Source organism: Diorhabda sublineata, chromosome 6 (assembly GCF_026230105.1).
Source record: "Diorhabda sublineata isolate icDioSubl1.1 chromosome 6, icDioSubl1.1, whole genome shotgun sequence".
NCBI lineage: Eukaryota > Metazoa > Arthropoda > Insecta > Coleoptera > Chrysomelidae > Diorhabda > Diorhabda sublineata.
The window spans coordinates 8,900,883-9,477,598 of NC_079479.1; the positions used below are offsets into that span (position 1 = coordinate 8,900,883).

General features: G+C 32.0%; 39 protein-coding genes and 1 long non-coding RNA gene across 77 annotated transcripts in view; 23 read left to right on the plus strand and 17 right to left on the minus strand.

Annotated features, from left to right (window-relative positions):
• Positions 1–19,342: 19,342 nt before the first annotated feature.
• LOC130446080 (myrosinase 1-like) lies at positions 19,343–44,523 on the plus strand. The gene is made up of 8 exons (XM_056782129.1): positions 19,343–19,461; positions 23,058–23,333; positions 32,371–32,774; positions 36,738–36,832; positions 39,468–39,764; positions 40,532–40,669; positions 44,110–44,213; positions 44,292–44,523. Exons 1-8 carry the CDS (start codon positions 19,370–19,372, stop codon positions 44,467–44,469), a joined length of 1,584 nt encoding a protein of 527 aa, XP_056638107.1. The 5' UTR covers positions 19,343–19,369; the 3' UTR covers positions 44,470–44,523.
• Positions 44,524–48,064: 3,541 nt separating this feature from the next.
• LOC130445777 (uncharacterized) lies at positions 48,065–73,720 on the minus strand. 3 transcript variants are annotated; one of them, XM_056781635.1, is made up of 11 exons: positions 73,422–73,720; positions 58,208–58,457; positions 56,787–57,015; positions 56,546–56,731; positions 55,055–55,238; positions 54,869–55,002; positions 54,485–54,653; positions 53,409–53,559; positions 52,906–53,017; positions 50,641–50,756; positions 48,065–49,980 (listed from the first exon to the last, which is right to left on the minus strand). In XM_056781635.1, the coding sequence occupies exons 2-11, from the start codon at positions 58,330–58,332 to the stop codon at positions 49,599–49,601; spliced, it is 1,788 nt and encodes a 595-aa protein (XP_056637613.1). In that variant the 5' UTR covers positions 58,333–58,457; positions 73,422–73,720; the 3' UTR covers positions 48,065–49,598. The 3 variants fall into 3 exon arrangements, with proteins under 3 accessions (XP_056637613.1, XP_056637611.1, XP_056637612.1); XM_056781633.1 differs by lacking the exon at positions 73,422–73,720 and adding an exon at positions 63,509–63,942; XM_056781634.1 differs by lacking the exon at positions 73,422–73,720 and adding an exon at positions 62,803–63,942.
• LOC130445776 (uncharacterized) lies at positions 64,537–79,430 on the plus strand. The gene is made up of 12 exons (XM_056781632.1): positions 64,537–64,617; positions 65,181–65,380; positions 68,624–68,894; positions 69,494–69,733; positions 70,742–70,906; positions 71,572–72,407; positions 74,420–74,704; positions 75,842–76,169; positions 76,328–76,544; positions 77,001–77,840; positions 78,467–78,724; positions 79,024–79,430. Exons 1-12 carry the CDS (start codon positions 64,615–64,617, stop codon positions 79,344–79,346), a joined length of 3,966 nt encoding a protein of 1,321 aa, XP_056637610.1. The 5' UTR covers positions 64,537–64,614; the 3' UTR covers positions 79,347–79,430.
• On the minus strand, positions 79,402–96,784 carry LOC130445775 (centrosome-associated protein 350-like). Its single transcript, XM_056781631.1, has 12 exons — positions 95,834–96,784; positions 94,451–94,869; positions 92,013–93,272; positions 91,259–91,354; positions 90,577–90,936; positions 89,659–89,885; positions 88,476–88,629; positions 88,197–88,384; positions 83,473–86,159; positions 83,313–83,410; positions 82,247–82,566; positions 79,402–82,189 (listed from the first exon to the last, which is right to left on the minus strand). Exons 1-12 carry the CDS (start codon positions 96,474–96,476, stop codon positions 81,829–81,831), a joined length of 6,813 nt encoding a protein of 2,270 aa, XP_056637609.1. The 5' UTR covers positions 96,477–96,784; the 3' UTR covers positions 79,402–81,828.
• LOC130445778 (uncharacterized) lies at positions 96,695–101,077 on the plus strand. The gene is made up of 6 exons (XM_056781636.1): positions 96,695–97,196; positions 97,382–97,510; positions 97,567–97,768; positions 98,457–98,653; positions 99,455–99,537; positions 99,774–101,077. The coding sequence occupies exons 1-6, from the start codon at positions 97,179–97,181 to the stop codon at positions 100,402–100,404; spliced, it is 1,260 nt and encodes a 419-aa protein (XP_056637614.1). The 5' UTR covers positions 96,695–97,178; the 3' UTR covers positions 100,405–101,077.
• Positions 101,078–102,334: 1,257 nt separating this feature from the next.
• Positions 102,335–104,560, plus strand: LOC130445182 (uncharacterized). 2 transcript variants are annotated; one of them, XM_056780722.1, is made up of 4 exons: positions 102,335–102,575; positions 102,634–102,754; positions 103,383–103,487; positions 104,299–104,560. In XM_056780722.1, the coding sequence occupies exons 2-4, from the start codon at positions 102,641–102,643 to the stop codon at positions 104,392–104,394; spliced, it is 315 nt and encodes a 104-aa protein (XP_056636700.1). In that variant the 5' UTR covers positions 102,335–102,575; positions 102,634–102,640; the 3' UTR covers positions 104,395–104,560. The 2 variants fall into 2 exon arrangements, with proteins under 2 accessions (XP_056636700.1, XP_056636699.1); XM_056780721.1 differs by lacking the exon at positions 102,335–102,575 and having other exon boundaries at positions 102,620–102,754.
• A 2,216-nt stretch (positions 104,561–106,776) lies between these two features.
• Positions 106,777–112,689, plus strand: LOC130446138 (group XIIA secretory phospholipase A2). The gene is made up of 3 exons (XM_056782233.1): positions 106,777–107,213; positions 111,545–111,787; positions 112,447–112,689. The coding sequence occupies exons 1-3, from the start codon at positions 106,982–106,984 to the stop codon at positions 112,596–112,598; spliced, it is 627 nt and encodes a 208-aa protein (XP_056638211.1). The 5' UTR covers positions 106,777–106,981; the 3' UTR covers positions 112,599–112,689.
• LOC130446137 (5'-nucleotidase domain-containing protein 1) lies at positions 107,540–110,438 on the plus strand. The gene has a single exon (XM_056782232.1). It carries the CDS (start codon positions 107,775–107,777, stop codon positions 109,134–109,136), a length of 1,362 nt encoding a protein of 453 aa, XP_056638210.1. The 5' UTR covers positions 107,540–107,774; the 3' UTR covers positions 109,137–110,438.
• A 147-nt stretch (positions 112,690–112,836) lies between the features above and the next one.
• LOC130446136 (SET domain-containing protein SmydA-8-like) lies at positions 112,837–121,254 on the plus strand. The gene is made up of 9 exons (XM_056782231.1): positions 112,837–114,019; positions 114,703–114,870; positions 115,579–115,727; positions 117,754–117,915; positions 117,967–118,089; positions 118,190–118,482; positions 119,351–119,610; positions 120,304–120,575; positions 120,894–121,254. Exons 2-9 carry the CDS (start codon positions 114,712–114,714, stop codon positions 121,150–121,152), a joined length of 1,677 nt encoding a protein of 558 aa, XP_056638209.1. The 5' UTR covers positions 112,837–114,019; positions 114,703–114,711; the 3' UTR covers positions 121,153–121,254.
• On the minus strand, positions 121,222–126,679 carry LOC130446135 (SET domain-containing protein SmydA-8-like). Its single transcript, XM_056782230.1, has 7 exons — positions 125,799–126,679; positions 124,868–125,100; positions 124,221–124,369; positions 123,879–124,163; positions 123,367–123,782; positions 122,854–123,268; positions 121,222–122,697 (listed from the first exon to the last, which is right to left on the minus strand). Exons 2-7 carry the CDS (start codon positions 125,000–125,002, stop codon positions 122,385–122,387), a joined length of 1,713 nt encoding a protein of 570 aa, XP_056638208.1. The 5' UTR covers positions 125,003–125,100; positions 125,799–126,679; the 3' UTR covers positions 121,222–122,384.
• A 208-nt stretch (positions 126,680–126,887) lies between these two features.
• LOC130445610 (uncharacterized) lies at positions 126,888–127,740 on the plus strand. Its single transcript, XR_008910067.1, has 3 exons — positions 126,888–127,168; positions 127,295–127,525; positions 127,646–127,740. It is a non-coding gene; the product is annotated as an uncharacterized LOC130445610 (long non-coding RNA).
• A 1,078-nt stretch (positions 127,741–128,818) lies between these two features.
• LOC130445335 (probable G-protein coupled receptor No18) lies at positions 128,819–139,453 on the minus strand. 2 transcript variants are annotated; one of them, XM_056780910.1, is made up of 5 exons: positions 139,334–139,453; positions 134,600–134,742; positions 132,171–132,288; positions 131,285–131,477; positions 128,819–129,656 (listed from the first exon to the last, which is right to left on the minus strand). In XM_056780910.1, exons 1-5 carry the CDS (start codon positions 139,361–139,363, stop codon positions 128,881–128,883), a joined length of 1,260 nt encoding a protein of 419 aa, XP_056636888.1. In that variant the 5' UTR covers positions 139,364–139,453; the 3' UTR covers positions 128,819–128,880. The 2 variants fall into 2 exon arrangements, with proteins under 2 accessions (XP_056636888.1, XP_056636889.1); XM_056780911.1 differs by lacking the exon at positions 139,334–139,453 and adding an exon at positions 136,452–136,482 and having other exon boundaries at positions 128,862–129,656.
• Positions 139,454–141,325: 1,872 nt separating this feature from the next.
• LOC130444815 (uncharacterized) lies at positions 141,326–160,854 on the minus strand. Of its 3 annotated transcripts, XR_008909999.1 has the most exons (11): positions 160,261–160,854; positions 156,832–157,169; positions 156,446–156,742; positions 156,114–156,363; positions 155,030–155,270; positions 154,427–154,700; positions 153,548–153,765; positions 150,610–150,772; positions 150,296–150,524; positions 148,106–149,596; positions 141,326–147,792 (listed from the first exon to the last, which is right to left on the minus strand). XR_008909999.1 is itself a non-coding variant. In XM_056780079.1 (10 exons), the coding sequence occupies exons 1-10, from the start codon at positions 160,526–160,528 to the stop codon at positions 149,157–149,159; spliced, it is 2,697 nt and encodes an 898-aa protein (XP_056636057.1). In that variant the 5' UTR covers positions 160,529–160,854; the 3' UTR covers positions 141,326–149,156. The 3 variants fall into 3 exon arrangements, 2 of the variants coding, with proteins under 2 accessions (XP_056636057.1, XP_056636056.1); XM_056780079.1 differs by having other exon boundaries at positions 141,326–149,596; positions 156,135–156,363; XM_056780078.1 differs by having other exon boundaries at positions 141,326–149,596.
• Positions 158,094–160,838, minus strand: LOC130444818 (pleckstrin homology domain-containing family A member 8). Its single transcript, XM_056780084.1, has 2 exons — positions 158,706–160,838; positions 158,094–158,455 (listed from the first exon to the last, which is right to left on the minus strand). Exons 1-2 carry the CDS (start codon positions 159,008–159,010, stop codon positions 158,125–158,127), a joined length of 636 nt encoding a protein of 211 aa, XP_056636062.1. The 5' UTR covers positions 159,011–160,838; the 3' UTR covers positions 158,094–158,124.
• On the plus strand, positions 158,132–163,559 carry LOC130444817 (MOB kinase activator-like 3). Of its 3 annotated transcripts, none has more exons than XM_056780083.1 (4): positions 158,132–158,457; positions 161,204–161,354; positions 161,847–162,190; positions 162,936–163,559. In XM_056780083.1, the coding sequence occupies exons 1-4, from the start codon at positions 158,446–158,448 to the stop codon at positions 163,062–163,064; spliced, it is 636 nt and encodes a 211-aa protein (XP_056636061.1). In that variant the 5' UTR covers positions 158,132–158,445; the 3' UTR covers positions 163,065–163,559. The 3 variants fall into 3 exon arrangements, with proteins under 3 accessions (XP_056636061.1, XP_056636060.1, XP_056636059.1); XM_056780082.1 differs by lacking the exon at positions 158,132–158,457 and adding an exon at positions 160,881–161,101; XM_056780081.1 differs by lacking the exon at positions 158,132–158,457 and adding an exon at positions 160,966–161,101 and having other exon boundaries at positions 161,847–163,559.
• A 475-nt stretch (positions 163,560–164,034) lies between these two features.
• On the minus strand, positions 164,035–178,172 carry LOC130444814 (zinc finger protein 521-like). Its single transcript, XM_056780076.1, has 5 exons — positions 178,037–178,172; positions 172,034–172,780; positions 170,649–170,865; positions 168,135–169,847; positions 164,035–167,626 (listed from the first exon to the last, which is right to left on the minus strand). Exons 1-5 carry the CDS (start codon positions 178,121–178,123, stop codon positions 166,410–166,412), a joined length of 3,981 nt encoding a protein of 1,326 aa, XP_056636054.1. The 5' UTR covers positions 178,124–178,172; the 3' UTR covers positions 164,035–166,409.
• Positions 178,173–179,469: 1,297 nt separating this feature from the next.
• Positions 179,470–181,240, minus strand: LOC130444816 (casein kinase I-like). The gene is made up of 2 exons (XM_056780080.1): positions 180,888–181,240; positions 179,470–180,779 (listed from the first exon to the last, which is right to left on the minus strand). Exon 2 carries the CDS (start codon positions 180,751–180,753, stop codon positions 179,470–179,472), a length of 1,284 nt encoding a protein of 427 aa, XP_056636058.1. The 5' UTR covers positions 180,754–180,779; positions 180,888–181,240.
• Positions 181,241–181,372: 132 nt separating this feature from the next.
• Positions 181,373–183,794, plus strand: LOC130444955 (GPN-loop GTPase 1). The gene is made up of 5 exons (XM_056780351.1): positions 181,373–181,474; positions 181,546–181,853; positions 181,918–182,506; positions 182,737–182,942; positions 183,556–183,794. Exons 2-5 carry the CDS (start codon positions 181,673–181,675, stop codon positions 183,669–183,671), a joined length of 1,092 nt encoding a protein of 363 aa, XP_056636329.1. The 5' UTR covers positions 181,373–181,474; positions 181,546–181,672; the 3' UTR covers positions 183,672–183,794.
• Positions 183,795–188,627: 4,833 nt separating this feature from the next.
• On the minus strand, positions 188,628–215,427 carry LOC130446058 (protein strawberry notch). Of its 9 annotated transcripts, XM_056782072.1 has the most exons (21): positions 215,304–215,402; positions 215,162–215,246; positions 214,586–214,712; positions 211,743–211,931; positions 210,042–210,215; positions 203,915–204,075; positions 202,059–202,326; positions 200,727–201,137; positions 198,470–198,700; positions 198,077–198,306; positions 197,826–197,973; positions 197,082–197,234; positions 196,450–196,746; positions 195,214–195,558; positions 194,891–195,092; positions 194,265–194,600; positions 193,712–193,776; positions 192,530–192,706; positions 192,158–192,369; positions 190,977–191,247; positions 188,635–190,457 (listed from the first exon to the last, which is right to left on the minus strand). In XM_056782072.1, exons 3-21 carry the CDS (start codon positions 214,656–214,658, stop codon positions 190,366–190,368), a joined length of 4,035 nt encoding a protein of 1,344 aa, XP_056638050.1. In that variant the 5' UTR covers positions 214,659–214,712; positions 215,162–215,246; positions 215,304–215,402; the 3' UTR covers positions 188,635–190,365. The 9 variants fall into 9 exon arrangements, with proteins under 9 accessions (XP_056638048.1, XP_056638047.1, XP_056638050.1 ...); XM_056782070.1 differs by lacking the exon at positions 215,162–215,246 and having other exon boundaries at positions 188,628–190,457; positions 195,214–195,555; positions 214,586–214,667; positions 215,304–215,356; XM_056782069.1 differs by lacking the exon at positions 215,162–215,246 and having other exon boundaries at positions 188,628–190,457; positions 214,586–214,667; positions 215,304–215,355.
• Positions 215,428–215,537: 110 nt separating this feature from the next.
• Positions 215,538–220,266, plus strand: LOC130446060 (leucine-rich repeat-containing protein 47-like). Its single transcript, XM_056782078.1, has 5 exons — positions 215,538–216,531; positions 217,842–218,080; positions 218,897–219,076; positions 219,199–219,468; positions 219,964–220,266. The coding sequence occupies exons 1-5, from the start codon at positions 215,925–215,927 to the stop codon at positions 220,195–220,197; spliced, it is 1,530 nt and encodes a 509-aa protein (XP_056638056.1). The 5' UTR covers positions 215,538–215,924; the 3' UTR covers positions 220,198–220,266.
• Positions 220,133–224,056, minus strand: LOC130446061 (CDP-diacylglycerol--inositol 3-phosphatidyltransferase). Its single transcript, XM_056782079.1, has 5 exons — positions 223,883–224,056; positions 223,703–223,823; positions 222,796–222,963; positions 222,566–222,729; positions 220,133–221,622 (listed from the first exon to the last, which is right to left on the minus strand). Exons 1-5 carry the CDS (start codon positions 223,923–223,925, stop codon positions 221,465–221,467), a joined length of 654 nt encoding a protein of 217 aa, XP_056638057.1. The 5' UTR covers positions 223,926–224,056; the 3' UTR covers positions 220,133–221,464.
• A 429-nt stretch (positions 224,057–224,485) lies between these two features.
• Positions 224,486–248,094, plus strand: LOC130446062 (dentin sialophosphoprotein-like). 2 transcript variants are annotated; one of them, XM_056782080.1, is made up of 11 exons: positions 224,486–225,160; positions 226,259–226,360; positions 227,024–227,345; positions 236,840–237,073; positions 237,614–237,759; positions 240,683–240,781; positions 241,182–241,338; positions 242,208–242,434; positions 244,067–245,047; positions 246,067–246,610; positions 247,588–248,094. In XM_056782080.1, the coding sequence occupies exons 1-11, from the start codon at positions 225,044–225,046 to the stop codon at positions 247,647–247,649; spliced, it is 2,991 nt and encodes a 996-aa protein (XP_056638058.1). In that variant the 5' UTR covers positions 224,486–225,043; the 3' UTR covers positions 247,650–248,094. The 2 variants fall into 2 exon arrangements, with proteins under 2 accessions (XP_056638058.1, XP_056638059.1); XM_056782081.1 differs by lacking the exons at positions 224,486–225,160; positions 226,259–226,360; positions 227,024–227,345 and adding an exon at positions 235,008–235,498.
• Positions 248,095–261,250: 13,156 nt separating this feature from the next.
• LOC130446004 (transport and Golgi organization protein 2-like) lies at positions 261,251–270,807 on the minus strand. Of its 3 annotated transcripts, none has more exons than XM_056781961.1 (6): positions 270,480–270,807; positions 269,901–270,062; positions 268,002–268,254; positions 266,054–266,269; positions 265,267–265,365; positions 261,251–263,011 (listed from the first exon to the last, which is right to left on the minus strand). In XM_056781961.1, exons 1-6 carry the CDS (start codon positions 270,484–270,486, stop codon positions 262,888–262,890), a joined length of 861 nt encoding a protein of 286 aa, XP_056637939.1. In that variant the 5' UTR covers positions 270,487–270,807; the 3' UTR covers positions 261,251–262,887. The 3 variants fall into 3 exon arrangements, with proteins under 3 accessions (XP_056637939.1, XP_056637941.1, XP_056637940.1); XM_056781963.1 differs by having other exon boundaries at positions 269,901–270,011; positions 270,480–270,805; XM_056781962.1 differs by having other exon boundaries at positions 269,901–270,082; positions 270,480–270,802.
• On the plus strand, positions 270,241–280,632 carry LOC130446006 (protein GUCD1). Of its 5 annotated transcripts, XM_056781969.1 has the most exons (6): positions 272,570–272,703; positions 275,493–275,615; positions 275,686–275,845; positions 277,547–277,673; positions 278,766–279,057; positions 280,212–280,632. In XM_056781969.1, exons 2-6 carry the CDS (start codon positions 275,588–275,590, stop codon positions 280,295–280,297), a joined length of 693 nt encoding a protein of 230 aa, XP_056637947.1. In that variant the 5' UTR covers positions 272,570–272,703; positions 275,493–275,587; the 3' UTR covers positions 280,298–280,632. The 5 variants fall into 5 exon arrangements, with proteins under 5 accessions (XP_056637944.1, XP_056637943.1, XP_056637942.1 ...); XM_056781966.1 differs by lacking the exons at positions 272,570–272,703; positions 275,493–275,615 and adding an exon at positions 270,241–270,447; XM_056781965.1 differs by lacking the exon at positions 275,493–275,615 and having other exon boundaries at positions 272,542–272,703.
• A 1,325-nt stretch (positions 280,633–281,957) lies between these two features.
• Positions 281,958–303,906, plus strand: LOC130446003 (protein Malvolio-like). Of its 3 annotated transcripts, XM_056781958.1 has the most exons (11): positions 281,998–282,195; positions 286,648–286,831; positions 289,144–289,493; positions 291,367–291,611; positions 293,306–293,514; positions 294,610–294,657; positions 295,443–295,572; positions 297,160–297,412; positions 298,039–298,314; positions 298,936–298,959; positions 301,598–303,906. In XM_056781958.1, the coding sequence occupies exons 2-11, from the start codon at positions 286,649–286,651 to the stop codon at positions 301,614–301,616; spliced, it is 1,737 nt and encodes a 578-aa protein (XP_056637936.1). In that variant the 5' UTR covers positions 281,998–282,195; position 286,648; the 3' UTR covers positions 301,617–303,906. The 3 variants fall into 3 exon arrangements, with proteins under 3 accessions (XP_056637938.1, XP_056637937.1, XP_056637936.1); XM_056781960.1 differs by lacking the exon at positions 298,936–298,959 and having other exon boundaries at positions 281,958–282,195; XM_056781959.1 differs by lacking the exon at positions 298,936–298,959 and having other exon boundaries at positions 281,958–282,195; positions 301,689–303,906.
• Positions 303,907–305,272: 1,366 nt separating this feature from the next.
• On the minus strand, positions 305,273–307,577 carry LOC130444894 (zinc finger protein 675-like). Its single transcript, XM_056780247.1, has 2 exons — positions 307,318–307,577; positions 305,273–306,614 (listed from the first exon to the last, which is right to left on the minus strand). Exons 1-2 carry the CDS (start codon positions 307,441–307,443, stop codon positions 305,418–305,420), a joined length of 1,323 nt encoding a protein of 440 aa, XP_056636225.1. The 5' UTR covers positions 307,444–307,577; the 3' UTR covers positions 305,273–305,417.
• Positions 307,578–307,580: 3 nt separating this feature from the next.
• Positions 307,581–316,138, plus strand: LOC130444895 (gastrula zinc finger protein XlCGF52.1-like). The gene is made up of 6 exons (XM_056780249.1): positions 307,581–307,925; positions 307,983–308,253; positions 313,406–313,576; positions 314,269–314,455; positions 314,706–314,989; positions 315,868–316,138. The coding sequence occupies exons 1-6, from the start codon at positions 307,794–307,796 to the stop codon at positions 316,101–316,103; spliced, it is 1,281 nt and encodes a 426-aa protein (XP_056636227.1). The 5' UTR covers positions 307,581–307,793; the 3' UTR covers positions 316,104–316,138.
• On the minus strand, positions 308,849–313,148 carry LOC130444893 (periodic tryptophan protein 1 homolog). Its single transcript, XM_056780246.1, has 4 exons — positions 312,785–313,148; positions 311,768–312,100; positions 310,699–310,893; positions 308,849–309,912 (listed from the first exon to the last, which is right to left on the minus strand). The coding sequence occupies exons 1-4, from the start codon at positions 313,089–313,091 to the stop codon at positions 309,416–309,418; spliced, it is 1,332 nt and encodes a 443-aa protein (XP_056636224.1). The 5' UTR covers positions 313,092–313,148; the 3' UTR covers positions 308,849–309,415.
• LOC130444896 (ell-associated factor Eaf) lies at positions 316,072–323,591 on the minus strand. Its single transcript, XM_056780250.1, has 7 exons — positions 323,216–323,591; positions 323,065–323,157; positions 320,555–320,728; positions 319,857–320,166; positions 318,819–319,008; positions 318,129–318,355; positions 316,072–316,942 (listed from the first exon to the last, which is right to left on the minus strand). The coding sequence occupies exons 1-6, from the start codon at positions 323,310–323,312 to the stop codon at positions 318,143–318,145; spliced, it is 1,077 nt and encodes a 358-aa protein (XP_056636228.1). The 5' UTR covers positions 323,313–323,591; the 3' UTR covers positions 316,072–316,942; positions 318,129–318,142.
• Positions 323,592–323,886: 295 nt separating this feature from the next.
• On the plus strand, positions 323,887–331,150 carry LOC130445151 (anaphase-promoting complex subunit 5). The gene is made up of 11 exons (XM_056780675.1): positions 323,887–324,278; positions 324,737–325,039; positions 325,094–325,241; positions 325,963–326,122; positions 326,708–326,889; positions 327,107–327,350; positions 328,202–328,482; positions 328,813–329,067; positions 330,222–330,453; positions 330,563–330,763; positions 330,982–331,150. The coding sequence occupies exons 1-11, from the start codon at positions 324,164–324,166 to the stop codon at positions 331,099–331,101; spliced, it is 2,241 nt and encodes a 746-aa protein (XP_056636653.1). The 5' UTR covers positions 323,887–324,163; the 3' UTR covers positions 331,102–331,150.
• A 1,041-nt stretch (positions 331,151–332,191) lies between these two features.
• LOC130445152 (vesicle transport protein SFT2A) lies at positions 332,192–335,851 on the plus strand. The gene is made up of 4 exons (XM_056780676.1): positions 332,192–332,324; positions 332,381–332,483; positions 334,472–334,759; positions 335,610–335,851. The coding sequence occupies exons 2-4, from the start codon at positions 332,415–332,417 to the stop codon at positions 335,736–335,738; spliced, it is 486 nt and encodes a 161-aa protein (XP_056636654.1). The 5' UTR covers positions 332,192–332,324; positions 332,381–332,414; the 3' UTR covers positions 335,739–335,851.
• A 936-nt stretch (positions 335,852–336,787) lies between these two features.
• LOC130445407 (H(+)/Cl(-) exchange transporter 7) lies at positions 336,788–349,969 on the minus strand. 2 transcript variants are annotated; one of them, XM_056781006.1, is made up of 14 exons: positions 349,707–349,969; positions 349,487–349,648; positions 348,246–348,444; positions 347,135–347,388; positions 346,718–346,895; positions 345,221–345,512; positions 344,309–344,447; positions 342,794–343,057; positions 342,513–342,689; positions 341,596–341,805; positions 339,447–339,605; positions 337,826–337,909; positions 337,690–337,770; positions 336,788–337,029 (listed from the first exon to the last, which is right to left on the minus strand). In XM_056781006.1, exons 1-14 carry the CDS (start codon positions 349,797–349,799, stop codon positions 336,928–336,930), a joined length of 2,394 nt encoding a protein of 797 aa, XP_056636984.1. In that variant the 5' UTR covers positions 349,800–349,969; the 3' UTR covers positions 336,788–336,927. The 2 variants fall into 2 exon arrangements, with proteins under 2 accessions (XP_056636984.1, XP_056636985.1); XM_056781007.1 differs by lacking the exons at positions 336,788–337,029; positions 337,690–337,770; positions 337,826–337,909; positions 339,447–339,605 and adding an exon at positions 341,320–341,525 and having other exon boundaries at positions 349,707–349,848.
• Positions 349,689–356,190, plus strand: LOC130445409 (phosphatidylinositol N-acetylglucosaminyltransferase subunit Q). 4 transcript variants are annotated; one of them, XM_056781011.1, is made up of 7 exons: positions 350,879–350,923; positions 350,983–351,169; positions 351,801–351,949; positions 353,136–353,416; positions 354,296–354,488; positions 355,767–355,881; positions 355,933–356,190. In XM_056781011.1, the coding sequence occupies exons 3-7, from the start codon at positions 351,836–351,838 to the stop codon at positions 356,115–356,117; spliced, it is 888 nt and encodes a 295-aa protein (XP_056636989.1). In that variant the 5' UTR covers positions 350,879–350,923; positions 350,983–351,169; positions 351,801–351,835; the 3' UTR covers positions 356,118–356,190. The 4 variants fall into 4 exon arrangements, with proteins under 4 accessions (XP_056636990.1, XP_056636989.1, XP_056636988.1 ...); XM_056781012.1 differs by lacking the exons at positions 350,879–350,923; positions 350,983–351,169 and adding an exon at positions 349,689–350,030; XM_056781010.1 differs by having other exon boundaries at positions 350,879–351,169.
• A 2,211-nt stretch (positions 356,191–358,401) lies between these two features.
• Positions 358,402–411,721, plus strand: LOC130445205 (mucin-2). The gene is made up of 3 exons (XM_056780749.1): positions 358,402–358,795; positions 402,639–402,689; positions 404,778–411,721. The coding sequence occupies exons 1-3, from the start codon at positions 358,732–358,734 to the stop codon at positions 411,719–411,721; spliced, it is 7,059 nt and encodes a 2,352-aa protein (XP_056636727.1). The 5' UTR covers positions 358,402–358,731.
• LOC130444990 (uncharacterized) lies at positions 411,701–440,648 on the plus strand. The gene is made up of 14 exons (XM_056780408.1): positions 411,701–412,969; positions 416,725–416,936; positions 417,067–417,270; positions 417,794–423,281; positions 424,477–424,650; positions 425,311–425,592; positions 427,054–427,227; positions 428,049–428,272; positions 428,458–428,733; positions 430,309–430,574; positions 431,622–431,684; positions 433,498–433,603; positions 434,439–434,516; positions 437,293–440,648. Exons 1-14 carry the CDS (start codon positions 411,748–411,750, stop codon positions 437,323–437,325), a joined length of 8,802 nt encoding a protein of 2,933 aa, XP_056636386.1. The 5' UTR covers positions 411,701–411,747; the 3' UTR covers positions 437,326–440,648.
• On the minus strand, positions 440,092–449,297 carry LOC130444991 (tubulin alpha chain-like). Its single transcript, XM_056780409.1, has 5 exons — positions 448,896–449,297; positions 446,624–446,864; positions 446,039–446,326; positions 443,700–444,077; positions 440,092–440,243 (listed from the first exon to the last, which is right to left on the minus strand). The coding sequence occupies exons 1-5, from the start codon at positions 449,289–449,291 to the stop codon at positions 440,092–440,094; spliced, it is 1,455 nt and encodes a 484-aa protein (XP_056636387.1). The 5' UTR covers positions 449,292–449,297.
• A 1,446-nt stretch (positions 449,298–450,743) lies between these two features.
• On the minus strand, positions 450,744–453,304 carry LOC130444987 (V-type proton ATPase subunit d). The gene is made up of 2 exons (XM_056780405.1): positions 453,095–453,304; positions 450,744–453,038 (listed from the first exon to the last, which is right to left on the minus strand). The coding sequence occupies exons 1-2, from the start codon at positions 453,213–453,215 to the stop codon at positions 452,113–452,115; spliced, it is 1,047 nt and encodes a 348-aa protein (XP_056636383.1). The 5' UTR covers positions 453,216–453,304; the 3' UTR covers positions 450,744–452,112.
• A 1,175-nt stretch (positions 453,305–454,479) lies between these two features.
• LOC130445207 (F-box/LRR-repeat protein 7-like) lies at positions 454,480–458,105 on the plus strand. The gene is made up of 2 exons (XM_056780751.1): positions 454,480–455,301; positions 456,242–458,105. The coding sequence occupies exons 1-2, from the start codon at positions 454,480–454,482 to the stop codon at positions 456,659–456,661; spliced, it is 1,242 nt and encodes a 413-aa protein (XP_056636729.1). The 3' UTR covers positions 456,662–458,105.
• A 95-nt stretch (positions 458,106–458,200) lies between these two features.
• On the plus strand, positions 458,201–467,771 carry LOC130445254 (uncharacterized). 2 transcript variants are annotated; one of them, XM_056780810.1, is made up of 9 exons: positions 458,201–458,612; positions 460,344–460,555; positions 461,346–461,520; positions 462,849–462,932; positions 463,897–464,299; positions 465,291–465,564; positions 465,937–466,134; positions 467,038–467,377; positions 467,436–467,771. In XM_056780810.1, exons 1-9 carry the CDS (start codon positions 458,595–458,597, stop codon positions 467,445–467,447), a joined length of 1,716 nt encoding a protein of 571 aa, XP_056636788.1. In that variant the 5' UTR covers positions 458,201–458,594; the 3' UTR covers positions 467,448–467,771. The 2 variants fall into 2 exon arrangements, with proteins under 2 accessions (XP_056636788.1, XP_056636789.1); XM_056780811.1 differs by having other exon boundaries at positions 458,203–458,477; positions 467,038–467,771.
• A 3,361-nt stretch (positions 467,772–471,132) lies between these two features.
• The window catches only part of LOC130444997 (uncharacterized), a 111,708-nt gene continuing 6,124 nt past the window's right edge, over positions 471,133–576,716 (plus strand). For 2 of the 8 annotated variants that reach the window (XM_056780433.1, XM_056780434.1), the window contains exons 1-8: positions 527,397–527,610; positions 544,179–544,873; positions 549,697–549,883; positions 552,213–552,334; positions 572,092–572,189; positions 572,712–572,979; positions 573,660–573,971; positions 576,030–576,258. In XM_056780433.1, coding sequence (XP_056636411.1) covers positions 527,577–527,610; positions 544,179–544,873; positions 549,697–549,883; positions 552,213–552,334; positions 572,092–572,189; positions 572,712–572,979; positions 573,660–573,971; positions 576,030–576,258 — 1,945 coding nt within the window. In that variant the 5' untranslated portion in view covers positions 527,397–527,576. Of the gene's footprint in view, positions 471,367–527,396; positions 527,765–538,224; positions 538,322–544,178; positions 544,874–549,696; positions 549,884–552,212; positions 552,335–572,091; positions 572,190–572,711; positions 572,980–573,659; positions 573,972–576,029; positions 576,259–576,716 lie in introns of those variants that run through there. The other 6 variants (XM_056780431.1, XM_056780430.1, XM_056780429.1 and 3 more) reach the window with 5 other exon arrangements.

The window sequence follows — 576,716 nt, forward strand, 5'->3', positions numbered from 1 at the left end:
TCAAGGAACAGAATTTTTCAATAGCAAAATCCAAAGTTTAATTCAAAAACATGGTATAAATCACTACAACACATTCGGCACAAAAAAAGCTGCTATAGCAAAAAGAGATATCAGAATGCTGCAATCTAAACTTTGGAAGCATTTCAGTTTACATGGTACTTATAAATGGATTGACATATTACCTAAAATTCTGAAAGAATACAACAATTGCCAACATAGTACGACTGAGTACAAACCTTCACAGATCAACAAATCCAATAGTTAAAATAACCGATCGTGTTACATATTTGCTGGGAGATATGTAAGGTAAGCAATTAGAGGGTGTTTTTACTAGGAAGAATTGCAGAAAACATCAAATCCTTGTACAAAAGTGCTAAGGAAAAAATATAGTAAGATGTACATTAATAACACAAGTTAAGGGATGGACATTCTGCGATTATGTGTTTCATAGTCAATTTGCAACTGCAGTTGCAGAAGCTTTGGATATAATCCAAATCATCTTACTTTTGGTGCTGGAGATTATTATCGGAATCCCCTGCCGATTTGTTTATCCTTATCGATTAACTTTTTCTCCCTCATCTATGTCAGTATTCAACTAAATTCCTTTACGAATTAGCTGACATATATTTAGAAAACACTAATGAATCTTAGATATGTGGACATTTGAGTTTACAACTTAATGGACCGATCATTAATGGTCCCAACACAATGTTTAGAATGTAGCATTTTTATCGAATGTGATTTAATGAGAATAAGAACGACAGCTGTAACTTTTATTCAACCAATTACATCTTTCCATGATCCTATAAATAAGATTGCCTCACGGTTTTCTACTCATAAGTATTCAATGAATATATTTCAACAGAGATAGTGATTTCGGTAGCTTTGACTAAGTCTCCCATTGCTGAATTGGTCAAAATTTTAAAAAAGGATGAAATTGTTGCAAAAAACGATACAAATTACTTGTTTTACAAGACATAAAATGCGACATTTCAAATGGGTTGTGGAATAAGTCCAGCACGGAGTTTTAACTTGGCAATAATTTTCTCGTGATGGGATAAGGCATTGATTGATATATTGGAATATAATACATTTATCAAGGAGCCCCATTCTCAGAAACTATTGAAAAGTATGAATCAGTTGAAATAAAATGCGGAGACTATTGCACCGTTAACCAAATAGTCTAAGAGCTGGTTGCCATTTTGACTAAGGTACTTTTATAAGGCTGAAACTTTTTCTATATGTTATTTAATGTATTTAAAGTAGAAAAACCAACTTCTGACAGGATTAGCGCGGCTGCAACAATATCCACTGTTTTTTGCATATTGCAAATTTTTTATTTGAAAAATTGTATCTTCATAAATCTATATCTTCCGCCAAATATGTAACACGAACGGTTATTTTAACTTGACTGATTTTAAATAATTCTGTAGTCCAGTTTGGTGTGTATCCTTTTTCGAAGATAAGTTTGGCTTTACTTATCCGTACTATTTTTGACAAAGTCAATTTTGTCAGATGGGTATTTTTTTGCTTAAAATATTTTTCTCGTTGGATTTGTTGATCTGGGAAGGTTTGTACTCAGTCGTACTATGTTGGCAATTGTTGTATTCTTTCAGAATTTTAGGTAATATGTCAATCCATTTATAAGTACCATGTAAACTGAAATGCTTCTAAAGTTTAGATTGCAGCATTCCGATAACTCTTTCTCCAATAGCAGCTTTTTTGTGCCGAATGTGTTGTAGTGATTTATACCATGTTTTTGAATTAAACTTTGGATTTTGCTATTGAAAAATTCTGTTCCTTGATGAGGCCAGATTTGTGAGGATACATTTTTTTGAAAAATTTGCAATTTCCAAAAAACAGTGGATGTTGTTACAACAGCGCTAACTCTACCAAAAGTTGATTTTTCTACTTTAAATATGTTAAATAACATAGAAAAAGTTTCAGCCTTATGAAAGTAACCTTAGTCGAAGTGGCAACCCGCTCTCCGACTATGAATTATTATAATTGACAAGTGTCAAAGTTTGATTAAAAATAATAGTGAATTATTAAGTAAATTCGAATTTCTAAATATAATTTTGCGAATCTAGTAATAGTATAATATCTTATGCTCTATATTTATTTTCCAAAACACAAAAGTATTGATGATTTCGAAAAATGAATAATGAATTAAAAGATTTTAGTATAAAAATTGTTTTTTCATCATCTCATATCATTTTCGTTTCGTTTCCAACGTTATGACGTTGTTTCAACGTCTTTTTAACGTTATGACGATGTCTTTTTTTACATCGTTTTTCTCAACTAACACTCTGAAGGTTTAAAACGTAAACCTACAAAATATGTCATTATTTTCAAGTTATTTTCATCCCTAATAATTCCGGGTACTTTCTTATTAGCAAGAGGAATATCCCACAGGATAATCACTAGTATAAAAACGGTGAATATCCGCCTTTATTACTTCTTCAAATACATTGAATTTCGTATACTAAACTATGAGTATCGATATAAAGTAATTTACGTTGTTCAGGAGAAAATTTGGTCAACATATAATCATAATGAAATTCAAAAACACACGTTTTTGAAATATATAAAATTGCTGATCCTATATAAAGAGGTTTGTCAAATACAATTTTAGTTTTCATAAGTTCATATTTATAGTTTAAATCAACCTCGAGCAAGTGGAAATCATCTGGAATTTGAGTTTTTTCTATATTATTATCTACCCATTTAAACACTGCTCCTGATTCATGATACGTATACATATACTTGTTGTTAACTTCACCGTATCGATTACAACTCCTTACACCAGCATGTCAATATCTCGCACTGTCTCTAATTTATAATGAGTATACTTGAGCATACAATCCCAAGTATAAATAGGAACTGACCAGGATCATAACCATATGAATTCCAGTAAGTATCTGTTTTCATATACAAATATTTTCATATTCATATACGCTGTAATCGTAAGGATTTTCGTATTAAATGCTGACCAAACTAACTTTGTATGCCTATATTCAATATCATTTAATGTTCATTATTAAATTTGATATAACAATATTCTTTACTAGGTAATGCAGTTGCATCTAACACTTTATATCATCTAAATAATCATAAAAGAAAACACATTTTCTAGTTGATAAATTAAATTTTTCAGGGTTTAGATTAGAAAATTCTTTTCTAAGTGGAATGGAATTTTCTGGTTCTAATAAATAAAATGAACATCCCATAAATATTTTTCTTTATTAACAGGTAAAAGTTGAACATAATTTAGGTTAGCTAAATCCTTAATTATGAAATGTGGTAGGTAACTTAGGTAGTGAAAATCAAAGCTACATAAGGGTTTTCCAATAAGATGTGTTATTTTGAACAGCCCGCTATTTCGGTAAATGTCACTTTTGAAGCTGTCATTTTTTGACATTTGACAAGTAGAAACTACGCCATTAATGAAAATGGAACAACGCATTGAAATTATTAAAATTCACTATAAAAATGGTGAAAGTTTGGCAGAGACGGTTGGTAAAACTAAAACATTTTTGGGTCGACGTGAAGCACCTTCTCGGACCGCAATACAGAAATTGGTGGAAAAATTTGAGCTGTTGTGACAAGTTAGTGATGTGAAGAATAAAACCCGTGCACGTCGCTCAAGAACCACTGAGAATATTGCTGCTGTAGCCCAAAGTGTTGAAGAAAACCCAGGTTTGTCCATTCCTCGTCGTTCTTTCGAATTAGCCATTCCACAAACGTCATCACACCGTATTTTGCATAAAGACTTGGGTCTTAAGGCGTATAAAGTTAAGTTAACACAAGAACTCAAGCCGGCCGATCATCAACAACGTCGTGTCTTTGCTGATTGGGTCCTTGAAATGCATGAAAATGATCCGGAATTTCATCGAAAAATCATCTTAACTGATGAGGCACATTTCCACCTTGGTGGTTACGTCAATAAACAAAATTGTCGAATCTGGGTCTCGGAAAACCCAAGAGTTATTGTTGAAAATCCTCTCCATCCACAACGCGTGACTGTTTGGTGCGGTTTATGGTCTGGCGGTGTCATTGGACCTTACTTTTTCGAAAATGATGCTGGAGTAACAGTTACAGTGAATGGATTGCGTTATCGAGAGATGATTAATGATTTTTCATGGCCGGAATTGGATGGTATTCATTTGGACAACGTTTACTTTCAACAAGATGGCGCGGGCGCTACGTGCCACACAAGCAACAAAACCATTGATCTTTTACGGGAAAAATTTCCGGACCGCGTTATCTCTCAAAGAGGTGATCACAATTGGCCACCGAGATCTGGTGATTTAACACCTTGCGACTTTTTCCTTTGGGGCCACGTGAAAGATAAGGTCTACGCCAACAGTCCAGCATCGATTCAAGACCTCAAAGATGGAATTCGTGAGGCTATCGAGGACATAGGGCAGCCGCTTTGCAATTTGGTTACGGAAAATTTCATGAAAAGGATATGGTCCTGTAAGCGCAGTCGTGGCGGCCATTTGGCTGATGTTGTGTTCCATTATTAACGGCATACCTTCCTCTTTATAATGGAATAAACATCCGATCATTTATCTCAAAAAATGGCATTTTTCTCTGAATATCAAAATAAAGCCTCTTATTGGAAAATCCGCTATTAGAATACAAAATAATGATTGAATTCAATATTATAATGTATATATTATCTTATCACAAATTGAATTATGCTAGTCTATAGTAAATTGTAGAATTCAGCCACAGAATAATAAAACCTCAAAACTTATCAAAAATATTTGCCGTTTTTATTTCAGAAGGTAGCTAATTGAATAATTTTTTCGAACTGAAGATAATGGAATTTTTCACTAGATCAGAAGTAGGTATAGTCAAGTAAATGTCCAACTTCTTTCTTCTAGTAAGGTAGGTATGCATGGGTCTCTTAGTTTAGTTGTGGAAGTGTTTGCTAACAGATTCTAAAATTAAGAGTGCGGAGAGAGTTATAATTTTGTCTTTTTTAAAGTACAATTCGAAGAAGAATTTAAAGAGGTGCAAACTACAAGACCCCCAGAAAGGCAAACCATACCTAAGATGTGATTCGTGTAACGAGTAGTAAGTTGTTAAAGTAGTACGAGAATCGAGCTGTTCAGACACATATTTAATGGAAAAGCAAAGAGGTTCATTTTTTGTCAAAAGAACTGGACCTAAAACTGCCAATTGACAATTTACTTGAAACTTTACCATCAGCTCGTACCAATTGATTTCGACATTCAAGGTATGATACAAACCATTTTAGGGAATACATCGGATGCCATAATATTCTAGTTTGTTAATTAGAATTTTATGATCAACACAATCGAAGGCTTTAGTGGAATCACAAAAAACCGAAGCCGTATAATATTTAGTGTTAAGTGAAGTATATATTTCGTTGAGAACAGAAAACATAGCGTCGTAAGTGCATTTATTAGGTAGGAAAACATATTGTTGAGCTGTCAGGATTTTATGTTTTAAAACAAAGGGTAATAGACGGCTTTCCTTTATTCGTTCAATTATTGTCGATAGGACAAGTAATAATGCGAACCGCCACGATAATTCTTAGTGTTATTTTTCTCGCCGCTTATGTGCAGAAGAACTATTACAGCTATTTTTGGACAGCTTGGGAAAAATCCATTTTCAAAGGATTCGTTTAATAGCGAACATAAAACTTCAATCATTACTTCCGGAAAACCTAAAAATAGCTTAGCTGATAATTCATCGATGCCGCAGGTTGTCTTGTTTTGGATGCTGAGTATGGTTTGCTCTAGCTCAGATCTATTTCCTGGTCTGAGCGAAACCTTGAAAATTACCTGTTAGGTGGCAATGCTCCCTAAAATATCTCCTCACAAAGATAACATTTATGTTAAGCATCTTTCAAATTCACTTATACATTCATTGCTTCAACATTATTAAATTTTGACATTAGAAATTTTGCAATATTTTCAATTTTATCTACAAACCATAGCATACAATCAGGACTTCGATTACTATCATATAATGACCAGTGATCGTTGAAATTACATTTAAAAAATCCAGTACTATAAGCTTTATGTTTTTGATACCTAGCACTTCTCGTTACCGACTGTGAACCCTTTTGAGATTTTGTTCTAGCATCTACATCAATATAAGGAGTGAGTAATGATTCTAAATCTGCATAAATAATGAAAGGTACTTTTTCTTTGAATACAAAATTTATAAACTTGACATTTGGATCTTCACAAAAATCAATTGTACAATTATTAATTTTTTCCCAATATTTAAAATGGTCATCCGACTTTTCTTGAGAATCATTGAAACATTTATCAGGTATATATTTTTTTCTAGTATTTTTAGAGAGTTTGTTTGGATAAAAGTCTTGACAAGTATTTATCCAAATATAGTGATATTGTATATCATCACTAAAATCATAATCATTATTATTTGACTCTGGTTCACAACCATTCTTTTTAGGAAAATATTTATTTTGAATCATCAGTAGATTGACATAATTTCGCCTTTTTTGTTAAACGTACTGGCACAACACTAAAATTTGATTGTCTGTGAAATTCAAATTCAAAAACATTAACCGATATATTAAAGTTATATTTTTCGAAAGTTATAATTTTATTTGGGTGTACAGGAAATGTAAGGCCGTTTAATGTTTAAAAATTTGCTATAAAGAAGTACGTTTAGAATTTTTGTTAATATCGCAAGGAAACAAAGCTGAAACAATATCTGGTAATTTAATATACAGGGTGCGGCAGCATAACTTCCTTTTTTCAAAAGTTAATAAAACTTATTGTATGAATCAGAAAATTTTTATTCGTTTTTTATAATACAGGCACATACATAAAGTTTTGTTTTACTGAGTTTTGAAGATCAAATCAGTTAGGTGACGTCCCCCATTCTCCATACACTGAGTAAACCGATTTCTGGCGTTTGTCATGACTCTTGCCAGCATAGCAGGCGTTATGTTGGCAATTTCTTCCTGGATGTTCGTCTTCAAATCTTGTAGGGTCCTTGGACGGTTCACATACACACGGGATTTCAAAAAACCCCATAGGAAATAATCACAAGGGGTCAAATCGGGAGAGCGGGCTGGCCACTCCAAATCGCCCCTAATTGAGATAAGGCGCTCTGGGAAGTGTTCCCTCAAAACAGCCATCGATGTTCTTGAAGTGTGTGCCGTTGCTCCGTCTTGTTGGAACCAAGTGTCCCCTAAGTCCAACTCATCTAGCCGTGGGAAAAAAAATTCCTGTAACATGTTTACATACCGGTGCGAATTCACTGTCACTGTGACTTCATTTTCCTCAAAGAACCAGGGACCAATAATTCCACGTGAGTAAATTGCACACCACACTGTGACTTTAGGTGAATGCAAAGGCCGTTGATGCAATTGTCGAGGATTGGTATCAGCCCAGTAGCGCATGTTTTGTTTGTTTACGGATCCACACAAATGAAAATGGGCTTCATCACTAAAAAAAAACAATAGCGTCCTCAGGAACGACTTCCAGAAAAACCTCACACGCGTTCCTCCGAGAATTGAAGTCACGTTCAGAAAGTTCCTGCACAATTGCCATCTTGTATGGATGAAAATGAAGATCATCATGAAGTATTCTCCTCACAGAACGATCGGAAAGTCCAAGGGCAGACGCATGTTTGCACGCAGAACGCCGTGGTGATCGCAACACTGAAGTTCTAACTAACTCAATGTTCTCCGGTGATCTAATGGGCCGAGGGACTCCAGTTCTTCGTCTTGTCACACTTGCAGTTTGTCTGAACGTAGTGACCCACGTAACAATTGATTTCCGGTCCGGGACAGGGGCCAAGGGGGCTAAATTAAAGCGATTCCGAAAGGCGCGCTGGGTTGCGATCACAGAACATCCGCTCGAAAAGTAAACCTCAACGGCAAACGCACGCTCCTCACTGTTCCAACGCATGATGGCGACTGAACTGTGCCGGGACAAAACTTTATAGTCCCTCCTCTCGAACGAGACCACTAGCACTCCGTTACGACATCTACCGACTAAATGGCGAACTTTTTAAAAAAGGAAGTTATGCTGCCGCACCCTGTATGATGATATTCCACTAGTCATTCTATTTATTTATATTGATTTCCAGATATATAATTTTACTTAAAGCCCTCACCCTTTCTCAGAATAATCTGAAAGGCAATTATTGTCTTATCAATTATTCCAAATTCTGGATAGAAGCGAGTGTCTACTTTCAATATTATGCATTTTTTAATGCATTTTTCATTCTAGCGCTGAAACGAGGAATCGAATCATCAAAAAACTGTAAGATATTTTTATAAATAGTAAATTTTTTTTGAAATAAAATATTTTAAAGTGTTTTAAACTTTTTAACAATATTATCAGAGCTATTTCCTCAGAAATCATTTTCAAAAATTTTAGAAACTTACGATTTTGAAATCTGAAGCTGTTGACCTGTTTATATGAGAAGTCTGTGTCTATATTTTCAAGGAGTTTAAATTCGATATGTACTGTTTTTCTATACATTCTCGTCTATTTTGAACAGGGTCCTTGGGAAAACCCTTTGAAAGTTTGAATCCCCCTGAATTTAATGTTGAACTTCCCCGGCTCAAAATGATTTACACATGATGTAAAGGAATCCGTCACCCTTTTGGGGAGAAATACTATATTTTCTTCCAGCTCCAAAAGTGTTTGGCTCTGGTGTACTTTTGCGCTGTCTACGGTGTCCCTTTGGTCCCCAGTTTTTTAAATAGGTTTTATTCCTGCAAAAGCTGTGCTAGCTGTCTAGTATTTACTGTGAGCACTATTTGAAAGAATATTTTATCATAGGGAGGGATGCACCAGTGCAATGAGTTATTTTTGATATTATCATATTTCTAGGAACTTTATTTTCTACGATTTCGTACAATCTAATCTGTTACAGACATATAGCCGAATATCAGAATATTCCATATTCATTTATTTGTATCATATTTCACCATATTAAGTCCTGTCTGAATAAATATGATTTAATCGCTGGAGAAATTGCACATGCACTTGTATGACATTTTAAGCGAAATTATTATTGGTCTCAACTCGCTCCAAACCTAGAAATAACATTATGACATTTTATACAATTAAATAAACGTCTAGCCGGAAATCATCACATTCCGTTATTATGATGTACTACTAGATAATCGTATTGCCGAAAATTACCCCATTCTTTTTTTTTATAATATTCAATATTGAAATTTAAGAATGTAGAACCCTTCAAATAAAACAGATCTATATTTTTTTCTTGCGGATCTTCTAATTACTTCTTGTATATACCCTATAGAAATTTCTTTTACATTTTACATTTCTTTTTCGCTTCTTCTAAACCCCCTAGTGATCCCTTCTACACGTGAAAACAAACACACTTATTTACTTTTTGCTGTAGACGCTACCGTCTACCGGTCATCCCCCATCGGTCATCAATCTGTTCATAAATGTTAGAGTCCCAGAAAATTCATATTATCACTATTACCACTACTTAAATATACATAATTTGACATGATTCGATCTTAATCAACGTCTTAATCAATTAACGAAATGTAACAATCGACATCAATCGACTTGTTATTCGACAATATCTGACAACAGCAGATGCCACGTGGATATACATGAATTGATGTGACTCAACCTCAATCGACCTCAATAGATATCAGGAGATACCAAATTAACATAAGGCAACAATTGACATGAATATACATGATTTGATTTCACTTGACTCCAATCTTGGTCAATGGACATCAGAAAACATCCATCACATTATCGACTATACTCGTTTTAAATGGATTGTTAATCGACAAAATTTGACAAAAGTACGTACCTGAATGTAATTTGCCCTCAATAGACATCAGAAGACATCAATCAACATAAAGTGACAATCGACATGAATCGGCTTCAATGGATGCAAATCGACTATATTTGACAGAAGTGAATGAAAATACACCCAAATATATGAGAATTGATGTGATCCGACTTCAATCAGTGTCAATAGACATCAGAAACTCTCAAGGAACATAAAGTGAGAATCAATCTCAATCGGCTTCAATCAATGCAAATGTACAATAACTGACGAAAGTAAATGCCAATTCTCCCACATAAATAAGAATTGATGTGATTCAACTTCAATCAACGTCAATAGACATTGAAAATTGTTAATCAATATAAAGTGAAAATTCACATCTAAATAATTAATAATAATAAACAAATCTACAATATCTGACGAAAGTGAATGCCACTGGCACAATTTGGACTTCACCACATCAATTATAATGATTCTAAACTTCGAAGGCAACCGAAAAGATTAGTAAGTTTCGTTCAAGAATTAACAAGGACCCGAAAATTGAAATGCGACAAGCCTAGAAGGAATTCTGTCTCACCGACTAGGCTACCAGAATTCCCAAGAAGTCTTCCACGTGAACATGGTCATCGTCCTTTACCTACTTCGCGTCTCAATTCTGCTATGGAAGAAATAAAAAATCGTTTTTATTTATATTTGGATGATCTTCAGATTTTATGAATTTCTAAACATTTTCTGCTTCGTCTACGAAGAGCGTTTGTTGCTCTCCCAATTGATTCATTTCTTTCTTCTTTAATATGGGCTGCAGTAATCTCAATTCATCTAAATAGTGCATCCCGTGTGTCCACTTTTATTTTGTAGACTTCATTTCTCATCCAGCCTCATAAACAAAAATCTAGTGGTGTGAGGACTGGAGATCTTGCAGGCCAATTAATGGGACCACCTCGACCAATCCAACGCCCTGGAAAACGTTCGTCCAAATGTTGCTTGACCTGACGAGAGACATGTGCAGGAGCTCCATCGTGCTGATAGTACATCTGCTTTCTAATATTTACAGGAACATCCTCTAGTAGGCCTTGTAATTCATTTTGTAATAAATTTAGGTAGTTGTCTCTTGTGAGACGATTCTCCAAAATGAAAGGGCCAATTGAATAACTGTCAACCATACCACACCAGACGTTTACAGAAAACTGATGTTAAAAATTGCTTTCAACTGTTACGTGGGGATTTTCGTCCGACCACACATGATAGTTACGAGTATTATTAATGCCATCACGGTTAAATATAGCTTCATCCGTATGTATACTCGATACAACAACGATGATTATTATTTATCCACCGACAAAACTCCATACGGTTAGCGTAATCCTCTGGTTGTAGGTGCTATAATCTCTGTACGTGATAAAGATATAAATCTTGTTCGTGGAATGTGTTTTTCACCCTTTTTTGTGGAATTCCCAATTGAGTGGCAATTCTCCGTGAGCTAGTAGCTGCATCTTCTTCTACTAGATGCAGAATATTTTTTACTTCTACCAAACCTTGTCGAGTAGCGCGTTCAGATGATATGTCAGCACTGGGAAGCTTACCAGTCTCGCACAATTTGTTTAAAAACTCTAATAAATACGTTTTTATCAGGATATCTTTTGTGTGGAAAACGTTGACGATATTCTTCAGCAGCAGCTGTGGCATTTCCACTACAGAAACCATATTTGCATATTCTAAATTTGAATAAGTATCTGGCATTTTGCAACACTAACAATCACATAAATTCGAAATTAAACGCTCAGATACTGTTACTGTTCATTTTAAAACGGGCTATTCGTAAGAATACCTTTTAAATACCTATTCAGCCATATCAATATGTACAGTAATTGATTTTTGTATTTGTTTAAAAAATTTTATTATTACAATAATATGTATTACACATTAAATACAACGAAATCTAAATTAAGTCCTCAAATTGTTTACCTTCAGCTAAAATACAATGAGAAAGACGTGCCGCGAACTCTTCTCGAGCCTTCTCTATAACTTCCGGAGTTATTTGTGCAATCTCAATACGTATCCTTTCTTTGAGTGCATTTATATTTTATGGTCTATTTTGGTACACTTTACTTTTCAAGTATCTCCATACAAAGAAATCAAGAGGAGTCAAATCAGGTGACCTAATCGGCCATTCTATTATTCCTCTTCGACCTATCCACCGATTTGGAAAGACATTGTTCAAATAGTTGCGCACCAATACAGCATTGTGTGGAGGCTGCAGCCATAAATCATTTCTGTTTGGAAACAGCCGGTTCAATTCAGGTAGAAAGAAGTTTTGAAGAGATTCTAAATATCAAGGACCTGTTAAGGTTTCTTCGGAAAAGAATGGCCGAATAATCCTATTATCTATTATTCCAGCCCAACTTTCAGCTTTCTCTGGGTAATGAGTACTGTACTCTTGCATCCAGTGTGGATTTTCTGTAGGTCAGTACCGATAAGTTTGACGATTGACATGACCGTTTGGTAGAAATGTAGCTTCATCCGAGAAAAGAACCTTTTTTAAAAACATCGGATCTCTGTTATTTTATTCCATCAAAATTTCACAAAACTCAATTCGTCTATCAGAATCATCTTCCATAAGCTCTTGTACTAAACTTACTTTGTAGGGACGCCACTTTTCCTTTTTTAGCTTTCTAAGAACTGTTGAATGGTCCATGTCATTATCTAATGCCACTTGCCGTGAACTGGTATGGGGATTATCTTTTCTGATATTGGTTTTCTACTACCTTTAGGGAGGTCTTTGACATGACCTGTTTCACTGAGTTTCTTCTCAATTTCGCTTTTAGTGGATTGTGAAATTAGTTCTCGGTTGGGGTATTTATTATCAAATAACGTACATACTTCTTTCTGCGTACGTGCTTTATCTCCACAAACAATCATTATTAGAATTTCAATTCTTTGCGTTTTAGTTAGCTTCATGTTGATAGATACAAAGACTTTTTGAATTCGTCTAATACAATAAATACTATCAATCATTTGACAGAAAGTTAATTATGTCCAAGTGTTAATGTTGACGTTGATAAGGTAACTAGATATTTAAAAAAGGTAAAAAGTAGGTAGATAAGACATTTCATTACCATTGACGTCCTTTACAAAATTTATTTTTGTGTGTCAATAAATACATCATACCAATACTTATACATTTTATTAAGAAATCTGTTGTAATTTCATAAATAATATTTGTGGCAATACGCAAATCAATTAAAAATTATTTTTTAATAATAATTTAAATTAAGTTGTCTAATCGCTTAATAATTTCATGGATTTATTTTTATATTCTTCTGATTTCGTGATAACAGTTTTATTAGATTTATCTGATTTCAAAATTTTGTGATCTCTGTTTTGATTGATGAATTTTTTAGTTTTAATTATATTTTGGGGTTTGATATTGCTCTGTTGATATTTGTTTTTCAATTTATTTTTTAAATTAGTGATAATATTACATTTATCAGATCTTATTTTATTTTGAATTTCGTTATATATATATATATATATATATATATATATATATATATATATATATATATGATTAGTGTTGCACTCAATATCACATAAGATATTTTGCACAGATAATTCTTTGTCAATAGAAATATTTTGTGCAAAATGGGACCTAAAGATAAAACTTCTTTCACTTCATCTGGTATGACAGTATCAGTTAAATTTTCGATCCAACGTCCCAACCAAAGACAACATTAAGACATTTCTTGGAACAACTTCTAATTGACTCTATTTGTTACCAAAGGTTGGTAAACGCGACCTGTAACAGGAATTCTTCTAACTAAAATTTACATTTTTAGAACATTTAGATTGGTTTAATATATCGCTACTTCAGAAACTTGCACAGTGCACTTGTACAGAACATCAGCAGTAATTAACGTCAACAAAACTAGTGATCTGATAGCTCTGAAACGCCCTGGTGAATGGCAAACCAGCGTAACTGCTAAAAGATAGAAACATATTGTGAAATCTGTAGGATCCTCTCATGTATCTTCCCCAAGCTAATAGCCGCCATTTTGTGAAACTACAGTTGCAGCAGCAAAGTTTTGTATCAACTGAGGAACATAAAATAGTCAACAACCGTCTGCAAGCACTAATTTATTTGCACAACTGTAGTAACTTTACCATGAACTTTAATTGAAAAAATACTAAATGTGTTTTTCTGCAGTTGTCGGAACAATATCTTGTACAGCCCAATATACTATTTAAAATTTTTTCTTTTAAGAAAGCTGGATGGTACAGATATTGACAGTTATAGCAAGTTCGTTCACTTATGTTAAACGTACCGAAAGACTTTGTTCCAAGACATTAGAATTATCTTTCTAGCCAATTTTGACAAGGGCTGGATTATGGCGTACAGTTTTTTCTTCCGTGTTAACTGTGTCATAAAGACGGCCGTAGAACGTGATATTGTGTTCACTGTGAATAGGAATGTATACAGGACTCTTGGAGCAATGGTTTGACGACTATAGCTTAGTAACTAAAATTCGGAGGGATAGGTAATTTTTCTACTTATTTTACTTCTAGGATGAAATTTCTGTACATACTTTATTGGAAAGATTTGTTCTATTAGACTCAAAGAGAATATATTAATAAGAGTTTTTCGTTGTCAAAATTTTGCTCTGTTGATCCTTTCGGATTTCATTGAACAATCTGTAGGTATCCTGACGTCTCTCAACATAAAATTCATACAAATACGCAAATTACCAGTGTTATCTATCCACCGTGCTGAAACAGACATTGTACTCTCAATTTCCAAGAAGATTCCTCATTGCTTGGAGTTGAATTATTCTCACATCATTTTTAAAAGGTATTTATTATTTTATTATAAAACATTAAACCATCAAATCCGTCAATAATCAAAATATTTCACCTTAAAGTATAAAATTGAATGTGAATCAAAAAAATTCTACGTTTTGGACCTAAATCCAAACTCTGACTACTTTTCTAGTGGCTATTACTATTACTTCTAGTATTATTTTCTTACAGAATTATTCCTGCTTAAAAATTTGTTGGAGCTTATAATAATTTTCATATTTTCTTCCTCGGGTATATTGAATTTGAAAATATTATCATCATATATCGAACTTCATTAGCATTAACACATTCCACGAAAAAACACATGATAAGCCGAGTATGTATCAGTGAAACTATCGTTTTTTGAATACTATCATCGTCATCGTTTGAAATTCAAATGGAGGTATTTGCGTAATCTTGACATATTTTGGAATCTGATAGATATTCATGGTATATCATATGAAACTTGATTTTATTTTGGACAACAGTTTTATTACGTACTTCATAATGTCATATTTAATATTCATTTTTCATTCAACGTTGATTAATTTAGGATGATTATTACAAAAAGTTTCAAATAAATGAGAAAAATATAAAGTCTCTCTGTCATACAATTCGAACATCCTAATTTGGCACTCAAATATACGTGATTTAGAAACGTAAAAAATGACCAAATGGACTGAAAACAAAAATTCGAAAGAAAACGTTACAAATATTAATTTTTTGGTAAATAGCAATGCCTAAAGTACTTATAACTAATTTTAACTAAGAATGGGTTTGAATACGATGTTGGGTTTAGATTTTTAACTGATTGGGCACGACGCACAGTGCGGCGCTCTTATGGTCGAAGTGGACATTATTGACTGGCTTTTAAAGAAACTGTTGTTGATAACTTAAAAAACAATATATTAAAGATCTTTGAATACAATTAACGTTTTTTTTTAGTTATAAAATAATAATATCACAACAATAAAATTTACAATGCATAGATATATCTGAAAATTATATTGAGTCACTGCTCGTTGCAGAGCCGGACTTAGAGTCATCGTGGCCCCCGGGCCAAAATACTTAAGGGGCCTATGTAAGGCGGGCGTTTTACGTGAATTCTTACATCAAGTTGATTTTTCATTATAGTCAATTTATTCATTATTTCTAACTAAAAATAGTACAAAATTACGTTCATAAATTAAAAACATTTTTTTCTTATTTTGCTACCTACAAATTCTTCAATAACACTAGTGCAGTCAATCGATTTCAGTAGCTCATTTTCAATACACAATACGCTATATTGATTTAGTTGGCTATGGATGTATTTTTTCGCTTGCATTCATATGTTTAAAAATCAATCATATGGCCCGCAGTGGGGGGCCTCGCGACGAGCCATATGATATGAGTCCGGTTCTGGCTCGTTGATATACTCTCATCAGATGACGTAGATAAGGATAAGTTGTCCAGTTGTCCAAATTAAAGTGAATCCAAAGAATATTCGTTATCGTCCAAAAGATATTTTTTAATATCCTCTAAAGTGTGCTTTGAATTTCGTTGGCTTGCTTTCCTGCTTGCAGATATTAAAGGGTCCGAAGATATTAAAAGATGATTTAAAAAATCAACATTAGAATTGGCCCTACTGTTTTACCGCGACTTTATGGGTAGCCTCCAAAGCCCCCTCAGAGAGCATTCCAATTGGAATATCAATTTATCACTTCGCAGCTATGAAATAAAACTTTATGCACACTAGACGGCATATAATACCAATCATAGTTCTCCAAATGTTAATGTGTCTTTTAATAAAACTCCAAATGTGCCACGATCCACGATAGCAGCGTAAACAGCAGAAACTCTATCTGGTCCTTTGGAATTTATCCAAGTTTCCAGAACATCAATGTTTTTCAGGTCTATGATGTTTTCTGAAAGAAATAAACATTCAAAGCAGCTCAAAGCAGGAATGATATATAAATTCATGATTTATATTTGTTACGAAATCAGATTATTTCAAGAACTAAGAATGTTTTCGGTCGAAATTGAAAATGTCGATTTGAAGTTTTTCTTAAATATTATAAAGATATCAATGAAAAAATGTTATTTAAATATTTTAATGAAAAAAGTTATTCTAAAGTATTAATGTAAAATAGTTATTACTTACCTCCTTCGATGCCTACCATACTAAAAATTCAAGTGACTTTGATGTGTACTTAACATTAAATACTACTACCACTAAATTGAAATTGTTTCGATGAGACAGATAAGCGATCTGACACTTGCTCAAACATAATTTCTATCCTATGTTTTTAAAATATGCTTCAATTCCGTATCATACAATTCATTAGTATGAAAGGATTACTAACGGAAAACAAGTTGGAAAAAATAATTGCATTTGTGACTTTTATTCACAAGCTGCCGCAGTGTGCGACGTAACATGAATTTTGCAATATACCTCACGTCTCTAGCGCTCATAATAGCGCTGATATAAATTTTATAAAAGTGGTGTATTTTGACTCAGTTCTCCGCCAATCTCTTGCTTACGTCCCTAGTGCCGATCGAGTTTCGCCCGCCAAGCTACAGCAGCATCTACATCATATTGTTGTTTTAATATTCTAGTGCGTCATGTCATATTAGTCGTATCCTTTGTCAGGATGTCGATACCAGAATTGACAATAGTTCAGTATAGATATTGTACCAAAATATACTAGCACTACTATTATTGTACCACTACATCTACGACCACTTATGAAAATGATAGATTGCACACTCATTTTTACCTAAGAAAGTAACTTATTTCACACATACTAAAAAATAACAAAGCATACATGTGTTGAAACGCTTCTTTTTCTTATGTTATATATGGTCGCGAACGATAGAGGGAATACGCGAAAACAATATGAATATGGCTGAGTGCCGAAGAGCAAAAGGCCACATTTAAGAAGACTGAAGAAGTAGACAATATCATTTACAAAATCCACTACAATTTAGTCTTCTGCTTCTTCTTCGTATTAGGCGTAGACGCCTGTTTTATCCTCGACATCCTTGCCTTCTATCCTGCTTCAAGGTTGGGGATTTATCGCGCGCTGTCTTGATAGAACCCATTCGTTGACGTCATTTATTTTGCACAATCTTCTGATGTTCTCACTTCTAGCTAGTTATGTTATCTTGACCTGAGCTTTCTCTGTTTTTGAGCTGTTTGATAGCCGCTTGCAACTCTTTCAATGCAAACTGTAGATCTTCGCTGTAGATGGACTTGAAATAAACATCATTAATCTTGTAAAATTGAGTTTTATATATTTTCGATTTTTTCAAGTTTCTCAGCCCATTACATTAACATTTGTTTATTTATTATTACCTAATCCAGCGAACTTTGTCCCGCATTAGGAGCAATGAATGAGTCGATTTTGGATTATCAACTTCAACTTCTTATCAGGATAATAATAAATATAAATGAAAAATTGAGTAATCTGATTATTCTTTTTTGGCCAGCTATTTTGGTGCATAGGTTGCACTCTTCATCTGACCTGTCATAGGAAGGAAATAAAAGTATGATCCTTTTAAAGGATTATATAAGATATAAGACAAAAATAAGAATTTTGCGTTAAATTTGGGATTCCTTATTCACCACTTCAGCAGTTTGGGTTCTATTACAAACACTTGATAATTGTGGATAATTGTATTTTGGGCGCCAGTTTCGAACATAGCAGATGAAGTAATTGGTATACATAAAATCCGCATTCAGATTCTTTAGAACCTTTGTTCGTTGTAAAACAGAAAATTGTCTCATTTGCATAGGCGAAACCATAACAAAATGACCGTGAATGAATTCAGAATTTAATTTTATTCGATTTGGTAGCTACTGCTCAGTGATATACCAAGATTTCAAATGTTAACTTTTCAAGCTCTCTCCTTATTATTAAATAAGAAATTTCCTCATTTTCAGAGGCAAAACCATAAAAAATTATCATTTTTCTCGACTTGGCGAGTAATGTTTAATAATCGATATCGCGGGAACTCACATTCAAAAGGAAATACTTTTCATTTAACGGAGTTATATACTTCCATTTATTCTGCACTTCATCTCGAATGATTAACAAACATAATTTTCATTTGATGGTCTCTGAGTCGGGATAATTTCGATTAAGAAAATTCATAAGCTGGAAAAACATTCCAGGCATAATATAGGCTTTTTCATATTACTACAGAAAATATTACATATGTCCTCCAGTTTTTGAAATAACTTTTCTGTGAAATTCTCCACCTCTGGTGACTGAATGTATTGAATCAGGAGCACTTTGCAATTGAGTTTGTTTTTAATGTAACTATCAGGGCTATATCATTCCACTTTATTTATATTGTATTCAAATAGAACAATTTTTTATTATCAATTAAATTGTATTTACTCCGAGTCGTCAGACAAATTTATTTCATTTGCCTCTTCGTGTGATTGACGCAATAATAATTTGGAGCCTATTAGCACAAAATAGCGAATAAAATGTATTTACCCGGATATTTTATGTAATTTCAACATTCTGAATGATTCCAAATATATCCCAATCATTTTTCATTTTCTAAGTCAATGAAATTAATTGAAATTTATTAATAGTTTCATATAAGTTCTACAAATAGTTTCATATTCATTTTTGTTCCACTACGTAAGCAACTCAGTAATTTTGTTATAACTCATACTCTATGGATAAAACAATAATAATTAAAGGAAATATTTGTCATATTTACATAATAAATGAGGTATATATTCACATATTGTCATCAGTCCCTCGCAAGTGCTATAATGTTTCTGCTTACATGGCTTCTTTGGTTCGTTTTCGTTGGATCGTAAGTTTGGAAACTTTTTATCATAATCCAATTCAAAGCTGTGATTTTTCGCAAATATATTCATTTCAGTTTTAACATATTTTTTGATATAAAACGAATTTGTGAGTTACTCGATCGCTGGACCTTTGTAGTGAGAATAGCATAAAAAATAAGTAACATTGAATTTGGATTACAGTCTTGACCGAGACTTATCTAATATTTTGAAGCATACTTTATCAATAAGCAACATTAAATTTAGGTCCAAAGAAAAAACTCAAAATGCAAGATACAGAATATTGAAAAATATTATTTAGCATTAAAAAAACCTCCGTTCTACTCGGTGTAATTCAATTATTTTCTGAATGCTAAAAATAATTATCGGAATAAAGATCTATTCATGATTCTGAAACAGAAGTGGTGGAATTTCCCTTCAAGTAGTGTTTCAATAGATACCATATATAATTCTTAACTCAATTATCACAAAAAAATGCGTTTCATTTTCTTTTTTTATTATTTTGCTATTTTCTGGATCAATTATGTAGGTTTCAAAACTGGGGACATCCCGAATATTGAAAACAAATGCGAAGGGTGTTTAAGCGTCTGTAGTGTAACTACTCAACATCTGAATCATTGTATCCACTTTTATTTTTTGATTTGTTACACCTTGCAAAGCCAAAATTGACGGCCCATAAAAAGATAATTTGTATTGTGGGACAGAAATTATGAAAGCTGCTCACACTGTACAGTTAAAAATTGATCCGGTGAAGGGAGGAAATTCAGAAGGACACAACACGGAAAAATCGATATAATTAAGCAATATTGAACGAATTATTGGCTAAGATATAGAAATTAGTTTTATGTTTCTAATATGTTTCTGCCAAGAATTGATTCCAGGCGCTTCAATCAAACATTAATAAATAATGAGAAAACAATTTATAATAAAATTTTTATGTAAGCAACAAAACTAATGGTACTATTCCATATCTTGATACTATCAGGCTGTTCTGTTCATAATAATAAAGTAATTGATATTTGATTCGGGTAAAGTAGCCTTGATTATTTAGAAACCCCATTAAAAAATAATGGTGTGGAAAACTTTCAAATTTAATCTTGAATCAAAGTTAATTTGGAATTTCTGGAACCGTTGCACATAGATCGTTTTTCAGGATTTAAGCGGCCAAAATTATTTTATGTGATATTTATATTACAAAATAGTTACATAAAAAAAATTCTGTGTTTGGAATAACTTATCGAAATTATTTGTTGGTGCACGGTGGTTAGGCGCACCTACTTGTGATTTTTTATCAAAAAATATTTTATTCGAGATCGTAGTTGATTTCAAAATGTTTTTTAATATTATATTGAAAATACATATGACATACTCACGGCTTCTCCCAAGGAAGGACAGCTGTCTACGTTTTAGTAATACTTTCAATTATGTATTATTAAATAAAACAAAGTTTATTTTGTTCTAATAAGTAAGTAAATATATTATATTATTAAAAGGATCTTTACATTCGTTATAAAATATTAAAGTTACATAAGCTAAATAGATAATCACTAAAAATAATCAATCATACATTGGAGACTTATTCATCTACATTTAAATTTTCGTCGCTTTCATCAATTTCGATTGGTCGGTTTGGCTCAGCAGGAATTAATAGCGGCATTGTCTCAGGCAAAAATAATTTTGAAGCGTTTTTTTTTGGAACTAATAAATGGGTCGGATGTTAATAGTAACCTATGATAAATATCTAAGTAGCATTCTTCCCTCGAAAATTTGCGAGCAAAGTTTAGGCGATAAGACCTAAAATGTTTATTGCGGGCCTCAGCAGCTTCTTCCGAAAGTTGCCCTATCGGCAACAACGAATTTTCTATTATTAAAGCTCCATGAATTAAGACCTTATGCATCGTTGGAGTCATAGGATACCAGCCATATAACTCAACATATAGTTTCGCAGTTTCCATGGCGTATTTATCATATTTTGCTACGTCAATCTTATGGTCGCTTGATATGGCTTCTAATATCACTTTTAATCTAATAATCAAGTCATAACTTATCCCAGTGATATCTGCAGCCAATTCAGGGTTCTCGAAGAATCTTCTGCTGGTATTTCCATCGTTTGTGTTTCCGAAGTTACTTATTGGCATATCGACTAAGAGACCTGTCTCCTCTCTAAATCTTTGCTGAATATCTAGTTTCTTCTGCTTTTGGTAGGTCGTCCTGGCCTTTGATGCGTGTCTACGGGAATCTCAAATGATCCTTCCAACCAAGAATTATTGGCCGCCAAAAAGTTTTCAAGTATTCTATGCGCCCAAAACCACCTCTTCATCAAATCACATTTAAAATACGAAAACTTCTTTTTTATCACATTTTTATGTTATTCTGTGTCCCCGTAACACACGAGTAAATAATTTTCTAAATATTTAATTTTTTCATTTATCGATAATGAATGTTGCTCGTTCATTTTATCGAAGAGGTATTTACGAGTCAACATTTTCACCCCCGAGCAGCCAGGTGAACCTATAACAATAAAAAAATAATATTAACACAAAAACATAAAATCCGATTTTTTCCTATTTTTGTCAAAAAAATTTCAAACTCGTTTATTTTTAAAACTAGCAAAAACTAGCGGCTGATTTCAAGCAGTTTTCTTTATAAGACTTTATACTATATAATGAAATCAAAAATGTAGCTCGGAAAGGTGCGGAAGTAAAGTTTTTTTCGATTGAAATTGAAAAATAAAGAGAAAATATTTCTAAAAAAGGGTATTATTGACGGCTCATCAAGTCATTTATTGACAATATATTTAATACAATTTCATATTAATTCAATAAAGACTTACCTGTATTATTGGTATCCATCACTTAAACAAGCAAATATGACACGACACATAAAATTTTCACCGAAGAAAATGATATACGAAAAGGGCGTCAAGAACTTTCACGTGCAGTAAGGGCGAAAATCAAGTTTCGACTAGTAATGCAGCGCGCTCGCGCAATCTAGGGATGTGGGTGGGGTTAGCTATTGTAGTCTCCAGGAAAAAAATTGTTTGTCATTAGTCGATTATTAGAATTTCGACTTATGGCCGCCTAATTCCTAGAAATCTACGTATGTGCGTTGGTGATATTTATACTGAACACTGAACACACTGTATACACCACCACTATACCTTCAGTCTCTGAAGACGATAACTTGTTTATCGAAATGCTCGTCAGACAGTGTAGTCGTGAGTGTTGGTGAAGTGGTGGTGTAAGCAGTGTGTTCAGTTTGGATTAAAGTTGTAAACTTGTAAATAATTATTTTACAATAATTACAGGTACACAGATATCATTCAAATTTGACCTAATGTCACGTGTAGGATTACATTGTGATAGAAGTTTCATTTAAAAAATCATAACTGAAAAGACTCATCACTTTCTGTGAAACTAAATAATATTAGATCGTAATACTCATTGATGTTTCTATGGATATGTGGAACAGCTCAATTCAACTTAAGACATCACCATACTGTTAGTTTTTTTGCTTGTATATTTGGTGAAATTACCATATATACACGAAAGGGATGATCCAAAACTCCAAATTATCATTCTAATATTTAATTCCTATTTTTCAGTGGAGAAGCTGTAGTAAAAGTTCATAACAATGGAACATTTCCACCAGGTTTCATTTTTGGTGCGGCAGTAGCAGCTTATCAAGTTGAAGGCGCTTGGAATATTGATGGAAAAGGAGAAAGTATTTGGGACAATTTCGCCCACAGAGTACCTTCTCCTATACGAGATAACGACACAGGCGATATCGCTTGTGATTCCTACCACAAATATAAACAAGATGTTCGTCTTGCAGCAGAACTTGGCTTAAAGATGTATAGATTTTCTGTGGCTTGGTCTAGGTAAGACACAATATACTTATCATCCAAAACATGACTGAAGACATTTGTTAGTAAGAGTAAGGTATTAGAACATCTGCTTTCTCAAGTATATCTCCAGCTAAATTACAAGTATCCGATACGATCATATTTTGATATTTTTCAAATGTTGTCACTTAGTTTCTGTGCAATTACCATATAAATGAGTCGTTGTGAAGATTCCTCTAAAAATTGGGAAAACTGCTTATCAAATTGTTATTTGTTTTTGAAAGACAATACGCCTACGGATATGAAAGAAGACACTGTGTATAGAGAGTCTGCATCATCTTCTACGACCATAAAACTTTGGTTAATTAAGGTTGGAGAGGTAGGTATCAATACATTTGCTATATACTGAGTGAAAGTAACTCCACTCGAATGAAAATTTCCCAGACCTTACTGACGCGATTCAAGCAAAATGAATTGGATTTTCAACTTCGAATCATAACTGTAGATGGAACGTGGATCCACCTCTAAACTGTCTAAAAACCGTCAAGACTGACCGAAAAAGTGACGGCGAGCATTTTTTGGCATAGTCATGGGATTTTGTTTATCAACTATCGATTCAAAAATGAAAAAAAAATACCAGATCATTACGCATAATTGCTTGATAAGGGGAAGGGAGAGATTGCAACAAAGCGACCACATTTGAAGAAAAATAAAAGTGCTTTTCTATCAAAATAACAAATCATAACACAATGGCCATGGTTAAAGTTTACGAATTGTAATTTGAATTGGTTGACCAGATCAGGCCTCCAGCAACTTTTTCTGTTGCTGAAGGCCTTGAACGTATATTTTTAGGAGACGGACGACAACAATTATTTGGGAGGCTGAAAAGATTATATCATCGCTGGACTAAGTGTATAGACTATAGACAAACCTCATATAGTAGAAATTTTTAAATATATCTAAAATTCACACACACATTCCTAGTCAGAAAGAGTCTATATTTTGGTTAGGTTTCTGTGCCACAAACTATCAGTTCGGCTGTGGTTTTTGATGTGGAATGTAATCTAACTAGATATATATTTTTTAAGGTCAATACTGTTTTTTCCAATTACGAAATACAAACTTCTACGATTAAGTAAGGCGTTCCATATCAAAAGTCGCCTTATCCATTTTTAATGAAAATCGAGCTTGTGCTCAATAATAATTCTTCGTCCTAATGCCCATGCACACTGCATCGCAAAACCAAACAAAACTCCAAAAGTCCAAAAGTCGCCTTATCCAATTACTCAATCAAATTGCTTGATTCGGCATCACGTGATTAGAACCTTTTTGCACGATTCTATATTATTCATATTTTTCCATCAGAATTGTTTGGTTTCCTGATGAGTAAACACTTATTTTTTGTAGTATTTTAAGAGCAATTTAAAGGTTTTAACATTCAGTTGGTCAACTAATGTGCAAAAATGGATATTAATGTGATACTTGCAGACCCAAAATGCATTGAGCTGACAGAAAACATCAAAATTGAGAAGTCTCAAGAAAACAATATACTTTGGTCAATCCGAAAGTACCTGATCAATTGGCATATTACAGTCGCCAACTTTATACATACAATTTTACAGTGCTAAAAGTCTTCTAAAAATCGAAGTTAACTAAAGACAATGATTTTATATACACTTGGAAGGAAAACGAGTTTCCCAAAGGATCTAACCAAATCTGCTCTGCTGTTTTCGACTGTTTAAGTGGAATGGATTTAAGAGGTTACTCTACAGTAAGGTTTTGTGCCGAAGGTTGTGGAAGGCAAAACAAGAACAGCACTATGATTGCGATGTGCTGTCATTTCTTAAAAAACGTTGCGCCTGAAACCATAAAGAAAATTCGTGATTTTTCCTAACCTGATTCCTGTTTGCCTCCGTCGATCGAGTATTTGGAAGGAACGAGAAAATTCTTAAAAAAGAGGCGACTATAGTAGAACCAGGAAGATACATAGAGATTTTTCAAGAACATGGTACAGTTAAAAGTTAAGGGCAAGATTGCAGAGTATTGAATTGCAAATCGGAGGCTGAAAATTACTTTAAAAACGTGACGTCGTGGCATTTTAAGTTCTCCGAGGCAAAAAGGTTCATCATAGTAAGTGCAGTCACTGCTTTTGCTAAACAGATCTTAAAGAGAAAAATAATCTTTCAACTTTTAGTCCTATGATTATACAAAAAGGAGTACCCGTCAAGCCTAAAAAGTTACATGATCTTCAAAAGCTTTTATTAAAACATTTTGGCAAAGAATGGGTCGACAGAGATGAACTATGGTTTAACAAAAACCTATCAAGCCCTGAGGTGGCTATTGAAGTAGTTGGTTCTTCTGACGATCTCGAAGACTTTTGCCAAGAAAATAACAGTGAAATTGGCCTTATCCATAATTAAAATTAAAAAATAAAATCATAAAAATATTTCAAAGTAGCAGAGCACAAGAGATGCTATGTGTTTCATTGAGGTATATAAAAAATATCGTTAACAAATCTTTAATAATAAGAACGTAAACAGTTTTTCTCCATTTTCTCAAAATCGCTTTACATGAAGAAGGCGAGTTTTGATATGGAACGCCTCAAGTACAAGTTTACATTGATTGCTCCATGCTACAAATTTAATAGAATGTGTGGACATCATTGATTGATTTGAAAGAATCTACAATATAAAATATGTCGGCTTTCTTTTAAATAGAAAAATAAAATCTGAGCAATTAAAACATAAAAAACGATATAAACTATTGATGGATCTAGGGGCGGAATACATGAAATGACTCTGTATAAGGCTTTGAAAACATTTAGCTATCCTTAGATGACCCTGAGAATAATTATGATATAATTAAGACTAAAGCAGCAACTAAAGTATCAGAAGTTGTCAATGAAGATATAATATACGTGAGAGAGAGAATCGGCTCGGATGAAGGCGGAACCGAAAGTGCGAACTAGTGATCGCTAGGGATGCTTTCAGCTTTGCTGGAAAATACATCGAGATCCAAATAGAAGAATTTTCACAAGGACACGATTGAGAAAACTAAAACAAAAATCTCAAATGATATACTTTTATATCCTCAAACTTTCTCATCTTCTAATTCAATTTTGAAACAGTTAATATTCAAAATTTATAAAAAAAACATTTGTAGATGTCAATATATTACAATACTATATGGGTTTTTTCTACCATTTTTTGTTCCCCCAGTATTCATCCTTCTGTATACGTAAACCATGAGTTCTTTGTCTCTCTTCAATCCTGAATTCTATTTAGATCATTCAAGATATTGTACTTTCATCTGTGTTCAGTTAATGAGGCATTTAGTTATATAGATAGAAATAATCCTGAATGGGTGTATTTCTAATTTCAAATCCAGATTTCGTAATACGGGAACGTAATCTTTAATTTTTCTTAATTAAAAAATTAGTATCCCAATACCTCATTTATTAGGTCTTCTAATAATATGTCAGTATCACATATAACTGAATAATCTAGGTACCAGATACAATAATCTATTAAGTTGGCATTTGGAAATATATTCGCAAGCACTGATCTAGGTTCTGTCTGTAGAAGCTACGAATAACGTTCCTTGGTAATATTTGTTCCAAAAAAATGAAACCATTAATTGCTATGCTTGTTTTTCTCGTCCAGACATTGATTTTATTATGGTATTGAATGTTCTGAATATGACCTGGGCCAACTCGTGATTTTAATATCCGCCATAAAATTTAAACTTCTGTTACAATGTGCCAACTCGTCATCACCGTTGTTATGAAGATTAGACAATTCGTGACGGAAAGTTATGCAGCTTGGAATTTACATATAAAATGAAAAACAAAAATTAAATAGATATTTATAGTGTTTTTCAGTAAAGAATATTTCACATTCTAAACACATAAAAATACAAAATATTACATTTCGTATCTATAATATATCTTGTTATTCATATTCTGTTATTTTCATTTAATTTATTAATTTGTTATTCTAAAATCGATTCCGCCTGACTTGATTATATATATTACCATATGTACAAGAACTTTCCCAACAATTATCGAATTATTTCAATAAATATCATATTAGTATAAGTCATAGGGGACATAATACAATATTCAAATATTTCACTAAATTAAAATCTAAAACACCAAAAAACAAAAAAAGTATATCAAGTGCCAAGTACCCAAGAGTGGGCATCCTTCGGTCGAAGATTTGGTGCAGAAAGTGGTCGAAAAGGTGAGAGAAAACAGACGCTTTACAATTTCATCATTGTGCGACTACTTTCCTCAATATTCTCGTAGTGTTTTGTATCGCATTGTGACCGAGAACTTGAAATACCGGAAATTGTATTCACGTTGGGTTCCAAAAATGTTGACGGATTTGTACAAAACCCAACGTTTAGGCAGTGAATTGACTTTCCTTGAGCTGTACCACAGTGAAGATGAAGATTTTTTTAGACCAAATTGTTACTGGTGACAAAACATGGGTGGCCTACGTCACACCAGAATCGAAACAACATACCATGGAATGGCGACATTTATCATCACCCAAAAAAGTGAAGTTACTGCCAGGAAAATCATGTTTTTGGGAGAGATAAGGAGTATTGCTAGTGGAGTTTCGGCCTCGTAATGAGACAATCAATGCAGCGTCTTATTGTGAGACATTGAACAATCTACGTCGTGCAATCCAGAACAAAAGACGTGGCAAGTTTAGTAAGGGCATCGTTTTGCTGCATGACAATGCCCGTCAACATGTGGCTAATCGGACCAAAGATCTCATCAAATCTTTTCAATGGGAAATTCTAGATCATCCTCCTTATAGCCCTGATCTGGCGCCCAGCGACTACCATTTGTTCCTGCACTTGAAGAAACACCTGGGCGGTCAGCGACTTCAAGACGATAACGAAGTCAAAACATTTGTGATACAGTGGTTAACAAGTCAGGCGGCAGAATTTTATGAGGGTATTCAAAAACTGGTGTCACGTTATGACAAGTGCCTCAATATTCACGGAAATTATGTAGAAAAGTAGATTAAGGTACAGGCTTTCTTTAAAAAATAATATTATTGTGATATCTTTGCACTTCATTTTTAATTCCAAAACTGTACTTACTTAAAAAATATGCCTCGTACTTTGTTGATAGTTTATTCGGTAAAAGGTAAAAGATCAACGGAATATTATGTTCATTGTGAACAATTGGAAAAAGTACTTTGGACTTTATTTAAATGTATTATCCATGTAAAATATCGCTGTTTTTTTTTCAGCAATTTAAATTTATTTCAGATCCAAATGTAATTATGAAATTAGATAAATCATTTTCCAATATAAAATATTCTCATCGGTCAGTTTTTAAAAGTCTTGGGGGATTGTAATGAACTAGTTGGATGAAGTGGACTGTCGTGTTTGTCGTTCACTACAGCACCCAAGTAGATGTGTTGTTTTCTTCAACGAGGTTGCGGAATGAAGGACCAGTCGTAATTTTAAGTAACGTTTAATAAAAGCACTTAAATACGACAATATTACACGTAAATCGATGTACAAAATAAGCAACAAGATAAATCAACAAGAATGTCCACAGTGATATATAGTTGGTTACAAAAGATAGCGAAGTTTATATGTATATTTTTCCGGTTATTCTTGAACGAAGTAACAGAAAATTGCACGTTTTATGTTGCGTCGTAACGCGAGAAATATTTTGATTATTCAGGTAAATCGTAATTTTGCCCGTTTGTAAGGTTAAGATTTTTTATGAGTTGAAAGTGAGAGAGAATCGTTAAGTTGATTTAGATATAGTTCGTTAGTTTTAACGCGCACTGTATGTTTAGTTTCTGTTTACTGTGGATTCTTTTTTTCTCACTGTTCTGTGTTGTGTTACTTTCTGCTCTCTTACTGTTTCGTGCATGAATGTTAAATTTTATTTATATGGGCTAAAATGGGGGTTAAAAGTATCCCAATATCGTGGTAATATTTTGTGTTAATGGCCGTGAAGCAATAAAAAGAATCTATATTTTTCAAACAGATTTTTTGAACTTTCTCTTTTGTTTGTATAAGGGTTAACCAGATGGACTTGGAATAGTTTGTAAAAGTATAATGAAGGTTTTCAAAAGTTTTCAATAGTAATTGCTTTTGTGTTTATTTGAGAGCAAGTTATTAGTGACACTTTAGAAATTTAACGATTGGTCTCTTGCGGAGAGAGAGAGTTATTTATTAGGGGTTTAAAGGTACAAAGGACATTCGACATTTGTCATTGTCTGAAAATTCATAAAATTGTGAAAGTCTTAACGATTATGGTATTTACAGTATGTTGAATCGCAACAAAAAGATCTGTATAATTTCTAAAATTGTGTTTTGGGATGTTTTCGGTAATATTGAAGCGATTTCTATTAATGGTTTGACGAACTAAATTTATATCTTTTATAATAAAATGGTTCTAATACGGTGATTCAACAAATTCCGAATGTATAATCTTTGTACCTAGGTCTTTCGAATATGTCGGTAAATACTTTGCGTTAGCACACATTACTTACAGCTTCTCTACTAACTTTTTGCACATTTGCCAAATCATTATGATCTAGATGACAATCTACGATATTGTCGCTTTCTAAAAATAGTCAAGCTAAATGAATTCAATTAATAAAAAAAACGAAAGAAATATTTAAATAATATTATTAGGGTAACGGTGCAAACTAATAATATAAACTAATAATGCAATGTTATTCTATATGGAATTTTACAAATTACGGCAAATTTTAATTTCTATATTGTATATCGTTCAGTACCCGCGTTCTGTAGTTTCTATCTTCAAAAAGTTGAATTAATTTCAGATAATACTCCTAATAAATCTATTACGACTTGTATTATGTATTCGGACTACTGTAATATTCTAGTTTTATTGTATTGCAGGGCCGGATTAAGCTTGGGGGAGCTACAGCCCCAGGCCCCAGGTCCAAGAGGGCCCCATCATTTTGAGGTCATTTTGTATTTTTTGATGTGTTGATACCACAAATCTAACGTATTGATATTATTACTCTGCGTAAATCAAACGCACACATTGAATTCTAAACATAGACGTTGAAATTGCCTATTCTACAAATATAGTTAATTCTACCTGAATCCATTGCCAATCGCCTTTTTTGAAATACATACATTTAAACACTTATTGTGACTATTTCCTTCGAAAAATTTAAGCCAACCAAAAAGCTGTAATATTTTATGTTTACCTAGCAACGATCAAATTTCAGCGATAATACTGCACTAGTGCAAATTATCGATAATTTGCACTAGTGCCAAATTTTCGTCTAGGATTAATAAACATCATTTGGTTTTAATTTTATATTTTAAGAAAAGGAACAATTATTGTTTATTTTAAATTAAATTTTTCTCAGGAAATAGTCTGCCAAAATGCCCTCTCGTGCATGTCAAATTGTCTCATAATTTCCTCTCGTGCGCATTCGCGCACTCGAGAAAATTAAATTATCGACAATTTGACATGCACTCGGGACATTAATATTGACTATTTCCTTCGAAAAATTTAAGCCAACCAAAAAGCTGTAATATTTTATGTTTACCTAGCAACGATCAAATTTCAGCGATAATACTGCACTAGTGCAAATTATCGATAATTTGCACTAGTGCCAAATTTTCGTCTAGGATTAATAAACATCATTTGGTTTTAATTTTATATTTTAAGAAAAGGAACAATTATTGTTTATTTTAAATTAAATTTTTCTCAGGAAATAGTCTGCCAAAATGCCCTCTCGTGCATGTCAAATTGTCTCATAATTTCCTCTCGTGCGCATTCGCGCACTCGAGAAAATTAAATTATCGACAATTTGACATGCACTCGGGACATTAATATTGACTATTTCCTTCGAAAAATTTAAGCCAACCAAAAAGCTGTAATATTTTATGTTTACCTAGCAACGATCAAATTTCAGCGATAATACTGCACTAGTGCAAATTATCGATAATTTGCACTAGTGCCAAATTTTCGTCTAGGATTAATAAACATCATTTGGTTTTAATTTTATATTTTAAGAAAAGGAACAATTATTGAAAATGCAATTAGAATATACAACTTTACTGGAGGCCGACGATGGTGTTTCTATGCTGCTTCCACCACTTCTTATTGTTACTTCGCTACTGTCATTTCGCATTTTTTGTACAATTTCCTCGTGGTGTTCACTATTTACTTGGAGGTAACTCTTTATCGAGGCCTGATTTGAGTGTCCGGTAACCTTCATAATTTGATTTTCTGAAACCCCAACCTTGGCAAGCTGAGTAACTGCCGCAGCACGGTTCGAGCGATTTGTCACTTTTATTCTTTTCGTGTCAATTCCTATAGCTTCCGCTGCATCTCTTGTCCACTTTGAAATTTCATTTCGTCCTACTGGACAATTTTTAAAAAAACCTTTTGATGTTTCTTTCATCCATGATGGGTTTACAGTTAAGAAAAGACGAATAACAAGAATAACAAATTTTAAACACAGAATTAAGTTTATTTTAAATTAAATTTTTCTCAGGAAATAGTCTGCCAAAATGCCCTCTCGTGCATGTCAAATTGTCTCATAAATTAAATTATCGACAATTTGACATGCACTCGGGACATTAATATTGAATATTTCTAGTGATACCAACAAAAATGTAATGATAGAATTTTTACTTATTATTTCAAAGTTCAGTAAACTGCATTGTATATCATCACACCTCTCCTGCCGAAAATGAAAAAAACTTATTCTAATACAGCTTATTTTCTTATTAACTTCTAAGACTAAAAATCTTAAGTAGATTCATCGCCATATCGCTTAATTCTAATTTTATGCAGTTCCACTGATTTACCTTCAAGGTTTGAAAAAACATTCACACCTTTGGCCTCATCAATCATGTAGGGTCCATAAAATAATTTGTCCAATTTATTTCTCTTTATTATCGTTTCGTTTACCTGAAATATCCTCGCCCCGAGTTGGCGCATCCATGTGTATATTTATGTATCAATAAGTAGTTACTATAAAATACATAACCCAATGTTGATAATACGTTAATGAATTCATAGACATATTTTTGAAACCAGGATTTTACCCACTGGCTACGCAAACAATATCAATCAAAAAGGTCTGAATTACTACAAAAATCTGGTAAAAGAAATAAGAAAGTTCAACATGATTCCAGTGGCAACCATTTATCATTGGGATCTCCCACAAAAATTATACGAAGATGGTATTGACTGGACAACTACCGATTTGATTCCGCATTTGGTAGATTTTGCTAGAATCGTTATAAAAAATCTACCAGAAGTTGGTGTTTGGCTTACTATCAACGAACCCAAACAAGTTTGTCACCTGGGATATGGTGATGGTTCTTTCGCTCCAGGCATAAAAAGTGATGGATTATTAGAATATCAGTGTTCTTACGTTCTTATTAAAGGACATGCTGCCATATACCACATGTACAAAAAAGAATTTCCTAAACGGACAGGTGAGCACAATTTTTTAGTTTTTTTTGTATCATTGATAGTGAAATAATCCATATTATAATAAAATGACATTCATGGTCTCATGTTGGGTAACCCTCATTATGATACACTGAATTTACAAACAACTGAAAATATACTACTAGACTTTGCTAAATAACCTATGATCTATATTGATTGAAAGCTGCTACCAGGTCATCCCACAAATTTCACCTTTCGATAAACAACTTCAATTGAATTGTTCCATTGATGTTCTCATTTATGGATTTCATCCCTGAATTAGATTTGTAGGCATGACGCTTCCAGGACTGCTATTTTCTTAGATTTCGATCTATGATGATCATTTTCTTCTTCTTCTTCTTCTTACGTTAGGACTAGGTCCTGTATTTTTATCAAGGGTTTGCCAGGAGTAGTTGGAATGCTGAGGACCAGCTTTCATACCACCTTATAGGTGGTCGTCCAGGAGGTCGAGTTGTGTCTGGTTTCTTTTCCTTTGCAATTTTTGCTAACCGTTCATTTGGCATTCTGTCAACATTCTCTTCTGCGGCTCCTTGCCCATCTTACTACATCCTGAATATCGCACATGTCCCTTATTTCTTCATTTTTCTTCCGATCGAGTAACGTATGTCCTATTTTTGATCTCAGAGTTCGCATTTCTGTTGTTCTTAGGAGCCGTTTAGTGGTTGTGTTCTCCGCTCTAGTTTCTATTGCATATGTCACGACCGACCTTACGCAAGTTTTATATATTCTAATTTTACATTTTGTGCTCATGTATTTATTCCGCCAAATTAAATCTCTAAAGTATCCTGATATTAATGCTGCCTTCGTTGTTTGTGCTCTTACTTCTTCTTCACTCTGCCTGTGATATCGCTGGGTGGACTGAGTAGCTCAGTGGTTTCATAGCCGGTCCCAAGCCCGGGTAAAAGAGGAGGGTTCCAAGTGAGGCTAGTGACCTGCTTGGGTAGAAAAAACAAAGTGCTCAGAGATCCAACGGTTTAGCCTCGGATGTGACTGGATTAAATAATGACAACCTGGCGAGAAAAAGGATTAAGCGCAAAAGGAAAATGACTTTACTTAGAATTGGATGCTGGAATGCAACATCATTTAATAATAAAGACCAAGAAATTTTACTCGAAATAAAAAGACACAAATTAGATGTATGCGCCCTTTCGGAGACTAAAAAGAAGAGCCTGCTATAGATGCTATATTTATAATGTGCCAAATAACTAAAAAAGCCATAGAGTTTAATAAGGCAGCCTTTATGTGCTTCATTGATCTCACCCAAGCGTTTCATAGGATACGCTTAACTGATGTTATAACTCTACTAAAAAAAAGTAACGTTCACCCCACTATAATAAGAGTTATCGAAAAACTTAACACCGATAATTATACCTTTGTGAGAACGGCAAACAAATTAGGCAATAAAATACCTGTGGCAACCGGTATCAGACAAGGGGATAGCCTAAGCCCAATCCTGTTTAATATTATAACGGACGAAATCATCAACGAAGTAAAACAAGCCGGGAGAGGATACCGAATGAGAGACAAAGAGAAAAGAGATAAAATGATCATTTTGCCCGCATAAATTAGATGAAAGGAAGAGAAAGCCAAATATAGTAAATAGAGTGTATTCGCTGATTTATCGGCAATTTGTTGAGCTGCATGAGAAGATCTTTTACTGAATGACAGAACAGCCTGTTAAAAAGTAAAACAGAGAAAAACAGGAAGAACAAAAAATATATGGAGAAGGATAAATTTTAATCTGGATTTCAAAGTAAAGATGATAATGCTTCCTAGCATGTTGCCCAATTTAGACCCTCTACGGAGCTATACGTTTTGCTTCCCAGTCGCTCTGCTCCATGTAGTTATTCAAGCGCCAGTCAAAGGACGTGAATATAGAATAAATCGCACTCCTGTCGCTTCTGCTCATCAAAATTCGTGTTGTCTAGGAGGTTCCTCGCAAATGTCTTTATCGAGAATATAGCTAGTACGCTAAGAAATACAAGTATATAGAAATAAAAGTGAAGGTCTACTCATTGAGATAGCTCTGGCAAAATCAACACCTACGCAAAGAAAGGCTCTGGAGAGTATCAACCGGTCTGCTGGTATTGTAGATATTTATTTACGATATGAATTGTGCGTTAAAGCGATAGCAAGTACCGATTACACTTAGATATTACACGTTTAACTGCGAGAGTTGAATAAGATTTCCCAAAACATTAATGGGTAATAAAATAGGGAATTTTGCTTATATTTTAGGTCAGCTTTTTATCTTATCTTGAACCTAATAACATTGTTATATTATAAGTGCCAGAGGAAAAATCAAAAACTATTTAGAGAGAGTTCATTCGATAGATTGCAAAACAAAAACAGTGGTACCATTCTAGCATGGTCAAGAGAGATATACAAAACTTGTCTATAAGTATAAAATTCAGTACTTCTCTGAATTTTTTTTAAGAAACTAAACTGTTTCTTGGCTATTAAAAAAGAGTGTCTTAATTTTTTTAAGGTTTGCTAAAATCGGCAAATCTACTTGAATTCTGCCACTAGGTAAAATTATATTAGTTCCAAGTAATATATTCTCAACTGAATCATCATTGTTTGAAAGAACTTCAGAGTCAGGGATCTCTTCGATTCCCCAAATTTCTCTTTATGAATTCGCTAAGACTAGGAGTGTCAACTAAAAACTAAATTATGAAAAATCAAAGAAGACAAAACAAATTTTCAGTGACGAGACCCACGATTACATATCCTAAATAAGTATTGATAAAGGTGGGGAGATGAGCTCCCATATTAATGACTAAAACTGAAATACAAATCTGCGCCTGGTATTAAAATCTAATTTTTGTTCTCAAAGAAAGACTATAAGAGATTCAAAATTTTTCTAAGAAGTGAATATTTTTTTATCATTCTTTGCAGATATGCGAAAGTCTTTAAGAACGGCAGCGTTGCTCTTAACTAAAGTTTTCTGTTCTACATACAAGATGTGCAAAAAAATCATGCAACAGTTACATTCGCGTTCATAACCATTTTTTAATATTTTAAAAACGACCTGTGAATTTTGATATTTTATACTAAGTTTATCGATCAATTCTAATAGTTGTCCCTTCAAAAGGCTTTTCAAATAATAATTTTTCGTTATCTTAGTATCATTTGAAACTAAAGCTGAAAATTAATCAAAGAATGAAGATCATTCAGAGGCTCCTCCTGTCAAAGGTTTAATATTAATTTTAGAAAGAGCTACATTTGACTTTTCAGCGGAAAGTGCTGATTAATTAGTTTTATCTAATGAGGAATTTAATCTAGCTTTACACATTTCGAATCTGTCTTCCACACTATCTTCAGTCAGAATCACCATCAGCTTCTACTTCAGACAAAGTTATTATCACATCTACTAATTATAAACTACATCTAATGAAGATAATTAATTATATCCAAACTATTGATAATTGGTCTCAATCAACGCAAACGTTTTAACTTGCTTATCACCTAAGAACCACTTTATCTAGATCACAATTCTATACCGCCTCAAATACAACTTTTGTAATAAAAATATGGGGCGTTTAGACAGTACCATAAATTTGAATTCACTCAATGCTAAAGTGATTTAAACAAATGACTTCTTTTTAATAATCTGCAGGTTTTTTCATACCATCGCTCCCAAGATCGCATGCAGTACTTCGACATTTTAATTCCTCAACACAGTTAATAACTATTTGAATCTAAGTAGGTATTTATGTCAAAGCTCTCCTCAATTTCGGTCCAAGTTCTCTCATATTTTTCTCATTATTTTTGGTGATTATAGATGAAGTATACTGTTCACTACTCTTTATTTATAATCATTTGGAAAGCATATTTTTTAAAATCTTTTATTACTGCTTGTATAACATACTCATTGTTTTGTTTCATCATTGCATCAGTCAGACAACCAAAAATTGTAAATGTTATTTAAAAATGATCATTTTTAGCTAAAATGTCTTTGGCTATCGATTGCCAATGGATAGAACCTCTTAATAATACTTCTGAAAATGAAGCAGCAGCAGAAAGGCAACGTCAATTTGAAGTAAGAATAGACCACAAAACTTTTAAAATCCATTTTTTTCTATCATAGATAGCAATTATGTACAAGTACATAAAAGGCTGTTAAATAGTGAATAACAAACAGAGAATAGTTACAAAAATAAATCATTCGATTGAAATAAATATGTATACAAAAAGCTACAGTGGGCACAATAAAATATATATATATATTACACGAAATTATAAAAGCTTATTAAAGAAAATGAAAAAGAATCTTACTAACACTATAGATAAAAATCAGTTTTAAAAAGAAAATGAAAAACTTACCGGCAAATATGAAAAAACAATTTCACCACTTATTTTACCTCTTGTAGGCGTTATAGATAAACATTTTGGAAGCTAGTCTGAGATTTTCGAATGTGTGACAAATAAATTTCTTTGAAAACTTGAATGTGGTAAATGGTAGGAAAAATATTAGACAAAAAACGTAACGTACAGGCGAATTAGCATATATTATAATATAAATTAAGTAGAATAGTTGCTTCTATACAAGATTGATAAACTCGAATTAGATATTTTAAAAGTTCACTTCTATTAATTGTACCACATTATTATATCTATTATTGGATTGTTTCTAATAAAATAGCTCATATTAGTAAGCCTACAAGTACAATTATTATTATTAATAGAAACATGAAAATATTTCGTAAATATTTTATATAATTATTTCGTATCCTTCCTCTAATGTTTTTGTTTTCGAGTTTTATAATATAAATTAATTAGAAAAAAAAATATATCAAAACTAGAACTATGTCTTAGTATTGTCTGATTCATGTTTCCATCAACGTAATGGATAGGGGTGGGCAGTAAATCGATTAATTAATTAATTAATCGGGTGATCCATTAATCGATATATATTTTTAAAAATAATCGAAAAATATCGATTAATCGGAAAATATAAAAATATCGATAAGATAATCTTGAGGTCGTTAAAAAGTTTCGCGGCTATGGCCTACACACTATTTTTCGTACAATCGTTAAAATAATAAAATAATCAATTTAACGATTAAAAAATTTATTTTCTGAATAATTATTTCAACATAATTCAATATCAGAATCTTGCTTCCAAATACCTTCTGCAGGTTCATTATTTGGTTTGTTTTTATTGGGAATCAAACCATAATGTCTTCTGTATGTTCCTAGTGGTATAGTCGCTTTTTTGTAAGAATCAAACCACAATCGTTCTTTTGAAGCATTATTTCCGATTAATCGATTATTTCCAATTTCCGATTATTTCGGATTGATCGATTATTTTTGATTATTTTATATAATCGATTATATTTTTTGATAATTGCCCAGCCCTAGCAATGGATATGAAGAGCGAGCTAAATTCTATCAAAAATTTATTCTAGATAAAAATCTTTAAATTTTTTGATCGGCAATTTTCCAAATGACATGCGAACGTGGTCACCATTTGTGACGTGGTGACGTAATAGTTACTTTTTTAAATTAAAATGTAGATTTTATGATACCTCATTTCAAAGGTTCTCGAATACTTTAATCTGACTAAACCAATTTTGTTTTGCCTGAGAATTTGCTACTTTAGTAAGATACTAATGACAACAAGCCGTTGTAGTTCATTATTCTAGATGACTTGTCTCGTTATCAATGAAATTTATCTTTAAAAAAAAGCCAAAGCATGAGAAAAACACAGAAACAAATCCTCAATTAATGGTAAATATGTCTAATATGCGAAACAATCTCCGGTATGTTCTTATCAAACTCAATCCCAAAATACTGAAAATAAAGCATATGCTTGAGGTTTCTAAAAAGACGTGGTTTTAGATATAAAACAGTAGATGGGAGGCAAACAATAATGGAAAGTAGTCGTTTGATAAAGTGGAGAAACGACAGTGATTCTGAGGAAGATAAATATGCTATTGATCTAAAATAATTGTATTGTAGTATATGTATTGTAAATGAAGACCACAGGGAAAAAACTTGGAATTTTCAAAAAAAATTGTCATAGCTATGAAGTTAAAAAGTTATTCCCCAGTATAATTTTATTCTTATGAAGTATTCACTGTATATCTATATTATAACAACAACAAAAAAATGGTCAACTTTTTCTGCTAAATGTTTTTTAGTTCTATGAGGAAACTTTATCAAAAATCGCTATGTAACTTTTACTTTAGTTTTTAAGTTGCAAATAAAACTTTGAGGCCACAAATTTGTATTTAATTTTACTGAAATTATCTTCGCTTGTTATATTAAGTTCAACTCTGTACAATTTTTAATGATATTTTCTACATCTATGTACGTTATTCCGATTATGGTTTTAGTGAGAACATCTGCGATAATGTTTTCTCTATACGATGACCGGCATTATACCTACTCAGACACATCAATCAGTCGATTGATAGTCAATTAACTTGAGGATAACTAGAGGCTTACATAGTATTTTAGTTGGAAATTCTTCTCGAAGTAAACCCAAACTCAAAAATCAACGTGTCATGACTAGTGATTTCATCATCATCGTACACTATTAAGAAAATCCTCATTTAAAATTGAGAATTGAGCTAATTCAGGGTTTTTATCTAAAATAAATTTAGGCCCAATAATGATTTTTTTTCATAAATTAGCCGCGCTCTGTATTTAAATGTATAAAATATTTTCAGTGTGGTCTATACTTCCATCCGATATTCAAAGGAGATTGGCCGGAAATTGTCAAAAAAAGAATAAGTGAACGAAGTAAAGCGGCAAACTATTCCAAATCCAGACTTCCCGAATTGACAAAAGAAGAAATTGAGTACGTTAAAGGAACACACGATTTCTTGGGGTTAAATCATTATATTACGATGTTAGCTAGGGATACCAAAGAAGCAGTAGCTAATGTAACTAGCTTTTGTGCTGATGTTGGAGTTGTTGACTCATTCGATTCTGCTTGGGCCGTAGAAGCTAATGGAATTTTTGTGGTAAGTGATGTAAATGAAAATTGACAATAAATCTGATTGTGATAAGTGCGTTAGTTAGTATGAAAGAAAAAAGGTATTGTGAACGATTAAAATGCCCTCAATTTCCGTTAAAACCGTACAAAATTCCTCAAATGTGCATCTGATATTAACCAAGATCTTCCTTAAATGTGACTTTACTGACTGCAAGGAGTGAAACTCCATTGATAAAATGTGTACAGTTTCCTTTCACTCAATGTTTAACTCTTTCACACCCAAAATGTCGACATTTTGACTCTTGCAATTCTCAAACATCTTGAGCTCACTGATCCTAGATTTGCAACTGTTGCTAAGATAAACATTCTCCTAGGAGCTAGTATCTTCTATAATTTAAAGGGTAATGGTCAAATACGGCTAGAGACAAATAAGCCCATTGGTCAAAAAACTGTTTTATGGTGGATGTTTTCACGCCCACCAAAATATTGGGTCAGATGTAGTATTTATTTCGTCAAACACACCAACTACATGGACTAACGTAATCATCCATTGAAAATTCATAATGTTCGAATGTACAACTTAGAAAATATACTTAAATATAAGTATGAGCAAATTTTTTTCATGTCACAGCATTATTTCACTTCATCCAATCACTCCAGAATTTTTTGCATCAAATCCCGGTATTGTATATGAATATACAATAATGTTTTTATTAATTTGTTGGATAGGGTGATCTGATTGTAGAATATCCGAAAATGTGTGTGGGACAGTGCCATAATCTTTCTTATTTCTAGATAGTACCTTTTGGAATTTACAAAGTACTAAAATGGCTGGTACATGAATATGGACAACAAGAAATTCTAATAACAGAACTAGGAATGGCTGACGATGGAACATACTTAATTGATTTTGACAGAATAGATTTTTATTGGGTGAGTTATAAGAATAATAATCATTGAAAATGTTTTTGTCAAGTGGGGGTTCCCAGATAGCTCAAGTAAATATTGTAATTGAAAATAACGAAGTTAACAATGAGATTTAAGGAATTTATTTTAACGGTTGCAAGGACAAAATCATTACACATCCTGCAAAAAAGCATAAAATATTATTATTGAAGCATTGTTGTTTTGTGCAGGGCCGGATTAAGATTTATAAGGCCCGGGGCTAAAATAATGACGAGGCCCCCTTAAGGAATTCGAAAACCCGGAAAAATTCACAAAATAATATCAATACGTTAGATTTGTGGTATCAACACATCAAAAAATACAGAATGATTTCCAAATGATGGGGCCCTCTTGGACCTGGGGCCCGGGGCTATAGCCCCCCCAAACCCCTAGCTTAATCCGGCCCTGGTTTTGTGTGAACCCGAATCAAAATATATGTAGCACAATACACATATGCCGGTATCAGAATGTGTTCTTGGCCATTAAGATTAGGTTGGAGTTGTACATATTCACTAGGTTTTGTGTTTTGGCTGCTATTATAGAGATAAAGAAACAGGTATTGATTAATTTGGTTTTCAAAAAAAAAGACTTGACGAAGCAGTGGATAAGACCCTGTGGTCGAGAGGATAAAATTAATTTAAAATATGGTAAATGAATATCGTAAATCACGATATAAAACACTTGACTTCACTTGTTGAATTATAAACCAAAACGGTTTCAGTCGGGTTGGAAGTATCCAGTAGTTCCATATAAAGCAAATTATCTAGATTTGAAACATTTTTTATTTACCTATATATGATTCGCTCAAAGTATATAAAATTTATCAGAAGTAATATCAAATTGAATAATTTCATAATTTTGCTAATCATGTTTTTAACAGTCTCTCGTTTCACGTAACAGGCAGGAAATTATATTCCTTGTAGCCTTAAGAACCCGAAATTCAGCGGGTAAATTTAATAAACGTATAAATATAATAATAAAAATATTTCTTTTGGAATCAGCATCAAACTTTACAGCATACATTACACTTCACATTTTGATTCCAACGTGACGTAACATTGTGCGAGAGATCGCGCATGCCTGCGCATAGGCATCCTGGTGTATGTGTATCCTGATATGTAGTACGATTTTACAAAATCCGGATCCTCTGAAGATATTACAGTGTATCTCTTTAGTATCCTAATTAAACGTTATTGTCATTGACTGATGGTTGTGATGACACTGTTATGGAGAAAATTAAAAAGGCCACAATTGTTTATCTGTATGCCTCATTCGAATAATTCACCATTAAGACTGCAGTTTTTAGATCAGCGATGTCCAACTGGCGGCCCGCAACCGGCCCGCGATGCCATTCGTTGTGGCCCGCGAAATGTTTTACGGAGAGGATTATATTTTCTTTATCCTTACATACCTTACAACATGAAAATGCGGTATCGCTTGAGCTAGCAAAGGTAAAAAATCTTTTACTGATGGCAATTTAATTAAAAAGTGTGCCGTTGAAATGGCCAAAGCTTTTGAAGATTCTAAAATGGCGGAGAAATTTCAATCAGTGCCACTTTCACATCAAACCATACAAAGAAGGATAGTTGCTATGGGTGAGCAAGTAGAAAAGTCTATGCTTAGCCTAGTTAAAAAAATTTCCTATTTCTCACTTTGTCTGGATGAAAGCACTGATCAATCAGATGTTAGTCAGCTCCTAATATTTGTGCGTACTACTTTTGACGATTTTACCAGTAAAGAGGAGTTATTTGATATCTACCCTCTTTATGGAACGACTAAAGGAAAAGACATCTATGAGGCTGTGAAGAAAGCAGTTGATAGAATTGGAGGTTTCGATAAATGTTCAGCCATAGCAACAGACGGGGCCCCATCAATGACAGGTAAAAAAACTGGATTAGTGGGTCTGCTTCGAGAGAATGGTGTTACTTGTTCTGCAATCCATTATAATATACATCAGGGAGCTTTATGTGGAAAATCAGTGAAGCAAAATCAAGTTTTTCAAACCGTGAATAAGATTATAAATAAGATTAGAGGTGGAAATCGATCCCTTCTACACAGGCAACTTTGGCAGTTTTTAGTGGAAACAGAGGCTGAGTATGGAGACTTGCTAATGTACAACCATGTAAGGTGCCTGAGTGCACGAAAGTGCATGGAACGGTTTTTTGCCATAAGGAAGGAAATCCCTGCATTCCTCAATGAATACGTTTCATTGGACACAACTGAACTACAAAGAAAGCTTGAGAATCCAGAATTCTTAAGACAGTTAGCTTTTTTAACAGATCTGACTAAGCATCTTAACAGTTTATACTTGAGTCTTCAAGGAAGAAACCAGACGGTTTCAGATTTAATCGGAAAGATAAACGGATTTCGGAATAAGCTGAGCGTGTTTAAACATGCTTTGGAAAAAAACAACCTGACATACTTCCCTAGCTGTCTGCAACTAGCATAAGAATTCAATAGTGAGGAAAATATTGAGTTTTCATGCTGCAGTTCACAAATTCAACAAGTTATTGATGAATTCAATAGAAGATTTGAAGAAATCGAAAGTCTAAAAAGCAGTTTACTGCTTTATAATAATCCTTTTGGAGCAATCATTGAAGATCAACCACCCGACTTACAAATTGAGTTTGTGACCTTCAAGCTGACATGTTCCTAATCACCAGACAAGAAAGGGGACCTGAATTTTTCAAAAACTGTCTAAAGAGAAATTTCCAAATCTATGAGATTTTGGACTGAAGATTACATCAATGTTCGGAAGCCATATACATGTGAATGTGCCTTTTCCTCCATGAAGTACATTAAAAACCACAACAGAAGCAACCTCACTGATTCTTCCTTACGTCATCTCATGAGACTGTCTACAACTGAACTGGAGGCGGACATTTCCTCATTTGTGGATGAAGCCGATCGACCACAGTCTTCACATTCTTCTCTTAGCTCTCAAAAAAAAATATGTATAAATTTTCCATTCATTTACAAAAACGTACTCGATGAGCAATAAAAGAAATAATACTTTTTTTGTTTTAATTATTTTTATACCTTACATTATTTTGTTATTACTTTAACAAAATTATTATATGGCCCGCAACCACATCAAAGGTTTTAGTTTTGGCCCTTAGTGCCTTGCAAGTTGGACACCCCTGTTTTAGATGATTCAACAAAGTGCCCGTTGCCATGTTCTTGAAATATTTCTTTTTTGGAGAAATTGAAAAGTTAATAGAAATATATGAGAAATTGCCGGTCGTTAGTTCCCTTGTCGTGAACAAAGTTCGAAACCGATTTTAAAATTGAAATTTCGTGTGACCCCTCAAATAAACAAGTTAAAAGCTTAAATTTTGCAAAAAGTGTTTATGAATGGAGCATTTTGGTTTTTAACCATTATCAAAAAAATGGTTCAAAATATGATTTCATCTAAACAATTGTTTTAGGATTATTTATGTCATGTTATTCAAGCCATTGACGAAGGAGTGAACGTTGTTGGGGTTATAATTTGGAGTTTAATAGACAATTTGGAGTGGATATATGGTTATAGGTAAAGACTATTTTGTACTCTTCCTTACCTCAGATGTCCAATTAACTGTTGAAGTTGAATAACCGATTCTTTTTTCAGTGCTCATTTTGGCATTTACCACATCGACTTTAACGATCCTGAGAGATTACGACTACCTAAGTTATCGGCGAGTTTCTTCAAAGAACTAATCAAGGCGAACGCATTAAATTGTGGTAAGCCCAGAAGACACTGGCCTGGTCCGATAAAACTACCAGCTTATGAACCTAGTAAAAACTGATATTTGTTGTCGTACCTGCTGAAACCATGTTAATAAAAAATTGCTTGCATCAAATTTTATGTGTGACTTCTTTCATACTGTTGTATATTCGAATTTCTGCAAAAATATTAACTGTAAAATTATTTAAAATATTTAAAAATATATATCATATATGCAAATTTCATTTAAAGATAAACATCAAATCATCAAAATTAATTGATAATGTAGAGGCTTTATTGCGTTCAGAAATGTGTATCGAAATAATTATCAAAAATTATCAAAAAATGTACCATATGCATTCAAATTAACTAAAAAAAAATATTACCATAATTACTCCCAATTAATTTTCTATTTGCATTTTTCGATTCCTTTAAAATACTTTACTTTCATGTGAACATACTGTTCACACTACAACTACACCAACAATAATTTACACTGGCACGCGTTTCGATAACCAAGAAATCATCTTCAGAAACTTCAGAGACTGAAACTTTGATTTATATCTTTGAAAGTATCGAAACGCGCGTTGAGTGAGTTTTGGTGTTGTTGTTGTAGGGTGAACAGTGTGTTTAATATGAATATCACCAGCGATTCCAAAAATTTTCAACTTTCACTTTGCCTCGTTGTTTGTAAATCCACAAACTTGGATCTGAATTTTAAGGTACTTAAATAACTCAAATCGATTTCAAATTTGGAAACACTTACTTAAAACGAATGTGATTTTTGTTCCAGATATTCTATCTTGATTAAACACAACAATTAATCAAATAATTTCTACGTTGAAATGATATTTTTTGCATAATATTAAGCCTCACACATTTGATATTCGATATATATGTTTAATATTAGTTTTACTTGGCGGTGATTTTATTTATTTAACTTATCGAAAGAAAACAATGCAGAAAATGGAATACAATTTTCTAAAATCTGATATTAAACATTTACTTTATGAAAATAATAATTCTAATAATTTCCAATTAAATGAAGATTATGTATCATCCATTATCCACAATTTTGCAGTAAAGTCTATTATCCAAAAACTTATTTTGCGTTGGGGATGATCAAATATTGCTAATTCACAACCTAATACAAAAAAAAACTTTCAAATAATCTTATACTTGATTTAATTCAAAATTGAATATCAAAATAGGAAAAATTGGAAAAAATTTCGTTTATATACGCATGTAGATCAAAATTTGCTTCATATCTGTGTTTTAACTGAGAATTGAAAGCCGAAAGTTCGATAAAATGAATATTAAGTAATTTTTAAATTCCCTTCAGACATCCATGCGTTGATCCTAAATGTAGTTTTAAGTAGTTATTCAAAGGAGAATGATTTATAAGCACAATAAGATTGGAAACATGGACGAAATTGAAATAAAAAAATATGTAAATTTTTTTCAACGAATACTACAGTTGAAAAACCTCAATATCAGTTAAGAAACGTTGTTGGTTATATAGAAAACTACTTTAATCTCAGAATATATTTGGAAAATATAGTATATCTTTTTATTTATCAGATATTTAATGAAAAAGTCGTTTTGGCAACATCTAATTAACGGATACGTTCTAATTAATGTTCAAAGTAATGTCATCCATTACCTCTGAAATCTTCGTTCCACTAAAACTTGAATGGTCACGGATGCTGTAGATAGCGCGCACATCTTGAGCGCTGTTGGCTCAAAATGATGTCCTTTGAAACATACAGTTTAAAATGAATATTTCTTATGCACAGGGCTAAATATAGAACTGTATCAATCCACACAACATTTGTCCATGAAAAAACGCAAAATTTCAATTTTCTTTTCATCTGCTGTCACCTCAAAACGTACACATTCCTTTTCAAAAAAATCAATCCACTGATTTGCATTCATACTCTTACTTATAAATTTTTCTAGTACAAATTTATCTGCAATATGTTTTAAGTTTTGTTGTCTACCTTCTTGTGTATTCGCTATAATTTTTTCCATCATTTTCTCCAAAGAAACTGTTTCCTTCCGATGTGCAGTTGAAGTCTTCCAGGCAATGGTATGAATTCAAAACGAAGTTTCTCCATCCTTATCTTCTTTCTTCACTGAAGTAAACGAAAAATGTCGTTTTATAAGATGATTCTCAAATTAACTGAAGTAAGCACATGTGTTGCTCTAAAAAATAAAAGATGTATTTTTATGACAAATGCACTACATAAGTGATATTAATAAACTATTTTATATAACATAACTAAATTTAATAGTTGTAAAATAATTTTACATAATAATATTTTAAATTTATATATATAAATAAATCACATTATTTAAAATAATTTAAATAAATTTAATAGTTAATATACGAGTATGAAAATTATGTTTCAAATTTCCAAGTTAAGAAAAGTCTTAAGTGGGATTTTCAAATGGGAAAATGACCCAATAAGCTAATATAAAGTTATTATTTCATTTTATAAACGGTTTTGATTGAATGTTGATTGGTATGTTGTATTAACAAGTCACGATATGCGCCACAGTTACTTGAATGCATGAGGAATACTGACTCAAACTGTTTGTTTGATTTTTTGTTCTGACGTCCGACAGCCTAAAGAGTTATTTAGACCTGGGCGGAGTAGTTAAGATGTTGATTGGAAGAGGGAGTGACAATTATGATATTACAAAAGAATTTCAACAGGAATAGAGCAATTGTAAGTGACACAGAAACGCCGTAGTGACTTTAATAAAAAAAAAAGTGAAAGAAAAACAAAATAATGTTTTAAAAGTGTTCCAAAGATGCTTAAAAAGGTTCTAAGGGAAATCATGAATGAAAACTAAAAGTAATCTCATTATCGTTTCAGTTTTACAATGACAAAAAACAATGTATTTTTACAACGGTATATATGTATATTGAGCAATACAGAATATTTTTGGTTGAAATACCCCAGGCAGAATAATATGATAAACAATGAGACGAGGCAGTTTTACAACAAAGGAATTGGACACACTCCAATAAACCCTAATTATCGGTAAATATCGGTAAAAGAAAAGATATTGAACGAAAGTTCTAAAAGTATGTGTCGTGAAGGATCAAAAAGCATGGGAAACGACGGTCTCTAATCGTAGTTCTCTTGGAGCTCTATACAATTAGCCGTATGTTTCTCCAATTTGTTCATTTCTTCCAGAAAATCAAACAGAATAATCAAAATACGTATTTATTTGGTAGTTGATTTAAGTTGGATTCATATCGTTTTCCGCTGAAATAGTTTTTTTATGGTCGAAAATTAGAAAGAAGGAAGATAGAATTATAGGAAAAGATTTCATGAGTAGGTATCATTCGAAATACAAAATTAAAATATTAATAAAGAGTAAAAGAAAACCTAAATTATTAATAAGTTGCAATCAGAAAAGACGGATACAATGGAAACGTGAGCTAAATTGATGCGTTTAGTAAGAAAAAACTTACAAGCTAAAATTGTATTTTACCTAAATTTTACACCTTTCCAAAGGTCCACAAACCCATCTTATCCATGAGATCGATTGTAGCCTTAATTGGAGCACCAACGGAACAAATTGCACAATTTGTAACAAATATTTTCACTAAATCATATTATTTAAATAACGATTACGTTGTAAATGATTCATTTGCTATTTCCAATCAATTTAATAACATAAATTTCTAGATAACCACGTGTTGGCTAGGCTAGATGTGGTTTCACTTTTCAGAATGTACACTTATAAGCTTGCCTAAGATTTATTGATAAAAGGGAACAGATACAGATACAGTAACCATTGCAGTATAAATGAGAATTAATTTTTAAAATAAATATCAATTCTTTTTAATAACACATATTTTTCTTTTAATCATAAATTTTACAAACAAACTTTTGGTACACCAATAGGTGTCTCAATGTCACCTGGCCTGGCATCTTATGTCATGGACGATGTATTAGACGTGGTTATTCCTGCACGATCTTCTCCTCTTCTTCTTTACACTTTTGCAATAGTTGTCCGTTGTCACTCTCCATTTATAAAATCTTGTCCCAAAGCACAATATCCAAGGATTACTCTAATGGTCTTCTGGATTCAGTGTTTCTAGAAAATTATCTTTTTCGTATCATCTTCATTGACACTTGGCCAAATAGCTTTGGATGTTGTGCAATCACTTCTCTTTGACTATCTACCTTTACGGAGACGTTGTTGGGGGACGACACAATAGATTGAGTTGAATTATAAATAGAAAAAGTTAAAAACTCTATCCTGGATTGGAAATGTAGAAAAGTAGAAGAGTGGTTGGCTACTCAAGTTTCCAAATCGTTGAAAATAAAGGGTAACACATTGAGCTTCCTTCCAATAGAACCAGGCCCAATCTAGATAGAATATTTAACTTCTCGGTGGATGTTATAACGATAAACAACTGAAACAAATTACAGGGGTCGGATAGATAACTGGTGACCAAACAAATTCCGTGCCTGTTAAGGCGGAACAGGTGAGTAGTAAGATAAGCAGAAGAAGTTAGCTTGTTTCTTGCCTGGATTTTACATTCACCTTCGTAGAGACTATCTCAAGAGCAGACTTCTAAGAGATATGACAATAATTATCATTAATTCCTCTTTAAATAGTAATATAAAAGAAATGAGAACAAAAATCCGAGGAATCACAATTATATATACCACCTGGTACACAGACGACTCCAAAATGAAAGTCTTGGCCGGAGGACATCCCAAAATAGGCGAATCTTTTTCGCTTGGGGGACACGCTACCGTCTTTCAAGGCGAGGTAGTCGGTGTGAAGGAATGTGTACGCCATAAATAACATAAGAAGTAGAGCTACCATACAAGCCATGGAATGTTCTCTAAGCAGATACTTTGGGTGAATAAGACGATTAGCAGATAATGCGGCGTGAAGATTTTGTTGCACAGAGGACAAAACCTCTATCTACATAATCTCAAAGTATGAAACATACGGAACTTCAAGAGCATTTCACCTGGGTGTGTATGGAATAGAAGACGAAGATCTCTATCATCTACAACTATCCCACATTCTGAACTTTCTAAAAGGATTAGGATTAATATATTAGCTGTAAACACTGGCTTACCTAGTATTGTAGATGACACCGCGATATCTACATACTTACATAATAAGTAGAAGGATTATAAAATTGCACAAAAAAATATTCAAAATTTTATATTAAAATTCATCAAAATCTATCACAGACACTCGAGTACGATTAAATATAATATCGTGATGCGCAGGAGGTACTGGAAATATTCCATTAAATTCCCCAACCTGTTTTCTAACATGAAATATTTTCGCGGGATGTCCCGTTTTGAACGTATGCAACGTCCTTTTTATATCAGTAATTTGTTTCGCTGTAGCTTGACTGATTATCAGGCCGAAGAATATCAACTGCGGGTTACATTCCAAAAATTCCGAAAAAATATATCGAACGTTCTTATTGTCGATGAAATACGCTTGATCGCATTTAATAAATGTTCTTTGTAGTATTTTCCTGGGCATTTTCGACAATCCCTTCAATATTTTCTCCATAGATAAAATGGAACATTCGATTCTGAAAACATGAAATTAATTAATACAATTTTGAGTAATTATTTTCAGACTGATTTTTAATAGCCCTGGATTTATAGTTAAATTGGTGGAGGGGCACCAGTTGAAGGACTTTTTAGCACTCCAGTAAAAGTTTACAGCACACCGTTATTGTGAAAAGGACTGAAAAAGGCAGAAAACTGGCAACCGAAGAGTTTGGGGATATATTGCTTTATCTTATATCTATTAGGGTATTTTTAAGAGGAAATTATGACAACATTGGAAAGGGAAAAAGACAATTTTCTTCGGTTATGATCAACGAAACTATGAGGTAATAAGGAGGGTTTTCAGATGATATTGTTGCCCAATTCGATAGTTCGAGTCACGTTTCGAACTTATACAACATTTAAATGGGTTGGATTAGTACTGCTACTGAAGGGAAAGTGTGATTTATATCAACAAGATCCTTTTTGAAAGATAATTGAGTTTGGATGCAGTGGACGTTTGCTCTATATTCGATTCCGTTCAGGATAATACCTCAATGAGGTCTTCATACTTTGTCAAAAGTAGGAACTAGATCCAATTGAAACGCGTATATATACAGTGTGTAATAAAAATATAAAAATAAAAATTATACACAACGGTAATTAAAAAAGAAAATAAATGAAAAGTTATTGAATAATACCTGAAATGTTTCAATGCAACCGCTTTTTCCAAATGCAGATTTAAATTCGTCACAAAAGGTTCATTCGGCGCAATAAGTTTTAAGCTCAAGTACTCCAATCGACATCTAAGAAACACCTGAAAAATTATAACAATATATAATATATTCAAAAATTTTAAATGACTCAGTTATAGTTGTGTTTTCCCATATACTCATATTTGTAATAATAAATTGAGATATAGTAAATTAAGTTATTTCAATTAGAGGAGCAGCATACAAGGGAACGAAATACCCAATAATTTGGCTAGAAACAGGGTTTTCCCCTGACTAAAAACCGTTTCACATGAAGTTATCACTTCGGTCATTAGGATCGATCAATCGAAACCAGAAGCTGCATCCAAAAAAAATGATTCATTAATGTTGCGGCACAATATGAAGAGTAGTAGAATATATGTTCTAGTTCTAGTGAGGACGGAACATAGATCTTTTTATGTCGTAGAGATAAAATCTGCTTTCATTTGAACAATCTTCAACAGCCAAATCGATATGTACTCTAGTATGGTCTACAGGTAAAAACTGGTCCTTATCCTTATCCATATCCATTTGCTTCCTGTAACTGTGTCTGCACTGCAGCAATCGACCTGTAATCCACCGATCGTCCTGTCACAAACCTTTATTTCAAAGCAGAAACTCTGGAACTTGCCAAGTTATGCGATGTCTACCTTGACCAGGTCTTCTTCTGTTTCCCTATTTTAGTAATTTATCAGTTAAACTTGTATACCAAGGCTCCAGTAAAACATTTATTCAAGAAAAACTTGATGTTTTTTTAACAAGTTCACATAAACTTCACTACACTAGCGCTCTCTAAGTCTGAGCTCGCATATGAATAGTCCTTAGCGCGCCACATGCAAAATGAACTTCACCCCCTATAATGTTCGATCACATGGGAAACGGATATATGTGATACACCAATTCTTCGAAATCTTATTCAGTACAGTATTTTTTTAAGTCAAAAACAAGCACAGGGTGGTAAATCTATACTCAAGTAGTATATGCAATGTGTAGGTACTTGTTTTGAACTTCTCTAGGTTATAGTGTTCGAGAAAGACATGCCTTGGTAGCTGATTCCAGAAGAAGTCCAGACGTTCTAGGCATTTCCATGCAATACTCGAGTAGTACCTGCAATGCGTAGGCACTGTTTTTTAACCTTCTCTAGGTTGTAGTGTTCAAGAAAGACGTGCTTTGGTAGCTGATTCCAGACGTTCTGGGCATCTCCATGCAAAATCAATGTTCATAATCTACGTCAGTCTGTTAAGTAGACCTTGCAACTACTGCCTGGGTGGAATTATGTTGAACAACTGGAATGAACTGTTAATATCGGTAAAACAGAGTCAGTTCAGCGACTTTTCTACTATGTTTAAAGTTTCTGGCTAACTCTGGATCGCCTATGAGTCGAATTGCTCTTTTCTGTATTCAATCGAGGATCCTCAGGGTATGCTTGGAAGCCGAGCTCCAAATGTCCGACCAATATTTCAACATTGAACTAATCTCGGGTTTGTAGGAGATTAGAAAATGTTGTGGAGTATATAGTTTTTTGGTTTTAAAGAGACAGGTTTTTGTGAAATTTTCTACTTTAACCGGCACTACGGTCGTTTGGTCTCAACAATCGACTACCAATCCTTTCTTTACTGAGCATGATGCCTCCAACTTCCTACCCCTAACTGGATCAGGTCCGCCTCAACGCTCTCCTGCCAGCGAAGGCGCTGGCTGTCTTCCTCTCAGTAGCCGTCCTCCAGGAACTCCAAACTGAGTGATGATGATGATGATATTTTATGTCCAGATAGGACCAAATCCGGAGTCGCAGCACTTGCCATCCTTATAAGCACAGTAGCTTTGGTCTGCGCTGTATTCAGCTCACACATACTTAAATCTAGTTATTGAAAAAATTGCTCAATTCAATTACATACTACTAAATAAATATCATCAGGAAATTAACCTCAGTTACACAATAACTTATACACAAAATAACTAAACAGAAATGAAGTATAAGAATTTTTATATAAAAACGACATTTTTTTCCCAATAGCAAATTATTAGGCCAATCAGGTCTTCTAGAATAAGTGTATACCTAATTTGCACCTAATTTAATTACAATTTTTTACAATAACTATGACTACATGACCTAGCAACAACTGGAAGCAACAGATTATGGAGAAGACACATTGTTATGGTGGGTATAAGTCTCTGCTTGGCAATATAACTCCGTTATCAACTTCTAAAACATACCTTTTCTAAAAATGATCCATCTAATAAGTACGGTATCTCTAAGGTGAGTCTTCGCAGTGTTTCGAAATTTTCTATAAGAGAATAAGCAGATATTACGGCACTGCTTGTACACCTTCAAATTAAAAGAAAAACTTCAAACGTCAAGTTTTTATAAATAATATTTAAGCGTAGTAATAATTACTAATCTATCGAAAGGAGTTTTGAAACTAACAGTTAATTTAACTATATGCACATTTATAATTCATTTGGAGTAATAAATCTTCATGAACCTTACAAAAATAATAGAAAATAAACCATGCAAGTGTAATAAACAAGGATATATGAGAAAGTAATTTAAAAAGCTGGCTGACAAAAGTAGTCAAGAGAATCTATAAAAAATAATTTTTTATCCGACTAAATTATATAGCGCCCTGTAACTAAAAAATACTTTCACATCTAAGCAAACCTAAAACTAAAAGGTAAATGAATATATAAAATAAAAAAAAGGATTAAAAAAAACATACATTGCACAATGATATATCTCCAGTTCAACTAATTTATTTAGACGTTTAGATATTTTTTCGAATGGATGATGAGGGAGATCTTTTTTTACACCAACTCTTGCTTTCTTAAAAATCTTATGATCTTCTTCCTGTTCATTACTTTTCTGGGAACCTAAAATAAACCCACAGAAAATTTGAGAAATGAACAAAAAGAAATTAAATCAGATATTTTACTACAATTAAACTGTTAAAATATCAGGGCCCACTCCAACAAACCCTCCTCCTATTAAAATTCTCATTATCCTACTAAACTTTAACAAATGTGTTTAAAAGTCTAAACTCCCTGTTTATTACTACCACTACATCAACACTACGTTTCGACAACCAAGTTATCGTCTTCAGAGATCGGAAACAAAATAACAAGTAAATTAAGGCAACATGCTTCATTTTGAAATGATTTGTTTAATTCGCAATATATATACTTGGAAAGGATATGTAAGAGCAAACGAATGCCAGGAAAAAAATGAATGTACAATGTGATTTATTAGTAATGGTCAAATATTATAAATGATAACAATGGGTTAAATTTGCTCCTTGGTGAGATATTAAATTGTCATTAATTAAATAGATTTTGCTAATTTTATATAATCGCTGTCATCTCGTTTCTTGGTTATAAATTTAAAACTCATCAGATTTTAATGGATTTTTTTTCAATCTTAGTTTCAAGATTTTAATTTAAAGCTTTATATTTTCATGCCAATGCACTCGTTTGCTTATAATTTTTAACCTTTACACAAGTAATCGAATTAGGTTTTTATATATATTTTTCTTACCATTTTATATTATATATATATATATACATATATATATATATATATATATATATATATATATATATATATATATATATATATATATATATTAAAATTAGTATAAGGTTAGGTTAAAAGTAAGTGATCATAATGTTGATTTAATTTTTATTAAAATATGTAACTAAGTATGAGGTCAAGTTACGTTATGTTTAAAATAAGTATAAGCAATAGCGCCAATTGGTAAAAGGTTTTAAAAAATTTAATGAATTTTTAGTATATACTCACCCTGAAATAGACATGTCCTAAAATTTAATCTCTGTAATTCTTTACAATTATCCGATTCCAGAAGTTTGTATGCAGCTGTCACATATTGCAGATTACAAAAAATTATTGAATGAACAAAATTAAGATTTTCAAACTGAATACTGTTCAGTTCTTCTGGGATACTCAATAACTGAAATAAAAAATATTTTCGACACAGAAATAACGAAAAGAAAAACACTGATCCTTCGAGCCTTCCATAGGTTACTGATTCTTACCCGGCTCGAAGGACCATACAATATAGCTGTAATGGTAGTATACTTAACTTAGAAAATAGATTTGAAAAAAAAATTCTCTTCAATTCTAAAACACTATAATATTAAAAACCATAGAGGTGTAGTACATTACCTTACTCTCTTTGGGTCCACAAGGAAGGTCAGAATGTAAACTTAGAAATACATCCCAAGCTTTTTCTAAATCAGTTTCTCTAGGATCAAATATAGATTTCACTGTAGTACTCGGTTTTCGATACTGAATTTTTTCTAAAATATAGTAGTTACACATAAACCCATTTATGTGAAGAAAATGTCATACCAAATATTAGTTCGATGTCTGTGTTCCATCTTTTGCAGTCGAATGTTTTTGAAAGTCCGGCAAATGTAAAATCATAAATAGGTAATACAGTTCTTGATCTTATAACAAGTTTTTTTAAATTCTTTAACTGAACTACCCATCTTTGGAAGTTTACTTTATACAAAGAATCTGTATCATCAAGTACCTAAAAAATTATCCCAAATTTTATCAATTTTTCAATATATCTCAAAATTAAGGGATAATTTTTTAAATTCTAGTTTTTTAAACTGACGCCAACAGGACAAAAGGAGTTAATTAGAAATATAAAAAGCAAATTATATATATATATATATATATATATATATATATATATTTTAGGTTAGGTTTAAAATAAATAAGAGGTTAAGTTGAGTCAGGTTTAAAATAGATGTGAGGTTAGAATAGGTGTTAGAGCTCAGAGAAACGCTAGGTGTGGCTGGACTTTCAGAAAAAGGTCAGCTACTTGACCCAAATCAAATCCAGCCCACCGAGCAAACCATCTAGGATTTACCACAGGAGACGTTAATTATATTGATCAGCAATGAGGCTTCATTTTCAATCGAAAGCAGAGTGCTATAGAAGAAGACGAGTCTATAAAAGACCTGGAGGAAGATTCGCGCATTGTTCCATAAAAGGAAACGTGACTTTTGGAGGAAGTTACTTGATGATTTGACTGGCATTTCAATGGAAACAAAAACCGAGTTGGTTTTCATTGAAATTGGAGGTGGAGCGGGGGGATTAAGGGCGAACCGATACATAGAAGAAATTTTAGAGGACCACGAAGTTTGCTACTCCAGTTTCATCAGCAAAAACTTCATCCTAATGCAGGACAATGCCTTTGGTCCAAATACTACAGATACCTTACATTCTGTATTTACAGTAAGCCGAAATTTCCATTATGGATTTTTTTTAAAGTTATCAAACAGCCAATTTTTCAAAAACTTGCACAATTGAAAATTTCGTAATATGACACTTAATTAGCACTTAATTTTTCGCTTATTGTTTTTTGTGCTTGCTCATATTGCTCTGCTAACTTTAGTAACATCTTCCAATCTCTGTTCTGTATCTAGATACAATGAAGTTCTTGTAACGAAGCGTCTTCTTAATACCTGTGTCCACAACAATCAATTTTGATTGTTTATTGCTGGTATTGGTCTTTAGAAACTGTACTAAAGCTCTAGACATAGTCTATTGAGTCATTCTATTGGGTTATTTTAATTTAAAAAGTTCAAGGGAAACCGAAAAAATTATTTATTTACTTTGTCAATATTATAAAAAATATTTCATTTTATTTAATACAAAACCAGTGCTCCATAACAATAGAAAATTATTTTTAATTAATTTAGCATAAGATAAAACTTTTTATATTATGATGAATATGTTAAATTTTGAAAATTATATATTAATGTTGCATCAAATTGTAATTTGATTATTCCATTACTAAGAGTTAAATCACTGTTATAATAAACTCACCCACAATTCATCCAGTTGCTTAATTCTAGAAAAAAATAAATCTAATCCTGATACAGCATTCCCGTGCTCCAATTTTTTAGCAATTATTTTTATACATAACTTTCTTAATGATTTCAATGACCGACTGGCTTCTATAGTTTCAGAACCAAAGTGTTCATCTTCCACAGATATTGCCAGTTTATGCAGCTAAAAAATTATTAACTATTCAATAGATTCAAAAAATTATACTATAATTACCTACTTTAGAATATTCTACAGTATCTTGATACTTCAAACCTAGCTTTGTATCTATAGCGTATAATTCACTCAAATTCACAAGTTTTTGAAGTAGTCTCCTTAAGTCTTGAGTGGGTATCCAATATAAACAATTTATATTTAAAACCTCAATAAGGGTTGGATCCATTTTTATTGAAATGAAACTACAAATATTTTTATTGTAACTTTCAAATCTTCTGGACCAATCTGTAATTCTGGAATAACGATTCTGTCAATATTAATTATTTCCAAATGATAGTAAATCATTTTAAATGGTATTGAAACAATGAAAAATTATTACATACTTTGTAAATAATAATTTATTGTGACAAAATTTTGAATATGGAAAAAGATCTGAAGTTTAACGTATAATAGAGGGGCTTGGAGGAAGAGGAAAACAATACACAATTCACAAAATCTTGATATACTACGAAATATGGTTAATCATAGAGGTAACAGACCTGTTTTCAAGCAAATCCGTCAATAATACATTAAAGATTCGTTTGAATGTGTTTTATTGGTCAAGAAGGAACCATGGCATCAACAAGTTTAACAGGCGTTAAGTGTAGAGTGCTCCAAAGCTGGTAATTGTGCTAGATCTGTATCGAAATTTGGTTTAGATAATACTATACAGGATGAAGTTTATGTGGAATCCAGTTATAATACTGGATATTACGAGAAAAAATATCCGGAATATATAAAAACATATGCCTAATTCCCTTTTAATAAATTTAGGGATAGAGATTTTGCTGGTATTGAGAAACAAGTATGCTCTCTAGAAGAGTGGCATAATGCTGTTGGAATCAAAAATAAAAAATACTTTCAAAGTAATTCCAATGACATAAGCAATTTTATTGCTTTAGACATATTCTAACAGACACAAAAGAAAACATACATTGCAATTAGGTACGGTTTGATTTGAGTTGGAGCATGTTCATAAAACATTACCTGAATGTGTGATGTTAATAGAATAATTATTTACGATACTTTATAACAGGGCTCAATTTTTAAGTTGAAAAAGGCAATAAGCCACATTTTTTCCTAGTGATATTTTTTTATTTTATTAGATTATTTTGATACATTTATATATAACTATTAAGAAACTTTGTGTATGATTAATAATTACAATTTCAGGATTTGCTTAAAATGTAAAAATTTGAAATAACTCGAATCTAATATACCAGACAATGTTTCAAATTTAAAAAAATAATAACTAAACCAATGATAAAATTGTTACAATGCGATGAATGAAATGTTTTATTTAAAACAAGCGAAATATATTAGAATAACGGTATTATTATGTAATTTATCACTTTTGAATCAAAATAATAGATTTAATTTCAATTACAGAAGAAACTGAATATTGGAATGCGAAATTTATAACTAAATATATGTTAACACTATTACCTTATGACATATTTTTCTTTCAAAAAATAGTCCAAACGTGGAAATACTTCACAAAATTGTACTAAATCATAGGTATTCAAATGTTTTAAAATGTTAATCAAAATTTCATTAGGCAGTCGATCCATTATCGGTGAGAAATATGTATGCAAAGTTGATATCCTTCATAACATATCTTGAAAAATTCTTCCGAGTATTAAAAACAATATTTTCTGCTCAACTCTAAGGTTAAGTTTATAATGGCCAGCTGGTTCTGAATCATAGAAAAAAAATAATGATAGTGAAATTGAAATAGTGTTATTAGACGAAAGAGAAGGAGCATGGGTTCATCTATGGAGGGTAACTACCCTCCTTAGGTTCACCAATCTCTATCTCTCTCCACTCGCCAACAAATTCGATATTTGTTATTCTTATGATATTCCTACCACTTCAACTTCGACGTAATTTCGATCTAATCATAATAGAATAGAGAGAGATAGAGATTGATAAACCGATCGTTCTTCCTCCATCTGTCAACCGTTCGGGATCACTTCAGCAAGCTCCTGCACATCGCTCTTTCTATTTTTACTATTTTCTCTATGTTCTATATGTTCCCTAACAACCACAAACTACCTAGTCTATAGAAGTTTTAGTGAGTTGAGTGTTTATTGAATTAAAGTCTTAACAATTTAATCGATATATAATAATAAATCAAAATATGCAAGTTATACAGGGACATATTGGAAAATTCTTAGCCTACTATAGAACCAAACAAAATTTCAATGTCAAAATATTTTATTTTTCAACATATTCTCTTAATTGGATACATTTAGTACAGCGAACCTGCAACGTCTCTAGACCATTAAAAAAATGTTTCTTCTTGCTCTGCAAACCAGAACTTTTCTTACTTCCTCGATGGAAGAAAATTTACAACCTTTTCAACTTTTTTTCAGTTGAGGAGAGAGATGATAGTCAGACAGGGCCAAATCTGGTGAATAGGAGGGGTGTGCTAGTAATTAAAACCCATGGCAACATGAGATTTGTGTACAGAGACGTTGTCCTGCAAAAACATAACACCTTTGGATAGCTTTTCGCGTCTTTTCTCTTTAATTTTTTCCTGCAGAGTGGTTAGTAATGTCGAATAATAATATCCAGTTATCCAAAAAATCAATCATGATTACTCCATGACAATCCCAAAAAAACTGAAGCAAGAACTTTTCCAGCAGATTTTTAGAGGACCAGATTGTGGTCATTCCATCGATTGTTGCTTTGTTTGTGGATCGTAGAAATGTACCCAATTCTCATCCATAGTAACAATTCGGTTTAAGAAGTCTACATCGTTTTCAAATCGAGCACAGATCGAACGCGATGCTTTTACCTTTGCACGCTTTTGGTCAACATTCAAACATTTGGGTATCCATTTTGCAGCAATTTCTCTGATGTCCAAATTGACGTGAACTATATGATGAACGGGTTCGTATGAAATATTCAGTGCTTCAGATATCCGTTTTAGCCCAATTCGATGGTCTGATAAAATCATGTCATGAACATCGATATTTTCGGGGACTGACACAGAAACTGACCTTCCCGATCGCTCATCATTTTCAATGGAAACTTTACCTCTTTTGAATCATACATACACTATTTTAAGAACTGGTTGTCGAGCTACACGGGGTACACTATTTATAGTTTCCGGCATCGTTCGGTAGACGGTGACAAAATCGTAAAATTATTGACGATTGCTATATATGCATCTTTCATAGTGTTACCAACAGTAGACTATTTGTTGAGTATACATAGAATAAGTAAAAGTATTGAAGTTTCATTTCAAAAAATTAGAATTTTATTTCATCTATGCTAGTCGTATAACGGGTTGCGGATATGACAGGCGCTTTAAAAACACTTTCAGTAGGAATCAAACAAAAAAATTGGATTTTCACGAAAATCTATAATTATTCCAAATCTATTTTCTTCAACAATACCGACTGACTCAATGTACCCTACATCCAAAAAGGTACAGTCAGAAATCAAACAAGAAAATTGAATCTTCACGAAAACCATTGCTCAAACTCAAAACTGATGTGATTTTCGAAATCTCCATGAGAAAAAACATGTAACCCCTAATTTTTTTCGATACTTTCGAAGCATGTCATTTTTTAAAATTTTCAAAGGCATAAAGGCTTTGTTATAAAAATGACAAAAAAATCTTTCGTCTCCGATTTCGCTAGAATTTTGCACAGGGGGGTATTTTAATCTCATTTTTTAAAAATTATGTTTCGCTTGTTCGAGATAATTTCAAAGCATGGACCTCAAAGACATCTAATAAAAAAATGTTTTTGGTACGTATTACATGACCCTCTAATACACACCTTTTTAACAAAATTGGCGCACCCTGTATATCAATATAATTTTCTATTGTATACAAAGAGAAGTAGGCACTTAAATAAAAAATGTTTTCTACTGCAATTATTACTGAAAAGTTATGAAATACAACTTTTCAATAAGAGATAGCACTGTTGGGTATTTGACCATTATCCACTGTTCGAAGTATGTGTAATTCCATTTTTAGACGTTTCCATTCATATTTTTGTGATGGTGGACACTCAAATATGTTTCTCCATCCTGACACAACTTTGGTCCTAATGAAAAAATAAATTGGTGTGGAAATAACAGACGCCATCTTCTACTCATATTTGTAAATAAGTGGCAAAAAGCCTTGAGTGGAGACATACGGAAAGGCAGAAATTAATATTGAAATGAGCTCAGTATGAGCTTATGTACACAGATGGCGTTGCTACTGCTAAAAATCTGAAAAAAACTTAAGTTTTTGAGTTTCTGCAAATTGAATAAGTGACGGGATTTGCTAATTTGTGTCCTGAGTAAATACTTTTGATTTCAAGATAAAATTTTTAAAAATAAACCGTCAAAAGTTAAAGGTGTGAAAGCAGCAAAGCAAATTTAGTATTTCAAAAACATTATACAAATAACCGTCCTAGTCTTCAGATCTGGCATCTTCTGAACATTATTTTTTATATGATTCCATTTGTGACAAATTCATGGCACTCATGCTCGCCGAAAGGTAATTTTCATGAAAAATAAAACAAAACAAATTTCAATAATTTCATTTATTAAATAATTTCGTCCCCATCGTTTCTTGACAATAGGTACAATATAAACATTACCATAACAGAAAAAAAACACGTTATATTACATCACGTCTCGCTACCTCAAATCAAGTCACGTCACGTTACGTTACGCCGAATGATGTTACGTTACGTTACGCCGAATGATGTCACGTCACGTTACGCCGAATCACGTCACGTAACGTTACGTTAATATTACATTTGGACATAACTAAAATATAAATAAATATGGTTAAGATGTTATGTTGTTAGCTTACATCACGTTATATTACATCACGTCACGCTACCTCAAATCAAGTTACGTCACATTGTGTCACGTTAAGTTGCGCCGAATCACGTAAATGTCACGCAATGTTACGTTGCATAACGTCACATAACGTTATGTTAATATTACATTTGGACATAAGTGAAATATAAATAGATATGGTTAGGATGTTATATAGTTAGGTTATGTTAGATTAGGATACGTCACGTCACGTTACATTACGTCAAGTCAAGTAACGTCATGTTACGTTACATTTATATTACATTTGGACCATAACTGAAATATAAATAAACATAAGAATTCTAAAATTAGAATAACAATACCTTGAATGATATTGAAATATCTACCCTTAAATCTATCTTCTACCTACCTACCAATAATTATTGAACCCCGAGAAGCTCATACAAGAAATAAAATAAATGAAAAGTGAATGTTTAAATATACCAATCAGTTTCTGAAAAAGATTCTGAATTTACTAGAAAACTTCATTGGTTTGAATGTTTTTCTTTTTAAAAAAGAAAGATATTGAAGCAACTAGCTTTTATAAACAAATTTCACTAAATTCAAACAACAAATTATTTTTTCTTTTCTACACCTATCAATTATCAAACATGACGAACGAATACCAGAAAAAAATTGATACCTCGACATAAAAAGTTTTTTATGAAACCGTTTCTTCAAATGCTAATCATTTCAAAATAGTTCTCTACACAACTTTATCAGTTCTCCATGTTTCTGAAGTGGTTAATTTAGTTTTTCAAGAATTTTAAGTAGTGTTGCCACTTATTATTTTGGAGAGACGGTGAAAACATCATCATTTCCTAAAAATCTAATAATCAATCCTGCCAAATATCAGAGTGAACTCTTTTCTTTTGGCCACAATTTGTAAAACCGTCGGAACCCATAGTATTTATCACTTTATATTATGTTATTTGCACACATTGAAAGGGTCTTATTCAAAAAATAATTATCTATACCTACATAAACAAGAACAAACAATAAAACATCTGATCCACAGATATGAGAATATTTTTTCGAAACGGCTTAATGGACACATGGACATGGAAGCTTACGATCTTTTTTGCAAACTATTAATTTGAAATATACTAATATACTAACCTATAGTAATTTTACACAAATCATTATATATGTCATATTTCTAAACTGATACTCCCTCTATACATTATTATTATATGTAAAAAATCACTCACCAGTTCACAACTTCGCCGTCTTGCTATATAGTTAAGAATTTTCGAGGTATCCATAATTTTCACAACACAATATTATATTAAAACACGGATAATTCTTTATCGGATTACTGTATACATGCACTTCCACGAACGTCAAAGCAAATTAAATCACTTTTAATTAATTTTAAATCCGTTTCACGAAAATTTTTAAATAAAAACTATTTTCTATTGATATACTGTAATGTTTTTTTGTTCAAAATAAAAACTTCCAACTTTAGTCACATTTTTTAAACTAGACATCGAAAGATTTTTTGTTGTTATTGAACAGATCCGGTCTATCTGTATTTTATTCTTACAATAACTTTTTTGTTCTGCAATCGAATAGGTATTTTAATAATAATAATATTAACAGTTCAATAAATATGTAACAGGTGGAAAGTTTTAACGTTAACAATAATTGCGGCGAACTATAAAGAAAAATGGCCGACATGCTGTCTACACAGACAAGGGCCAATGAACTTTTTGATGCTATATTTTAGATTATTGTTTATTCAATGTCTATAAGTAAATAGATAAATCACACAATTTCAAATAACCCGAACAAGATGATCAATTTAAATTAATTTGAAAATAAAATAAAATGTAATTCACTGAATTCATACATCTTTTAGGAAACTTTAATTGGACAATTCTCGTTAATTTTTACTTGAAGAGAATTAAATCTTACCTAAATCAATAATAAAATTGTTTTCACTTCACAATCTAAAACTAAATTAAACGAAATTTTACGAAAAGAAATTTGAAAATTTAGCATCAAGTATGTCTGCCCGACTTAGTAACACTGTCAAAATTTCCTTATTTAAATAATTAAATGCATTGTTTAAAGTTTGTGACGTCAACATTAGCAGTGCGCAGGTCAAAAATAAGTCTAGACACTAACAAACAAGGTTAATAGAATAATAGAAGGTTTGTGAAAATAACAAGATGCGCAGTAGACAAGTGACGTCACCGGTTCCTCATAACTGTGAGAACGGCAACAAGTCTCAATAAATTCGTTTGTAAAGCCAGATCAGCAAGAGATAACACACATCTTCATAACTCGAACATAATGTTAGTGAGGTTCTGATTGTCATAAAAATATAAACAAAACAAAAATGTAAACATAATGACGTAGCTGGTGTTCTTGCAGCTGATCGTTTTTTACAAAAGCATGCGCATGTAACAAACCTTATATTCTAGTAACCTTGTTAACAAATTATTCAAAAGGGGTAAATGAACTTGATGATGTAATGTTTTGATTTATTAAATAATAAGTAATTCTGAGAAGGTTCCACAATTTAACAAAAAACCAGTCGTAAATATTACATTTGAACCATAATATAAACATAAGAAATTGAAATATCTACCCTAAAAACTATATTTTATTGAATGAGAGTTTAGAGTTTCGTATACCTTGTACATAAGATAGGAAATAATTACAATTCAATTGAGTAGGAGGATGTTGCATCCTATTACGAAAAATTTTTTCAACTTTCAATATATGCTACAGAGAGTTTATGTCAAACAAATTCTGAATACTTCAAATAATATTAAAACTTAACACCAATAGTTTTTTTTCAATCCCCTGTATATACTAATCATATTTTTTAAAATATCGATTAAGGCAAATATCTACATTTTTAAATGTTTGTTTCAATTCAACAAAATGTTTTATTTTTATTTATTTAATAAACATTGTGTTGAAAATAATATGTAAGCACTTTTTTAATGAGTGTAGTAAAGATATGCACGTACGTTTAATTCAATAGTGCTTTGAAGAATTATTTTTCTAATATGGTAAGTCAAAATTTATTACGTAATTGTTATAAAGTGAGATAAAATTTTGAAATAATGTTAACTAACTTCATTTTTTTCAAATTCTATTTGATGAAAAAAGAATATTAAAGCAGCTGATCAAAATAAAACTTGAATGTTGGTAATACCTCACCAATTTCAAACTTGAGAAATGGCGGCACTGGTTGGTACAAATTATCTAGGCACCCAAGTCGAAAGAAAGTTTTTTTGTTAAATTTGAAAAGATGTAAAAGCGAACTATTACCACCTTCAAAACTCAATTTTTGTTCTATAAACAAATCGAAATTAAATAAGAAAAATTATATAATGCAGAATGAATAGAATAGGATTGTGACTTCATAAATTTGCACTTTCGACTTTTTTCGACCATTTTGTGAAATGCACTGTCATTTAATTCATCCGATTTCCAACTTCCAATCTACTTATTAGCATTCCTTCGAGAATTCCATAATTATATGAAATCTATTATAGATGATCTAATAAGTTTTAAAATGGAAAAATAATTGTGAAGTTTCATTTTATACTGGCAAGATCCTTGGTTACAGATTCTTTTGAGATTCATATATCTATGGGCGACTATATTAGAAATCACGTTCTGTTTGTCACCGAGTACATTACTAAGTTTAGCCAATCTTCAACATCAAAAAGCAAAAGCTCTCGCAACAGCATTAACATGGAAATTGAAAAATCGTTATAATAAATTACCGAAAAGTATTCATGGTAATCGTTTCATTAGAGATACAAGGTAAGTCTTTTTATAGATGTATATTTCTTTATTCGATATTGATTTGTATGATGTGATAAATTGTAATAAAATTTCCCGTATTTTTCTTATAATTAACTAATTAATCAATATAATAATTCTTGTCCTCAATATCTCCCTTTTAATCTGGACACGTGTCAAGCCAAGTTCAAGTAACAGAACTGGAGAGCAGCACCGCAAACTTGCGAGATACGTATATGTGGGGATTTCTTGGTTGTCTAGGGCTCTTTTCTTCTTAAAACGCCGGTTAGAAAGAAAACACTTTTATTACAGAATTTAAACAATAGAAACACTTTACTTATGTATAATGTAAATGAGAAAACTAAGGTTGTTAGTAAAAATATTCGTGTGTGTGGTTTTAACGTTAAATGAGCGCGAGATCTTGAACACGCGTGAAGTCGCCGTAGTTACGTGATATCCTACCGTCCATATCACACTCCCGACTGACTCTAATGTTATTGTCGGCTTTAAGGCGGGTTTACACGTTACGATAAATCGTAACAACTTGTCTGAACGATAAGTCGTTGCATGCAAGTCGGTGTGTGTAAACCGCAAGTCGTTACGACTTGTCTGAGTTGGAGCCAGGTTGGAAGGTTGGTGCAAATTTCCACAAACTTCTCGGGTTTGCAACGACAAGTCGGAGGGCTTCATCGACAAGTCGGAACGTGTAAACGGTGACTCCGTCAAATCGGTCACCTAAGTTCTATTTTTGGAGCGAAGTACCTCAGTTCTGCCGTTGTGAAGCCATCTAGACAGTGTAGTAAATTTTGTATTTTCTGGTTTTGAGTGAAAGTTTTTGTTGTTAATCAGTTTTTATTATAAGTTTGCTTCGGTGAAATGTCGGACCTACGTCAAGCCTCTCGGGAGTTCCTGTTAGAGTTCATTGAATTGTACCGAAACTCTACATGCTTGTGGCAAACCAAAAGCAAGTATTATTCTGACAGAAACAAGAAGGACTTAGCCTACGCCGAGTTAGTGAAAAAATATCAAGAGATCGACCCAAAAGCAGACAGATCTACAGTTGTCAAAAAAATCAACTCATTTAGAACAGTATATAAAAGGGAACAAAACAAAATAAACAACTCCCTGAAATCCGGAGCAGGTAGTGATGAAGTTTATAAACCAAATCTGTGGTATTTCGAACATCTCCATTTCTTGAATGACGTCGAACCAGCAAGGATTTCTAAAAACACATTCGATGAAACCGAAGAAGGAAACATAAATGATGTTAGTAAACCCATTTGAACCAGGGTCTAGGGTCTTTTTTGTAAGTTTATTACAGGGAATGTTAACATTTCCTCTTCACACTTGTTGCAAGGCAAGTTATGTACATATACCATAACAGTAATTCCTCCATTGCTGGAAAGCACTTCACAATTCACCTCACACAGGAGAAAATACTGACTGACTTGAACGAAAAGTCGGTACGTGTAAACGGACATGCGATATTCGACAAATCGTTACAACTTGTCAACGACGATTTGTCGTAGGGTGTAAACCCGCCATTAGACTGTTGAAGAGAACCCGTGTTTCGTGCGTGGCTGTAGGATGGAGTAGAGCAATAATCTCGATCCTACATATATGCTCCAAATTTTATAAACACATCTTAAACGGTTAAGTATTTAGACATTAACATCCGAAAATCGTCATTTTCATCAGTGATTATGTTACAAAGCTGATAATTAGACTGGGTTTTTGTCTACATCGCAAATAGAAGATGTTTCCAAGTTCATTCTTGATAAAAATAAACAGATTTTGCATTAACCGCTGTTTTATTTTACAATAAGCATAAAAAATATCTTTCCAAGAGGTGCAGTTCCATCTCTTGGCATATTATTAAAAAAGAACCTAAGCAATATGCAATCTTTATACAGGGTCCGTCACGGGAAACGGACGTTTTTTGAGTTGCTATTACGCATCCGGTAGGAGTTGGAGAGGGGAGCCGAGGCCAGCACGTCACTCGTCTGACCTTACAATTTATGCTTGTTCATTGTTCAGTTGTCATCATGCCTATGTGGAACGTAGAGCATCGCGTTTTCGTGTATGACAGTTTTGTGCGGAGAGGCGAATCAATTAACGCCTCTTTCGTCGAAGGTTTAACGTTCCTTGGCATGGGGCATACCGAGCCAAAGCACCATTTTGCGATGAACAAGCATAAATTGCAAGGTCAGACGAGTGACGTGCTGGCCTCGGCTTCCCTCTCCAACTCCTACCGGATGCGTAATACCAACTCAAAAAACGTCCGTTTCCCGTGGCGGACCCTACATTGTATAGAGTGTAGAGAAGGAGGAACGTCTCTGGGTTAAAAAATGTGAGCTGATTTTTGATGGGTAAATAGGTGGCGCTGATTATAGAGGGTATTCGCTTGAATTTTACGCGCTGATTTGAAAATAACTGTATATTAATGCTTTAAATAATGCACCGTGATAATGAAATTACAAGTATTAAAATAATGAAACGATTAACAAAACAGAATCTCGTTAAATTAACTTTATTATTTAGCTATTTATTTGGTTTAGATAATACATATATTATAATATGAAAAAAAAGTAGAATCATGTAACAATAATGAAATAGTATAAAAAAAAACATTTTGGTTGATTAAAATAAAATATTGAATTTTATCCGTAACTAATATAATAATTATAGCGATATAATTAGATCAATAAAAATAATAGAATAATAAAAAAAATATTTCGGTTCATAAAAATAAAATATTGAACTTCATTAGCAACTAATATAATAGTTATAGTCATAATCATAATAATAATAATAAAATAATTGAAAATAAAACATTTTGGTTCATAGAAATAAAATATTGAACTCTATCCGCAACAAATATAATAATTATTGTTTTGTTAAAATATCATTGGTAATTAGCTTATGCAAGCAGGTACAGAAATATATCAAGTTCTTAATAAAAAATAAAAATCTAATAAGATATTAAGGATTGCACAGCTTTTCACATGAATATAATCAAACGTCAGTCACAACTTTGATAATTTCTTATACAGTAAGTGTTTAACTTCAGATCTCAATCCCATAGTATAATCAGCGCCACGTATTATCCCTACAGAATTCAGACCATATTTTAAACGTACCGTCCATAAGAGATGTTCCTCCTTCTCTACACTCCATACTACATTGACTAGTTTAATTTTCGTTACACGCAATTTTTAAAAAATATTGTTTCTCAAAATTTTAAATTTCGATCATTATTTGTAGATATGAATATACTCCACATGCTTATTATGTACATAATTTAGTTCCGCAAAGTTACGACTATAAAAATTTAGATATAAATAGACCGCAATATTTGAAACCACAATCTCATAGTTATACGCCCCACTGGAAAGGACTTTTTCCCTACCAATTGAAATATAAATCAGCGCAACCAGATGAATACTCAAAAGATTTTATTGTCGGAGAACCCTATAATGAAGACTTTGTATTGAGTTCGGATATCAAAGACGAAAAATTTGATGACGAAGATGTGGTAAGTTTTTTATGCTAACACCATATGTAAGGCAATTGAATATCTTCTTGCCAGTCATGAATCATTTTCAATTATACACTACATCAAATTGTTCCTTGCTCTGTCGTCAAATTCAACAAATATCAATAGAACATATAACATAATACACAAAAGAACGTATGTCATTACTAAAAAAACTAATATCCTATTGTAAACAGTTGTTTACATGATGTAAAGACTACAAGGTGTGCTATAGCGCATCAGCTGGGAAGCAGCCAATGAGAATTCGCTCCCAAAACGACGCGCCAATTTGAATTGACTACATGATGTAAAGACTACAAGGTGTGCTATTGCGCACCAGCTGGGAAGCAGCCAATGAGAATTCGCTCCCAAAGAAATGCGCAGAACGAGTCGAAAATGAGCCCTCGAGAAGAACACACCTTGTAGTCTTTACATCATAGTCGTTTATACAATTAGTAGAGAAGAATGGAATGTGATAAATTTATATTTACTCATATCTAGTGTTAGCGACGTCAATATAAAAGACTGTAACTCATTCCAAGCATTTTTCATATAATTTACTTAGCACCCACTAAAAAGAGCTACTTGTAAAATTTCAGTTGGGTACTTTCAATATATTACCATTATCATACGAAAAATATGAGGAACCTCTATATCAAAATCCTGATGAGTTCGATCCTAAACAACCTGAAGATAGAAACAAGGTTGTTGATTTTATCAAATCTACTGCTAAAACTACAGAAATGATTTTACATATGTTAAATCCCATTAATTATCACTTAAATGATCCTGTAAATGAAGATACTAATTATCCAACGGAAGGCTACAATCATGATAAGGTAAGTTATGTAAGCATTTTTATATTTTAATTCGAATTTCGCGCTCTTGAAAGGGAATTTTGAGAGATTAGGCTGGTAACACTGATCGAGACTTGGTTAGACAAATGTAAACACAATATAAATATTTTTTTTTGCATTTATTCTGGCTATCCAAGAAAGAAGTTTACAGTTGAAATTACTAGTACAAGGTCTGACTTTTCAGAGAAACATTTTCAGATAAATTAGTTCTAATACTCATTCAGCATAATAATAGATTATTCTAAAAGTGCCCCATCTATTTTTGGTAAGCGGTTCTGTGCTTGTTAATCGTCTGGTACTGTTAGCATTGCAAAAATTTAATTATACAAAACTGTTCCATCAAAGCCGTGGACAACAGCTAGTTTCACATAAATCCTGACAGGTAGCTTAATTTTTATACTAATATAAAGAAAACTACTTATCCTGGAAGACATTAGATTCATGGAATGATTATTTGCTTTTAAAATTGGCCATTTTAACACGGATGATGAACATAAAATCCGTGCCCTTGTAATTCGGGATCATCAATAAAAGTACGTGAGACAGCTAAGGAAGTAAATATATCACCTGAACAGTTATATAATATTTTGCATGAAAGGATATATTTGAAACATAAAGGATTGTTTAATGTTTATGAATAAATTGCTTGTATTAGAAATTCCAACAAATGTTTGGATGCCTTCAAACGAAAAGAGGATGACAGAGAAAAAAGAAAATTTTACATAACTTCCGAAATATTATTTTTTGGATGATGAAAAAAATTGTAAACTCGCTGCACTTAGGGTGAGTTAATAGATGAATTTGTCGCAGCAATACCACCCCTTCTGTCAAACTGCTCTCATACATACAAATAGTCAAAGAAATTTTATTATACAATATCATTAGAAAATATTCTAAAATTTTCTTTTGAAAAAATTAATGTTACAAAAAAATTTCCGATTTAAGATAAACAAATGTCTTTTTGCTTGACTCTAATTATTTATGTTTTAGGAGGATGTTGAGCCATATATGAATTACAAACCAGCTAATTTACCTCATATTTTCAAGGTGGACAAAAACCTTGAAGATTATTTAGAGACTCAGCAAAAATCACTGAAAAAGTTAGAGGATGACTTTAAACGTCATATATATTCTGAGATTAATGAAAAATCAGAGGTAACTAAATTTTAAAAACTTTAACATGAATGAATTCATCAAATATGATGGTAGTTTTGATTAGTATCAAAAAAGATTATTAAATTTATTAGAAATGAGAAATTTTAATCGCTGATAAAAATATTCTTAAAAACAGATTTCCCCTCTTCTTCATAATTTCCGGCTCCTTAAACTCCTTGCAACACATAAAAAAAATTAACTTCGAATTAACGAACCCATCGTCATAACAAAACATTGTTTAACTAAAATAAGGAATCTCGATGTCATTTTCATCCAGCATTTGCTCTGATTTACAAGTATCAAGTACTGGGCTTGAAGTAAACAAATTTATGTGCATACAGGGTCATCATTTGAGATCAGAGTTTCTGATTTAACAACTTCTCGACTCAATTTATTAATCTTGTTATTTTCGTGAACATATGAAATCCATTTAGCTCCCCCCTTGAAATTCTAGATGGGCGTAACAACTGTTATCTTGCCCCCCAAACTATATTTTATTGTTCTCTGCGAGGCTGTTTCATTTTCTGTCCAAGCCAAATGACTTTTTCTCAATTTTTGGCATGCCCTGAAAACTTAACATAACATTTACTAATAATACCATATCAACTTTGACCTCTAATAACCCTAATTTTTTTGGAAATAAATACAAATTTAATTCTGTTTAGTACAAAGATGAAAAACTTGAAGATTACTTGAAGAATCATCAAAAAATATTAGAAAAATTCCAGGAAGATTTGAAGAAGAAGTTGACACCTAAAAATGAAAAACATCAATACGACTTACTTCCTACGGTATATCCAATTTACACTGTACACGATAGCTATACGGAGATTTTACCACCAACACCAATCAAACAAGATGTTCTTCCAACTGTCCATAAATTATACACTAATAATGAAGGTTTCGGTGAATTGTATAAAAACGAACAACAAAAGTATGAAAATGATGTCCATGAAACCTTGAAACCGTATAATCTTAATCAAAGTATACCAGAGCCTACCAAGCCAAATATTTTGCCTCGTGACTATCCAGAATCACAATACATAATGGATTCTAATACACCTAACGAAGGTGTCATATCTCCTTATTCAAAAGATCCAAATTTTCCTTATACAATTCGAAACCTATACGATGATATAAATAAAAAAAATATCCCTACTCCAGAAGAAGATTTCGAAACGCCAGGACCAATTCCTACAAATAACTTATTCGATCAAATAGATGAAAGCGTACAAAATCTTGAACACCTAGTATACAATGATCAGCAACAAGATAAATCATCTCCTCAGATGGTTTCTGATGAGCTAAAACAATTAAGAGAAGCAGTAACAAATAATTCCTATTCCGATTTAAAAGCACAAAAAGAAATAAATCTACTGAAACAAACTGAGAAAATAAGGAATTTCATCGAGAATCATGATGAGGTACTAGGTGATGTGTATCAACCCTCCAAAGAACAATATTTTTTCCAAAAATCACCTGTTGATGGAACAGTTCAAAGGTGAGTGCTTATATATAAAAATAGATTTTTTTTCAGTTTCAATTGGCATACCTACGATTTTAGTAGTAGCATTATTGATCCAAAATGAAATCTTTGGGTTTCCTTTATCAACAAAAAAATAATGTAAACTTGTAGAGGTAGAACATATCTACAATTAAATTAGCCGCCAACTTTTTTAGAAAGGACTACATTTCATATCAACAAAAAGTACATATTGTAAATGATTTTATTTCTACAACCTTCAATTTAATTTTCCTGCAATAATTTTTGCACACAGTTAATAGATCTTGAAAAAATAAGGAAAAACTTGTAACCTAAAAGGTCACATTTTGGGTTCCGACTAAGCTCATCATGTTAATGTGTGTTGTCGGGGTTCGTTGCAAGATTTTGTTATGTTTAAGGGGTATACACTCAATTTTTTTAACCTAAATTGAGAAAGGTATATAAATAGGTCGAAGTATCTTTAGGAATAAAGCTGCTTGGTGAAAATAAAATAAAATGATCTATATTTAAAAAAAATTACTCTCAAAACTCATGAGTTAGTTGGTTTACAGGAAATAATGAAGTAAATTTTACAGCAAAAAGAACTAATATGAGTGGATCTGACCTTTAGCAACACATGAGACTCCCTACTTATCAGAATACAAATAGGACCATATCCGTGGAATGCGGTTAGGAATTAAAGAAGTTCATTCAGTTAATTGTCCTGGACTAGGTAGTTCCACGAGTCAAAGTTTGACGTTAAATCCAAATTAAGGTCGTCTCAGTTTTAAGCTCCAAGAAAGGTCCTATTTACAAAACTAGGTCCCAAATTAAATTAAAAAGAAAAATGTACAAAATACAATCTGTGAAAAATTTCGCCAATTTATAGACTACTAAAAGAAATAATTTATAACTTAATTTTGTTAACATTTCCTGAATGCTATAAAAAAGGTAGTTTATAATTTGGAGCCTAACCTAGTTCCTATGTCAGTAATTAGAACTATTTCTGCTTTTATAAAAAAAAGATCTTACCTTCCTTTTTAACGAAGGGAACTTATATCTACTTCTTCTTGGAAGTCAATTAACAATTTCAGAATTTTTGAAATCGGCGGAAGGCTCCTTTAGGCCGGCTAAATGCCGCTTTTAAAAAATCTCTGGAGAAATTGATCTTAACGCTACCACTGTCGCTGACCAAAAGAACAAGGTAACTACCTCTCCAATTGTCAAAGTCTCAGTCGTAAATATCACGACTTCCGCAAATATAAAATTTGAAGACAAATTTAAAAATTTATAATCAAATCCATAATGAAAAATTCCAAATCAGTTGACAGTCAAAAGGAAAGTATGAATGAAGTTAGCAGCAGACTTCTTGAGCAAAATCGGATCACACATCATGACGACAATCTAGCCAGGTGCAACAATAGCTCAATTTCAAAAAAACCAACTAACAAATCACTCATCAAAACAACCTTTCAACGGATTTAACAACCAAAAATCAATATTCGTGAACAGTTAACTAGATGTTGCTCGAACCTTCTAAGGGGAAGCAACTTTCCTCTTACAAGCAACATAATTCTGCAACCAGTTATACCACGTCTGGCAAATTTCGAATAATGCTTGCAACCTGTAGACCAGGACTTAACCTTAAAAGAAAATAAACCAAACATTCAATTTGTTTATATAAAAATAGTTCAACAAAAAGTCAAATTAAACTGCACTAAATAACTTAAATTCCAGGAACCCAGTATGATACCAATAATTACATACAAAACTACAAAAGAGATATGAAATATAATATTTCTACTCAAAGATAATATGACAAAATATCTTATAAAGAGAATTATTTACAGAAAGAAGTTTGTATAGGTTTATATCGTATAATGTTTATTACAACAAAAGTAACGCAAGTTGTGAGCAGTGAAAACGTTACAAATTTTAAGTACCTCCTAAACGTTAATTCCCAAATTATTAATAGTAAAAAAAAATATGTGATGCAGCGGAAAATTTTATCATATTTTCATTGTAAACAGGTCGATGATATCAAATGAAGCCAACCCCATAGTAAGTTATATCTTTAAATTGCCATTTAATAACGAATTCGATAGAAGATCTGTGAGACACGTGAAAAATGGAACTGAAACATATATAAATGATATGAAAAATATATTGAGCTTCTTACAAGACATTGTATCTCATGATGAACACTTGCTAATTATGAATTATCTGGAGAATGTTATAGTTGACAATATTCAAGAAGGAGAAGAAAAACAGGAAGCGAATCATACAAGGATTAAGCGCCACGTACCGATTAAAACGTAAGTTCTGACCTTCAAAATTTATAGATTACATTTTGTTAGAGATTTTATTATAAAAAGTTAATCAAACATGCTCTTCTTAAAGAGATAACATAATTATTTTCCTGGATAACTTCGCGGCCTCTTAATAAGTTCTTTTACGATTAAGGTAATCTTTTTGATCATAAGAATCGTTATTATTTCCTCTTAGGTAGAAGTTGAAGTTTAAAAGAAGCTAATTTCAATACACATTTATAACAATGAGGATTCATGAAATTTAAACATAATTTACGACAGAAGAAAACTAACAACCTTATTAAAATTCTTCGTGGGCTACTTGATTTTTGATATACTGCCATCTCCTGTAAATGTGACAAGCAAGCACTCCCCATTTCTTAGCATTTATTCATCTTCTTGATAAAGTTAGTGTGTACATTCATCATTTATTTCTTTTCCTTTTAGAATACTATCACTCTCGACACAACTTACATGTTTTAATATTTAAATTCCATTTGTAACAACATATACAAAAATTGGAAGTATTCTCAAGTCTAGAGAGATGTGTAGGTGAATTCGTTTCAGTAAAAATTCTTCAGGTATATTTCAAGAATATACTCCATTGTCATATCTTAACTTTATTTTTGTTTTATGGTATAGTTCATCAAATTTAGTTAAGCTTCTGATTTATTTTTGACTTGACTTGACTTTTCAAGAAAAGAATTTTTTTCCATTACGACAATACTCCTGTTTATTTGCAGTTATTATTGCAGAAATATTAGACAGACAATATTACAATTTATTGTCTCATCAATATATTCATCTGATCTGATTAGCTCCAATTACTTGCTATTACCAAACTTCAAAAAATGGCTCTGTGGAAAGCTCTTTCTAACTGTCTACAGTTGAAAGATTGTGTCAAACAATAAAATATTCCAGAAGTGTAGTAGCTCCTCCGGGAAACAGAAACTTTGTTCTCAAAACCTTTTATTACAATAATTACAAAATTGCTTTTCTAATAAAAAAAGAACCGAAGAAAACAGAAGCAATTAAGATTATGTAATTTAATTGTATTGTTAATTGCTAAAATAAAAGTGTAGTGGAAATAAACTATTGGTTTCGTGGGTTGGATGTGAATTATACATTTCTGTTAATTTACAGTTTGTTGTTGGATCCAAGAGTAAATGTAGATGTGCCAAAATTCATGGACAATATAGGAACATTTACTAAAACACTTTTCGATCACAAAGATACACCTTTGTACCATGTCCGCAACTTTGTTGGTTCAATGAAAGATGCAGCACTTGCCACGATGAAAATACCAAATCAAAATATCATTGTACCAACAGAATATAATATCGTCGATAATCCGAATAAAGAAGAAACAATATTAGGAAACTCTTATCCTAATTTGTCATCCAGATTTGGCAATGAGGATGAAGAGATTCCAAATTGGCCTCAAGAACTAGTCCAAAATACCTTTCAAAATGTAAGTATTTTTTTTGTTAAACGTGCTTTACCACTGCAGTTTCTTGATTCATCACAACTTAATACGGACCTCTCCATGTGGTTATTGAAATATAATTAGAAAGTTTAATTCTACTGCGATATCAAATTCATAATTAAACAGTTTGTTAAATTTTTTAGGTTGGACAGGTCGTTCGAAACGTAGTTAAATCGGGACAAGAAGCTGTTCAGCATGTAGGGGAAATGACAAATCATGCGAAAAAAGTTATCATGACATCAAAACAGGCTCCCGATATTCTCTTACAAACAGTGACACCGATTCCGTTGGCAACAGATAAGAAAAAATTCATGTTGAATTCAAGATTCGGAGGCGACACCGTACTTGCACAACCCGAACGTAATTATATAATAATTATCTGAATCTATTAACAACTGTTAATACAAGAGAGCTCATTTCCATTCGGTTATCGAATGTATATTTCACTGTATATTTATTTAGTTATTTTTATTTTTTACAAGCTTTTGACTACAAATTGTAACAATTTTTTGACAATAAATAATTTCTCTCTCCCCCCTTTACGAAACTAGCATCGTTCTTTTAGTATTTCAAGTATTCTTTTTGTTTATTTATTATTGTTTTGCTAATTTTTATCATTTGTCCGTTCCAGAAAATAATTTGTTAGTTCACTCTACCTCACTATTAATTATTATTATTATTATTATGTATTTTATCTATTCCATATTATCCTCTATCTATTCCAGAGAAATTTTCAATAGTTTCCAATAATTGCTCCATATTCTATCTATAAATTCATAACTGCTTATTAGTTTATTTGAAAATGTTATGTTTCAGAACAACCACAAGTGGAATTTATAAAAATGGGACATCTCCTTGACGCTGTAGGCGTATCTAATCCAGATATACAAAGTAAATCATTCTCACCACGCACAAACTTTAGACATGTAGAATATGCTAAAAAACTCCGTGAAAATCTGGAAAAAATTGTGCCAAATTCAAATATCGCTAAAGACATATCTCCTAGCACTAATAAAGTTGTTGATACCATGAAGAACTTTAGAAACGATATTGAGAAATTAACTAAAAAAAATGTTTTCCAAAAAACCAACGATTCCGAGGAAAATGTGGGAATATCAATTAATAATATTCTCAGCCAATCTGATGATGAAATGAAAAAAATAAGTAATGATCTTCCTCTAGTTAATAAAAAAATAACAAAGGAAGAATATATCCAAAATGTGAAAAATAAACTGGAGGATTTCATTAGTACTTCAAATACCATTAAAAACAGCATCTACCCAAGAGCGCGCAAAGAAGATCATATGGAAAATATCAAGAACCGAATCGACAATATCATTCCTAAATCAATTAAATCCCTATCTGCCAAAAATGATAAAGGGAAAAATAATCAGCTTCAAAAAGCTTGGAAGGACTTCCAAGATATGATAAACACAGTTAATCCTGTAAATAACGTTCAAAAAATTGTTCAGCCACTAGGTAAATACATAAAAAATGGTAGGAGCAGCTTGATTAGTGATAAAAATAATAAAATTCTTGATAATCTTCACGACTATATATCACAGACAAAAAATAAATTGACAGATTTGAACGAACGCACACCATTGGGTATTACAAAAATGAAATGTAGCAAACGAAATAAAAGAGAAGTCGCTGGTAAGTTTTTTTGTTACATAGATTTTCTATGAAATCTAAATTATTTCCAGGGATAAATCTCCCATTCTTAATGCAGTTTAAATTGTACAGTTCAACGTCTACTGTGTAGTTATTCCAATCTCATTCAAATCTACCGCATACTTGAACTGCGTGGGGTAGCAACTACACAGATCAATTGTTAATATACCGCCTAATAATCCAATTCCATTCATAGATAATGCTCTAATCGACTTTATAAAAAGTGAAGAATCTACTAACAAAGAAGTTGAACCCGATGCTAACGAGGAATCTCAACACAGTAATTATTATTTCATGTGAAGACATCTGTATCTTTCTTTGATCTCTGTATGATCTAAACAATTATAAAAAAAATGTTTCGTGCTTCTGTGATGTAAGGCGTTACTCATAAATGGAAATTAACGTGTTTCAACAGGGCTGGACTTAGAATGTGTCTCCAATGGCTACAGCTAAAAGGGGGCATCCATTTCGGAAAAAATCTTTTACATCAAAAATTCTGTCAACGGAAGCAATTGAAATTTCCTTTCATTTCATTTTTTTGGGGGAACTCCACAATACTGTTGCTATCCTTATCGAAATGCATAATTAAAAACTCTTTTACCTTCCAGAGTCAGAAGAAACATGGGACGCGAATAAAAATGAAGAGCTATTAGGCTCTAGTTTTATAAGTCCAAGATTGACATTACCATACTTGATACCTAGTTTAGTTCAACCCAATCAACTTTTTGGTAGAGCTGCGGTTGAAAATCAACTATTACCAGATTTAAAAATTGACAAACAAAACGTCCTACAGAATCTGAATCAATTAATTCCAGTTTCTGCGCCAAAAATTTTGGCTTCAAGTTTAGACATTCAGCATTTAATAGGTAATAATTGACTGATATAGTAGTAGTACTTTCTTTAAACTAAATATATAAAAGAACATATCCTCACCCCTCACGGGGTATGCACTGCATTGATGGATAACTAAAAACCGTTTCCATCAATCTTATCATTATTTCAATTTCCAATCATTTCATCAACTTAGCAGTGACTTCTAGAAACTGAAAAAAGAAGCATGATATTTTCACAAATGACTTCATTGCGTAATAGAAAGGATTTTGAAAAAAATTCTTCCCTTGAATGAAAAATTAGTTTCTATCTAATTTCCTGTTTGTAAATTTAGGTTCTATTTTGGGTGCACCGCATATACTGGGACAACCACAAAATAATGGAATCGGGGCTTTATCTAAAGAAGAATTGGAATACAACGATGATACTAACAGCGAAGAAAATGTGGCCACATCTTTAAAGATGATACCTGCTCTGACTACTCCATTCATGGGAAAAATTTCGGATAAAGACAAAAATAAGTTTTACGAGCAATATGAACCGCCAAAAAAATATTATTTAGTCGACAATCCGCAATTGTTTGAGAAGTACGAACCATCATTTATATGTTCTTGCCAAAAAAATGATGATTATTTGTATGATAACGATAGTATATAATTTTTTCTATTAATTAAGTTATTATATAATTTTATATCATATTATTCGAGTTTCATTAAACAATTTGCATATTTACGACTACAAGATTTATTTTTTTTATTACAACGGCATCAATGGTTAAAAGAAAAATGAAAGTTCGTTTTGTGATTCAAATTCCAATCCCACATTTTCAGTTACAAAAAGTAATTTTTAAATTACACTCATTGTGGCGAATTCGTGATTAACAAGTACCAAAGAAACAATACGTGAAAAAGGATTATCTGTCATAATTTGGAAGCCTTTACACTTGGTGTTCCCATAATATGGACGAAATCAATGAATCATTGAAGGTACCTACCTTCTCCTACCTCACTAGTAAGGTACGGTGTAGATTTTGTGGTTCCTGAATCACCAAAGGACTTAAATTCTATGCCAACGAAATTATTTTCCTAGAGATCTGACCTTTATTGGAAATAATGCTAAGTAAAATAAACATACGATTCTAATGATTCTTTTTCTGATCTACGACTGCTATCGAGTACACAACACGATCTGTTTGGAAAGTCAAATCTAGAGGTTCTTAAATTCGTAACCAGAGACTGAGCATTTTAAAATTTGAGGAACTATCAACAAGAGTTTATAAAGAGTAGTATTATCAATTTTATCAATAGGAATAGGATCGTTTCTAATAATAATAATAGAACAACTATTCAACTTCATAAGATATTCCAGGTTGAAGGTCACAAAATAGTTTTTTCTTTGTAGATATCTGGCTTAGGGTAAGCAAAAAACGTTTTTGTTTGCGGTTCAGTTTTGTACATTAAAATATTAAAAATAATACAATATCTTAAAATAAGTAATAACTTACAACATAAGAAATAATAAAATAATACGATTGTGTCCAGCATCGATGAAATTAAAATGACAATATCGGAAACGAATATACATAATGAAAATATTTGTGTTATGAATTTTTTTTTGTAAAAACAATTGAATAAACAAAAATATATAAATATATAAAAGTTAAATCAACTGATATTTACATTATCCTGGAAAGTTCATATTATATCGAAAAAATATAAACGATGAATTCATAAAATGAACTCCATCAATATAATTCGTCATTTTGCTGAAATTGCCAGTACTTTCCAAAAACACCAAAAAAAATTATGGAATTATTTGAATGGAAGACTAACAAAACGCCCAAAGATACTTTTATGTATCTCATATCAAATATCATTTATAAAAGTTAGAACCAAAGCCCAATCATCCATATAGATACTGATTCAAGAATCAATATAAATATGATGAGTGGATTCTGTTCCACAGGAATTTACACTTTGAATGACATACAGTTTTACCAAATGAAAATTATATTAATGCCGAAGATGTTGACACAAAAGTTGTGAAAGTACTAAATAGTTTTAGGAAATGATCGGGCAACGAAAAGTCCGTATAGAAATAGTAGAGGATACGAAGGGCAAGCTGAGCATGATGTTGATGAAGAGGCTCTATCCGTGATAAAATAGATTTATGAGATGCAGAGACCGATTAGCAAATTTATTATGCAATTACAATAGAAAACTATTGACAATTTCCTCTTTAGTTGTTGACGAGAAGCAACCTGAATCAATATGAAGAGAAAGTGCAAGACATCGTCGTTAGGATTGTAAGCTCGATAGAACTACAAGGAAATAATGCTTAAAAATGGACATATAATGAGCAATAGAAATTGTTATATTTTCTTCTGTACAATTGTTTAGGGTTTTAATAAATAAATGAAAGTTGAAGATTTAAAGTTTTTGTTTTTTTAAACATATGACCACTCATGAAACAACCAATAACCCGCCCACTCGAGTATAAACTTTGATCACTTTTCTTTTAACTACAAACAATTAATAATTTTATAATTGACACATTAAAAGAACAATAAATTCTGATATTGTCATTTTTATTTTTTCAAATTTTTAGATGTTAGCTTGGAAAAATACACGATACCAAATTGTTAAATTGATCAAATCAACCGCAGTTTACGGTATAAAATAATACTTTAAAATGGTCAATTACACTGGACAACAAAATTTTGTAACAAGGAATTGTAACTTATAAAGATTTTGGTAGCCCCTAATACTGGTTTTTCATATTCATCATTTAAAACTTCCAGATTCTGAATTAAAGGAACAAAAATCGATATTTTCAACTGTTATCTCTTCAATCTTGGTAAAAAATCATATCGGTATCAAAAACTGTCTTAATGCATTTAGGTAATATTAATATTTAGTTGTTGAGTATAATTTTACTTCACTTGATCCCGTTCCCAAACAATCAGTTAAAATTTGTCTTGTTATTCACAAATTTTTTGTTTACCAGTGTTATCGATAAGAGCTGCTAATATTACAACCAAATTAGTACAATATCATATTTTTTACAAAATTCTTACATTTCCATAAAACTGGATATCGTTTAATATCATCTAGATCAGTCTTTCATATAACAAAAAAGATTACAAATTTCTTTTTAGAAATATTTTTTTGAATACCTGTGCCGTATCGATTAATAAACTATCAAATATTTCATTAACAATGTTATCTTTTACCAACAGTTCGTCTTTTCGATAATTGGTCCATTGGGTTTCTTCTTGTTGGCATTCCACTACCAAAATTTCATCAACATGATCTCGTTTCTTCTTGATCCACTTGATTTTATTATTGTCTCGTTTAGATGATCTTTCATATCCGAATAGTTCTTTAAGGTTTTTTATCATATGAATTTTCAAGCCTTCCGTATCTAATGGCTTCACTAGACCGGATCCTATTTTTTTTTGAATGCGTAACCAAGGGGGAGAATTATCTTCCTCAAATTGTCTATAAACGAAAACAGTAAAATAATCGCAGTTTTATACACAAAAATTAAATACTTACTTGTAATGATCTTGTGCGATTTCTTTACACAAATTGAAAACAAACTTATAACAATCCTTGGAGATATTTTTGGATATCAGACTCAACGTGTTATTGGAAATGCTAACATTTGTTAAATTATTCGATAAATAAGCTTTATGTAATATTTTCGCTGAATATAATGTAATTTCCTCAATTTCCTCGGCGGTTGGTATAATCGTCGGAGTAGTTATTATACTTATTGGAGATGGAGGAATATAAGGCGGTGGTGGTTTATTCGGAATTTCTCGGATGTACATTAAAGGTAATTGTTCTTTTTGCTGTTCAGTAATGGCTTTGATCTACAAAATAAAATAAACACGTATACTAAAGCGTCGAATTAATTTTCCTTCAAAAATATAGCGAAACTGCAACTTATATTTTCTCGCTGTATCGTCAGAAAGTGCTAATATGCCAAACTCTAATGGGGCCTGGTTATAATTCATGATTCCATGTTGCTGATGTGATTTCAACCAGGAAGTTTTCTGCCACTCTTCTTACAATTCTGAACTATCATTCTAAATGGTGCGTTTCCAACAATCCTCTCACTATGGATACAATAGTTTTAGTGAAAGAATTCCAGTTCCCGATAGAATCAATCGCATATCAGACATGGTATTAAAAGCAGAGCTTTCAACAAATTCTGTTGCAGCTTGTTGAAAGCCCTGGGAAACGTTCAAGCATATCGTGTAAACCTATTCAACATTCATAAGTTTCCTGTTAAGATTAACCTTCACCATGGCCGCCCTAACCCGAGCACATGGAGGTTCTTCAGAATGGCTCACTGGCTTTGATGCGAAACTCTTTCACTAGGTGAAATCCCAGAATTCTCCTTAATAAGAGCTTGACAGTCCGCAAAGTATGTGTATGATATTTCCAATGCCCAAACTAAAAGTTTGTTTCGCCTATGAAGATTATGGCTCGTCTGTAGCCATCTCTTTTTGTTTTTGACCCTTTCCCCCATTTTAAGATGTTCCTTAAGTTCAATGAGAAAAATAAGAACATTTATAACAGTATTCAAGTATTAATATTACAAAAAAGTACTTACTTCTTGTTCAACCGCTAACTGTTTTCTCAAAAGTTCTTCAGCTTCGCTATTGAATATACTAGTGACCAATTTATGTTCCTCAATAGGACTCGAGGGAGCTAAAAGCAAGTACAAAATTTTTTTTTTCGAATTACTCTATAATTTTCTTTGAAGAACTCACCTCTTTCGGGTGAATTCGTCGGGCTGATCAAATCGTAAGTAGTAACATAAATATCCTGCAGCCTAGGACTTTTATCGCCTCTAGATGCGTTGGTATCTGATAAAATTTCGGATACCCGCTTCTTAACGTCGACAGTAACCTCAGAATTACTTTTATTTATTAACGAGTGATCGATTTTTTCTTCAAGAAGCGTTTTGTTTTTATCGATATCACCATGTGCCATCGATACTTGTTCTGATAAATCACTAAATGATTCTTCGACGTTCGAAGAAAGCGAATCGTGTTCTTTTTCTTCTTGGCACCCATCTTCCTTGTCGGTATTCACATCAGTATCATCATTGGTATATTCGACACGAGATTTTTCAATAATACCATAGCTAAGATTAGATATCGGTTTTGAACTAGTTTTAGCACTGCTTACTTCCTCCGTTATAGAATAATCCTCGCCTGTTTCAATTTCTTCCGGAACTTTCGATGACTTTTCTGATTCTTCCGAATCATCTTGCTTTTGAATCACATCATCGTTGATAATAAAAGATTCGTTAGATTTATCGGATTCTATTAATTTGCTTTCCTCGTTTTCTTCGTCTGATTTAAGTTCATCATCGCCTTCTTGCCATTTCGTATTAACGACGTTCGTTTCTTCGATTTTCCCGGATTCTTCTTCTTGGTTTAAATCTTTTACTTGCAACAAAAATTTACTTTCATCTAATCCGTTGGTAATAATTTGTTCTAAGCCAGAAACGTCTTGTAAAACTTCGTTATCATCTTTATCCCACTGATCTCTTCCGCTAATCACATATAACCTTATCAAAGATTCACTCAGCATATCTTGATCGGTTTTAGAAGAATTCGTCAAATCTTCGGATTTTAGCGGAGAACCTGTCAATTCAGTTTCGTCTTCAGTATTTAAAACAGGTTCTTCTTTACTCTTTTCTCGTTCCTTTCTACTGGTATCTTCCACTGTAACAATATGACTCAGTTTCGAAAGTATTTCTTCCGTTTCCGTTAAGTTATTTTTCGTTTGATCCTCAACTATTTGTTCATCAGAACCGGTCTTCACTTCAGTTTCGCCCAAAATCGATAGAATTTCTTGAGATTCGTTTAAACTTTCTTTAGTTTCCGTTGGTACAGTATTAATGTGTGGTTCTTCTACTGCTATATCATCTTCAATATTTTTCTGTACCAACAAATCATCTTTAGTAAGTTCATTGTCGATAAAGGTTTTGTGAGGAATAGAAATATCGTTTATTTTTCTTGATATATTTGTATTTGATACATCTGTCTTTTCAAATTTGGTTTCATTTATTTTTTCGTTAAATGTAACGGATATATCTTTGATTATAAGTTCAATATTCTTAGGAGAAATTTTTGATTTTTCACAGGAATCTGCTAGAACTGATTCTAGTTCTAATTGTGGAATGTCTGTTTTTAAAGATTCTTCTAAAATACTATCGGTCCTTAATTTTTCCGAAATTTCCTTCACAGACGTCTTCATTTCCTCTGAATTTTCATTGATGGATTCCTTATTGTTTTCATTGAAACTTGGAGTTACTTTCCTTTTCTTGGGTTCTTTCTCGTTTAGTTCCAATTCTGGTACGTGTGTTTTTGAAGATTCTTCTAAAATACTGTGGGTTCTTATTTTCTCCGAATTTTCCTTTATAGATGTATTCAATTCCTCTGAATTATCATGAATGGATGAATGGTTTTCATCAAAACCTTGAGTTACTTTTTGTTTTTTGGTTTCATTTTTAATTGGTTCTAGCTCTGGTATGTCGGTTATTATTTTCTCAGAGTTTTCATTTACAGACGTCATCAATTCTTCTGAAATTTCATCGATCGATTCCTTATTGTTATCATTGAAATTTGGAGTATCTTTTCGTTTTATGGGTTCCTCCCCATTCATTTCCAATTCTGGTATGCCTGTTTTTACAGATTCTTCTAAACTACTGTCGGTTTTCATTTTTGTCGAATTTTCCTTTATAGAAGTATTCAATTCTTCTGAAAATTTTTCATCGATGGTTTCTTTATCGTCTTCGATTAAACCTAAAATAGCTTTTTGTTTATTGGATAATAACGTATTCGTTTCGATGACTGATATTTCTGCTTCGCTGACGATTTCATCTGATCGACTTTCGTCTGATTTTCGTGTCCGGCTTATATTCAATGTGGAAATATCATCTTGTATTTGATTGAAATTATTTATTAAAATGTCAATGCTCTGGTCGACGACATCCGGTTCTTCTATGATTGGTGAAGATTCGACTTCGAAATCTGATACATAATCGTTGTCGGAGCTTGTCTTTTGCGTCGGAATGTTTTCACTGACACTCATATCATTTTCACTAGATTTTTTGAGTAAAGTTTTTGTTTTAAGCGAATACTCTCGAGCACTCTTGCAGAAACGCTCCAATGCTAGTTGAGACATGGGGTAGATTTTGTCATCGACGAATTTCTTTCCTTCGCTACCTGTCAAATTGAACCATAATTGATTGAGTTGTTTTCCTTTGAAATTGAACTTTTCGCTTGCGGCTGCCGTATTAGGTTTTTGAGAAATTATGGCACTGGCTGCGGATTCTAATATGGTTATTCTTTTTTCTTCTTCCAATAACTTTTTGTGCCATTGTAACAATTCTTCGGCTGCTTTTCTTCGTTTTCTCAACGCCTCTTCGCGCATCAAAAGAGTTCTACAAAATAATCAAAAGTTTTATCAAATATTGTAAGGATTACATCGATAATTTATGTATTATTTACATGTAACGATAATGTAGTTGTCATAAAACACGCAAGTCGGTACACTGAAGCGCTGACTAATTTTAAAACATGTATTTCCTTGGTATAGGAAACTTCCTCAGCACAAAACAGAGTGTTGGCATCCATCCAACAGGATATCTAATATTAGGTAGTTTGTTTTTAATCATCATTTCTAAATCTCATAATAACAACCTTAACTACACATAATTAGGGAGTTATTTTTAAAACGGTAATCTTTGTGAATCATGGGCGTAACATAGCTTTCTCTCCATTTTTAAAAAAGGATCCACATTCGTAAAAAGTGAAATTTATACGAGGCGGGGAAGCTGATTTTTTAAATTTGCTAAGGTAGAGAGATGATATGTTTACTGCTAAGCCAGTGAAAATAGTACTTAAGTCAGAGGTGTCTTTCGTTGGTTAATATTTGCTGGTAAATCCAGTGGAGAACAGTTTAGGTCAGACATCTACGAAGATCCTTGATACTTGGATGCAAGCAAGCTCAATGAAGGTACTGTTGGAGTCGATCAGTGGTCGACGGGGTAAATTTTGGTATTACTGTGAAGTTTCAAGGAATATCTCGTGACAGGAGCTGTGCTAGATGCGAGGGATCACAACTGGTTCGATAAGGTAAAGGAACATTTCAATAAATGATACGAATCCTGTCCATAATGTATAGTCATTACAAGAGGAGTTTTTCTATACTTACAGAACAAGTTAGCAGCTTTTCATTTGAAACTTTTTAGGCGTTTAAAATAATTCTTTTCAAAATTTTGGTTTCTTCTCAACATTTCTTTTATTTTCATATCTATTTGTTTACGATTTTTAGAGGTATTAAGTTAGCTACTGAATTCATTCAAAATACGTAACATGAAATTACAAATATCACACATTTTAATTTTCATTTTCTAGACTTGGAAAAAAAAATAGTAATAATGCGTTTTGAAAAGGTGCCAACATGAAAATATAAACATCAGCAGTCAAAATATCAATTACTTAGACGTTTTATCATTTGTGTAATTGATTACTACAGTCCAAATTATTATCAATATTTTCACAGATTGGCTTTTAATTTGTTTTATTTGTTCGTATAATTTTTATTCCTTAGAAACTACCGAAAAATAATTAAATAAAAATAGATTTATGGAAAACTATAATCAATAAATAATTAATCAAATCCCTAAGTCCTGTACATTTCAGCAAAACACTTGATACTTTGAAGGAGTAGTTCTAAACCTTGGGAGTAGGACAAAGAATTCCCAGATAAATAGCCTTTTTTGGAAGGAGTTTATGTATTTGGACAATGAGATCCAGATAACTTATAAAAATAGTCCAAAGGACTGAAATCTGGAAATCACAATGGTCATTCAATAGGTCCTCTTCTACCAATTCTGAACGGGAATACAAAATCGAGATACTGGCGAAATTTTTGTGTTAAAAATTTAAGTACCTCCTCGACCCATGATAAGAAGGTTCTTAGCTACATAATAAAAGATGAATAACTGAATATTTGGATATTGTTTAATCTCCTTGTTAGTACCAAATCGAGCATTCTTCTCTTAGATATGGTTGGACATAAATTCATGGATATTTGGTAGCACCTAACCAAATTTCTTTCTTAAGAACAGAAGCAACTCCGGAGTTCCTTAGCAACATTGTGAATGATGGATAACTAAAGACTGGGATCGAGACTTGATTCATTTGATACAGTGGGACATGAATTTGTAGAAATTTGATATCACCTTCTACGATTCCAAACTTATTGACAACTGAAGCACCTCATTGATCAATAACACAGAATGATTTTGGACTTCGATCTTTTTGGAACAGGAAATCGTTCCTTTTGGTTCGGTTTATCACATTATGAACGTATGTTTAAAATAAAAAAATGGTTGGGTCATAGAATCCATCATAAGATACCGAAAAAGATTTTTTTCAATTTTGTTTATTATCAATAAACAATTTCAACATACCTCTTTATACAATTTTGTCGTTCCAAGGACGGTACTTCTTTAGAAGGTACATCGATTTCAGATACTTCTGATATGATAGAATGATGAGTAGTCGAAGTGATGCTTAGTACATCTTTCTCCCTATCGCTCGAGCTTCGTTTGGTAATTGAAGTTTCAGATCTTATAGATTCCGTATGACTCTGCAGTACCTAAAAATTAAATAAAATATTTATAAATAAAGGCGATCTTAAATATACTTTACAAGTTAATGAACAAAATTGTATCAACAAGATAACTTACTTTCAATGGTCCTGATGACCTACGTTCCTTCGGTACGTGTACCTTCATTTTTGTCAACATATTATCCGTCGATAGTTGCTGTCTAATTAAATTACGATGCCCTTTGAGAACTATCTTTCGCTCAATTGACGCCGCTTTTTGCATTTGTTTAAGCCTATAAAAATTTCAAATTGATTTTTTCTGTATATACATATGTAATGGCCTCAATCGTAACAATCTAGAGTTTGAAAGATTTGATGGTTTGTTTCTGGGAAAAAGATAGTTTCAAAGTCAATAAGCTTATTTGTCGAATAGACAGTTTTTAAATATGAAGGTTGTTAGAAACAACTCTAATCATACGAAAGAAGGTTACGACTATACTGATTTGTTTATGGTAAGAGACACTGCATACATAACAGAAGGTTTCGAGGTAACAATGAGCGTATCATGACTCTCGTTATTAATAGCCATACCTCGTAAATGGAACATTCTTTATATCTCCAAATATATTCTACCTGTTATTGTAAGCCTCTTTGGCAAAAAAAGTATTCAGTCATATCACCTTGACAAATTCACTTTACAAACTAGTACTTTTGCACAAATACTATGTAAATTGAGTAGACAAAATATTTTTTTTTTCTTAATTATAATCATACAGACGACATCGTGACTAAACACAACCGAAATTTCGAATTCATTCTCCTAATTTGTAATCATAAATTGAAAATTTAGGATCACCTCTCGACCTGACTGTTTATTTATTATTAAAAAATCTCTCTACTGTTTTTAAAACATTATATCATAGACAAATAACCTATTTTAACTATGTACACAGACAATGTTCGCAATATCTCTGTTATTTAAATTTTACAGATAAGATTAATATTTTTTCAAGTAATCAAGATATTTTATGATACATATATAACAATAAAGATTACAATTGTTTTTATTGAGATATTCCAAATGTAAATGAACAATTACATATCCAAATCAAATTAATTAATAAGTAAAAATCTAGTCATAAAACAAACGTCCAAACCATCATTGTATCAACCAATACCCATTAAAAATTACTTTAAAAAAAATTATCAGAGAAAAGTTTTTAATTTAATTAATAATTTGATCGTTTAATTGTACCACGACAGTTTAACCAAGTAGGAGTAAATAAAACTATCCACCATAACATATTTTTGACTTAACTCACCTTTGCATTTCATGTTTTTCTTTCTGATGATTCACCAAAATAGCTCTTTGCTTTTTCTTTATAACAGAAGCCTCGTGCAATTTCCCGGTTTCTTTGAAATGTTTTCTTTGTATTTCCAACCAAGCCAATTCACCTTTAGTTCTATCCAGTAGAGCTTGTTCTCTAATTTTTAAAATGGTCTTCAAATTTTCTAGTCGGGCATCTTCGTCTTTAATTAGTTGTTCGAACTATTAAAAAATAAACAATATCATTGAATTTGAATAAATGACCTTGATTTCGAGTTTATTTTGTTTTTGAAAAAAAAAATTGGTAACCGTTATCTTTGTGAATTATTGAATAGTCTCATAGTTCCTTTTTGCTGCATATTTGTCCATAACGCAAACATTGCTTTAACCAGGTATATGTATTGAGTATTTTGGCAATAGAGAAGTAAAAATGATGGGAATAATTAAGCTCTCTAACGCCTCTCACTTTTATAATCCACTATCCCAGATTAACTTCTACCCATTTGCATATTTTAACAGAAATGCCATTTCTACTATTCATTGATCTAGTAGTAACATTGTTGCATGCTATCTCGATATCAGGAAATTAGAGATTACCATCTCCTTGTTTACTATTGACTTTGAAACCAGCATATTTAGATCATTCAGAATGGATTAGATCTACCTGCTTGGTATCTATGAATTATGTATATAATTTATAAATCACTATACAGTCAAGGTAATAAAGAGGGTGGAATTCAAAATGATAGCGTCAATCGGTCAGATTTCAAGATTAAAATAACAATGACGTGATATTTTGAATCGGATTCTCAAAAAAGTTATAGAAAACAATGAAAAGCAACCACCTTCAGCTCTCGATACACACATTATGACAAAATTATTATTTTGTAAACTTTAATGAATACAAACTTACCATATTAAGGGATAATCCAGCACAATTGACATTCTGTAAATTTTCGAAATTCGATAAATGATCCAAGCTATTTACAGACATCGACGGATCGATCGAATTCAAATTAGAAACTTCTAAACCTGTAGAAAGAAGACTGGTGTCTTTATCGAGACTCGAATTTGCCAGAACATCTAAATCTTCGCCAATAGACGTATTTATGAAGGAACCTCTGGAAAAGTTAATTTGAGACATTTGCGATTGATTTTCTTTCGATCTAACTTTTTCGTTGGATTTCGTTGGCGCCTTCGAAGACGTTTCGACGTTTCCGTTTCGAAGATTTTTAGAAGTTATCGTATTATTGGTTTTCAAAGTCTCCAATGCCTATAAATTAAAGATATTGTTTAAACCAAAAATCGGGTATTATAGCTCGAAGTATTAAATAAACTTTTTTGATTGGATAAAGGAACTTAGAACACAAAAGCATTTGGTTTCAGTAAGATGGTGTATCAATACACTTGAGTTTTCCAAGACAAATGGATTGGAAAACTGGTCAGCTAAATATCCCAATTGATCTCCTATAGATCTGTATACTTTTAATAGACTAACGCATATGGTCTGAATTATTTGGAAAATTTTTTAGAAATATTAGCATAGTAAACATACCACATGAAAAAAGCTGCTCTAGTCCTTTATGACCACTTACCTGTTCCAATGCGGAAAATCTCCTTAAAGATTCATTAAAATCATTCAATAGGTGTATTTCAGCTTCAAATTTCAAATGAATTTGATTAGCGTCTTTCTAAAAGTAAAATAATAAATTTGAATAGATTATTACTACAAAAAAATTAAACTGAATTAGATACCCTCTGTCCACATCAATGTGGATTAGCTGATATGAAATAATTTATTAATAAGATCTTGCTACGGGGTTGAATCATTTCAAATTGATCTACAAATACATGATGTCACTTTTGGAAATATACTGTATACCCCTAAATGGATAAAGGAGTTAATTGATACCTTATTTTAAAGATCATTTAACTACCTAATCAAAAGTAGCAAAGAAAAAACTACTTTATCTTTTAAATGTTTGACACTAAACATTAAAAATTAATAATAAGCAACTGATTCAAATAAATATTCAAAACTTTGTCAATTTTTTCCTATATACTATTTTTAAAATAAAAATTTCAAGAATTTATTGAATTCTTGTTTCATGTTCTAACAAAATTTTAAGAATTAACCATCCCAATAAAGTTGGGTAAAATGCAGCAAGATCTACACCGAGTATTAAAAGACTCAACCTAAATTATAAATTTTATAAAAGGATTTCGATTAACTTGCGAGGAAATTGTTTCCAATCGCTAGCATATACTACATCAGATATCCTGTTTTCCAGTTAGTAACCCCCATAACTCTATCTATCAGTCACGTTGTATAATTATGAATAGACTTACCGCATCCGTTTTGGTTGACACTTTACTCGATCTCACAGACAAATTTCTAACCATTTGACTACTTCTATCTGTACAATTAGACTTGATCCTATCAGCATCCTTCGTTAGAGATATCTTAGGTTCACTTAGAGGTACAACATTTGTTTCATTTTCTTCTTTGAGACTAGAAGATCCTCTTCTGCTATTGATATTTTTATTAATGGATCTCGAGAGGTTCGTGCTTATGCTACTGGACATTCGGATTTCTGTATCTGCAGCTGAATTCTTACTGGACGTTATGATTTGATTTTCGTTATTCTTTACTTCATCATCGACGTTAGAATGTTCGGTTGTGGGTATCGACAGATGTTCCCCCACTTCCTTAACCTCTCCAAACCGAGATTCACTTTCATTTCTGTTGCTTCTGATGCTCTTTGATAAATCATCAGTATTGATAGTCGAAGCGTTTTTACTACGCGACGTTTGACTTCTAGGAGACGGGACGACGCTCGGTTGTTCTGGTTGAGGTATTATGACTTTGTTGTATCCAGATCTGTTGAAGCTTATAATAGATCTCCGACTTCTGTCCAAGCTGGATTCAGTTTCGATGTCTGTATTGAAATCCGACGCGTAAGACGATTTGTTATCGTATTTTTGGTTATTGTTACTTGATTGTGTGGGTATCAGAGATGCGGATCGGTGAGAGATTAGTTTCATATTATCTATTTTGTCTGTGTTGATCGTTAAAGCCTTTCTAACGGATTCTTTGTTTTTCTTTAAGGAAGTTCCACTTTCGCTCGATATCTCCGGGATATTTTTGGAAGTATCAGATTCACTTTCAGTTTCGGTTATATGCGTCGAAATCTTTTGTATATCGTACGTTTTTTTAGGTATAAGTTCTAAATGTTCTATAGCAGCGGGATCTAAATTTAAACATGTATGAGTTATGAAAGATTTCAAATCTTTTTTGCAATTGGAATCTACTTTGTTGTCCGATGGTGGAATTTCTTTCTTTTCAGCTTGCGTTGGGCTCATTAAAGAATTTTGTATACCTATGTCTGTCTTTAGTTTTTGACTGTTAGCTACCTGCAACTTTCTTGTTACTGTATTAATGAAATTAAATGGATATGCTTGAGGGGGTTGTTCTTTTAGCCACTTTGGGCATTCGCTATGAATAATCTCAGTTTGGATTTCTTTCGAATGCTTTGCAATTCCTTCTGCTTTTTTATTCACACTATTGTCTTCTCTAAGCGTTTGTTTGGGAGTACATGTCTCATTAGCCTAAAATAGCAAAAAATGCGTTTTTATTGAATACTAGATAATTTATAAATTTGTATAGATCGAATTATAGGTTATCTATAAAGTAGTATTTGATTTTTACAGTAGATGATGTTGATGGTGGTATATTGGAACCACTAGTCTCATTGAATCAAATTGATGCACATTTCACATGCGGTATTTTTTTTAATTATACACCCATAAAGGCATTTAGGATGTTACAATCCGGTCAACAGTGACCAAAGAGCAATTGAGTTCTAGCTTAATTTAATAGAGTTTTAAATTTCAAACTAAGGTATACTCATCAGTATAGTCTTAAGTCTTATTTCTAACCCAGAATTATCAAGGAGCTGAATATCCTCGACATCAACATGACTCTTGGCTAATTTCTTTAAAGTCTGGTCAACAGTGACCATTTCCAGGTCACTATTGCGATTGTAACTTGTACCCAGGAGCCTCTAATATGTTCCTCAGTGCTTTATTTTGAAATTTTTGGATGATTTTCAAGTTGTTGGCTTTGGTGCATCCCCATAGTTGGATGCCATAAGTCCATATATGCTTAAGTATCTACTTAAAAAGCATAAGCTTATTATGTAGAGACAAAAGAACTAATTCAATTTCATCAAGTAGTAGATAGCTTTCTGTAGATCGTTGGTTGCTTCTTCATTGCGCTTTCCTACTACTATAATGGCAGTGTCGTCGGCGAAGGTGGCTATGGTATTATCTTCTAACTCTGGAATATCACATGTGGTCCTAGAGCACTTCCTTTTGGTACTTCTGCCCTAATTTCTTCAAGATCTGAATATGCTGCTATGATGTTCAACAAATGAAGAAGTGATAGTGGGAAAAAAAGTATTCTGCGAAATTTTTAAATTGGAAACTCTCTGGACTAAGTATGTCGAGGTGAAAGAAATTATAATGGAAATTAAAATACTTTTTTTACGACAAAGTCACTTTTTAATTAAAATCATATTTTCGTCATACTGTCCCCATATTTCCAAAATTATACCCCATTTTTTAAACAGGCCTATAATAAAGAAGATTTATAGCAACAATTTTTATTATATTATAGTTTTTGATAACTGGAGATCAATTATTAGTCTCTAACTAAATTGACGACCCACGTCTCATTATAACAAACCTACAATGACAATCTGTATTTTTATAGAATAAATAATTACCTTTTCCACTAAATTAGCATTTTGAGGTCTTATAGTGATGTTAGAGATATTCGAAAGCGGAGATTTATACTCCAGAATGTTTTTTATAGAATCACCACAAGGCTTGACTGAAGAAAGTATTTGGTTATCACTTTCTTCGAACTCTTTATTAAACAGGTTTTGGGTTGTTAAGTGATGCAATTTCTTAATTTTTGGACTATCGTTTGGTTTGAAAATTACATCTTGATTATCATTATTAGATTCTTGAATATTTTCCATATCATTATGTGTTTCATTTGTATTTTTATCTAAATCTATTTTTTGTCTGAATGTTATAGAAGCTGATTGGTTTATAGTTGCTTCGCGTTTAGTAGCTCCGCGGGTAAAGTTTCTTGCTAATATGACAAATTTTTCTGGTTGACCTTTTTCCACAGCAGTAGCTAAAATTGTTTTATGTGAAAAATTAATTGTAATATGTAAAGACTAATGTAAACTACAATAACACTCACAATTTAAGCAAGTTCCACACAACATTACAATCTCTTTGTTGTACAATATAACAATAATATATAGAAGTTGTACAATATAACAATAATATATACAAGTTGTCCAATTTGCCATTTAATAAAATCAATAATGACATCATATATCTACACTGAGGTATCCTGTGTATATTATTATTATATATAATTGTGATTCAAAATACCAAATGAAAAGTCTCAGATTATTTAGAAAAAAAAAAAGATTTAAGCCAATGACCACATTACCCTCTTAGCAGGGTTTGCTAAGAGCTACAATGAATGGCTCTCCTAGCATGTTGTGATTATTAAGTTATTTGACAACACTAATCAGATGATGAGCCCCAAAGGATAAATTCTCATGAACTCATAAAATAAATGCCAAGTCAGTGCTAAAAGCAGAGTATGTGCAGAAATGGCACATTAGAATAAGTATATATGTACGTTGAAGAATTCATAGTAAAAAACACTGTGGTTTGGAAACATTTTCAAAATCAACAAATATTCTCAACAACATGGGTTTAAAGTTCATTTATATATCAAATAATACTTCTTAGCACTTGTTAGATCACCGAAAGGATGAAATAATAGGTATATACAAAATTATCTTTATTGATTGTGATAAAAAGAATATTATGGATTGAGACATCATTGACGGACAATTTAAGAACTATCTATCTCATTTAAATTTTGGATTTATACATCTCAATCAAAAGATATGAATTAGACAATTGTTTAAACAGATCAATTATAGAGAATACATTCATGAGATAATTACATTCTATTGCATAAGGTACTCAAAAGTCAGTACATAAAATTTTTCAATGCTTTTATAATACTCTAAATTACCTTAGTACCACTAAATAAATAGAAAATAAAAAATTACCTTTCACATTGGGATCTAAAGACTTATTTTTAAATGTTGGTGATGGAGGGTACAACAAATTTGGATTTTTGGATTTACCAGGACCAGTACTACTTATTCTATCCATAGATTTACTCCTTCCTATATTTTGTGTTGTGGTAGTATCTTGTGGCCTTACATATGTATTTTTGTCTCTTGTGTTTGACCTTTCCCGTTTTGCTCTTACATTTTGAGCTAATAATAACATCGATTTTTTATGTAATTCCTGTAATTTTTGTTTTTGTAGTTCGGCATTTATTTTCGATTCGTTATTGACCTTAGATTGCTCTAGACGTTTTTCCTTTTGTTTCTTAATATATTTTCGCGCTTCTTTCACATCATATGAACGTGATTTCTTGGGGACGTCGGTATTTTCAGTCTTTCTTGGAATGTTCGGATCGGATTTTTGTTGGGAATGTTTGTTTTCGTAAGATTTCATTATTTGTACTTTATTTGGCGATTTTAACGGTTCTTCATTTTTACTTATTAACAAATTCGATGTTGATTGTGACGGACGGAATAAATTTTTCCCTTCGTCTATTAAGTTTTGTAATTGAGTTTTTAATTCTTCCGTCTGTTTTTTTGTTTCTATTATTTTTTTAACAATGCCTGTTTCGTCTGACATGATTTTAAATCAAATTATTAACTACTTTACCTAAATCACAGCCTCAAATGGCGAAGATTATCACAGTATTTACTTTATAATATATGAACTTTATTTAAAACCCTACATTTTTTGCCCGAGCAACTTTTTAAGTTAATTCCATAAATACAAAGTATTTTTGCAATTTTTTGTAATCAAAATCATCCAACAATCAACACAAACTTGTCAACCTTCACTTTATACTCACAAATTCGTTGTAACTACACCAGAACAACACTCATGTTACAATAATCAAAAATAGCATGTTAGTGTTCCACTCATTATATTCAGTACAGCAGACAGAGATAGATATATTTCACTCAAGGAAATTTAGCAGAAACACTCGGAAAATGTGATGTGTCAAAATAATTACAATTTTGATATTTCATTTTTTGTGTTATAAACAACACACAAAAGTAAAGTGAAATAAGGATTTGAATAAACAAATGTGTTATTTTAATCCTATAGGTGAAGATTTTTCAACATAAACAACTCAATATAAACAATGCCTTGAAACAATGCTTGAGGGACACAGCTTTTTTGAAAGTGACAGTGATTTGGAGAAAACAAGTTTTTCTGTATTCGTTATTATACTGTACATAAAAGTCCTATATATTTTGGTAATGATTCTATATGTAATATCTCGATTCAATGAAATAATACCTCTAAACTAGAATTTCTGTTATGTTTACTTTTAGCGAGGTAAGTTTAAATAATGAATTTCAATTTTTTTAAATACCTTACATTCTATATATAATAATACAGTTACCAATAGATTACCTAAATAAATATTATAAACAGATATATTGATTTGTTTAAAAATATGAAGATAGTTAATTGAATTTGTAAGGGATTGAACGTTTGTAATATTAAAAATAATTTTTTAGCCTCTTGAGCGGCAATGGTCTTTAAGATATGGCGAGAAACATATTTCAATAAACAAAGATATTGCTGCGAAATTACAAAATCCTGATGTCATTGCAATCAACTTCTTATATCAAAGTTACTGTAACAAAGTGAGTATATACTACATATTTTTGTTTCTAAATTAAATATATTTCTTTCAATATAGTTTGGAGGCTGTATTTTAAATGAAGAAGATGGATTCAAAACACAGTTGCAGGTGTCAGTTTTTATAAATATTCTCAAACAAATTCTCTCTGCTAAAGACCATATTTACATTCTAGTAATCACACCAGGATATTTAAGGGAAAAATGGCACAACAAAATAGAAAACATTGGAGGATATAAAGTTAAAATATTAGATTCAACTGGTATGTAGAATGTTAATTGTTATTATACCAATAGTCTTTTATTAACAAATCAAATGCTATTATAAAATTCACACATTGACACGAAAATAACTAAACTAACTAAAGCTAAGATGACACTCTCAACATTGATAGAAAATAAAGTTCTACTTTACTACATGTGGTATTATAGGCATTTGTTTAAAAGTCTCGCCATATTGAAAACCACATGAAAGTGGATGAATTTCAGCTGTTTGCTCTCTAATATTATTCACTAGAAAAACGTCTAACTAGGTAAATACAAACTATGATACTCTAAAAAACTACATATATAAAAATAAAAGTCTATAGGATACTTTTAAACCATTTTTATAATTTTGTTAATGTTTTAAATTGTCTAGCTAGGACTTTGGAAGTGCGATAATTGTTTGCCATTGTTAGTTTTACATAATAATTGTAATTTTTCAATAAAATGAAATTTCAGTTTTAATAAATTACCTTTAGGTTGTTAGTCACTAGCTGTAAGACTATGTGTGGAAGGTTGACAAATTAATTATATCTTGATTCTGGAAGTGGCTATACATCAGAAGTGTAAACTGCCTCACTATAGTTAATTAATGAATTAGGAAAAATTCCAATAGGCATGTTACAAATTCTTTGGTTAATCTTGACATGTTTGTCTTAACACATTCCAATTTATATATATTTACAGCTTGTCCATCAGATTTCGATCAGGAAACTGCCTTAGTTCTATTGGTGTCATTTGAAGATATTAAACTAGTTGAAACTTTGGTACCGAATCATCTAAGTTGTGTAATCATAGATCATTTTGATATTGTTGCCACTAAAATGGTGATAAAGAAAGTTGATGGAGATTTTAATATTGGCATAACTAGGAGGAATTTTTATGTGAGTATAATTTATTTTGTGTAAATTTCTAAATATTATATTACAAATTGCATTTTTTCAATAAATCCTATTTCAGTAAAGTTGGCTCCATTTTTCTATTCTATTATAAGGAAAATAAATTGAAAAAAATCATGTATTTCTGATAACTTTTTCTTTGTAACTGGGAAGAAATATCTGTATAGAATCCTTGGGAGTGGTTTCGCAGTTTTGGACTGGTTCTTGCACTTCTTTTTAATGTATGGAAGTGAAACCTGGGTAATGAAAAAAAGACATAAAGAGTAGAATTGTAGCAGCAGATAGAACGCAGAAATAATAGCAGTGAAAACGAGGATGGATAGGATAAAAATCAAGCAATTATAGAGAAGCTCAAACAGGAATCAATATGAAACAAAATAGTTGAAAGATGAAGAGTAAGAAAACAACACCGCAAATCCTGATAAGAAAAGTGACAGAAGCAAAAAGACATAAGAAAAGAAGGGAAGTGATGGGAAGAACGAAGACAAAGGAAAACAATACAGTAGATGAATGAAGTATCAAGGGATCAGAAAGTGTGGGAATAAGGAGTTCTAGGGAAGAAGATGGCTTACCGCTTCTATTGGCGAGAGATCTAGACTAATGGACGTCTATTTGAAAACTGGAATATTGTTTTTTTGGCACTCAATATTTTAATTTTTTAACCACAAGACAAGTGGAGCCATCTTGTCATAAAATGTATTCAATACCATTTGAAAGCATGTTTTTAATATTATTATGTCGATAATTGGTGAGTGTAGCTTCAGTTTTCTATTTATTTATTTACAGGTAAATCCTGATCAAAAATTACAATGGACAATGTTAAATTGGACTAACTCCACATTTCTTGGTAGACTTGTGGACTATTATGAGTATGTATATATATATACATAAAAAATTTTGAAAACTGTTAATGTTTTTTAAATCTATAATGGTACAGTTTTTATGGTGAAGTTTTATATGCAAAAGTGTAGAAAGTTATATATTTAAATCTACCATCAGAGTTTTCACTAGATTTTGGTATAAAATCCCCATAAAATCTGTAATATATCATAAAATGTGAATGAACAAAACCTCGTATTTGAAATAAATCAACTTCAATTTTTAGGGTAGATAATGACAACTTCGCAAATTTACGTGATAACTACCACCATTGGTGGTTAACATTAACATGGGATTATTGCGAAAGTTTTAAAAGAAATTTAGATGATGAAGACGATGAATCCCAACCACTACAATTGATCAAAAAAACAAAGAGAATTTACAAGAAAACAAAACAAAGAAGTAGTTCATATGCAACAGAGGAAGAAAACACTAGTAAAAATAAAGAAGAAATTATTCAAAAATATGGTGAAACAGCTGTAATAAATCATTTAGACTCAAGAACTATTGAAATTATCAGAACAATTGAAAACAACGTTTCTAATGTACACAATAATGCAGAAATTAATAATATAAAAATGAATGATAGCGATTCAGAAGACACCATTGAATATAAGCCACAAGATTTGGATAGTTCCAAAACTAAAATGTTGTATGATACTGACAATGTTCTCTTGGGTATAATTGAAGGTACTTCTTCACAAACTTCATTTGACAAATTGGATCACGATTCTCAAGTGAATTTTAAAAAAGATGAACTTTATTCTCAGCTATTCAGTGACAACCCATTACCAGATACAGAAACAAATAATTCAACACGAGATTCTTCTGAACAATACTTGTTGTCTTTAATTTAAATATTAAGCTAAGATTTGTTTATTTTTTTACTGCTAAGACGCAGCAAATCTTTACATAAGTTTCAATTTACTGATTATGATTTTATTTACGTATAGTCTGTGAAAATAGAAAACTGATTAATGTAAAGGTTCCAATATAATAAAAATTGTTATTTATTATTGAATTTTAGACAAATAGTAAAAATTAGAAGAAAATTCCCATAAAAAGTGTAGATCTTACAATTTTATATCAAGAGCTAGAGCTTAGGGATGATATTGACAGTTTAAAAATTAATTTATCAATGAACCTCTACAGGTGAGCATCAGGGTGCAGCTTGTGAAGATGATAATAGTTGAAGTCTATTCCATGAAATTTCAGTTTAGTCTCCTTATTCCTCTCTATTCCTTCAGGTTCAATAGATTCTGGGAGAAGCCTTATTTTACTTTTATAGAGAATTTGCCCTGGATAATACAATTTATTGAGATTTCTTCTATTTTCATTGTGCTGTTGTGAAAGTCATAAAACAGGTTTTAAGTAAACCATGATCACCTTTTTTTCACGTAAATTTACACTTTTTATTGGTTCCACCAATTGTGGACTGTTAGTTATTTTGAATATACCCAAACATGATTATATTATGTTTTATTTGTTATACATTTATAGATACAATAAATATTTTATACAATTTTTAAACACGTTGATTTCATATTTGAATGGTAACTTGTTCATAGTTTCCGGCATCGATCGGTAGACGGCGATAAAATCGTGAAAATAAGTAAAAGTATTGAGGTTTCATTTTTAAAAATATTTTATTTTATCTATGCGAGTCTTATTAGGGTTGCGGATATGACAGGCACTACGAAAACACTGATGGGATTTTCGGAATCTTTATAAGAAAAAACAGAATACCACGTGTTTTTTCGATACTTTCAGAGCATGCCATTTTTTTCAAATTTTCAAAGGTTAACCCCTTTGTTATGAAAATGACAAAAAAAAATCTTTTTTCTACAATTTCGCTCGAATTTCACAAAGGGAGGTATTTTGATATGAGAATTCCACAAAAGCTATTAGTTTCACCGAAAAAATTCTTTAAAGGTAGAAAAGTGATGAAAATTTATTAAAATTGGATTTTCACGAAAACTATTGCTTAAATTTCAAAAACTGATGTGAATTTCGGAATCTCCATAAGAAAATACATGATACCACACCTAACCTAACCTAACCACGTGTTTTTTTCGATACTTTCGGAGTATACCATTTTTCAAAGGTTAACTAACCCCTTTGTTTTAAAAATGAAAAAAAAATCTTTTGTCTCCGATTTCACTAAAATTTCGCCCAGGGGGGTATTTTGGTATAAGGATCTCACAAAAGCTATCAGTTTTATCGAAAAAAATTCTTTAAGGGTAGAAAAGTGGTGAAAATTCATTAAAGTTGGATTTTCACGAAAACCATTGCTCAAATTCAAAAACTGATGTGAATTTCGGAATCTCCATAAGAAAATACATAATACCGTGTTGTTTTTTGGATACTTTCTTCTGGTTTGATAAGATAGCTGTTTTAAAAAATATCAGATTTGAATATAATTGATTATAAACATTGTATAAAGAATATTCTTTATAAAATGTTTATTCTTACCCTTAAGGAGAAGCAACCAATTATATACTATATGTTAGAACTGGTTGTCGAATTACATGGGGCAGACTATTTATGATTGCAGGCATTGCTCGGTAGACGGGGATAAAATCGTAAAATCATAGAATAAGTAAAAGTAATGAGGTTTCATTTTTAAAAATAGAAATTTTATTTTATCTATGCGAGTCGTATAACGAGTTGCGGATATAACAGGCGCTACGAAAATACTCAGGGAAAATCAAACAACAAAATTGGATTTTGGTTTGATTGGTTTTCTTTTCGGTTGCTCAGATAGTAAGAAATCCGAGTTAAGTTTGTGTCTTGTCGAACAGATAGCTGAGGGTAAATCAATACGAGAAAATTAGATTTTCACAAAAATCATTTTATCATGAATTCAGGACAATGGATGGGAATGAATAGTATAAACTAAAGTAATGTTCTTCGTTGTAAATTTAAATGAACCGCGAACATAGATTAGATTAGCTGCCACCTATCATTGAAGCTACATACCATAGTTGCACTTAGTTAATTATTTCTGGTATAACACTCCGATATTTTGGTATGTATAAATTTATTCCGATACATCTTAGAGCTAATCGTATAATGGGTATTTTCAGTACAAAAATGGCTGTAGATTTATCATCTCCGAAAGCTCAGGAAGTCATGGCTATTATCAAGAAGGATAAGATTGTTATATTCTCTAAAACATACTGTCCCTATTGTAAAATGGCGAAACAGGTTAGTTTTTATATCATGTAAACTATCTACTTTTTTGAAAAACAGTTGAACTAAACTTTCAATTTTATATTATTAACAGTGCAAAATACTTAATTCAATTATTTCTATTTGTTAAATATACATTAAAGTAACTCGTTAATAGGCAAATCACTTAAATCCCATTATCTGCTATTTATTGCAGAAAATCTTTATTTAATTGTAAATTTGTGGAAAGAAAATTGATGACTCATAGGTGCACGATGATTATTAAAGTAATTTTATAAAGCTGCCTTTTCAAGTACCTATAGCATATAAATTTTTATCAACTTTATAAGCGTCCTCAAATTTATCAAGTTGTTGTTTTAGTTGAATCATGAAATGGAAAGTTTAAGAAATTATAGTTTTTCCTAATGGAAAGCAATGTAAAATTCCGAACAGAAACCTATTTTGATAGTTGAATCTGTCTAAATTTCTCTTATTTTATGAAAGTGTTGCTTTTTGCAGGTCCCCGAACTACCTGTATTGATTTATCTATTACATCTGTCTATTACATAAGTTGAAACTTCTGATGAGAATATGTTATAATTTTCTCTTTTCCTCTCATTGTTATGAGCCGTACTTAATTCTAATTTATACAATATTACCTCAGGTATTTGACCAATTGGGAGTCTCATATACTACAATTGAATTGGAAAATAGAGAAGATGGGGATGAAATTCAAAGTATCTTAGGTGAAATGACAGGAGCTAGAACGGTAAATATTAAATTTAGTAACTGAAATTATTGAAAAGCCCTTTCAAAACTCCCAGTAGTGACATTTACTGAGAAAATTTTAAGTGTATGTGATATATTTAAAAGATTTCACAAGTCCTTGTGGTCCATTTCTGATCTAATGGACTCACTTCACATATATTAAGATATTTATTATTCATTGTAGTTTTCTTGTGCATACTTTATATTTAGATTTTACTTCATTTTGTCTTTATTTAGTTGTTTGTATGTTTATTTCTTAGTTTTTTACAAGCTTTTGTCTACAAATTAGAAACAACTTTAAATGATATTAAATGTATTTCTCTTTTTCTCTATTTTTTTTTTTCGATAAAACTTAGGTACTTCACATCAAGTTTGAATGTTAATGGTTTACAACTTTAGCGTGATAACAAATGCTTCCTTGTTGGATGATGTCTTGAAAATAACTTGTTAACTTTCTGAAAATGTCTATTTGTATATTTGCATTTCTTATGTATTATATACATCTATAATATATATATATATATATATATATATATATATATATATATATATATATATATATCTTGTTTTAGATAGTTTGTAAAAATTTTTTTACCTTTTGTGTATACCATATATGGACACTTGGTTGTTAATAGAAATTATTATATTATTTAAAACCAGTGCTTTTGTTTCTTTACTCTCCATTTAGGCTTCTATGCAGTTAAGTTAAAGGGCCCCCATTAAAATAGAGTACATTTTGGGCAAGTTACACTTTTAATTAGAGTTAAATGAAAATATTACTATTACAAGTTCACATATTATTAATTTTTTAGGTGCCACGTGTTTTTGTAAATGAAAAATGTCTTGGAGGAGGATCAGATGTTAAGGCATTATACAGTAAAGGGGAGTTACAGAAAATAATTGCTTAGTGATAAGTTTTAAAAGATGGTACACGGATAGTTAGAATATTGTGCTGTTGATTGTTTTAAATTTTATTTGTATGATATAGAATTTACATTCATAACACTTTTTATCTAAAATTTTTTTGTCTGCATACTTTATATTGATATTTAAATAAAATATTTTGTTGATCAATTTTAATTCTAAACAAATAATTAACCCAAAAAGTATTGTTAGTTATTGGCTTTTCACTAGATTTTAGTATGATCAACCTGAAAACCTCGAAAATAATACATTGTAAAAAATTAAATGAGTAAACCTTAAGGTATTTCCCATTAATTCAATACTCAGTGACAGGAAACACGAAATTATTTTAATAAAAAAATAGTAAACTGTCAATATTATGTACAGAGTACCTCGAATAATACGTAGACACCAGACTTACTTGGAAGGAGCACGAAGCGGAAACAACCCAAGAAGAGAAATTGGCTGATAGATAGAAGATTTAATTTAACATATGAAAACAAGATTCTATTCTATAAGACCAATATGGCTATATGGAATGAAAATATGGTAGTGCGCAAGCAAATGAAGTATGGAATACCATTTGTGAAAGTTGTCATTAAAATCCAAAGTACTAAACACTGCGACAGAATAGAAAATTACCCAAATATCCTATTACAACCAATACTTGAACCCAATAATACTAGAAGACTACATAAGAAGAACTCAGCTGACTGAAAGGAAGGGTAAATGACTAGCATCGATTAACTGATTCAATCTTATGACGCCAATACAGGGCAGTAAGGTAATATATAAATCATTTTCCCCAATATACCTGCCTTTGGGAAAAACCAAATACCTTCTACCTGACCTTTGTTCCATACTTATAAGAACCCAGACGAGGCGTTTGGAATCGAGGAGAAATTCATTCTGACTTGAGGGAATTTGTTCGGATAAATGTTTACCTGTATTTAGTATTTTTAAATGCAAGGTCACAATCTGATAGAATCATGATGAGTGGTTCTACTGTTTCCTATACTAACATACAAAGTTTCCAGAATTTTGATTATCGCTTTGTTTGAGCCCAGAATATGGTTAAGTTCACAGTGTTCTTTTACTGTTTCAACTACACTATACTTCTTAAATTTTGAAGATTGTTGTGTAAATAAATGCAACAGCATTTTTTAAATTAATTCCTCTTCTACCACCGTTTCCCCAATCACACATTCCCTGTTTCTCTATTTAGCATCAAGTAACTGTATTTACTTACACATTTTCTTATTTATGGGTGGCTCATGTCACCCCTATACTCACAGAACATACCCTTGAGTGATCGCTTAGTGGAATGCACCATTAGTAACATATTTGAACGCGTTTCAAAGCTGAGGTAAGAAAAGTTTATTAAAAGTAAAAAATAGTAGTTTTTATTGTGAATATAATATTATCGAAATTTCATAGCATAGTCACACAGTATTTCACATTTTGTTTGTTAATAATTCTCCTTCTTTCCTTTCGAATCGATGGTATTAATTTAAATTTGGTCTTTTTGGATATAAGCACAAGCTTATATGTTAACAAAAGTTGTAATTAGTTTTTATTTTATACAAATATATAAAACATTCTCATTTACCCCCATTTGTAATAAAGTTGAAGGGAATGTTAACTTATAGTAAAGAACCCTGTATAATACCACAAAATTTACTTACATTATTAAATACAAGTTTCATTCCTCTAATCAATAGTCATGTAAAAAAACTGTTGAGGATTTGAAGTATTATTTATTAAAATATATCCTTAATACGGCACTGTTTTCATTTCTATGGTAATTGACGTTCTTATCTAATTTACTTTACTTACTAATGAACAAGTTAGAAGATATAAAATAACTAAAAATAGTACACAAAATGCAGGTTTCACATTTTTCAAACGGTTCTGTATGTCAACTTTTGTTAAACTTTGTTTCAAGTTATCATTACTAACTTGGAATGGAGAAGTCTTGATTACCAGTATCTTAGTTCAATGTTTAAATATATAAGACATTACCGAAAAGAATGAAAACTTTTTAGTCGATCTGTATTTGGATAAAATTTTCGCTAGTAGAAAAAAATATTGTATGCAATTCGTGTATAAAGGCATTTTTTCGACTCATTTGATTGACGATATTCACATTCGTTGAAAAAACGCTACTTTACACACTTGTTACGTAAATAACAATTTCACTTAGCGTTACTGAGATTTTCTTATTAGGGTTTCCAATATTTCTATTTTTTGTAGAATATAAATTAATTACAGTAGCAAATTTGACCTAAACTTATTCACTTTATTTACATTTGAAAAAAATTATGCTTTGGTTTGATTCTATCTATACCTGAAATTGATTCAGTCATACCATGTACTGATACGGACCTGTTAATGTGTATATATACCTGTTTACTCATTTGTTAAATAAGAAAACTTCGGCAAATGTAGAAAATTCATACTTTGTTCTTGAATAGTCAATGAAATAAAAACACGTACATACTGATTTTGGCATGTAACAAAAAATATTTCAAACAAACATAACCTCTAGTATTTCTAAAACTGTGGAGATTAGTATTTTAACAAAGTTTAACAATGGATGTACCTTACGGCAAGTTGTTGGTGTATTTTTTAACATTCTTGGGTTATATTTATTCTGGTTATGGTTCCGGTTTTTTATCAAATTTGAGAGAAGCTGTAATAACAGCTGAAACTGTTTTTGGTGAAGTATTTAAAAATGTGATTAATGTTGCGAACCGATTTCGGGAAGTTAACGATATATTTGATGCAGCTGTTGAAGAAGAATGTATTTTTAAATGTCCAAATAGTAAGTAGCTGTCTATTTTTGTTACAGTATCATGCATATAAAATAAACAAATTATAAATTCCCTTTTTTGTGGTTAAAATATAGTAGCCACTTGGATGTGGCTACTGCTACGCTTCCCGGTAGACTAGCAAAATGACCATTACAGGTTAACTACTGATTTATTATTTATTTTTCTCTTAAGTTCATTAAATCCATAGTTGTACATACATATACAATAAATAAACGATTGATAATCAACACAATTAATTATGCGTTTATTAACGCGATGCTCTCGAGCGATAAAAATTTTGAACGAAAATGACTATTTGAGAATTAAAAGTAACGGTAAAATGGTCCAATAGTCACAATCAACGGCCAGCTGACCCAGTGACATTGATTAAGATTTTGGTTGATTATTAGTGACACTAGTGATAGTGAAATAGCATTATTCGATATAAAAAATTATCCCACAGCGTGAAAAATGTATCAGCTAACTATATATAGTATGGTTCTTTGAAGTTTACACAATTTTCTTCAAGACATTCATTAATAATAAGAGCAACCAAAGAATATTTGGAAAAAATGTGGACTGCTAGTTCAATTGTGAGTGGTTTTTCTAAACTGTGCTGCAGAAGTTTTTTAAACTCAAGGAAACTAGTGTTAAAACATAATCGGACGTTTTGTTACAATTCTGTAAAAAAAGAGTTGAATAACAAACCAGCCTTTAGTATAAATGATTATGATTGTATAGGATTCGATTTAGACAATACTCTAGCGCGTTATAAAATAGGGAATATGTTGGAAATGGAATATAAGATAGTTTCAAATTATTTGGTAACCCAGAAGAATTATCCAACAGAAGATTTATTGAAACCTATCGATCCCAACTTTTTTATAAAAGGGTTGATTATAGATGATGAAAACGGAAATATCATCAGAATAGGACCGGATGGGACAATTTTACAAGCTACTCATGGTACGAGATGGTTGAGCAAGGAAGAAATATTACATTATTATCCTACTCTACATTGGCATGCTACTGATTTATTTGTGGAGAATCCTTTACAGACTTGGAATGGACCTTATTCAGAAAAAATGAGAACTTTGTTAGATTATTTTGATATAGTAATAAGCTTAGTTTTTGCTAGGGCTGTAGATAGTATAGACAAATTATATGGCCGTAGAAAAGTCTATAACATCTGGCCAGATCTTCTTAATGCCTTGATGTACATGTTTAATAGAGAACATTATGAAACTGATACTGGTGAATATTTTCCAGAAATGAAAAAAAATCCTGATCATTATTATTATTCTTGTACGCCAAATCTTATCAATTGGCTCCAAGAATTGCGAAACACTGGTAAAAAACTTTATCTAATAACAGGAGCTCATGCAGATTTTGCAAATCACACGGCTACCAGCACTCTAGGTCCAAATTGGAGAGATTATTTTGATATTGTTGTATCTTATGCTAAGAAACCAGGGTTTTTCATTTTAGAAAGGGATTTCATAGGTTTAGATGAATCATTTAAAGAAACTGGCCCAGTTACCAATCTACAGAAAGGCGCAATCTATACCCACGGCAACTGGAAGGGTCTAAAAGATTTTTTGATCAATTCATCCAATATTTCTAACCCCAAATTTGTATACATAGGAGATAATCTAGTGCAGGATATTTATACTCCAAATGTGCATTCTCATTGTGACACTGTTAGTGTTTGTGAAGAACTGGAAGCCGAAAACACATATGATTATCTTGGACAACACCCCGATAAATACTTTTTATCATCTACATTATGGGGATCATATTTCCAATGTAAATATTCACAAGAAAGAACCATTTGGTATACTATTATGAAGAACAATTCAAAGATTTGTGTACCTAGCATCGAATATCTGGCAAAATATCCACTAGATCATCAATTTCAATGTTTAATATGTTAGAGTATTTCTTAAGAGTAGCAGTTTTACCTTTGATTCATAATTATAATAATGTTGTGTAGGTTGTGAATAATTTATGGCAAATATTAATAACAATAACTAATATAAATAATTCTTCACATATGTGTATAAATGGGAATTTGCTTTTGAATTTAGCAATTTTTCCTGATTTTCAGTCATCTGTGCAAACTTAATATCTCATATTTCTTATATGTTATCCATTTTGTTTCTACAAATCTTTTTTTGTTCTTCCTATTGTGCATTTTTTTCATACTGCTGTTGCAAATTCTTGATTCAGGAAGTTCTTCTTCGACCAACAGATCTTTCACATATTATTTGCTGTTGAATAACTTGGAGGGGTATTATTTCCACATTTTTTAATATCACATAGTATTTCCATTTTCTTCTGTTTTTGGCTATTGTTAAATTATCGTGATGTTTTAAGAATGTCTTGAAAGATGAGGCGATAATTTTGATAACCGAAAAGAGTTGTTGTTTGTCTTTTATTACTAACTACATTAACTATATGTTGTCCATGCTTCCTGTTGGAATTTAATCTGGTAATCATGAATCAAATTATGAATATAATGGTTGTATTGCAATTCAATTAATTATTAGGGAATCCTGATGCTAAGAAAAAAAGAGTCGTTTGAAAATGTGTCAGTTGTGGTGGTATCTGTATAAAGTAGACTATAATTTCAAGAATGTTGTTCTTCGGAAATTTCATTCATTTGTTAATTAAATTGATATGTTGTACAATGCTTTTGTAAGAATCCAAACTGGCAATGATTAATCAAATTATAATATATATAGGATGGATGCAATGCAATTTAACTTCTACGGTAATATATTTTATTTAGATATTAGGGGATTTACTCAATTGTATGTGGTAATTCCAATTCATCTAGTGTTCACATTTTTGTTTGTACTGGAAGTTAGTAAATTGTAAATCATGTTCAAACAACAACCTTTAGTACCTAATAATTTGTAGGGAATTGAATATATAAAGTTGATTATTAGATTAAAAAGCTGCTACTTTTAAAAATATAGAAGATGTAGTTGAATATTTAGAGATGTGATATAATTGTTTTAGAGTATTATTAAAACTGCTGGTTTTAAACAAATTCATAAATGAATCGTTTAACTAACAAGTTTTTATTTAATAGTTACTTCATTATATGGGTTGTTTTGAAATTGATTAAATGAAGCAGTATTTTTATAATTAATTTATATTCTTAATTCTATCAAGTGTATGACATGTTTCATGTCGATAATATATTATTGTGTCCTTTGTTTATTATTCAACATATTCTTTTCTGATTGCCCAATCAAATAAAAAAATCTCAATATTACAAAAAATTATAGTAATGTGACAATTGAGAAGGAAAAATATTTGTATGGATGAAACAGATTTTATTTTGATATTCGTTTGATAGGTAATCGATTCATTATTATAATCCATTCATCAACAAAATAATATGAAACGACTAACGATTACAAATTAGTATCACTGGGTACATGCGTACGGTCCCAACTAGGGCCCATGGAATCATATTGGATATACTAAATTTGGATCTAATTATGACCACGAGGCTGACCATCTGCATGAATTGCAGGCAATACGAAAATCTGAACGACTGTTAATAGTGATGCCCAATGGACGAGTGACTCTAAGTCCATAATATTAAATAATGGATCTACTATCATATTTGATCGACGCCATACAAAACTAAAGTAAAAGTCATTACGGCGGAAACGTTATGTTCTAGCTTGTACTAGAGTTGGTGGTGGGCGATGACTGAAAGATGCAGTTCGTTTGGGTGCCCGGTCACTTCGGCAATAAGGAAAACTACAAGGTTGTTGGGATCAACAACCACCAATGGCCCCAGAATCTAGTCTTAATATAGCCAAAAGTGTTGATACAACTAAGGGTAATTCACATATAGATAAGCCTTCTGACTTTCTTACCAATCAACAGACTACTGGTGACTGACCTTTTAACCGAATACGGTCATCTCCATACTATAGGCATTAAGGATGAGTGGTGAGTTCCCGCGAAAGAAATCCATTTCCTAAATAAGCCTTACAGTTTTTCGAGTGAAGCTCAATCTAAGGTGAGTTATTAGCTTTTCAAATGACGTCTGCAGTTGGAACCATGAATACGAAATTTCTATTTTAGGAACAATAGATTTCAGATATCCTCATAGGACAAAATCTAGAGGTACCAAGTCGAGCGATCGTGGTGGCCATTTTGTTGCTTTGACCAATCCAATTGCATCTTTTTAATTATTTTATTACTATTCCTTGGCGAACATTCCGCCATCTATAAAATTTTTTTGAAACTTTCTTATTTTTGACTCAGAAACTCTAGAAATATTTCCGCTTTGGACTTTTTGGTTTTATTTTTTTAGATGAAGAACCTAAACCTAACCGATATCATTCTCCTACAGCTGACGGTTGTGGTAGTTTAGGTTTGACAATACCCACGGAATACTTACCGATTGGTGAAATGAAAAAATGTTGCGAGTCACACGATATTTGCTACGACACCTGTCGTAAAGACAAAGAAGTGTGCGATGTGGAATTCAAGAGATGCCTTTATAAATATTGCGAGAGCTATGATAAGGTACTGGGTGGATCAACAACAGTTAAAGGTAAGTTATGGTAAATACGTCACACAAATCTCGTTTTTCCTTCGAAGTACCATCGCCAGCTGTCAACTTTTGAGATTATTCTCTCCAATAGTTTACACGAAGCAACAGAAAAGCTGCTAGAAAACTTTTACTCACTAGATAACATAAAGTTTAGATGGTAGAAAAAACGTTTTGTCTCTAAAAAAAAACTCACAGCTTCAGATGTACCTGTCTGGTAAAGGCCAAGGCAAATATTTCCAAGCTACCATATCTCATATAAAGTGCCTTCTTTTTGGTGGTAGGTGTAACATTTTTTGAGGAGAAACTTGTTTTAATATCCGTACAGATTTGATCCCTATCAACCATAGTTGAAATGTGTCTACTTCCTTAGCCTCCTCGTTCCCTAGACCTCATCTGTTTGGACTAATATCTACGTATTAGGCTGAACGATATTCAGAGACGACTTCAGTATATGAATACTATTTTTTGGACTAAGATTACTTTTATTATATGAAAGATACAGCACTTTGAATTCTTATCTGATCATTCTGTATATTATTGGACTTATTTAAAAAGGATATTATAACGGACAAGAAGAAAACGATGGTAAAATTAAATGAATTAAACTTGACTGCTGAATGTTTTCAAGAAAATAAATATTATTTCTGTTTTCGTTGTAGCTTGCAAAGGTGCTGCGAAGATGTTGTTCACCGGAACCTTGACGCTTGGATGCAAGTCTTATTTGAATGCTCAATCGAAGGCTTGTTATTGTCCTTCAACTGGACGAGAAGATAAACGAAAAAAATATTCCGGAGGAAATTCGGAACTATGAATTATAATTAATTGGTTTTGTTATTGTTTAATTTATTTACCATGAAAATCGTTTATTACACTATTTACTATTATTTCTTCCCGATAGAAAATTGCGTTTTTCTTATGTTTGGAAAACCCAAAACTCTCGGTTCTATCAAGTTTTTTATCTTTTTTTTAAATATATTAATGTTAATATTAAGAATGGGAAAGCCTCGTTGCTTTTAGTTGCTTACGTAATCCCATTACAGTCTCTTTGATAACCCTATGGAAGCTTTTCAAAATTGGAGAATCCTAGCGAGGCTCTTCCACTAATTAAAATCCTAATATTTTCCTCCGTGAATGGATAAGATTGGTTTGAGTGCTTCGTCTCGTTTACGAAGTTTTTGGTATACCTACATATGACTGGATCCATGCCTTTATGTTTCTTTCCTTTCCTCCATCTTAAGGTGTTTTTTTATCAACTTAATTTTTTTCGAGTCCTTTATGTCTAGGAACCCAGAGCAGCTCCACCGCACTTTTATCAACCAGATTATTGAGTGCCTTGTAGTGGCTCTTGTTACCGCTTTTTATTTGGTTCAATCTTGTAATAGAAGTCACTATATGAAGAAAAGTTGATCTTATTTTGGTCCCAAACCTCCCTTCTAGTTAAATTTATCTTAAATTTAAATCTTCCAAGAAAGTATATACCTAATTTTGCCTTAGTTACACTTCTTTTAAAAGAAAATATTTAATCAATGCGCTTTGCTCATTTTGATCAATTTTGATAACGAAATGTGACTCGATTTTGGACATGTTTCAACGGGTAATTGTTTTGCTTTATAAAAGGGTAAGGAAAGTAACACAGAAATCAGTTGTGATATCTAATAATCTCTGTTTTTTTTTACGTTTTCATATGACTTTTGATATAGTTTACAATTAAGTTTCGACGAGCGGTAAACCCCTAAAAAGACGCTTAGAAACACGAAAAAGTGACCGATAAGTTTTTAATTAAATTCGGAAAAACTTTGTCAAAACCGAATTTTAATAAAAATTTTCGACAAATATTGACACAAATTTGAATTTTCTTAAAGAAATATTGATTTTTCGCTGACTTGTTGCGAGTTGAAAGCGAAAAATCGAAAATTTTTCTTAAAATTAGATTTTTACAAGGTTCAGTCGAGTCGAGTTTAGTTATATTTGGTAAGTTATTTTTTTAAATCGATTGTAATTAATAAAAAAGTCAACAACGCTTGCGCAACTGAGACTGTACTTTGATTTTTAATTGATCATCTATTTTAAGCGTAATTCGATTGTAGTTAGTTAAGAACAGGTCGCCGAAATAGACATCTACATTCTTATGTATCATACCTAGTGCCAAAAAATTTGTAATATAAAAATATGCCCTAGTGAAACAATTGTTATACTCCAAGAAAACTCGATATTTCTTTCAACTGTATAAAGGTGAGTAAATAAATTATTTTATCCCAATATGCCGGTTTAAAGTTGGTTGTCGTTGTTATATAATGATGAAGTTCATTGCTCGGAGCTGAATGAAAATCTTAAATTTCTTTAATGGATATTGATCTTGAACTTCTGTAGGTTGTTGTTGTAGCTGGTTCCACAGACTTGCATTTCTTCAAAGAATTAAGTCCTGCAGACCAACTCGGTGTTCATGAACCACCGCTACCTGTCGATAAGGTCTCACAAATACATCTCTAGGTGAGAATATGCTGAACGTCTCGGAAGAGTATCAGCCGTGGTAGTATCTATACTCTAACCTGTTCAACTCTGGATCGCCTATAAGTCGAACTACCCTTTTCTCTATTGAGCCTAGCATCTTAAGTATTTGCACAGGAATCTAGCTCCAAATATGCAAGTAATATTCTAAAGGTGAACGAATCTGGACTTTATTATAGAGGATTAGAACACGTCATCCCTTTTCCCAAGACAATCCTTTTAATCAAATTGTGATCGTCGTTTTGCATTATCGAATCAACTATTAAATTTTTCACATATAATGAACTATCTACTTCACATTTGTACAGATTTTCTTTAAAATTAGAATCTCGTGTTTTCATTAATATATATTAAAACAATTCTACTACTTTTTTACTGTTTTAAACCGTCATAGTTATTTTCCGTAGACCGTTAAGATGTCTTCTGAAGGTGTTGATAATGAAAACAATAAATGTGAAGTTTGTAAAGCTCCTTCGACAAGAAAATGTTCAGCTTGCAAATCGGTGTTTTACTGCAGCGAAATACATCAACAAGAAAATTGGAAAGAGCATAAAAATCAATGTCGACCGTTTGAGGTAAATAATTTTTTAAGTAATGCGAAATTTAAAAAGTGGAAATTACTAATGCAACAAGTAAAAATTGTGATAATTTTTAATAGACAAAGTTGTTTAGAACATGTATGAACGTGCTGAATTATCTGGAAAAAAGATTGGACTGTACACGGTTATCTAAAGAAAATTCGATCCACCCTGAACAGTTTTTGAACCAACGTTTGAATTGGCAGAAGAGTCTAATAGATCACCGCATATTTCAGGTTTGGATTTCGTCATATTGCTATTACATCTTTGTCCACTTAATATTAGCATTGTGAAGTTGTACAAGCTGAGGCAACCTATATGCGAAAAAAAAATAGGAATAACAAGTCTTAAATTGAGAAAGAGAAAGTTCTGTACATCTTATTGGTATACAACGATTCCGTAGGATTCAAACCGTACTCTACGTCATCAAAAAGTCGCAGTGGACAATATCGGGACTGTAGAGTAGGTACAAAAATTATAGCATAATAAATTCCTCATCGATGGATCGCTGCGTTGAAGTGGAACAAGATTCTGGGCAAGTTTGGATCGCATCACTGTTTGACCGACAGAAACTGGTGCAACAAATTCTCGCAGATCGCTTTTGTATTTGTTTTTGTTAGTGGTAGAGATATGGGACTCGAATAAAAATTTCTTAATAATTAATTTGACTATACTTTTTAAGAATTTTCAAATAAAATGTTTTAGGAATCGTATTCTGAAGACTTGGGAAGGTATTTAAAAGCGACAAGAGATATACAGCCTGGTGGTGTAATTTTTTCCGAAATACCCTTAGTGTTCGGTCCAAAACCTCACCGTATTCAAGAAGGAGGGTTTCCCTGTGTCGGCTGCTGCAAGTATGTAAATTATCTACAATACAATCTCTCTAGTTCGTCCACCTCGCGACCGGACTACCGGTGGAACGACAAAATGGCCGGACTAACCGGATATAATACCGAAGTTTAAAATAACCCTATTAAACATATTACCTACGTTAAAAAATCAACAAAAGACGTTGTTAAAACATTTTAACAGCATTTTGTACAATAAGAAGATTTGACGTGTCTTTGTTAAATGGCCTTACTGTACAACTCGTAGATACGTTTTTGTAACACATTTAAAAAGTGAATACAGATACTGGTTCAAAGATAATAATGAAAATAAAAACATACTATACACACTGAACAAAACCAACTCAAAAATATTTATATTACAATACACATAACCTTAAAAAATTAAAAAAAATCTGTTATTTTTTTTACTTTTTTTGAACAATAGTGTTCTTGAAGGCATAGTCACGCCATTTTCTCATGAACATTACGTCAACAGCAGTAGCAGGCGCCTGTTGCTCAACGTACATTTTTGCACGTTCAAGTGCGACCCCTCCCTCTTCATGGCTTAAATTTCCCTCACTACGTCCTTCTTCCCCGTCCTCTTCCTCATCTATGTCATTAGCATCTTGATTTATTACAGCTTGAATAATTTCATCGTCATTTAATAATTCATTGCCAAGCTCATCATCATTGCTTACAATCCATTCCATAACGTCACTCTCAACGATCCTAACAACCTCAAGGTTGTTAGGATCACCTGTTGTAGGCAGTCGTTGAAGATCTGATAACATTGATTGGTTGTCATCTTGTTCCAACACCTGGGTGTAGTCATGGGGGTTTCATCAGGATTGGGCCTTGTCAACGATCTCTTCTACATCCGGCCAGACCTTCCGCCAAAACTTTGTAAACGTAGATTTGGAGAGAAGTTTCCTGCGATATTTTCGTTTAAAGCATTCAATTACCCCTTGGTCCATGGGTTGGGAAATGCTTGTGACATTAGGTGGCATATATAAAAGCTTGATGCCACTGTCACCCTGACATTCTAGGACCTCTTCAGGATTTGTAGGTGCATTGTCAAGCACAAGCAGAGCATTAATTGGCAACTTCAAACCATTCTTTGAACAAATAAGAGTCCATGCAGGCAGATTTCTGTGCTCTGTAGTACACTGGGAGACAACTCATATTTAGGTTCTTGAATGCTCTAGGTTCTACTGATTTTCCAAATACAAAGAGAGGTAGCTTATGTGACCCTGATGCGTTCGAACACAAAGCAACTGTAATTCTCTCTTTGTTGATTTTAAACCCTGGGGCTGACATTTCTTGTGGGGCAACAGTTTAAAATTTAGTCCTGTTTCGTCGATTTTATAAATTTTATCTGGACTTAAGTTTTCACTAGAAATGATTCTCTTAAATTTTTCTGAAAATTGACTTGTTTCTGGCGGATCTGCTGACATTTTTTCCCCACATACGCTGATAAAGTGAACTCCGTGGCGTTTTTTCCATCTTGCCAGCCAGCCATCACTTGCAGTAAACGTACCTTTTCCTCCCAGTTTTGCGTGAAGGATGATTGCCTTCTCTTTTAAAATTGGAACACTTAGTGGAGTACCACGCCTGCGCTCTTGCATAAACCACAGCCACGTCAACTTGTTATCAACTTTAGTTTAGTCAAGTTTAGGTTTTTTTAAAGTGCATCGAGTAGACAGAATTTTTCCAGTTTCAATATGTGTATAAAAAGATTCAATGGATTTTCTGTTCCTACGCCAATCATTCACAGTCCTTTTATCGACATTGAATTCTCTACAAATACTTTGGACTGATTCACCCTTGTTTAGACGCTCTAGGATATCAAGTTTTTGTTGCATAGTCACAAATGTATTTTTACGTTTTTCACTAATTTTAGAAAACATTTTTCTCCAAGTAAACACGCACACTCATTTGCTTTGAATAATTTTCTTTTTATTTTTTGCTCTAGTCTACTACTACCCCTTTTATTCGTATTTAAATATTATGTACTTTATTTTTTATTTCTATTATCATGCTATTTTTTCAGGTTACTTTCTAATCAAATATGTGAAATGTGTCCTGGTTGTTTATGGCCAGTTTGTAGTACAACTTGTGAAGGACTAAATATTCCTTCTTATCATGGATTCGAATGTAATATTCTTAGATTAAGAACATGTAGTGAGGTTAAATCGTTTTTAGACTTTTACAGGTAAATTATTTCAAACGTATTACGAATTTGTTGTGAAATTTCCTATTTTAGATTTGATGTATTGATAGTTCTAAGAGCCCTATATCTTCAAAAAGCAAATCCAAAGAAGTGGGAAATTCTGATGAAACTGGAAGATCATTTGGAAAAAAGAGGATTGGGAACTGATGTTTTTACGTAAGTTTGAATACATAGAGCATTCTGTCAGATAGATTATATTGAAAAATAAAAAGAATTTAATGAAAATATTTTTTAATTTGACTACTATACGTTTTAGAGCGATCCAGGAGAAGTTTAATTTTCTAATGGAACATTATTTGAAACCATTAAAATCGTACGAAAAAGAAACAGGGCAAGTTATCATTCCCAACTGTACGGAAGACATTATTCACAAAATTTACGGTATTATCGATGTAAATGCTACCGAACTTACAGAAGACGTAGACGCGATGATTTTGTACTCTAACGCTAGTTTATTGGAGCACAATTGTATTCCGAATACAATGCAAATTATCGATGAAAATGATCATTTTAGGGTCACGTTTAGAGCCGCCATGGCCATACCAAAAGGTATAAAAAATATTTGAATTGTCAATATACATCTCTTCTTTCTTCCTTAATAAACCTAACGCCTGTTCCTTCTTCGGTATCTTACCTCCAGAATGTCACACATTCTTTCGTGGTCGACCTCTACTTCGTGTTCCAATTGGAAATATTTATTCTTCGCTATTTTTAACAAAGACCTTCAAATAAAAGTATTATATCACATAATGATGACCAATTTTTTCCATGCTTTACTATTAATGGCTACCAAACAAATACTAAACAACGTGACTTCTTCATAGTTCAAACATATGCTGTATAGATTGTGTCTAATATTTTTCAAGCATCTCTAGTTCAGGCTAGATACTTCTGGGACTCTCCTACTACGTCACATAATCGTCTGATGTTTTCGCTGCTTTCTGGGATCTAATGGTGGTTTTCCCAAGATTCACCCAAGTATTTTCATTGCTGAGTTCCCCAAGAGTTGTTTCTGATGTATAGGTCTCAATGTACCTTTGTAAATTCGTGCCTATATTTTTTGTTCTAAAGACATCCCGCTCTGGATACTTATCCTCTACGTCTCCGTAACTGGTTATATCAATTCCAAGGTATTTCATTCTTTATGGTATGAATTAACTTTCTAGTTCTAATTTGCATCTAATGGACTCTTTTGATGTTGTTATGCGCATGGTCAACAGTTTACCTTCCGTCTCTGAAGACGATAACTTGGTTATCGAAACATGCGTCAGGCAGTGTAATTCTGAGTATAATTAGTGTAGTAAATTCCAAAAAATTCCAACTTAGTACTGGATTAACATTTGAATATTGATTTCATCATATCCCGAACCTAGGTAAACTGATGTATTTTGAAAATTTGAAGGCAACCTTCCCGTAGGTGAACATATAACGACAATGTATACTCACATATTATGGGGTACAGCTGCCCGTAGAGATCATCTAATGGAAACTAAATATTTCAAATGTACTTGTAAGAGATGTCAAGATCCTACAGAACTTGGTACATATCTTAGCGCGCTCAAATGCATTGCTGGGAAAGATGATGAACCCTGTGGTGGTTGGCAACTTCCCATAACACCAACTTATACCAACGGTGCATGGATGTGCAATAAATGTAAAATAAAATTACCTGAACAGGTCAGTCGAAAATGTAATTATTTCATTATTTATTATTGATACTTCATTATATGTTTTGAATGTTTCTGTTATGTTATAAAATAAGGGTTGCCTCAGATTCGCGAAGATCATAACTGCAGTTTTCAATGGTTCGTAATGATCCTTTAAAAACGGCAGTTTTAGCCCAGCCTCAAATATATCCATCTGGAGTTGGTGAGATCTGAAGAATGAGGGAAACTGTTCTTGAAGAAATTGACGAATTGCGGTAAAAATATTATAACAAGTTGCCTCAATTTTGCACTATTTAAACGAAATTCTTGAACCTCATGGGGTCTGGTGAAGCCCAGAAATCGATTTATGAAACGATTTACACTAAAAAATAAAAACGTCCTTCGTCTGAAAACCATCCGTTTTTCAAAAATTCAATATTTTCATACTGTAATGCTCTTCACAACTCTGAAATCGACCACTAGGTACATTTCCACGACAATAGAGCGTTTTTTTCCAATTAGTAATGGGTATACTTTCAGTTTTTCTTTTCCAATAATTCGAGCAATCCTTACGGCAGTTTTAAAGTTTTAGAAACATATATAACCTACAAAAAATTGATACCAATCGAATAGTACGTTATTATTGAAAAACCCTACATATAACTGAAACGATTATTTTGATAAAGGAACTTGTTGGGTCGTTTGAAGTTGGTTCTTTTTTCAGGATATAGTGAAATTCATCAATCATTTAAGTCACGAGGTGGACAAAATCATGACGAAAGCTCCAAACAAGGAGGAACTAGAAGATTTGTTAAACAAGCTTCTCCATTTTTTACATCCCAATCATTATTTATTGTTCAATATAAAACATACGCTTATCCAACTATTTACCGATAAACAAATAGATCAAAACGATCCTATGGTTTGGATGGAAAAATTAAGTCAATGCGATGAATTAATTGATTTAACAAGAAAACTCGATCCAGGTAATGCTAGGTAAGAAATAATTTTTTTTATTAATGCGGTAGCCATTTTCTTATCTTTATTTATACCTTCGATCTCCGCGAACTTTCTTCGGAGCTTCTCTAAGAACAATTCACTTAAACAACCCCACGAGATACAACCATTTATCCTAGCAATCTCATTTGAAGCCCCGACGTTTTCTTTCTCTCGAATATTCGAGATTGAGAATATTCTAGAATATTCGATAACCGCGTTATCATTCATGCAATTGGGGGAGAAGAATAACTTCCAATTCCAGTATATTGAGTAACGAAAACTGAATATTACGTTAAAAAATGATTTCTTTTTCAGACTCAGTTTATATCTAGGAGTTCTATTGAATGAACGATTCATGGCACAATTTAAAATACTTACCACAACGTTCGACAAACCGACGCAGAATCTTTATACGGATCAAATAAAAAAAGAAATTTCCGAAATTCTCGAAGAAAATAGAAGAATTTTATTCTACGAACAAAACACGTCGGCTGGAAGGAAATTATTAGAAGTAGTGGATAGAAATCGACAAAGTTTTGAAAATTGGCTTAGCGAACATAAACAAACGGTTTAAATTGTTTCGAAAATCACCTGCTCACTCCCTTATGTATTTGAAATATTGTTTAATTAATGTTTATGAAGATTTTTCTTTTATGAATAAAAACTGTCTAAAAAATGATTATGTAATTCACTAGTTGGACAAGTGTGATTTCATCTAGATTTATATTAATACTATAATATAATAATTAGTATTTTATAGTGTCACCCCCTTTATCTAGATAATATTTTCCATCTAAATTCAATTTTGTCACACATAGTGACCTAAAATGTGTTGCACAATTTTTTCCTTTGATCTGCACAAAGTCTCCTGTGTCTACATCTAAATTAATTTCCTGTCAACTTTTCGGTTCGCCGTGAATTATGACCTGTTTTTGCAACTCCGCAGACATTGGAGCTTTTTCTTTGTTTCCATCTGAACCTATGATCGAAACATATCGAGGTATTTCATTTATTTGGCATGTACAATCTTCGTTACCCCTAGCACTAGTGACTTTAAACCTGCTGTAGCTGTATTTTCTGGACACGGACTGTCCCCAACCTCCGTTGGTTCTTGTTTTGATGGTAACTTTTCCCAGAGTAGATTCTTCTACTCCGTTTTCCAGATTAGCCTCTATTCCTCTTTATGTTATATCAGGTGTGTCCCTTTTACTCATTGCATTATTAATTGATCTTCTAGTCCCACTGTTGAATGCTCCCACGACATTCTGGAAAATGTCCGTTGCAATCTATTCGTCTTCTATCGACTTTAAGATCAGTCTGTTTAGTTGCAATTTATTTAAAACTATTTAATATTCAATTCGTTAATATTATATGATCAATTATGTCGATTTAAAGTGTGAAATGCTTTCCTCAAATGTAATTGGAACGTGTTTTCTAAACAACGACCTATTAGTCTAACTAAATTAATTTTATAAAAAAATTTCGATTTTATTATTTGTTCATTCTCTTCTCTTAATTTTTTTCTTTCTAACGTGATCAGACCAACTTTCTATTCTTAGAACATTATTAAAAAACCTAACCTAAAAAATATACATGATAACGCCATCTATATAGAAGAAACTTGGTCTAAACTGATGACACTTCGCAGTTTCAAAAACTGATAATATTTTTTTTGTCTTCCACATTTTAAGGAGTCACAGTCCCGCAGATTAAGTGACACTGCTTAAAGGTGGAATTAAATAGATGAATCGAATAGTCACAAGTATATTTAGTTACAAAATTCACGTTCAGCAATTAAAAAAATACTTATTTTTCTATATCGGTTCCATTAATAGTATTTCCGTTATGTTGCGATGATAAATCAATTTTATTTCGTTCGATGAATTTGTTAAATTCTTTTTTAGAATTTTCCACCAAATTTATCAGTTTATCTCCAGCCGGAGTATTTTTTTCGTTCTTCAATACCTCTTGAAGTTGCGTTAAACAGTTTTTACATTCATTCAACATCATTAAAACAGATTTAACTTTAGCTTTAATTCCAAGGTCCCATTTTCTCTTGATGGTGATCCAATCTGCCAAGTACAATTCGTGAAGAAGAACTGCTCGATAAACAGCCAATCTGGAACAAAATAATCACCATAGTAATCTCTTCTTTTTGTTGTATCATGTTCTTAATATACTACTATACTCTATATTACTATGGTGAGTTAACAAAAGTTTATCCAATTTCAATATATAAAACGAAAAATGGATAAATAGACTTAAAAAAAATTACCTTGCGTTTCCAGGGTCGATTTTGTTGGTTATGTCCAATAATTCTCTACACATAGTCGCTTTTCTTACCAGACAGTCATCAGTAATTTGTGTAGGAGTATAACCTTGCTGATAACCATATAATTGTATCAAAGAATGTTTAACAGCGTAAACGTGATAATGATTAGGGTGTAAAAACGTATTCATTTTAGTCAATAACGCTTCTAAGTCTTTAACTGTAGGATTGGTGAGCTGAACATGATCGACTTCTTCGCCAATACCGTTTACTAAAAAACCTACTTCTTCATTGGTCAATTTAACCGAGCAACTATCACAGGTCCATTCCGTTTTGTCGTCAACGGGGTTAATTGGAAGCTGAGTACCACCACAGGGTTCGCCATCGGTACCGAGGCATTTTAATGCACTCAAATAGGAACCTGCAATAATTTAGTTATAAATCGATCATTAATTGTTTTCCAATCATTTGGTTAGGTTAGGTGATGTTGGTGTCTTCACTTTTATGTGTACAACTCACCCAATTCGGTAGGATCTTTGCAACGTTGACACTGGCAATCGAAGTATTTCGTTTCTCTAAGATGCTCTCTCCTAGCTTGCGTACCCCAAAGGCAATGAGTATACATAGTTGTAATGTGATCACCGGCTTTGATTGGCAACGTAGCTTTGAGGGTAATCTTGTAACCGTCGTTATCAAAGACGTGGGTCGTATTGGGTAAACAGTTGTGTTCTAGTAAATAAACTGTCGGATATATGGCAGTAATTTCTGCGTTTTGATTTATTTCCAATGCGTTTATATCAATAATTCCGCATATTTTATGAATAGTTTCTTTAGAAATGTCATTCAAAACTTTTTTACCGGATCTTCCTTCTAAGATGGTCATCGGATGGAAGAAATTTTCATGTAAATAGTTTACTATTCGTTCTTCAATTGCGCTAGAATTTAAAATACATAAATATACTGCTCTTATCTTTGGTACGATGTGCGAAAATCAATTATTAATTTAAAAAAAAAATTAGAACGCATATTACCTGTAAATTTCTGTATTGGAACCTCGTTTTTCCATGTGACCTTCCATATTCATTAACTGTGCATATTTTTTAGGATGCCTGTTTTGAAGTAAGAGACATCTCAAAGCCAAAAGTGCGTCTTGTCGGTAGAAATCATGAAGACCGTTTAAAGCTTTCACGTCACGTAATCCTAAAATAACACATTCGTGACCGTGTCTATCCATATCTTTGAGACCGGAACAATCTGGATGACAAATTGGAAAATCACATCCTTCGCACCTCGCCGATTGCTCTCCTATTATCAACCTTGAAAATTTCGTATTTAATTATATTCATCATCGTATGAGCTGTTTTCGAACTAACCTGCAACATCCTGGACAAGGTACAGGACCTTCCTCTACCATATGCGGTCTTGGACCATATACCAGTGGTAATTCTGATAAAATTATATCTCCCGGCTTAATATCTCGAGTTGCTACCAGACATTTTCCATAAACAGGATCGGTTTGTATCTAAAACGTAACGAAAAAGGATATGGAAACTATCAGTACGTGAGGTTATGTATGCTTTCCACATTGTCGTTATTAAAAAGAAGAAAATTATAATAATGAAAAAGATGTTGAAGAAGAAACAAAAAGGATAAAAAAAACTTCAAGCAATAGACGAATACGCCAATAAAAAGAGATTGTGAAACTTTCATCAACTAATCAATCTTAAATAAAACAACAAAATGAAATAAAAGAAACGAAAAGAATTCTAATAGCGACAAAAGAAGTAAAGAGGCATTCCAAAATAACGAAATCATCTTAACAATATGTGAAAAAGATACGTTACTACTTTTGATTAATTTATAAACAGTTTTCAATTTACTATTTTGTTCAAAGTGGGGTTTAACGACACACGTTACAGAACATGATCTCACAGGTTATTGTAACAGGTTCAAACTGGTCACAAATAGATGGTTCAAAGCTTTTAAAAGAAAGGGAAGAATAATGATAATTGGTACTTACTTCGTATGGTTTGCATAAAATCTTATGATCTTTCCATCCTTGTTTCTGATGTTCTTTACCACAGTAAGAAACCGATTTGCACGCGGAGCATTTCAATTCTGAAGGTTCGCCGCAAATTTCACACTTTTCGCTCATTTTTACCTTAAATAATTGTTCATAAACAAGCGAATTATTTAATATTTTAGTTAGTTATGCCTTTTAGCAAAACTTCGACATCCCTCGACGTTTTTAACCTAAACAGAAAAATATAAATAGTAAAACTGTATGTGCTGAACGGATATTTAACCAGCAATTCGTGAATAACGTCAGAATGTCACTAACATATTAGTCGGAATCATCGAATGGGCTCTTTTAATGTTATCATGCATATGTCACTGAAGACGATAACTTGGTTATCGAAACGTGCAACAGGCAGTGTAATTGTGAGAGTGGTGTAGTATGAATATCACCAACGGTTCCAAATAAAGTTTTCATGTTCCAGCTTCATAATGGTTCTCGTGAACTTAAAGTGATTGAATATAGGTATTAACTAAGTTGTTGATGATGAAACAATCAATTTTTGACTTTCAGTTTCATGTATATTGGAATCAATATACTATGCTACATTTGTTACTGTATAAGCACACCGTTTGAGAAAGAAAGCTCTCCATCAATCTCAAGATATATTTCTTACGATTAACATTATTTTCGTTTTTTTCGACGTTTTTCTTCTTAGAAAACATGAAAAGTGCCCCAAAAACGCGAATTCTTCGGATAAAAATCGCGAACTTTTTATATTCGGCTAGTTAAAAAATTGATAAAAACAGAAAACGTTGAATAGTTATTGGAATTGGCATAATTAAGCTAAAAATAGATGGAACCCAACACTGTTATAAATATTACTAATCCTGTATATTTATTTGAATGATGTAGGTACGAAACTAAAACTTACCCAAACTTGAATAATCAATTTTTGTTTGAACTAAAAAGATACAAACACCTTCACTATATAACACATTTTATGAAAAAAATTGCTTGAATGAAATTTCGTTGGTCTATGTTCTAGTTTCCCGAGCTTCAAAAATTTAAAAATAACTCGAGAACGCAACGAAATATCGTAAATGTATTTCGGTAAATTGTGAATATATTAACTCGGCTGGATTGAATCCAAACATGAAATATTTTCATGATTATCAATTTTCCGTTTACAAAAATTTGTTCGTTGCATGTCGATTGATGGAAACCAAGTCATTAATTGGCGATGAGAGATACTAAAAAAAAACTTTTGTTATATATTATTAATTGAAAATAATTAAAAGTAATCCACTCAATTAAAATTGTAACATGTCTATCCGTGTATCAATACTAAAAGAATCAACTTCTCGTTTTTAAACTTTCAAAATCTCAGTTAGTTCTTGCTAAGCATCTTCCTTTCCAATTCATACTGTTATACCAGGATCATCTAATTATTTTGTAACGGTTCTCAGATGACTAATAAATGGAAAAGTGACGGTTAATTCGCCCGTTCAATTTAATTTAGGTTTCATCCGACCAGAGAATAGATCAGTAATAATTTGCACCTCCAGAGCACTCGCAGAATTTTAGCTTCGATCAGGATTGTCTTCATTTGGTAGGCGCTTGGGTAGTAACGAATTGCATTATTTTCTTTACTGTGATGGGGCACCACTAAGAGACGTATCTAAAACTGACCAGGTCTTAGAAATTTTCTTGTACACCATAGTAACAGATCTGATACGATGCAAACTCTTCCAGTCTACATTATAACGTAAGTACCCTGACAAGAGGTACACTTTTTCTTGTAGGAGATGGACTGGGCTCCAGCACTTTGGTAAAGTACAAATCAGCTAAGAAAAGGCCAGACGCGTCATAACTGACAAAGTCCGCAATAATTTCCTTCTCTCTTAGGCCCATTCCATTTATGTGACAGTGGCGTTTTTTAACGATTGTTCGGTATTTTTAATATAGAAATGCAAGTGCTAAATAGACTGGCAACGCTGCACGACTGCCGCATGGTCCAAATCAGAATTCGAAGGGAAGTCGTCGCGTAACCATGGATCTCTTACCATTGCGAGTCCCTCTTCGATGTTGCCAAGCCTTTACTTACGAAGGAAAGTACGCTAATATTATAAATAATTTGCGCTCATGGTCAGATGCATAACCGACCGAACATCGGACATTCAGCATTTAGTATTGTTCGGGTTTTATTATACGCAGCCGAGAACGAGAAATCATAAGCAATATTATTAATTTCATGAAAAAAGAGGCAAATGAAGGAGTTACTATTCCTTTGAAAAATTACAGGTATGTAACAAGATTTAATTCTAGAAGTAGGTTGAAGAAATGCGGAGTTTACACATTTTTATAAAGGCACCTACTTATTTAGTGTCATATTTTAAATTAGAATATTAACATATTTTGATATTTCAGGGAAAGAGTACTAGCTGCTATTGGGGTGTCAAGGTCTACTTTTCAGAAGATATCAATAGAAGCTCAAAAAGTTGAGTGGGGAGGGCCAAGCACATCTTTTCAATAGCCGACAAAAAAAAGGTAACACTAAAAAAAGAAAGCTGGATCGTATCTCGCCAGATGAGATAAAATCTATAAGAGAATTTATCTACGATATTTATGTACTGGAGAAGAGACTTCCTACGTTAAAGTGTAAGAAATTGTTTTTATTAGTATTATAAAGTCATGTACCTACTTAGTTTAAGGTTTACTGTTATTACTATTCAATTTAAAAGAGCAAACGTGCAATGCTAAATTATGATGAAATTACAGGTGTTTTGCAGAAAATTAATGACCGGCAAATCTTGTCAGAAGCAATAAGTATAAGCAGCTTGAATCGGCTCCTTAAAAAAATTGGTTTCAGGTAATAATTTTGATTTTAAATTGTCCATTATTACGATATTATTACGATTAACTAAGTAATATCATACTGTAATATATGTTTAAATCTTTAAAATATATTTTTTTGTATTTTTTAATCTAATAAATGTTTTTGTTGCGAACTGCATTAATTTTTATTTAAATAAGAACCTACGCCACTGGTATATCAGTCTGAAGCGACAGAGAGGGAATATTTTAAAGTGAGGCAGATGATAACTAGTCGATGACGCCTGTGGCATTTTCTTAGTTGATTTGTACTTTATGGTATCCGCTCTAGCATTGCTTCGTTGCAAATGCTGTCTTTCGTTGTGTCTAGTTCCTACTTTCTTTATCTTTGGTTTCTATTGTAGCCCGTATTATTTCAAAGGTGTACCTCTCATTCTAACAAGCATTTCATCATGTTGGCAATATTGAAACCTAGTCCACGTTTCTGGGTATACAAGTTTCCAACTTCTCCCCATTTGGAACAGTGGCATCGTCTCCTGCAATAAGAATCCATGGCCTGTGAGTGCTTATGTTGGGAAGTAGTCAGTTTCCACAAGATTCCTGTTCACCTAGACTTCGATAAAAGGAATGAGTCGTGGGTCCGTCGGTCATATTTTCCGTTGTCCCATTTTACTTGCCACCTCCGGATAAGATTTGTTCTTGCGTCAGCTTTCGACAATCCGTCATAGACAAAATGTCATTTTGGTGCGCCGTACAAAATCTGTCCATGGATTTTCCTCTTAGATGCACTAGAACCGCCAATTATACTCGTAAGAACTGAAAGAGTTTTCTCTGCTTTCTCTATGTTTTTTTTGAAGATGAGTTTCGTGTCTAGCCAAACTCTTTACTGCTTTAGTATGTGTGCCTTTTACATTGAACCATGTTAGTTCAATATTCTGTTTTTCTGGCGCTAGCTCTAGACGTTTGTTTTTAAGCCAGCTTTCTACGAGGTGCAGTATGATGGCTCTCGAACACGGAGTGAAATTAACGATAAAATTAAATGAAACTCTATTAAAATAACAAAAAAAAACTTTTTGTTAGTTAAGAAAAGTATGGGGAGAAAAAATAATATCAACAACATATTTTAAATTGTTTTTATTATACTATGATGAATAAATATAAATCGGTATTTGAAATTCTATCTAGAATTTTTCAATTTTTTCATTCTTGTCTTCAAAACGCCCCAAATTAGTTCTAGTTTGGACAGTACCACAAGCAGGTTTCACTTGATCTATTGTGAATGGACTGTTTTGTTCGAATTCTTGAAATTCGTCGTTGGAAAAGCAATAACAACAAATTTTCCATAGAAATTCTTTAAACATTTTTATAGCGGCTACCGTTTGATTTAAAAACGTATACAAAAGTGGATTTAACACATAATTTAACATATTCAATGCTAACAAAGCGAAATGTAAATTCCAGCTAGTATCATCGTTCCTCAAACTTACTAATCTTATAGTATAGTAACACCAATAAGGGAACCTACAGCAAATAAAAGACATCATCAGTACTAGTACTATTCGAAAAGTTCGAATCTTTCTTTGTACTTGAATATTTTTTTGATGTTTTAATTTGATAATTGTACGTTTTGAATTATCACTAGAATTCGTATTTGTAGTTTTAGTGGAACTGCTTGTCGAATCTTCCGATTGTTTCGTTTCGTAACCACCGATTTTCGTAGTAACTGGTTTCCGATGTTTCCATACTAACGTGGCTATTTGTATATAAAAACATGTAAACGTTAAAATGATCGGTGCGAAAATAACAATGTCGATTGTTATGTAATACTGTTTCAGTTTATTTTTTGTTGCGAAGCACAGATAATCTAGTTGATAGTTCGCTTTGTCTGCCGAATAAGGCACCATCAAAATCCATATAGGTTCGTAATTGAAATATGTTTGCATGGGATACGAAATTGCTGAAACAAATCATGTATTTATGAATATTCCCCCAAAAATCGAGTAGAATTCTTAAATTATAACATTTATTTACGTCACATTGTAACGTTTATACACTATCGGACAAAAGTTTTTGGACACGACATAATATATTCTATAATTTCAAAATAATACATTTTAACAAATTTCTCTTTCATATTGTGAAACGAAAGTCTTTCTGCGGATATAATACCGGCTAATTTATTTATTAATCTTTAACTATGAATTATTTTTTCAGTGACATCTTTTTGTCAAGATCGTTTTCGTTGTCGCAAATTCGGACTTGTAAGTTTTAAAATGGGTAAAACTACCGGTTGAAACTCGTTGATTAATCGTAGGTCTATGCAAAAAAAATCTTACCATTGTGGCCGAATTAAAAATAATCCGAAAGCCTCAGAAAACCACAATCGCTGAAGATCAGTAAACGTGATCTACAACTCACGAGCACAGATGTAGATCAATGAATCTAGGGATGTTTTTGGCAGTAAAGAAATTCTTTTAAGATGTCCAAATAAAATTAAGAGTTTGCGGTGAGTTAAACAACATAAAATTGGAGTTAAAGAATGAGAGAGCTATTAATCAACTTTTGAAATTTTTGGATCCAAAGGAGAAATTTTATGGGTAGCTCAAAGGAAGTACGGATGTTAGATCCTTGTGCAATCCTAACTGCAAACACGACGAAGGCTCGGTGATGGCTTGAGGTAGGGATTTAGAATAAAGATGACTGAAAAAAATTGATCTTTCAGCATGGCAATGTTCCCAAACATTTCTCGAAACTGTGCAAAAAGTATTTGAAAGTATTGAAAAGGAAGAATGTACTGAAAATCATAATTGAGAGTTACTGTAGACTGATTGAGTTGTTGTGGAACAAATTGGACTGATAAGTCACAAAAAAGTGTCCTACTTCCACTTCACACCTTTGGAATATCATGAAATACGAATAAAACCCAATATATGACAATTAGTTGTCAAAATTGTTCTTTAGAACATAACATCACTCAATAAGTCGTATGACTAACTAAGAAAAATACATTTTTTGCCAAAATAATCAAACTAATCTCCTTCAAGAGCAATACAATCATTCCAACGCTTCTCTAACTTCTCAATGCCGTGTTTGTAGAAGAATTTGTCTTTTGCCTCAAGATAGACTTCAGTTTCAGCAATTGCTTCTTTATTTGAGCTGAGTTTTTTTTTCCGGTGAGTTCAGTAGTCATTAGGAGGCCAGATCTGGACTGAACGGTGGACGAGGAAGCAATTCAGTTTAATCATCATTTCCATCGATTTTTCAATCGGTTCATTGTCTTGGTGAAACAGTTGTTTTTTCTTCGTTTTTCCTTGATTCAAACGATCCAACAACGCTATGTAGTATTTGCTGTTATTTGTCCCCCCCTTTTGGAGATAGTCGATGAAGAATATTCCATGCGCATGGAGCCATAACTCTTCCAATTGACTATTGTTCCTTTGGACGTGGTTCACCGGCTGCAGTCCACTCAGATGATGATCGTTTTGATTCCGTAATGAAGTGATGGATCCGTGTTTCATTCATTGTCACATATAGACATTGCCAAACATTCAATCACTCAAATTATATTGAATGGTTACTACTTACCAGCAGATACAGCAAGAAGAAACGTAATATATAGTATACAACTGATCGGTCTCGGATTCCATCTACATTTACTAAACGTTTGCACACAATTTCGATTTCTGTCCAAGGCAATCACCAACAACATAAATGAGCTGGCAGTTGTTCCAAAAGTTTGTGCCGAGGGTATGAAGAAACAAAGAAATTCTCCCAAATTCTAAAATCACAACCATAATTATAATGTGGACGTATTCAAAAATTGGATTATACCAGTAACTTCTACTTGCATGCAATAAAAGGAAAAAAATCCTGTAATAAATCGATTTCTAATTTCGATTGTCAATTTTTTTAATAATTTGCGATGAATGATGAAGCGACTAGTTTTGATACGGTGATGTAATTTACCGTTGAAATGTGGATGTTTGGAAGGTTAAGTTGATTAATACATTCTTCCGGAATAATTCTATTAACTTTGTCTGTAATCTATAGTGACCTTCAATTTTGAATAACTGTATAGAAGAAGAACTGGAGATGTTGAGAGCCTCTATTGGTCCTCGTTTACCAATCCACCTCTAAGGTAAACACTAATTTGTGATGCACAATCTGGTTGAAACTAGATATTTCTTTTGTCATCTAAAATTTAGATGAAGACTTTTCCAAGCTCTCTTTAAATGGTTTTTCAAATATTCCTACCAATTTTTAGCTGTATACGAATTGTACTCTTGTATGTTTGGATTGAGCGGACTAAAATGAATTTATGATAACGATATTCTATTTTTTGAGACTTTTCTTTGTGTTTAAGGTTATAAAGGAATAAGAAACAATGCGCGATTAAAAAAAAAGTCGAAAACCTAATTCAGAATTGAGTCCAGAGTAATTTATTTTGTAATTAATTAATAATTAAACTTACCCAAGCGATGAGTTCATTCGATAGCATATTGAGAACGTTTATTGCGTACATTACAGTACTAAACATGTCCGTCAATGATAAAGTGAAGATACAAAATTTCTGTAAATATTTTGTTTTCCTAAAAAATATTAAGCATTTAATCGATCAATATCAAAATTAACGAAATATTTTCAATAAAATTATTAGTTTCAATTCAAACTTAGATGTAGAATAAAAATTAGTGTAAGAAGAAGGTTCGAGGGACTTAAATTTTGTCGAATATTAATAGTAGTAGAATATAGCTTGAAAATGGTAAGAATGTTCAGAACACCATCATAATCGATCTACGAAAAGTCGCCATATCGTTACAAAAATGAGATTTAACGCAGTTTTTAGAAAATATTCGTCAAAAAACAAGTTCAGACAAAAATTGTGGAGGTATAAGAATTAAAACAGTGGAAAAAATTATATTTTTCGTGATATGTACATTTCTTTTAATATTGTGTCCCTCTGAGGACTATTCCATGGTTTATTATGATCCTCTTCAATTGAAAACGATTCAATAATAGAAAATTAAATTAAAAAATTAAAAATAAATAATCTGCTTCTTTTTTCGCTTTCTCTTCTTCTCGTTCTTCTTCTTGCTGGGAGTAGCTTTGATAGCGATACATCCCATTTGATGGAAACAAACTATTTTCAGTGATTTAACATTAGAGTATAATTTCCCCGACAGCTAGTACTTGCTAAAAAACAAATATTTCCAGCTGCATTTGGGGTTACATCTCTATCCATCCAGTAGTAGTACTAATAAGTCGATCTACATCAACCACAATAGTTGTGTTTGTAAAATTAGATTGTCCTATAGCCGTTTCAATCATAAACCTGTTCGACTTGATTAACATTGTTAACATTGAAATAAACCGAGACTATTTGCAAGACATTCTGTTGACTTGTAGAAATTCAAAAGAAAAAAATTAGTGTCGGATTAACACAAGGGTCAGTACTTGGACCACTGCAATACCTACTCTATGTTCACAGTCTACAGTTAGTAAATGTTAAATCAAAGTATTACATGTTTGCAGATGACACTGTAATTGTTACATCAGAATACACAAAAGGAGAACTTGTAACATCTGTAAACAAAGATCTAAAATTATAATTATAAGTGGGTGTATAGACTAAATGTAAATATAAATGAAACCAGAACAGAGAGCAAACCAACTGAAAGCTAGCAAATACAACTATCTAGGAATAACGTCGGGACAAACAACCAAAAAGAGGATAAAGGATGGGATTCAAAGGGGCTATCAAGCCTATGGAAGAAACAAAAACCTATAACAGCCCTACCAGACCAACCTATAACAAACTATAACAGGCCCAAACATAACTCAGGAAGGAGAAAGGAGAGCAAAGAAAAACGAAGAAATAGAGACAGAACTGGTGAAGGAGAATATAGTGAGATACATAAAAGCACTAAGGCTCATCTTAGCTGGGCATATAATGAGAAGAAAACCAATTGAAGTGATCAAAAGAATAACGCAATGAACCCCATTGTGGTCAAGGAGAAGGGATAGGCCGAAAAAAACCTGTTAGAGGAGGACATAAGAGCTCTGGAGACCAAAATACCGGAATCGAAAATAATGGAAAATAGTAACAAAAGCAGCCAACACAAACGTTAAACTATGAAGAAAACAAAAATAGAAATCGAGGAATAAATTATTTAAAAAAGGATTTTAAAGCGTTGAAAGCTATAACCATAATCCAAAGGATTGAAAGGCTTGACGATGATGATGACATGTTATTAAACCCCAACCAGAAGAAAAACTGTATAACAGTTTTGTAGTGCCACACCTTACATATTTATTACCATGTTGGGGAAATCTTCCTAAGAAAGAAAAATTACAGGGACTACAAAATAAGTGTATAAAAATAATCTACTCACTATCATATAGAACCCCCACTATAAATTTGTATAAAAACATTTTAAATTTTGAAAAACTAAAACAGTTTCAACAAGTTAAGCTAATATATCAACTAAAGTGTAATTGAAAAAACTGCCACACACATAAGAAAGAAGGAAGAGCTAGTGAACAAATTTGTAAAAACAAAAAAAGCCCAAGACTTTCCTTTATACTGAAGTATTGAAATCTACAACAAAATACCGCAGACAATAACAGAACAAGATGTTGTGAAAAGACTGAAATATTTATTTACTAAATTATAAGGAATTTGTTAATTTGATTTTTATTTTTTGTTATATTTAAAATAATATTTAGTTGTTTTGTTAAATTTTAGACCCTGGTGTCAGTAGCATTGCACTGTTTAGGGGCCAGAAAAGAAGATTTGTAAAAAAAGAAAAAGAATTTATGATTTCACTATATAACGAAACAATATAAATTTGAATGATTCAATTAGAAAAAAAAAAGTATAATTAAGTAAATGTTACATACCTCTCAATAATTGATCTAATGGCAAGTATGTTTCCTATAATGGAAAGAACCGATAACGTCAATATCAACCAATAAAAAAATTGTCTTGTCTCTGACGGAACGATACTCAATGTGTTGCTTGGATAAATTGGATAGTCATAATTCTAAAAAAAAAAGAATATATAAATGATTTGGATATAATATTACATTAAGAGAATACTGGATAGCTTACAAAGGATATTACATGATCAATATGCAGGAGTCCTATCGGAAATCTGTCGCCTCAATGGACATTAAAAGAATACAGGGAGCAGATTCTGTTGTGCAGAGGACGAACCCTCTATCCACATTCTCTCGAAGTGTAAAACACTCCAGAGCATATGAAATAGGAAGGCTAAGTTATCTCACATTCTGAACTTTTTAAGAGGGATTAACAGATCACTAGGTTCCCAAGAAAAAAGGACACAGTAGATCCTTTGGATCGTCCCCAATATTTACATACATTTCTTAAAATGCAACGATGCGTCGATGTTTACTGGATAATCCAATTAAGAGGTTGCTTTTGTTAAATTTCAATACTGCCGTTTCAGGTATGGAAGGTAGAAGTAAGGGAACCATCTCTGTGTTACTGAAATTGTCCACCAAATCCTTTACGTTAGGGAGGCTATGGCATGAGTGTAAATTGATAATTGACACTTGAATCAACATTCGGTGTTATCTTACAGTAACTTTTCTTGGTTAAGTTTACAAAATTATTTTGAAATACGTCAATAGTTTAGATTTTGTATACCAATATTTATTTAAGGACTCTATTCATTTGAAATACTAAATTTTCTAACATTTCTTCAATCTACATAAAATAACTAAGTTCATATGATATATCGTCCGACAGGAGCGCCAATTTGGTCAAATTTTGAATTTTAGTTTACCTTCTACAAGCGGACAGTTTTTAAGTTAAGCCCCCATATGAGATGGTCCTCCTTACCTCTACTTTCCATAGTTTTAGGATGCTTATTACAGTTTGGTTATAAACTGGTGTGAAGTTTTAGTATTTCATTATCTTTTTCTCAACATACCGTATATTATATGGAAATATATAACATTTCATCTTTTGATTAAGTTTACCGTTCCAATTTTTTTTTGTATTTTATAACACAGATGGAAATCAGCGAAGAAGGAATGAGTAGAAAGAATAGATTTGTATAAAAAGGAACTTATGCTATAACATGTAATAAAACTGAATTCGTATTTTTTCAAATTATAACCAGCAAGAATTTGTTTCATTCAATTCCTTATATTCCCCAAAAAATACTAATTTAAATTATTATATAAAATTTGCTTGTAACAAAAATAAATTGATAAAGATAACTGGAATTTTTGTGATCACTATAATAAAAAAGGAAAGTTAAAAAGATATTTGAAAAACTTACCATCGAATAAAAAGGATATTTGCTTTGATTTGAACACTTGAGTGTAGGTAGAGGACGATTTAGAATACATTCCGAGGTTCTATTGCATTATCGAATAGAGTAGGAGGTCGATAATAAAATCAATATCTTCAAAAACTCGTATGGTAGAATAATTAAATCAGAAGTGTCTATTGTACCACAATACGTGAATAAAGTAATATTAAAAATGTTATGCTTAAAAATAACGTAGAAAGCATCTTTATAGGTAGGAATTAAAAGCATATTCAGCTTTAATTTACAATTATTAGTGTTGGTATAAAATAAACATGGAGGAATAATTCAAAACGCCGAACAAAATTGTCGAAATACTTAATTTATACAATTAATAAAAAAAAGCAACGCTCGTATTCGCACGAATCGACATTCTATTTATAACCCAATAAAGAAAATTAAGATAATATAACCTGTTATCACGAACTAATTATCTGTTGACAGCCGTAAAATGAAAATAATATTCCAAACACCGTAAATTATAGGGGTACTTGAGCCTCATGATGATATAGCTACCGATTTAGCAAACTGTTTTTAATTTGTTTATACTTCTTCCGATAACATGGCCTGACACGCATAGATGCAATTTTGAAAACATGTCTATTTTCATAATCTAATCTCTCAAAATCAATACACTTGAAATAAACCACACAATTAAATGTTAAGTAGAAGAAGCAATAAAAAAAAGCACTAGGGTGTGAAAATACCAAAAAATAGTAAACAAACATTTCAATACTAATAGTTTTGTATGAAGGTTTATCTAACCCCAACCCGCAGAAATATTTTCATTAAAATCTTCGCCATTTAGATTGGGCAATTAGTTTGACAATCGTATGAGCGAATTAGGCATAATATGACTATGCAGATGAAATAGAAGTTATAGATTTTGCATAATCATTTACGAACGTAAAATTTTGATCATCTGAATTCAAACGTGGCCGTATAAACTTGTCTGGGGACGAGCGTTCAAGACAGCCGAAAACTACGATAATCAGTGGTATAACCAAAAGGTACTGGATGGATTAAAGTTATAGAAATAGAAGAGGCTATATCCACATATCAAAAGAACGCATTTATAATATTCTGACTGAATCCGCGCGTTGGGTGCTGCGTTCGCTCACTTTAGATCAGAAGCGCATTCGAATGAACATTTGTTAAGTCTTGAAAATTTCGATTCATAACTGTAGATGAAATTTGAATCCATCACTACTCCTAAAACGAAAAAACAGCCAAGATAATCGATTGCGGAGGACATTTGGTATAAAAACAAATTGATCGAAGCAGTGCTGGGAATCTTCTTTTAAGAGCTCTGGGGTTTTTTGTTTTACCGTTTCCATTGACTCAAATCGGGTACCTTTCAACGCAGATCTTTTTCTAACCTTTCAATCTGAGTAGACCCGTTGACCCAAGAGCTTTTGGTTAGGAGTCAGTTTTTTTGGCACAGACTTTTGTCATGTGTAATTTTTTTACAGTCTCCTCAATCATCCGGATGCTCATTCTACGATCTGCACGCTCAATTTGGTTGATTTTGGTCAGTGTTTTCGGAGTTGAAACAGTCACATGGCGACCTGGGTACTGGTCATCTTCAGTGCTCTCTCGGCCCTCACTACACCACACAAAAACACGCGGACGAGATAGAGAATTGTCCTTATAAGCCTCTTGTAACAATTTATAGCACCCAGTCGGAGTTTTTTTCAATGTAACGAGAAATTTGAGATTGAAACGTTGCTCGTGTTTCAAACTGCCACTGAACAAACACTATAATAGTCACGGAAATGTTTGGAGACGTGCATAGACAAGATTTTACCCCTTCAATTCTTTTTATCTAATTTAGTATTGAATCTATCATCATAGCAAACTTTTCCATTTAAAATTAAATGTCACTCTGAAAATTTTTAGGTTTTTTCATTTTCTTTCATAATTACACTCACTGTATAACGACTAAGCAATAAGTATATGAATATTTAACAATATTATTATTATTATTGTGAGTGATTATTCTTATCAAGCTTTAGGTTTGGGCTTGTCTAACGATAATATTAATATTATACTGTCAGTTGATGAATAAATAATGAGAATAACAGATAATATTTACTAACAATATATTTTATTATACAATTATTCCATAAACATGTAGATATATAAAACGATAATAATTTTGTAGTCTCATTTTATGTTAAACCATACTTTTCGCTGAATTTATAGCAAAAAACTACTTTTTATTATTAACAACGAAAAACTAACGTTGCTATCCAAAAAATCCCCGCTCGCTTTTTTATCTATAGAATAATTGTACATACGAGGGTTGTCTGAAAATTTTTCATCTCAATCTAAAAATTAGACACTGTCTGAAGAGACGCTGTCCCATTATTTAGGCAACTAAATCCAAACGTGGCCGTTTCAGCTTGCTGCGACAAGCAGTGATTTCATAAGAAAAGTTCACCATTCGTACTAGAAGAAAATCATATGCTCGCAAAGTCCGGAAAAAAATGACGACCAGACAGGTATCAATATCTTGGGAAAGAAATGCATTTTCCTCTTGAGGTAACAAGAAATTTATGCAGTTTCCAAGTTGATAATTAAGTAGGTCTAACAACTGATTAATGATGTGGGCTTCGAATTTTTTGATTCATAAAAGCACTAACTAGTCTAGCATTCACTTCCCATTAGACGTATTAAAAATAAGCAAAATAAACCCTGGTTCACTAAAAGTTTAAGTATATCTGCAAAAAATATATTACCAAAGGAAATTTTCGGATAGAAAAAGTTAATAAAAGCCGCCGAGTATATTTATTATGATAGGAGACCTGCCAATTTTCGTAATGTTGCTAAAGATACATTGTGAATGATCTAAAAAATAAGGATTCTTCGTCGACCTTAATCTCTACTTCACCCGATAACTTTTAACTGCGCACCATAATGTCCAAATTCGACTGGGCTATGAAGAAAAAAGTATTTTCTTGAATGACTATTAACTGAAAACGAGAATTAAAAACTTCTGAAGACATATTCAAAATACATTATTTAGTATCTTAAAAAATCTCCTAAACCTACTGGGTAAATAACGAGATGTGAAAAATCTTTCCCAAAGTTAAAACTATTCTTTCCATGGGTCAAAGAACATCGACCAAGTTGACTACCATTTCAATAGACAATTAAATTGTTACTCGGAAACATTTTATTGTTTTTTATAGTTCCACCAAGATAATACCTGCAGTAAAAAAATGTTTGTTTTTTCAAATTGAGACATTGTTATAAATCCAAGGTGTTAAATTTGATATTAATTTAAACTTACAGGTGGATCGGGTGGTACAATATCACTCATTTTGTTCCACCGCCAAAGAAAACGATCAAATCAAAATGTCTCACATGGAATTGGAACACATTGAACTCACAATGAAACGATTTTCAATGTGATAACGATATAAGAGTTTTTCATGGAATATCTATATCCATTCTCTTATCAGTAGAATTAAATATAGGGAGGCATGTTAACATCATATTCGACAGATGCCGTATTTTTTGGAAATTAAATGGTTATAAAAATAATAATTATTATTGACATTGATATTATGTAATTAACGGAAATTGGGAATTGTAACTTTATGATTTAACTTTAATCTAAATATATTGCACATAATATTTGTAATGAACTTGATCATAGATTTTAAATCGACAATTTACACGATATAATATGTAGAGATTAAAAAATTATCATTGTCTCCAATAAAAATGATTCAAATCTAGATTTAGAACCAAAACTGCTTTCAGAACAGGATCCTATTCAACCAGATCTAAATCGTAGTGAACGAGATGTTCAAGCAGAACTAAATCTTGATCTAGCTGATTCTAAATGTGTCGCCTAAATTCAGATCTAGATGTAAAACGAGAACTTCTCGATTCAGAACAGGACCCTATCCATCCAGATCTAGATCGTAGTGAACGAGATGATCAAGAAGAACTGAATCTTGATCTAATTGTTCCTAAATGTAATCATTCAAACTAAGATCTAGAACCAAAACGAGACCTTCTAGATTCAGAACAGGACCATATTCAACCAGATCTAAATCATTGTGAACGAGATGTTCAAGCAGAACTAAATCTTCATCTAGCTGATTCTAAATGTGTCGCCTAAATTCAGATCTAGATGTAAAACGAGAACTTCTCGATTCAGAACAGGACCCTATCCATCCAGATCTAGATCGTAGTGAACGAGATGATCAAGAAGAACTGAATCTTGATCTAATTGTTCCTAAATGTAATCATTCAAACTAAGATCTAGAACCAAAACGAGACCTTCTAGATTCAGAACAGGACCATATTCAACCAGATCTAAATCATTGTGAACGAGATGTTCAAGCAGAACTAAATCTTCATCTAGCTGATCCTAAACGAGACCGTCTAAATTCAGATCTAGATCTAGAAGTAAAACGAGAACTTCTGGATTCGGAACAGGACCCTATTCAGCCAGATCTAAAGAAGAGTAACAACTCACAAGATGAGTAAAGTAGTATGCAACAAATTATCGAATTAGATTTTTTTGAATATTTATAACAATGTCACTTCAACATACTTATTTCTTGATCCGGATCACTTGAACATACTGAACATGATCGTGATCTGAGGTTCCAAAACTTGAACTGATCCACTGGAACCTTAATGAGATCTAGATTTTCTAGAACTCTAAACAGCTTAAAATGATTCAGAACATGATCTCGACTTTTACTTCCTAATGGCGCCAAAATATCTATTTTACTTCAAAATTTGATTTTAAAAACAAGTCAGCCTGTCGAGTAGATCTTGCAAAAACTCTAGTTTGGATTATGTTGGACTTGGGACAACTCAGCGAGTTTTTTTCTATAGTATAAGCTGTCGAAGTTTCTGATTAACTACAAGTCGAATTGCTATCTCCTGTAGTGAGTCAAGCAACCTCAGGGTATGCTTGGGAAACGAGCACCAGATGTGCGAGGCGAATACCTGATTATGGTGATTTTATGTCCAGACTATATCAAATCAGAAACCGCAGCGCCCTTTAAACAAAGACACCGGCGTGCTTATAGTCAGCGAAACTATAGTTTGGGTTATCAGTTTTGTCAAGTAGATCGAACAAGAGAAAGAGGAACCCAGCGTGGATCTCAAATTCCTCTGAAGTGTTTCCATCGATGGCGATTTGGATAGATGTTATGTGACCCTTCTCTTATTGTATTTTTTGAGTATTTGGATATCGGACTTTATCTCTTTCTCTCTCCATGTGTCAGGTTTGGAAATTAAGACGACATTCAACATACTTGTGTCCATTTATTTTTTAGTTAACGCAATTACAAACAACAAATATAAATTATCAATTAATAGTGACAAAAACCATTACCTGCAAACGTATTGTATATTAGAAAATACATTTATTGCTTTTAGTATCAGATTAGACATCGTTACAGTCTTAAAATATCTTAAAAAATAAAACATTTAAGATAAAAAGACAAACACAACAAACGGGTTCCAATAAAAAAGTATCAAAAAAGATTACAGTTTCACCAAACAGACAAAAAATATTCAAATTTTGTAACTATAATATATTGACATAGTTTCGATAATAATACTAAAAAATCAATATATGTTTTACATTTCATAATTTACCTTGAAAAGTTACTTTTAAAAATTAATGAAATACAAGAATTTAACACCTCAATTATCGGCGTACACAATTTCTATAAATTTTGTTCCTATAAAATCCGATGCTGAAGAAGATTAGGTCGTAGAAAAACTGCAACAAGTGAATCAATATTGTGCCATGCCCTCGAAATCAACAAAATTAATACACAGATAAAAATCAAAACCTATCAGGGATGTTATAAAATGTATTGGAAACGTTTCGAGCATCTGTTGTAACCCTCAGTTGTCGTTTAGAAGCCCTGCAGAGATAAATTAGAACTACAATCCAAGCAAATGTATAACATCCCCAATCAACACATGTTCTGGAAAGTGTCTAAGAATTGCTGAGTAGATTCACATCTCCCTGGCGAAAAAGGGGGCCCATAATTTCTTCATCGGATCAGATTAAATTGAATGGGAATCTATAACCGGTATTAATCACGGGTATAAGATATAATTGAGAAAATTTTTTGGATTAGAAGATAAAACATGTAACTGCATTTGTCCTGAATGCAAGAGACTAAAGAATCATGGGTGTGACACCTGGGAGTATACTGGAAGGGAGGAAGACTTGAATAAACTGAAGTTGGCAGATGGTTTTAAATTACTAAAGGGCCAAGAATAAGATAATTGAAAACAGTCCTCCAAAACTGAATCAATCGTTACCCCATCAATTTTACATGCAACCATGAGACTTTTTCATAACAATACCACCATATTACTAAAACCCTGAACATCAAAATTTATAAAATTCGTGCATGTCGTTTCTCAAATAATTATGGCGTTCCTTATTTTTTCAAAATAACTTCCTAATTTCAAGCTAAACCAATCAAATTTTGAGAATTTCTAACAAAAACTAGATTTTTATACCAATGATAGAAGCTAAAAATCTAGTTCGGTAAATATTCAGATATCGAAAATACAAGATATGATTTACCTTAGTACCTCTTCGATCTCTCAAATATGAAAATTCGACAAAGTAAAACCGAAATTTTCTTTGGCTTTTACTACGTGTTTGTTAAATTACAGTCTATAGCCACAATTACACTGTCTGTCGAGCGTTTCGATAACCAAGTTAGCGTCTTCAGAGACTGTTTACCTTAAGTCTCTGAAGACGATAACTTGGTTATCAAAACGCTCAACAGACAGTGTAATTGTGAGTTTTGGTGTAAACAGTGTGTTCAGTAATACTGGGATGGACCGGGTGTTTTAGTTTAGCTCTCAATAGAATTCAAAACTCCCTCCGCAAATAATATTTAAGAAATCGAATGGTTTTCTTGGCTGAAGTATTACCACAGCTGATTTTTTTGTATCACTAGATTTAATATTTCATAAATTGACCGACATACTATAATAAATTTTCAGTTTTCTAGTAGCAGCTTGAAATAATAAATATATTGCTTAGTAAATATGGCATCTACAATAAAATTATCTGGAAATATGTCTAAACAAATAAGTGTATATTAGTAGATATGTATAATATCAATTTTAAAAAATTACAAAAACAAAAAGGAAGAAACTAGCAATAAAATGTAGATCATTTTCTTATACTCTTGTATGTATAAAAAAAGTCTAATCAATCTACCTTATTTCGTAAGAACGAACCTTATGGCTAGGGTGACACTCCAGAGGCCTTGAAAAAACTGGTTATAGAATATAGGTATAAATAGTAACCTATGAAGAAATCAAGAAGGTTATGGATTGGGCCAGCAGGCACACAAACAAATGTTGAACATGGATAGCTCCTTAACTAATGCGCAAAAAATAGCAAAAACATCCCGAGATCGGTGTCATTAAAAAAAACTAACAATTTTAGATTACAGGATTTTTTTAGTATATTAAGTTTTGCTACTACTTGAGGAGGGCCTAGTAGATTCCCAATCTTTCCTTTAACCATTTTAGATAGAAGGAAGGAGTTCTGACAAGATGGTCGGATATCTTTCCTCTAGGTTGTTACTCCACATTTTTCCAATTGGAGATTTATCCCTTGCCATTTTTACCATCTGCAATTCGACATAGATGTTATTTCCATTGTTTCTTTGGTCTCTGGTTTCGTTTTTGATGCATAAACCTGATTGTCGCTTTATAAATTCGTCTTAGGTGTTTGTTCCGTCATACAACGTTGCATACACATCCCACGACCTTTTGCTCTAGCTACTTATCCTCTTACTTCGTCTTCCTTACAAGTGATGTCAATTTCATAGTATTTATATTTCGTATTTGACCTTTTAGTTCTAATTTGTATCGAATCAACTCTTTTAATGTTGTCATGCATGAGGGTTTTTTCAATCGGTGGTAGAACATGTAAATATATGAAGACAAGCAACGCCCAGGTACTTTTCAAGCCCCGAATGATGATTTTGGTGACAATTACCTTAATTTGCGAAAAAATTAGCAAAAAATAGAGCTTGGAATAGCAAGTACAGAGAAAAGTATTTAGTCGAATGACAATTGGACTAAAAAATTCAAGAACAGTGACTGTTGATAAGTACTAGCTGAATTAAATAAATTTATTTTTGATATTTTCATACAATTACAAAATTATTTTCCAGTTTCTTCTTAAATATTTTTGTATATTAATCAATAAATCACAATATAAATAAATAAATAATATAAATGTAACGTATAATAATGAAATTATTATTTTTTCAATTATTATATCATAAAAGTAACCTTTAAAGTAGAGATATAGATTTTTAATATACATTTATATTATAGGGAACCCATTTAAATCTAATAAAATCCTAAATCTTAGATATTTAGTAGATTTGAATTAACATATCATATTGGTATTATATACAAAAATTATTGTTTAATGGACACATGTATATTTAAAACGGTTACTTTAATTTGTTAAAAGTATTTTTTTATGTAAACCTCAACCACATTGGGCACTTTACTAAAAATAAACAACTTGTTTAATTGACAGTAAAACTTTTGTTTAGATATTTAAACTTAACTGATCTCTACTTTAAAGTTACACATTCTTTTCATCCATTGTAATTGTGATATAAAACGATTATTAAAGTTTAAATATATTGCTTTGATAAAAAAAATAATAAAAACGTGAACTAAGTACAACCTCTTTAATCCGAACATCCAAACTGAACTTGTTTGCCGTTACTAGACTTTTTTACTTCTAGTGTGTTTAAACTTTAACTAACCACTAAAAATGACGGGTGAGGGTGAAAATTATCATCATTATTCATCAGTTCAACAAAGTATACGTAGAAACAATTCAATTATAAGGTAACCACACCGCAATCATAAAATCTCAAGACGCAATTCTTGAAAAGGTGGGGAAATGGACGGTAACACTCAGTATCTTATAAACTCGAGTTATAATTTTTAAACATCCAAATACTACATGTCTACACAATATCATATTATTTTGTTTTTTAATATTACCAAATAATAACTGGGACGAATGCACAGCGAAAAAGTAATATATATCTAGTTTGGCTAATAGAAAGTTTTCAATAGTTGCCTTTCCTTGTGTCATGTGAAAATAAATCCTTGATGCTTGGGGGGGAATCTCTCGAAATATGCAGGGTAACCGTTAGTTTGGTATTTGCGGTTTATTCCCTTTTAATTGGACGATAACTTCGGCCAATCCTATAAAATACACTGTTTGGATTAAAGAGGTTGTACTTTATATTATATAAAATTTTCGTCAGTTAAGAATTGATTATTGTAAAGCTATAAACACAACGTATATTTATTTTATTCATCAAAAAAGTATTACTAAATAATATCTATTGCTATACAATAACGAAATTAACTGCGCTAGCCACTGACAGTTGTTATCTTCAAACATGTTACGAACGCAGTGCCTCTCGCTACTGTTAACACATCAAGTTGTATCATTCATTATCATCAGTTGTTTTATGTTACAACGAAAAAATTGAAATTGCTAGTTAACAGAGAAATAATAAATTTCAAAAAACAAAATTATATGTACAACAATTATTTTATTCGCCCAACCTTGCTAACTATATTTATTACAGTCTATAATAATTAAAATTCAGTATTTTATACAGTTAGTGTAAAAATCGACTGTACAGTTGTTCCATTTAGAATTACATCTGTACGAGGAGTAATCAACTATTCACTTTGCTAACATGAATTTATATGCTAAATATCGGAACGAAAAATAGTGCTCACTACCCTTATACATTTAAAGGAACTTAATTAACATGAATATTATAGTTATAGTATTAGTTAAATGGCCTGAAAAGTTCATCTTTGAAAACTTATAAGAACACAAAATGGCGTTCAGTTTGGTTTCTAATTCAAACTAGTCCTATAAAAATTGAAAAATCATTGTTTTTTATGTATAATTATGAGTTTTGATTGTTACAAAGCATTTCTTTATAATTCTTAATTTGGAATTTGGTTTTCTAAAAAATAACGAACGAGATTCAAAAAGAGCTCAGTTCACGACTGGTACTACTCTGTACTGAATATAAAGTCCATGAACTCAACCTCAACAGTATATGTTGAGATGTACTCCAAGTGCTCATTAGTAGTGTAATAAAATCCCAATGACATGTTTTCATTCCTTCCAGACATTCTGGTAAATATTCAAATAACATTCACCCATCATACTAATAGATATGTTATTTTTTTCTACTTTTTCCTTATCATATTTATTTGTATCCAGTTAAAAATTTAAGAGGGTGTTCTTATACTGATAGTGCTATAAACTTATCTTTTAAAAATACTTCAATAACTAAAAGTAATAATCTCCATTTTTACTACTTTATTTAAGCTTCTTTTAAACTTCTGCAATTGTAAATGGAAGAACTATACGAAGTTTGCTAAGTTGGAAGGTGATATTTGAACATCTCTCCATAGTTAATATCGCATTAGAATACAAAGAATCTAGGAAGGAAGTTTTTCATCCGAAAATGTCCCAACATAATAAACGTCATGTTTATTTTCTATTAGCAAAACAAATTATTTGAAGGCATAAATTTCACAATAAGTAAATCAAAAAAGGCACTATTTTCAAATATCATTTGTGGAATGTAGAAAAACAAACCGATTATTGCCGAAAAAAAAAATATAAATATCCACTAATGGACGTAGTTATGCAAGTAAAATCTGTTCAACTGACTTCAGCATATTCGTCATCATCATACTGACCCCTGGAGTATTTTATATTCTTCATTGAAGCTGCCCCGAGCAAGTGGAGCATATCAGGAAAAAAAAACTGATAAATGAGGCAATCCTCATACCTGAGCTTCGTCTCGTAGCGCCGAAAGAATGTTACATATTCATATTGTAATATACATTATATATATATATATATATATATATATATATATATATATATATATATATATATATATATATATATATATATATATATATATATATATATAAGTAAAGTTTTTTTGTGTATAAGAAATTGGACAATTCCATGTAATATTAATTTTTCTAGACATAACTACGTCCAATTTGGTGTTGCAAATTTCTTATAAAACTTTCTATTTCAATAAAATATAATAAAGCAATTAAAATATTAAATTCCACCTACATTGTTTGAAATATTAAGACAACATACAATGTAGTAGAAAACAAAATAGATCTAAGCCAAAATTTATAGTTGAAAAGAAGCAAATGATAATAAAGTGAAGGATGGTCTTAGGCTTGAGGATGGAACTTGTTTTGGGAGAGTTTTTGGGACCTCGATCAACGCTATCAAAGCATATAAAAAAATATAATTGCTGGGGTAAAACCCATCGACTACTCATGTAAACTTGCAATAACAATAATTATATTTGATGAATTGCTAATTAATAAATTGCATAGTGGTAAAACCACCATACTAATGCTTTTTGACTGTTAAGCATTGGCACGGCCCCTACATTACACTACACAACTGTATAAAAAGGAGTTTTCTCAACTTTTTTCACCAGTAGTGATCGTGTATAGACCCTATAAAATCTCTTAATGTCACCTAGAAGGTCCTCGAATCACTTTGGGAAAAGCATTATTCAAAGTTCCAGTCTCAAGCATCAATTGTCACTGATTTCTGGATTATTCGTACGATTGTACGTATGTCATTGATTCTTTATTAAAATATTTATAAAATTTCATCTAAAACAATAAAAAAGATTGTTATTGAGCATTAGTTACTTGAATAAAAACTTCATACTACAAATTACCTTGTATTGTTAACGTAAGAACGGACAAATATCGATAACTGAAATTGGAAATACAAAAAACAATTTGATTTTGTCTAATTTATAATTCAAAATTACATCGAAGAAACTATTTTCAAACATTCAATACACAAAGAGTAAAATAATTAAACTGTCCGTTAGTGGTAACTACTATATAGAGTGAATGAAAACTGAACAGAAAAAAGTCATTATTTTGAATTCTGTACATAAAATAATAGAGGATGTACCTGTCATTTGAAGCGGTTTAAAGATAGGGATCATTTCTTCACGTTCACATCAATTTGGAATCTTCAAATAACGTGCTTGGGAAGTTTTTTGAAATTATGCACACAATAATTGATTTATTACTTTAAGCTTTCCTGTACTATATAAAATTGAATAGACAAACTAAGCTGATTTATTATTCATTATATTTTTCTATTATTGTTTATTTTATGGTTATTTAATATCAATGTTTAATGTTTTATATTTTTACCTGCGATATTACCTTGACATTATTATTGCCTGCATTTTTATTAATAAGGAGATAATCATTGCAATGTTTGAGGAGTTTAATGAATCAGATATGTAACAAGATTTTGAAATTCAAAAAAGGCAATATAAAAATTGTTACTCCAAGAAGAAAATATGTCAGAAAAGAAAGGCTTTAAGGGCAAATAAGAATATTAATATTTGTAATTTTCACAAATTATGTAAGTATTTAAAACAATGGTCAAAAAGGTACTGATAAAAAAAGTCCACTGAGTTATCTAGAGAAAATATAGACACAAAAGTACAAGAGGGTAAGATCAAAACAGATTAAGACTAAAAATCACCTCTAAAAATGACAAGAGACAGGAAATAAGAGGAGAGAATTAATCAATGAGGAAGCAGTCTTAATACCCTAGGGCAATAAGTATCTACCACACATTATTCAAGTAATAGTTGATAAAAACCGCAAGGATATGACATTATTTACTAAAATTAATTTATTTCATCAAAAACACTACATGGATTTTATATTATTCCAATTTATATAAGGAGGCTCAACAAAATTTTATTGCAAAAATAAAAAAACAATTATTTAAACCTCCCAACATTTTTTTGCTACAAAAAATTTCTATAAATGAACTGAGCATCATGGTTTTTTTTGAGAAATATAGTGCATGTATTTTTATAGGGGTATCTTCAATGCAATAATAAATTTTAATAATGTCAATTACCGATATAAGTCCGAACTATTACCTAGTGCTTTCACTACGAAAATTAAATTAAAAAAAATTAACGTATCCTCGTATTTCATTCGGTAGATTCGTTAAAAAATATTTTGGTGACGACTATATCACCGGTGCTAAGGGTTTGTGTGCCTATATTAGAATGATTCGCCTTGACCATACCGTCATCATCATCTTTAACGCTACTAACGTATTCATTAGTAGGAGATACAACGCGGTCTTGCTTATACCCATTATTCAATTTACAATGACAACTACAAGTACACTTTTCAGATTCTATATCATTTTGTAATATGGCAGCGTTACTGAGTATCGTTTCTAATTTTTCTATTTTATCGATTCGATCTAATTTGTTATCATTCAATATTGTATCGACCATTTGCATTGATTCTGTTAGACTAGTAGGCTCGGAATTACGTGGCGACGTCATATCGCTGTCCAAACTAGGATAATCTTGATCATTATCTCCATCTTCTTCTGAACTATCTCCTTCACGATCCTGACCTGCGCATGGAAATATTTTTGAAAACAGAACAAAAAATTGTAGAAAAAATCAAATCTCGAAAAATATTAAGTATAAACAAACTCTAAAAGCAAAATGTAACAGGAATGTGATCCTAATATGGCTACTGGGCTACCAAGTGAACGGATAGGTGAAGGTTTAAGATAATTCAACAGATTCATTACCAGAAACGATACTAAGTTGTTGGTCAAATAAGCCATACTCTGCTTATATCCTGCAATAGGATTAGTATACCTCGAAAGAGTAATGCCAACATATTTGGGATTGGGACATAAAAACATCAAAAAAATAGCCTCATTTGGGAGGAGTTTGCTATTATGGAATCAGAACAATTAGATTCCAAGTACAAAATATCTTCTAGGTATAGATGCAGAGCTGCTGAAAAGCCGAAACGACTCTCCAAACAATCTACAACTTACAAGGGAACATGAGAACACAGTCAATCAAAGGGGAAGTGAAACGGTACACTGTAATATGCAAATATCAACAACAATACACACAAATAGGCTAACAAATGGATTATTGTTTAAGGGCGTCATATAATCCAATAATAATAGCAATTAAACTGTTCTTGATAACTTCCTGCAAATTACTTGGATCGTTAGAGAAAGTAACCAAAATCAATTTATCATTTGGACTAGAAATTCTTGTGTAATTGTTTGCATTAAGCGAATACTTGCCTAAACTTTCCAATTTTTCTAATTTTTTTGCTACCTTGGCAGAAGATTTGAGCTTCTCTTTTTCGTCATCTGTTAATTCTATGTACCTAAGCAGTCTAACTTCTCTATTGCTTAAAACAACGCTTTTAGTTGCTTGAGCCAATTTCGTCCTAAGTTCCATCACTTCAGTTTCAGTTTTTCTCTGACGCTTTTTCATTTTTACACTATCCGGTGATATGTGCATTTGTAACTACAAACATTTCAATTCATAATTATTAAAATCCAAAAAAAAAAATAATATAAATAATAATCTAAAATCTCTGATACGGACACACCTGCTCATCACAAAGTTCTAACAACAATTCCCTATTCTCTGGTCTTATGTTTTTACTCATTTGATAATATATCTTTTCATTTGTCAAACTCAAAACGTCGGCAGATGCATACAGTATCATTTCTCTGCTTAGAGGCCGTCTCGACCAATATTTCTGATCCCTCCTAGAAAAAATAAAACTGTTCTAATGAAAAATACTAAATATAGGAAAATAGAATCTTCCATTTTCTTGCTCTCCCTTTTACTCGAAGTTACTACGCCTTGCTTTCTCAAAGAAGCAACTTGATTTATAATTTTAGTTATATACAGTGCTTTTCAGATAAAAGTATCCACCTTTAATAACTTTTGTAATACTGGTATTTAGAAAAACTCCAAAAACACGTCAATTTATGTTGGAAGGGGCAAGCATTATGGCTTATTTAAACTTACTGGAAAAGCCACCCCCTCACCCCTAGCAGCATCCCCTTTATTTTTTTAAATTACTTTTCATATTTTTTATGTAAAATTTGGATACTCCTCTTTGAGCTGATTTCAAAAATGTATAATACTTGTAGGTTAAAGTGGTTAGTTTATGAGATAAACAATTTTTCTTTTAAGAGCACAAATTTTACTTATTATTTACTTTCACCTTATTTGCCTGTACTAAAATGGGTTGTACAACAGTTCAAACTCTTTAATCTTTTTAACTGTGCTATTTATTCTACTTAAAAAATCCAAACAACAAAAAACTCTACTTTTTATTAAAGTTTGACATTGTCAACTAGAATTTGTAGTCACTATTGATAGTGTAATTTGATACATTATTTATTTTGTTTCTCTGAAATGGTTTACTCTTTGCAAGAAAGAATTGAAATTGTAGGTTTATACTACCAAAATAATAATTGTGCAAGAGCTGCTGCTAGAATATTTAACGAATTACATGACGGAAGACATGCAACTCATAAGTATGTAATTCAACTGATGGAGAAATTTACCACAACAGGGTCTGTTTGCAATAAAGTGCATAAGCGAGAGGGACTCGTAAATAACGAAGCAATCCAAGTGGCAATTTTAGGGCAAGTCAGCTTAGAGGCTCAACAACCCCAATCGTTGTCAACAATAAGTAGAGCGATCGGTGTTTCATCTTCTACAGTTTTCCGAGTTCAATTTTTCTTTTAAGAGCACAAATTTTACTTATTATTTACTTTCACCTTATTTGCCTGTACTAAAATGGGTTGTACAACAGTTCAAACTCTTTAATCTTTTTAACTGTGCTATTTATTATGAAGTTACAATAAGTGTTCAAAATGAGTACCATTCACTTCCATACAATGGTATAATCTATTTTGAAATGCCTCTCTGACATTGCTTAATACGGCTGGATTTAATTGTCGATATTCATTTTCTATCCTCTCTAGTCTAGGGATGTTAAATCCGGTGATCTAGGTGGTCACTCCATCATCTGCCCCCTTCTACCTATCCAACGAGCGGGGAATGTTTCGTTTAAAAATTGTCGGACAGGCATAGCATAGTGTGGGGGAGCTCCGTCTTGTTGAAATATCAGTAAATCTTCGGAAAGGTTATCATCATTTTTATTATTGTTGTATACGTGGGTCAACCCCTTCCCTGAGTAACTCAAGATATGATTCACCATTTAAATTTCCGTTGATGAAGAAAGGTCCGACAATGTGGTCCCCTAGGATACCACACCAAACGTTTAACTTTTGGGGATGTTGTGTATGGAATTCACGCATAATATGTGGATCACTTTCAGCCCAATATCTACAATTATGCCTACTTACTAAGCCATTTAATGACCATGAGCATTCATCAGAAAAGCAAATATTGTTTAACAATTGTGGATTGTTATTGATAATTTGCGTCATTGATTCGCAAAACTCTAGACGACGATCAAAATCATCTTCATTCAACTCGTGCACCAACTTAACTTTGTATGGGTGGTACTTGAATTTATGTAGAACTTGGAAAACTGTAGAAGATGAAACAACGATCGCTCTACTTATTGTTGACAACGATTGGGGTTGTTGAGCCTCTAAGCTGACTTGCCCTAAAATTGCCACTTGGATTGCTTCGTTATTTACGAGTCCCTCTCGCTTATGCACTTTATTGCAAACAGACCCTGTTGTGGTAAATTTCTCCATCGGTTGAATTACATACTTATCGAGTTGCATGTCTTCCGTCATGTAATTCGTTAAATATTCTAGCAACAGCTCTTGGTACAATTATTATTTTGGTAATATAAACCTACAATTTCAATTCTTTCTTTCAAAGAGTAAACCATTTCAGAGAAACAAAATAAATAATGTATCAAATTACACTATCAATAGTGACTACAAATTCTAGTTGACAATGTCAAAGTTTAATAAAAAGTAGAGTTTTTTGTTGTTTGGATTTTTTAAGTAGAATAAATAGCACAGTTAAAATAGATTATACCATTGTATGAAAGTGAATGGTACTCATTTTGAACACTTATTGTAACTTCATAATAAATAGCACAGTTAAAAAGATTAAAGAGTTTGAACTGTTGTACAACCCATTTTAGTACAAGCAAATAAGGTGAAAGTAAATAATAAGTAAAATTTGTGCTCTTAAAAGAAAAATTGTTTATCTCATAAACTAACCACTTTAACCTACAAGAATTATACATTTTTGAAATCAGCTCAAAGGGGAGTATCCAAATTTTACATAAAAAATATAAAAAGTAATTTAAAAAAATAAAGGGGATGCTGCTAGGGGTGAGGGGGTGGCTTTTCCAGTAAGTTTAAATAAGCCATAATGCTTGCCCCTTCCAACATAAATTGACGTGTTTTTGGATTTTTTCTAAATACCAGTATTACAAAAGTTATTAAAGGTGGATACTTTTATCTGAAAAGCACTGTATATAGTGACGTCACTATATAGTATGTTTCTCTTAATAAAACTTATCATAAAAATCTTACCTGTAAATTGTTTTCAATTGATCTTTCATGGGATTAATAGGAGCGCCATAGCATTCACAAAGCGCGTTCAAAGCTATACTTTTAGCTTTATATACGGGTCGATTCGTTTCTTGGTAAGTTAAAATAGCATGTGCAGCTTGCGTATCAAATACCATTCGCATCATTATGTTGAACTGGTTGTAGAGATTCACGGAATCGTTTCGACAATCATGAACAACCTAAATAAACAGTCCATGTTAGAGGTAAATTCATTTAGATACACACGTATATACAGGGTGAATTAGCAGTGTGTATTGTATTGTATTGTAGATAATGATATTTAATACGACATCCTGTATATTTTTTCAAACTTTTACGTTAACATGGCAGAAAAAGCTTTTAGAGTTTCTAGTAACATTCTTTTTCTACAAATATAAAAAAATTCTAGGGTTACCCAATACATTAAGCCACCCACCAATTATTTTAGTTTTTATTTCATCAAGTTGTAACTGGTGCCGATAGATGCCGTGCGGCTGTGTCCCCCTAGTAACAAGTGATCTAAAATGTGATGTGAAGTGATATATTTTCAAAGTGATGGTTACAAAATTGTTGATAATGTTATAATTAGTGTGAAAATTTTAATTTAATAAAGTTGTAAATGATACGATAGTTTTTTTATCGATACATTTGGCCAAATATAAACTTGATGCTAATTTATTTTGAGAAATCTCATATCCCAAAAGTTTTGAAACTCGTCTCATGTAGCAGTACTGTGAGAACTTCCAAAGTTATCTACTATTTTTCTTAATAACATATTTAATGCCTCTTAAAATAACTTATATACCAAACTTTGGGAGTAAAATTTGTACAGCCTGTATAAAAAACACTTTTTGCATCAACCTTTATAACTTCGTTAGATTCCAGTAGTCTTCTAAGTCCATGTTCGATCATCTCAGGACAGGATATTAAATCAAATACATATGCAAAGCCGGTCATCGTTGCAACTTGCATCAAAGTTAGTTGTCCTTTTACACCCAAATTGATACCTTCGCAATCAAAAGCCACCACCTTCCTATCTGCAGTGAAAGGCCAAGTTTCATCAAATTTATTATTTTCTTCTTTATTCATTATATCATTGATAACCAATTGGCACTCTCTCGTCGTACAAATTACCCTGGAAACAAGATACCGATAATTTCGTCAAGAAAATAAAAAGTGGGTAAATTAGTTCTCATTTTTTACATATTTTTATAAGTAATAACTAAAATAAGGTATAGAATGGAAAAAAAACAACAACAAAAGGTTAATAAGAAAGTTCAACAATTTATAATAGTACAAGGGCCAGTCAATCACTCTGTGACTTTTTAAATTTCCCTCCTTTTAGATGAAATGATAACACTGGTACAAAAATCAGGATCTTCACTCCCAGAAAATAATAAATTCAAGAAGTTGTTAGTTTCTATTGAAAATCTTGATTTCTGTTAACAAATTAACATTATCTACCTGGTATTCTGGAAAAGTCTTGTTTTCCAACTATCGGTGTGTGTTATATGTTGATTCATCATACTTTGTCGTTGTTCTCTACCTGTATTTTCTTGTAAAGTTTTTAGTACGAGAGTATTTATACGTTGTTTCAAGCTTTGATTATATGTAGAATTTGATTTAATGGAAGGTTTCTGGAAAGTAGGCGATAGTACTGTTCGATCGTTTTGATTTTCATTCGAATTCTGTTTAATAGGATTTCCTAAAAAATAAATTATATAAACACCAAAAACATGTTACTAATAGAAGAATGTTTGCAAAGAATTTATTTATGAAACAATGATATATAAGAAAATTTCCTTTGATCCCTTTCCAAAATATCAAATCTAAAAGTTGTAATACTTTTTCTTAAATTTTAGCTGAAATTTTGTAATTTTCAAATGTGAATCCATTAAGTAATGCTGATAATACAGTTTTTTAAAAATTATCATTATGCCCACTATCACTTTTTAAATTGTGATAATTTTTTTAAATAATTGAATTAATAATCATACACCAAATTCATTGTTTCAATTCATTTGAAACGACATGGGCATTATACCGGGTTTTTCACTTTAAATTTAACCCCATTAATGTGAATAAAAATGTTTTAAACAAAATTTCCAAGATATCAAATAATACTTTTTCATTCTTCCACATAATTAGATATGGCTTCTTAGCACATTATTTACTAACATTGCAATGATAAATTGATTATCGAAACAGACGTCAGAAAATGTAATTTTGAGTGTGTTGCAGCCTTCCCGCATTCTGAACTTTCTCCAATGTGTTCCGGAACATTCTGGAGAGGAGGGAAATTAAATAGCAGAGACAGGCTAAAGTAAGGGCAGATAAAATCTTCCAAACAGTTACTGGAACAATTTACAGGGGTTGTGACAGGCAAAGATATCACACTCCAGAACATTACACCTTGTAGTTAGATACATCTAAAAGGGGTTCTTTCGAGGTGTCATATTTTGTGTTGTGGAAACATTTTGGTGTAGTCAGTTACATAATTAATGAGAGGGTCAAATTGTAGTGAAAGAACCGGTATATTTAATCTTACCTAATTTAAAATTAACTTTACTTTTATCTTCATTTTTAATATATGACACTGCAGGTGGTACAGGAGAAGTTGGGGGTTCAGGACTCATAGATTTCGCTTGAATTTTAGGTTGTTTCAATCTATCACTTATAGATCTAGGAGATAATTGTATATTATCCTTTTCCATCGGAGCAGATGGATATTTTTCGCTTATTTCTATTCCTTCCATGGGGAGAGTTAAGGGTTTTTCACGTTTTTCGATTCTTTCGACCTATAAAAGTAATTTATACCCTTAATGGTAAAATTTTGAAACGTCAGCTAAAAGAATTAATAATTGATGACTAACTACTAACCTTATCTGTTTTAACATCATTGCAAACATCTATAGACAGATTTTTGGCATTTTTCATTTCTTCATTAGTTCTTTTATATTCCTTCATAAGATTAACTTGAGCTGACATATGTTTTTGATTAATTTTGGGTGGTTGAATCAAAGTTACTAAATTCGAATGTATATGAAAACTGTCTGAAAAAAGTCTCAAAAAACTCATAAGTTGAGTTGGAGTGTTGAATAAATTCGTCCACATACTTTCGGGAAGGTTGCAGCTGACTATTTGAAAGAGTTGTTCCACTAATACCGGACCTTTGACCTTAAAAATGTATTTTATAAGATCCATTTAAAATGAGGAATATTTATAAGGTCAATGACTCTTACAAAATTTACATTTGAAAAACTTACCTCAATACACTGTGCCAGAAAATCTAACAAAGCCTGAGTTTCTTGTGGATCAATTTTAACATCATGTTGAAAATGTAACTCTGGAGGGCAGTGACTCTTAACGGATTCAAAATTTGCTAAAATCACAGTTTCTTTTTCATCATCTACCATAAATGTACCAGGATGTTTGAAGAGAAAATCTCTAAATTCATGAAAATGTTGTCCTGAGACATGACGCACTTCAGGACTTGCTTGGGAACGGTGTCCCAAAAGGCTGCGAATAGGCACTTCAGTTCCTTCACCATATTGAGCCAGTTTTTCAGAAAAATACTCCACAGCTTGCGTAGTATAATCTTTCCCTAATAAAAGTAAACATTAAATCAAAATACTGATTTCTTTTCGAATATGAAATTTTAAATTACCTCTCTTCATAAAAAGACAATTATATTGTGAAAGGTTGTTTTCTGTAATTGTTAAAATTTAAATTTTAACAAAGAAAGACTAATTTACAATATAAACTGTTCGTACATGAAATTTATGAGATAGAATTATGAATTTGATAATCCTGGAAGTGAAAAATAAGAAAGAAGACCTCAACCTCAAACAACAGAAATAAGCATATGTAAAAATGATGTATGTTCAAAAAGGAGCAAAATGATCTTTTATGTATGATTTACCATGGATACAGGAAAATATACTGTAAAATATGTTCAGGAGTGTCTTCATAAAAAGTTTGGCATATCCCGACATTATTTTTTGACATAGTATTTCAGTTGATTCAACGATAATTGTAACCTTCCAATATCACAAATTTTATTTTTTAATAAAATACTCTCTTAATCAGTTCAATCGAGAAATTGTTCTCAATTCAAACATTTTCAGGTCATTTTAGACATACCATCAACAGGATTTATTTGTTAATGCAAATCTCCAAAAAAATCTGACATCTTAGAATCCCCCCGAAAGATCAGCTTTCATTTGTATCTATATTCTTCGCAAATATATATTATCACTCCACCTTCTTTCCATTAGGTTATGTATGTTCAAAAGTGTGTATATCCAGAAATGAGAAATTTTTATTATTATGTCTGGTCTCTTTTTTTCTAAAGCACGAAACTCATCTAGTTATGTAAATAAGGAGTTTGCATTTATTTCTATGCATTATTGTGTTTTATTGGTTGATAAAACTAATTGCTGTTTATGTCTCTAGCCTGACTACTTCTTTCTTATTCTGCTTTACTTAACGCTAATTTAATCAGATTTATAATAAAATTATACGACAATGCAAAATTTATTTATTAACAATTATATAAATTAAACATTTAGTGATTCCAAACCATTATGTACATAAAATTGTGTTAACCTTCGAACTGTAGTTGATAAATAATCATTATATATTTTCATATCTGTTAATACAGATTCATCACAGTCATATTTGTCACAAGCCAGTGTAAAAAACACTTGTTTCTTGAAAGGCATGTATCGGAACAAAATAGTGAATAATTGAGTGCCAAGCCAACCGTGGTAAGGTTCTAACGTGTCTGCATAAGCTTTTTGTAGTAAAGGTGCTAAATCATTTGAAATAGATCCATTATTATTCTCTTCTATTATTAAATGAAATAAGTTTGAGAGAAAATGAAGACACCTGTAAGTAAAATTCAGTTTATAAACTTCACTGTGAAAACGTACTTTTGATTCTGCAATATTGACCATAAAAGTACATTTTCATTAGAATCATAATATAAATTTTCAACTACGGCAAGTAAAATCCAAGCAAAACGAAGCTTATAATTGGAATTTAGTATTTTTGATCCTTTGTGACTTATGAATGTAGGACAAAATACTAATCACCGTTAAAAATATTTCTGATAAAGCAGAAAAATTATGAAATTTACCTTTTCAACCACAACAAAGCTTCAGTTGCAGAGGATCTTCCACTGGACTGTTCTCCAATGATCATATCATCTAAATACTTATTAGAATGTGTGTCTTCCTCATATTTCATTGTTAATTTAATGATGTTTTCTCTCATGTCATTTGTAATAGGTGTGAAAACTTTACCAAAACGTTCCATAAGGCTGACAGCATTGGAACTAGCTTGTAAAAAGTCTTTTGTGCCAATTTTTTCATTTGATGTTGGAAAATATCGACATTTTACAAGCAATGTGGAATCATCGCTTTGAACTCTGCTATTGGACATGATCAGAGCAGATATAGCTTTGTGATCAATGTGAGCAATATTTATTTTGGATTCAAAATATAGCACTAATATATAACTTAGGGGTTATCGATATTTTCAATGTAGAAACAAATATAATTTTGGTATTTTATATTAGACTGTAATATAAAATATGTTTGTATATTGATTTTAAATCAAAAAACTGTCATATTTGACTTCTGTTGTCAATCTATTTTCAACGAACCTTTCAATTGCAATTATTCAACTATTTGGTTCTTCACAGATTTCAAGTGAATATTAATTTTAAAAAATTGAAGAAGCAAAATAATTATCTGATCTTTTGATGATATCGCAAACAAAATTTATAATAAGGATAAATGACAAAAAAACTGTTATTGTGAAAAATAATACTGCATGCCTATACATTGCATTTAACAAATGACATCAATCAGGCAAGAAGTATTTGAAGTTGTAAATATTCCATACCAAAATAAAAAAAAACAGAACACAATATTTAATATACATCAGAGACTAATCATGCAATAATAGAGACAAACAAAAATCAATCTCAGGCTTTCCACTAATTAAACCTTCCCCAATTGAAAAGCCGGATACTATCACCTCTCGTATTATACCCAATGGCAAACTGATTCCCAAAAAACTCTAATTATAGTACAAATGGTGAGTTGTACCTTTTTTTTAGATACAATTTAGATAACTTCTGTGTTTGTGAATAAAAATGATTGAAATTTATTATTCTAATGTAAGCAGATGATACAGTAATTTTCAGACAGTTTAAAGTGTCTCCAAATCATTGAGGGGTTTGTATTTGGGTTTTATAATAACATACAACCTGGATCCAGATATGGAGAACTATTTCTATGAAAAATGAAATCATATCTCTATAATGACCACCTTAATTGATCTGAATGCTTGAAATTCCTAGGACATCAAAAATAGTTAACAAAGAAGTGTTGAGAACAGTTAATAAGGGTCTGTGTGTACTTAAAGTGATCAAGTAGAGTTATCAAGTCTTGCAGTTGAATATTAATGTAAAAACAGAAAATAGAAGTAATGTACAAAGAAAATGAGTTTCCTAACAAAGAAATATTCTAAAATAGAATGGAATACACTATACAAGAAAAATTTTTTTGTAATTCCAGAGATCAAGAAGCCTTTTTGACAGTAATTGCCACTGTCAGCACAAATTGAAAATGTGCATGAAAATTACAAAATAACTAGTTCTGAATTATAAATATATTAAGTCTTACCTTGACTGTCTTTGCTGCTACTATGTTGAAAAGTATTAACAGTAACATAGTCATTATCCATACAAAATAAAGAAGGATACTGGCTCAAAAATTTTTTAAGGCCACTTTGGCTTCCACCAGCGATTTGTCGCATTTCTTTGGTAAATCCTTTAGAACCAAATTGACAGCTCAAGTCGTGTAGAGTTCTTGGTTCTCCTTTATCTAATAGTCGTTCAAAAAAGAATAAAAGGGTCATATTTCGAGCTGTTTCATATTGCATAGCCTCCATGTTTCTGATATGAACTTCTTGTATATATCTTATTAAATTTGTACGTTTTTAAAATTGTATTGCTTATTTTCAAAAAAGAACAAGAAAAATCTAATTACAAATTTTTGACAGGTAAATATTTTCCAGCTATTTAGTCATTTTTCAAAAGCAATTGTTTGAATACCATCACTTTTGTGTTATTCATACACTGTCTATGTTTCACAATAATTAATTTATTGAAATTATTCAAATCCTAAAATTATAATAAATAGTATAAAATAAAAATCCCGTTGACCTCTACTACGACAAGCTGGCTCTCGCCATCTTGAATTATTTTGACTTAAAATGTCAATACCTCTTTTTTTACTAGTTCATTGATATAGCAGGTAAGCCAGTCAAGATTTTAAAATTAACTTGATTCCTATATGTATGAGTACACTTCTATGTGTCAATATTATAATTGACTTATTTGTACAAAATATGCATTTATTATTGTGCGTATATTGTTTACACTTTTAATTTTTTATTTTCGTTATTATTACATCATAAAGTATGGCATTAAATGGATTTTTAGACTTTTTCCAGAAAGGAAAGGTGAGTTTTATTACTAAAAATGCCAATTTTATTAGCTGAAATCTGTTAGTGAAGAATTATACACACATAAATAAAAATTATTGCATAAAATTCTAATTTTAGACATTCAGACCTAAAAAAAAATTTGCTCATGGAACAATACGTTATAGTCTATACAAACAAGCTCAAGCTAGCTTAAATTCTGGAATAAATCTAAGATCTGCTGTGAAACTTCCTCAAGGGGAAGACCTTAATGATTGGATAGCAGTTCATGGTAAGTTCTTGATAAAATTATTGTTAAATCTATACATTATCAATGAAAAGTTTTTAACAGCCCAAAAATTACCATTTTTAAAATTCTCAATAAGTAACTTTGCAGGATAATTATTTGTTGACATTTTTTACATATAACATACATAGTGTAAGTTTTGGTTTATTTGTATGTCCATCGTAATTTTTATTGACAACAACTTCCTAACGTTTTAACACCCTAGCCAATTATTGATGTTATTAATTATCTTCATAAATAGGTAGCTATTTAAAGTCATGCAAGTAATAAAGCTCTCAAGGCTTTAGCAAGCTCATGCTACCACTACACCAACACTCACAGTTACTGTATCTCTAAAGACAATAACCAAGCTATTGTCTTTAGAGACTGAAGATAAACTCGTTAGTCTAGTGGTAATTTAAAAGGTGCATTCAGTATGAATATTACCAACAATTCCAGAAATTCTAACTTCAATAATAAAATAATTTAATATTGCAGTTGTGGATTTCTTCAATCGTATTAATCTCATATATGGTACCATATGTGAATTTTGTACGGAACAAACTTGTCCTACAATGTCAGGAGGGCCTAGATTCGAATATCTTTGGGCAGATGGTGATAAATTTAAGAAGCCCACACCTCTTCCGGCCAAGGAATATATAAGTCATCTCATGGACTGGATTGAAATGCAAATAAATAACCAAGATTTATTTCCTTGTACCAGTGATAGACCGTTTCCAAAAAATTTCTCAAATTTATGTAGCAAAATTTTGGCCAGATTACATAGAGTTTTTGTACATGTTTATATACATCATTTTCAAAATATTGTAACAATAGCAGCAGTGAGTATAACTAAAAATTTATCATTTTTAAAAGGTATTAATCTATTTGCTTCATGTGGTATGATACATGAACATTATTTTGAAACACTAAGCCACAATAAAGACTTGATAATCTCTCTGACTTCATTATAAAAACAGCAAAAATTAAAACCAAAATATAAAAGAAAGAAATTAAACATAAGAAAAACGTTAATGACGTCAAAATCATCCCCAAGAAATTAGATTTTCATTTCTTTTCACTTTCTGCGAATACTTATATTCCATTCTTGATTTTTCCTTCCATGTCCCCTATCTTCCTTATTTGATCCAAACACTTTCTTCTTGGTCTACCTGCTAATCTTTATTTCTATCCAGGTTTTTTCTTTTCACTTCCCTCACCTCCTTTATTTGATATAACCACTTTCTTCTTGATCTACTTCTCTCTGTATTACATCCTGCTTTCTTCACTTCTATTTTTTTCTCTGTTTCCATTATGGGAAATTTATCTATCCCAAATTGTTTCTAGATTTACATACATCTTTACTCTTTTCATTTACAGTTTTAGTGTTGTTCCCTGTTATTGTCATATTTTCTGTTTCATTTATAAAATATTTACTATGAATATTATATTATCTGCATGATTTTTTTCTTTCTACTACTTCAAAAACTGGTCTTATATTCCCCGTAATTGGAGAGTAGTATTAATATCCAACTTTTGCATCAATTTATATTGTTATTAATTAATAATATTGTTTGTATTTTTCAGGAAGCGCACGTAAACACATGCTACAAACACTTTTATTATTTTGTAACTGAATTTGAATTAGTAAATAGGAAGGAACTTGAACCATTAAGTGAGATGGCTATGAAGATTTGTAAGGACCTACCAGTTTAAACCCATAATTAATCGTGATAACTAATTAACTTATTATTCAATTTCAATGCTCAAAAAATGTGTACTACTACGAATTTAACAATATATTCAAGCATTCTTTCCAAAGGAAATATGGTTTCCAAGTTATGGACTCATTACTTCCATGGCAATAGAGATGAATCCATGATCTGAGATCATAAGTCAGGAATCTACATAATTCTCTTATTAATTGTAAGAGAAAGTCACATGAACAAAAAAATGAGATTAATTATTTGTATTATTTAAATAGTTTCAAAAACTTTGAAAATGAGAACAAAAATTTTCTTTCTACTCAATTCGAAATAGAAAGCTTTAGAAGTACTTTTTCACTTTTATGTATTAAATTAATTATTCATTTCCCTGTATAATTTTTATTTTTAAAACAAGCAAAAATATGTTGAATAATTTTTAATTTAATGTTTGTTCGTTTTGTTTAATTGTTATGTATATTTAAGGCAATAAAATTGATTTAAAGGCGATGAGCTATTTGAATTTATTACTTTGCAAAGTATAAAAGCTTATAACAAGGGCGACTAGTGTAAAAATGCTGCAAAGCTATCAATAAATTGTGGACTAAAAATAATAATCGCACAATTTAAATAATAATTTGTCGCCTTTCAACACCTCGATAAGCAATTTAGTAAAGTGGCCTAATTCAATAACCTCACGCTGTTGTGGTATAATATTCTTCTAGGATACACAAACGTTTTCTACGCGCTCTTTCCATGACTTTCAATGGCCCACGAATTATTTGTTCGTGTTTAAAATCGTTTTCACAAAAAACAGTTTAAAGTTATGTAGGGTAGAGGTAAAGATAACAAAGCTTGTCAACAACAACTTAATAGGATAGGATACAAAAACAGCGTACTACAGTGTGTTTAGATAAACATCAATAAAGTTGGGTTTGCTTGAATTCCATGATTTTTGTAATAAATAAAACTAAATATTTTGCAAAATAGTTTATTATTTTACTTTATTTACATTTATTTACTAACCATAATGAGTATGAGAAAGGAATGATTTGAGTTGAATTGATATTACTTATACTAAAATTTCAATTGAAATAAATAGAAAAATACGTTCAAATATTTATAGTACCGAAGAAATCAGTCTTTTAAATAAAACAAAAAAGACACAAATACAAAAATATGGTAATTATTGTTGTTATTTTGTAGGTCTAATTCCTACATCATGTTCTAAAGTGTTTAAAACATCCCTGAACGTTTAGTACCCTCAAATATACAGGGTTGGTAAACGAATCGGACAATATATATTTTGGACTTTGCCACTTTCATTCCAAAATGTGTTAATACTTTTATGGTAGAGTAATATGTTTTATATTACTAAATATATAAAAAAATTAATGGCGATATATAATTATAACAAAGCAAACTATAAAATATTAAAACTGGGAGGGTAACTCATATAAGCAAATATTTTTATTTCTCCATTGTCTAATTTAGCTTCTAGTTTCAACATAAAATAGGTTTGGTTCTTGTATATTGATGATGGCAAATGATAAATTTGATAAATTTTCAACTTGAAACATAAATCAAGAACTTGGAGGATATGATTATTAACCGTTGCGTTTTCTGGAATTAAAGTGAGTGAAAAAATTAGGTTCCAATATCTGCTTTTCTATTAATTGATCCGAGCCAAGAATTTTTCACGGAATGCTTACCTTACCTTACCTTACGCAGGACTATTAACACAAATTTTGAGACCATCCCGCATCCACCTAGGTAATCCGACTTGACTCCCATAAACTTTTTCCATGTGGCTACCTCAAAGGAAGAGTTTATAGTAACCATCCGCGAAATATCGTGGACTCAACTCGATGGAAGACATACGACGATATGTCAAGTAGTTAATATTTAATTTTACCATCAGACATCAGTAGCATCGTTTTAAAGTTTTTTACCTTCGAAGTTTCAACCCACAAATCTAAAGCGACTGAAAGATTTGGCATTGTGAATATTAAAAGGACACCAGTGTTTTTGTTAAGAAAACGTATTCGATTGCTTCCAATCATATTATTTTCATTAAAAAATAAAATACCAGATATAACTGAGTTAAAATAACATGTGACTCTGGTCTTATTATCCTTTTAATTATAATCCGCTTATTTATAAAGTTCCAATTCTGTTCTTGATAAGCTGTTTCATTTCTATCGTGTTTTTTGTATTAATAAAATCGATAAAAAAATTTGAAGCACTTTATACTGCAAAAATAAGAGAGAACCGTACGACTAGTAAAAAAATTCAATACCATTTTATATTAGAAACAGGAGATGGTGAACATGGACTATAAGACTTAGCCCATTTCATGCAAAGGATACACTTTTACAAAACAATGGAATCACATCACAAATACATAGTTTAATGGAATTAACAAGGACGAAATTAGATATTTTTATCCTTTGTGATAATACCTACAGAAGTAATGAGAAACCGCATTTGTAAATCATTTGATAACAGCCGGGTAGTCTGGTTACCCGAGTTCGTTTTTGCCCCTATTTCGATACACAAAGTTGAGGTTTCGTGCATTGGTGAAGCTGCACATTCGCCCTCTGTAACAACGGTAGCACAAAATGTTTTCATTACCCCAAGTCATTTGTTACAGTGTTTTTCTTACGCTGGTTATTTACGATTAATGATACTAAGATATAATTTGACAATGACTTTTTTAACTACCAGGAAAGTTTGGGGATCAGCGTCTGGTTCATTACATGGTGGAGAAACTGTAAACTAAATTTACGGTATGCAGTTAAACATATATATATATATATATATATATATATATATATATATATATATATATATATATATATATATATATATCTCTACTATCAATCCGATTTTGATTTGTATGGAGGTATTTAATAAAAATGTCATTTATATAAAATTTTTGATAACTATACTACTATAAGTTATTTGAAGACGTTTCATTTATTAATTAGTTTATTTTCTCTGAATGTAGCATATCAATAGATCTGACAAATGTGGTAATGCAGATGTTTCTAGGTGTTTTAGAACTTTTTTTTATTAAATTTCGTCCTATAAATTCCTTATTACACCAGGGCTGTCTTTTTACAGTTCTTTAAATCAACATACATACAGTATTATACTGACACGAGGAACATAGAGGATGACATCTACGTCCTACGGAAATGTTTTATAATAACAATGTGTAAATCTCTCTGAAGGGTGATAAAAATTTTATTGGGGGTCATGTATGCGAAACTAAAAAGACAACCCTCGTACTTAAAACGTTTAAAATTATATAATGAAAGATACAACATAGGAAACTTCAAATATATACAAAAGTTTAAAGGATACTACCAACCGCGGATTCGATTTCGTTCTCGTTCAAACAATTATTTTGCAAATCGCAATAATCGTCGACTACGTTGAGGTCCTCTGGTTGTATGCATTCGTAGCTAATAGATTTGATAGCCGAATCGAGTTCTTCCGGTTTTCTTTCAAAAATATTACTGCTTATCGACGAATCAGCAGTATTAGAATTAGATCTAGGATTAAATTTACTTTGCGATGACATTGATTGAGACGCTTGAGAACAATCATCCGAGGAATCACTTTTACTGTCATCAGAAAAAGTGGTGCTTGAATCTTCACTAGAATGGCAATCTTGACGTTGTGAAGTCTCTTGTTCCGTTGAAATCGGTATTTTTTTATCAATTTCATCCTGTATTGAATTGGATGATAAAACTGAATCTTCGCTTGCCTCTTCTTGATCTTCAGTTGAGGAAGAAACCTCTTGTTTAAGTTGATCGGGTTGATCGTTTTCTGATTCTTCATTTTCCGATTGTGAAGAACATTCTACTTGTTCTATTAAACTTTCGTAGTTGATATTATCATCGTATTCTTCTCTTTCGGATCCTTTTGTAAATTTGAAGCCGTTTGTTGTCGATTTAGGATTAATGTCATTGTCAGATTTATCTTCATCTAAAAGCTTCCAATCGAAATTTTCGTGGATCACCATATGCAACCTCAACTTGGAGCTGGCGTTATGATACCTTCCGCATATCCTGCATATAAAATTTGAACCGAAACCTTGACCGTGCAATAGTTTTGGATGATTGTCTCTCAGATGATGTTGTAGAGCTTTATAATTATCGTTGGTTTTCAAACATATTCCACAAACTGTGGCAGCTACGCTTTTATGACAACGTATGTAATGTTGCCAAAGGTGCTTTTTCGCCGGCCAGGTTTTGTAGCAGATCTCACAATAAGATGGATCGTTACTATTGACGTACACTGTTCGTTTCGACGAGTTGGTTTGCGGATTGGTACCATCCGATTCATCTTCTTTTTTGTTTGTTGTTTTGGATTTTGTTTCGTTATTTGATATTTTAATTTTCTTATTGCTGTTAGTTATAGTTTGTTTCGGTTTAATATTGGTTTCGTCGTCGGTTATTGTTTTACCCAATAATCGCTTTTCCAATAAGGATATTTTATCGTTTTGAGGTAAATAAAATTTGGTTTCCTCAATTTGTTGTTTTTTGTAAGCGCCATCAGATTCACCTACAACAACATTAAATTTATTAATTCGTTGCAATTTTGTTAAAATTGATTGAATAAAATGTAACCTTCATCAAATTACAATGAAATCTTTTTGCAACAATTACTTTATATCAATTCGCCATTCCGAACAAGTAACCGTACTACCAACTGTCAAAAACTAATGCCAGTATTACCAATGTCCCCAAAAAATATACCTGCTTATCGACTGTTGGTAATGCTGTGAGCAAATGATATTTTTTCATGGGACTAGTATTTAATTAACATGAGACAAGTATTGAATGACTTATGATTCTAAATTTAGAGAAATTTTTAAAGTTTTTTGTATATACAACAGACAATAAATAGTTCCAAATAGATTTTTTTAAAACTTCTTCATAAAAAGTTTAGACAATGTTCTAATTGAGACATAGTGAGTCGGTTAGGTTTATTCTAAAAACTGATAGGACAGGAGTTTCAAGAACTCATGGGAATTATCCATTTACATTTAACAATTTGAAAAAATTCTTACCCTCGTCATCACTATCGGAATCGTCGTTGATTTCATCATTTTGTTCAACTACTTCATCGATAGCAGACTTAATATGAGCCATAATACTGTTCCTTAGAGCCGCCGTATTAGAATTACCGACCGGTCCCCCATGAGCGGTAACGTCACAATGCGCCTGTAATTGAGCATCATTATCAAATATCTCCAAGCACGTTTTACACGCCCTGAATATCCTGCCGTGAGATTTATTGATATGATCGTAGGTTTTCCATTTGGAACCGTAATTTTTTCCACAAACCGGACACGAAGTCAGCGGCGTCAATTGATTTTTGTGGATCAGCTTAACGTGATCTCTTAGGATATGTTGATTTTCGAATAACTTCAAACATATGCCGCAAGATAAACTAAGAATTTTACGGTGTAAACTGAGTATGTGCATCTTCAATTTGATTTTACTCGGTAAGGAATCGCCGCAAAATTGACAAACATGTGAATCGAAATGGTTTCTCGTGTGCTCTTGGAGGTCGCTCTTGCTTCTCAATACGTTTTTACATATTCTACAGAACAACGGACAACCCGGATGTCTGAACCTTATGTGCGACACTATTTCGCATTTGCTTTCGACTTTTTCGGTACATATTTCGCATGTGTATTCGGAATGGTAGTTGACTAAATGTTTAGCGAGGCTTTGACGATCTTTGAATATCCTAGCACAAGTTTTGCATCTAGTCAGTAGATCTTTCTGCATCCTAGGTCTGCAATTTTTTTTGTGTTTTTTTAGCAACATTTTTTTGTGGAAACCTTTAGAACATTTGGGACATTTGAAATCGCCGTCGTTCAATGGCGGCGTATAATTTGTAATGATATTCGTGTACATATCGTGAGACGAATCTATTTCCTTCGGCGCGCTAGGTGGCTCGTCCTTTATATTATTCGAATCCTCGTCCGATTCTTCTTTGATGGCAACTTCATCGAAATTTATATTCGAATTATCGCTGCGATAATCGAATTCGTCTTTGATAAATTTTGGTTTTAACGGGGAATAATCGAATGGAAATTTTGTTTGTTTTTCTGATTGATTCATAGATTTTTTGCTACTTTTAGTAAGATGGATCTTGTTAAAGTGTTGCGAAAGATGGTATTTGGAAGCGGACGTCTTGTAACACAATTGGCATGTAATACTCGGATGACCTTTGTGCAGTCTATTAACGTGTTTCCATAAATGAGAATTTCGTCCGTAAAATTTATTGCAGAGATCGCAATGGAAATTCGAATGTTCGTTTCTTCTGTGCGCGCTGAATTCCTTGAAAGAGAAGAATTCGTTTTGACCACAATCTACGCAACTCAAACCTTTATACGGAGTGTCCGCGAATGCTTCATTAATAACTATAAAATCTTCCGGATCGAACATTCTCATTTGCTTTTTACAAGTTTCTATTATAAAATCGTGTACTAAGACATGATTTTCCAACCATTTGAAATTGTCATCGCCGTATCGACATATCTGACATATATATTTAGTGTTTGGTTGAGGATTCGAGCAATTTTCAAGATGCGTTTTCAAATTCATATACGAGGAGCATTGATGGAGGCATATACCGCAAACGAATCCAGCTATTTGTGCGTGTTTCAGTCTTAAATGCATCATGAGATCTTGTTTACTGGTAAAAACTCCCGAACAATTAGGGCAGGACAATTTCGAGCTTTGCTGATGTTCGGAAGATTGGTTATGTTCTAAAATAGAATGTAAAAAAATATTTTAATACAGTTATCAAAATGAGTCATTATGAGGTCTTAGATGTCGGACATTAGAACTTCCAATCATATAAACATTTGAATTTGTTCATTTTTTCAAATTGAATTTATGGATCACACGAAATTTCATAGAAAAACATCTGTTTCCCTAGTGGTCGGTCAATTAGTAGTGCTAAAGTAATCGAAACTAAAGGAAACCTAACCTAATCGAAACTAAAGTAAACCTAACTTAATGGAAGCTAAAGTAAACCTAACTTAATGGAAGCTAAAGTAAACCTAACCTAAACGAAAACTAAAGTAAACCAATCGAAATTAGAATAATCCTAACCTAATCAGAGTTAAAGTAAACCTAACATAATCGATGCTAAAATAAATCAATCGAAACTAAAATAAGTCTAACCTAATAAAAGCTTAAGTAAACCTAATTAATCGAAGCTAAGATAATTCTAGCATAATCGAAGCTGTAGTTAACCTATAATAATAGAAGATGTTTGTTGGATTGCCTTGAAACGGCCAAAACTCTTGATTAAGTCTATCGACTAGCGTTGCTCGGCACTACTGAGGCAATTAAAACTACAGCTATGCTAGTAAACGGGAGACGTCTTAAATTCTTAAAATCTGGAGGTAAAAACTGGTATTGAGCTACAATCAGAAGGACTCTAGAGAGCAGAGGAGTTTGGGTATGCAGCTATACTAAAGATCAAGAATATCGAAGAGGAGATTCTTCTGATTTTGAGTATTAATTCGAATTTTATTTTTTTGCGGCATTTTCACACTTACCTATTGAATCAGTCTTTTTGAGATCAGATATTTTCACGAGTTTCGGTAACTTCTTCTTTCCTTTTTCCGGTAACGATTCGCCCGATCCCGAAGATACAACTTCTGACATATCGATACCATGGAATTCGAATACATGTGATGCCAATGCTGAAGAATCGGAAAAATGAGTATCGCACAATAAACAACTTTGGGGTAAAGAAGACAGCAGCTTTTCGTTCTAAAAGGAAATCAAATCAATATCGTATATATAGATTACATAAATAAACAATCCTTTAGATAATGTTGCACAATTTCAATTTACATGTACTCGAAATGGGAATCGGATCAAACAAAATCATTTTTTATTAAGTCTAGAAAGAAAAAGTGAACCAGATCAGATGAAGCTTGGCTCCTAATTGTTAGGTCATCCTCCAGGATAAAACATTCACAATGGTTCCATTTACATGATGAAGGGAAACTATTCCAAAATAGGAACATGGGGAAGTGAGATAAGTGGAATAAATACAGACAAAATGTATGATGTAGTGTTCATTATGCATACATTCTAGTGCACATTTTCGTAGAAAGACATGATTGATGAAAGGCGAATTGAGAAAAAGGAGAGTTACATACCCGTCGAAACAGAACCGTTCTGTTTCCAAGATACAAACCACAGAAAAGCAGAAATTGGTTAAAACCAAAAGTGGTAAAGTCTTTGCAGTATGTTTAGTGAGCAATTAAACACAACTGCGGCCCGATGAGAAATTGTCGTAACACATGGAATATTTGGACATTATCTACGCCAAACTTCTGCTACAGTGTTAGCAGGTGCAGGTAAGGCAGACACTCGGTGGATGGAGTAGCTCTACAGTAGCTTATTTAGCAGATAGTATATGGTTGAAAAAATGAATTAGCAGAAATTTCAGTTGGAACATTGTCAGAAGGAGGAAATGCAGCATCAGCTACGGTAAATAATGATTAAAAATACGAATCCCATATCGGATGGTCTTGAAGAGTAAATTTTGAGGAAGAAATTTGGTAACGGCCCCATATTATTGTGTGCAATTTATGGAATATACAAATATTATCAAATGGGAGTTATAAATCCATATTTCTCTTCGATAAGTCCTAAGGGAGTTATTGGTATGTAGTATATATATTTAATTAGGGACAACAAAATGTGATCAAAACCATAAGGGATATTCTTATACTATATAATTTATCAAAAGGATCGTTTATTCACTAATTTGACCGGTCCACACCGTTTCTGTAATACGGCGGTGAGCTTAAATATACAAGAATATTACAAAATCACTAGAAAAAGAAGAGATTCGACTTTTCCCGTCACTTTTATTGTTGTAGACCAGTATTTTTTTAAATACATTTAAAAATATTTTTATATTTACTGTATTTTGTTGGATTTCCCGTTCTCCGTTAGTCAACTCCTTGATCTGATCTTGTACGAGATTTTCGCGATTAAAATTTTCTTCTCTAATATCTTGGGTATCTAATTTCTTTGGTATCTTATTTTTTCTTCTATTAGAAGTATCGAGTTTGTAAATTTTTGGTTTGTACGTTTCAATAAATTCATTTTTCCTTTTAAGATTTTTTCTTTGGGATATTTCGCTGATCAAATTTGTTTCGGTATCATCGAAATAGTTGGTTTTCGTCGGAAATACTCGCCTATTAGTATAAGAATCGACTAATTTGCAAATTTTATTAAACGACTGCAATTTATCACATAGAATAATTTCTCCTTTACCGTCAAAGTGTTCATCAAGACTAGATTCGGAATCAATATCATAATCAACCAAACGAATCTCATTTTGGGACATCAAACTGCTCGGATTGCTCAGATAATTAGTCGTGTGAGGAAAACTGTTTCTAAATTCGTCGATATCGAAATTCTTTCCAAATAAAACGTCCAAACTGTCGTCCGTCTGACTTCCTCTATTGATCTTTTTATGGCTGAAATCGACGAAGCAGCTTTTATCTCTTTTCTGTTTAGATTTTAAACAGGATTCCTGTATATCATATTGTGCTTCTAAAATTATAATGTTTTGTATACAGTTCTTTATGAACATGTAGAAAGCGTCTACGCTCTCCGCGCATTCTCCACAAATTGTATCGGGAAGAAGAGAGTACGGGGTCACCTAAAAAAAGGGCAAATTCATATTTAGACATATTTTGTTTAGTGATATACGTTTATAAAACTATACAACTAAGCCACCAGATATGGAATAGTTTCCCTAATATGGAATACTAAGACCTAATTAGTGATTGCCTCTTTATTTCTATACCCTTTCGGTGTACAAGTTTAAGACCAGAGGCAAATTGGGACACGTATAGCACGTTTGAGGTAACGCACAACACGTAATTTTGTAATCTACAAAATTGAATACATTGACGAGTTCACAAAATGACAGAAGAAAGAATACAGAGAGCTTCAAGATACAAAAAATCGAGAACATATAAAGACGAAACTGAATTGTCCACCGTTTTTTTCTTCTCCGATAGAATAGATTTATTAGGTGATATAAATTTTTTGTTCGATTGTCAAATGTCGCGACTGTCAATCAAATCCAAACCCCCACTACGTAACACGTGTAGCATTCGTGTCAAGATGCCTCACACGTGCTATACGTGTCTCCCAATTAGCGCCTTGCCTAAAAAGGCCCCCAAAAGAAACCGCAGGCACTATACAAGAAAGAAAAACTGTTTGAGGGAAATTTCTTGTTGACAACAATGATTACACGGTCTCAATCGCTGATAACCTCAAAAACGTTGACCTACCAATTTATTTTTGATCTGCGAAAATAAGAAAAAACCATTGGTTTCTAAATGGCAGATGTCCAATCAATTCCATGTTTTGACTGTTCAAAAACGTTTTTGCTTGAAGTGATGTGTAAAAGCTCGCATTGGCTTGGTGGAGAATGATTAATCTGCTGGTGTACCATCCAGAATTCACTGTTGACCATTTGCTTCGAAGTGCTTCGTGCACGAGCAACTTTTGTTGGATTTGGTTCGTCTTGAAAGACTCATACAATCAATTATTGTTTACTTTACGAATCATATGCATAGATCCCTGATTCGGCGCTTTTCACGATCTTATACACGTATCACGATTTTTTCAGCTAGTTTTCACTAGTTTTTTTTGAGCGATTGTCAAATTATGCGGTATCAAACTCGAACAAATCTTTTTCGACAACCAAATCTTCATGCAATATTGAATGTATAAGAATGGAGTGTTGCCATAGCTCAAAACTTAAGTAGCAACCCTCGTAATGTTGTTGAGCTAATTTAAAAGAACAAATAAGTGAAATTGCTGTAAAGAGATTGAATAAAAAGATGCAAATCTCCAACTTGTAGGATGCTTTATAGTCAATTTAAAAACAACTGATAGTTGTATGTCTTCAACTGAAATTTCCATGCTCAGATTTAGATTATTGGGAAGCAGGACCTTCGCAAAATATTCTACTGTCTCTATAGCTTGCTCTTAGAATCTGCAGCTGTCGTCCTCTGCCATGTTTATCGTCTTAAACGTGCACTAAATAGCCTTCAGAGTCTTCAATACCCAGAGAAGATACAAATATTCAAACTGTACAATAAACTTCCAAACTTTCTCGCAGTAAGGAGATCTAATAGAGGAAGAAAAACATCTGTTGAAGCAGTCAACACGTCTTCGTCTTCCCAAGAATAATGTTATAAGTAAAAGCAAGAGAAAGAAAATAAATCGAAAGTACAAGAATAAAAATTTTTGGAATTATACTCATAGGGAAACATGGAACTTCTAGTATTTAACGATTGCAATCAAAGTCTGTTATATGGAGAAATAATTTGTGTTCTTTTCTATGATATACCGAAGTTTATTAAAAATCAAGTTGAAGTTGATAAGAGTATTCCATATTACGGGATCTTTATTTTATTACTCAAATCAGATCTACGTAACCAAGAATTATTGTAAAATTAAGTGCAAATCTAAGATTGTTGATAATTACTTCAAAAAGTTCAAATTACGCGTAAAAAACAAAATGGCATTCCATATTTGGTTAGGTTATATATTATTATTATATACAAATTTATTTAGACATTATTATAAATTGTATATATACTTAATTTTATCAGAATCTAATACATTATAAATATAAATTGGTATTTCTGGAACCGTTGGTTAACACCCTGTTTATACAACTACTACACCAACAATGATACTTACACTATCGAAACGCGCGTCAGTGTAATTATCAGTGTTGGTGTAAACTGTGTATTCAGTATTATAAAAGTACTAAAACTCGTCGAAACCAACTCGGCATAGCAATAAGGTGAAAATTAACACAAATAAATAATTTTCAACTATTTGTATACTGAAATTTTCAAGAAAAACGTCAGAAACAAACTTATGTTTGCCTTCTTCATTATTATTATTTACATAGATTAAAAAAAAACTGTGATTATTTTTCAATATTTTCTCCCTACATTTCCACACACTTTTCACTGTTTAATTTCATCGTCGTTGCTTATCTTCTACCCCTTAATTCGCCCTTCAGTTTTGTGAACAAAAATAATCGCACGAGGCTAGATCGGGGTTATATGATAAGTGTTCGATCTCTATGAAGCCGCATTCGTATGGGAAACGAAGCGCACGTCTTTTCAAAAGCTTATCTTGGCTTAAAACTTTAAATGTCATTATGTAACCTTTAGAACTTTCTCAAGTTTGAGTGTTGTGCACTCCGCAGGTTTCTTTCTCCTCCACGTACGGCATTCAGGATCACCCTTGATGCCTATAGTATGGTGAGGGTGTCTTAGATGACTGTCCGATTAAAAGACAAGTCACCAGAGTCGAACTTCACGCCTATTTAATTGAAAGAGTTGATTGGTAAGAGATACACAAGGTCCAAATATTTCCAAACATCTGTTTTACAAGCAGACTACTGAGAGATGTAACAACAACACTCCAACGAGCTGAACCTTGCAGTCACCACTCACCAGTTCTTGGGCAAGTCTAGAACACACCGTATGACTTTTATTATGGTGTTCTGCTGGATATTACTTTCTATGGCGTCGATTAACACATTCCATCACGGCGAATACTTCATGCTTGGACGACTATAGCGTGTTTTTGAGGTGTCCTCCCAAAAGCATCGGTCAAACCATTCATTATGTGCATGTAAATGATTGAACGTACTCTTGTAGTCTGCGTCTAGAGTTTTACGTGACCAGTTGGTAAATGTTTATGAAGATATTCAGCCTATATGTTGTCCTTTTGGTATCTTTAGGATCAAAGGTGGAAGATCAAGTAGGGCCCTAGTTGGGGTTGTTCGCTTTGACTCCCTTCAGGCGTTGATTTCTGTCCAGTCTCCTTATACGTCAAAAGAGATTCAATTTCAGTGTCTACATTTTTTGTTTTGACCTTTACCTCGTATCTTTTTAAGGTATAATTATTTTTGGGGGTAGTTTTTAATTTCCTTCAATTTCAGTTGATAATTTTTTGGGTATCAGCCGATGTAACACTGAAAAATCACTTATTTAACCATATTTAATTTTTTATGTGTTCTTCTTCTATCAATAATATCGTAGAAAAATGTTATTTACAAAATAAACACAATACTATTAGGTAGGGTTAAAGTTAAGGGTGTAGATTTTCTAAATAATGAAACAAACACACTTCAAAAATTTTCAAAATATGTTATACTATCTAAAAAAAACTATTATTTCCTAGTATACCCAAAATTTGCATGCTAGTGTACCTTCAATTGCATGTCATCGAAATTTCGTCATAACTACACATATTTAATTGTTTATTGTTTATCCGAAAAATAATAATCGTATATGCTTACAATGTTAGATAGTATTTTATGCAAAAGCGAAAATACTTATGAAGCGAGGTTAATAATAATAATTAATAATAAAATATTAGTTATTTAATTTTTTTATTACACATGTATATCACAAGATAAAAGCTTTTCTACTAAAACGAATACGTTTAGGCATACTCTGTGATCATAGTATTTACAATTCGTTAGAATACATTTTCAGAAAACATAAAAATTCGGATAGAATATTTTCATCTTATACAGAAATAAATAATTTAAAATTATAAATTGGATATAAGGATGCATCATCTATTGTAAAAATAAAAAAATATAGCGAGATACCCAACACAAAATCTTGGAATCAACATTAAAAACACTTTGGTGTTTGATTTCCACAATCCCACAATAATAATGAAGGATATTCAATACGATATATTACTGGTTGGTTAGGAAGACATCGAAGACCAAGACAAAAGCAAAACGTTCAACATGCTCTCAGAAACAGGAGAGTCAACATCAATTTTTCAAAAAATGAATTATCAGATGTTCGAAATATCGATATATCGTCTCGAACGGTTAGAAGACTTTACATAAGGCAGGATTAAGCAGCCAAAAAAGTAGAGAACATAAAGTTCAGAGATTAAATGTTGCAAAACGAAATTGGACCATCAATGAATGTGGGTTGTGTTCTCCTATGAAACTAAAGTTAGCCTTAAAGCTCCACATGAGGCTTGTTTAGCGAAGGCAAGGAGAAAAGTTTACCAGCTATAATATCGAGCCTTTTGGTGATGGCTCTAAAATGATTTACTTTCCTATCTATCCTTTTATTAGAGTGGCCACTTAATAGTCCGGATATGAATCTTATAGAACATCTATGGGACTATCTCAAAAAGAGGATTCGAAGTCAGAGTCCTCCTGATTATAATCGTAACCAACTCATAGAGGTCGCTGGGAGAAAACAAACTTTTATGGAAAAAATAAGGCAAATTAATGTTATGTTTAAGGTCATATTCGACTAATTCGTAGGTGTTAATTATTTTTTCAATGTAACTTGATTTTAATTCGTGTTTATATTGTGGATATTTATATTAATTAAAGTGGTGCTTTAATTTTGTCAACGAGTTTATTAACAAATTATGTCAAATACTCTACGGTTGCTACAAAAATGTTTATCATCGAATATTTTTATTATTTCGTTAATTAAATTTACTAAATACTTTATAAATGTCTTTAAATCGATGTACATAAAAGGTTGGAGAACTGGAAGGGATTTTGACAGATGATGGTATCACAAAAAAGGGGCTGAAGCATTTCGAAAAATATCTAACACTTTTAAATATAGGAGTAGACTGGTTTTTATGACCCACTCTGTATATAATAACATTATGCATAAAAAAGTTACAACTAAAAATAATTGATAACATTATGCATAAAAAAGTTACAACTAAAATAATTGATATTATTGAAAAAGTTTAAAGATGAAAATGGAATTTGAATTTTTATACTTTCCAAAAACAAAAACATAAACCTACCCCACAAATTTAGGATTATTTACTTATATTTAAAAATAAATTGCAATGTTCAGTATAAACTCACCTTCGTTATACAGGGTTCCCACCAATTATCCTCTTTCCATGCAGATACTTTTTTTGTTTCCGTGTGGCAGTACATAGATGAAAACATTGAGAGAACTAACAAATATTAGCTTAAACAGTAAATCTCTATAACAAAATCAAAAACATGGTTTTGTCTGAAAACTGGTAAGGTAATAATACACGAATTTTAGATCGGAAGAAGATGATGATGATGACGATGATGAAAATAATAATAAATTTAGACTTAATTTAAAAATCACCACATACAGCAATATATAATACTAATGACAACATACCTTCCGCCAAAATGACATAAACAAACTGTCCCCACATATAAAACGAAGTTTATCATCTAATATAGTATAGGCTTTTCATTCCAGCAACAGTTCCAAATTGGATGAATGCTGGAATGACCTTCTAATATGAGTGTTTTATACTAGTTCCGATGTTTCGGGTGTATTCATATTATTTATTCATAGAAAAATTTTTAAAAGTTCAGTTAGAAATAAAATTTACATTGAAAGATGACGAAGAAGAAGAAGAAAGTAAAAATGGAAGAACAAAATCACTATGATGAAGATGATCAGTTCTGATACCTTCTATAATAAAGATATGATTAAATCAAAACCATTTAGAATTGTGCTGTTTGGAGAAGAAATTTTGACGCCACTAAATGGTGGATAACACAGAAAAGTATATTTAGGAATAGTCAAAAAATTGTTTGAGGCTATAACTTCTTCAGCTGCTGTGGTGTTTTCCATATTTAGAATTGTTAACTAAATTATAAAACCAACTGAGAATTTAAAAGATTGGAAAACTAGATTTTTAAAGGACCCTACAATGTAACTTAATTATAATTTCTAATTCTGTTTTTATGTTGATTTCTGTTAAAGAGAAATTTGATTAAATCATTAATTTTTTACATTTCATTTAAATCGAAATAATTTATAAATGCCAGCACTGGCTATTTTTGTTTACTCAAATAATTAGGGGTTGAATAATTTGTATAATAAAAAAAAATTCTTCACATTAACCTTGATAAATATTAACCTAATTAAATTTTAAAAATTTATTATTTGAAAAAATATTTTAATATTTTAAGATTTTTGTATAATTTTGTCTGGTTTTGTAATTAGTGCATGGTAAGGACAGTAAGTTTTCATCATTATTGGTGTAAGGAATACCTCTCATTGTAATTATTTATTTCTATAAATGTGTAGTATATAGGTGACATATATCTACTAATTAATATTTTATTACAATTTCACAGCTTGATGGGAACCCTGACTGTGTATTAATTAAAACATCAAAATTTCGATATACATTAGATAATAAAAATTGAATTTAATATTTCCTTATAACTAAATCAGCATCTAAAATTTTTCGACTACTTCAACAATAAAAACAAACAATTTTGTCTAAATTTGATCAAGTTCACTGTTTAGCAACACCTCTGTTTTTTCTCTTGAAAAAACAACAACATTTAGTCTCATCAAAAATTTCAATTTCTTGTGGTTGAGCAATCGGTGCACTGCTGTGGGCAGTGGTGTCATCAACATTTAGTTCATTGTTCGTGGAACTTAAAACTTGAACTGAATCGTGTCTTTCGGCGGGAGTCAAATTTCCTAAATGATGCTGTTTATTTGCTTCTTGAGTTGCATTGGTTTTGGTATTCTTCGTAAGACCTCTTTTTGGTGATGTTACTTTATCGTGCGTCGTAGATAGAGAACCAACTGAAGTATTCATAGTTTTTCCTGTCCAATCGAATTCTCCATCTTCCACATAACCTTTTTTATTGAATAGTGTTGTGAATAAGGTTCTAAGATATTCGTAATCGGGCGTTTCAAAAAAATCTAATCGTCTTACATATCTCATGTAAATTGAAAATTCTTCAGGATGACTGTCGCATAATGATTCTATGGAAGTTGCTCTTTTGGTATCGCCGATTTTTTGATATCTTTCTTTTAATGTATCGGCCTTCAAGCCTTGCCAAGGCAGAGATCCTCTCAGGAAATACATAAACATGTGCCCTAAAGCTTCGAGATCATCCCTACGTGATTGTTCTTTTCCTAAATGGGTATTTATAGACATGTATCTAGCAGTACCTGTAAGGGATTTGTGCTCTCTATAAGGTATGTGCTTATTTGTTTCAAGCTCTATATATTCTTTGGCCAAGCCAAAATCTATGATATGGATAATTTTTTCCCTTTTAGTACTAGTACGACCTATCAAAAAATTTTCAGGCTTCACATCTCTGTAAATCAAGTGTCTGGAGTGTACATATTCTATACGGTGCAGCAATTGGATCGCAATCAAGAGTACAGTTTTTAAAGTAAATTTTCTCTCACACATGTCAAACAGATCCTCAAGACTAGGCCCCAAAAGTTCCATAACCAAAGCATTGTACTTACTGCAGGGTCCGAAGTAATATACGTTTGGTATACCTTCATGAGATCCGAGTGACTTATAAAACCTGTATTCCAAGTGTAATTGTGGAGCCTTTGATTTCATAGGTTCCATTTTAATAGCTACATGTTCATTGTTATATAGATTTTTCCCTAAACGGAGTTCGCCAAAATTACCACAACCAATTTTTTTACCAACTCGAAAATTGGGTCCCACCATGAGGACACCACTACTCGAATTGGAAGCATAACGTACAAATTGAGGGTCGGTGGTAGTACCAGTACGTTTGACGTTCTTCTGTTTTTGGTCCATTATGGAAGATTATTCCTTTTTGTTCACTAGAAATAATTGTTAATCCTACTAGAACAATGCACAATACAAAATATTCTAAAATACTTTTATAAATTAAATGCATCTACTTCATATAAAATCATGTGTATACTCACAATAATTGGGAGACATGTCTCGATTTTGCTTCTTAATCCTTCCGTTTTGAAAATGTGTACGAAGTTTTGTCCGAGCTTTCCACAGGTTCGACACAATTTCGTCTCCATTTTTCAGCATTTTCACTACATTTTTTATTAAAACAAGGCAAAATATTTGTATATCATAGCCCACTTGACTATTCGAAAGATAATTATTAATAATATAACTTCGTCCGCAATTTAAGCATTTTCAATATGTCACAACCGAATAAATTAATAATTATTCATTCATACATAAAAGAAATTTCATCAGATTTGGCGCATACTTTAGCTCTTCGCAAAGACTACATCCCACAAACACATACTATACGCCATTTTAGATTATCATTAGAGATTGGACATTTTTGGGACTTGCCAATAATTTCGGAATATTCACAGGTGTCTTTTTATTTCTAGGAAACACTACTATCAATATTTGTTAGATGGCTCTGAATGCTATTAGTAGAGTCGCAAGTTTTCCAAAATTAAATTATTGTCTACAAACATATTATATAGACAAGATTTAATCAATAAAACACAATAAACCTTAATATAATGAAATTATGTTGGTAGGTATTTTTTATAATGTTATTATTACAATATCACGAGTCCGTTATATACTTTTTTATCTATGGCTTAGCTTACAACTTGAAAATGGCAGTCCGATGATTAAAATGAAGAAGAAATAAGCCTTTCAAAATGATAATTTACAAATACAACTCTAAGTAAATATATCATATTTTAATTGTTTAAAACTATTGAATATAATGGCTACAAATTCTGAATACACTAAAGAAAATAAAAAGCAACCAGTGTGCTTGATAATTCTTGGCATGGCTGGTAGTGGAAAAACTTCGTTGGTTACCAGATTAACTAGTAGTGAAGATAAACCTTATGTAGTAAATTTGGATCCAGCCTGCATTAATCTACCGTATTTCGCAAACATAGGTTGGTACTTTTTTGAGATTTCAATAATATTTTACATGTATTTTAAACAAACTGTTTATTTTAGATATTAGAGACACAGTAAACTATAAAGAAGTAATGAAACAGTATAATCTCGGTCCCAATGGAGCCATTGTTACTTCATTAAATCTATTTTCCACTAAATTTCCCGAGGTTATTGATTTTATACAAAAATCACAGTATAAACACTGTGTAATAGATACCCCCGGTCAAATAGAAGTTTTCACGTGGTCTGTATCAGGTTCCATTATAACAGAAACATTAGCTTCTTCCTTTCCTACGGTCATATTATATGTAGTAGATTGTGTTAGAAGTACATCACCAGTTACATTCATGTCAAATATGTTATATGCTTGTTCAATTTTATACAAAACTAGATTACCTTTTATTGTAGTTATGAATAAAATAGATATAGTAGATCATTCGTACGCTAAAGATTGGATGACTGATTTTGAAGTGTTTCAAGAAGCTTTGGAATCAGATGAAAGTTATATTAGTAACTTAACAAGGTCAATGGCTCTAGCGCTAGATGAATTCTATCAAAACCTGAAGGTGTGCGGTGTTAGTGCTGCTACAGGACAAGGACTGGAAGATTTAAACAAGCTTATCGAAGATGCTGCTGAGGAATATGAAAAGTAAGTAATGTCCCCATGCATTTTATTCATGAGTTACATAAAAAAGACACATTATTTATCTAAAAAAGTTGATTCTAAATATTTTCTTTAATAAGTTGAGCAGTTATTAGAAATAACAGTTTATACAGATTTATTTTTAAAAGAAGAAGAGTGTTAAAAATATTTCAACATTTCTAGTGTTTCAACAAATTTATTTCAAATTAGAGCATAACTATGAAATTTTTTTACAGTGAGTACCGTGTTGAGTGGGAAAAAATTAGAGCAGAAGCTGAAGCAAAAAAAGCAGAACGATTAAAATCAGAAAATGATAAGAAAGAAAGCACAGGAGAACTAATTTCTGATATTTCCAGTGGTACAAATTTATCTGATATTTATCTGAGACATTCTACTAATGACAGTAGTTCTGACTCCGAAGGAGAAGAAGCACCTTTTGAAAGTATATATTTCCATTCATAAATTTTCGTTGTAGTATTAGCTAAATTTTTAAAATTGAAAGAAAAAATATGTGAAATAATAACACTCACTTACCCTACAATTCTAATTAAGAATCTTGTGGGGTAGGTTTGGTAGTGACCACTGTAACCACTCCAAAAATATGGAAATCGAAATTTCTATTTCTCTCAATAAGTGTCTGTCTTTTACTTTCTTCTCTCCTTTCTTGAAATTCATACTGTTTAAATCTGTATTCACCTGGTGTTCCTATATTGTTTTTGCTCTGTATACAACTGTTTTCAAATTATTATTTGCTTCAATGTATCTTCTCAATTCTGTAAATATTTCCACTATGTCTTCTGGGTTATTTTTCCTAACAATTGTTTCATTCATCAATCTCCTCATTTTTTCTTCTACTGTTTTAACAGGACCATATATTCTTTTCAAAAATTTCCTCAATATATTTTTCAGTTTTTACTTTAGTTGAATTCGCTATCTCAGCACTATAGAATTTTCTTAATTTGTTAGTATCGTTTTGTATTAATAAAAAGCTCTGTTCTGCATTCTGTATATATATATATATATATAAGCTAAAATATGATTTCTATAATTTGTAGATAGTCAGAAAGAAGAAGAGGCAGAAACATTCCAAAAAGTCTTACAACAACAACGCGAAATGCAAATCAAAAGAGCAAAAGAAGCTGAAGCTAAGAAACATCAGAATATCATTTAGTTCCCCAATTTTATTACACAATTTGTTTTCAGTTAATCATATGATTTTTTTTAATTTAAATAGAATTAATTGAGTTTCATTCACATATACTATGTAATTAAATGTTTATTATCGCTTTCAAAATAGGCCCCTTCACATATTATTTCATATATTATTCATATATATATATATATATATATATATATATATATATATATATATATATATATATATATATATATATATATATATAATAAATCCCCCTTACATGGAAAATATCATGAAAAAATTAAAGCACAAAAAAGTAAAAGATATCAAAAGTTTTTGTAGATCATGTAGGTTTGAAAATTTCAACCGAAAATTAAAGGCGCCTTTTGAAAATCGTGATCAAAATTTCGTTCTAGGTTAGGATCCAGAATCAGCTGTAAGGTGATCTTTCCAATCCGAGAAAGCCCTTTAATCATGATTATTCATAGTGACCTCTCTGCCTTATTCATATCCTAAGTATGTTGCTCGAACACCTTATTAATATACGACTAGAAACCAATGTTCTATTTAAAATAGCTGCAGTAATGAGCTGAGACACGAAATTTATGTCTACTCGAAGTGTGAAATCCATGTTGGCAACGACAAATAGTTAGGTCTAATTTTAATTTTTTTCGAGATTTGGAAATTGGTAGTATTGTAGCTACAGGGAGTCCACAGGGTCCAGCAAAATTTTGAGAGTGATCTATGAAAAGTATAAGCATAACAATTTGAAGAAACTATAGCTTTAGGGGATCCTACCTTACTATACGTATGTAAGTGAATAATGTAACTACTAGAAAATCTATTTACACTTCTCATCATAGGAGCCGAAAGTAATGTCAAATTGAAAAATAATTGTCAATCCGAATTTAAAAATTACCATGTGGTTAATATAATGTTCTGTTAGACAAACACGTTAATAATTTTAATCGGGATTCACATTTAGCTGATACATTATCAGAATATGTTTTATACGTCAAAACATGCTACGTAGTATTTTCAGCTTATTTCAAAATATAATAGATTCTGATAGAGAATACAATAAGAAAAATTCTAATACAGTTATATATTTGGTAACGAATCCTGTGGATCATAAGATCAATATGGATTTAGAAATTGATGGAAAACGTAGACAAACATTGAAGTCTGTAGAAGCTGCCGAACCAACACGCTCTTCAAAATACTTTACGATTACTAGTGAACAAGGCGATGCAGTCACTTGCGAACATGCAGTAGATATTTCCAGGCCCAAAAAGCAGGTCAGTATTGGATTTTCAAATTTCACACTTTAGAAGGAAAAAAAATGGTTAACCAACCTTATGCAGGAAAAAATTTTGGAAAAATTTCTTTTCGTTTACTCGTATCGATGTGAACTTTGAAAATATTTGGAAAGTTTAATTCTACGAACTCGAGTCACATAATTACAATTAGCAGTAAAATTCCAAAAAATATTTTTTTTTGGTCACAATTATCCTCATGTTACTTCGGTTCGAATGGTAGAATACCAAGAAATAATTGATTCAAACAGTAATAAACTTATTAATGCAGTTTTCTTCTTCATTTTGATGCTTCTGGACCATTTAGACCACAAAGGCATTGTTGGGCTAATTCATAATATGAATCTTAATTCAAAGATTGGAAATTCTCATCGAATCATCCTATATATCTCTGTGCCTGTAATTATTCTATTAGGACTACCACGTTATATTTTTCTAACGCTGAATTTGTATTTCGTACCATTCGAACAATCGAAAAGAAAACTACGAAATATATGAAGTACGGTTCCCAGAAAATTTTGTTGTTTGATTCCTCCTGAAAGTGTTTTCGTAGCGCCTGTCATATCCACAACTCGTTATACGACTCGCATAGATAAAAAATCCATTTTTAAAATAAACCTCAATACTTTTACTTATTCTATGATTTTACGATTTTATCGCCATCTACCGAGCGATGCCGGAAACTATAAATAGACTTCTCCATGTAATTCGATAACCAGTTCTAGCATATTATGTATGATTGGTTGCCTCTCTTTAAGGGCGAGACTAAAAATTTATAATCAATTATATTTAAATCTTATATTTTTTTAAACAGCTATCTAATCAAATCAATAATAAGAATGTATCCAAAAAACAACATGTATTTTCTTATGGAGATTCCGAAAATCACATCTGTTTTTGAGTTTGAGCAATGGTTTTCGTGAAAATCCGATTTTCATGACTTATCACCACTTTTCTACCCTTAAAGAACTTTTTCGGTGAAACTGATAGCTTTTGTGAGATCCTCATACCAAAATACCCCCCTGTGCGAAATTTGAGTGAAATCGGAGACAAAAGATTTTTTTTGTCATTTTTATAACCAATAGCCTTTGAAAATTTGAAGAAATGGCATACTCCGAAGGTATCGAAAAAAACACGTATTTTCTAATTTTGAACACCCTATATCTCAGCAACTATATTCCTATATCAAAATGAATCATTTATTGAGATCTCTCTGTGGTGGAGAGTAGTCGATCGAATATAAAAACACCCTGTATTAATATTTGATTATATTAGACCGACGAGAAGAAGAAGGATGAAACTCAAGAAAATTGTGAAATCGAAAACGATGCTGGCGATAAACCAAGTTTTAGCTACGTGAACGAGGAACCACAAGAGAAAGATGAAAAAACAACTACAAAAGGCGAATCACAAGAAGTGAAAGTTGGAATGAGTGTAAGAGAACTTTTGGCTTCCTTACCCCAAAAGAAAACTCCAATTTATGAAAAAGGTAGGTACACTTGTACAGTTTGTCACATTTGAAACGAAGACACCTCCATATTTTCGTCACTACAATTGCAAATGCACATTTTGTTGTGAAAATCGTCATAATAATAATATGAATAATTTTTTCTAATAAAATCCTCAAGTCCCATATGAATTTTAAATTTCAGTTGATTATGTATAAAAATAAGTTTGGTAACTAGGTAAAATATAGGGGTGTCTTCATTTTAAGTGCCACATACTGTATATAGTTATTTCTTTTCCTGCTTTAGCCAGTCAGTATTGACACTCATACGAGTCAGGTCTTTGGGCCAAAGAAATTTTTTATTATCATTTACTGCTACCCTAAAATTAATATTGGTTTGAAATATCTTCCATTTTGTATGGGAGTGTGGTGACTTTTTGTTTATTAAGAGTGCAATAGACTGCATTGAAAATATGTTAAGTACCACTGTTAACTTTTTACTCAAAGTCTTCCTCAACTTTATATTTCAAGTTTAAGTGTTTTTTCTCCTGCAGCATTAAATGCAACTGCTCAAAATAGCCTTCAACTGCCGACATTACCCCTTCATTGAGCCATTTTTTCAAGTCTAGGAACAGAAAATAATTCGATTGGGCTAAATCTGGCAAATAGGGTGCATGAGGTAACAATTCATTAATATTGGTCATTGCGATAACGGATGTGTGAGCTGGCGCATTGTCTTGATAAAACATTTTCTTCTTAGCCAAATGCGGCCGTTTTTACTCGATTTCTTCGTTCAAACTTTGCAATAAGTTGAACGATGCAACCCACAGAACATACCCAGAGTATATATACACTTCTAATTGACTCATGCAGATTGCCTAAATTATTTGACAAAATTTCGTCCCCTATTTTATCTAAATCAAGTCGAATCGAAATATTAGCAAGTTACATTAGTAGATGTACATTTTATCTAATTTTATTCTGTCCGATTTAGATAAAGAACAATTAGGTGTTCTTTTGGAGCAAATCCAGAAAATGAAGAAGGGAATGGAACGTCTACACCAAATAGCGAAGCAGTTTACTTGTTCAGATAAATTCAAGCAGGACGTCGATTTTCTACTGAAAAATCTGAATCAAAAATCTACCGAATCAACGGACAATAACAAACTGTCTCCATCAGAACCGTGAACGGCATGTTTAGATATATCAGTATAAATGTCCTTCCGTAAAGATTAAATTTGGAAAAAATTCTAGTGAGAGATATTATTAGCTTATTATTCTGTAAATAAATAGTATCCGAAAACGAAGGTCCTTCATTAATTTATATTTATCTTGATTAAAATATTCATTTATGCGCGTCAAGCCAAAAATTACGGTTAAATAGCGAAGTATACCGAGTATTCCGTTATAAATATTCTTCATAGACTCAGTTTACTTTCACTCTCCGAAGACGATAACTTGGTTATCGAAACGCACGTCAGACAGTGTAATTCTGACCATTGGTGTAGTGATAGTCTTCACTATATTTTAATGTAATTCTTTTTCGAGTATAACCAGAAAAATAGTCCGAATTTAATGTACAATATAGTTCATCCCCAAAATTACTATTTACAAGGGTTGTATTCTCTCCCCAGCGTTCTGAAACTTAAGGAACCGTAGCCAATGCGACCCCACCTATTGTTGCTTTCCAATTGCACAATGCTTTAAACGCATGTTTAAAATTTTTTTTTATATCTGTGCCTAAATCTCTAGGGATAGTTCCTGAGGAACATAGATAGATATTGTGAAACGTTGACTAAACTTCGGCGAGCAATCCAGAATAACTAGAGAGGATGACTGGCGGACGAAGAGTTCTTCTTCACGACAACGCTCGACTCCAAGTCGCTCATCACAGGAGATTTTAAAGCAATTTGGTTGGCCCCATACAGCCCGGACTTATACTCCAGCGATTGTTATCGTTTCTTCAAGCTAAAGGAACACTTAGATTTCAAACGCTTCAAAAGTCCGACGAATAGAGGGCACACTTTTTCGACTTAAGAAATCTAAAAAATCTAAAGTACCGTCTTTAAAAGTGTATTTGGTACAACCCTCGTACTTTAGATTAAATGTAAAATGTCGATTAATAATACTTAATACAACAAACTAGCTGACAATAATAATCACTCGTAATTATGTGAGACATACAACGAAGATCTTAATATAAAGGGTGTGCAAAAAAAGCCGTTAATACGATGATATTTTTACTGTGAACACAATATTATACAATGATTTTTTTTTAAATAAATTCTTTTAAAAAAAGACAAAGTCTTCCCTCTCAAAGTAGCTAACAAAAAAAATTATACAAAAAAATACATAATAAAATCCTAATTGTCATATAAATACATACCTAAATATAACTATTTCACATATTTTTTTCCAAACAATAATAGGCGTTTTTAACACACTACTTTCAAAATATAAGGTAAAACCACAAGATGACGGGAACCAAATTATTGCGAGATGTTAATTAATATATACAAATAATTTGAAACAACACAATCAAGTTACGCAATAGGTGGAGACATCCAAGGTCCGGAAATAATGTTCAATAGTCATTTCTTTAAATAATAATGTGATGATAGAGTTATAAAACTACTGAATATGTTTTTTTTCCAAGAAATCTCTCACTGTACTCGTATATATAAATATACTCAAAAAACTGCCATATGTCTTGAATGCTCAAAGGTATCAAAACGTTTCCTATTAATTATCCAAACCATAAAAAGGCCTGGATAACTTTTGATTCATTTGGAGATTTGCAGGCCGTGAATAAGGGTATCAACAACTTTGAGGTTTTCTATAGAAAGTTGTACAATATTTCTTAAATATAGAGAAAATGATAAAAACATCCTCCAGACCATGATATTTGATAAGATAAGAATGTATCTGAAGCTAGGAGCCTACAAGAAGACGTAGATATCAGTTGCAGCCTTTGCAGAATGAAACAAAATAATTACCACCTGTAGGAATGACCAAAGCAGGCTTTCCAGGATTCCGTTTCAATGGACTCATTTTAGAAGAGCTCAATAATGTTGAAATCTTCTCTTTGGACATAGAAAAAGAAGTAAAAGAAGATTGTGAAGAGACTTTAGAAACTTTACGTAAGTATTTTGAAATGTCAAATGTTGATGATTCTAGTATTCATTCCATCAAGGAGCCAGGTTTCATCAATTAGCCATTACTTCAGTTTATTGTTATTATTTATTTTTATAAAAGAAAATATATACCCACACTTTAGTCAAAACATCAAAAATACGAATGTCTATTAACATTTCCACCTCTATAAATAAAATAACGATAAATCTCGACTTCTATACAACTATAATTTTAACCTGTCTAATTGGAAAACCGGATAAATGAAAATTTTTTCAAATGGTTACCCTGAGATTGAAAATAACTAGATTTCACTATATAATGGATTCATAACAAATCATGAAATATTTAAACAATATTGAAAGAGTTTGTTAAACAGCACAGGGGCTAATTAAAAAAAATGAAAACTAAACGACACAATTGTGTATAAAATGACATTAAATTTTGTATATTAAAACTTATTGAGCTTCTGTGAAACCAGTTGAAAAATATGTATTGACATTATTATTTAGATTCAATTAAAATAGATATTTATTTTGGTAAAATGAAATAGATTGATACACAATATCCTCGTTTGTTTAAAATAAAAAATAATATGTTGGTTCCTGTCTCTTCGTGACATTCAAAATAACTTCACACTTGACTACAATGCAACTCGTTTTTTAAGAGTGCGTAAAATACTATTTTTGCCCTGTATCTGTTTCCTAAAACTTCACATTTGATGTTACAAATCACTAAATTTACAAATATTTATACCGAAAAAAATTAATTTGCGACATCAACTGTTAAAACTAAAAATGTGATTTTAAACTTCACTTGACGTTCAGTCTATTTAATCTTCGAATGTTTTCTCTTCTGTCTTTTCTGCGTCAGACGAAAGGGCTTTTATTAAATCGTCAACACAATTTTTCGGAACCAGCGTACCTGGAAAATTGAAAAAACATTTCATTTCAAATATACTTCGTGACATTAAAAGTGTTACACCAATAAGAAATAATTTAAGGACCTTGAGTTTTTGATTATGTGATTTCCTTATACCAAAAATGAAACGATATATTTACAAAATACCGAACACACCGTTAACACTACCACTACACCAATCCTCACACACTTACTGAAGGTAAACTAAACAGTGTGTTTTGCCAAGTTCTTCTGACACTTGAGATGAGATGGCATATGTACAGGAAGCACATTTGTGGTTGGGTTTGTTCTGCGCAGTAGCCTTCCAGGCTGCTTCGTGAAATATCCTCCGGGAATTTTAATCTCCAATAGAGGTTTATCCAATTTGTAAATGATAATATTTGCAAGAAAAATTATTAATGTGTATTGCAGTCTTCCTTCCGAACGATTGAAAAGATTCATATGGTATTTTATTCAATTTAAAAAGGAAAGGAAAATATATGGAAATGAAAAAGGATAATACAGAAAAAATGCACAACCTACCAACAATTTTAACGTCATCTTTGGTCCTCAATCGAATAACTTGCATCTTATTTTGAGATCCAGTTTTACTGGCAAGCACCCCTTCCACTCTACTCCATACTGATAGTACTGAACCGGAAACTACATTGTAAGTTCGTCTTCTCAATCCTACTTCGCAATCGTGACCGATTGAAACGTTTCGACAATTCCCTCGCCAATATGCATGAGAACAAGTATTTACAGAAGCGTCGTATTGCTGAGACCAGGACTTTTCTGCTTCAGCAGATTCCACCTGGAATTAACGATAATGAATTAAAAATTGTTTGAGTTTATTTTTCACTAATTAGACACCCAAGATTAATGATCTATTTTTCTATCAGATTTTTAAAAAAGTGAATGAAACTAGTTTTCCCAAATACTTTTTCAAGAATTTTCAAGAACGTACTAATAAAGCTCAGTCTCTTCTACAACCTAAATAAACACATCATTAAACTTCTGCGAAAGTGTGGAAGGAACATTATAAATAAAAAACGTTATAGAAGTTTTTAGTAACATAAAGAAAATATTAAATACCAAGTATATTATTCTACTGGGTATGATTCTGGTTTGAATGTATGCTTGACGAATTCGTATAAAGCTATAGAGGGTTTCTGGTTCAATTAACCTCATATTAACTCTATTAAAAAAAAAATTTGGAACTAAATAAAAATAAGCTACATCTTATCATATTCCTTTCGGGACTTAGGAAACACCCAGCCTAGCAAAAACTAACGAGTGCAGATGAAACTCCTATTTTCCGAGATCTACAATACTCTTAACAGTAAGTATAAGCAAAAAATGTTTGGAGATAGGAGCTTGCACGAGTGAAGACCTAACATCATTGAAGCCAGAACAGATGAGTTTGTTGTAACTCCGGAACTGGAAAGCGAGCACTAGTTGGTGACGAGAACAGCTTTGCCGAGAGACTTTCAGGTTGCAGTATATATCTAGGTTGCAACCTAACGCCTGAGCATTACACAAATACGAAATAACTATATTTAAAAAAAAGTTTTTGAAAGACAAAACTTAACATTCGCATGTTTAAGAAAAAATATTTTAGCTCCAAATTTGGCATGACAGTTAGAAGATCCAACTCTATACCACAGCCTCTAGTGACAAATTCAAACACTCAACATTATAGAAAACGGCGATGAAATACTAACCTTTTTATATTTCTTTTCCAATTCCGACAAGCTTTCTTGTCTGAACTGTAAACCGGTATTAGGTCGATAAACTGAAAATAACTGATCTTTCTTGCTTTCCTTTTTACCTTCTTTTTTTCCTTTAGTACTACCGCCCCCGCCACCTGTATCCACTGTAACGGCCAGTATGGCAGTTGTTTTACCGTTACGGACTTGATGTGATAACCAGAAACCTACAAGCGTAAATGTTAAATGAGTATTTGAATGATAGCGAAGTGATTCTTCTCATAGACCTAATTGCATTTTGAAGTGTCAACATCTTTAGAGAGTTTTCTATTGAAACTACAATACTGACCAACCAAAAACATTCTGCATAATTAAGAATGCACCAACCTTCATATTCGCCTACAAGGTCAGCAAATTTTTCTAAAGCTTCCGGCCATGACATGCCCCGTTCCACATGTACAGTATGAAGTTCCGTAGGAGCTGTACCTGTTGCATGTTTACGTAGGAACGTTACCGTCCGCACCCTTTTCACTACTTCCCCTCCAGCGCCAAGATCCAGAATTCCTACAAAAAAAGAAAACAATAAGTCTTGTGACACAATACGAATGTCGTTACTAAAAATCAACTCGTATCTTTAATTAACTTGAATCCTATATTATTATAATAGCGAATTGTCAAAATAAAAAACTTTTTTTTTTTTCAAAAAGAATTCCAGCGTTAGGAAGACCAGTATGCAACATATCAATAGATGAAAGTCAATCATCCAATGTAAGTTTAACAAACAGAAGAATTTTCAAAAATTGAAGATAGAAGCTATGTTAATGTTACTGTTTTTTCAAAATAGGAATACCCTCAAGTAGTACTACCAAACGAAAAACTCACATAATCAAAGGACACACAACAACTGCGTTTCGCGGTTATACCCACGCATTGGCTTGCTGTTCATGGACAGTGGACTAGTTAATGGAGAAGCCTCATAACTAGGGAGTACCGAAGGGGGTCGTTCTAAGAGGAAAAAATATCCCCAAAGCGGCTAGGATCACCATATTCCAAGCAAGTAAAAGATAATGAATAACACTGAACTCGATCTCAATATGGAGAGTCCGATATTTCAACGTAGGGAATAATTAACTCTAAAGAAGAATGCCTTACATTTGGAATCAGGCAACAGGTTTAAGGTAATACCAGTGTGGGACCTGAAGTCAGCAAAAAGAAGAGGACAAAATGGAAACAAATTTCAACAACTTAAACTAAACAAATAGATTGGCACCATGCAAAAGGGACATCAGTCATTTTAGCGAGACTATCCAAAAAATATTAACAAGCAATCGTGTTAATTAAAGAGTCGTGGGTACATTAAACAGTTGTTCAAAAAGAATCTATAAGGAACAACATCAATAATTCACAACCCAAGATATTATTCAGATACTGGTACAAGCAAACATAGATAATTGCTGAAATGATATCGCAATGGCTACAGCTTATTTCCCAGCGAATAGGTCAGAAGTGAGGGGCAGCTAATACGATATTGAAAGTATGTATAAGTATGTACATAAAAGTTCAACTTACCTAAATCAAATCTACCAGATCTTTTAGCGGATGTTATAATAGCGGCTAGTGTATCGGTAAAATATCTAAAAAGTAAATGATTCATTACAATTGTTTGGAAATATATCATTATTAAAACAACTTTCCCATTTGCTTGTTTACAAAATATGAATTGTTTAGTTTAAAGGAATACAGGGAGCAAAATCGGGCGTACACTGGCCAAAAAATCGGTCACAATCATGCTGGAAACGACCAAGTAGTTATCTTTATTGACAGTTGGACCTGCTGAACGAATTAATGGTTAACACACCTCTTTAATTTTCGATCGGAGTCTTGTTATCGGCGTTGAAACGTAGTGTCCTCAGCTACGTTGATAAACATCTACTTGACATTCTTTTTTTAAAAAATTGAGGTTCTCCTGGAATTGTTACTCTTTATATTCAAACATTAATCAATTTAATGTTGAATCAATCCATATAATATAATGTATTTGAATACAAAGTTCTAAAGTAAATATTATGAGAGTGTATGTGATAAAAATTAATGTATTTGAGGTAATAAAATTTGAACTTACTTAAACAACCTATTCTGTAAGTCTACGGGCATACCCAAAATGCGATTGAGGAACTTTGACATATTATTGTAATCCTTATCCAAGGATAAAACTCCGGGCATATTTTCGCTATTTACAATCATTCCTACTCCTATCAACGCCGCGGCAATATCTTTGAAGAAATCGCCTTTGTAGTCCCGCGGAGGTGGAACTACTGGTTGTTCATATCCCATTATAGCTTTCATTATTGCTTCTAAGGCGGAACGACCATATTTGTTGTCGATGTTAAATTGGCTAAGATCGCGGGTTTCTGTTGCGCGACGATCTCCGTGGGTTAGGGCTCCCAGACTTTCTAACCTGAAGCAAAAAAGTAGTTAATGAATAATATATAATAAGATATGAAATATATAAGACTTTAAACTACTTAAAAGAAGTATCGTACGCTTTTGGAGAGCTCTTTTGATACATTTTTTGGCGGATCGATTCGCGTTTTCTTTTTACTTATATTTACCATAGAATGACGGTTTTTTTTTACCTTTATCCACTCTTCTGTGTCTCACATAAACAAATCTAATTCTTCTGCTAGGAAATATCTACCATCTTTTTAATAACCGAATCTTATTATTAGAAATATATGAATAATTCACCTTTTTGCCACAATCGAAGCAAACCTTCTCTCCCCCGCCAAATCAGAAATTAGGAAAATATATTCTGGAGCATTCACTTGATTACTCCTATGAGTCCTTCCGAACTGTTGGATAGCTCTATCCGCAGACCAAGGTAATTCTAAAGTTATATGTACCCTCCGTCTCTGGTTTTTCACTCGCCTATCGCTTTGAAGTGATATACCTATAACAATAACACTCAAATTATTTTTCTAAATATTTAGTTTCTTAATTTATCACTAAACGTTATATAACAAAGTCCTCCCTAGTTTTGCATGTCTGTTATCTGATATTGAGCTACATACCACTTGACGCAGCTTCTGAAATGATTGCAACATCCTTTTCGCCATCCATAAACCGTTGCTTTTCAGTCAAATTTAATGTTTCCAATGGAACGTCGTTTTCTGACCTACTCTCGTACTGTATACCACCATCTTCAGTTGAAACAACCCTTCCTTTACGACCTGTCATTTCGGCAACATTTTCCGGTCCTCCTAATTCATCTATTAGTTGATCTAAGGTGTTGGGCGGAAGTTTTTCTCCTAATCTCTCAATAGCTGTTAGAAGTTCCTCTTTCATACAACAGGCGCGTTCAATCGCGTCCATTGGAGGAGCGGTAAAACTACTGCTACCGTTCGATTTGCTAGCTACTGAAAAAATACATTCATCTACAATTTAAATGACAATCATCTACAATAATCAAACCGAAAATACAGCAGTACTACTAGCAAGAGGAAAGAAAAAGGCCTTTGAGGATAACTGACTTACTAAAGAGGTGGAGAAGAAATTCATCGCCCCCGGTGAAACAAAAACCTGAAAGCCCTTAACCGGAAAAGCAGGAATCCAGCCAAAATAGATTTAGACTAGGAATTCTTTTGACACATCAGAGCCGAGAACACCAGATGGGATGGCCTGGAGATCCTTTACAGCTAGACTGATAAGGACTATTCAGGTACCCACAGGCTATACCCGGTTCCATGGTAAAATTTCTCGAAATTGAATAAGAAAACCTTAAGGTTAGGTTAACTTACTTTTCGGGTATTGGGGGTAAAGGGGGATTCTGCCCTAAGGATGATGGAAGCATTGGACTACAGGGAACCATATAAGTTGGCTGAAGTCGCTGCATATTTTTACTGGACACTGATATTTTTTAATCCATATTAATGTCCAGGTCCTGATATTATTTACCCTGCTCTCCTACAAAGATCTGGTATTGCCCCTGGTTAAATTGCTAGTCTAGCTCTTGGTCATGTACCATACGCCTGAAGAGAAACCCTCACCGTAGGGCGTTCGCCCGATAAGCTTAACATTCTTCATTCTGAGATACTTGTGGATAGATAAATAAGGGAAGAGCTTCAAAAGTAAAACCTCGTAAAGGGCAATCGGCAATGAGCACGAGGTATATCTTGTTGGAGGCTAAGAGATTTGCTAGTGACGGCCCTATTGTGGTAAAGACGGTAATGTGAATAAGTTATATTTATTAATATCAAAGAATGAAGGAAACAAAAATTCAATTAGTTGTGGTACATGTTTCAACAAACCTTTAGTTGTCTTACGGCTCAACATTAATGACAATTTATCTTGTGGTGATATCTTCTTTTTAGGGGGTTTCTTTTGTTTCTTTCCTTTTTTCTTTCTATTCCAAGGATCGTCATCGGAATCGCTGCCAGATTGGAATGGATTAAAATCACTACTAACGTTCGAATCGGAATGTTCTTCTGATATTTCACTTTCCACTTCGGACATTTCAAAATCTGAACCATCGCTTTTGATTGAGTCTTCCGTGTCTGACGTCGACCATTTGTTACGTTTAACTGCCCTAGCCGCTGCTTGTCGAACTAAAAATATAAAAATAAAAAATAAATTTGCCTTTGACAATATCTTTAAATATTCACTCTGCACCTCGTAAAGTATTTTACAACAAAATGAAGTCAAATTAAATCGAAAATACTTCAAAACGTCCATAATCTTCACGCGAAACTTACAACTGTTTTTCTACAAACATCATATTTAATCACGAGGTTTGGAGACACTAATACTACCCAATAAATGAATGGAAATATTTGTAAATAAAATTATACACTGCGATCTCTAAAAATGATGCTTCAAAAAGTTAAGATTCTCGATTCTAGAAATTATATAGAAGATAGATAATTTTAATTTTAGGACATACCCGGTTTACGTTTGCTGGATGAACTATGACCTTCATCGTTTCCATTTGTAATTGAAATTTTTTTTGCAGAAAGAGGTTCGATGCCCAAAAGCTTTTGAATACGATTCCTGTCGGGAGCAGGAAAGTGTTTTTCCACCAGTGTTTGAAATACACCTAAAACAAAAATTTTTATTCTTTGAAATGTTGATTTAATAAATTCCATTTATGACTGGAAAAAATATAAATTCATTTTAAAAATATTGTATGATATTTATAATTAATCGTGATATAAACATCGGAGATCATTCCGAAATACCGATGCTGGTATAAAATAATGATGAAGATATAAATTATTATTAATTACGTATTTTGTGAATTGAACATCGATGAAACAGATACATGTCAAGAAATTGGGATGGGGGGCTTCCCTTTCTTGTAATGTTTCAGATGTTATTTCTAAAATTGCACAAAACGTACCCAAATGTTGAATATACCGACATGTTATTAACTTTTGGCGAGTATTTTTGAAACTTATACGCGTTATCAAACTGAAAGAAAAGAAGAAAGTTTCATTTTAAATTTAGTTAATCAAAATCCAATGGTTAGCGAAAGGAATGTGGTAAGAAAAACGAATATGTCTTCTTCAAGTACTGGAAGGATAATTAAGAGAAACAGCAGCTTCATCCTTATCATTACCGACAAGCCCAAGAGCTTTTGTGAGACGATCTATCGATTAGATAGAATTAAATTAAAAATTTTTTTTACCTTTAGCCGTGGAAACAAAGTCTGTTAATTCACCATCATCCCTTTCTAGTTGCTCCAAAGTTCTGGCTTCTCCAGTGCTCTGCAAACCAATTACCACACATTTTCCCATTTTTATAGCTTCATGAGCAACTGCAACCGCGTGTGGTACCTAAAATACGTCAATATAGAAAATATTATTTCATTTTATTATCATATCATATATTTGAAAATTGAGGAGAAAAGTAATAAGTTGATTTAAAATTTATACCAACCTTAGCTGCTATACAAAGATATTTGAAAAATCTTTGATGCGAAGACCAAAATTGTCCCCACATCGTCTTACGCATACGGTTTTCTGCATCAACCAATTCCGCTGCTTCGTGAAATTTTTGCATTGCTTCGACCCATAATTTTACACTCGCGTCATAAACTTTTTCGAAATCTTTTGATAACGGAACTTCTTCAATTTTGAATGCTACACCATGAAAACTCAACTGTCTCGCTGAAATAAACAAAATTTATAGTCTGTCCAAGTATATGCAACAAAATTTATATAGATAGAAATTAAGATAAGGTGATGATAAATGAAGTGATTTAAAGAAAAAGAATGTCATATAGAAACTTGAATAAATTTGTTCTAAATGCATAGTGTATATAATAATTACCTATATACATTCCTCTTAATTTCATATCCATAGCCACAATTTCCATAGCTCCAACGCCTCTCTTTTCCACGGCCGATATAAAATCTGCGAATTCTTTGAAAGGCGTTCCTTCGCCCCATAGTCCCAATCTCACCATATAGGCCATATTTCGAGGTTCGGAAGCTCCAGTAGCCGAAGCATAAATAACTCTTGCTAATGGAAGTTTGTTTTGTAATTCAAGTACAGTCAATCCTACAAAATCATATTTATTTATTACAACACTTATACAATATATAACAATTGAAATAACATATCTATCTTTTAATATAATTCACTGTAACTGCAGAGGAAATTTAATTAATGTACTTGAAGTCTAGATCAACACCTTAATTTGAAGGGAAGCCAAGTCAAAATAAAAAACGATTAACAAACCTACCACTCCAAACTGGCTGCTGGATTTCTAGTTTAAACACTATTATTTCAACTAATAAATTCTCTATATGAGAGTAAAGAAAGTTCCAGTGGTTTTAGTTTATTTTATGAGAAAAAACGAGGGTGAAATGAGTCTTGTAAATGATTTAGACAGGTCACAAACTAGTTTTATGTGCATATAATAAATCGTTTTCTTTATACCATTGTCAAGTTAAAACTTAGATACTTGAATAGTTTTGTGGCAAAACTTTTGTACTGATTGTATAAAAAGTCTAAAAAATTGTTTTGGCAGATTTTTTCATGAACCTTTTGCCAAATACAATCTATCCATTCAAAATTTTGTGTCGATATTGCAAAACATTTCAGAAATCATGATTGGCTTGGACCAAATTTAATCAATTTAAACTAAACTAAACAATTAAGAAATCCAATGGTCCTGTTCCATTTGTTTTTTACCATAACTATTTGAATTTACGATAATTCATTTTTTATTCATTTCAAGTTGCTTTCTCAAAAATTTGTTAGCCAAAAAATCTTTGTAATTCTAGTATAGCAATAAAACAAATAATATTTGATCCAGGTTAGAGGAGAGGCAGTGGAGCAATGCAAACTCCACAAGTATCATTATATAAAGATCAATAGTGTCACTAATCAACAGTGTCTCAATGATTGAACGGATTCACAATTACAAAGCAGGTGTCGTCCAGATATCTCGGTGACTTCTATATAAGTATTATCGGTAACCTTTACCATGTTCCGCAGATGTTCATCAATTTCTTTAGTTCTTATTAACTAATTGATAATATATATATATATATATATATATATATATATATATATATATATATATATATATATATATATATATATATCAAATATCTTGGTAGCTAGCTAGCTGGGGAATGAAGGAATGTTTCTAGTCCAATTATTTACTCTCTTGTCAGCTGACCTACTAATTTACAGCCGTGTACTCCAGAATAACCAGGTACCCAGACAAGATTAAAATGGGCGAATTAAATGATATCTTACATAACCAGACTAAATTTGACTGTACCAACGGGAAGTAAATATATGTAGGGCTGCTTTGGTGTCAGATATCAGAACCATCTACAAGGTTTGGACCTTGTCGATGGTTGTTTTTCTCGCTCTAGAATTGTAATTGCCACAAACTTCTCTTTAGCAATAAAATAAATAAGTTTAGATTTAGATTAGAAAAGAGAGGGTGAGATACTGTAAACTCCGCAAGTTTCATTACATAAAGACCTACAGTTCAACCCTGCACTTAACATTCTTACAGCAGTGTCTTAATAAATTGACATATGTCTTTCCTCTTCCCAGATGATAGCTGAAGCCCATCAGTTATAATCTATTGATTGATAGAGCTAATCTGGTCGAGTAGAAGATATATATTTTGGTCTACATTTGTCTTTCAATCATTATTGGATCTATTTTTTTCTTTTACTCCTATTATGTAGCTGCCATGGCTGAGAAATGACAGAATGACTCTAGTCCAATTAAAGTAGTTATTAATTCGCAATTTGGTCTGCCAATTAATTGCTTTGCACTTCAAAGTGATCAGGTAGACAGACAAGATTAAAATGATCATTTAGTTTAGGGAGACTTGTGTGACATTTTGCATTACCAGATCAATTTTGCCTGTACCAAGAGAAGTAAAGACTATGTAGGTCTGCTTTGGTGTCAGATATCAGAACCATCGAAAAGGTATGAGCCTTGTTATTAGTTCATTTATTTTTTTTAATAATATTGAAGAAAGTAACTAAAATTCCTAATCCAATGAAACAGAAATATAAAATATATTAATGACAATATGATAATAAGTAATTACCAGTTTTAGTGGGTTTTGAGGATCCCACAGGACACAAATTCTTTGCCCTGTGACATTCGTCAAAAATAATAAGTCCGTCGAAATCCGAACCGCACCATTGCAACAATTGTTTTAATCTCGATTTGTATTTTCCACCGGCCGAATTACTTTCGCCAATCAAGGCCGAATAAGTGCTGAAAACTACACCTTTTTTCACATTGCCGTTAGTACTAGAATTAATTTTGGCATATTTGAGTTTGTTCAAAGGATGAACATCTATCTTTCCAGCTCCGATGTCCCTTAAATCCCTTTCAGCGTCGTATTTCAAGTCATTAGATACTGATACCCAAATAGCTTTCTTACGACCTTTCAAATAATTTTCGTAGATAATACCCGCAATCGTACGTCCTTTTCCTACTCCAGCTCCGTCACCTGTAAAACAATTGATTCTTTATATATAAAAATTAACAAACTAACACTAACATTTTTCTATTTTTAATAAATAAAATAAATGAATTGGAGTTTAAAAAGTCTTACGACGTTGTTCGATACTTAATTGCCACTTTTTCCTGCCATTTCAGTTCTTATCCATGATAATCTTGGTCTTCCTATCTTTCTATGGTGAAATTTTTGGAACCGCTGGTGATATTCATACTCAACACACTGACAAGTACTCTGAGTCTCTGAAGACGATAACTTGGTTATCGAAACGCGCATCAGACAGTGTAATTGTGAGTGTTGATGTGTTCAGTAATCCCCTCTTTCTGTTCTACTGTGGGGTCCACTTCATTATTTTGTGTCGATCACGCCATGTGACCTTACATATAAAAATACTTCATACAGGTAGACATATCTTAGAACAAATTCCCTTAATAAAACGATATGACTGACCGATATCTGACCCAGGTTATCTTCTTAATGTCTAAATAGCATACATTTGAATTTATCCTCTGCGATATACCTGTTTTTGGAAAAAACCAAAAACCTTCTCTTTGTTCTATATTTTTCCACGATTCCGAACGTCTCGCCTGGGTTCGTGATCTCACGAAGCAAGGAAATACATGGAAACAAATAATTTATTTCTGCAAACGATGGTCCAGAATATAATTCACACATAGAGGAATTTATTTTTAGCTTACAGAAGATTGGGACGCTATCTGGCCCTGTAATAATGTTCTGGCAGTCATTAAAGCCTTTAAACGATCAAGGTCAATCAATCAGTCTTGAATTTCTAATAAAACAATTGAGTTTATTCTAGGGGTGCTTTCAGTTTACTGGATGTTCGAATTGAAGAAGTATTGAATTTATATATTTTCCTAACCTTAAATTAAAATATTGGGAAAATTACTATACCTATCAAAAACCCAGCTCGAGATTTATTTGGTAGAATATGAGAATGTGCTTGCGAGGCGTACGTTATACTTTCTAACTGCAAAGCAGACAAATGTCCTCTATTTATCGTTTCTTCCGGTATTGATAATTCGTACCATACATCAGCTGGAGCTACACTTGATAAGGAAGCTGTCTCTACAACCGGATCCGGATGTTTCCTGCCTAACTTCAATTTTGAAGGCATATAGTCGGCGTACGTTTCCGCTACTCCCAATTCTTCGTCATCTACCTATCATGAAAAAGATAAACTACAATTAATGAAAATAAACATATTAATTTGAAAACTTGTTTCAATTTCGTCATTTATATAACAAGCAAGTAAAAAATTTTTTCAAACGAATTTTAATTGTTGATTTCAACTTCTATTGTTATATAAAAATTGAAATGAACAGAAATAATTGATAATCATTTTGAAAAATTTTCAAGTAAACGATATTTTTTTAATAATTACTTCTCGAGCTTTTAGTACTCCATTTAAACGTCTTTAAATTTTAGATTTTTTGAAAAGTCGTTTTGGTTTTCCAGAGGCTCTGCACCTATACCTAAAAGATATTTTGTTCTGTCTTCAAAATATGTAGACTCCTCTCAAATGAGGCTATTTCTCTATTTTTTTGTCCCACAGTACGAAGCTAGTTCAAAGTATAGTGTCGTTGCCCTTTATTATGCAAGGCTGATTCCTCATTACCTGGTATACCCTGATGGTCTGTAGCCGCATTAGGATTACGTTGTTTCTGTTAGCCTTTGCTTTTAGAGTTTATTTACATTCCCACGCTAGCTTGGACATACTTTTTGCTTGGCTATAGGAGAAAATATTAGTATGCTTTGTAGAAAGTGGTATGGTCTAAAAATCAACACGATCTCCTATACCACAGAAATGCATTTCGAGCTTGAGGAAGATCTTTATTGACCCATCATGCCCGGTCAGTGCTTTGCAATTTATCGATACTACAATCCCTAGATGACCTAAGGTCTGAGCTGTTGTTTGTCCAGTTTTTGACCACCAAACAAGCGATGATATACTACCCAGTATACCATTTCAAACTCAAGTCCCCAGGTCTTGACAGCAAACTTACAACGAGTCCAAGTAGCCACAGTGGCATTCTAAACTGTCTACTATGAAGTCAACAATATTATAACTATTATTACTAATGGGGGAGTCCTTGTTGATCCTAATTCATTTGCAGTCCCCTTGCCCTAACTCGTGGAGACTCCGGCGTCTCTGGTTTTGAAACAAAATTCTTCCACAAGGTCATGATTTTACTCCGAGTGCTTGTAAAAGCTTGACAGTTGCAGGGGATTTCCGTCGTCCAATCTTATGAATGTTTTGGTCTTTCTGCTACCCTACCTCTTTGTTTTTTTTTCATTCCCACAACATGAGGTATCCTACTGCAGACTCGGATCCCGTTAAAAGTCCCGTATGTCCAAGAATCCACAGCAGATTTACTGACTTTCCGTCAACAAATTCAATGAGTGTCTTGTAGCATTCCAGAATGACATTTGATTTTGTTGTCGTATTCAGCAAGCTGGGTCGTGCTACGTATATCCACTAGCTCGGTCTGCACAACAGAACGTACCTCCCAGTATAAGAATTGGACACCAATTACATCATCTAAAGCTAAAAGCTCTAGTTAACCTCATTTTTGTCACGTTTCTCGCTGCTTGAATTGAAAGAAAATTCTTTTACTTTACTGAAATGGGTGAAATCAAAAAATTTTCCCAGAGAGATCTTCTAGTAGCATACAGTTAAAATATTTTCTTGTTTAAAAAACATCATTTTAAAACAAAAAAATATTTATTTATATCCAAAATAAATTTACCTCTTCTTCTTCTTGTTGAGGCATAGGTTTACTGTCCATCTGATTCATCCACATGGATTGAACAGCCTTGTTGCTGAGCGGACCACCCCATGGAGGGATATTGCCACCCGGATAAAACATTGAGAAATATCCGGGATTAAAATAAGGGTTTAGCATCTCCACTAAAAGAAACAAAAGTAATTCATCAAATTATTTGAGTTGAAAAAGATTAAAAATTATCATTATATCTACATAATTCAATAAGTTTCGGGTATGGCAGTACCAGCGCCATATCATTTTTTACAGTCCGGATCGAACTATTAATGATTTTGAGACGCTATATAGTATGTATAGTTTGGAAATTTGAATAAAATTTGGAATAGGCTTTATCTGGTAAAGCCCGGTACTTATTGAGTTTTGATTTTACCACATTAACTACATACGCAAGCAGAAGCTTCATACTAATAAGCTATTTTATGATTTGATCGACTTTAGACTGTACACACTCTTTATATCAACAAAATAATAACAGAAAATGATAAAATATCTTCCTGAATTTGATCGCAGCACCAACTGTCGGGAGAAAATGAAATTATAACAGAATATTGGGTTATTACAGTGGTATGTTTGAGACAGTGTGACCACGTGAGAGTGACCGCTATGTTTAACCCAAACTCGCCTGATTTAGCATTTCTTCTTCTCACAAGAATCAAAATCTTTTCAATGGCTCAATAGTATGAATATATTATGATGTGACGTGGATAACATTAACGAATGTATATCACAGGGTAAAAAACAAATGGATAAATCTCCACTTGGAACACGGAATAGAGGTCGACCACAGAAGAGGTGGAGTGACAATCTAGAGCCAGGATGAGGAAAGATAGATATCAAAGGAGGAACGGGCGTTAAACCCATTATGGAATAAAAAAAACAAATTAATAAAACGGTACAATATCACTTGGTCATTAAAATTTTAAATGAAATATATGTTGGCCAGGGACTGCATTTACTCAAATTTATGAACACTTGTGTTAATTTACTGTTTACAGATTCCATATATCACTTATCAATCAGTACTTGGAACCTTAAGGCTTATTAGTCCCACTACCTGCTAGTTCTAATTCCTTTTTTGCCTCTATGTCTATGTACGACAATTTCAAGTTGTACGGGGATGAACTGGTATTGCAAAACAGTCATTTACAATGATATAGAGTTGACTTCACTCAAAAGTCATGTGACTATCTAAGAAAAACACTTTTTTGCCAAAATCATCAAAGTAATCTCCTTCAATAATTCCAACGCTTCTCTAACTTCTCTTTTGTATTTTGCCTCAAAATAAGGCTTCAGTTTCAGCAATTGCTTCTTTGTTTGAGCTGAGTTTCTTTGTGGTGAGCATTTTTTTGAAGTCAGTGTCACTAGGGGGCCAGATCTAGACTGTACGGTGGATGAGTAACCAATTCCTTCAGTTTAACTATCGATTCCATCAATTTTGGTATCGGTGCATTATCTTGGTGAAATAGTTCTTTTTTCTTCGACATATGAGACCGTTTTCCCTAAATTTTTGAATTCGAACGATCCAACAACTCTATGTAGTATTCGCTATTGATTGTCTTTCCATTTTGGAGATAGTCGATGAAGAATATTCCATGCACATGAAGCCATAACTCTGATGATGATCGTTTTGATTCCTGAGCGAAGTGATGATCCATTATCACATATCGGCGCAAAAAATCTGATTTATTACGTGTAAACATGACCACACACTACTCCGAATCATCAACACGTTTTTTATCAACTGTGAGTAATCTCGGCACCCACTTTGTCACGCAATGATACATTAACACACGAAATCGTTTTGAAAATAACAAAAGTAACTTCACTTGAATGGCTGTCATTTTTTTCTAATGAATTTGACAGTTGGTACTTCATAAACGTCATATGGATATGACAATCGCAGCGCCACAGCGCCATCTGTGTGTCAGTCATACGACTTATTGAGTGTGATGTAATATTTTACATATATATCTGTGAGGGAGTTTGAGCGTTGGGGCTTTCGAAATGTGTGGAAAAATAAATTTAAAAGGATATCAGTATTATAAATAATACTTGGGAGACTATTCAAGACAATCCTCGCATATTTGGTGTTGGCAAATACTAAATTAAACTACTGTTTTTGCTGTGAAAATATACTTCATGCAACATGCAAATTTGCCAGTGTAAATAGAAATGGCTTCTTTCCTTCAACATTTGTTTTATCAATATATCATTTAACATACTTTGTTATCATGTCTTGTACACTATACATACCAATCAAATTATCGTCTTCGGAGAATGAAGGTAAATTGTTTACTTTTAGTCTCTGAAGATGGTAACTTGGTTATCGAAACGCTCGTCAGACAGTGTTGGTGTATTGGTAGTGTAAACATTGTGTTCAGTATGAACATCACCAACGGTTCCAAAAATTCCAACTTACTTAGTCGACAGACAAGAATGTCAATACAAAATTTGTACACCTAAATGGAATGGATTGTTATGAATCATTTAGAGCAATAGCAAATTAAAAATAGAGTAAAACCTCCAAGAGGTTAAGAATTCTTTAGTGGAGTGTTTAATTTACATTAAAGTAAAATCAAATCAATCTTCTGTAGTGATAAGATATTTTAGGAACTGCATCAAATGATTAAATAGATTCTTCTTGTTGCAAACAAGCTAATGATACTACAGAGAAGACACAACATGGTAAAACTACTTTGAATAGAACTGAGATTAAAGGAAAGTTATCAGAAAGCTTCCAATTATAAAATGGACTCAAGCAAGGGGCCCCTTATCCACGTTAAGTCTATAGTAGACTGGAAAAAGAATCAAAAAGATTTGACCTCAGGGTGAATGAAAATGTATCGACAAAAGAAGAATGAAAAACAGACCTTGAAGAACGGAAAACAAGGAATATCATTTTGAAAAGTTGACTATATATGTGTGCTGATGATGAGACGAAAAATTTAAAAAATCGGATAGCGAAAAGTAGTAGAATAAAAATCATATAAAAATAAATTGCAGCATTTTGTATTAAATAACTCCAATATTCTTTGAATAGGGAGTTATTTAATCTACTTAACAGTTTATTATAGGCTTATTGAGTCGCACCTTCCCTTCGGGGGTATGTGTGGTGCGATTCAATTTTAGCGAATCTTCAAACTACTAAACTAAGCTATCAGATATTTACTCTGACTAAACAGCAGGGATTTCTTCAAAAAATTAAAAATTCTGACTCTTCCTTCCTTATTCATCTTTGTATCCCTTTGCATAATTCGTAAGCACTCCACGTTCAGAATTAGTTAAAGGCTCAAATATTTTACAATGCAAAAAAATGCACAATCATTTCCCAATAGAAATCAAATATATAACATCTTTCCCGCATTTGGCAATAATTTGAAAGTATATTTACTGGAAAATGTCTTTTATTCTGTAAAAGACTTTTATTCTAACAATAATTAATTCAAAGCTTGCTGCACACTAGTTTAATGTCTCTATGGATTTTTTATATTTAATACTAAAATTATTACCTATTTTAGGATCGACATATAATTAATTTTCACATGTACATTTTCAAAAGTAATTTTGTCATTCATTATAATTTTATTGTGTATAATTTATATTTAAATTTTATTTTTGTTTGTTTTTTTAATTTTTCACAAGCTTTTGCCTACACATTGTAAACAATTTTTTGACAATAAAGCATTTTTCTTAACGAATGATGTATATAAATCTTGTATATAGGAAAAATAAGAAAGCCAATTCTTCATTTTACTCTGACACTGCAAAGGTATATAAAGAATATAGTATAGATAACGCATATTAAGGCCCTTCTTATTGAATACCTTTGAATGTTTTCAATAATACACAAAATTTCAAAATGTATTTGTCACTGGATAATTTATGAAACTAACCTCTAAATTATCTCTCTCAATCTGATAAACAATCTCTTTCGTTTGTATACTGAGCACAATATAATTTGATATATAAGAGTCCGTAATATAGAAAACATTCAATAGTTGAAATACTATTTTTTTTAAATGTTCAAGACCAATCAGTAATAACTTCCAATTTTTTCTTAAATACAATAATAATAATAACCAACTCAAAAGATTTACAAGGATTGAAATCACTAGATACTCATATATCGAATGAATAATCGTAGCACGATCAAGAATAAGAGGAGGATTAGTTAACATAGAACTCTACACTATACACAAATGAAAAACCTGTGACAGTACTTCCTCAATAAAACCACTCCCAAACACCATTACCCAATCAATAACCAAATTTGACATTATTTATTTTTGTCTAATATCCTTTGAAAGAAATTCCTTATTTCTTTGCATAATAATCTTCAATGTTTATCAGTTTTTTTGTAATGAAACCTTTATTTACACTACCACTACACCAACAATCACAATTACACTGTCTAAAGCGCAAATTTATAGTCTTCAGAAACCGATGGACACTTTACTTTCGGTCGATAAAATTGTACGAGTTTCTATTGCACCACTTATCACAATAATCACAACACTACAAACACTGAAATAACTAACACTTCACTTTGGATATCACTTCTTTACCGCTCGGATTGCTTGTATTGTTCGTTATTCACTTGAAAATCTGCCCAACTACTGAAAGTTTGCAATAATTCCAAGATATTGTAGAAACCTCTTCATCCAGCATCATTTAGAACAATAATGAAGCCCCAAACCATCTTTTACAGTTTCCACTAGATCAAATTATCACCGGCGCTGGTATGGCGGGCAACTGTGTACCTGTCACATAAGTTTCCATTATATTAAATTAAAACCGGCACTGATAGATGGCATGCAACTGTGTAACTACCACATTATAGTTTTCATTACATTAAATTAAAATCGGCGCTAATAGATGGCGTGCAACTGAGTACCTGTCACATTATAGTTTTCACTCCATTAAATTATAACCGGCGCGCGGTTAAGTAAGAAATTAAAATTCAAATTTACACGAATATTTTAATTAAGAAATTTGAGTTTTCTGGCGAATCTGAGATTATCTTAAATGGTGAGATAAATTGATTAAATCGATATTAGTGCAAATAAAAATACAAACAGAATTGGGGAAGGCCATACAAAAATGCTCGAGCAGGAATTGTAAGAAATCAATTTTTTTCGGAGACAACTCTCAATAGAATTTTTTCAAAAAGAATTTTGTAACTCTGTACATGCTAATGTTTCGAATGGAAATATCTGGTTTTTTACAAGATGGCGCGCCTCTTCATTTAAAAACTGTAAGTATCTCGATGCTATATTTTTTGATGAATAGGTAGAAGGAGACCAACTGATTGACCATCGAAATCCCTAGATCTCAAACCTTTGGAATTCTTTTTATAAAGGTACTTGAAAAGCAAAGTTTTCAACACCAAACCGGAAAATCTTAAGAAGCTAAAAAACAAATAAAAAATTAATTAAGATTAATTTTATATTTAGAAATTAAATAGTAAATGGAAAACATTTCATTGATTAAAATAATTATTTGATTACTTGTTTTTCATTATTTTCCAATTAGCTAGAAGTGGAACTTCGGTGAGACGAATATGACCCACCTGAATACCTTCGCTAGGAAAAAAACTCAATCTCTAGCTCATCAAACTATACGGGTAAGCCTTTGAGTGGGAATTATCCCAGATAGTAAACTCCTGTGAAACAACCTCTAACACCACAAAAGCCTTGGTGGTGTACACAAACTTCGTAGGAAAAAATTTGAGTTGTAACCAACTGTGGATGTACACACATGAATAGTAGAACTATTCTTTTCACTATTAGAATTAATTTCCCGATAACATGCCAAATGGTTGCACTAGAAGTGATTCTAAATCTTCCACAATTTTTCTTTCCAAATAATAGAAAACATTGTAAAACACACTGACAAAATGGAGTACTGTAAACAAATCTAATGACCTTGGACAATTTTCACAATATCTTCAATCCAGTTTTTTTTTCATTTCTCAATATTATGTACTGAAGGAAATTTTGAGTATTTTTAAAGGGCCAAAATCCTGCGTTATATACAGTAGTATTCTTTAAAAAGAAAAAGAATATAAATCAAGGTCTAATACGACACTCACAGCTCCTTAGATAGGACTTACTCTGCTGCAGAAATTGTGCAGCGTTGAAGCCCGGCGCTGCTCCTGTGCCAGAAGCTTGCGGCGGAAATAACGAGCCGACGTTCATCGGGTTCCCCAAACTGTTGAGCATACTCGCCATGGCGGCTACGCTGCTCATCCCGTATGGGGAACCCACTGTAAAATATAATTAACTAATTAATACAAATACATAAAGTTAAAATTTACCCCATTTACACTTTTTTAAATATATTTAAAAACATGCACAAAATGTTTAAACTTCAGGAATTCTCTATATACTCTAAAATTATCTAATGACTACCTATAAAAAGATACCATAGAAATTTTTTTAAAGGATAAAAGTCAACTATGTAGGGTGTTTCACAAAAAGTGGCACTGTCTCTAGGATATGTAGAAAACTAATCGGGGTAACTTTGGAAGGTGATACATCCCATTGATTTTTTTATATCTGACTCTCACTGAACTTTAGAAACCCGAAAGACTATGGCCATGAACTTATTGACCGAAAAACGATTTTTGCATCATTAAGATAATATTTACTTAACTTCTACTCGATTTCTTCAATTGTTTTTCCACGTAGTAATTTGTTCAAACGAAATGAAATATTCAAGTAAAAATGTAGGAAAAAATATGAGATAGAATAAGGAAAATGACGAGGAAAACCTCCATAATCTGTAAAAGGAAATGAGTCAATAAGGAAAAATCATGAAAATAATAAAGGTTAGTCAAGTCAAATAAAATAAGAATATACTAAAATGATAAAGGATTGTGAAGATACAGGAAATAGAACCAAATAAAAGGAGAGATCTGGTGGAAATTGTAGTTTGGATTACGTCTAAGGATAAAGCACTATTAAGATAATATTTACGTAGCTTTTCCTCGATTTCATTAATTGTTGTAGTAATTGGATCAAATGAAATGAATCATTCAAGAAAATAAGAAAAAATATGAAATAGAATAAGACACAAACACATAATGAAAATGACGAGAGAAAACTATTAAATATAACAGACTATGAAACAGTTTAAGGGGAATGAGTCAACGACAGATGTAAGTAAGTCAAGCCAGGACCAGTTAAGATTTATAAGACCCGGGGCTATGATATCAATACGTTAGATTTGTAGTATCAAAACATCAAATAATGTTTTCCAAATGACCTTCTCGGACCCTCAAGCCCCTAGCTTAATCCGGCCCTGAGTCGAGCAATAATATAGAGAAAAACCAAGAAACAATGTATGGAGCTGATAGAGAAAAAATGGTGAAATGAAGGGAAATCTCTGGTGGAAATTGAAGTACTTGCCATGGACAGAAAAACGTGGAAAATATTAGTGGAATAGTACACGGAGTCTCGATCATGAAAAGACATGAGAATAAGATTAAATCAAAGATTGATAAACATAATGAGTTGTGGATAAATAAAATGACCACATTTCACTTTATAATATTGGTTAATTCGAAGATTTTCAATAAATTTGCACATATATTACAGAAATCTAAAATAAATAACACGAGAAATGTTTAAAACTTTAATAGTTAAAAAGCAGTAACTCCTGTAGTCATTTTCGGGATCTAAACATGGGCCATAACACAAAGTCAAAGAAATTAGATACAGAACAGGATTAGAAATATTACATATAGGAAGATGGTTCCTTAAAAAATCCAATTTGTGGACAAAATACTCACTCGCTGGTGTTCTCATCATATCAAATGTGCTAGGGTGTACATTCTGAGGCATTTTTGGGAAGGCATTCGTTGGCATTTGACCCATTTTCATCAGATCGGGTTTGAACTCTTCTTTAAAAATATCTTGTTTTAGCTGTTTTTCTCTAGAGTCCAACATGGTAGCTGCTGAAGCCAAATCTTTTCCTCCTCCTATAGCAAAAATTCAAAACAAATTACAAATATTGGAATTTTATTTTATGGCCACATACTTCTATGTATCCCAATGTATTTTGGATAAGATTTACTTGTCTTGATGATTGTATGATATATCAGTGCTTTCGAATAAATTTCAGTCCTACATTTCAACATTTATTATTTTTACTTTTGACTCATACCTCCACTAATATTTTATTATTTCAAACCTACTTAAATTGAACATTGTTTAACAACATACATACAATGGAAATTATTTTTTTTAAATTTACATCAATTATAAATATTAGCTTACGGATTTGTTAGACTAATCCACTAAGTCAATTATGTAATACTAGCTAGGGGTACCCGGTTTCGCTCAGGGAGATGATTTGATTACATGTATTAATTGAAACAAAATGATGAACATTAAAAAATAGTTTTTTCATTTACCAAATTTATTTACAATCTCTTTCTGAGTGGAATAATAATTAAATCGTAGGTGATGACTTACAATTTTTCCTCCTAATTCTCTAGTTTATGCAGAAAATATCAACAATTGATATAGAAGGCATTACATAATTAACACTTCCTAGTTAATTTAAAATAAAACATTCTGAAATCTAAAAGTAAACGTACAGAACATTATTCAACTAAAGCTTCTAATCCAGAATATGTTAGCAATGTCGTATAGAGTAGATCTTTTGAGCCTACTTATGAAATAGGTTTTCGGCCAGCTAGAGAGGTGTGACTGAAATATTTAATTGTAATTTCCACTGGTAACTCTAATTTCTTCTTTAATCTAGAGAACTTATAGACCCCTTACAATGTTAAGGGACTCATAACATGGAGTATTTATTATCATCCTCAGAATCTTCCATTGAAACCTTTTCTTATTCGATATAGTTGTGATTTTCCTCCAATTATCTGATGTAGTTGTTTAATCCCACCCTGTTCTCTTTTTGTAAAAAGGTATTTCTTTCATGAAAGTCTCCTGTCCAAGATACTTGGATTCCTTCCTTTGTGGAATTTCATATTTGTTTATTGTGACAGTTTCCAAGTCAGTTTGAAAAGGTCAAATGGATGGAATAAGACTCATTAACTTGGATTTGCCATATTTTTAACCATTGCTGTAGCCTGTTGAGATTTGTTTGAAGGATTTGTGATGCAATTTGAAGATCTTGGTCTGGAGCTAGTGAAGCAACTGTCATCGGCATATGTTGCACTAAGTTGTGGGTAGACTGGGTGTGTGTATCCCAAAACGCTACCTTGGGAAACATCAGCATTGATTAGACGTATCTTTGAGTATTTATCTTGATTCTTAACCATCTTCAAAGTAGGATTTGGGGATGAGGAAATAATTATATGCAAGAAATTTATTTATTTTGTAAAATAAATTCAAATATCAGATTTTTTCAAAGGCCTGACTTTTATCTAGAAAAATCGGTGCTTTTTATCTTCCAGATTTTGCATTATTTTAATTGTTATCCTGAGTACTTGTTCAATAATAACATATTTCTCCTGGAATCTGAATTGATGCTTTGGAATGACTTGCTTTTCATTAAGAATTGGTTTTATTCTGATTCTTGAAAATATGAGGTACACATATAATTCCCTAAAATAAAATTGATCCACCCCGTACGCGTTCGTTTAGGGTAGGATAAATCTAGAGATAGTAGTTAACAATAACATAGAGAGACATTATTTTATTTGATTTACTGAAAAATAAAGACAGTTAGAATAGCTCAGTTTTTAAATAATTAATTTTATAGGAAAAATTGTCAATATGTTAAATTTTACTTAGTAGCTAGCATTGCTACCACTTTGAAATACATCTTCCCACTCCTCTTTAATAGTCACAACAATGGAAGGTTTCTGCGGACAGACTTTTAACTGTGATCCTTTTTAAAAATGTGATAAAGGTCTTGATTTCTGACTGGTCATTCGATAACAATAATTTTCACTTCTCTCAAGACTAATAAAAAATAGGAATTGTAATTACATTCAGTTGAGTGTACCAGGAAGATATATTTCAAAACTTGGGGTGTGGGTTATATAAGGTGTCAACAACTTGTAAATAAAATGATCTCGAGAAACCACGAGTTATTTAAACTAAAAGCGATATAATAATTAAGTCTAATCAAGATGATATTATATCACTTAGTATCAGTTAAATGTGGATGATCTTGCCCAAAATGGAGTCACAACTGAAATCCAAAATATGCCTAAATGTTGTTGAACTGTAAATGATGCTAGATAAGAAAATATGTATTATTAAAATAAGCTCGATATTTGTATTTCTCACAACAGTGGTTAGAATCAAAAAATATATGAATATTGAATTTATCAAGTTATAATTCAATTATTGGCTAAGGGCAAGCATTTTTCTCTAAATATTTAACGATATTTTTGAATCATATTATGTCAATAAACACATGCAAAAACATCAAAATTGCCATCATTCATTCATTTTTTTATTATTTTACTGTAAGTATTGAAAAACAGTTTTACTCTTATCATGACATTATTTCTAAAAATCCCGATAATTACTTATGTGAATCACCGAACTTTAATAACATAGTAAAGTGTACTTGCCTTTTTTGTAACAAGTTAAAAATTTGAAATGTATATTACTCAAGTGATATATATTTATGTTTAGATATTGAGCTTACCTGGAACTTCAATCTTATCAGGATCTTCATCTTCCCCAAAATCACTATCTGACATATTTTCCTCATCAGTCATCTTTTTGGACTAGCAAGAACAAACAGTAACAGTATTGTAAATCTTATGTTATTTCTGTAATACAAATATCATGATGTTAAGTAATCTACAAAGCAATTAAATATTATAACAGCCACTTTTTGAGGGTATTCATTTAACCATTTATAATGCAAAGAAGGAATTACCTCGCTCTATATGTATAGATTGAGAAGTTATAAGGAATTAGCAAATAATCAGGGCATAATTTTTTAGTTTAAGACAAACATGGCGTTAACCAACGCCCTAAATCACCTACATAAGTGAAATAAGCTCTAATAGAAACTTGAAGCCTAAAATTTAAGTGCAAGTTCGAGATCATATAGGTTAACAATATTTTTTTTTACTTTTTGGTTATGAATTTATAATGCCACTAAAGTAAGAAAAAAATAAAAAAATATTAAATCAATAATAATAAATTACATTTTCTCTTTCTTAAAAAGCAATGCAAACCTAAATCAAAATAGAAAAATGCAAAATAAACATACCGTGCCAATAAAAAAGAGTCTACGAAAAATGACAATATTTTTTTTCGTTCACAAGCAAGCAGAAAGTCTGTAAAGCAACTAATTCCTTAAAAACAGAATAGCTTTATATTCTAAGTTTTCACTGATACTAAAATTAACTTACAACTTTTTTAGATCGCGGCATTGTTTGTTTTAAAAAAGATCACACGGTAATAATAAGTAACACTAGTACGCCATTCGACATCCCAAAATGTACTAACGCTTGCCAACATTGATTTCTGGGGACAAAAGAATATCCAAAACACTAAAAATTTAGGGACTTTTTAATTAATGTATTTCACGTATTCTCCAATAGATGGCGAAAATACGAAAACCAGTTTTTTTTATTCGAAAGGTTGGTCAAACTAGTACCTGTTATTTGAACTACTGCATTATTTATACCAATTCTAATTTCACAAAAATTGTACAGAATTCAAAATCCCAAGAAATAAGATGGCTCATTGATAATGTTTTTATGAATAACGTTTTATTCTGTTTCTTGCAGGACAAGATAAAACAAAATAGTTTAACTTAGCTATTTTATATTTTGAGGTGTAGGCGTAACGACTGTAACAGTAATTTTGAACTACAGCGATTAAATATCAGTTTTGCCTATTTTTGATACGTTTTAATTTACAGAATCCTATATATTTCTCAGATTTTGTTGAAGTGTTTAATACTTTTTTGAAGTTAATGTAAAAATTTATAGTTTACTTTTCGAGGAATATATATAACCTATAAAAACATGTGGCCGGAGATTGATAAAGTTGAAAAGGAAAATCGACATGAAATTATTTTATCAGGAAAGGAAATTAGTTCCAGAATAACTAAAGATGGACTAGATCACAAACTTTTTACACTAAATTTTTTAAATTATTTGAATATACACGAAACAGAACTGTCTGAAATTCCGGATGCCATAAGTAATTTATGTAATTTACAAACTTTGGTACTGCATTCCAACAAATTGGAGGAAATTAATGTGAACGTATCGAAATTAAATAAACTTAAAATCTTAGATTTATCTAGAAACTTTCTGAAATGCATTCCAGAAAGTTTTTCTAATCTACCGTTAGTTACGTTGAATTTAAATAGTAATCAGTTGAATTGTTTTCCTGTATTCACAAATGCTGTGAAATTGACGGTTCTAGATCTATCCAATAATAATTTAAAACATTTTCCAATTTGCTCCAAAGAAATGGTCAACTTAACGGAATTGAAGTTACAAGGAAACGAAATAGAAGAAATAGCACACAACATAAACATTTTACCCGCTTTAAAATTACTAGATATAAGTAATAATAAGTTGAAGACACTTCCTGGGGAGCTAGCAGATTGTCTCAAATTAAAAGGTAAAGTATAAACAATTATTCTGTTTAACCTTGATGTTGAGTATAATCACTATTAAGGAACAGACTTTAGTTGAATTCAAAAAAATTATTTTCATACAAACAAGTTTCATTACCATTTTGAGCTTTATCAAAACACTACCACTACCTAACTCTTACAATTAAAATTGACTGAAAGTAAACTAAATCTTTAAAGGCGTTAACTAACTCAATACATAGGTTGGACAATGTAATTCTGAGCATTGGAGCAGTGATAACTTAATATGAATATCAGTTCCATAAATTCATACTTAATAATATTCTTTCCAAATTATAATCTTTTATTACGGATTCTAAATGTTTTATCATATAACAAATCGACAGCAATGGGTAAATACGTATATTGCATTCCAATGAGGCTCATTGGTTTGTATTCCAATGAGACTCATTGCTATTCTACATTCATGGCTTCAAAACGAAAAATGAACAAGTATTGGCAGGAATATATGATCCTGGAACCAATTCCACTAAATGGTTTCAGAACCTTTTATTTTCCAGTGAGAAACATATGTTATTTGGACAAGCAACTATATCAATGCGAAGATATTTATTTTGATAACAGAGGAATCCTCCAAGCACTTGCCTCTTAATTTAGCTAGTATGGGATTGTACCCAATCTTTGAACTAACTGGGAGCAAACAATAAAGAGTGATGTGGATACCTAGTCATCCTTTGATAGGACCACAACCTTTTGTAGGTCTATTAAGTTATGGTTATAAAACAATAGAAAACAAGAAGAAATTAGAAACATGGAGTAAGATCCTAGGTCTGAAACAATTGAAGACATTTCTTTCTTATTCTACCAACTGGTCCCAAACGGCTGTTTTATTGAGTTAAGAAAAGTTACTGCTATGCTCACTGATGAACTAACATCTGAAGAAAATCGGAGCAAATCCCGATAGCTCTTGTTATCTCTATAACAAAATTGTCGAAGACCTCTTCTGTGAGTATGTGGTTGTCTATAGACAAAGGCTACGGTTTTTATATTAAAGCTTCTTAAAGCCAGAAGTGAAAGGCCTCATATCCTTCAGAGAGGTAGCAAAGTCGTTTTTACCTAACTGGTAAACCAACAGATCCACGTCCTTTACATCCCATCTCATTTAATCTAATTAATGGTATGTTTTCATTATTTTTCTATTATGTAGAATTTGGAAAAGACTCAGGATTTCTAATAATACTGATATTGTTACCCAAAACAAGATGAATATAATGAAAAACATTAAATATTTTTTCAGTTATACAAATATTTGTAAAATTTGCTAATTTGCTTTCAGATTTAAATTTGAAATCAAATCCAATATTGGATAGAAGACTGATGAAATTAATCGATCAATGTAGAACAAAACAAGTTTTGGATTATGTGAAACAACATTGTCCAAAGGTCGTTACAATTGAAAATGCTGGGAATACAAAGAAAAAAACCAAAACTAAACAGAATCATGATGTTGAAGAAGAATCTTCGATCGATTACAAGTATAATATAAACGTTAAGGCCGCAACAGATGAGTTCAAGGTAAGATTTCATTTATTCTTTGAAATATAAATTTGTTTTTGAATATTAATATTTATTTTAATGGTAAGTTTTTAAACAAATATATGTTGACACTGATTTGACATCAAGCAACATAAAAAATTCTACACTCCCTAGTATATAGACTTTGTATAATTTTTGAAGCTATTTGTGAATTTATCGAGATTTTCATTTTAAATCGAACAACCATTAACTAGGTTACAACTAGAAATAAATAAAAAAGTTACACAAAATCAACTCAAGTTATTTGAAATGTTTTCAAAAAATGAATATATATGTAAGGTGGTGTTTGTTACTCCTATTTTGAGAACTATAGATTGTTAAAGTTTTTAAATACAAATAAGGAATAACTACTTCTAAATATTCTTGCCGAATTAATAACTCCAAATTTTTATTAGAAAACGGTTGCTCCAAAAGCTGAGCTATCTTTAGCAGATTATTTTCTAAGTATCTTCCTGGTGTTATTGTGTAATCAAAAAATAATAGTCACCCCTAGTTTATTATAAATAATGCTACAAGTAAAGTTGACAGAATTTTTTCACATTTTAATTTGAATGGCTTTTCATTGTCTTTGATTTTTGTTTTCTCAAGAAAGTTTGTTGTTGAATATTCCTACTGTAAAAAACGATGATTCGTCAGATCTTGAGGGGTTTTTCAAATTATCAAAAAAAGAAAAATAAAATAATGCATGTATATATACGAGATTAAAAGAATGAGCTTTGAGAATATTTGAAATGATATAGAGAACGGGCAAAATTAAATATAACTACATGTTTCAAATAATTTAATATATTTCAGGTACTGATAATGGATAGTGTAAAATCTGTAAGGGAGCATTTTGTAGCATGCATAGTGGATAATGTTTCATTTACTGAAGATACATTCAAAAAATTTATTCAATTACAAAATAGATTACATGATACAGTATGTGAAAAAAGGAATTTGGCAACTATAGCTACACACGATTTCAACAAATTGGTATGATTAATCGCTTTTTATTTTAGATATTACCAACTTAAGATGAATTTATATGAAAATTTTTGAATTTTGTGGTAGGAATATAATATTTATAAAATTGTGTAATTGTTTCAATGTTTTAGCCTCCAGGAAATCTAACCTATAAAACTGCCTTACCTTCAGAACTAATGATAAAACCATTGAATAGAGCAACTGTAATGACTGGAGCTGACCTCTTCTCTAAATTGCAAACGGAAGCTAATAACTTGAGAAAAGAAAAGAAAAGGAACACTTACAGCGGGATTCACAAATTTTTGTACCTCATCGAAAGAAAACCCGAATATCCTTGTTTAGTGAATTCGAAAGCAGAAGTTATATCATTTCCTCCCATCACTAACTCGGACATTAGTAAAGTAATCCATTATTTTTGGTACTTTTGTTTAAAATCCAGCATCATTCAAAATAATATCACAATAATGAACCAAACAACGCATTTGGTATCACTCATTATACTGAATAGCAACACTTTGTGCGTATTGGTTCGTTATTGTAATTGCAAGTAGTTTAAATTGAATTTTCAATTTCTTTAAAAACTTTTATGAATATTTGGCATTATAACCAAACTCATTGGAATATAAAATGTGATTTTGCAAGAATAGTAGAATGAAAAATTAATCTATTTTTTGGTTAGGTTAACTGTAGCTTCGATTAGATGAGAATTACTATAGCTTCGATTAAATTAAGTTTACTTCAGCTTCGATTAGGTTATGTTTACTATAACTTCGATTAGGTTATATTTACTTCAGCTTCGATTAGGTTATGTTTACTTTAACTTCGATTAATTTAGGTTTACTTTAGCTTCAAATAGGTTATGTTTACTTTAACTTCAATTAGGCTACTGTTTTCAGATAGAAGTTACAACAACTAAAATATTCTTGGAAGTCACCAGCTCTGCGTCCATTCATATCTGCAAAACAGTATTAAGTACTATCCTCAAGGACATGGTTTTGTTATTTGAAAAGGATATTGAAGTTCAACAAGTGAAGACAGTCGATCAGTCCGAACAGCTCAAAGTCGTTTATCCATCAAAAACTGATCTTATATTTGAAAAGGATGTTCCTATAAAGGTAAATAGAAAATAAATGGAACGAATAATGATTCTCTTCCAATCTGTATTCTTAAATTAAACATTTTTGTTACTACAATTTTCACTTGCGATTTTATATTTTTCCTTAGTTTCCCCTTTTCCTTCTGGTAAGAACTTACCAAGTCATATTTCTTGATTGGAGTAAAAGAATTGGAAAAGAAACTTGGAATAGAAAACAAAAACACAAAGTAAATATTTGGGATAGCTCCATCTTGGCACAAAATAAACCCCGCAGAGGAATTTTTCCTACATCAGGGCTAAAGCTAATAAATCCCTACCACGAATTAAGTCCTTTTCATATCACAAATAAGATAAAAAAAAAACATCTCTCACCAATGAACCCATTTTTCGTGTAGCTCAACGGTCTACTCGCAAGGCAGGCTCGGTAAAGAATAGACATGGATGGACCACACCAAACAACTGCTCCAACTAAACAGGCGCGGAATTCGACCACCATGGACGTTACAGACGATCCGGAGTGCCATTGGTGCATGGAGGAGAATGAAATCTTAAACCGCGTCATCTGTGAGTGCCTAGCACTCATATGAGCGCGGTTAAAACACTCACAGCTCGCCTAATGACATAAAAGGTTCACAAAGCGCCTGATCGGCTTCTCAAAGGATGTCGGCTTTGGTAGAATCAAGTGGGGCTACAATTAACTATGAACGATGAATAATATTTTTTCAACTCTTTAGTTGAAAGACTCCAAAAACAGTAGTCAAAATTTATTTTTCTTTGCGATGTGCCAATTCTTGGTACGACCAAAAGTGTTGTTCTAACAGCTCTCAGTAGTCTACTTACAAAGCTGGAATTAAGAACGATCCAGAATGCTGCTGGTGCATAAAGAAAGAAGAATGCATGTCACGAGTACCCAGCACTCAGACGAGCTTTTAACACTACTATGTGTCCAGTGACAATAAAAGTTTTAAACCAAGTTGTTGATTAGTTTTCCAACATCAATTTTGCTCTGTATTGGAGCATTTTGTTTCTTTTACAAAGACTTGGAGCTTCTCTGTATTGGATATCAACATCTTTCAATATCATTTAATAACAAAATGAATCTCAAATTCAATAATAAGTGAAACCGATGAATAATTTAGTTTTCACAATATCTTATATTGTTTTTGAATATATATTGGTCAGCGGGAGAAGAATTCTTCAACTACTAGCTTGTACTTAATACTATGTTAGACTAGAATTTCACAAAACATATACGACTAATGAAGATATTCAAGGAGACAATAAATATGTCTGTGTTTTTATTAAAATGCTTTCTTCGACAACTTCTTTCTCTCGTTTACATCGATGATTGCCAAATTTTTTGACGCAACAATGCAGTGCAAAAGTGAAATTCCAGTTTTCAAAAAACATATGGGTGCAGAGAGGAAAAGTATTATTTTGAATAGTCCCAGACCTACAACTGAAAATACAAGTTATTTAGTAAATCATAATTTTGAAAATTTATACAAAAAAACAAAGATTTATAAACATAATATATATACAATGTGTACATAAAATAGAATAACTTCTATCAAGTTTATACTAAAAAAATAGATTTAACGACATATGTAAAGTGTCCAAAGTATATGACTAATAGTAGGGGAGCCCTAGAGGGGATTTTGGAATCTAGGAGGGTACCTCGCCTATTGATAAGTATCTCCAGTCAATATGAGCCCTTAAAATAAGTCGGAGCGCTCAAGGTGCCCCTACAGATCAATCTGATTACATCTTAAAGTTATATTAAGATAAGAGAGATTAATAATTGTATGTAAGGAGTCCCAATGTCACTTATCTAAAGATTTAATCATAATCTAAGGTATGAGAGGGTAATAAAATTGCAAAAAAGTATATTTCTACTATTTTTTCTTATTTTTTAAGAAAGAATGTTAGAATAACAAATTATATATCTATATGATAATTTTTACAACCCGATAGTGATAAAAAAATTACTAATAAAGATCCAAGCATATAGCTGGGTTAAAACATATATTCCCCCCTCTGTCCCTTTCACTTTTCCCTTATTTCTTTCTGACTCCTACATCTTCCCCACTCGAGGTGCGCTCCACAAGCAAATCAAAAATTGTGTTTTTGGTAAATCAAATAAGAGAAAATTGAAATGTTGCTATGAGAAATTCTCAAACTCAGATATTATTATCATGCTGACCAATATGGCATATCTACAACCATAGAGTAGACATTTCCTAATCGGCCCAATGATCTTAAAAAAATCTTCACAAGGGCTCCTTGGACTTATATTCTAACTAAAATTTTTCTTAAAACTTAACTGTTATTGGTGACATTTACACGTTTAGTAAAATAGCTGTTTTCACAATTTGGGTTTTCAATAACAATATAATACTTACCAATTGGTCCTTCGGTGAAGTGAAGAAGGTACAGCGAAGCATAAAATGCTTCGTTACCTGCACACATTAGAAACAACACAGTTTTATTTGTATAATATAAATTCATAATGGGATTTTCTGACATGTCAACAAATTTGTGACTACTTTTTCCTTGCAATACAGATCTGAAAATAAAGATAAAACAATTTGGAAAATATTGATAATTCAAAAAAAAATAAAAGAATATTTACGTGTGTAAAAATATCCAGTGGCACGCAACGTCAATACACATAGACATAATAAATAAAAAGCTATATTTTGGATAAAAATGAGCTAGCACAGTTACCAATCCCATAGTTCCACAACGATCGGTTAGTTGATCTAGCATTGCACCAAACTTGGTACTTTGATCAAAATGTCTGGAAAAAGGAATTCTATCAATAACATTCATGCATCATTTTCTGAAATTTGGTGTATACTTTGAAATACGAGGGTCGTTTAAAAAAATGTACTGCCCATCTATTTTTCAACATAGTCTCATTTTATGTCTTTACCCTTATCCATCGATGGTCTAACTGCGATAACGTCCTCGTCTGATGATAATCTTTCTCTTGAAAGTGAAACTTTGAGGTAAGCAAAGAAGAAAAAAATCGTTGGGGCAGATTGGGTGGGTGGTCAATCAATTGGAAATGTAAGTTGTAAATTTTAGCTATGGCAATCACAGGAGTGTGTTGTCCTAATGGCAAAGCACTTTTTTCCTCAAATGCTGTAATTTTGTTGCAATTTCTCCCTTCATCTTATGAAACAACCACACAATCCCATAAGTATTCCAAAAAATTTTACTTTAGAGCAGATCACATATATCATCTCGTTTTGGCCAGTAAAATGAGAGGGATAGTCCTATCGGATCAAGAAATTTTACTGTTATGTCTCCATCTTCTTTCGCGACATTTGTTATTATTTTTTCATCCGAAAAAGAAAGTGCAATTTGTCTTTTCTGATATATGTGGTGTAAATTATTTCATAATACACAATAATAATAATAAATATTTAGTGTGAGCTGTTTTTGGCAATCTCTTATTAGATAAAACATTTTTTACTAATTTAATTACATTATTGATCAATTTGTCTCAAGATATTTTTAAGATGAAATAATACCTGGCAGCATGACCATCAAAAGCATCTAATAGGGCTGATACTACGTAACAAGTACAGGCTATAACATAGTTAGTAGGCATGAAATAAAATGAAATTATTGCCAAAACAATTCTTGCATATCCTAAAAAATAATAAAAACCGCATAAAAGTATATAAAATGATAAATACAACTTTACAAACCTATTATGTTTGGTACGAATGTGAAAATATTTTCTTCGGTCATTCTGAAAGTGAAAGAATTATGAATTACTTTAAAAAACTTTATCTACTGTGTTTACTTCAATACACTTTAAAATCTGATTATCTACTGCTTTCTGATAATATTTGACATATTTCAAAATTTTTACAAGCACTGGATTTTTTCTTCTTTTAGATGGCCTTCTAGATGGCGAGCTGAGCGAAATCCACTTTAAATAAGAGCTGAAACTTTTATAAATTTAAAACTTGTTAAATCAATCAAATAAATTACAGACTTATCTCGAATATTTCCTGTTTTTTTGGAAAACTCGTATATTTCCTGATTTTTAGAAAATTCGCTCATAGAAAAACGTTGCGGACGCTTATATTTATGTACACTCTATGGTTTTCTATGAAAATAGAATAACCAAATTTGAAATTAGACGATGAGAATCAGATTATCTCATATAATCTCAAGATTAGTTAAAACTCATTGAAATTAGATTCAAAATACCAAATTATGTTGCTAATTGAACTTTTAGATGACATCAACAGAGTAAGAATAAATTAATGTTATAAACGGACTTGAAATGTCATATGTCAAATAGTTGGTATATGGGACAAGTATGTGATCTCAGATAGATCTATGGATACAGAAAAGTATCTTTCAAATTGTCAGGAACGGTATAGATGAAATTGCCAAAAGTGTTAAATAAATGTAAGATATTGTAATTTTTAATAGCTGATCTTCATTATTATTAAGAAGTTATAAAATTTCAGTTTAAATTTATAATGATAGTGTAATTTATTAAACATTTTTTATCAAGTAAATGTAACGAAGCAATAATTTTGACTAAATCCAAAATTTCTTTAAGTCGTCTCTGTATTGTTTTGACAAAATGAGCAGTCGCAGGTTTACTTTTGGAGGATGTAGTTTTCGTTCTATACGAACCTGAAGTCACTGGAAATGTACGAAAAGTGTAATGGCGGACTGCAAAAATGTGGATAATGAACATGAAAAAGCTATTAAAAATGAAGTGAAATTTCCAATTAATATAAATTATTTTCCAAGTGATGTGTAAACAGAATAAACCTACAATGTGTTGTATGTGATAAGTGCCTGTCTTTTCTAAATTTAACATTTTTTTATTTGGGTCTGAAAATATGGCCCCATCTCCAGAAAACGACAATGCACCCAAAGCTCCCGACAAAATTGACAAGAATAAATCGGAAAGAGCTATTACCTCAGATAACAATAAGGATAATGACAAAGACGAAAAGGTATGTCAACTGTTATGTTCTTATTTCTTCTGTTCTTGGATAAAAAGAAAGTGGTATTTGTTCTTATTCATCTAATTTTGTTGGTGAAAACGTATTCTTTTTGGGGATGCGTAATTTTCTTATTAATTTTATTAACAAATTGTAACGAGCTAACCAATATAATTGATTTTTTAGTATGCGTCAATATTCTCAATATTTATTCACTAATTATTTTTTATTTGAATATTTAATTATTTGATCTGCTTTTGTTTTCATTTGACGTGAGATGTGACGTTGCGAAAATTGGGCGTAAGCGTTTTTTTAAGACCTAAAAATAAATTAAAATTTTATTTACCTTGAATTTAAAAAAAATCTTGTGACCAACAAATACTTGATATTGAAATGCTTTCATGTGTTTTTATCATGCTTTATTATACTTATATCAAGTCAATTTTACAACAAATTCGTATCCGAAAATAATGATTGTGATAATATACAATCCACAAATTCTATCACAAATTAAAAAAATTATGGGATGAATCATATTTGATGGTTTTCATGAAACATATTAAAATTCTCAACTTTAAAAATCAGATTTACTGATAGTACTATATTCTCACTTAATTATAATTTATTCTAACAATGTATACTTTATAAGTTAGAACTGATTGTATTAAAATTGTTTGTTGAAAGCTAAACAACGTTCAATTTTTAAAAATGTTTTAATATTATTATGAAACTTTGACTTAGCAACATCTAGAGATACTCGAGAAGTAATTTGGGCATCTTATTATTTATTCATAATGATTATGGATTTTATTAACCATTTCTAGAGTAGTTACCGTAGATCACAGCCCCAGATGTTTTGCATCACTTGTGTCCTTATGACAATTTTTAAAAGCAATAAACCATTTACAAATCATCTGATGGGATTAAGCACTTTCGGGATAGTATTTACTCACCTTTTTTTGATTTCTTAGTTTTTTCACATAAAAAAATACAATAAATGATTCTGAATATGTAGGATACTATGCAGAGGTTTATTTTTTGGATGTTCAAAAATTTTGAAAAAAAAGTAACTTTTTTCATTCCATTATAAATATTTATGTCTTGTTTCAGACGTTATCAAATTTGAACGACGGGGAACTGAAGGCACTCCTGGATGAAGCAATTAATTATAAAAACCCAAAGGATAGAGAGGGCAAAAGTAAACTTTTTAAGGTAGAGTATCTGAAATTGGAATTAAAAAATATACTATTGAAAATTAATTTGAGTAAAAAGTTAATTTGTTCCATTCACACACACAAACACACCTGTTTTCTATATCATAATACATAACAAAAGAACATAAACATAAATAATATGACACCATCGACTGTGTTACTTCACATAAATTTTTTTGTATACTTTTTACGTAAATACAATGAAAAATCGATTTGGAACTACTTTGCTCTAATCGGTGGAAGATCTATCAGGAATTCTTAAAAAGGGCTCGGTTTCCAACACGCCGCATTCTGAATGACTGGTATCTCAATTCAAGCTGATTTTAAATATGTTCCATTAAAAAAAACTTTGATTTAACATTCTGGAACATGTAAGATTGTAAATAATTTTAAAATGTTAAGACTATAATGTCTCAAATTGATATCGGAAATTAATGGAAATTAATATTTCCAAAAAAATAGTCTTCCTTTGTGCAAAGGAGAAAACAATTACTTTCCTGACTAATGCCTTGACAACCATTGAATTACATCGCCTCTAAAAAGCGGAATGTTCATAGCTCTTTTTGTCGATATCAACATCCCTGATGTGGTTAAAATAACTCTTTGTACGATTAACAAACCATTGTGATCCGATGTTTACATTTAGGCGTATTTATTTTAGGATCTTCTTAATCAAGCTGAAGAAACAGAACGGATCGCCAGAGCAACGAGCGCTGGTGGATCCGAAGAAGCCCGTCATTACAATCCTTCTGCTGCGCGCCGCCACCACGGTCGTCACGGCGCAGGCGCCGACGGCAGCGGGGGCGGCGGGCAACACGGAGGCCGGAGACACCACGATCGACACAGAAAACCGACTTCGATATCTGAGAATATGATGCACGGTGGCAGTTTGGATAATCTTGCCAAAGAAGAATTGTTTTTAGAATCCACCCATTGTTTAGTCAATAAGATGAAGAAGGTTAGCGCGAGACAAAGAGAAGGGGGTAAGTTTATATACTCCACTTTTAATTTTTTTCTGATATTTGGTATAATTAATGCAACGTTCTCGTTGGCGCTCGCGCTGACGCTCTCGTTCGCGTTGGAAACTGTTTCAACTTTTCTTTGTCATTTTAATTTACTGGCCTCATAACACCACAACCAATTTAGATATTGTCTGGATGTCTTTTTGGCTCTGGAACGCGAACGTCGAACATAATAATTGGCCGTCTCCCAGCGCGAACTTGAAACGCGATCGCGAGCGTTTGTGTTTATGAATGACACTTCATAATTGAACTTTATTATTACCTGAGGTTACATGGTTTTGTTCACAAACAATCTCAATTAGTGTAAACTGCACTGAAGACGTCTTAAAATAGAGAAAAAAGGCGAAAGTTTTGATTCGAGTTGAATTTATAAACTCCTAAGTTCGTTTCCGCGCTGACGATCTCGTTCGAGCTCGCGTTGGAAACTGTTTATTAAGTTCTGTTTAATTTATCTCGAACGCAAACGGGACCGTCAACTCGGGCTCGAGCGTAAATTGAGCTTTACGTAACGAAACGGTGCGCATGCGCTGAACGATAGGTATTACCAGTGCCTCTTGATAAATAAAACAAATCAGTATAACCGTAGCCTCCTTTCGTACCAGAGTTATGTTATTTTTCTAGTTACTCTGAAAACTGAAATTTTAGAGCGTTTTCAAAAAAAAATTGAGAAACATTTTATACGATTCGCGCCCGTATCACACTTTCACGTCAAAACCCGATAACAAATATAAAAAAAAAAACAGTGATCAGTACCAGAAATTCATAAAAACGGGATCTGTTGCCGACGCGTTCAGGACGAAGTAATCTGATTTGATCTATAAAAACTGTTGAAGATTTTGTATAAGAAGGCGCCAGATTTTGCTTTGTGCGATTATTATTTGTTTTCTAAGGTTAAATCTACAATTATGGGAACAAGGTTGAAAGAAAAAAACAACCCTCGTATATAAACCCAATTTATGTGGAAACATTTTGTTATAAATAAACATGGGTGTATGAAATTTGAGACTGCTTATCAAATTTGTATTTAATTTTAGCCAGTGATAAAAATGATTTCGATTCAAATACCACCAGAGGGAAACTTCTTTAAATTTATTGCTACGAGGGCTGCAACTTAAGTAGATTGTGGTTTTAGATCAATAACATTTTATAAGCTATTGAACCTGGCTGAACTTATTTACGAAATATTTTGTTTTATTTGGACCAGCCAATTTTGTTGGGGCCACACGTCACAGCAAATACATCGCCTTGCAAAACAGTAGCATGTGTCCCAATTGAGAAAAATTCGCTTTTTATTAGTTTCTCGTGAATCCTATTGCAATATATGTGTCTTCCTTATTACCAAATTTTGTTATTTTTTATATATTTTTTTAATCACAACTTGATGAATGTCGAAACCTTGTAGTGATCTTTTAATTTTCACTTTCGTTTTATAAATGAATCACCCTGTATTTGTGAAAAGAAAACGATTTGAAATGATATGGAAGAAATGCCTCGATTTCAGTATAATTATCGATAAAGTTTGCTTTTTATTTAACAAGCAAAAATAAATTATTTATATTTAATACTTTCTGAGTTTAATTTGTTATGGTTGGCAACATCGAAATTTTAACATGCTTTTCGATATTGACCTTGAATACCTTTTGTTTTATGTGAAAATTTCCCGTTAAAAATTAAGCAAAAACGTAAAATCATAAATTTTTTTTGTTACAAGACTAAATAAACTAAAATATCAAGCATTGGATACGTCGCCTTTTAGGCATACGTATTTATTTTAAATTTTGCATTAATAACACTAGGCAATTACAAAAATTATTTACAATGTGATTCGTAATTCTTATATAGGGTGAGCTGGAAAGTTTTGCGAATTTAAAAAAATAGTAATAATAAAAAAACTATAATTCACATACAATTTTTTATTTTATTTGAAATATACATCTGGGAAATTCATCGTCCAGGTGTGTAACATCGCGCTGCGAAAATTCCTGGAATCTAAATCTCAAATTTGTAAAAACTCGCCGGCACATTGAGCGGGGAATAGCTGCTATTTATTCTCGGATTTTGGTCTGATTAAGCTTGGCTGGGTTATTGGAGTAGATTCTACTTTTCAGGTATCCCTACATAAAAAAAATCCGATGGTGTTACGTCCGGACTACTAGGCGGCCATACAATAACCTCTCGGCGAGATATATAATTTGTAATTACTATTTTCAAATTTTCAAGGTATTCTATCTATGCCTCCTGTCTTTCTCCATTTTTATATTTTATAAGTATTTTAAAAATGATTCTAGTACAAGGTCTGGTTATTAAATAACGAGACTGGTTACGAGAAAAGATTTTTTTATAAAATATTTTATACATTCGAATGCTCCCCTTCAATATAGTCCCCTCCCCTGGCCACCGCCCGTTTCCATGCGTTTTTTCCATTGATTGAAGCAGTGCTGGAAGTCTTCTTTGGTGATGAACTTTAATAGTTCTGTTGTTTTTAGCTTTACCGTTTCCATCGACTCAAATCAGGTCCCTTTTAAAGCAGATTTTTTGTTCGAAAAATAAAAAAACTCACACGGTGCCAAATCTGGTGAATACAGCGGCTGCTTCATAGATTATGGGCAGGTGTGTTGTCGTTTTTTACGAACTCGTTTTCGCAATGTCGCCAACACTGATAAATAGTAAGTCTTGTTGTAAGTCTGGAACCCATTCAGTCATGAATATACCGTTAATGTCGAAAAAAGAACGATCAAAATTGGTTTGAATTTTGATTTGCTCTTTCGGCCTTTAGTAAAGCGCTTACACCGCTCAAAAACATGCGTACTAGATAGAGAATTGCCCCCATAGGCTCTTGTTACAATTTATAGCGCTCAAAGTCGGAGTATTTTTCGTTATAAAAGAGAAAAAATAACGCTATTGCACAAATACTATAATAGTGACGGCAACGTGTTTTGGGACGTACATATTTTGATATCTAACGCCCGTCTAGGGCGCCCTCTAGGCGCTCAGTCTCGTTATTTAATAGCCAGACCTCGTATTTTACAACAGTTGTAAAAACAAAATAATTCAAATTTGGTATGATCAAGTAGCGATTTTTCCAAATACGGAATAATGTCGTTTTCAACAACAAACGTAAATAGAGAATGAAGACACGATGCAATAACCTCAATAGCAACAAGACCGTCGAACTCTCGCGATGCAAGATTATAAAAAAATTATCCCCCGATTTTTTTTCTGACGACATTGGACAAAAAATGAAATAGCTCGAAGATATTTTAAAAACTCGTCAAAATTTTAAAACAATAATAAATAAATGTAAGAATTTTAGAAAAAAAAACGAAAATAGTTAGTTACGAGGGTTGTCTAGAAAGAAACACACCTTTGGTATCCTGTATATGGTAAATCACCCCAACGTCCGAAGAATGAAAATAAAATTATTTAGAACATATTAAGTAATTAATCACTTTAGTTGAAAAAATCTAAAATGTAATTAAAACAGCTGAGATCGACAATTTTCAAAAATCTAATGTACATTTCACGTTCCGGGACTTGATTTGGGAGTATATGACGTAGAAGAAATGCTCTGACATGAAAAAAATTACCAATTAGAAGTGCACGAAGCCGAAGTATGACTAGGTGCATTTTCCTGATAGAAAAGCACTTTCTTTTTCTTCAATTTCCCCATTTAACCTTATCCAGCAATATTGCGTGATACTCTCTCGTTGTTAGTCTCGAAATCACATTAGTGACCGGACTTCTAACCGAACACTGCCATCTAAGACGTCACCTTCACACCATGGGCATCACGGACGATCCGGAGTGCCGCTGGTGCATGGAGGAGGCCGAAACTGTACACCACGTTATCTGGGAATGTCCTGCACTCACATGGGCGCGCTTTAAATACCTAACGACATCAAAGGATTCAAGCCAAAGCGCCTGATCGGCTTTTCAAAGGACATCGGACTTTGGTGACGTCAAGTGGGGCACGACGAGTCTATCTGAAGGCTTCACGGCCGCCCACACCTACGAACTAAGAACTAACTATGAACTCTCTTGTTGTTAGGCGCGAAATCACATTAGTGACCCGACTTCTAACCAGACACTGCAATCTAAGATGTCTCCTTCACACTATGGGCATCACGGACGATCCGGAGTGCCGCTGATGCATGGAGGAGCACGAAACTGCACACCGCGTTATCTGGAAGAGCCCTGCACTAAATCGAGCGAGAATTAAACACCTAACGACATGAATGGGCTAAAGCCAAAGCGCCTGATCGGCTTTTCAAAGGACATCGGACTTTGGTGACGTCAAGTGGGCACGACGAGTCTATCTGAAGGCTTCACGGCCGCTCACACCTACGAACTAAGAACTATGAACTCTCTTGTTGTTAGGCGCGAAATCACATTAGTGACCCGACTTCTAACCAGACACTGCAATCTAAGATGTCCCCTTCACACTATGGGCATCACGGACGATCCGGAGTGCCGCTGATGCATGGAGGTGCACGAAACTGCACACCGCGTTATCTGGGAGAGCCCTGCACTAAATCGAGCGCGAATTAAACACCTAACGACATGAATGGGTTCAAGCCAAAGCGCCTGATCGGCTTTTCAAAGGACATCGGACTTTGGTGACGTCAAGTGGGGCACGACGAGTCTATCTGAAGGCTTCACGGCCGCCCACACCTACGAACTAAGAACTATGAACTCTCTTGTTGTTAGGCGCGAAATCACATTAGTGACCCGACTACTAACCAGACACTGCAATCTAAGATGTCTCCTTCACACTATGGGCATCACGGACGATCCGGAGTGCCGCTGATGCATGGAGGTGCACGAAACTGCACACCGCGTTATCTGGGAGAGCCCTGCACTAAATCGAGTGCGAATTAAACACCTAACGACATCAAAGGATTCAAGCCAAAGCGCCTGATCGGATTCTCAAAGGACATCGGACTTTGGTGACGTCAAGTGAGGCACGACGAGTCTATCTGAAGGCTTCACGGCCGCCCACACCTACGAACTAAGAACTAACTATGAACTCTCTTGTTGTTAGGCGCGAAAACACATTAGTGACCCGACTTCTAACCAGACACTGCAATCTAAGATGTCTCCTTCACACTATGGGCATCACGGAGGATCCGGAGTGCCGCTGGTGCATAGAGGAGCCCGAAACTGCACACGTGTTATCTGGGAGAGCCCTGCACTAAATCGAGTGCGAATTAAACACCTAACGACATCAAAGGATTCAAGCCAAAGCGCCTGATCGGCTTTTCAAAGGACATCGAACTTTGGTGACGTCAAGTGGGGCACGACGAGTCTATCTGAAGGCTTCACGGCCGACCACACCTACGAACTAAGAACTAACTATGAACTCTCTTGTTGTTAGGCGCGAAATCACATTAGTGACCCGACTTCTAACCAGACACTGCAATCTAAGATGTCCCCTTCACACTATGGGCATCACGGAGGATCCGGAGTGCCGCTGGTGCATAGAGGAGCTCGAAACTGCACACCGTGTTATCTGGGAGAGCCCTGCACTAAATCGAGCGTGAATTAAACAGCTAATGACATCAAAGGGTTCAAACCAAAGAGCCTGATCGGCTTCTCAAAGGACATCGAATTTTTGGTGACGTCAAGTGAGGAACGACGAACTATGAACTCTCCTGTTGTTTTCCGAAAAACCACCGCCTTCATTTTTCTAGTTCCTTTGCAATCAATTGTCTTGACTGGTGCAAATGCGTTCTTTTGATATGACGATAGCCTCCTCTATCTTTCTAACCTCAATTTAATATCATTTAGTGAACCTAATGCTCGTGGTCAGTCAAGTTGAATCGACAAGGTTTTAATACATTCACCCGCGATTAAATGAGGGTGCAGAGCTTATAAACTCTGGCATCTTGAGTTCGAGGTCGGAAATTTCTCAGACGACTCTCGTATATAGTAAAATAGAATCGGTTTCAATTTCAATAGATCGGATTTATCAATATACTGAGTAAACTTCGTAATAAATAGATTTGCCGAGCTAAACATTTGTACGCTATGTGTTATTGATATTTATTATCTAAGCGAAATGAATCATATTGTTGATGGTAATGATCAAATTACAGTCGAGTTAAATTGATGATAAAGTTTGGATTCAAGATATTTCTATTTATTTTAATATCGAATGCATTTTATACCGTTTTAACGTATTCACTCGAGGCATAAATTCAACATCTACTTTAGGAAGTATCAAACTCCCATAAAATTTTTACAGTGCGTAATGATTCAATCATATTTGTTTCTGAAAGTTGAAAAACTAAAACAACCGCCCTCCGAGCACTTCGTATAATGGAAAACTGGACGTGGATATCATCTCCGAATTTTTTTTGTAAAATTCGCATAAATAGTCTAAAAATCTCCTGGATAACTAATGCATGGGAAACTTGACCGCGAACATCGTCACCACGGGGAGTTTCTTACAAAATTTGCGTAAATAAATCGAAAAAGATTTTCGGGTCCTTCTTTTCGATTTTGCTATCGACGAAATTAAATTTATGTGATCTGATTCTCGGTTCGTGAAAATATGACGTTCTTGTCCGGGTTCCGGTGAACGGGGTACTTGGAAGACTCGTTTTAGAGTGCATTTTGAAATTTGAAATAAATATTCGTTTCAATAAACTCGAAAGCTTCTGGGAATCTGATTTGAATCACTAGCTGGTGTGTAAACTCAAAGATATACATAAAAATGGAAATTGATTTGGAATAACTGAATTTTTGAAAAAAAATTTTGCATAAATTCATGATTCAAAGTAGATATATGTAATTTCAAATGATTTTAGGAAGGTCTCGTTTTAGTAATGTAGTTATTATTCCATCAATATGTATCTACACACGAAATTTTAAAATCCTAACATCAAAATTGACGAATTTTCATCCCCCTCCTGAATTTTTACTCTTAAGCATAAACACGAAATCGAAAGATCATAAGTTCAAAATACACGGACTTTCATCCCCTGTTCGTAAAATTGACGGACTTTCATACTAACTACTAACCCCCTTTGAGGGATGTATTTCAAAAAATGACGAAAACGTAGCTAGTATTTCCCAATTTTTAGCCTAAACACAAAATTGAAATATTTTAACTTTAAAATTGACAGATTTCTATAAAACTTTCATCCCCCTATTGGGAATTTTGAATAAACCAGTAAAGTCTATTTCTATATTTTTATTTAAAACACCCTGTATCTCAAAGCAGATAATTATCTACTTCAAGTATTTTGGTTTTAATCTTTTAAGATTTTCCGTGTGAAGTATTTACACTTTTTAATGTCCTACCCTGTATATATGATATCACTTTTTCGATTTAATTTAGATTCTAATCTTTCTTTGTATATTGGTAATTTCATGTTCTATTTCCGATTATTTATAAGGTAAATGCTATTATCAAATAGAGAAGTAGCCAGACATAATGACCTTAATAATTTTTTAATAGCCTGTTGATATTTTGAAAAAAAAAAAAAGTTTTGTCATTTACTTTCTATAGCACTCGTATATTTTAACCGCTTAAACCATATCGCTTAGTACGCCCATGGATTCGTAATTGCATGTGTTCTAGATAATTGAATAAAAATTAACATGATATACGAATATATTAGTATATTTATGAACGTTCAATTTAATAATTGCGATAATTTATATTAGAATTAATTCCACACATTATTTATTATAGTTAATAAAATAATTTTATCTCTATACCTTCATTTAATTTCAAATAACGAAGTAAATACGGCAACGTCGATTAATTCAAGCAGTTTTTTTGTATGCGCGATACTCTTATCGACATAACCTCAAAATCCTTTTTATGTCCCGTCAATAGATTTAGATATTGTAGAAGGTTCGAGTTGTTGTGTCGTTATTTAGTAGTTTAAGACTTGTGTTTTTAAATTATTCACAATGTTTTTACAAAGGTGAAAAACCGCTACAGATGTAGATTCAAATTGAAAAGTGATCGCGATTTAGCGAAAATTTGGGAGGTTTACATCGGGGAAAAGTTGAACGTCACGACGAACATCTTTACTTGTTGAAACCGATTGTCCAAGTTGATATGGAAACTTTGAAATCTTTAAGCGGAAATTCATTTAGTTGTAAGTCGATATTTATCTAGAGAAAAATTAATTTGGTGAATATTAACTTCTAGTTGACTACCATAATCGATTTTTATGCTAGTGTCATCACTTAGTAGGTTGTATTTTATTTTAGCAACAAATTATGCAACTGTATTCGATTTTTATGATAGATTTAATGATAAGTGTATGAATTCGCTTTGCCATTTTTTATGTATAACCACGTTATCATGTTTATGAGAATTCATTTGAAATTATTTTATTTTCATGATGGAAAAAGTATTTAGTCGTTTTTTCTCACTTGTACTGATGATACTGTATATCATTCCTATATTATTTAAAATATCCCAAATAGCTAGGTATTTAATAACTGTGAAGTTTAAGGTTAAGATATTGTGGTATCTAAATAAATATTCTAATATAATGATTATTAACATATGTTTTAAGAAGGACTATACATAAAGTAGTGTTAGAACAATGTTTTCTACTACTCATAATTCATTACAATCAATTGTGAGTAATCAATTTGTCTTAATAATATCGTTTCATCAATAATTTCAAGCTATCAGAAGAAGATGGCATAGAGAGCATATTTCAAGAAGTTTAAGAAAGTTTATATTGAGGATAATAGAAATAGGTAGTAATAGTGAAAGGGAGTTGTTTGGGTAACTCTTTTTTTACCAGTTTCCTGCTTGATTTCAAAACGGAAATCTTTTTACTATGGTCACAAAATAGAATTATGTTCAAATTTGCTGCAAAAAACTGAAAAAACTTTTTCGTATTTTACTATATCTTTATTATCTACAGTTCCAATCCAATTTTACAACGACAATATATGAAAAAAATTCATATTTTTGATATATTGAGAATATAACTTGAGTAAACTTGACAAAAAAATCCTGTGGAAAAAGGGACATTATATATAAAGTAAAAATAAATATTCATTTGAGAAGCATTGTAAATGTCAAGTAATTTCCAATAAGAAATAGAATATTGTTGTTTCAGTTTTGATAAATTGTATTGTAGGGTCACAAAATCTGCGTATCGATATTCCAAAAAGAATCCTGATTCAAATGACTCTAGTTTATATGGAATGAATTGATATTTTTCTTGGGCTGGTCCATGAATTGGTATTGCACTGGTGGTTAAGTTCTAACATAATCCTTTTACAATACCAGAGGTTACATTCTTCAGAATTATGCTCATGAACCACACATAGCTTTTACAGAAGAGATGAGCATTTGGGCATTAATGGGTCAAATTGTTGAAATATCTTAAGTATTTAGTACTCATTATGTTTCCTATATTCTTTGTTAGAATTAATAGTAATAATAATATTTAATATTCATATTTTATTTTCAGGGAGTTTGCCTTGTGACGTAAACGCTAGCGTGATCACTCCCAGTAATCTCCCATTTATTAAGGAGGCTAAAAAAAGTCAGGCTGCTGTGAAAGATAAAGAATATACTGCTATAGATATTGAGTCTTCCGAATCACAAAGACTTCTGGATCATGATGTTTTAGCACAGAATTATCAAGAATCACAAGAAATTACCATTGTTCCTAGGTATACCTCGAAAGCTACATTACAGATATGTAAGTAATAGTTGATGACATAATAAGATGTAATTTTTTCTATTATTCATAAAAGTAGATAATTTCAACAATTTTAAATTTGATGGCGATCGTTCTAATGGCCATGTTATCTTCAGAGCTATGGATGATTCTGTTATTAGTTCAGGTTTATTATCACAACCAATAACAGTTCAAGAACATTGCCTTTTTTTCTTAGGCTCTAAATAATCAATTGCTTATTTGTTAGTACACTTTTTCATATATATTTTTAGTCGAAGGATGCTTCGAAGACTGTTTAATTTCCACTTTTAATACCAATGTAAACCTTGTCTTTGGGGTTACTATATTACCATATAAATAGATTTTAATACTTTGTCACGTGTTTCGATAACCAAGTTATCATCTTCAGATGCTCAGTTTACCTTCAGTCTCTGAAGATGATAACTTGGTTATGGAAACGCTCTTCAGACAGTGTAATTGTGTTAACAGTGTGTTCAGTATGAATATTATCAATGGTTTTAGAAATTCCAACTTAGTGTATATGTTTTTTTTTAATTTCAGCCGCAACGCCAGTCGATGAAGCTATCGCCTTGGATTTGGATAACGTTGCCGAAAAGAAAATTCAAGAGTCTAATAATCTGGAAAACAAGTTTATGAATAGCAAATACAGTGTATTTATACCAACGTATAGAAGTACAGATGATAGGGTAAGTTATTATAGCATATTGTTAACGAACACTAAACTGTGAAGCATATCTTAATATAATTTAAAGTTTGGCGAATGCGCCTATATGTCTTATAAATAAAATTGTATTGTTTTTGTAAGCTATTCACATCATGTTGTGACTGTTTTCATGGAAATAATTTCTTTAAAGGAATTTTTATTTGTTTATATCTAGAAAACGAATTATCTAGATATGTTAGATATAAGTAAAAGATAGTTTAGCGGCCAAAGTTTGTGAATAATCTGAGGTCATAGCGATCACATCGGGGTAGTGAAAAGTAGACCAAACAATCTATTTAAATGAATTATATAAATGTTTGTGGCTAGTTTAGTGAATAGTAAAGTGATAGTGGATAGTGAAGAGTTTAGTGTTTGTGTATAAATACACCCCATTGTTAAAAAAATTCTTCAAATAGATGAGAATAATATTTCAATATTTATTACTTGCTGATGATGCTGATTCACTTCAAAGCATATTAAATTGTCTTTTTCAACAGTCCTTTTATTTTGTTTGATCTAATGAATAATTAAAAAAATATATATGTGGGACGATTTATATGAATTATGAGGTCAAATTTACTCAATTTTATTATTCTGTTCTGGGAAATCAAAATCCAAACATCTTTTTTGTATAGATTATATTAATAAAAAATTAATATAATTGTCATTAACTTGAAAATTATTCTTTAATTATGAAAAAAATTTAAATATGTAACAATTACAGACTGTAGTTTTATTATTACTAGATTTTTATCTATACATGTTTTTGTGTATCAGGCAAACTATAGGGTGAGCAAAAACTTTTGACTGGTAATGTAACTGAAAGGATCTCGCCTATCTTTTTGATAGCTTATTTACTAACACAGGTTTAATAAAAAGAAGAGTTTAGATTCAGCTAGAAAAATAAACAAACTCCGTTTTGTTAATGCCAAACATACGGAAGGGACAATAAACTTATTGAATCGAAGATCTAACCAATTTGATTCCATCACATCTAACATTGAAACTCCAATATCCTTAATAATTATTTTTTACAGAGTTTCGGAATAAATCATCAATTTTATTGAATATTTAAAAAAAAAACGAGCAGGAAAAACACAAATATCGTTGGAACTTAATTATTATTAATGATAAACATTTATGTAACGTCACTGTTAGAGAGGAAAGGTCAGTCAATGTATTTATTATACATTGTACGTAAGGATTAATACATCGTGTGTGTCGCAGAGTAATTATTTCATTCACTTTTAATTTTCGAACTATAATGGCGAATTTTATCATCTAAATATAATTTTTTGGTGTCGTGAGTGATTTGTGTGTGGTGCGGTTTTTCAAAGTGGTTGTATTTAATGATTGTCGACAAGGATCATAGCGGCGATTACCCATTTTGGATAATAAAACCTTATTCCTTTCCAGTTTGGAATTACAACAATTTAGTTGTTGAAAAAAATAACCGAAAGGTACAACATCATTTCAAACTCTAACGTTTTTCGTATTTATTTACACCCTTTCTATTCATGAGAAGAATTAATAAACACATAATCACAATTACTATACACTACACTTAATTAACTTGTAATAATTCATTTATTATTATCATTTGAATAATTTCTGCCATTACTTTTATTAATTTGATGTTTTCACAACGACTATGTATTTAAAACTAGACTCACTGTGTTTACACAAATCATTTATATACCTAAATAAAATTCTACAAAGTTTTAGAACAAAAAGAAATAAATATATGGACTTTCCTAGAAATTATTTATAAGAAATACTTTGTTTCTGTAAGCCGGTGCTTGGACGTGCATTTAAAGCTATCAGGAAATGAAGCTACAGTTAAGTAAATGAAGAAAAAAAGAATTTGAAAAACAGAAAAAAGAAGCATAAGAATCCACAGATACTGTACTTACAAAGACATGAGAAAGACTATGTACGGTCATCGATAAAGGTGACACTTGTTTCTGTAAGCCGGTGCTTGGACGTGCATTTAAAGCTGTCAGAAAATGAAGCTACCTTTAAGGAAATGGAGAAAAAACAGAATTTGAAATACAGAAGAAAGAAGCATAAGAATTCCCAGATACTGTTCTTACAGAGGCGTAAGAAAGACTATGTACAGCCATCAATAAAGGTGACACTTGTTTCTGTTAGCTAGTGCTCGGAAGTGCATTCAAAGCTATCAGAAAATGAAGCTATCGTTAAGGAAAAGAAAAAAACAGAAGAAAGAAGGATAAGAATTCATAGATACTGTGCTTTACAGCCATTGATAAAGGTGTATTCATACGGTACAAGGACTGTCAGGATTAGAAAAGTTGAGAAAAGCACAACCAACAGAGAAAATTTTTATTGATTGAGTGCCATTTAATATTCGGGCCCTGTTGCTTATTTCTGTTTGAAACAAACTATAAAGTTGTGTTTTTTAAACTTGTAGTTTTTCTTCATTTTAATAATTTTAAAATTCATTTTCTTATTGCCAAATTGTACTTGAAGTACAACTGAGTTAGTAAATTTGAAAAAATGCTTGTACTAGTTAATTTACATTTTGTATTTAATAGACATAATTAAATTTCACAGATATTTTGCATGATTTTTTAATTGGGTACTATTTTGAACCTCAGAGGCTACTAACTTTGAGATTTTGTTATGGTGCTTACAAAATGTTACATTAAGTATACATTGATTCTAAAAATTGAAAAATATCTAATGTAATATTTCGGCTCACTCATATTCGCATCACTATAAATAGCTGACTTATTTCGATAACTCTTTATCCTTTTAAAATTTTAAACATTTATTGAAGGGTACTAGTTTTCAAAAGTTTTTACTACTTTTTCTTTCGAGAGAAAACTATTTTCTGTTATCCACTTCCTTGCTATAGTTAACTCAAATCCATATTTCTTTTTCAGAAAGTTGATGAAAATGGAAACGCTCTTCACCAAAATACAAAAGCTAAGAAAAAGAAGATTCAAACCGACAAAAACGTTGTCGTTCTCACTGCAGAAAGTGTAAGTATGTATTTATATCTGGTGACCCAACCAAAAATTTCATTGCCAAAGATGATTTCGAGTATTATTCAAATTCCGAAAGAGTGAATATTATTTGACACTAAATACTCACCCTGTATATATAAAACTCACAGAGTGTGACGAATATATTTTTATATATTGGTCCTACTATAATCTCGAATTTTGTACTGATGTTCCCAGAAAGTGGAAAATAATTTCCACCCTAGCTATGCAATATTGAATTAAATCTCATCCTAAGAACTTAAAACCGATCAACTCTTTTATCGATTTGTCGTTTTAGCTGGTAAACGTTTAAAAACAATTGTGTTATAATGTTTCTATGCTTATTTTCATTATGGAATGTATCCTATTGGTATTGATATTTGTATCATTTTTGTAGGTTGAAGGTCATCGTGGTGATATAATTGATGATGTAGATAAACTAATTCAATTCATAGGGGGCGAGAAAAATGAATCTTCAACTAAAACTGCAAAATCCAATGTCCACAAATCAAAACAGCTCCATAAACAGCATGCTTCTGAAGACTCTGGTCGCAGTAAGTATTATTTTACACATAGTATTAGTTTGTACTTTCCTGTACCTTCTACTCACTAATTTTTGGCCCCATGACACCATTACAGCCGTTCCTTAACCACGTAACCATTTAAGTAGTTGATTTTGTAAACAGAATTAGTTAGATCAACATGCATTTATGATATGTAATTTTTGTTACGAAGATCCATCTTCTAAAATAGTCTTGAATATCCTGCTGTTTATGTACACTGTGAAAGTGGGGCTAATAATAACATATAGGGCAGAGGTCTAGAACTGGTCCAAACACTCCAAGGAAAATCAATTCTCGGAGTTAGAAAGACTGTCCTACATATCTGGAACTGGACTAGAAGAACAAACCCAAAGGCTACACTTGAAGTGATTCTAAACCTTCCACCTCTCCATGTATTATCAGAAAATGTGACTGTAAAAACCTCACTCGGTATAATCAAAGTCACCAGGGAGTCGCTGAAAGCTCCTTCATAAGGTGATCAAATCTGGGACATGTTTCATGATAAAATGATACTTCAGCATTCTAGATCATGGTAGAGTACAAAATAGAAGATGAAGATCTTTGACAGATAGTTATCCTGAACTTCCTGAAATTAGGATTATAGATCAGCTGTGAACACTGAACATTTCCATTTCCACATCAAGGAAAATAGATCTTCTGGGTCACAATGTATGTGATACAAATCTACAGCTGAAAGTTTTTCGGGATTTATTCCTTCTATCATCGCTACTTAGTATTGTGGGTTCCCCCACTATAATCATACTGTGGTACAAACAATGCTGAATTTGAATTATTTTAATACTAGTCATACTCTGATTTTTTTTAATGGCCATATTGATTAAAATAATTTTTTTTCTCAGGTGGAAATAATAGTAACAGTAAAAAACAAAGGGCGCATTCTTCTAAGGGCAAAGAACCCAGATCTGAAATTAAGAAGAGTAATTCTTTGGGCGAAATATCCACAGCAAAATTAGATGATTTCACGTTTTTTACTACAGAAGAAGGTGAAGAAAATAAAGTAGTTTTAAGAGGAAATAAAAACCAAACTGATAGGCCGAAGGAGAGGCGATCTTGGGGTAATGTAGAGGTATGATATGAAAAATTAAATATACCTCAAACAATAATTTTCAAGTTTTCCTTCATAAATACTCCCCTTGATGATTTTTTTATCCCTCTTCAATTAGCCTTTGATGTCCGATTAACCTTTTAAAATATATAGTGAGTAGATGAATATTTTCTCATTCTTCTTTATATATTTATGTCTCCAGCTTCCTCCTGAGACGCTGAGCTCCAGTTCTCATATCATCTTTTCATTATATAGACTGACAGGCCGGAGCAACTGGCGCAAGTAACTGGGAGTAAATAATATCGATGGGCAGAGACCAAATGGTTCCTATCCAACCTCATTTACGTCCTCTTGACTCCTCTAACCAAATTATGAATTTCTAGTTATTCTGTAATATCCTGATTTATCATTCTATCTTTGATGTTTACTCCCCAATTGGTTTGAGCAATTAATAGTTGCGATTACCTTTTTCTTCCCGAAAATAAAAATGTGTCAGAATTCGACACCAGAGGACTTATATGTTGAGTTCATCTATTTCCATCTCAAATCCTTTCTGTTTCCAGACAATCAATATGGATCCCTTCTTGGAACTCCAGTAATACGACCCTGTCGATATTTGTTTCCAAACGATTATCAACTCATCACTAGGGCTGGGCAATTATCAAAAATTATAATCGATTATTTTCGATTAATCGATCAATCGAAAATCGATTTATCGAAATTAATCGATCAATCCAGAATAATCGATAAATCGGAAATAATCGATTAATTAAAAATAACCAATTTTCGATTATTCGAAAATCGGAGATAAAGCTTTAAAAGAACGATTGTGGTTTGATTCCTACAAAAAACAAGATAAATAGCGAGTATACCAGTAGGAACATACAGAAGACATGGTTTGATTCCCAATAAAAACAAACCAAATAATGAACCTACAGAAGATATTTGGAAGTAAGATTCTGATATTGAATTATGTTGAAATAATTATTCAGAAAATAAATTTTTTAATCGTTAAATTGATTATTATATTATTTATTTTAACGATTGGATGAAAAATAGTGTGTATGCCATAGCCGCGAAACTTTTTAACGACTTCAAGATTATCTTGCCTCGGCTGCAAGCGGTCTCGGCTATATTTTCCGATTAATCGATATTTCTCGATTATTTATTTTTAAAAATATATATGGATTAATCGATTATTTTGCTCACCCCTACTCATCACATGGTAGTGTCTTACTTTACTACTGAACAGCATGTACCCTTTCTGAACTACCACTCCCTTTTGAAATCTTGAAACCATTATCTTCACGGAACTGTTGCTTCTTTTTCATACTTTATGAGACTTTTGTCACTGCTGTTCTTCCTAAAACGGTCACATTTTTTGCTCTGATTATTGAAATACATTCGAGGAACTTCATGGTGAGCAACCAAAATGCTAAATGACCTCTTAATTGATTTCAACTGACAACACTGTTCAACAGATCTTATCAATACTGCAGTCATTTATTTCTCTATCTTCATTGAGTGTTATCTAGGTTTGAGTTCTCTTTTGAACTATGTTTACTATTAACTATTAGATACATTATGCTGTACCTTGGTTATTGTTCCAAGTAAAATTTGTGGAACATTCTAATTCTTATTAAATTGTTTCAGCCTCCATTTCAGACGCTATCGAGTAACGCTTCTACTGAAAACTTAGAAACTGCTGAAAATTGGGTAGTCTCTAAAACCAAGAAGAAAAGCAAGAAACGCCGCAATAGTATCAGCAGTAGCAGCAGTCGACGCCTACCGTCAACGTCCGATTCTAACGCTAAACAGCATTTAAATCGTGTCCCATCTCCAAGTTGTCATGGAAAATCAACATTTTCAGTACCTCACAGCGAAAAATCTGATTCTTCAGATGCAGATTCAGTACATTCGTTACCAATAGATAGTGTTAACGTTCCAACATCGTACGCCGATATAGCTAAGAACGCGGAAAAAGTTAAAGATAAGAAAAATTCACCTGAAAAAATCGAAAAAGTGCCAAATAAGGAGAAATCTCCGAAATTAGATATCGAATTTACGTGTAAAAGAGAAAAGGCACATTTAAATAACACAGTTGGTATTAAAAATCCTCTCAACCATGTTAAATCATCACCCGATTTCCACGGAGCAAAGAATTATCCCACAATAACAGTCGATTCCCAAAAAAGTGTTCAATTACCCGATTTAAGCGATACGAGAAGTTTCCCCGCGATGCACGTTGAAGTGACAAATATAAAGAGTCCACCAATAAGCGATTCGCACTTATCGAATTGTCCCGCATTTCCGCCCGACGTCAACGACACGAAATCATTTCCTGCTATGCCAACAGATAGTGCAGTAAAGGGAAGAATTTTTTCTACGGGATCAGACTTTAATAATACAAAAGCTTGTCCGTCTATTATCAGTAGTAATACTAATAATAGTAATAATAGGTCATTAAGTATAGACAAAACGAACGTTAAGAATATATCGATGAGTGGTAAAGTGAGAAATGTGTCTCCTGGTACAAAGGTTCTATCAACTAAACCAAACTGTAATAGCAGTATTAACATTAGAGACGCTGATTCTCAGAATGGAGTATATAATGATATTCAAAACGATTTATCGGTAAGTTGTAAATTACCTTTATTTCTAATATATCCAAGAACTGGTAGAAGAGACCGAAATCATTTTTTTAAATGAAATAAAATTTCAAATCTATACATTGTAATGTACACCACCATGTGGTGCTATTGACGCTCTAAATCAGGATTTTGAAAAGAACTTATTAGATATCAAGGGCTTCACTTTGTGACAGTCAATAAATATGATTGTTTAGAATATCTTAAAGGTCATAAAAAATGGGGTTTGTAGAACACAACCAAAAATACAATTGAAAGTTATTTAGGCTATCCTAAAAAAACAAAGTTGATATCTAATACGTAATAGATCTCTGGACTGATTTCATATGTTACTGATAATTTTTTTTTTAATTTATTAGCAAAATCAAAATACATATTGCTTTAAAGGCTAATGTGTTGGAGTAAGAGTTTTCAGCTTCTCAAATGAAAACTTTCTATCAAGTCTGATGGCCATTTCTCTTTGAAACTTCTGTTAATAAGTGGCGTAATTCATTTATATGATTCTCAAGTTTGTTGTGGTGTTTGTTCCTGTTTTCTCAATTACGCTCTTAATGTAAAGTATTTTTAGATCTTCCCGTGTCTTTTTGTTCCATTTGTACCATGCTCGGAATTTTTGATCAAATCTTTGTGAATTTGGATATATTCGGTTTGCTTGCACAGCCCCACAACTTTATTCCATTCGCCATACATTGTTGCTAACTTGTGAGTCAATATCTGTAATTGTTTTTTTTTTTAATAAAAACATATTTTCAAAAATAGCTTTTTGTTCTGTATCTTCCTGTGTACCAACAAGATCATTTTGAAAATTTTGGTCTTCATGTTAAAAAATAACCTAGCTACGTTGACAGTTAATATTTTATTTCTATAATTAAGTCGATAAAGTTCCTTCAGTTTATTACCATTATGGAAAATCAGACTCAACATAAATAAATTTAATATTTTGATATAGTAATTTTTGAGCTAGTCATGTTATATATTTAAGAGTTGATGGATGTTTGATTTCAGATACTTCATTCAAATGAAAAAGAATCTATCCAGTATAATGCCCAGAGACTGCCTCCGAATATCCCAGATGTCCAAACTATCGAAAAAATTCATTTTATGCAATGCCGTTCACAACCGCCACCATCACTACCGCAAAATAAACCAAATCGACATTTATCATCTTCACCGCTAGTGAACGCCAACACACCAAACTATCTTCACGCCTCCAATCAATTAGAATCTAATCAGGTATCCATGGACTCCGTGAAATCACCATCTGGCAACAAAAAATTAGACTGTGATATGGGTGATCGAACGATGATCGGTGAAAGCAATAGTAGAAGTAGAGAAAACCAAGAAGAAGAAGAAGAGGGACTACCTCCAGTAGTGATATTAAGCGGTATTGGAAATAAGGAAGTTACGGGTCTTGTTTTCGGTTTCGACGTAAATGAACAATTGTTAAATGATGACATTTGCGATAATTTCATAGCAAGGTTCGTACCACCGGAAGGATATACACATACATCGCATAATCATGATAAGATTGTCAACTTCATCGGATCAAGTAAGTCTTCTTCATTAACATGATACTAACTTTTTTCTTGATCTCCAATTTCTTGCACCTCTGATATTTTTTCTTATAAGCAAATTGTTCTTGCTTGAGGAGCTTGCAGCTATCATCCGGCAGTAACTCAGCTACCTGAGTTTTACAGGATGGCAACTTGGGTGTCCACTCCAACTGCTCCATTTAAACAGGTGTGAAATTCAACCAGCAATTAGAAACAATACCTTTCATGAAGGAAAACGAGGAATATCATTTTGAAAAAGTTGAGTTCTACTATCTAAGCGTGCTGGTAACAAATATGGATGATCAGTCGAAAGAGCTAGAAAATCGAATAGAAAAGAGTAGTAGAATAATGGGGTTGTTGAATAATATTATTAGAGGTAAAGCAATCTCCAAAGCAACAAAGATTGTACGATACAATTATCAGATCGACTGTACTGTATGGATGTGAGTCCTTGGTGCTAACCAATAAGAGTGTAGGAGAGAAAAGTATTCCGAAAAATATTTGACGGTTTGAGAATGAAAAATGATCCATGGAGAAGAAGAACAAATGCTGAGCTGAAAGAAATGAGAGGGAATTAAAAAAAGAAGAAGAGACAGGATTTGAGAAGAGTGGGAATAATAACTGAATGAAAATAAAGAACAGAAGACAGAAACGGATAAAGAGTAAAGATACAGTAAAGAATAAGTCCGTGGTGTTTGAAATTCGAAGGTTTTTTTTATAGAAAACAATAAAATCGTACATTTTTAAATTATTTTTCACTTTTCGGTACATTATTTTGATAGGAGAATTTAATAAAAATATTAAAATATACGTATTTGAATGCTTTCAGCTTCCATTAAGCATAAAAACCACATATTTTTAAAAATATGGTCGAGTCAGTCTTCTAAATACATAAGTAAATTTTTTTAAGGCAAAATATCGAAATTCAAAGAAAAATTTTATATTGATCAATATTTTTTGTAAATTTTTTCAGCGTGGGATGCTTTTGCCAACCAGTCCAATGGTAAAGTGCTGTGGTACAAGGAGGAATCTTAATCGTGGGGAAAGTGATTGTGTGCTATTTGTTTAACAATCATTGAGGTACTAGTCAAATAATCATTACATTAAAAAGAACTAAAAACGAATTTCCAAATCTAATGAATGAAATATGTAAATGTTTAGTGAAATTATGGACACGGTCGTGACGAGAACTCAAATATGAAAAAAAAGACTGGACTTTAACAGCAAATGTATAAAAAATAATGTCATCGGGAGCAAAAATATTGTGTCGTAGTAGGAAATCTCGAATTTTCCACATTAGAAAGAACTCAACAGTTTCAGCAATATTACGAAACAGTTAACAGGGGTGGTTCCGGGATGTCATTTTAGGGTATTTAAAAAAATTATCAGAAACGTATATTTGATATAATATAAATGACGTATAACTATAGATATTAACTTTTATACAATTTTGTGAATAAAAGAAAATTTCTACTTCTAATGTTTTTTTTTTCGTTCTGACAAAATTTTTAGATTATCGTTTAGTACCACTATCCATATTGTCTAGTGTTGGTAACCACTGTGTTTATTATTTAGTGTTATCGTTAAAACGAACAATAATATCAATTTAATCACAAATATTTACAATATTTGAATTCGAAAGTTACTTTTCACAAGATTTACTATAATTATCGATACGTTTACGATTTTCTTTGAAATATACTTTTCTGATACTCAAGAAGAACAATTATAATTTATTTCTGAGTTTTCTACGTATCCGCCCTAAGTCGAATCTGACATTTCGGGGCCATACAAAGCGTTATTTATTATTTAACTAATTGTTGACACCAAAGTGTTGCCAATATCTTCAAAAATAACTATTTTTTTTTAATGCTCGGTGTTATCCCAGCATGGTTTTGTGCCTGTATTTGGGGTGTATGTAAAACGATTTTTTTAAATTATTTTGTGAAATGGAGGTAATACAGTTTGTTCCAGCAAATAATGTACATTGAGGTTAATTATATATTCCGAAATTTGTTATTTTAAAACAAAATGTATTTGTCTATTAGTTGCATTCTCAAACTATTTCATTCTTTATGAAATGATATTATTTTCCTCCCCTATATTTATTTTTCTTTCACATATCAAGAGTCGTTAGTGATTGAAGTAATCATTTAATTTTTCTGTTAACATGTTTCTATGTAATTGTTTCCATATTCGTTAATTTATGTAGCGTACCTCGTTAAATACTTGAACTATTTGTAGTTGAGGGAATCGAGGGTTAATTGTAAATGCTAAACTAAAAAAATATTTTTTTCTTGGCTTTAATCAAATTTAAAACAAGATGATACAATATATTATATGAAATACTGAACTTTATATTCACTCACAATGGTACTGTCTAATGCGTTTCGATAACCAAGTTATCGTCTTCAGAGACTGAGGATAGATAACGTAATTATGTGTGTTGGTGTAATATTATTTCAAATTGCAAATTTTGGAATAGAGTTTTTCATTTTTTTTAGTCAGTTGGTGAAATTATGGAACATTCTGTATTATACCAACAAGCAGTGTTTACATAGGATAATAGTTGTCTGAAATACACAATCAAAAACTGAAAATCCTATCGAGAAAATATCTTGTTAATTTATTTAAAAAATTTTATTATATTTTAGGAATTACCAATTTGTAAAATAAAATGGCTGTTTAGTGATATGAGAAAAATGGTTCCAAATGCTTCACATCGTAACAATAATTAAATAATGTGTCTTGTCATATAAATGTATTTTGTTTTATTTAATAATATATTAAATGACATTTGGGACTGTTTTTGTTTTAAATGGTAGAAGTGATAAAAAGTGTTTGAATTACCTTTTTTAGGACAATGGGGATGAAAAATAGATACTCTGTTACTTTGTTCGAAATAAAAGTGTAGGATAAAATACTTATATTTTTGACGGTGATAATATTTTATATTTTTTTCCTATTTTCATTTGTGAAGATTTTTTTTTGAAAATGAAGTAAATAAAAATATAAATATGTAAAAATTTATAATAGGAGAAAATATGCTAATAATGTGTGTATGCTTCTTTCTTTTCTGAAAAAAAATATATATATAGCACTTGCTAATTTTTAATAAGATCCATTTGAAAATTAGTATTTGCAACATACTGTTGGGATCGGAAATAATGTATGCCCCCTTCTGTATTGTATTTTATTACACTAATGGCCGCCTTTTAAACCAATTGTGAACTACAAATTTAAATTTCTATGTATCTCAATAAGAACTACTTTTTGAGACTACTGGTTTTCATATATTTTTCCAAAATAATATTTTTGTTTCTATAGATCAGTTATTCCACAACAATTTTTGAAATACCCTATTTTTCTATGGTCTACCAATTTTTCATTATCTTATTAATAGTTTCGTACAAAAATAAAGGGATTTAATGATCCTTTGTTTGATTTTTTTGTTATTTTATGTTATTTTTAAAAATTTTTTAATCAACAAAAAATTGCATTTTGAAACACATTTTTTTATCATATTGGTACCACTATTTGGGTACTTACCAATTTTGTCAACTAGATAGTATATAAAAGAAAACAATTAAAAGTGTATTGAATAACAATTGCAATTTTTGGTAATTATATAGATTAGGTTACACCCTTTCCGAAAGAAAAACTTAGTTTTTCAATTTTGAAGTTCTGGAAAAACAAAAATATTTTATATAATGATGACATCTTGTGTCATAACATTTGCAGAGAATTTGGTCTAGTATGTTGAACAATTTTACCAAAGTATATAGGGTGTTTCCAAATTTATGATCGAATCAAATCTTATTAATAAATTTATTCCTTCCGTTATATATTAAATTATTACTTTAAAATCATTCGGGAAGTTTATTGGTGTATACATGTTCTGTATAATTACTACATCTCGATTGGAAAATGTTAATTTTTTAGTTTTAGTGGAATGGTCCTCTACTAACCAATTCAGCTTGGAACAATATAAAAAAATGAAAATTCGGCGTTTCTCTAGTCAGAAGACCACCAAAAAGATAGTACCTAGTCATACTATATACGCAGATGTAGGTCCTTCCCATTTGTAATAAATGAAATCCTGTTTGGCCACTAAAGTTGATTGTATTATCAAAAGAAAATTGTGCTGGGATCTTTTTGCTATGTTCTAAAAAAGCTTGAAGCTGCATTTGCCATTTTAAAATTTTTTTTGTAAAAAAAATTTGTTCAAAATGTGCAATGGTGTAATCATGTGTATTATGCAATCATAGTATTTGGAAATATGGAAAATCATAAAATTATATTTTTTTTTCGACATATTGCAAAAATATTAAATATCACAACGGAATTTTTGTTTTTATTTGATGCATAATAACTTAGGTGACCAAAATACATTTGGACTTACCAAAATACATTTGGACTTATTTTTCATAAAAAATTCTAAAACTTCGGCACAACGTTTTTAACTGGAACACCAGACTTTGAATTTAGTGCCATGAAAGTGGTTCTATACATTTAATTTTTGTGTTAAACGGTGGTCATTGTTCTGTTTTTTATATTAACAAAAGAATTATATGAAAAAAATGTGGTATTATGTAAAGCATACATTATTACTGATCCACCCTATATATATATATATATATATATATATATATATATATATATATATATATATATAATATATATATATATATATATATATATATATATATATATATATATATATATATATATATATATACCTAAAAGTTTATAATCTAGATGGATTTATTTTAAAACTCGGTATGTTTCTGTTAAAAATCTAATCAAAAAAATGTATATGTAGGATTAATTTGAGGAATTAGTTAGGTCAATTACGGTTATTTTAAAAAATGTATACATTATGCTCTGTACTGCTATAGTTTTATTGCTGTATGAGATTTTTACTTTTTTTAAATTCACAACACCTCGTATGAATTTGTATTGTCAACTAAATTATGGATAAAATCATTTTAGAGACACATTATTTATCTTAAATTTAATTTATTTTGTTATTTCATCATTTAATCATTTTATTGTGTACTACAGTGAAAGTGTTGCACAATGTAATTTCACTTTACCATAAGGATCATTGAAAATTTTGTTGATCAGAATCATTTTTCTTGTAACAAATTTTAATATGAATCAGTCATTTGAAGAAAAACGTCATTTCCAAAAAAAGTAAACTGTCGTTAAATCGAAAAATTTTAACACAAAATTATAAATGTCGTTGAAGTGCTGTTTCTCGAATGACTGACTAAACGATATGTTCAGGTATGAAATAAAAGGTAAAACAATTCAAATTATTAATGAAAATTAGTATTTTATTTTTTAAATAATATATACACATTTTCCAAACTTTAGTTCTTAAAACAATGTCATCCATATCGATAGTTGGCCTCTCATTAATTTTTGAATAAAATTCACCAACAAAATCAACAGGTTCTACTTTATTGAGGTCATTGATTTTATGGGTACGCGTTTTGAGGTTAAGACACTAATTGTTGGAGCTCTGATAAATCAATTCCTGGTTTTTCAAGTCATAAATTTGTTAATTGAGGCCATCAATACTTTTTACATAACAATAATTTTTTTTTACTTTGACGTGACCTACTACAAGATTAAAGAAACTATAAAAGTTGAAATGTTGAATTTCTGCTGCAATCTTCATTGACAATTAAATATATTCAACCCAATTTTGGCCAAAAATGAACAAATGAAAATAATATATTTGGCGTGGAACATTTTTTTGGTGAATAAGTAAAATTTAATTGATGGATATTTCCAGTCATATCCATAACAGAAAATTTTATAGGAAAACATATTTTGTAGACTAATAGAATCTCCGGAAAGGATAGGGAGGAGAAAATTCAAAATATTCGGCTGGTTTCGCATACCATTTTGAAGTTGGCAGATATTGCAACAAACCAAAGCATAAATAACGAGCCAAAAAAAACACATTTTCGCACATAAAGTTCTACAAAGATTCGTCAACTTTTTTCTCGTTGCCATCCAAATGAACCAAAACGCTTTGATAAAAAATCAGTTGGTCGTCTTTGTTCCAATCTCTTCTATAATGTTTTTTCAGTATGTTTCACACATCACGCAGTATTGGTAACTTCATCACAGTACTTTTAGCTGCACCTCCTCTTGTACTAACAGTTTATCTTTTTCTCTTCGTCGGAGCGAATTTGAAAATTTTTCATTTGTGGTCGATGTAGTCTCTTTCAGCCTTAAAAACAGCTACAATGTTATTTTCTTCAATTTTTTTCTTATTTCACCGAAAATTCTTTCTGAAGGGATGAACGATTGTCCAGGATTTAGAAACTTGTCATTAGTGCTGTATAAAACATGAAACATGTCATGCAAACATGGTTCTTCAACACTACATCAGGAAATGAGATTATAATAACCTTTAAACTTTCCCGTGGTTCCTTTTCCATGTAACTGGATTCCTTTCCTTCTTTTTTGCTTAATTTTCAGTCACTATATCAATTAATTTCTCCAGACAAAAATATGAAATTTTAGTAAATTACTGCCAAGTGTATGTAGCCGATTTTGCAGTACTTTGAAGTTTTTTAGCCCACAAAACTCGCGGATTTGACCTATGGTGTTTCGTTGCCAATGGATGGAAATGTTAGTAAAGGACTCGATATAATCGAAACTAACTGTTGGTATATGGCTAGGGTAGGAATTAGTACTTGATGACATTTAGAATCCATAGAACAATTTCATCTTTTTATTTTTTGTATGAATTGTGATTATAATTATAGTAGAAAACTTAATTATTGAAAAAAATCTGCAGTTCGATTGAAATTGGTTACACCTTGCCAGACCACGCCGATTATCGTTTAGTGTGATTTAGATGTTGAAAGCCCTCAATTCTCTGTAAACTATGCCTTACTGTAGTCACGGCAGTGAAAGTGTTAATTTATAAAATATCTTCGAACATTCAATTTGAAAGAGACCTCATAAATATTGTAGATAACTTGTACATCCGATGGAATAAAAGTAGGTATACATTTTTGAAAAGAAAAGAATATCCCTTAAGACGACATTTGTAAAATATTAGATAATGTATATAAACGATTTTTTAACCACTAATCTGGAAATTATTTCCAAAATAAAATAGAACAGAAACATACTGCAAAAAGCTTTGAATATAAATAATAGATATCACTGTTAAAGCTAGATCTTTAACTATGTTTATTTATTGATATAAATAGGTACGTCAGATAATATTACGGCGTTATGCAATTTGTTTCTTATATTCAAATTGCATTAACCATGAAAAATGTTCGCCTTGTTTAAAATCCCGAAGAGATACCCACCATTTTGTAAACGTATTTCAAGACGAAATTTTATTATATTTCTATTAATATCAAAACCTCTAACCCCATTGTTATGAAAGATAAATTCAAAAGGAAATTAATACTTTTAATTAGTTTTTTCAACCGTATACGAGTCTCATTTTATATAATCTAAATGAAATTTAATTACGAATGGCGTTGTTGGTTTAGGAAAACTTCAAGAGTTTTTTTAAATGCTTAAATACTGTTTTAGTTTTTAGGTAAAATTTTGTTAACCCTCTGATAGGGTATTATCAAAGTTTCCAGTACACTGGTACACTAGATTTGATTTTACGTTGAATTTATTTGTTGCTAATAAAATGAAATTTTCTTTCTATCTAACCCTCTCCTACCTGTTATCTTGCCTTCCACGATAGCTGTAGCAAGCCTAGATAGGACGTTTTTCTTTTCTTCAATAGTTACGAGCAATTCTAAATCTAGCCATTCGTCTTAGTACCTCCGTATTGGTTACTCGATCAGTCCAAGGTATTCTTAAAATGCGTCTATACAGCCACATTTCAAAAGCATTTTTGCATTGTTTTAGTGTTCACCCTTGCACACCATACCCAGCAGCTTTGAGGGTATGTCGCCATCTGGTACCAATGTTCAGGTTGTGGTTGCTCAAGAGCTTTCTCATGTTTATGAATGTGGATCTGAAGTATTTGACTCTCTCAATGGGATCCGTTTCTACATACAGATCTACATTTTGTATTTATCCCTTACTAATCACCATAAATTTGGTTTTCTTTCTGTTGATCTTAAGACCAGCTTTTGTAGCGCATAGCGGAGTTTGTTGATTGGTACACCGTTAATTTTGATGCCCTTCCAGTGCCTTTATCGAGTCCTTTTTGTTGATCTAGTTATTTTTGAGGGGTTCCCGTGTCCTATAGCCGCATCTAAATCCAAAATTTGTATGAGCTCTTCTAATTTTGTTCTTATTCTGGAATAAAAAATGTTAAGAATACCTTCAAGGTGTGACTCATTAACCGATATTCGTTGCACTTTTTGGGGTTTGCTTTTTTAGGGAGTGTTTAAATGTAGATTCCAACCAGTAGGATGTCGTAGATCTTATTAAACAGGTTTAACAGGATACTCAGATTAATCTACAGGGAAGCATTCATTTTTCAAAGTTGTAGCAGGTCTTGGGGCCATTTCTACGTAGTCTTATCGTACGAACCGTTATTCTATTAGCTCGTTGTCATGGTTAGGTTAGGTTATGTATGTTGTAGGGATTGTGGAAATCAACGTGGAGGGTATGATTACTGATTTACCACGGAGAATCTGCATGGTCTCTTGGTGTTTTTGATTGAAACCTTTGATGTGCATCCCCAGAGTTGGATCTCGTATAACCATATCAGGTTTAAGATTGATTTGTATATCGGCAATTTGTGTTATTGAAAATTTTGATTTCCGTCCGAGGAGCATTGAAAAAACTAGTTAACCAAATAAAAGTATCAATTATTTTGTTTTTCGATTATTTTAACATTGAAAATATTGACAATTATAGAAAAATTTGATTTTTAAAACATTGTATATTCTTTCAATTTTGATAATATGTAATATTAAATTATAAAAATTTGGAAAATTTTGTCTTGCAATAACACAAAAAATTGGTAGTTAGTCTTTTGGGCTATTTGTAAAATAGTTGTAATATCTAATTATGGATTACAAAAACGTCGTTTTTAGTTTTTCAAATATGGCTGAAATAGTTATTTTTGAAAATTTAGACGGATCTAGGTGAACCTATTGCTAGATTTTATATATACAGGTATTTTTTTCAAATTGTAAATTGTTGAAATATCATATTGTTAACTCATTTAGGTTTCTAGATATCAAGGCTATTGTTACAAAGCTTGGTAAACTATGATTGGTAGAAAATTGAGGGGTACACGATTTTATTTATATTACATTTTAATGAATAAATAATTTTGGTGATGAAAAATAAAATGCGACATATAAATCTAGCCTCATACGTCCATTTTTGAACGTAGGCCTCCCTTTCCTTTCCTCGTACTTCTCCATCTTTGAATAGTGGCATTCATTCTGGCCCGTTTGTTCAATGGACTCCACCTTTTCCTCTTATAGTACCAAGATCTCCAGTTGATCAACATCTTATTCCATCCGTCGTCTTCTGCCACCTCTCTTCGAGACACCACTTACATTTTGTTATCACGGATCCAGTTTTCTTCACCAGTCTGCTAATTTGATGTTTTGATTATGATTGTTTTCCTTATTTTTATCGACGTTTTACTTTGTGAATATCCTTTTTTTTCAGCCTTACATAATAACGGAGTTCCCCAAGAAACTCTTACCAGAAAAATATTGTATCAATTAGTTCTAGCCTCATACTTCCATTTTTGAACATAGGCCTCCCTTTCCTTTCATCCTACTTCTCCATCTTTGAAGAGTGGCGTCCATTCATTTGTCCAATGGACTTCACCTTTTTCTCTTATAGTACCAAGATCTCCAGTTGATCAATATCTTATTACATCAGTCTTCTTTTGTCTTAAGATATGTCCTTCGAATTTCCTTTGCCTTCTCTCTTCGATACACCATTTAAATTTTGTTATGACGGATCTAGTTATTGCTTCACCAGTCAAATTTGATATTTTGATGATTGTTTTTCTTATCAATTATTTAAATTAATATCCAGTTTTTCAGCCGTATGTAATGACAAGGATTGGCTAAAAACAATTGTTTTTGGTATTGAGGGTATTTTTTAATTTTTTATATATTTCATAGCTCTCCGAATGAGGTCCAAGTCAATCTTATTGTACTTTTTATTCCCTCGCTGTGATTTCGACAATTTTTATCCAATAAATTGTTTTTTTAATATTCAATATTAAAATTTTCCATTTATAGTTATATTGTTTGACATTTGATCTCTTTATGACAGGTAACAAAATGTGCATGACACGTTCGTAGAGTTATTCGGTCCAACAATAGAATTATCTTGTGTTGAAATTCTATTTTTTCCTGCCATCATATCTTCCGTTGAAGTACTTTCTATTTTTGTCCTCTGTGTTACCAATTCATCAACGCCTTCAGCGACCGTTGATGACTTCCAACCTCCATGTCTTTAGTGTCTTCAAGTTTCCACCAGATTCCAATAAAAGTGTAGCAGAAGATATTAATAACCTTTATATGAGTTAACATTTTCAAGTTGAAAAAAATTGGCTCTTGTAGGTTCTTACCCACAATCTGATTGATGACACATTTTTTATATTATTAATTTTAGTTTTCAGAAGACAATACAACATCTAGTTCATTTTTTCCCTTGTATAATAATTAATTATTAAATTGTGAACACCCTAGGTAGATAAATTTTTGGTTTTTGTACCGTTTTATTGATTTAAATAAATAAATTTAAATTGTGAACACCCAAGGTAATAAATTTTTGGTTTTTCTACAATTTTATTGATTTAAATAAATAAATTTAAATTGTGAACACCCAAGGTAAATAAATTTAAATTGTGAGATTATTACCTTCTTTTTAAAAATATATTTAACAGGTAAAGTTAAATTTTCGATTTAATACCGGTCGTTAATATTTGTAAAGTGTATATACAGGTTAGGAAACGTCTCAATTTTCTACATAAAATTCTAATTTGCTCTAATTGCATTTGAAGTGTACTTACAAACATTTCAAATTCGAAATGCAAACGTTATAAATCATCTTTATATAAAATAATTTATTCAAAAGATACAAAATTGCAATATTAAAATAATTTAAACACCTCTATTTGACATTACTTGTTCATATACTACATATTATGAAGATTATACAAGTCTGCAAAAAAAACTGTTTTGGTTTGAACGCATTTTTTTAAATATTGATCAAAACAATGAAAAAAAAATTGACAAAATTTGAACTCTTCTTATTAACATTAACAGATGCCTATTTGAAAATTTCTATTCCTTCCCCATTTAAATTCAAGTACTTTAATTATAGTTTATGGAAAAGTTTTGTTAACGAAAAAATAAATTCAAAATATGTTACCAAAAAACCTTCGACGTTATATTATAAAATATGTCGTACACTTCATAAAACACGTTTTTTTCTTATTTTGAAATGATAATTTCGAAATAGGGTATAAATTTGAGTTCTGTGACCCTTTTCAAATCCCTCACTATAATCCCACCACAATGCACCCATACCTTTCACCACACCACTTACCACACTCTCACCATAAACCCTTTACATCCCACCACACCACCTACCACACTCCCACCATAAGCCCTTTACATACCACCCACCCCACCATTTATTCGTAGTGAGGCTTTTTGTTGTTGCCTAAAAATGACCATATGACCTCTTGAATGGTTTCTTTGAGGTTTCGTCGTGGTTGTGATGAATTGAGGAGCAGCCATGAGTTGTTCAATATCTTTAACGTTGCCTCCGAGAGATCTGGAAGCTTTGGTGTCAAGTATTTGAACCGATTTCACGATTTATTCGTAGTTAGACTATTTGTTGTTGCCTAAAAATTGCTATATGACCTTTTAAAAGATAATTTTCCATTCTCTTTGAGTTGTCGTCATAGTTGTGTTGGAGCAGCCTTAAGTCGTTCTTTAACGTTGCCTCCGAGAGATCTGGAAGCTTTGGTGTTGGGTATTTGAGGCAATTTCCATGCCTTGGAAGCGACTTGTTTCATCAATCTAAGCTGTGGTATAAGAATTTTATAAGGAGACCTCAAAGTTTCACATGGAACGTTCTGTTCGCCAACTTAAAGCTCCTTCTGAGGCAACACTTTTTGATCCAGCTCTACTATTCCGAAAGCAAGGGAATTTGCTAAACGTACATTGTTGTCCGAGCAACGTGACGAGATTTTTAAATCACCACGCACTTGCCAATTGTGGTCTTTATTTTAATTTTCAAAAAACCAATTCCAAGGTTTCTTTGAGGTATACAGGTAAACCAAGGAGGGTTGCACTCCCGGTAAAAGTAAGTTCTTGCTTCTGATTCTTGATTCAAACAACTCAGTAGCATATTTAGGGAGATTTAAATCGTTTAGCTCACCCCAAGAAAATAATTTCTGACCGCTATCATCTTCAAATTCCAAACTCGATTGGTTATTGGGGTTAGGTACAGCACCATCTTCACAAGAATCCTGATCTTAAAGTTTTAGACCAAAGTCTATAATATTGTGTCAAACATTTTGATGACTTCCTAGTATTTTTCTGTCTTCTGAAAAGGCTTTGTCTTGAAAAAATCATCGGTAGTAGATGCATAGTTTGTACTTCGACGTTTACCAAAAACCTAGCAGAGTAGACCAGATCTGATTAAATGACATTTCTTCGGTCTAAATTTCTAAGTACAGAAAAAAGGTTTCGTCAAAGATTAAGTATTTTCCATCAGCCTTTATAGTGATTGACAAACTGCAACTCGTTGAACTTCTATAGACAGTTTCCGGTTGTCCGGTCTTGTCTTTATCTTTCCAGAGTTGAGAACCATCATAAATCTACTAGAGTATCCAAGGCGTTATCAATTATTGGCAGTGTGTAGCTGGTGGTTTTGGTCACATTATTCAGCTTCATCATTCTTTCTTAGTTTTCAGGGATTTACTTTTTATTGGAAAGGAACTCGTTGTGATGAACAGTGTAGTAGATAATGAAAATCTGCTGTGATTTAGTTAATTTAAAATATATTTTGAATGCTTGGATTTTAAATATTAGAAAATTATTGTTTTTAATATGTAGTATATCGATACATTAACATTTAATTTTGTATTTGAGGAATAGTAATTTTGTTCGAGAAGTTAATAATTTGAACTTGTAAACATAAAATCATTTTTGGTTAATTATTTAATCTTAAATGCTGTAATTTGAAAATTGATATTCAATTCTGATGATGGTATGTAATGAAATAAGAAACTGTCGAGAATTGATAACAGAAAAATAATACTAAAAACTTTATAACTACCAGTTAATATTGTTACAGAATCAAATTTTTATTAACAAATAGAATTTAATGCATTTCGAATTTTTAATTGATTTATCGGTCACTTATCTATATCTAAAGCCTTGATGTAAAATCATCCGACTAATTTGTAACATAGTTGTTGTTTATTTTGTTGTTTTCCTTTTAAATTCGCTTTTGGTTATTTTTTATTTTATTTCAATTAATAAATAAGGAAAAAAAACTTTCATGGGTTATTTCTTAGAAATTTTTAAATATTTTTACATGAGAGGAAAATTAGTGGCTAAACAGTGTATTCTCCAATATGTATGAGTATTGGAACGTTTCTTTTGCAGCTCTAGAAGATCAATCACACTCTGGTGTAGTTATTACTCTTAGCGCAATTCCAATGGGACAATCTGTAGTACTCTACAGCTAGTGTTTTCCTATTTGTATATTTTGCGACTACATATTTTAATAGAACAATTTTTCAACCTCCGGTATCTTCAGTTTCCAAAAAAATCATTTCAGGAGGACATATCCAGTCACTGTATAGATTTAGTGGACAAACATAGCGTTCTCTAATTGTCATCTGTCTATATCCTGCTTCTCATGTATTTTCTTTTCCCTCTTTCTAGCTTCTTCGTAGTCTTCCTCTTCTCCTTTTGCCACTTCAGGACTCTGACATTATATGTACATGATTATACCAGATTAGCTGTTCGGTTTTTATATCATCGATAAACCTATGTCTGACTTCCATTATTTTCCAGCTGCTTTATAATATTCCATTCATCATATATACAGTTTTCTTGCCCAGTAAATTTCTCAAATAATTGTATTCCTTGCAGTATTTCTATTCCGTCCTTCAGGTGCTTTTCCTCCCTTGTTTTAAAACTTTCGTGGCTGCAAATCCATCAGAAAAGTCCCCCGCTTTGGTTTAAGTTTTACCATATTCTTTTCGTATGATCGTTGACTGCTTTTATTAACCGGTTTATGATGTTTGTTTTGTTTTGGCGTTGTCCACAGTTTGATAAGAGACGCATTGTCATATGCCTTTTGAAGATCCACATATAATAAATGGATTTCTTGTTCTGTTGCAGTTTTTTTTATGAACTGTTCGAGGACCTTATATTCTTTTTCGATTTTGGTTTGGATTTAGAAATTTTTTATTACTTATAAAACTGAGTATGAACAATAACAAAATAATTAAAAATGACTTTCTGCTATAGTTTTTTGGGAGTTTCTTTTATCTTACCCCAATTTTAATCTCCCAAAGTATTATCGTCCTAAAATTTTTCAAAAATCTTCTCTGTAAATTAATTCAAATATTAGTGTAGGAAATGATTCTTCAATGACATAATCACTTTTATTTGTTAAATTTTTTTTAAAAAAGTCAGTTTTATCATCTTTATAAATTTCACAAAAATTCTTCGATAACCGTTTTGAATGATTTCTAAGCAGTTGTTTCATTGAATGATGAGACACTATCAAACCAAAATATTTTATAACTTGTGAACCAAAAAATATTCCATTTTGAGTTTTCCTTTTCTAATATTTGGAAATTTTGTTTGCAAATATCGAAATTATTGTTTAATGTCTTTATTTTGCCTTGAATATAAACAAATGTGGAATTTCTGGAACCGTTGGTGATACACCAACACTCACATTGTTTGAATCTGATACACGTTTCGATAACCAAGTTATCATATTCAGAGACGATAGAAGGTAAACTAAATGTAATCGTGAGTATTGGTGTAAATATAGTACATAATGATGTTCTCTCTGACCTTGTACTATAGACAAAAGAAATTTTTAGAAGTATCAACGTTGGGTCTCTTATTCTTCTTCGTGTGGAAAAGCACCTTTGGAAATAAAGTTTTTAACGTTAACTGTACGAAATTATATGTTAGAAAGAAATAGAAAATTATTTTAGATATTATGGGACAAAATAAAAAAATTGTTTATCTAATATCATGTAATATATATAATTTGAATTTACTGTTTTTATATGCTGGTGCTAAAGTTTTAACAGATCAGGATGAAATAATTAATAATATTGTATCTTTTAAAAAATTTCTAAGAAATAATTTAACTTTATTTTTGTCAATATTTATTTTTCGCAACAAATTAATATCGACTAATATATGTTGGAAATTACGTAGCTAGAATTCTTTTTTAATTTTCATTTTCTGTACGAGATAAAAAAAAATTAGCAACGAGTCGATTTATAAATCATTTCAATTGTTATACTTTTAAAGTTTGTTTACACAAAATAAAATAATTGCTTTCTAAATACAAATTTTGTTTAATTTCGACAATATACCCAAGAAGATATTACAGTTTGCTTAGTGAGGTTAAAAAGTACTTGATTACTTTTAATAAAATACGACAGCAACGTTTGTCTTGTCGGATTATCTGAAAATTTTATGTCAAAAAGGGGCACAAATATTAAAATTACTAAGAATAAATCGTGACTGGAAATCAGAAAATGATCACCAGTGTGATAATATGCCCATCGAAAGAAATCACTCCAATAAATCGACTGCGGTTAATCGATTGGTCAAAAGTGATGTACAAGAGCAAGAGCTTATTAAAATGGTGGTTCACAATAAAGCCAACTCGGAAATACAAATTAAGTCCTTGAATATTATGACCTGAAACAAACAATTTTGGACCTTCCCTTAACTTTTCTAATTGTTATTTTGTTGATTGCATCTTGATATTGAATAAACTGTTTTTGTTCTAAATTTTCTATTACAATAACCTTCCAATATTGATAAATGCTCAAAAATAATTATTACTACCGATGAGTGCTGCATCTTCAGGTTGAAGTCTGAAACTTTTCGTACAACTCTCGTATCAATCAGCTGAAATAATAAAGCTATACTGCTATTATATTTTAGTGAGAGATGAAAAAAAAAATGATTAAAATATTTATATTAACATAAAATATATTAAACAACGTTATCACTCAAATACTCACTATAACAAATTTGATAATTTAAATAATTTATCACAATTTAAAATTAAGACTGGTTCTTTTCCATTGCGGGTTATTTTTATCTATTGGTTCACACATGGTATCTTCAATAACCGATAGATTCCAATCATAATCTATTAATATTATAGTGTGTGTCCTGAAAACATTTAATTACAATTTAAATAGTTCGACAGACAGTATAAATGTGAGTGGTGGTGTAAACAGTGTGTTCAGTAATCCAAATTTTTGATAATTTTTTTGAATAAAATATTTTTATTTCATGGTTATGGGTCCACTACTACTTATCCACAGAAAAATTAGCAGAAAGTATGTAGTATGAAATTACATTGAAGTGCCAAGTATTTCCATGATATTTCAATTATGGTAAAAAATGAAACTTGAAAGGAGGTAGGTACTTCAAGATGAACTAATGTTTTCAGGTATGCTTGAAGACCAAGCTCCAAATGTGCGAGCAATATTCTAAAGATGGACGAATCTGGACCTTATTGTAGATTAGACGCTGTTGCTACCAATCTTAACGCCCCATAAGCGATTTTGCTGTGATTGTGGGGTATTTTATGTTCAAACAGGACCAAAACCTGTCGGCCTTCTTTGTAAAAACAGCAACCTGGGTCTCTAGTGCATTAAACACAATCAGATTGCTTCCATTTCATTTCCGAAATATTAATGGTAGTGATCTGTTGCTGCTTACGGATTTGGGTGTTAGTCTTGCAACTTTTTTTTAAATACAAATATAAACCTAGAGAACCAGAGTCAATTCAAATAAATTGATAGTAATTGGGAGATTAGTATGATAGTGTATCGGATATAAGTCCAAGAAATCAACCTTGTCAAGATTTCGGTGTATGACGAAGGAAGTTTTTTATCCAAAAAGACACATTGAGAATAATTTATTTAAAAAAACTGAATAAACTACAATATTTGTTTATGACATTAATGCCTGTAAAAAAATATAAACAGCTTTTTTGAACATAACATATGTTATATAAATATGATTCATTTCCAAAAGTTACTTAAAAAAACTATAAAGCTATTTGGAAGAGTATAAAATTCCCCACAAGGTCCATCAAACTGATTTCCATTATTGTGAAAAGTGAGTTTTCCAATTTTTTTCCGGATCCCAAGCAAAATATTAATCTACTTATAGAAAAAAATAAATTCTCACCAAGTTTGAGCTCTTAATATCACTTCTAAGTACTTACAATTCAAACATAAAGTTTTACCATTCAAAATGCATCTAAAAATTGTTTTTTCCAAATTTCTAATACTCACTTTCCAGAATAATGCAAATGAGTTTGATGGACCTTTATCATCCTTTAGCGTTTGTTCTATTGGTGAACCAGTGTGAATTACTAAAAAAAAACTCTAAAGCTATTTCGAAGAGTATAAAATTCCCCATAAGATCCATCAAACTAATTTGCATTATTGTGAAAAATGAATATTAGAAATTTTTTCCGGTGCTCATGCAAAATATTAATCTACATATAGAAAAAAATAAATTCTCACCAAGTTTGAGCTCTTAATATAAATTTTAAGTAGTTACAATTCAAATATAAAATATCTTATTTTTTACCCCTGAATGCATTAAAATTGAAAAAACCTGGTGGTTCCATTTAAAAAAATAAGGAAATTTGATATTTATGAAGTTAAATTTTGAACACTTTTTATACAATTCAAATACGTCTGACCTTGCTAAAAGCAACCGAACAGAAACTATTTCCATATCTTTAAGGGTATTCTTATAAAAAAATAATTTATAAGGGTCTGCAACGTCAAATTTTTTACAAAAAAAAATAATTTAAAAAGTATGCATTTCTCGGAAAAAGTTTTCAGACAAAAGTATACTAACATTAGGGTGTTCCTTTTAAAATAATAAAGTTACAGTCGACTTCCGATAGAACCGGAAGTCGGCCATCTTTGAAAATATTTTAGTTAAAAAAATCATATCCGAAAACCCAACGTAGAAATTTTCATAATTTTACTTTACAAGTATTTTGCAATATAGAGATAGTTTTAACTCGTCGTTGGACACCCTGTATGTAGATTAATATTTTGCTTGAGCACCCAAAATAAAGAAATTTTTTTCCAGATATGAATCACCCTAATGACTACCACGACTGTGTAGGCGATTGTACTTTGGTGACATTGACAGAATGTCGTGTATACAGTGAATATACAAAATTTCGATGGAATAAATTCAATTGAAATGATTTCGTAATTTTTAATTGAAAATCTAACATATGAATAAATTAAAATTGATACAATTTTTGAAAAAACTCCAAGATATAACTTGAATAGAGTTTTTTCAATATCTCACTACTCTTACATACTTACATACCTACATCGAAAAGAAATTTGATTATGGCGACGAATTTTTATTCAAAAACTTACCTAGTTCCATATCCTGGAGGATCTAATTTATAAAAAATGGCACTCAAAATTTCGTATGCTAAAGGTTGTCGTTTTTGCAATTCGTCATCTGGCAAATGCCTAAAATAATAACCAAACACAATTGGATTACAAAATTTTTTTTTCAATTCTACAATCAATATCCTGGGGTCGAAGTTGTTTTAACGTACAAAAGGAAAGGAACTAAAAGATATGCACAAACTATTCCAAGCAAACAGCTGTTCAAAAGGGTATCGATTAACTTGATATTGAGCTCAAATTCCGAAAGAGTTTTTTAGGCTCTTTGTACCATTATTTTTTTTTATATCGCACACCCATATTTCAATCTGGTCAACAGTGACCAATGAGCAATTCAATTCCAACTTAATCCAACATGCGTCACTTTTACACTAAAAACACTAAACTAACTCAAAGGGCTTGATCCTCTTAAGTCTTCTTTCTAACCTAACTTTGACATGATAATGGAGTCTTTGTTAATGACTCTTGATGGTATGGTTAAAATTGTACATGTCCAGGTCCCTGTGAACATCTTAACATACCGACTAAGGTTATACCTAAATATTTTGCGTGTGGAATCAGGTGATTATTTATTCTAATTGAAATGTGATTATCTTTTATTTTTTTTCTTAATGTCCTTTTTATTTATTTTTTGAATACTGTTATGTTTGTCCTGTGTAAACAGCGTTACAATCATTACAAGGTACATAATAATAATTACTCCTTTTGTTTTTGTTTATTTAAATTATAGATTATCTATCTAAGTACATACCTAGTTTCATCTTTAAGAAGTTTGAATAGTTCTGCTTGTAAATCTTCTTTGGATAAATTTTTTTTCAAAATTTCTTCGAACATACGCCTTCCTTTTGTAACTTTTGTTAATGGGGAAAATATAGGAGAATTTCCGAATCCTAAATTATGTTTGCCAACGTAACTTGAATTCACGTTAGGAATATTTCCATGATGATAAATCATCGAATTTTCTTCGCTATAAAAAAATATTTTTCCTTTGTGATATAAATTCTTGTTTGTTTAGTATTGAGAGTTAGTTTATAATTAATTTTATAATTATAATTAATAATAATAATAATCAATAATGAAAAAAAAAGTAACAGGCGACTTTAAATAAATTAAATAAATAGTTTTAAGTTAAACATTATAGTGTTTAGTGTAAGTGTGTGAATAAATTAAGTAAGAGATAGTGTGTATGAAAAAGTTCACTAAACTAGACTAGAAAACTTCACTCCTGAAACTAGAAGAAAAATAGTCAAAAGAGTGGATTGCAAATGGGATCTCAAAAATGAACATGCGGTTTCAGGAGGAGAAATTTTAAACAAGCGACTGCATTTGGAGAAAAAGAAAATGCTCTTCTATCAGAACAACGCACCTGCTCATATTTCTGTGATCGCCATAGATAAAATTGTACTTCGTATCAGTTGACCACTCACAGTATTTACCAGATTTGGTTCTTAGACACTTTTTTACGTTTCTTAACCTTACAGAGGAAAGATTTTTATCAGACAAGGACGTTAATGAATACTTGAACGCCTATTTTAGAGATATATATTGCAATTATTATTTGGAAGGGTTAGAAACGTTAGATTATCCCTTGTATAAGAGTTTAAATTTCAAAGGGAGCTTAAATTCCAGTTATGGTTGAATTTTAGTGAAAAAAATTAGTAATGCTACCACATTATTAATATTTTTTTGAGTATTTAAAAAGTATACAAATATTTTTCTTCCTTGGTTCATTGTGGAATAGTAGGAGATGAAGTACATAGACCTTTTGATGAACCCTTCGTGCTTTGCCAAATATTAAATAATCGAATGAGAAAATTATTTATACAATTTAAAAACGTTGTAAGCCTAAAAACTACATGTTTCGCATTGTTGCTTGAACAATACTATAATTTTGATCCACTAGTCAACACAAGAAAACTGTAATTAAACCTTTCGATTATGATAAAATTTCAAAAATTATATTATCTAATATAAACAATGAAAATTAAAACTATAATTTAATTAAGATTATAAAACCAAACAGTTAAAACCCAAACTTCATGAAAACTTTAATGTACAATTTAACACGTATGTAGCTTAGCTTAATTCCGATGCCTTTCTACCTTCTCAAGAGAAAGGTTTGTTAAACTCATTTCATGGGTTCCTTTTTCGACAGCTCTTTTCTATCCTATGTCTTTCGTTATAATTCCTGCTATGTCATTCCTCTGGCATTTTTCTTTCTTCTGGTCAACTCCTTCTTGGTCTTCCATTCTTTTTTATGTGAATTCTTGCTTCTACATCACCAGTAACTGATCGATGAATTTAGGATCTTCGGGTATGTTGTTAAGCATCTCTTTTGAGATCTCTACTCGACGATTCTGATCTTTTGGTATGAGTCTATTGACATGCTTTATATCCAAAACATCAATCAAAATATGTCGAGTCGATTCTCAAGAAATATTGAGATCCTCTGCTATCTCTCAGATGCTTTCTGACTCCCCAAAATACTTTCAACAATTCCATAGTCTTAATTCCATCAGAAACACAAAATTTCAAGCTAAACTTTTTCCTATAGTCAATATTAACAAACAAACACTAAAACTTTTTATAAACATAAAAAACAGTTTGTAGAAAAAAAATGTTACTGATTTGAATTTTGCGCGCAATTTAAGTACCTCAAACGAGGTGAAACTTAATTTAATTTATAGTAAAATAATCACCTGAGTTCGATTGAAACAAAGTTATAACCATTATAAAAGGACTTCTCTAACATTTCTGAATATTCAGGAAAACTTTTATTGCTCAATAAATAATCTACGATGATACGTCCCCTGCTTTTGGGATTTTCAATTATTGTTCCAGTTACATTGAGAATTACGCCAATACAATGTTTTTTAACTTTCCCATTACATTGATCTTTTGTTCTGAATGCTAACCATGTTCCTCCTTCCCTACCAGGTTCCATGTCTTTACCTAAAAGTTACACAAATTGGGGAAAATATTAGCTATCTGCAAGGTGGGTACATCGTGTGCTTGATGCTGATCAAAAGCTCACTCGCATTTAAAATTGAAACGTGAAATAATATCATATAGTTACATCAGATTGAAATATGATTCTTGATTATCAGTAGACTCATTTGATAAGAAGAAAGAAAGAAAAATTTAATTTTGTATTATTCCATACTTATTTTGATGTAATTAGCTTAGGTAATAAGAATTAATTTAAAATGGGTTATTTGCCAATTTATGAAAAATAGTGTTAAAAAATACAAATCTATTTAGTGCTCTGTGGTGATTCTTTTTCCAATTCCAAAATTATTTGTGATTCCTCCAGATAGAAAACTGAACAAAATTTAGTTAGGTTATATCCAGATAGAAAAATGAACAAAATTTGGGCATTACAAGAGCAATGTCAATAAGCCCCATTACAATCTTAAATATGCTACTAAATTTACCTCCCCTTCCTCTCCTAGTGGAAAAAGATGTATTTATAGGCACCCACAGGTTAATCCTGGCAGAAATTTTAAAGCAAGGATATCTGAGAGGTTACATAAGGATTATGGGGTTGATAGAGCTAGAAAGCAAAGACAAACCAATGGATCAAATGGACATTATGATGAACACGGAATCCCATTAGGGTAATCAATGACCTACAATCATGAGGGAATAAAATTTTTTTACAAACTCAAAATGCATCTCTTTGGTATATAGGTGCGTGAATCTCTAGGGAAAATCCTCTTCCTCTATCCCCTCAGCGACGCACTTGGCAAGGAGCTGGATAAGCTGTCCAGGTGTTTTTGGACAGAAACCTCTGTAGAAAGTGCATTTACTTTCTTTCTAAAAACTAAGCGGTCTTGAAGACCCTGAAGGCTATCTAATAAAAGTTCGAGCTAACTTGGGAATGCAAACAAACTCTGAAAGCACTAGCTAATAGATACAAAGTCGTTACCCGGCACTAGTCAATGAGGAAGCAGACAGCTTTGCTAAAAAAGGGGCAACAACACCATATTTTAAAAGCAAATCTCTGTTGTAGCCTTATGAGATGTCATTGACAGATTGGCTGAAGGATTAGATGGAACCCTATGAGACAAACAATCCAGGACCAAGACAATTCAAAAGATTCATAACCGAAGCAGCTAAAAAGAGAAACTTCTCGTGATGACATTAAATGGGTAGATGGTCTCCTAACAAATCAAATAGCATCTTAAGACGATAAGAAATGCAGAGGAAAACTGCAGATTCTGCAAACAAATCTTTGAAGAAGCAGAGCATCTACTATGTGAATGTCTCCTAAATCATCTACAATCTTTAGTCGAAATATGTATAAAAAAATAAAAACAAAGTTTTATAAACGTATTGATATCAAATGTTGTCTTATATTATTAACTCTTACATTATTTTAACTTTGGTCTCTTTGTGAACAACACTATTGATATTTTACATTTAAAATTTTTTAAATATATTATATATATATATATATATATATATATATATATATATATATATATATATATATATATATATATATATATATATATATATATATATATATATATATATATATATATATATATATATATATATATATATATATATATATATATATATATGGAACTTACCTCCGATAATATTATTTCTATCAACATGTAGTGGTAAACTAGGCCTTCTATAATATTCATCACGATTTGTTGCCAATACAAGCCTGTAGGCCCCCTTTTCGGGATTCGGATCTACATTTACAAATAAAATACACATCTTTATTCGTTTGTGTTGCTTGTAGACTGAAATGTTTCATCTTTAACTAAAATGATTTTTATAATCTAACTTTATATCTAAACAAATTGATATAGAGATCGAGATAACGATTATTTAATACTTAAACAATTTTATAATAACATAAATATACATTTTAACTATTTCATAATTTGGATGAAACTATGATAAACAGCAAATTAAACAATTATATATTTGTGAGGTCAGAAGTTAACCTTAAGGAACCAGTATATTTTTTCCATGGTCAAATACTACACATAAAGAAATTCAAAGTTTATCGAATTTTAAATTTAGTTTAAGCCTAACTACGGCAAACATGTAGGTATAGGAAATATTTTGTGGTTAATTTTTTTGTGAATAAAATGGAAGTACGTAAACCAATATTAACTGATGGTAAAGTATTATTAATGAATAAAAATTATTACCTTTCATCTATCTAATGCTTACATACTTTCTAATCGAATATTGTTTTTTGGTATTTATAAATTATTTATATATTGACACTTCACATTGGTGTGTATTAGTTTCACAATTTTTACGTCTTTACAATAAACTATAATTTTTTTAAACGAATTTAAAATTCTTATTATCAAATACTCCTTTCTGAAGAAGTTTTTAATCTTGAGGACGATACTTTCTACACTTAAATTATGTGATACAGTAAGTATATTTTGATATAAAGTGTTATCTCTGGTCAGAAAACATTTAGATATGATGAGACACAACATTCATACGTCAAACGAGGACCTTGACCCTTTAAACGTAAGCCATGTTGCAACATAATAAACTTTTTCTTATGATATTACTACGTTCTAGACATCGTCCAAATATTTGAAATGGTAAATAATAATTTTTATAAGTAAATACAAATAGTACAGAATAAAGTGGTATAAATAATATATTAATAAATGAAAACATGATTTGAAGTCATTGATAAGATAATTAAATATGCAGGGGCGGCTTGTGCATAATCGCTGCAGTGCTGCCGAACTAAAAATAATAATAATTACATAATTTTAATAATAATATTAATCTAAATTGATATATCGTTTTATATTAATTATCAAAAAAAATTTTATACTCACTTTAGTTTAATAATTGAGCTACCTTTCCATTCGCGTTGTTGAAGTGTTATAAATAACACGAACGTGCTCAGTGCGCTCATTCGATGATCTAGGTTATAGTCCCGGCGGTCTAAAACAGTGGTATGTTCAATTGCAAACAGTCTATCGTAATGAGTACGGTGGATAGTTTCCGAGTAAATAGCTTTCGAATACTTATGCATTCGTAATCGTGGATTGAAAATTTGGTACAATGTTTTTTTTATGTAAAAAGCAAGCTCAAGACGGTAAACCCTATTACACTAGAGTAGTTCGAGTGTTGCCTGTGGATATTGATCTCGAACTTATGTAGGTTATAGTGCTTGGGAAAGACGTGCCTTGGTAGCTGACCTAACCTAACCTGACCAAATCTGCGAGTAATAGATGGACGAATCTGGTCGTTGTAAAGGATTAGAAGCTGTTAATATTTAGTTTTTTGGTCTTAACGAGGGCTCCAAGTTTTTGTGAAGCTGACTTATTTTACGTCCAGTCAGGACCAAATCCTGAGCCGCAGTGCTAGCCTTTTGACGTTACCGAGTTTGTAAAAATTTGTCTTATATACTAGCGAATATTATGCATAATGGTTTTTGCACTTTAACTTCATAATTTCCAATCTAATAATTTATGAAAAGAACTTTAAAATACTCTACAAACTTTTTATGGCAATATACCCTTCATATATTTTGAAATTTTCTATAATACATCTGACAGTGACTTTGACATTAGACGAGGCTTATCGTCTATTACTAATACTGATTCTACTACCACTATTTTATGTATTCGTATACACCTTTACCACATTTAAAATCAATATCTCCTAAACGAATTTTTATATATATTATAAAGCTCATAATTGAATCTGTTTTTACTAAAATCAAAGATAGAACACCAACTTATAAATTAACTAGCATAATTTATGAAATACGTTGTTTAAATTGTGTATATTGGTCAGTCGAAGAGGTCACTCACCAATCGGATAACCTCTCACAAAAGTGATCGCTAATTAGACCCTATCAGATGTTCGTTTCCGAACACGTTTTCTATGAGGGTCATTCTATGGATTATAAATCTGCCAAATTTTTATAACTGAAAATAATTATAGAAAACGAGTGTTTTCAGTAATTTTATATATGAAGGAAAGTTTGTAGACTTGAAACACTTTAGAATCATTGCTTTAGATAAAAATTTCTATTTGTTAATATAAACATAAAACTTTAGAATACAAATACCACGAATTTTTTAATAAAAAAGGAATTTCTTTGTTGTGGATTTTTTAAAACTCATTGTATATATTTATAACGGAAATAAAAAAATGTTATTGTATGTTAATTAAACGTTTTAATTTGCTTATAAAATATCATACGTCGTGATTTAAATTTTTCCTGTTTAGTTTCACTATCTCTGCAGTTTTATACAGTGTTGTGAGTTGTGAGATAATATTTTTTGTCACATTTGCATTTTTATTACTTTTGTATTAAGTTAAAATGGTGACATCATTCTATTATTATGTTGAATTTGTACAATAAGAAACGATGTTATTCAACTAAAAGTGAGTATCATTTAAACACACAAAAAAACTATTCCAACTCATTTTATAAGGGTTAGGAAAATATTTATTTTTAAATGTTCAAAAGTTCGAAGTGAACATATTAAATGTTATTTAATAATTCATAAAAAGGTGCACATTTGAAAGTGATGATCGATTTATTGTCAGCACATCGTTGAGAAATCAGGCCCTCGCTGGAGCCTCTCAAAAAAAGCTTAGAGAAACGCGAGGAGTGGCTGGACAGTCAGAAAAAGACTTAAGGTAGCTAAAAATTAATCCCAGCTCATCTAAGATTTGTCAGAGAACACTTTAATTGGGGCTCCGTTCTATTCTCAGAGCCTACATGGCAGCGCCTACAGAAGACCTGGGGAAAGATTTAAGTAGTGTCGCTTTTGTTGGAGAATCTTGGATGGTTTGGGTGTGTGTTTCAATGGAAGCAAAAACCGTGTTGCTCATCCACATACTGCAGATTTTTTGATTAACTTCTTAGTGCCTACAATACAAAGACTTTTTCCTGATGTTAATCATCCAAATGAGATATAGTGTAGGCATTCAAGCTCAAAATGGTGTCAAATTCTTTAATGCAGTTCCGATATTCCTGAAAATATAGAATCAAGCTCATCTCATCATCAATATCAAGATATACATGGTCGCAAGATGTACAAAATGTTTTTAAGGGGTGAAAACGACCCCTTATTGAAAAATACAAATATTATAGTTTTTCCTACTTTTTTTCAATTCAAATGTTTTTCATTTATGCACCATACATATCTTAACATATTACATAATGGAAAATTTATATATTTTGAAGTAACAACCCTTAAAAATCTTTGAAAACTACCCTTCTGATGAAAATAATATAGGAAAAAATCTTATAACGATTTAAAACGTTGCAATTTCATTTTTACTGTGAAAAATTCATAACATTTTAATAAAATTTAATTGGTTATTTATCTCCATTATTCAACCCTTAAAAACTACCCCTTTGTAGATAATGAAATAAAAATAAATCTAATGACTGCCAACTTTTAGATTTTGCGTTCTTTTTGGTGTTAAAGTTTCTTGTCTCTAATCGAAGTAATTTTTCATTGTCTATACCCTGTCAAACCTTAAGAACCACCCCTTTGATAAAAAATAATAAAAAACATGTTTTAATGACTGTTAATGTTTTGATTTTGAATTCTTTCGGTATTCAACTGTGTTTTCTAAACACAAAGGGATTTTTCATTCTCTACACCCTGTCACCCCTTAAGAACCACCCCTTTACCAAGATTATAATTATATCATGTCTTGGTACTCTCAAATGTACCTACTTAGGCAACTTAGCAGAAAAAATCCGTGCACCAAAATTTGAAACTTTTTCATATTCTATAATTCAAAAAAAATTTTTAAATTCTTATTTTTTATGTAACTCCATTCATTTCGAAGCTATCACATCTTACAAAAAATCATTTTAAAGGTAATTTTCGGGGCTACAAACCTATGTATGTTAGAAGGGATTGAGACCCTCCGCATTTTATTAATAAAGTCAAAGGGCTGTGGATAAGCAATCCTCGCACTATAGTGACAGATTAATTTGGTTATAGCTCCGTCAATTTTTACGCTACAAAAAAAATAAAGAAAGCAAAATAATCGTCATAAAAAATGCTTTAATTTGATTGTTAACTTGTTTTTGTATCTCTTATAGTTATGGAGAAAAAAAGAGCACAAAAAAATGTTTGATAAATCAAAAAAAAGTATCATTTTTTTCAAAATTATGCATTTCTAATGATCCAAACTTTCAGATGTAGTAAATGGAATTGTAAATACCAAGTATTTGATACAAAGAATAAGACTAATTTTGATTTTCAATGGAATGGCATTTGTTTTAGTGCAATTTTTTTTAGCTTTAACTATTTTACATTATATCTCACTGAAATTTTAGTCAAAACGACTTTTATCAATAGTCATTTGAAAGGTCTTTTTAAGCTCTTTGAAAAGTATTCTATGAGTTTTTGTTAAAAAATGTACCCTTTTCCCGTTATTTGAGGTTAAAAGCTCAATTACGAAAAACAAGTATCTACTACTTGCTTTTAGATAGAACATTAAGATCTTAAAATATAGCTTAATCTCTTTGTTTTTTTACGAGCCTCATTTTTGTTCATTACACTTTTTTCGATAAAATGTATCATTACAGAGTTATACGAAAAAAACTATTGAAAAATGCGGTTTTTTGACGAAAAATCGTACTTTTCAATTACGAATAACTCAAAAACTATTGATCTGGCGAAAAAACTATATATGGCATTTTTTCTTTTAAATTTGCTGATCTTTCGATTTCTGGGGTTATTTGGGGGGAAAAGAGGTGACACACTTCGGCATCATGTAGATCTCGCTTTTTGGATACACACCTGTCAAAATTTCAAATAAATCGGTGTTGCATTAAAGAATTGGGAGGGGAAATGCTTGAATACCTGTCCTAATAGATAGATCTATGTACTAGAATTAAGTGTTTTGAGTTTGAAAAGGATTTGAGGTGCTTAAGTAGCTCCCAATGCAAATCAAATTGTGTCTCGAAATTGTGGTTTCACTCACAAACAAATAACAAAGCAAAGTGAAGAAAATAATAAAAAACTTCATAAATTTACAGATTTATAATATAATTTAATGCACTTTGACAGGATAATTTTTCTTATTATTAATAATCATCTATATTCGTACTGCACTGGTTTTATCTCATTTTATAAATAAACTTACCATATAGCTACATTTAGCACGTTTCCCATTTCTAATTGATTTCTTATCTTTTGTAGTGCTTTTATCGATTTTAACCTAAATTCACAATGATTCACTGTATTAAATAAAATGTGTTCAATATCGGTTTAGTTAAATACTTACACAAAAGATTATGTGGAGGAAAATAAACCTCAAACCTGGTATGTTTTTATATCTAGTTTTGTTAAACGTAGATGTCGATTAATCTTTAAAACAATACTTTGTCTATAGTACAACCCGAGAAACTACAAATCCAGTTAACTCATTTCAAACAAAAATCCAATTGGGACTGTGGAGTGTCATGTGTGTTAATGGTGTTGCCGAAGGTGAAAAGAGAAGAGTTCTTAAACAATTTTTCGCAAATATGTAAAAGCGAAGGCTTTAATAAAAGGTAAGACAACTTTTTAAAATACAGGGAAACTACAAGTCGATTCCGCAAACTTCTAGAGACTAGTCTTGCGATTTATTTATGGTGAACGCAAAGTTCAGACGTACCGGAAATTATAAACGTTTAAAATCTAATGGTAAATCCGTTGGAATCAAGATTTCATCTTCTTTGTATTTTCCCTTTATGATTGACGTTATTCATCACCTTTTTCACAGCCAGTCTTGTTCCATTGTACAGTCGAGGTTACCTTTTAACTGCAAACTGTGAACTGGTAATTCAGGCAATTCCAATGAATTTAAAAACTTTTCATAATAGACGAGAAACTATGAGAAATTTGAAGTAAACAGGTTGATTGAGAGTTAACTCCAGTTTGATTCCGCAAACTTCCAACGACTGGCCTTGCAATTTGTTTATGGTAAACACAAAGTCCAGAAGTACCGGAAATTATAAAGGTTTTAAATCGAATAATAAATCCGTTGGAATCAAGACTTTCTCTCCTTTGTATTTACCCTTTATGATTGACGTTATTCATCACCCTTTTGGCAAACCAGGCAATTCCAGTGGGATCGTTAACAACATCATCCTGGTTCATAATGGTATTGACTGATTTGAAGGGAACCAACTGTCCCGGAAGAAAATTCTGAATGCTCGCATTGAGATCCTCGACATCTCGTTCACCCAGCAGTATATATGAGAAAACACGCTGAATAAGCTTCTATATTGAGTATGTGATGTGTCCGAAATCTGTGGGTAATTTGTTGAATCTAGTCGAGGTGTCCACTAAGACTTAGTGACGTAGACGTAGTCACTCACAAAGTTAGAAGGACGCACTCTTTGTCTAAATTATCGATCGACATGGAAGACAGATCAACATATTAGCTGCCAAATGTCAAAAACGTGTTTTACTTATCTGAAATTCAATTAAAAAAAGGCACACTTTCACTTGTCTAATTTTAAAATGGTAAACGGCGTATTGTACACTGTTTCTTCGAGAATCACGGGAGTACAAAGCTGAATCCTTTGGTTGTAACGGATAGTTTGGTGAAGTGAAGGGAAACGAGCGCGCCGGCACGCTCACCGTCAGTGGATAAGGAATCAAAGAGCGCGCCGGCACGCTTTCCGCATTGAACGGGTTAATTCCGAACATTTTCACATTTATTCACCTTATAAACCTTCTCTGTACTTCCACTAAATAATTCAAGACCAAAATGAGCCAAATCGGTCCAATCGTTCTCTTGTTTTAACGAAACTAACGAACAGTAATTATTTCTAATATACATAGATACATAGGCTTCTACTTAAGTTTTTATATAGATCAATATTGATCCAATTGATGTATCTAATGTCTCAAGATGTATTTCACATAACGATCTTGCAGTATCAGTTTATAGTCACAGATAAGTCATAGATAATCATCCTGATTTAATTTTTTTCCATTTATTGACCAAGATGAATGTTTCAAGTATCTGTAAACAATTCAAATAGCCCTCGTATGACAACACGTTCTGAGTACGTGCAACAAAAGGATCTAGAGAGCATGTTAGTGGTGCAATCCCATTAGGAGTGTTAATTCTTTATTATTATATGTTTTGAATGTGTCTTTCATCCCTAAGTCTATGGGTTGTAATTGAATTTTGTTAATACGCTATAAAATGTTTTCATGTTTATGACGTTTAGTTTTAAATAGATTTTCTTTTTTTTCAGTACATGGACAATAGATCTCTGTTATTTACTGAAAAAATTTCAAGTGCCACATATATTTTACACAATAACTTTAGGAGTTCATGAAGGGTACAGAGAAAATAGTTTTTATAATACAATATTAAGTAAGGTATGTAAATTTCTAAAATATGAAATCCATTTTATTTGAAGCTTGAAAAATTTTTGTTTGCATCAATTTCCGTTTTACGTAAAATCCACTAAAAAGTTCGAAATGACATTTTTAGAATATATTGTGAACATATGTGTACAGAAATCTGAAATACAATTGATTTTATACAAAAACTACTTTCTAATAATGAGCTGAAAAATCTTGTATTGACTAAAGTTAAATTCGTGGATACTAACATACAATGTGACCACTAAATTGCAATTTCTGGAACCGTTGGCGATATTCATAGTGAACACACTGTTTACACCAACATTCACAAATACACTGTATGACAAACGTTTCGATAATCAAATTATCGTTTTCAGAAACTGAAGGTAAACTAAAATTTACTGACATGACTTACCGGATTTATATTACATTCATTCCTTGATTACTAAGATATAGAGTGGGCTGTAAGGAATTAGCCCTTTGTCAAATTCAATATTGATCGCACTTTACTATACAGGTCGTCCAAAATCGGCCAAAAATCTTCGATTATGTGCGTAAAATAATATTGCAAGATCTACATGTGATCTATGCATATAAACTCGAAACAAAGATCGATTGTATGGGTATTTTTTGTCGAGATAACTGAACATGTCTTCACCCATCCATTAGATTACCATTGAACGGTCAATTCTCTATGGTAAACCAACATTTGTTTGCCAGATGTGTTCGAAAAAATCAGGGAAACCAATCGCAGAAGACGAATCATTTTCCACCACGCATCAGCTCAAATAAAAACGTTTTCGAACAGTCAAAACATCGAATTGATGGATCATCCACCGTATAATCCTCATTTGACACCCATTGATTTATTCGAGCAACCCTCAGCAAAATAATATAATAGATTTAATAGATTTGCGATCACTTGTATCGCTTGTAGTTTTTCAGTTATTTTATAAAAAATAGCTGCAACAATTACAGGGGATGGTCGATATTATCTTGCTAGGGTAAAGGGAGTAAAACTATATGAGGTAGGGCCGTCTGCATGGCCCTACCTCGACCTTGTGTCCACTCTGTTTAAGTAGCGGTTTTTTTCTTTAATTTCAGGACGAACATCGGATTAACGCGAGATTCAAAGAGGCTGAAAACGTAGGAATAGTAGTGAGGAAACAATCTGTGTCAATGTTGGAAATAATAAGTCATCTCACGAATGGCCCTGTGATAGTATTAACGAACGCAAAAATTCTGAGCTGTGATATTTGCAAATTCAATAAAATCTCCAGAGAATTTAGAAAATGCATTCCTTGGCCAGCCCCATACCAAGGGCATTACGTAGTTTTATGCGGTTTTGATATTCATAACGAGAAACTTTTTTATAGGAATCCCTCGTTCAATGATCGTAAGTATCTTAATAAAAATAAATTTTTAGTTGAACGTCGTTCCAGATTACTGAACAGTGCGTTTCTAACTACCCCAGCTAAACTCTAAACTTGAAATTTTAACTGTTTTTATTCACAATGTCGCGTATTTTGAAGCATTAGATTCGATTAGGTTTGGTTTACTTTAACTCCGATTAGGTTTGGTTTAATCTAGTTTCTATTGGTTTATTTTAGCTTCGTTACGTTAGGTTTACTTTAGCTTCGATTAGGTTTGGTTTACTTTAGTTTCGATTAGGTTAGGTTTACTTTAACTTCTATTAGGTTTGGTTTAATCTAGTTTCTATTGGTTTATTTTAGCTTCGATTACGTTAGGTTTACTTTAGCTTCGATTAGGTTAGGTTTACTTTAGCTTCGATTAGGTTAGGTTTACTTTAGCTTCGATTAAGTTAGGTTTACTATAGCTTCGATTAGGTTAGATTTACTTTAGCTTCGAATAGGTTTGGTTTAATCTAGTTTCTATTGGTTTAATTTAGCTTCGATTACGTTAGGTTTACTTTAGCTTCGATTAGGTTTGGGTTAATCTAGTTTCTATTGGTTTATTTTAGCTTCGATTACGTTAGGATTACTTTAGCTTAGATTAGGTTAGGTTTACTATAGCTTCGATTAGGTTTGGTTTAATCTAGTTTCTATTGGTTTAATTGAGCTTCGATTACGTTAGGTTTACTTTAGCTTCGATTACGTTAGGATTACTTTAGCTTCGATTAGGTTAGGTTTACTATAGCTTCGATTAGGTTTGGTTTAATCTAGTTTCTATTGGTTTAATTGAGCTTCGATTACGTTAGGTTTACTTTAGCTTCGATTACGTTAGGTTTACTTTAGCTTCGATTAGGTTAGGTTCACTTTAACTTTGATTAGGTTAAGTTTATTCTAGTTTCGATTGGTTTATTTTAGCTTCGATTAAGCTAGGTTTACTTTAGCTTCGATTCACTTAGGTTTACTTAAGCTTTTATAATGTTAGATTTACTTTAGTTCCGATTAGTTTAGGTTTACTTAAGTTTTTATTAGGTTAGATTTACTTTAGTTCCGATTAGTTTAGGTTTACTCTAGCTTCGATTAGTCGCGGAGCACCCTTTTCAGTAACGTACATTTCGATATCCATTATTTAATTTTTCAGATGTATGTGTTATACCAATGGAGATATTCGATTTAGCTCGCAAAAGTTATGGGACTGACGAAGACATAATTTTTACCTACACGTAAAATAATTCAAAAATAATAATAATAATTACTGCCGATATGTGCCGTGTATCATTTATACAGTGTGGAAAAACCAAATAAAAAAATTTTTTATGGTAAAATTTAATGTGATCCCTTAATTCAAATCTTTTTGAATGACATGTAAAAACTTTTCTTTTTTTCGTATATACATGGCAAGTTACTTCAAAGTTGAGCAATACATTTACATTTAACATTTCGTTTTGCTTTTTCCAAACTGTATATAAGTATTTATAAGTTTTTTCAATTTTTTTTTTGTACTTAATCTGTATTTTTAAGTTGTTATAGTTCAAAAATATATAATAAAACGTCCTTTTGAATTTTTGTTTCGTTTTTTTAAAAAATTCCGACATTCAATATATTATCGAGACTTTCACTGATAAATTGTTCCTTTTAGTAAATATTGATGACGCTTCAAATATTTTTTCTTCTGCTAGTAGTTTAGTTCAAGAGTGTTTAAAAAAAATTGATATTTATGAAATTAAACGTTGAACACTTTTTATACACACCTTGTATAACATGAAAAAGTTTTCAACATAGATTCAGATACTTCTGACTTTTTTAAAAGCAACTGAATAGAAACCATTTTCATATCTTCAAGGGTATTCTCGTAAAAAAATAATTTATAAAAGTCTGCACCGGCAAATTTTATACAAAAAAACTAATACCTCAAAAAATATGCATTTTTCGGAAAAAGTTTGTAGACAAAAGTATACTAACATTTTACGTAGATTTCAAAAATGTGTTAATATACAGGGTGTCCTATTTAATATAACGAAGTTACAGTCGACTTCCGGTAGAACCGGAAGTCGGTCATCTTTGAAAACATTTTAGTTAAAAAGATCATAACCGAAAACCCAAAAGTCGAAATGTTCATGATTTTACTACAAGTATTTTGCCATATATACAGATAGTTTTAACTCGTCGTGGGACACTCTGTATATTACAAATCAAGTGATAAAGGTCAGTTACATGAAACGACGGATGCAGAAATGAGATAAGCGCCGAGAATAGAGAAGAAATAGAAACTATAGAACAAACATTAAAAAGAAAAAAGAGATAAATAAAATCTAGATCCCTTTACAAGAAGTAAAGCTACCAAAAAACCCAGTAGGAACCAATAGGAGGAAAAGAAATAGCGGACATGGAGGAAGTGGTATTATTCTATAGGAACTATAGTAGTGCAACAAACAAAACAAAAAAATACGGAGTAGATAATGGTAAATGAATTAATCTTTTTAACAGCGGAGGTCAAAACAGGTACTTCGAAACGGGATTTATTATAAGCCCCTTATTTGAAGAGCGGATTATAGATTTCGAACCAGTTTCAGACATGAAAATGCAAAAAATTGACGAATATAAATCTATCGGAAGACATAAACTATTCGAGATATCGTGAATAATCCCATAATGACACATTTTATTTCGCATCGTTATTTGGAAGAGTTTTTTCAATCACATAATACGAAGAAAAAACTATAAATAACTGTTTAATACGTTTTATAATTAAATTTATGAGGGTTCGACGGGAATATTTTCTTTGTGTTTCATTTACCGAAAAAATCGATTCACTCGATACTGGATTGATGTAACCACAGTGTTATTTTTGCGATTCGAATCGAATGACATTATTTCGATTCGAACCGAAATGAAAATAGTGTTCAAGTTATGACACATCATTTTACCAGTCACTACTTATATTGTCATATTGTCGGTCAACGAAGTCAACGTGACAAGTGAACTTGACCGTCAGTTTGAAATTTTTGTGTTTAAAATTTTACTTAAAATGTATTAATTGTGGATTGTTTCAACCATTATAATAATTAATCACCATTATAGCCGATATTGATAAAGTGGAACCCAAAACTTTTTAACCTTCAAAAGTGAGTTTTACATTTTTTATAACTAAAAATTCATTTTACAAAGTTTAATTCGTATAATTTATTTCATTTAAATAATATGTATCAATTTATTATTTGTTAACTATTTATTTTCATAAGCATTGACTATACTCTTAGAATTAGTTTACATCATCTTGTCACAGTGTTATTTTTAGCTTTAAATTAGAATATTGACTTCGTAGGAACAATAAACTAATTATTTCGAAAAAATTTAGTTTACTAGTCATCATATAAGACGGAAGTATCTTTCACGGCCATGTATAAGTTACATTCACTTGCATAAACTAATTATTATTGATGTATAAGATTCTAGTTCAGATGAAAATTGAATTAAAAGAATAAATGAAATTAATCAATTTTATTGTCACCATTATAAAAATCGATTTACTAGTAGTTACTACAAATTTCAAAAATAAATTCTCATGTTTTTTATTTAATTTTTTTTAGACAGCAACTAGACTTGTTTTAAAATTATATTGATATTAAACAAAATTATTTATATGTCTTCTAAGAGGGTTGTAAATTGTAAATAATTGTTTTTCAATGAAAATATATACAGTATGATCTATTTTCATCCGATTTCAACTAATTTTTTTTTAATTTAAATTATAAAATTTTACTAAATATTAGGGTTTATTGAATTTTGAAATTTTTGATATAGCAGCTATAAAATAACACCCTGTATCACTCGATGACTGTAGAAATTATGTTTTATTTGTTAATAATTATAGGAATGGACTATCAGTGAACCTAATACAAAAAAAGAGAGTTTTTATGATTCAAATTCATGAGAAAGAAAAAGCTATAAATGATAAAAAAACACCTAAATAATTTAAGTAAATTTATAACTCTATTCTGTAAATTCTAATACAACTACAAATAATTTAATTAATGAGTGCTACACATTTTTGAGATGGAAAACTTAAGAAAAAATAAATTTCTATTTTGATTCTATTTTTATTTTGATATTCGTGATGTAGGTGATCTATTGATTAATATAAATAAGCAAATTGTCAGTGCCAAATCATATTTTGATAAAGACTAAAAGTAGTCGAAACGTCCAATTTTTATTTGTCTTTCAAAAATTATGAAAAACACCGATTTTAAAAGAGACAAAACCTAAAAACAAGACGATTTAGAAACATAAACATGCTCAAGCCCATCTGTATATACGGTATCCAGTTATGGGTTACTACAAGCAAATCAAATCTAACTATTTTGGAAAGATTTCAAAGTGAAGTGATTCAAATGATAATGAACGCCCCAAATGACGTAGTTCTAAGTGAAGGAGTAAAGTGAAAAATATAGTGAACATCTCAAATAAGAAGATTGAAGCACAATAGACCAACAGACCTGCGAAAATCTCTTATGGCATTTAAATGTATTTTACTTTATTATTTAGTTGTTGACACCCCAGTAATTGACAAGAACCAAAAAAACTTTATTTTTTTTTCTTATTACATGAGAGTATATAAAATTATTAATGACTTAGTAATAACAAAATAAAATATGAGTAATAATAAATAAAAAGAAAACTTAAATTGGGTACAAGCTTTAGGCTTCAAAAATATCTATCTCCTTTGAAAAAGTATAAGCTTCTTGAGGTTCATGTGTCACTTGTTGATTTTAGGGAAAAAAACTTCAATATAATTCTCAGTAAAATTTTTTTAACCATACTGTTATATGTGTAGAAGAATGTTTGCCTTTTACCTCCCAAAAACCTTGCCAATTCAAAATCTCCCACTTTAATGTACATCAAATTTGAAATTCCTTCCTTTTGATTTTATATTTTAGTTTGCTCATTTTCACATTCAGTCTCTTCTTCGTACTCCTCCTTTTATGTCAATCTTTTCCCATTCCTCGCTATCAGAGTCTTCTTCAACTCTTGCTTGCGTTTCCTTTCTTCAGTTCTTTTTCCTCCTTTGTTCTGATTTTTCTTTTCTAATTCTTTCTTTCCATACCTTACATCATATGATGTAAAAGCAGCTTTGTTTTGTTTCTTATTTTCACATTTGATTTCTTCTGGCCAACACGGGGCCTTTTTAAATGGTGCACAATTATTTTTGAAAACATGGTTCTCGTTTGAGTTAATTCTTACGTTAAGTCCGGAACAGGCAGGCTGGGCTACATCATTTTCTTCCATTTCCCTTTTCAAGATTTTCTCTTCTTCTAATCCCTATTCTATTCTTCATTTTTTACCAAACAGTAAAAAGTTTCCTCGTCATTTCCATTCCAATCTGCTTTGTTTTCTTTAAAAGCAGGATTTTTCGAATATATAACCAAAATGTTCTTTTCGGAGCTTCTCTCCATGATTTTGTGCCATTTTCTTACATATTCCTTCCGAAGGGTCTTAAGAGGTTTAAAAACTAAAACATTTATAGGCTGGATTCACTGCTTCGATTTTTTTTCGATACCGTTCTCTAACAAAAAAGAGACAATTGAAATGTTATATGTGACACATGACCATCAATATAGGTCTCTTAATTTTCTTGTCTATCAACCGAGGAAGGAAAATTTTTGTAATATATTCGAAGAATGTTTGGCCAAACATTCAGCCACTTTCGGAACGATCATGCAACATGACTTACAAGATTTTCCTTATACTTACTTTGACAGTCCCAGTCATTGACACCGATGCCAACTTCAGATCATATGTTTTACTGATAAAAACGCATCTAAAATCATTTGATTCATACTTAAACTGTATCCTCGAACAGAATTGAATAAATCAAACACATCCAAATGGTAACGGAACTTTTTACATTTTGAAATGACTGACAGTTATCAGCTGATTTGTTTCATAGCTGGTACAGTGTTGCCAAATATCATTTTTAATTGATATTGTTGAAAATTATTAGTTGTATCAAATTTTGTGGCCCAAATCACTGGAAGCCTCAATCTGTTTATGTTGTTCAGTACATTTCTTTTTTTATAATAAAAGTTGAGATTTTTTACCACGAGTCGCCACTGTTAGAACATAAACTCAACATTGTAGTCACCGTTAAAATAAATATGAAATACGTGATTTTCAGTCTTTATTGTCTCTTATCTCCATAAAAAATAACATATGTTTCTTTGATGACAATAAATATCAAAATTTTCATAAAATATATTGCTGTTATTTAGAAAACATACAATTAGATTAATTAATATTTCAGTAACGGTTATTTCAATTACATATAATTGTTAAATATTTCATGGGTATATTTGGTTATATAAGAAGAGTTTTAAAAATAATGGATTACACAAAACAATTTTTTTCACTTTTAGATAAATCTTTATAATGGAATGAACTTTAAAACGAGCTAATTTCCAAACCTACCTTCCATTTAAAGTTTCTTTTTAATTTGAGAAATTTTCGACTCAAATCTATCCTATTTTCCAAAAATTCTTTCTTTTACCAGGTTTTGTTTTTTCAAAAATAACCGTACGAAATACAGAAGTATGAGAAGTCATTATAGATTGGAAATAAAAATTTAACATATTTAAATTGAAAATAAAACTGCTTTTATCGATTATAAATGTAAATAAACTAATTAGAATTTTTCATTTCGTAATCATGAATGCGAATTTGTTAAGACTTCAGACATACATTGGAATTTTCCCTAAAATCTTTAACATCTAAATATATGTAAACACAGATTTATTTCGTTTATTAATCATTCCAATTTGTTCCACTGAAATAGGGTGTTTGCCATTGATGATAAATAATTCGATATCGTTTTTTATTCATAAAAGTCTCAAGAAATTCATTGTATTTAAATATTTTGTCATGTAATCAGAAAAAGACGGTGCACTAATCAGCTTCGAATGACGTCACTATATAGTAACGCCGAAATCAAACTTTAATTAAATAATTTCGATTATTGCAATAACGGATGTAAGAGCTGGTTGCAAACAACACTTTTTTCTTAGTCAAATGGGGTCGTTCTTTATTGATTTCTTCGATCAAACGTTGCAATAAGTTCGCATAATACCAGCCGTCGATAGTTTTATATTTTTCAAGATATTTGATGGAAATTATCCCACGCCATGACCTTGCCTGCAGATGGAACGGTCTTTACCTTCTTTAGATCCGGCTCTCCCTTTTCAGTACATTGATTTTTTCAAATCAACTGAGAGATAAAAAGCTTCTGTGAAATTTCAAGCGCAAGTCACCCCTATTTAACTCCCCACAATGTTGGGTCGTGTTGTCAAACTCTGCCAAACAGCCTCGTGCGTGCAATCAACACTTTTTGCACTTGTTGTATAACTAAATAATTGGTTTTTACATTTTTTTCATATAAAACACTAATTTTCTTAGACCAGATTCGAACCCGGAATCTACAGTTTGAAGGTACCGAGTATTAATACTGAGCTGTCAGTGACAATAAACAGCGAGACTAAACTTAACCTATATTATACACTTGTGAATAATATGCTTCGAATTTATAGAATGCCTGGAATATCTTATGAAAGTGCCCATAATTCTGGTGGAGGAGATGCAGATTCTACCGTTAGATCTAACGCACCAATAACCTATAGTTCCGATGGACAATTCACACCCAGTGACTCCAGAACATCCTCTAATCAGACATATTTCGCAGATGAAAAAATAAAAATACCGGATATTGATGGGGTAAGTTAGCTCTTTATAAACAAAAAAAATGTAGCTCGACGAAAATTGTTTTAATTAATAAACGACTGTAGAAAAAATAATGTCTGTTTCTTGGGTACAAAAGAAACTCACAAATAACTAATTTGGAGAATACTTCGAAGACTTGAAAGAAATCTTTGCTGAAGGGTAAAGCTCGGCTAAGGAGATCCACAACAAGCTCAAAAATTGCCGTTTTTATGCCGTGAAATTCCCAGAATTTGTCCTCGATTGTTTTTAAAATAATGGGGTGGTCCGTAACTTGAGTATCACGGACCACCCTCTAGAAAATGACTCTCCTTTCTACGTCCGGGGTAAAACGGGAAAAAACTAGATTTCAACGAATCCTGAGCCCTGGAATATCGCTTCCCTTTGTAAGGATATTCAAACTGAAATCATAATTCAAGCAGATTCAGAGTAGGAATCCCTTAGGATGACTATATGCGTCTCAAAATTTGTTGATCTAGACGTTGCTTGTCTTTTAAGCTCTCCACTAAACAATTCAATAACTTATGACATAACCTCTTAAAGTTTTCACTTTATATTTTCCGTTTTGCCATTATCTGAACGCTCAAAACGCCTCGTGAGACATTCTACTTGGGTGGAACGGGAAAAATCGTGGTCATGAACGTCATTGTGTGGATTGCAGTGAACTTTTTCGTTGATGTCGCTGCTTGTCGCATTTTTTGCCCTGCAGAACGGACGTTGTTGGTTTCGGATGTTGCAGATCATCAGCCATGAAAAAATTTACAAAGTTACAAAAAGTAATTTTGTTTTTTCGAGTCAGCAGCTCGAAACATCCATTTCGTTATAATAAATTTCGTCTGACTAATCTACTTTACGTTTAGTAATTATAATAAAAATAAACCGAGATAAGCCAGGAATGTGATAACGCTGTAGTCAACATTTCTAGAGGATAAAGTTATAATTTCATTTATGTATCTATAGATTGAGAACCACGGCTCACCCCGCATTTTACAACGGAAGACATTCCTACAAGATACACAATTAATGTCTCCACTTAGAGGTATTAAGGGTTATTAAGGTCCTTTGCTTCTTTCCAGTTTATTTCTTGTTGATTCAATATTCTACTTACAATTTTATCCTACGAGTTTCTTGGTAATTTTTCGTTGTATCGATTCTTGGTCTCTTCTGATCAAAAAGCTTCTGGGAATGTGGCAAAAATGTTTAACAAGTGAGGGGAATTACCTAGAGAAAATAACAACAATCATGCTACCGGTAACATTCTTGAGCAAAAAAATCGCAATTCACTGACAAAAAAACTGAACACGAAATTGTAGTTTTCTTAGAAAAATCTTGAAGATATTGACTGACCCTTAAAAAATGTTAAATACCAGACCCATCACTATCAGCTAACCATCAAACGTCAACCGATGATAAAGCTGCCGAAACTACCATCCAGAGTCAACGAGATGTGGCCAGTGCGTTGAACATAAAGCCAGAGTCCACATGGTAGCGTCTACAGGAGTCCTAGATAGATTCGAGTAGTTCTGTATAAGAGAAAACGTGGCTTTTGTTGGAGGTTTCTGGATGGTTTAGGCGAGCACCTCAATGAGAGCAAAAACCGAGTCAGTTTGGTGTTTCCAGAGTTTACCGACGTTAACAAGAGACTAGAACTTTCATCAAAGACACAGTTCCGCAAGAACGTATCAGCACATCGTTGATAAATCGGGATCTTACTGCTTTTCAAATCCAACAAGAGCCCAGAGAAACGTTCGAGTTACTTTGGGGGGCTGTGAGCGGCTGGAAAGTCCGTAGAAAACTCAAGGCAGCTAATATTGAGCCAAAAACGCCAGTTACTGACCTCAAATCAACACCAATTTATCGAGCAGCTCGCCTAGGCGATAAGCTCTGAACCGATACAAAGAAGATATTTTAGGGGATCGCGTCGTTTCTTACTCCAGTTTCATCGGCGAAAATTTCGTTCTAACTCAGGACAATGTCCATTTCATACTAATTGTCGAAATGGCGGTTTTAGATTAGCCCGCGCGTAGCCCGAATTTAAATCCTATCGAACATTTATGGGATGAACTTAGTGAAAAACACTTATTTTTTACTATTGACCCTTTTTCATTGTTTAAGATTCCTTTTCGTTCGATATTTTTGCTTTACCAACAAACAACATAGACCACTCACCATAAAGCTAAGACTCATGACTTTGAGGTACTAAAATCAACAGAATGAAAGCTACAGATTTTTTTTACCGCGATTTTTTTGCTTAACAATGTATTTATATTCAATTTTGATTGGTTTTATTAACACGTTTTGTATTTTAGAAAAAATTCAGCTTTAAGAAATTATGGGCGTTTACTGGTCCAGGATTTCTGATGTCTATCGCATATTTAGATCCGGGTAATATAGAAAGTGATTTACGAAGTGGCACCGTTGCTCAATATAAATTATTATGGATACTTTTGAGCGCCACACTTTTGGGCTTATTAATGCAAAGGTTGTCAGCCAGATTGGGCGTGGTAACAGGCTTACATTTGGCTGAAATGTGCTACAGGCAATACAGGAAAGTACCAAGGACGATATTATGGATAATGATTGAAATAGCCATTATTGGAAGTGATATGCAAGAAGTTATAGGAACCGCTGTTGCCATATATTTACTCTCTAATCGAGTGTGAGTATATATTTTATATACAGGGTGTACCAATCATACTATAAAAACTTCGGTTATTACAGTATTTCAATCTTTGTTAACCTATACCTACCCTATACCCAAAGTTGGTTAAAACAAAGTTATTTTGTAATATTTGTTGTAAACCACAATTAATAATGAAAAAATTTAAGTTCGAAAAAGCATTCTGATTTTTAATGGAAAATTCTCAAGCCAAAATACCGACTTTTAAAAAAAACTAGAGTCGAAAATTTTTATTTATTAATTTATTTATTTATCAATGTAACAAAGAGTCTCACGTTTTATGAGGGTAATTGAAATGGAAAATTTTAATAATTAGCTAAAAATTGTACAAAATGATTCACAAAAATTCGTTTTCGAGTTTTTTTTTCGCATTTTTTGAGGGAATTTATCATAGTAATTTATATTTGTTGAAATCACGAGAAAGACAAGATTTCAATGAACAAAAACTCCACAAACTTTTTAAAAATGCCGATATTTTGGGGTGAGATTTTTGACTGAAAAATTATGATGGTGGTTTTTCGATATAAATTCAAAATAAGGTGTTTTAATTTAATTTCTTGAAAAAAAAAATAATTATTTTAAGAAGATAAAAATAAAAAACCAAAAACTTTATTAATCGAATTTTTCACATCAATTTTGAGGTCATGTGAAAAATTGTAAACCAAAAAGTTGGAGACCTTTTCATTACCTACAATTTTCTTATTAAACTTTTTTCCACAGGATTTGTTTTTTTTTGCCGAAAACCGTTTTTCACTCTTAATACCTCACCCCCTTCCACTTCCACCCTATCTCAGATCGTTCGTAAAATATTTTTCTTTCCATTTTTGCTATACCCTCTTACTCTTTCAATTGTTTCCATTCTACTACATTTTTTTTTCATTTTTTACCATTTTCAAAATTTTTAGCACTTGACTGTTTAGTCATCCGATCAGTTCGTTATTGATGTGACAACTAATGAGACAACCCTAGTCCAAACAGTCCAGGTTTTTCTACTTTATTCGAAAAATTTTGTGTTTGAACTAAAAACAAACCACGCTATTCTAGTCGTTTATTTTTTTCTGTTTCTTCCAATAAAAATGACATTGACGTTAATCTGTCAAAAAACCTCGATGATAAACCACCACCTCATTCCCACGTGGCTATACAGGTTATTGGTTACCCACATGACGTCAATATCGTTTTATTAGAATGTCTACTTAATAGTCCTGCTATGAATCCTATATAACATCTATGGGACTACCTCAAAAAGAGGATTCTAAGTCAGAGTCTCCCTGACCAACTCATAGAGGTCGCTATTTAAGACCACGATTGAATTCGGTAAACCAGCGAAACGTTGTGGCTCGATGGTGTCTGCGCGTTGCTGTTGATTCAATAATCCATATTGAAAGTCATAGAAAATCATTGAACGAAAATGATTGCGATTCGATTCCATTTTTTTTTGGTCAAATTGATTGTTTGAAGTATAAATCTCAAATAGCAACACGTTCTGAATATACGTTCACCATTAAAAATGTCAAAAATTTATGTCATATTTGACATATTTACATCGTTGTTGCCATATCTGAAATCTTGAGTAAGAACCCTCTTATACCATGATAGCCTAGTAGCCAGATTGTTTTGTATTAACTGGTGTTTTTAGAGTTTGTTTATTGGAAGTGTATTCAATAACCTCCAAGGCTGTCAGAACCGCTTGGTTTTAAAAAAAATTCATATAATTTGACAAACAGATAAATAATCAATGATCTTAACTGAACGAAAGAAAGTCTTCTGTTGGAGTATCGATACTCCACATTAAAATAAATAATCTTTCAATTACGTTGTTTATTTTAACGTTTTCTTTTTGTTTCTATAGCATACCGATATGGGGAGGAGTTTTGATAACGATAATAGACACATTTACATTTTTATTTCTTGATAAATACGGCTTAAGAAAACTCGAATCCTTCTTCGGATTGCTGATAACAATAATGGGCTTAACGTTCGGTTTCGAATACGTCACATCCAAACCAGATGCAGCGGGCGTAGTTAAAGGGATGTTCATTCCATGGTGTTCGAATTGTGACTCTAGAGCGTTACTACAAGGAGTTGGAATAATCGGTAAGATTCATAACTGTTGGGCTGAAAAAGAAAAAAATCTTGTTTAACCCACAAAAGAGCTTCTAATTAGGAGATAGTTTCTTTATCAGCGCCAAATTCTGTCCGGTGATCATCATCTTGAGGTCTGAGAACAGAAAAACGTTGTCGGGGGTTAGATCTGGTCAATACGGTGGATGCTGAAACCATTCATGCATTTTGGCAAACTTTTTGATTTTTTGCCTTTAAACATCTACTAACATTGCTCAGAATCATCACTTCGTTCTGGTGTTTGGTCGACTATGAGGTTGATTCACATGATTTTGTGGCTTCCAATGGTGACAGCTTCTTCAGGGCGTCTACTGCTGCGTGCATCGCTCTCTGTACTCTTTCCCCACGCTGATACTACCGATGGAATTGTTAAAAAAAGATATCGATGCGTGAAACAGAATCAAACATCAGAATATATGATCAAAGAAAAGTGACTGCTCGATTCCAGAACGATTTGGTCAAGGATCGATGAAGAAAAATTAAGGCATTAAATCCAGAAGACCATTAGAGTGATCACTGGATATTGTATTGTTGAAAGAAAGGGGTAACGACAGAATAATGCAAAAGGTGACCTGTATTAACCTAACCTATTATGGAGTAATTGGTCGTAGAACTTTTTGCTCCTAACCCCTGGAAACATCATGACATTTTCGTCTAAGGAACACATCACTCAATAAATCGCGTGACTAACTATAAAAAAAATACAAAAATCGATTTTATTCGTCAATTTAACCTTCTTCAAGAACAACACAATCATTCTAATGCTTCTCTAACTTCTCGATGCGCTGCTTGTAGAAGGATTTGTCTTTTGCTCTAAAAAACGCTTTAGTTTCATCACTTGCTTCTTCATTTGAGCTGAATTTCTTACCGGTGAGCACATTAGTCACTAGTGGCCAGATCTGGACTATACGGTGGATGAGGAAGCAATTCGATTGATTTAACCATCGTTACTATCGATTTTTGAATGTGTTGTCTTGGCGAAACATTGATTTTGCTTCTTCAACATATGAGGCTATTTTTTTCTTGATTTTTGTATTCAAACGATCCAACAACTCTATGTTGTATTCGATGTTAATTACCTCTCCCTTTTGGAGATGTTGATTCCAAAATACTGAAGCCATACCTTTCCCAGTTGACTGTTGTGTCTTTGGACGTGGTTCACCGGCTGCAGTCCACTCAGATGATGATCATTTTGATTAGTGTGAGTAAACGCGGCACCCATTTTCTCATGGTCAAATATTCGTGCATAATTGCCTTCTGATATCTTCATGGCTCCAACTATCTCACACAATTTCAATTTACGATTAGATATAACCAATTTGAGGACTTTTTCGATGTTTTTTGGAGTAACCAACTCAATTTGATGACTAGGACGTTCACCATCATCGCTTACATTCAGCAAACCAATAACAAATGGTTCTTTCCAATGGAGTAGAGTCCGTTAACCTAACCTAACCTATTTTGGAGCTTCACTTGAATGGCTGTCACTTTCTTCTGACTAAACGAAATTTCATGACATTTGACACATAGTCTTTTAAAAGGTGGTACTTCATAAACGTCATACAGATCTGGCAATGCCAGCGCCATCTTTGTATCAGTCACACGACTTATTAATCGATGTACTAAAAATGTCTTGAACTAATCTTATCATTGATTTATGATTTCAGGAGCGGTAATTATGCCTCACAATCTCTATCTACATTCCGCTCTTGTAAAATCGAGAGCTATCGATCGAACAAAGCCAGAAAAAATAAGAGACGCTAACATGTATTTTTTTATAGAAGCGTCAGTAGCTTTACTTATAAGTTTTATTATAAATGTGTTTGTGGTAGCCGTATTCGCCCATGGATTATTCCAAACGACCAACCAAGAAGCCGTAAGTATATTTTCAGACGTTCTAATAATTTGAATCGAAATTTTCTCCTACAACGGATACTTGGAATTCTTGCGCAAAGAAAAAATACCAAAAGGAGAAATTTTGAAGGTATAGCGATTGACCTCTACCAACGGCTTATTGAAAACCTTACTCAGAATATCTGGAGAAGGACTCAACAGGGAAAAATTGAAATGTTATTAATTTAGGACATGCCTGGGAATTAAATACCTTTGAGAAATAATTAAACTCAAAATTGAGCTGTAGAACTTGATGATTAAATCCACCATATCAGATATGGAGAAAATTACCATCAAATTGTAAACGGATAGCATCAAGACAACAGAAAGAAATGGAATAGGGCACAGAACAAAACACTCTGTAAAATTGGACGATACACCAACTCTGAAGGGAATTATCCCAAGCAGGAGATCATCCCCTAGTCGGATAGTTAAGCAGGCACCAGAGCTTATCCTTCAGGATATACTGTATGAGTATGAGAGGATAAAGTATGTAGTTGAAAAATTACTGGAATTGTATTTGAGAACTTATGATCATTGAAGGTATCAACCGAAGTGAAAACAACCTACGAGTATTGACAGGAGTCTTGTAGCGGGTATTAGACACCCAAAGACGTTAGGTTCAGTAGAAGATACAGGCTACTGAACTCCATAGCATCTGGGAGCGTATTTACAGAGAGAAAATGGTGTGTGACACCAAGAAAAGGAAATATAGATCCAATAACAACTATCGATCATTTAAAAAATTAAGAGGAATGATTCTAAGTCCACAATGCTAAATAATGGAACCTCCTGTCCTGTACTTTGAAGACCCAAGGGTCATATTTACCAAGTGATTTTCGAAGTGGTAAACTCCCAATGATTGAGGGAGGGACAGATACTCAACAAGGGTCTGATCTAATCCGACTAATTTCGTGGCAAAAATTTTATTTTAATCCCCAAATTCAAATCAACACTTCGATGTATCCGATTCAGAGTCATCATTGGTATTGTTTATAGTTAAATTACTGATTTGTCAATTTAATTATTAATTATTTTATTTTTAATTGCAAGCTAATTTGTTTTTATATTATTCCAGCATGATTTGTGTGCCAAGCATCCCGCCTTCAATGCCTCCATATTTCCGGTGAGTATTTTTTTTTCTTTTTATTAAGTTGAGTAGAATTTTTACATGGTGATACAGAAAATGAAAAATTCTCAATTTTCAATTTTGATCTGTGGTTTTTACTAGCAATTGGCGCTCAAGACTAACTGCATTTCGTTTATTACAGCAGGTATAAAACCCTAGCCACGCACATAATTGAACAGGAGACTGATCTCAAGGTTACAATGGCGTATAAATTAAGGGACTGGGTGTCATTTTAACTGATATAAATTATGTGTATTTTATATTTTAAATGTATAATGACCAATAGAAAAATATTAACTCTAGAGGGGTGTATACGTGGCGTACTCGTGCTTATTATGACGATTACAATTTTTTGAATAGTTAAATCTCAGAAACGGTGGCTCCTAGGAAAAAAATTATTGATACGTTTGTTGTGGACAATTTAATGATCTACGATTTTTGTTTGAGGTGTTTTATGATAAAACTTACCGTTTTGCTGAAAATCGCCAAAAACTCCATACACGGGACTTTCAAATTTCATTTTTAATTATATTTTAAACAACTTCACTGATTTCCAGCTTGGTGTGAATTTATGTAGCGTCCCTCTTATTTTTTGGTCTAATTTGACCGGACTATAACCTCAAAATGAACTTTATTGTTTCCTCGGTTATGAAAAATATAATTTCCAAAATATTTTTTTTTGGTTATTTTTCCTTGATAAATGTAAAAAGCATCATTCAACAATCAATTAGAAAAACTTTTTATACAGTGTGTTATATTTAATAATGAATTTTTAATTTTAGGAAAATTCCGAGTATGTAGATGCGGATCTGTATACCGGTGGTATATTCCTCGGTTGTATGTATGGAGTATTAGCAATGTACATTTGGGCAGTTGGCATCCTTGCTGCCGGTCAAAGCTCTACAATGACAGGTTTGATTATATTTATGCTAAAATAAAATTTTAGATTTTGTTCCTCACATATTTCCCAAAAAAAATATTCCTTTATTCACGTATTTTGGTACAGTAGCCACTTCTGATTTATTTATTTCAACATTCAAGTTTTTGAAGAAATTAATTTGTTATCGATTTCCCACTCCATTCGAGAAATTTATTAAAACCTCGAAATGTATTCTAAATCGTCCTCTACGTATCTACTCATTAAATCGAAATAAATTTTAGTAAATTCGTAGTGATTTTATTCTTTATATTCGCTGGTGAGTTTTCACTTTTTTTATCCTTTTGCTCACAAAAATGGGTGGATTCCCAGGTGTTGGAGTGAGTTGAATTGGTTGGATCTTGTAGAACTGCGAAAAACAAATAAAAAGAGGAATGAAACTGGGACACAGATGAGAATTATTAAAGAAGGAACGAGTAGGTAGAACAGATTTGAATAAATAGTAGCTTATTCTCCAACATATAAAAAACTGAATTTATATTTTTTTTAAATTTAACCAAATAGGAATCTTTTTTATTCTATTCATTCTGTTCCCTAAATCAATAGAAAATATGAATTAATATAAAAACTATTATAAAAAAATTCCTGGATTTCCTTTTTTTTTCAAGCAAATTTTGTATGATAGGTTTTATGTAAATTCGTATTTTCTATTCATTTGGAGAACAGAAAAAATTCCTACTGTCCTACCTACTCGTTCCTACTTTAATAATTTTCATCCGTGTTTCCGTTTCATTCCTCTTTTTATTTGTTTTTCGCAGTTCTACAAGATTCAACCAATTCAACTCACTCCAACATATGGGAATCCAGTTGAGGGCTGCAACCACCCATTTTTTTGAGCAAAATGATAAACAAACAAGTGAAAACTTACCAGCGAATATAAAGAATAAAATCACCACGAATTTACTAAAATTTATTTCGATTTAAAGTGTAGATAGATAGATAGACGATTTAAAATACATTCCAAGGTTAGGTACTGTACCGCATTATGTGAATAAAAGGATATTCAAAATGTTTGAAGAAATACATAACAAACCGAATGGCATGTTACAAACCAAGACTTCAGAGAGACACAGTTTCGTTAACCATTAGCAGTTTTTTTATATTTCATATAAAACCAAACCGGGGAAAATTATTACTTGGACATCTGAATTGAGCTAATAATCTACCGTTTTGAAAATACTACTTGTTCGAAGATATAGTTAATCACTTACTAATCGCGAATATGTTGTTTTGGTTGTCTACCTCGGAGGAAGATAATAAAATTGCACATATTTAGTAGAAATCCAACAACTACTATCTAGCGGAAACCAAGTAAAGCTCCTGAGCTTTCTAACGATATACGGCGAAAATTACGAAATGGGCGACATCTGTTGATTCTTTTTTCAAACTTTAATAGAAGTGAACAACAAAACAAGAATACAAACTAGTTTTATTGTTTTGTAAACAATAGAAAATGTTATTTGAAATGATAGCCATCTAGATCAATATATACATAGATTTATCTAAATCGGTTAATTGTTTGTAAAACACCCCGTATTTCATGAAATCTATATTTATTTTAGGTACATACGCCGGTCAATTTGTTATGGAAGGATTTTTGAATCTACAATGGGCTAAATGGAAGAGGGTGTTGTTTACTCGTACCATAGCAATAATACCAACATTCTGTTTAGCTTTTTTTAGCAATATTAACGATTTGACGAGTATGAACGATATTTTAAACGCAATTATGAGCCTTCAATTGCCGTTTGCTACAATTCCAACCATAGCTTTCACTAGCAACCCGCAAATAATGGGAAAATTTGTAAACGGAATGTAAGTAACTCTCCCGCTTCTAAAGTTATTAAACTATAACTGTAACTACCCCCTATAAACAGAATTTTCTGTAGTATAAAGCGTTTCTTGAGCATTTTACTCTAAATTTGAGTCTGTAGCACCCTTAATGTAGTCTTTAATGATGATTTAACCTCGCGCAGAAGTATATCTTCATAATAGAAGACAACAATCAATTTAAAGACTTTCCGATGATTCAATAATAATCTTGTTTTTCCAATATCCATGCTCATGTCGCATAGGAGGAAGTTTTAAAGCGAAGATATTAAAGTAGGGACAAAAACCTGGTAGATTTGTCTGCTAACCTAACCTAAGGGGTCATCTAGAAATTACTCCTCACGAATTTCATGATTTTTTGTCCATGTCACAGCTGGTCGCATTTGTGAGACACCCACCCATTCTCTGGTGTGATATTTTGCAAATAACATTTACAAAGAATATTTGAGCGGGGTCTGTCTGAAGGCCTATGTCCTCAACGGCCTCTAGGCCGCCAACAATTAAGAAAGAAATTGAGTTTTTTGATCCACGAATAAATATTAGATGATTAAATTTTCGTCATTTTGTAACTAGAAATATGATTTTCACAATTAATTTCTTTCTTTTTCCAGTGGAAACAAAGTGGCATCCATTTTACTGAGCATCGTGGTAATAGGAATAAATACTTACTTTGTAATAAGCTCTGTAGATAAAATGGAATTGAATGGATTTCTACTTTTTTTAGTGATAACAGTCGGTATTGTTTATTTAATAGTCTGTTGTTATTTGGTGTTACATATGACCATATCGATGGGTAATACGAGCTTATTACGATTCAGTTTTGTCAACAAGTACATAATGGGTCCGGTAGATGCCACTTTAGATATCAGTCCTACTTGTTATACGAGGTAATAATTTATATTTACTTTCAATATCGCATGGGTTTAATAAAAAATTGCTATGGGATTTACAATGCTATACGTTTTAAATTATATCATTAATGCATGGCAAACTAGCTAATTATAACTAAACCGTTGGTACCGGTATCGATAAACCTTTAATTTTCGTTCATCGTATGTTTTTAACTTGTGATTATATTTATACAGTTATGAAAACACCACCGAATAATGGATAATAGTATATTTCACAACAGGTGTATAATAATGGATATTATTCACGAGGATGAGTGAATAATAGCCATAATAACGCAAATATGTAGTGTATGGTTACCTTAAAGGATAACGGTGTACGTTGTATGTCTACTCCGGTGATTAATGTGCATTAATACTACCCCCTAATCAGGAATACAGAGTGCAAAATGAGCGTAGCTGATCCAAATTTAACATAGAGTTTAAACCAATCAAATTCGACTAAAAATTTTTACTTTCAATGTCCGATTACTGAGACTTATTAATAAACTAATATGTTGCGTGTTGTAGTTTTTTTGTATGTAAATAACATTTTATAACAAGTGAATATTAAATTTTTTCGAATGTTTCCTCTAATTCAATCAAAATTTCTACTTTCAGGCAAAACTCTGATGCTTGTGAAGAGTAAGTGGTTAATACCACTAGCTTTGTATCTATTCAAATACTCGCCTTGTCATCTAGATATAAAACACCCGGCCGTTCGCATAGCGAATTTTGAAAAATTTATTTTTCAAAATTCATTAAATATATTTTTAAATTTTTATAATAATAATTATCCGAACAAATTAATCTTTTAAAATGTTCTGAAATTATTGTGGTTGTTAATGTATTGTGTTTGATATTATCAAAATTGAAAAAAAATAAGTATAGTATAATCAAATTAGCTTTAAAAAAATATCATTTTCAAAAGAAAATTAATATGTGAAAGCCACATCCTTTTTTTGTTCAGTACCAAAAATTAAGGTCATATCTTTTGACTGAATTTTTTACATCAATGTCTAAAGAGTTTTAATATTTTTTTTCTTTTATTTTGCGACAAAAACTAATGCTCAGATGTATAGGAGAAAATGTAAAACCGGCTAATTTTACGTTTTTCTATTTTTGCAATAAAAAATTCTTATTCCTCCCCTTTTCTTAAGACTTAGTCTACTATTCAACCTCTTGAAAAGTAGATGTCCATCGAACGCGAACATGATGCGCTGTAGACGTTCATAAATGTCAAAAACACACCCTGAATTTAAAGCTGCACAGAATGAAAGCGAACGGGACTGTAGTTCGCGAGTAAACATAACCTTATACCGATGCACAGAATGACCACTAAACTGACGGTGGTTCGCTAGTAAACATAACCTTAAACCGATGCACCGAATGACCACTAAACTGACGGTGGTTCGCTAGTAAACATAACCTTAAACCGATGCACCGAATGTACGCAAACATAACCTTATTTTGATCCACTTTTAGGCCTCTAACGTGATCTAGATTTACTGTTGAACCTAGAAAAAATTATCTAGAAGTTGTATTAGATCAAATAACACGATCTAGATTAGATATAAAACATAATCTAAATATTCGAAAATACTTAGAGTTACAATCGATGGAGAAACTTTATTCAATCATCTAAATGTACATAAATTAATAAGTTGTGCACAATAATCAAATTAAAGGAGATTTCTGGAACCACGTCTAAATCCAGAAACTGGAAAAAATCGTCAGGGGCCAGATCTGGCGAATACGTGTATGGTCGAACATTTCAAAGTACCGAACACCGAAATGTGAGCAGGTGCGTTGTTCTGATGTAAAAGCGCTTTGTTTCTCTTCAAATACAATGACTTTTTTGCTATTTATCCTTTCACCTTTTTAAAAAATGATGCACTCTCCTATTATTGTTGTCCCTTTTTGAAAAATGGTCAATCCCATAATTATCCCGAAAACTCCAGAGTTAATTTTTTAGGTAAAGAAATGTATTTCTTTGTTAGCATAAGTAGTAGCTGCCGGGTGATCACTAATTGTTATTATTTCAAATTTTTGGTCAATCATCTTAATTTGCTTTTATTATATATTAATAGATCTAGTAATAATTGGTGTCGTTTAATAATGTTTGTTAAAAATCTTGAAATAACGTCATAAGAGCTTTTGAACTATTTACAATCAAATGGCGATCACTTTTAATTTATTAAAACTTACTAATTAACCTCAATTTTTCACTGAAAAAACTAATCAAAAATCTGCACCAACTAAAGAAGCAAAAATAATAAACTTTACAAAAAGCTACTCACAAGAGGCAAGTTTTCGACAACTTCTCGACCTCGACTGAATCCTTTCTGCCACTCCAATATTTGCATTCGTACACTCCAATGATTCCAGAACCCTAATATCAATTAGAAACACAAACTTTTTTTCCATAGATAAATATTTCGCCCTCTAATCAAGTATACACTATTTGAAATAAGGCGCCCAAATTTCACACAACGAACATCAATTTTTTACTGAAAAAACTAATCAACAATCTGTACCAACTAAAGAAGCAAAATTATAAACATTATAAAAAGTTTTGCAATATATTTCTGGAGAAGACTTGCTTTCTATTATCATATAATTTCCTGAAAAATGGTTAAAAATAACTGTTTCAATAAAATATTGGTCTATAAATAATAAAATTTTTATTTCTACGTTCATGTTATAAACACAACTTTATTGAACTATATTTACTGGAAAAAATGGTTCTTCTTCTCATCTGTCGTGATCACAGACAAACATAAATATTCAAATAAGTCAAGAATTAACAAAGAATAGCGGATTTTATTTTATTATTAATCATATAGAATATAGAAAAAGCATTTTTTTTTAAACTGTCCATATGATAACAATTTATAAACACAAACGTAAATGCATCAAACATACGCGCTCACGACTACTACGATTTTGATAATGCAGTTCTAGAAATGCCAGTCAAAATTTTTGTTTTTGTGAACGTAGAAAAAATATTGTTTGTAACTTGGGCAACAAGTGTTTATTGCATTAGACGTGTTATTAAACTCGGTCTCGTTGGACAAATTTTGCATAAATAGTTATTATTATTATTCGAGTATTTTTTCAAATAACTTATTTTCATTATTTTTTCTTTTTAATGTTTATTAAACATCTTAAAATAAATTAGTTTTGAAAAACGACATTAATTATTACTGGCTTTAGTCTAATAAAACCTTTTTTAACATCTCTAGAAATACTAACACTCCATTTCGTTTGTTTCCATTTTCAGCCTTCTTCGAGGTGCTTAGCTTTTTACTGATTAACCTACTGGAAACTAATTTGAATTAGTATCATAGTTCTATTTTTCAACATTTTTTAAGGGTTAATTTGGATCTACCTGACGACAAGTACAATTTTTAACGAAAAATTTTAAAAATAGGTATTATTCGAAATTGCCATATCGAATCTAAATACTGGGTCAGCGTAATAGCAACATGCCAGGTAAAAAAATAAATTAAATGTAAATAGGTAAGATATTTATTTTCAAATTTTATAAAATTCCACCAAAAATATTCAAAAAAAATATATAACTATTGTAAAAAAAAATTATTGAAAAACGAAAACATAACCAAACAAAACAAAATAAAAAAGTACAAGACACTAATAAGACCAGTAATTATTTATGTGATGGAAACAACAGTAATAAACAAATAAAAAGAAGGAGAAGAACTGAGAGAAGCATATAACAGGTCCAAATATAACGCAGGAGGGAAAAAGGAGAGCAAAGATAAACAAAGAAATAGGGAAAGAGCTGGTGAAGGAAAATATTGTGAGATACATAAAAGCACAAATGCTCATCTGGGCCGGGCACATAAGGAGAAGAAAACCAACTGATGTGATTAAAAGAATAATGCAATGGACCCCATCGTGGTCAAGGGGGCCGAGAGAGACTTGAAAAAACGAAATAGGAGGACACTTGATATAGAGAACTGGAGGGCAAAATGCCTGAACCGAAAGGAATTGAAAATAGTAACAAAAGCAGATAAGACTAACGATAAACTATAAAGAAAACAAAAATGGAAAACGAGAAGTAATCCACCTCAAAAAAGGATTTTAAAGCGCTAAAATCGATAGCCATAATCCAAAGTATTGAAAGGTTTGATGATGATGATGATGATGATTTATTTTTCAAATTTTGAAATATTTATTCTGGTTTCATTAATATTTATAAATAACACACATAAACGCTCACGTGACATCTCCGGACAAACTACAAGGATTAATGCTAAAGGTCCTCATCCTGATTCGCGCGTAGACTCCTTCCTCTCCCTCTAGTTCTAAAACAGATTCCGGGTGATCTTTATAATCTATTTTTATGAATGAGAGAGTAATAAAATGACGAAGCATTCGTAATCCAAAGACGTATCACTTCTTTTAGTGGACATTTAAAATATTGGACTGAATATTTGAAGTTTTCCCGATTGGTTCAACTTAACTAACTGCCAGCGCCAATCTTTCCATATTTTCGTTAGTTGTTACAGATAAAAGTCGTCCAAATCGCGGCCCGTTTTTAACAATTTCTCATACGGTTTCTACTATGTTGAACGATTTGGTAGCGGCGAATTCGGAAATTGTTGTCGGTAAACATAGTTTCAAAATTCGCATGAACTTGCATCGGTTATTCATTTTGAGAACGCGTCTACTCGACGAGCACAGAAACAACTGTCAAAACACGGACATGTTCGTTCTAATATTTTTCTACAGCGTTGCCTGACTTATGCCGACCTCGATAATTGATTCCATATGGTAATGGTTAAGACAATTCGTATCATGAACGATCCGTCAACCTTACACGGGGCTCTTGTGCCATGTAAACTGTTTACCTTCGATATCTGAAGACGATGTTTGGGTTTCGAAACGATTGTGTTCAGAACGCCATCTATACTATATAATTAAACATATTCATACACTATCAAATCGTTAAATAATGACTCGCCCCATGTAAGGTTAATTATGTAGAAGAAAATATTTATTATAATTGTATAAAATATATTTGCTCAAAACCTAAGATTTAAGAAAGAAATAAAAGTGTAAAAATGGCATCTTTTTCTCACTTGTTACATTATTATCTATTTATTAAGTTTGTTCTTGGTAGCTGCACTGGCAGAACTAGTTCAGTGTACACTAAAGCGTTATTTGTAGTAGAACCAGCGCTAGTGTCCTTCTTGCACCGGGTCTAGAGTCAGTACAATAAGTGTAATCTGGAAACGGTGGCTCTACATCTTCAGTCATGAGAAAAATTTAAAATATCAAAAAGCATGAATCACATTAAAAACCTCAAATACAACAAATGCTCCATTACTCTCTGCACTATATCGTTCTTTATATTCGATCGAACTAATTCTATACACTCATGAACTGTCCTGCACTGGTACAGTTAGAGTGTAGCTACCAAGAGCAAACCTATTGTGTTTCGAATAAAACATAAGATGTTTATGAATTATATATACTGCCGAGGTACATAAGTTGAAAAGATGTCATTTGTAAAGACAACAAATCAATTTGTTACCAATGACTATAAATAAATCATAAAAATGATTGAATTTGAAATTTCCTATTTGAATAAATCCAGTAGCTCCCGTTTCCTACTTCAATTTCTAAATTAAATTCATGTTGTCATTTCGTAATAAAAATAATAATACAATACGAGGGTTAACTGAAAAGTCTCTGATCTTAACATGAAAATGTTGTAGCATGCCGTACGGCTCGTTAAGTTTTTCTTCAAATAATTTGAATACTCTTTTAACGTATTGTGTCTCAGTAGTCACTTGAATTTTAGCTATAATATTCAAGTTTTTGAAAAAATTTATTTGTTATTGATTTCCCACTCCATTCGAAAATAATAAAGACTAAGCAGTAATTTATTCCCAAATTTTTTAGCAGGAAAATATTGTTATGAACAAGTCAAAGATATAGGCCGTGAGACCAGTCCTGTCAGTTTGATTAACGATTTTCATGATTTTTTCTTTACATTATTCAAGCACTGCCATCTATTCGATAATGTCCAAACTTGTGTTATATATCTACTATACAGTGAGAAATTAATAGATTTACGAATGTGCTTTTGACATTCTAGCATAGAGGGCGTACCTAAGTTAATTCCTGTAAACTCCATCCTTATTTCAAACTATGATTTATAGGCATGCATGCAGTTTTCTAATCGGGGTTACGGTTTTCCAGAAAATTCAGTTTTGTGGTTTAATTCCTCCGGAAAATGTTAAAGTAGCCCCTGTCATGTCCGCAACCCGTTATACGTCTCGCATAGAAAAAATTATTATTTTATAATGAATCATCTTCTCTTTGACTTATTGTATGTTTTTACAATTTTATCGCCGTATACCGAGCGATGCCCATAGAGATATTAAAGATGTAATATCTCTATGGCGATGCCGGTAACTATAAATAATCTTCCCCATGTAATTCGACAACCAGTTCTAATATGGTGTATCATTAGTTGCTTACTCTTAAGAGTGAACCTAAAAATATTTATTGTGTATATATATGTATATATATATATATATATATATATATATATATATATATATATTCTAATTTAGTATATCCCAAAACCTCTAGCTAGTCAAATCAGTACTGCGAAGTATTTCAAAAACTACGTATCATGTATTTTCCTATTTCCGAAAATCACATCAGCTTTAGAGTTTGAGTAATGGTTTTCGTGAAAATCCGACTTTTATGACTTTTCCTCCCTTAATGATTTTTTTTTCGGTGAAACTCATAGCTTTTGTGAGATTTTCATACCAAAATACCCCCTGTGCGAGCGAAATCGGAGGCCGAGAAAGACTTTGAGAAACGAAATAGAGGACATAAGAGCCCTTAATGTAGAGAACTGAAGGACAAAATGCGGGGAATCTAAAGGAATAGAAAATAATAACAAAAGCAGATAAGACAAATAATGAGCTATAAAGAAAACGAGGAGTAATCTGCTTTTTATTTCTTTTCTCTAATACAAACTTTTGAGACGTTGAGTTTTAAAAAAATTTTTTTGAGCACCTTTGTACATATAAAAAATAAATAAGCAAAACATTACTCTATTTTAATGCATCCACATCAGTTATTTCGTTAATGTTATGTTTTTTCATTAAATGCAACTTCCTATAATAATTATCCAAAAACTTTTTATCACAATGGTGACATTTAAAAGGTTTGACACCGGAGTGAGTGGAAATATGCTTTTGAAGTTTATTATTGAAAGCGAATGCTTTTGAACACAATGGACAACTAAATTTTTTTTCTGGTTTAACTATATTTATTGTACCAACGTCGTGTATGATTTTCATGTGTTTTTTCAAACTGTAACTATTTTTATATTCTTTACTTTCGCAAATATTGCATTTAAACAGTTTCTCATTACTGTGCGATTTTAAATGTTTTGTTAATTCTGATTTATCGAAGAATTTTTTTTCGCAAATGTAACAAGAAAATTCTCTAACTCCCAAATGTCTTTTAATATGATTAGCTAAGCTAGAATTTATGGGAAATCTTTTATCGCAATGTCTACAAACATATTTCCAATCTTTAGGATCCAGATGCATGCAAATTTTATGCGTTCTCAAAATACTGGCAGTGTTAAAACTTTTGTCGCACAAATTACATTTATACTCTCTTCTATTTAAATGTATTTTGCTGTGGTGATACAAATCACCAGAACAAACGAAACTTTTTCCACAATACGAACACACAAAAGGCTTCTCATTATTGTGATTCCTTTTATGGACCAATAAACTATGGGAATTTGTATATTTTGCATCGCAGAGGTCGCACTTATATGGTTTTTCAAAAGTATGCTTTGCACGAATATGAGCCGAATGGTGTTGTCTTCTGTTGAAAGTTTTTCCGCAATACTCGCAAGTCAAAGGTATTTTTAATTTCTTGTATCTTTTCTTTATGTTCAATTTGGATTCTTCATCACTGGAGTAATTGCCTTCATCAAAATATTCATTTTTAACAATAAGATTTTCATCTTTTGGTACATCATCTAATACTGATGTAATTTCTTCCTGTGGGTCTGTTTTCTTGTGTACTTTTGTAATATGTGATAACAACCACCTCTTTTGCGAAAAGTATTTATTGCATTTATCACAGTGAAATTTTTCAGTTTTTTGTACAATGAGCTTTTTCTTTTCATTTCGTAGATCTTCACTTTTTATGCAAACTTGAATAAAATTGTAAGCCAAATTCAGATTTTTAATGCAATTTTCACATATGCAAATATCTTCCTTCCAAACCTGCAAATAATATTCAAAATAAAATACATAGAACAAAAAAAATTATTAGATAATTATCACATCACTCAATAAATTGTGTGACTAACTAAAAAAAAACACTGTTTTGTCAAAAATCAATTTTATTCATCAATGTAATCTCCTTCAAGGGTAATAGAATCATTCCAAAGCTTCTCTAATTATCATTATGTTATGCAAGTATGAATTACCCAATATAAATAATATAAATATTGTTTGGTACACTATGTTTCTCTGATGCAAATAATGAATGTTTTATTAATAATTTCATTGAGATGTTTGCTCAATGTAGTTTTTGCAGAAAGTTCAAATGAGTTTTTTAACAGTAAAGCCGGTTGTGTATATCATACTGTTATTGTTAATTTTATATAATGTGATATAAAGAAACTTAATTGTTCATTCATATATGAAGTTAAACACAATTATATATTTCACGACTTGTTCAGGTATATTTTTAATAGGGTTGTCAATTAATACTTTGATAAAAGCTGAAATTCAGTAAAAATTAAAATGTTTCAACAAACTACTATCGATAAATCCAAGGTGGATAAAAGAATATTTTTAATGGTAATATGGACATCGTATATTTAGGTGTAAATATTAAAAGTATATTTTATTCAATAAAGCTCCAAAAACACACAGATACATCTATAAATTTTGAAACTAGATAAGATATTAATATACACACCTGATTCGGCACACACAATGACAATTTGTGTATGAATTTAACATCGCTTTCGTCAGATTCAATAATATTTGTTAAATTTGAATTTTTTTCTACACATATATAACAAAAATCTTCCAATTCGGACATCTACAAATTTGTAAATAAAAAAATGTTATCTTCTAATTCTAGTTATGTTGTTTACTTTTTATCTACTGGAAGTTTAGCTTAGACTAATTCGCTACAAGTCAAGATTTTACCTCATTGGAACCTTATTTTCCTGTCATTTAACATTAAACGAGAAGAATATATAGGTTATATTTTAATACATTGATAAATATAAATCCTTTTTATTATTATTTTATGATAATTGTATATAAAGTGCAAATACTTATTTATATTAGTTTAGAGGTACATTTTTATGTACATATGATTGTGTTACAATGTATTTAATATAATAATGATAGCATGTATTTTATTTATTTCGAAAGCTATTTAAAATGAGCAAGGAAGACTTTAGTTGTTGTGTTTGCCTGAATAATAATAATTGTTTAACTCTAAATAAACTTTCAAAGAAAGATGAAAATCAGTTGACAATATTATCAAAACTAATTTTGAATATACCAGAAATTGTAAGTGCATATTTATTTTTGTTTTCAAAATTTTATAATTTTTATACGACTTTTCAGGAGTGGACTATAGAACATTTCATATGCGAGGCGTGTACAAACTTACTTAACATTGTACATAATTTTCGTGAAATGTGTTTGAAATCTGACTTTACTAGAAAGCAGAAAAACCAGAAAATAGAAGTAAATATTCACAAACAGGAAATTGATAAAGATAGCAACAGTGAAATTGTTAAAACAGAAAATATACAGTTGGATTGTAAAGAAGATTCTGATTCCGTTGATATAAGTGATAATGATGTTAAAAATGAGAATTCACAAAATATTGAAGGTATAGTGAATTGTTTAGCATTACTCTGGTCTAAGAAATTCGATTATAAAAAATATAAAAAGTAAATTTATTTCTTAATCTTTGGCTCAAGTCACATTCATGATAAAAGTATGTGAAGTCTCCAGTAGCCTATAGAACATGACTTTGTTGGTAGATATAAAATTTTCTGTGAGTTTTCGATCCCGAAAGCCTTGTAATCCTATTATCACTTTTTTATGCCTCTTTTAATGACAATTCCTTCCTTGGAAAATAGACTTTTACAGTATTTAAGCATCATGAAACAAAATTGTATACACAGTGTTGCAGGTAGTATTATTAATACTTCTCAATAGTGTTCTGCTGTTTCTTTTGAGAAGAGCCAAAGTTTTTTTGGAATTGATGATTAGGGTTTTTTGCACTTGTGAAATTCTGATAGGTCATAAATAAAATATGTATTTAGATAATAAGATGCTTTTTTAAAAAAAAGTTATGTACTGTCATACTTGTTTTTCTACAAAGTCACAGTGAAATTTGAGGCATTTGTCATAATGAGAAACCAGATTTGCTATACCTATGTAAATAAGTCTGCTGCTAGTGAATTCAGGTTGATCCTTACCAAGATATGATAGTCACTGGGTTTTTGATAATGACTGTAAGACTTGAACTTTTGAAGAATAATTCGTCATGGATCAGAACCATGCCAGATGAAAGTAAGCTTCTTCATTTGTTTTGTGTAACTGCCAAAATCTACATAGGGTTTCCCAGGTCCCAGGTTTCCATTGTTCTTCTCTATTCTAACCATTGTTTTGACTGTTTGGTCTCTAGATTATCATACAGGGATACAAGGATGTATCACCAGTAAAAATAATCTTGTTATGGCTATCACTCAACACTTTTGGGACCTAATGGGCTCAGTGGTCAACAGAAAAATGTTAATTATAGTAGTATAGCAATGAATTGTTGTGAAGTTTTTTGTGAATATTAGAAAAAACACAATAGAAAGGAATAAGCTGACAGGACTTTGTTTTAAAAATTGAAGGTTTGTATGGAGTGTTGTATTCATCGAAAGTAATAGTAAATAAAAATGGATTCAACACACTTGTGGCGGCTACAGTAACCACACCAATTGAAAGTTTCAAAATAAAAAAAAACTTATAGGTGAAAAATTCATTTATTATAAATTCTATACATCGGGAATTATCTGTGTTAGACCTCGAGGTCCAAAAGTATGTTTAACAACATCAATATTTTGAATATCAAAAACAGTGAAGTTGTGCGATTTCTTATCCCCTCCAACGGTTAAAACAAACGGTAAATCTGGACATAGATCTAAACAGTGAATGCTTCCCAAGTTGAATTCCTTCTGGGCAACACAGTTGGGTTCATTTTCTAAAGCAAAGTCCCAAATTTTTACAGTTTCGTCTGTAGAGGACGTTACTAAAAGTCCCTGGCACAACTTGCTGATTACTAATCCTGTTACTTCTTTTTCGTGAGCGTTTATAGACCATAACTGACCTTTTCTACAGTCAAAACATTGTACGGACCCAACACTGGTACCAGCCAAAAATGTAAAAGGGTCCAAAGGATTCCAACATAACCTTTCAGATTCTCCATCCAATAACCAGGTTTGATGACTTTCAGGGGTTCGGCAATCAAAGACTCTTGCACTTTTGTCACAACCTGCAATTATAAATTCAGTATTTTTATTGTAATTGTATTAAAAACATGTTGGAATGTATGAAACCTCTTATTATATTTATAATAATCACACTATTTACTACTATCACTACATCCACGGAATTTTTAAAATTATAACTTAGGTCCCTTATTGTCGCATGCCATTCAATTTGAGAGAAAGTAATCTAGTGAACACTGCAGACTGGTGTAGTGCAAAGTGCTTTTATCATCTGATATTGAACACACTGTTTACACCCCACTCACAATCATACTGTTTGACGCGCGTTTCGATAACAAAGTTATTATCTTCAGAGACTGAAGGTAAACTACTTTACCTCGATCATTCCTACCTAATCTATATCCCACTCACTTTTTGTAGGCATTTTTTTGTTTGGACTTCTTTTCGTTTCTTTTTTCTCCATTTTCCTCCTTCCAATAGAGTTCTCAAAATTTTCAGTGTGTCCTAATAATCTTGCTCTTTGAGTTCTCTAATTGTTTGTGTTCCTTTCAGTCTCGAATTTATATTGAATTAATTCTAATTAAGAAAAATAAAATTGTTTTGCTCCATTTCATATGTGTCAAATAAGTGTATAGGTATTATAGTATTTGTTCTTTTTTTGTCATTATTCCAAATTTCAATTGATCACCTGTTTGAATATAAACAGATCTTAATAATGAAAAAAAAACTGTTATAACTTTAAAAATATAGTTAGTAAAATTTGAAATTTTGTCACTACAAAAATCTCCAATATGGGGATATAAAAGTGATGAATAAAAATAAGTAATAACCTCCAGCTAATAAAGTTTGACCTTCCAATGGATGCCAGTCAAGACACTGAACTTTTTCTTGAAATGACTTGATTGTTGTACTTGGTTTTTTTATCTCCATATCCCAAAGTAACACAGTTTGGTCTACGGATCCGCTAGATAAAATGTGCTCATAAGTTTTATTCCATGCCAAAGCCAATACTGCATCTGTGTGACCTGTAAATTTTAATAATTATTCGCAGTTAGAGGTTCAGAATGAATAATTTCTTGTCTTTGATTTTTTAACAAAATCCCACATTTAGGATAGGCTATAATAATGTACTTATAAGTAGAACTAAAAAGAAACTAGAAAAAAAATTTTACTTTTTATAAAGAAAGCAAAAGAATATGGACTACACATAAATGAAGGAAAGACCAAATATATTAATCAAGGAATGGATTTAAATAACTTCAACCAATCAAAAGTTACGACAGAGCAAAACAAGGAACATAGAATTGATAAGTCTAGGAATGGCAGTAACAAACAAAGGAGATGAAACCATGGAAATCTATCAATCAATCTGGCGAGAAGGAACCAAAAGGAAAAAGAGCCCTTGGAGTACTTATAAGATCAAAAGTTTTTCGAAGGAGTGGAAGAGAAGAACGAACGAACGAACGATATCAAAGCACAGTATGGTAAAATTGAGTTGAGATTTGTGGTCAACGCAAAAAGATTCTGTTGGATGGGGTATACGCCAGAACGGATGAAGATAGTCGGATGAAAAGATCTTTATTGAAAAAAGGGACAAAAAGGAAAAGAGGTCGTTCACTGAAAAAATGAATAGAAGTATATAGAGAAGATCTAGAAAGAATGGGAAAAGGGAAGTAGAGCCTTGAGCCTATAAGCCCTGTTTACAGTGGAGAAATTTCTGGAGACTGGCTCAAATCGACTTTTGTGCAGATACTCAAAAAATTATTCTGAAGAAATATATGGGATACAATGAGGAGGAGGTGGTATGAATATTGTTTAGAAATCCGGATCAAAATAATTATTTATTGTTCTGGTTGTAGAAACATTTATTTTTCATTATGCTAATGATGACATACTCACCGATTGGGTTCTTATTTTTCTTGTTACCCACCCTTCCTAATGTGAAAGCAGGTTCTATAACATTCATAATATCCAAATCCCAAACTTCTATAATAGGTGTCATAGATCCCACAGCACAGTAATTGCCTTTTGGCATTTTTGGTTCATAGTTCAATGGCTCAACACATAGAGGAAACGATGGTAGAATAATATCATGATGAACATATAAGGATTCTTCATCTTCATTGTATACATATACTTCCAACATACTTGCGTCCCCTTCAACATGTCCTACTAATATTAAATTGTCGGATAGTTTTATTTTGTCATCTTCTTTATCAGAATCATCTGATTCTAAAATAAAATATGTATGTGAGAAATTGAGTTAGAACATTAAAACATATTTAACCAAATATCAAAAGAAAGGGCTTAAAAGTTGAAAAAATCAAGCAATATGTTTAATAAAAATGTTTCCTTTATTTATTTAAAGACATGAAATAGCACTAGTACATTACGCACCTAGGGAAAAGTTTGCTTTTGTCCCTGGTATGCGAGACAAAAGTGGCCCGAGAAAATCTTTCTTTTGCTTCTAGTATTGTAGCAATGACTTGTTTATTGAAATTTTTACTCTTTATGACAGTTTGCCTCACACGACATTTAGTATTTATTATCGCGTGAAAATACAGAATTGAAATTAAAAAACTGAATTTAGATGATTCTAGTGATAGTGAATTAGAATACATCAAGGGGAGAGAGAAAATAGTATATGCACCACAGGAGAAAAGTAGGGCATTCTCGCCCGCGATTTTTGTCCCTGAGTGTATTTTTTAAGGGTTAAACAGAAACCTTTCAAATAATTGTGTAAATAGAAATTTTAAAAATTTCAATTGAATATTTTATTTTTTCAAAAATTATTCTAATTATATTTCCAAGTTACATCTATTTAAATTATATTTTATGTTATTAATGTCAAATGAACACCACGTGGATATGATAAGAGCATTTTTTAACAAATATTTCTTTTAATATTTATTATACCTGAAAAATTTTCTTGTGCATCATTATCTAGTTCAGCTATTGAACTGATACCTAAAGTATTTGCTGTATCATTAATTTCATCGTCACTATCATATTTTTCAAGTCCAAATTCATCTGTAGCCGTTCCATCTTCCATAGGTTCTTCTTCCCTACTTGCATCTTGTATTTTTGTTTTAGTATCGTTTATTATCTGTACAAGTTCATTTTTTGAAAGCTGTATTTTTACTGGGTTTGTATTAGCTACCCCTCGTTTTATCCATTTTGCGCACGATATAAAATTCACAGTTGTGGTATTTTCTATTTCCATTTTTTTTTTTGGATTCAAATACACATGTTTAGTGTGTTGTCAACGTAGAATAAAATTGAGGTTAGGTTAAATCTTTCCAAGGTTGTCTTATCGTAGTTTGTATACAGCAAAATTTGGTCTCGTAACCAGTTAAGTCGCTATAATCAGATGAGGGAATCATTTGCTAAGTAAATATAACCTAACCAATTTTTTTTTTAAATTTGAGTCCGATTCTGTATTAGGGGTAAAAAATTTTTTTTAAATGACACAATACTTCGAAATTTCTATATTTACTGATATTGGAATTTCGAGTCTTAAATATTATTTTATTTTAGAAAAAAAATGTCGCCGAACAAGAAGGAACAGAAAGTTTGAATTTGACTGTGAAAAGTGTTCGAAAAATTTCTATTCTAGTATAGAATTGATAAAACATTGTGTTGAAATACATAGAATGATCCAAAAAGATGTCAGACCATTTTGCTGTACAAGATGCAATAGTCGATTTGGTAATTATTTCATTTACTTCCAATTTAATTAATTAGTTTGAGTCGTGTAGATGAATTTGTCATAGCCTTAGTTAATATTGAGACCCTTATAAACTTGATACAGAATTAACTTACTATATGAGGCAAAACCTTATAAGGTATACAAGGACAAGAGATATTCATTGCTAAATGTATTGAAAAATTGCAAGAAAAATAAAAAAACAATTCTGCTTCAACTAGAAGTTATAGATGGCCATAAAAAGAAGCCAAATAGACATTTCTCCTTTTTTAAATAAATAATTCTCACAATCAATACATTTAATGATATACATAGTTCATAGTAGCAAAGCCAATGCCCTTTGCCCACCAGGCGCTTTGGTTTGAACTTTTTGATGTCACTAGGAGGTGAGCTGTGAGGATTGCTCAAGTGTTTGAACTACATTCATGTGACTGGTGGACACTCACAGATAACGTGGTCTGTAGTTTCATCCTCTTTCAAGCACCAGCATCACTCTGGATCGTCCGTGATGCCCTAGGTATGGAAATGACTGTGTCCGATTAAAACAAAATGGAATTGAAACAAGTGGAGTTTTTCATATATTTAGACGGCGATTTCTCAATTTTGATTCCAAATTCTCTTTCATGTAAATTTGATATCTTCGGATGTTGTCAAATGCTATTTGAATATCTATAAAATCGAAATTTTATTGCAGGGAATTCTTCAAATTTGGTTCAGCATATTAAATATCACGATGCAGTTCGATCGAATGTTTGTAGTTATTGCGGAAAAGGTTTTATTACAAAGACAGATTTAAAAATACATGAAAAACAGCACCTCAATAAAAGAGAATACGAATGTAATATTTGTAAAAAAAGCTTCAATACTCACAAAGATTTGAGGTAATTATTTCCTCCCTTATTCTATTTAAAATTTATTTACTGACAGCAAACAGTTTACCTTCAGTCTCTGAAGACGATAATTTGGTTATCGAAACACGTCTTAGACTTAAACAGTGTAATATGAGTGTTGGTGTAAACAGTGTGTTCACTATGAATATCTCCATTGGCTTCAAAACTTCTCTCGCCATTCTATTTATGTTTACCATTTATAATAAAATCTAATATTCACAAATATTATTTAATATTTCAGATCTCACAAACTCGTCGTTCACACAGATCCCTTACTTTGGAAATACTTATGTGAATATTGTAATAAACGTTTTCCGATTAAATCAAATTACGATTGTCATATGCGTCGCCATACAGGAGAGAAAAATTTCGAATGCCATTTGTGCAATAGAAAATTCACGGACAAATGTGTTTTGCAACGACATATGAGAACTCATTCCAATATTAGAGAATTTCGATGTGACCAATGCGATAAAGAGTACAAAGATAAAAGGGTCATGCAAATTCACATGGCAAAAATACATGGTTAGTACATACACTTCGTTCTATTACTGGATCACAGCCTTGAAATGTTTCAGTATTTTATTCACACAGATTTATGCATACTAAGATTTACAACAATGTTCAAAATTTACATTTCATACATACATAAATTTCAAAGCATTTTCTTTTCTTTTAATTGTGTCAAAAGTCTGCTGGAAGTCTATAAATAAAATTTCCATATCTATAATGTAATCTTGTGTCCTTTCAATCACGATAAATAGTGTTATTTTTGCACCCTCTATAATCCCTTTTTTGGTATTTTCATTATCAAAGCCTCCCTCCACTCCAATTGCATCTTTTCTTCTTTCCCTACTGACATAACTCTTCATGCATCTCTTTCCTCTCGTTTTATCCACTCGTGGTTCTATTTTTTGGCTTTTTTATGCTTCAAGTGTCTCTCCTGCTGTTGGTATTCCTTCTACTTTTCCCACACTTGATCTTATAATTATTATTCTCCTACATTATCTGTTAATAGTGTTTAGAAATTTTCTATCCATACTTCTTCAGCTTTTTTCTAATTCCTCTCTCTCTAACATGTTTTGTGTTTAGTTTTTGCTCTCAATCATTTTGTCATTTCATTTGATCTTCTTTGTTTTTTTTTTATTGTCATTTGTTGTCCATTTGCTACTTCACTTCTCTTCTGTTTTTGTTCTTTGTCTAACTTCCTACATGTTGCTACACAATCTTTGACAATCATTCTTCCAAGTCTTCTTGTGAGATTGCTTCTCTTACTCCGTTTTGTTATTTAGATCATTTATTAAATAATTATTATTTAGACATAAAAAGTAATGCCCATTTTATAATTAGTCCATTATAATGAATTTCCCATAGATTAGAAATTTTAATAATTTCATTTTTAGGAATAGGTGTTGGAGAAATTAAACTTCCATCTAAGGAAAAGAAATACATTTGTCATATATGTCCGAAAGCATATTATGCAAAGAACAAACTTACTAGGCACTTGTACACACACACTGGCGAGAAACCTTTCTTTTGCGCGGTCTGCAATAAAAAATTCAATGATAAATCATATGTAAAACAACACATGAAAAAAACACACAATATCGAATCTGATAACTCTTTGTATAAATTATAAATATAATGAGAATTAATTTTATAAAATATTTTTTCTAGTCGTGTGTATTACTATAAGAATCCGAACAAATGGCTTTAGCGTAGGTTATAGTTATTTGGTAGACAGCAATGATATTCTCAGTTGAATGGTTGCTCTGGGGCTAGCAAGCCTCGTGTTACTTTTCCCCTCACCTGTTATTTGCTAAATATTTTTATTTTTTTACTCATCTCATCTTTAACCGGCACTTCGGTCCTTTGAGAACCAGTACCTTCTCAACAATCGACTACCAATCCTTTCTGTCCCGAGCATGGTGCCTCCAACGTCGAACACTCTGGCTGGATCAGGTCCGCCTCCGGATGGACGCCACCAAATCTGACTTGCCAAACATTTCTCTGGATCCTCCACGCACCATTCTCGCAACCAGACCTAAAAATCTTTTGTGGGGTCTTACGTTCCCAGCAATTCAAAATCTGCTAACTTGTCGTCGTCATAATACATGTATCGCATCTTACGGGACGGATTATTGTCTTGTAAATCGTGTTAGCCACAGCAATTCTTCCCTTTTTATCTGTTGTCACGTCATTATCTACAGTTTGGATCCGTTTACTGCCCACCAATTATTATTTTACCATCTGAGATAGGTTTTTTTGGAGAAAATAACATTTTGGTACTGGTCCACAAATTATCTAAAATATGGTAAGAGTCGATTAAATATATTTTTCTTAATTTTGCAGAATATATTTCTGGAAATATATAGTACATATATAATTTCATTTATTGCAAATCCTAAATATCGTTTCCATATAAACTTTGCCACATCGTCTTTTCACAATAATACACATAATGAACATCATAAAAGCCTAAAACAAAAAACATTATATTAATACATTGTTCGCTTTCATAAGAAATATTGAAAACTGTATTTATCAACAAAAGAATAACTTTTATCAATTAAATGCATTGTTAAACCGGTACTACACGTGCAAAAACGACAAGAGCTGTCGGGAGTTTTTCTTCAGGTGGTACTTCACCAGAGTGAGCATTCCAGTAACTCTTCATTGCTTAATGAAAGGGCCTTTTAGGACCAGTTTGTAGAATAAAAAATCTTTTACATAACACTGAATTGTTCAATATGTGCACTCAGATGTGGTCAGTTATCCACATCACAATAACTTTGTTGTTTGCTCTGAGTGAGGTTAGAAACTTTGCATTTCCATACTAGCAATTTAATTGGAGTCACATACTCTTAGTGTCGAGGGTAGTGAAGAAGTAGCACTTAACTTGAACATATTATATATACATCAACATAACAATATAACAAAAATTTATACTACGTCGCGCGTGCCGAATCTCTGAAAACGGCGTAGCTTCGCTGAGATCTCGACGTTTGAGATCTGATCGTTTTACTGTACAGAGACTGAATGAATTTCTCCTCGATTCGAAACGTCTCGCCTGGGTTCGTCTAAGTATGGAACAATGACAAAGTGGAAGAATACAGTTATATTGTTTTTTCCTAACAAGTGTATCAAGTATATCGGAGAGGATTAATTCAATTGTATGCTATTAGGACATCAATGTTACTTGGAATATCCTGGGTCAGGTATCGGTCAGTCAGGCAGGGGTGAAAGGAGTATTATTGTTTTGTAGAATTGTTGAGGAGCATATGGCGTGGTCGCCACATCCCATTTAATAAGATCTATTTTTCCAGGCACGTTGATAGAAAGAACTACTGAAATCCCCAAATCTCAATTTTCTGGTCACTAAAACAAATAGTTTAAAAGATTCACATTTGAGATTATTTTGAAAGCTTTAAACGAGATTGGTTATAATAAATCAGTTCTTTTGGTGCTTTTTTACAACTTCCAGATAGAAAATTGGGGTGTTGGAAAAAATTTGATTTCAGTTTATTGGAAATCATGAAATTTTTGTTTGTTTCAAAGTAATTTTGAGTATATTTTGTCTAAATCTATTAGATACAATTTTTTTATGCCAGAGGGAGAAACTACACTCATCTGGATGTAATTTTTATATTTTTTGTAACTTTACCTCTACATAACAAATCAGTCCGAGTCAGACCCACTTTCAGACAGGCACAAATCATCATTGAGCAACCTTGTATCAATTTTCATCGCCGCGCCATTACCATTACTATATCCATTCATTTTACTACCGGTAAAACTATTTTTATTTACTGTCGTGGCCTCATCGGAATCTGAATCGCTTCCACTACTAGATGAAGACGTATCTGTTATTTCCCCAACGCCGTTTTCAACCTGCAATATATAATTTTAGACGGATAGTAATTGTAATTGTATTGTTATTGTATTTATTAAAACCATTACTAGAATTTGTTTTATAAGTAAGTAATTACTCATTTCAAATTCCATCAAAAGAAAGTTTATCAACGATCAACATATTACACTGATAAACCTATTTTTGACAAAACTATTATTGACAAAATTAAACTAACCTAACCTAGAAATGCAAATTTAGTGGTTATAATCTTATTAATAATCCTTCCCCTTATTTTAGTTCAAATTCTTTTTAATTTTTGTACTATCAATGTTCAAAGTTTGAAGGTTTTAAAGAGAAGAGAATAATTTATATCTTACATTGTAATTTTTGTTGTATAAAAATGTGAATTTTCATGCACATAGAAATGAAAGTATCCCCCCCAATTGTGTTTTCATAGGGTGGTTTAAAATTTTAAGGAGCTATCATTATAATATGTATAACCTTTAATGTGGGAAGAGCAGTTGGTGTCTGTCGCTTTTCTGGTGATGGTCGTTGGTTGCTCAAATTTTGTGTTCTAGAATTGTGAACAGTTGATGAGTTCTGGGCATTCCTTGAAGGTGGTCTAGGTTCAGAAAAATCGTCTATCCCTATCATAGGAAGGCTGGCAAGTGTACTAATATTATTATGCGACCTAAAAAAAATAATATAAAGACTTACTGTTTCTTCTATTCAAAAATTATAAGATCCTGATTCACGTCCTTTTACCCGATTAAAAATTTTCCATAATAAAATGTAAAAATTAACAAAAACTCTGATAAATGCGTCCTGGTAAGGATATTTACATCAGAATCTGTTCTATTTTTTGCTCTGTTCTTCAAATAAATAAAAAATGTGACTTTGCATTGAAAAACAGATTACAAAATTTTGTAAATTCAAAAGTCTACAAACAAATAAAAGATGTAACAAGACTTTGGTCACCAACAATAAGGTACAGTAGTGCTTGATATCTAAAATATGATTACAAAAAACATATAGCAGCCTATTCCCATTAAAGGTATATGGGAATACTGGTTAAAAAGCTCACAAATAATTTTATCACTACAATATAGAAATCATAAAATTATCTGATCAAAATATAATAGGTAACAAATAAAAGGAGTGGCTCTTTCCTCCAAATGGAAAAGTTGGAGATAAGAAACTTCAAGTGGCCTCATCAACAACGAACTAAACGGAAGAAATGATCTAGGCATTTTGGAGGAAGAACAATGAGTTGCAGAGACATGCTACAAAATATATTTTTAGGTATAGGTGTCTAAACGACTCCTTGAACAAGATTTTATTAAATTACTTCCATATCTACCTAGAAATTTTTGTTAAATTTTTTTCCTTGTATGCTGAAAATATCCCAAGCAGGTAAAGTTTTCCTACATGTAACAACTGTATTTTCATGTTAAATTCTTTATAACAATAACAAATATCGAAAAAAGGTATAGCGGATAAATTAAACGCTATTGTTAACTAATAATAATACCTACTTACTCATTAATGCTATTATATAGATCTCTCTTTGGACTTTTGACTGGATGTCCGGGAGATGGGTAACTGGGACTCGCATGAAGAGGTGAATGCTTTGGAACTAAATGAGTTATCTGTCTATCAGCTCCTCTACGGCTTCCACTGGCGACTTTCGTTTTACTTGAAATGCGATGACCAACTCCTCCCATTGTTACACTACCACCTGGTGCATTTCCTGGAGGCGTTTGAGATCTCATCGGCAAACTCTGTTTTGAATTAGAGTTCGATAACAAACTACTACTGGATCTATCATTATTTTGAGAAATTTTGTCACCTAAAAATATAAACAAAATTAATTTAAGAATTAATTTGATTTGGGATACAACGTTTATTTGTTTGTATTGATAATAATATTAATGATTATTGAGAATTTTAAAAATAAAAAATATATGAAAAAAATTAGTAAGAAAAAACCCAACAATCCAGTATCAAGACAATAATAAACTTGTAAACCTAAAGAAACAAATGCAATTGGTTATGTGGGACAAGGAGGAAATTCGAAGATACGATCATAAACACTTTGTAAACTAATATAGCAATTTCGTTATATATCAAGTTAACATGTTTATCTATCATATTTCAATTAAAAAGTAAATACAAAAAGCTTGTCCGGAAACTTTTGTATATCATAAAGTTTTATTATCACCTTAATGCTACCTTACCTTTAGATATATTATGTGGTTTGTTGTATTCACTTCTAGTTTTCTTAACTTGAATATTGCATCGCAATTTCTCTAATGTAATTTCACCAGTAACTCTGTCTATTATGAGTACGCATTCTTTAGTATATGGTTTTTGAGAGCCCTTGAAGACAGTTTGTGGAATACCAGCTCCGTCTATAAAACATATATAAAGAGTATTTAATTGCATTTTTTTCCCAAAAAATGAATAGTTATGTCAATAAATGTAACCTTCACTAAGGTAAGAGCACCAGAGCCAGACAATGTACTTATGTAAGACACTTTCTAGTTTGATCCTCAACATTAAGAGAACAATCATTGTCTCCATTTATCTGTTAATATGAAATTAGACATAGGATTCCCTTTATGTAATTAAAGAGTTAAACAACAGACTTTCTGTCATTTAGTATGGTAAACAAGACATATTTAGCTTGATATTTCTGTGAATTATAATAAAATTTTGCTACGGTGAATATTGTTAAATACAGACTTTTAAATTTCAAATTGAGAGTATATACTTGATATTTTTAGTTTTCTGTGACTTTAGGGTAATAACCATTGAACTACAGGGCTTGAAATCAAAGTTTCTTTGTTTTTGTCAACTTTGGGTAGATTTATTTCTGATTTAAATCAGTGGTTGACATATTATGTCGTCTATAGGTACAATGAAGAATATATTGTATCACAAAGTAGAAAAAAATAAATCAGGCAAAAACACGAACAGCTTTTTTTTAATTTTACATATCTACGAAAATACTGGCATGGAGTAAAGAGCAGATGTCTTTAGCTCTGTCTGCCTGCAGAAATGGTACACCTCTAGCAACTGCTACAAAAATTTCATGGAAAATATCCTGAGTGGAAAAAAATTGGACTTTCCCCAATGTTTCCTTCAGAATAAGAAGGAAAAATTGTTGAATTGATTAAATTCATGGCAAAGTTTCTAATAAGTAATATTATGATAATATTTTGTGCTAGGAAACTAGCAGTTCAGTTAAAGAAAATTAATCTTGATGTAAAAATCACAAGATCGGATGTAAATGGTTTCATAGATCACCACTCAACTTTGTTCCAGTGTATAAACCAAAATTTAGCTGTAAGTTTATGGAAAAAAAATTTTACTCAAGTACCTCGTAAAATCTTCATTTCGTTATATCCTGATAATGATTTATTATGTAAATAGTGAGAATTATACTATTTTATTTATTTCAATTTTGTTATTAGTTTAGCAGTATTAACACACAGTCTGCTACTGGCACCAAAAATCTTCAGAATTACTAATTATATCAGTTTACTTAGTATCAACTACCTAATGCATTAATAATAGAAGATATTTCTAATTTTTTCAATTTGAATATGTAATAATTATATTATTAGTACAATCGAAATAAGATAATAAAAAGATAAATTATATAACTGGACTTTTGATAAGGTTTCACATGCCAAACTTCTAAATAAATTCAGATTGTATGGTTTGTCATCCTTACTCATCGACTGGCTTAGTAGTTTTCTCAAAGACCGATCCATCTAGGTTGCTGTTGATAATCACACCTGAGAAAGGTATGAGGTCAATGCAGGTGTTCTCCAGGGATGCATCTTGTCAAATAATCTTTTCCTCCTGTATATCAACGTTCTACTCGACAAAACTAATCTATAGCTACACCAACAGCTTCTAATCCTCTACAAGTCCCAGATTCGTCTATCTTTGGAATAATACTAGACTCACAAGCATACCCTGAGGATGCTCTTGACTCAATACAGAAGAGCTACCAGAAATAGGCAGATGTTGACTCAGTTCGCCTGTATATGCCCAAAACGTCAATTTATCAGGAATCCTTTCTTTGTAGAAGTGTAAGCCTGTGGATTCAGTTACCAAGGCATATCTTTCCCGAACACCAAAGCCTACATAAGTTCAAGATCAATATGTAATAGGTTTTACCCTATTGTGATTGTTTTTTATATAAAAAAAGTCGTAAAGATATGTCTGTATTACCTACTAACTAATCTACAGCTTTACCAATGATAGCACACTGGCATCGTCGTTTAAATTAACTTTAAAAAATTCTGAAGTATGGTGGAAGCAATCTGATTGAGTTTAATGCATCAAAGATCCAAGCTTCCATTTTTACAAAGAAAACTGGCACAGCAGCTCACAATTTAGTCCTGTCTGAACATAAAATATCAGCATCACTGCAAAACCGCTTCTTGGGCGTTAAGGTTGGGAGAAATAAGTGCTGGCATAGTCACATGGTCAAATTAGCTAAGGAAGCTTATTGTCTATACCTAGTTGATAGAAATTTTTTGTTACTCCAAATAGTAATTATTTCATTTCTAAGTAAAATGGTAGACAAAGTAACAGTTAGTTTACTTACTTTTTCTACTACATCAAGTAAAAAAAGAGTATCCTATATCAATAATAATCTCAAAAAAGACGTAATAAATAAAAATATTGAGAGCGCAAAATTCTATTAAAAAAATTTTTAGTAGTTTCATACCTAAATGAGGTACTGTAACAGTAACTTGATTAACTCCAGGAACTTCTACGGTAGCTTTTTTATTAGTATCGACTGAGGCTGGCTTAAAATCATCTGAAAAAACATGGTTGTGAGACTATTGAAATTAAATGTGGCTAAAATGTAGACTTACATTTCATAGTGTGGAAAGCTTTAGATTTTGGATTACTGAAACTTTGACCAATCTTTAATTCTCGACACTCACTTCCTAGTCCTAGTTTATCAGCCATATTTCACTATTTAAACCATCCTCTGGGGTTGATTTTACAAAACAAGTTTCAAGATTTTTTTGGCACTAACTTATTTTTTCAAATGAACCTAAACTACTAGTTTTCTTTTGCTTCAATACTAAAAATCGTCAAACGTTCAAACAATCGCATAAAAAACTATAAAAATCTCAACATATGAACACACGTATTGAGACTATTGAAAGGTAGAGTAAAATTGTGAATTGGTAGAATGTAAAATATTGACCTACTTTTTGACATTTGACCGACCACTATTTGACTGTTGTCAGGGTTGCCAGACTGATAAAATAAGATATAAAATGTCAAGGTCTATTATTAATAAGTATCAAAGATAAATTTCAAATAACGTAGAAATTATCTGAAATTGGAAATTAACTTTGAAAATGTTGTATTCATCTGTATATCTATCCTGTTTATAACAAGGAGTGATTTGGATGTAAGTTGGTGATTCTATAAGCTTCTGAATGGTCAAACCATTATGTACTCTTCAGATCTATGTCAGATGCTGAAACAATATCTAAAAAATTAGTTGTGATCAGCAATCAGAACCATAGATAACAGTTTAATAGAGAGAACTGAATTACCAGCATCTATAATATTAAATCAGATATTTTTGCCTCAATTTCAGCAGCTTGATATTTATGTTGGTGATCCATCTAGTTCAATTGTAGATAATTCCAAAAATAAAATATTGGTTTAGAAACCGTGGGATGATCCAAACATTTCTTAAGTTCTATGAAATTTGCAGTCTGTGTGCGACATTTCAATTATACTTCAATTTTCAATTCTAGTTGTAATAATAGTTTTCAAACATTATCAAGAAGTTTTGAAAAATGTCTTCCAAAGAAATAACTAGCAGTAATTCAAAGATAATTCTAGAGATGATAACACCTCATAGATTAACCGTTTCTATATTAATACGAAATTTTTGTTTGTATCGAGATCACGGTAAGAACCCTTCAAATAATAACTATTCTTACTTTAATTGTAAAACAATATGAGATATTCTTTTGTTATATACGCAGAGGTTCAAAGTAGAAACAAGGAAAGAAAATCAAACCACCTAATTTAATGTATGCAAACAGATTGCAATAGAATATTAATGTTTCTTTGATTTTACATGCAGGGCCGTTAGCCTTAGATAGAGAGGAGCCTATTTCTAATAAAAGGTCCTTAGTATACAAGATTATATAATCTTTTTAAAAGAAACAAATAAATTCGTGCTACTCATTAAGTTGTGTATAATAAAAAACTCTACAATGGCATAGAAATAGTAGTATATACAAAAAACCATCATAATATCTACAAATGCAGAGTAAATAAATATTTTTAAAATAAAAATAGTAGAGCAGTAAGCGACAGTCTTCATTGAAATCAAGCAAGTGCTATTACTAATATTTTTCTAGAAAAATTCAAAGAAATGGATGATCAAGTGTTGATGTGTAAATATAGAAGAGACTTTTGTGTGTTAATCTTGAGACTTTTACAAAGTCCAGATCTTCCCCTTCTGGAATTGAAAAATCTGTTAAATTCCAAAAAGTATGTAATACCAGACAGTCTGATGGAATCATTCGATCAAACGTTAGCAACCCTAAATGAAGAAGGTATAGGCAATTTATTAGATATTGTAGATAGTTTAGTTAAAATTATGAGCAGATCTGAGGATCATCCAAACAGTACAAGTGTTATTGCGAAAACGAGTATTGCAGGTAAGACAATAAATATTTACTATTAATAATTTCTCTACATTGATACTTTTTTAGGGTATTATATCAGAAGATTTATAGTTTATTTTGAAAAATTAACGTTTTCAGAAGTAGTTAAAGTGTTTGAAGATTTTCAGGCTTATTATGAGGAAATTCAAAAGTGTACTAATTTCTTAAATCCCGATGACGAAAATACAGATTCCTGGTAACAAAATAATTTTGTAATTGTCATTTTATTAATTCAATTTCTAGATTACAACTATAAGATTTTCTTTGCTTTCTGCTTGGCTTTATTTGTTCAAATAGCAATTATTTCTTGTTATTAGTCATTTTTTTTTAGTTGATACTCATACTAACACTACACCAACACTCATAATTACACTGTAACAAGTTTTGATACCCAAGTTATCTTTTTTTTTTGGTGTAGGGGTAACTAGTAGTGTCTTTTATTATATCTGTGAGCTTTTTTTATGATTTTCAAAATATCAATATCTATTTTCTGGAACATGTCGTCCTGAAAATACGCCCCCCGATATAAAATCTTTCATTTAATTCATAAATTCCGACATATAGCATCTAGATAAATGGATCTTACGTAATAGAAAATGTCATTTGTAATTTTAGTTCTAAAATAAAAATCAGGTCATTTAGTGTTTTCTAACTAAAATTCATGGTTCATTTACTGTAATTTTTAAATTCTTAGTAAATAATAATTATTTTTTGACAGTTGTTATGATATATTAATAATTTTTAACTAGAAAGACAGTTTAATTTTGACACATTCTTTTCTGTAAATTATTTTAAACCAAAATATGTTATTATATAATCTTGAGTGGTTATTCATTTGTGACTATACCCTATAATAAATGTCCAAAAGTCAAAATTGATTCGTTTAATTATAGATTTTTAAAGTGGACGATTTATAGGTCAAGTACAAGAGAACAGTGGTCAAGAAGGCAGGCAGAATTGTTTATAGCTACTCAAGCAGCTTTGCTTTCTAATAACGAAGGGAAAGCACTACCTCCTCCCGAATTACAAAATAGAATAAGTAACATTTTGAAGTCTAATCCGGATCTGTCAGGAGCGGTAAGTTTTTTATTAAAAGTTACAAGAAGAAGAATATCTTTCCTATGTCAGGGCCAATCCTAAAATATACTGTTAAGAACAATTTCGTGAAATGGATCCTTAGATCGGCCCTATCCAGCTTCAATGGAATTTTAAAATTCGGCGAATTCGCGCGACACTTTTTATAAATGGTGAATGCACCTTTGATGTTTGTTTTTATTATAGCAGGCGTTTATTCCCATTATTTCTTTTAAATGATTTCTAGGAGTCTATTTATTTCTATTGTCTCTTTTTGTTCTAGAAGTTTTATTATTTTATTTAAGTGATAGTCTCGATAAGAGTGGACGATTGAATTAGTCGACCCTCGATTCGGAAGTGTCCCCTTTTGGTTAGTGTAAAGAAGTAGATGGTAGAGGGATGTAGGTATCTAGGTTTTGTTTAAAACGTGCTACGAAGTTTATTGGAAAGAATTATATTCCATATCATATCAAAGTTTATAAGAAGTACTAAAATTATTTTGGCTCATACTATATTACTTACTTTTTGCATATTTCGGAACAGGGATACAGAAAATTTTTTGAATTTCCAATAGTTCATTTTTTTTAGCATTTTCTTGCTTATTTGAACTATTTACGTGTCGATGAATATTGTGGAGCAATTGAAAGTCTTCTTCATTGTTTCGACAGGAATGTTGATCCGGATGTTAAATGTTATAACGATGAAAAAAGCAAGAGACATCGTTTTGCTGCTTTGAACCTAGCAATCCTCCAATATCATTTTGGACATACGTAAGTTTTTTTTTTCAATATGAAAACTATATATACAGGGGGTGTAAAATTTATTATAAGGAGTATAATTTCTGAATTCTAACACCATATTCTAAGGTGATATACATTATATACATTTTTAATCTGTTTGCATTATACTCATTATATTTAGTGATAGTTTTAGGAAAATATATTGCCGATTTATTAGTTATATACTAAACGATTTTTCTAATTGTAGTGAAGAAGCATTGGCCTCCCTAAAAGAAGCAATACAAGTTTCTCAAGAAGCGAACGATAACATTTGTTTACAGCACGCGCTTTCTTGGTTATATCGACTAACTAACGTCAATGAAGATAAACTTATTATTCATTGTATATTGAAGAGCTCGGAATTGAGCTTAAGCTACACCGCTTCATTAGGATTACAAACTTTTGGTCAATATGGATGTTTGCATACAGGAAAAACTTATGCCATATTCGAGGTTGGTATTACAACTAAAATTTGGTATTCGAATATTTTGTGACTGAAAAAAACCCGAAGGTAGAAATCACTTGGTCTCAGATCTGGTAAACGTGGAGTTTATGCGACCAAGTTCTGTGTTTTATGTTATATTTATATGAAAAGTACCAGTGATACTATAATAAAATTAGAATCTCGTATCTACTATTTTGTAAGGTCGCTTTTTCACTGACAATATGGCGTCACAGGGCTCAATAAAGGTTTTTTGGAAAAAGAAAGTGCCCATATTTTATCAAATTAAATGCAGAACGATATCCCAAAGTTTTCTGGGCGAATCCATTTAGAATGGGCCGTTTAAGTATGGAGAAGACCGAAATTGTTGGTCAGTTTTTGATGGATGATGCTGCACACTTGTTTATGACAGTGCAGATAATCAGTAATAGCTAATCAGCAGATGTTATATGTTGATTGCTGTTTGTTAACACTTCCTGCATTTGTCGGATTGAGTATTCGTTGATAACTTGATTCTGGATAGTCAACATGAAGCCTTTGTCCTCTGGAAACAGATTTCCACTAATAAGTTCCCTTTTGTGACCATTGTTCCAGTTTCTCGGTGTCTAATACTATCTTCAAGTCAGATTCTGACGATGCAAGATTGAGAGGTGAATAATCCTTACCTGCTTTGGATATAATCTGATGTAGGGTTGAGGTTTTCTAATTTCTTGTGAAATAATTCACGTAGTTTCATTACCTCTCTAGAGTATATGCCAATAAATTTTCTCTCGCCCTATTTTTGGTGTAATATTGTTCTAATAGTAGATGACTTAGAATGGTGGTTGTTTTATTGATTAATTATCACTATTATTATTTCAGACACTAGCTAAAAGCGATATGATCAACTGTCAACACAACTACAAAGATTTAATTTCCAATAATTATTCCATGAAATCATCACTTTGGCAACTTTACGGAAAAACAGAAATGTCATCGTTATGGAGTCAATTATTGTTATACCAAAACATGGATTCCCTTAGTCCTGGCAAAGCTTTCTATGGAGAAGGATACTGTCTTGCAGTTTGCAATATTGCAAATCATTTGCTAGTTGAAGGGGAATATGGTCTCGTAAACTGTGTATTAAATTTTGCGAAGAAGAGGTAATATGTGGACAATAATTATTTCATCATAATTATTGAAAAATATCTTATAATAACAAAAGAATTCATCTTGGTCAAAAAATGGAATCAAATTGTGAACATTTCCCAATTCCGCATCCATTTATAAATATTTGTTTTTGTCTATTCGTAGACTTAAATAGCAACCCTCGTATATTAAAGTATTTTAAATTACATTTTCTGATAAATTTTATTTAGTTACTCTAAGGACAACTCTATGTAGGTACTGAATTTAATAAGTTGATAAAATATTATTTATTTTTTTCATTATCCAGGTCTCACCTTGAAGGATTTGATCATTTTTCTTTCCAGATTTCCTCATCAACCTCAATCGAATGTTTGGATGTTATGTGAAAATATTTTCGTCTTTACGAGATCTCTACATCATGAAAAATTCGCTGAAGCTGAATCGGCCGCTCAAAAAATTATGGTTATGGATAAATGGGAAGGATATTTGAGATTGGCAGAAGTATTTTTTTATAAAAGAGATTATGTAGAAGCAGATAAATGTATTGAGATGCTTTTGAATCAGTATGAAAACGACAATACTTATAAGTTCAGCGATAGGTAAGTCAATAATCTTATTCAAATTTCTTTTATTTTTTTGTTTGTGGTTGATCTCATGCTGATAGGTAAACATTAAACGGATTTACCTAAAACTGCAACCTTTACATCTATTGTGACTGCTCACCTTCTACTTTTAGAATTCCTTGTAAAACATTTTTTGTTTTGCTTACAATTTTAGAGCTACATGATCCGAAAAGTATTTCTTCAGCTTTTGATAGACTTTCCTCATCAAGGTATTTCTGGGACTTGAAACAACATCTGCAACCACCCACTGTCATCCATTTGTTATTGAGTTTGCTATCAGGTCCGTTCTGCTGTTCTCATCATCTACAGGTTTCTTTCCAGTCCAAGAATTGTTTTGAACTCCAGAATCTATGCTAATTCCAAGAATCTTTCATCATTTCTTCTACAAGTATCTTGCCTGGAACATTTTTTGCATTGGCAGAATCTGTACTCGTCAGATATTCTCATTAGGCGCTCCCTGGGTCTTGGAACAACCCTTGCAATACTACCCATTGCCACCCATTTGTGATAATCTTTAGTCTCATAGTTTCTAAAAAATAGTAAACGGGTGTGCGTAGCACTGTGACTTTCAGGTCTATTGTTATCCCGCTTTCGTTATCTAATGGTAATATTCCAGTTCAAGCATTGTTTTGAACTCCAGAACCTCTGCTGGCCTCAAGAACTTTGAAGTATTCTATCGTTTGTCCTGCAAGTGTCTTGTCTGAAACATTTTATGCCTTGGTTTATTATGGCGAGGTGTTACTGCTACATTTATTCTCATGGGGTACTTCCTGGGTCTTGAAGCAACATTCGCAATACCACCCACTGTCACCCATTGGCGATTTTGGTTGGTTTCTAGTGTTAAATAAATAGTAAACGGTTTTGCCTAGTACTATAACCTTCAGGTCTAATTGTTTCCCTCTAATAGAGCTGTTTTTGTCATATACAGTTCCATAATTGAATTATAAGGTCATATACCATCTTCAAGGATATTAGAATGTTTTATCGTGGCTAGAACAAGTTTGATTGCAATAGGAAGTACCTTGAATGTTCAAATAAAAACTTATTATAATATGAACTGCATTGGGACTCCGTGCTTCATACATTTCAAAACATGTTCCATGAATTCATGCAATTTTTTTTATTTTTAGATATTATTATGTAAGAGCAAAAATAATAAAAATGGAGATTCAGTTTGCAACATCATATCCGGATTCTATTCCTTCAGGAATCATAACTGTTCTCAATAACTGTCTCATCGAATCTCAAACGTCCCAATTAGATTATCAGACTGCGTTAATTCATCTAGTTTTGGCAAATTGTATGTTACATGTAGGTCTAACAACACAAGCATTAGGAGTTTTGGATAAGTGTTTAGTACAAGTAAGATCATATATTTTGTAACGGTTAAAGCATCATGAAGGCTCCTTTAAATTTGTAGAAAGTACGTTAATTTTGCTTGGGAGTATATGAAAAAAATATCACTTTCTAGATTTTGGGTCATGGTGGTTGCTACGACAGAGCAAGAGCGACGTTATTGTATGCAAAATGTTTAATAGCAGATTCTAGTAGATTATCAAATGAAGAAAGAAATAAAGTGATAATGAGATGCGCACATATGTTAGAAAAAGTTAAAGATGAATTCGGTAAAGTAGAAGCTAAATATAGAGTTAAGGATGTGTTGTTTTTACAGGTAGATACTTTACCACATATCATTTCACGTTTTCTTTACCCTTATTATATTATATATTTTTTTGTACTAATTTCTATTTAATTTGGATTAACTTGAATATTCAACAATAAACTTCTACACCAGCTTTCACGAATGATTTTGTTGGCAATCCAATATTAATTGTTTATACTTATATAACAAAAAAGTTATACACTTATTTACCATTAATTCTGTTTTAGAGTCAACTGTACCATTGGTTGAATATGAAGACCGAGAGAAATAAATGCGCCCTCGAGTATAGATTATTAGATGAGGAACATACTACTAAGAACATATACAGTTTAGTTAAATATATTTAGATTACGGATGTAGAAATAAATTATTTATTAATTCTACTTGTCATTCAAACCAAACGTTTTTTTTTCATTAATTCTTACATATAGGCTTATATGCAGACTATTCAGGTCCATAGCCTTGTAATTTCTCTCCACACCTTTTGGTTCCTTGCTTTTTCTCTCCAGCCTTGGATGTTTTTTTCTTCAAGGTCTCCTTCCACTACTTCCCACCACCGTTTAAACGGTCTAACTCTTTTCTTTTTGCAGTCTCGTTTCAAGAGTCTGTCTTCGTCCATTCGTTCTAAGTGACCTAGCCATTGTAACCTTCTTGTCTTTATAAACGCGCTGATTGGTGACTCATTGAAAAATGTGTAAATGTTATGATTTGATTTCTCACAAGGTAGTAACTTATTTTTTTATGGAGATTCAGAAAATCACATCAGTTTTTGGGTTTCAGCAATGGTTTTTGTAAAAATTCAATTTTCTCCTCTTGATCCACTCACCGCCATCTGTTTGACAAGACACAAACTTTACCCTCTAATCTACTATATGGCGAGAACTGAGTGGAATTTAAATTGTAGTTCGAGCATGGATGACGCACCTGGAATTATTCTATTAGGACTCCCACGTTATATTTTTCGAATGCTGAATTTGTATGTTTTAATTGGAGTTTTGCTCAAACTCAAATACTGATATGATTTTCGCAATCTGAATAAGAAAATACATGATACCGTGTTGTTTTTTTGGATACATTCTTATTACTGGTTCGATTAGATTATCACAACCGGAATAGTCGAAGAGCTGCTTAAATTAACCCAGAAAACTGTACTTTACATTGCGACTGTTGAAGGCTTTAAATCTCAAGAAGTATTAGTTAATGAGCTACAATCCATGATTTTCAATTTATTTGACCACAAAAACGCTGATTCAAGTATTAAAAAAACATAGCCAAAGATTTCAGTTTTTACCTTCACTATATAATTGGGAATGTAAAGAGGCAACAACTTTTTAAAAAAATTTGGAAACTTAGGAAATATTGAGTTGGAGACCTACTAGCTATGCAACTCTATTTCCTTATATTTCGACAATATTATATTGGCACCACTGTTTACCTGTTGAATTTTGACATTTAAAAGTTTTAGATATGTTAGTAATCCAGTTGATAAATGAAATATAATATGTTATCTTAGTAAATAATAATCCCATTGTACGAAAACAAAAACTCACTGAATCGGTATACTAAGAAAGTAATTTAACACATTAATTTATATGAATTCAATTAAATTCTTAAAGTTATTTATAGATTTTAGGTACATTTCAAAGAAAACAATATCAAAATGGACAAATTGCGAAGAGTTTTAAGTGGAAACGAGTCCCCAGACGAAGAGAGCGGTATAATGTCACAAGTAAATATAAGTAATATTAGGCTCGTTGTTTAAATTTCGAAGTAGCATATTTTGCATATGCCACATTTTATTTTTTGATTTGACCGATAATAAATTTTTTAATTGATACCAGAATTTTTTCAAACAATTTTATGGAACTCTAAAAATAGTAAACTATTTATAGTGAGCGTATGTTGAGGAAATAACATTAAGTTTTACTATTCGCTGTTTGCTGATTTTGAATTTTACTATTTAAAGTCATACAAACTAATTTCGAACAAATCCAAAACTGTCTGCTTTTTGGTTGTGAGAGTGTTTCTCAAGTATACCAATAAATAAAATATTGATGATTTGTAATATCAAGGTCTCAGCTGGAGACTCAGTAAGTAGTATAAAACTGGTACTCAGTTGGGGTGAACAATTAATCTTATACAGACTTTCTGAAAAAAATCCTCTGACCAAGGATCTTAAGAAACTGAGAAAACAACATCTTAGTTAAAAAATGACCAAGAAGATTAACTATCAACGTAATCCATACTCTAGACAAATAATAAAAAAGACAGTGGAATATAAAAGAGAAATACAGTTTTTATTGACTTCAGAAGTACTTTCGATTCAATAAAAAGAGAGAAAATGACAGAAGAATTAGAAGGACAAGGAATTCCAAAAATAATAATAGAAATAATACTAAGAAGACTTGGAGAAATGAAATAGAGGAGAATATAAGAGCACTTAATATAGAGAATTGAAGGGCAAAATGCAGGGAATGGGAAGGAATAGAAAATAATCACAAAAACAGACAAGACTAACGATGAACTATAATAAAATAGAAAACAAGGAGTAATCCACCTCAAAAAAGTATTTTAAAGGATTGAAAGGTTTGATGATGATGATGTATTAATTGAAGTCTATTCATTTTCGATTTTACACTGTACTATATATTTAAAGCTTGTTTTAATTTGCTGATAATGGAGTGCTTAGACTAGTATTTTTTTGCAATTTAGTTCCTTGCTGTTTAAATCACATTAAAATTTGTTATATTAATAATTCTTCAAACAATATATCGGGACTTCTCTAAAAAATCCAATGTTTATGTTTATTAAAGAAAATAATAGATGTCGTTATTCCATTTACTTTATGATATATAGATTGAATCAGTATAATTTTCCTCTTAACAGTTTGAAGAGTTACAAATGTGTTTATGCAGCTTCTGACAATTAAGTCTGGTGAAAAATCCTGTAACATGAATATAAATGAAATATTAACTAAAGTTACCTCACTGTCCTTTGAAATAGATACCTTCCTTAATAGCGCATGACTGGTAAACACGTACTGTCAATTTTCCTATAATAAGGAGTTTAAAATCTTTACCAGGTTTCTCTGAATACCAGGAAAATCTTAAAATCTCTGACCACCACAAATTTTTTAACTTCATGTGGTATTATAAATTTTTCTAACTCACACAGATGTTTGAAGAACCTTCCAAAGATGTGGGATTCAATTTTATAACTTCCCAATGCAGTTCATACCACAATAATTCTATTGGATATACATCCGGAGATTGTGAGGGCCCTTTCATTGTTTCTGACTCACCACTATCTTATTTATTAGGTGAATACTAGAAGGGTTATAATGCATTTTCAATATGTAATGTAACCATCATCCCACATACGAAAAACACCCCATACCATACCATAGAACCACCTCCATTCCTCACTTTTGCCCAAACATTTCGGATTCGGACTCATCAGTTCACAGGTCTTGCTTCCAGTTTTCTACTGTCCAATCTTTATTTGCAATGGTCCAAGAAAGAATTTTACATTCAAATTCTAACCATCAATAATAAACTTTGTGAAACAATTTTTACTCAGAACGACGTTGAACTGAACGAAAGAGGGAGGGCAATGATGAACACCTACGACTACGCGGTCCTTCTGATTTTATTCACCAAACTACATTGTCAGAAGTAATATTTTGATTTTTTTTTTATTACGACCTGATTTTTACAGTTAGATGATGCCTCCACATTGAGTTGGTCAACAAGACTGAAGGGTTTTTTAGCATGTTTCATAGTAGGCATACTACTATCTTTTTTGGGCTCATTTGCTTTATTTTTACACGGAGGTTTATCAGTATTTGCAGTATTTTACACCTTAGGGAATGTCACATCCATATTAAGCACCTGCTTCCTTATGGGTCCCTTCAACCAAATTAAGAAAATGTTCGCTTCCAATAGATATATCGCTACAATTTTAGTTATAGTTTCTTTTACTTTAACGTTGATTTCAGCACTTCTGGTAAGTTTTTATTTTTTCATATTCATGTATTATAGAATCCGGTACCAATGATTAAACAAATAGATATTAATATCGATTCTTTTTACATCCAGTTTTCTATTTTTATTATTTATATTTTTGTCAAAAATTCAAAATACCTCTCCAATTGGCACTACAGCTCGACGCGAGCCTTGATCTCTCGACAATTCAAACTGGTCTATGCTTTACCAACGTTCCCCATCCCCTTAAGTTCATTGTTTGTAAGAGGATGGTACCAGAAGTACCTGGCCCAACAAAGAAAACACAAAAATTTGGAAAATCTTTGACCGCCGAGACATTTTTTCAAATCTGGGAACAGAAAATAATCCGAGTGGGCTAATTCTGGCAAATAGGGGGCACCAGGTAGCAATTCATTAATTTAGACCATTGCAATAACGGATGTGTGAGCTGGTGCATTTTCTTCAACATTATCTATAAAAATCTGGAATGGTTGCAACTCTAAACTGAATTCCTAGTTGTTGGAGTCAAGTTGAATTTGTTTGTTTGTGGTGTATTGGTTGAAAATCCAACCTGGCAGTTGTAGAACTGCAAAAAAAAAATAAAATGATGAAGGAAACGAGAACATCAATGGAAATTACTAGAGAAGGAACGAGTAGGTAGAAACATTTAAATAAAAAGGTACGTAAGCTCTTACATACAATAGGAAATCCATAAAGATAACTGGATTTTTTGTGAGCTCTAAGTTAAAGGGTCCTTTAATCTAAGATTATGGGTTCACTTTCACAAATAGTTGTTATTGAATTAAAACTATTTGTTCAATACTAGGTACCCCTGTTTTAAGAAATATCTATACGTGTTGTTTTCTTTTTAGCTAAAGAAAGCCGTTCTTGCTCTACTCTTCATTATCATTCAGTCATTATCTATGACATGGTATTCGCTGTCCTACATACCATACGCAAGGGATGCCGTTAAAAAAACTGTCATGGCGTGTGTAGTGTAGATCAATAGTTGTTTAGTTTTTTTTTTCTACTAAATACGTAATTATCTGAATAATTGTAAATAATTTAATTTGTAAATCTCTTATTAAAAATATATTATATCTAACTGTTAGAAGCATGATTTTTTTGTTTATATTGAAAAAATTTTCCAAAACCTACTTCGAAAAAATTAGATTTGCCCCCTTCTTTAGAAGACTGATAGTCTTCTTCCCTTACATTTGATAGGAGAGACTGCTACATCCTGCTGCGTGTCTTACTTTCCCAGTTCTTTCTGTTTGGAGTTGCCCTTTTCTTTAGAAGACTGATAGCGTCATTTTTCCGTCAAGGCAGAGGAGATTATCGATCGTTTCTTCTCTGTTACGCCATCAAGTCAGGTGAGTGCCTCGGGACAGTTCATCACCACTTTTGTTGTTATTGATACTGTCTATGAAGATTGTTGTGTTTCTGTTTGATCCGCCATATTCCCTTAACAACCTGGCAGGAAGATTGATGAATGGATTCCCTACTTTTGAAGTTTCTTTTATCAAATGTAAAGGTGTAAGTTAATTGGATGACCTCACAAAAGGTGGCGGAAGACGCTATTAGCCTTCTAAAGAAGAGGACAGATCTAATTATGAACAACTGGGAGAGTGAAGCATGCAGCAGGATGTAGCATCCGCTCTAACGTCTTTCAATTAAACGGATCCACACTTTCTTAGTCTCTTTTATCAAATGTAAGGGTGTAAGGCAATTGGGTGAATCACAAAAAGTGGTAGAAAGAAGACGCAATGAGTCTTCTAAAGAAGAGGGTAACTCTAAATAGAAACAACTTGGAGAGTAAGACACGCAGCAGGATGTAGCACCTGTTGTATGAGTATAACTATTTTGAATATATGTTAGGGTTTTATACTTGGACTGAGTTATACAATTACCTTTCAGGATCGCGATTAGCTTCCGTGAGTTTGGTTTATGTGAATAGCTCTGGTCTTGTACGAAAATATATAGGGTTGGTCCTTTGTAACAGTGACATACTTTATGATAAAAATTTAGTTTTGTTTCGATACAAAATTCATATTTTAAACTATTGCTAATCTTTATTGTCTATTTGTTAGATAAAATATAAAAATACTTCAATACATACAAAATCTCGAATAAACAATTAGTTTTTCAATAACAAATATCTAATAAATAAAAATGATTTGATTTCCATCACTATATTTCTTTGGAAATTAATAATTCCTCTACGCCCATGTGGCCTCGGTGCCGCCATACTCTGTATCGCGCCAAATCTTTTCTCGTTACCATACCAACAACCTAAAAATTAATCAACATTTAAATATTTATTATTTACATGATTTACATGATGTACAAGAGAAGAAAGGGCCAAAAATATGTAAAAACGCCCATATAAGAAAATGAAGAGAAACTGCACACGAAGATACAGAAGACAATGATGGAAGGGTTGGTAATACAACAGAGATGGATAGAGACAAGCGAAGGCACATATAAATGGATCTTGTGCGTCTCACACCAAGAGAGAAGAGAGAAAGAGATTTGTCGGAAAATTTTTAGATAGGTTTATTGGAGTTGGCCCTGATATAGGAGTTGCTCCTCTGCAGAGCTGGGATTGTGAATGTTTCGTGTGGTTGTGCTAGCTGTCCTGGCTGGAAAGAACGAAAAGCCAACGACCATTGGCCAGAAGAAACCATGCGGGGTGATTCAAAGCATTAAAAAAATCAAGGAGCCGCACAATTTCCTTGTTAACATCCCTTAAGCTGAAATGGTGAATAGTGGACCAAGAAGTTTATCAAGAATAAGGTAAAAAAGACCAATTAAGATAATACATAAAAAAAATTGAATATGGAAAACTGATGAAGAGAAGATCATAAGAAACGCAATAAAAGAATCAAATAGCAGCCTAATTCCCCTGGAAATGTATAAATCAAACGATATCTATTTGCTGCTGGAACTTACCTCGTTCGAGTCATTAACGATTGGTAAATGACGTAGACCAAGTCCTCTGAATATTTTGAACATTCTAGGTAATGATGATGACTAAAACGTTAAAGAAATTTGTAAATAACATAAAACATTTGGAAAATAAACTTACGTGCAGTACTGTATAAGGAGATGGATTCATAAAAGGCCGCAGATCTATATAATAAGTTTTTTCTATGTCGCTTATAACCAAGTCCTATTAAAAAAATTTCACTTTTAAGTCGTTTACAAGGTGTGATCAAAAACATGATTAATGATTTTTTTATATGAAACTTTACATTATGCTGCATCTATGTCAACTAGTACGTCTAATGCCTTCAAGTTAAAGTCAGTTTGGTGTCATTACACATGATCTATCGTGACACATAAATAAGGCATTGGCAGTTATATTGGAAACAGAAATTGGAAAGAAATTTAATGGTAAAATAAGTCTATGGATTGAATTGAAACTACCAGGTCGATGTCATTTGAAAAACCAATCAAACTGTAAAACCTGCTCAAGTGTTTAAACCTCACATGTATGAGTGCTGGACACTCACCGACGGCATTATCTGTAATTGCATTTTCTTTTATACCAAATCCAGATAATCACATGTCTATATTGTGGATGGATCATCTTAGATGACTTTATCCAGTTTACAGTTACAATTTCGCACCTGTTCAAGTAGAAAAATTGTTTGATAAAAGTCGTAGAAAGTCCATTTATGTGTTTCTTAGCTTGACTCATGCCAATTATTTTCATTCTTCATGTAATAGCTACACCAAAAAGGATTCTGGACCCATTGGTGGATCCAATCTGTCCACCGAGTCAGCAACGTCATTGCTCTTATAACCAGGCACCCAAAGGAACTAAACCTAGAACCATCAGTCACCAGTTCGTGTAGACTCCCAACACATGAACTTTTCAGTCTTTAGGGCTTGTATGATAGATTGAAGTTACTGTGTTTATATGGAACATCCACATTATCACAATGAATATTTCAGATTGAAAGACGATTGCATCTTCTTCAAAGTTTCCCAAGCTATTAATCCTAGAGTCATCTGTGTACCAGGTGGCCTCATTATGTAGTATTAATGAGTAAGAATAACCTCTCCATCCATCAAATTAATTAGATAATCATCCGCTGCCTGTGTCCGGATTTTGCTCCCTCAGTTGGTCCAGTCTACAATCCGTTGAGGATTGTATACTGTCCTCATAGCTTCGGATTGTATCATGTATCCAAAAATGGGAGATACAAAAGGATTTTGAGGATCCTAGTTGGGGCCGTGCACATGGATCCGGATTTACAAGTGGTATGAGAGATTTGAAAAAGGAAATGAGGTAGGAGGAACGGTTGGTCGGGGCTACCTTCGATTTAAAAAAACTGATGGAGTACATAATCGGAGACACCTCACAGCGGTATAAATATAGGATGGTTACAAAAGAAAGAGAAACAATGGGGATGATTGTTGAAAGCGGAGGAGAAATCTTTGGAAAATTGAAAAATGGGGTCGGAAAAGATGAGATGATAAGAAATATAAGAGTCACCAAAGACGTCAAGGTCTTGGTCATCGCGGTAAGAGAACAAACAGGCTTCGTTAAATGTAGGACTTTGATTGGACAGGCGGGTTTGAAAACCAACAGTGCCCTAAAGATCAGAGTTTTGAAGGCAGACACCACGATAGAGAAAATAAAAAAAAATTGAGCAGTAAATTTGAATGGAAATCTACATTTCGTATCATATTTACCACACCTTTATCGTTGGATATCTAGGGTAAGCATCTCTGAAAATTGAAGCACTAATACTGTCCCAATCATCTGCGGTCTCATTAAAAATTTTCTTTTGCAGTATTACAACAAGTTGTGATCTCAAAATCAGGCCTCTAATGCGACCGTAAGTAGTGACTTCGCTCTAAAAAAAATTGTTACTGTTATTTTATTTTCTATCGGATATTAGGTTAGGTTTGGCTACTTAACCTTGAACTGAACTCATCGTGTTTCGCTTGGAAACCTGAGCCGTTTATTTTACACAATTTGAAAACTTACTTAACTATATAACCACTTTCTGATTTTTTTACTCTGCCAACATTTTACGTCGTTTTTCCGTCTCAATATTTTTTCCTCCCCCGTTTTAATCTATGTTCGTTGTCACACCCCATTACTGGATTCAGTGATACAGTGATCACTTCAAACATGTTCTAGATTCAATATTATCATCTTCTATTTTCTCTTCATCTATACTTGTCTAAATAAGTCTGGATATTGAGCAATCACTTCTGTTTGACCATATATACTGATGTTTGAATCTGATTCCTGTGTCAAGAGCATCAGTAGGAGCATTGAAACTGTCTCTTCGGCATCCTCTCTTGTAATTCATCTCCTTTTTACTCTAAGAGATCAATTCCTCTTCATTGTCTCCAGATACCCAACAGAGTTTCTTGAATCCAGGAGAGTGCCGCTCGGAAGCTCATTACCTCCCATGCTCTGTTGCGTAGATTTCCACTTGAAGTATATTTTATCCAGTTTTCAGTCTATAAGAGGCATCAGTGGAGATCCAGACATTATCCTTTATTATCTCGTAAAAATTTTTATCCTTTCCTTGGCCAGTTTCTGTGATCATATTCTGGGCTAATAGTGTAGGAGCTACCTTTTGTGACTATGTGATAGTTCATCATGAGCACATCAGGGTGATTTGATTCCAAAGCTTCTTTCGAGAAACTAGAGGATCAAAGCAACTCGTCGAGTTGGAAAAGACTGAAGCATCAAAAAGTTTTGGATGTCGTAAATGGTAAGTTGACATTGACTGCTGATGGTTCCAATAAAGATAAATTCGAAACTTGTTCAGCTCTTTTTGGTGAAAACCAACGAGAAATCACTTCTTCTTCTTGTGAAACGGCCAAGTTGAGTTCTGTGTATGAGATATGCTTCTGGAATGTTTCTTTTCTTATGGAATCATGAATGCTCAGGATGGAATTGACAATAATGTTGTGCGGCGGCAGGCTGAACTGTCCGAATTAATATTGGTGGGGCGGACACTTTGAATTTAAAAGTGTTCCTATCCAAGACAGAACCCTCGATAGCCTAACGAAACGTTTGAGATTTATTAAAATGCGTCTACCGAGCAAGGAATCAAGTGATGAAGTGCCAAAATGTCGTTAAAACAAAAAGGGAGTAGCAATGAAATTTCATGTGCGTGATGATGGTGGCGTTGAGAAAACTTTTCCCCAACAGCGAATGGATCGACGGTGTTACAAGTGCCACCTAGGAAGGAATAGATCTTCTATTCTTTTGCAATCCATTTTACCAATTTCCTGCAGGATAGTTGTATGTTCATATTTCTTTTGCCTTCAAAGGTTATTCCACCTGTTTCAGCTAAACACTATCTAAATTTATTATTCAGAGATATTCTCGTTTTTTTATCACAAAGTTGGATTAGTTTTCTCTTAATTCATCCAGATTATTTATTCTTTTAAAGTCATGTTGGTGAACAAATCACTCCAAAGGAAATAAATGGTAATCTAAAAGGCAGACTTGATCTTACCATATGGAAAATTAATTTTTTATCAACAGTATTTTCCTGTTTAATTGTGAGCTTGGAAATCAAATTGCTGCAACCAAATCTCCTTTTCTTCAACAGGGGAAATGATAGAATTGTAGGATTTTGTACAAATTTCTATAAATCCCGAGAGGGCGTATGATCTACACCCCTAAAATTCCTTTCCATGTATTTATTTTCAATTCCATACATTCAATATTGTCCTCTGGTAGATTGGAACTGAGTAGGTCAAATGTAGAACATTGAAATTCTGAGTTCTTTAAATATTGTTCAATACTGTAAGTGAAATTAAATCAAGATGAAGTAAATGGCGTAGAATCGAAGAAAAAATGTTTTATCAACTTACTTGATCTGTTAAGGGTGGATCTACCACCGGATATCCATTATAAGATGTCAATTTTAATAATTCCACAATATGCCCAACATTCTCTACACATTTTAATGTAACCACTGGATGTGACATAACTTCACTAGCATATATATTATGGACTAATGGTGGAGGTTCCCATGGAAGTAATGGGATGCCCCATAACTGGATTAGCGTGTCGTAAATACCCTTAAAAATATATTCGTTCATCAAAACAAAAAGAAAAATTGGATTGTGAAAAAAAGTGTCACAGAATAGACATTTAAAGTATTGGCGAAAATAACGTGTCACTAGATGGCGCTGAATTTGGCTTCTATAGCGGTGAACAACAATACAAAGTTTGTGTCTACAGACGCCATTTTACCTTCAGTCTCTGAAGACGATAACGAAACGCGCGTCAGACGGTGTAATTGTGAGTGTTGGTGTAAACAGTGTAAACATGAGTATCACCAACGGTTCCAACTTAGTACAGACATCAGGTCTAACTTTCTAGTTTCATGAGATACAGATTAATCAGAATAATGTAGTTAAATATTGGAAATGTAATGGAGTTCAATTTCAATTCTCTTCAATTATGACTTTGATCTAGTCGTCATCAATTTCAGAATCAACCGACCAGAACGTTGGTAATCTTTGAGGTGACAATCTCCAGAACGGAATTTTTTCTACCGCACATGGGCTCTGTTAATAAAGCAGCACATATTTCTTTGTGGGGCATAAAAAAAGTAAAATATTCCGAAAATGTTTCTGCACTCCATTTAAATTTAACTAATAGCCTTAATAATGTGACCGGTATCACGTGACAAAACGGTAAAGTAGAGCACTACTATAAGTTATAAAGCGATGCCATATATCGGTAAAAAGCAAAAGTACTCATTTGCCAACTTTATATTTACCTCGTTGAAGAAATCCCCAGTCCATTTAGCTGCTATCAACGTTATTATAAGTGGTAAGGCGAACGTTACATTACCTGTAGTTTCGATTATTATCACAGTTAAACTAATTGTCATTCGAACTACTCCACCTAATTGCGCGGCGGCTCCTATCAAAGCATATTTTCCCGACACGATAACCTGAAAATTAAGACATTTTTTCTAAATAACAATTATTATAATATATACTTGATACACCTTATAAAATTAACTATGGTGATGATGGTGTCGGAATGTAGTCTTACCGAATTTGGGAAAATGCTATAAATCCCAATGGAGACTAATCTACCCCAGGCTGCTCCAGTCAATAATGTCGGTATGAACAAACCGTTTGACGTCGACAAACCGAACGTCCAAACGGCTAAAAAAAAGTAGACGACGACGAATGACGCTAACGCTAAAGCGTTATGAGTATTCGGAGGATCGTGAAACAACGATCTAACCGACGCTTCAGGAGTTTGAAACCAAATACTGGCTAATACGTTGTATTCTCCATCGGCACAATACAACTGAAAATACAATATACATTAATAGAATCTAATTACTAAAATTAATATTTCACATAGTTAATAACATTATCAATAAAAAGTTGAACGAACAACTTTTAACCGTTCAATTTCCTACAAAAATATCTATTTCTTTTTACTACACAATAATTCGTTGATTTACATTAAAATTCCAAATCCCGTGTAATGGGAAATCAAAAAACACGATGCGCCACCTCTAAATATTGATATTAAGAGCCCAAACTTTACCAGAATTTTTTTTTCGTCATCTTGGTTGATATTTTTGTAGTAGTTAAATAACTTTGACATTTGGTTAGGTTAGATAATCAATATCTACAGAAAAACTTTGACATCTGCTTAGGTTAGGTTAGATAATTAATATCTACAGAAAAACTTTGACATTTGCTTCGGTTAGGTTAGATAATTAATATCTACAGAAAAACTTTGACATCTGCTTAGGTTAGATTAGGTAATCAATATCTACAGAAAAATTTTGACATCTGGTTAGGTTAGGTTAGATAATCAATATCTACAGAAAAACTTTGACATCTCCATAGGTTAGGTTAGATAAACAAGATTTACAGAAAAGCTTTGACGGCTGGAAAAATACGCTAAAGCAGTTTGGCATGAGAATAAATGTGGAAACGACTGCAGTAATGGCACTCAAACAATAAACATAAAAATAAAAGGACACAAGATTAAAATGGTGATCATATTTGAATACCTAGAAACAGCAATAGAAAATATAGGTAATGAAGACGCAGATATTACCAATGGAATCAAAAATGCATAAAAATATATTATTGCCGAAAATATCAAACTCAGAAGGTGAAATATCTGGGGATGTTTCAATTCTCCTCAGTACTGATGTCGAAAGGTTACTTCCCACAACACTCGCCAACTGACAGATTTCGATCTAGAAACAGAGTCATCTGTTGTTCTGCATATACACTACGCCTATAAGAAAAAAAGATAGTTGCCAAGACTCATTACTCAGCCCTCGTGGTATCTTCGAACCGTAAAATGATTAAATTTTTTCACTTACACACTTTGTAATGTAGTTTTAATTAAGCCTGTATGTTATATACATAAAAAATTAGAATTAACTATATAATTTTCTTCAACTCTTTACTTCTTAGATCTTTTTATATGATTTTCTTGTTAATTCGTCTTGATTCGGTCGAAACCTGATTTTGAAACTAATTTTTAAATCAAAAGAGACTGAAAAAGGAAATTCTTTATACGTTTATTTACCTGAGTTGGATATTTCGTTGGATCTAACCCCAAAGGTTTGCAGTCGTTTATAATGAACATCATCAAAAACCCTGCAGTAGCGGTAACTGCGGCCACAATGCACGCTTCAACAACTTTCAACCACCTGGGGCGAACATACCTAGAATTTAGCAGAAAATTTAGAAGAATATCAAGCAATCAATTGATATCTAATAAAATCACAAAACCCCCTACAATGTACAGAAAGAATTGGGGTTGGGTTAGGTTAAATTGCACTAAATCTTCCACCTCTCCAAATATTATTGGAAAAAAACCACACTAAGTATGTTAAGAGAAGGTGTCACCAAGAATAAACCAACTAACTCCTTCAATAATGATCAAATCTGCGATATAGCATCAAATGGTAACGTACCGGTCCAGAACCAAACCAAACCAAAAGCTTGTGTATGTCAAAAATTCTAATCTCCAATAATAGTTTCACACCTCGTCGAGAGATAGCGGACATCTTAATAGTACACGTAACTATTTATAGTGAAAACTAAAATATGATGGGTACATAGCCGCACGCCATCTTACGATACCGATCAAAAATTTAATATAGTGGAAACTATAAAAGATGACAGGTGGCTCCATCTAGTATTGAATAATAATTGTCCTAGATGTTTCTGGATTAAGAAGTTAGTTGTATTTAGATACAGAAGTTTTTACAATGTCCTGGAATTATTGCAAAAGGTAACAGTATAGCATTTAGTTGAATATTGAAGATACTACTAATCAGGGCAGTGAAAAAGTGATATCTAAAGTGGGGTGATTAATATTGAAGTGTAATGTTGTAATTAGTGTAATAATTGGGGTGCAACAAAGTTTTAAATATAACAACCTCATCCTAGGAACTAAAAATGTAAAATCATTCGAAAAGTTGTTTTTAGTTACCTCATTCTAAATACTGTTATCTTGTAATTAATATGATTCCACAGGGCTCCGCATAATCCACCGAAAGCACCCATAACAAGAAAAATGGGCAATTCGAAGAATTCATAACTGAAACCATCGAATTTACCCAAATTCAACAAACCCGGGTAACTTAAATTACCAGGAACACCGTGGTAAGCGGAAAGTACAACGTTGAGGGTGAATGTTGAAACTACGGAAGCAAAAAATGTTCGCCAAGTTAAACTTTGATTCCAAAAACTGGTGCCTTCTTCTAAACTGAATAATACACCACCTGAAATAATATAATAGAAATTGGATAATAATTTTATCTTTAATGGTGAATTGAACAGAAAGACAATAATCAACATAGAAAAATGGTCACATGGCACCCTCCGTAATACTAAAGTTAACCTCTGCTGGGTATCTGGATGCTACACAGAGGAAGGAAAAGCTGAAGCAGATAAGTTTGCTAAAAGTGGGACTAGAGGAGAAAATGATACAAGAATCAGAACTGAACTTCTGGATGTATAGTCAAAAAATGGCTAAAAAAAACAAAAAAGTAGTCCAGAAGACTCGAGAAATGTTGAGTGATAACTGACAACTATTGAAAAGAGTATAACGGAAAAGAATAAGCGAGAATCTGCTCGGCAGGTGTCCTACATTGACGGAAAAACGATGTCGAATGCAAGAGAATGATACAAAAACATATAAATAGAAAAAGTGAAAAAAATCATTCTAGGTTGGAAATGATTAAGAAGATTGAAAAGATGGAAGTGTGGTTAAGTAGTTAACTTCTTCTTTTTCTTTTCTTAAGGCTTAGTCTTGTTTCTTCTCTATTTAGCCTCTCGAGAAGAAGATGTCCAGCTTCCTTTACATACTTTTCTCATTCAGTCCATCGATTTTTCATCATTCTATCGACGTGATCTCTCCAATATCGCCGTCTCCTGAATGTAGTTAACTAATTGTTCTAATTATGGAAAATATAAGGAAATTCAATGGGCTCAGGCTTCCAAATGATTCACAACCAATGAACCAGATCGATGTTGCAGTACTAACCTAACCTATCTTCTGAGTTTTTTTTCAAAAAATGGAAAAAATGCGTTAATTAACTAGAATAAAATATCGTTGAGAGTTCAATATGGTTCTTCTTCAAGGAAATCAACAATCATTGGCTTGTATGTGGAGTTTAAAAGTAGATAAACTTGAACTGATTGTGCTCAATGATGAGGACGTCAAAAAAGGTCTTAAGAATAAAAAAATCCTGGAAATTGTAATTGAAAACCTTATAGTGAAATTTGGAAATAGTACATGAGTATTTTGTCTCCACCAAATTCCTCAGATTTAGTTCCCAGTGACTACAGGTTGTTGTTAAACCTAAATAAAGGAATGTCAATAAAATGAAAAAGAATTCAGAAGCCAAAGCAAAATCGTTATAGAAAAATAGTATAAAAAAATTTGCAAAAAGAAAATATCTTGATGAATATAATAATTTCTTACCGACTGGGGCGCCGAAAGCTGCCGATACACCGGCAGCTGCACCGCCTGATACAAAATCTCTTTTTTCATGATCTTCTCGAAAATATTTAAAAATATTAAAATCTTTTTTGAATGTGCTACTTTTGCCTTGAGAAATACCAGCAGCAACTACGGCCCCTGAATGAATCATAGGACCTTCCTGAAAGTACGTTTAATTTAAAAAAAAATGGTATTATTCAACATTTTTTGTGAATTTTTAAATTGAAAATTGGTTTATCCTAAAGAACTAGACAATTTACTCGGCATCTACCCACCGTATTACGCGATGCGATAGACTAAATGCAGCGAACATTTCCAACTAAGCACTTTTCCATGAAAGAATCACAACAAGCTTCTCTCTATCTCTTTCTTGAAGGAGTGTATATAATTTTTACTTACCTTTCCTCCTGCTAAGCCTCCAACAACCGAACAAATAACTCCTATACTCTTAACCATTAAAGTTTTTATCCTTACAACTCTAGGTACCATTACACCATTGAGGTAACATTTCACTTGAGGTATACCACTACCAGCAGCTATTGGTTCACCATATGCGACTAGTATCGAACCAATCAAAACTGGTATCACATTGTATAAAATCCATAAACCATAAGGTACATACAATTTGCCTTGTGTGACATATCTATCGACATCTAGAATTCCTGTTAAGAACTGATACAGTTATTTTTGAATAGGCACCGATAAAGGACAATCCAGACTAGGAGGAATGAAAAAATTATAGTAAACTTGTGTCTATGTACGTTCTGGAGCATAAATACCGAAATCAACCATTAGATCGCGCCATGACGCAAAAGGAGTAGTGTGGAAGAAGACCAAAAGATAAATAGACGAGGTGATACATAAGAAATAGAAATGAAAAATTAGAGAAGTTGTAGTATAAAAGACGTTTCTAATATTTTATTACCGTTATGTTTTTTATGGACCTTATATATTTAATTTCTTCAAGAAAATTATTGACATCGTTATTTGTTTATCAGAATCTTTTGAACTAATTATTATGCACCACATATTTAACAATAATATCTGGTTTTTTAATAGTAAAATTATTATCATTACCAAATAATAACAGGGACAAAGACACAAAAAAATATATTCAGTTTGACACAGAGTAAACAATGAGAGTTTTCACAGAAAGAGATTTTAACCAATCAATCCTGAATCATGTGAACAAAAGTAGTTAAAATGAACCCATCACAAGTCACAGATATGAAGAAATAGTGAAAAGAAAGCAATTTTTTAACTGTTATTTTGGTTATTAGTGTAGTTTGGTTTCAAATATAATTTTTATCATAATCTTTATTCTTAACTACATAAATATTTTCATATTTTTAATATATAAGTTGACCAATCACCAGGATTTAATAAATTCAGTGTTATGTCTTTCTATTTTATTGTTTTAATACTTTATATTTAATGACACAATTCAACATATTTTTGGCTACACCTCGTATACCAGTAAATCAGTTATTTTTAGATAATAAAAGGATACGTTTACTAAGTGATGCATACTTAATGGTTGATAATTCTTCTATGGATATATCTATAACACACGCTATTAAAGCTGTGATCATGCCTATTAATAAGAAGACCAACCATCTCGATATACTTTTTTGTACTATAAATTTGTAACCCTTTTTTCTTTCTTCGTCTAATAATAAATAGTTTTCGCAAGTATCGTAATCTAAACTCTGAAACACATTAAAAATATACTTTAATCATAGAAATTATTTTTTTTATTGCAGATCACACGTATTACATCACTCAATAAGTTGTGTGACACACAGATGGCGTTGCCATTGTCAAATTCATATGACTTTTATGAAGTACCAGCTTTCAAAAGACTGTGCCAAATCTTATGACATTTCGATTAGTCTTTTACTTTTGTTATTTTCAAAACAATGGATTCAAATTTTGTTTGTTAATTTATCATTTCTTCTTTCAGCACTTCACTCCGGAAGTAAAGCTATGGGCCTCATTATTGTTTGCCTTATTATAATTTAAGCCACAAATAAGGACCTAATAAAGACTTCCAAATGATCGGCCTTATTATTATTTGCCTTATTTTAATTTAAACCATAAATAAGGGCCTAATAACAACTGCTCCTCTCCCAAAATGATATTTTATAATAATAACAGTTTATTTTGTATTATTTTCTGAATAACAATTGAGCCTATACTTATTTCAAATCATTTTATATTATACCCTGGGGGGCCAAGAGGTATTTCTAGATTAGAATAAACTGAAGAATTAGCAGTCCTTTGGGCACAATCCATGAGAAAGTGAATTTCGATAAAGCGGTCCTTACGGGCCCCATAGCCCTACAGCTGAGTCAATCAGTAGTCCCTTGAGATCGCTGTGGTACTTAACGTGTCAATCATAACTTCAACGAAATTTCCTACATTATTTTTAATAGAAAGATACTATTTAACAATAAGATTTTCATTTTTTTACTGTAAATAATGTTTGCCAATAGATATAAACAAAGAAATATTATATTGCGGTTTTAATAGATGCATTGTTTAAAATACAAAGAAACTAAACAAATAATTTTAATGGATAGTGTATATAGAAAAATTTCAGTTAATTGATAATTCTAAGTATTCATATACAATTGCAATTGAAGAATATTCTGATATCCTTTATTATCCATAATAAATGTAAACATTTGAGTACTTACATAATGTAATTATCAATTGAAAACATAATAGTCTACAATAACAAATACTTACTTCATATTTAGCTGATAATACATTAAGTGACCCAGTTTGTACTTTTTCTTTGCTTATCTCTACCCTCCGTCTTACTGATGACAATGTATTAGCATCTTCTGAATCCACAATTTGAGTTCTAATGTCCTCGTCACTATCTGTGTTATTTATTGATACTACGTTCTAAAAAAAAGTTTTCACTATTTCTAGATTGTAAAATAACAGTATCAATTGAACTCACCCTAAATATTGTTGCTTTGGTGGGTGGCATTTCTTCGAAATCAGCTATTAGATTACTAGTAGAAGTGCTCTCTTCATTTGTGTTATTCATCATATAAAATATTAATTTTCACTATGATCTAAATATTTACAGAATATTTGTTCGATTATACATTTTATACACTATCTATTTATTTCAAATATAGACTGTGTGCACATAACTACTTCTAATTCGAATAGACGAAGATTAACTATGTTTATAATGAAAATCAACAAATGAATCATTTAATGTGTACAGTGTTGCCGTAGTTTAAAAGACCAAAAATAAATAAATAGATTAGAAAAAGTAAGTATTATAATCAATAACAATAAATAAAAATTATTATTAAAACTTTAAGTAACATATGATTTCTTATGTAGAGGTTAATTTGAATTAGCAAAATTAAAAATTTTTATAAAATTTTGTGAATTCTAAGATAAGAGTTCTTTTTGAAAAACGTTCAGTGGCAGTAATAATAAATAAGATCAAAATTGAGAAAGCCATTTAATTTTTAAAATAAAATCCAAAGGATTTTCGTCACCAACCACTTATAATGGTACGGCTTCATGTTGTTGCTTGTCGCTTATTTTGAGAGATGAATTAGGTCACGTGACATTTTGCGACAAATTGTAGTGATCGCGACGTGCGTTAATAGATGTTGATTGATATATTCAGATGTCTATATACGTCAATTCATGTCAATTTGAGGTCCATTTTTGATAATTGAGGTCTATGGACGTCGCTTTAATGTCGATTGTCAATCGATATTTTTAGATATGAATAACTCAAGTTATTTGGAAATCATGCTCTATAAACGAAAGTCATAGTAAAAAAAATTATAATATTGTTAATTTTAAGTGTAATAGTTATTTAATAACTGATAACTCAGTAATTCATAATTACGTAATTAATTTGCGGGTACTTATAGAATTACGAAAGAAATTGCTTAGCTTCTTCATAATCGATTATTAACTATTGAATTTGGAACAGAATTTATTTTAATTCTTACATTATTACTAGTTAATTCTCCAGCGATAATAGTTAAAATTTCTAAATTTGTCGTTACAATTTCTCAGCTGGTGATAAATTTAAAACCGAATTCTTCCTCAAAGCGACCCTCAAAGCAATATAGCTAACTGTCAAAATCAGCAGATGCTCTTTTAAAAATAGCCGCCGTGGGGTAAGCAAATAGTTGTGTCGTAAGCTACTGTGTGATTTTTGAAGTTATTTGATAGATTCTAAAACTTATTATTTCCAGTTTTATTAGTAAAAGCAAAAATCAAGTCCAATACACTGGAAACAACTACTAAAATGCTTTAATTACCTCACAAAGATATACAGAAAATTACATAAACAATGGCGATGTATATTCTGTCTGATACCACCGTGGCGCTGTCATTTTAATACGAGATGACAATACATCGGGGAAGAGTCCTTAGTCTGTGGTATTTATTTGTTTTGATTGAAAATAAATATAACCTCAAATTCGCGTGTAACAAAACGAGTATTAGCAATTATTTATTGATAACATGAAAGTAAAAAATATTTTAGTTTTTCTGCCAAACAGTTTAGATACTACAAAAGCTGGTTATTTAAAAGGGCGAAAGAAAATACTGGATAATACTGAAGTTTTCTATATAACAAGCGATAAAGTTTCAAGGAATATCTACCAAAGTTTAGGGTACATAGGAAGCGACGTGGAATTTGAAGCTTTAACAGAAGATGTTGATTTGCACATAAATATTGTTAATGGGAAAATTTTGATAAAACACACCAGTGAAAATGAGCCTCTAACTCGAATAATCTACGATTATAAAAGATTAAGAGACTCCGATATTCTTCATAATAACACCGAAATCTATGGACAACATTTCAAATATTTATGTAGAGATATCAGAAAATGTGTTTATCTAGTGTCAAATAATGGAAGAGATTTTATAACAAAGTTTTTATTGCATATTATATTTATTATCGATATTTGTCTTAATGTCACATCAAAATTGCATAAAATAGTAGAAAAATCTTCGACATTTATGCATTTTGAAGAAAATGTGAGTTTAATGAAATGGTTTTTAGCATCTGCCATACACAAGAAAAAATTATCACCTAAAATGGGAAACGTTGTCATAATTAAGCTAGTAGACATTATCATTGGTATATTGTTAACGAATTATGTGGTGCAATACGAAAATCAAATATTCATCTTCTTATATAATTCAATTGAGGTATGTAATAACTTGTGATTATGTAATTTACCATTTATTTGCAAATGTAAGTCACTGAAGGTGGAAAATCACTTTTTAAAAAAATTTCTTTGTTACTTTTTATACTTAGAAAATTCCCGATAATAAAATTTAATTTGGTAACAACTAACTAACTTCTGGTTGACATGTATTTAGATTGTATAATTGTATAGTATCGTAATTTTCTTTTTTATGGTTTTCTGTACTTTAGTTTTCCTACTTAGTAAACTGACATAATTAGAAGTCAAAATTTTTATTTTTTTGGATGGAATTTTTTTATTTAAAAGTGTGAATAGTCCTATACTAGAATCATAGACCTATTAATGGTTATGGACTGGCCATCCCTATTTTTTCACACTAGTTTGGAGATGCCAACATTAGAGAGATTCGAGATAATAGGTTTGTTCTTGGTAGCTGCACTGGAATTGTACTAGTGCAGGCCAGCTCATGAGTGTATAGAATTAGTTTGATATAGTGCAGAATACAATGGAGCATTTGTGATTATTATATTTGAGGTTATTTGATGTGATTCAGGCCTTGTAGTATTAACAATAATGGAAAATAATTTAGTACTTTTTGATATTTTACATTCGTCCCTTGACTGAAGATGTAGTACCACTGTTTTCAGATTACACTTATTGCACTGACTGAACTCAGACCCAGTGCAAGCAGTACAGTGAAAAGTAGTTCTTTTGCACTGCTACTAAGAATAGCGACACTAGCGCTGGTTCTACTGCAAAGAACGCTTTAGTGTACACTGAACTAGTACTGCTAGTGTAGCTACTAAGAATAAACCTCATATTAAAGGTTATGGAGCAGCCTAAACAATTTTAAATCAATGCCAAATGGAGATAAAGATGGAGTTTATTTGTATAGGGAATGTTACGAAATAAAAAACTGCATTTTTAATGAAAATAAGGGGGAAAGAATAACTGTTGATTAGTTGTAATACAACTTGTTTCTATACAATCTTATTTTTTTTTCGATAAATAAAAGTCTTAAGAAAAAAAATCACTAATTTCTTGTTTGGGACTGAAATTTTTTAGACAAACCTCGTAGTAGTATCCCGTTTGTTACATGAATTATGTTTTTTTTTTTGGTAAAAATTTGATCTCAATCGAATATGGTTCTCTACTTTTGGGATGAAAACATAATATTTCTTTTATAGGGAATAATTTCGAGTCTTAAAGGATTGTTATTTTATCTGATGGGATCTCCGATTGGTTTAAAATTGAATTACGGTTTTAACAACTTCTTGGGTCAATTTTTTTTGTATCACATATCTTTATGGAGAATATTCTTACATGGAACCTATCCTGTATTGACAAGTTATTTTAAATATCTTATGCTGCCTGGAATATTGGGATTTTCATATCAAATAGCGATGATGTCAGATATTTTGGCTATAGCAACTTTCCATAGTTACTGCATTTATGTTAATGGAGCAAGGTATGTACTATAAAGGATTTTTTATTTGCGGGAAAAACGACAAGATCTGCTGTAAATTGATTATTTGAGATTTTTTTATGTAGAAACAAAACAAGAGGGTAAACCCGAGTAGTTCAAGTGGCGTCTGCCGTGTGGAGATGCCTGTGGATATTGATCGTGTAGGTGGTAGTGTCTTGGTATCTTATCCCACAGGCCTACCCTTCTCCAAAGAAGTTAGTCCCAATAAATTGACATTCTGGTTATTTTCAGGCGAACTCGTTGCTCATGATTCACGTCTCCCTATCGAGGAGTTCTTGTAAAAACTGATTCAGGTGGGATTGTATTGGACAGCTCAGAATAGTTTCGGCTTTCTTCTATACTGTAAGCTATCCAAGTTTCAGGATCGCCTATAAGTCGAATTGCTCTCTTCTGTATTGAGTCCAGCATCCTCAGGGTATTTTTGGGTGTCGTATTTCAAATACAACAAATATGGATGAATCCTTTAGAATCTATTGGGAGGTATATAGCTTAAAGAGGGCTCCAAGTTTTTGTGAAGCTGTCTTAGTTGACTTTGCTAAGACTTCTATGCTCATTTTGTCTTAGTTTTGGGATAAATCAATTCCTGATTGTTTGGAGGTTTTTATTTTTAAATCCCTCATCAGGAAATAGTTTAATAGACTGATATGGGTGATCGTGGGGGCCGTTCTATATAACCATGTCTTCAATTCGTCTTAAGGGGAACATTATTATGATATGGTCTCTCGTGTGGGGGCGCTTCATCTTGTTGCAGTTAAATATTGGTTGGGTTTGAACGTTCCAAGGTGATTTAGACCTTAGAATGAACTTGTTGTTTGCTAACATCAGTTCTAGTTCACTTTTAGATTTAATAATTGTTTTTAGATTATTTAATCTGCAATTGAAGTGCTTAACATCCCTTTGGAGGGTACTGATTGGTAGGAAATTCAATCCTTTACGGGGTAGAGTGGATTCTTGCCAATATTCTCAAAATCAGATGTTCATTGGGACATTGTCGTTTTCGATATTGTTATTTTTACTTCCCACAACAGCAATGTATTATGTGGTTTTTTCAGTGGTAAGTACCTAAACTGTAAATTGTTCAATTGTAGTTTTAAGCAAGCTATTAAATCGTATCATTCGAGTTTAGCCCATGGTTTTTTCTTATTTTTTTTTAACAGTTTTGCTTTTTCCTCGTGAAGTTTCACCTAATAAGTAGATGTCAAACTTCTTAGATTTCACGTACACAGACAGTTGACACTAAAAATAAGAAGTTGTAAAATAGTTTTTTGATTTTGTGTAAAGTCTATCAAGTTTGTTTCTACTTGAAGATTGTACGGAAGAGTCCACCACATACCTCATCTTTAGTATCTCCAGCGTTTACCCGTGTTTCATTCAGGTCGTAAATTTCTCCATTTTCTTCACGAAATTTCTTAACATCGTTTTTTGTATTATTATCTTCGTTAACTACTCTCGAAACTTTATCCACTGTAGGTAACTCATTTTGAAAGAAAAAACCAATTCTTCTGATGACGCTCCTATCAAAATCATCAATTGAATCGTTAATTTTTTGGTTTGACCACCGAATGATCAGTTTGTACTCTCGAACGATTCGTTAGATACTTGAAGAAGATACTCCCGTAATATTCTTCTTGCATATCATTTCTATAAATGCCGTCTCTGTACTACACCTGACCTAGCGGCTTCTTCAGCGATGCGGCGCTGATCCTTCCCATGCTGCTTTTTATTTATGGTTTATTATGGTCGGGTCGTTTACTATTTTTCTTCGATAGATAAAATTTAGTTTTATATAGGATGCATTCCACTAAGCGTTCACAGCGCTTAAAATGCTCTTTACGGTCTTTGTGGTCGCGGCGAAAACGTCATTCATGACTAACCTTCACGACTACCATTGACAAGATATGAGGCGTAAAGAAATAGTGTAATTTCGGAATTCAAGCTGATTACAACGTATCATCAAATATTTACTTTACATACTTCAATGAAAATTAGTTAAACATCCCATTAAAAATTTCAATGACTCACAAATCATAACATAACCTCTTAAAGCTTCGTTAAAATTTATCTCAACGGTGTTGAATCAACGCTCAAAACGCCTCGTAATCCATTCCACTTTAGTTTACTTTTATAACGTTCTGGACAAGTGGAACGGGAAATATCGTGGTAATGAACATAATTGTCGTTAGTGCAAAGCACTCGTATTAGAAACGGTGTGTAAGTTTTCTGTCACGTGACTAATACGTAAGACTAATATTCCAAAGGTCGGGACTTTTACCTTCACCGTTTTTACTACATTTTATTCACATAAGCAAACTGATTATTTTTTTATTTGCAGTTTCGTTTGGTCACTTTATTGATCGATAGATTTCTTTTGACAGCGAGAAATTTGTTTTATAATATTCCGATATATTCCATATATTTGTGGCTGGTGAATGCATCATCGGTTGCAGGTGAATTATAATAATTGTTAGGTGAACAATTTTTTAATTAGCTATTTTCAGGCAACATCCATATTATATGGAAGGGATTCGACGAAGTTGGGAACGTCATTATAGAAGCAAAACTAAATAAGTTGCCGTTTATATACACAATCAAAAAGTTTACCCCTGATCCCTTAAACAAAACATGCCAACAAAAAAATTTGGGGGATATATTTCGGAGCATTTTAACGGGGGTTGTATTATAATTGAAAAATATTAAATATATTCCTGTTGTAATAAAAATAGTCCTGATGAAATTTATTAAAAGAAAATTGTCAATCTGTGTTTACTCTGTCAATATTCTAACTGATCATCATGAATATTCATGGTCGAGTTATAACTCTTCAACTTTCTTCTTCGTGTACTACTTTCGAATTATTGCTGGCTTCGATGAATCCCCTGTTACTATATTTCAACCATATTCCCTAAACCTGGCAACACATTTGAAGATCTAATGATGGAAAATCGTGTTTATGTCCTTTCCCTGGATCTCCGGGAGCTCAGTTGGTTCACTTAAGGAATCAATGATCGAAAAATAGAAATTCGTGTCTTGTGAAGCCTTGTGAACTTGGAAGTTTACCCGGACCATGAGAAATTTGTGTAGATCCCTGTCGAGCTTCGGTGAATATCTGGTGGTTTACCTGGACCACGTTGGGGATCAATGATCTAACGTTGAAAATGTATGTAGATCCTGGGTACCCTTCGTGAACTTCTGGGTTCACCTGGATCATTTTTGGAATCATTTATCTAACGATGGAGATTTGTGACCAGTCGAGCTTTCCGTGAACGTTTGGAAGTTCATTTGAACCATGAGAAATGCGTGTAGATTCCTGTTGAACCTCGGTGAGGCTTTAGGAGTTCACCTGAACCATGAGAAATGTGAGTAGATTCCTGTTGAACCTCGGTGAGGCTTTAGGAGTTCACCTGAACCATGAGAAATGTGAGTAGATCCCTGTTGAACCTCGGTGAAGCTTTAGGAGTTCACCTGAACCATGAGAAATGTGTGTAGATCCCTGTCGAATCTTTGGAAGTTCATCTGGACCATGAGAAATGCGTGTAGATTCCTGTTGAACCCTTAGAAATATACCTGGACCATGAGAAATGTGTGTAGGTCCCTGTTGAATGTTTGGAAGTTCATTTGGACCATGAGAAATGTGTGTAGATCCCTGTTGAATGTTTGGAAGTTCACCTGGATCTTGAGAAATGTGTGTAGATACCTGTTGAACGTTTGGAAGTTCATCTGGACCATGAGAAATGCGTCTAGATTCCTGTTGAACCTTTAGAAATATACCTGGACCATGAGAAATGTGTGTAGATCCCTGTTGAACCTCGGTGAGGCTTTAGGAGTTCACCTGAACCATGAGAAATGTGTGTAGATCCCTGTTGAACGTTTGGAAGTTCACCTGGACCATAAGAAATGTGTGTAGATACCTGTTGAACGTTTGAAAGTTCATCTGGACCAAGAGAAATGCGTATAGATTCCTGTTGAACCTTTAGAAATATACCTGGACCATGAGAAATGTGTGTATATCGCTGTTAAATCTTTGGAAGATCACCTGGATCAAGTGCCGGAACATAAAATGTGGAGCACAATATTCTGTACAAAAAAAGGTTTCAATTTTTTTCTAACCTCAAAATTTCCATTATAAAATGGGTTTGAATGCTCAAAAATATTAGTTTACTTTCAAAAAAGTTTCGTTCTCTTAAACCAAATATCCGAATACAATGTCACGACTCGCAATCGATTCTGTGTAACGTGCTTTCACAAATAAAACTTAAAATTTTCGAATCAAATTACTCTTGGACATTTAAGGAGATATTAATGGAAAAACGGGACATTTTGAAGTATCTACGCATTTTCAAAATTGTAAATATAAGGATACATCATATTGAGAATGTGTTTATATAAATTTGAGATTCTAAGTTTCAAAATGAGTAGCAACCTAACCGAGAACGAAGATAATGTTCATGAAAATATTGATAATAACACGAACGACAAATCTTTCGTTGGGTTTGCTTGTTTATATGGCGAGTGATGAAATATATCCATTGAAAAACTTCAAGTGTTTATATGGCCAATATACCTCTACATCTCGTCGAAAACTATGCTAGTTTTTCAAGAGTTAGAGCAGTTTCCATGTTCGTCTGGAACGTAAATTGACACCGCAAGAGGATGCTCCTGTGTTGAGGGATATTTAATCAGAAATAATGGTTCCAACCAAAAAAAATGACTAAGAGACTTTTTTTGTAGAAAATTTGGCGCTCTACATTTTTTCTTGGAACAATTCCTCTTAGTTTTCGAGTTAATCGCCTTTAAAAATTTGAGTTACAAGTTCAGTAACCGAAAACCTCTGGGAATCTAGAAAATCATAAGCGCCCAATTTAATAACGGGTTTAAACCTATTCCAGTAGTAGGAAGGTTGAATGGAAATTAATAATTTCCAATCCCCTAATCAAATAGTCATACACCTCACAATAATTTTGCTGAGGATTAACTAAAAACGAGTGTAATTAAACATCAGAACTGGTATTTGTTTATCGACACAGTAACACAATCAGTTCTTGAGTAGAGTCGGAGTCTTAAAAGCCGCTTTCTACCTCCAAGCGGTTACCGAATGCGTAACAAGTGATTGGGACATTCAGTTACTTCTTGTACGTCGAAGCGAGTGTCCACATTATAAACAAGAATAAGAAGTGAAAGACTCAGAACCGCGCGAAACGTAACTGTCAATACTCGGTGGGAAATTGTTTTTTTTTATCTATAAAATAATGACATCGGAGTGAATGAGTGCCATTGGATTTTTGGATCAAATATATAATATGCTGCAACCAAGGAACTCTGTGTTGTTTTTGATTCTATTTATTTTAGTGGATTGTTTCAAAGGTAACGTTCTTCAAATAGTCCTGATTGTTTTTTTTATTGTGGTCAATAATGAGCGAGTTGAAAATTCGAAATTTCAGTAACAAACAATTTTCGAATCGAATATTTTTGGTAAACTTTTTATTATCAATATAATATAGTTAGTGAAGTTTTTCACCTCAGAATTTTTTGAAACAGGACCGATTTACTTGAAATTTGGCGCAAAGTTGTAAAAAATGTCAATAATCATTATGGATATGGCGCCGATTGATATTTCCATCTCGTTGGGGGTTAATACCCCTTCTCGGGGGTGAAAAATAGTTTTTAAAATATAACCTAACCATAAATCGATAGATAATCAAATTTTAAATAAAAAAAATTTTTTCGAGAAATCTATATTTAAAATTTTAAGTGAAAAAAACTACGTTTTAAAAGTATTTTCCGCGATTAACTCAAAAGCTATGCTTTTTATTTAAAAAAGTGCGATAAACAAGATTAAAGCTTAAAAAAACCATGAAAATCATTTTTTATGAAGAACAAAAATGTAGCTCTTTTTTTATTTTTATAACTTCGAAAATAAAGCAGATATTACCGTTTAAAGTTTCCATTTTAGTGGAAAAATAACCTGTCACGAGCCCTTCAGCCCTTTCCCTTCAAGAAATAAATCAATAGAGAATCAAATTCTAAACAAAAAATATTTGAAGAATTTTTTCCAAAATAAATAGTTTTTTAGTTATTCACGATTGAAAATTTGAGATTTTGAGTGAAAAAAACTACGTTTTCAAAGTATTTTTCGCGATTAACTCAAAAACTACGCATTTTATTAAAAAAAAATGATAAACAAAATTATAGCTTATAAAGGAAAAAAACAAATTTTTTAGAATATGTTCTATACGTCCAATACAAATCAATATATATTTAGTGGAAGTGACCTATTTAGGGGTGAATACTCGATTCGATAGACTCAACTTCAAATAACGGAAAAGAAGTTAATTTTACGCCCACAACGCTTATAAAGTTTTTTGTAGTACTCGAAAAGACCTTTAAAATGAGCATTTATAAAAGTAAATTGAACCAAAATTGAAAAAGTTATATCCAAAAATAAATTGGTCGCTGTACAGCTATACCATTTCCATCAGAAATAAAATTAAACGTAGACCTTAGTTTTATTTTAGTGTTATTCATACGATCCTGAAGTTAAACCGGTTTAGAATACGTATTTTTCGAAAAAATGTACGGTAAAAGTAGAAAACGTCTTTTCCATTTTTCAAAAAAGTTGCAAAAATTGCATAATAACTCTGAAAGTATGAAACATACCAAAAAAATTATACAAAACAAAAATATAACTCTTTTTCCAACGAATATTTTGTTTTTTTTTTCTATTTCTGTAACTTTGAAAATAAAGGAGATACTTTAGTGGAAAAATAACTTGTCACGAGCGCACGAACCCTTCAACCCTTTCCCTATTTTCATTAGCTAGGCGTTGAAAAGCAAGCGTCGAACATGAAAATTAGCCATTTAACAGTGCGAATATAAACTCGAACGCAAGCGTTTGTGTTTATAAATCACACTTCGTAATCTATTTAAAGGTCGATGTATAAACTTTAACGCTCGCGCTCGCGTTGCGTCCTCGTTTGGGTTCAATATGAATTCACTGTTATTTATAAACACAAACGCCCGCGTTCACGTTCCAACGCCTAACCAACCTGAAGTCGAACGTAACGTCAAAGAGAGCGTCAGCACGAGCGCGAACGTCTAGACTTATAAATCTACCTTAATTTACGTTCAACGCGCTCGCGAGCGAGCTTTAATGAACGCGAATTTAAAGGCTTATAACTCAGAGCCGAGGAGTCCTATGAGGATTTTTTCTTTTACAATATTATTTTACAATAAATCCCCGTCAGATTATAATTTATTCAGATCCATAGGGAAATAATTATGTGGGACAAAATCTCAAAGAATGGTTTTACCAAGTGCTCAAACAGCTTCCTAAACGTTGAGTTAAAATCATAGAATACGATGGGCTACACTTCAAATATTGAGGCTTTGAGACACCCCCAATAAAATTTCTATAAATCATGTTCAAATTCTTGAAATAACTTTTTATAAGTACGATTATGTCGTATATAATTGGAAAATAATTTGATATTGAATGAAATCACTCGTTCGTACAATATTTTATCACTTCAAACAAATGGCAACTTTCACTTTTGAGTAATAATCGAATTCAAGGATACATTACATCGCAAATGTGAAAAGTAAGAGATTTAAGTCGTGATTAACTTATAAAATATTTGTATTCCATCAGTTTAACACGTTGACTGCCAACTACAAAATAACTCATAATTCACCTCCCCCGAAGAGTTTTTTCACATAATTCAACTATGAAATAAATTTTTTTTTTTAAAATCCTACATTTTCTATACCTTTCAGTGATAATTTCGTATTTAAATTATCATTTTTAATGATTTAATCCGATTAAATGGAATTGTGGAAATTGCCTTGGCCGTTAACGTGTTAATGAAATAAGAAAAGAAAATTAAAGGAATGAAAGATTTAAATATTTATTTATATATATAACTATTTCAACTTACATCCCTTGGAGTTATATAAGATTTATTTCTACTTCGCATTGAATTTATTGCTCGAAATTTTATTAATTCAATTATATATACTTTTCGAAAAGAAATTATGGACGGATTTGATCATTTCGCAGTCTATTATGAACCAAGGAAAAAACGGAATATTCGAAAACATTCTGAGCAAAAAACAAAATAACGAATGGGCAATGTACTTGATTTTTTGACACGCTGTAATGAACACGATGATGATTTTCTTTCTCAGATGGTCTCTGGGATGTAGCACGGGAATTCTTACCACTCCCCAAGAATTGAATCTCGATTAATAGAAAGGAGACACACATCATTTCCAACGAAACTTAAGTCTAAGAAAATCTTAACACGTCGAAAATTCATGTTCACCATTTTTTGAAACTGAAAAGACATTTTACCGATTCATTTATAACCACGAGATTAAACGATCAATGCATATGTTTACTGCGAGTATTACTGACAAAAATTCTCCTACAAGAATTTACTTGGGACATGTTTGATCATCCTCCGTACAGTCCGGACCTCGCCCTTTCATATTTTCTCACACCTAAAATAGTCAACAACTACGTTGTTGAGCTGATTAAAAGTTCTATCAAGCAAGTGAATAAAAATTTGTGTCACGTCATGACAAATAAGATTTTGGAAGTTATATCGAAAATTAGTTGTAAATTTTTGTACAATAAATATTTTACTCAATTTCTTATTCCTTTTGATTTGTTTATGTTTCTAAATGTTTTTGATTTTAGGTCTCTTCTGTTTCAAAATTAGTTTTTTTTGATAATTTTTGAAAGAAACATAAATTTTGACGTTTCGACTTTTCTTTAAGTCTTTATCAAAATATTTTGATTAGTTTTTTTGATAATTTTTAAAAGAAACATTAATTTTGACGTTACGACTTTATCAAAATATTTTGATTAGTTATTTTGATAATTTTTAAAAGAAACATTAATTTTGACGTTTCGACTTTTCTTTAAGTCTTTATCAAAATATTTTGATTAGTTATTTTGGTAATTTTTAAAAGAAACATAAATTTTGACGTTTCGACATTTCTTTCAGTCTTTATCAAAATATTTTGATTAGTTATTTTGATAATTTTTAAAAGAAACATAAATTTTAACGTTTCGACTTTTCTTTAAGTCTTTATCAAAATATTTTGATTAGTTATTTTGAAAATTTTTAAAAGAAACATTAATTTTGACGTTTCGACTTTTCTTTAAGTCTTTATCAAAATATTTTGCTAGTTATTTTGATAATTTTTAAAAGAAACATTAATTTTGACGTTTCGACTTTTCTTTAAGTCTTTATCAAAATATTTTGATTAGTTATTTTGAAAATTTTTAAAAGAAACATTAATTTTGACGTTTCGACTTTTCTTTAAGTCTTTATCAAAATATTTTGATTAGTTTTTTTTGATAATTTTTAAAAGAAACATTAATTTTGACGTTTCGGCTTTTCTTTCAGTCTTTATCAAAATATTTTGATTAGTTATTTTGAAAATTTTTAAAAGAAACATTAATTTTGACGTTTCGACTTTTCTTTAAGTCTTTATCAAAATATTTTGATTAGTTTTTTTTGATAATTTTTAAAAGAAACATAAATTTTGACGTTTCCACTTTTCTTTAAGTCTTTATCAAAATATTTTGATTAGTTTTTTTTGATAATTTTTAAAAGAAACATAAATTTTGACCTTTCGACTTTTCTTTCAGTCTTTATCAAAATATTTTGATTATTTATTTTGATAATGTTCAAAAGAAACATAAAGAAATAAATTTGAGTATTTTAATGAAGACTTAAAGAAAAGTTGAAACATCGAAATTTATGTTTCTTTTAAAAATTATCAAAAAAAAACTAATTTTAAGACAGAAGAGACCTAAAATCAAGAACATTTAGATGCATTAATATTTTCCTTGTATATGTATACTTTTTGTTTAATAACCAATCGGAACTAACTCGTAGTTTTTAGTAAGGAAAAAAAAAATGCAACGAAAACTACGCTAATTGAAAATTATTTTCACATAACTTTCTTGGTATACCCGTCGTCTTATATTTACTAAACGAAAATAGACACTTTCTTTCTGTGAATGTCTAAGATGAGAGATCTCTATCTAACAAACTTTCACTCCGTACCTTTTCTAAATCATGATTTTGCCTTGTCCGTTTTAAAAACATTTCACATTGTATACGAAGACAACGAATTCGGAATTTCAATAATGAACAGTTGTCTCGGTCAAATTGCTAGGCTTATACACTGTGACCTTAATATGATCATTTTGAATACACACATAAAATCGCCGGACTACTTCAACTGATCAGATAAGAAGCTTGTTTTGTATCAAATAAATTTCTGATATCGTAATTCACGCTTAATTTGAAAGCCATGAATGTATTAGATCGTAATATCGTCTAACCATAAAGTAGGTAGAGCTGAAGTGAAATCGGTCAATATTATATTGAAAAGATACTTTATAATGTCATACGAATAGGCAATTTCTTCAAATAATATTTTCAGTTCCCTACCTAAATGCCTCGAAGTATTACTCTGACATCAATCAAAATACGACTTCCACTTTATATATTAAAATCAATTCTAGAGTCTTCGAATTATCGAAATAAATGCCAGCGTATTCGCTAAGCTTCAGGACAATTAAAAATCATTCTAGTACAGTTTAGATCAACCTATATCGTTTGAACAGATTTTCACATCATTTTAGATCCTTTTAGGACTATTTTACATCATTTTAGATTGGTTTAAAGCATGTTAAGGACAATTTAGATGAGTCTGCATCATTTTGGAACATTGTCACATCATTCCAGATCCTTAGACCCGTTTACATCATTTTTGATCATTTTAGGACATTTTATAATCATTCCAAATTGTTTTAAGACAATTTAGATCGGTTTACATAATTTTCACATAATTCCGAATCCTTTGAGGACTAATTTAAAACATCATAGATCGATTTGGGACATGTTGAAATCATTCTAGATTGATTTAAGACAGTTTAAGTCGGTATATATCATTTTAGAACATTTTCACACCATTTTAGGTTTTTAAAGACATTTTAATATCATTTTAGATTCTCTAAGTAAAATTAAGTCGGTAAACATCATTTATAACATTTTAACATCATTCCTCTAGGATCATTTTATATCATAGATCATTTTGGGTTATCTTGAAATCATTCTAGATTCTCTCGGGATAATTTAGGTCGTTTAAGGATGTTTTAAAATAATTCTAAATTGCTTTAAGATAATTTAGGTCGGTATATATCATTTTGAGACATATTCATATTATTCCAAATATTTTTCTGGCAGTTTTACATCATTTTAGATCGTGTTAGGACATTTTAAAAGCATTCTAGATTGTCTTAGGATAATTTAAGGAAATATATATCATTTTAGAATATTTTCACATTATTCTAGGTCATTTTAGGACTAGTATAGATCGTTTTAGGATACTTTACAATCTTTTTATATTGTTCCAGGATAATTTAGGTCAGTATATATCACTTTAGAACATTCCAGATCATTTTAGGTCGTTTTAGAACTTTTTTTGGATCATTTTAGTCTCTTTTAGAACGATTTAGGTCGGTATATATTATTTTAGAACATTTTCACATCATTGCAGGTCATTTCAGGACCTTTCTAGATTGTTTTAGATCCTATCCTTATTTCAAAGAATGGCCAAATCGAGGCCACAAAGTCAGCCTAAAACATACAGTTGAAACTACTGAAAGTGTATTGAAAATGATGTATGTGATACAAGATTTCAAATTTATCATGATAAATGTGGAACCGTTTTACTAGCTAATGAATTGAACAGATTCAACAATAAGTATAAGTTATGAAATACCCACGAGTTTACAATTTAAAATGCGCAAGTGGAATCATTTTCATAATCACGAATTGACATTCACTGGAAACCGTAGAGTCATGTTGTTAATATAAAACCTTGACATTAACAAAAATCGACGTCTTTCTTATAATATCTTCTTATAATTTATATAAATGTATACTCACACAAAATCTTTCATTTAAAATGAAGCTATAGGGCTATTTGTGCAAATAAATTGTCCAGAATTGACCATAATATTGGAATTTTAGATATCTGTGTTAAAACAGTGCGATATAGTCTTTAAACTTTTCCAAAGTGTCGAATCAAAAAAAGGAGTATTTTCCAAAATCTACGAGTCACTCATCACTTCTATAGAAAACAAAACGTTACCCCTGGATGCTTTTGAAGAAGCTGGTAAAGAAAGAGAATGCTCAGAAGAATACAAGGACGTGATCATTTTAGGGTTAATAGCTTCTTCACCATATGCGAGAGATAACAACATCAAACTTATTGTACCCACTTGATCTTGCGGATGATCTACAAGAAGAACGAGCTCTTTTAAAACATTCTTGACAATGAGTTTAGTGTAATTTAACTTATTTATTATGGAAAAGGATTTAAAAGAAGCAGAAATGGAGACTCATGCGCATCCCAAATTACTGAAGCAATAACCTTCCCAGCTGACTGTTGTGTCTTTGGACGCTTCTGACTTGGTTCACCGGCTGCAGTCCACTTGGATGAAGATTGTTTTGATTCCGGAGTGAACTGATTGATCCATGTTTCATCTATTGTCACATATGGATGCAAAAAATCTGTAAACATGACCAAAAACTCGACAACTACTTTGTTAAAAGCTTTTTCATGGTCAAATGTTCAAGCATAATTGTGCCTTCTAATATCGTTATAGCATCAGCTATCTCACTCAATTTCAAATTATGATTAGATATAACCAATTTGTGGATTATTTTGATGTTTTCTGGAGTAACTACCTCAATTGGACGACCAGAACTTTTACCATCATCGGTGTTTGTACGACTACGTGTAAAGCAGCTTGTACAGTATTTTTTTTCCTCAAAAAGCAAAGATAAATTAACACACGAAAATAACAAAAGCAGCTTCACTTAAATGGCTGTCACTTTTTTTGACAAATCGAAATGTGATGAAATTTGACACATAGTATTTTGAAAGTTGGTACTTCATAAACGTCATATGGAATATGTCAATTGCAGCGCCATCCGTGTGTCAGTCACACGACTTATTTAGTGATGTATTAAATTCAATCATCTTCGAAGATCTGTAAATGGCTATTCAGTTCCTAGTTGGTTATCTACCTCTGATCCAGTATTTAAAAAACAAAAACAAGTGAAGTAGCACGACATTAAGCTCCTAGGGGAAACCCAGATATACGTTAGTAGAACAAAAATCAACAACAAGGCCCGGAAGAGGGATACGAATGTTTGTTTTTATCGGATCTATATCAAGAGGTGGTGGCAGTCCTTTACAATGATTAGTGAGTGCATAAGTCTTCAGTCGACCATCAGTCACATCTTGAAGATAACAGTAATGGGCTGATGGATAGTGCTTCTCCGATCTCACTCAATGTTAAAGAAGACCTTCTGCCTACTTAAGAAACCTCAATTGAAGCTGAGTAAAACAATAAAAAGAAAATGAGCGGGGCTGCATGTATATTTATTGTTACGTTTATTTGTAAACTGGAATTTCTGGAATCAACACTCACAATTACACTCTCTGATATGATCGTTTCGATAACCAAGTTATCGTCTTCAGAGACTGAACGTAAATTGAGTCTCTGAAGACGATAATTTGATTATCGAAACGTCTATTCCGCAGATTGTTCATTACAGAAACAAGGAAGAAACTATAAACTTGTTTCTTAGTGTTGTTAAAGTCGTAGTTGATCTATGTGAGTTTTTGTACCAAATTTTTGTCAAAACTCTTTTATCCTTATAAAAAAATGATTCATGAAATATTTTGTTTAGATATGGTGAATGAAATTAACAGATTATTTAGTATTAAATGATTTGTTGATATGAAAATTGAAGCAGGCAACTTTAATTGGATTTTTTTAATTATATTTTTATTTATGGTCATCAATGAAGTATACCAGCGACAACGGATTAGACTTTATAATTTATTATAAATCAATTTCGTAGAAAGTTTTTCTTAATTACAGCCGAAAACTTATATCGATTGAATTAATAACGAATTTCTAATTCATTTAATTACTCTGGCCGTTAAGATTTTTGTAACAAGCGAAACCTATTTTTAAAATGGAAATACTCGTGCAATAATAGAAAAAATATTTATTAAGCCCTAACACGTACCACTTTTCTATAGCTTCATTATAACTGTTTACATTAGCAGGTAGGTGATTTTACGTTAAATTTTATGGTCGAAAAAACACTTGAACTATATTATTCAGAATAATAAACATAAAAATTAGTATTTTGTTGAGTTTCATGGTAAGTGGTTCTCTGTTCATAGTGCAAAATGTGATTATAAAGACGAAAATATCGAGTCAAACGCACCGCTGTTGCAAAACTTCTCCTCCCAAATTTTGCTATATTAGTGGAGAATTTATGGTGGAATAGCAAGCCAGGGCCTTTTCCAAAAATGTGAAAAAATCCTATTTCAATTTTTTTTGTACTTTAATTGGAGACCAAGAAAAGCAGTGGGCCCACCACGCGTGCTGGGTTAGTTGTAGTGAGTCATTGATGCAGTGGATGAATGGAAAGAAAAAAATCATACCGTTCGCAATTTCATAGGTACCAACCATTTTGAAGACTGATAACAAATACTGAAGGTTAATCTAAGAAAGGAAACCACAAGATCGAGTATCCAAATTTGCTATACGACCTGTTCTGTACCGATTGCGACTTTAGATTAGCAACATATTGTTCTAGAAGATACTGGAGACAAGGTATAATCATGAAGCTCCGAAGAACCCTATTTTTACTCCAAGAACCAGATCCGGCGATCTATATTTGATGGTTCAAGGTAAGTTGAATGATTTAGCACGTGATTTGGGGTTATCAAAGCAACAGTATGAATTTCTTGCTTCCCATCTTAAGGAATGGAACCCGTTAGCCAAATAGTAAAAAATTAAGTCTTTTAGAAAAAGAAATGTTACATTTTCTGCATACTACAGTTTAGAAAATTCGTTGTGTGTTTGTACGGATATTGATGGTCTATGGCGACTATTTATTGACTCGTCTAAATACAGTTTAAAAGCAGTGCTATCACACAAAGGAAATTTAAAACCGTCTTTACCAGTTGCTCAATCTGGGAAGATGGGGACATGAAGGTGATTCGAATTTTAATGGGACCTCAAGGAAGGTTTACGGAACATTGTTGTTTTCTTTGTCTATGGGAGAGTCGGGCAGTAGATCAACGCTATGTAAAAAAACATTGGCAAGCAAGAAGTTAGTTTCAAACGGGATTTGAAAATGTTAAGTTTATACTCCAAAAAATGTCCTTTTGCCCCCACTTCACAATAAACTTGGATTTGTAAAGGTTATGGATAAAGAGGGTGATGGATCCAAATATCTTTCCCCATGACAAATTGAAGGAAGGTATTTTTATTGGTCTACAAATAAGAAAATTGCGGGACGATGACAATTTTGCAAAAAAGTTCACGAACATAGAGCATTGAAGCCATTTGTTAGTGTTGTGAGGGGATTTTTGGGCAACAATATGGATCCGAACAACCAACAGTTATCTGATGAACTTTTAGACGCCTACAAATCCCTTGGTGCTCGAGTGTAATTGGAAATTAATTTTCTCCATTCGCATTTGACATTTTTTGGGTGATAGGTTCCACCAAGATATTAGAAAAATGGAAATTCGGTATCAAGGACGATGAGATTCGACCATGATGGGTAATTACTGTTGGTTTTTAAAAAGAGAAAGTGCAACCTCTCATAAAAAGACATAATTAATATTTAAAGTGATTTTTTTTGAAATTTTTGTTTTTTAATAAATGTGAGGCATGTTTATTATTATCGTCAATATATACGATTTGAAAAACGTGAAATTTTTTTATAAATATTAAATATTTCATCAATGAATATGGTTCTTTAAAATGTAACATAAAATCCTTACGTATTATAATTTTTTTCATATTTTCGTAATTGTATAATTATAATTTGTATTCAATTTGGAGTTTTGGACAGCCACAATGAGATTCATAGATCAAGCGTAGAAGTCAACAAGAAACGTGTAATATCTTTAATAATTTATATCCTAATCGAAATACCATAATAAAATCTACTGTCAGTAAATTAGTAGAAGAGTTTAACGAAACTGGCTCTGTCGAAGAATTATCCAAATCAGGACGCAGAAAAACTGCATCAACTAAAAATAAATCTTTGGATGTTACTACAAAATTTTTTTTTGTCGACCAGTGTTATTAATACCTATAATTTTAGTATTTTCAAGAATCATTAAACTTTTTATTAATGAAGATTATAACTAGATCATTCCTAAATAGGGAGAAATCTGTCTCTTAAGACAGGAAATTTTCTTCACATTTCTCAACCTTATATATATTTTATGTAAGAAATTTAAAATTCATTGGAAAGTAACTCGTGGGTAAATATTATATTGTTGAAGAGGTCTCACAAATATGTGAAGTAATTGATATAAATTGTAACAGTGAGAATAAAAACAGTTCACAATACATTATTGTAACGAAAATTAATCGACCTCATTTTTGAATGTTGAGAACTTACATTAATAGGTAGATCCAATTTTTAATGATCTATAAACTATAAACTAAAGTCTTCGTTGATTAATCTTTCACATCATTTAAACTTTAATAATTCAATAATTATTCTAATTCAAGTTTCAAATAGATATCAAAATTGAAAATATTTTGTTAGGAATATTAATAGGTTCTAGATAAACTCGTATTATAGAGAGTGTCTCATAAATAGTACCTTTTGTTTATTAAATAATACAAAAATCGCATCCCAACGTTCAGAAATTCTTCGAGATGTTGGTAAAATCATTTTTTGGACTTGAATGCACAATGAAGTAGAAGAAGAAACTTTATTTCTTAGATCATTGACAAAGGACAATGTTTTATACAAGAATTGGCGAGTTTCCTATTATAATTAATATCTTTGGCAGCTTTTATTGTCTTTTTCTATGGACAAGGGTTTATTCTGCTTATTTGAAATACGTCTCATGGGAAAAGACTTGGATGTCAGAATAGTAAGTGTTTTTATGAATCTAGAAAGTCCACATAGCCAGAGATCATATTCCAGTTGGTGAGACATGAATTAAAGACAGTACAGTTGGTGGATTCTGAATTATACGATGACACGACGTAGCATAAAGTACTAGAACTGATCTTGGTCTATTCCGGGTAACTTTCGCTTGATAGCTAAAGTATCAGAATAATTCAAAGCTTCAAAACAAGAATTTTATCTCGAATCGACCTCTCTTTGCGACAGGTTGTAGTGATTTTTCATATTAGGGTTGTTTTGGTTAGGCAACGAGCTGTTTACACACTTAACGTCTTCAGAGACTGAAGGTGAACTTGGTTATCGAAACGCTCTTCACACAGTGTAAATGTGAGTGTGGTGTAGTGGTAGTGAAAAAAGTGTGTTCTAGAAATTTCAACTTACAAGGAATTGCTAGCTAAAAACCGTTGGTAAATGGACTATTATCTCACGATTATGATAATATTTCAGTGTGAATGAATTATAATAATTGTCATTATATCCACAAATTTTTGGAACGTGATTTTGTTTGAAAAAGAAGACATCAATGATCGCATATAAACGAAACTTTTTATGCATTTCTGATGTACGAGTTAAAAATATCTGTATATATGGCAATATACTTATAGTAAAATCATGAAAATTTCTACGTTTAGGTTTTCGGATACGATCTTTTTAACTAAAATATTTTCAAAGATGTACCGGTTCAACTGAAAATCGACTGTAGCTCTGTTATTTTAAATAAAACACCCTAGATATTAATACATTTTTGAATTCTTCATAAAATTTTAGTATACTTTTGTCTGAAAACTTTTTTCGAACAATGCATACTTTTTGAGTTATTAATTTTTTTGTAAAAAATTTGACCGTTGCAGACTGTTATAAATTATTTTTTTACCAGGATACCCTTAAAGATATGAATATGGTTTCTGTTCGGTTGCTTTAAGCAAGGTCAGACGTATTCGAATCTATGTTGAGAAATTTTTCATTTCATACAGGGTGTGCATAAAAAGTGTTCAAAGTTTAACTTCATAAATATTAAATTTCTTCATTTTCTTAAATAGATCCACCCGGATTTTTCATTTTGATGCATTCAGGGGTAAAAAATAAGGCAAATTCATATATACTTTCCTATACCTAAACCTCACCGTTATCCAGGTATTAAATGTTTTCTGTAAATTTTTAGAGATGTCAAGGTTTGTAAAAAAAATCAAATCAAATTGTATTTACTAATCCTATTCCAATTTTTAGTCGTTTACAAAAAACATTCAATATCTGGTTAACGGTAAAATTTAGGTTTAGGAAAGTATACATGAAAGCGCCTTATTTTTTACCCCAAAATGCATCAAAATAGAAAAAACCGGGTGGTTTATTTAAAAAAATAAAGAAATTTGATATTTATGGAGTTAAACTTTAAACACTTTTTATACACACTCTGTATAAAATAATAAATTTTTTAGCATAGATTCGAAAACATCTGACCTTGTTTAAAGCAACCGATTAGAAACCATTTTCATATCTTTAGGGGTATCCCCGTAAAAAATAACTTATAGGGGTCTGCAAAGGGTCAAATTTTTTACAAATAAATTAATAACTCAAAAAGTATGCATTGTTCGAAAAAAGTTTTCAGACAAAAGTATACTAAAATTTTACGTAGAATTAAAAAATGTATTAATATATAGGGTGTTTTATTTAAAATAACAAAGTTACAGTCAACTTCCGGTAGAACCGGAAATCGACCATCTTTGAAAATATTTTAGTTAGAAAGATCGTATCCGAAAACCTAAACGTAGAAATTTTCATGATTTTAGTATAAGTATTTTGCTATATACAGATAGTTTTAACTCGTCGTGGGACACCCTATATATACAAAGGATATTCAAGGAAATCAAGTGAAAGGTATATCTGTATAATGTTTATTGGTTGCCGTGGCTTACGTATAAGGATACCAACAACATTACTGTTTATATAAGATGCAGATATTCGACTTATATAGGTGTGACTAATTTTCAGGAAATGATATTTGATAACAACTTGTATTTAATAGTCACTTGTTTTAGTTTTATTCAATTTTTCATAACATCTCGAATTATATTCTCTCATTATTTTATTTATTTAGTCATTGTTAAAAAGCGAAATTACATACGATCAATTTTAATGAAATACGTTTCTAAATTCATGCCATAAAATTCAGAAGATAATTGCGTTTTTTTTTGAGATGAAGTTTTATGATATAAAATTATAACTTAAAATCCTTAAATATATTTTTTATCCCCTTAACTTCCCTGGCAGGAGACGTGATTGTTGCAGCCCTCAACTGAATTCCCAATTGTTGTAAATGAGTTTAATTTGTTTGTTTGTGATGTACCGGTTGAGTCTTTCGGGTGTTGTTGAAACTCCAACTTGCAGTTCAAAACTTGGAAAAAAAAAAATGAGGAAAGAAACGAGAACACAGATGGTAATTATTAAAGGAACGAGTAGGTAGAACAGATTTGAATAAAAAGGAGCTTATACTCTAGCATATGAAAAACCTAATTTTATATTTTTTAAAATATAACCAAACAGGAATTTGTTTTATTCTATTCGTTCTGTTTCCCAAATAAATAGAAAATAGGAATTTAAATGAAAACTATCATACAAAATTTGTTTAAAACAAAAGGAAATCCATAAAGATAACTAGAATTTTATTGAGAAATATAAAAAAAACAAATGAAGCTAATATAAGGAATAAATTTACTTCGATTTAAAGTCTAGATACGTAGAGAACGATTTAGAATACATTCCGAGGTTTTATTGAATTTTTCGAATGAAGCGGGAGGTCGATAACATATTAATTTGTTCAGAAACTCGAATGTTAGAATATATAAATTAGAAGTGACTACTGTACCACAATACGTGAACATAGAAATATTCAAAATGTCTTAAGAAAAACGTTTCAAACCGATTTGTATGTAACAAATTGAGTGGAAACATTGAAGATACAAAATGTAATACGATTCCTAATAAATGTTGAAATTTACCACCTCTACCTTGTTTTTTTAATTACAAAGTTTTGTAAAAGTACACTCGGAAAAGTACTTTTTTACTTAGAGATTTTTCTCAACGTGTTGAGTCGAAATGCGACTAAGTCTACATTATTTACAAATGAGGTACATTTTTCAAAAGAATTAATCATACATTTTCTCAATAATCACGTATGGGCAGACGAGAATCCCCATGAGATTATAGATCACCATTTCCGAAAGGTTTTTCCAGTAAGTCGATAAATATTGCAGGAAATAACTTAATTCATCTTATTCATCCATTAAATGGATGACATCGCACTCATTATCAGATAAAACGTACAGGAGGATGCTCTAACATTGACCTCCTCGATCTCCAGAGTTAAATCCTTGCGATTTCTGTTTATGGAGTTAACTCAAATAATCAGTTTACACGACAATCATAGTTGATATCAACGATTTGAAGAATCGTATTCAAATAGCGTCTGACACAAGTTATTTCATTAAACTTCATTTTGGAAAAAAAGTTTTTTTATGAAGTAGAAGTAAGGGTTGATTATTTCACCCCCTTATAAGGAATATTGAATTTATACCCGTGATTAGTCTTTTGCGAATGCATGAAAATTAATTTACTGAAATTTTAGGAAAAAAATATTTGGAAAGCACTTAAACAAAAATACTGTACTTAAGATTCAAGGTTATAGTTTAACACCAATTATTGAAGGTGTGGTCGTTAATCGTCTAGTTATAATTGATATTGGGAGTCTAATAATCTGCCATTTACTTGAATAATAATATTCTGTCAAGGACTTTTTTACCTTATTATTTTTTACTCGACTCATTTTAGTATATTAACGCTTATTTTCAATAAGCATGAATAGTTTTTGATGAAAGAGATCTAGTATTAATTTTGAATCAAATTATTACATAATTTTCGGTCTCATCACTACTCGAAATGTTTTGAAATGCAATACCGTGGAGTCGATCCTCTCCGTTATAGTGGAATTCTAAAATTTGATAAAATCGCGGCTCCTTTACTTTCTAGAATTCTATAAATATCTTTTCTGATATAAATTCGAGATTATTTAGCAGAGTTAGTTAGTATTAGTTAATAATTATAAGTTAGTTAAGTCGGGAATGTCCATTGTCATGGCCACCACGTTCAAAGTGCAAAGTTATCACTTCGAATATTTATTATTATAGTTTCCGTTTTGTTTGGTGTAAACTATCAGTCAAATTTTTTGCTAATAGATGTTATTGTGTGAATTATACCTCTGGTATAATACTTTCAACACATTTGTGACGAATAGTAGGACGAATAGTAGCCCTCGCCCAGTTGGATAGAAAAATTAGCTGTTTGCAGATAATCACACAAGAAACTGGTATTCGTATTTATATTGGTGTAGAATCAAACAAGTTCATGCAAGATTGCAATCAGTAAGATTGTTGCACAGGGAACGCCGAGCACGGCTCAATATTTTACAATGCAAAAAAATGCACAATCACTTGCCAATTGAAATCAAATCGATATAATCTTTTCCCGCATTCCGCAATAATTTGAGAACATAGTGCCTTCTACTTAATTTTATTATATTTGTATCTTTATTTAGTTATTTTTTTGTTTGTTTTGTAGTTTTTACAGGCTTTTGTTCACAAAATGTAACAATTTTTTGATAATAAAGCATTTCTCTCATATACACCACAAATCGTATTAATTTGGACATCTGAACAAGCGCTGCGGACGGGATGGCGGCCGGCGCGGCAACGGTAAGTTTCGACGCGTTGTACTGAATACGGAATATGCAAGTTTTTACAAGTCGCCGATTAAATAAATTTTCATGTATGTATTGTGGACCCTCATTTTTGTCACGCTCAACGTAGACCCCCGTAGAATCTCTTGTGGAACCTTAGTGGTCCACGGTTCCAGATTGAAGATCAAATATTGTTGATAAAATGTTTGTTGTTGGTATTAAACTTAGTTTTCTTAGGCGTTTTTGGGCAGTAAATTAACATACCGAACTTTATTGTTTCTCTTGGTGAAGTACTACGTAGATTAAGGGCTATTGTGACTCCAAGAATCGAGTTGGTACTCAAAAAAATTTTTTTCTTAGGCATCACAGTGATATATTATCATTTATTAAGTGATATTTCATACTCGTACTTGTACAGATTCGATTATATTAAAAGAAAATGATTCTCAATTGTCTAACCACCTGTCTCGGATGATGGAAACTAATATAACTAATCGTAATAGTTTGTAATAATTATTCTATGTTGGCTGACATAAATATATTCAATTATCTCTACGACTGACATCATCATCTCGTCATATAAAGAAGTGAAATCTCATTTACTATTGGGGTCAAATCGATGAATGCAATCGTGTAAATTATGTTTGTACATTGAATAAATAGGAATATTTCTAATTTGCCACCACTAAATTATTTTAATAATACTGAAAAAGCAAAATTTGGATCGGCAAGTAGTTATCTAAACATACACTACATCGAAACAAATAGGTCTGTATTGCACTAAATCAATTGAATTGGGGACATGAACTAAAACGCAGTGTTTTTCAAAAAAACTGCTTAAAGACATGAAGGTTGCTACAGAATGATTGTCTTAGTTTGTCATGCCGTTTCACCCACCATATCAAAGTGAGCTATTGCTCAATTTGAAATAAATCGGATCGTTTATGAAATGAAAGTTATGTATACGAAGGTTTCTACTTAAGTTTTGAGATATGACAATACTGATGTCAATATATCAAATCTGACATTGTCATCATAAAGTTTGACATTTTTAATGGTGAACGTACTCAGAACGTGTTGCTTAAGTTGTTTTTCTACGTCCATGTCTGTAAACGTCAAAACTCGCACTGTCAAAATTCCTTGTAAATGACATTTAGCAATAAACATACACGTGCGCTTTGAGAAGAAAACTTAAACTTCTTGGTTAGGTTAAATTTTTATTTACGTAATACTTTATTTGGTCTATTTACATAAATTTAGTCAATTAAAAAACATAAAAACTTTTAGCATTAGTGTGATATATTTAGGATTGAAAGAGTGATGCCCTTAAATGTAGGCAGCACATTATGCAATTTCTTGAAAATAGGACACGTTTTCATAAGTAGCTGCGCGGTTTCGTGCATAAAATTTTTCATTTCCTGCGTTTCCTGGGTTACTTACAACTCTTATTACGTAATATACTATTATAGATACTTGAAACCATGATGTAAAGATTACAAGGTGTGCTTTTGCGCAGCCGAATAGCCACAGCCAATGAAAGGCCTTTCCCACTATCGGCCATATTGCTCTTGTAGCCAATCAATTCAATGCGGGAATTTGAATATTTTCGTTTTAACAAGAAGAATTATTTTTACAATTTATTAATAAAACAAATTGTGAAAGTTTAATTAACATATTATTTTATAGTGATACAACATTTCTGCTAACTTTTTTTACACTCACGTTGATTTTTTTCTTGGAAAATAAATTCTCAATTTGCACTGCATCTTTGGATAACATAGATATTTGTATCTCAACTAACAATCAAGTGCTCGGGTTTTTACACGTAACAACTTTTTTAAAATGATTCGAGCATATTCTCGATATTTAAACAATAAATATTTGATCAATGTTAAATGAATCACCAAAAAAATTAGGATAAACTCGTAAACAAACATTTACCGCGTTGGAGGTTGAAGTTTCAGTTAAGTAATTTAATATCTTTTGTAGGAAATCTATGGAAATTAATATCTTTACCTCTACAATTCGTATTGTTATTTATGCATTTTAATTTCAATAACTACTCTAAACACTCAATGTAAATAAATGTAAAGAAATAGTATTTCTTTAGTTTTAATATGGTTTTTTTTTATCTGTGGGTTATGATGTCTATGATCGATCTGTCACACGAATGTCTCTTGTCACCAGTGTCAATTTTGATTGATTAGCATAAGATAATAGAGGTTAATTAATTTAGGTCAAGAAATATTGCTTATTTAAGAAAGGGTTGAAGAAATAAACATTAAATGTCGTTTTATAAAATGATTTTCAAATTAATTGAAATAAACACATGTGTTGCTCTAAAAAACAAAGATTTTGTTTTTATGACAAATGCACTAATTGATATTAATAAACTGTTTTTTATCACATAACTAAATCTCACCTAAAATACAAAGAAACAACATTCAATGTTTCTTTCTCAAATAAGCAATATTTCTTGACCTACATTAATTAACCTCTATTATCTTATTCTAATCAATCAAAATTGACATTGGTGACAGCGACATTTGTGACATCCATGACAGATATATCATAGACATCTTAACCCACAGATAAATTAAGTAAACCATATTAAAACTAAAGAAATATCATTTCTTTACATAAATATTAATGCAGCTGGTGACAGCCAATATGGCGGAAAGTGTGACTGCGCAGTAGAGGTCGTAAATTGGTCTTCGGTAAAAACACACCTTGTAGTCTTTATATCATGCTTGAAACATTAATCTTCGTACGATAATTTCCTGACTTTCGACGTGGATTAAACCAACTGTAGTATGCCCGATAAACTCGTTTCGAATTTCGGCGATAAAGTGATAGCTCTTCGCTACAGGATGAATTTCATGTAGGTAGTCAAAAATCAGCTATTTTCCCAGAAATCATCGATGCTGTACGTAAATTGATGTAGCAAATTCGTCGTGTGACATATCGTGAGATTGAGGCTTATTTGGGCAATAGTTTTACCCGGATACATCCAATATTGCACGACCAATAGTGAGAAGCACGTTTTTGCAATAATCAAAATGAAAAATTAGTCTTGGTATAAGAATAAAATTACCGGAAATTCATGTCTTCTTAAATCTACCATATCTTGTTATATGTATTTAATGGAATAAAATATAAAAATAAAAGAATGGTATGTCGACCAAGGCTGCATTCTGTTATAGAATAACTGTATATGTAACGTTTTTTCACAATTTTCTATTACTCTTAATAGTATTTCAGAAAAACTTGTTGTATTTGATTCCAAAGTGATTAAATAAAGAAACAATTATAAAGATCTCTTATTTCTCGTTCATTAAAAAAATTGTGGGGAAGGAATTCCTAATCCTGTTCACTACAAATAAAATTTATCATATAGGGTGTTTCAAAAAAAGGTGATGCCGTTTCTAGGATAGATAGAAAACTGGAAAATATTTGGCGTTTGCTCGGTATTCAAGATAAAGGGAGTTGAGGTTGTTTCATACTAAGGCCCCGAATTTTACACGGCAATAGCGTTATGCAGAGAAGTTTCCTAGAGGAAACTCACCAAGTAAAAATACATTTAGAGCCATTGAATGACGTTGTCGAGAAACTGGGGATGTGAGACCTAAAAAAATAAATTCTGGTAGGCCATCAACACAAGAACCATTAATAAAAAAGTATGATTTCAAATTGAGTATAAGGAATGTGGTAAGACAAACAAATGCGTCTTCTTCAATTACTTGGAGGATAATTAAAGTCCAAGAGCTCTTGCCTCTTGATATATCGGTTAGAGTGGACTTTTCTCAAACATTACAAGAAAGGACAGTCCTCCTCGATTCTACTTGATGATTCCTATGATACTAAATGGTAACCAGGACCTAATGATGGAGCTGGGAGGTGGCAATAAGAACTCAGTAATTAAACTACGCAACCCCATCGAGTTTAGGTACATTCGATTCGTCTTGACGATTCCTTTGATACTATACGGTAACCAGGACCTAATGGTGGAGCTGGAAGGTGGCAATAAGAGCTCCGTAATTAAACAACGCAACCCCATCGGGTTTGGGTACATTCGATTCGTCTTGGTGATTCCTTTGATACTATACGGTAACCAGGACCTAATGATGGAGCTGGAAGGTGCCATGGGTTATGAGGGTTTATGACCATTCCATCTCGCCTCAGGGTACTACTGTTGTACTGAAGCTCTTATCCGTCTACAACGAACCTCAGAGGGGGTTGAACAACATGAAAACAAAAGAAGCTACTACACAAAGAAAACGATGTCCTTTGAAGGATTACAATAACTGCACCTTCATCTTTTCTGCTGTAAATTACTTGTTGGTGCAGTAGCTACCTGTAATGGATCTTTGGCCAAAATGGCGAAATCTCTCGAAATGCGTTGATTCTCCATACGTTGATTCATATATGGTTCAACTGGTTCAAAAGCAAGTCTTTTGAGGGAATCTGCACGTGCGTGAACTGAGAATTCCTCACAATCTGAGTTCCATTTAAATACTACAAATGCATTTACACATGATATGTCGAGCATTCTAAAAAATACCTCATGGGCCATCTCCTGCTCTTCCTTTTTGTTGTTTTATCGTGGCAAAGTTTGTCCAAAACATCTACACCACCTTTTGTTGAGTTATAAAACTCAATTAACTCCGGTTTTCCAGAAGCAGAACCTTTTTTTTAGGTTTTGGTGCATGAGCAAGAATCATTTTGTTATCTTGGTACAGGTATTTGGTAGAATCCTGTGGAGCAGCAGATAATAATGAAGGCGGTACCTGTGGTACCAACGATTGTCAGTTTTTTTTTCTATTAGTTCCTGTTATTGTTGAGGTTAGTTTTAGAACATATTCAGCAGGAATTGGCGGATCCGACCCAACGCCTACTGTAGACGTGAAAACTAGCTTCACTTAGTGAAATATTACTTACCAGAACAGTTATTTAGTTCCGAGCATCCCTCGAGGCCGACTGATAGGGTTCCTTGGGTTCTCGTACTACGAATAGTTGGCGGGGAACGATATACTCAATATGAAAGGTATTGGGTCGGATGTGACCCCAACCTTACAATTAATGGTTTCACGATGGTCAGACTCTGATCGCGTATTTTTATTTACCTGGAGAGGTTAGTTTAAAAACAACCTGTATATGCAATTATGGAGATGAGTTTAGCGTTATTCAGCTTGCTTCTAATTACAATTAGAAACTTCTCAATTCGAATAAATTCATTTATTTTATCCGGTATTGTCACATTTCCTCTTTAAAACGTTATCTTGAAATCGTTGAAATCTGCAACGGTATTTTGGAATTATAAATTCTCAATGAAACAAATTCTAGTGCCGTTCACCGGATTCGATGAATCCGTCAGCCTAGTCGGTACAAGTGAATAAACAAAACGGATACAAACAGCAGGATGTGGGTCACTTGTTTCGAAGACGAACTTTATGTTCAACGTGTGGTTCATCCGAGCTTCGAAAGTGACTGACTAGACATATTTAATAAGAATGTGGGCTTTAGTACGTTATCACGTAATTTTTTCTCTGGTTAACTTACATTTTTTTGTTAAATGAGGTAAATTAACGTGTTCGTAATACGGCAAGGACAAATTTCTAAAATTTTTACATTAAATATATGTAAACCGGATTTTAACGCGAATTAACATGCTATTTAATCAATCAAAATCTAATTAAAGAATTGTAGGAATAGTTTTTTATTTTCTCACATTTTTTTTCTATTTCCAACACGTCCTGGACAGGATAATTTGAACAGTACGTGTGTGGTCTATTCTTTCAATAGATCTTTTTAAAAATAATCATAATACAAATAGAATTACTGTTCAAGGAATTAATCTCCTATCCAAATTAAAATATCAGCTAATAAGTATGTGATTACATACAATTCGATCGCGAAGTCTATATATGGAAAATATAAATACATGCTTGCATGGAAATGATTCAGTTTCAAAACTAAGTTCATCATTTTTGATAATTAAACATTAACAAATTTCAATATTGTTGTTTATTGTAAAATATTTCCAACTCACTTTCAGTCTCTGATGAAGATAACACGGTTTTCGAAACGCTCGTCAAACAGTGTAATTTCAAGTTTTTAAAGGTCACGAAAATCATGAAAAAGTAATGGTTAAAATATTTTAGGACAACTTCTTCATTGATTTCGAGGAATCGAATGCTCCAATACATAATGCTTCGATTTCCAAGTTTCCTTCTATAAGAATGTGGCTTCACAGATATGTAGTCATGATATGGATTCGTTTGACTATTTTTTGCTTCCAAAGCTAAAGATATTAGAGTTGTGGTGTACTAACATTTTGTCTCTAAAGATGCATCATATTATCAAAGATTCTTCGAGAAGTTTGAACTGTAATTTATATTATGTATTTCGAGAATTAGTTTTACCAACCACTGGATGATATACACGGCCTTTTCTATCTTTATGTACTGTACACAAATTTTGCCCATTTATTTTATCAAGTTTTGCTTTTCTCCATTTTGGGACTCTTCTTCTAAATCTAGTACCAACTACGTCATCCCATGCTGTTACAGGTATTCTTCTTTTTTTTATTTTCGCCTGTATCTGTATACAAGTGTGTACGATAAATAATAGTTCAAAAACTTTCAGTATGGCGCTGGTGTACATAAAGTTTATGGTAGGATTGTAAATGAATTAAATTACGTCGAATTGCAATAATTTTTTACTCAAGTATTTCATTATTGAAAATTCGTTAGGTTGTACAAAATAGTATATAGTCCAGTGAGTTTCGTGCTTCGATTTCTGCAAATAACTCGGAATCTATGCCGAATTTCAAAAAAAGTGAAGGGATCAAAAATGTAGTTCAAAAATTTTCCTACAAAAAAGGTTTTATGTGATTTTTTCCTAATCTCAAAATTACTCTTACAAAAAGCGAATTTCGTGTTATTGGATTTTTTTCACAGTGCATTTTTGGGGGAAACCCAAAAAATTGAAATTTAGAGGTATATTTCTGAAAAAAAATACCGAGCAGGAAATTACCTTCAAACAATCTCAAATATGATTTTTCCTAACCTAAAAAAAATGCCAGAAATCTTATTTTAAAATCTTGATTGTTGTAAGTACTCTAAACTTAAGTATCGGATAGGGATAATCTTTAAAAACGCTATTTTTGTGATAACTTTATTTGAACATTTATCAAAAATAGAGAAAATAAAATAACCTGAGAAAATCGCAAAAAGATTTAAGAAAAAAATGTCGTTTTGGAGCTCTTGGCGAGTTTTCAAATTTTTGATGGGAAATCGAAGGTTTTACGAACTTAACCTAACCTAACCTAACCATGAAAAAATCTAACATTAATGAAAGGTATAATTGGTCTCATCGTAATCGTCTAATTGACGACCTCAAGCAAGGGTTTGCTGCTGGGTGTAGCAGAATCAAAGACACATGTGTTTTAAATTCTCCCAGGCAACCAGCAAAAAACAATCCCGTTCGTGTTGATTTCCAATTTCCAAAAGTCTGAGTTTTTTGCAGATGCAGTTGAAAAGTAGAGACTCTAACAAGTAAAATGCACTTTCTTTCGTCCCGAAATGTTTAGGTTTGGAGGAGATACAGAAGTTTCTTCTTCAGCTGGGGACGTAATTTTCCTCAGATTTCACATGGCGCTAAAACTTTTTAGTAAGATGCGATCCTGAAGTTTGAGTGCATTTTACAAAGAAATGACAGCTCTTAGGGAAAAATCACTAGGAACCATTTTTGTAGTTAATTTATTGAACTACATTTTTGATCCCTTCACTTTTTTCGAAATTCGGCATAGATTCCGAGTTATTTGCAAAATTCGGAATTTTGAAAATTCAAACAAAAATATATCGCTTAGCGGCCAAAATTTTGATGTTAACTTTTACTGTATCGATAAAGCACCCTGAGAACTAACTAAATCCAGAAAATCAGCGACATAACTAATTTTCGTGGGTCAGGAGCTGAGATCATTGGACTAATAGTAAATATAACCTAAGAAATTTACCCTGACGCTAATGTGGCGCCACTTTAATGTAACGCATTTCGAAGGACACTTTTCATATACACAGATCGTTCTTCTTCTTTCTACCTTCCACAGAATACAAGTTTATGTGGTACTTATTAACAGTTTTCACATTTAGTATGCTTGGTTACACAAAGTAAAGCAGGTGTTATTATTAAATATTTTGTTTATATAATACAAAACAAATTACGAGATTTTATGATTCAATTTAACGGTAGATACACTAGATGATTTTCTAATTTCATGCAGTGTTAGATGACCGGACTAATGAGTTCGTTTAGATTCTAGTAATTACACATTCAACGCACCAAATCAATTTGTACCGCTTAATTTGCGCGTGTGCGGATTTCGAACTACTTGTTTTTCTATTTCTTCAACTAACAGATCAGTGACATTCGATGCAGTTTTACTTCCGTGTTCTTCACGGTATTTTTTCGTTTCACAGATACAGTTCATTTCAAATTATGACTAACTTTGTTATTTTACTACAACTTTACATGAAATCGTTTATTTTATGAAACTGATAGAAATACTTTTAATTTCTGTGTCAGTTCGTCGTCGAAATCTACAACTTTACCATTAATTGTTGAAGATTCATCACAATCGCTGTGAAAACGCATGTCGGGTTCAAATTTTGGAATCATTGGGCACGTAGTAATATAAATTTTGCAATTGACGCGCCAATCTCTAGCTTACGTCACCAGCGCCGATCAAGCTTCGCCAAGCAAGCTGCAAAGGCATCCACACCACATTGTTAGTTTAGTTTTAAGTATCGCTTAGGAAAACTTACGGAAAAAATGGTGTGATGCAATTGCAAATGAATTGTTTGAAACCCTGAAACTTTTACTTAAATTTTATTTATATACTATGAATAATTTGATTTTTACTCTTAATACTTCGTACAGTGTGCCGATAACTCGCTTCGACTTTTGGTGATGAAGCACCGTCTTGTTGTGCTAGAACATAGTTGCTGTGGGTAAACTAATAGTGCAAGATCGTCATGTGACATACCGTAAGATTGAGGCATACTTTGGGCATTAGTTCCATTCGCATATATTCGATATTGCATCAACATTTGGCTGTCGAAAAAGATTTGTTCGTATTGGATACTTCATAATTTGATAGTGTTTCAAAAGATCGTAACAAGCGTCGAATCAGATATCTATGATATGAACCAGAAACTGAACAAAAATCGATTGTATGGGTCTTTCAAGACGAGCTTAATGCAACAAAGTTTGTTTTCTGAACGAGATTTTTCTTTGTTTGCATTCTTAGTTTGTACATGTCCTCTGAATTTCAATTAAAACTAAATGGTTGATTAATTTCAGATAAATACGCTTTCCCTTTGAAACCTTTTTACTGTAAATCATTTTAGAATATATTTACTGAATCATAAGTGTTGAAATAATCAATGATAATGAATTTGGTGAATGTATGAGAAAGTTAATGCATGTAATCATTGATTTGACCCTTATTTTTCCAACCACGAGAGTTAATCAAACATGACGCAAGAAAATAATTTTTAACATTCATTCAAAACAACTAAATATCATTGTGACTTGTATAGATTACATTTTTAGTGTTAACTTGCGTGCATAGAAATCGGTCCACTGGAAACTTTTGACTTTTTTTTAATTATTCATTTTGCAACAGAAATTTGCATATCATTCGTTTGTCATAATATCAATAGTGTTCAAGTGTGTTAGTTTATTACATACTTTTTGTAGCTCCCAAGTTATTGCTTTAATCGAAAATGGATTTGGTCAGCGAGTTGTTACTAGATAATTGAAAATTCGATCCTTCCATAGGCGACCTGGAACAAGCGGAAGGTGATTAACAACTCTTACGTTAAGAAATCTTCACCTTAATACCGTTCAAGTTGAACGACAGCTCAGGGAGATGCAAGGAGATAAGACAAAGACTAAAGAGTGGTCCAAAATTTACTGCAGCTCATCGACAACTCTGCCTGCGCTTTGCACAGGATCATCTGAATTAGACGTTGGAACAATAGAGATCTTAGATGAGACCAGAACATGCCTTTATGCTAATGACCAAAGAGCAAGATTTGTAGATTGCTGCTTTGAAGAGCGGAATGCTCTTCAATGGAGGTGGTTCCTGTATGATCTGCAGTGAAATTTCTACAGGAGCACGAAGCAAGGAAGAAGAGATTTAACGGCTGTTTTGGTACCTTACGTCGACTAAATTGAAGATGAACTTTATGCGTAACATTGAAAAGCCGCGCTCCACCAGAATCGTCCAGAAGTCGGTGTTATGGAGTGGCCAGCATTTATGAGATGAGCTAAAAAGAAGAATTCGAGCTAAACTTAATACCCCAAACTCGATTCCAGAGCTTCCAGTAGAAGAAGACATTAATATTCTACAAGAAAAAATAACTAATTTGATTAGATCTATGCCTAATCGTATGTGAGATGTTATTAAGTCAAGAAGAGGTTATAGCTATCATTAAAAACTTGAGTTTTAAGTTTTAAATTGTCAATAACCCTGTAGGGTTATTTAAGAATTAAACCGAAAAACTATATTTCGGTATTACATTGGGAATAAATACGTTAAATTGAAGTTCTTCACAAAACGAGTTTTGGAAATTATACACACAATTTAATTGTGGATGATTCGTCATTCAATGTGACCTTAAAGATCCTTTTCTTGCTGTGGCACAGTTGATTTATTAATCACTCTTCAGAAAGTTCAAGATGTGGGATGACTGTAGTTGCCAAATATTTCATACGGTTCCTTTGGAGTTTTGTTATCTCTCCCAAGTGAGAATGTAGATGGAGATTGTGTCCTCCACGTCTCCGAATGTCCCCAACTAGACCTCTTTTTTTACCATAAAGGGTTTAGTTTATCCTTTCCTACTTCAGAAAATCTGTCTACTATTTCATTTCACTCGACTCCAGTGAGGAACCCATTGGTAGGTAACTTTATTTTTTCTGCTTTTCTCATTTAAATTGTTTGGAGGTATTCTCAAATTAGCTTGGGTATTATGACATTGGAACGTAGAGCTGTTTGTCTTTGAGACAAATTACCAATTTCCTATTTACGATAATTGCTTAAAAAATAATATTAATTGTAGCCGGGGATTGTGAATTTTGGAAATATGGAACCGGCAATGTTTTCCACCACAAGCTGAAAGAAAATCTCTAAATATGGTTGATGTAGGATGCTTTAAACATGTCTTGTAGATCATTACATAGCACCAATCGAGTACCAAATTCCGAATGTACAAGGTAACCAGACCAGACATATCGAACACAAAGAGAATAATAGAAATTTCCGAAATGAAAATAGTGTGTAAGATCGCTGGAAAAACACTTTTTGACAGGTAGAGAAGCCAGGGCATTAGAAGAACAGGTAAGAGAGTGGAAGGAACACATACATCGAATGAATGACGACAGAATGGTCAAAATAGCTGGAGACAAGTCGCCCTTAGAGCTCCGAAGCGTTAGAAGATCCTCCAAAAGATTGAGCGATAACAGGTGGAAAACCAAGAATTTTGCTTACATTAAAGAAAGAAGAAGAGGAAGATCCCGCCAGCTGATTCGGAGCATATGTCCACATTTCAAAAGCTTCGAGCTTTTTAAGAGTTACATCCGTCAGTGTCCATGCTTCCACATCATACAAAAAAAGAGAAAACACTTAACATCAACGCGAAGCTGTGAATTTAGATCGTGACTACACAAGATGTTTTTTAGTCTAATGAATGCTGCTCTAACCTTCTCAATGAGACAATAAGGTCACTATCTGGATTTTACTGATGATCATCCACATAGTATTTTTGGTATTATGTCTGAAATTTCTCACCCATTTGATCTGATAACTTTTGTGAACCCTTCCATTGAGTCAGCTACAAGGACAAGTGTCATTGTCGTACCGGAAGTTGTTTACGATCACCTCATTTATTTTTATACCTTCTTCAACATCTTCACCAAATGCCTCTCGGGATATATGTCTCCAGTATAAATTGATAAGTAGTGATGACAATATACAGCCCTGTCTGACTCCTCTCCTAATTTCGATACCTCGAGAGAAGAAAGAAGAAGAAGAAGAACTAAATCTGCAACAGAAGGTGGACAGTTGTAAGATTTGTTTCGATGTAAAGCGAAAATTTGCAATGATAATTTCAATAGAAAATTTTCCGAAAGGGATTAGAACCCGAGACCCAGGGATCCGGAGGTTGACACCTTAGCCTGATCGGCTAACGAACGCAATTAGTGGAAAATACTAACAGTAATAAGTCAAAAAGGAAAGTTATAAACAAACAAATCAACAGGTGAAGTTATTATAAGCGTGTTAAAACAATCAAAATGAGGAAACTAATTTTAATTATTGTAGTATGTAATAATACTGTTCCTAGTACAAACAGAATTATGATTCAAGGAATTAATCTCTTATACAAATTGAAATATAGGGTAATAAGTATGTAATTACAAACAACTTGTGCTCTTTACATGAAAATTTGTTTCAGTTTCGTAGTTAAACGATTATTGATTAGATTTAATGAAAAAGAAAAGTATTTAAGTGAAACTAATCCCAATCAGATGATTTATATTAGTTGTTAAATTATCAAATGTAATTGGCTCAATATTAATTGATTATTCTGGCCGAAATTATCTTTTCTAAGCAAAATAAAATATTAGGAACAATAAATACAATCATTTTTAAGTGAGTATTTCAAGTTTGAGGATGATTTGAGTTGTTTGAGTACCCCATAATCCAAATTCGCTCACTTTGTGTTAGAATTTCATGTCGATGATGAGCTTGATATAATTTAAGTATTTACCGAGAATATTACGTAAATTTTTTGTTTCCTTTCACTACATTATTAGAAGTAGGTAACTATCCATTGTTTCAACTAACATAATCTACGGAAATGGTTTGATATCATCACTATGTCGAGGATTACACAGATTTTTATTTGAAAGTGTGTAAATATCATTTATACAACAATACCTGCATCTCTAAATATATGAAGATAGTTTTTTTTAATTGAAATTGAAGATCTTCTTCAGAGTATGTGGGTATACTCAAAATTATCATCATAGGATCAAAGGGCATGTGTCGCCGTGGCTCTTACTTCGTTTTTTGAACTTTATCCGATTTTGTTGACGAGATCTTCTGTTTTTGGATATTTCTGTAACCTCCTCTTCCTATCATTAGTTTATCTGTTGCAGTTCTCTCTGGTTAGTTGTTCAGGTCTGTTCTTTTTTCTTTTGTTTATTGTATTATGATTTAGTACTATCATAAATTTAATTACCGATATCTAACAAATGACTGCAACATTCTCTCTGGTGATGTCGTGATTTTCTAAACTTTAAAAACACTAACTAGTCTAGCGTTCAATTAAAATTCTAACTACCCATCAATTTGGAAGTAATAAACGCACAAATGATGATACGAGGATGGTCCTAGCAATACCTGGTATGATCTGAGAAAAATATTGAGTTTAAACGATCAACAAAGCGGTACTAGATGATCGTCCACTGAAAACGGCATTTAAAAAAGTGTATTAGCTAAAAATTTGGACATGTTTCATAGTAATAAAGCCGTTTTATAACTATGGATGAAACGTGGGTCCATCACTTCACACCCTAAGTAAGAGAATAATAAAAACAATGGACTGAAAAGGGACAACACATTCCAAAGAAGGCAAAGACCGTTCCATCACATTTCTGGAGTCGTCATCTCATTTGGTCGACCTGGTCGATGCTGGTCTTCGCAGATCGTACCCAATATTTTACTGTTAGAACAGTTTATCAATAATTTGAAAGTTTTCCAAAAGATAACTAGCTTTAAGCTTCGAAATTGTGGAATCTTCTGTTCCAAAAGTGCATCGATGATTACTTTGTAGGTGGAATCTGTTTTGGACCATTTTTTATAAAAATACGGCTTTGAAATGCTTATACAAAAATAGCACAGACAACAACTGTATTAAATGAATTTATATTCATTTAGTTTTGCATATAATTAATAATAATTAATATAATTAAAGCGACAATTAAGATAATTATCATTTTATGACATCAGATATTTGTTTCAATTTAATCAACAGGTAGGATTATTTGGACCGAGCGGTTGGTAATTTGGACTAAAAAAAAACTTATCTGTCAAACTAAACAAAAACATCTCTCGTATTACAAACAAAAACGATAGAAAATCTAACTTTGACTAAAAAAACTTAAAAAACCAATCAAAATTCTGAGTAAGTTTGAGAAAGAATAAATCATTACAAACATCGGGGTTAGCTTCATAATTCTAGTTATGGCAACTCACACATTGTATAATGTTTGTTCCATTATTATCGTAATAACTTCGCCCTCATTTCACATAATCATTTTCTTCATATTTTGAATCGCAACTCTCTAAATCGTCGAGGACTATGACTACTTCTTCATCAGTCGACTTTTTACTATCTTCAATATTTATCTTTTTCTTATTGCGCGCTGTTTTATCATTAACTTTCCTGTTTTGTTTAACGCGATTTGTATTTATTTCAGTTATTTTTTTTAACCATCTGCTTGATCGCTTTATTTAATTCCAATTGTACTTTTTGGGTTGTTTAGTTGTCTCTAAATCATTTTTTCACGGAGATGTCGGTTTAACAGCTTTCTGAGCGCCTCTACCTTTAGGCTACTTTGGACTTTGACGGCTTAACAACCTGGGATATGTAGGGTACATCATATTGTATATCGGAGTAGAAAATGTTTGGATAATCATTTTATCCAGTACTGTTAACATTAGCTACCAAAGCTTTAGCTTTAGCGAAATGGTGATCTTGAAATATGTTTACAGGCTAGGTACCAGTTGCTTGAAATTCATTGACCCACCGTTGTTGCGCGTTAATACTGGATTAAACCACTACCAAGATGTGAACGCGTCTAAGATTCGATGGCTTGGGTGTAGTAAGTGCTCATTGCCTTGAGAAATGACACGTTAAACGATTAAAATATATGTGCGTATTTTGTCTGGTAATTGCACCAAACGATGCATTTCTCACGTGCGATCATCAAAGCTTCAAAGTTTTGTTGCTGTGTGTCCGAGCAACAGCAAGATTTTATCTTCCTTTGTTGGAAATTTACACAACAACTCACGGTTGATTTAACCGGATTCTTAAACGGTTACTTAGCTTCCAGCTGATGCTCCATCTTTCAATTTAAACATTTTCATTGGCGGAATTAATTAACCAGCTGCATTTACACATGCGACATTATTGTATCAACACCTCTGGTTAATTATTTTTTCCCCTGCCATCTACAACTTGGGGTTCTTTTTCACTGTTTTTAATGCTTTCCCTGTTAAATCCTTTAGCGCGATTTAAAGAAGTTGCCTCAGGTTGTCGAGGGCTTATTTTGATCTTACACCAATTTGATAAGCAAGTCTCCTAACATCTTCGATAGTTTACCCACATTGATGTTCCTCCAAAAATAAAATATGTTCTACTAGAATATTTTCAAATTTTCTGTCAAATATCGTTGGTCTTCGTAATCGTGTGTTTTTTTAGTTTCTTCTGCTTTCCATTTGAAATATTTTTTTTAATAATAAAAAACCGCAAAAAAGTTTAATGAATTGGACCAGTCCATTTCAACCCACCATTTAACCAAACTGTTTATTCGCATACAAAAACGAATTTAACAAAAACATAACCTATTTAAGCCGGCTAGTGTTTATCAACAGTTAATTGTTAATTGATAATCAATCTCACCACTCAATCAAAATTAACTTTAAAAACATTGAAATTCGTTTTTTGTTAAAATCAAATAGCCGTGCTGCTTTATGAGAAATCCAAAATGGCCGATGTACAGTGAAGTTAGTTGTTTGTCGTTCAGTGTTGCCAACAATAAAGTCCAACTTAACGAATGGTCCAATATACCAAAGATTCCCCGCATAAATTAGATGATTTTGTACGTCAAAATAAACGTATCACATTAAAATCGCATATCTTTAAATCAATGGAATAAATAAATTCTGTCTTAGTACGATTGACCGTATTTCAATCGACCTTCTATATTAGAATCAATACTGGTGTTATCAGAAGCGGTTGCAGACGACTTAACCTAAAAAACATAAATATTGTCTAATGAAACTACGTCTAATTAACTCGCACCGTTATTTTCTTTCGATATGTTAACATTCGAAATGGAAGTGTGGGTCAGCACTTAGCGGTACTGCCATAGAATAAGTAGTACCATTGTGGTGTAGGTCGTATTGCGGCCGGTGATTTATAAACAATGCGTTTACATACGTATTTAGATGGTTCATTTTCTATATACAGTGTGTATGGAAAGTAAAGTAAGGGTTCCATAAATCGCTACTTCATATATTTAATTCAAAAATTTTATCAAAACGGATAGTAGCGTTCTTTTTGCATGAAATATCAGTTAACTTTAACTAATTTAAACATAGCTCGCTTCTTCCTAACTAACTAACTAACTCATTTGACAGATGACTGAAAGATGTGAGGTTAGTTTTACTTGTTTTTTGGTTAGTGCCTAGTGATACTCATGTTTTGAGATATGGCAACACTAATATCAATGTCAAATCTGACATTGACATAATAAACTTTGACATCTTTAATGATAAACGTTTTCAAAACGTGTTGTTATACGAGTGCTATTTGATTTCTTTACGGATACACCGTTTAACTGGTTTTCCGAATTCAATTCGGTCCAAATCCGTTGTCGTGACAGAAAATCTCGATGCTGTGCGTAAACTGATATAGCAAGGTTGTCATGTGACATACCGTGAGATTGAGGCATACATTAATTCCCCTGGTATACATTTAATATTATATGAACATTTGGCCGTCAAAAAAATTTGTTCGAGTTAGATACCGCAGAATTTGATAATCGCTCAAAAAAATGTTAGGTTAGGTTAGGTTAGGTCTATAAGAATGTGACAGGTGATGAAACAGAACCCAATCCATTATATGGGTCTTTCAAGACGAGCCCATCCAAGTTGTTCGCGCAGGAAGCACTTGGAAGCAAATGCGCTCCATTAGAGCAACGTAGAACGGTCAATTATGAAAGGGTCATCAACATTTCTTTGCCAGAAACAGATTGTTTGAACAAAACCGTTTTTGAACAGTCAATACATCAAATTGTTTGCCACCCGCAAATCAAAAACAAATCGACGTTTTTCTACACCAGAAGATGCGTTCAAACAATATGTTTTGGAGGTACTTCAAGCAAAAGTGTATATAAATTGAGAATAATTTGGAAAACTCCCGTATAGACTTAGAAATAAATTTAAGGCATCTGTCCAATAAGTTTCCGATAATCCGACAATTTACAAGCATGGTTTGACGTTTGGAGATGTTTTTATATGTTAATATATGATAATAATTATGAATTGTTTTGTTGCTCAAGAATCTCATCACGTCGTCTACGAGTGAGTTACAAATTTTAAGTACTTGCGTTTATAAAAATAATTGTTTGAACAGTTTCACATAAATCTTCCAGATCACTAATATGTGAAGTATCAACTGATTGTATACGATGTGGATCAGCCGAATAGAATAAATTAGTTAATAAGTAAATGAGACGTGTCGATTAGTCAAAAAAACATTATGCGGGGTGTGTCATGTGACAGTTGCCAATACCAACTTACTAAACTAAACCTTTCTAATAAAATGACTTTAAAAACGAACCAACCTTGCCATTAGATCAGAGATGTTGAGTAATGTTTGAAGACTAGATGGCGCAACAAAGAAAACACAAAAATTTTCTTCCATACACTTATCCCAGCAATTTTCAATTCAAGTTCGATATTCTTTTTATAATAAGAATCGTCAAACTCTTCAATATAGCCAGTAACTGCCAACATTACGCCGTAATTTTTGGAAAATCTTTGATTAAAGAGACTGGGAACAGAAAATAATCCAAGCGGGCTAAATCTGGTGAATAGAGTGCATGAGGTAGCAATTCAAACTTTAATTTATTAATTTTAGGCATTGCAATAACGGATGTGTGAGCTGGTGCATTGTCTTGATGAAACAACATCGTTTTTGCTTGTTTTTTTTTGCTCAAACGTTGCAATATGCAATATAAAATACTCGCCGTTGATAGTTTTTGCTTTTTCAAGATAGTTAATGAAAATTATTACACGCGCATTCCAAAAAACCGACACCATGACCTGCAGGAACGGTCTTTGCCTTCTTTGGAGCCGGTTATTCCTTTTCAGTCTATTGATTTCTTCTTTTGTTTCGGTTGTGAAATGATGGACCCACGTTTCATCTATAGTTATGAAATTCTAAAACATTGCCAAACACTCGGTTAAAACATCTTCACAACGTTCCATTATGAGCTAACGCGACATCCATCTTGTCCAAATTTTCAGTTGTACGGCACTTTTTTAAATGCCTACTATGTCTGCTAGCTTGCGCACTTTCAGACAACGATCATCCAGTACCGCTTTGTGGTTTTTCTTCAACATTTGGTCGACCACTGCGATGCTGGTCTTCGAAGTTCATACGACCCTCTACCCAATATTTTCTTGTTGATAAAGAAAAAGCAATTTTACCAAGTGTAGAATCTTGTTCAGCTTTTAAATTAGTTGGGCTAACGCCTTTAAGAAATATAATTATTGTATCAAATATCGATGACCAATTTTTTTACAAATTTACTGAAAACGTTCACTATTGATAGCTGCCAAACAAATACTTAAAAACGTCGCGTCTTCAAATTTTATGTATAGATTGTGTACTTTCTAATACAGTGGCATCTATAGGTCAAGGCAAGTACTACTGGGACCATCATACGTGACATATTAAAATTAGAATTTTTGGAATCGTATGATTTTTAAATAGTTCAAAGACCACTTTCACAAAAATAAAGAATATATTTATGATTGCAATTACTTGAATGATTTATGGTAGTCAGTAAGTCTACAAACTAATGTAAAAAACCTAATTGATTTGATTGGATTAAGAAAAAGCCAAAACAAAATATCTATCTATTTATCTAATTCAAGAATCAATATTTTAAACGCAAAATGCAAAAGTAATTTCAATTATAATTCAAAGAAGAGTTTTTAGATACATTACATAACAACGAAAAAACTATCCGGTTTCTCATTGCGATTTCAATCGCCATTCCAATTGACTTACGTTAAAATTACGTAACATTTTATTCTTATATACATATATTTTATTTATCTCAAATTAATTATACAATTTAGCATCTATTACAACTGTTTTTATATAACTGTACGTGTATAAACAACAATTCTTGAGGCAGATCTTCACATCATTAGTTTCCAAATAATTACATTCTTTTCTATAATTTGTTTCGTTGTTTGTTTGTTGGTTTTTCCGCAATCTCGAGACAAAATTTTGATTTGAATTTCGAAGCATTCGATTATCTCAAATCATTTTCAAATCTAAACTTAAAAGAGATTGATTTTTGATTCTTAGTATTCTATGTTGATCACAAACATGGATAACAAATCTCATACATTTGACACTCAATATACCATGAGTCTCCATGAAACGACTCTTGTCTAATAAGTTATAAAAAACTGTCGTTTCAGTTTTTATATTTTGAGGTTCAGTTCTGCTCGTTTCAAACCGCTACTGCACAAATACTATAATAGTTACGGAAACCTGTATAGACAAGATCTAGACACCCGTCTAGGCGCACATTCTCGTTAGTTAATAACCACACCTTATATAAATCAAATCCACAAATATAACTCAACAATTGCTTGCTTAGGCGGCCAGCAAACAGCTACACTCGATATAATTGAGAAAATTATGAACCGTTCGACAAAACAACTACTTTCCTGGCTAATTCTTCGACAAATATTGAATCACAACTTCTCTGAAGACCTTTTTGTCGATATTAACATCTCCAATAGCTAGCAATTACAAGTAGTTGTAACTACTGACTAGTTTCGACGTTATTACATCTCATCAGAGCAGTTTAACTATTTGGTTCATGTAGTTGAATATTCCCCAACGAATCTTCACTTTCAACTGCGAACCACTGGTCAGGTAGAAATCTAGTGTAATCGCCGATGGTAAATGAGGTGTGCAAAATGTGTGAAAATGAAAGGTTTCTATTATTCGCCTCTATGATAAATTCGAAAATCTATTCAAAGGAGAAAACAACTACTTTCCTGGCTAATGCCTCGATTAATATTGATTTACAATTTTTTTTAAGTGTTTACAACTTACCCAATGCTTGGGGCTTGTTGTATCATATCTTAAAGTATGTACTGACAACAATAAAAAATTATACACATTCAATAATTTATTATCTTTTCAACAAATAATTTAACGAACATAATGAGGTAATTCTATTAAATCATCTTCTATTAATAATTAACTGGAATAAACTTTAACTAATTCGTAATCAACAATTTTTTTTAACTTTTAATTTAACAATTTTGTTCTGTTATCAAAATATTACATCAAAAATAGAGGAACTTAAATTATAAACCCTCAAATTAATTCTCATAATTATCTTTTAGCTCTATCTAACTCCTAACTCTTCATCTGTACTTAACTGCACCAAATTTCTGTCTTCGTTCAGTTCAAATTTGGAGTTGAGAACCTTCGCCTCGATTTGATATTCGGTGTTTTGCTCAACATTTTTTATAGTGGACTGTCGTATGAAATAGGGTCTGTGTGAATTCACCATAAATTTCCACTTTGTGCTTGAAAAATTCTACTAGAATGGTCCCAGAAGTACCTGGCCTGATCTACGGATGATCAAGACGCTAACCTAACCTAACTTAACATAACCTAACCTAATCTAACCTAACCTAACCAAGCTGATCATTTTAGTTAATACATGCTTATAATGATAGTAGTACATAGATTAACAAATAAAAATGTATTCTAGAGAATAATTTCAAACATGTAATTGGTACATTAAATATAGGAAAATGATAATAGTTCTCAAGTAGAACAAGGACGTTTTATGAGGCAAAAAAAATAAACAACGATTAAATGTAGTAAAGGACGACGTGTATTTAAATTAATATATCGATTAATAACACCTGATCATACATTCGATTGTGACAATTTTCAAATATTTTATCTGCGATATGCATTCCAAGGATTAGTAAATCAACCATATAAAATGGAGGGGAATGAAAAACAGAATTGCTATAATTTTACATCCAATCTTACTTTAGAAAAAAAAAATACAAAATACTCATAAATACCATACAAAAAATGGACACCGAATCAAATAACTTGAGAGGTTGATTTACAAACACTGCAAGCAGACACACCATCGATGGTGTATGTAGTGGTGAAAATGAGGAAAACATTTCCGATACTCAAAAGATAATTCTTGGATCCAATCCATACATAAAAACTCTTACCTATCACCTAAATCAAACTTGATAAATGTTGAATCATTCAGTATCTACAGTGTGTATCCCGGTTATTATTTTGAGAACTCTCCATTTAAGAGTTTATAACAAATTCAGTCAGAGCTTAAGCTGAGAAATGAAGTTCATCAAACAATTGGTTTCTTCCATACAACTTTCTATTTAATCATATACTCACAATAGAATCAAATTCCAGGCCATTGGACACCCTTAGAACCACACTAAATACACAGTTTACATCACGGAAACTCCAGCTCAAGTCTTTGAACTAGTTGCTGGATTTGTTTGTTTTCATTACAATAATAAATATTTTCATACTTGAATCAAAATTCGACATCAATATTGTTATAATGTAGTTCACAATAAATTTTAAGTTTTCCTATGGGATTGTGGCGAAATTGAACACCAAAGTGTACTAACTCTAATATCATTCCGAGCTTTCGAATACTTATGTATACAAATGAAAATTACTAACAAAATTTTTTTGTACATATCTCATTTTTGCCACAATCCCACTACGAAAACTATATATATTTGTACAATTGAATAGATTTTTATTATAATAAGATATACAACGAAATCGAACACGAATCAGAATCGAATTGATTGATAGCGGCAGTTAAAGTGTTAAATTACTGTTTCTTGCTTTAGCATTATAATCGAGTCATGGTTAGTTACACGAGAGTGGACATCTGTAATGCGTTATGATAACTGTTACTTGCGTTTATAAGTTGAATTATAACATAGAAACTAATATCAACTCAACTTCCTCGATGTTGTATAATAACTTTCTAACCAAAAGGTTTCCTATATTCCCTTCATCTTTTCGGAATCTTTGAATAATATAATGTAAAAGTAGCTTACATACAAAATTTCACACACCACCAAATAAATTGCTCAGCATCGTTTATGAAATTCTATGTTTAAATTGTAATAAAAAACACTTACTAATCGGATAACCTCTCACATAAGTGACAGTAAATTGTATCCTAAGAGATGCTTGCTACCTCACATGTTTTCTATAAGGATTATTCTATGGATTATGAATCTCCTAAAGTTTTGACAACTGGAAACAACATATATTGTTCAAAATGAACAATATATTGATAAAAAATTTGATTTGAGAAACCTTAGTGTGATCTAGTAATATAATTCTACAAAAAATCCAATGTCATCAGTAACTAACTCACTTTTATCTAGCCTATAAAAATTTAATGTCATTCATAAACTCGCCAACAAACATCCAACTTTAGTCATAAAGACGTAACCTAATCTAACCCATAAAAAGTACACTTTGGTGTTTTATTTAACGAATTCTAATACTTTCTTCAATTTCTTGAGTACAAGTACTATTTAACACGTTTATATTACCTTCAACTGTATATGGGTGTGTGAGCTTGTTTGTTTGTAACTCTCTTTTGCAGCTAATTACTGTTAGTGTATCCCACCACTTTAATTTCGTTCATTAATCGAGACGGTTAAGGAGTTAACATCCGAATTCGTCGGTCGTGGGTTCAAATCCCGTTCACGCTATATAAAAATTTGTGTTTTTTCGGCAATTTTCTTTTAGAAATCAACATTGGAAATTTTCTCATTACATCGAAACAAATTTTACAATTGTCTACCCTCTGCTGGAGATTTACCATACTAACTGTATCAGTATTAGTTTAGAATTTAAAAACTTAAATTTTATTATGTTATTCGAGAAGAATTTTATTGGAGATTTACAATATTAATGACTAGTGCTTTAGAAAAGTGATTTAAGTTTTTTCAAATTATATTTTTTCCGATAAATCGTCTCAATTTAGATCTTTTTATTGTAACGACGTTTTCTCAAAAAACTTTTGACGTTTCTACTTTCGGTTTTAATAAAACTATTATGTGTACTAAATAGTAAATCCATTAAACCGATGTTCAAAGTGGAAATGTATGGGAAAATATATGTCAAATAAATTCATATACTGACAGCTGTCAAATAAATTCATATACTGACAGCTGTCAAATAAATTCATATACTGATAGCTGTCAAATAAATTCATAACTTATGTCAAAGTCATTGTATTTACGTATAATGTGATGACGTGATTGTTTTAATGCGACAGATGTTTTCAATGTAGCACATCTTATTTTATTCCAAAAGCTAGTAATTATTATTTTTTTAAAACAAACTAATTCATTGGTAATTAATTAATAGACTAAATTTATGCAATTTTTATATACACAAAAGCTCAACGAAGCTTGTTATTCCGATATTTTAAGAATTATCTTCCAATCCATTAACTGATGTTTCGAAATAATTGATCTAATTCACAAATTTTTTATTTTGTAGAGAAACTCAATGAATGTTTTTAACAAATATATACAGAGGAAAGGCAAACATTAGCATGGTAGTTGAGTGTTTAAAGAGAAAGTATCAAAAATATAGGATTCGACGTTAGATTTAACTTGAATTTTTCATCGAATGCTTTCTAAAATACATTTATTATCATTCGACAACCGTACTGTAAAATAGTTAGTACGGACCATGAGTTTCAACTTGCTACTTGCTATCCATTTTATTATAGAAGAGCTCGAAAGACCACTCGGTCAAATTGTATTGAGAAATGTCTCAAATTGAGGTTTGCGCTGAAATAAAATTTATGGTAAAACAAAAATGATCACCAGAGCAATTGAATATCAAACAAAGCCCGTGCCAAAAAACAAAGGTTGCGAAAAGCGCCAAAAAGGTGATGGCCAAAATATTTTGGAAATATATTGAAAAAAAAATCTTATTTTATTTTTATTTATGACCTTTTTTATGTTAAATTGACCGCACACGTACATAAATTTGAAACTGTCGATTCTAATTTTTTATCTCATTTTGCCAGGTAATTGTGACAAATTCTTTAATCTCAAGTTGTTGTGATGACTTCAAATATTTATATGACAAATTTTTTTTGAAATTACGTTTACGTATTCAACGGTATTTATAACAAGTCCTTATTGTGATTTCTATTTAACGGATTTCATCGTTGGGCAATTCCTATCCTGCAATCAAGACATCTAGTATATGTTTTATATCGATGGACGATGATGATAAGTAGGTCAAATGAGAGTCGGTCATTCGGTTTGGCTTCAGGCTATTTCTTCACAGTTTACATTTGTTTTTTTATTAAATTTTTGGTATCGACAAGTGTAAGAACGCTTGACCTGGAACGTAGACAGTGAAAACGTCGACTATCACATTAACTCGATACTGATTAAAATTAATGTTTTAACTTTAGAATCAATATTAGGATTGGGAAAGCTAAATTTCATCTTAAAATCCTGTTATCAGAGAGATTAAAGAAAAATTTAGTTGACTAGACCACGCTTTTGAAAAAAAAAAACACGTGGTATCATGTATTTTCTTATAGAGATTCCGAAAATCACATCAGTTTTTGAGTTTGAGCAATGGTTTTCGTGAAATTCCAATTTTCATGACTTTTCGTCATTTTTCCTCCTTTTCCTTAATGATTTTTTTCGGAGTAACTGATAGCATTTTTTAAAATGAAACCTCAATACATGATTTCGATGATTTCACGATTTTATCGCCGTCTACCGAACGATGCCGGTAACTATGAATAGTATTCGCCATGAATTCGACAACCAGTTCTTAAATATAGTGTATGATTGGTTGCCTCACCTTAAGGGTGAGACTAAAAATTTATAATTTATTATATTCAAATCTTATATTTTTTAAAACAGCTATCTAATCAAATCAGTAATAAGAAAATATCCAAACAACACCACGGTATTATGTATTTTGATATAGAGATTCCGAAAATCACATCAGTTTTTGAGTTTGAACAATGGTTTCCATGAAAATTCAATTTTCATGACCCCATATCTCAGCAACTAGGACCCCCCCGTAAGGGTTCGTATTCCCATATCAAAATGAATCATTTATTGATATCTCTCTGCGGTAGATCACTGTCGGTCGAATATACAAACACCCTGTATATAAATATACTTTAAATGGCAGTCATATTGTAGTAGACAACATCCCAACACCCATTCATATTGGACTTGACGTCCATTCGACCGTTCACATAATAATAATTTTTTAGTACTATAAACGAGTAGAAAAATATCTATTAGAAATTAAAAATAATGAAGTGAGTTAAAAGGAATGTGTGTTTCTGGGTGTAAGTTCACCATGCCTGGGTGTGACTACTTTCGTAATCGACGAACTGCCCGAGGACACTTCTCACGGATTTAGAACGTCTTTGCTTCTTCCGTCTTGAAATTTAATCGAGTACAACAATGGAGGTAAATCGGAGGTGCGCCGATAACATACTAAAAATCATTGATAATTTGTGAATAACAACTAGTTACTTGCACTTATATAGACTAAGTTTGTTATTAGAAGAAACTAGTGTCATCGTTTTTTATTGACCTCATAAAATTTATTAACTAGATAATTATGTATAAGAATTATATTTGTATCGGTTTAATAGCTACTGAAGCTGATTTTTTTTGATAAATATAACTAGTAAATCAATTTTTACATCCGAAAGGTTGAATAGCAAATTATTTTGAAATATCTGTATACTTACATCGATCGAATTAATTTATCAGCTATCGCGACAGCTCCGTGATTTGCGAGGTGTCACTATTAATGGACAGTAAAACTTTAGGTAAATAACCTGACCACTAAAACACCTGCGATTGGTTCAAAATTCACTCCAGCTCATCGACAAGCACACCTGCGATTTGCACAGGAATATTTAACAAGTATAAAATTTAGTCTTATTTTAGTGTTGTAAAAGTTTACTAAACAAACATATTTGGCTTTAATTTTTGTTAAATTGTTGTAATTTGGCTCTTTGGCTGATAAGTTTGCCGATCATTGTCCTAAACCGACGTTATTATAAAGAAATTTTGTCACATGACACACCCTGTATAACTTAACATAAAATGGGCATTTTAAAATACAAATCGACGTGTTTCGGCACCCTTATTTTTGTTTATTGAAGAATTATTTCCATTCGGAATAATTATAATAACAATATACAATAATTGTGATTTGTAAATATCCATACGAAGGAAAGTTATTATAAAAAAAAACTGTTGTAAATAGTGTAAACAGTTATTCAAGAAAATTTACTCAAGATATTCATGCATTAATGAGTTTTCATAAATTTATATTCACTTTAAAACATATTAAATTGTTTTTCAAACAGCATATTTCATTTCTTGATCTGATTAATAATTCAAGAAATATATAATATAGTTAAAGTTAGAAGTTTCAAAATTATTTGCTTTTTAACCTCGTATATTTGAATCCAACAATTCATCTGATACATCGACAACTAATTGAGTCACAGAAAATTTGATAATAATAACATAATTTAAGTAATAATAATCTGAGGTAATACATTTTCTATATCTTATCAAAAAGGAAATACCTCAGTGAAATTGCCCAGAATAATCCATTTGACGTTGTTGCAGTATTATTATTCATTTGGGACACTCGAATGTATTCTGCGCGCTCTTTCCAGGACCTATGGTGACTCAAGTTATACACCTAGCGATCTAAAGCAATGACGTTATTTATCTGGATCAGTTCTTCTGTATTTAGTTCAACGAATTAAGCATTAAAACTTTGAATTTGGATTTTTTTGAAAACAAAAACTTTCTTCGAGTAATTTTAGGTTAGGTTAGGTTAGCAGATTATGATTATAATGGCGATGTTGTGAAAGTATAAAAGGTAAATACAGGGATTGAAGATACCGTCTTTATATCTGCAAATGTGCGCTCGAACCTTCGTGCGCTCGACTCACGTGCGCTCGATGCACGAATTCGTCACGTCCTCTTTTTCTTTATACAGTGTGGATCAACCAGATGGAATAAATCAACTTAAATTTTTATATAAATAAGTAAATAAATAATCCCCTAATTTGAATATTTCTGATTATAAATAAATAAAAAATGATAAATTGGTACGTTTTACTTTATATAGTCTAATGTTCAATTATTTCTGTTTTTTCTTATATTTTTATTTTGTTCCAGGTCAGCAATACAATATAAATCACACCCCTAGGATTAAACAAAATGATCAAGGTAAATAAATCGATTTTGCAAATGTAAATATTCACATGAAATTTATATTTTCATCCTTGCAACTAACTTACCATGGTGATGTACTGATCATAAATATAATAGGTGTATAGGGGTTGGAACGAGTCTTCATAAAGATCATCATTAATTTGAATTTTGAATTGTTTGTAATAGCTAAGAGAGGGCGTGAAAAATTTTCAAATTTAAATGGATATATTGGATCAATTAACTAATTACAATTCAGTGAGTCGACATTTACATTTTAAATTTAGAGCCATTTAAAAATATTTCATCTTCAATTGTATATTCGTCACAATTTATAATTTATATTTTTGAATTTTATAAAAATCTGGAATTAAGTTGGTCCTATCCTCTTCATCGAATGTTATATATGCAAGATGCTTTTTAGATAACTACCCCTTCTCATAAAAACTAAGTAACAAAGCTAAATATCGCATGGATGAATACGAGGGTTGCTACTAAAGTTTTGAGATATGGCGACAGTGATGTGAATATGTCAAATCTGACATTGCGATCGTAAAATTTGACATTTTTAATGATGAACGTACTCAGAACGTGGTGTCATACGAGTTTTATTCAATTTGTTTACAGATACTTCAAATATTTATCTTGGTTGGGTCAAAATATTTTGAGAAAACATTAATAGTTATAATTTTTTATGAATAAAAGCTAGGGATAGAGTTGTAGATACTTGGTCCAAGCCTGGGCCTATACTGGACCCAACGTAAAATCCTATATGGGCATATCCAATTATAAATATTTACTTTTATAGGTCAAACCCAAAACTAAAGTAGCAACCTTCGTATAATGGATATTAAATAGTACAAACTAAATATTCTTCTGTATTCCATAATGCAAATTATAATTTTTAGATAACACATATCAAGCAGGTAATAAGAGGTAATAAGTATCTTAATTAACTTTGTTGGTGATATTCATAGTGAACACACTGTTTAGACTACCAAGATAACCAAGATAAACCCTCTGTCTCTGAAGACGATAACTTGGTTATCGAATCGCGCGTCAGATGTGTTGGTGGTTGTGTAAACAGTATGTTTAATTAAAGATCCATATTTTCCAAATTATAACATCAAAAATAAATTTATTATTAAATATTATTATCAACGCTTTCATTGAAGTTTGCATGTACTATTGGTATTCTTGGGGCACTGCTTCTAATTATAATTTCCACTTTTAGTACTAGGAATATCAACTTAAATAATAGATAATTGAAAATTTAGTGATTTACTGAACAAACTCTAAAAGTTGTTTTATAATTATTTCACGATTTGTGGTTTCGATAGCTTGTATTAATGAATGGCTTTACAATTTTTATATTTTTATTCTAAATCTAGCTACAGAGATTTATTCAAAACAACAAAATTTCATTGTTTATAAAAAATATTTGAAGTGTCATTTTAAAGAGCAATTCAGCAACAAAATTTATAGACCTTCTAGAAGTTCTTTGCAATTCGTCCTAATAAGGGAGTGAGAAATCTTTTTTACTGAGAAACTATTTTAAGGTTTCGAATTCACAGAAAAATCTGTTTCACTTTATAATAAAAATCAAAAATTATAGTTTACAATTGAAATTTGTCATATAGACCTAAATGTTGATTCTGAAAAACGAAAATTTTTGAGGCACGTTTTTTTTGTGTGTGTGCCTCAACCGCTAAGTGTTAAAAGTTTTTCTGTCTTCTTGCAATTCTGGGTCCGTACTGATTGCTGAATTATTTCTCGGATTAGTGAAGAATATGATGGGCGATTCTCAATTAGCAAAAAATGTTTAAAAGGTGTTTTTCCGAAGCGGTTATGCCGTTGAGGCATATGAGATTGATAAATATTTTCTTTTAACTCTAACAAGAGTCGTTTCTTTTATTTGTGGACACATTTTATTTATTTATCTAGCGTGCTATTAAAATGTGACCGAATATAAAAAGTGTTGATGTAAATACGAAAAGTTGTAATTTAAAATTATATTTAATAATTGTCTGTAGCAGATTTAGAAATGTAAAGTGTATATTAGTTAATCTTTTAGAAATAAACTTACATTTCCCTCCTTCCCTATAGATGTAACCACAGTTCTACTGGTGGACAGTCGCGGAAGGTCACCTACTGGCAAATTCCTAAATATAAAACCCGATCTTGGATTGATCGCTTCGACAGCCCGTACGTTTATACAAGAAGGTGTTACTACTGAGTACGCCACACAAATTTTAGGTACTACTCTAGACAATGGACGTTTATACGCTCATCTACTTACTAAAAGCTCCAGAGTACTTTACGATGATTCCCCAACTAAAACACATGATCAAATCCATAGTAAATGGACAATAAATGAAAATTTCATCAACGTAAGACCATCTCTTGAAAATATCAACAATATTATTCCCAGTAATTCTAAGGATTTTCTACTATACACGACTCGATTATCAAACGACAGTGATGGCGAAACAAATTCATTATTAGAAGTAAAAAGTGTAGAAGAGGAAATTTTAAAAGAATCTCCTTCTAATAATTACAGAGTTCCTTTCGTTGATTTGAAAAAAAATACATTCCAATCAAACGTAAAAGTTTTCAAAATAAGTCCTGAAGTTACAGATGTTAACCACGAAAATATAATTATCGATGAAGAACTAAATGACGAACAAAGAAAAAGAAACAGCTTCTCACCTTCTAAGATAAAAGAGTGGGAAAATTTACCAACTTTTACTGTGAGAAATGAATTTTCACCATCGGGACTATCGTTTCTCGGAGATTTACCTGATTTCGAAGAACGAACTGAACGTTCAAAGCTTACAACACCAGCTGATCGTAGAGCTAAACTCTTATTCAAAGCTCATTTAACAAAACCTAATGCAAAAGATTTAACATCGATAACTTATACCGGATTTGCTGATTTTACTACTACTGTCGGAGACACAGTTATCGTATTCTCTCCACATACTACAGAAAAAGTAGAAAAATCCATGAAAACAACTAATTTACAAAACCCTACCATAAGTTCGATGATTCAACAAACTACTACTTTACTTGAACCACCTCTAGCAACCAAAGTTACCACTTTTTTATCGCAAGAACCTCCTATGGAAACTAAAACTTTCAAAGCTAGCGATTTGGAAATGAAAACCGCAATTCCCACGATGGTTATTGACAAAACTGATAGACTTAGGGATCCAAAGAAACAAACCATAGAGGAACATATTGATATTGATGCTAAATCAGCTGTTTTGGCACACGAACAAGGCCAAGACACAACTCAATTACATTCATTAGACGTAATTCAACCATCAGAAACACAAATACCAATGCTATCGACACCTTCGGAAGAAGATATCGCTAAAATATTTGCGTCCCTTCAAGCTCTTCAAAAACAATCAACTCAAGGTTTAGAAACAGTAGCTTCTTCAATTATAGAAACTAGCATAGAAGAAAGTAGAGTACAACCTACCGGAGGTGCTACTACGATTTTCTTTGATGATGAAATTCCTACAGAAAGTAATTCTGTGAGTGATACATACTCATCAATTCGCAAAGAAGAAGCAACTATAACAACAGAATCAGCTAATATGGATGATGAAGAATCGAATGAGGAATCTTTAGAAACTACAGAAAATATTAATATTGATGCAGAAAATGAAGCGATAATAATCGAAAATAAAGTGGATGCAACATGTAGTGATAGTAGTAAAATCGTAGCAACCACCACGTTCAAAACGTTAACTTACTTAACAACATTCTTTATCCCAGACGGTGAAGGTACTACTTCAATTTCTGTAAAAGCAAATGAAGTTACATCTACAGAAATTGGTTTTACAACTGAGCCTTGTATAGGAATTGTACCATCTTCAACTACATCTCTTTCAATCGAATCAAGTATCACGGAAGAAATTCCTACTACTACTGAAGAAGTATCAACTATCGAAGAACAAGTAACTACTGAAGAACAAGCAACTACCGAAGATGAAATGGAATCAAGTACGGAACAAGAAATAACAACAATAAAACAAATAGAAAGCACAACAGCTGAAATAACAACTGAAGAGCACCACGTGACAGATGCAGTTACTGAAGCAGTTGAAACAACAACGGAAGAAGATGGTGACGAATTAGAAATAATTTATAAAACTTTATATACAACTTATACTTATTTAACAACATATTTTCAAGAATCTACTTCATCAATATCTAGTAGAACAGTCGTGACAACAAATGTAGTTACCTCGACATTAGATCCTAAAGAGGGACTCGTAGGACTAGAAAATGAGCAGAATTCCGGTATAAAACAAAACACTATATCCTTCGAAGATTTAGCTGATATCACACCATCCAAAACTACATTAGTTGAATCGACCGATTCTCCAACAATACATGTATCAAACTTGAACGGAGCAACTCCACTTTTAGATGATAAAGAAATCAATTTAGAAGCTATTAAAACGTATTATACGACTTATACATATTTCACAACAATTTTCGTCGACGGTGAAACAGAAATATCTAGTAGAACAGAAGTTTATACCAATTATATAACTCCATCTGTTCTAGCAACCGTTCCGTTGAACACCAGATTAACAAATCCAATAGAGAACGATAATGATGATGATGACGACGATTTACAAGAAGAAGAAGATGATGATGATTATATTAACAAGAAAAAAAAATTGGTAACATCAAATATAAAACCTCAAAATATATACAATACTATAGATAGAAAAAAAACGACGATTGCTGTTGAAGACGTTACCACAACTGAAGATAATCAATTAGACAACGTATTAGATCTAAGTGATTATGAAACTATATCAACTATGGTGACGGACGTTAGAAGTACTACATCTGAAGGTGAAAGAAAAATTATAGATAACTTGGATAAACGCAATGTGTTGCTAGATGATCAAATTGTTTCGGAATCGAATAACGATTCGGAAATCATACCATCACCTACGCTATTACTACAAACCAGTTACACAACTTTCACATATTTCACTACTATGTATCACGGTACTACTTCTAGTAACGTTGTTAGTAGATTAGAAACTGTAACTAACGTAGTTACTCAAACGTTAGAACCAACTCCAATTTTATCTACCGAAGATCCCAACTCCCCTATTACTTATTTCACCACGTTCACCTATTGGACGACTTTGTATAAAGATGGTACCACAAAAATAACTAGTAGAGAAGAGACTGTTACCAATGTAGAAACTCCAACAATTAAAGCTACTAGTACTATACCAGTTATTATTACTACAGACGTTATTGATTCTAAAAGTATAATTACCGAATCGGATAGTAGTAGCTTACCTAGTACGATTGGAGAGGATGCTCTTACAACTTATTATACTACGTATACTTATTATACTACGTCATATATTGGTGATAGTACTATATTAAATAGTCGATTAGAAACAGTAACGAATATTATAAATAATACAGATATCGATACAAACTATATCGGTAAAGCAATAGGTTTATATGATAAAAATAAGATAGTTAGTGAAGATAAACCAATTGAAGATCAAAGTACTACTAGTACTTATATTAAACCAACAGGATTATTATCAACAATTTTGAATACAATAGAAAATGATGGTACTACCACTATATTATCCACAGATGTTTATGGTACTTACATAGATGGCCTTTACGCGAAAGTACTTGAAAGTACATCTAGTATACTAACAAAAGAAATAAAATCTTCACCGATTGAAGATACATTGAAACCTACAGGTATCGTTAGTATTAATCAAGGTAAAATAGTAGACGCCGAAGGCATTAGTACTCTATTTTATACAACCCAAGCAATTGGAACATACATCGATAATTTATACGCTCAAGTTATAGAAAGTACTAGTTCTTTAACTGTAAACGAAGCTAAAAAATCTGCTTTACCAAATGATTTTCCTCTTATCCATAAAACTGGATTAGTTAGATCTATAGAAGGTTCTATAATTCAAAATGATACAACAACTTTTTATGAATCTAAAGTACTAGGTACTAATATAGATGGTAGATATGCCCAAATAATTGAAAGTACCTCAAGTTTCTTAATAGGAAAACCGTCTAATATCCAAACAAGTACTATAGATGGAATACAACCAAGTTCAACACAAGCTCCCGATAATACGATTAGTCCTACTGCAATCGTAACACCTTCTTCAGTATCAATAGAAGGATCTATTAACGAATCAGCTAAAGTAGATGAAGAAATAACAACGGAAGAAAACGATGAGGTCGAAGATGATCATAAAGGAAAAGGATCATCTCGATTAACTTTTCAAACTAAAAAACGAACGTTCACACCGGCTATTAGACCTTTTGCACCAAGACCACGACCATCTTTCGCGCCGAAACGAAAACAATCAGGACAAACTACCGCAGCTACTATAACAAGAAGTGATTTTACCCCAACCGTTACGGCTGTACCAGCTTCGAAACTAAATCGATTTGGAGGTAGAAGATCTTCTACTGGTACTAATGCTATAAATCCAACGGTATCTAGTAGTAGAAAATTCTCTAGATCAAAAACATCGAGTTCACCATCTTTCGGTGGTAGAAGAAGTAGTTCATCTAGAATACAACCTACTAGTACGTTTGGTTTTAGTTCTAGAAGATCTAGTTCGAGATCTTCTAGCGGCGGATCTAATCGTTCTAGTTCTTTGTTTGGAACTAGACCTAGAATTAGACCTACTTTAACGTCTGGATTGAATAGATCACCGAGCTCGAATGTTATATCTTCTACAGATGATGAGAATAATATCACAATTTCTATAACTGAAAATCCAGAAGAGACGGTTGAGACGGGGGAAACAACTTTAGAAGCACAAACTACTACTGAAATAACATCGCGACGAGGTCAAAACCCTCTTTTGAAATTCAGAAGACCTCCATTAGGACGAACTACAACCACTAGGAATTCAAAAGCTATTAAAAATGTACCTAAATCTACGACTTCCACAACTACAACATCGAAACCGAAAACTACAAGATCTAATAGTTTGTTGAATAGATCAAGGGCAAATGGTTTATTTCCTAGAAGAAATTTATTTACCACAACTTCAACTACACCTCCTCCGGATGAAGAAGAAGAGTTAGTAGATGAAGATTTACTCGAAGAATATGATACGGAAGAGGATACAGATTACGAGAGTTCAATAAAAAATACTCAAATAGCCGAACCACCTACAACACCTAAAACAACAACCAGTAATCGTGTACAAATTAAACCATTCAAAAAAAGAACTAAACGTGAAACGTACTCCAGGTTTAGGCGACCAATTAGTAAAACGACATCCACTGCTGCTCCAATAGAAAAAGAAGAAACTAGAGGTAAATATACGTCTAGAAGTAGAACTAAAACTTCCACATCCACTACAACTACTACACCTCCCACTACGCCCTCTACAAGAAAAAGGATATCTCCAAGTAAAGCTCAAAGTAGAACTCAATTTACCTTGAGAGGTGAAAGCGAGAAGAGGTCCAATTTTAAAAGACCCACTTCTAGTAATAGAGTTAACAGACTTACTACCACCAGACCAAGTAATAAAAGATATAGAAATAATTATCAAACGGAAGCAACCAGAAAAAATAACAATAGTAATCGACAAACGACTAGAACCACGAGTAGGAGTAGAACAAATAATCAACGACAACGATATCCCAACGACGTAGAAATAGATACTTACGTTCAACCAAAAAACGACGGTACTATTACCGTGACCCGCCACGTACCAACCGAAGTTACTATACCCGTAGTTAATGGAAAAATAACCGAATACAAAAACGTAGTTACCGCTAAAGTTAGCACAGATATTTTAGGACCATCTCAATACACTACATCAGTAAACGCTCTCGGTAAAGATGTAACGATATTGTTGAGCGAAAATACAGACATCAGCTCCAATGGAGCTACTCTAATCACCCAGTACGTCTTAAAAGAAACTCCTACAACAAGTATTATTTTCACCCCGACTTATATAAATAGACGTAAAACCTCTTTTAGACACGTCATACCTAGTACAATTTATGAAGTTGAGCAAGTTGTTAATACGATACAACCAGCTCTAGCAGCTCAAGCACCTTTAGCTAATATTTTATTATCACAGTTATTATTGGGAGGTTTACAACCACAACCTAATGCTCTACTAGGTTTCCAACAACCATTAACTCCAACCACCGAAATTAAAACTAGAACAACCACATATGTAACTACAGTAACTAGTGAAATATCAACAGTTATACCATTAACTTTTAGAGGTAAAGAAATATTCACAACTTTAATAGATAGTAGTGTAAGCGTAGTAACAGCTACGGAATTTTTAACTGATACGATTGTAGTAACTCCTAGTTTTGGATATCCTCAACAACAATTGAATACCGCTTTATTACTACCGTTGTTACAACAACAGTTACAGCAACAGCAACAGCTACAAAATAACCTACATCCAGTACAACCCACTACTAATTTTTTAAACGTAAACGATCAACCAACTAGTGATACATTTCAAGAAGAAGAAAAATTAAATCTAGCTGATGACGAATTTAGTGATATTAAAAAACCTTTAATAGTTGATGATATCGAGTCTAATTCGAAAAGTAAAACTAGTAGGAAAGGTAAAAAACACAAACCAAGTCGTAATATACCATTAAAGGAATCGAGTGTTATAACTCTTTACGTATCCGGAAGAACCCCTGGGGAATTTACCACTATACTTTCAACCGTGCCCGTTACGGAAGAAAAAAATAGAAAAAGAAGAGAATTAAGAACATTAGTAGCCTCACCATCACAAATAATAAAACAATCAAACATCGAAGATAAATTTGATAATTTCCTTATGGCTGGTGTTAAAGATATAGAATTGGAAACATCAGAAATAACACGCGAAACTCAAAGTTTGGAAAGTATAGTTGGAGATGTTTCTACGTATTTAACAACGTTAAAATCACCCGATTCAAGTCAAAGTAGTAAATATATAAAATCATCTAGAAATTCTCATGATTTTTTAGTATAAAAGACCTTAGCAGAGTTACCCCCTTAATGCCAAAGGTCGAATCTTCTCTTTATAAAGGGGGCATTCTGGCCACATCACAATCATGTAAATATAACAAAATTAATAGAGGAATTAGAAGTAAACGAGATTTAACTACGAATAATAATAATACGAAAATAAAGAGAAAGATATACAAAAAATTAGTGAGAGTACAATTATTATCTAATAACACCCTTAATAACGATGATGTTATTAATGTAAATGTTGAAACAACTACTAAACGTAGACGGCGTAGAATAAAAATAAAGAAAAAGAAAAGAAAATTGAATAACCCCGATCAAAAAACAAACGAATATTTACCACAAATTGTGAAATTTAGAAAAAGAATTGTGGTTACTAAAAAAAGATTAATAAATAGAACTCAATACACGTCAGTTGAATCGGGGGAAAAAACAAATACGATTCCTATTAGTAGTACTATCGTGAATCCTGATTATAACGGGATCGATTATTCAGATTACGATAACGATATTTCAAAAGAAAATCACGACGAATACGATATTGATATAGATAACGATTATGATGAAACAACTACGCAATTCCAAGAACTAGTCACATTAAAAGAATCCGACTTTTTCCATGGAAATGAAGATGAACTTTATAACGAACAAGATTATTTAACAACTGAACCGTATTTATCCGAGGATCGTGTAGTATTACATGAGGAAGATGAAAATGTATCAAATAATATTGATGAAAATATTTATACAACAACTGAAAGCGATCAAATTGAAATAACGACCGAAGAAGTTGATAAATACGTTACATCTAATGCGAATAATTTAGAAGAAACAAAAAACAACATATCCAAATCTTCGATATATGCTTATAATGAAGAAATCGCTGATAAACCAACCTTCCAAGACATACCTGAGTACGAGCCTTATTTTCCCGAACTGACTGAATCTCTAGATGCTCCTATAATTCTCTTTAAAACAACTGTTCTATCTTCTGTCGACCTTTTAACTAAAACTGTTGTACAAAGTAGATTAAGAACATACACATTCGTTGTAACTACCATAGCTGGAGACGAGCAAATTGTTACATCGACTACTGAAGTTAGACCACATACGAAAACAACTGTTATCACAGAACCTGTTACCAAATTGACGACTCTGACTCTCTTAGATATAGACGCGACGACTACTTTATCCAGCCCACAACAAACTATATCTCCTGTTGTTTTGGATAACATTCGATCTCTTCAAGGTGAGTCATCTTCTGTATAAAATGCGCTCAATTAAAAGATGTACGAATTGATAATAACACAGAATGATAAAACATTCAAAAATTGTGTTGTTATTCATTAATTTATTTCAGCATTTCGACATATTTATTCGACATAATTATAGATTTGGAAGATAGCGAAGAACTTGGTTAAATTCTGGGACCATTGATGGAAGAAAAACACCTTTTTAGACAAAAACCGATTTTATTCATCAATGTAATCTCCTTCAAGACCAATATAATCATTCCAGCTCTTTTCTAACTTCGTTGCCCTGCTTGTAGAAGAATTTGTCTTTTGCTTCAATATAGGCTTCAATTTCATCAATTGCTTTTTCATTTGAGCTGGATTTCTTACCGGCGAGCATTTTTTTGAGATCACAAACTAATTAGTAGTCACTGAGGGCTAGATCTGGACAATAAGATGGACGAAAAAGCAATTCAAAGTGTAATTCGTTCAATTTAACCATCGTTGCCATCGACTTATGAATCGATGCATTGAAACGATCCAAAAACTCTAGGTAGTATTCGCTATTGGTTATCTTTCCCTTTTGGAGATAGTCAATGAATAATATTCCATGCGTATCCCAAACTACCGAAGCAATAACCTTGCCAGCTGACTGTTGTGTTTTTGGACGCTTCGGACGTGATTCACCAGCTGCAGTCCACTCGGATGATGATCGTTTTGATCCCGGAGTGAAGTGATTGATCCATGTGACTGTGAGTAAAGGCAGCATCTACTTTGTTAAAAGCTTTTTCATGTTCAAGCATAATTGTGCCTTCTTATATCTTTAGGGCCTTAATTTTCCCATGTAATTTCAATTTACGTTTGGATATAACCAATTTTTGGATTTTTTATGCGTTCTGGAGTTACCACCTCAATTGGATATCCCGAACTTTTACCATCATCGGTGTTTGTACGAACTCGTTTAAACTCAGCAAACCATTAGAAAATGGTTCTTTTCGATGGAGTAGAGTCCGGATAACACTTTTGAAGACATTGCTGACATTGTACAGTATTTTTTCTTATCAAAAAGCTATGGTTAGTTAACACAAATTTGTTTTGAATCCATTTTTTGAAAATCAAAAGTAGCTTCATTTAAATGGCTGTTACTTTTTTCTGATCAATCGAAACGTCATGGAATTCTACACATAGTTTTTGATAGTTGGTACTTCATAAAATTTATATTCGTCGTTGATTTCGTCATTTGTATCTGTGGCAGATAAAATTTCGCCATCGGTTATTGAACCTGAGACAGCAGGGGTGTTACAGCTCTCCGTGTCTTATCAATTACAAAAATAGCTATTAGAACCATTATATTCGCTACTTGTCGAAAAACACTAAAACTAGCTTAGCAATTGCTTTACCATAGAACATTCTAAAATTATGGATGATTCGTTGGTCAAATGGTTGCAATTTGAAAAAATTGTGGATGATCCCTTGGTCAAATGGTTGCAATTTGGAAAAATTATGGATGATTCCTTGGTCAAATGGTTGCAATTTGAAACAATTGTGGATGATCCCTTGGTCAAATGGTTGCAATTTGGAAAAATTATGGATGATCCCTTGGTCAAATGGTTGTAATTTGGAAAAATTATGGATGATCCCTTGGTCAAATGGTTGAAATTTGGAAAAATTATGGATGATACCTTCGTCAAATGGTTGCAATTTAGAAAAATTGTGGATGATCCCTTGGTCCAATGGTTGCAATTTGGAATGTATATTTGACGAAAAGAAGTAGATTGGACAATGTAGGAGGACTGTTGTGGACAGTAGAATTATTTAAAAAGAGTGAAATATTCGGCTTTGGTCGATTGATGTCTCCCATAACAGTTAAAATCCATTTATTAAGAAGTTTTGTCGTCATCCAAGTTTTCTGTTAGTATGATAATCAGTAGGAAACGATTTATATGCGCTAAAATATATTTTAAAAAAAATGGGGTCAAATTTATTATTCTGTTTTGGAAAATCAATTCGAACACCTTTTTTGTAAAGAGCTTAACGATTATTTCTATGTTGAAAAACATATTTTTCTTCTATTTCCAATTTAACAAATTATCTGTAAATATGTATTTGTATTATAATTTAATTCTATTTGTTGTAAAAAGCTGATTTTTCCTAGTTTTCAACTGCAAAATGTATAAAACTAAACTTTTAATCTATGCCCTGGAACAACACTCATGTATCAAGTTTTGAATTGGAAATCGTACTTTCCGAAAAAAGTTTTAACTATTAAGGCTTCAATTTCTATCTCTAACTTTTTATACAGTGTTGTCAATATTAATGGATTGTATTGAGCTTAGATTGAGCCTGTTGCGGCAGGAATTGTGACAGCTATAGAAGAGAGTCCCAGTCTACATTAAATAGTATCTCGCTGGTTACTCTTTTTGAACTCTTTTTGAACGACTTCCAAGCAGTGTTTTCCATCGACGATAAAAGCCTTTCCAACTGAGGATCTCTTATAATTTCACGTATCTGTGGGCCAAAAAATATTCCCTCTTTCAATTTTCCTATTACAGCTTGGCGCCTGCATGAAGTTTTTCAAAACAGATTAATCACTATTAATACAGACAGAAGAACTACTAATACGAGTAAGAGGATGGTCCAGCGATGTTCAATAAGTTCGATACCCTTCATTGTTGGAAAACCCTTGCCATTATTTCAAGTCTGGGAGTAGAAAATAATCCGAGGGTTCTGAATAGAGTGTGTAAGGTAGCAATTCAAACTTCAGCTCAATCATTTTGACCATTGCAATAATGTGTGAGCTGGTGCATTGTTTTGATGAAACAACATTTTGTTCTTAGCCGAATGCGGCTGTTTTTGCTTGATTTCTTCGTTCAAAAGCTGCAATAAATTCTCATCGGGGGAGTAAATGAAAATTATCTCACGTACATCCAAAAAAACTGGTGCCATAACCTTGCTTGCAGATGGAACGGTATTTGCTTTCTTTGAAGGCGGTCTTCCTCTTTATTCTATTGTTTTGAGTATGAAGTGATGAACCCACTTTTCATCCTTAGGCATGAAATTCGGCTTTATTTCTCTAAAACAATGTCAAACACCCGGGAACATCTACACGAGGCTGTTTTTGTTCCATTGCTAGCAAACGTGACATCCATCTTGAGCACAGCTTTCCGCACTTTTGGAAATGTCTATTATGTGTGCTAGCTCGCGCACTTTCAGTCGACGATCACCTAGTACCAATTTGTAGGTTGTCTTCAACATTTCTGGAGTCGTCACTTCATTTGGTCGACCATTGCGATGCTGGTCTTCAATATTTTACTGTTGAAAATGAATGAGTCTCACCCAGATGGCTGTCAAACAGATACTAAACAACGTGGCATCTGCAAACTTGAAACTTATGCAGTATAGATTGTGTACTTTCTAATACAGTGGCACCTATAGGTCAGGGCAGATACTACTGGGACCATCCGCGTATCTTGAGTTAAATTCCATGACATGTTTTAATAAGCTAAAATGGTGTTGTACATACTATCACATATAGGAACTCCACGATGAAATATAACTTGTGGATATTTTCTAATGATTTATAAGTTTAGTTGTCTTTTTAAGAATGTTGCATACAAGACGTTATTTTTTTTTTGTAGACCAAGTTAAAATTGTTTGAATTTTTCTAACAATGAAGTAGATAAGCTTTTTAAATAACTTTAAATTGGGTTACAATCAAACAGCTAATAACGACAATATAGATGATAATGTATTTGAAATATTTTTTGAACAGATAAAAAAATCCAGAATTTTGACGAAGCCAGAAATCTTGCCACGAGGATCATGTCCAATGGTGTAGAAGTAATTGTAGCCGGAGATAAAACTATTCCTGGCGAAAAGGATTTCAAAAGATTTCTCACCTCGGGTACATACAAACCCATAACGTTAAAACCAAGTACTTTAACTGAAAACGTGGTTATGCTGATACCTCAAGATACATCAAAAGTAAGTATTATAAATCATCAATCGAAAATTCATTCATTGTTTGCGTCTAGTTGATTGATTTATTCAAAGATATGTCAGCTAAATTAATTCGGTATTGAGTGAACAAACAATGATTTTTTTTAAATTTTAGGTAAACGGTTTATCAACGACAATGTACCCGAATCAATTTATAACTAAAACATGCTTAACGACATTCACGTATCTGACTACTTTCTTGGAAGGCAGCACAACTACAGTATCCAGCCACGAACAAGTCGTTTCGAATATAGCTACAGAAGAAAGGAATACTGGAAAAATTTTGCCGACCCCAGCGATGGGAGTTACCGTCACACAGGTATGACAGATGGTGACATTTTTATTTTATCACTTTAATACTTTTATCACTCAATCAGTATTTGTCTGTCTTTCTAAGTTAAACCTCTCCAAGGTTCAGTTCCTTGACCTGCGTTTGCATTCCAGTTCAGTTGAATTGCGTTTGTTACGTTTATTCTTTGTTCTCTTTAGTTGTTACTTCACATTATTGGATCATCGACCGAATTTTTGCGTGAAACCACCAACCAAACTGAATCCCTGTCTCTTTAAGATAAACCTCTCCAAGGTTCACTTCCTTGACCTGCGTTTGCATTCCAGTTCAGTTGAATTGCGTTTGTTACGTACATTCTTTGTTCTCTTTAGTTGTTGCTTCACTACCAAATTCTCCTGTGTCTGCGTTCGTATCTAGTTACGTTGAGATAACTTGGATTGATCCAGAATATTACGACTATAAGTGAATTTAAACTACATGGATATTTCCTATTTTGTTTTATTAATAAATCTTCTTGAATACTATATTTTTTAAATTATGATTATCTTTTCAGAATCCCAAATTGTCCGTAGGAGTATTCCATACCACATACACTTATCTGAATACAATTCTTGACGGGGATCAGCCTTTAGTGGTGTCTTCGAAACATACAGTAACTAATACAGTTACAGCTCCAGATGATTATCTTTCACTTTTAAAAAAAGTACACAGTACGGAATCCGCGATGAAAGATACGAATACTTATTATAGCACGATTGGTCTAGAAAAAACATCGTACGAAGGCAACAAAACTTCAGTAATAAGAACAAACGAAGTGGTAACACAAGTTGTTATAACTGAAAGTGTTCCACCAAGAGCCACTTCTGTAATGACATCTTACATTGCACTTGATAAGAACAATTTAGATTCCGCGTATATAACTACAGATGTAGTCAAGACATACCTCGTGACTTATACGTACTACAATACTGTCCAAAAAGATAATTCGCCTGTAGTTTATACAAACACATCTGTCTCTACTGATATAGTTACAGAAAAATTATATCTCAGTCCAAAAACTACGAGCAATTACGATATACAAAGTAATAATCACCAAGTGAATAACTTTCAAATATTCACCACTAAATCTTATTTAACAACTTTTACATATTTCACAACTTTGTTACAAGAAGAAAATGAAGCGACGATCGTTAATTCTGAAACAAGTATCGTTGAGAACGTAGTATCCGAAACAATCGATTTGAGTTTGTTGGATAAATCAAATTTGTATCAAATTAAAAATGCAATCGAAGACGGTATTAACACTATAGTGAAAACTATAACTTTATACAACGGAGAAACTTTCGAAATCACAGCTATAGCTAATAATCCTGAAGACCAAATTAACCCTACGAAAGTGATGCCTATCGAAAAAACCCACATGCCAGATACTTTAAAAATGATCAAAGAAGATAATAATGTTCCAGATAAATCTACTTCAAATATTATTACTGGTTCTACAATTGTTTTCGTAGACGACGATCCCTTTGCTCAATTTAATCCCACACCAGTATTAAAAAAAACAATAGATATCAAAACTTCTTCACAAACGATTAAATCTTCAAAAGGTGTACAGAAAAGTAAAAGATCCACAAAAAGTAAAACTAAATCTCAAACTTCTACTATTATACCTACCAAAACGAAGAAAAATAATGTGGACTCACTAAAAACGAAACCACAAGTTGATAATAAAATTAAAGATATTAAACCACCAAAAAATGATTTACTAGGATTGGGTTCTATAAATATAGATAGTCTTCAAGCTATTGCACCCCTTCTTAATTCTATGGCAGGATTTCTTACGACTAATCTAAAATCAAACAGAAGAAATGATATAAACATTACTGCTAACACAAAAAAAGATAATATAGATGCAACTAAAAAAGTTATTAACAAAAACTCTAATCAAATAAGTGAAAATAAAGACCCAGTTCAAATGGTAGATGTACAAAATAGATCTCCTATTTATATTCCAGTTAGAGGTTTAGGGGATGATTTTGAAATAGCCGAAAGTCAAAATATCGCTAGTTTCGACTGGGTAGATCCACCTCCAAATAAAAAAACTCCCGAAATACACGGAAGTTCTTTAATGACTCACGGAATACCAATATCTCCCGGTGAAATAATCACCACTAACTCCGATGTAATCGTTGGAAAACCCGGAAGGGTGGGTCCGAGAATACCCCCCATACCTCTCACAAATACAATCGGCGAAAATGACATAACGGTCGAACTACAACCCCCACCTATGCATGAAAATATTTGGCATAAGAAAAATCACGAATACAAGAGAATTCCGATAACTAATAACTTTGAAAAACCTCATCAGTACCACCATCAAGAAGAATATTTAAAGCCGCCGCCTCCAATACAAAATTCGGAATATATTATACCGATAAAGGGTAATGAGATATCGAGAAATGTTCAAAATTATGTTAAAAATGAGAAAAAATATGAACCTGTTCGTTATCAACATCAAGAACAACACGCAAGTAACAACCGGTTAGTACATGCTTATAACATTAATCAGGAAGCAACTTTTAATAAAGTCATAAAAAATAATGTTCCAGAACGTTCAAATAACCATGAGTATCTACCACATAATCATCATGATATTCCGTTCCGTCTACAAGAAGAAATATTAAGAGGAACTAAATTAAACAACATCAATATAAAACCATCCGTAATCAATAATGAGCCTATAATGTTACCAGAAGTTATCGAAAGATCCACTGGACAACCACTTCTAGTCAACATACAACCAAGTCAAATTGCTTTTGTAAATATACCATACAACAGAACAACAGCTTTAATTTATGGCGGATCTACTGAACCTCACAAAAACGGTCAATATTTCAATGATCCATCTCCGTATCCTCTACAAGATTATTCGATAGCGGATGGTAAAGATCGTCCTTACATACCACCTTCAGTTTATCAACCAGATTTACCAAATCAAAAACGAGTTAATGGGGTAATCAAAGTAGAAAATCAATTAATTAGACACGATTCAATAGGTAGTAATAATCAAAATATTCATATAAAACCTACTAGGATCGGAAATTTTAATGTACGCGAAAATCAAGAGGTTAGTATACCTCCTGTATCATTTGGTGTTATACACAGCGGAATTGATTTCGACGCTCATATTATAAATCATGAAAATACATTTCCGAATCTTATCAAAAAACCGTATGATGATTTAAGTGAGAATCAGAATGATAAAAATAAGTTTAATATTGCCAGAAAACCTGTTCTCACTTACCCTAGACCTGTTTATAATCAAGAAGGTATTGTTGATAATTCGATCAAACTATCGTCTAGTATTCAGGATCATAAATATCAAACACCTTCAAAAATATATAATAATATACCAAGACCACATCAATATGGTTCGAAGAATCAAAAAACAGACATTTCTGAGATTATGTTACCTCCCACAACGCAAAAAATACAAATAAATAATTTGTTTAATCAAAATTCTCATAAACTTCCGGAGAATTTTAAACCTTCTTATCCAATACTCGAAGTGCATTTACCACCAATTAATAATCACCAACAAATAAAAGCACCACATGAATATGATAATTATGATAATCATAAAGTTGATGATTTGGAAAATGAAGATGACGAAGTGATTGAAGAATCCAATACTAGACCACTACGTCCTGGTGAACTACCCTATGAAATTGTTAAATTACAAGCTACAACTACGAAAAGAATTCCTATTTTCCGAGAAACAAAACCAAAATTTGATGAAAATACGTCAAAAATAACAAAATTAAATTACGAAAATAAAACTTTATATGAGAATATGACAGCCAAACAAAAATTAACTACTGAAAAAATACTTTTTCCCGATTTTGATAGAATTAACCTTCATGGTGTTGGTTCGCATGAAATCGTCTCACCATATAAACCAGAAAAGAAACCAGTGCTTATATTTATAGATGAAAAAGAAGAATCGAAACATAAATTCTTTAATAAAGATAATGGAGATAATAGAGATCGACCTTCGGTAACTTCTCTACCTATAAATACTTTTAAAGAAAGTTATAATCATACTACCGTTACTTCGAGACCGACTAATGAATTTACTGAAAATAATCGACCTAAGGTAACTTCTCTACCGATTGGTAAATTCAATGAAAATGTTTTTCAAAATAATCCTACTACTACATCGAAATCAATCAATATATTTAAAAAAAATCGACCAGAAATAACATCATTACCAATAAATGTATTTAAAGAATACAATTCGCAATATTCTACTACATCAAATCCTGTTAGTACTTATAAACAAGAAACTAGACCTACAGTTTACAATCCTCGACCTTCAGTAACATCTTTACCTATAGATAAAGTTAAATTATTCAACAACAGAAACAGACCACCGATAATATCGATGGCTAGTACAAACAATAAAAATCGTGGGACTCAAACTGAAAAACCATTCTCCGGGTTACCTTCTAAGACAATTTCGTTCAATGAAATAATTAAAAAAGAAGCGATAGTACCTAAAAATACGATCTATAAACGTCCAACAAGAAGACCGTTTACTAGTAAACCAACACAAACATCCATCGCCGTAGATCATAAAACAACCGTTAGACCATTAACTGACATGGAAATATTGAAACCACCGCCGTTAATTCCCGAATATTTTGATAATTCTACCAGTACGAAACCTCAAGAACCAGTACCGAAAATATCGGTAGTAATGGTACCTCCACCACTTCAAACTGATGAAGATGTATTCGGTATGATTCCTCCTCCTCCGATTACCTCTACATCAAAATATTTTATGGAAAAAGATGTTTCTAGTAATAAAACGGCATCTACTACAACTGAGGTATATAAATTATTAACCCTCGAACATCCTACAAGAAAATCGAATTATAAAACTTCAATAACTACGACTAAAAGAAGAAGACCTGTTTATACAGGTTATACGTCTACGTCTACTTCAAATATTATTAAACAATCACCTAAAACCACACCGAAAACTATAATTAGTCCAACTGTAACTAATAAAGATGTTAATGTTAACATAAATATAAATTATTCTTCATCTACTACTACAATATCTTCATCAGAACAACCATCAACTAGTGAAGAAAATCGGAATATAATTCATAGTTTAGATAATAGTACGACTAGTTTAAATGAAGGAACGAGTATTAAATTTGATGTAATAACATCAGAAATTCATAATACCGGAAACGATATCAAATTAGAATCTACAACGCCGCTTCCTTCTACGATAAAAACAATCTACAATGAAACTAAAAGTAAAATAACAGTACCTACTAGATATATTACTCATACTAAAACAGCTACTGTGACTATAACAAAAACTACTGTTGTAAAATCACTCGGTATGACTCCTTCAACTTTAACAATATTAGTAACTGAAACCGAAAAAACAACTATCATCGATACAGTAACAGAAGTTCATACTCTAGTAAAACCGACTAATATAATAGAAACTGTAACGACTACTATTAAACAAGCTAGTTCTTTATACCCTTACGATATATATGGTAGTCAGTATCCCCCTATTAAAGTTAAACCTACTATATCATCACCGATTTTCAATAACACGGTTAAAGAAGAAAATTCCGAGGAAAATCTTGAGGATTTCATAATTCATGAAACGGATCCGCCCATCACCAAAGATGATAACCGAAATCGTATACCAGCAGAAGAGAACGAATCGATTTTGGTTGTAATGACGGATAAGAACACGAAAAATATCGTTAAAGTACCAAGTTATGAGACACAAGAAAGAGACGAGATGATTACGACAAATAGAGATAACAATATTTTTTTGAGCGGGATATTGATCGATCACCAGGAAGATAAGAAAGAGGAAGTACTCGAAGGGTGCGAGATTGAGTGTAAGGCTTCGAGAAACGAATTATGTCAGAAGATAAATGGTGTTTCGAGATGTACGTGTAGACCCGGATTTGCTAGAATGTTTCCGGATAGACCTTGTTTGCGTAAGTGAAATATTTTTATTTATAACAATTATTATTATATTTCTTATACTAGTAGGTCGTGTGGCATCTTGTTGACAAGGAATTTTAGTCCTCTGTTCCGCAATATAAAGTTATCGACTCACTTCAACTTTTTTTTGACATCGATATCTCGACCCCTGTACATACATCCCACCCGGACCATTATCAAAAAAACAATATAAAAATTTTACAGTCACCAACTTACAAAACGCATCGCAGTTATCGCAATCTGCGGTTAGGCGCGCAATAATAGTCATACTACGACGTAGTACGGTTTCCAGAGAAAAAGTCTTATTTGTTTAAAGACTTAAAAGTTGAGAAGAAGATTTGATCATCGATTGTTGTAAGACAATCTGTGAATCCGAAAGACGTACGGCTTCCAAATAAGACGTCTCATTTGTTTAAAGACGTAAAAGTTGAGGAGATGCTCAAAAGATTTGAGCTTTGATTGTTTAAAGATAATCTGTGAATCTGAAAGACGTACGGCTTCCAGAGAAGAAGTCTTATTTGTTTAAAGACTTAAAAGCTAAGGAGTTGCTCAAAAGATCTGATCATCGATTGTTGTAAGACAATCTGTGAATCTGAAAGGCGTACGGCTTCCAGAGAAAAAGTCTTATTTAATTAAAGGCTTAAAAATTGAGGAGATGCTCAAAAGACTTGAGCTTTGATTGATGTAAGATAATCTGTGAATTTGAAAGACGTACGGTTTCCGGAAAAGAGGTTATTTCGTTTTAAAGACGTAAAGACGACGGATCGCTTAAGTCCACTATTTTATTGAACTTTATATATTTGCCGTTTATGTTGATAAAAACTTTTTATCTAACCTACTGGCTGTTTCTAAATAATACCCCAGATAACAAGAACTAAATCATAACCCTACAGTACTGTAAAAAATTAGTAGAATGACTGGATTTTCTTGAAAAGGTGATAAGATATTATGAACATTTCATTCTTGATTGGCGTTTTATTCTCATACCCCAAACAAGTTTTTCGTCGTATCGAGTTAAAAAAATCTTCATCACCAGCGAAATATGCTTCATTAATAACATCAGATCACAAGGTGACCTTAGTTTTATATATTACGTCAATAATTGATATTAAAGACAATGAAAATTTAAACAACAAACTATGTTTTTTCATTTTTTTGAAACTCAAAGTAAATATATTAATTCAATAGCGACCTACACGTATGACGTCCAGGTAACTTTAGGACGAATTGGAAAAGACCATCTCCACTTCTATGATGACTTGAAGGATCCAAATTCCACAGAACACTACAAATTTGTTCAAGCTACTAACGAAGCTTTGGACAGGATGGTAATGCAATCTGATCTGAGAGATATCTCTCACGGTAAGTATTACAAACCGGGGGCGATAATTTTAGAAGCCCAAAAAAATCTTAGGTAGGATAAAACCCATTGTTTTAAATCTATTATTTTTAAAATAATAAAAGTAGCTTCAATTAAATGGCTGTCACTTTTTTCTGACTAAAGCTGGTACTTCATAAACGTCATATGCAGTTGGCAATGCGCCATCTGTGTGTCTGTCACACCACTTATTGGATGATGTAATACACAACTAAAACGTTCTCTAAGTAAATATTTTTCCAACTACTTTGTTATGGGTAACTTTTCTAAAAATTTCGAGTAATAACTTGCATTATCCATTAATATTCTACAGTTTTGACGAAGATGTTTATTATTTTATCATTCTGCGCCTTTTCTTTGATGGTGGATTTAAACCAGTAGATGAATTATTTGAAAAAGTCTGTATTCGACATCAAACAGTTTCATCTTTACTAAATTTATTTGGAAAATGTCCCTCGTTGATTCGTGTTTCATTTAAATAAAATATATTTCTTCTTTGGTTTCTCATTTTTTCTATAGTCCTCTGGTAAATTCTACAATATCGTTTCTTTCTGGTTCACGCTTATTAATAATGAAGTGAAACTAGTTTACTGGACAAAATTTGTAATTAAATTTGTAACTAATTTGCGATTTTTATTCTCTAGGTATTAAAGTTCACGCATTCGAACCTGCCGACGAAGGAATCGTAAGCAAATTTTATCTACAACTTTCCGAAAATGTAGAACAAAATCGTTTAGAAGATATATTCAAGAAGTATCTCTTGAACAACAGCTTGAGTTTAGGCGGTACCGACATTTTCGCCAGCCCTAGAATCGAGCTAGAAGCTAATGACTTTAACGAGTGTTCAAATACAAATTTCCACGACTGTTCAGAAAACGCACACTGCTTTAACCTGAAAGGAACGTACTCTTGTAGTTGTAAGGAAGGTAAGGAAAATATTTTTTCTTTACAAGGATCAGAAATATACCAAATACCCTTCAAATATTATTTTTATATTTTTTATATATACTGAAACAAATGTTTTTGAAGAATAAAAATATTAGTATGTCATAAATCTTTTCTTTGACCAAATAATTTTTACAAACGCTCCTATATGGTGACTTAAGATCAATATTGATGAATTCTAACTCAACTTTCAATATATCATTTGAAAATTTTGACCTTCGACCTTTAGTAACTGTTTTTACACACATAGGATCGATGCAGATTCCTGGGAATCAGGATCTCGAATGAAATTCGACTCCATGGGAATTTTTTTTATTCGATCATCGCTTTTTAGACTAATTAGATCAATTTAACGATTAAAATCGGAGAGATTCAAGTGAGGTTAGGATATTTTCAAAATATCAGTTGATATTTTGACGAAATATGAATAACATCACAAATTTATAACCGGATCACTTCACTGGAATGACTATTCGTATAAACATGACATTCCTTTCGATGGTTCTTCATGATGTTTCATACACTACCTGCTTTCAAAGTTACCAATACTAGCACTGCTCTATTTACTTCCTTAAATTATAATTTTGATTCACTTTGAGGAATTTGATTAACTCATTACCTTTTATAACTAGTAGAATTCCCTTTATCAATCACTTAATTCAATTAATTGCGTCAGAACTGCAGTTTTTCCTTTTCGTCACTGTTAACATTGTGAAAACGCAAAAATAGTTTCTGAACTTGCGAGTGGAGAAGAAAAGGTTTATGCTTTCCTTAGTGATTCACCGTTACCCCATTTTCCTCCACATATATCTTCTCCGGTGTTAAGTGATTTTTCTCAATTAATTCTTCAAGAAGTACAAAAAATCCTGTCACAAAAACTATGTTGAATCCACTAGCTCGCGTTCCTAAAGTTACTTCTAGCTTTCTTAAAGTAAATTCTGGATGAGGCTTAATGAATCCTTATATCCAGTATCTTCCAGCACTTTTTGTTACTTTAGTGATCGCCATTCGAAGACAAGCCCCATAGCATTCTCCCATGATTAGTCCAAATAACAATTCTTTTATGGTCTTCAAATTGATTGGCGTGTCTTCTAGATCTTCTGCAAAATAGTCTTATAACCTCAATGTTTTTAACAAAGGTATAGCTGGGGAACGTTTTCTACGTAGTTATCTAGCGTGGTTCGTGAAACATTGAACTGAAGAGAACCTTGGATTATAGCTTTAGCGCCCGCTTTCGATTGGCTTGCTCTGCCTGTTAGTAGAACCCTTATAAGTAAACACCATCTAAAAATATGAATTCATTCAGGATGGGGTAACCCCATTTTGCACTCCTTTGGACTATTGCACATCGAATCATTTTTTTTTCAGGAAAACTGAACTACAAATTGACACACTGCTCAATTAAATTCATTTCGCTCACTTATATTTATTTTTCTTTGTAGGTTATTCGGATTTGTCGGAGAATATGCTATATCCTGGAAGAATATGTTCAGCGGATCAAGTGGGTTGTGAAACATGTAACTATCATGGTACTTGTTACACCGCAGGAGCTGAAGATACATTCTGCGATTGCTTCCAATGGTATACTGGACAATATTGTCATATTAATCTCAAAGGTAAGTTATTTTCAATTATCAAAGTTATAAGAATGAAAACCTACGAGAAAAAGTACATAAAAAGTGAGGATAACGTATTATAGAACATTTCTACGTATTTTGAAACAAATCTTCATTATTATCTTCAAAATATGCTTCACGTCAATGCTTCGTCCAATTTTCCATACACTTGTTGTAAGCCACGACTGGAATCACCTTCAGTATCTTAACCTAATCAATTTTCATGGCTTCAATAGACTCAAGGCACGTTTTTAAAAGTGAATTCTTGAGTTTCAAAAAGAGGAAAAAATCGCAGAGATACAAATCTGGTGAAAAAGGTAACAGCGCGATAACTTGAAAATCTATCATCATGGGCAAATATTCAACGACTCTACAAAACACTTTCGAAACATTTTCAGTAATTTTATTCGAAGGAAAGGGGTACAAATATTGCTCCACGTCTTCATTGGACACAACAAGATTTGTCGTTACAGATCAATTAGGCTTATACCATCTTCTTAAGCTGTGTGCTGTTGGTGAATTAACACCATATGTGCTACGATGAAATTCACAGACTCGCATTTAACAAAGCATATAACACAAAACGTCATTTTGACAATTACTGAGCTGGACGTTGATTGAAGCATGCTACTGCTATATAGTGAAAACCATGTGGAACCCAAGAGCTTCCTCTTTGGTCAGTCACATCGGATTCACGGATGAATATCTACAATTTCATTAAATCAGATATTTCTTTGTTATTGTAGGCTTCAAGTTATTAAATGAAGCACCATAACTTCTATTAATTAATGGTGATAAACTTTGTTTTTTCTTATTTTTAGTTATATTGATAGCTTTAGTAACACTTGGTACATTATTATTGGGATTACTACTAACTTGCATTATACTTACATGCGTGAGAGGTAGACATGTTGAAGTTCCTGGTGGAATCAATTTCTTACCTCAGGGTAATTCCGGTAGGAGAAATACCCTTGATAGAAGAGCTATGATCCAAGATACGAGTTCAGAAGAGGATAATAAATCGGATACGTCGCGATATGTGAAAGTAAGTAACTTGGAATGATAAATGTTCAGCGCTCGAATTAGTATTAATTATTCGTTAAGATTGTACGAAATTTTGAATGTGGTTTTTCAATTTTTAATCGTATAGGGTTGTAGACAAACAGACGCCTTATTACTTCAGTAAAACGCTGCAAATCTCCTATTTGGAACTTGGTTTTTTGTTTGTAGAAACAGAAGGCTGCTCCCCAAAGGAAAATATCGAAAGTTTCCTTAAAGGTAGCCGAACGCATCGAACCCGCAACTACGAATCATAACATCACATCCGCCGAACAAAAAGATAGATCTTTAACGGTGATGATTCCTCGAGCAAAGTACCATCCAGCTCCGCCGACATCTCCATTATCAAATTATACCAGTTTCGATGTACGTAAACCTTCAGTTCCCTCGATTACTAATGAAGCAAAACTTCTGAGCTTATTAGATGCCGGACCTTCTCCAAATCAGGTAATTATATAAATATAACTGCGTAAATTTTTCCATAGATTAGTTACAATTGAAATCCTCGCCATATTTCCATATTTCATTCAATGGAGTTTCTCTAGATCGGGACATAAATTTATATCATTTTGAAGTGGTTCCTAAGAATTGCCTTCAATGCAAAAGGAGCAGATCATATGGTTTATAACAATCCCTGCCTCACCTAACCCAACCTAACCTAACCTAACCTAACCTAACCTAACCTAACCTAACCTAACCTAACCTAACGTAACCTAACGTAACCTAACGTAACCTAACCTAACCTAACGTAACCTAACGTAACCTAGCGTTACGTTAGGTTACTATCTAACCTAACCTGACGTAATCTACTCTAACCAAAGTCCCTAACTTTGCGTTTTTTGTTCTCTTAAAGGTTAAAAGAAAAAATACAGGCATCAGAAGGCAAAACGTGTTCTAAGTGATTCATATTTTTATCTATTCGCTTACAAAAATAAGAACCCTTATCAAAATCGTCTTCTATTAGTTCCTTAATTGGTACCGTTTTGTAAAAACGCATTTTATTGAGTTTTAATATGTTTACTATCGATTTATGATCAAGTTTGAATGTAGTGGATGCTTTTCTACTCGATCTATATGGATTTTCCTGAAACTGTCACCAAAATAATAAATTTATAAACTGTACAGGGTGTGGCGTAGAAAGTTTTGATCAAAAGTACAGTTATGTTATAAATCGGAAATTATGAAGAAATACATTATGGATGACGAATTTAGAATTTGCGTTTCAAAAAAAAACTAGTCCACATTAATCTCCTTTAATAACGAAGTTAGTGACTTTAAATTATAACCTACAAAAACAAGCGCTTTCCTTTTTTCTCTGTAATTTTTTCAACCCAATTCGTATCGATATTTCTTATATCAAAATTAAACCAATTATGAAACACTTAAAAAGTAGTTTCAATATTAGCAAAGGTTCTCATCATTAGAAACGTTGACTAGGTACAGTAAAACGAAGTGACTTTGAATATAAAGAGTTTTGTTTATCAAACAGAACATTTTCCAGATAGATGGCTCTGGTGTGTTTATTTCTTAGTAGACAATTAATTTTTAGTTAGTATGGCAACACTGTCTAGCTTGTTCAGGCACCATTTTGCAAACCCGATACTTTCTCACATACTTAGTACATGCATAAGTTTGATAAAAACTTGTAGAAAATAACCTTGTACAATCACAAAAATGTGAGTAACAAGTTTTTATCTATTAATTCATTGTTAGCTATTTCTTTAATTACTTTGTACTGCAATTAATTGATATGATATTCTTCGCACCATTTGCAATGGTTCGGCTTGTCTTTTACAACATGGAAAATGAGTAATTCGCGAAACAAGTCGTTTAGAAGGGCCCTTTTCATTAAAAGCATCACCAGCAGAAAAAATTGACCAACGAAGAAACGAGAGCGTTTTAGTTATTCGGCTCGATATAGTACAAACCAACAAGATTTATTTGATAAATTGAAAAAAGGAAAATTTTTATTTCAATGTAAATACACCAATATTGTGATAATGATCAGTGTTTTCTTTTCAGTCGGAGCGTATCCAGCAATTCAATAACGTTCCCAGCGAATTACTCAGCGAAGATAAAACAAACTCCAGAAAAACTTCAGGAGCACTAATTTCAGCTGGTTTTGAAGTTTCAGCAACAGTTGTCAATAATATGGGTACTTTAGGTACAACTTGCGGTACAGAAGCTGATAGAAGCGAAAATGCTACACTTATTCAAAAAATTAGTGCAGATTTATTATCCAGTACTGGTACGAGATCACAATTCAACACGTTGAGACAATCATTAATGTAAGTAGACAAAATTTGGTACATTCTATTAGCACCTAACCTAACTTAACCTAAAAAGATGTTTTATTCTTAGCTCCGCAATTCATTATTTTGCTTCCATTAAACGTAGAATCCTCCCAAAAGAGGCTAATTTTCTGGAGGTTTTCATGTTCTACTTCCCAAATTATTAGCACTGTTCCTCCGAGATACGAAGATGGTACCAGAAGTACCTGGCCTGATTTGCCTGAAATGGCGGTAGTTACATAGGTTTAAGGCTGAATTTTTCGTCCATCAACAACAAAAGAACAATTCAACCAATGGACTGAAAAGAGAGAACACGTTCCAAAGAAGGCAAAGACCATTCCATCTGCATTCATGTTCAAGGCGACGGTTTGAACGGCGAGTATTACGCAACGTTTGAAGGAAGAAATCAAATAAAAACGGTCGCATTTGGCTAAGAAGATAAGGTTGTTCCATCAAGTGCACCAGCTCACACATCCGTTATTGCAATGACCAAAATTAATGAATCAAAGTTTGTATTGCTACCTCATGCACCCTATTCGCCAGATTCAGTCCCCTCGGATTATTTTCTGTTTGCAGTACTGAAAATATGACTCAGTGGTCGAAGATTTTCCAACAATGAAGAGGTGATGTTGGTTTTGAGGAACTTGACGATTCTTATCATAAAAATAGTAAATTTTTTTCCAAAATTCTCGTGTTTTCTGTTAATTGCGCCAGGAACCACTGAGAAGATTTTTGTACCTAAAGGTCAAGATATTCGCAACGCAACGTCTTTAAAGCTTGCTCGCAGAATCTGCTGTCATCATTTTCTGGCATGCTTATCACCTTAAGAAATCACAATAGGGATCTGGTAAAAATATGAAGTAATTGACTTTGTTCTAGAGTTTTTTCACACTCTTACGCTAGTTTGGACTTGCACTAAATATCTTTCGGTGATTAAAGTCCACTCAGTTATCGAAAAATTGAAAATATACTTCCTAGCGAGGTTTTTTTTTGAAAATCAGGCCGCGCAGAAAGAAGATTATGTAATACAAAGTTCTGTTTCAGTGATGAAGATGTAAAAAGTGAAGGGAATATGGACACTGGTTCAACCTGGTTACCTAGAGTGATGTGAGTAAAATAATTCTTGTTATAATCAAAATTAATTAAAGAATTTAAAAGCGATCAACAGAATTCGGTGATAAGATGTATTTCAATGCCAAAATTTTTTATGTTTCAAGTTTAAAAAATAATTTATTCATTAAATAAACAATGAACAATGAATTATAATATAAAGAGATACGTATTTCGTTAATGTAAGCAAATTGCTTGTTTTTCCTAGTATCCTCCGCCGTTTAATTATTAGATAATTTGTCGCTCCATCTCTTGGTGGGTATTCCAAAGCTTCGGCGCCCTAAAGGCGACTTATCTGTAGCTATTATTCCCAATATCGATTTACAATAAGTGTTTTTCCAGCGATCTTACGCACTTTTGTCATTTCGGAAATTTCTAATATTCTCTTTGTGTTCGATATGTCTGGTCTGGTTTCCTTGTAGAGTTGGGATTTGGATTCGATTCTTATCGTATCTTTCAGGAAAGCTGAAGTTCGTGCTGCTTTTGCTGCTTGGTTTCTTCGATAACACCGTATCCTGATATTTCTATGTCTAAATATTTAAATTTCATCTCTTGTTGAATAATTCCATCATTTACAACCAGTTTGCACTTCGGTTTTGCTGCAGATATCTTCATTTTTAAACTTTTTGCCGTTGTGTTGAATTTGAATAGTAATCTCCGTAGGTTATCTTCAACAATACGGGGATGAGAGAATCTCCTTATTTTCAGAAATTTCTTTGGTAGTTATGCCATTAATTTTGTTTCTTTGGTAAATGTTTTGGTATTTGCTTGTTGTATAGAAGGTGTACCAGTTGTATTCGGTAAAACGCCTTTTCCAGTTCTATAAAACACATGAACGCCGGTTTGTTATACTTTATACTGGATTTTTCAGTTATTTGTCGCATCTTCCTGATTTGAAACCTTGTTGTTCATCGCTCAATGTGGTGAATTCATTTATTTTGTTTGTCATGATCTTTGTTACTAACTTCAACGTTTATGCCTCGGCAGTTTGCAATTAACTTTCTGTCTCCTTTTTTGAAGTTCATTTGGAATATCGTCTGGAGCTGGAGTTTCATTAATGCAGTTTCTATATCTCTTTCTTCTATTTCAGCTATTTCGTTAGTTGTAATTTCTGTATCTTCTTTTTATACAATTCTTCAAGATATAAGTTTACTTTGTTATATAGTTTGATCAATCAAGAGATACCTTTTGGTTTATTATTGCAACCTTCTAATTAGTTAAACGTATACAACAGCAACATTTTCCAGAATTTTTTTCTCATTATCATATGAACATCAATTATTTCCAGTCACATATGATGTTCTTAAAGTAATTAAACTTTTTTCGATTTAAACATCCTGTATTAAATGACATTTATGAAGGATACATTGGAAATTAGTTCTTTATCTTCATCTGTAACATCTTCTACGTCCTTTTCTGGGGTTTCGTCTATTATCCTGTAGCCGATTCAGATCCTATAAAGATTTATCCCTGATGAGTTCTTTTCTAAGCATTGTGAGTTATTTTTTTTTCTATTCTGCTTACCAATAATAATGGAAACGTGGAAGATGTAAGATCTTTTCTAGTGTAGCCGTTGGGTTCTTTGGTTCCAATTGTACCAAAACAAACCAATTTTTGTACCTTATGTATTCAGTAACTATCATAGTAAAATCTGAAGGTTATGACCCAAATTATGCCTGGACTATTGTGGAGTTTGAAATCTATATAAAGCTTATTCATATTTCAATTAATTTTTGGTACTTCATCATTATAAACATTCCCAAAGTTTAACAATAATGTATAGTGATATTTTTTCAAAATTCTTATACAGGACGATATCTGAAACATTATCTTATGATGAAACAACAACTCCAACGCCTATGAAGCGTCTTCAAACTGATTTCGACTCAAAGCCGTCTTCTCAGCATCCAAATGACGTGAGTATTTTTTTTTAATATTATACAGAAATTCATTTTATAAAAGAAATATTGTAAAAAGATATTACAGGAATGAATATTCAAAGGAAATTGAAATATCATAATACAGTTAATTTGTTAAATTTAAAATAGAACGACCATCTTCTCTGCTTGTTAATAGTATACATAGAACAGGAATCAGCCCAACAGAGTCGCTTCAATCAAAGAAATAAAGTAAACTAGCTAAAAACAATATTCAAACGACCTCATATGTCGAAGAAAAAACAACAGTTTCACCAAAAAAAGTGCACCGATTCAAAAATCGATGGAAACGATGGTTAAATTGAACGAATTGATTCCTCACCCACCATACAGTCCAGATCTGGCTCCCAGTGACCACTGATCTCAAAAAATGCTCGCCGGTAAGAAATTCGGCTCGCATGAAAAAGCAATTGATGAAACTGAAGCCTATTTTGAAATAAAAGACAAATCCTTCTACATCAAGAAGTTAGAGAAGCGTTGAAACGATTGTATAGCTTTTGAAGGAGATTATATTGATGAATAAAATCGGATTTTGTCAAAAATTGTGTTTTTCTTAATCACAAGACTTATTATGTTATCCGAAACAAAACAAAAAACGATTGGTTGGCATCCAACGAGAAAAACAAACTTTTGGAAAATGGAAATATCTTTTTGGACTTATAAGACTCTGAATTATCAAGAAAAAATCTCGATCGGTCACTCCGACTTAATTCAAGTTGTCCCATTTGTATCGTCAATCTTAAACTCGATCAAAAATCGCTTTATATGAGAAAATATATTTTTATCAAATACTAATTTTGATTTTAATTTCCAGGAAGCGAATACTATGGCGGAACGAGACTTGGGATCAACTTTTTTACTTCCTCATACTCATCTATATAAAGCTGAGAGGGTAAGATGAAACTTAATATTCACAGCATTCACTTAAAGTATCGATTTGTTTTCGGATATTTGGGATCATGTTGGATATTTGAAACTTACCGAAAATTAGGAATATCTACACCATTACCATCTTGATTCTTCCACCAACAATATTTTCTATTTGTCTTCTTTCCCAATCCAAACAAAGTAATTGTTCAAAAAAATAATGTTATATACATTGAACTCCAATATTCTATAATCATTTTTATCAATTTATTGCTCATGCAGAGCTCAGCCTCTACCTGTACACATCCTAAAGCTGAGGTTAGTCCAGCCCGGCTGGTGTCGTACAAACTCGCTTCTATCGACAACTTACATGTTGTTGAAATCATTTAAACATTTTGAGTTTAAATTTTTCTTCTTCTTCTTTCTATTTTCGACTAGTCAATGTTCTCCAGGACCATCTCTTGGAAGGTCGGCCAAGAGGTCTCCTTGAAGTTGGTATTTCATCCTTTGCCAATTCAGCCCATCGATTTTTCTTCATTTTTTTCACCTGGTCTATCTCCAATATCATCGTCTTAATTAATATTCTTTTTAGTGTTTGCCATGATCGCTTTGTTGATATGCATCTCAATTTTGGTAACTCAAATTTTTGTCCATTATGAATCAATCTTACACTTGCGTCACCTTAAGTGCAACGACAGCTCATGGACAATAAAACGAAGACTGCAGAAAAAATAACCTGATCCCTAAACACCTACGATTAGTCCAAAACGGACGTTAAAACAATGAGGATCTATTCTATTGTCAGATGAGACCAGAAACCAAAAAGAGCAGTTGCAGATTGCTGCTTTGAAGAGCGGAGCACTTATAGAGATGGTTCTACATGGAGGGGAGTTTCTATAGCAGCATGAACCGACTCTGTGTTCATCGTAGGAGAGACCGTGTTCAAGAAGAGGTTTAACAGCTGATAGATACACCGAAGAGATTTTAGTGGTACCGTCAACTACATTGGAGAAGAATTCACCATTATCCATGACAATGCGAGGTCGCACACCGCCAGAATCGTGGAAGATTACATTGCAGAAGTAGGTTTTCGGGTTATGGAGTGCCCAGCATACAGTCCTGATCTAAATCCTATAAAAAATATATGGGATGAGTTAAAAAGAAGAATTCGAGATAGACTTAATACCCCAAACTCGATTACAGAGCTTATGGTTGCATTAGAAGAAGACATTAACATTCCACAAGAAACAATAACTAATTTTGATAGATCTATGTCTAATCGTATGTGAGATGTTATTAGATCAAGAGGAGGTTATAGCCATCATTAAAAACTTGAGTTTTAGGTTTTAAATTGTCAATTTATGTTTGATTGATTTGTTTTGCTTAATACAAAACATAGGAAGTCGATTTCTATGGACGGATGTATATTTCCAGTATGTCTTGTTCCCATATGTCTTTAATAAGCTCATACAATTTTTTCTTTTCCTGGTTTTATTTTATTTCAGGTGTTTTATTGACGATTGTTCTAAAATCCTCATAGCTGAGGCTTGTTTTGTGATTTCATGAAAATTTTTTTCTGCATAATTTGGTTGTTTTTGATTTCTAGTTTTCTAATTATATTGATCTATTGACTTCGTTCTTTTTTTGGAAACTACGATCGGGTTAAACCGATCATGTTCGTAAGCTAATCCGGATCACTTTCATTGTTGTTCGGAAACTGGTCGAGTTAATCGGTTCGTAGTCATATGATCCTTTCTACCCTGGAAAATCGGTGGGTAAAAGCGATTAACTAAAGAGTTGTTTCATTTGTCTATGGTTTTTATGAAATTCAATAGATATTTGTATGCCAAGGACTGAACGTGCTACTTTATTGGACGAATCTGAAAATTGCGAGACGAGCGAAGCGAGGCGAGCAACAGACGAGTCCAACAAAGTAGTATTTCAGCTGCGGCGTACACAACATTTTTTATACGACGCGTAAAATCCAAAACTTTTTCAATTACACTGAGGAAAGAAAATAAATAAACATTTTATTTATTGAACAATATAATGTACTTAATGATATTTGCAATTTCAATATTAATTTGCAAAAAGTAATGTTGATTGTACCTCCAGGATAAATATCAATATTTATTGAATTGGATGCAGGTGGAATATATATATGTCTACTAGATGTTGATGGATAAAACAAGTAACAAATAATTTCATAAAATTAAAAATTTGAGGTTATGCAAAATCATCGAAGTGAAACTGTCAACTGTCAACATTGAATTGACTACTCCAGAGCGTCCCGAAAGTGTTTTGTAGTACGGAACTGTCACTTTCACTCAAAACGCAACTTTCGGTTGGTAAATGAATACAGATGGCGTCGTCTAAAAAAATTCCTTATTCCTCGTATGACTACTATTATTTTTTGTGAGAAGATACTAAAGTTTGAGGTTTTCATACTTTGAAAATTTCACCATAAAAATACTTGATAAGTTCTAAACTTCAGTGCAAAATCCGCGAGAGAGGATAAATCTTTGTAGTAGTAAAAAACTTCTTTTATGTCATGTTTTAAATTTGAAGTTTCCAACGAAAATGGAAGGTGTCGTTCGGAAACTGTCATCTAAACCTCGTTCTGGGTTTGGATCCTTAATCAGCTGATAGGTGATCTACCTCAGTCTCTAAAGACGATAACTTGGATATTGAAACGCTAGACAGAGAATGTAAACACTGTTCAATAGAAATATCATCAACGGCTCCAAAAATTTCTGCATCTGAATATAATTTAATTTTGATTTAATGATTTTATTTTTCAGGGGAGTGATATTTCAGGATTCGAATCCCTTTAGCAAAACTCCCAGGAAAAGGGAATGTTGTTATAATGATTTCGTAGCTGAAAAATGTGCCTTATAAATGTCCCGTCTGTGCCTGTGGTATTATATTATTTATTTATGAACTTTTTCACATTATTATAACAATTTTCATAAATATTTTCGTATTGTATAAAATATATTTTTATATAATTTTTATTTTAGTCATAATTATTGTGTGTGTGTGTGTGAGTGTGTGTGTGGAAAATTTTTTATTTGAAAAGTACTGGACTGTAATTATATTTAAAGTGCATCATTTTTTTTGGAAAAATGAGGAGTTGTAAAAACTAAATTAGGAAATATTATAAATAAACCCGATAAAAAATAACATGAAATTCTAATATTCCAGTAAGTTTCGTTTTTAAACGACATCGTATCCAATTGCATCTAAACTGGTTCTTATCAAATTGATAACTTTCAACTATTTCTATCAATCAAATACGATCCTCCAAAGTGAAAAGCAAAAGGAAGCAGAGAAAGAACAAGGTTCCCACTCTCCCCCAGCGTTTATTTCAAAAGAGTGAAAGAAAAATTTAAGATTATCGTGCCAATTAATTGGCAATTTAAAAAATTCTAAAAATAGTTTTCTCGTAGCAACTTTTGTTACAACTTTTCCCCTGAGATATTAGTTGTCAACTCGGTACAGAAACCTCATCAATAGTTTTGAGTTTGAGTATTTTTTCTTTAGTAGCAGCGTTGCCTCAAAGAACAATAAATGTCTACAATGGTGAAAACTCGTTTTTGTCAGTTTTGGCCTCAACGAGAACTGATTTTCTGTCTCTCACATGTTTAACTAACATATTTACCAATTTTTACCACCAAATATACCAAATAATAATATGACCTTCTTCATAACACGTTAAGCTCCGGTGTGGTCCATAACTACACGTTCCGTATTGGCTAGAGCGCTCCAATGGACTGCACGACATATTTTATTTCGAACCTTCTCCGCGGCTCTAGAGACCATATTTAAATGGTCCTGGGTCCTTGAAACAGTACCGCAAACTTGATCCTTTTGTTTTTTCATTTATTTTTTACTGCATCCTTCACAATCTCTTCTTATTTTGTAACTTGGACCTTCACTAGGCAATAGGTTTTGGCGTCCCTTAATCAGCAACAGTCGTAGTTTCTTTCATCAGTAACTTCTTTGCTACATTGATTTCAGAATCAGTAATTGCTATATTTTCTTTTTTATCATTCTTTTATAGAGTATGATCAAATTTATGTACCAAATAACAGCTCAATAACAATTTTCCTATGCCCTTTCAACGTCCTTCTCAAAGAAATTATAGTCGACCATGGCTTAAGGCTCTACAACCATTCCCGATCATGTTTCAATGCTTATTGTCTTATCACCATTTTGATCATTATTCTGCCATTTTAATATTATTTTTCCTTCATCGTTTTCATTGCTAGTAATTTCATTTCATCTATGGGTAGTCCTATTATTTCGCAATGTCCCCAATAAATGGGCTCCAAACGCTAAACGAACCTTCAGGTACTCGGCTTTGTAAAAATTTCTATATTCGAGTTTAATGCCGAGCCCCAGAGTTGTACTTCATATCACCAGATTGGTTTGAGAATAACTTTGTAAATCAAGACCTTGTTCTCAAGAGAAAGCTTGGAGTTTCGTCGATAATCCAGTAGAATTCATGCAGCTTGAGGCCAAGTTGTTTCCTTTTAGTGAATATGTGTTTTTTAGACAAATACGGGTTTTATTTTTTAGAAATTACATCGTCCAAATGTTGACCGTTACGTCGGAAACATTCTTGGAACCTGGCTTCGGTATTTCTTTACACTCTTTGGAGAAATGCCCACGAGATGCAATTGATTTCGCGAATAATATTTTCCTTCTCTTCAGAGATTATGAACGGACTTGTTTCGTACAGTTTTGAGATGCCTCCAGAGAAAAAAGTGCATGGAGGTAAGATCCGGGGACCTCGGGATGTCACTGAAACCGCTTATCAATTTGCTAGGGAAAAAATCACGAAACAACGCCATTACCAACGCCGTCTATGGAAATTGCTTGCACTTGACAATTTTCAAAAAAATCGGGTCCAATTATTTCCCTGCTTGACAACGCACACCAAACCATCACTTTGGGATTGTGAATAACTCCAAAAGATAGTGTTCATTGTGCGAAATTGCTTCAGCATTGTCTCATAGAAATTTTTACACAAATAACAAAAATCGAATACATCCCGACCACCTACAAGATGGTATGAAAACTGATCTTCATCATCCTAACGTCCTTACGCATATTGTGATCATTAGGCTTAAGCGCTTGCACAATTTAAATTTTAAACGGATAAAACTTAAGATCCTTATTCAATATTTCGTACACTATAGTTTTCGGAAGCCCCAAAGCAGTCGCTCTCTATCGACACTTGCCGCAACGAGTTTAATGTTTTCAATCGTTCTCCACGTCCGGGTGGGTGCCGGTCGTAGGTTATTTTCTGTTGAACTTGTTGTTCGGAGCCTTCGTATCCATGATCGAATCAAATGTACACTTGGGGCGTCTTCGGCCAGCAATGCTCACGAATCATTGGTTTTGAAGTACGCTTCGATGGAAAACGCGCGTTGTATATCCACTGCGACATCGCGACTAAATAACCACTACGAATGACGATGTCAGCGCTCTTCTCTCCCCGTCCCTCCGCTCAAGAGAAACTCGAAATTCAAATCCTGATCCTGCCACCGGTTATTTCCTTGCCGTTTAGACTCACGGGTGGGCAATTTCCTCTTCTATGAATTAAAGAATGTTGTATGTACAGATTTTGTTTCATTGACTTTTATTCCCCACAATTTGAGCCAAACTTGTAGATTATCCAGGTTGAATTGTAAAAGTTGGGATGCTATTTGAGGGTCTTCGTTGTTAGAAGAAAGCGAGTCCGACGTGTATAGTAAGTAAAGAAGCGGACTCAGTGAAGCTTTGGAGTCAGTCGGCGGTCAGTTGAATAAATTTGAGAAAGAGGTTGAAGAAACTTTCAATAATTCAAGTATTCATAGTTTTAAAATAATGTAAACAAGGACCAGTTAATGAGTTTGGATTCGGATACATTGTCATTTATGTAAAATGTATGGAAGTGATGTAAATACGAGACGAGTGGTATTTTAATTTAATATATTTATATGAAATGTACTCTCTGATTCTAATAATAGACATTTTGTAATATTCGGGAAAATTTAAGCAAAGTGCCAAGAAGACTAACTGTTTTTTTTTTAATTTTGTATATTGCGATATAAAAATTTTGTAAGATAATTTAACAACTATTATTGTCAATAAAATGATTTATATCAGATTTGCTTGTTTTTTTTTCTACATCAAACAGATCAATTACAAGTTCAAAAAATATTTTTTTGACGCAGCTGTTTTTGTAAGTAATTCGGATCATTCTAAAATAAAAAGAATGGTCAAAAATGAAAATAAACTAAAAATTTACAGAAAACATTTAATATCTGGATAACGGTGAGGCTTAGGTATAGGAAAGTATACATGAATTTGCCTTATTTTTTACCTCTAAATGCATTAAAATAGAAAAAACCGGGTGGTTCTATTTAAAACAATTAAGAAATTTGATATTTATGAAGTTAAACTTTGAACACTTTTTATACACACCCTGTATAAAATAAAAAAAATTTCAATATAGATTCAAATACGTCTGACTTTGCTAAAAGCAACCGAATAAAAACCTTTTCATATCTTTAAGGGTAACCACGTAAAAAAATAATTTATAAGGGTCTGCAACGGTCAAATTTTTTATAAAAAAATGATCAACTCAAAAACTATCCATTTTTCGATAAAAGTTTTTAGACAAAAGTATACTAAAATTTCACGTAGATTTCTAAAATGTATTAATATACAGGATGTTCTATTTAAAATAACACAGTTACAGTCGACTTCAGTCTATTCACTATTCAAAAATATTTCAGTTAAAAAGATCGTATCCGGAAACCCAAACGTAGAAATTTTCATGATTTAACTATAAGTAGTTTGCCATATATACAGATAGTTTTAACTCGTCGTGGGACACCCTGTATATATCTCACAAATATATATATATATATATATATATATATATATATATATAACGGAGAAATTAGCTTCGAGAAAGTTTATGAATTTATTTTTTTAGTTATTGATGTACAATTGGTAGATGAGTGATACTTAATTATCCAAAATCAAAAATTTTCTTATTTTTTATCTTAGGCGAGGCTCCAAAAAAAAAATTATCGTTGGTTTTTTCCCGAAGGAAGTTTTACTTCGATTAGTACATTCTATCCGCTTCATTCTTCTGAAAACATAGAAGACTGTTGCTTTCCTGTAATCAGAAGATTCTATGTTGTATTCCTGTAATAAATCAAAAAAAGAACATGGGGATGATTTAATAATGAAATCAACCATCAATAACCACCAATTAACGAGTTAAATAACTAATGTACATCTCCGGAAAGAATAATTATAAAGTAACAAAAAAGTTATCAAGGGCAGAAGAAGAAAGATCGAAGAATAAACGACTAGAAGACGTAAAGGAGTTTGGAGTTCCGAGATCTTAGCACTCCATGTGTGAGATTTAGTTTGACCAATTATATCATCTGAAAGGGCAGAGATTGGTCATAAAAGGTCACTTGGTCTCATTAATTGGACATTTTTTTATTAAGGGTTAAAGTTTCTCAAGGTCATTGCGAAGTTTTAGCACCTCGTTTATGAAAAAAAAAAAATAATTCCGCATGTGCGCGATCGAGAATCATTCGCTGATATGTAATTGATCAGCTTTTATAAATATTTGCTCATTTTAATTTGATATTTTTTATAGCCCTTCCTGATGTGGTGGATCTGATACAACGAACCGGCACAAAGCATGCGCGTTACCACCATGACAAATTATTTAATGTTTTTTTTTTCAATATTAAATCAAACTGATCAAATATTTATATGAACTGACCATCAGCGAATGCGTCTCGATCGCGCACACGTAGAATTTTTTATTTTTTTCACTCTAAAATTTCTTAATGACCTTGGAAAACTTCAATTCCTAGCACTGGTCAATTGATAAGACCGGACCTGTTAAGACCAATTCCTGACTGTTTCTCGATCGCGCACACGTGGAATTTTTTATTTTTTTCACTCTAAAATTTCTTAATGACCTTGGAAAACTTCAATTCCTAGCACTGGTCAATTGATAAGACCAGACTTTTTAAGACCAATTCCTGACTGTTTCTCGATCGCGCACACGTGGAATTTTTTATATTTTCACTCTAAAATTTCTTAATGACCTTGGAAAACTTCAATTCCTAGCACTGGTCAATTGATAAGACCAGACTTTTTAAGACCAATTCCTGACTGTTTCTCGATCGCGCACACGTGGAATTTTTTATATTTTCACTCTAAAATTTCTTAATGACCTTGGAAAACTTCAATTCCTAGCACTGGTCAATTGATAAGACCAGACTTTTTAAGACCAATTCCTGACTGTTTCTCGATCGCGCACACGTGGAATTTTTTATATTTTCACTCTAAAATTTCTTAATGACCTTGGAAAACTTCAATTCCTAGCACTGGTCAATTGATAAGACCAGACTTTTTAAGACCAATTCCTGACTGTTTCTCGATCGCGCACACGTGGAATTTTTTATATTTTCACTCTAAAATTTCTTAATGACCTTGGAAAACTTCAATTCCTAGCACTGGTCAATTGATAAGACCAGACTTTTTAAGACCAATTCCTGACTGTTTCTCGATCGCGCACACGTGGAATTTTTTATATTTTCACTCTAAAATTTCTTAATGACCTTGGAAAACTTCAATTCCTAGCACTGGTCAATTGATAAGACCAGACTTTTTAAGACCAATTCCTGACTGTTTCTCGATCGCGCACACGTGGAATTTTTTATTTTTTTCACTCTAAAATTTCTTAATGACCTTGGAAAACTTCAATTCCTAGCACTGGTCAATTGATAAGACCGGACCTGTTAAGACCAATTCCTGACTGTTTCTCGATCGCGCACACGTGGAATTTTTTCATTCTAAAATTTCTTAATGATCTTGGAAAACTTCAATTCCTAGCGCTGGTCAATTGATAAGACCAGACTTTTTAAGACCAATTTCCGACCTTTCAGTTACTATAATTCCACACATAGGGCACTAGGATCGCGAAATCAGAGTTTGGTATAGAAGATGGGAAGAAGATAAACAAGACAGCACAAGACTTTTAGTAAAGTGAGTTAGCGATAAAGAAAACTATGAAGCTGATGGAAACCGGGAATTACCTTAATTCAGATTGGATCTAATAATGAAGTTGTTCACTTTGAATTAATCGGTTGGAAAGTAATGATATTTCGTTTTTATCCTTCTACTTCATTGTAATCCATAATTAAACATTTCATATCCTCCTTAGCATCTCTAAATTCTTCTTCTTCCATTCCTTCTCCAACGTAATGATGAACAAATGCTCTTTTTGCAAACATAACGTTAAATTTCCTCAATATCCTCTCCCACGAACTCTTGATTGCTGTATTATTGGATAACATCGTCACAGCTCTCTGAACCTTTGCCAAATCCCCCCCAGGAACAGCAACTGGTGGCATGTAATTTATCCCCACTTTGAATCCCGTAGGACTCCAATCTACGAATTGAATGGAACGTTTTGATTTGATGTTGACTATGGCGTTATTGACATCTGTCGGAGCTACGTCTCCTCTGTATAATAGACAACAGGAGATGTATTTACCTTGAAATATAAACAATCTGTTAGTTTAAGAAATTATTACAAAAATTAATAACCATATTAGTTGTTAAAAAAATTCTATAAAAGACATAGGGGCTGAAGATTGGAGAGGTGGGTATATTCTTACAATACACAAGAAAGGTGTACAAAAAATAGCACAAAAATAAAATCAGGAAGAAAATTATTCACGCAAGGAGAGTCGATATTTGATGCAATCAATACTATCAAGCAAATTATGGAAAAAAAACTACAATAAAATTGTTATTCAAAGATTTCTAACAACCATTTGACTCGGCCGAAAAACGCTAAATTGATAAATGGAGAAACCAAATAGAGATGATTAAATGTGAAGTGAATTGATTTACAACTACAAGAAGGGACCAAATAGACACATATATCGATACTGCTACCAGAAGATGTCATTAAAATTCAAAATGATAATAGTAAAACGAATATAGGAGTTCGAAAATAAAATACTTTTATAGAGGAGCTGAAAAGAGAGAAAAAAAATGAAAACATTTGTAAGGCTTATAAAAATTGACAGCCAAGCAAATATTAGCAAACATTTTTGTAAATTACAATCTTTCGAATTCGTGAAATTTGTTACATTTGCAGTTTTTTATGTCAAAAATGGGAAGGGTTTTTTATTTCGTTTTTATTATTTACAGCTTCTATTTTCTCGGTGGAGTTCCAATGAGTAGGCAGATATAGGCATTGGAATTTAACAAAAGAGATGATTCACTACCTAAAGTAGATAGATTGAGACCACGAAATCGAATCACTTCTTATTAGTTCATAGAGGAAATTAAAATTTCGCTAAATTATATATTTTTAATGTAGTTTCTTCCGTGAATATAATTCATTATTACATATATTGTTTCAAATGAAATTTTTGTCGACTTGGTAATATAAACTTTGTGGGATTGTGGCAATTAAATATCAAGGTATACTCTTTTTGATACTTGAAATATTTCGAGCTCTATATTCATAATTCTACCAAAAAGTTGTAAAATAAATAGAAAATCAATTTTTTAAAATTTCGAAAAATCTTGAAGAATCAGGAGAATTTACGAAAAAAATTTAAAAAATCGAAAAAAAATGTTTTCAAAATTTAAAGACTATTCTTTTCAAAAATCAAAAATGTGAAATTCGAAAAAACAATGAGGACTAGAAAATTTAGAAAAATAGGAATATATCAAAATATTTTGAGAGAAAAATTTGAAAAATCGGAAATTTGAAATTAATTCAAAATTATTTTGAAAATTTTAAGACTATTCTTTTCAAAAATCAAAATTGTGAAATTTGAAAAAAATATAAAAAGACCAAAAAAAATTAGAAAAATATAAAAATATTTTAAGAAAAAAGTTACAAAAATCGGAAAATTAAAATATCGAAACTATTTTGAAAATTTGGAGACCATTCTTTTAAATTAAAAATGTAAAATTCGAAAAAAAATTAAAAGACCAAAAAATTTAGAAGGATATCAACATATTTTAAGAAAAAATTTTAGAAATCCGTAAATTAAAACTATTTTGAAAATTTGAAGCCCATTCATTTTAAAAATCAAAAATGTAAAATCGAAAAAAAAGTAAGAGGATCAAAAAAAATTAGAAAAATAGGAAAATATCAAAATATTTCACGAAAAAATCTAAAAATTAAAGTTTATTCTAAAAAAATAATGCTAAGAAAGAAATTTGAGAAAGAATCGAAATATTTTATGAAAAAAATCTAAAATTTAAAGTTTATTCTAAAAAAATTATGCTAATACAAAAATTTGAGAAAATATCAAAATATTTTATAAATAAAAATTGAAAAACCTGTAAATTTAAGTTTATTATAAAAAAATGGATAAAAAAACTTGGTTTTAATATCAAAAAATTTCATGAACAATAAATAATATCAATGAATTGAGAACCGCGTTAAAATATTTTTGTGTTATTAATAATTTGAAAACATTATCTCACCTGTTCTTGGATCACATTTCACCATTTGATTAGCAGGCTCGAAACACGAATTCGTCAATTGCGCTACGGACAATTGTTCGTGGAAAGCCTTGTGAGCAGGCACGAACGGAGCGTAAGTAATTAGAGGATAGTGTATTCGAGGATACGGTACCATGTTGGTTCTAAATTCAGTCAAATCTACATTTACCGCACCTTCGAATCTGAGTGACGCTGTAACCGCTGACACCACTTGTCCCAATAGTCTATTCAAATTGGTATAAGTCGGTCTAGGTGTGTCTAAATTCCTTCCTTGAATATATTAGAATTGAAAAGTTTCAATTTATTCAATTCCTCAACCTAACCTAACCTAATTTAACCTAACCCAACCTAATCTAACCTAACCCAACCCAACCTAACCTAACCCAACCTAACCTAACCTAACCCAACCTAACCTAACCTAATCTAACCTAACCTAACTTAACCTAACCAAGTTATCGTCTTCAGAGACTGAAGTGAACTGAGTCTCTGAAGACGATAACTCGGTTATCGAAACGTGCGTTAGGCGGTAACGGTTCCAGAAATTCCAAGTGAATAATCTAAACATACCTAGTATATCGTATACAGCTTCGTTGTCCATCAAAAAACACATATCTTCATATTCTATCGAAGCGTTTGTAGACAAAACAGTATTATAAGGTTCTACTATAATAGTGGATATTCTGGGCGAGGGAAAAACTGCAAACTCCAAAGTATTAATTTTGGAATAATCGGTGCTTAGATGTTGCAAAAATAATGAAGTGAAACCTCCGCCTGTTCCTCCTCCATAAGCTCTGAAGAGTATGAAACCCTTAAAATAAAATAAATAATCAACATTTTACAAGTCTCTACCAGAATCACGGAGGTCCAATGGATTAGTAGAGGGTAGATGAAGGGAGCAGATTTAATATATCGAGGAGCAGAGGGAGTTCTCGAAGAGCCTTTAACCACCGTATCCTACAGACAAGAACCGGACCATAATAAGTTGTCTGCAATAATTATAGGATTTCTGTGCAAGGGCAGGAATCCAGGTAAGTATATAAGTAAAACCTTTTATGTCAATACTGATATTCCAAGCCATCTAAATGACCTTCAAGTCCGCTAAGTGATTCGTCCCATCGGTTTTTCTTTAACGTGGTTCACCAAACCTTGACAGAACCGTTTGTTTGTTTTTTCTTATAACAAACCAACCTGATTGTTCGTTTTTTTTGCAACCTCAAGCAGTGCAATCACAAACAAAAACCAAAACCCCCGCCACACAGAGAAGCAACTCCTATAGTGACCTTCAAGCCCGCTATGTGATTCGTCCCATCGAATCAAATATTTCTATCTGTAACTAACAACGGCGAGTATTATTCAAGTTTGAATTGCTGTCTCATGCACTCTATTCGGCAAATTTAGACCCCTCAGATCATTTTCTGTTCCCAGAATTGAAAAAATGATATGCGAACGCGCCAACTGATCGAATCGCAGAAGCGCTGACAACAGCGCAACCTCTATCTTGTTTATATCATGTCTCAGACTCAGTAGATGTTTTCTTTGTGGGGCCAGATACTTCTGGAAACATCCTCGTAGCTCACAATTAATATACGGAATCTGGCGCGTGGAAGATGCTATTAATTCGAAACCACATAAACTGTCAAACTGATTTTAAGAACGCGCCACCTGATCGAATCGCAGAAGCGCTGACAACAGCGTAATCTCTGTGTTGTTTACATCGTGTCTTAGACTCAGTAAATGTTTTCTTTGTTGGGCCAGGTACTTCTGGAAGCATCCTTGTAGCTTATAATCAATATACGGAATCTGACGCGTGGAAGATGCTATCAATTCGAAACCACATAAACTGTCAAACTGATTTTAAGAACGCGCCACCTGATCCAATCGCAGAAACGCTGTCTCTGTCTTGTTTACGTCGTGTCTTTGACTCAGTAAATGTTTTCTTTCTTGTGCCAGGTACTTCTGGAAGCATCCTCGTAGCTTACAATCAATATACGGAATCTGACGCGTGGAAGATGCTATAAATTCGAAACCACATAAACTGTCAAACTAATTTTGAGAACGCGCCACCTGATCAAATCGCAGAAGCGCTGACAACAGCGCAACTTCTATCTTGTTTACATCGTGTCTCAGACTCAGTAATAAATTCAACATTTGACATTTTATTTAAAGAAGGGTAAACTATCTTCCGATATAATTAAGCGCTGCAGTAATGTTGCAATTAATGACTAACTAACGTAATTTTTCCAAAATTAAAAATAAACAGTGAATTATTTTATCGGTAAAATCAGCGCTAAACCATGACATTGCGCTTGCGCTATTACTTTTTCAGGTGTTTCCAGACAAATTTGGTGAGGTTTCATTATTAGAAATTACTTTTTTCAGGTCTTTAATAGGTTTTCTCTCCTCCATAGCTATTTTTTCATTCGTTTTTGTAAGTTCTTCCTTCATATATCTTCCTTATTAATCGTCTTTCTCCCATTCTCGTGACATATCTTTTTGTTGAATCTTGTTCTTAATCTTTCTCAGAAATCTCATTTCTGTACTCTGTATTTTGCTTGTTATTGTCCACGTTTCTGATCCAGGAGATCTTCGTAGGTCCTTTCGGATTTAGATGAAGAAGGGCCGGCTAGCAGTGACCCAAATGGTGAGTGTCATTATCGCATAAAAACGTTTCGCATTCAACAACCTCGTAAGCATAGAGGTTTTTAGTGACCAAGATGAGGTTAGTCGGTTATTCGTATTCAAAGTTTTTAGAGGTGTTCCTTTATTACAAAATGATAGATTTGGTACAAAAGCAAAACGTTATGGACATAAGAAGGGAAGTATTTGTTGGAAACTTTACCTGTAAATTACCGCAATCTTCTGCAACAAGTCTAGTTCTATCTAACGCTAAATCCAACATTTCTGTACCAATACTGTATTTACCACGAGCGTAATTGTTTGCTGCATCTTCTTTACCTGTAAGTAGCCGGTCGGGATGAAATAGATGTCGGTAATATCCAGTTCGAATTTCATCAATTACTGTAGGTTCCAAATCGATCATAACAACTCGTGGTACCGCTTGACCACTTCCTGAGAGACTAAAAAATGGACTGTAGCTATTATCTGAGTAACTGGGATCGTATAAAGTTCCATCGACTCTGATACCGTGTTCCAAGCAATAGAGTTCCCAACATGCATTTGCTACTTGGACACCAGCTTGACCTAGATGAATTTGGACTATTTCTCCCTTAGGCATTATGTGTTAAATATTTTATGGAGCATTTTCTGACTGGAATTTTGAAAATATGATCGTGATTGCGACTAATGATACAATTATGACATATTTTTGAAAGTGTTTGATGTTAATTTTGATGTTTGACTTAAGAGTGGGCTGCAGTTCAATGTACACGTGACAACTTCACTTTAGATATGAAATATTTTCTAGGTGTCGCTACTAGTATTAGATTGTTTATAAATTTGTGTGTTTTTGGCAAAAAATACTATCGAAGCCTAGGCTTGTCTCGATGAACATTATTCGCCTAAAAAAAATCAGCCATTGAGAAACGAGGCGATGCATGCAGTCTACGCCCAAAAGCGACTGCTACCGACAAAACCTTCGATTAAGTCTAAAAAATAATTTCGTTAGACCGTAAAGTCAGTTGATTGAGATACCTTAGACTTAAAAGGTATCAGAGGAACGTGTTGGACATATCGTGAATGAATATTTGGGTATGCGAAAGATCTGTTGAAAATTGGTGTCTAGCGAACTTACAATCGATCAACGAAGTGATGATTCAAAGCAGTGTTTAGTCATGTTTACACGTAATAAATCAGATTTTTGAGTCGACATGTGACAATAGATGAAACAAGGAGTCCAATCGAGTGGACTGCACGTGATGAACCGACTTAAAAGCATGGAAAGACGCAAATGTCGGTAAATTATAAACAGCGACTACAAAGGTTGCTACTAAAGTTACGAGATATGGTAACACTGATGTGAATATGTCAAATTTGACATTACTGTGACTTTCGACGAGGATTAAACCAATAGTATGATGGAGCACCATCTAAAGTGTCCACGTCTCGTAGTTTTTCCGAATTGAATCGTGTTCACGCTTCGCTACAGGATGAATTTCGTGAAGGTTGTCCCAAAACCGATTTGTAAACATTCCACAACACTGTTGTTTACCATTCTTATTCAGAATTAATAAACAATCTATCTCCCGACGATTTTGATATTCTCTTGCGCTTGAACTTACGATAGTTCTCAAACAAGAATACGTAGCGCATTACAGTCCTGGTCTATAAGATGGATATGAACTCAAAAGTAAACAATAATTGACCATATGGGTCTTTCAAGATAAGACAAATCCAACAAAAGTCGTTCGCGCACGAAGCAATAACTGAAAATATGTAGAACAATGTAGAACGGTCAAGTGGAAGTGGAAGAATCAGGGAAACCAATCGTAGAAGACGAATCATTCTCCATTATAAGAATGCGAGCTATCACGCATCAGTTCAAACAAAAACGTTTTTGAACAGTCAAAACATCAAATTGATCGGTCATTCGGAGTACAGTCGTTGTTTGGAACCCAATGATTTCTTGTTATTTGCGCGGATTAAAAATTGATTGCGAGGTCAACGTTTTTCAGCAACTGAAGGAATAGAGATTGGAAAGAAAACTATTTGTTTGATGTACATAATATATTTATTTTATACATAAACAAGAAGAATAGCATTTCAATAAGTTTTTTTTACAATATCTTTTGAAATAAATCACGAATTCGACTCAATAAAGACTTTTACTAACAATGTTTCAAAAAATGTAATTGGGGGAAGTGCTTTCAATAAAATATATTGTATATATATATATATATATATATATATATATATATATATATATATATATATATATATATATATATATATATATATATATATATATATATATATATATATATATATATATATATATATATCATAAATTATATTTAAGTTAAATATTTAGGTTAAAACTAGATTTATTCTAGACAGTGACACACAAGATGAGGGGAGCTCGAAATCATCAAGATTAAATAGATAAATCCAAAAAAAAAAATAAAAACATGGGTCGAATATTATATCAGCATTTCAATGTCACAAAACGGTTATTTTTTCATTATTGTTCTATCAGCATTGAAATCAACGCTAAATTTAGCTTAAAAATTAACTCCCAAATGCTATAGAATTAATTGTCTTTTTTACAAAATTCAAATACTTCTAAAACTTTTGCCGGGCTCAATCGGTTATTACCCTTAGCTCCTTTTCCAGAGTATAGATAAAATTTTGAATATTTTGAGGAGAATAACTAGGGTGTGATGTTTTGGTATTCGTCGAGTGCCGTAATCGGATTAATTAATTATTTTCTTGCATAATAAATAGTTTTTTATAAAGTAGTTTTAATATTTCAATACAAAGAATATGTTCAACCATCATTGGTTAGCCCGAAGATACATTACATGGGATGGGTAGATTTGTGCAATTTTTATTTTTAAAAATTATGAAAAATTGTAATAATATGTTATTTTAATTTATGAAATAGGTGAAAATGTTTTTAAAATATAGAAAAACATATCGCACCTCCTCTCATATAGTGTCATAACCCAAAAAAAACTCAAAAAATTTGAAAATCTTTTCTCAAATTACATCAAGTAATTAGTTGCCATTTCAGTAACTTTATCAGTTTTTGAGTTACAATCCCAAATTTGAAAAATAAATTTAGAATTAATTTCAAACGCTTATTAGTCCATAGTGTGTTTTTTTTGACTTCTGACACTATTTGAGCTGAGAATTAATGATGATTCATTAAAAAGCTTAAACTATGATCTACTTTCTTCCTTGTATTTCACTCTCAACAAAATAAATTAAATTTTTTAAAAATATTTGATGGCAAATTTTACATCTTTTATAATTAGAATATTCGACCCATGATATATCATTATATTATGAGAAATAAAATGAAACTCCCGCGTGTTTCTACATTTTCCTTTTAGTTAACACTATAAAGTTCAAAACTGATTAAATGGAATGGAAATTTTTTAAAATATCGGAATGTAATTATCAATTTTAGCCCTGTGTTTCTGTGCGACACACTCAGCGATCCAAACAATATTTCTGCATTCCTGTTCCTTCAATTTCAAATAAGAATAAAAAACTCCAAAGTGAAATTGTTGCATGAAAGCATTGATATTAAGACGAACTTCATACTCAAAGAATTTATCTTCTAAAGTTTTATCTCCGGGATTATTTCCGGCGCCTTCAAAAAGTTTGGAATATTCCGCATAATATTCAGCTACAGCTTTCACTTGATCGTAATCTTCAGCTCTAACGAGCGCGGCTAATCCGTCAGGATGGAGTCTACCGCAACGAGGATACAATTTAGCACGATCATCTTTACTCAATTCTGTACCAAATGAGTTAATAGTTATAATTATTGCACGTCTATCGGCTTCAAATGCTAAGATTTCGCACATACAATCAGCTGTAGTACCTCCGATTTCTTTGCAGAAAGCATAGAATGCTTCTAAATATGCTTTGTACAATGTATTTCTTATTATTTCAATATTCATCTCATCTAAATCTTGTTCACTAATACAATCAACAAAAAATGGAGCAAGTGGAGTATCTACTAAGACTGCATTATATAATTCAGCTGGGGTAGCAGCGACATGGATAGCTTCCATTTGTTCAAAACTACCTAAAGGGTGACATTTTGGAATTAACTCACCAATTGGTCGTTGATGAAGAGTTCCTGTAATTAAGAGTATAATATTATCTATCATGTAACTGTACGTAATAAAGTCCATGAAAGTAGACAGAGGCTCCACTGCTTGATTTCGCATATGTTGAAACTCAATTACCAATTTTTCCCTGAGTCTCAAATCGATAGTTGATACTGACAAAGGTGAGGGTTCATTGGCCAAAAATGTACCATAATCGGTTCCTTGTAAATGCAATTTTAAATCTGGAAATAATCAGTATCATAATAACTATATTGAATTTTTCAAATAAAAAACATACCTTCAAGGCTTTCGCATTGAACCAAATTAAGATAGTCTGATTGTTTGAGGATTCCGCATTTGAATCCACGACATAATCCTTCCAAGTAGCCATTGTCGATGTTAAAAATACAGCCCTTCATGATGTGTGCTTAATTTTTTAATGGTATTGAGAATAACAAGCTCACGAGATAAAAACACCTCACCCAAATGTCATATGATTATTGTCATTGTCAATTAAAGCACGTGATTAATAAAATCCATCAAATTCAGTGTAGGCAACTCAAAATCAGTACTTGATGTTAATCATAGGTTTGCTCTTGGTAGCTGCACTGACAGAACTATTTCAGGAAGTGTACACTAAAGCGTTCTTTCTAGCAGAAAGAACTTAGTAGTCCTTAGTAGCAGTGCTAGAGAAATAGTTCACCTAGTTCACTATACTTCTTGTACTGGGTCTAAAATCAGTCCAGCCAGTACAATGCAATAAGTGTAATCTGGAAACGTTAGCACTACATCTTCTTCATCGGACTAATGTAAAATATCAAAAAGTACTAAATCATTTTCCATTATTGTTAAAACTACAAGGCCTGAATCATATCAAATAACCTCAAATACAAGAATCAACAAAAATGCTCCATATCTTTGTATCCGATCGAACTAATTCTATACACTCATGAACTGGCCTGCACTGATCCAGTTCAGTACAGTTCCAGTGTAGTTACCAAGAATAAACAAAATTCTTCCTTTTTTTTACTATGAGACCCCATCAATAAAACAGATATATTTAAAAAAATTGGAACCGAGGGCTTTCGTTTCTTGTAACTTTTCATAAAAATCCAGTCTAATCGGTTGTTTTTCAAAGTTAAATAAGTCGTGATTATTTGTTTTATTGATACATTTATCAATACTTCATACAGCATCGGTTATTCATAATTTTCAAATCAAAATATTCCGAAAACGGTGCACAGTATCAAGTTTTATCAAAAGTATCTTTTTGGTGTAAAATTAAATGATGTTTATGTTCACTTGTTTAATAAATTTAATATTGAAAAAGTTATGTTTAATACTACTTGGTACGAACTGTGTAATTAGCGTCCTCTATGAGAATCAAACATAAATACAAATTCATTCGATGTATCTGCTAAACGAATGGCGTTAGATACGAAAATTTTTTTACCGAGCAAACCCCAAATATTTTTCAGTTGTCTATTAATCCTAGTGATGGGATCACCTTTTTTGAAGCATCCTGTATAATTATAATAAATATTGCAATCTGATTGGAAATTCAGAATGCTAACTACGTTGACATTTCTTTTATCTATTGTCGTGTCTAATCATTATGAATTAAGTGAATGTCTTTAATTTTCATAAATGTCAGGATAGTAATTAGAAAGTTTTCCATTAAACATGTTTTCTAGTTGTATGTCATTAAGAGGAAATACATCTTTAATTTTACCGATTGGATTTGGATATCTACCAGAAAAAGTTCTATTGAACATATTCCAATATTTCGATGAAACTGAACTGAGAACAACGATCATTCCGGTATGTCAACAATGGAGAACGGCCGCGGAACATCCAAGTCTTTGGAATACGTTAAAATTTCAAGGAATATCGATAAGTACTTCGGTTATTTGTCTCAAAATAAGGCAATTCAATACAGCGGAAACCATAATTATTAAGGAAATTAAAGAGCCGTTGATAGTTTTGAGACAGATCTGTCGGTACGCTCAAAACTTGGTGAGAATTAGTTTACGACACTGTCATGAGGTAGTCGAAGATTCACTCAGACATCTAATTGTGTCTTGCAAGGTGTTGAAGGAATTGGATTTGAAAGGAACAAAATTCAAATCTCTAATATTCTGTGTTGAATTGGCATTTTGCCAATCGTTGTCTTCAGTCAATTTCAGTGATAATCCATACCTAACGATATCCCATATCACTTCAATAATCATGAACTGCAGAAAATTGAATGGTTTCCATATTTCAACGTTCAAACCGATTAATAGAATATACTTGATAGATGCCGATATTTATTTTCTAACCAACCACACTGCGAATTCTCTGCAATCTTTATCTTTAGATTGCTCTAATTTGGGAAATGGAAGTTTTTCATCTATCTTGCAATGCAAAAACTTGCAGTACTTGTGCTTGAATTTCGCCTATAATTTCGAAGGATGTGATTTCCAAAACTTATGGAAAACTTTGAGAAAACTCAAAACTTTGAAGGTAATGTACTAATGATTGTTAGTATCTTTTTGTCTGTTTGCACTACTCACCCTAGAGCTGTTGTCAATTACCTATCAATGTCTCAAAAGGATTACGCTCAATTCACATAATACGAGGATGATTCCAGAAATACCTCGCCTAACCTAGAGATGGCGGTAGTTGCTTGAGAAATACCACAATCTATACAGCATAAGTTTCAAGTTTTCTGGAAGCTCTTTGGGAGCGTATGAGTGGAAGCCAGTGCTATAAAAGTCGTGTTGTATAGAAGGTAGGTTAATAGTATGTGTTTGTGTTGGGGTTTTTGGGAGTCGGTCACAATGGAAAAAAATAATTTTTTAGACGACGCCATCTGAAAGTTGTTCCTTCTGTATTTATTTACATACCAAAAGTTGCGTTATGAGTGTTCCATGTAGGGAAAGTGACAGTTCCGTACTACAAAACGCTCTGGAGTACACAATTTCAACTTCCTTAAATGTGACCTAGCCACTTCACTGTTGACAGTTTCACTTTGATGATTTTGCATAACCTTAAATTTTTAATTTTCTGAAATTATTTGCTTTTACCGAATTTTTGTCTAAATTAACGAGTAACAATAAAAGAAGATTAAAAAGAAAACGTCAGCAATGAAGAGTTACTCGAATCCACGCCATGTGATGCTTAAAATTCTCTACTATTTATTTTCTTTGTGTAATTGAAAAAGTTCTGGATCTTATGCATCGTCTAAAATATGTTGTGTACGCCGCGGCTGAAATAGTACTTTGTGGGACTCGTCCAACAAAGTAGCACTTTCAGTCCTTGGCATACAAATAACTATTCCAACGTCTGTTTCTATGGCAAAGTTGTTGTAAGGTTCAGCTTCAAGTTTACTGTAGAATACATTTTGGTTACATACTATCAGTGAGAATAGAACCCATTAACCATAATTATGTTTCTATTTCAGGTAAGATTTGGTCACCAAATTACTGATGTTAATATTAAGAATCTTTTCGAACAAGGAAAAGATTCACTTGAAAAATTAGAAGTGATAGATTTTACGGGATGTTCCAAAATTAGTAACTTTGGAATAAAAGCGATAGCTCAAAGTTGTACTAATTTAAAACAACTCATACTTAGAAACTGCAAAAATATATTTTCAATAGATGATATATTGAAAAAATGCTCTAATTTGGAAATGCTCAATATCGCATTCTGCACTAATCTTAATATTTATACAATCTTTGAACTGAAAACTCTTCGAATACTATTTATAAGCGATGAAAAAAAATTAAAGTATTTTATCGATTGTCTCAAGAATAAAAATAAAAATTTAAAATTGAAAATATGTGATTCGGAATTCAATAAAAGTTTTCGGAATATATAAAATTATTGTTTGCTGTTGCTTCATGTTGATCTTCAAGCTTAATTGCTTTAACTAATCCTCTAAAGAAGCCTGTCTTCATAAATTTGTTGATGAACCTTACACTCTGCATACAGAAAATTCTTGGAGAATATACTCCATAGAAGGAGAAAATCAAAACAGCTCTCGGAAAGGTCATTCCACACTTGATGCTATCGATCTCGTCATCAGTATGCATAGGAAGCAACGTCATGAGTCTAATGGAAAGAGGTAACGCTTCACATAAAGAATGCCTCTCAACACAGCCAGATGGGATTGCATAATGGCTCTTCCTAAGATAGGTGTGTCAGGATACCTACAGAAGATAGTAGTCAGCTACTCCACAGACAGAATCCTCAAATACAACACAGAAAACGACCTCAAGGAGTACAAAGTCATGGGAGAGGTACCTCAAAGCTTAATACTAGGTCCTCTCTTAAGGTACATCAAGCGCTACTAAAATTGATTCCACTGTGGAATGCTAACTTGTAGCATTTGTAATAATCATGGAAAGCACTATATCACATATGATATAGTGATCTAAAAGATCTCTAGGTGGAGGGACTCAGTCGGCCTGAAACTAGCAAAGCAAAAAATAGAGGCTGTGTTGATTATCAAATGGAAAAAAGTGGAAACTATGCCATCTGGGCCGACGCATTACAGTGGTGGGAACCAGGAAGTAGGATCGCTTGGGTTTATCGGTTAAGTTTCCAGGTAGGGATGGCGATTGCTTATTAGGGCTCGGCAGATATTCTTCGTGGTGACTCTCATTCTATGACGAATATCTTCGTTTAAATGTGCCACAGAAATCACTTTGTTATTTGACACAACCTCAAAGGAAAAAGTATATAGATGTTAAATCGGGACTATCCTGAAGACCAATTGGGCAGGAAAAAATTCACGAACTCGTGGCAGAGATCAATTGGTCATGTGTGAAGTTACTTCGTCCTGCTCTTTGATTGCAACCATTGAAGTTTTGCAGTTCGGGCGTCAAGAAGTCTTCTAACATCTGCACATAACGATCCGCCGAATTCATTGTAATTGTGCTTATGCATCACCTTTCATCTTCAAAAAAGCGAGTGTATAATTTCTCACGCTGATATGGCAGCCCATATAGTTATTTTAGGCGAATGTAAGGGTTTCTGATATTTGTGTTTTTGATTTGTTGCATTCAAGTAGCGGCAATTTTACTTGCTGACGTGTCAATTAAGATAAAAATTAACTTTATCCCAAAACAAAAAGTTTGTAAACGTTGGAAAGCTATCAATCATCTGGTTTACAAACTCAAGCTTCTGAACTGCATCCTAAGGCTTCAATTCTTGCAAAGACACTTTTAATACTATATTATTTAATATTGATGAATTCTTAATTTGGAAAACATTTGAGGAACTAATAATTATTTGTAATTCCTTATATTCCATAAACTTTACGTCATGAAGTTAGATACAAGTTTAAGAGACAATAAATGTTTAAGTAAGAGACACTTTTTTAATAAAAGCATGATTTTTATTGGCTCTCCTTATTAATTAATTATAAGAGAAATATTTAAGCAACAATTAACTATTTGTAATTCGTTACATGTATTTCCAAAAGTTTTCTGTTATTTTATGAAGTTAGGTACATACGTCATATGTCATATATTTTAAGTGGACTTATTTTGTCACATATTTATCATTGTTAGCAGACAGCTGTCTGCTTGTAATCAAATAGACAATAAAAGTGAAAACAGGTTGTGTGCTGATAATCTTTCAAAAACACGTATCACTCCAAGTTTAAGTTAACTTCAAATACAAAAGTTCTTGTAAGTTACAATAATAAAACATTTACCTATAGGTTCAATTTTGACACTTGGGGTTTTCCAAGATATGAGATATACGTGCTTCCAATTACAGTATTTTTTTTGTAGTTGACTTTAGTTATGGCCAATAAATGCAAGGTATATTATTATTATTATTATTATTTTTAAGACTTTCTATAGATATGATAGTTCAAATGAGACATTATGATTGAATCTATAATATTGTGTATTATTTACTAAGATAATAATAAGAGTATAATCTGTACAATAAAATCTAGAGAATCCTATACGAAATGATAAATTTCTGAGCGAAAAATCATTGTATTATAACATAAATGAAACTTGGTTTTTATCTTGTGAGATGTTAAGAAATAGTGATATGACAAAGCTTCTCTAGACTTTTTTTATTTAGAAGTACGCTAAAACTATGTGTACGCTATTATAAGTACTTATTTTTTCGAAATAATTAATTATTATACAGAACTATTGGAAAATATTTCAAAGGATAAAATACCCACGTTATATGTTTGTTTTAAAGACATATTGATTAGGATTTTTTGCTACACAATTTTGATTAATTTTAGGCCGTTATAGAATAATTTCAGACTACAGGTGTTATGTCAAAAATCAATTTTTTGATTGATTTACAATTTCCTTCATATATTATGTTCACCATGTCAATTAAAGTAAATAATATTAATAACAAAAAAATGCACATTTTTATATAATAAAAATTCAATAATACTTTTTCCTATAAGGTTAGAGCCCAAATATGTAAAACAAGATAATAATTTATATTCGTTTACAAAGCTCCTTAAAAATAACAAATATATATGAATATATGGGGAAGGGTTTCTGGGTAAATAATGGGTTACTTTTTTTTGTATTCCTCGTAATTCAAAACTTATCAATCCAATTGATCTCAAATTTAGTTTCTCTATTAAATAATTATTGAGCTATTAGAATAATCTAAATGTATTTAGTACATGAGAAGGTAGTAAATGAGATTTAAAAAAAAGTAGAATTGATTGGTTGGTAAACAATGGATCATCCCTTGGTTAGTAATGGACCAAATTAAAAAATAAACCCTATACTTTAAATGTTAATAGAAATAATTAATTATTGATGTGAGGTCAATTTCAGATTTAATGAGCTCTATAAAGATGACAGTGTCAAATCGGCAAAATTCAATAAAAAATTATGCAAAGTTTGCAGCTTTTTTGTTGCTATTTAGTTGCTTACACCGCAATTTTGTTGCTTCAGCCATGTGTATAAAGTTAGCATAAAATGTTTATAAAGTAAAGAATATTGAATCAAAATGTGTTGCCATGCTAGTTTGAACTCGACTTGCTGTACAAAAAATGCAGAAGAAAGTTTATTGCTACATTGAACAATGTTCGAATGAGTCTAAAGAATGAATAATGAAAAAGAAAATGAGAATTAACTGATTCTTTCAATCAGCAACAATTTTTCCTTTGCTTGCTACCTTGAACGTGACTTATTGAACATGAAACAATGAAAAAATGTAATTGCTGCTTTAAACAATGTTTAAATGATATTTCAAATCAAATAAATAACAGTGTATGTTGGACATAAAAAGTTAACTTTTCACAAAATTTAGTGGAAAAACAATGTTTTTTGTAATAGATAAAAAAACCAAAAAGTAGTTTTTTGAATTCTTCATATAAATTTTGAGGTTATATGAAAAAGTGTGATCACAAAAGTTGTAGATCTTTTTATTACCTACAACTTTGCTATTTGATTTTTTTCCATAGGACTTGTACTTTTGACGAAAATCGAGATATATCGTTTTTTCATATCCTCCACAATCTAATTCCAGTTATGTCTATGGTGTGTTAATTGTTACAGGATTGTGGTTGTACATGCAAAAGATGCATAACCAATGATCACGATGTTCAACTACATGTCGAAATAGAAAATCTTAAGCAACGCCTTTTGGAAAGAGAGAATCATATTGTAACAATGGAAACAAATTTTTTGAACGAAGCCAATAAACTCCCCGATGAAGAGTTAATAGTATTGAAAGAAGAGTTGCTGACTTGGCAGGATAAATATAAAAGGTGACATACCTCGATAATTTCATAGCACTATGTAATTATATACAGGGTGTTTATCGGTAGAATTAACTTTCTAAAATAAAAATAAAGATTCAGATTTCACTTTTCAACAATTATGTCATTCGAATGTCTTCCATCGAGTTGCACGAACTGCTCAAAACGGAGCCTCTCATTTAGCCTACGCTCTGCAGTAGGCTTGGTTGAATTTCGCTTATTTTTTCACGAATATTTTGTTTAAAGTCCACAATATTTCGCAGATTGTCACTTTTACTTTTTCTTTGAAATAGTCCCATAAAAAAATCCATAGAAGTCAATTCGTGTGACATTGGTAGCAGCAGGATGTTACTTTATCAATTTGTAAGAATCATTCCCTACTCCTCTAACTTCTCGACGCCATGTTTGTAGAAGGATTTGTCTTTCCCCTCAAAATAAGCTTCAGTTTCAGCAATTACTTCTTGATTTGAGGTGAATTTCTTACCAGCGAGCATTTTTTTGAGATCAGTAGTCACAGGTAGCCAGATCTGGACTATAAGGTGGATGAGGAATTAATCTTTTGAATAATGAGGTCTAAAAACCAATGAATGACTTTACAAAACAAATCTGCTCGCAGATTTACTACAAACTACCCCACGGAGGACATTTTTAATTAGGGTGACTGTATACGTTCGTTGCAAGAAAAAAGAAATAGTTGCCATGACTTATTACTACAACCCTCATATTTTAGAAGTAGTAAAAATTATAAAAAATTATCTATCTATCCGCTACTTCTACATTTCAATAAATTACTTTTTAGGTTATATGAAGCTCATAGGAGAGTACAAAGAGTTAACCAAGGATTAGAAGATAAGCTTTTAAAATTAGTGGACGTTTGTGAGACTGAAAAAACAACCCTTACTAAAGATGTAGCTACATTATCGCATAAATTAGCAGAAGCGAATTATACCAATAAGAAATTGAGAGAAGATAATGTGAGTAAATAAAAAAAAAACCATCCACTTCCTTAACTAATCAATAATAATGATAACATGAATTATGTAACAGCCCTAATCTTGCCCTCAGGTTCACTCCGATCGTTCTCAAACCTACTCCAATCATTTTTTCCTCGATTATCCTTTATTTTTCCATATCTTCCACCTTTTAGTACTTGTTTACCCATGGATCTTCTGTTATTCTTTCTATATGTCTCAACCATTTCACTCAATGTGGGTCTTACAAATTTGTTTGTTCTTTTTCTATACGGTTCATCGTTACTTTTTATTTCCTTTTCTTCATCATCTTCGATTTGTCGTTGTTTTTCATTAATATGTTTGTAAGGATTTCTTGGTTGTAACAATTTTCTTATATACAATTTAAATAATGGAACCAAGGTTATAACATAGTCACCATCATGAAGATCATTTGCTGCAGGTGGTGCAGTAATAATGTCATCATCTGATGATGATTGAAGAAAAAGATTATAAGAAAATATTTCATTATAAGAAACATAAAAAGTATAATTAATTGATCGCAGTATGAGAAATATGATCCGATAAACTTAGTGAGGAGAGGACTATAATAATGTCTTGGAAAATTTAAAATTGCAGTGACCAATAAATGAGAAAACTTATCACGAAAAATTTAGATTACGAAAGCAATTATAATATCATGTAGAAGAAAGGAAGTAGCTAAATTTGATCCATTCAATGAAAGTTTAAAAAATGAACGTAGAAAAAATATTGTACGCAACTCGTACAAAAAGTGTATTGCAATTAAAATACTGTGAACATTTATATTAGTAGAATGAAATGTGTGGCATTGCAAGGCCAACCATTGGTGTGGTCTGGCTAGAACCAAGTTGCAAAGACTTATGGATGGCTAGTATTTCGTAGAATTCTCTCTTTTTAAAATTGTTTTCTGCTCTATTAATTTTTGGTATTTGTATAATCAAACTGATGTTTTTTTCCTTTTTCATGTTTTATTAGAACTGCACCATTTTTTGTTCATATTTGTGACTCTATTCTAGTCTCCAAGTATTGGCTTGTTTGGCCAATATATACGCAGTTATTACAAGGAAAAATTTTGTTTTTTTTCGATTTTGGTGTTTTGTCGATAGGTTATTAGGTTTATTGCAAGTTTTCAAATCATATTTCTTCAATAAATGTTGGAATTGTTGAGACAGACCATTTATGAAAGGAAAATATATAAATTTTTCATTATTTTCATCATTATTTCTTTTCGTGTGTCAGATTACTTTGTAATTTGTATTATTTGTAATCTAATGTACTGTTAAATATTTACATTCTTATTATTTTTTTAGGAGAGGTACAAAAATGATGTAAGCTTAGCAATACAATTTTTACAATGCAAGCAAAGCAATTTTGTAGCACACAAATATGATACTGTAAGTATTCGAATAAAAGTAAAAAAATAACCTAACCTAACCTCGACAGTAGGTTAGCATTTTTTTTTATTCTTTTCAATAAAAATGAAAATTTAGTTCTTTCACTCATTTTTTTTTCTTTCGCATGTCCATTTTCCCAACATTTTGTTTCCAAATCAAATCTTTTTTTCAAATTCAAAATTTGTCGTGTCAATTATTTTCGTGTCCAATTTATTTATTTTTTAAATCCGAGAGTCAAATTTATTTTTCAAAGTTAAATTTATTTTTCGAACTTGATTATAATTTTTGGTACAAAAAAAATTGCCACTTACAATTTTGATAAACAAATTTTTCATTCCTAGGACAAATTTCAAAAACTAAGTTTATTCAAAGTCAAATTTTTTTCCAAGTCCACTATTTCCAAGTAATTTTTTTTCTTTCAAAACCAAATTTATAGGTTGGGTTAGGTTAGGTTTTATTTTCAATAATTGGACAATAATACTTTTTATAGTTTTATACCTTTATCATGATTATCACTTAAGCTAATTGTTACTATTTAATTATCACTTTAATAAATTATTTAAATTCTTCGAATCGTTCTGTTAACTTTGACTATTTATTTTTCTTATAAAACATAAAGAAGAAAAAACAAATAAATAAATAGTCCCTCTTAGAAATTATTCAAAAGAAACAATGTAAATAAACCGCTTGCTATAAAAACTTGAGATCAAACGAATTTTGCAAGTTATAAAAAAATATGCGCCTTCGCCGAAATTCAAAATTCCGTTGCAGCCGATCAGGGCCGGCTTAGGGATCCATTTCGCTAAATTATTATACTGGGGTTACCAATTAGTAAAGTTCACTACTTTTGTTATGGGAATTAGTGTACTAATTTAAAAATCATCTTGGTATATCAGTTACAATACTTTTTATGGTACTTTATGGTAAAATTAGATAAAGTATATGTAATTGCAATTCGTTTCAGTTACCGGCTGAAATCCAATCTCAAGTTTCGAACTATATGACGACTAAGAAAAAACCCGAACCGCCCCGTGTCGTACCAGAAGTGAAAAGCATCAAAGTTCCTATACCGACGTTCCCTCCAACCGCTATGGTATATTCAGTACCGAAGTCTCCTAATCTGGAACGAAAAAACGAACCAGATCTGGAATCGACGACTGTTGATATCGTATCTGCCGCTATAATGGCGAAAGTTTTGGAGGAAAGACAACGGGAAAGGGCGTCCGTCAAACATTGTGATACTTGTACTTGTGCCAAAGGAGTGAAGATAGTTCATCAATTGGAGAGTCATAGTATAGGGACCCAAACAGGAGATTATAAAGAAATGGTGTGCTTGAAATGTAACGAGGCTATAGTATCAATTACGAGTAAGTCCAAATAGATTTTTTCCTTCATAAATTTTCCTGATTTTAGGTCTCTTCTGATTGAAAATTAGTTTTACCACATTGAGGCCAACAGGTCACATTATCTTTGAAAAATTCCAGACAAAATTTTGAAAACTTAAAAATAACTAGCAACGGTGAAGTAGGGTGAAAAAAAAAAAAGAAAAAAATATCACAATATAGCATCTTCAAGATTAAAATATTCCGGAATTAAATTAGCTTATGGTTCGGATTATACGATGGTCTGGAGGTTCTGTCGGGGAAAAACAGATTTTAAGGTGCCACCATCAATACCGATCTTAAAAACATTCTGGAATGGATTGGAAGCAATCTGATTGAATTTATTGCAGCTGCTGGCTTAACTAAGAAGTCTGATAGTGCAGCTCAGGAATTGGACATAAAATTATAGGCGATCCAGAGCTGATCAGTCTGTTATTATCAATGGATTTTTATAAATAGTGGAAAAAAGCTACACAAATTCTGATCTCATTGCTTTGGTCAAAAAATTAACCTAAACACAAAAATGACAATATACAAAGACCAAACAACTTCTCTGGTACGGATATGTGATGTAGATGGTGCAAAACAGGTGGCCGAAGCAAACGTTGATGTATCAAACGCAGAATAGAAGAAGACAAGGAAGATCCTCAAGGACCTGGAAGGAAGGAACTGAACAGAATATGAAAGACAGAACTATCGAGGATAACGAGTGGATACATAAAGTAGCTGTAAAACCCCCTCTAGCTATTATAGTAATAATAAAACACTAGTGATTATATATTTGTTTATATGTAATTGCAGCTTTACTTTACATCTTGTATCCAAAACTACGAGATGTACGCTCAAGAGTGACTGCCTAACCTAACCTACAGAGGTCTACGACTAATAGACGGTATTTCATGTATGAGCAAAAAAAACTATTTTTGATAATTATTGATGTGCTTAAAAAACTTCTTAAACGTAAATTCCATTACAGGTATGAAGATAGTTAGAAGTACAGAACCAAAAACTCATAAAGTTGTGCCTATTTATCCATTAGAAACCTTGGAACCCGTCGTGAACCAACCCAACTACAATGTGGTGAAAGTTCAGCCGAATAATTTTTTAACTGATAGAATAATTGAAATTAACAATTCCTCTAGCCCAACTGATATTACGCCAAAAAATGAAGATATTCCTGTAGAAGCACCAACTACATCCTTGTCACATGTTCCGGACAAGTCTAATGAAGTGGAACCGTCTCGTCAAAGGTAAATCAAACTGAAATGAATTTCTTCAGTTTCTTTTTTATTGGATCGTTTTATGTTTTTGAAAATACAAAAATTAGTCTTAATGCAGGGTGAAAGGTTCCATCAAGATATCAGAAGACATTCGGAATTGAATGTGATAGGAACCACCCTTACTGAAAAAATAAAATCTGTTGCAACTTTTTTCAGTTCTTTTTTGTATTTTTATCAGTTCATTCAGCTGTAGTATTCTTATTAAGCTTTATGTTAATGTAGTTTTTTTTCTTTTGATCAGTGTAATTTTTCGAAAAAATATTTGTGCCGTTATCCATTGTTTTAACTTAATTTCTAAAATCAAATTAATGTAATAAAAGCTTTTAATTAATTAATTTTCAGAATTTGTAGTAAATCGAGACTCAGCTATCAAGTCGAAGAAGTGACATCAGAGAAAACTGAAACCGAAAGAAACGAGAACAGGGCAAGTCCTACAATATTGTCACCAAGAGGATACCCTTCTTTGAAACTACAAATTGAAGCTAAGAATATCCTGCTGGATAACGCTCATCATAATATTCCACCTGTACTTTATACTAGGTGAGATTTATCATGAAAATTAAACTTTTCGTTCCCTATTCAGTTGTTTCAATTGATTTTTGTATTTTTTCTTTGAATCTATCCTTTTCCTTCTCTTCAGTATTATGAACATTAAATTCTAGTCTTTTATGTTACCTTCTACTGACGTGTCCTATAAAAGGTTGAGTTTTCTACTTGTACACCCCAAATTCACCTCCTGTGATCACATTTTTTAGGATCGGCCCTATTTTCTGCCAATAATTGATCCATCTTCTCCAGGCAATGGTGGAATTTTTTATTTACAAAAGCCTTGGCTAACCATTTTAGTTACAGACCAAAAAGACCTTGATCCATTTGGGCAATTAAGAAGATTATTTTCCACTCTCTCATCTATGGTTTGCAGATATTTCTCAAAACAACAAAGTTTTTCGGCACTAGGATTTGAGCATTTTCATTGCTGACTGTTCTAATGCAGTTTTTATCAAACCACGGATTATTGTCTGCAAATCCCTTAAAGGTAATGGGATATAGGCTTCCATATCTGAAATATGATTTCCGAAATCTCGTTTGCACACACTGAAGGGTCATTGGAATTGATGCAAACATCATTCTAAGGAAAAATACATAGGAGATCCTTTGAATGCTTCCATTTGGTCAAGATTACTTCCGAAATCTCGTGTGCATACACTGAAGGGTCATTGCAATTAATGCAATTATATATGAGTGCGGTTCATGTTCAACTTGATTTTGATAAAGAAAAATAATTTATGCAGTATTTGATAAACGTCAATAGATGATTAAAGACTGATAACATATTGAAAAATGATGAGATTACCTGTAGAAAAATTTTTATTATAATTATAACAAAATTGAAAATGTGATATTTTTTGTATTTGTATGAAAGTTTGATAAATTGATTTTTAGGTCGCACAAATTGGTACAAAAAAATTGTGCTCCTACGCCAGACAGTTTAGAAACGGAAATCAACTCCATAGTCAGTGACACTTCGACACAAAATCAACAAAGAGTGGCCGATTGGATTAAAAACAGTATAGATCAAGACATAAGTAGTTCGGAAAATTCGAGATCCGATCATTTTCGCTCGGATATCCAAAAAAGAAGCCCAGAAGAGATCGTCGACCGTGCTCGATACGCCGAAATGGAAGAAAATGTCAAAAGATTTTTATATGGTGAAAGCGAATTTATGAAAACAGTTGAGCTGGGCAAAAACAAATATAAAGATTTCGAAGAAGAATCTGGATCTGTGATCAATTAATATAATTCAATACTTTCTCTTTATAATTTAAATCTAATATTTTCAGGTTTCGGAATAATTGGAAATTTTGTTTAAATAAAAAGTAACATCGGAACTTGAAGTGAAATAATACCGCAGAAACAGGGTGAAACAAATTTGTTGACAAATCGATTATCAAGCAAAGAAAATCTGTTTTTGCAAATGGCCAGATCTTGAGACATCGATTAGAAGATGCCGAAACTCAGTTGAACATTGACACTGAAGTGGCTCCCTCCAAAAATCCGAAAAGTATCTGTATGTCTTCGACTCATCATCTCTTGATCTTCAACTTTGTCATCAATGTTTTTATACACAAATCGAAATTTGTAAAAATCTGTATTAAACCTTTCAGTGTGTTTGTAAACATCAATTATTTTTACCATAATTTTGTTACAAAAATCTAAGCAAAAAAATTATACAAAAATACCGTGGAAACATTTAATCAACGTTATTTGAAAATTTATAAATTTTTAGAAAGTACTAAAAAAAGTTGAAAACGAAGTTTTTTTCTTGTTGTTATCCATAGTATACAGAACGTTAAAAATATTTTTATTTTGAGAAAAAAACCAAAATGGCGGAGTTGCGGTTTCTTGAAAACAGGTATTTAAATCACGGGAGGAAAACGGATGACATCATTGCCCCATGTTGTTGTATATTATAAATTTGTAACCCTTTGGTCATGGAATGACAAATGGTTTTTTCGTTTAATACAAATGGCGACAATTTAAAAGAAAAATCGAATTGTCGCATAAGAAACGATCCTTAATTCCTTGAAGACATATTTTTTGAGTATGCTCTCCAAATTTGGAGTGTCATTTGTTGATCTGCTGAACAACAAGAATAGCCTGGTTAATAGCCAACGGTTAAGGCAATGCAAGAAGAAGAAGTTCTTATAGCCATACATCTGCCTGCTTTATCTTATAATGTCTTTTCCTAAATGTTTTAGCATAATATTCTCCATTAAGTTCAATACATGCGTTTGAACCAATTGTCGAAGCATTTGTTCCATTCCGATTGAGGTACCTCCAAACATGTGATTAGAACACATCAACCGCTTCTTTAGGGGTAGAAAAAAAAAACGTTGCTCTCGCACTTTATTTTTGATTTGCTACAAAAAGAAGAAATTATTTAGTGCACAAACGGCGGATGACCCATCAATTCGATGTTTTGACTGTTCAAAAAATTTTTTGTTTGAACTGATGAGGAAGAGCTCGCAATATCGTAGTAGAGAATGATTAATCTTCTGCAATTGATTTGTAAGTCGACCTTTGGCAATATTGAAGCTAAGAAAAAACAGAGTGACACACCACTTCATGACATTGAATCCTTTAATGTCAACTTTTTGATAAAATGTCAAAGAGTAATCAAAACAAGGGCAGTGATACTTCTGTAATATATGTTGATGTTAAGGTCCATTTTTTTCGAAGCACTCATAACGTTTTAATTTATAGCCTAAACCCCCCCCCCCAGTACCAAATGTAGCTCGAAAAAGTACCAAATTGACATTGTTTTTGAAATTAACACTTCAAATGGTCGCCGCCTCCCGGACTATAACATTTACTTCAATCCAAAATTTATTTTACTGTAGACTTTGATTATTCTTATAATAAAAATACCGGGGACATATTCAAATGGAGTAAATGGTTAATATTTTATATAAAAACGGGTTTGGTTGGTTTTGAAACTATACCACTCAAAAAACAAATTTCTACTTGCTTTAAGACATAAATACTGAAATTATATCCTTTATTTATAAGAGTTAAAAAGTTGAAAACATTTATTTTTTTTATTTAATTATATTAGTTACCGAAACTATTTTATTTTTTGATTGTGTAATTATTTAAATATATTTTTTATTAATATACAATATACTGCTTCGTTTCATTTCAAAATTTGATTCTTATTTATAAAAACTAAATAAATTATTTGGAATGATTTTTTTCATGAAATTATTTATCCTATGTTGTCGTCGAATAAAAGCGTCAACAGTGGAGGGATCTGAATTATTATAACCAAGCTCTAACAGGGACTGTTTGAGACCTCTACCCTTTAGGGTAAAAGGAATATAGAAGTTGTGAAAATATCCGAAAATTAGGTCTTTGGAAAGGTTATTTTTTCGACCCTTTCAGGTGGACAAAATAGCCAAAGTATCGACTGAAAAGAACGAAGACATTGAAACTGGTATAGATGACAAAGACAGTGCTTCGGTCAGATATTTCCAAAGAACGTAGAAACTTTTCTGTTGAGTATGTTGGTGTTGTCAACTGGATGAATGTAACTAACATATCCAGGAAATATAACAAAGTAGTGAATGTAGCATCCAGTTCTATGGGAGAAATACCAAAAGCATAGATGAGGAGGTATGACAAGAAGACCAAACAATTTTTGGAGAATATAGTATCAAGGGATGCTACGAAATACAGATTCGAAGTAAAAAAGGGCAAGTTTGTTGTTTATTGGGCTTGAATGGTTATTGGATATTTTGTCGTATAAATTAATTTTTTCCTTGCAAAAGTGATTTGTTGGTAAATCTCGAATAGTTTGGCTACAAAAAGATCCAAAAAAATATTTTGCTTTCAAATATGGTCATTTACTGGTATTATGGTACACGCGAATGTTGGTGGATGCTTTCCTTTCATATTTTGGGTATTTTTCTTTTTAAATGAAAATTGTTATATTTGAAAACTATTTATTGGCACTTGTACCATATTTGACCAAGAAAATCTTCCTCCTAAACTGAATTGGATACATTTTTTTCTTCTTATTCCTATTCTATAGGAACCAATCCTATGATCCATGATGTTAGTTTTCTTTATTATGATATATGCCACAAAATGAGGACGGGGACACATTATATTTTTCATTTTAAAAGTGCCGGCAGGTTGGATTCCAATTTCATCATTTCTCTCGAGAACATATTCATTAACCCTTAGTGGGTATCACTTTGAGATACGATTCTCCCGAATGATTATATACACTTACAATACACAGTCTAACGCGCGTTTCGATAACCAAGTTATCGTCTTCAGAGACTAAAACTAAAATCTAATGACTTGCCATACCTGTTTTATTATTAATTTTCCCACCAATAAACCTTCTCCCGTAAAATTAATTCCAGCGGGAAAAAAGTCCTTGGTGAGAATCTTCACATTCATTCCTTAACTACTAAACTGTGAGGAATTGACCCTTTTTGCCCCTATTTAAGCTACTCTTACATGTAGCAGGAATAATCTTGACATTCATTTCTTGACTTTCTGCTATCAACTAAAGGCCGCTTGACATGGTGCAAGACAACGTGCAATTCTCTTACCACTGCATCATGATTGCCACTAATCAAAATTCCAAAAGTAGAAGTAAACAATTTCCTAAACTTAATTTAATATTTTGTTCTAGTTTAAAATTGAAAATAACAAAGCTAATTAAAGTAAAGGAGAAAAAAGTGGCCAATGCATCACTGGCAATAATAATTATATCATCCTCTGCCTTGATTTTGTAGAATGGATGAAGAAACTTTCGAAAAACTCCCAATGAAAATAAAACTTAGTATTAGTTGATTAGAAACTCATTTTCGCATGTTTTTAATCACGAAATAATGCATTGCACGTTGTATTGCATCATGTCAAGCGGTCTTAAAAATACACGTGGTGTGCAGTATTAATCTAAAATTTACCAAAAATCGGCGGCTGCGCAAATTTTCTCCATCCACGCGGTTCCCCTGATCTTATGGTGCATTCTCAGTGGAACAGCGATGAAGGTAGGTCGGTAAGTCACGTAGACTTAGAAGTTTAAAATGGAAACTCGTTTTTTGTGTATATACTAGGAGTGCATTATCGATGTGTGTGTGTTTAATTTAATAGTGAGTTATGTGAATTTGTTTGAGTGCCACTTGGGTTACTAGTTTTTATTTCTAAATATGGTGGAATCTGAGTTTAACGATGACACCTGGGAAGATTTTTTTGGTAAGTAATAATATTTAGACAACTATTGTACACACTTTATCGTTGATACGAATTTCCATGAAAATTTTGTTGTTGTGAGATTATATATATGAAGTACTCGTTGATTGAATTTAAAATTTTTATTAAAGAGTGTAAATTAGAGTATTTATTACCAGCTTATTTTGGGTCTTAAAATATTGATTCAATCACCAAATGTCTAGGTGTCTAGATTGACATTCATATTCAAAGAGATATAATACAAAAAGTTATCATTTTAACTTCATTTTAAAATCATCGTAATCGCTCGAGCTTCGGTGGAAAATGGATTTAAATCGCTTTATTTTCTTTCACTTGATGCTGTCGCCATATGAAAAAAGATTCAACGTTAATTCGCTACATGCATCTACGTGAATGCACTCTTCTTCTTTTTGTTTTGCGCCTTTTCCACTTGTTAAGTTTCTTTTCACACAACTGTTTTCTTCCATTTTGGCTGTATACCAAAATCAACGTAGTTTCTTTTGCATTAGTATATAGTCGATCTCTGCCTAACCTAACCCTCCACTCGTGTCCCTGCAAAAAATTTTTTACCACTCCTATTCTTCAGATATCTTTATTTGATTTCCAAGAACTCCAACTGTGTTATTACGTTTTACCAATCTCTTGTCGAATTCTTTAATTCCCAGGTATTCAGAATCTTGTACTATATCGAACTGGAACTCCGAATTTTGTTTTTAATAATTTTATAAAGAAGGGTAGAAACATTGACAACAAAAACATATAAACAGACCACACCTCCATCTCTAATAATTTGCAGAAAACATTTAATATCTGGATAACGGTGAGGTTTAGGTATAGGAAAGTATGCATGAATTTGCCTTATTTTTTACCCCTAAATGCATTAAAATAGAAAAAACCGGGTGGTTCTATTTAATAAAAATGAAGAAATTTGATATTTATGAAGTTAAACTTTGAACACTTTTTATACACACCCTGTATGAAATAAAAAAATTTTCAACATAGATTCTAACCTTGCTAAAACTAACCGAATAGAAACCATTTTCATATCTTTAAGGGTATCCTCGTAAAAAAATCATTTATAAGGGTCTGTAATGGTCAAATTTTTCACAAAAAAATTAATAACTCAAAAAGGATGCATTTCTCGTAAAAAGTTTTTAGACAAAAGTATACTAAAATTTTACGTACATTTCAAAAATGTATTAATATACAGGGTGTTCTAATTAAAATAACAAAGTTACAATCGACTTCCGGTAGAACGTAAAGAACGTAAAGTTGTTATCGTATTTCGGTTAAGATATGAATTATTAAAGTTATTACAGGTTTCTTGTTGACTTCTACGCCTATCACCATATCTTCTATCTATCTAAAAACACAAAATATACAGGGCGATCTATTTGAAATAACAAAGTTGATTATTTTTACGAAAAATAGAAAGATCTGACAACAATGTAGATACTACCATAATACAGGTCGTATCACAAGATCCTTGAACACAAAAAATACCTCGTCATTTTATTGTTGATTCCAGGATGAAACAAAATTTGCGTTTACTAATCAGATTATGACAGAAAAGACGAATAGATTTTGCAATGATGTTCGATACCGTGAAATTTGTTGTAATCTAATGTCTTGCCATACACACACTCGGTAGTAATATTTCATCATGAATGGATATATATACGAATAAGGCGCGGCGTTGTAAAAAGAGCATTGAACTCGACTATTAAATATAAACTGTGTTAATAAGTACTAACGTTTCATTAAGATATCAGATTAATTTATTATTTCTCTGAATACTTTTGTAAAAAATGGAAATATTGAAGTTGAAATACTAAAAAATCCCTTGTGTATCTAAATAATGAGTAGTCATTCCAACTTCTAAATCTAAAAAAGGTTTCCAAAAAAATTAAACTTATCTACCTTCTTACAAATCTATTACGCCCTTATTGAATCGCATCTCCCATACGCCCTTCCCTTCTGGGGTACGTGTTATGCGACTCAATTAGAGCGAATCTTCAAACTACTAAAGAGATGTTTGATATTTACTCGGTCTAAACAGCAGGGCTCACTGCAGGGACTTCTTTAAAAAAATAAAAATTCTGACTTCACTTTCAGAATTAGTTAAGGGCTCAATATTTTACAATGCGAAAAAAGTGCACAATCACTTGCCAATTGATATTAAATCGATTACATCTTTTCCCGCATTTCGCAATAATTTGAGGGTGTACTGGAAACTGCCTTATTTGTATCTTTATTTAATTATTTTTATGTTACTTTTTTAGTTTTTACAAGCTTTTGTCTACAATTTTTTGACAATAAAGCATTTTTCTCTCTCTCCCATGAGTCTTATAACAATTTTGATTAAACAAGATCTAATTTCAGAAATTCTTGGTTATTCTAGGTTTGATCTATTTCACTCCAAAACAGCATAGGGCTAAGAAAGAAAATTTTAGAGAATATTTAAAAAAAAAACGATTTCTAAACTGGCATCTCATATTCAAGGTATCGCGATTCTTGTATAGAGAATACTTGATATTGTTACAAAATATACCATTTCGAAAAAAAATTTTTTTACAAATTTCGCACTTTCGTGTTACACTGTCTGGCGCGCGTTTCGATAATTAAGTTATCGTCTTCAAAGAGTGAAGGTAAACGATTTACCTTCAGATTCTGATGACGATAACTTCAAATTCAAAATCGATAAGAAACAGAATGTAGTTCTAAAGTAATAAAAAACCTGTTCCTAAATAGTCTAGGAAATAATTAATGGTAAGTCTTACTGACAACTATTTTTCGCCCTCTAAAGGTTTGGAAATTATTATCAACGATGAGTCATCAACACTCACAATTACACTGTCTGGCGTGCGTTTCGATAACCAAGTTATCATCTTCAGTGACTGAAGGTAAACGATTTACCTTCAGATTCTGAAGACGATAACTTCAAATTCAAAATCGATAAGGAACAGAATGTAGTTCTAAAATAATAAAAAACCGGTTCCCAAATATTCTGGGAAATGATAAACCCTCTAAAGGTTTGGAAATTATTATCAACAATGAGTCTTTAACACTCACAATTACACGCGTTTCGATGGTAAACTAAAATCTATTAATTTGACTAAATACTAAATTGTACCACCAATAAACGTGAAGAAAGGCCTGTAAGGAGCTTAATCCTTTAACAATTTTACATTATTAATATTTATGTCATGATTTTGACTGGTAGCGTTATCGGTAATCGGGTCAGTCCATATTTTAAATGTGCTCTTTAAACCGGACAATAACGGATCTCCTAGTTTGCCCAATATACTTTCGGTCACAATCACCACAGATAATTTCTTATTTGGTATTTTATTTTTGGCATCACCCAATAATTGTTTCAATGTATTGTTGGAGGTTTCCCACTGGAATTATGTTTCGCGTGAGAACTTTTATCGGTGAGAAAATTTAGTATAAAACAGGTGAGTAAAGTTGAAAGGTTTTAGTTTACCTTCAGATATGTTCGAGTAGTCGTTCTTCAGCATATATTTGTGTTTCTGGAAATTCGGTTACAGGGTTCCCAAGTTAGAAATTGTCCCTTTTAGAGGAAAAATGTGGGATGGGATGTTTTTAGGGGTGATTTACTTTTATAATATTCATTGTTTTCAATTAAATGTATGATTTTAAAATAAAATTATTTATTGATTGTTTGAAATTTATTATTCGTTGTAGTGAAAAATGATTAATTGTTTATTTTACAAGAAATAAATGTTTTTGTTTATGGCGAATCTATAGAAATTGAGGGGATTTTGGTTAGTGCTTTAGGGAGATGAATTTTCTAGAGTTGTAGATATAAAACATATCAATGTTTATACCACGAGCCGCCACTGGCAAAGGAAATGAAAACTATGGGAAAAAGTAGAATAGAAATCGATATTCATTTACGAAGTTGTTTATAAAATGATTAAATACACTAAAATAATGATCTAAACAAAGAGGAATTTATTTATATCTTTTTTATTACTGTTTTTATTTATTATGATACGAGGTTTGGTTATTAAATAACGATACTGGTTACGAAAAAGGATTTTATGTGTAAAATTTTTCTAACCGTTTATTTATCGGCGTATTCAGCCTCGGATGCTGATTCAAAGATCTGCACATAAAATTTGGTTGATTTTGATCACTGTTTCCGGAGTTGAAACAGTTACAGGGCGACTTAGACGTTGATCATCTTCAGTGCCTTGAATAATGCGCTTACACCACTCAAAAACACACAAACGATTTACATAATTGTCCCCGTAGGCTTTTTGCAATAATTTATAGCACTCAGTCGGAGTTTTTTTCAATTTAATGAGAAATTTGAGATTGATACTTTGCACACGTTTTTTTTACCCTAGCCGTCTAGGGCGCAGTCTTGTTATTTAATAACCAGACCTCGTATTTTTATTTTATACCACTGAAGTACTGTTGTTGAATTTGCCAAATTGAGGATGGTTATAGTTTATTTCAGAAAGGTATAGAGTAATAATACCGCCACTGGGCGATCTGGGCGCTGGTCACACAAAAACACGCGCACGAGATAGGGAATTGTCCTCATACGCTTTTTGCAACAATTTATAGCACTCAGTCGGAGTTTTTTTCAATTTAATGAGATATTTGTAATTGATACGCTGCTCCAGGAGAAAAAAACACGCGCGCGGTCTCATTATTTAATAGCCAGACCTCGTATATGACTTTTTTCTAGTTCGGATTCCAAACGTAAATAACTAGATATGAGATTAAGTAGTATGTCTGAACAAAAAATGACTCGAGACAAAAGTTTTGTCTTACCCACACTTTTACTCGACAAATGAGAAACGGGAGGAATCAGTTTAATTTCATTGACACTTCCAACACCCATTTCCGTTTCCTACGTGTTTTTATTTTCAACGACAACCACTCTCATCCCCATTGTTTACTAATGGCATTCTAAATTTACAAGCTAATTTCAATCCTTAAAAGTTCCGAATCGCACACGTTTCATGATTTCCCAGAAAGAGTATTCAACTTTTTAGATTTTATCCGATATAAGCGCCTTCTGAATGTCTAAATAAATTCGTTAGAGACGAACTAAGAATAGAAGAAGCATTTATGAGCTTACAATAAACTAAAATGCATAAAAATTGGGAAATTTTCTATACATTCTTATTAATAGTTAGTCAAATCAATTATTAAAATGGTTACAATCAAAAAATTAAAGTGTATGCAAACTAAAAACGGTTTATAAAACTCAATTGTTTTTCGAAAATGTATTTATGAAAAAAACCGATAAGTAGAATCGTAATACTTCGATACCCCCGCCAAGTTGAGCAAAAACAAGTTGCATCTTCTCCTAGAAATAGTTCAAGCAAACTTTGTTCATTTCGTCTATCTAATTGTTTCTTGTTCTTACTGTTCTGGCTTTTAGTATTCTTCCTGCAATGCTTTCTAAACTCATCCTTTTCTTTAGTAATTACTGAATGCCAGATCTGAACTATACGGAGGATAAGGCAGCAATTAATACAATTTAACCGTTTAACCTTGTGTATCAGTACATTGTCTTGGTGAAACAGTGGTTTTTTATTCGACATATAAGAACGTTTTGGAAGAGACTTGATGATCAATATTCCAAGTGCATCCCAAAATATTGAAGCCATAACCTTCCCAGCTCACTGTCGTGTCTTTGGACGTGGTTCACCGGCTGCAGTCCACTCGGATGATGATCATTTTGATTCAGGAATTAAATGATTCTTCCATTGACGTGTTGTTGTTGTTTTTTATGGACTGTGAGTAAGTCATCTCAATAGTTCGCGGATTATTATTGTAAACTCTATCTTGGAATAGCACCAGAAAAAATCCAAGAGAGTCAAGTCGAGTGCCGTGGGATGTCCCCAAAGCTTTCCGAAGCAAATTCATCAAACTCCTGGTCGTGTGGAAAATAATTAATGTTTGAATATGTTCAAAAAAATGTCCAATAGCTCCATCTGTGAATAAAACGTACCTAAAACTTACTCTGGGGTAATGCAATGGTTTTGATGTTTGAGTCGAAGTTATTAGAGACCAAAACGGTAATTCTGCTGATTGAAAACATTGTGTGTAAACTCAAACAAAGGGCTCTGTAAATCTGCAAGTTATATTGTAAGGCAGATAATATGGACGAACGAATACATGCTTGTCTCAAGCCAATCATGACAAAGGGAATAGAAACCAGGAGAGGAAACCAACAAAACAAAAAGCATGTTTGGGGTAGCCGAAATGAAAACGCTTAGGGTTATAGTGGAAAAAACAAGAGTAGATCGAATCAGGGAACAAGACATCGTAACATAGGGGAGACAAAGAAGAAAATACTGGTGCGCACACGTGAGAAGAATTGAAGAGAATAGACTGCCAGGCATCGTACTTGAAGGAAAACCAATAGGGAAAAGAGAACCATGACTACCACCTAAGAGATGGGTGGACAGCTGGCAGTCCACCTCCCAGGAACTGATACAGAGGAACCTGCAAAACTAAACAGATTATGAGATCGAAACGAATAAGAAAAAAATATTTTAAAGTATCCATTACCACATCAAAAGAAAATTAATCTGTTTTATCATAATATTTGTTTTGTTGTACTAGTGAATTACAAACCTACATGATCTAATATTATATAAGATAAATCTTCTGATATCTTTTTTCTGCCTTTAGCTATTTCACGCAATTTCAATTTACGATTAGATATGATCAATTCGTGGACTTTTTTGATGTTTTTTGGAGTAACCACATTCGTTGGACGACCAGAACGTTCACCATCATCGTTTACTTTCAGCAAACCAATAACAAATAGTTCTCTTCGATAGAGCAGAGTTCCTACAACAATTTTGAAGCTATTGCTGAGCTTGTACAGTATTTTTCTCATCAAAAAGCAATAATAAATTAACCAACCGAATTGTTTTGAAAATAACAAAAGTAGCTTCACTTAAATGACTGTCACTTTTTTTTGACAAATCGAAATGTCATGACATTTGACACATAGTCTTTTGAAAGTTGGTACTTCATAAACGCCATATGAATTTGACAGTGACAGTGCCATCTGTGTGTCAGTCACCCGACTTATTGAGTGATGTTATAAGCAAACTATAGGGTTTTCATGTTTCCTCTAGAACTCACACGTGTATGTTAGTTTCTGCATTAGTTAGTGTTTATTGAAGCATTTTTTGAAACGTTATACTATTGTTACCAATTTGCAAGTTTGGAAAAATGATATTGATCTACGAGAGAACGTGATTCAACGTAAATCATATGTGACTAATGTAAAAACAAAGCTATTAACTTATAGTGTATTATATTAAAAATTTAATGTAATGTTTCTTTGTTGTACACGTTCAGGTCATTGGAATGATTAAGTGTTGAACATATAAAGTGAAATAATTTTATTAAAAACTACAAACACCAGCGCCGTAAACAACATTTATATTAAATAAAATGATTAAAATATAGGTTGGGCCTAAAATTTTCACACCACCGCTGATACTCCTTAAATCTGAAACTCTTCGACATACAAATGTTTTCCTCTGATTGTTTTATTGTTCTCGAGGAAATTTCGTAAAAACTAATCAGCTGAAAATAGGTCTGGGCTGTGGAGAGGCTAAAACTGGATGTACGGTAGGTTCCATAATTTTGTTGCATCCATCTTCTATTGGTTTTTGGTGTTTTAATTTTGATTTTCCCTAATCCAAATTTACCACTGTTCACTGGACTAACATTGAGTTGGTGTATCAAGTTTTAGGTATGTCTTCATTGCGTATGAATTATTTGTAAAGTTATACTCACAAAAAAAAATGTCGTAGATAGTAGATAATATTAGTTAACTCTACTGTCCATAATACGAGAGCCGTTTTTTTTCAACCTCCGATCGCTCTGTGTAGACGCTACGCGGGCAGAGGAAAGCAGGCATGCGCTGTGGGCGACTGCGAAGCTCTCGCACTACACACTTCGCGATTATCGACATTCAGGAGTCAGTCGGCGTTGTGCTACAGCCACGTAAACATTATTGATGCTCCCGCCAAGTGTGATTAATTTTCTACAGGTTGAAGGCCATAATGTTGCAGAAATCCATCGGAGAATGAGTCGTGTGTATGGGGAAAACTTCATTAGTGATGGTGTTGTGCGTGAATGATGTCAAAAGTTTAAAGATTGTCGATTTGGTTCAACGAGTTGAGAAAATGATTAAATAGAATTGCCGATTCACCATTATTGCTTTGTATATGGAATTTCCAGTTTAAAGTTTAAAGGTCTGTTTTGTACTCTACTTGAATTCATTGGTGCATAGATACGACAAATGTCTCAATTTCTTCGGTGATTATTTCTAAAAGTATACCAATCTTTTGGTAATAAAATTATTGTTTTATAAAAGCTTGTCTTCTATTTATAGCCTATCGGAGGTTGAAAAAAAAACGGCCCTCGTATTATAAATTAATATTCCCAACGTCAGATGATAAAATCCAATAATGTCATGTAATAAAATAGCAATAAACATAAAAAATTAAATCAACTATTAAATATTTATTTAAAACTGTTTCACAATAGTCCGGTAGACAACAACCGAAAATTTTCAATAATTTGTACAAATCTAATACAATTTTTTTATCGTGTAAGATTTTACTTTTTGTTTAACTCGATAAAACTTAAGGTTTACGAGATATGTAGATTTTTAGATCGTTAAATATGCCTAGAAAACGGTTCGCCATAAAGAAACATTCTGACGAAAATTATCATAAATTGTAGAAAATATCGAAGTCGATTATAGTATCGCAAAAATTATTTTGAAACCGAATCATTTTATTTTAATTTTTATTTTAAGCGATAAAGTTTCACATCCAATTTCAATATCCAAAGTTATTCGCAGAAACTCGTTTCCTAGCGTCATTCTTTTATCGTTTCTCCTGCTCCGGTGACGCCCTTGTTGATTTTTTGTTTTACCCTTGATTTAATTAATTAATTTTACAATTTGGACACTAATTAATATTGTGTCGTTGTGTCGAATAGTGTCGTTATTTCCCGTACTATAATGATTGAACTGTAGCGTTTGTCAGCTTTAATGATAAGCTACAACTGTCTCAAGTAGATACATAATGTGGCATTTGAATAGGTTAAAGCGTCAAAGACATATGGTACATATTCAATTAATGACTCGATTGAGGTTATTTTCATTATATACGAAAGGGTACAACGGTAAAATTATCCAACCAAAAAATATCAACAACACATTATATTCTTGAAATGTTGACCGAGAAAAATTATGTCACGGACTTATGAATAAATCGATATTAATACCAGTGGCGGCTCCTGGTAAAAAATGTTGGGGGTTCTATAATATTTCTAAAAACAGATTAGTCGTATTTGCCAAATTTGTATTTATTGGCTTTCGTGTTGAAATGATTAGATTGTTTGAACGTTTACCTCACAACAAGAATAAAATAATTTTCATTGAACTTATCTATTTCAGTGTATAGTATACAGAGTGTCCCACGACGAGTTAAAACTATCTGTATATATGGCAAAATACTTATAGTTAAATCTTGAAAATTTCTACGTTTGGGTTTTCGGATACGATCTTTTTAAATAAAATATTTTCAAAGATGGCCGACTTCCGTTTCTACCGGAAATCGACTGTAGCTTTGTTATTTTAAATAGAACACCCAGTAGATTAATACATTTTTGAAATTTACGTAAAATTTTAGTATACTTTTGTTTAAAAACTTTTTTCGAAAAATGCATACTTTTTGAGTTATTAATTTTTTTTGTAACAAATTTGACAGTTGCAGACCCTTATAAATTATTTTTTTACGAGTATAACCTTGAAGATATGAAAATGGTTTCTATTCGGTTGCTTTTAGCAAAGTCAGACGTATTTGAATCTATGTTGAAAAATGTTTCATTTTATACAGAGTGTTCATAAAAAGTTTTCAAAGTTTAATTTCATAAATATCAAATTTCTTCATTTTTCAAATAGAACCAGCCAGTTTTTTCTGTTTTAATGCGTTCAGGGGTGAAAAAGGCAAATTCATGAATACTTTCCTATACCTAAACCTTACCGTTATCCAGATATTAAATATTTTCTGTAAATTTATAGACATGCAGATGTTTTATTTGTATAACAATTTATAACCTCAAATATCTCGGAAACGACTAAAAGTTGGAATAGGATTAGTAAATACAATTTGATTTGTTTTTTTTTACAGACTTTGTCAAGATAAATACTTTTTTATTTCTTAGTGGTTGTATCAACGGGTCAAAATAAAATTGAGACCACACCTGCATTTCTAAAAATTTACAGAAAACATTTAATATCTGGGTAACGGTAAGACTTAGGTATAGAAAAGTTACATGAATTTCCCTTATTTTTTACCCCTAAATGCATTAAAATAGAAAAAAACCGGGTAGCTCTATTTAAAAAAAGAAGAAATTTGATATTTATGAAGTTAAACTTTAAACACTTTTTATAAACACCCTGTATAAAATGAAACATTTTTCATTATAGATTCAAATACCTTTCTAAAAGCAGCCGATAAGAAACCATTTTCATATCATATCATATCAAGGGTATTCTCGTAAAAAAATAATTTATAAAAGTCTGTACAGGCAAATTTTCTACAAAAAAACGAATACCTCAAAAAGTATGCATTTTTCGAAAAAAGTTCTTAGACAAAAGTATACTAAAATTTTACGTAGATTTCCAAAATGTATTAATATACAGGGTGTTCTATTCAAAATAACAAACTTACAGTCGACTTGTGATTCTAGCAATGGTTCATTCAGGCAGTGATGGTGCATGATGAAGGGAGCCAAGGAGGCAAAGCTGTCGTTTCAGAGTTGTTCTGTATTTTTTACAAAATATCTTGCTAATTCTCTCCAGCTCTAGATTTTTCTCTCTCTAAGGTCTTCTTCCACCGTTTTTTGGTGTACCACTTATCGTCTTGCCTTCTGGTATCTTCCATTCAACTCGTTTCAAGATCCTGTCTTCGTCCAATCGTTCCAAGTGACCTAGACATTGTAATCTTTTTATCTTTATAATAGCGTCGATTGGTGCCTCGTTATTTTCTCCAAAAATTCTTCTTGATATTTGTCTCTTCCAGATATCCAATTTCTGTTTAGTTTTAATCATCATTACCCAAGTTTCACAGGCGTATATCTCGGTTTAAAAATGGGAAAATACCAACCATTTTAAAAACATTTTCTTCATATTTCCCTATGTTATTAATTCAGTTTTGATATTTTGCTTGGGGACAAAAATAAACAAAAGTCTATGATGGACGCCCTAATTTCCCTGTACTGTCATCAATATCCTTATTTCAAACATTGATTTAAAAGTAAGGGGAGATTGAGATAAACTAAAATTTAACGTTACGTGAGTACCGGTTCGCTGGTACCAACGTGATTTTACGCCCAGCGAATGAATCTTTCACGGTGGTGTACAATCCATTTACGAGGTAGACATTTCTTCTAATACTTCCTTACAAAGTATGTTAATGATAAAAATCGCTGCACCGTGCGGCCAGTATATTAAATTGACTTTCAAACAGCTTATTCCTTTTATTGATCTGAAGATTTAAAGTCAAAAGTTTACAGTGAGCTGGTTTCTATGGTCGCAAGTCTAAGTGTAAAAGCGATTTATGAAAAGTCAAAAACTAGATAAAAAAAATACTGTTCCGTTAACTGCTCATTAGTTTCGAAATAATTAGTACTGTCTAATAGCACCAAACAAAAATAACACCAGATACAAGAGGAATCATTAAAGCATACAAGTTAGGGTAATACGTCTTTGGGCCATAGATAAATCACTCTTCATTATTTAGTTCAAATTACGTCTAGACATTTTTCCTAGTAATTATATGGACCGCCGAGGTAAAACGACGAGAACCCAACGGAATTCTTAAAATAGAAAAAGTTTTGAAGGCGAAAAAAGTTTCTATACTCAAATCTTGAATATAAAAGATTTCCTGCTATTTCGAAAAGTTGAAATACATTCCAATTAATCGGAAAAAAACATTAGAAAATGTTTTTCTGTGAGGAACCACGCGCTTGGGAAATCTTTTACTATATTGTTTAACGCTTTTTCTACAGTTTTCTCTACAAAAACTTGATACGAATAACACACCAAATGTTCAATGAAATTTTTAACTTATTCCAAAAAATAGCGATTCTTTATACGGAAAGAATTTCTCGATAATTCGGTTCTATAAAGTAAACAAACAAATCCCCGCTGTATATAAAAACATGTCAATACACGTTTTTCTGAAAATTTCCACTTGGCGAAAGTAGTCAAAAGTTTGCTATGAACATTAGAAAGTGTTTTTTTGTGAGGAACCACGCGATTGGAAAATCTTTTACTACATTGTTTAACGCTTTTTCTACAGTTTTCTCTACAAAAACTTGATACGAATAACACACCAAATGTTCAATAAAATTTTAAACTTATTCCAAAAAATAGCGAATATTTATACGGAAAGAATTTCTCGATAATTCGGTTCTAGAAAGTAAACAAACAAATCCCCGCTGTATATAAAAACATGTCAATACACGTTTTTCTGAAAATTTCCACTTGGCGAAAGTAGTCAAAAGTTTGCTATGAACATTAGAAAGTGTTTTTTTGTGAGGAACCACGCGCTTGGAAAATCTTTTACTACATTGTTTAACGCTTTTTCTACAGTTTTCTCTACAAAAACTTGATACGAATAACACACCAAATGTTCAATGAAATTTTTCACTTATTTAAAAAAATAGCGATTATTTATACGGAAAGAATTTCTCGATAATTCGGTTCTATAAAATAAACAAACAAATCCCCGCTGTATATAAAAACATGTCAATACACGTTTTTCTGAAAATTTCCACTTGGCGAAAGTAGTCAAAAGTTTGCTATGAACATTAGAAAGTGTTTTTTTGTGAGGAACCACGCGCTTGGAAAATCTTTTACTACATTGTTTAACGCTTTTTCTACAGTTTTCTCTACAAAAACTTGATACGAATAACACACCAAATGTTCAATGAAATTTTTCACTTATTTAAAAAAATAGCGATTATTTATACGGAAAGAATTTCTCGATAATTCGGTTCTATAAAGTAAACAAACAAATCCCCGCTTTATATAAAAACATGTCAATAGACGATTTTCTGAGAATTTCCGCTTGGCGAAAGTAGTCAAAAGTTTGCTATGAACATTAGAAAATGTTTTTCTGTGAGGAACCACGCCCTTGGGAAATTTTTTACTATATTGTTCTACAGCTCTTCTTCTTCTACAGTTTCCTTCACAAAAACCTAATATCGCAAACAAATTCATAGCCAACTTTTGAGTTTTCTGTAACTTTTTAAATAACATGATTGAAAAGATTACGTTGGAATTTATTGAATCGTTGGTGAATACTCTGTTTACACTTCTAATTAACTAACACTTACAATCACTCTGTTTGACTCGTGTTTCGATAACCAAGTTGTCTGCAGAGACTGGAGGTAAACTGAGTTCAGTAACTTATTCCATCGGTTACAATTTCTATGTGGTGTTAAAAAATAAAAAATCGACTCTTTAGCTATTTTTCTAATCGATGTCCAAGAGCGAGTTTCGGAAAATTCATGCTTCAGTATTCATATTTTAATAGCAGCGATTTACATTTTGAGAAACAGCCGATGTTTTTTTGATTTTCCGATAGTTTTTCTGCACCATGTTTGTGGCAAGTAAACAAAAATTACAAGAGTCGGAAGAGTTTTAGAATTCTGTATTATAGTTACAAACCGAAAATTCTATTTGTTCTATGAAATATAATTTTTTTTCTTCAACGTACAGTGAGCTACAGAGCGTTGTTTCCATTTTCCGTTTTCCAATGCTTGTGCGGAAATTTTTCATTCTTATTTAAGTTTGTGCCTAAGAAAATGAAGTAGAGCGACTCTGATTTACGTCTGACGACAAACAGAAGCTATTTTTAGTCCACATCGATTCATATTTTTATAACACATGCATGACTTTCCAGTCTTATAACTTATAGTCACAAAATATTATAACGTTGCCATATTTCTAGTTTTTACGTATGAAGTTTCCATATTTTGTCAACTGGTTCATAATCTAACTGCTTTTAAATAGTTAATCGGCTGTTAACTGTCTCTGATTAGTTCTTAGAGAGTTTGAGGTAAATCCTTGCAATTCTCGAAGAAAAATATAGAATGGGGATACATCTGGTGACCTTTCCGGCCATAAGAAATACAGTTTTCAGATATAGTCTAATCGGAATATACAGGTAATACGAATCATTGTACTAGAAGAGGTCTTATAGGACCTTTACCTCGTTGTGTTATCTATTGGATATTAATGTGAACCTTTTCAGATATCATATAAACTAATACCTTTCCAGAACTTTGAGTAATACCCACCAAATCTCTTCCCAGAAGAACGACAGACCCACCTTGTGTCTGAATAGCGATGGATTCATTGAATCCTTGTTTCAATATCAGTTATGTAATTGCCTACATCTGCATCTACATGTCTTATTAAAGCTGTATGATGTAATTCATGTGCTGCTGTTTTGGGAATCCTGCACAGTTTTCATAAGGTCCCCACAGATAATTGGACTTTTGCTAGTTGAAGTAATGGTCTACTGTCTAGATACAATATTATTTTGATAAAATCCATTGTACTGTATTATTTCAGCTGTAAAAATTTTCGACGTTTCGACCATTACCAAGATAGGGGTGAGGGTATGATGGTTATTCCTTCATCTATAAGTGATTCGATTCCGTGGTCTCGATCTGCCTTCACCTTGGAATTTCACCGGAGGAAATGAAAGCTGAAATAGAAGAAATTACCATCGAGAACACTGATATTATAACTGATGGTTTTGATCCAACTGGTGAGCTATCCGTTTGTATCATGTAAATTTAGCGGACCTTTTGGCGGGTTTTGTCATTTTGGCGCACTTGGGAAGTGATATTGGCGGGATGGGTAATAAATATGTGGAGATTTAGTGTAAGACATAAAAAGTTTATTGATTTTAGTTTGGTTAGGTGTTCAATAGTTTTTTTTTAATTTAAATCCGTCAAATTTAAGGTTGTGTTAGCGTAGGTCGTTACGAATGACTCCAAAATATCGAAAAGTAACGAAAATATTTTCTAATTATCTATTTATGGCTATTGGTTTATAGTCAGTCACTTCGTGAATCGACTCTCTATATTTATACATTTTTTTTGGGTGATTGAAGTTCAAGTGTATGAATCGTACGGACAAATATTTACGCTTACGATTCTAACAATTTTCAAAAATTCCCACCAAAATACTTTAAATTGTCTCAGATTGGATCCGAACTATGAGGATGGTTCCAAAAGTACCTGGCTCAAAAAATAAAACATCTACTTTTAGCTCCATACCCTTTTTATAATAAGAATCCTCCTGAAAAGGCCTAAATCTGGCGAAAAGGGTGTATGAGATAGCAATTCAAACTTTAATTCATTAATTTTGGCCATTGAAATAACGAATGTGCGAGCTGGTGCACTGTCTTGATAAAAAATTCTCTTCTTAGCTTAATGCGAATGTTTTTGTTTGATTTCCTCGCTCAAACGTTACAATAAGTTCGCATAATACTCGTAGTTGATAGTTTTTTCTTTTTCGAAATGATGCAATGAAAATTATCCCATACGCATCTCAAAGAACCGACGTCTTGTACTTACCTGCAGATGGAACGGTATTTGCCTTCTTTGGAGTCTTTTTCAGAACATTCTTGATGGTGATGGACCTAAGTTTCATCCATGGTTATGAAACAGCGCAAAAATTGGGCTTTATTTTTGTGAAACATCACCCAAAACTCAATGGCAACATCCTCATGACGCTACTTTTTCTCCATTGTGAACAACCATCTTGCACATACTTTTCTCGTGCCAATTTTTCAGTAAATAAGCGATGTACTGCACTTTTTGAAAATCCTACTATGTCTGCTAGCTCGAGCACTTTCAGTAGACTATTATCCAGTACTGCTTTGTGGATTTCCTTCAAAATATCTGTAGTCTTCATCTAATTTGATTGACCACTTCTTCTAGCTTGAAAAATATGCGTGCGTTCACATGTCTGGCAACTTTTGATAGTTGGTACTGGTTGCAAGCTTTTGCCCACTCGCGGTAATCTTTCTTCATTGACTTTCGGACAAACCTCTAGGAGACGAATTTTGCATTTACGAAAGACGATGGATAGACGTGAAAGCAGCTTCACGAAGTAGTCGATCGGCGCTTCAGGACGTTGTCTTTTCCGCTTATATATCGTCTATATAGATCGTAAATATTCGAGATTCATCGAAGTTCATTAATCTTCTTTAATATTAGTCAAACATTATTATAATCAGTACACTCGCATTGCTATATTATGGTCTATTCGATTTTCCAAATATTGCGTTGTTTGTCCTATGTAAACAGCATTCCAGTTACTCTATTTATACTGTTACTTATTTTGTTTTTCGGTGTTTTTGATTTTAGACTACAAATATTTTGATAATGTGTTGAATCCTCTACGTTAATTTCATATTTACATATGAACTCGAAATAATTTTACGACTGGTGTGATCGTCCTTTAACTTGTAGCAAAGGAAAGTGGTTAATAGATTTTATTCTTGCATCACTTCATTTTAATCATAGAATCATAACGTAAATGAATTTATTGATTAATTTTTACAAGCTAATTTAGATTTAACTTGCCCCGACTCTAAAACATCATTGTCTTCTTCTTCTTTGGCAAAAAAGTTTGCTTCTCATCGGTGGTTTATTTATATCGCCAATAAAAAAATTCGACGTATACGGATACCGAGCATCAATAGTACCATAAAGGATGCTGTCCACGCCATATTAGGATAGTAAGGACATGTAACACTATGTCTTCTGTCCTCTAAGTCAGTGCACTAAAGATTGAGTAGTGAGTGTTTACTTCTTAGCGTTTGTTTAGTTTAGTATTACCGCAACGGGAATTTTTTGTGTGATTTTGTTACCATGTATAAGATTGGTATGTTTATACAAATATTAATTATAAAACAATATTAGTATTATACCGGGTTACTACAAAAAATTCATCTTTTTTAAGGAATATATTTCACTCGTCGATAACGTTTGAACGGTGTGTCTTGGTGAGTCCACGTTCAGCGATTATAATCAGTGGTAGCTCGTGTTGAAAATTTTCAGGTATTCTACGACGTTTCCAAAAAAAAACTCACCTCGTAAACGGTTTGTCTTATTTGTAGTGCTGTGGGCCAAAATTTTGGCCGGCTTCCACTCTGTTAACTATCGTATCAGTGTTTTCGGATATCCTACCAACCTATTCAAGTCTTTGGATCATTATCACTGTCGCAAACAAGGAACTGTTACTAATAAATTTCAGAATGCGCATGCGATCAGTTTTCAAACTGATTCGGAATCAAACCCGCCGACAAAACCAATGTAACATGAAATACGACTATTTAACGAAGTGCCCTGATATTCAATTCTCTCCTACGTAAAGATACATTTGGAATTCGTTATCTAATCTAACAATGCATATGAATAAATAATAATCCGAATGGCTTTATCACAAATACGTGACTCATGTTTATCAAACAGAGAATTACTACTACAGCTACTTTTAGAAAGAGACGTGCTATATTTGGTTTGAGAAAAAATGCACAATAGCAACAGGGACGTAACAGATAAAGTAACAAACTAAAAATAAATTCTTCTCTATTGATTTTCAAAATATTCTCCAATAATATCAATACGTTCAAACCAATTGTCTCCATTCCGATTGACGTATTTTCAAAAAATATGATTTAAACGCATCGACCACATCTTCAGGTTTAAAAAACGTTGACATCGTAATTTATTTTTGATCTGCGGGAATAAGAGGATATATTTAAGTTCCATTCAAAAGCTGTACGCCGAATGACCCATCAATTCGATGTTTTGACTGTTCAAAAACGTATTTGTTTGAACTGATGAGTAAGAACTCGCTTTGTCGTGATGCAGAATGGTTCGTCTTCTGCAATTGGTTTCTCCGATTGCAGTTGCAAAATTTTTTCTTTCCAAAAAGGAAGCGAATGGTATGGTGGTATGGCGAGAATCCTCCATCAATTTTGATGATTTTTAATGTCAGTTTTAAGTGCCTCGACCTAGCTGGTCATTGTCACAGAAACAAAAAATAATTGCGTCAAGAACTGTCGTATAATCTATTATGTAAATCATATTTTGGTAACTTTAAGAAAGTCCAAGACTTTATGGATCTCTGTCCGGCAATTGAACGTCTCCTCAAGGTAAGGTTCCAGATTAAACTGATCTATTATCTCTAGTGGATGATGAAGTACTTGTCGGTCATATTCTAGTAGACAAGAAGACGAATTTATACAGATGAATTAAACATCAGCGCTTAGTTTGCTTCAATATCTCCGCGTTATCACTCAATCAATTTCATAATGATAACCTAACCTAAATTCACAATTCTATAGTTTTACAACACTGTATAATAATATCAATACGTTTATTGCATCTAGATAACAATATTTACAGCAAGGTAAGTGTGTTAGTTGTAAATATCAAATATAGTGAAAGATTGCAGCAAAAATCTCAAATCTAAATATACCATAATAGTTAATGTTCTGAGATCTTTAATTTACATTTTCTCAAACTTGATATTACTCAATTCTATGCTTTCATTTTTATAATAAAACATTTCTAGGGACCACTTCCATTAAATGTTTATTTTGTATATGAGAATTGAAACCAAGCTTTACCAGCTAGATAATGAGCGTTTTCGCAGTGGAAGTGTGGCAAAATTAAACACCCAACCGTACTAACTCTAATATATTTAGAGCTTTCGAATATTATATTCATCGTGTAGAAATCAGTTAATTAAGAATTGTGGTGTGATAAACTGTATTGTAATGTTTTAAAAAATATTAATTCCAACATAAAAATAAATAAATAAAGATTAAACTAAAATAAAATTCAAAATTATAGGTAAGAAATATTATTATTAGAATAAAAGTCGTTTATAGAGTAGAGTCTTTGCCAGCTAGATTATGAGCGATTTCGTAGTGGGATTGTGGCAAAATTAAACACCAAACCGTACTAACTCTAATATATTTCGAGCTTTCGATTATTATATTCATCGTGTAAGAATCAGTTAATTAAGAATTGTAGTGTGATAAACTATATTGTAATGTTTTAAAAAATATTAGTTCAAACATAAAAATAACTAAATAAATATTCAAATAAAATAAAATTTCAATATACATAAGAAAACTACAATGAGTAACAAAATTATTATTAGAATAAAAGTCGATTATAGAGTAGTCTTTACCAGCTAGATTATGAGCGTTATTGTAGTGGGATTGTGGGAAAATAAAAACCGTACTAACTCTAATATATTTCGAGCTTTCGAATATTATATTCATCGTGTAGGAATCAGTTAGTTAAGAATTGTGGTGTAATAAACTAAGTTGTAATGATTTTAAAAATAGTCGTTTACAAAGTGGAAGGCACTCTCCAGCAAATTAATTCGTTGCTTTGCGAAGCACTCGAGATAGGCGAGGAATAGCCCAAGTGTTTTAAGGTTTTGTAGGATTCCTCAACCTCGCCAATACATAGCGTCCATTTTGACCTCCTCGAGTAAAGATGGATTCTTTCTTCACATTGTCGATTCCAATATGTTCACTGGTAGACGCAGTATTTGGATCTCACGGTGTTAAGTTTAAAGGTGAGTTTGCAGTGTCTATTTTGGTACTAGACAGCCACATACTTTTTCAGCGTTTGGAAGCATCGTATAAAGTAATTAGTTCTTAGTTTCTCTTTCACGTAGTGCACAAGTTTTTTTGCTGTACTGTAAATGTCTTGTTTCAATTCCCTAACCAATTGGAATAGAGATTGTTGTTTATTTTCAGACTTTTTGTTTTAGAGACTGTGCATATTGTATAAGATCTTCCATTTCAAGTCATGGTTACTTAGAATGTCGTATATTTTCTAGATAGTTGGAAATGTGCCATTGTTCTTTTTTAAACAGGAACCTAGAGCTTCGACATATTCGAGAGGAATTTCTGTAGCTGAGGCTCCTTACTTTTATAGATTGTGAAAAATTCTTTACTAGTTGTAGTATTTACACAAAATGGCACAATTAATATTGGTGAATAGTATCTCAACTCTAATCAGAACTGTTATTTCATTCCATATGTATGTTTCTAAGAATTTATTCACTATAATTTCCATAGATTATAGAAATATGTTATTAAATTTCGTATGTTAAGTGAATTATGACATCTGACTTGAAATAATCCAACAAAGTAGTACCACGTCTTGTTTTTGCTTTTTACGACCATTCTACGATATATTTGACATTTACGATCGACCCAACGAATTACAAAAGGTTGCAGGTACGTGACTAAATGAATAACTGAAATATAGACCGTAAAATATTTTGCCGAGATAATTTTTATACTCATTTTTCCAAGAAAAATTAGAATCCTTGCAACAGTTATATATGCATTAATAAAGACTTGCTTAAAAATAATTGATAGTACGTGAATGAATGTCGGGATTAAAATACTGGGGAGAAGTTACGCAAATTCTAAAATTCGTCGTACTCCTGGAATTGCGTCCGCAAAAATCATCAGGCACGTATCAGTGAAAAGTCTCAACAAGATTTAAACAAAGTTTTAGATCGCTACTTCGATACACGGACCACTCAATCAAATTGTACTGAAAAGTGTATCTTGACTGAAGAAGGAATAACACCAACACAGATCAGAACCAAAATGGTTGCTGCTTAAGTACGGTCTCTATCAAAAATTGAAAATTGCTGGGGGTGAAAATCATTAGAAGGGCATACGGATTTCCGTGGCGCCCGGATTTTGTAAATCGACCCAAATCAAGTCGAAAATGAAGAATAAAATTTTTCGATATCTCGTTTCGTTTTCGAGATATCGATACTTGAAGTTGGAAAAATTTATTTTTATTAAAGTTTGTATATCTCAATCTAACCTAACCTAACCTAACTTCTCGTGGTGCACTTTTAGTGCTAAAAGCTCAAAAATCGTGAATTTTTTACAGCCAAAATTGTCTAAAAAAATTTTCTTCGCGTGAGGATTATTTTCATTTTAGTTTATTATTATTTTTGTTTCTAATGGGGGGGCTTCGCCCCCTCGATCCTACCAGGGGCTCCGCCGCTGTACCTGGTCTGCCCAAAAGCCACAGGCCGCGAGGAACGAGTGAGTTTGGGGAGGGTAGATTGGGGGCAGATAAATTCGAAGCGGGTAGATTTTCATTTTTCGGTTGTTTTGGTCATTAAAAATAATATAAATGATGCAAAAATAACTGCTAGTGAAATTTTCCAAGATAATTGTGAAATATTACAGTAGTCTGGCTTTTTAATTATAAAACAAACGAAAATAACTTTTGAAAGCATTCAGAACTGACACTTCTTTATGAAAAACCTCAAATTATTCATGTATTTATCGTATGTTAAGTTATTAAGTCAAAAAGTGATGAAAGTTGTCAAAAATGACTCATTTTGCAATAAAAATATGTTTTTAGAGTAAATAATATAAAAATTAAGTAAAAAATCTTTTGCTTATCAAATTACAAGATTCATATTGAATTTGAAGTGATAAAATATTCATTTGAAACGAAGTATTGATCGCCATCTGTTCAATAAAGCGAATTTTGAACTAAAGTTTGATTATAAATTTAAGTATCGATATCTCGAAAACGAAGCGAGATATGAAAAAATTTCATTCTTCATTTTCGATTTATTTTGGCATAATTAAGCCAAAATCGCCACGGAAATCGTACTCTCCCCATTAGAAGATGACATACGTGAGGTTTTGTGACGATGACTACTTTAACATTTGCATTTCCAAATAAGTGTTGTTAGGATTTTATATAAGCATTTAAATATGACAAAAATTATTGCAAGGGCAAGAGCTCGTACCAAAGAATACAAACGTCAAGAGAAGCACCATAAAATGTAGGCTACAATGTTTTGTTATTCCTACGGTATCCCTTTTGATTGATTTCAAGAAAATTGAAAGTTGAAAGCAACTTAAAGAGGCGAAATATCTAAGAGCGACGATGAAATTAAAGGGGACTGTGTTGAATCAGAAGGTCGTTAAAAATAGCGAGGCCACGATAAATCAAAAACGTGTAATTCGAGTCGATTAACATGCTAAAATATAGCAAACCATCTATCTATAACTTTTAACTTGCAACTCATAACAAATAGTTATGAGACAGTGGTATAGTTGTAAAAAATACGTAATATTAGATACTGTTAGTTGTAATTAAATGTGTAAGTTAAAAATTATAACAGTTATTTTGAACATATTAAGTTCCCATTAATTGGGGGAGACTTTCAATTAACATAGGGTAGTGTACGAATATTTTTAAATGAAATTTTCGATGTCATAATGATTAATTATTACGTATTAATATAAAATCTTGTTTAAAATCCATACATTCACCTTCAAAATAATATTTTTATTTAAAAATAAACTAAAATAGGTACCTGACGCTATTTTCAAATGTGATTTCAACATTTACTAAAAATTATTTGTGCCAAAACTAATTTAAAATTTCAAGCTGTAACTCAAGGTGTAGTCTATTTCCAACGCTTCAGAAACGTTTTTAACATCAAACAATTTGTTTGTTAGAAAATCTTTCTATTTATTTCGAAGTATCCAAATTTTCATAAATACGAAGACAGGTCAATAATAAATTTTTTCCAATCGCAGAAAAATCTTCACAACTCTCTTATACGATTGTCAAATGGAAAGTAAGCGTCACAAATATTTCTAAACTTGATTATGAAGTCTTCAAACAACCTTCGTATCCTCTGAATTAGTCTCAAATAAAAGGTAAAGAACATGAGTTCTATCTTCAAAAAGATCAAGATAAATTAATGAATTATTCACCTTTAACTTGGATCATCCTATAAAATTAATTGTTCTCTCGTCCTACGGTAAATTATGTAATATATCGACAGCTGGCGCATTCAAAATTTTATAGTCAATTTACAGTTAAGTCACTTACATGTCACCACATGTTAACTTAATGACTAGAAAACTTGTATTTACTTGGTTTTAGCGCAAAATTCATGTGATTTCCGAATATACGATGTATAAATAAGACCAAAATTTATTTAAAAGACTTAAATATATGGACGTATACGAAAAGAGATCCGAGAATACTGATAAGGAAGATAACAGAGTGATAGGCAACCATGGAAAGGCCAAAATTTTGGCCCACAGCATTTTACGAACAACAATGCAGAATATTGCAACGGTGGGAATGAAAAATTGGAGTCGTGGGGATAGGAAGGAGTGGAACAAGCTAGTGGGGAAAGCGTGCAAAAAGCTGTAACATATTGAAAGTTATATAATATACAGGGTTTCCCACGACGAGTTAAAACTATCTGTATATGGCAAAATACTTGTAGCAAAATCATGAAAATTTCAACGTTTGTTGACTGTAATTTTGTTATTTTAAATAGAACACCCTGTATATTAATACATTTTTGAAATCTACGTAAAATTTTAGTATACTTTTGTTTAAAAATTTTTTTCGAAAAATGCATACTTTTTGAGTTACTAATTTTTTTGTAACAAATTTGACAGTTGTAGACCCTTATAAATGATTTTTTTACGTAGATACCCCTAAAGATTTAAAATGTTTTCTATTCGATTGCTTTTAGTAAGGTCAGACGTATTTGAATTTATGTTGAAAAATGTTTCATTTCATACAGGGTGTGTATAAAAAGTGTTCAAAGTGTAACTTCATAAATATCAATTTTCTTCATTTTTTAAATAGAACCGCCCGTTTTTTTCTATTTTAATGCATTCAGGGGTAAAAAATAAGGTAAATTCATGTATACTTTCCTATACCTAAACCTCACTGTTATCCAGATATTAAATGTTTTCTGTAAATTATTAGAGATGCGGTAAAAAAATTGATATTTGAAACCGCCTACATTTATATTCATAAATGCGTATCAATATCCCTTTCAACTTCATTCATAATTGTTTATTATAATTGAAAAAAGATTGAATTTATCAAAAGATTCAACGACGAAATGGAAAACCGTTGTAAAGTTACAAATAATACATTCATTAAACTGCAGAATGCCGTCGAGTTTCAGATCTTGATCATTATTCACTTATAGTCCGGTCAATTTAGATATTCCAAGTTACATAAATTCACATCAAGCTAAAAATTAGGTTAACTTAACCTTAATTAGTAAAAATGGTTTGAAGTATAATTAAAAATACAAGTTCTCCATCATTCCCGTGTATAGAAAAATTTTATTCGAGATCAAAGGTAAAAAAAATGAGTTTTTTGCGATTTTCAACAAAACGGTAAGATTTATCTTAAAAATAACTTAGACAAAAATTGTAGATCATTAAATTATCTACAAAAAACGTATCTAACTTTTTTTTCTACGAGCCATTGTTTCTGAGATATAATGATTCAAAAAGTTGTGAAATTTAGTCGTCGTAACTTTCAAATTCTTCTGCTTTTTCTTCATCTTCAACATGTAAATTGCGTCAATAACTTCTTGTCGAGTTGAATTATTGTTTTTAAAGCACATTGAACTAAATCTTGTTTTTCAAGATTCTTGCAGATGTCATGTCACAGCCAGTATTTCTTTTTTGACAATTTGCAAAAGAAAATAGATTTCCAAAATAGATTTCCAATTTTCATGGTTTGAAAAACAAAATAATATTCTCAGTGGGAGTTTGTTTGTTTGTTGTTTCAATAATCATTACATCAAGTATCATTATTAGGTTGTTTTACCGAATAGATTTTCAACATTTCAACATTGAAATGAACCGAGACTTGTTGTGACTATTTGTAAGAAATTTCTGTTGTCATGTCATAAGTTTATCAAATAAAATATCAATTGACGAAGATGTTGTTAAAGTGCGACGACGACTTTGTATATTTTATATTTCAAGTGACCGATAAAAAATATTTGAACATAAATTACAACTCTAGAGATGCTTACGATAATTACAACTTTTTGAATCGTTATATCTCAAAAACGGTGGCGCGTAGCAAAAAAATTATTAACACGTTTTTTGTAGACAATTTGATTATCTACAATTTTTGTCTGAGGTATTTTCATGATAAAACTTACCGTTTTGCTAAAAATCGCGAAAAACTCATTTTTTTATCTTTGACCTTAAATTAATTTTTTTCATACACGGGAATAATGGGGAACTTTCAAATTTCATTTTTAACTATATTTTAAACAATTTCACTGATTTTCAGCTTGGTGGGCATTCATGTAGCTACAATCTAATTTTTGGTCTAATTTTACCGGATTAATATTTCTTTAGTTTCATACCGCAGTGGTTTTATCTCATAATATGATTTGGTTTTATTTCGTTACTAAAAATAGACGGAATTATATAAAAGCGGATGGATGGTAATTTTGAGATGTGTACTTTGGTTTCATGTATCAAATAGTCGCTAATGTATCTAAAGTGATAATTAGTACCACATTTTTATTAGTTTTCGGTACAACAGTCCTTTTAACTATTCTAGACTAGTTATTCTTCTTAACTATTTCAAGATACTAATTTTTCATTCATATTTCTAATTTACTACTTTCTGGTATACCACAATCTTTTAACTTGCCAATTATACCACCCACACGAAAAATATATACCTGAAAAAATCGTGTAAAACGAAAAATCCCTCAATATACAATATTTTAACAGAAAACTTCATTATCGGTTTCAAAATAGGCTTCTGTCAACCCAATACAAGCATACCAACATAAGCTCAGTTCGCAACGCCTTCAGTACCTAACTAATCACTTTTTATTGTTTCAATGACATCATGGCGCGTTCCCCGATGCGAATTTTTGAGTTTTGAAAAGAGGGAAAACTCACAGGAAGCAGGAACCATCTGGAACTTATTCATGACGAACTACACCAAGTTAATCGGAGAAAACGATGAGCTTAATCTTGATTTTAGACATATTTTGCACGATTCGGTAATTGGATAATAAACTACATGAGCATTTGGTGATTCAGTCATTTATTTATGTAAAACCACAGACAAACTAGGTGAATATTGAATCATAATGGCATAATATTGTAATCTACATTAGGAACAAAGAAATAACAAAATTTCATGGAGCTAGTTCCTCTTTCTTCGATGATAGGTCTATCGCCTGTTCATTCTTCGCTATCTTTCCTCTAGACTGTCACTCCACCTTTTCCGTGGTCGACCTCTAATCCTTATTCCAATTGGAGATTTATCCTTTGCTATTTTTACCAGTCTATCGTCTAGAATTCGCCTTAGAAGTTGATTTCATTGTACCCATTCATTAATATTATCCACTTTACATGTCCGTCTGATTTTTCTCGGTCCAGTAGTTTCTTTCGCCTTACTACGTTTTGACATCCCAGGGATCTTATTTGCTCTGCCTCTTTTGTCGTTTTCTATGTCTTCATAACTGGTTATATGTAAATTCCAAGGTACTCGAATTTTATAATCTTATGTATTATTTGACATTCTAGTTCTAATTTGTATCTAACGGGTTCTTCTGTTGCTAATAATCCTTGAAGATCATCTGCATATTTCGACACATATCATGGCGAATATCATATTCCGTAATCGTTTTGTCCTCGTCTTTTCCGGCTGTCATCGAGTTAATTTTATTGGTGATAATTTTTGTAACGAGGTTTTGAAGTAGTTTGTACACACATCCGGTATCAAAAAGCTTCCGGAGAGGTGGTAAAACTGTGTAATTAATGAAGGGTATTGTGCATTTGAAAGTTGGTACTTCGTAAACGTCATTTGGATTTGACAATGACAGCGTCATCTATGTGTCAGTCACACGACTTATTGAGTAAGTTATAGTTAACTCAAATCGTAAAAAAGTTTTGTAATTGTATAATAAAACATAGTAAATCGAAATATCAAGAATTTTTGAAAATCTTTAAGGATTTTTATTAAAAAAAAATAAGAAGTTTAGTATATATACTATCCAAGTAGGATTTATAATCAAAGATCGTAAAATTACATCTCATCTCAGTTAATTTTCTCAATTGTTTAAGAAAATTACTCAAATTGAATTATGATTCAAATTCGTACAAATCGATTAATAATTTTATCCATCATATGTATAGAAAAACAATAGTAATTTTACAAAAAAAATTTTACAGTGTACTAAAATCAACAGCATAATTTCTCTTTACGAATATAACATCTTTTAGTAATATCAATTTTAAAAATAATCTTACTGAACAAAAAACTTGCCGCCATCAATATTTTCACTCAGACAGTTTGAACTAATTTCTCGATGATCTCTTGTAAGTGTTAAAGAAATACCAAAGCAGATCATTGACGTTCTTCAGAGCAACTGACTAAGAAAGAAAATTATCCATTTATTTATCTATTGAATCAAAAAAGGGTGCTACAACGGGGGTGTGTAGAGTGTCTGGACACCCCTAAAAATAAGTGAACACCTCCCAATTTTCCCTTGAACAAAATGAATTTTTTTTCAGGTCAGACATGTCCTGCTTCATCTTGTGATATTAGATTCCTTAGATTATATATTATTATAAAGAATTCGCTGTACATCCCCTTCGAGATTTAGATTGTTGCGCCCCTGGGATGAAAATTACGCGTCCACAACTCTCAAATTTATTCCTAAACAAAAATTTGTTAAACAAAGTAGCTTATGCAGCAAAATTATTATGTATGAGGTATCGATATCATTTTGGCATTAATCAATATGAACAATAATTTGTCTCTAATCAAAAGGAAACGTAAATTATCTCACCACTCTTCATGGGAACCTCAGACTCAACAACATCATTTTTAAGATTTGTTAATCATATATAAGCTTGGAAATTAAGTACTTTTAGTGATAGAGAGACTCGCTTTATTTTTTGAATAACTTATGTTTGTACTGTACTTTCCATTCTGGAGATTGTTCTCACAAAGATAAGCAACGCTCTGGTCGGCCTACTGAAGTTGATGATGACCAAATCAAAGTCGTAATTGAAGAAGATCGTCAAATAACTGTTCTAGAAGAGGTTACACGTATCGCACATAATTAAAATGTCTTGGGCTAGTTAAGAAGCTTCATATTTGGGTATCTCACGAATTGAAAGAAATTCTTTTAACACAAAGAATCAACATTAGCACGTTAAACGAAAAGAAACAGACCTTTTCTTGAAAATAATCATCACTGGTGGTGAAAAATGGATCCTGTACTATAACATAGTTCGAAAACTATCATGGAGTAACTATGATGAACCAGAACAAACCACATCGAAAGATAAAAAGCAACAAAAAGAGCTTATGGTGTCAGATGGTGTATTTTTGAGCGCTTCTATGGAACCTAGCTCAATTATTTGCTGATAAGGACCCTTTCTTGAAGAAAATCATCACTGGGGGTGAAAAATGAAACCTGTACTGTAACATATTTCGAAAACTATCATGGAGCAACCACGATGAACCAGAGCAAACCACATCCAAAGATAAAAAGCAACAAAAAGAACTCATGGTGTCAGATGGTGTATTTTTGAGCGCTTCTAAGGAACCTAGCTCAATTATTTGCTGATAAGGACCCTTTCTTGAAGAGAATCATCACTGGTGGTGAAAAATGAAACCTGTACTGTAACATAGTTCGAAAACTATCATGGAGCAACTACGATGAATCAGAACAAACCACATAGAAAAATAAAAAACAACAAAAAGAGCTTATGGTGTCAGATGGTGTATTTTTGAGCGCTTCTAAGGAACCTAGCTCAATTATTTGCTGATAAGGACCCTTTCTTGAAGAGAATCATCACTGGTGGTGAAAAATGAAACCTGTACTGTAACATAGTTCGAAAACTATCATGGAGCAACTACGATGAATCAGAACAAACCACATAGAAAAATAAAAAACAACAAAAAGAGCTTATGGTGTCAGATGGTGTATTTTTGAGCGCTTCTAAGGAACCTAGTTCAGTTTTTTACTGATAAGGATCCTTTCTTGAAGAGAATCATCACTGGTGGCGAAAAATGGATCCTGTACTGTAACATAGTTCGAAAACTATCATGGAGCAACTACGATGAATCAGAACAAACCACATAGAAAAATAAAAAACAACAAAAAGAGCTTATGGTGTCAGATGGTGTATTTTTGAGGGCTTCTAAGGAACCTAGTTCAGTTTTTTACTGATAAGGACCCTTTCTTGAAGAGAATCATCACTGGTGGTTAAAAATGGATCCTGTACTGTAACCTAGCTCGAAAACTATCGTGGAGCAACCACGATGAACCAGAACAAACCACATAGAAAGATAAAAAGCAACAAAAAGAACTCATGGTGTCAGTTTGGTGTATTTTTTGAGCCGCTTCCAAGGAATCAAACGATCAATTCTGATGTTTACTGTCAACAATTAATGAAACTGGATGAAGCAATCAAAGAAAAACGGCCAGAATTGTCAAATCGAAAAGGTTTAGTTCACATATCTTTGGCAACTCGTGGGAAACTATTGGAGCTTGGCTGGAAAGTGATGCCACATCCCCCATACAGCCCTTATCTGGCACCATCTAATTACCATTTATTTCGAAGTTTGCGGAATTCTTTGAATGGTCAAACTTTCACAAATGACGATGACCTTCAATCACACTTGGTTCAATTTTGTGTTAAAGACCGGAAATTCTATGAGCGCAGAATAATGAAGCTGAAAGAAAGATGACAAATGGTCATTGGGCAAAATAAAAAAATATATAATTGATTGAAAACTATTTTGGAGATTGAGAAACGTTTTTTAAAACATTTTATAAAGGGCTGTTATCTTAGGTTAGGTTGAGTTATGTTAGATTGGGTTGTGTTAGATCATAACTTAATAATAAATCAAGATTTTTGTATACAAAGGCCCTTCAATAAATATCCAACTCTCCAACAACTATAGGGTACGGTTAAATTTGAAATTACATGGGGTTCGATGGGTATCTCCGGTATTTAATGCACTAGAGGGTTATCTATGGGCAACATCCCCAGTAGATTTGGCAAAGTTTAAAGTATGTTGTTTCAACTATCTGTCTAAAGTTATTTGATACGACTGTTTAAAGAAAAATATAACACTCCCTTCTCTACGACACTGGAAACGAATTACACATTAAAATTCGTGATCCTATTCAGATCCGCCACTGGTAAAATAAGTGTAATCCGTTTTACATCACTGATTCGTTAGTATTATTGAGTCGAACTAATTATAAGTATTTAGTAACCGATAGTAGAGCAATCACTGAAAAAATTAATCAGGAATCTTGTTAGTTAACTAATCAGCGCATCGTGTCAGCGTGTCAAGTTTTACAGGCGAGTGCATTATAACGAAAGTGAAACGAGTGAACGTCCAAAGTACAACGTGTTTTTTGTACATTCCAATTTTTATTAATGCATTATGATCCGAAATGCGAGTGAAAATAAATTCCGTCTGTTAGTTAAATTAAGAACGTGAAACCAGTTTTGATTTTAAATAGAAATAATTCGAGCGCAAAGAAGTTTTTAAAAAATAATATCAGAGGTACTGCTCGACGAAGAAAAATCCCCCAAAAAACAAAGACAGTTATGAGGGTTTCTAGTTTTTTTTATGAGATAGACAAATAAGAGGATTTTGATCTTGAACTCCTGTAGGTTGTAATGTTCGAGAAGGACGTGCCTTGGTAGCTAATTCCACAGGCTTGCACTTTACCAAAGTTCTGGGAGCCTGCAGCCGAAATTGATGTTCATGGGCCACGTCTGCTTGTATAGTAGGTGTTGTAAGAACTACAGGATTATGCTAAACAGCTCGGCAAGCTCCAGAGGTTATTGATCTTGAACTTCTGTAGGTTGTAATGTCTTGGTAGTTGATTCCACAGGCTTGCACTTCTTCAACGAAAAGTTCTGCCTTGGTAGCACGAACGAATCAATCCATTTTGACCAACTTGGCGGCGATTGATGTGGTTTTTTGATGTTGAGAGCTGATTAGTTTTTGGAATCGATGGATAAAGCCGTTTAAAATTTATTTTAAAAAAACCACTTTTAAAAAAAATTTTTCGTAGTTTTATTGAGATTTCTCGAAATCTACCAATCCGAATTGGTCCAAATTATATTCAAAATCAAAGTCCAGTCAAGCTCTTCCAAATGGCGCCAATCGCGATCAAATCGGTCAAGTTGTTCAAAAGATATGAGAGGTTTACATACATACATACACATACACACTTACAGACATACGGATATCATCGCGTATATATTCAAGAAAGCTTCCTAGAACTTCAAAACTTCGAGATCTGAGGGAAACTCGATTTTCGAAAAACGAGGTGAAACCAATAACTTCCAGTTAGTTAGGTTAGGTTAGGTAAAAAAACTTTATTTTCGATTTTTCTTTCTCCAACGATAACTCGCAAACTAATTTCGACGAGACTGACGTCGATCGACGTGGTTTTTTGAGGTTAAGAGCTGACAAGTTTTTGAAATCGATCCGTAGAGTAGTTTAAAAATTATTTTGAATGGACCACATTTAAAAATCGATTCTTTAGGCTAATTTGGACATTTTTTAATGTAACAACTAAATCTTCTCTCCTGTGTTACAAGTCGAGTTCAAGCTAGCTTGGGTCAAGAAAATTACTGCTAGTATAAAAAATTGTTGTTTTTTCTAATTTTCGGTAGTACTTACAGCAACAAATTTTGGTTCACTAGTTAAGTCGATATTTATTGATTTAACAAATTTTTCGCTAGTTTTATAAGAATTTAGAGCTCTTTAAAGATGGGCCTAAATTAAATTCTGAATCACAAACATTTTCGTGCGATAATTTTCTATGACTTTCCACATGGATTGAACTAACAACGTGCCGATCGAACCTCAAATATTTTCGCATGAATCACTCTGAGTTCCATTAGAACAACGTCAATTGTGGATGGTAGACCATCGTTTGTTTGCCAAAAGGCTTGAAAAAATGAGGAAAATCAATCAAAGAAGACGAATCATTCACCACCACGACATCAGTTCAAATAGAAACATTTTCGAACAGTCAAAACATCGAATTGGTGAGAAATCTGCCGGAGGTAACTCAATCGGAAAGAGAATGGATAATATTAATATATAAAGCCAAATATTCAATTATATACAGTGCTTTTCAGATAAAAGTATCCACCTTTAATAACTTTTGTAATACTGGTATTTAGAAAAAATCCAAAAACACGTCAATTTATGTTGGAAGGGGCAAGCATTATGGCTTATTTAAACTTACTGGAAAAGCCACCCCCTCACCCCTAGCAACATCCTCTTTATTTTTTTAAATTACTTTTTATATTTTTTATGTAAAATTTGGATACTCCTCTTTGAGCTGATTTCAAAAATGTATAATACTTGTAGGTTAAAGTGGTTAGTTTATGAGATGAACAATTTTTATTTTAAGAGCACAAATTTTACTTATTATTTACTTTCACCTTATTTGCCTGTACTAAAATGGGTTGTACAACAGTTCAAACTCTGTAATCTTTTTAACTGTGCTATTTATTCTACTTAAAAAATCCAAACAACAAAAAACTCTACTTTTTATTAAAGTTTGACATTGTCAACTAGAATTTGTAGTCACTATTGATAGTGTAATTTGATACATTATTTATTTTGTTTCTCTGAAATGGTTTACTCTTTGCAAGAAAGAATTGAAATTGTAGGTTTATACTACCAAAATAATAATTGTGCAAGAGCTGCTGCTAGAATATTTAACGAATTACATGACGAAAGACATGCAACTCATAAGTATGTAATTCAACTGATGGAGAAATTTACCACAACAGGGTCTGTTTGCAATAAAGTGCATAAGCGAGAGGGACTCGTAAATAACGAAGCAATCCAAGTGGCAATTTTAGGGCAAGTCAGCTTAGAGGCTCAACAACCCCAATCGTTGTCAACAATAAGTAGAGCGATCGGTGTTTCATCTTCTACAGTTTTCCGAGTTCTACATAAATTCAAGTACCACCCATACAAAGTTAAGTTGGTGCACGAGTTGAGTGAAGATGATTTTGATCGTCGTCTAGAGTTTTGCGAATCAATGACGCAAATTATCAATAATAATCCACAATTGTTAAACAATATTTGCTTTTCTGATGAATGCTCATGGTCATTAAATGGCTTAGTAAGTAGGCATAATTGTAGATATTGGGCTGAAAATGATCCACATATTATGCGTGAATTCCATACACAACATCCCCAAAAGTTAAACGTTTGGTGTGGTATCCTAGGTGACCACATTGTCGGACCTTTCTTCATCAACGGAAATTTAAATGGTGAATCATATCTTGAGTGACTCAGGGAAGGGGTTGACCCACGTATTACAACAATAATAGAAAATGATGATAACCTTTCCGAAGATTTACTGGTATTTCAACAAGAAGGAGCTCCCCCACACTATGCTACGCCTGTCCGACAATTTTTAAACGAAACATTCCCCGCTCGTTGGATAGGTAGAAGGGGGCAGATGATGGAGTGGCCACCTAGGTCACCGGATTTAACACCCCTAGACTTCTCTTTATGGGGGTATTTAAAAACAAAACTTTATGCTACCCAACCAGAATCTCTGGATGATTTACGAGAGAGGATAGAAAATGAATGTCGACAATTAAATCCAGCCGTATTAAGCAATGTCAGAGAGGCATTTCAAAATAGATTATACCATTGTATGGAAGTGAATGGTACTCATTTTGAACACTTATTGTAACTTCATAATAAATAGCACAGTTAAAAAGATTAAAGAGTTTGAACTGTTGTACAACTCATTTTAGTACAGGCAAATAAGGTGAAAGTAAATAATAAGTAAAATTTGTGCTCTTAAAAGAAAAATTGTTTATCTCATAAACTAACCACTTTAACCTACAAGAATTATACATTTTTGAAATCAGCTCAAAGGGGAGTATCCAAATTTTACATAAAAAATATGACAAGTAATTTAAAAAAATAAAGGGGATGCTGCTAGGGGTGAGGGGGTGGCTTTTCCAGTAAGTTTAAATAAGCCATAATGCTTGCCCCTTCCAACATAAATTGACGTGTTTTTGGATTTTTTCTAAATACCAGTATTACAAAAGTTATTAAAGGTGGATACTTTTATCTGAAAAGCACTGTATATTGGTTATTAAGTACTTAAGTAGCAACCCTCGTATATCAAAGTTGATGTCTTCAGAGACTGAAGGTAAACTACCCTACGTATTAATAGTAAATTTTCCAACCAGTGCACTGGAGATTCAACAATTTCAATGTTTTCAAATGCATCCAACAATTAATGTTTCGTTGAAATATCAATTTTATTATTATAGAAAATCCTGATATTTCATTCTCTTTGCATTTCTAATAGTTCATTCCATTAATTATAACATAAGATGTAAAGAAATATCTTAATTATATTTATTAAAATTATTCTAGCGTATCTTGTGATCATTCAAACCTTAAAAAACAGAAGAAGGAACTAAAAACAAATCGAAAGACGTCTGATAACTGATTCTATAGCCGCCTCGTTGGCGCTATTCAAGTTTTTATCCTCGTTCAATTGCGAAAGTTTCAAATCAAGTTATCAGGACTATGTGATTTGCGAATCCGATACATCCAATCTAATATTTTTTTACTAATTGCCCACTACACAAGTGAAAGTATATATCGGCTGTCATTTAATACTTGAAGTTCTGATCATTATTTTTCAGTTGATTAGTGTGATAAAGTTCCTTTGTCTTTTGAAACATTATTAGTCTTCATATTTTATAATACCTTCAACTCAAATACCTTCACCATAGACCAAGTACACAGAAAAAAATCTGTTTTCTTAGACGTGGCTCAGGCATTTGACAAAGTTTGACATGAAAGGCTCAAATACAAACTGAATAAATTCTTGCCTAACCTATATGCAAAACTATGAGAGTCCTATATAAAAGAACGAGCCTTCGGAATAAAGCAGAAAGATACTTACTCAAACTTAAAGGAAATCAACGCGGGTGTACCACAAGGTAATGTTCTTGGGGCACTTTTTTACCTCTTATACATCAGTGACATCCTTCGATTAGAAAAATACAACTATTTGTATTGGTTGCTGGGAAAACAATATATGAACAAATCATGAAATCATGGACCTACGGGATTCAATTATGGGGATGTATTAGCGAAAGCAAACCCAAATAATCCAAAGGTTTCAAAATAAAGTGCTGATGCACCCTGATACTTTCGAAATAACGATCCTAATCGGGACTTGTAGATAGACATAGGAAGGCAGGTATAATTAAATAAAGGAGTAACCGTTTGATAGATAATGTTAAAAATTCATTCATGGAGTCTAGCCTGAAAGTTTTGAATAACTTTTCGCAGTATATTATCAGGTATTGCTGCAATCTCGTCACGAATTCGTTGTTTGAAGACCGGGATTGTCCTGGGTTGATCAGTTCTAAATAGTTTCGTTTTTAGATAAACCCCAAAAAAAAAGAAATCGCAGACAGTAAGGTCTAGAGACCGAGGGGGCCAAACGATATCCTCGTTTCCCCGCATTCATTTTCATTAACTTGAAAGCGGTGAAGTTCAGGTGTGAGAAAGTACCGAGGGCTCTCCTCGGCCCAGTACCTGAGAGTTGTTATTTTGGTTATCATTTTCTTCCAACCTGGCAAACATAACCTCACAAAATCTGAGACGCTGGGACCTCTATTTTATACGGATGATATCGAATCACGGATCTGTTACTTATTCGAAGGCGTGGACTTCTTAACACTGTTTGTCGAAGACATTCAATATCTTAGGCACTTCTGGCACTACGTTCAGTATTATTAAAAAAACACGAATGTTGAATTGGTGTACTTTATACTTAAGGATACATTTGAAATCAAATGAGACATTCAGATTACTAAATTTTCCAATACGTCTCTGAGACCTAAACTTTTATACCTAAGGGTGTTGCAAGAGATTATTATGATAGCTGTACTTTTACTCTTGGTGAAGAGGAATAACTGTTATTTTCTAAATGTTAGGTATTGCGGAAAACAATCCGATCAAGATAAATACTGCACTGCAATTGCATTTGAATTCCGATTAAATGTCAATAATTTTAATGCCCAATAGGTGTTGCTGATGACCGATTGTAAATGTAAAAACAAATTTCACTGTTGGAATTCAATCTAAATTCCTTATACTTGAGTGGCATTTAACTAATATGAACGAAAGAGTAATAAAATTAAATTTCTAATGTAAAACTTTGTATGGGCATTTTAAATATTATTAAAGAATTAATTACTTAAAATTTTTGTACTTAAACGTACCTGAGGTTATACTAATTTTAGGGTTTTTATTGGTCTTTTATAACCATAAGCCTGAGAATGGACAAATCTATAAAATAAATGAGAAACTAAAGAAAAAATATATTTTATTAAGATGAATTATGGATCACATACCAAATTAATTTTGAAAAATCTGTTAAATTTTGATAAAAGACATCTTTTTCCAAATAATTCATCCACTATAGAGAAAGCAACTCATACAGATATTAGTAAAAATTAGCAGTTCAAATTATTTTGTTAAAGTTGGTTTATTGACTTTCGAATCTACTCGTACTAGCGACTACCACGTGGATATGAATGCTAATGTCTTTAAAGAATAGTTCGAACAAATGATTGATATTTTTCTTTAGAACTGTATAATATAATGTTTTTCTCATTTCTAAAGTCTATTTATCAAAGAAAAATGAATAAAAAGTGAATAAAAAGATGATCAGTGCGTGATCAGCACGTGAACACCTCGTTCTCCGAAAATTTTTTATGTAATTTAATCCTTATGTTCTTTAATTTTTAGAAAGTTTTGGAATTTTCTATCACGTAAACTCCTCCGTCCCTAACGGAGGTATTTTTCATGTCCTGTCCTCTTCTTTTTCCAAATTCATATACTTCTTTCTTCATTTCCTTACTTCTCGGGTTTCTCAAAAATCTTCAGTGTGCTGAAGTCCTGTCCATCGATGAAAGTATTAAAATAAATAGCCGTTTTTTTTGTGTTATTTGGAAAAAATCGCGACCGCACGAATTATTTTACAAAGGTTGTATGTACAGAATTGATTACACAAGTGAATTAACAACAAATCATTATTTTATTATTTACCACAATCCTATTTATAATAAAATTAATGCTGACAGTTGTTTATGTAATTTGATCCTTATGCGCTTTAATTTTTAGAAAGTTTTGGAATTTTCTTTCACGTAAACTCCTCCGTCCCTAAGAATGAAAAATAACGGAGGTATTTTTCATGTCCTGTCCTCTTCTTTTTCCAAATTCATATTCTTCTTTCTTCATTTCCTTACTTCTCGGGTTTCTCAAAAATCTTCAGTGTGCTGAAGTCCTGTCCATCGATGAAAGTATTAAAATAAATAGCTGTTTTTTTTGTGCTATTTGGAAAAAATCGCGACCGCACGAATCCAAATGGCTGTGCCAGTTTTCGATGTCTAAAAATTTAATAAACCCGAAATTACAATTATTTTACAAAGTTTGTATGTACAGAATTGATTCCACAAGTGAATTAACAACAAATCATTATTTTATTATTTACCACAATCCTATTTATAATAAAATTAATGCTGACAGTGCTGACAGTTGTTTATGTAATTTGATCCTTATGCGCTTTGTTAGAAAGTTTTGGAATTTTCTTTCACGTAAACTCCTCCGTCCCTAAGAATGAAAAATAACGTAGGTATTTTTCATGTCTTGTCCTCTTATTTCTTCAATTTCGTATTCTTGTTTCTTCATTTCCTTACTTCTCTGGTTTCTCAAAGATCTTCAATATTCCGAAATCCTGTCTCTCGATGAACGTAGATTTTGTGCTGTAGTATTAAAATAATTAGCCGATTTTTCTTTTTGTGCTATTTGGAAAAAATCGCGACCGCACGAATCCGAATGGCTGCGCCAGTTTTCGATGTCCGAAAATTTATAATAATAATTAATATAAATAATAATTATTCTACAAAGCTTGTATGAATAGAATTAATTTCACAAGCGAATTAACTACAATTCATTATTTTATTATTTACCACAATCCTATTTATAATAAATAATGACAGTTGTTTATCTAATTTGGTCCTTATGTGCTTTAATTTTTAGAAAGTTTTGGAATCTTCTTTTACGTAACTCCTACGTCCTTGAGAATGAAAAATAACGGAGGAATTTTTCGTGTCTTGTCCTCTTCTTTCTTCATTTCCTTACTTCTCTGGTTTCTCAAACATCTTCAGTGTTCTGAAATCCTGTCTCTCGATGAACGTAGATTTCGTGCTGTACTATTAAAATAATTAGCCGGTTTTTCTTTCGGCAGTATTCGGAAAAAATCACGACCGCACGAATACGAATGACTGCGCCAATTATATTTTCGATGTCCGAAAGAAATTGTGTACATACGCCTTCCGACAGCTTCGTCCAATATAAATGCATTTATGTTTACGATTCAATGTTTTCATTGGTAAATAATGAAGAAGACGAGTCCACGTGGACTGACGGTTTGTTAGATGTTTAAAGCGGCGTAAACATTGTTTTTCATTTCTTAATTTGGTATGAGTGCCATGCATATTTATGAAATATTGATTGTTCCTCGTATAACTGTCTTCTGTAATTAATATTGAAAGAACTATACTAAGTTTTGGTTTACCATTTTTCTTTGATAAATAGATAGATAAATTTATATTTTTATTTACTCAGTTTATTTATACAATCACTTAAAAAGACCGATTAATAATATATTTTTAACCACTTCAAATTATAACAGACCTCTTTTGATTCTTAGAAGTTGTGTGAACCAATTTATAATAAGTGAATGATAATGAACTGAACTTTACTTCATCCAGTCTCGGATGCTTCAGGTTCTTTCTACTTATGTAGGCCTATCAACATCAAGACCGTGTGGGCGTAGTATCTTTACGACCTAACTGCATGCATTCACATTATGTTGGTGGTCTGCCCTCTCTTAGTAACCAAAGGCGATAATTCGTTTCCAGATGATTTTTTTCGTTCATATGTTGGTGTCAGAAACTGCACTCAATACCGTTGGGATAATTTTTGATTTAATTAGTTATATATAATTCATTTATTCATCGTTTTTATAATTTATACTGTGTTAATGTATAAAGTAGCTTTTTTTATAAACTCGCTGTTGTTTGGGAACCATACAGTGCCATTGTTGGTGGTCGTGGTGTAAGCATTCAAGCTCAAAATGGTGTCAAAAAATCTTTAATGCAGCTCCGATTTTCTTGAAAACTTAGAATTAAGCTCATCTTACCCTCAATATCAAGATCTACATGGTGGTGATGTGTGCAGATGGTTGAAAACCACCCCTTATCGAAAAATACCAATATTATAGTTTTTCCTACTTTTTTTCAATTAAAATTTTTTTCATTTATGCTGCATAAATATTTTAATATATTGTATAACAGAAAATTTATATATTTTGAAGTATCAACCCTTAAAACTACCCTTCTGATGAAAATAATATAGGAAAAAATCTTATTTAAAATATTGCAATTTCATTTTTACTGTGAAAAGTTCATAGCATCTTAATAAAATTTAATTGGTTATTGATTTTTATTGTTCAACCCTTAAAAACTACCCTTCTGCAGATAATAAAATAAGAATAAATCTAATGACTGAATTCTTTTTGAGTTTTTGGTCTCTAATGGGAGTAATTTTTAATTGTCTATACCATGTCAACCCTTAAGAACCACCCCTTTGATAAAAAATAAAAAAAAACATTTTTTAATGACTGTTAATGTTTTGATTTTGAATTCTTTTGATATTCAAGTGAATTTTACAAACACGAAGTGATTTTTCATTCTCTACACGCCGACACCCCTTAAGAACCACCCCTTTATCAAGATTATGAGTATATCATCTCTTGGTACTCTTAAATGTACCTACAGGCAACTTAGCATCAACAGAAAAAATCCGTGTGCAAAAATTTGAAACTTTTTCATATTCTATAATTCACAAGAAAATTTCAAATTCTTATTTTTTATGTAACTCCATTCATTTCGGAGCTATCATATCCTACAAAAAACCATTTTAAAGGTAATTTTCAGGGCTACAAGCCTATGTATGTTAGAAGGACTTCAGATCCTCCACATTTTATTAATAAAGGGTCAAAGGGCTGTGGAAAAGCAATCCAAAAAAATAAAAAAAGCAGAATAATCTTCATAAAAAATGCTTTGATTCGACTGTTTATTTGTTTTTGTATCTCTTATAGTTATTGAGAAAAAATGAACAGAAAATTTTTTTTAAAAAATCAAAAACAAAAAGTATTATTAAATGCTCATTTTTTTCAAAATTATGTATTTCTAATAAGCCAAACTTTTGAATTGTCGTGAATAACATCAAAATAAAGTATTTGGTACAAGGAATAAGTCTAGTTTTGAATTTCAATGAAATGGCATTAGTTTTAGTGCAATTTTTTTAGCTTTAACTATTTTACATCATATTTCACTGAAACTCACATGCACAGGTGTTCATATATTTTTTGGCCTCCTCGGTCTGCTGATTGGAGTCCCCTTGATTTTTTTATGGAGCTACTTAAAACAGTAGGTTTATCAGCGAGGACCATTTGATGATGTAGACCATTTAGATTCATTCTGAAGAAAACTACTCCAAATATTCTTTGTATGGATTTTTCAATATATAAATAATTATTATGCATTTGTATGTAAATTGCAAGGTTGTTCAAAAACAGTATAAATAGAAACTTTATCAAAGTTTTAACAGGTAAGAAACATAAATTGTATCAGAAAACCTAAATTTTGATAATAAATGGCTGTAATTGCATATTTGAATATAACTTTTAAATCAAAACGAATTTACTTTATAAAATTTTTCTGAATTGTGAAAAAAAAAGATACTTTCGTACGAATTTTTTGACAAACCTCGTATACTGCTGTAATAATTTGATATCTGATGGTTGCATTTTAACTTTTGGACCATGTAGAACTTTTTATCATGAATAACATTTTTTCCTAAAACCACTAATAAAAAAGTTTTGGTTCCATATGGTTTCAACTTAAGTAGACACACTGTATAACGATAATACACACGTTCAAAAACACTCCCCTTCAACTGTATCATTGTCACCTAGGCAGTGCACATAATAATGAGAATTAACAGACCAATAAATAATATACGATTATGCGTTTCATTATAATAATAGGATCAGTTTTGACGTGCTGTCTAGGGACATTTTCATTCATTCATCTTTTGTTGCAGTACTCAAAATGTGGGTGGAGTGTCTGACATAATTCGTAACGTGGGTGATTGTAAAGTCGAAATACAAGATTTGTACACTATTCTCAAAAATTTTTATATCAAAATTAGTACTGTAAACTTATTACCCAAATAATTAGAATAACTTCCCTTAAAGTTCATACATGTCATTATTAAAGTCGAGAGTTTCTTTTTCATATACCGGGTGGACAACTGAAAACAACCGTCGGCCATAGAAAAAAAATTGAGTACTTTTTTGTTGAAAAATCGATTGAAAAAATCCTCTTTGCTCATTTAAGATTGTCCCTCTAAAAGTTACGGTTTGTTAACCATTGAGCATGAGCCGCCCTGATTATTTATTCCATCAAACACACAACATGGACTTATGTGATCATCCATTAAAAATTCATAATGTTCGAATGTATATTGTAACGTTTATCGGGAACCAGATCCCACTTCTTTCGCGATCTCAAGTTCGGCTTTGAATTCTGTCACTGAGTCTCTTGGCCATGTTTATGTCACTATTTATTCACAGTTTACTACTTCTGACACCAATATAATGTTTTTCTCTCTTTTTTTTATCTAAATACGATGCACTTAACTAACTTATTAACTTACTTCGATTACTTCGCTAATTTCAGTAGTTCACTACGACTATTTATTATAAACTAACTTAACATCGTGTACAAAAATCATTTATATACCTAAATAAAATTCTACAAAGTTCTAGAACAAAAGGAAATAAATAAATAAATAGGCTTTCTTAGAAATTATTCAGAAGAAATTATGCAAATAGATTATATACAAACAAACATCAAACGAGTTCCGCCATTTATAAATAGTATAAGAAAGGCGTCGCGCGAATTCGCCTAATATTTTAAATTCCATAGTAGCTGGACAGGGCCGGTCTATGGAACCATTTTGCGAAATAATTTTGAAAATATACTTAAATATAAGTTTTGATTTCCATCATTTTCACAAACTCCCAGAACGCCTTCTATACTGTGAAACTTGTCTTCTCTAATTTATTATTGATTATTAATACTATTATTTTCGTTTTTATTTTAATTCAAGCAAAAATTACCTCAATCTTCTTTTTTATGCTTTCGTACTAATTTGTAATAATAAAAGATTAAGTTTTTAGTTTGGTGAGCGAAATTACAAGCCACAAGTTTTGCTTTGTTAGGCCTTAATTACAGTTAATTGTGTGACGAAAATTAATTAATTCTCGCATTATTACATCATATTCTCGACATATTTACTATTCCAAGGTCAAAAACTTTGTAATATAAATAATTTAGTGTATCAAAAAGACATTCCAACTATATTCAAATGACAATTTCTTGTCAAGCGTAGCTAAAGCTTACGGTTTCTTTCATTCTACTCAGCAAAAATGAAGATGCAAATTTTCTTCGTAGGACGGACATTGTCGCAGAGGACGATTATTTGATAGGCGGGGTTGTCAAGACCACATATTTTAAACGCTATTAATAATATCAGAATTTTTTATAGTGACATAATAACGGATTTAAATTGGTGGACAAGGTTAATCCCTTCATCAGCATTTCGGAAACGCTACTAATGACATAAAAATTCGTCACCAACGTTTTCTTGACTATCTACCAGTATCTGTGGGTACGGAGCTATTCACTACAGGCCAAAAGCTTTTGCTGACTGGCCAGATTGTTCTATATTTTTCTTCAATATCCTTCAATAGCCTTCTTTTATAGTCGTTTTTCCTTTCTCCTGCACACCTGAAATCCTCAAACTTTGAGTCGTCACTCCATAAAACTCTTTCCCACTCTTCATGCATGCAATTTTTATGTTTTCAATCCCTCTACAACCTTATTTTGACGTCTTGAAAGAAGCCAGTTTCTCTCAATCTCCTTTTCATTGTACAAGTACTCACAGACCGATTCATTGATCTGAGCTGCTATATCTGAGCCCGTAAGTCGTTGATCACGTTTACTGATCAATCTTGGACATCATCCTTTTGTTGGGGCAACAGAAACATCGGATATGAGTAGAAGAAAAATAAATCATGGACCTTGAAGGTACTAAAGGACTTGCATCACCAAATGCGCGTTGGAACCGGTCAAGACTTGTTCATTTAAACAAAATAAGATCAATATCACTATTCATTCTGTGATCACCTGGCAAATAAAGGCTCCTTTCATAGGACCACAACCTTTTGTGAATTTCCAAAAATTGATGAACATAGAATAGTAGGTATACAAAAAACATTGAGCAAGAACCAGGTCTGACCCCAAGTCATCTCAAATTGTCCTTTAATGAAGCAAAGTACAAAGGCTAAGGTATTTACATTCACATTCCTTTAAAATAGAAGATGGAAGCTGCATATCCTTCAGATAATTAGCTCACTTGTCAAAGTCGTTGCTATCTGGGTGGTAAACAGTTCGGGGGGTGCTCAATAGATCAGCAACTACTGAACTGCAGTTAGAGCTCGTTACTTTAAGATGGTGGTTGCCAGATTTAACTTCTCTAGGTCCGTGACGTCCAGAAATAAACAGAGAGAGCCTCGTTTCTAATAAACATAAGTTGTGTTGGTAAAGAATGCGAAAAATTTTAATTCATTCGGAATATTTTGGCGGACAATGTGTATGACTAAAAAATATTTACACCTGAACCGTATTCGTCAACGTTGTTTGCGGTTTTTATTGATACCATTCCCATCTGATGACATATATACGTAGATTTTCACGACAAGCTGTAAATGTGTCTAATAAATAAGTGAAATATAAATTAAATACTTAAATTAAATAGTACTGTCAGTGGAGATTTTAATTTTTTTAAACCTAACGCAATTACCTCAATGTACCCTTTCATATTAAACTAAAGAAGGTTCGTTCCCACTACATATAAATTGAGTCCGTGATTCTCAAAATGGTCCACGTGGACCACCAGGGGTCTACGGAGATTCGATGTGGGTCTACATTGGGCGTGACAAAAATTTGGGTCCACAATCGTAAACGGGAGTCCATGAAAATGGTTTAGATAGTGAAGTAGCTCAGCGATTTTGCCATAATACACAACACGTCGAGTTATTTCTTTAAGGAAAAATCGATTCCATTCACAAACTTTATTTCGGTGGCAACAGATGGAGCTCCTGTCGTGTACGGGCGATATCGATATGATAATTATGTTCGCCCATTTCTAGGACTCACTTGGGCAGATCCAATTTTCTTGCGTTTTCGTCGAACGATCTTTCTGATTCGAGTGTGATCGATGCACGTGCGCTCCTCGCACCCCACCATAAATTCTAGGTTTTAATTTTTCGATTTTCCAACGGATTATATACTAAATTCCAGGTAATACTCTTAATGAATTACGAGTTCTATCATGTACTCGAACTACCTTTTCGTTTACCTGAAATATTCCCGTTCCGAGTTGGCGCGTCGTTATTTCACCAACAAAATTCGTGGGAACAGACCCAGTTTTTGATAAAGGTGGCAGCTGATAACTCTCTTGAGTCAATTCGAATGAAATTAATAGTGATAGCCATTAAATGTAAGATTTTATTTTCTTTTAAGTACAATGGTAAATGACAAAAAGGTTATCTTTCTTTCTACTATCTTAATGTGTTACATTTCCTTTACAATCGCTTATGAATGGAAGTTCTTATGAAAATAAAAAAAACTAAACCGCTGTCGTCTAATGCAATAATAAAATTGCCCCACATTTCAATAAAACATATTCTTTAGTTTTTAGATTATGTCTTTGTTTATACACTTTTTAGTTTTACTTGTATATGTATAACTGTACTTTTTGGCCTCGATTTGAATGATCAAATTCAGTTCAAATTCTGCACACTTGTCAAATAGTGATGTTAGTGCAATAATTTGATCAAAATATCTGATTATCTTGATTAAATTCGCCAGTGTTCATGAATTTCATTTTGTATCCTTTACATGAGACTAAGAAAAAGTTGAAAAATTATCAAAATATTTTGATAAAGACTTGAAGAAACGTCAAAATATTTTGATAAAGACTTGAAGAAACGTTAATATATTTTGATAAAGACTTGAAGAAACGTTAATATATTTTGATAAAGACTTGAAGAAACGTCAAAACATTTTGATAAAGACTTGAAGAAACGTCAAAATATTTTGATAAAGACTTGAAGAAACCGCAAAATATTTTGATAAAGACTTGAAGAAACGTCAATATATTTTGATAAAGACTTGAAGAAACGTCAAAATATTTTGATAAAGACTTGAAGAAACGTTAATATATTTTGATAAAGACTTGAAGTAACGTCAAAATACTTTTATAAAGACCTGAAGAAACGTTAATATATTTTGATAAAGACTTGAAGTAATGTCAAAATATTTTGTTAAAGACTTGAAGAAACGTCAATATATTTTGATAAAGACTTGAAGAAACGTCAAAATATTTTGATAAAGACTTGAAGAAACGTTAATATATTTTGATAAAGACTTGAAGTAACGTCAAAATATTTTTATAAAGACTTGAAGAAACGTTAATATATTTTGATAAAGACTTGAAGTAACGTCAAAATATTTTGTTAAAGACTTGAGGAAACGTCAAAATATTTTGATAAAGACTTGAAGAAACCTCAAAATATTTTGATAAAGACTTGAAGAAACATCAAAATATTTTGATAAAGACTTGAAGAAACGTTAATATATTTTGATAAAGACTTGAAGTAACGTCAAAATATTTTTATAAAGACTTGAAGAAACGTTAATATATTTTGATAAAGACTTGAAGTAACGTCAAAATATTTTGTTAAAGACTTGAAGAAACGTCAAAATATTTTGATAAAGACTTGAAGAAACCACAAAATATTTTGATAAAGACTTGAAGAAACGTCAATATATTTTGATAAAGACTTGAAGAAACGTTAATATATTTTGATAAAGACTTGAAGTAACGTCAAAATATTTTGTTAAAGACTTGAAGAAACGTTAATATATTTTGATAAAGACTTGAAGAAACCACAAAATATTTTGATAAAGACTTGAAGAAACGTCAATATGTTTTGATAAAGACTTGAAGAAACGTCAAAATATTTTGATAAAGACTTGAAGTAACGTCAAAATATTTTGTTAAAGACTTGAAGAAATGTCAAAATATTTTGATAAAGACTTGAAGAAACCGCAAAATATTTTGATAAAGACTTGAAGTAACGTCAAAATATTTTGTTAAAGACTTGAAGAAACGTCAAAATATTTTGATAAAGACTTGAAGAAACCACAAAATATTTTGATAAAGACTTGAAGAAACGTCAATATATTTTGATAAAGACTTGAAGAAACGTTAATATATTTTGATAAAGACTTGAAGTAACGTCAAAATATTTTCTTAAAGACTTGAAGAAACGTTAATATATTTTGATAAAGACTTGAAGAAACCACAAAATATTTTGATAAAGACTTGAAGAAACGTCAATATATTTTGATAAAGACTTGAAGAAACGTCAAAATATTTTGATAAAGACTTGAAGTAACGTCAAAATATTTTGTTAAAGACTTGAAGAAATGTCAAAATATTTTGATAAAGACTTGAAGAAATCGCAAAATATTTTGATAAAGACTTGAAGAAACGTCAATATATTTTGATAAAGACTTGAAGAAACGTCAATATATTTTGATAAAGACTTGAAGAAACGTCAATATATTTTGATAAAGACTTGAAGAAACGTCAAAATATTTTGATAAAGACTTGAAGAAACGTTAATATATTTTGATAAAGACTTGAAGAAACGTCAAAATATTTTGATAAAGACTTGAAGAAACGTCAAAATATTTTGATAAAGACTTGAAGAAACCGCAAAATATTTTGATAAAGACTTGAAGAAACGTCAATATATTTTGATAAAGACTTGAAGAAACGTCAAAATATTTTGATAAAGACTTGAAGAAACGTTAATATATTTTGATAAAGACTTGAAGTAACGTCAAAATATTTTTATAAAGACCTGAAGAAACGTTAATATATTTTGATAAAGACTTGAAGTAACGTCAAAATATTTTGTTAAAGACTTGAAGAAACGTCAATATATTTTGATAAAGACTTGAAGAAACGTCAAAATATTTTGATAAAGACTTGAAGAAACGTTAATATATTTTGATAAAGACTTGAAGTAATGTCAAAATATTTTTATAAAGACTTGAAGAAAAGTTAATATATTTTGATAAAGACTTGAAGTAACGTCAAAATATTTTGTTAAAGACTTGAGGAAACGTCAAAATATTTTTATAAAGACTTGAAGAAACGTTAATATATTTTGATAAAGACTTGAAGTAACGTCAAAATATTTTGTTAAAGACTTGAAGAAACGTCAAAATATTTTGATAAAGACTTGAAGAAACCACAAAATATTTTGATAAAGACTTGAAGAAACGTTAATATATTTTGATAAAGACTTGAAGTAACGTCAAAATATTTTGTTAAAGACTTGAAGAAACGTTAATATATTTTGATAAAGACTTGAAGAAACCACAAAATATTTTGATAAAGACTTGAAGAAACGTCAAAATATTTTGATAAAGACTTGAAGTAACGTCAAAATATTTTGTTAAAGACTTGAAGAAATGTCAAAATATTTTGATAAAGACTTGAAGAAACCGCAAAATATTTTGATAAAGACTTGAAGTAACGTCAAAATATTTTGTTAAAGACTTGAAGAAACGTCAAAATATTTTGATAAAGACTTGAAGAAACCACAAAATATTTTGATAAAGACTTGAAGAAACGTCAATATATTTTGATAAAGACTTGAAGAAACGTCAAAATATTTTGATAAAGACTTGAAGAAACGTTAATATATTTTGATAAAGACTTGAAGTAACGTCAAAATATTTTTATAAAGACCTGAAGAAACGTTAATATATTTTGATAAAGACTTGAAGTAACGTCAAAATATTTTGTTAAAGACTTGAAGAAATGTCAAAATATTTTGATAAAGACTTGAAGAAACCTCAAAATATTTTGATAAAGACTTGAAGAAACGTTAATATATTTTGATAAAGACTTGAAGAAACGTCAAAATATTTTGATAAAGACTTGAAGAAACGTTAATATATTTTGATAAAGACTTGAAGTAACGTCAAAATATTTTTATAAAGACTTGAAGTAACGTCAAAATATTTTTATAAAGACTTGAAGAAACGTTAATATATTTTGATAAAGACTTGAAGTAACGTCAAAATATTTTGTTAAAGACTTGAAGAAATGTCAAAATATTTTGATAAAGACTTGAAGAAACCTCAAAATATTTTGATAAAGACTTGAAGAAACGTTAATATATTTTGATAAAGACTTGAAGAAACGTCAAAATATTTTGATAAAGACTTGAAGAAACGTTAATATATTTTGATAAAGACTTGAAGTAACGTCAAAATATTTTTATAAAGACTTGAAGTAACGTCAAAATATTTTTATAAAGACTTGAAGAAACGTTAATATATTTTGATAAAGACTTGAAGTAACGTCAAAATATTTTGATAAAGACTTGAAGTAACCTCAAAATATTTTGATAAAGACTTGAAGAAACTTGAAAATATTTTGATAAAGACTTGAAGAAACGTTAATATATTTTGATAAAGACTTGAAGAAACCTCAGAATATTTTGATAAAGACTTGAAGAAACGTTAATATATTTTGATAAAGACTTGAAGAAACGTCAAAATATTTTGATAAAGACTTGAAGAAACGTCAATATATTTTGATAAAGACTTGAAGAAACGTCAAAATATTTTGATAAAGACTTGAAGAAACGTTAATATATTTTGATAAAGACTTGAAGTAACGTCAAAATATTTTTATAAAGACCTGAAAAAACGTTAATATATTTTGATAAAGACTTGAAGTAACGTCAAAATATTTTGTTAAAGACTTGAAGAAACCTCAAAATATTTTGTAAAGACTTGAAGAAACGTCAATATATTTTGATAAAGACTTGAAGAAACCGCAAAATATTTTGATAAAGACTTGAAGAAACGTCAATATATTTTGATAAAGACTTGAAGAAACGTCAAAATATTTTGATAAAGACTTGAAGAAACGTTAATATATTTTGATAAAGACTTGAAGTAACGTCAAAATATTTTTATAAAGACCTGAAGAAACGTTAATATATTTTGATAAAGACTTGAAGTAACGTCAAAATATTTTGTTAAAGACTTGAAGAAATGTCAAAATATTTTGATAAAGACTTGAAGAAACCTCAAAATATTTTGATAAAGACTTGAAGAAACGTCAATATATTTTGATAAAGACTTGAAGAAACGTCAAAATATTTTGATAAAGACTTGAAGAAACCTCAAAATATTTTAATAAAGACTTGAAGAAACGTCAATATATTTTGATAAAGACTTGAAGAAACGTCAAAATATTTTGATAAAGACTTGAAGAAACCTCAAAATATTTTGATAAAGACTTGAAGAAACGTCAAAATATTTTGATAAAGACTTATAGAAAAGTCAAAATACTCTGATAAAGACTTAAGGAAACGTCAAAATACTTTGAGAAATATTTAAAGAAAAATCAAAATATTTCATAAAGACTTGAAGAAAAGTTAAAATGCTTTGAGAAAGATTTAAAGAAATGTCGAAATATTTTGATAAAGACTTGAAGAAATGTCAAAATATTTTAATAAAGACTTGAAGAAAAGTCAAAATATTTTGATAAACACTTAAAGGAACGTCAAAATATTTTGATAAAGACTTGAAGAAACGTCAATATATTTTGATTAAAATTTAAAGGAACGTCAAACTATTATGAGAAAGATTTAAAGAAAAGTCGAAATATTTTGATAAAGTCTCAAATAAACGTCAAAATATTTTGATGAATGCTTATAGAAATGTCAAAATATTTTGATAAAGACTTATAGAAAAGTCAAAATATTTTGATAAACACTTAAAGGAACGTCAAAATATTTTGATAAAGACTTGAAGAAAAGTCGAAACGTCAAATTAGAGAAATTTATTTTTATTTATTGTATAAGTTCAATTTTTCGAAACAGCCAGTTCGCCTTGTACTAGATGGTGTAAGAGACAACTATCTCTAAATATTTATAAATTCGTCATTTTTCGATCTTGCAACACGAGATCATGAATTTTTTTGCACGCTTTCAAATATCTAAGACACTATCTTCACACCATGGGCATCACCGATGATCCGGAGTACCGTTGGTGCATGGAGGAGGCCGAAACTGCAGACCACGTTATCTGCGAGGGTATTGTACTCACTCTAGTAGGTTTAACCATCTGGGCAAACCTCACAACTTGTCTAAGACATGAAAGCGTTCAAGTAGAAGCGCACGACATCGGCCTCTGGTAAGTGGGGCGCATCTGAAGGTTTAACGGTTCCCTTGCTGCCGATTACTTTGAACTATAAACGCTTTTAAACCGTCGTCAAGAAGTATAATATAGGTAAATGTAGAACCAGAGGAAGAACTCTAAAAATAACGTTGAAGATGGGAAAACGAAACAAGGTAATATCGTGAATGAGTAGGCATCGAACATCGTTCAACTGACTACTTCCTAAGCCACTTTTTGTGAGGACAAGAAGTGTTTATACGTTTATAAAGATAATAATTGAAAGAAAATCAGATTTGGAGCTAGCGCAAACGACAATATTATGAAGAAGAAGGCGAGTAAAAAAAATCACTTATAAGTCCCGAAACCACCGATCCAGACGCTGAAGAAGGTATGCCTAGGGAGTACCATAGCATCTACGCGGGGGGTTCAAAAGGACAATGGGCATTAGCTACGAAAACATTAATATACAAAGTTTACCTAATTAGAAAACAATTAACAAAAAAAGGTCAAAACTAAGTAAAAAGTTGCGGTTTTTTAAATTTTTATCAAACTCCCTAAACTGAAACTTTTGTCTTTAGAGTGAGTAAAAGAAAATGGTTAATATTTTATTGGTCTATAAAATGACTGTACAATTAGAGTCACTTGTGGGATTCCGATACACTTTGATTATACCTACTAGTAATTTGAATTGAAAGAAACTGCCTTTAATCTCAATAGCTAAGAATCATCATCAAATGTACAATTCTTGTTTGGTTTGTTTTTATATTTCGACGTCTGAAATGAAACTTTATTTTTTAATAGAATAATTTATAATCCTACACACGACCTTCGTTGACCATTCACCTGAAAAATTTAGTTCCCAAAATGGCATTAATAAATTAATATCTCATTGAAGAGTCAGAAAGTCTATGCCCGAAGGCAAAAATGCGCGCAATTTAAGCATACATTGATTAGTTACAACACCATCGCCATAATTTTTTGAGGAGTGGTTGACATTGAGTTACCATATGGTTGTTGATACGAAACTAAACCGAATTTTACATTAACTGAAACTTACATTAAAATGAGCTCATAATTTTCTACAGAACTTTCAGATGTACATACATATCCTGCACTCTCATCTTGATTTATTCCCCGAGAATTCGCGTGTTGTAACTGACGATCAAAGCGAAAGTTTCCATCACGACATTTCCTTAATAGATAAGCGCTACCAAGGGAAAAAAACCTGGAATGCTAGCACGAAAATAATAACTATTGATTGTATATTGTTCATAATGCTGTACAAAAGGTTTCTATTCGCAGGAAATCTATGAAGCATGAGTAAATTGGCAGATCATATTCATACTCAAACGCAAACAAAGCCAGCCGAATATCAGGCGCACTCCGCGACATTATCTGGATAATACCACTATGAACAAAAGGGCAAAAGTTAAAATATACTAACCGCCCCCACTAACCCATATTGACATATGCTATAGAAACAAGAGCGGACAATGAAAGAACTAAAAACATCAATCGAACAATAGAAATGAAAATAGTAAGAGACAGAAAGAGAAACAAAGACATAAGACACGAATGTGAGGTGGAAGACATAATCACATAGGGACATAAACGTAGAAGAGCTTGTTACGAAAACGTGGACAGGATCACCAAAGGAAGATTAGCAAAGATCGCACGAGACGGTAAACCAGGGACACGACAACTTTTAGGAAAACCTCCAAAAGATGGATGGATTCGTGGACATCAACATCTCAAGGATAACAAGTTGGAAACTACAATACGTTGAAGAAGAAGAAGAAGAAGAAGAAGAAGAAGAAGATATTCATACTCCATTCTTTACGTTTGCTTCAGAATGGAAATGTGATTTGTGATTCCAGATCTAAACCCGTATTGGTAGTCTCCGACCAAGTTTTCTCCAAATATTCTCAATCTTTTATCTGTGGCTTTGAACAAAATTTTGAGGGTTGTATCTTGTAGCGCTCTACCTCTATAGTTTCTGCATTCTTCTTCCATTCTTGTGTATTGGTGTTATTATTGCCATTTTCGGTATTGTCTCTTATTATTGATGGTCAAAAACTTTATCAAACTCATCAACGACGTCTAGCTATTAAATAACGAGATTGGTTACGAAAAATTATATATATTCAATATACTTCCCTCTCCTTGTCACACACCTTTCCATACGTTTTTTACATTGATCGAAGCATTGCTGGAAGTCTTCTTTGGTGATGGTCTTCAGGAGCTTTGCCGTTTTTTGCTTTACCGCTTCCTTCGACTCAAATCGGGTCCCTTTTAAAGTAGATCTTTTTCAAACCTCTCAAGGAAATCTGAATCAAGATATTTTAATCAGGGGTCGGATTTTTTGACACCAACTTCACACAGACTTTTGTCATGTGTAATTCTTTGTGTAAATTTTTTCTAACCGTTTTGAAACAGTCACACGGCGACCTGTGCGCTGATTATCTTTAGTGCCTTCACTAAAGCGCTTACAACACTCAAAAACGCGCACGAGATAGAGAATTATCCCCGTAGACTTATTGTAACAATTTATAACACTCAGTCGGAGTTTTTTTCAATTTTACTAGAAATTTGAGATATCTAGATACCCAATGCACTACTCGTTTTTTATCCCAGCTGTCTAGGGTGCCCTCTAGACGCGCAGTCACGTTATTTAATAACCAGACCTCGTATTTTTATTTTATACCACTGAAGTGCCGTTGTTGATTTTGCCAAACTTATTAAATGCCCTTTATACCTATATTTAATATGGGATTTTGATTTATAGAGTTGCTTTGACAATCTATAGCAGTCTCCGTTTTAAATAAACGTGTTTATAATAATGGACAAAACCCACGAAGCAACAGATAAAATATTTGAATAGACTGGTACTATTGAAAATGAAAAGATTCTGAAAATACATTTTTTTCTTATATAAATAAATTTACAGATCGACTTCCATTCTCAGTTATTCTAAGAACGATTTATGTGCGAGATGTTCGAAGGACGTTATGTTAGTTAAACATCTTTATTTCCCACGCAATTTACAACTTAAGATGTAATGTAATTGATTGATTTGATTACGATAATGTATTTCACATACCATATTTATACATTTTCTTAACGTAATAGAACAAAGAAATACTTTCTTGTTAACTCGATAAATTCTTGAAAAATTTTGATTATAGTTGAAGATATGAGGTTAAAAAGTACTACAAAGTTATGAAAAAGGGTGAAATGGAATTTTTTACACACGTTGTACACGACAATTTCGAAAACTACATAAAAACGTAGTTAGTATTTATTTTTCAAATAAATAAAGCTTAAGGTAAATTTAATACAGTTTTGAAAATAAATTAGTATGTACAGGAAGTTGTAGACCATTTTATGTTGCGTGCTACACAAAATGTCGACGGTTGGTTAGGAGGTTTTCCATCTACCATGGCGATTTAGAGCCAGAAGATCACCAGTTTTGTTGCTGATGATTGTAGCTGATGTTCTTCTGTACAAGTTTCAAAAATTTATCAAATTTATTGATGCATACAAATTGCTTAATGCATTTTACACGTAATTTTTGTGTAACACGTTGCATCATATACTGGTCGGTGTGATTGTCAATTTCACAAATTTTTTGAAAAATTCTACGTCAAATCTATTGCTCATTTTCGAAATCCCATCTCTTATCATATAGTTTTCCACTCAATAAAGGATGAACCTGTGTATATAGTATGTGTATTAACTAAACTAACCAATTTTGGAAGATATTTCACTCGAAAGTAGTCATTGCAAAGATCTATAATCACGAAATGTGCGTTTAGTTTCAAAATAAACTATATTCATATATAAGGAAGACATTTTTTAAAGAAAATTTAATTTATCTAACATTAAATGCGGAGTATTGAAAATTATTTCCCATAATTATTGAATTTTTCGCGGAATGCGTTGATCAAGGTCAAAATCAGTTGTACGAAGAAGATAATGAACTGACTCTGTATAAGTTGTTTGGAATTGACGACAATTACAGTCCTAAAAAGGTGATTCATCCATGAGTAACGCGCCTGTCTGTAAAACTGAGAGCGCTACCACTAAGTCGCATTAACTTTACAACGTTGCCACTTTTTCTTTAAGTAAATAAAACTTCGGATACATTAATGAATAAATTTCGATTGTTGCTCAAATTTCGTAAATAAAAAATGTTTAGTAAGTAGTACAAAATTTTTATTTGATAAAATTGGTATTTTACTATGACAAAAAAACTGAATCATTAAACGTGTTATTCGATCTTCAATTATTTTGAATGTTATTGCAAAGAAAAACATTTATGTGAATATACGCTGAATGCATTTAATTTCTGAGTGGAAATTTTTTAAACAAATGATGCTATGAGTTCATATTAGAACAAATTCGAAATAACTAAAATATATAATTAACATAAATTAAAAATTTTGTTGATTTTCCTCATGTTTCAACATCTTCTGATATATCTGAAAGCATTTACTAAGAATCTATACAATCATGAAAATACAACCCACAAAATGATAATAATCACCAATTTATATCTCTTCCTTTCGTAAATGATCTCTCGCAACATTTATTCAAGAAATATGATTTAAAAATTTGCAATAAACTTAATAATCTATTGTATAAACGTTTCTATAATAAAATTAATAACGCCAAAATCAAAAAACAATAAAATTGTTCATGAAATTCCTTGTAATAACTGTGAAGCTACATATATTGGTCAAACAAGTCAATACCTGGAAAATAGAATAAAAAGTCACAACCCCGCCCCGTAGGAATGCGTGCATCGAGCGCACATTTGCAGTTATCTTCAATCCCTGTACTTAGCTTAAAATGTTTATTACCGTGAATATAAGAAGAAATATTATAAAAGGGTTAACTCTTTCTCATCAATGCGATTATAGTCATAATCTCCTAACCTAACCGAACTTAACCTAATCTAACCTAACCTAACTTAACATAACCTAACTCAACGTAACGTGGAAAATTCAAAATACGCGATTTTTCGATTATATTGAACCTAATACCAAAAATACACTTATTCTTATAAAAAAATAACTTTTTACATCAATTTTTGTTCAATATTTTATATAATATTGAACATTTGCTCGTTTTGTTCAATATTAGATGTTGCTGATGGTTTCTCGTTTTGTTTTAATGATAATAATGTAGAAGAGCAAATCTTATATCAGGACTAACTTTCTATATAAAAAAATGTCCCTCGGCCTACCCAAAAATGGCTATTAAATCTCTCTCTTTCTACGTGTTCCATAAACATTAAAACAATTGGGAGCGTGTGTATTTTAGGAATTTTTCATTTTTTTCTCTATTTTTGACATCAACTTGTGATAGAAATTTGTGATATCCGGTTTTGTAATAATAAACACGTGTGATTTAATTTATACAATATTATAGGATTTTTAACCAGAGCTGGCAACTATGTTTAAGTTTTAGATTGCAGTAAGAGGCATGATTCGTCAGTCTACGTTGGTCGTTTATCGGTTTCGTAGTAATATCTTGTCATTTTTTATTAATTTTGACAGTAAATTTTTCGATAAAATGCAATATAATATCGTCCGGCGTTGCACTCTTTTTGTTTGATGTTTGTAAATAATTGAGTTGTAAAAACGTGACAAAATGTGTACTAATAACGGATATACGGATTTCAAAGGTATTTCTTAATAATATTGCTTAATCTGAAATATCTGGTATTTGCATGGTATTTTTCTAAGTTTGTATTTGGGATGTAGTGAAAATAAAACGATAGGTGTGTTGAGTGGACACGTAAAATTTTTAAAACGGAAACCAATAAAGAGAAACAAAAAGTAAGTAACAGGTGGAGGTTGATAGATAATTAGAAAAACAAATTTTTATTTTAAATTCCACGCAATTCCAAAGAGTTTCATACAATTCTTTAACTTTTTCTTTTAGTTTATCAATTTTTTCATAGGATATATCAAAAAGTACGAATACAGCACCGATTTTCATAAAAATTTGGATCCAGGTTCTACTTTCCTTCTTTTTCCACCCTTTTTCCCCCTGGTGCAAGATGAAAAATAAATCGATAAATTAACTAATTCCAAGCAACTTTTGTTCTATGAAGTTTCTATTGAAAGTCAATACTTTTCAAAAAACATGTTTTCTGACGGTTTTTTCTACATTCGAATGTTCCCCTTCAATATACTCCCCTTCCATCGCCACACACCTTTTCATACGTTTTTTCCATTGATCCAAGCAGTGCTGGAAGTCTTCTTTGGTGAAGGTCTTTAAGAGCTCTGCCATTTTTTGCTTTACCGCTTCCATCGACTCAAATCGGGTTCCTATCCAAGCAGTTCTTCTCTAATCTTCCAAAGGAATTTCAGCAGACCCGTTGGTGCTAGAGCTTCTGGTCAGAAGTCAGATTTTTTGGCACCAAATTCGCACAGACTTTTGTCGTGTGTAATTCATGGTATAAAATGTTTCTTCATCGGCGTTTACAGCATCGGGAATCATATGGTTGCTCATTCGATTTGGTTGAACGCACGATTTGATTTTAGTCACTGTTGAAAGTCACAGGACGATCTGGGCGCTGGTAATCTTCAGTTCTCTCTCGGGCATTACTAAAGCGCTTACACAACTCAAAAACACGCGCACGAGTTAGAGAATTGTCCCCATAGGCTTCTTGCAACAATTTCTAGCACTCAGTCGGAGTTTTTTTTCAATTTAACTAAAAATTTGAGATTGATACGTAGCTCCACGAGAAAAAAACACGTTAGTTTCACTACTGCACAAATAATATAATACTGACAGAAACGAAAAGATTATTTAATAGCCAGACTTGCATTTAATCGAAAAATCTGTAGAGAGCAAGGTTATATATGTTTCCTATCAGATTCCCAAGGTTTTCATTCCCTTAAAGGTTCAGTTTTCTATTGCAAGGTCTACTGTATTGGAAGTTTTATTCGCTGAAGCGATCACATACTCTGTTTTGCTTTCATTGATTATGAGTTTGACTTCTCTAACTTCTCTTCTATGTCTTCGAACATCACCACCAGTTTAGTTTTGCTTCTTGCTCTCAGCATAGGCACATTTTATGTTAATTTCCTTTTAGTTCTATACTTCCCATCCCAGCAATGTTCAATAAGCTCGACACCCAGCCATTTTTTCAAGTCTGGGAACAGAAAATAATCCTAAGGGGCTAAATCTAGTGAATAGAGGGTGCATGAGATACCAACTCAAACTTCAATTTGACTATTGCAAAAACAGATGTGTGACCTGGTGCATTGTCTTGATGAAAGAACACCGTTTTTGTTCGATTTCCTCGCTCAAACGTTGCAATGAGTTCGTAAAATACTCAACGTTGATAGTTTTTCCTTTTTCAAGATAGTCAATGAAATTTACCCCGAAAATCCGACGCTATTATCTTGCCTGCAGATGGAACGATGTTTGCCTCCTTTGGATCCAATTTTCTCCTTTCAGTCCATTGTTTCGTTTGTTTTTTTGGTTCGAGTGTGAAGTGATGGATCCACTTTTCATCCATGGTTATGAAACTGCTTTCTTTCCGTGAAACATTGCCAAACATTCGATGGAAACGCTGTATTTGTTCCATTGTGACCAAAAGCAGCACCCATCTTGCGCACAGCTTTCTCAGGTTCAAATTTTCAATTTAATACGCGATGTACCGCCATCTCTTGGCCAGGCCAAGTACTGGAATCATCCCCTTATAAGCTGCCAAATTATAAAATGAGTTTGAGGAAATGGAGCTAACTTATTAAAATATTTTGCTTACTAAATTACGTGGATAAATTTCAAATTTCGAACTCCATTCTATCCTATCTCATTATTGCCACATAATTACATTATTGTAAACATTACAAAACCTTGAAATTCAATTTACATGAATATGTGAAAACAAGTTTTGATTTCGAGTGAATCATTTTATTACTATGATATAAATCACGATAGAGAGAGTTGTTTGACTGGTGATAAGTATATCCAAAAATGTTTAAAATATAAAAAGTTCGTTAACCTAGCAAACGTCGTCCTAAAAGTCGATCTGAAAATACAATTTCGCACTAAAAAAAAACCTTCAAATATTTACCATAATTTCCTCCAATTCGATTGTTTTTATATCTTCCTACAAGCACACATTGCCCAGAGCAAATAAACAGTCTCAGATCGGTTATCTATCTCCGTTGTGATTGATGTGTTAGTTAAAGATTTGAAACTCTATTATACGTTACATAGTCAAGCAAATGCAGTGACGTTACTAAAATTTTCTCAATACTGCCCAACTAGGGTACTTCAAAAACAAAAAAATAATCTCCTACTCTCTCAAATTTGATGTGAGAAGAATCCCCACAAAACATAACCCCCAAAGCTCAGCTCTTTTAGTTTCACATTTTGTGTGACGGGAATTAAGTTTGACGTTTTACTTCTGTTGACAGCTGTTAAAATGTCACTTTCTAATGATTTTGAGTGAGCCAACCATAAATATAACTTGTTGTTGTTGCTATAACTCAAAACCCTTACAATCGATCCCAAAAATAGTATCATTCTAACGAAACAACTTTACGGGCTCGCGTATCTATGGTTGCTTAACTTGAGAGCATGTTGCAATTTGTCCTTTCAAACTAGGAATGTTCTCATCCTTCATTAGGTGCTCCGAAAAATTCAGTACGATGGGTCATCATGTGACTGTTTAAAAATCGTGAAAAAGTCTCAAATTACTACCGACCACCGAACCATTTTTTGAAGCCTGGGAACAGAAAATAATCCTAGATGGCTAAATCTGTCGTATAGGGTGACAGTTTGAAAATCGTGAAAAAATCTTTTGATAATAAACTACTATTGACTGAACTGAACATTCTTTTAGTCCTTATCCGAAGAACTAGAACCTTTCCTTATAAATTGTTCAAAGTGATTGGTCACTAACTTCAGAAAGATCTGATTTCGGTTCTGAATTACTTAATTGCAGGTGAAATTTTCAAAGTACTAAAGTAACTAAAGCAATAAGTTTCCTTAATCCCAATAAGATTGACAACGATCCAGAACAATCCGTGGAACTGAAGTCTTGACATTTTCGTTGACTGCAAATAGATGCAACGCCACTACATTGGAAGATATTTCTTCTAATAATTTCTCACGACATTGCGACAGCAGGAAGTTGACTTTCTGTTAATAAGAAGATTTTGGTTGAAAATTTTTAAAAAGAATCACTTATAGGCAAAAAATTGATGTACGAATTCCTGCTCAAGATATGGCGCAGCACAAAAAGATAAAAAATCCCAAGATTAGCTGGAAACTGAGAAAAGAAAACGAGAAAAACTGAAAACAAAAAACCCTTGAAGCATCAAAAACAACTTGCAGCATTAGAGTAAGAATTAACCATCCTAACCTAACCTAACCCCAAACCATCAAGGATTTGTTACAAGTCCAGATCCACCCCGGAATAATTAATTACAGCCAATTAATTCTTCACCAAGTGTTTGTGACTAGAACTGTAACGATGGAGATACACTTTTATAATGAATAGTAATGTTCTAAATTTTGGTACCTACAACCTTTTATCAATTTTGTTAACGAGTGTTTTGTGCGCTAAAAACTCGCGACGAAAACGTTGCAAATCCGCCACGTGCTCGCGGCGCGTTCGTGTCCAATTCGTAGCGCGTTCGCGTCGCATTCGCAAAACAGTAACAACCCGGTTCCATTCTCTTAGACACGCTATCAGACTAGTTTATTTCATTAATATGAAACTATATTCACTAGTTCAAGAAAATAAAACATCCCTCTAACTGTATGAGTTGCTGCGCTCATGGGATCCCTGGAATAGGCGAGGCTAAACTTTTATTACTGTGACCTGACTTCATAAGGGCGTACATAGTTTGTCTTTTGGTGTTTAGAATAACACTTTTGTAGTCTTCGAAATGGAAATTATCAAAAGAGACTATTTTCAATTTAGAAGGTCATGTACCTCAAAATGGTGTTAATACTTATGAGTTTTAAATATAGATTTCATAGTGATGGCAAAGAACAGGCATTCGGATTTCAAACGATAATATGAAATATCATTTGTTAGTCAAAATTCTAGCCATCATTTCGAGTCAAATAAAATACCAACTCTATATTTGCTTTAAGATACGATGGTAACCAGAAAAGTGTATGTAACATAACTTGAAGTTCCATTAAATTATAGCTTTTGTATACAAACAATAGGATTAGTATTTAAGAAAGCATATACACGCATAGTGTGTCCTAAATAGTCTTGACATCCAACGACTAGAGTAGTCAGATTATTGAAACCACTTTATTTATTTATATTTTTCGCTTAATAAATAGCTTTTTGCAAAGTTATATGACTCACTTTTATGAAAATCGTTTCCACTGTTGATAACATTGTTGAAAATTTCGATGCTGTTCGTTTCCGTCTTCCACATTTCCCAAGGGCCGCCTCAGCAGCGCCATTTTACATTTCGGGAACAAGAATAAGTCGCAAGACGCTAAATCTGGTGAATGAGGTGAGTGGTCTGTCACTATAATTGAGCGAGCGCTTCGTCGTGATGAAAGATTCACCTGCTGCTTTGTACCAAATCCGGTCGAACTCCGGTCACGCGAGCTCTGAGACGTCAAGAAACTTCAACGTAGAATTTCCCGTTTCATATCTGGCAGCGAGGGACAAATTCCTTGTGAACAATGCTCAAAGAATCAAAGAAACCAATCAACATTTTCTCCACATTGATTTTCGCGACTTATTTGTTCCTTCCTTGTTTTATAATTTGAGCTACACATCCACAGGACTTGTCTTCAGTGATGAATCGGTTGAGAAAGTCTCTTTTTTTTTCTACTTCCAACCGATCCTCGCAGAAATAAATCCCGTACTAGATTCAAAATCTTCTGTACGATTTTTGCACATAATTTCTGTCGATCTACCCAAGCCCGAATTGGTTTAACATTTTTATCAAAACTCATTATCGACGGGCGTCCTGCTGATAGGTGATCAACCTCAACTAGGGTTCTAGTTTCCGAAAATTCCTTAAGAGAATGTATTACACGATAGAAAATTGCTCTTTCGATACTGGAACCTTCGGGTGGTGAATATATTAAGTACTTATCGGTCTAACCTCGTATTTTATAACTACTTTGACAACTTATCTAAAAGCACTAAAACTATGACACACTAAATATGTTTTTATTACAAAATTAATTGAATTTAATAAATTAAGAAATGCAGTTTCCTTGTTACATAATTTATGAAATTTGATTTAATCAAAAAATTAATTTTGCTAATTATGGGGATCAATAATGCTGGTAAAGGAGTTTCATCATCAAATGCGCGCTGCAACCATAAAAGAATTTGTCGTGGAATTTTAAAATGAAGTATTGCCAGCTCGAACTCCTGTAGTTTCGTGTTGGTACCTCATAACATACAAAGTGACCCTCGTAGAGTTCTTTATATATTTCGCGGAAAAATCCATTGAAAAAATTACACATTGCAATTATTTATCGTTCAATGTACCAGATTGAGAAATGAGCTGATCACTTAGCTATAGATAATCCAATGATTAAATTTCAAAATAAAACATTTCAACAAATTTCTGAATACGAACAGAAAATTACAACTTCCGGAGAATCGGTTGAACGTATCGAAAATAAACAAAACAAAAACCTATCGAAAACATAACGAAACAAAATAAAATAACAAGGTACAGAACAAAATCCTATCGAAAACAAACAAAAGACTAACCAAACAAAACAAAATAATGTACAGAACAAAAACCTATCGAAAACAAACAAAACCAAATAACAATGTACAAAACAAAAACCTATGGAAAACAAACAAAAGCCTAACCAAACAAAACAAAAGAACAGTGTACAGAACAACAACCTATCGAAAACAAACAAAAGACTAACCAAACAAAACAAAATAACAATGTACAGAACATAAACCTATCGAAAACAAACAAAATAAAATAACAATGTACAAAACAAAAACCTATGGAAAACAAACAAAAGCCTAACCAAACAAAACAAAAGAACAGTGTACAGAACAAAAACCTATCGAAAACAAACAAAAGACTAACCAAACAAAACAAAATAATGTACAGAACAAAAACCTATCGAAAACAAACAAAACAAAATAACAATGTACAAAACAAAAACCTATGGAAAACAAACAAAAGCCTAATCAAACAAAACAAAAGAACAGTGTACAGAACAAAAACCTATCGAAAACAAACAAAAGCCTAACCAAACAAAACAAAATAACAATGTACAGAACAAAAACCTATCGAAAACAAACAAAATAAAATAACAATGTACAAAACAAAAACCTATGGAAAACAAACAAAAGCCTAACCAAACAAAACAAAAGAACAGTGTACAGAACAAAAACCTATCGAAAACAAACAAAAGCCTAACCAAACAAAACAGAATAACAATGTACAGAACAAAAACCTATCGAAAACAAACAAAAACATAACCAAACAAAATAAAATAACAGTGTACAGAACAAAAACCTATCGAAATCAAACAAAAGCCTAACCAAACAAAATAAAATAACAGTGTACAGAACAAAAACCTATCGAAATCAAACAAAAGCCTAACCAAACAAAACAAAATAACAATGTACAAAACAAAAACTTATCGAAAACAAACAAAAGCCTAACGAAACAAAACAAAATAACAATGTACAAAACCAAAATCTATCGAAAACAAACAAAATAACAATGTACAAAACCAAAATCTATCGAAAACAAACAAAAACCTAACCAAACAAAACAAAATAACAATGTACAGAACTAAAACCTATCGAAATCAAACAAAAACCTAACCAAACAAAACAAAATAACAATGTACAAAACCAAAACCTATCGAAAACAAACAAAAGCCTAACGAAACAAAACAAAATAACAATGTACAAAACCAAAATCTATCGAAAACAAACAAAACAAAATAACAATGTACAAAACAAAAACCTATCGAAAACAAAAAAAACCTAACCAAACAAAACAAAATAACAATGTACAAAACCAAAATCTATCGAAAACAAAAACCTAACCAAACAAAACAAAATAACAATGTACATAACAAAAACCTATCGAAATCAAACAAAAACCTAACCAAACAAAACAAAATAACAATGTACAAAACCAAAACCTATTGAAAACAAACAAAAGCCTAACGAAACAAAACAAAATAACAATGTACAAAACCAAAATCTATCGAAAACAAACAAAACAAAATAACAATGTACAAAACAAAAACCTATCGAAAACAAAAAAAACCTAACCAAACAAAACAAAATAACAATGTACAAAACCAAAATCTATCGAAAACAAACAAAAACCTAACCAAACAAAACAAAATAACAATGTACATAACAAAAACCTATCGAAATCAAACAAAAACCTAACCAAACAAAACAAAATAACAATGTACAAAACCAAAACCTATTGAAAACAAACAAAAGCCTAACGAAACAAAACAAAATAACAATGTACAAAACCAAAATCTATCGAAAACAAACAAAACAAAATAACAATGTTCAAAACAAAAACCTATCGAAAACAAAAAAAAACCTAACCAAACAAAACAAAATAACAGTGTACAGAACAAAAACCTATCGAAAACAAACAAAAGCCTAACCAAACAAAACAAAATAATAATGTACAAAACAAAAACCTATCGAAAACAAACAAAAGCATAACCAAACAAAAGAAAATAAAAATCTACCTCAAAAAAAGGATTTTAAAGCGCTAAAAGGATTGAACGGATGAATGGAAAGCTTGAAAAGAATACATATAGAAACTGTTTATGTTTCTAAATGTTTTTGATTTTAGGTCTATTCTGTTTTTTTATAATAATTTTTAACTTCAGTCTTTATCAAAATAACGTCAACGTTAATTTTTATCTTTTAAAAATTATCAAAAATTTTGAATCAGAAGAGACCTAAAATCAAAAACATTTAGAAACTTAAACATATCAAAAGATTTAAGAAATAAGAAATTGATTACATTATATAACGACAATTTGTTAAATTATATTAAGAAGAATTATCATCCTATCAATGTCTGTTAACTGTTATGTTGATTTAAATGACAAATGTTTATATTTATGTTGACAGTTCAGTCCATTAAGCCCTACAAGTTAGTCCATTTAGCTTTGATATTGATTTCGTACTGATCCTTAACGAATCCTCGCATATTTAATTAATCGTTTAAGGTCCCTTAATCGCTATATTTCCGGAATTTCCCTTTTAGTTTCCTTGTCACTAATTGCACAATTCGAACTTTTTATTTTGATTCACTATCAATACTCCAAAACTTTTCTTATTCATTTCTGTAACTAACTTATTTTTTTCTATAGTTTTCCTAACGATTGTCACTTTTTTAAATTATGGTCTTACTCCGCAATACACTAAGAGTACCCTTGTATTTCATCACAACATATTAAACATTAACATTTCGATTCTTAACCATAACTAATACATCAATTTCAATTTTTTTTTGAAATTTTCTAAAATAACTTAGTGCGTATCCGTATGAAAGCCGTCGTCTTGTCGGCGACAGTTATTGGAAATATTAGATTCCGTATTTCATATTTACTTATTTCAAATTATCGACATTCTCCGATAATCACATTTAAACTTGTTTGAGGACGTTTTCCAATCCGTACACATAAACATTAACATAGTAGAGAGCAATGACTACAAAGTTAAATTTCAATAAAAACAAAGAATCCCAGTGGTACACCTGGGATTAGATTTGGAAGATAATCTAAATAGAGTAGGAGCTAGTAACTAGCAGAAAAAAACAGGAAACGGAAAGTTGTGATGGAAATTATGTAGAATGATCAAGAGTAGACTCTAAAATTGTCATTTTCGTGCCTCTTCTGCTGCTGATAGCTGGAAAGGTATGACACCGAATTTATTGATGAGTTTTTGTGTTGCACTGAATATGTAACGATGTGTTGATGGTTGTATCTCGATTTTCGAATACTGTTTTGTGTTAAGTCATTCAATACGGAGAGCGTGCCGGCGCGCTCTTCGATTCCTTACCTACTGACGGTGCGCGTGTCTTCACGCTATCCTTTCCCTTCATCGTGCCGGCGCGCTCGTTTCCCTTCACTTCACCAAACTATCCGTTACAACCAAAGGACTTGTACTCTCGTGATTCTCGAGGAGACGGTGTACAATACGCCGTTTACTGTTTTAAAATCGGACAAGTATGCCTTTTTTTGATTAAATTTTTTATTTTCATTTTTCGTAGATTTTACTTTTGTTAATTTTTAAATTCCACCTGTATATAAGTAAAATCATGTTGAAAAACAAATATGACAACTAAATCGTTAACATAAATTGACATTTTTTTTAATTAAAAATATAAAACTATTTTTGTTAAATAACTTGTAAATTGAACTAAACATTTATTTTTGAGACCATTTTGAGAATTATCACCATTTTTAAATTCTTTGTTTTGTTTTTTTTTAGTTATTTTTTAACTTTTGGGATATATTTCTCCATAAAAAATTTTGTTTTTACTTTTTCTGATTTTACTTTATCCCATTCTAACTTTTAAAAATAATAACGTTTCTATATTTCTCAGTGTATTTTTGTTCATTTTTTAATCGACTTTTAGAAGTTAGAATACGATATAATCATGAACATTCCTCAGAGAAAAACTCCTGGCCCGGCTTGTCCAAATAAACCCCCCTTGTGCTTAGTTGACTGTAAACTGTCATGAAAATATGGAGTTGTAATTTCAGTAAATAAGTAAGTTTGAAAAATTGTGAAAAAATATAAAAGATTGTTTATTTATAACTTTCCTACAACAATTTTATTTGATTGACAATAAAAAAAGTGAAATATGTATATGATTTTAAATAATCGTTAACGTAATTAATATACACAATTACATTTTTTGAACCACTAACGGATCAGTTACAAGGTGAATCACGAAGTTAGGCTGCCTGTACACAGGTGAACTGATCCCTTTACCACTCACGGAGAGCGTGCCAAGACGCACTCACTTAAGTATCGGAAATAGGGATTTTTTTTAATTAAAATTAATGTTAAATCAAATAGATCAAAATGGCTGTCGTATTGAATGGGTTAAGTTTGGTAGCCGTTGAAAAATCAGATAAATACAGGTGAAACTATTGAAAGCGCGTAAAAAATCTGTCTAGTAACAACAGTGTATGAATGGTGTATTTAAAATTTTCTACAAAAACAGCTCACTGGCAAGGTTACGTCGGCCCCCCTTCATAACCTTGAGTCATACCATATCGGTCAGCTTTATTGTTACTACATACCTGTCACACCGTTTCGTTCAGTTCGCAATAAACAATTGAATAATGAATGCCAGCATACGGTGGAGAAACTGGCGATGAGTACAGTTGGGTACAAGGTAATTTCAATGAATCCATTTTAATTTTTTTAAACTTCGATATATAGCGGTTATTTTAATTATTATCGATTTCGTTTTTTTTTCGTGTTTTGACCGTATGTAGCTTAAAATATTTTGTTGATGTATAAAGATTGCGATGCGAGTAGACTTCTTAAACATGGGTTTTGGAATTTTCCATTATATTTGTGGAAAAATTTGCTAATAACTTTTGTTGATTTAATAAATACCATAAGGCATCCAATGTTGTTGATGTTATAACATTTTCGGTCGTTCATTAACATTTATTATCATTTTAAGTAGTTTTATGTTACTTTATTTAATTTCTAATTATTTACTGTCATTTCTTGTTTGTTCTTGTTATTTCTGGACACCTTTATCACTTTGTGTCGTTTCTTGACATATTTTTTTTATCATTATCCGTTGCATCTTAACATTTATATGATTTTAAGTAGTTTTATCATATTCTTCAATTTCCCACCTTTTTTTGACATTTTATATTATTTTCTGACGTTTCTCATTGGTTCTTCTTATTTTTTGACATTTCATATTATTTTCTGACGAGTCTCATTGGTTCTTCTTATTTTTGACATTTCATATTATTTTCTGACGTTTCTCATTGGTTCTTGTTATTTTTTGATATTTGTTATTATTTTTTGACATTTCTCATTGGTTCTTGTTATTTTTTGACATTTTATATTATTTTCTGACGTTTCTCATTGGTTCTTGTTATTTCTTGGCATTTTATATTATTTTCTGACGTTTCTCATTGGTTCTTGTTATTTTTTGACATTTTATATTATTTTCTGACGTTTCTCATTGGTTCTTGTTATTTCTTGGCATTTTATATTATTTTCTGACGTTTATTATTGGTTCTTGTTATTTTTTGACATTTTATTTTAATGTCTGACGTTTCTCATTGGTTCTTGTTATTTTTTGACATTTTATATTATTTTCTGACGTTTCTCATTGGTTCTTGTTATTTCTTGGCATTTTATATTATTTTCTGACGTTTCTCATTGGTTCTTGTTATTTTTTGACATTTTATATTATTTTCTGACGTTTATTATTGGTTCTTGTTATTTTTTGACATTTTATTTTAATGTCTGACGTTTCTCATTGGTTCTTGTTATTTTTTGACATTTTATATTATTTTCTGACGTTTCTCATTGGTTCTTGTTATTTCTTGGCATTTTATATTATTTTCTGACGTTTCTCATTGGTTCTTGTTATTTTTTGACATTTTATATTATTTTCTGACGTTTCTCATTGGTTCTTGTTATTTTTTGACATTTTATATTATTTTCTGACGTTTATTATTGGTTCTTGTTATTTTTTGACATTTTATTTTAATGTCTGACGTTTCTCATTGGTTCTTGTTATTTTTTGACATTTTATATTATTTTCTGACGTTTCTCATTGGTTCTTGTTATTTCTTGGCATTTTATATTATTTTCTGACGTTTCTCATTGGTTCTTGTTATTTTTTGACATTTTATATTATTTTCTGACGTTTCTCATTGGTTCTTGTTATTTTTTGACATTTTATATTATTTTCTGACGTTTATTATTGGTTCTTGTTATTTTTTGACATTTTATTTTAATGTCTGACGTTTCTCATTGGTTCTTGTTATTTTTTGACATTTTATATTATTTTCTGACGTTTCTCATTGGTTCTTGTTATTTCTTGGCATTTTATATTATTTTCTGACGTTTCTCATTGGTTCTTGTTATTTTTTGACATTTTATATTATTTTCTGACGTTTATTATTGGTTCTTGTTATTTTTTGACATTTTATTTTAATGTCTGACGTTTCTCATTGGTTCTTGTTATTTTTTGACATTTTATATTATTTTCTGACGTTTCTCATTGGTTCTTGTTATTTCTTGGCATTTTATATTATTTTCTGACGTTTCTCATTGGTTCTTGTTATTTTTTGACATTTTATATTATTTTCTGACGTTTCTCATTGGTTCTTGTTATTTTTTGACATTTTATATTATTTTCTGACGTTTATTATTGGTTCTTGTTATTTTTTGACATTTTATTTTAATGTCTGACGTTTCTCATTGGTTCTTGTTATTTTTTGACATTTTATATTATTTTCTGACGTTTCTCATTGGTTCTTGTTATTTCTTGGCATTTTATATTATTTTCTGACGTTTCTCATTGGTTCTTGTTATTTTTTGACATTTTATATTATTTTCTGACGTTTCTCATTGGTTCTTGTTATTTTTTGACATTTTATATTATTTTCTGACGTTTATTATTGGTTCTTGTTATTTTTTGACATTTTATTTTAATGTCTGACGTTTCTCATTGGTTCTTGTTATTTTTTGACATTTTATATTATTTTCTGACGTTTCTCATTGGTTCTTGTTATTTCTTGGCATTTTATATTATTTTCTGACGTTTCTCATTGGTTCTTGTTATTTTTTGACATTTTATATTATTTTCTGACGTTTCTCATTGGTTCTTGTTATTTTTTGACATTTTATATTATTTTCTGACGTTTCTCATTGGTTCTTGTTATTTCTTGGCATTTTATATTATTTTCTGACGTTTATTATTGGTTCTTGTTATTTTTTGACATTTTATTTTAATGTCTGACGTTTCTCATTGGTTCTTGTTATTTTTTGACATTTTATATTATTTTCTGACGTTTCTCATTGGTTCTTGTTATTTTTTGACATTTTATATTATTTTCTGACGTTTCTCATTGGTTCTTGTTATTTTTTGACATTTTATATTATTTTCTGACGTTTATTATTGGTTCTTGTTATTTTTTGACATTTTATTTTAATGTCTGACGTTTCTCATTGGTTCTTGTTATTTTTTGACATTTTATATTATTTTCTGACGTTTCTCATTGGTTCTTGTTATTTCTTGGCATTTTATATTATTTTCTGACGTTTCTCATTGGTTCTTGTTATTTTTTGACATTTTATATTATTTTCTGACGTTTCTCATTGGTTCTTGTTATTTTTTGACATTTTATATTATTTTCTGACGTTTATTATTGGTTCTTGTTATTTTTTGACATTTTATTTTAATGTCTGACGTTTCTCATTGGTTCTTGTTATTTTTTGACATTTTATATTATTTTCTGACGTTTCTCATTGGTTCTTGTTATTTCTTGGCATTTTATATTATTTTCTGACGTTTCTCATTGGTTCTTGTTATTTTTTGACATTTTATATTATTTTCTGACGTTTCTCATTGGTTCTTGTTATTTTTTGACATTTTATATTATTTTCTGACGTTTATTATTGGTTCTTGTTATTTTTTGACATTTTATTTTAATGTCTGACGTTTCTCATTGGTTCTTGTTATTTTTTGACATTTTATATTATTTTCTGACGTTTCTCATTGGTTCTTGTTATTTCTTGGCATTTTATATTATTTTCTGACGTTTCTCATTGGTTCTTGTTATTTTTTGACATTTTATATTATTTTCTGACGTTTCTCATTGGTTCTTGTTATTTTTTGACATTTTATATTATTTTCTGACGTTTCTCATTGGTTCTTGTTATTTCTTGGCATTTTATATTATTTTCTGACATTTCTCATTGGTTCTTGTTATTTCTTGACAACTCATGTTGTTTGTGATTATTTTTCCAATTTTTGACATTTTCTGTCATTCCGTATCGATTTTCTAGGCATCTCTTGTCATAATAACCTTTTTATAAATTGTTGCTTAACGGCTTGCATAGATCTACATAAATTTATGTTTAATCAGAACTATTCGCTTCTTTAGTTTAAATTACCTCTTCAATACTATTTACAGTAAACGATACAAAGAAAAATTCAAAAATGAGAGAAAGATATAACTTTGTTAAGCCGACGATGTAGCGTTCGAGTTTATAGTTGTGGGTTTATGTTTATTAGTGGTGCCTTCTTGTTTATCTGAAAAGTATAATCCAGTCTTGAGGCGATATACAACTCCTTTTGTTTCTCAATAATAATAATTATTCCCTCGGGGTTATCGACCCTGACTGTTTAATTGGATACTAACTGTTCTGCAAATACCAGTGTCAGTATTTGATGTTTTGTTTCCTATAGAAATAACCGACTGTATCATTTTTAAGACATATTAAATAAAAACAATAAAAACTTCAATCCCCACCTCTTATTTGGTCAATTTAATAAAATTAACTCGCGTTGTTGATTTATTCACATGCTACTGTTCAGGTTTTGCGAAGAGATGATAGAATTTTTAAATACTGTCCAACGTACTTTTTCCCAGAGTAGTCTAATCTTCATGACAACCACGATCACGAGCTGGTGCACCCCTCATATTATTTACAACTGCCAGATTCGGTTCTTCTTGGGCTGTTCATACCTATTTTTGAGTGCTTTTAATTCCAAATCTAACCAGACGTATTATTTTTGTAAATTGGATACTTTTGCGGTTAATTGCATTTTATGGGTTGATGTCTTTAATACTTTTTCATGTACCGTTTCCATTTCGACGTTTACTGATTGTAGTTTGTTTTTTAGAAAAATCTGTTGATTGGATATCCGAACAGAAACTTAAATGTTGATGAAAAATTTTGATATAAAGATATTTTGATTTTATATATAGGTTTATGTGATTATCGGCAGAGGTAGCTGGGAAATTACCGAAAGGGGTAGTTTTTACCATTTTATATAATTTTTTTTATACAATAAACAAAAAATGAAATGATTAGTTTGATTTATCGTCAAATTAGATCAATTCATAGATTTAGTGAGGAAGATATTTTCGATGAAATTTCATAAGTTTTTCACCACATGAATAAATGTTATTAATTTATGGAAAGAATGGAAAATGTAATTGAGAAATTACCAAAAAATGTACTTTTAATCATTTTATACAATTTTTCTCACACTTCATCAAGAAATACAATAAAATAATTGATTTATACTAAAAAAAACATCAATTTATAACACTCAAATGATTTTCCAAAAATAATAGGAGAATCATTCAATTTCTAACAAAAAAATGTTTAATTTAGCTCAGTTTATACATCTAGAAGAGAAGGTAGTTGGAAAATTCAGTTGGAAGTAATAGTTTATATAAAATTTTATCAGTTTTTTCATATTTTCATCAAAAATAGGAATTGAGGTTATTAATTTATGAAAATAGAAGAAACGTTAGCTGGAAAATTATCGGAATGGGATTTTTCTTAATTTTATACCATTTTCCTTTTAGTTTAATCAAAAAGTACAATAAAATAATTGATTTGTGATAAAAAATCATCAATTTATAGCACTCAAATGATAGATAATTGAAGAAAAAGGTGGTTTCGAGAATTTTTCATCGTTTTTCTTTAGATTTTCCAAAAATAATTAAGGGAATCATTCAATTTCTAACAAAAAAATGTTTAAATTAGCTCAGTTTGTACATCTAGAAGAAAAGGTAGTTGGAAAACTCAGTTGAAGGTAATAGTTTATATAAAATTTTATCAGTTTTCTCAAAAATAGAGATTAAGGTTATTAATTTATGGAAATAGAAGAAAATCTAGTTTGAAAATTACCGAAATGGGTCTTTTTCGTAATTTTATATCATTTTCCTTTCACTTTAATCAAAAAATACAATGAAATAATTGATTTTTAATAAAAAAAATCATCAATTTAGATCAATTTATAACACTCAAAGGATGGATAATTGATGAAAAAGGTGGTTTTGAGAATTTTTTATCGTTTTTATTAGATTTTCCAAAAAAAAATTACGAGAATCATTTGAAACTGAACTAAAATCTAAAATATCAAAAATTAAAAGAAGTAATATTTTAAATCAAGTACTTTGTACTGATTGCGACGCTATTTACATAGGACAAACATCTCAGTATAGTGATAAAACTGTCTTTTGTTTCAGGCTCATCGCAGGAATTGATGCCGACTATTATGGGAGCATTTGATGCTATAATAGGAAGCGAAACGAAAGAAAACGAACTCGATTTAGACTCGAAAACCAGTACACCGAGACGTAGTCATCAAATCAGTAATTTCGCTAATTTATCTCCATACGTACAAAAAGTATTGTCCAACGTACCTGAACAGGAAATAAGTAGAAAGTTTTCTTCGGAAGAAACTTTGGGACCAAAAAGATTCAATACGAAGAGTACCTACCGTTCATTCAGGTCTCCTGACAAACATATCAATAAATCCAACGAAAATTTGGAAATTATATCAACTAATGTCCAAAAGATGTTGTCGAATCTTCCTGATACCGAGCTGGTAATCAGCGCTAGTAATTTAAATCTAACGAGAAACAGTTCCTATTTATTTAACTCGTCCAGTAGAACGGAGTTTCTTAAACAGATCCTCGCTAATGGAGAAAAAACCAGCGAAGAACCGAAAACAAAACAGTTTTTGTATCATTCGGACGGTGCTGCTAGCGGTAATAATAGTGATAGAATAGATGCAGACGACGTTAAATGTTGTGCTAGTGAACATTTTGATAATTGTGATAATTACGATCAAAAACCTTTAGGAAGTTATTTACACAGTTCACAAGGTATCGCTTCAAGAACGCCAGTCGGAAGGAAAAATGTAGGAAAATATTTACAGGTAATTTCATTCAAATATTTCTCTTTGATAGTTTATAGTCTATACCACTTTGTGGCATGATTTATTAACATGTTGTTCTCAAGAACACAATCAAAAAACTGTAAGTAATTGATTTAATTTTTAATTCCGGATGTGTGGTATTGCGTTTTCTAAAAAATAACATGCATTTAGTCTTTTCAAGTGAAAATTGTAGACCTGTGAGCTTGGATCAGTTTTGTAGTTGGTTTAAAGTATTTTAACACTTTGAGCCCCGGTGCGTTCCATAGGCCCGCAACTGAACTTTTTCCAGGTCCAAAGGACTGCACGACGTATTTTTTTTCTCAAACTTGTTCCTTGGCCCCATGGACTGTATTTAAATGTGCTTTACAGTTTGTTTGGACCGTCCTGGGCTCTTGAAACATTACCCTACACTTGGTCCCATTTGATTTTTTTCCATGATTCTCAATTTCACTGTAAACCAATTACTGTTCATGTTGTTTTCTTCAACATAATTAGAATAATATTTGACTAAATTTTTTAATCTATGTCACTTTCACGTTACTTTGATCCCATATAATATTTCTTAAAACACACCGCACATTTTGTACACTTTAAAGCATAAATCATCTTTCAAAGCATAGAAAACCAAATTTAATCAAAGAACTATGATGAAAATATTTATTTCGAGTGAAAAGTGCAAAATATTATGTTTTTTTAGACCCTCCGGGCCTTGGGGAAAGGTTTAGTGGTAATCCATATCCCATATAGATTGTAAAAACACAAAAAAATTTTTTGGGCTCATGGGAAAGTTTATCAAGTTTGATTGGAGCTCAACGTGTTAAATGTGTTTATGAATCGATTCGATGGAGAATATCACCAGATCGTGAACATAGAATCTGCCTTTAACTAGTTTTGAGTTTAAGGTTTGATGATCTCTAAGGAGTTCCGTTTTTTGTGAATGACTTTCTACTTGGTGGACTGCCCAGACTTTCTGATCCCGTACACTCCTATTCCAGTTCTGTCTGCTGCTTCAGATCCATCCGTATACCATTTAATGGAATTCCTGTTCATTTCTTGTATGGTGTTTTGGTCCTGGGTTAGTCACTATCTAGGTACGAATTTTCTTTGACAATTCCATCTCTCAACATTCTAAGTGATGTTTTTCCTACCACGTTTTCCAGAGCTATGTGGAGAGGTGGGAGATTTAGAATCGTTTCTAGAGCAGCTGTTGGGTACGATTTCATGACCTCGGTTGAACATAACCATGCGAATCTTTGTACCTTTGAGAGGTTGTTCCTTGTGGTATTCATACTAGTACTCCAAACTACTGCACCATATGTGATGATTGGTCTGCACGCCATCAGGTTTTTTATGGCTTTGGGGATTATCTTTTTTTCATGTTTGTTCTAGTGACAAACTTCGTGGTATAAAAAATAAAATTTCGGAATTTAAACTTTTTATTTGTTAATTAAGTACGAATTTGAGTGCGAAATTAATTATTATCAAGACAGGGATATCTTTCTGACTTTCATACGAATTGGGCAGCGTTCCGAAACTAAAATTTTATTTCAAATGCATGCATACAATTCGTGTACCGTGACTAAATAATAATTGCGATAGTTTTGAGGAAATGATGAGAAATGAATCTATATAAGTTTGGTCATCTGTGAAGACTTTTACTTTTATACCAAGTTGATGATGACAGTGACAGGTTCCGTATGGACAGGGGTATGGAATTTCAGAGTAATTTCACTTCTCAAGTGAAAGGATGCTTATTCATTGAGAATAAATGCAATTTAAATCAAATAAATAAAGTTTATATATAAAAATTAGTTGGAATTGTCGTCGTTGATGTAATGTTTGGTATGTTCAACGGGATAGCTAAACTTTTATCATCGTCCATATGTTCTCTACATCGGAATTTCAACCATTCATTCCTTGGAATAAGATTTAAAACTTTATATTTGAAATTTAACAATCTTTGGACATTTATTTGTCAATTCGTGTCGTGCTTTACTTTCATACTTGTATACGAAGATGGTTCCAGAAGTACCCGCATCAACAACAACACAACACAAAGAAAATACAAAAATTTTGAAAAAAACTACTTACATACTTTTTACCAGCTATGTACATCAAGTTTGATATTCTTTTTATATTAAGAATCGTGAAGCTTTTCAATATAGCCATTAACTACCGATCTCAGAGACATTTTTTTAAATCTAGGAATAGAAAACAATCCTAGAGGGAAAAATCTGGCGAATAGGGTGTATGAGGTAGCAATTCAAACTTTATTTTATTAATTATGGCAATTGCAATAACGGATTGGTGAGCTGGTGCATTGTAGTGATGAAACAACACTATCTTCTTAACCAAATGCGGCCGTTTTTACTCGATTTATTCGTTCATACGTTACAATAAGTTCGCATAATATTCGTCGTTGATAATTTTCACTTTCACGAAATGAGTCAATGAAAATTATCCCAACGCCATGACCCTGGAACGATCTTTGCTTTCTTTGGAGCCGGTTCTCCCTTACCAGTCCATTGTACACTCGATGGAAACATCTCCAAGATGCTGATTTTGAGCAAAAGCAGCACCCATCTTACCCACAGCTTGCTCATGTCCAAATTTGCACTTTCAATCGACGATAAATCAGGGGATTTTCTTCAACATTTCTGGAGTCGTCAACTCATTTGGTCGACCAGTGCATTGCTGGTCTTCGCAATATTTTACTGTTGATAACGAACGAACAATCTCACCCAAGGTAGAATCTAGTTCAACTTTTATATTGGTTGTGCTAAATCCTTTCAAATAATAGTATCACAAAACGATAACCAATTTTTCCGTGTTTATAAATCCACTGAAAACGTTCACTATTGATGACTGCCAAATAAATACTAAACAACGTGGTGTCTTCAAACTTGAAACTTATGCTGTATAGATTATGGTATTTTTCAAGGAACTACCGCCTTCTCTAGATCAGGCCAGCTACTTTTGGTACCATCCTCGTAAGTTGTAGGGAAAATAACCTTTAATCGAACAACCTAATAAAACTTTTTCCTTGCAATCTAGATGTATCTTCTAAATATAATTATGATAATTACTTTGTTCTTGTGTAGAGATAATCTTCTCAGCTATAAATTGGGGTCAAAAATTTTCATTTCCCTCATGATAGTTACGTTTTTTATCTATCTAGTACAGTTATTATTATATAACTTATTCGATATTGCAAATACGGATTCAGGAAATGTTTTTTTATATAATTGTATAGAAGTGATCACTCCTGCTACACCTGCTAGTTGTAGAAAACGACATCAAATTACGCAACATCCAATTGAATTTTTATCACAAAACAGCTTAGCTTCGATTTTCTGCCTACTTATTTATACAACAAGTTTTATTATATAAAAAAAGGCATTTGAATCGATTTTGTCGTAGATACAGTTTTCATAATAATTAATGAGAAACTTTGGAAGCCGTACGAGGATAGTATGAAAAGTCTACAATCATTTCCATGACAGAAATCTGCAAAAAATAGATTATCAAGTTCTTCATTACTGAAGTATTTTACTTATCAAATAAACAAACTAAAATTTTCTCTGATCTTTTGAAATATATAAATACTAATCTCCAAATTTCAAATAAATCGAATATGCTTTGTATAGCTAAAAATAACTTTTCTTCAAGCAATACCAATTAATAATTAACGAATGAAATAATTGTAATCGTACGCTCTGTATAAATAAAACATCTCGATCAAGAAATATAAATTTAAAAAGTGGGGAGGGCAATTAATGATTCCAACAAAACTCTTAACTTCGTCTCTACTTTTCATTGAATAAGAACCACTCTTTTCCGTAGCCCTTACAGGGTGTTACTTCGTCTCTGGGACAGGTACAAAACTGGAAAATAATTAGGGTTTGTTTAGTGAAATTCCAGGTAATACTCTTAATGAATCACGAGTTGTATCATGTACTCTAACTACCTTTTCGTTTATCTAAAATATCGCACCCCATAAATGAACATTATCAACCCCAAAATTGATGGCAACAGATTCAAATTTTTTCTTCATTGGGTCAGGTACTTTTGGGACCATCCTCGTAAGTAAGAATCATAATATTTTGTTTGGTATCTTTTTATGAATCATCTTTATATCAATATTCTATTTTTATTGATTTGTATTTTTCAATTTTTTATATATAAAAGTAAATTCAGAACTATCGGGTTTGTCCTTATTCATATTTAAAGTTATTGAATACAAAACACATAAAATGTATAACAAAAAATGATGTAAGACGGTTTAATTTCCGTATAATTTGTTATTATAAACATAAACTTATGGAAAACAACATCAAGAACTATGTAAACTTATCACATACTTCGTGTAAAAAGACTTCTAGAAAGTACTAAAGTTGAATACACCCTGTATTTCCTTTTTTTGTTCTTGTAGTATTCTAAGTATCAGACAACACACGTGTTGGTATTATCTCACGAATATCTTAATGACACAAGCTGGATACACAACTTTTGTATTTATTTTGTTTCTTTTTGTCTTGTAATGTTTGAATATCCTTGCGATTATAATTAAAAAACAAAGTGTTCATTGAAGTGTAATTCAAAAAACATTCATGTTATATATTTTGAGATACAAAAAAATTACAAGCAAACGCCCTTTTTGCAAGAAAAACTTTTCCACAATGACATCATCGTCCTACAGCGTACGAATCACCGTCAAACACAGTCTCATAGAAGCTTTCTTGAAAATGCTCCTTGTTATTAAAGAATAAGCGCGAAGGAATTAAATTTTCAAACGAACGCTAGCAATACAATTTCCTTTACAGGTTCCTAGTGAAAATAGTGTAGGAAATACCAGTAGCACGACGTCTTCAGAAGTATCGAGACCCGTGTCTTTAACTAGCTTAGGCTCCTGCTCTTCTAGTGGTAGCAGCGGCCATAATCAGCCAGGCTCAGCGTATTTAGCATCTGCGGAAAGCTTGGATAGTGATCCCGAACCATCAGGAAGTCAAGGTAATCATTATTTTTTATTACAAATACATTTTCAATACGTGCAATTTTAACTCAACCTCAAATAAGAGGTTTGCAATTTTTTCATTTCAAGGCTGGTATTTACATTATTTATTCATAGAAAAATGGTTTAAAATATACATTAGGGAAATTACATCGTAACGTGGATGGTGGGTTGTTGGCACTGATCCATGTTTGACACTTGACATTAGAAATATTGGAATTCAAATGTCATTTCTGTAAGTGAAATTTCTGATGAAGAATTTCAATTGTGGGGCGTCATACCGCCATAAATAGTCTACCACTTCATAGAATGACACATAATAATTTTAATACATTAAATCATTCATTGGAATTTCTGGAAACATATTCATACTGAACACACCGTTTACACTAACACTCACAATTACACTGTTTCACGCGCGTTTCTGTTTATTTTTACTCTCTGAAAACGATAACTTGGTTTTCGAAACGCGCGTCAGTGTAATTGGTGTAGTAGTGGTGTAAACAGTATATTCAATAGAAACCATCCATTCATTTTAAGGTTAGGTTAGAAATTTCTCTATATTTCATGGCTATATAGGGTGTTTCAAAAAAAGGCGATCCCGTCTCTAGGATGGAATATTGGGGTTTGCTCAGTAATAAAAAAATTTCGTAACGCCATCCGTATTCAAGATAAAGGGCGTTGAAGAAAAAAAATGTGTATAATATAACCCCTATCCTAGAGACGGTACCTCTACTCATTATAATTTATTGTAAATATTATATTGAAAATTGAAATAACCTCACCATCTCATGACCGAACAATGCACCTTCCTGTCAGCTGTCATAATGAAACTGTTGTTCAGAAATACCAACCTATTACAGAAAATTACCGAAGGTCATTTAAGAATAGTGGACTCCATTCACAGAGAAATATCATATATTCTTATTTACTCGGAGCAAATTTATTACAAATTATACTTTACTATTATGAAATTCCTTATCATTAATATCTTAATATGACTATCGATAATTCTTGTACACGTTCAGTTTAGATGCCTTCACATAAAGATTTTATCCGGTTCGGTTTGTGTGAGTCAGCATTTGTTTTTCTTTTTATTTTAATGGCGAATAATTCTCAGCTAGCGAAGATACCTATTTTCGTCGACTTTTCTTGTGGTCCCTCCGGGCTATACACATGCATTTTATGCAATGTGCACATCCATAAGCGTACCAAATAGGATATATATATATATATATATATATATATATATATATATATATATATATATATAATTTTGACAATCAAGCACTAAACTGTACTCTTTATTATATATTCCCAACTTTCGAATAAGTATATACACTTCATCAGAGACTGAAATTATGATTAAAAAAAAATGTAAAAAGAACTAGATTTAGGAATTTTGGAAAATTATCGACGTTTCGGCTACTAATTTGAAGCCATTATTAAGAAAGGGGTGGAGGTAATAATTCTATGGAGTTCGACTTTTTGGGGGGTTTTGGAGGAAATGTTATTGGCAGGATGTTTCCAAGTTGATAATAATCTCTGGCTATCGTTGCTTGTGTTCAGACAGTTTCGACGTTTCTTTATTACGAAAGCTTCTAGAATGATGTTGGCTTTGAAGGAGGGAAGTGGGACGTCAATTTTGGTTCTATCGAAATCGATTATATATGTATAAGTGTTCCTTTGCCTTGACAGAAATACACTTATTTGTCTGGCCAATATAAAAACGGGAAATTTCATACATTTCATGGTGTTTATTGGATATTTTATCTTTGATCGATCTGATTAATAATAGAGTGTATAATTGAGTTAGAAGATTATGCAAGCACCGTGGAGTTTGAAGATTCTGCAAATTAGACCTGTCCAAACCAGTTGAGAAGGTAGGAGGAGCTGGAGATGAAAATTTTTGGATACTTCTAGAGATTTGGGATTTGTTGTAACCATTTTGAATAAATGTTTTTTCTGAATATCGATTTTAAATGGTCGACTGGGCTCGTAATTCAACGAGATGATGATGAGACTGAGCGTTGAGAAGACGATTGGTGTGAGTTGATATTTAAATTTTCAAAATTCTAAACGTTTCGTCTCCCACTTTGAATTCGTTTATTAATAAGAAATCCTGCGTACTCCACCCCTTTTCTTGGTCGATTTCCAATCCTCAATCTCCCTATTCCAAGGAATTTCATCGATTAAATGAAAAAGATTGTACAAACTTGTTTATAAAAACTCATATCTTCTGAAACGAAATTTTCATAATACGAAGCTCACAATCTAGTGATACCAATTCTAACGATAATATCTATTCTTCTTTACCATATTTTCCAGGATCAGCAGATAGTGGTATTGCTGTACAAGAACAATCAATCATAAGTCCTGAGTCCAGAGTACTTCACGAGGTTTTGGAAACAGAAACTGTGTACGTAGAGGATTTAAACGAAGTCATAACGGTAAGTTTCTTATTACAACTTCATGTACTTCACATTAGAAAGAGTATATCTGAAGGTACAACTCCAAAACTTATTTACGCAGAAAAAATCAGAAGAAACATCCTTTTTACCTCATCTTTGATCCATTTATAAGTCAAAACAAGTTTAAATCTGCCGAAGCATGTCTGCATCAGTATCAAAATGGATTGAGTAGAGCAATTCATGATAATTGAATTATTTCACTCAAACGTAAATTCAGATACACACAAGCGACATTTGTCAAAAAATCGTTACAATTTGTAGACAAAACCTTGTAAAAACCTAAAAAACAAACATAAAAATAACTAAATAAAGATACAAATAAAATAAAATTAAGTAGAAGTAGTAAGTAGAAGACACTTTCCAATAAATATGCCCTGAAATTATTGCGAATAGCGGATTTTAATTGGCAAGGGATTGTGCATTTTTTGCATTGTAAAATATTGAGCCCTGAACGTGAAGTAGGTAGATGAAGATCGTGCTCCTTTTCTACCATCGAATAACGTTTACAGAAAATAGGAAATAATAAAAGCAGGTGTTAGGGCTCCCCATAATCTCCCCGGATAAAACAAAACTCATTGATCCATTACATGCAACGTATTGCTTCAACTGTACCATAAAGAATGATGTTTTAATTGTTCGATTGATGAAGATGAAAAATAATAATCCAACCAGTCGCTTTCTTCCAAACACTCTTCACAACGTACTGCGAATCCAGGTTTACATCCCAAAAAGGCGCTTTTGGTTGTTCGGTAGAATAATTCATTTTGACATGCTGAAACCTGGACAAACTGTTAATACAGATCTTCATTGTTAACAATTGGATCGAGGTAACTAATCTAAAAGTCAGTGATTGAATTTCTATCTATTTCCATCACTAGAATATTTTCTTGGTGGCAAAAAATTCCAAAATGTCATCTTGAGATATTTTACTCAAAAACCTTTTGATTTCTTTAGGTCCAACACTGAAAATTTGCACGTATGAAGGTAAAATGTTGTTAATAACATTATGAATTGAAATTTATAAACAAATGATTTGTTTGAATTGAATTTAAAAAAGCCTCATTACTTTTCATTTTTTCTTTGAATTTATTTGTTAATTTGAAGATTGATTTTGACTTTTTCAACTATATACTTTATTGGCGCCACATTTGTAGATGCGGGCGCAGCTCTAAAATATCGAAAACACTTTATTTCACTCGAGAGTGGAGGTAAACAGACTAAATAACTGGTTAATCGAATGATTACCAAATTATAATTTCGCAAACTAGAATGATAATTTTCGAATTTCTTCCTCCTACCAGAATAATTTGAATGGTTATTTTTAAACACATGACTTCATATTTAACATCGACATAGGTATCAAAAGCACAGAATAAACCATGAAAGAGATCATTTTGTTTGTCTTATACAGGGTGTCCCACGATGAGTTAAAACTATCTGTATACGAGTATATGGCAAAATACTCGATAGTAAAATCAGGTTCTACCGGAAGTCCACTTTGAATTTGGTTTTTTACAATAAGAACACCCTCTATAATAATACATTTTTGATATATACGTAAAATTTTAGTATACTTTTGTCTAAAAACTTTTTTCGAAAAATGCATACTTTTTGAGTTATTAATTTTTTTGTAACAAATTTAACAATTGCAGACCATTATAAATTATTTTTTTACGTGGATACCCTTAAAGATATGAAAATGGTTTCTGTTCGGTTGCTTTTAGCAAGGTCAGACGTATTTGAATCTATGTTGAAAAATTTTTCGTTTTATACAGGGTGTACATAAAAAGTGTTTAAAGTTTAATTTCATAAATATCAAATTTCTTCATTTTTTTAAGTAGAACCACCCGTTTTTTCTATTTTAATGCATTCAAGGGTGAAAAATAAGCAAATTCATGTATACTTTCCAATAACTAAACCTCACCGTTATCCAGATATTAAATGTATTCTGTAAATTTATACCACACCTGCATCTCTAAAAATTTACAGAAAACACTTAATATCTGGATAACGGGGAAGTTTAGATATAGGAAAATATACATGAATTTACCTTATTTTTCACCCCTGAATGCATTAAAATAGAAAAAACCGGGTGGTTCTATTTAAAAAATGAAGAAATTTGATATTATGAAGTTAAACTTTGAACACTTTTTATACGCACCCTGTATAAAATGAAACATTTTTCAAGATAGATTCAAATACATCTGACCTTACTAAAAGGAATCGAATTGAAAACATTTTCATATCTTTAAGGGTATCCACGTAAAAAAATAATTTATAAGGGTCTGAAACTGCCAATTTTGTTACAAAAAAATAAGTAACTCAAAAAGTATGCATTTTTCGAAAAATGTTTTTAGACAAAAGTATACTAAAATTTTATGCAAATTTCAAAAAAGTATTAATATACAGGGTGTTCCATTTAAAATAACAAAAGTACAGTCGACCGGTTGTACCGGTCATTATTGAAAATATTTTAGTTGAAAAGATGGTATCCGAAAATCGATACGTAGAAATTTTCATAATTTCACTATAAGTAATTTGCCATATATATAGATAGTTTTAACTCGTCGTGGGACACTCTGTATATACTATTCGTGTTTAGTTCATAAAAAAATCATATGAAAAAAAAAACGAATAAAAATAGGTGAAACGCGGAAACATATTAATGATGACTACTAGACAATAAACAAAAATTTTATAGAAATAAAAGATATGAAACAGAAAAAATAAGGTTATACAATGTAAAAACGATGTCAAACCCCAAGTAAAATAAACAGAAATGCAAAATAAACATCCTGACACCACAGAAAACACATACTTAGGAACGACAGAAAAGTTTCTGGTTGCATTTTCAATCAATACTAATACTAATTCACAATAACATTTTTCGAAATTAAAACTAGAGAAGAAGTTTTTCAACGCAATCCATCTACGCTGACGATACTGATATTCCTGCTAAAGACTGTAGTTTTCAAAGGGTTGTACAAAAACTCAAACTCACCCTGCAAGCTCTCGTTAAGTGCTACAAGCAGAATATTCTAACACGAAACCCATCGAAGATCCCTACTCTTTGAACGAATACGCTGCTCCAGTTTGGTGTAATCTCAGTCTACGCTAAAAAAGTCGATGAGAGGTTATGTATGACCAGAGGATGCATGAAATACACATCGCTGCAAAAAATGTAGGCAATGGGAATTGCGCCTCATTCTCCAGAAGAACTACCGTCGTTTAGAAGACGAAACAGGAAAGCAACAAGAAACAAGCGAGAATTAATTGTACCACGACCTGATTATTTGTTGGTGTGCCCACACCTACACCTTACATAGAAGAATATCTACGACAGATTTGACATATGACATTTGACAACGCATGCAAAATGTTTTTACCTTAATAGAAAATATTTTGAAAAACAATAAAGGAGTATCCAATTATCAATATTTGTTTTTATTTGCCTATCTCGTGTACCCTTATTGTAAAAACCAACAAAAGTTCTTTGTACAGCTTTTTAGACTTTTGAATTAATAAAAAATCATAAGAAAAACTTGATACGATTCTTTCCATTATTAAATACGTTTATAAATAAATAAACTAATAATTTATTCATAAGTGGGCGTATCATTTAGAAGTAAACTATTTTATCCAAGTTTTTTATGCAAATCAAGACCATATGGACGAAGTATTTGACGGACGATGTAGGTAGAAGCCCCGAGTTAAAGTATCCGTTCTTTGATTCAATTCTAGATAATTTTGTGTCGCCCACTTTGAAATTGCGAAAGGTTAGTAATGTAAAACAAATCTTGAATAACGTTTACTTATTGAAATATGCAACTCCATCTATTTTCCACCAAATACGTATTTGAACATCCATCTGTTTACATTGCGTAAATTACTTCATATATTCAGTCTCTACTCGTGTACGTCAGTCGGCGTTATGCTACAACCACGTAAACATGTCCACCATTATTGATGCTCCCGCCAAGTATAATTCGTTTTCTACAGGCTGACGGCCATAATTATAAAAAACTTCATGAGAAATTATGTTGTGCGTGAATGGTGTGGAAAGTTTAAAGATGGTCGTAATGATGATGAAGGGGACCAAGGAGGCAAATCGTCGTCTCAGATGATTTGGTTCAACGAGTTGACAGAATGTTTAAAGAAAACTGCAGATTCAACATTAGTGCTTTGTCTATGAAATTTTGCAGAAGTTTCAAGGTCTGATTTGTACTATATTTGAATTCATTGGCGGCAACTTTCTTTGAAGAGTGTTATTTCTTCATATATTCACTCTCTACTTGTGTACGTCAGTCGGCGTTATGCTACAACCACGTAAACATGTCCACCATTATTGATGCTCCCGCCAAGTATAATTCGTTTTCTACAGGCTGAAGGCCATAATTGTAAAAAACTTCATGAGAAATTATGTTGTGCGTGAATGGTGTGGAAAGTTTAAAGATGGTCGTAATGATGATGAAGGGGACCAAGGAGGCAAATCGTCGTCTCAGATGATTTGGTTCAACGAGTTGACAGAATGTTTAAAGAAAACTGCAGATTCAACATTAGTGCTGTGTCTATGAAATTTTGCAGAAGTTTCAAGGTCTGATTTGTACTATATTTGAATTCATTGGCGGCAACTTTCTTTGAAGAGTGTTATTTCTTCATATATTCACTCTCTACTTGTGTACGTCAGTCGGCGTTATGCTACAACCACGTAAACATCTCCGCCATTATTGATGCTCCCGCCAAGTGTGAATTACGTGAAGGGTGTCGAAAGTTGGAAGATGTGCGTGATGAAGGGGGCCAAGGACGCAATGACATGGTACAACGAGTTGACAGATTGGTTAAAGAAAACCGCAGTTTTACCATTACCGCTTTGTCTATGGAATTTCCAGAAGCTTCAAGGTTTGTTTTGTACTCTTTGAAGAGGGTATTGAAAAGCTTGTCCGCAGATACGACAAATGTGTTAATCTTTTGGTTTAAAGGCCCTCGTATATACAAAGACACTTATTAGTGACGATAAAGTTCACGAAGTTAACCTCGAAATTCGAAAAGGGTCATTAACAATAGTCGGCTAATTAAAAAACAAACACGAACTCGAGGAAATGAAATATAAAGAGGGTCCGCCACGGCACTCTTGATCATTATGGTTGTCGTTTCGAGGTTCGTGTCAACTATCTAATGACATAAAAGATTAAAAAGGAAGTTACGTAGATATTGTAGACGTAGACTAAAAATACACAAATAAAATTGTGTTTAACGAACCAACCTTAATTTGTTAATATCTTCCTCTGTTGAAAGTTGAAAGGACCTTAATTGGGAGGTTTAAAAATTGATAAACTGATTTAAATAATTATGATTCTACAGATCCTTTTTGCTTTTCCTAAAGGGTATACACGAAATACCCTTATTTCATTTGTATGTGGGACAGAACAGCACAATAACTTAATCGGGAAACGTATTAGGCAAGGAGCCACCAATCCTGAAATTGAATAATAGATAAATTTTATCCCTTTTCACACCATGGAAATAGGTATGAGTGACCTTTCCGGCTAAAAATCATTGGTCGGCCGGATTTTTTCTTCTGTAACATAATATTTCACACAAAATTCTGTATAAGATTGATCAAAATCCGTGATGACGGAAAAAATTATGGAAATTTAATAATATAATAATACCAAGCACATCTTGTTTTATTTTTTACCAAAAATATTAGAATCCGCGAAGCTTTCAGGATTGGCGGCTCCTGGACTATATCAAATTTCTAATGATGAAGCAATTTATCAAAGCGTTAGACAAAAAGGAGATTTTCTTAATCTTAATCTAAAAAGTGCAGAAGATACAAAACAAAAAACTTTGTGTTGGTAGTCAAACAATTCCTAGGTACGCATCAAGCACCAAATTATGAGAAAATCGTGTGAAATATGGTGACAAATATTCAGATTATAGATATGGAGAAGGGAAAAATTACCAAAGAAAAGCAAATCCTCTCTAATTACTTCGATGTATCCTAATTTTTCAAAACAAACCGATATTATAGGCATATTTATTAAATTTATTTCATGTCTATATAGGTATACTAATGCGATCTTTAATTTAATGTTAAAAATGGTAACTGTCCAGTATTTTCCTTTTCATAGGTGAACTTTATGATGGATATTTTGAGTTGAGTTCCAAAATGGATTCGTCCACGTTTGCCTTCTTCATATGGCGAAAATATCATCCACATACCCTGGGAAAATACTGAAACTCTTGACTGATTTGCTTTTCAAAATGTCTCACGAGCAGTTCAGCCATAAACGGTGATTAGCAGTTGCCAATTGTTGCTCCTTCGTCTTGCTTGTGGAATTCATTGTACTGGAAATAGTTCTTTTCCATAAATATTTTTGTTAACTGTAAATATTCTTCTATAATATCAGCTTCCAAATTAAAGATCTCAGTAAGTCCTCAAGGTACCCGAAGGTCTGCGGGATCGATGCGCTGAGAAATAATGAACTTACACCAAACGAGATTAAAATTTCCCCATCTTCAATGACCCAGAATATTGTCTGGTCTATTAAAATAAACTTGAGATTTCAAATAACCCAATAAGAAGTAATCGAGAGGAGTCAAATCGGGGGATCTAGACGGCCATTTCATCGTTCCACGTCTTCCAATTAATCTATTGATAAAAACCTCGTTCGAAGAAATATGCAAAATCCGGTGGAGCTCCGTCTTGTTAGTAGTAAATTGATTTTAGGATATTGAGTGCGAACCTCCAATATCTACAGTTTTGTTTGTTAAACGTTTCGTTTAAATGAAACATCGCTTCATCAAAAAATAAACTCCTGAACCAAGTGTACTTTGTAAGGTACTTTTTCTTTATGCAAAAATCTCAAAATAGGTGATTTACTACATCATTTGTCGGCAGAAAACTCTCGATTTGTCTTTCCTCAATCTCTAGAAGTACACCTAACTTTTTTCCATCATTAAATTGAACATATCTACCTGGGTTTTCAATATTTTTTACATGTCCAGTTTCATGTAACTTTTTTTTCAGCTTTGTAAATTGCGAAACGTGTTGACTAAAGGATATTTTAATAGACCACACGATTTGACGAATTTAGAAATTGAAAATGACGTAACTGCCTTTGGACTTGGCGAATATTGCAACTAAACCTCAACTATAACCTCAAAATCTAGGATGTGGCGGGACTTGCTACAAAATAACAGTTGTACTGTACTGAATTCAATACGGAAAAATCCATAAGAAACAATATAAAACTCAACTTCAAAAAAATATGGACTTCGTCTATTGAACTACATTTATTAGTCTTATGATTGCGAGTTATTTCACACGGTCGTCATTTTGAATTTTCTTTATAATTTCTTATTTTAATTGAACTGAAAGTTTCAAAATTAGTCTAGAATTTCGGTAAAATTTGTAGGTTAAAATATTGTTTTAGAAATCTACTTATATAATTTCAAAGGACATAAGATTTCCTACAATTTTTTCGTGCGAGCAAAAATAAAAAATTTATCAACCTGAAAGACTCAATTTTCGAATACACTTCAACGGATTCGAGAAAATAATCGTGGGAAATTCTTATTTAGAAAAGTTGATGTTGGATTAACTTTTTGAACTCATTTGACCGGACTATAGACATTCTATTTCTAACCTAACCTAACCTAGCTTATAATTAATATACAGGGTTATTCTAAATGATGGACCCAAATGAATAATTTTTATACCAACGAAAAGAGGAAGATTCAAAGTTTTTTTTTAATGTATTACGATTGCTCAATGTGGCCTCCAGCTGTTGCAGGGCAAACATCTACGCGTCATCTGTGTATGTGTGTGTGTGTGTGTGTGTGTGTGTCATTCTTGATTATTTCTAGCACATAACCTCAAATTCGCGACGCTTGTCTTTGTCATTAGGGGTGAGAGCCTGCACGAGCTCTTGTACAAAAAACGCCGTCTCAGAACTTTCCATATAGTTGGTTGGGATATTCCAACTTCTCTACTAGCTCTATTAGTAGACTTACTCGGGCTGCGTACAAAACTGTCTTCTATCCGTCCGACATCGTCTTCTATCCGTCCGACATCGTCTTCTGACACACGCGATCCTTTACAAACACTTCCAGTCTCTTTTAATTGATTAAACCAACGAGTAATGCTTTTATTTAGTTGGTGGTTTAATACCAATTCAGCACGAAATTCCCACTGCACTACAATTTGCGATTCACTCAATAACACAAAACACCTTGTGCTTCACCGTCGCCATCTCACTCACAATTGGCAGTGACAAAATATGGCGGCCTATTGCCGCGAGAAGTCTAGCGGCCGCTTCCGGAATTATCATCGACTGACTACACTTGCAATACATTTAAAAAAAAATTTAAAACTTCCTCTTTTCGTTGGTTTAAAAATTATTCATGTATCATTTGGGTCCATCATTTAGAACAACCCTGTATATTAATTATAAGTGTACTATAAATTTAATAGCGATGGGAAGGCTCTATTTTCGAAATAGAATGTCTATAGTCCGGTCAAATGAGTTCAAAAAGTTAATCTAACATCATCTTTTCTTAATAAGAATTTACCAGGATTATTTTCTCGAAAATTTACTCATGCAGCATTTGGGTCCATCATTTAGAACAAACCTGTATAATTTTGTCTAGAGAATGTGCGGATTGACATTGCATCTTTCTAGTGGAAATTATATCAATTACTTGATCCTCAATTACGCTCATAAAAATGCTTTTATTTAAGATGCCACTTTTTTGTGCTTTTTTATAAATATTTAGCTGATTCAGCTCATGAATCTATCTAATCAATGCATTTTTCGAAAATATTTGATCATTTCAAAATTAAGATATCGCTATAAGCCAAACCTTTTGAGAAATTAATGTCCTTCAAGCTGGGAATTGTTTTAAATCCACCTTTTGGTTTTAAACTTGTAACCTGCACTATTCCAGTGGTAGATGTAAAACGCTGCTACGCATTTAACGCCAAATAGAGGTTCTAAAACGATTTCCAGCTTACTAGAAATTAATTCCTCAAAATCTATTCATTTGATTGGTCTAAATGAATCCGAAACTTATCTATGTTCAATGAATACCAATTTCTGTTGACTACAAAGTTATCTCGTTACCTATTATAAATAATTGAGAAACTGTAACTCATACAACTATCTAGGAATAAGAATATTCATGCAATGACACGAGTTGCACGAGGCATTCACTATTTCATTCATCGGATTCGATTCTTCAACGATATTTTGTATTGATGAGCTAGTTGATAGTTTATGTTCCACCAAAGATCAAATCGATGAGAATTGGTCTCTTTTGTCTGAATTATTGTTGTTACTCTGTTCAGTGCTACATATGTGGATTACATTGTTAGCTACTTCTTTAATTCTTCCATCTAGTCTTACTATTATTTCTAGATTCTTCGCTTTTCTTTTCTTATTTTTGTATTTGCACAGTTATATCTTTCAGTATTTTCGACATTTTCATTATTCCTATCTTTTGTATATTTATCTGCATTTCGTATTGTTTCATGTTATTATTCCGCTTGTCTATTCTGTTCTGAAGATCTTCTTTTGTGCTAGCGAATATTCGTAACTTCGTTTATGTAAATTAGTTTCAGTTTGTTGTATCATAAGTTTGTTTTTTTTTTCCTTCTTCATATACTTTTTTAGCTAGTTTTCAAACGCCTCTTTTTCTCACTCTTCTGTCAGTTACAAAATTACTTGTCTTCATTTTCTCTTTTCTTTTATACACGAGGACAGAAGTACCTGGACCAACACCCTTTTTATAATAAGAATAGTCAAGTTCCTCAATATAGCTGACGTCATCTCTTCATTGTTAAAAAATCTGTGACCACTCAGTCATTTTTTCAAGTCTGGGAACAACAAATAATCCGAGGGGGATTAAATCTGGGGAATAGGGTGCATGAGGTAGCAATTCAAACTTTAATTCATCAATTTTGCCTAATGCGACTGTTTTTTTTTGCTCGATGTCTGCAGATGGAACGGTTTTTGATTTATTTGGAGACGCTTCTCCCTTTTCAGTCCATTCCATCCATTTTGTTTAGGGTGTGAAGGGATGACCCCAAGTTTCATCCATGGTTACGAAACTGCTAAAAATTTACCTTTATTCCTATGAAACACTCGATGAAAGAATCTCTAAGATGTTGTATTTGTTCCATTGTGAGTTAAAGCAGCACCCATCTTACCCACAGCTTGCTCATGTCCAAATTTGCCGTTAAGATGTGTTGTACAGTCTACTATGTCTGCTAGTTCATGCACTTTAAATCGACGATGATCCAGTGGATTTTCTTCAACATTTCTGGAATCGTCAACTCATTTGGTCGACCACTGCAATGCTAGTCGCACAGCTTTCATATTAGTTGGGCTAATTTTTTCTATATTTACAAATACACTGAAAACGTTCAATATTGATAGTTGCCAAACAAATACCAAACAACGTGTCATCTTCATACTTTTTAAGCAACTAGCGTCTTCTCTAGGTGAGGCCAGGTACTAGTGGAACCATCCTCGTACATACTTTTAATAGAATTAACAAAATTCTTTGTTTTGGTGGAATGTTAAATTCTATTTCAAATTAAGAAAAAAAAAATACGAATATGGGCGTATATAAATACAAATCTATGGGTTTTAAATGTGAAGGTGTTTACATTCACTTCGGTTTGTAGTCGGTTACCACATGTGGAGCAAGTTGAATGGTGTAACAGTTTTAACATTTTAAATGTTTTTTTAAGTGGCGTTTTAATACTATTAGACTTTGATTCGTTTCAGACGTCTTCCTACAACGTAATTAGCAGAGCGCTTAGATATTTAGATATTTACGTTTGAATAGAATACGAGGGCTAATAACATAGTATCATTCTAAATGATAATTGCGGCCTATCTCCTCATAATAAACATTTACTTATGCGATAACGTCTTCGTCTGATAAAAATATCTATCCCGAGGCGTATTTGGGTATTAGTCTCATTGTATTGTTCTTAATGGAGAATATCTATCTCAAAACTTAAGTAGCAATCCTCGCTTACATTTAGAAGTATCCCATGCCGTTTAAAACCGAAAATAACACATACACGCAACTCCCATTAAAAATTAATTAGATCAAAGTTTTCGGACATTCAATGAACTATTTATAGGCCAGGCATTCAAGCATTTCCCCTCCGAAATTTTGACAGATGATAGGTGTGTATCCAAAAAGCGAGATCTACATGTTGCCGAAGTGTCCAACCCAAAATAACCCTAATCGAAAGATCGACAAATTAAAAGTGAAAAATGTCATATAAAGTTTTTTCGCCGGATCAATAGTTTTTGGGTTATTCGCAATTAAAAAGTTTTAGTTTTTTACTTATAACTCTGTAATGATGTATTGTATCGAAAAAAGTATAATAAACAAAAATGAATTTTATAAAAAAAACAAAGAAATTATACTATATTTTAAGATCTTTATGTTCTACCTAAAGCAAGTTATATACTTGAATAGCTTTTGTTTTACGTAATTGAGCATTTAACCTCAAATAACGGGAAAAGGGTACATTTTTCAACAAAAAGTCATTGAATACTTTTTAAAGAGCTTAAAAAGACCTTCCAAATGACCACTGGTAAAAGTCGGTTCGACTGACAATTCAGTGAGATATGATGTAAAATAGCTAAAGCTTAAAAAAATTGCACCAAAACTAATTTCATTTCATTGAAAATCAAAATTAAACTTATTCCTTGTACCAAATACTTTATTTTGATGTTATTCACGACATCTCAAAAGTTTGGCTAATTGGAAATGCATAATTTTGAAAAAAATGAGCATTAAATAATACTTTTTTTTGATTCTTTAAAAAATTTTTTTTGTTCATTTTTTCTCCATAACTATAAGAGATACAAAAAACATATAAATAGTCAAATTAAAGCATTTTTTATGAAGATTATTTTGCTTTTTTTATTTTTTTTATAGCATAAAAATTGACGGAGTTATAACCAAATTAATCTGTCACTTAGTACGAGGATTGCTTATCCACAGCCCTTTGACCCTTTATTAATAAAATGCGAAGGGTCTTCTAACATACATAGGCTTGTAGCCTTGGAAATTACCTTTAAAATGGTTTTTTGTAGGATGTGATAGCTTCAAAATTAATAAAGTTACATAAAAAATAAGAATTTGATTATAGGATATGAAAAAGTTACAAATTTTTGCGCACGAATTTTTTCTGTTGATGCTAATTTGCCTGTAGGTACATTTGAGAGTACCAAGAGATAATATACTCATAATCTTGATAAAGGGGTGGTTGTTAAGGGTTGACAGGGTATAGACAATTAGAAATTACTTTAAGTAGAAACAAGAAACTTTAATACCAAAAAGAATGCGCAAAATCTAAAAGTTGGCAGTCATTAGATTTATTTGCATTCCATTATTTGCAGAGGGGTATTTTTTAAGGGTTAAATAATAGAAATCAATAACCAATTAAATTTTATTGAAATGCTATGAATTTTTCACAGCAAAAATAAAATTGCAATATTTTATCAAAGATTTTTTCCCATATTATTTCTATCAGAAGGGTAGTTTTTAAAGATTTTCAAGGGTCGATACTTCAAAATATATAAATTTTCTATTATAAAATATGTCAAGATATTTATGCTACATAAACGAAAAACATTAGAATTGAATAAAAGTAAGAAAAACTATAATATTTGTATTTTCGTTAAGGTGTGGTTTTCACCCCTTAAAAACAATTTGTAAACCTTGCGACCATGTAGATCTTAATACTGAGGGTAAGATGAGCTTAATTCTAAATTTTCAGGAAAATCAGAGCTGCATTAAAGAATTTGACACCATTTTGAACTTGAATGCCTGCACTATATAATCGTAATATAATTACGAATATTATGTATAGCTACAATTCCTATGAATTCTATTTTCATCTCATAGATACATTTATTTATATGTGTGGTCTTGAAATAATCTCTTAAATACACTTAAAATCATAATGTACGTTTATAAATATTATCAAAGATTTTTCCTGTACTTGAGTCTTATAAACAAAATGATAATTCATCTTATAGTCCAGTCGCTAGAGAATAAAAATCATTCTAGACCTTGAGTAGCAAGCAGAAATTCTAAAATTCTGCACAGTTTTTGTAATTACCACGTCAAAATAAAAAATCGAAGAATGTTTACTAAGGGTTGACCGTGCGGGTGTTAGAAACTATCCTCAAAATGATAAAAATTCACCTAAAACACTTGTTTATATGCATGGAAGTCGCATAATTCAAAAGAAAACTCTTCAAAAACTTAGACAATGTAAATATAGTAAAAAAGTAATTATAAGGACGAATTACCGCCTAATGACAGGGAGCGTTTCACTCTAAAATGCTCAAAATTCATTTCTTCAATTAGAAAACAAATTTTCATGCTACGAACTCCATTTAAATATAATCACTCTGACACATTTATCTACCATCGAAAATAAGAAAATTTACAGTTTTTATAAGTAATTCCTCTCAGAAGTTACATATTTTCGACACGCTTTGTAAGCTTTTTAATGCAGGTATCGAAAAATTCTTCAAGAAACTCGCACAAACCCTCTACCTCGTCGTCGGGGTTGAATTTCTTACCTCCAAACACTTCTTTCAGCGGTCCAAAGATAAGTGAACATCTGTAAGGGGATGTTCTATTTTCTTCCGCCCCATTTCTGATATTGTATAGAGCGTGAGACGCGCGGTATCAGCGCGCACGTTATCTTGGAGAATAATCGGGAATCGTCCCGGAAATATCGTCTTCGCTTCATACTTTTTCCTTTACTCTTTAGACGACAATTTGCTTTCTGGAGTGCGTTTGCGACACAATTAGTAAGGGATCCGTCTTTATTGGATCAGTCGAAGGGTCGGAGGAAAACCAAACACAAGCATTTCAACACAAATACCTACAGTCTTTCTTTACTCATGATCCGATCGGATCCGATTCGATGTCTCTCGATTTGACCACCGTTCAAGAATGTTTCTTTCTAAAGACAATGCTACATGAGGATGGTCCCAGAAACACTTGGCCTGACCTGAAGATGGCGGTAGTTTCTTGAAAAATACCACAATTAATACATCATATGTTTCAAGTTTGAAGACGTTGTTTAGTATTTGTTTGATAGGCATCAATAGTGAATTTGTCAAAAAATTGGTCATCGTTATGTGATATTTGAAAGGCCTCAGCCCAACCAATATAAAAGCTGCAATGAACCAAATTTTTGCGCCGTTTCATAACCATGGATGAAACTTGCGTCCTTCACAATCAAAACAATGGACTAAGAGAAGGTAATGGCCGTTCCATCTGTAGGCAAGGTCATGGTGACGGTTTTTTGGGATTGACTATCTTAAAAAAGAAAAAACTATCAACGACGATTATTATTGCAACGTTTGAGCGAAAAAATCAAGTCAAAACTAATGAAGTAGATTTTGAATTGCTACATCATACACCGTATTCGCCAGATTCAGCCGCCCCAGATTAATTTTTGGTCCTAAACTTGAAAAAATCGACAAGGTGGTCGAAGATTGTATTGAACTTAGCTGAAGTATGTTGTTGTGAGTTATGTTCATCTGAGATCATCTTCAGAACTGAGCTACTTCCTTGAAGTGATAATTCATTCGAAGAATCTTGTAGTCTCGCATCTTCCAGCTCTGGATAGTCGGAAGATTTTCTCTTCGCCTTATAGAAAACATTCTGAATACGGTTTTCAATTGATAAACATCGTTTCCAAATACTACAAACGGCATATCTATAACGATTCCTTCTATAGGTGACAGTGAGATCATAATTAGATTATAACGTTTAGGGGTGGGACCAATGTAGACAATTACGTCGGACGAGGGCGGTGGTGAAAGTCGCCAGATACAGGATCATATTGGGAGAAACACGGACTCAATCTAAATTCAAATCAAATTGCGGACTTTCTACAAAACATCAATAGCGTTTGTCTCGATCATATTTGAACCACCCTCGTATTTAAGGTTTTTTCTATAAGAAGTTTTTGATTGTGCGAATAGATTAATTTTCGTATTGTTAATTTCTTATAATGTTCTAGTTAAGTATCCGTCTTACAGGATATGTAATTTTTGAAAAATAAATTGATTTGTTTCCACACGAAAATTTATTTTTGTATAAACAAAGATAATGCTATTTGCTGTTATATGATTACCGAAACAATCGTAAACGTTTCGCAGGAAGTTTACGTATTAGGCAATCCGTATACACGTGCACTTATGGAAGTTTTTGTCTCTTAATTTATTTGAACCCATAAACTAAATCTGGCAAAAGCTTATTTCCTGCAGTCCTACTTTTAAAATAATTGTTGATGTTTCTATTAGTTGTACCTCTGAATGTGGTCACTACTTATTCATTATGAATAAAGGAAACTTAAAAGTTGATATACGAGGTCTGGCTATTAAATAATAACAAAACTGGTTACGAAAAAGCTTTTGCTTTACCGCTTCGGTCCCTTTCAAAACAGATCTTTTTCTAACCTTTCAAGGAAATCTCAGCAGACCCGTTGACGCAAAAGCTTTTGGTCAGGAGTCAGTTTTTTGGCACAGACTTTTGTCATGTGTAATTCCCCGTGTAAAATTTTTCTAAATGTTTTTTCATCGGCGTTTACAGCCTCGGCAATCATCCGGATGTGCATTCGACGATCTGTACGCACAATTTGGTCGATTTTGATCACTGTTTCCGGAGTTGAAACAGTCACATGGGGATCTGGGTGCTGGTCATCTTCAGTGCTCTTTCGACCCTCACTACACCACTCAAAAACTCGCGCATGACATAGAGAATTATCCCCGTAGACCTCTTGCAACAATTTATAGCACTCAGTCGGAGTATTTTTCAATATAACTAGAAATTTGTGATTGATACGAGAAAAAAACACGTTCGTTTTTTACCACAGCCGTCTAGGGCACCATTTAGGCGCACAGTCTCGTTATTTAATAGCCAGACTTCGTATAACGATCAAATAAAACGAAATATTAATATAAAGTGCTTGTTTTGAATAATTAATAAAATGTTTTGCGAAGAAAAATAGTAAACCAAAACATATTCACGCATAGTGCACGTAATCAGGACTTAAAACGCTAAAACCGAGAATGTAACAGAGCCGTACTTAGCACTTGAAAAATAATTTGCGATTTCATACGGCAGATCAATAATGTAAATCATAAATAATTATGCATAATTATTATTACAAAAATATACAATATGAACGTGAAGTTTGGAATAGATACAAAGTAAACGGCCAAAATATGAAACACATCTATTTAAAAATATGTGTAATGAATCATTAAAATAAAATCTTCATTTTCTACTTCAATAAACACATTTTTTTATTCCCCAACAGATGAAATTGAGCTCCCACTGTCGTCAACATTTATAATAAGAGGTTAAACTTGCATATCAACGACACTGTCGATATTCCTCATTTTAGTTTTAACCTTGAACACTTAGTAGCGAAAAATGAAGCTTCTTGGCTCACTTCTTAGTATAGCTAACGTCAACAACTTCATCATCCACCTCCATAGTTATATATTTACTCTATAATCGAGTGTGAAAATATTTATTATATACAGGGTGTATCTAACAAGTCATATTCGCTTCGGAACGTGCATAGTTTGTAGCGTATGTGTCACCAAATGATTCCGCTAAACTTCAACACTTGCTAAACGTTTTCGAATGTTAAATGCAGCAAATAGTTTGATAGTTGAAATTTTTCTGTTAATTAGTAATCACATCTACCTAATTTTCAGTCATCTACTATTATTAATAAGTCTTTTGCATCGAAAATGGCAATTGAGCTGAATTTCTTTTCGGTGAGCATTTTTTAAAGATCAGTACTCATTGGGCGGCAGATCTGGACTATACAGTCGATGAGGAAGCAATTCGAAGTGTAATTCGTTCAATTTAACCATCGTTGCCATCGATTTTTGAATAGATGCATTGTTTTGGCAAAACAGTGGTTTTTTCTACGTCATTTTTGCATGTGCAATGATCCAACAACACTATTGATTGTCTTTCCTTTTTGGAGATAGTCAATCAACAATATTCTATGCGCATCCCAAACTACTGAAGTCATAACCTTCCCAACTGACTTTGGACGCTTCGGACGTTGTTCACAGGCTGCAGTCCACTCAGATGATGATAGTTTTGATTTCGGAATCAAGTGATCGATTTATGTTTCATCCATTGTCACATGTCGATGCAAAAAATCTGATTTATTAAGTTTGAACATAACCAAACAATGCTACGAATCATCAACATGTTGTTGTTTTCGATCGACTGTGAGTAAAGGCGACCCCCACTTTAAAAAAAGCTTTTTCATGGTCAATAATTGTAAATACACCTTCTAATATCTTTGTAGCATCAGCCATCTCACGCAATTTCAATTTACGCTTAGATATAACTAATTTGTGGACTTTTCTGTTTTTTGGAGTAACTACCTCAATTGGACGACCAGAAATTTCATTATCATCGTTTATATTCAGTAAAACAATAACAAATAATTCTTTTCGAAAGAGCAGAGTCCCTATAACAGCCATTGCTGAGCTTGTACAGAATTTTTTTCATCAAGAAGCAATAATAAATAAACTCACGTAATTGTTTTAAAAATAACAAAAGCAGCTCCACTTAAATGGCTGTCACTTTTTTCTGACAAATCGAAATGTCATGAAATTTGACGCATAGTTATTTCAAAGTTGGTACTTCATAAATGTCATATGAATTTGACAATGACAGCGCCATCTGTGTGTCAGTCACATGACTTATTGAGTGATGTATTAAGCAGACGATGTTGATGTGATAATTATCGTGAACTACTTGTAGATGGAAATCTGGATTTGTAGATTTAATATACAATACAAAAATATTACTTCGAGTTGAATGATTTAATAATGTATATATGCCCACTATAAAAACTTAATATAATGAAATTGATTGTTTTTTTTAAATTCATAATTAAAAGAAAAATAGATATCACCGCAGCGATAAAAAATACCGTATACATTTTACGTAACATCCCTTTTAAGTCACCGAAGTTAATAGTTTCTATCTTTATTTGGTTGTAAGATCTTTACCGTTTTCGTAATCGCTCATTTTCCATTATTTCGTTGTTTCGTGGAAAATGACTGTACATTTTGTCGTTTAGTCAGTTAATAGTTGATTCCCAGGAAAACAGCGTATGTTGTATTAGTCCAGTCAACAACGGTAAAAATTTTTTCGATCTATTTGTATGAAAATTCAAAATCACTTACCCCCTTCATCAAAAGTTATATGTATCTTTCTCTTTAGAGATGAAAACGAAGAAATAAATATTCCATGAACTGAATGTCGCTTTAATAATTGAAATAAATATTAAAAAGTACGTTTTAGAGTGCAAATTATATATTTTTTTCAATAAATTAACTTTTAGATTAACTTTATTGAACTTCTAGTAGTAAAACTTATTTGTGAGCACCACGTGTTTAAGCTTTTATTCGGAAATATGTTAAATATACGTATATAGAGCTCTAACTGATCTTCTTGGAATTGAACACACATTAAAAATGTATCTCTCAAAATTTATGTGTTTATTAATATAACTTTTTACTTTGTTGTTTCACGTGACTATTTTTCTTGATTTTAGGTCTGTTTTATTTTATTTTTAACTGATTTTCTATCAAAAGAGACCTAAAATCAAAATGAAATATCACGAAAAAATATAGAAAAAGTTAAAGAAAATCTTCAGAGAAAATATTGAGTATGAAAACTTTTGTATATAAGACAACTTACGTTTAATTTGTGAATAGAATCCTAGATGTTGAAAACTTTTATGATATCAAGTAGTATCAGAATTAGTTCATTGACTCCCAATTGTATTTACCGCTTAGAGTTATCAGAAAAAATTTTATGATGCTCCACCTTCACTGGTATTGCAGTACATACTGAGAGATTGAGGCATACCACATCAAAACAAATGGTCGTGTGTTTTTTCGAAATAACTGGACATGTCGCCGCCGTTCAATAAGAGAAACCTAGAACGGTCAATTCTGAATGGTACATCAGTATTTGTTTGCGAAAAGTGTTTGAAAAAATTAGCAGAAAACCACGACAATGCGAGTTCTCTCACATTAGATCCAATTCTGATGCAATTTCGCGAAATTTAATCTCTGAACTTTGTGTTGTCTGATAAGCAAGGGTTCTTTGACTGTGACTTAACCCTGCTTCATGTAAACGTTTTCGAACATCTGATGAATCATTTTTAAGCAGATTTCTGGTGACTCTCCTGTTCCTTTGACTCACAAAACGATGATGAATTTGATTCAACGTTTTCGCTCTTGTCTTCGATTGTACGAACCCGTGTCATTATACGACTCATGTTTCAATGATGTCTTCCTAACAAACCAGCAACTTATCACATTGAATATCCTTCATTGAGGAGAATCGATGCTTGAACTGTCTCTTTCATTGATAAATGAACTTCCAAACGTGCATGTAATGAAAAAATTACAATCAACAGCAGAAATCAGCACTTTTTAAAAATATTTCAACACAGTTTTAATCTTAAACGAGGTTTAATACGAATTACAACATTATGTGATACTATAGTTAATTTAAATAATAACTTTCACTGTCAAACAAGGTCCATGCAGTGGTGCGTTAATTTTTACAAAGGGGTTTATATTGTTAATTGAAATTTATAAAAATTTTCGTTACAGGGTTATTTAGATCCTTGGAAATCCGATCCAGAGTGTCCATTGGCTGAATACCTGTCGCATTTGTTCAGTAATCTAGAGAAGATATATAAGTTTAATAGGTAAGATATGTTTTTTTTTTCGAAACACATTAAAGGTCATTATTTTCTTATAGTAGCTAATTTCATTGAATAATATAGGGAATCGGAAAGTTTTAATGATTAAATACACACTTTTTTATTTATTCAAACAGTTTTTTAACGATGGGGTGAATTTATACATACTTAATCTATTTATACACTAACATTAAATACTCTTAACTATTCACTTATCGCAAGAAAAAAATTTTAACGGCATTTGTCTATGGTTAAAATAATGTCAATTCTTTCTAGAAGAAAATGTTGTTTTATCTTTTTAAATATAACTACAAAGTATTATCATTAGAATAAAACAAAGAAAACTGAACAATATTAAATATAATCAACGTTTTTTTTTGTTATATTTGGCAAACCTGCAATGAATTGACAATTGACGACTTGATAAAAGATTACTAATGAGACAAATATATTATTTTTTTATTATTGTGTTTATGAATCCAGAAATAGAGCTAAATTAGATATAGTTTATTGTCTTCTAAATTTCAGGAGTTTTTTAAAAGACTTGAAAGAAGCTGAAGGGGAAGCTACTAAAACAGCCAACTGCTTCCTTCACCACGACTCTGGTTTCTCAGTGTACAACGAATATTGTCAAAACTATCCCCGAACTATGGAAGTTCTGGGTCGTTTAACTAGAGATGAAAAAATGGCTGCTCTATTTCGAGAAAAGCAACTTGAGTTAGGACACGCTTTACCACTAGGATCTTATTTACTTAAGCCCGTGCAACGGATTTTGAAGTATCATCTTTTATTACAGGTAAAATTTCTCATTCAAAACCTCAATAGATAATAAACAATAAAGATAACTACACTTGCACTAAATAAATTAGAGGATTTTATAAGTTGCGCAGTTTGATAATATGTGGTTTTCGTAGAGATTTGTTTTACTTCGAAATTATTTTATTCCGAGAATTTAGCATTACCAGGCGTCCGATTGAAACCGGATATAGTTGGGATTTTCACAATTCCGAAACGAGCGAGCTCCGAGCGTGGCCGCGCGCCCGGATTAGTCGATTATCTATAGCTCATGTTAATTTCAAAAATCTGTTAGTATACAAGAATCTAGAATCCCAAGACATAGCAAAAGTTGAAAGGATTTTTTCCTTGATGGATCAGTAATGGTCCAAAAGACAAAAAATTTGATTCAGATACTGCCGTACTAAGTTTCCTGAACCGTTAGTGATGTTCATACTGAACACACTGTTTACATCAACACTTACAATTGCACTGTCTGACGCGCGTTTCGATAACCAAATTATCGTCTTCAGGGACTCGTCAGGCTAACGTTAATTTTTTTTTTAACTGAAGGATCCTTACTGCATCGGCGGCTAATTTTTTTATCTGCCTTAGATGACCAAACTCGGTAAACAGCTTTTCTCCACCTTGAAGTCAAATTATGATTTTTTTCGGTTGTAAAATCACGTTCTCATTTTTCAGAGGCTCTCGAAGCAATGTGATCCGACGCACAAACCAACAGTAGATTTAGCTCTAACGACAATGACAGGTATCGCTTCGGATATAAATAATATGAAAAGAAAGAACGAGGATGCAGTCAGAGTTCAAGAAATTCAAGCCCAGTTGTACGGGTGGAACGGACCGGATCTTACAGCTCTAGGAGAATTGATAGCAGAAGGAACTTTCAGAGTAGTTGGAGCAAGAGGTCGAAGACACGTGTTTCTATTTGAGAAAGTTTTGCTGTTAGCTAAAAATAGACAAGGGGGAGCTCTTGCTTATAAGAGTCATATTATGGTAAGAAATAACTTAATTTTAGACTAATGATTATTAGTTTGAGTTGGTTTAAGTTTTGTTAAGCTTATTTCGATTAATCCTACTTCAATTCTTGTTAATTCTCGAATAAATTACGAAAAATCACAATAATGACATTAATTTTTTTTATTTTTGCTCTCACTTCAAGGTGTTTTTACAGGAAAGAGAAAAATTTCATGAAATTTTCAATTGTTATTTAGGACAAAAAAACAAAAAGTGGTTGGTCTATTTAGCAAAATTTTCAATGAAAAAATTGAAGAAGATAAATGATTTTCCACTGTTTTATAAGTTTTCTACATCCATATCTGTAAACGTCAAAAATCGCACTATCAACATTCCTTGTAAATGACATTCAACAATAACATGCACATAATGAGATCTCATAACATACACGTGCGTTTTGAGAAGAAAACTTCTTGATTTAATTAAATTACAATGAAATAGTTATTTACGTAAGACTTTATTTGGTCAATTTACACAAGTTTAGTCAATTGAAAAAACATAAAAACTTTTAGCATTAGCGAGATATATTTAGGATTGAAAAATTAATGCCCCTAAATGTAGGCAGCACATTATGCAATTTTTTTAAAAATAGGACACGTTTTCTTAAGTAGCATGCTATGAAAATAAATGTCATGTCATTTATATTGTTAATTTCTTGAACAAAATATGATTGTATCCAACTTTATATACGAATATGTCTGATAGTAGTGGAAGTGATGAAATTATGGGAACTCCATCGAAGATTTTAGAAAAAGCTCAAGCTGCCACACATAATTTGTTCATCACCATTAAATAATAAAGCATAATATAAAGTCAAATAGCAAAGTTATAGGTAACTACAACTTTTGTATTATCACTTTTTTCAGATAACCTAAAAACATATATGGAAAATTAAAAAAACCAAGTTTTTGGTTTTTCATTTTTTACAAATAACACTTTTTTCATGAAATTTCTATGTCCAATATATACTATAATTTATTTGATTTGAAATATTCATTATGACATAATATCGAAAAAGCACCCCAATATTCGATCGCAAATTCTCCCGTCGAAATATCAGTTTTTTTTTTAAAAAATTCCTTAAGACTTTGGTTCCTGGAAAATATTAACTGGAAAGTGTGTTGTACTCATAAAGCAAATGGAGGATATACGAGAGTTGTCTGGAAAGGTTCCAGTCCATTTTAGAAACATACATTTTTTTCTATATTAATTTATATTTTAAGTTTAGAAAACATGGAAAAGTCGCTGGAAGTCAGATCTTACTGCAAACGCAATTTCTTAGGAATAATTTGTAGAACTTTCCTATTATTTGTTTAACAATATCTTTGAACTTATTCGATGAACAGAAATGACAATCCGACAGTTTTACAGTATTATTTCTAGAACCTTTTTGGTTATATTGCTAGTTGCCGCAGTTTTTGAATATCGTTAGTCGATTTTACACTCGTAAATGATGATGTAGAGTCTACTTTCAAAAATAAAGTTTCAATGACAGCTCAATACTCAATTTCTTCCATTTTCAAAAAAATCTTCACAACGACTCACTTATATGATTGTCAAATATCAGCTTTTTTCAATAAGTCATTGAAACTTTAGTTCCTTGAAAGTACTGACTGGAAAGTGTGTTGTACTCATAAAGTAAATGGAGGACATACGAGAGTTGTCTGGAAAGTTTCCAGTTTATTTTAGAAAAATTTTTTTTTCTATATTAATTTATATTTTCAAACATAATTGCCGTCTTTTATTTTCAAAATGTGAAGTAACGTCCTCGACTGATGGAAATCATTCTGCTGCAAATGAAACTTTGAGGTTAGAAAACATGGAAAAGTTGCCGGAAGCTAGATCTCTTTTCAAACGTCCAAAATGGCTGAAATTTTAGTAAGAATCTCTAAATGCTTGCGCTAATATATTTCTCCAGGTTAAGGTCGGAAATTTTTTAGACAACCCTCGTACTTTGGAGGTTTCACAAATTGCGATTTATCTTACGGCCGTATAAATGAAGAAATAAAATTTTCCAAGTAGCGTAATTTTTTTCAGACTTCCAATTTAATGTTGGTGGAACAAGTTAGAGGTGAACCTCTGTCGTTTCAAGTTATACCTTTCGACAATCCACGTTTACAGTCGACGCTGAAAGCCAGATCGCCACAGCACAAAAGAGAATGGACTTTGCAAATAAAAAGAGTTATTTTAGAAAATTATACAGCTGTCATTCCAAATCACGCTAGGCAATTAGTTTTACAGCTCGGACAAGAGTTGAATGAAACAGGTAAATTATATATTGAATTAATGCTTTTCAGAAATCCAGATAGTGATAGTAATTCGGCTCGAGTCTAATTTTTTTTATGTTTTTCAGATAAAATAGGCGGGTTAAAACATTTTATTAACGGATTACATGTATCCGAGAGTCTGGAAAGCTTCTTTTCGAAAAAGAGAAACCCAGATTAACTCCACTGTATAGCTTACACTGAAGAGATGAAGACTGGTTTGTTGTTATTCATCTCTAAAATCATGCTTTTTGCAACCATTTGTTTTTATAAATACCATTTTTATTTGAAATCAATTTTTTTTACGCACACGCTTATCTAAAGTGAGATACTAATGCGTGTCAATACATTCATTTGCATAATAACAAAGTATGGAAGTAGAAATTTAGCACAATCTTTATACATTTAATTGATTTAACTCGAGAAAAACCATTAATCGTAGATAGTTTTAATTCGTTTA

What these genes read in the sequence shown, in the direction of transcription:
- LOC130446080 (XM_056782129.1), top strand. Translation starts at nt 19,370, where the DNA reads ATGAGGTATATATTCACATATTGTCATCAGTCCCTCGCAAGTGCTATA. An exon ending in TTTTCTGTGGCTTGGTCTAG is followed by an intron (nt 23,334 to 32,370) that starts GTAAGACACAAT and finishes TTTTGAAACCAG; the next exon opens with GATTTTACCCACTGGCTACG. An exon ending in AGAATTTCCTAAACGGACAG is followed by an intron (nt 32,775 to 36,737) that starts GTGAGCACAATT and finishes GATCATTTTTAG; the next exon opens with CTAAAATGTCTTTGGCTATC.
- LOC130445777 (XM_056781635.1), bottom strand. Translation starts at nt 58,332, where the DNA reads ATGGATCGACTGCCTAATGAAATTTTGATTAACATTTTAAAACATTTG. An exon ending in ATACTGTAGAATATTCTAAA is followed by an intron (nt 56,732 to 56,786) that starts GTAGGTAATTAT and finishes ATAATTTTTTAG; the next exon opens with CTGCATAAACTGGCAATATC. An exon ending in GTTGCATTGAAACATTTCAG is followed by an intron (nt 49,981 to 50,640) that starts GTATTATTCAAT and finishes TCATGTTTTCAG; the next exon opens with AATCGAATGTTCCATTTTAT.
- LOC130445776 (XM_056781632.1), top strand. An exon ending in AAGGCTACAATCATGATAAG is followed by an intron (nt 69,734 to 70,741) that starts GTAAGTTATGTA and finishes TTTATGTTTTAG; the next exon opens with GAGGATGTTGAGCCATATAT. An exon ending in CGCCACGTACCGATTAAAAC is followed by an intron (nt 74,705 to 75,841) that starts GTAAGTTCTGAC and finishes GTTAATTTACAG; the next exon opens with TTTGTTGTTGGATCCAAGAG.
- LOC130445775 (XM_056781631.1), bottom strand. Translation starts at nt 96,476, where the DNA reads ATGTCAGACGAAACAGGCATTGTTAAAAAAATAATAGAAACAAAAAAA. An exon ending in GGTCATCAGGACCATTGAAA is followed by an intron (nt 88,385 to 88,475) that starts GTAAGTTATCTT and finishes TTTAATTTTTAG; the next exon opens with GTACTGCAGAGTCATACGGA. An exon ending in ATCGCACAAGATCATTACAA is followed by an intron (nt 82,190 to 82,246) that starts GTAAGTATTTAA and finishes TTTCGTTTATAG; the next exon opens with ACAATTTGAGGAAGATAATT.
- LOC130445778 (XM_056781636.1), top strand. An exon ending in TAAAATATTAGATTCAACTG is followed by an intron (nt 97,769 to 98,456) that starts GTATGTAGAATG and finishes ATATATTTACAG; the next exon opens with CTTGTCCATCAGATTTCGAT. An exon ending in TAACTAGGAGGAATTTTTAT is followed by an intron (nt 98,654 to 99,454) that starts GTGAGTATAATT and finishes ATTTATTTACAG; the next exon opens with GTAAATCCTGATCAAAAATT.
- LOC130445182 (XM_056780721.1), top strand. Translation starts at nt 102,620, where the DNA reads ATGGGTATTTTCAGTACAAAAATGGCTGTAGATTTATCATCTCCGAAA. An exon ending in ATTGTAAAATGGCGAAACAG is followed by an intron (nt 102,755 to 103,382) that starts GTTAGTTTTTAT and finishes ATATTACCTCAG; the next exon opens with GTATTTGACCAATTGGGAGT. An exon ending in AAATGACAGGAGCTAGAACG is followed by an intron (nt 103,488 to 104,298) that starts GTAAATATTAAA and finishes TTAATTTTTTAG; the next exon opens with GTGCCACGTGTTTTTGTAAA.
- LOC130446138 (XM_056782233.1), top strand. Translation starts at nt 106,982, where the DNA reads ATGGATGTACCTTACGGCAAGTTGTTGGTGTATTTTTTAACATTCTTG. An exon ending in TATTTTTAAATGTCCAAATA is followed by an intron (nt 107,214 to 111,544) that starts GTAAGTAGCTGT and finishes TTATTTTTTTAG; the next exon opens with ATGAAGAACCTAAACCTAAC. An exon ending in TGGATCAACAACAGTTAAAG is followed by an intron (nt 111,788 to 112,446) that starts GTAAGTTATGGT and finishes TTTTCGTTGTAG; the next exon opens with CTTGCAAAGGTGCTGCGAAG.
- LOC130446137 (XM_056782232.1), top strand. Translation starts at nt 107,775, where the DNA reads ATGTGGACTGCTAGTTCAATTGTGAGTGGTTTTTCTAAACTGTGCTGC.
- LOC130446136 (XM_056782231.1), top strand. Translation starts at nt 114,712, where the DNA reads ATGTCTTCTGAAGGTGTTGATAATGAAAACAATAAATGTGAAGTTTGT. An exon ending in ATCAATGTCGACCGTTTGAG is followed by an intron (nt 114,871 to 115,578) that starts GTAAATAATTTT and finishes AAAATGTTTTAG; the next exon opens with GAATCGTATTCTGAAGACTT. An exon ending in CTCGATCCAGGTAATGCTAG is followed by an intron (nt 120,576 to 120,893) that starts GTAAGAAATAAT and finishes TTTCTTTTTCAG; the next exon opens with ACTCAGTTTATATCTAGGAG.
- LOC130446135 (XM_056782230.1), bottom strand. Translation starts at nt 125,002, where the DNA reads ATGAGCGAAAAGTGTGAAATTTGCGGCGAACCTTCAGAATTGAAATGC. An exon ending in TTTTATGCAAACCATACGAA is followed by an intron (nt 124,370 to 124,867) that starts GTAAGTACCAAT and finishes GTTACGTTTTAG; the next exon opens with ATACAAACCGATCCTGTTTA. An exon ending in CCTTGTCCAGGATGTTGCAG is followed by an intron (nt 124,164 to 124,220) that starts GTTAGTTCGAAA and finishes GAAATTTTCAAG; the next exon opens with GTTGATAATAGGAGAGCAAT.
- LOC130445335 (XM_056780910.1), bottom strand. Translation starts at nt 139,363, where the DNA reads ATGAGTGATATTGTACCACCCGATCCACCT. An exon ending in ATTAGATCAATTATTGAGAG is followed by an intron (nt 132,289 to 134,599) that starts GTATGTAACATT and finishes AATATTTTTTAG; the next exon opens with GAAAACAAAATATTTACAGA. An exon ending in CGAATGAACTCATCGCTTGG is followed by an intron (nt 131,478 to 132,170) that starts GTAAGTTTAATT and finishes TTGTGATTTTAG; the next exon opens with AATTTGGGAGAATTTCTTTG.
- LOC130444818 (XM_056780084.1), bottom strand. Translation starts at nt 159,010, where the DNA reads ATGTCCAATAGCAGAGTTCAAAGCGATGATTCCACATTGCTTGTAAAA. An exon ending in GCTTTGTTGTGGTTGAAAAG is followed by an intron (nt 158,456 to 158,705) that starts GTAAATTTCATA and finishes TTTTACTTACAG; the next exon opens with GTGTCTTCATTTTCTCTCAA.
- LOC130444815 (XM_056780078.1), bottom strand. Translation starts at nt 160,528, where the DNA reads ATGGAGGCTATGCAATATGAAACAGCTCGAAATATGACCCTTTTATTC. An exon ending in ATGATGTTAAAACAGATAAG is followed by an intron (nt 156,364 to 156,445) that starts GTTAGTAGTTAG and finishes TTACTTTTATAG; the next exon opens with GTCGAAAGAATCGAAAAACG. An exon ending in TAGAACTTTGTGATGAGCAG is followed by an intron (nt 150,525 to 150,609) that starts GTGTGTCCGTAT and finishes AAATGTTTGTAG; the next exon opens with TTACAAATGCACATATCACC.
- LOC130444817 (XM_056780081.1), top strand. Translation starts at nt 161,060, where the DNA reads ATGGCATTAAATGGATTTTTAGACTTTTTCCAGAAAGGAAAG. An exon ending in ACTTTTTCCAGAAAGGAAAG is followed by an intron (nt 161,102 to 161,203) that starts GTGAGTTTTATT and finishes TTCTAATTTTAG; the next exon opens with ACATTCAGACCTAAAAAAAA. An exon ending in TGATTGGATAGCAGTTCATG is followed by an intron (nt 161,355 to 161,846) that starts GTAAGTTCTTGA and finishes TTAATATTGCAG; the next exon opens with TTGTGGATTTCTTCAATCGT.
- LOC130444814 (XM_056780076.1), bottom strand. Translation starts at nt 178,123, where the DNA reads ATGTTTTCATCTATGTACTGCCACACGGAAACAAAAAAAGTATCTGCA. An exon ending in GGGAAATCCAACAAAATACA is followed by an intron (nt 170,866 to 172,033) that starts GTAAATATAAAA and finishes ATTTCCTTTTAG; the next exon opens with AACGAAAAGCTGCTGTCTTC. An exon ending in CAAAAAGACTGATTCAATAG is followed by an intron (nt 169,848 to 170,648) that starts GTAAGTGTGAAA and finishes ATTCTATTTTAG; the next exon opens with AACATAACCAATCTTCCGAA.
- LOC130444816 (XM_056780080.1), bottom strand. Translation starts at nt 180,753, where the DNA reads ATGGACCAAAAACAGAAGAACGTCAAACGTACTGGTACTACCACCGAC.
- LOC130444955 (XM_056780351.1), top strand. Translation starts at nt 181,673, where the DNA reads ATGGCTACAAATTCTGAATACACTAAAGAAAATAAAAAGCAACCAGTG. An exon ending in ACCGTATTTCGCAAACATAG is followed by an intron (nt 181,854 to 181,917) that starts GTTGGTACTTTT and finishes TGTTTATTTTAG; the next exon opens with ATATTAGAGACACAGTAAAC. An exon ending in GCTGCTGAGGAATATGAAAA is followed by an intron (nt 182,507 to 182,736) that starts GTAAGTAATGTC and finishes ATTTTTTTACAG; the next exon opens with TGAGTACCGTGTTGAGTGGG.
- LOC130446058 (XM_056782069.1), bottom strand. Translation starts at nt 215,324, where the DNA reads ATGCCGCGATCTAAAAAAGTT. An exon ending in CTCAACAAGAAGAAGAAGAG is followed by an intron (nt 202,327 to 203,914) that starts GTAAATTTATTT and finishes TTTTCATGATAG; the next exon opens with GTAGATGACGAAGAATTGGG. An exon ending in CTCAAAACCCACTAAAACTG is followed by an intron (nt 198,701 to 200,726) that starts GTAATTACTTAT and finishes ATGATTTTGTAG; the next exon opens with GATTGACTGTACTTGAATTA.
- LOC130446060 (XM_056782078.1), top strand. Translation starts at nt 215,925, where the DNA reads ATGTGGCCGGAGATTGATAAAGTTGAAAAGGAAAATCGACATGAAATT. An exon ending in AGATTGTCTCAAATTAAAAG is followed by an intron (nt 216,532 to 217,841) that starts GTAAAGTATAAA and finishes ATTTGCTTTCAG; the next exon opens with ATTTAAATTTGAAATCAAAT. An exon ending in CCGCAACAGATGAGTTCAAG is followed by an intron (nt 218,081 to 218,896) that starts GTAAGATTTCAT and finishes AATATATTTCAG; the next exon opens with GTACTGATAATGGATAGTGT.
- LOC130446061 (XM_056782079.1), bottom strand. Translation starts at nt 223,925, where the DNA reads ATGACCGAAGAAAATATTTTCACATTCGTACCAAACATAATAG. An exon ending in TTTGATGGTCATGCTGCCAG is followed by an intron (nt 222,964 to 223,702) that starts GTATTATTTCAT and finishes TCCTTTTTCCAG; the next exon opens with ACATTTTGATCAAAGTACCA. An exon ending in CTTCACCGAAGGACCAATTG is followed by an intron (nt 221,623 to 222,565) that starts GTAAGTATTATA and finishes TTGTATTTTCAG; the next exon opens with TTGTAGGTCTGGGACTATTC.
- LOC130446062 (XM_056782080.1), top strand. Translation starts at nt 225,044, where the DNA reads ATGGCCCCATCTCCAGAAAACGACAATGCACCCAAAGCTCCCGACAAA. An exon ending in GAAAGCTACATTACAGATAT is followed by an intron (nt 237,074 to 237,613) that starts GTAAGTAATAGT and finishes TTTTAATTTCAG; the next exon opens with CCGCAACGCCAGTCGATGAA. An exon ending in ATATTCAAAACGATTTATCG is followed by an intron (nt 245,048 to 246,066) that starts GTAAGTTGTAAA and finishes GTTTGATTTCAG; the next exon opens with ATACTTCATTCAAATGAAAA.
- LOC130446004 (XM_056781961.1), bottom strand. An exon ending in TTTGTTTCAATCGAACTCAG is followed by an intron (nt 266,270 to 268,001) that starts GTGATTATTTTA and finishes ATTTTTTTATAG; the next exon opens with CGAAGAAAATTCGATGATTT. An exon ending in CTTCTTAAAGATGAAACTAG is followed by an intron (nt 265,366 to 266,053) that starts GTATGTACTTAG and finishes TTATTATTTTAG; the next exon opens with GCATTTGCCAGATGACGAAT.
- LOC130446006 (XM_056781964.1), top strand. Translation starts at nt 272,661, where the DNA reads ATGTTGAATTTGTACAATAAGAAACGATGTTATTCAACTAAAA. An exon ending in ACGATGTTATTCAACTAAAA is followed by an intron (nt 272,704 to 275,685) that starts GTGAGTATCATT and finishes CTTTGTCTATAG; the next exon opens with TACAACCCGAGAAACTACAA. An exon ending in ATAATACAATATTAAGTAAG is followed by an intron (nt 277,674 to 278,765) that starts GTATGTAAATTT and finishes CTTTAATTTCAG; the next exon opens with GACGAACATCGGATTAACGC.
- LOC130446003 (XM_056781958.1), top strand. Translation starts at nt 286,649, where the DNA reads ATGCCTGGAATATCTTATGAAAGTGCCCATAATTCTGGTGGAGGAGAT. An exon ending in ACAAGGAGTTGGAATAATCG is followed by an intron (nt 291,612 to 293,305) that starts GTAAGATTCATA and finishes TTATGATTTCAG; the next exon opens with GAGCGGTAATTATGCCTCAC. An exon ending in AAACGACCAACCAAGAAGCC is followed by an intron (nt 293,515 to 294,609) that starts GTAAGTATATTT and finishes ATATTATTCCAG; the next exon opens with CATGATTTGTGTGCCAAGCA.
- LOC130444894 (XM_056780247.1), bottom strand. Translation starts at nt 307,443, where the DNA reads ATGTCCGAATTGGAAGATTTTTGTTATATATGTGTAGAAAAAAATTCA. An exon ending in CATTGTGTGTGCCGAATCAG is followed by an intron (nt 306,615 to 307,317) that starts GTGTGTATATTA and finishes TATTATTTGCAG; the next exon opens with GTTTGGAAGGAAGATATTTG.
- LOC130444895 (XM_056780249.1), top strand. Translation starts at nt 307,794, where the DNA reads ATGAGCAAGGAAGACTTTAGTTGTTGTGTTTGCCTGAATAATAATAAT. An exon ending in TTTTGAATATACCAGAAATT is followed by an intron (nt 307,926 to 307,982) that starts GTAAGTGCATAT and finishes ACGACTTTTCAG; the next exon opens with GAGTGGACTATAGAACATTT. An exon ending in TCACATGGCAAAAATACATG is followed by an intron (nt 314,990 to 315,867) that starts GTTAGTACATAC and finishes TTTCATTTTTAG; the next exon opens with GAATAGGTGTTGGAGAAATT.
- LOC130444893 (XM_056780246.1), bottom strand. Translation starts at nt 313,091, where the DNA reads ATGGAAATAGAAAATACCACAACTGTGAATTTTATATCGTGCGCAAAA. An exon ending in GAAAAATAAGAACCCAATCG is followed by an intron (nt 310,894 to 311,767) that starts GTGAGTATGTCA and finishes TAAAATTTACAG; the next exon opens with GTCACACAGATGCAGTATTG. An exon ending in TCAAACTTTATTAGCTGGAG is followed by an intron (nt 309,913 to 310,698) that starts GTTATTACTTAT and finishes TTATAATTGCAG; the next exon opens with GTTGTGACAAAAGTGCAAGA.
- LOC130444896 (XM_056780250.1), bottom strand. Translation starts at nt 323,312, where the DNA reads ATGGCTGATAAACTAGGACTAGGAAGTGAGTGTCGAGAATTAAAGATT. An exon ending in CTATATAATAGCATTAATGA is followed by an intron (nt 319,009 to 319,856) that starts GTAAGTAGGTAT and finishes TATTTTTTTTAG; the next exon opens with GTCGCATAATAATATTAGTA. An exon ending in CTGCTCTTCCCACATTAAAG is followed by an intron (nt 318,356 to 318,818) that starts GTTATACATATT and finishes TATATATTGCAG; the next exon opens with GTTGAAAACGGCGTTGGGGA.
- LOC130445151 (XM_056780675.1), top strand. Translation starts at nt 324,164, where the DNA reads ATGTCTTCCAAAGAAATAACTAGCAGTAATTCAAAGATAATTCTAGAG. An exon ending in TTGTTTGTATCGAGATCACG is followed by an intron (nt 324,279 to 324,736) that starts GTAAGAACCCTT and finishes ATATTTTTCTAG; the next exon opens with AAAAATTCAAAGAAATGGAT. An exon ending in ACTTATAAGTTCAGCGATAG is followed by an intron (nt 329,068 to 330,221) that starts GTAAGTCAATAA and finishes TTTTATTTTTAG; the next exon opens with ATATTATTATGTAAGAGCAA.
- LOC130445152 (XM_056780676.1), top strand. Translation starts at nt 332,415, where the DNA reads ATGGACAAATTGCGAAGAGTTTTAAGTGGAAACGAGTCCCCAGACGAA. An exon ending in AGAGCGGTATAATGTCACAA is followed by an intron (nt 332,484 to 334,471) that starts GTAAATATAAGT and finishes TGATTTTTACAG; the next exon opens with TTAGATGATGCCTCCACATT. An exon ending in CGTTGATTTCAGCACTTCTG is followed by an intron (nt 334,760 to 335,609) that starts GTAAGTTTTTAT and finishes TTTTCTTTTTAG; the next exon opens with CTAAAGAAAGCCGTTCTTGC.
- LOC130445407 (XM_056781006.1), bottom strand. Translation starts at nt 349,799, where the DNA reads ATGATGAATAACACAAATGAAGAGAGCACTTCTACTAGTAATCTAATA. An exon ending in CTAGATATCCAACGATAAAG is followed by an intron (nt 337,910 to 339,446) that starts GTGTGGTAAATA and finishes TTTTTTTAATAG; the next exon opens with GACTTGGTTATAAGCGACAT. An exon ending in TCGTTAATGACTCGAACGAG is followed by an intron (nt 337,030 to 337,689) that starts GTAAGTTCCAGC and finishes ATTAATTTTTAG; the next exon opens with GTTGTTGGTATGGTAACGAG.
- LOC130445409 (XM_056781009.1), top strand. Translation starts at nt 351,254, where the DNA reads ATGAAAGTAAAAAATATTTTAGTTTTTCTGCCAAACAGTTTAGATACT. An exon ending in ATTTATGTTAATGGAGCAAG is followed by an intron (nt 353,417 to 354,295) that starts GTATGTACTATA and finishes AATTGTTTTTAG; the next exon opens with ATTATTTAATCTGCAATTGA. An exon ending in GAATGCATCATCGGTTGCAG is followed by an intron (nt 355,882 to 355,932) that starts GTGAATTATAAT and finishes AGCTATTTTCAG; the next exon opens with GCAACATCCATATTATATGG.
- LOC130445205 (XM_056780749.1), top strand. Translation starts at nt 358,732, where the DNA reads ATGCTGCAACCAAGGAACTCTGTGTTGTTTTTGATTCTATTTATTTTA. An exon ending in TTTAGTGGATTGTTTCAAAG is followed by an intron (nt 358,796 to 402,638) that starts GTAACGTTCTTC and finishes ATTTTGTTCCAG; the next exon opens with GTCAGCAATACAATATAAAT. An exon ending in GATTAAACAAAATGATCAAG is followed by an intron (nt 402,690 to 404,777) that starts GTAAATAAATCG and finishes CCTTCCCTATAG; the next exon opens with ATGTAACCACAGTTCTACTG.
- LOC130444990 (XM_056780408.1), top strand. Translation starts at nt 411,748, where the DNA reads ATGCCAAAGGTCGAATCTTCTCTTTATAAAGGGGGCATTCTGGCCACA. An exon ending in TTGTCATATTAATCTCAAAG is followed by an intron (nt 427,228 to 428,048) that starts GTAAGTTATTTT and finishes TCTTATTTTTAG; the next exon opens with TTATATTGATAGCTTTAGTA. An exon ending in CCGGACCTTCTCCAAATCAG is followed by an intron (nt 428,734 to 430,308) that starts GTAATTATATAA and finishes TTTTCTTTTCAG; the next exon opens with TCGGAGCGTATCCAGCAATT.
- LOC130444991 (XM_056780409.1), bottom strand. Translation starts at nt 449,291, where the DNA reads ATGCCTAAGGGAGAAATAGTCCAAATTCATCTAGGTCAAGCTGGTGTC. An exon ending in AAGATTGCGGTAATTTACAG is followed by an intron (nt 446,865 to 448,895) that starts GTAAAGTTTCCA and finishes TTTTATTTTAAG; the next exon opens with GGTTTCATACTCTTCAGAGC. An exon ending in AGCTGTATACGATATACTAG is followed by an intron (nt 446,327 to 446,623) that starts GTATGTTTAGAT and finishes AATATATTCAAG; the next exon opens with GAAGGAATTTAGACACACCT.
- LOC130444987 (XM_056780405.1), bottom strand. Translation starts at nt 453,215, where the DNA reads ATGAAGGGCTGTATTTTTAACATCGACAATGGCTACTTGGAAGGATTA. An exon ending in TCAATGCGAAAGCCTTGAAG is followed by an intron (nt 453,039 to 453,094) that starts GTATGTTTTTTA and finishes GATTATTTCCAG; the next exon opens with ATTTAAAATTGCATTTACAA.
- LOC130445207 (XM_056780751.1), top strand. Translation starts at nt 454,480, where the DNA reads ATGTTTTCTAGTTGTATGTCATTAAGAGGAAATACATCTTTAATTTTA. An exon ending in GAAAACTCAAAACTTTGAAG is followed by an intron (nt 455,302 to 456,241) that starts GTAATGTACTAA and finishes TTTCTATTTCAG; the next exon opens with GTAAGATTTGGTCACCAAAT.
- LOC130445254 (XM_056780810.1), top strand. An exon ending in TAGCACACAAATATGATACT is followed by an intron (nt 462,933 to 463,896) that starts GTAAGTATTCGA and finishes AATTCGTTTCAG; the next exon opens with TTACCGGCTGAAATCCAATC. An exon ending in GGCTATAGTATCAATTACGA is followed by an intron (nt 464,300 to 465,290) that starts GTAAGTCCAAAT and finishes ATTCCATTACAG; the next exon opens with GTATGAAGATAGTTAGAAGT.